The 555,177-nt window shown below is 42.6% G+C and overlaps 14 protein-coding genes and 3 long non-coding RNA genes across 44 annotated transcripts; 10 read left to right on the forward strand and 7 right to left on the reverse strand.

Annotated features, from left to right (window-relative positions):
* Positions 1–6,310: 6,310 nt before the first annotated feature.
* LOC110507181 (alpha-2-macroglobulin) lies at positions 6,311–41,463 on the forward strand. Its single transcript, XM_036965765.2, has 35 exons — positions 6,311–6,512; positions 6,725–6,905; positions 8,929–9,085; positions 9,842–9,894; positions 18,784–18,804; positions 19,282–19,447; positions 19,564–19,648; positions 20,778–20,928; positions 21,052–21,172; positions 21,518–21,627; positions 21,778–21,948; positions 22,274–22,507; positions 22,723–22,789; positions 22,873–23,018; positions 23,198–23,347; positions 28,804–28,947; positions 29,153–29,240; positions 29,507–29,681; positions 31,260–31,485; positions 31,566–31,692; positions 31,812–31,933; positions 32,024–32,075; positions 32,154–32,237; positions 32,379–32,555; positions 33,010–33,085; positions 33,307–33,463; positions 33,610–33,684; positions 34,083–34,245; positions 34,420–34,610; positions 34,897–35,112; positions 35,304–35,428; positions 35,726–35,816; positions 35,962–36,030; positions 41,046–41,151; positions 41,262–41,463. The coding sequence occupies exons 1-35, from the start codon at positions 6,427–6,429 to the stop codon at positions 41,300–41,302; spliced, it is 4,404 nt and encodes a 1,467-aa protein (XP_036821660.2). The 5' UTR covers positions 6,311–6,426; the 3' UTR covers positions 41,303–41,463.
* A 12,326-nt stretch (positions 41,464–53,789) lies between these two features.
* LOC110507159 (alpha-2-macroglobulin) lies at positions 53,790–86,394 on the reverse strand. The gene is made up of 36 exons (XM_021587033.3): positions 86,084–86,394; positions 85,582–85,762; positions 85,100–85,256; positions 84,424–84,476; positions 83,322–83,342; positions 82,803–82,968; positions 82,599–82,683; positions 81,848–81,998; positions 81,604–81,724; positions 81,149–81,258; positions 80,829–80,999; positions 80,291–80,524; positions 80,031–80,097; positions 77,840–77,985; positions 77,511–77,660; positions 77,020–77,169; positions 76,740–76,827; positions 76,423–76,573; positions 68,881–69,106; positions 68,574–68,700; positions 65,886–66,007; positions 65,744–65,795; positions 65,582–65,665; positions 65,263–65,439; positions 64,745–64,820; positions 64,367–64,523; positions 64,146–64,220; positions 63,581–63,743; positions 63,104–63,294; positions 62,602–62,817; positions 62,286–62,410; positions 61,191–61,281; positions 59,939–60,007; positions 54,249–54,354; positions 54,090–54,143; positions 53,790–53,893 (listed from the first exon to the last, which is right to left on the reverse strand). Exons 1-35 carry the CDS (start codon positions 86,167–86,169, stop codon positions 54,103–54,105), a joined length of 4,386 nt encoding a protein of 1,461 aa, XP_021442708.3. The 5' UTR covers positions 86,170–86,394; the 3' UTR covers positions 53,790–53,893; positions 54,090–54,102.
* A 21,532-nt stretch (positions 86,395–107,926) lies between these two features.
* On the forward strand, positions 107,927–111,648 carry LOC149971242 (uncharacterized). 2 transcript variants are annotated; one of them, XR_016492668.1, is made up of 9 exons: positions 107,927–108,319; positions 108,614–108,684; positions 108,772–108,948; positions 109,039–109,100; positions 109,183–109,269; positions 109,357–109,398; positions 109,467–109,640; positions 109,720–110,802; positions 110,897–111,648. XR_016492668.1 is itself a non-coding variant. In XM_090224661.1 (9 exons), exons 1-8 carry the CDS (start codon positions 108,162–108,164, stop codon positions 109,753–109,755), a joined length of 807 nt encoding a protein of 268 aa, XP_090080787.1. In that variant the 5' UTR covers positions 107,927–108,161; the 3' UTR covers positions 109,854–110,594. The 2 variants fall into 2 exon arrangements, 1 of the variants encoding a protein (XP_090080787.1); XM_090224661.1 differs by lacking the exon at positions 110,897–111,648 and having other exon boundaries at positions 109,720–109,755; positions 109,854–110,594.
* Positions 111,649–115,812: 4,164 nt separating this feature from the next.
* LOC110507171 (upstream stimulatory factor 1) lies at positions 115,813–121,383 on the forward strand. Of its 8 annotated transcripts, none has more exons than XM_021587066.3 (11): positions 115,813–116,841; positions 117,491–117,554; positions 117,905–117,954; positions 118,055–118,173; positions 118,384–118,497; positions 118,782–118,935; positions 119,113–119,200; positions 119,440–119,498; positions 119,642–119,736; positions 119,954–120,082; positions 120,639–121,383. In XM_021587066.3, exons 2-11 carry the CDS (start codon positions 117,511–117,513, stop codon positions 120,726–120,728), a joined length of 942 nt encoding a protein of 313 aa, XP_021442741.1. In that variant the 5' UTR covers positions 115,813–116,841; positions 117,491–117,510; the 3' UTR covers positions 120,729–121,383. The 8 variants fall into 8 exon arrangements, with proteins under 8 accessions (XP_021442741.1, XP_021442740.1, XP_021442737.1 ...); XM_021587065.3 differs by having other exon boundaries at positions 116,221–116,841; positions 119,642–119,754; XM_021587062.3 differs by having other exon boundaries at positions 116,298–116,841; positions 118,055–118,206; positions 119,642–119,754.
* A 108-nt stretch (positions 121,384–121,491) lies between these two features.
* On the forward strand, positions 121,492–125,226 carry LOC149971243 (uncharacterized). 2 transcript variants are annotated; one of them, XM_090224672.1, is made up of 5 exons: positions 121,492–121,680; positions 122,459–122,645; positions 122,779–122,867; positions 123,001–123,156; positions 124,159–125,226. In XM_090224672.1, exons 2-5 carry the CDS (start codon positions 122,586–122,588, stop codon positions 124,172–124,174), a joined length of 321 nt encoding a protein of 106 aa, XP_090080798.1. In that variant the 5' UTR covers positions 121,492–121,680; positions 122,459–122,585; the 3' UTR covers positions 124,175–125,226. The 2 variants fall into 2 exon arrangements, with proteins under 2 accessions (XP_090080798.1, XP_090080797.1); XM_090224671.1 differs by having other exon boundaries at positions 123,001–125,226.
* A 14,928-nt stretch (positions 125,227–140,154) lies between these two features.
* LOC110507163 (ubiquitin-associated and SH3 domain-containing protein B) lies at positions 140,155–187,611 on the forward strand. The gene is made up of 14 exons (XM_021587038.3): positions 140,155–140,606; positions 173,457–173,510; positions 174,160–174,346; positions 174,856–175,054; positions 177,366–177,535; positions 177,839–178,047; positions 178,318–178,465; positions 180,784–180,907; positions 183,079–183,201; positions 183,309–183,401; positions 184,018–184,162; positions 184,826–184,932; positions 185,280–185,389; positions 185,640–187,611. Exons 1-14 carry the CDS (start codon positions 140,479–140,481, stop codon positions 185,775–185,777), a joined length of 1,935 nt encoding a protein of 644 aa, XP_021442713.3. The 5' UTR covers positions 140,155–140,478; the 3' UTR covers positions 185,778–187,611.
* Positions 187,612–203,616: 16,005 nt separating this feature from the next.
* LOC149971244 (uncharacterized) lies at positions 203,617–353,007 on the forward strand. 8 transcript variants are annotated; one of them, XR_016492672.1, is made up of 6 exons: positions 226,339–226,738; positions 227,027–227,285; positions 242,022–242,099; positions 271,883–271,938; positions 305,519–305,569; positions 352,490–353,007. It is a non-coding gene; the product is annotated as an uncharacterized LOC149971244 (long non-coding RNA). The 8 variants fall into 8 exon arrangements; XR_016492671.1 differs by lacking the exon at positions 352,490–353,007 and adding an exon at positions 315,214–317,006; XR_016492670.1 differs by lacking the exons at positions 226,339–226,738; positions 227,027–227,285; positions 352,490–353,007 and adding exons at positions 203,617–204,220; positions 315,214–317,006.
* Positions 223,086–226,962, reverse strand: LOC110507187 (uncharacterized). The gene is made up of 3 exons (XR_002471092.3): positions 226,847–226,962; positions 226,386–226,442; positions 223,086–226,042 (listed from the first exon to the last, which is right to left on the reverse strand). It is a non-coding gene; the product is annotated as an uncharacterized LOC110507187 (long non-coding RNA).
* LOC149971245 (uncharacterized) lies at positions 295,869–297,154 on the reverse strand. Its single transcript, XR_016492682.1, has 2 exons — positions 296,858–297,154; positions 295,869–296,091 (listed from the first exon to the last, which is right to left on the reverse strand). It is a non-coding gene; the product is annotated as an uncharacterized LOC149971245 (long non-coding RNA).
* A 63-nt stretch (positions 353,008–353,070) lies between the features above and the next one.
* LOC110507083 (sortilin-related receptor) lies at positions 353,071–420,075 on the reverse strand. Of its 2 annotated transcripts, XR_016492667.1 has the most exons (49): positions 419,327–419,765; positions 413,081–413,197; positions 411,498–411,632; positions 402,903–403,064; positions 402,213–402,280; positions 398,837–399,017; positions 388,574–388,675; positions 387,827–387,996; positions 386,235–386,427; positions 381,879–381,996; positions 379,688–379,761; positions 378,969–379,057; positions 377,961–378,139; positions 377,517–377,703; positions 376,999–377,127; positions 375,222–375,307; positions 372,664–372,836; positions 372,326–372,457; positions 370,250–370,341; positions 369,773–370,019; positions 368,785–368,923; positions 368,400–368,573; positions 367,467–367,580; positions 366,998–367,120; positions 366,691–366,810; positions 366,473–366,598; positions 366,160–366,270; positions 365,739–365,870; positions 365,276–365,407; positions 364,808–364,942; positions 364,554–364,706; positions 363,764–363,952; positions 363,271–363,399; positions 362,782–362,908; positions 362,057–362,226; positions 361,105–361,217; positions 360,768–360,869; positions 360,574–360,640; positions 360,433–360,484; positions 359,717–359,799; positions 359,531–359,621; positions 359,169–359,359; positions 358,601–358,720; positions 358,221–358,385; positions 357,547–357,721; positions 357,202–357,308; positions 356,877–357,069; positions 356,365–356,577; positions 355,577–355,888 (listed from the first exon to the last, which is right to left on the reverse strand). XR_016492667.1 is itself a non-coding variant. In XM_036965740.2 (48 exons), exons 1-48 carry the CDS (start codon positions 419,708–419,710, stop codon positions 355,821–355,823), a joined length of 6,780 nt encoding a protein of 2,259 aa, XP_036821635.2. In that variant the 5' UTR covers positions 419,711–420,075; the 3' UTR covers positions 353,071–355,820. The 2 variants fall into 2 exon arrangements, 1 of the variants encoding a protein (XP_036821635.2); XM_036965740.2 differs by lacking the exon at positions 360,433–360,484 and having other exon boundaries at positions 353,071–355,888; positions 419,327–420,075.
* Positions 420,076–425,486: 5,411 nt separating this feature from the next.
* Positions 425,487–427,426, forward strand: tex12 (testis expressed 12). Its single transcript, XM_090224670.1, has 5 exons — positions 425,487–425,661; positions 426,024–426,132; positions 426,344–426,455; positions 426,752–426,803; positions 427,053–427,426. The coding sequence occupies exons 2-5, from the start codon at positions 426,058–426,060 to the stop codon at positions 427,195–427,197; spliced, it is 384 nt and encodes a 127-aa protein (XP_090080796.1). The 5' UTR covers positions 425,487–425,661; positions 426,024–426,057; the 3' UTR covers positions 427,198–427,426.
* A 322-nt stretch (positions 427,427–427,748) lies between these two features.
* bco2b (beta-carotene oxygenase 2b) lies at positions 427,749–433,401 on the reverse strand. The gene is made up of 12 exons (XM_021587046.3): positions 433,148–433,401; positions 432,690–432,879; positions 432,339–432,550; positions 432,107–432,222; positions 431,820–431,922; positions 431,542–431,679; positions 431,139–431,299; positions 430,799–430,966; positions 428,873–429,010; positions 428,528–428,710; positions 428,253–428,363; positions 427,749–428,147 (listed from the first exon to the last, which is right to left on the reverse strand). Exons 1-12 carry the CDS (start codon positions 433,167–433,169, stop codon positions 428,001–428,003), a joined length of 1,689 nt encoding a protein of 562 aa, XP_021442721.3. The 5' UTR covers positions 433,170–433,401; the 3' UTR covers positions 427,749–428,000.
* Positions 433,402–442,840: 9,439 nt separating this feature from the next.
* Positions 442,841–447,033, forward strand: il-18 (interleukin 18). Of its 2 annotated transcripts, XM_090223423.1 has the most exons (7): positions 442,881–443,026; positions 444,060–444,155; positions 444,343–444,732; positions 445,067–445,409; positions 445,496–445,633; positions 446,069–446,223; positions 446,568–447,033. In XM_090223423.1, the coding sequence occupies exons 5-7, from the start codon at positions 445,546–445,548 to the stop codon at positions 446,790–446,792; spliced, it is 468 nt and encodes a 155-aa protein (XP_090079549.1). In that variant the 5' UTR covers positions 442,881–443,026; positions 444,060–444,155; positions 444,343–444,732; positions 445,067–445,409; positions 445,496–445,545; the 3' UTR covers positions 446,793–447,033.
* A 127-nt stretch (positions 447,034–447,160) lies between these two features.
* On the reverse strand, positions 447,161–455,306 carry sdhdb (succinate dehydrogenase complex, subunit D, integral membrane protein b). Of its 2 annotated transcripts, XM_090224669.1 has the most exons (5): positions 455,187–455,305; positions 454,140–454,250; positions 451,982–452,132; positions 450,087–450,131; positions 447,161–448,827 (listed from the first exon to the last, which is right to left on the reverse strand). In XM_090224669.1, coding segments are annotated over exons 1-4 (312 nt in total). In that variant the 5' UTR covers positions 455,236–455,305; the 3' UTR covers positions 447,161–448,827; positions 450,087–450,130. The 2 variants fall into 2 exon arrangements, with proteins under 2 accessions (XP_090080795.1, XP_021442751.1); XM_021587076.3 differs by lacking the exon at positions 450,087–450,131 and having other exon boundaries at positions 455,187–455,306.
* A 2,042-nt stretch (positions 455,307–457,348) lies between these two features.
* LOC149971246 (mitochondrial import inner membrane translocase subunit Tim8 A-like) lies at positions 457,349–458,175 on the forward strand. Its single transcript, XM_090224673.1, has 2 exons — positions 457,349–457,560; positions 457,793–458,175. The coding sequence occupies exons 1-2, from the start codon at positions 457,462–457,464 to the stop codon at positions 457,961–457,963; spliced, it is 270 nt and encodes an 89-aa protein (XP_090080799.1). The 5' UTR covers positions 457,349–457,461; the 3' UTR covers positions 457,964–458,175.
* LOC110507168 (L-amino-acid oxidase) lies at positions 458,118–462,876 on the reverse strand. 4 transcript variants are annotated; one of them, XM_090224657.1, is made up of 8 exons: positions 462,744–462,876; positions 461,871–461,973; positions 461,137–461,351; positions 460,833–460,945; positions 460,420–460,621; positions 459,777–459,845; positions 459,476–459,612; positions 458,118–459,288 (listed from the first exon to the last, which is right to left on the reverse strand). In XM_090224657.1, exons 2-8 carry the CDS (start codon positions 461,899–461,901, stop codon positions 459,255–459,257), a joined length of 801 nt encoding a protein of 266 aa, XP_090080783.1. In that variant the 5' UTR covers positions 461,902–461,973; positions 462,744–462,876; the 3' UTR covers positions 458,118–459,254. The 4 variants fall into 4 exon arrangements, with proteins under 4 accessions (XP_090080783.1, XP_090080780.1, XP_090080782.1 ...); XM_090224654.1 differs by having other exon boundaries at positions 458,118–459,373; XM_090224656.1 differs by having other exon boundaries at positions 458,118–459,373; positions 460,017–460,621; positions 461,474–461,973; positions 462,744–462,789.
* Positions 462,877–467,967: 5,091 nt separating this feature from the next.
* LOC118936438 (sorting nexin-19) lies at positions 467,968–508,095 on the forward strand. 6 transcript variants are annotated; one of them, XM_090224668.1, is made up of 10 exons: positions 467,968–470,092; positions 470,352–470,489; positions 475,827–475,907; positions 476,029–476,163; positions 476,275–476,531; positions 476,703–476,821; positions 477,327–477,457; positions 502,197–502,360; positions 502,832–502,919; positions 503,723–508,095. In XM_090224668.1, exons 8-10 carry the CDS (start codon positions 502,333–502,335, stop codon positions 503,844–503,846), a joined length of 240 nt encoding a protein of 79 aa, XP_090080794.1. In that variant the 5' UTR covers positions 467,968–470,092; positions 470,352–470,489; positions 475,827–475,907; positions 476,029–476,163; positions 476,275–476,531; positions 476,703–476,821; positions 477,327–477,457; positions 502,197–502,332; the 3' UTR covers positions 503,847–508,095. The 6 variants fall into 6 exon arrangements, with proteins under 6 accessions (XP_090080794.1, XP_090080792.1, XP_090080793.1 ...); XM_090224666.1 differs by having other exon boundaries at positions 468,490–470,092; positions 476,029–476,184; XM_090224667.1 differs by having other exon boundaries at positions 468,490–470,092; positions 476,029–476,531.
* The last annotated feature ends 47,082 nt before the right edge of the window (positions 508,096–555,177 follow it).

The raw sequence follows: 555,177 nt of genomic DNA on the forward strand, positions 1-555,177 counted from the left end.
AGTTGGAAGAGAAGAGTTGTTGAAATACTAAAATTTAAGTGCAATTGCACTGCTATCTTTCTATCTCTCTGTTTCTCTCTCCATCTCTCTCTCTGTCTGTCTTCCACTATTTTCCCACCTGCCCCCCTTTCCCCCCTGAATTGTGAATTTCTCTGAATGTTGCACCTCTTGTCGAGATCAGTGGTGTCTTCATAATACTTTGCCTGGTTGGAAAGATAAAATAAAATCTCCCCGAGGGATGCCATTAAAGTGCAAGCTACATACAACTAGCTACATACAACCAGCTACGATAACAGTTACAGCTAACGTTAGCTAAATAAAATTGTCTGGCTAGCTGGCTGGCTGACTAGACAGGCTGATGTAAGTAATTACAGTAGCAAGCAACGTCAATCTAAAAACAGCTTAAATTATTTATTCCTATTAAACAATATTTACTTATTTGAAGACAAATACTGTATATGGTGTAGAGTGTTCTCTTTCCATTCTGAAGCAGCAGGTAGTCAGCAGGTTGGGACCGTCAAAAACACCCTCTTTGGAGAGAAATTCTGAGGTAATAATTTTGCTCAGACTGAGCGAGCTTTTATGCAATGAAATATAACTAGAGCTGCCAGCATCCTCCTTCCTTGCGACCACTACGAGTTAAAATAGAGCCAAGCAACCAGCATAATACTCTTTGGTTCATAATGTAATCCGGTCAGCAAAAGAAGCTAGAACTCATTGAATTCCATTGTGACGCAGAGAGGGGCACTATTTGGCCGTGGGGACACTATTTGGCATGACAGGCCCCCGGATAAGATATACAATATACAGTGAGTGTACAAAACATTAGGAACACCTTCCTAATATTGAGTTGCACCTCTACAACTCTCCTTCCGTGGCCTCCAACTGCTCTGAAATACAAGTAAAACTAAATGCATGCTCTTCAACCGATCGTTGCCTACATCTGCCCACCCGTCCAGCATCACTAGTCTGAACGGTTCTGACTTAGAATATGTGGACAACTACAAATACCAAGGTGTCTGGTTAGACTGTAAACTCTCCTTCCAGACTCACATAAAACATCTCCAATCCAAAGTTAAATCTATTTCTCAACAAAGCATCCTTCACTCATGCTGCCAAACATACCCTCATAAAGCTGACCATTTTACCGATCCTCAACTCTGGCGATGTCATTTATAAAATAGCCTCCAACACCCTACTCAACAAATAGGATGCCGTCTATCACAGTGCCATCCTTTTTGTCACCAAAGCCCCATATACTACCCACCACTGCGACCTGTACACTCTCGTTGGCTGGCCCTCGCTTCATACTCGTCGCCAAACCCACTGGCTCCAGGTCATCTACAAGACCCTGCTAGGTAAAGTCCCGCCTTATCTCTGCTCGCTGATCACTATAGCTGCACCCACCCGTAGCACGCGTTCCAGCAGGTATATCTCACTTGTCACCCCCAAAGCCAATTCCTCCTTTGGCCACCTCTCCTTCCAGTTCTCTGCTGCCAATGACTGGAACGAACTACAAAAATCTCTGAAACTGGAAACACTTATCTCCCTCACTAGCTTTAAACACCAGCTGTCAGAGCAGCTCACAGATCATTGCACCTGTACATAGCCCATCTATAAATAGCCAAAACAACTACCTCTTCCCCTACTGTATTTATTTATCTGTTTTGCTCCTATGCACCCCAGTACTTCTACTTTGCACACTCATCTACTGTCAAATCTACCATTCCAGTGTTTTAATTGCTATATTGTATTTACTTCGCCACCATGGCCTATTTATTGCCTTTACCTCCCTTATCTCACCTCATTTGCTCACATTGTATATAGACTTATTTTTCTACTGTATTATTGACTGTATGTTTGTTTTACTCCATGTGTAACTCTGTGTTGTTATACGTGTCAAACTGCTTTGCTTTATCTTGGCTAGGTTGCAGTTGTAAATGAGAACTTGTTCTCAACTTGCCTACCTGGTTAAATAAAGGTGAAATAAATAAATAAAAATACAAGGCGTTGAAAGCATTCCACAAGGATGCTGGCCCATGTTGACTCCAATGCTTCACACAGTTGTCAGAAGTTGGCTGGATGTCCTTTGGGTGATAAACTAGAAATGTTTATGCAGAATCGACGCTCCTAGTGACCGGGAACTTTAATTCAGGCAAACTGAAATCCGTTTTACCTCATTTCTACCACATGTGCAACCAGAGGATAAAAAAGTCTAGACCACCTTTACTCCACACACAGACATGCGTACAAAGCTCTCGCTCGCCCTCCCTTTGTCAAATCTGCACAATAATTCTATCATCAAGATTTATGCTTACAAGCAAAAACAAAAGCAGGAAGTACCAGTCACTCACCTCAATACAGAAGTGGTCAGATGATTCTGATGCTAAGCTACATGACTGTTTTGCTAGCACAGACTGGAATATGTTCTGGGATTCATCCGATGGCATTGAGGAGTATACCATTGGCTTCATCAATACGTTGTCCCCATAGTGACTGTACGTGCGTATCCCAACCAGAAGCCATGGATTACAGGCAACATCCGCACCGAGCTAAAGGCTAGAGCTGCCGCTTTCAAGGAGCTTGACACTAATCTGGATGCTTATAAGAAATCCCGCTATGCCCTCAGACGAACTATCAAACAAAGTGTCAATATAGGACTAAGATTGAATCGTACTACACCGGCTCTGATGCTCGTCGGATGTGGCAGGGATTGCAAACTATTATGGACTATAAAGGGAAACCCAGCCACGAGCTGCGCAGTGATGGGAGCCTACCAGACAAGCTAAATGCCTTTTATGCTGGCTTCGTGGCAAGCAACACTGAAGCGTGCATGAGAGCACCAGCTGTTCTGGATGACTGTGTGATCACGCTCTCCGTAACCGATGTGCGTAAGACCTTTAAACAGGTCAACATTCACAAGGCTGCAGGGTCAGACAAATTACCAGGACTTGTACTGCATGCAAGGACCAACTGTCAAGTGTTTTCAATTACATTTTCAAACTCTCTCTGACCGACTCTGTAATACCTACATGTTTCAAGCAGACCACCATAGTCCCTGTGCCCAAGAACGCGAAGGTAACCTGCCTAAATGACTACCTCCCGTACCACTCAAGTGTGTAACCACAAAGTGCTTTGACAGGCTGGTCATGGCTCACATCAACACCATCATCCCTGAAACCCTAGAACCACTCCAATTTGCACACGTTCCCAACAGATCCACAGATGATGCAATCTTAATTGCACTCCACACTGCCCTTTCCCACCTGGACAAAAGGAACACGTACGTGAGTATGCTGTTCATTGACTACAGCTCAACGTTCAACACCATAGTGGCCACAAAGCTCATCACTAAGCTAAGGACCCTGTGACTAAACACCTCCCTCTGCAACTGGATCACGGACTTCCTGACGGGCCGCCCCCCAGGTGGAAAGGTCAGGCAACAACACATCTGCCACGCTGACTTAGTCCCCTCCTGTACTCCCTGTTCACCCACGACTGCGTGGCCAAGCACAACTCCAACACCATCATTAAGTTTGCTAACACCACAACGGTGCAAGGCCTGATCACTGACAATGATAAAACAGTCTATAGGGAGGAGGTCAGAGACCTGGCAGTGTGGTGCCAGGACAACAACCTCTCCCTCAACATCAGCAAGACAAAGGAGCTGATTGTGGACTACAGGAGAAGGAGGGCCGAACACAACCCCATTCACATTGACGGGTTGTAGTGGAGTGGGTCGAGAACTTCAAATTATTTGCTGTCCAAACTATCATGGTCCAAACACACAAAGACACCTAATTCCTCCTCAGGAGACTGAAAGAATTTGGCATGGGTCCACACATCCTCAAAAAGTTCTACAGCTACACCATCGAGAGCATTCTGACGGGTTGCATTACCACCTGGTATGGCAACTGCTCGGCATCCGACTATAAGGCACTACAGAGGGTAGTGTGTACAGCCCTGTACATCACCGGGGCCAAACTTCCTGCCATCCAGGACCTCTTTAATAGGCGTGTCAAAGGACACCCTCTTTCGTTTGATTATTATTTATGCATAGTCACTTTAGCCCTACCTACATGTACATACAGTGCCTTGCGAAAGTATTCGGCCCCCTTGAACTTTGCGACCTTTTGCCACATTTCAGGCTTCAAACATAAAGATATAAAACTGTATTTTTTTGTGAAGAATCAACAACAAGTGGGACACAATCATGAAGTGGAACGACATTTATTGGATATTTCAAACTTTTTTAACAAATCAAAAACAGAAAAATTGGGCGTGCAAAATTATTCAGCCCCCTTAAGTTAATTGAGCTCAGTGAGGTTGGATGGAGAGCATTTGTGAACAGCAGTTTTCAGTTCTTTCCACAGATTCTCGATTGGATTCAGGTCTGGACTTTGACTAGGCCATTCTAACACCTGGATATGTTTATTTTTGAACCATTCCATTGTAGAATTTGCTTTATGTTTTGGATCATTGTCTTGTTGGAAGACAAATCTCCGTCCCAGTCTCAGGTCCTTTGCAGACTCCATCAGGTTTTCTTCCACAATGGTCCTGTATTTGGCTCCATCCATCTTCCCATCAATTTTAACCATCTTCCCTGTCCCTGCTGAAGAAAAGCAGGCCCAAACCATGATGCTGCCACCACCATGTTTGACAGTGGGGATGGTGTTCAGGGTGATGAGCTGTGCTGCTTTTACGCCAAACATAACGTTTTGCATTGTTGCCAAAAAGTTCAATTTTGGTTTCATCTGACCAGAGCACCTTCTTCCACATGTTTGGTGTGTCTCCCAGGTGGCTTGTGGCAAACTTTAAACGACACTTTTTATGGATATCTTTAAGAAATGGCTTTCTTCTTGCCACTCTTCCATAAAGGCCAGATTTGTGCAATATACGACTGATTGTTGTCCTATGGACAGAGTCTCCCACCTCAGCTGTAGATCTCTGCAGTTCATCCAGAGTGATCATGGGCCTCTTGGCTGCATCTCTGATCAGTCTTCTCCTTGTTTGAGCTGAAAGTTTAGAGGGACGGCCAGGTCTTGGTAGATTTGCAGTGGTCTGATACTCCTTCCATTTCAATATTATCTCTTGCACAGTGCTCCTTGGGATGTTTAAAGCTTGGGAAATCTTTTTGTATCCAAATCCGGCTTTAAACTTCTTCACAACAGTGTCTCGGACCTGCCTGGTGTGTTCCTTGTTCTTCATGATGCTCTCTGCGCTTTTAACGGACCTCTGAGACTATCACAGTGCAGGTGCATTTATACGGAGACTTGATTACACACAGGTGGATTGTATTTATCATCATTAGTCATTTAGGTCAACATTGGATCATTCAGAGATCCTCACTGAACCTCTGGAGAGAGTTTGCTGCACTGAAAGTAAAGGGGCTGAATAATTTTGCACGCCCAATTTTTCAGTTTTTGATTTGTTAAAAAAGTTTGAAATATCCAATAAATGTCGTTCCACTTCATGATTGTGTCCCACTTGTTGTTGATTCTTCACAAAAAAATACAGTTTTATATCTTTATGTTTGAAGCCTGAAATGTGGCAAAAGGTCGCAAAGTTCAAGGGGGCCGAATACTTTCGCAAGGCACTGTATTATCAAAATTAAATTGACTAACCTGTACCCCCACTCATTGACTCTGTATGTACCCCCTGTATATAGCCTCATTATTGTTATTTTTATTGTGTTACTTTTTTTACTGTAGTTTATTTAGTAAATATTTTCTTAACTCCCATTTTCTTAAAACTGCATTGTTGGTTAAGGGCTTGTAAGTACGCATTTCATGGTAAGGCCTACACCTGTTTTATTCGGTGCATGTGACAAATACAATTTGATTTGATTTGACCATTCTTGATACACACGAGAAACTGTTGAGTGTGGAAAAACTGCGTTGCAGTTCTTGCAGTTCACTCACACCGGTGCACCTGGCACCTACTACCATACAGTACACAATCCATGTCTCAAGACTTAAAAATACTTCTCCTCCCCTTCATCTAAACTGACTGAAATGGATTTAACAAGTGACATCAATAAGGGATCATTCTGTAGCTTTCACCTGGATTTACCTGGTCAGTTTATGTCATGGAAAGAGCATAGGTGTTTTGTACAAACCGTGTATATAAAACACAGGAAAATGAAGTTTTTGACTGCACTGGTTATTTACAACACTTTATGTTGGTATTTTCTTTGTTTTGGCAGTACTTTTATATTGACGGTGCATGTATAGTCCCAAAGCCAGAAAATCTGCCAATCACAATACTGCAAAGCACTATTATTGAAAAAAATGGGTCAATCATTCACAGGGCTTTTACTTCAATAATTTAAACCTGGATACCAGTTCCTCTGCACAATGCAGTAGGGAAGTATTGCAGGTAGGAATACTGGGATATAGTCTGACTTGTTTTTTTTCTCTTTTTGTCATGGTTCCTCCTGGGCTTCAGGTTTGGAGATGGATACTCTTTGCCTGCTTTCACTGGCTTTGTGTCTGTGAAGAAACTCCAAGGCCGTAAGTAAATCTGCACAGTCATTAAGTTAGAATTGAGTAATCAGATTTATTGCGTCTCATCTTGGTGTAACGTTCTCTCAGTCCGAGAGCAGATTAAGAGCTGTTTTTCATCGACCCTTTCTGCAGACATTTCTTCTGTCGATTTCACCTACGTAGCCTCTCATTTTGTACTGATTTTCCTTTGTGTTTGTTGGTGTGTATGTTCTCTGTAGGGTTTACATGGTAGCCATTCCTGCAGTAATCCAGGCAGGCTCAGAGGCCAAGCTTTGTGCCAGCCTTCTGCAGCCCAACGAGACCCTGGTAATGACCATATCTCTGATCGCCAATGAACAGAAAAAAATACTTCTCCAGGAGAGTTCTGATCAAGAGTTTCACCGCTGCTTCCAGTTTCAGGTCAGCCCAACACTGGTCGACATCCAGAACCATTCAATAAGAGTGTACTTTCTCTGCTTTGTGATGCATCTCTTAATTTTGTAATACCAGGTTATGTAATACAAGGTTATTTTATGGGAAATATCAATGTGGTGGCTTAAATTCAGGCTGAAAGTCATACCTGGTTTTGGTCAGATACTAGTATGCACTGTACAATATACAGTTGAAGTCAGAAGTTTACATACACTTAGGTTGTAGTCATTAAAACTCGTTTTTCAACCACTCCACAAATTTCTTGTTAACAATCTATAGTTTTGGAAAGTCGGTTAGGACATCTACTTTGTGCATGACACAAGTAATTTTTCCAAAAGTTGTTTACAAACAGATTATTTCACTTATAATTCACTGTATCACAATTACAGTAGGTCAGAGGTTTACATACACTAAGTTGACTGTGCCATTAAACAGCTTGGAAAATTCCGGAAAATGATGTCATGGCTTTAGAAGTTTCTGATATCAATTTCTGCTAATTGATATCATTTGAGTCAATTGGAGGTATACCTGTGGAAATATTTTCAAGGCCTACCTTCAAACTGAGGTGCCTTTTTGCTTGACGTCATGGGAAAATCAAAAGAAATCAGCCAAGACCTCAGAAAAAAAATTGTAGACCTCCACACGTCTGTTTCATCCTTGGGAGCAATTTCAAAACGCCTGAGGTACCATGTTCATCTATACAAACGATAGTACGCAAGTATAAACACAATGGGTCCACAGTCGTCACACCGCTCAGGAAGGAGACGCATCTCCTAGAGATGATTTGCGAAAAGTGCAAATCAATCCCAGAACAACAACAAAGGACCTTGTGGAGAGGCTGGAGGAAACAGGTACAAAAGTATCTATATCCACAGTAAAATGAGTCCTATATCAACATAACCTGAAAGGACGCTCAGCAAGGAAGAAGCCACTGCTCCAAAACCGCCATAAAAAAGCCAGCAGTTTGCAACTGCACATGGGGACAAAGATCGTACTTTTTGGAGAAATGTCCGCTGGTCTGATGAAACAAAAATAGAACTGTTTGGCCATAATGACCATCGTTATGTTTGGAGGAAAAAGGGGGAGGCTTGCAAGTCGAAGGACACCATCCCAAACGTGAAGCACGGGGGTGGCAGCATCATGTTGTGGGGCTTCTTTGCTGCAGGTGGGACTGGTGTACTTCACAAAATAGATGGCATCATGAGGATGGAAAATTATGTGGATATATTGAAGCAACATCTCAAGACATCAGTCAGGAAGTTAAAGCTTGGTCACAAATGGGTCTTCCAAATAGACAATGACCTCAAGCATACTTCCAAAGTTGTGTCAAAATGGCTTAAGGACAACAAAGTCAAGGTATTGGAGTGGCCATCACAAAGCCCTGACCTCAATCCTACAGAAAATTTGTTGGCAGAACTGAAAAAGCATGTGCGAGCAAGGAGGACTAGTAACCTAGCTAGTTACACTAGCTCTGTTAGGAGGAATAGGCCAAAATTCACCCAACTTATTGTGGGAAGCTTGTGGAAGGCTACCTGAAACGTTTGCCCCAAGTTAAACAATTTAAAGGCAATGCTACCAAATACTAATTGAGTGTATATAAACTTCTGACCCACTGAGAATGTGATGAAATAAATAAAAGCTGAAATAAATAATTCTCTCTACTATCATTCTGACATTTCACATTCTTAATTAAAGTAAAGTGGTGATCCTAACTGACCTAAGACTGGGAATTTTTACTAGGATTAAACGTCAGAAATGATGAAAAACTGACTTCAAATGTATTTGGCTAAGGTGTATGTAAACTTCTGACTTTAACTGTATATATCACATAGCAGAAACTTTTATCCAAAGCAACTCACAATAGCCTATGTGATCCCTGCAGAAATTGAACCCCCAACCTTGCCATTGCAAGCAGCATGGTCTTACCAACTGAGCCACACAGGACCACAGTATGGTATCATATGTTATTGGTACATTAGTTTATCAGTGTTGCTCTCTGTCTCCCTTTCAGGCCCCTCATGTGGAGAGTGACGAAGTGCAACATTTTAAGGTGAAGGTTCAAGGTGAAACGTTTCTATCCACGGAGGAGAAAAAGGTAATGATCAAACCCTACAGCCCGATGACATTCGTCCAAATGGATAAACCAATCTACAACCCCGGACAAACAGGTAGATTTACACAAGACCAGTAGTCTACAAAATTAGTCTGCTTGCTAAGAAACAGGACAATTAGGTGGTATCATGTTTCTATGGTGGTTTGCTCTGTCATCACAAACAGGACCATCAGGTGCAGATAAAAAACAAAAAACATCCGTTGTGGGTTGAATATTTACACTGTAATGGAGTTTGAACTGTCATACCACATGTTATAAGGCGTTCCTTTCCTGGACATTATCATTGGATATCGAAAATGTAAATATTTTCCGCGAACTTATCTGCAATTGATTTTAAATGGGGCCTTATTACCAACGGTTGTACATTTTATCCAGAGTAACTATAAATAGTTTGTCTTCTGAAATTGTCATGTAATGTCATGTTGTGTCTTGTCTCTGTCCTTTCCCTTCACCCTGTCTCCCTCTGCTGGTCGTTGTTAGGTTACCTTTTCTCCCCCAGCTGTTCCTTGTCTCCTCTAACTACCCATTCACCCCGTTTCCCACCTGTTCCCTTTTTCCCTCTGATTAGGTCCCTATATCTCTCTCTGTTTCTGTTCCTGTCCTTGTCGGATTCTTGTTTGTTGTGTTTCATGCCTGAGCCAGACTATCGTCATGTTTGCTGTAACCTTGTCCTGTCCTGTCGGAATCTGCCGGTCTATCTGAGCCTACCTATGTTTGGTTATTAAAGAAGCTCTGTTTAAGTTAGTTCGCTTTTGGGTCCTCATTCACTCACCATAACAGAAATTCTCATTGAGTCTTTGTTTTCTTACAGTGAATTTTAGAGTCATCACCTTGGATACCAATTTTAGCCCTGTCAATCAACTGGTGAGTGTTGAAAATGTGAAACATTGAATATTGAAAACAATTACCTATTTGGTCTTCATTTAGATCAGTATCTCCACTATTTCAAACAAAAAGACAGATACAGAAGTATCACAACATCATAATAATGTGTTACAGACATAGCAATCATGTATTATGTAACACTATGTACTGAAGTGTTGTCCAACCAGCCAGAAAATATTTTGGGTATTCTAACCCTAACCCTTCTCACATTGAAACTTAATTGGGAGAAAGTATGTTTGATATGCTTTTTATAATTGTATCACAAACCAAAAGTGCCTCTTTTAGACCTTGGAAGACACTATGATCCATGATCTGTACGTGACACAGACAACATATTGGTGTCGTTATCCTCCGTATAGTCTTATTTAAAAGGAGTATGTCTAGATTCTGAACAAAAATACTTCACATTATTTAATTCAACAATAAAAATATTAATATGAATATCTCAAAAGTACCCTTTTTGATGTTATTCGTTTAAAAAAATCCGAATATTTTTTACTCGCCGAATACATTTACATGTTTATCTTAATTTACAATCTGTAGAAACTATGAGAATAGAAAGGTTCAGAACTTTTCTGAAGCATCACAGCACAGTTGAAAAATATATGGCAAACATAAATCCAATATGGATGGTGTTAATAGATAGATGACAAGATAACAAGATAACAAATGTAAAATGTACTGGGTCTGCAAAATGTACATAGGCTCAGAACTTTTGTGAAATAGCACAGTTAAAAATATATGGCAAATAGATATCAAACTGGATGGACATCAGAAATATATGGGAGAGGTGGAAGTTAGAGGAAGGCCAGGCCTAAAAACAAACAAAATAAAACTATTGTAAAATAGATTGTGTCTGTAAAATGTATATAGCATGTATAAGCTGGAACTATTATATATATTTATTTCACCTTTATTTAACCAGGTAGGCCAGGGGAGAACAAGTTCTCATTAACAACTGCGACCTGGCCAAGATAAAGCAAAGCAGTGCGACAAAAACAACAACACAGAGTTAAACATGGGTTAAACAAACGTACAGTCAATAAAACAATAGAAAAATCTATATATTGTACAGTGTGTGCAAATGTAGTAAGATTAGGGAGGTAAGGCAATAAATAGGTCATAGTGGCAAAATAATTACAATTTAGCATTAACACTAAAGTGATAGATGTGCAGATGATAATGTGCAAGCAGAGATACTAGGGTGCAAAAGAGCAAAAATAAATAACAATGTGGGGATGATGTAGTTGGGTTGGCTATTTACAGATTGGCTGTGTACAGATGCAGTGATCGGCAAGCTGCTCTGGCAGCTGATGTTAAAGTTAGTGAGGGAGATATAAGTCTCCAGCTTCAGTGATTTTTGCAATTAGTTCCAGTCATTGGCTGCAGAGAACTGGAAGGAAAGGCGGCCAGAGAGGAGTTGGCTTTGGCGATGACCAGTGAAATAAACCTGCTGGAGCGTGTGCTACAGGTGGGTGTTGCTATGGTGACCAGTGAGCTGAGATAAGGCAGGGATTTACCTAGCAAAGACTTATAGATGACCTGGAGCCAGTGGGTTTGGCGACAAATATGAAGCGAGGGCCAGCTAACGAGAGCGTACAGGTCGCAGTGGTGGGTAGTGTATGGGGCTTTGGTGACAAAACGGATGACATTGTGATAGACTTAATCTAATTTGCTGAGTAGAGTGTTGGAGGTTGTTTTGTAAATTACATTGCTGAAGTCAAGGATTGGCAGGATAGTCAGTTTTCCGAGGGTATGTTTAGCAGCATGAGTGAAGAAGGCTTTGTTGTGAAATAGGAAGCTGATTCTAAATGTAATTTTGGAATGGAGATGCTTAATGTGAGTCTGGAAGAAGAGTTTACAGTCTAACCAGACACCTAGCTATTTGTAGTTGTCCACATATTCTAAGTCAGAACCGTCCAGAGTAGTGATGGTAGTCAGGCGGGCAGGTGCGGGCAGCAATCGGTTGAAAAGCATGCATTTAGTTTTACTAGCATTTAAGAGCAGTTGGAGGCCATGGAAGGAGTGTTGTATGGCATTGAAGCTCGTCTGGAGGTAAGTTAACACAGTGTCCAAAGAAGTGCCAGAGTATACAGAATGGTGTCGTCTGCGTAGAGGTGGATTAGAGAATCACCAGCAGCAAGAGCGACATCATTGATATATACAGAGAAAATAGTCGGCCTGAGAATTGAACCCTGCGGCACCCACATAGAGACTGCCAGAGGTCCGGATTTGACACACTGAACTCTATTTAAGAAGTGTTGGTGAATCAGGTGAGGCAGTCATTTGAGAAACCAAGGCTTTTGAGTCTGCTAAAATAATGCAGTGATTGGCAGAGTCGAAAGCCTTGGCCAGGTCGATGAAGATGGCTGCACAGTACTGTCTTTTATCCATGACGGTTATGATATCGTTTAGGACCTTGAGCGTGGCTGAGGTGCACCCATGAACAGCTCGGAAACCATATTGCATACCGGAGAAGGTACGGTGGGATTCTAAATGGTCGGTGATCTGTTAGTTAACTGGGCTTTCGAAGACTTTAGAAAGGCAGGGCAGGATGGGTATAGGTCTATAACAGTTTGGGAGGGGGATGACTGCGGCAGTGTTCCAATCTTTAGAGATCTCAGACGATACGAAAGAGAGGTTGAAAAAATTGCGGTGGATAATTTTAGAAAGAGAGGGTCCAGATTGTCTAGCCCAGCTGATTTGTAGGGGTGCAGCTCTTTTAGAACATCAGCTATCTGGATTTGGGTGAAGGAGAAGCCATGAGGGCTTGGGGGAGTTGCTGCAGGGGGTGCAGAGACTTAGCCAGGTGGAAAGCATGGCCAGCCGTAGAAAAATGCTTATTGAAATTCTCGATTATCATGGATTTATCGGTGGTGACAGTGGGCAGCTGGAAGGATGTGCTCTTATTCTCCATGGACTTTAGTGTCCCAAAACCTTTGGGAATTTGTGCTACAGGATGCAAATTTCTGTTTGAAAAAGCTAGCCATTGCTTTCCTAACTGACTGTGTATATATTAGTTCCTGACTTCCCTGAAAAGTTGCATGTCGCGGACTATTCAATGCTAATGCAGTACGCTACAGGATGTTTTTGTGCTGGTCAAGGGCAATCAAGTCTGGAGTGAACCAAGGGCTATATCTGTTTTTAGTTCTACATTTTTTGAATGGGAGATGCTTATTTAAGATGGTGAGGAAAGTACATTTAAAGAATAACCAGGCATCCTCTACTGACGGGATGAGGTCAATATCATTCCAGGATACCTGGGCCAGGTCGATTAGAAAGATCTGTTTGCTGAAGTGTTTTAGGGAGTGTTTGACAGTGATGAGGGGTGATCATTTGACCGCAGGCAATGAGGCAGTGATCACGGAGATCCTTGTTGAAGACAGCAGAGGTGTATTTAGGGCTCAGGTTGGTCAGGATGATATCTATGATGGCGCCCATTTTTATGGATTTGAGGTTATACCTGGTAGGTTCCTTGATAATTTGTGTGAGATTGAGGGCATCTAGCTTAAATTGTAGGACGGCAGGAGTGTTAAGCATATCCCAGTTAAGATCACCTAACAGTACGAACTCTGAAGATAAATGGGGGGCAATCAATTTGCATATGAAGTCCAGGGTACAACTGGGGGCTGAGGGGGGGCTATAGCAAGCGGCAACAGTGAGAGACTTATTTCTGGAAAGGTGAATTTTTCAAGGTAGAAGCTCAAACTATTTGGGCACAGACCTGGATAGCATGACAGAACTCTGCAGACTATCTCTGCAGTAGATTGTGACCCCGCCCCTTTTGGCAGTTCTATCTTGGCGGAAAATGTTGTAGTTGGGGATGAAAATGTCAGAATTTTTGGTGGCCTTCCTAAGCCAGGATTCAGACACGGCTAGGACATCAGGGTTGGTGGAGTGTGCTAAAACAGTAAATAAAACAAACTTAGAGAGGAGGCTTCTGATGTTAACATGCATGAAACCAAGGCTTTAACGGTTACAGAAGTCAACAAACGATAGCGTCTGGGGAATAGGTGTGGTACTGGAGTCTACAGGGCCTGGGTTAACCTCTACATCACTAGAGGAACAGATGCTTCACGGTTCGGATGGTGTTCTTGGGGTTGTACTCATCCTTCTTCATCCTCCAAACACGGTGAGTGGAGTTTAGACCAAAAAGCTCTATTTTTGTCTCATCAGACCACATGACCTTCTCCCATTCCTCCTGTCGTGTCTTTGGCTGTGCCGAATTAAGTGATATGACATGCTATTCTATAAAATCATTTCTCCGTAATTAATATTACCTGATTGAGCTAATCATGTAAATGTAAATAACTAGAGAGTCGGGGCACCACGAAAGAACATTTATAGAGCTGTTATCTTCCGAATAAACTCTTAAAGACCTAGTAATATTTTACATCAATAGCTGTCAATATTAATCGTCACCTTAATTCAGTCTCATCTGAAAGTTGTAAATTCTTGGTTATCTTCACGAACCCTGGCTAACAAGTTGAATCAGCAATACCAAATTGGGTTTAATTATTGATTTACTAAATACCTAACTAATCACATAGAATTACACATACACATAATTAATCATAACTTGATTACAAATTACGTCATAAAGGAAAACGTCCCTAGCGGGCGGAACAGATATGACAGCTTGTTACACAAAAGAAAAGGGGCTGGGTTTGAGTGAAAGAGCGGGAAGACTGAGGAACAAAGGGCGAAGCTGTGCTATCGTAAATACAGTATCTTATGCATTCTAAATTACAGCCCATTTGGAAAAGGAAAATGCAATAAATATTTACTCTGAGCTGCGCTTCGGTAGGTTGGTTATAGATGGATGGCCGTGTTGCCATACCGAGTCCTTTGTCCTTTGAAGAATGTCTCTGGTGGTCAATTGGATACGTTGTAGTAAGGTCGTTGTGTGGTAGACGAGATACTCGGTCTGTTTTTATTTATTTAACCTTTATTTAACCAGGAAGGGTTCATTGAGATTAAAATCTATTTTTCAAGAGCGCCCTGGCCAAGATAGGCAGCACCAAGTCATTACAAAAAAATTACAGACAGACAACATGAAAAACTACAAGTAATCGAGTAAAAACCATTGAATTCACAAGAGTATAAAACAGCAAATTAAAAACATTGACAGGTCAGGGAATCAGCCTCAAAATCCTTCATCAGTGATTTAAAAACACCAATCGGGACAAGTTCTTCCAGTTTAAAAGTATTTTGTAAGTTGCGATGGCGCAGAGTACATAAAAGCCCTTTTACCAAATTCAGTTCGGACATTTGGAACAGTTAGCAGGATAAAGTCCAGCGAACTAAGAGAGTTCCTTCCTAACCTGCGTTTGCAGCTGCTGTTGCTAACTCAACGGCTAGGAGGTATCACTTCTGTAGTGAATAAGAGTTCAAAGTTCATATCATTCGCAACCAAAGCTCACGCTGATGTTGGCTTCGTTCTGTAGTTATTATCTGAACCATTCTGACATCGGACCGTCGTCCTCACATCCTCGGAACAGGAGGTTACATTGTCATCAAGGCTTTATATAGGAAGGGAGAGGAGGGCGTGTTTTAAAAGTTTTATAGCCCATGTCCCTTCACAGGGGCAGGCCACTGATTGAGCATAGCCCTAACTTTATGAAAACCCAAATCTCACATTTTAGAAGCTAAAATCACATTTCATCCCATCACGAATCATTTCATATTCAAACATTTAAATTGAACAACAATTTCACGTGTTTTTGTTTTAGATTCCGTCTCTCACTGTTGAAGTGTACCTATGATAAAAATTACAGACCTCTACATGCTTTGTAAGTGGGAAACCTGCAAAATCGGCAGTGTATCAAATACTTGTTCTCCCCACTATATATATACATATATATATATATACAGTGTAAGTCGGTTTTTTACATACTGACCGAAGACAGGGATTTTTTCTCTGATTAAATTAAATGTCAGGAATTGTGAAAAACTGAGTTTCAATGTATTTGGCTAAGGTGTTTGTAAACTTCCGACTTCAACAATGTACATTTACATGTCCTAGATGTCCTGGAATTTGACTAAAATGGTGCTGCCACAATACGAATATACAGACAGACAATAAACAGGATATACAGACAACTTATGTAGAAGCAGAGTTTTACACAAATCCACATGCGGTATGTACACTATTTACCAGTGGATGCTGCTGTGTGGAGAACGGCTCATAATAATGACTGGAACGGAGCAAATGGAACGGCATCAAACACATAGAAACTATTCCACTAATCCCCTCCAGGGATCACCATGAGCCCGTCCCCCCCAATTAAGGTGCAACCAACCTCCTGTGCTATGTACACTGTAGTATAACTACAAGGTTCACTATAAAAACATAGCTACAGAAATGATGTATGTAGGGATGTATAAATATATGAAGCATTTTCAGGATTTTTTTTTTTTTTACCGTTATTTTACCAGCTAAGTTGACTGAGAACACATTCTCATTTACAGCAACGACCTGGGGAATAGTTACAGGGGCGAGGAGGGGGATGAATGAGCCAATTGTAAGCTGGGGATGATTAGGTGACCGTGATGGTATGAGGGACAGCTTGGGAATTTAGCCAGGACACCGGTGTTAACACCCCTACTCTTATGATAAGTGCCATGGGATCTTTAATGACCTCAGAGAGTCAGGACACCGTTTAACGTCCCATCCGAAGGACGGCACCCTACACATGATGATGTGCAGTCGGGGAAATATGTACAGTGAGGCTTCGAAAAGAACCCCATACCTACTGTAAAAGATGGTGTTGGATGTTATTTGGACATTTTTGCTTTCACTGGTCCTGGGGCCCTTGTTAAGGTCAACGGCATCATGAAACATTTTCAGTAATGTTTACTCATCCTCATCAAGTGTGTCAATAATTTCACACCCAACTACAGTATATATGAAAAAAAGCATATTAGGATGTGCAAATAGTGCAAAGAGAAGTTCGCAGTTCTTGGATAATAGTGCACGGTGCATAGTCCGTGGATGAGAAGATCATCGTGGACCAGGTGATTTGGGCCATGGCCCGTGGGAAGAAGCTGTTCACGTGGTGGGAGGTTTTGTTTGTGATTCACCTGAACCGTTTGCAGAGGGGAGACTTTGGAAGATGGAGTGGAAGGGGTCAGGGTTGATTTTATCTGCATGCTTCCATGCTCTGGAATCGTGCAGGACCTCAATGGAGGGCAGGTAGCACCCGGTGACCCTCTCAGCAGACTGGACAATCCATTGCAGTTCGCCCTTGGACCAGGCAGACGCATTCCCAAACCAGAAAGTGATCCGGGGGGTGGGTATGAGCTCGATAATGGTTGCATAGATCTGAACCAGAATTGTGCATGAGAGTTCTTCAGCTGAAGTAAGAAGTATATCCGCTGGTGTGGTTTATTGGTGATCGCTGTGAGGTTGTCCTGCCGCTTGAGGTTGTGGGAGATGATGGTTCCCAGGAATTTGAATGTCTCAGCCATGCCTACAGCTGATCCAATGATTTCAAGGGGTAAAGATAGTGAGGGATGCTTCCTGAATTCAATCACCATCTCCACAATAGTTTAAAACAATATACTCCTGTACATCAAATTTCCAGAGTGGGTGCTCTACTATTTTTGAAGTTATGATACACTTTATGAGCACCAGTACCACTGTGAATGGGAAATGTAATCAAAGAGAACTCTGTTTGCTGGTGATTTGCTGTATGTGATTGGTTATTGACCTACAGTATAATGTACATGTCGATGTATAGCAGAGCACCACTGTAATTATGACGCATTTGAAGGGTATATTGTTTCAAACTGTGTCTAAAAAAGCTCAATCAAAAAGGACACTTTTGTGATATTCATATCAATATTTTAACTTAGTATAAATTAATGTGAACATTTTTATTCCTGAATCTACACATGCTCCATATTTTGGAGCACACTATAAGGAGTGTAATGATACCAAGATGATGTCTTTATCATGTGTGGTTCATGGATCCTGAAACAGGTCTAAAATGGTCACTTTCATCCTTTTTTTAATGGTTTGTGATTCAAATGTAAAAAGCGTATCAAACATCGTTCATCCCAATTAATTTTCAATGTGAGAATGGCCAGAACAGTCTGAGATACCAAAAATATTTTCAGGCCTTCCTGGTGTACAATCGCCCCCGGTGACTAGTGTTCTCTCCAGACTACCTCACACTACTGAAACTGGAGATAGGCTCCTGCCCTATTGGCCATACTGGTTTGGACAAACGATTATTATGTACAGTATACTGTAAATGCTTATTTAAATTCAGCAATCAACTAGCCACCCCATGTCATACATGTCTCGTCAGTACTCCATGAACAATACGACTTTGGAAATGAGAATCTGTTGGGTAAAATCCAAATATCTGAAGGTATGCTTTTTAGCCTGTGTTGTCTGTTTAATCAGACTACACACAGTTGAGACACATAGCACTCAGGGCAAAAGTACATGACTACAGATGTTCTCTAAATAAACATGCGTGGGCTGATTTGAAGGTCCTCAAACATTCACCACAGGACATGGGGTTTTCAATTTCAGAAAAGGTCAGATTGGAATGTATTGGATTTTCTTTCATGAGGTTGAGTTGATCTACTAAATTGATGTTAGAGTCCCAGTCAGATGCAAATGCTACGTGTGATGTCTACTTGAAGAGACAACGCCAATCGCCTGGCTACTTCCCACGGTTGTAGACATCTGCTATGCTCCTCTGTAGAATTGTATTTTTTTAATTTAATTGAAGAGACAAAGCCAAGCATCTGCCTAGTTCCTATTTTTGCTGACAGCTTTGCTCCTCTTTTAATTTTTGGGGGAATTTGAGAGTTCATAAAACATTAACCAGTATTTTGTCTTGCCTTTCACAGTACAACATTGTGGAACTGCAGGTAAGACCCATATTAGTCTATCAATGTATGATGACTCACTGTAAATACTAGTACATTATAAGACAATGACTCCACCAGCTAGGTACTGTAGGTCATCATTCATTTCTACATGGCAGTTACCAGAAGACTCCCTATCAGCTTTATGTGATCACATCTGGGCCACCTTCAGCAAGCAAACTTCAGAACGTTGCAGATAGATTCTACATGTCAGAAAGGGATGTTTGGCCTACATAACCTACACTCCTAAAAATAAAAATAGCTTTGTAGAACCTAAAATGTTTTTTTCAGCTGTCCCCATAGGAAAAGCTTTTGAAGAACCCTTTTTATTTGGTTCTTCTTTAGAGGGTTCTAAGTGTAACCAAAAACGTTTATCCTATGGGGACAGACAAAGAACCAGTTTGGAACCCTTTCTTCTAAGAGGGGTTCCAATAGGTGTAGCGCCCTGCTCAATGTGCCTCTTGTTCTATGAACCAACAGGATGTTCATCAGAACAGAATTGGACAGTGGGTCAAAACTACATCCAATGGCAACATTCTGCAGCTTTCTTACCCCCTGAACTCTGAAGCACCCGTAGGAACCTATGCTATTGTAGTGTGGATTGGTGAAAAGAAAATATACCATCGCTTCAAGGTAGAAAAGTATGGTAGGTTAAGCTTTGTTCGTTTACTTTTCATGCTAGGTATTGTCATGGCTCTGGCAGTTGAATCAATGCATCACAACCCTGGAACATTCATGAGTTAACTGTTAATTTATTTCTAGTTTTGCCGAAATTTGAGATCAAAATGAACCTCAACGATGAGATCAGCATTGTTCAAGAGGAGTATAAAGTAGAAGTGTGTGCAACGTGAGTCAACACTATCTCTGTTCTATAATGCACTGTAGTTACAAATGACTCAAATACACAGACAAGTGCATTTTCAAATACAAATATTTAAATACCCCATGCATTTAAACCCAGGTCTGTTTAGTCATAGAGGTATTTAAAATACTTTATTTGGAAGCAAGTCATTTAAAATAGTTTCAAATAGTAGGATATTTATAGGCAATTATATGAAAATACTTTCAAATACTTCAAAAAGAAGTAGTTGATTTGGCCACATTATTTGAAAATACTGATGCACAGAAATAAGTATCTGAACCCAGGTCTAGGTAATGACAGCTAATGACTAATTAGTGTGCTTACTCAAAGCTCAAAGCTTGCACAGAGCGCCATACACTAGAATAATACATTTTGGATTTCAGATGTGCAGCCTGACCCATTTTAGAGTTCTTCAATACAGCTTAATGCTACCATTTACCAGTCACTACTAATACCACTAACACTGCAGTCACTTCTACTACTACTACTACTACTACTACTACTACTACTATTACTATTACTGCCACAGTCAGAACTTTGACAACTACTATTACTACCGCAGTCACTACTATTACTACTGCAGTCACTACCACTACTATAACTTATCTCACAACCATAAATACTCAAGACAAGCTAGCAAGCACACACATTTTCTTTAAGAAATGTATTTTTCAAGTTGAAGACCTACAATGCTACTGCTCAATGTCATAAACTGTTCTTATGAGTCCCTGAGACTTCAAAGGTTTGGGACAGTGGCATGTACAGTACATGAACAGCTGTGCCAGTATTCATAAAGCATCTCAGAGTAGGATTGCTGACCTAGGATCAGGCTCCCCCTGTACATGAGATCTTGTTCATTAGATGTAAAAGTTCAAACTGATCCTAGATCAGGACACATACTCTGATAGGCTTTATGAATACTGGTCCAGATCGATTGATAATGTTGAAAACACTTGACTTAAAAAGCATTATAATGTATTGTTATAAGCCAACATGTATGAGATTTATAATGTCTCATATGAGACTTATAATATGGTATGTCTCTCTATGTGGGAAATGTATGATAGCTGATGTGTCTGATGTATGTTTGTGTTTTATTATGAAATAAAATCAGATACACGTATGGGCAACCTGTACCTGGTAAAGCAGAGGTAGAGTTGTGCCGACCCTTAGTTCCCAATATATTGATACCAATAAGAATTGATGAGAAAAATCCAGAAGGAGTTCCTGATTATACACCCCCCTGCCATAAAGAGTCAATAGAGGTCTGTATGCTTTCCTGAAGAAACTATATACTTGTTTTTACCATCATATTACATTTGAAAATGATCTGGTTACAATTATTTCAATCATTTCTTAATGTGTGTGGTTTTGCTTGCTTTTCCCAGATGGACCAAACTGGCTGTGCTTCTCATGTCTTCAACATGTCAATTTTCACAAAGGATGCTGGCCAGAAAATGCTCATAGACAGGCTGAGTTTTAATGCAAAAGTAGAGGAGGAGGGGACAGGCAAGTCATTTATCTTAACAATTTGGAGACGGTAGAAGTGATGACAACATTTGCCTGAAGTCAAATGAAAACTGTTTTCTTTTCTTGAGAGTGAATTACATAATGTCAAGATTGCATGTTTAATTAGATTATGAAGATTGGCAAGACCTGTGTATTTGACCTTTGGTGCTACATCCTCATATTATGCTGGTTTTATTCATGTCTTCGTTTGTAATCATGTTTTTACTATGTTGAATAAGCTGCACTGGAATTCAGCTCCTGCATTGTGAACTGCCATTGTGCATCATGGTGGCGTGTGTCGTTGTGAAATAAACCATCCTATTTTCATTTGTTTTCCTTTGACAGGTATTACACAGTCAAAGGAAAAACACATTGAGCTCTCAGATGTGATTGGAAAACTCACATTTGTCGACACACCCAAAATCTATGAGCGTGGATCAACTATTGAGGGCAAAGTGCGTCCAAATACAGTGATATTGTTTCTTAGACTTAGTTGAATTGTAGATGCCATTTGTCTTTGACATTCCTGTTTACTTAACTACCAATGGTCGGTAACAGTGACACACATCACCACTTACAACTTCCCCCCCCCCCTTTTCCCTCAGATTAACGTTGTTCACTTCAACAACACACCTATCGCAGACATGCTAGTCTACCTTTTGCAGAAGAAAGACAGGTCCTCACATCTTCTACAGAACCTAACCACGGACAGTCATGGTACTGCCAGTTTCTCCCTCAACACAACCAGACTGCCCAAAAAGAACATTAACCTCATAGTAAGTATGATTTCTTCTAGGTTTTGGAAGACTGATGATTCCAGCGCACACCATTGAACCTATGGCCTATCATGCTCTTGTTGAGATCTGAGAAGATACCATGTGTATAACAAACACTATGGTGAAACTTCCACCTAGTTTATCAGAGGACAAGGTGGAGATGTTGACATACTCTATTGCTTACACCTGTCAAAAAAAATCAAAAAAACAAATCCTCTCAGATATATTGTATATATTGTATATTGTAGTATATTGTACAGGGTCTAAGGGTAGATTTGGGATTGGGCCTTTAGTTATACTCTCTCTCTCCTTTGTTGCTTTCCAGGTAAGCAACACACCACAAGTGGAGAATATTAGATACAGGGTCCCCTATTTCAAAAGAGGGCACCACAAGCTCTCCCTGATCCAGCCCACTGCCCCTCACAGTAAAACGTTCAGCTCTCTGGCTATTCAGAAGATGGAGCACCCACTGGCATGTTGGGAGGGAGTGTCAATCACCATCCAGTACGCCATCGTAGGGGAGACTGTCCCAAAGGGCTCCGTGGATGTCATCTACCTGGTGAGTAGAACAAGGAACAAGTTGTGACAACCTGCAAACCCGGGGTGAGTCCAAAATGGTGCGCTACTTTTGACCAGGGTCATTTCAGACATAGTCCCAGCCTCTCATCTTCAAAGGAAGGATGTCTCTATACAACACCAGTACTTCTCATCATATCCTTCTTGCTGACTTGAAGGGATAACCGGGATAACTGTTTTTCCCTTTCCCTCCTCCAGGCCTTATCCAGAGGGGTGATAGTTCAGCATGGACATATGAAGGTTACCGTGCAGCAGGGGAGTCCTGGTGAGGGAGTTTCATTAAGTAATTATGAACGTACTTGAAGGTGCTTGATGACAATGACAGTTTGACATGCTCTTGTGTTACAGCAACTGAGGGTGAAGTCACCTTGAAGTTGGCAGTGGTTCCAGAGATGGCGCCAGTGGTACAGGTCCTTGTGTACAGTATGCTACCCAGTGAGACTGTCATCGCCCACAGCATGAACTTCCCCACTGAGAAATGCTTCAGGCACAAGGTGTGTGTATATGTGGGCATGCTTCTTTGTGTGTTATACCCTCTGGCTTCTGCACATCACAAACATACTATGTTCATTTTATGGAATGTATAAAAAGTGTCAAGTATTTCCCATTCACATAGATATCATTCCGTGTATAAAGGTGTATAATGTACACTTATGTATGTCATGTGCACTAGGTGTCGGTGGAGTTCTCACCCTCACAAGCAGTTCCAGGGGAGGAGAACACCCTGCAGCTCTCGGCCCAGCCCGGCTCCCTCTGTGGCCTCAGTGCTGTGGACCAGAGTGTTCACATCATGGAGCCAGGGAAGAGGCTGAATGCTGACAAGGTAACAGAGCTCGGTGTAGTGAATATCAACGGTCATACAGTACCACCATATAAACAGCTTTTGTGGTGCTGGCAATACAAGCAGCTTCAGGGGACTAAGAAGTGACAACAGCAGACTTGGAGTGGGTCTGTTCAATGTTGGCCATTTGGTGTGCTTTCATTAAAGGAACTGGAAAGCACCTCCCTATTGGTACTTAATGAGTTAATAGTCTGGGTTGTGTTTATTATTGCAATTTTAACACTCATGCTAACATATTTTACATACATGGATAACCAACTGGGGTCATTTTGACCTCAAGAAGAAACTGTTGGAAAAAATCAACAATCATAGCAACATATCAACTTAATTCAATACATCATTAGACATGTAAATCTTGTTATCTGAAATAAAAAATTAACCAAAACAGACTATTTTTTGCAAAATTACAGTCAATTAGCATATTCTGTAAACCGAAAATATACATTTGTTCCTTAAATCATGTGCTGTTTTTTTCCAACGTACAATCCACATAAGTGCTAAAAACAACATTTACCATAATTTGATTATAGCATCATTTCGTTTTTAGAATTTTTAAGTAAATACTAATTCTGTCATATTATGTGGTAAAAACTATTGCCATTTGTAACCAGTTTAAAACATAGCCGAGAACAAAAGGAGCTTAATTTATGCAGGTGATCTTTCCATCTTGTCAAAATCACTGATACAGGTCCCCCTCCACCCTCTGAGGATATGTATAACTTAATATTACATCTCCAGAGAAACTTGGATTCAAATAACTACTTTTTTACATTTGCCCTAGAATAACTACTTTTTTAGATTTGCCCTAGAATAACTACTTTTTTTAGATTGGCCCTAGAATAACTACTTTTTTAGATTTGCCCTAGAATAACTACTTTTTTAGATTTGCCCTAGAATAACTACTTTTTTAGATTTGCCCTAGAATAACTACTTTTTTAGATTTGCCCTAGAATAACTACTTTTTTAGATTTGCCCTAGAATAACTACTTTTTTAGATTTGCTCTAGCATAACTACTTTTTTAGATTTGCCCTAGAATAACTACTTTTTTAGATTTGCCCTAGAATAACTACTTTTTTAGATTGGCCCTAGAATAACTACTTTTTTAGATTTGCCCTAGAATAACTACTTTTTTAGATTTGCCCTAGAATAACTACTTTTTTAGATTGGCCCTAGAATAACTACTTTTTTAGATTTGCCCTAGAATAACTACTTTTTTAGATTTGCCCTAGAATAACTACTTTTTTAGATTGGCCCTAGAATAACTACTTTTTTAGATTTGCCCTAGAATAACTACTTTTTTAGATTGGCCCTAGAATAACTACTTTTTTAGATTTGCCCTAGAATAACTACTTTTTTAGATTGGCCCTAGAATAACTACTTTTTTAGATTTGCCCCAGAATAACTCCTTTTTTAGATTTGCCCTAGAATAACTCCTTTTTTAGATTTGCCCTAGAATAACTACTTTTTTAGATTTGCCCTAGAATAACTAATTTTTTTTAGATTGGCCCTAGAATAACTACTTTTTTAGATTGGCCCTAGAATAACTACTTTTTTAGATTTGCCATAGAATAACAACTTTTTTAGATTTGCCCTAGCATAACTACTTTTTTAGATTTGCCCTAGAATAACTACTTTTTTAGATTTGCCCTAGAATAACTACTTTTTTTAGATTTGCCCTAGAATAACAACTTTTTTAGATTGGCCCTAGAATAACTACTTTTTTAGATTGGCTCTAGAATAACTACTTTTTTAGATTGGCCCTAGAATAACTACTTTTTTAGATTTGCCCTAGAATAACTACTTTTTAAGATTTGCCCTAGAATAACTACTTTTTTAGATTGGCCCTAGAATAACTACTTTTTTAGATTTGCCCTAGAATAACTACTTTTTTAGATTTGCCCTAGAATAACTACTTTTTTAGATTGGCCCTAGAATAACTACTTTTTTAGACTTGCCCTAGAATAACTACTTTTTTAGATTTGCCCTAGAATAACTATTTTTTTTAGATTTGCCCTAGAATAACAACTTTTTTAGATTTGCCCTAGAATAACTACTTTTTTAGATTTGCCCTAGAATAACTACTTTTTTAGATTGGCCCTAGAATAACTACTTTTTTAGATTTGCCCTAGAATAACTACTTTTTTAGATTGGCCCTAGAATAACTACTTTTTTAGATTGGCCCTAGAATAACTACTTTTTTAGATTTGCCCTAGAATAACTACTTTTTTAGATTTGCCCTAGAATAACTACTTTTTTAGATTTGCCCTAGAATAACTACTTTTTTAGATTTGCCCTAGAATAACTACTTTTTTAGATTTGCCCTAGAATAATTACTTTAGATTGGCCCTAGAATAACTACTTTTTTAGATTGGCCCTAGAATAACTCATTTTTTAGATTTCCCCTAGAATAACTACTTTTTTAGATTTGCCCTAGAATAACTCCTTTTTTAGATTTGCCCTAGAATAACTCCTTTTTTAGATTTGCCCTAGAATAACTCCTTTTTTAGATTTGCCCTAGAATAACTACTTTTTTAGATTGGCCCTAGAATAACTACTTTTTTTAGATTGGCCCTAAAATAACTACTTTTTTAGATTGGCCCTAGAATAACTACTTTTTTAGATTGGCCCTAGAATAACTACTTTTTTAGATTTGCCCTAGAATAACTACTTTTTTAGATCAAATAACTACTTTTTTAGATTTGCCCTAGAATAACTACTTTCTTAGATTTGCCCTAGAATAACTACTTTTTTAGATTGGCCCTAGAATAACTACTTTTTTAGATTTGCCCTAGAATAACTACTTTTTTAGATTGGCCCTAGAATAACTACTTTTTTAGATTGGCCCTAGAATAACTCATTTTTTAGATTTCCCCTAGAATAACTACTTTTTTAGATTTGCCCTAGAATAACTCCTTTTTTAGATTTGCCCTAGAATAACTACTTTTTTAGATTTGCCCTAGAATAACTACTTTTTTTTAGATTGGCCCTAGAATAACTACTTTTTTAGATTGGCCCTAGAATAACTACTTTTTTAGATTTGCCATAGAATAACAACTTTTTTAGATTTGCCCTAGCATAACTACTTTTTTAGATTTGCCCTAGAATAACTACTTTTTTAGATTTGCCCTAGAATAACTACTTTTTTTAGATTTGCCCTAGAATAACTATTTTTTTAGATTGGCCCTAGAATAACTACTTTTTTAGATTGGCTCTAGAATAACTACTTTTTTAGATTGGCCCTAGAATAACTACTTTTTTAGATTTGCCCTAGAATAACTACTTTTTAAGATTTGCCCTAGAATAACTCCTTTTTTAGATTTGCCCTAGAATAACTCCTTTTTTAGATTTGCCCTAGAATAACTCCTTTTTTAGATTTGCCCTAGAATAACTACTTTTTTAGATTTGCCCTAGAATAACAACTTTTTAGATTTGCCCTAGAATAACAACTTTTTTAGATTGGCCCTAGAATAACTACTTTTTAAGATTGGCCCTAGAATAACTACTTTTTTAGATTTGCCCTAGAATAACTACTTTTTTAGATTTGCCCTAGAATAACTACTTTTTTAGATTTGCCCTAGAATAACTACTTTTTTAGATTGGCCCTAGAATAACTACTTGTTTAGATTGGCCCTAGAATAACTACTTTTTTAGACTTGCCCTAGAATAACTACTTTTTTAGATTTGCCCTAGAATAACTATTTTTTTTAGATTGGCCCTAGAATAACAACTTTTTTAGATTTGCCCTAGAATAACAACTTTTTTAGATTTGCCCTAGAATAACTACTTTTTTAGATTGGCCCTAGAATAACTACTTTTTTAGATTGGCCCTAGAATAACTACTTTTTTAGATTTGCCCTAGAATAACTACTTTTTTAGATTTGCCCTAGAATAACTACTTTTTTAGATTTGCCCTAGAATAACTACTTTTTTAGATTTGCCCTAGAATAACTACTTTTTTAGATTTGCCCTAGAATAACTACTTTTTTAGATTTGCCCTAGAATAATTACTTTTTTAGATTGGCCCTAGAATAACTACTTTTTTAGATTGGCCCTAGAATAACTACTTTTTTAGATTGGCCCTAGAATAACTCATTTTTTAGATTTCCCCTAGAATAACTACTTTTTTAGATTTGCCCTAGAATAACTCCTTTTTTAGATTTGCCCTAGAATAACTACTTTTTTAGATTTGCCCTAGAATAACTACTTTTTTAGATTGGCCCTAGAATAACTACTTTTTTTTAGATTGGCCCTAAAATAACTCCTTTTTTAGATTGGCCCTAGAATAACTACTTTTTTAGATCAAATAACTACTTTTTTAGATTTGCCCTAGAATAACTACTTTTTTAGATTTGCCCTAGAATAACTACTTTTTTAGATTTGCCCTAGAATAACTACTTTTTTAGATTTGCCCTAGAATAACTACTTTTTTAGATTGGCCCTAGAATAACTACTTGTTTAGATTGGCCCTAGAATAACTACTTTTTTAGACTTGCCCTAGAATAACTACTTTTTTAGATTTGCCCTAGAATAACTATTTTTTTTAGATTGGCCCTAGAATAACAACTTTTTTAGATTTGCCCTAGAATAACTACTTTTTTAGATTTGCCCTAGAATAACTACTTTTTTAGATTGGCCCTAGAATAACTACTTTTTTAGATTTGCCCTAGAATAACTACTTTTTTAGATTGGCCCTAGAATAACTACTTTTTTAGATTGGCCCTAGAATAACTACTTTTTTACATTTGCCCTAGAATAACTATTTTTTTTAGATTTGCCCTAGCATAACTACTTTTCAGTGGCTACACACTGGTACAGCTTTCTGTGTAAATTCAGAGTGTATCTAAGTTCGCTATTGCAGTTCTATCAAGTATTTATACCATTGGCAAGCTTTTTATACTATTGGCAGTATAAAAAGTTTGGTTTTGTACACATACATAAAATACGTGGTATAGAAAACTGCAATCTTAGGTGGGTACATGGGGAGCTATATCTCTGTAGATAATCTGTCTATCTGGTCAACATCACTGATTCAGGTCAGTATGGGTAATTTGTTATTATGTCTACAAAGAAACATAAATTATTATAAGGGTCCTATCTACCTCATTACTATAGATGGAATTAGGTGTTTTGGGCTGGGGTCGAAAAGACCCCAAAATCTATATTGATACAGAAACACCAAGAACAAGTTGATTGTCAAAGTCATGAAAATTTGAAGATTTCAATAAACCACCTTTGGGCTAAGATGAAAAATATGCCTCTGGGGTCAACATGACCCCAGTCGGTAGTATGAGGGTTAATAACGTTTAGCAATGGAAAATGAAATTGAACGTTTCTTTTTAGACAAGTCCAAGTGGTCCTTCACAGTAACAGTCTGTTTTCTTCTGTTTGGTGTCCAGTGAACAAGTTCATTTTACATCTCACTGTTATCCCATTCCAGATATTTGATTTGTTACCAGTCAAGGAGACAACACACATTCCCTACCAGCTTGAAGATCAAGTAGGATGTTTACGTGTAAAACCAAGGAGGTACATAAGGCCAGGACAAACTGAAGAGGAAAATGAACCTCATGAAGTTTTTAAGGTAACTTCTGGCTTGTTTTCGCTTTTCTTTTTTCCTCTCTCGTAAGAATCAGTTACCATACTTTTACCATGCATACAACTTCTTAAATGATTAATTGCTAAAATACCCTGTTTGAGGCTGAAAAACACCTACAGAATAGAAACATAAAATTGAGAGATATTCATTAATATTGAGCTCTCTTGTTTTGTGATTCTGACATTTCTAGAAACTGGGACTGAAGCTGGCAACTAATCTGGTTATAAGAGTACCTTCCTGTCTCAGGTACAATAGGAAACAGGACAATGGGGCCTATGGTGAGATGTCCTTCTTCACACCTTTTACTCTTGTCATTGCCAGAAGAATTCAGTGAATCTTGGGAGTCGTGTGATAGGGTTAGTTAGGTTGCCTACAAATGTCTGTTCTGAATGAAATATTACCACTACATGTATGGCTTTTGTTATTCTAATATAGCCTGGTTAAACCAGTCTGAATGCTGCATGCATCACCGTTGAAAGCAGCATTCAGTCTGGTTTGACCAGGCTGATTCTAACACGAGAATAATGACTATTATTTGTTTTAGTTGTAGCCTACAGACGCCACCCTGGAGACAAGGCCACACTTAGACTGGGTGCAGCGGGTGGGATACTTGATCGATCTTTAATGCGTGTAGTAGACGGTGACAGATTTGTTGATACCATACAGACGGCCCGTACGTTCTTCCCTGAGACGTGGATATGGGATCTTGTGGAAGTTGGGTAAGAGCACTGCACAGTGAGGCTGTTGCCTTATAAACGTCAATAAAATAATGCGCGCACATCGATGAGGCAGAAGGTGATGTTTCTGAACGGTCAGATAGTTAGCAACAATAACAAGAGGCTGCCATGTGGGGAATAGTAGGTGTCTCGTTTCAGCTCGTTGTATCTTCTTATTGATACCATGTCTTGTTTTGAGGTGTTTTGACTCATGTCATGTCTATGCTAATATGGCAAAACATTTGCTAGCTTGCTACCAACAACTGTAACGATGTATTTGAGAGTGCAAATGTATTTATGTTTTCAATAGACATTTGAAGGCAAAATATAGTTTAGATGTTGTCAACAGTCTAAGCCAACCCCGTCTGTTTTGCTCCATATTTCCGCACGTGTCGGTTTTGTTGCTAAACAACCGACCGGTCTGTATCAAAACATACAGTAGTGGTGTAGATTAGGAACCTCATTGAACTGCATTACAAAGTAGGGGATAGTGTGGTAAATTTAGATTTGTTTTACATTCAGCGTTACTCTGTCAAGCAAAAACACAGTATTTTTTTCTAACAAAGATTTACATATATTTCAGGATGTTGTGTATCCCTTGAAATAAACATAATTCATGGAGACATTACAGTTTGGAAAACATAGCTTGTCCAAAAAAGGGGTCTCTTTGCACAATTTACCCCCGGTGTGGAGTAAATTGAGTCGCGTGATAGGGTTAGTTAGGTTGCCTACAAATGTCTGTTCTGAATGAAATATTACCACTATCTTTCTAAAACCATGTCTATCTTTATCTCCCAAACACAATTCAACACAATCACAAACACTTCTTTGCTAAGCATCCTTTAACAAACACTTAACACCTAAAACAAACCACTTTGTAATTTGCGATAACGGCAAGGACTGGAAGTCTTTGGATTTACAGCTCTAAATACAAAATAAATACAATATAATGAAATATCCCAGCGATATTGCATTGCTTTACGCCTAGGAAGAAAACACTTCAATTTGCTCAATTTACCATTGGCTCAATTTACCCCGTGGCCCTCAGCTCAATTTACCCCAAGACAAACATTTGGACTATATTTGCCCACACAGCTACAGAGATGCACTTTCATGCGAGGTTTAGGACATGAAAAAAATTTAAGCTTATAAATATCCCAACTGATGTGTAGAACAATCTTACAATGATCTACTTTGGTTTAGATACAATCATAGTGAAACCGCTAACAGAATACATTTATTTGACTTGGTGAACAAGTGTTTTTTGGACCTGACTTGCTGACCACTTTTTCCATATGGTTTCTTCCTTCACAGACTCCATGAAATTATTTATCTTCCTAAATATTTGGTCAAATTATTAATTTTGTGTATGGTTTCCTAGAAACAAGGGTGGCTCAACTTGCTCCACTTTTACCTACTGTAGGCCTCTGACCTCAATAGGACTCCCCAGTTAGATGAAGCTTAAATATATTTAAAAACATTTAAAGAAACAGTGTTTAAAGAATTTGTAAAGTCATACTCCATTGTTCTCCATGGGACACTTAGTGTCTTTCTTTTTGAACTCTGACCTTTGCATTACAGGGAATCTGGAACAGCAGACATGCCCCTCACAGTTCCAGACACCATCACCACCTGGCAGACAGAAGCATTCTGCCTGGCTCCTGGCGGCTTCGGCCTGGCTCCTCCAGTGGAGCTCACTGTCTTCCAGCCCTTCTTCCTGGAACTCACCCTGCCCTACTCCATCATCCGTGGAGAGCACTTTGAGCTGAAGGCCACTGTGTTTAACTACCTGTCCAAGTGCATCATGGTACGGCACCGCATCATGGTCGTCTCTTGAGTTGTTTCATTAGTTTTCCATGTTATCTTACAAGTGTTCCTATTTGGCAGGTTTCTGTGACTCCAGCTCACTCCTTAGACTACACTCTCACACCCTTGAAGGATGTCCAATACTCATCATGCTTGTGTGCCAATGGACGAAAGACCTTCAGTTGGACAATGGCACCCTCTATCCTGGGTAAATCATCAGTCTTCATTCAACCGTTCAAACAGCAGAATGGATGTCAGCCTGAGTTGTGTCACCATATTGGATGTTGTGTAACCTGTGCTGCACTCTGTCTGTCAATGTGTGTGTAGGGGTTTTGAATGTGTCCGTTAGTGCAGAGGCTGTCCAGTCCCACACTGTGTGTGACAATGAGATTGTGAACGTACCGGAGAGAGGACGCATCGACACAGTCACACAGAGCCTGCTGGTGAAGGTATGCAGCCTACTGTTGTGACGGAACATACCGTTGTACAGATACCTAGTGTAACTACCTCTGACTGAAAATAATATCCTCTCTTCTCAGGCTGAGGGAACAGAGAAGACCGACACCTACAACTGGTTGCTGTGTCCAACTGGTCAGTAATACATGAACGTTGAATGTACATTGGTTGAACTGATTATCTCCATTCATCTTATCATCTCTGTGTCCACAGGAGTAACTATGACAGAGGAGGTGGAACTGCAACTCCCCAAGAATGTGGTGGATGGATCTGATCGAATTTCTCTCTCAGTCCTGGGTAAAATAAACCATTGTATTATTTAGAGAGGCTTGGTGAGTTTAGACAGGAGTTTTGGTGAGAAAAGCATCCCTTATCCAGTGATAATGCTGCTGTTTGCTAAAGAGGACAGTATCACAGAAGTCCCATGTTTACCTGTAGGTGACATCCTGGGTCGGGCCCTCAAGAACCTGGATGGACTGTTGCAGATGCCGTATGGGTGTGGAGAGCAGAATATGGCCCTCCTCGCCCCCAATATCTACATCCTGGAGTACCTGAGGAACACAGAGCAGCTCACTCCAGCCATCCGAGACAAGGCCATCAAGTTCCTCACTAGTGGTAAGAGAGTTCCTCAAAATATGGGTCGTATTGATTAGGCACCAAACGGAAGAAAACTGACTGAAACAGAGCTGGATTTGTCCAATAAGAGTCCCCCCTTTTTTTGTTTTTCGTTGAAGAACATTTTTAAATATTTCACCACAGTGTGCCCTAGTGACTACAACCCTGCTATCATGTAAATTATAGAGCTACAGCACAGATGATATTACAGTGTTATCAACAGAGCATCACTGACCCAACACATGTTGGGACTTCCAGATTTTTGCTAAAGTCATTTGATTATAGAATATAGATTTATTTTAAATCCCAAATATCACCCTACTCCCTACATAGTGCACTACTTTCTTCCTGGCAAAAAGAATACGCTAGGGAATAGGGTGCCATTTGGGGCGCACCCTCAGTGAATATAAAACACACTTGGTTACTGTTGTTTGCTTTAAAAACTCACCGACAGGTTACCAAAGGCAGCTGAACTACAAGCATGTTGATGGTGCATACAGCACATTTGGACAAGGTTCAGGGAACACTTGGTATGTATTGTGTGTTTCACCTACTGGTAAACACATTATAACTGTGTCTGTTTCAATTAAGTATTGACCAATCAAATGGCATTGTCTCTGACAGGGAGACCATGGATGTGACATAAATTAAAATAATCTTTTGTTGCATGTAATGTCAAGCTCTGTCATGTTTATAACAACCTTATGTGGGTATTATGACGGGACATTCAAATCAAGTTCTCTTTTCTCAGGCTGACTGCTTTTGTTTTGAGATCCTTTGGCAAAGCAAAGTCTTTCATTTATATTGATCCGGTAAAAATTGAGCAAACCAAGACTTGGTTGGAACGTCAACAAGGCGAACATGGCTGTTTCATTAGATTGGGGAAACTTTTTAACAACAGAATGAAGGTATTTATATCGATAATAAACTGATAGAAGAAGATGTTGTTTTACGTCTCGTCAGACCAGCCATAAAGTTGGGAATGATGATTTCTACAGAATTGTATCAGGCTACAGTTTACACATGTTTTAGTATTTAACATATTGTTTTGTAGGGTGGGGTGACAGATGAAGTCACACTGACGGCCTACATCACTGCTTCAATGCTGGAGCTCAACATGTCAGTGTCGGTACGTAGCATCTCCACATAACTATTGTTTCTCACTTCAACAACGTCCATTACAGGAAACTGATTTAGCCTCCTGTATGAAGTCTATTGTATACATTTTATGTCAACTGTCTTTTAGATATTCTAAAATGTAGTGAGTTCTGTGTAAAAATTGATCTGAAAGTAGCATATGGAATAGAAATAAGAATAGCTGTTACCATAAGCAGTCCTGAATGACAGTGTGCTGTTAACATAAAAAGCACAGTATAGTAATACTGTAAACTGAAAAACTAAAAGTGCTCCAGCATGAATGTGTCTAGACTGGTCCCAGATCTGTTTGTATTACCTTGCCAGAACAAACAGATCTGGGACCAGGCTAACATGTCTCTTAATGTGCTGCTCTGTTATTTTGTGCTCCAGGATCCTGTTGTGTACCGCAGCTTGTCTTGCCTGAGGAACTCCACCAGTGATTTGTCTAACACTTACACTACTGCTCTGCTGGCCTACACCTTTACCCTGGCAGGGGACATGGAGACTCGGGTCCAGCTTCTGCAGCACCTGGACACGATCTCATTACAAGAAGGTGAGACATATCCTGGTCCAAGATCTGTTTGTGCTGTCTTGCTTTCATTGAGCTTACCTGGGCAATGGACCCAATGGAGTAATCCCAAAAGTGCAAACCCTCCTCCTGTCTGGCACTCCAGATAGGCTCAATCAAACACCCAAAGTATTTTATAGTGTTCCTCATATCCCTCAGAGGGTCTCCTGCACTGGACTCAGACCTCCTTAGAGACCTCAGCCTCCCTGGCGGTGGAAATCAGCTCCTATGTTCTGCTGGCTTCCCTTAGTGCCTCCCCTCTGTCTACCACTGACCTTGGCTACGCCTCCCGCATCGTCAGGTGGCTGGTGAGACAGCAGAACGCCTACGGAGGCTTCTCTTCCACACAGGTATATTTCCAAAACACCTCCGTTCTGAAGCGGCACCCTGTGCTGTGCACTAGTAGTGAGGCATTATTACCACCTTGACTTCACAACAGGCATGTATGTGCTTCTTGTCATGTCAAGCCTGGCGAGGATAACTTGCACTGAAATGGAGGCAAGAAATCATAATGGATGGAAATGGGAAATAGTCACTCTAGGAACTGACCAATGTAAAAATCTACCCTTTCTGTAAATGGGTGTTTTCATTCATTTGGAACATATTTGTCTGTGGTCTGTTGATGTGTGTGTTTAGGACACAGTGGTGGCCCTCCAGGCCCTGGCTCTCTACTCCACCAGGGTGTACAGCAGAGAGGGTGCCAGCACAGTCACAGTACATTCTCCCAGTGGGGCACAGCACCTCTTCGAAGTGAACCAAAACAACAAGCTTCTCTACCAGGAGAGGGCGCTGCAGGACACAGAAGGGAAGTACAGCGTGGAAGTGAAGGGCAGTGCTTGTGCCTCAGTGCAGGTCAGTGAATACACTCCTCCCAATACTAAAGTGCAAGATATGGATTTGTATATTACTGTGAATTTCAAACATTTAAGAAGCGTTGTCTGGCTTGATAGTTGGTTTATGAAATATTTATTTTTTCCCTAAGTTTTAAATGGTATATTTCTGGACAGGTTGGTTTCCCTGACTTGTTCTTCCCTCTTTCCAAGGTGGCCCTCCACTACAACATCCCTACTCCTACTGACAGCACAACGCTCAGTATCCAGGTGAAGCCAGAGGTGGACTGCAACAGTAACTCTTTGAGACCCAGAGTCACGCTGAACCTCCAGTCTCAGTAAGAATGAATGACACATTTGCGTTCACAGAAGCATTCTTTCAATCAGTTTATTGATGACACTCTAAAGTTTTTATTTTGGAGCATGTCTTACAGAATGGGCTTGGCCCAACTTACTTGGTTTCCTATAGGTTATGGAATTTCTAGTTTCTACCAGTAACAGTATGAAAACACATCAGGCAACCATGTCTTTTTTATGGCTAATATAATAAAAGTAGCGATTTTATCTATTCGTTTTATTTCAAGCAATTGTAAAAATCTCACTTTGATATCACAGGCATCTCTTTGCTTTCACAGATATCATGGAAAGGAGCTGACCACCAATATGATTATAGTGGATTTGAAAATGTTGTCTGGGTTTGTCCCAGACGCAGAGTCTTTGGGGAGGGTGAGTTTTTGTGATTATCATACATTTATGGTGTTACCTATAACCTTTTTCCATGTAGCTCTTGCCTCTCATCTGTGAACTTTTCAGAAACTGACCTTTTTTGTCCATGCAATATGAATAATCAGTGAATGGCCTGTCTTCACAGCTGAGGGGTTCAGGTCGAGTGGATCGTGTCGATACCAAAGATGACCATGTGTTAATGTACTTGAGAGAGGTGAGACCAGTTTGAACAGTGCACATAGCACTCTCAATATAATGAAATTCATTTTAAATAACATATACTGTATATATTGATGTAATTCTGTTCAAATACTGTCACGCCTGCTCCCGCTCTTCCTCCCACCTTCAGTACACACACCTGCCTTTCCCCATCACATGCATCACAACTCATTGGACTCATTTGGGATCAATTACTTGTGTAATTTCCTTCCCTATATCTGTCTGTTTCCTAGCTCTGTTCCCTGCTTCGGGATTGTTTGTCATATGTCCTTGTTTACCCGTGTGCTGACGCTGTTCCTGTCGTGTTCTATGTCAGTTCCTGAATAAATGTTTGACTCCCCATACCTGCTTCTCCTGTCCGGCGTCGGCCCTTACACTTACAGTACCAGTCAAAAGTTTGGACACACCTACTCATTCAAGGGTTTTTTTTATTTATTTTCACTATTTTCTACACTGTATAATAATAGTGAAGAGATCAAAACTATTAAATAACACATGGAATCATGTAGTAACCACAAAAGTGTTAAACAAATCAAAATGTATTTTAGATTTTAGATTCTTCAAAGTAGCCACCCTTTGCCTTGATGACAGCTTTGCACACTTTTGGCATTCTCTCAACCAACTTCATGAGGAATGCTTTTCCAACAGTCTTGAAAGAGTTCCCACATATGCTGGGCACTTGTTGGCTGCTTTTCCTTCACTCTGCGGTCCAACTCATCCCAAACCCTTTCAATTGGGTTGGGGTTGGGTGATTGTGGAGGCCAGGTCATCTGTTGCAGCACTCCATCACTCTCCTGCTTGGTCAAATAGCCCTTAAACAGACTGGAGGTGTGTTTTGGGTCATTGTCCTGTTGAAAAACAAATGATTGACCCACTAAGCGCAAACCAGATGGGATGGAGAGTCGCTGCAGAATGCGGTGGTAGCCATGCTGGTTAAGTGTGCCTTGAATTCTAAATGAATCACTGACAGTGTCACCAGCAAAACACCCCCACACCATCACACCTCCTGCTCCATGCTTCACGGTGGGAACCACACATGCAGAGATAATCCGTTCACCTACTCTGTGTCTCACAAAGACATTGCAGTTGGAACAAACTTTTTTTTTATAGCAAATTTGGACTCATCAGACCAAAGGACAGATTTCCACCGGTCTAATGTCCATTGCTCATGTTTCTTGGCCGAAGCAAGTCTCTTCTTATTATTGGTGTCCTTTAGTGGTTGTTTCTTTGCAGCAATTGAACCATGTAGGCCTGATTCACGCATTCTCCTCTTAACAGTTGATGTTGAGATGTGTCTGTTACTTGAACTCTGTGAAGCATTTATTTTGGCTGCAATCTGAGGTGCAGTTAACTCAAATTAACTTATCCTCTGCAGCAGAGGTAACTCTGGGTCTTCCTTTCCTTTGGCGGTCCTCATGAGAGACAGTTTCATCATAGCGCTTAATGGTTTTTCGACTGCACTTGAAGAAACGTTAAAAGTTCTTGAAATATTCTGTATTGACTGACCTTCATATCTTAAAGTAATGATGGACTGTCATTCCTCTTTGCTTATTTGAGCTGTTCTTGCCATAATAAATCAAATCTACATTTATTAGACTACATGTGCCGAATACAACAGGTGTACAACGAGCCCCTAACCAACAGTGCAGTTTCAAAGAATACGGATAAGAATAAGAGATAAAAGTAACAAATAATTAAAGAGCAGCAGTAAAAAATAACAATATATACAATTTTTCAAATTTTCCACATTCATCTGCACAAACAATAGTACGCACGTGGGACCATGCAGCCGTCATTCCTGCTCTGGAAGGAGACGCGTTCTGTCTCCTTGAGATGATTGTACTTTGGTGCGAAAAGTGCAAATCAATCCCAGAACAACAGCAAAGGACCTTGTGAAGATGCTGGAGGAAACAGGTACAAAAGTATCTATATGCACAGTAAAACGAGTCCTATATCGACATAATCTGAAAGGCCGCTCAGCAAGGAAGAAGCCACTGCTCCAAAACCACCAGACTACGGTTTGCAACTGCACATGGGGACAAAGATTGTACTTTTTGGAGAAATGTCCTCTGGTCTGATGAAACAAAAATAGAACTGTTTGGCCATAATGACCATTGTTATGTTTGGAGGAAAAATGGGGAGGCTTGCAAGCCGAAGAACACCATCCCAAACGTGAAGCACGGGGGTGGCAGCATCATGATGTGGGGCTGCTTTGCTGCAGGTGGGACTGGTGTACTTCACAAAATAGATGGCATCATGAGGATGGAAAATTATGTGGATATATTGAAGCAACATCTCAAGACATCAGCCAGGAAGTTAAAGCTTGGTCACAAATGGGTCTTCCAAATAGACAATGACCTCAAGCATACTTCCAAAGTTGTGTCAAAATGGCTTAAGGACAACAAAGTCAAGGTATTGGAGTGGCCATCACAAAGCCCTGACCTCAATCCCATAGAAAATGTGTGGGCAGAACTGAAAAAGCATGTGCGAGGAGGCCTACAAACCTGACTCAGTTACACCAGCTGTCAGGAGGAATGGGCCAAAATTCACTTGTTGTGGGAAGCTTGTGGAAGGCTTCCCGAAACGTTTGACCCAAGTTAAACAATTTAAAGGCAATGTTACCAAATACTAATTGAGTGTATGTAAACCACTGACCCATTGGGAATGTGATGAAAGAAATAAAAGCTGAAATAAATAATTCTCTCTACTGTTATTCTGACATTTCACATTCTTAAAATAAAGTGGTGATCCTAACTGACCTAAAACAGGGAATTGTTACTAGTATTAAATGTCAGTAATTGTGAAAAACTGAGTTTAAATGTATTTGGCTAAGGTGTATGTAAACTTAAGACTTCAACTATACATGTAGATAGAGTTCGTTAAATTTAATGTGGCCTTGGTCTTTTACCAAATAGGGCTATCTTCTGTATACCACCCCTACCTTGACACAACACAACTGATTGGCTCAAACGCATTAAGAAGGAAATAAATTCCACAAGTTAACTTTAACATGGCACACCTGTTAATTAAAATGCATTCCATGCAGCTGGTAGAGAGAATGCCAAGAGTGTGTAAAGCTGTCATCAAGGCAAAGGGTGGCTACTTTGAATAATCTCAAATATAATATTTGTTTAACACTTTTTTGGTTACTACATGATTTCATATGTGTTATTAATTGTTTTGATGTCCTCACTATTATTCTACAATGTGGAAAATAGTAAACCTAAAGAAAAACCCTTGAATGAGTAGGTGTGTCCAAACTTTAGACTTGTACTGTATACAGTGCCTTGCGAAAGTATTCGGCCCCCTTGAACTTTGCGACCTTTTGCCACATTTCAGGCTTCAAACATAAAGATATAAAACTGTATTTTTTTGTGAAGAATCAACAACAAGTGGGACACAATCATGAAGTGGAACGACATTTATTGGATATTTCAAACTTTTTTAACAAATCAAAAACTGAAATATTGGGCGTGCAAAATTATTCAGCCCCTTTACTTTCAGTGCAGCAAACTCTCTCCAGAAGTTCAGTGAGGATCTCTGAATGATCCAATGTTGACCTAAATGACTAATGATGATAAATACTATCCACCTGTGTGTAATCAAGTCTCCGTATAAATGCACCTGCACTGTGATAGTCTCAGAGGTCCGTTAAAAGCGCAGAGAGCATCATGAAGAACAAGGAACACACCAGGCAGGTCCGAGATACTGTTGTGAAGAAGTTTAAAGCCGGATTTGGATACAAAAAGATTTCCCAAGCTTTACACATCCCAAGGAGCACTGTGCAAGCGATAATATTGAAATGGAAGGAGTATCAGACCACTGCAAATCTACCAAGACCTGTCCGTCCCTCTAAACTTTCAGCTCATACAAGGAGAAGACTGATCAGAGATGCAGCCAAGAGGCCCATGATCACTCTGGATGAACTGCAGAGATCTACAGCTGAGGTGGGAGACTCTGTCCATAGGACAACAATCAGTCGTATATTGCACAAATCTGGCCTTTATGCAAGAGTGGCAAGAAGAAAGCCATTTCTTAAAGATATCCATAAAAAGTGTTGTTTAAAGTTTGCCACAAGCCACACCAAACATGTGTAAGAAGGTGCTCTGGTCAGATGAAACCAAAATGTAACTTTTTGGCAACAATGCAAAACGTTATGTTTGGCGTAAAAGCAATATAGCCCATCACCCTGAACACACCATCCCCACTGTCAAACATGGTGGTGGCAGCATCATGGTTTGGGCCTGCTTTTCTTCAGCAGGGACAGAGAAGATGGTTAAAATTGATGGGAAGATGGATGGAGCCAAATACAGAACCATTCTGGAAGAAAACCTGATGGAGTCTGCAAAAGACCTGAGACTGGGACGGAGATTTGTCTTCCAACAAGACAATGATCCAAAACATAAAGCAAAATCTACAATGGAATGGTTCAAAAATAAACATATCCAGGTGTTAGAATGGCCAAGTCAAAGTTCAGACCTGAATCCAATCGAGAATCTGTGGAAAGAACTGAAAACTGCTGTTCACAAATGCTCTCCATCCAACCTCACTGAGCTCAAGCTGTTTTGCAAGGAGGAATGGGAAAAAATGTCAGTCTCTCGATGTGCAAAACTGATAGAGACATACCCCAAGCGACTTACAGCTGTAATCGCAGCTAAAGGTGGCGCTACAAAGTATTAACTTAAGGGGGCTGAATAATTTTGCACGCCCAATTTTTCAGTTTTTGATTTGTTAAAAAAGTTTAAAATATCCAATAAATGTTGTTCCACTTCATGATTATGTCCCACTTGTTGTTGATTCTTCACAAAAAAATACAGTTTTATATCTTTATGTTTGAAGCCTGAAATGTGGCAAAAGGTCGCAAAGTTCAAGGGGGCCGAATACTTTCGCAAGGCACTGTATCTACTCTGAAATTGTTTTGTGTGGAATGTCCTTCAGTCAGCAAAGTTGATTGGAAACTTTTGAATAACGTTTAAATAATTGTGACCAATTTTTTATTCCTCCGAACAGTTACCATCATTATTTCCTTTCAACCACACACTGGACATCATGCAGGAGGTCCGAGTAAAGAATCTAAAGCCAGCGGTGATCAAGATCTACGACTACTACCAGCCAAGTAAGTTTAAACCTAAACCCCCTCCCCAAAGTATTTTTCGCTCTTCTTAGTAACATTTGGTTAACTTGTGTTCATTTACTGGGACTTACCTGTCTTGTGATTTTATTCAGGTGACCAGGCAGAGACAGAATATGTCTTCCCTTGCAAGTAGGGGTTACAAGCTGGTAATCTATTTAAAATCTTGAATTAATGATAATTTTAGATACACTATACAGTGCATTAGGAAAGTATTCAGACCCCTTCACTTTTTCCACATTTTGTTACGTTACAGCCTTATTCTAAAATGTATTAAATTAACATTTTTAACATCAATCTACAGACAATAGACAATGCCTTTGTTTCTCAAATGACTGCCTCGCCTGATTCACCAACTACTTCTCAGATAGAGTTCAGTGTGTCAAATCGGAGGGCCTGTTGTTCGGACCTCTGGCAGTCTCTATGCCACAGGGTTCAATTCTCGGGCTGACTCTTTTCTCTGTATCCATCAAATTATGTTGTTCTGGCGGTTAGTGATTCTCTGATCCACCTCTACGCAGACAACACCATTCTGTATACTTCTGGCCCTTCTTTGGACACTGTGTTAACTCACCTCCAGACGAGCTTCAATACCATACAACTCTTCTTCCGTGGCCTCCATCTGCTCTTAAATGCAAGTAAAACTAAATGCATGCTCTTCAACCGAGCGCTGCCCGCACCTGTCCGCCCGTCCAGCATCACTACTCTGGACGGCTCTGACTTAGAATATGTGGACAACTACAAATACCAAGGTGTCTGGTTAGACTGTGAACTCTCCTTCCAGACTCACATTAAGCATCTCCAATCCAAAATTACATCTAAAATGACATCTAGAATCAGCTTCCTATTTTGCAACAAAGCATGCTTCACTCATGCTGCCAGACCCTCGTAAAACTGACTATCCTGCCGATCCTTGTCTTTGGCGATGTAATTTACAAAATAGTCTCCAACACTACTCAGCAAACTGGATGTAGTCTATCACAGTGCCATTAGTTTTGTCACCAAAACCTCATACACTACTCACCACTGCGACCTGTATGCTCTCGTTGGCTGACATTCGCGCAAAACTGAAAGCGCGAACCACTGCATTTAGCCATGGAAAGAGGACTGGGAATATGGCTGAATATAAACAATGTAGTTATTCCTTCCGCAAGGCAATCAAACAAGCAAAATGCTGGTACAGGGACAAAGTGGAGTCGCAATTCAACGGCTCAGACACAAGACGTGTGTGGCAGGGTCTACAGGAGATCACGGACTACAAAAATAACTAAATGACTATCACCCCGTAGCACTCACTTCTGTCATTATTAAGTGCTTTGAGAGACTAGTCCAAGGATCATATCACTTCCACCTTACCGGCCACCCTAGACCAAGACCATAAAAGGCCAGGAAACACCACGTGTTTGTTTAACCACTTATTTGAAAGATTACAATACATGCAATACGTTGTCTTGGCGTTAGACTCTGCTCCTTCAGGGTAGCTCACTGCCAGAGTGTGCATCATGTTTAGATAATAATTACAGGCAGTGAGCAAGGTACGCTGTTACCAGTTGTCTTGAAAGCACCAATAGTAACTAGCTTGCTTACAATTTGGGATGACGAGTGAGTGTGTTGTTGTGTGGCGAAGACTCGCTAGGCACCGTGCGGTCTCGCCAAGATGGCGCTGTGAGCGCACACTTTTCACGAGGCTCCGTATTAAAACTTGGAATTCATGGTGAATTTGTTAAACACCTACAAATTAGCTATAGTTATCTTTCCTTTGACTATTTAACAATTTTAGATTATTTAAGACAGTTTAATCTTATTTCGTAGTTCAGCCCTGGTGAAACGTAAAGACAGACAAACAGCTAGCATGGACACAGCATCACATCGAATGGACATGTCCAGACAAGCTCCTGAAGCTCAAGCTAATGTTGTAATCGCTAGCTGCCACGATTACACTGTTGCCCCAGTGGATACTCCCCAACTGTCTCTTATGGACACTGAGGACTTTCCACCTCTACCCTTCACTCCAGCAAGCCCCCTAGCCCTAAAAAAGGCAGGTCTTATAGTAACTTCAACTCGGCGGACATCAATACCACGTTTTCGCATTTAATCAACAGTAGATCTGATGCCCTGGAAATAAATTATTGGTAGCAACGCGGTTCAAATTGTAGCGTTGAAAAAGAAGGTCGACTTGTGCAGAGATAAAAGATATGAAAGAAAGGTTACCAACCTTGAAAAGCGCATCCAGAAAGAAGAAGGTGGGATGCGTGTGGAGCACGAAATAGAGAGCTACTTGAGGCGTTGGAACCTGAAACTGCAGGCGGTACCCAAGGTAGAGATGCAAGATATATGTCAGTAGACCATACGGATCTGTCGAGCTATTCTCCCAGAAGAGAAGACCAAACTCCTTGAGGTGATTGACACCGTTCACCATCTTGGCTCCAAGCATCCAAACAACTCCAAGCCCAGAAGCATCATCATGCAGTTTACGAAGCGGATCTACAGAGTTGCAGTGTGGAAGGAAGAGAAGAAGTCCAACTACCTGCAAACCAACTGTCTGAAGTTTGCTGAGGATTTCTCCAAGGCTGACAGAGAGAGGAGGGACATACAGTTATTGATGGAACAATGCATTCGTCCTATTACTACGTACATGTCTGAGCATTGAACTTTTTGTAGTGTGAACAATGAAGGTACACTATGTTATTTTTGTATTGTGTTTCTGATAGACATTGTTTTTATTTCCTTTTATATGAAAAGGCCACTTGAAAGAGTGTTTTTGTTGCTGACTGACAGCAAATACATTGTTTATATAGCTGATTGACAGCTAATTATTTGTATATATTTTTTCACTCATTAAGGTCTATATGGTGCTGCTCTTGTTTTGTTCTGCTCTGTACTCAGTTACCACCTGTGAGCACTTGACAACAATTCCTGAATTTTATTTTCTTCTCTGTGTTCTTGTTCACCTTGTCTTTGTCAATAGTTGATCTTAATGCTATTAGGTTAAGAGACACTGAAACGTGAAGCCTTGTTTCTTGTTGTTAAGCAACTGAAAACAGATTATTATAATTAAAAAAAAATCTTATTCTACAGTAAACGATGCTAACTTTTGGAGGTTGCAATGAGGTAATGATATTTGGCTTTTAAATGGTTCAGAACGATCAGCAGATGTCGCTACATAAAAAATAGTTTTGCCGGTCATTTTTCATTCAGATCATGACTCAAGTGGTCATTATCTTTGTCTAGAAATTTAAATTAGTCAAACAATTTTGGTTACTGTAAATATGTATTGGTACAACTCAAAACAAGAAAATTATTTCCTTCTGGAGGATGTAGGAAATCAAATGTTATATTGGTTACCTAAATCTTACTCTTACAGTAATAGGTGGAGATTTTAATATTGCTCTTCATGGGTGGCCTCCGTGACAGTCTACTTCTCTGAATGCCAGTCTAAAGTTATTTATGCAGAGGTTTGATCTAGTGGATATATGGAGAGAGTGGTTTCCTATTAATAGATTCTATACCTGGTGTAACAAAACATGTACCAGATGTTCACTTATTGACTATTGGCTGGTTTCAAAGGGCTTAAGAAATTATGTATCTGTTCATGTTCTTGACACGCCTCTAACAGCCCATAGAGCTATTCGCTTACAAGTTAAAATATTTCCTTGTAACGACATTCAACGCAAAGCTTCATACTGGAAACTTAATAGCTCCATTTTAAAACATGAAATGTAATATTATAGGTTTTATTATATACTGTATTTGTGCAATAAAGACCAGAGTGAACATCTCTATAGGACAAACTGGGAACTTCTAAAATGTGAAATGTATAAATACTTAAGAATCTATAGCAGTGGTGTTGCAAAGACCAGAAGGATAAAAGAGGGAACTATTATATCAAGATTTACCTGGCTCTTCCAGAGACCTTCTAATAGTCTTTCAGACACAGATAAATCTGAGTTAATTAAGTAGCAAAATAAACTGGATGAAATGTACAATTTAAAGGCAAAGGGTGCTTTCATCAGGTCACGGAAAAAAATGTCTTGAAGAAGGAGAGCAGAACTATGCTTGTTTTTTTCAGACTGGAGTAATGTCACTCTAAAAGTAGCACTGTTAAAAATGTAAAGGTGAATTTTTGATCTCTGACAATCATAGGACAATTTCCAACTACAGTGCTAATTGTTACAGGAATTTTGTACATCTAGGTACTGTGAAGAGTCTACATCTCAGTTCTTTGATTCTCTTGGAAATGTTATCTCCATTGATTCTTCCAATCAAAAATTATGTGATAATCCCATCTTCTTAGAGGAAATTGTAGTGGCTATCAATCACCTTAAAATTAACAAATCCCCTGGGTTTCATTGTTTTACTGCAGAATTCTACAAAGTTTATTTTCCAAAGAATTGGCTCCCTTTCTATTGTAAGAGGTATGGAAGTGTACTTTAAAAGTGTAGCCAATGAAGCACTCCCTTCCACTTTAACATAAGGTTTAGTTACTCAAATGACTAAATAACGATTATGAGCTAATAGCACCTGTCCTTGCTAAACGATGAATCACTTTTTTGGATGCCATTATAGATTAGTCCAAGTCAGGGTTGATGAGAAATAGACACATCTTGAATAATGTCAGACTGGTATTAGATATCATAGATTACTCATATTCTATGCTCCATTTGGATTTTTATAAACCGTTTGTTACAGTAAAACATGGCTTTGTTTTCATGCCCTTTCAAAATGTGGCTTTGGAGATGTATTTTGTAAAACTATTAAACTCTGTATACAAATAGTAATATCTCTATCAAATTGAAAGCATGTACCTCTCCAAGGTTTGAATTCATGTGGGGTGTCAGACAAGGGTGTCCAATTTCACCTTATTTTTTCCTATTAGCCACACAGCTTCTGTATTTCTATTGCAGACAGGAAGATTATTATTAGTCAGTTAGCAGATAACCACCAACTCATTCTCGAAAGAATCTGGTCTTGGGTTAAAAACAATCTTCTATTGGTGAGTCAACTGATCAATGATGAAGGTATTTTATTTAATTATGCTAAATGTTTAGCTTTTCATAAAATACCAATAATTAGCCTCCCGGGTGGTGCAACTGGTACTGCCTCCCAGTGCCAACTGTGCCACCAGAGACACTGGGTTCGAGCCCAGTCTCTGTCGCAGCCGGCCGCGACCGGGAGGTCCATGGGGCGACGCACAATTGGACTAGCGTCATCCGGGTTAGGGAGGGTTTGTCCGGTAGGGATATCCTTGTCTCATCGCGCACTAGCGGCTCCTGTGGCAGGCCGGGTCACAAAGTGTACGGTGTTTCCTCCGACACATTGGTGCGGCTGGCTTCTGGGTTGGATGCGCGCTGTGTTAAGAAGCAGTGCGGCCTGGTTGGGTTGTGTTTCGGAGGACGCATGGCTCTCGACCTTCGTCTCTCCTGAGCCCATACTCCCGTTGTAGCAATGAGACAAGACAGTAACTACCAGCAATTGGATACCATGAAATTGGGGAGAAAAAAGGGGTAAATAAATACCAATAACTACAACAACTATGTTGTTGTTTTTGATGCAATCACCTCTAGAGTTATTATACTTTTTAAGGATGCAGACAGTTGATCCAACTGACTCACTAGGCAATATATAGGCAATGTAGACAATATATATTTCCGTTTTTAACAACAATAGAAAAATACGTCCCTTATTCCCATGTGATTTTGTTTCTGTCCCATATGTCATGTGTTTCTGGAATGGACTTATCAGAAATATTAATTGGACAAATGTTTGGTCTCGTTCTCATAAGTTTCTTTTAACTAATAAGATGGAATAGATGGAATACTTTTCATACAAAATTAAGCCACAAGTACTAAACATTATCTTGAAAAGTTACAAAAAAATACATTGATGTTTCTTGTACCTTCTGTAATGAACAACCGGAGACTGCTTTACATTTATTTTGGTATTGCTCTTATACCCGGAAACTGAGTTAAGATACCTGTAGATTTGTTGTAGATCATGTACATGCACATTTTTTCCTTGTACTTGAAAATGTCATATTTGGTTTTGCAAATGTAACAGTACTCTGCTTGCGTTGTGTACAATCAGTCATCGACACGGAACTCCAACGTCACGGAACACCAGTCATGGAGATTTATTCTGATAGGAACAGCACAAATTTGCACGTCATGCAAAGTACGGCTCACCATCCAACTCTGCACTCACGCACGCTGGTTTGGTGCTTGTTCACTGGGACTAGTTACCAAAATAATACAATTACAATATACAGTGGGGCAAAAAAGTATTTAGTCAGCCACCAATTGTGCAAGTTCTCCCACTTAAAAAGATGAGAGAGGCCTGTAATTTTCATCAGGTACACTTCAACTATGAAAGACAAAATGAGAAAAAAAATCCAGAAAATCACATTGTAGGATTTTTTATGAATTTATTTGCAAATTATGGTGGAAAATAAGTATTTGGTCAATAACAAAAGTTTAACTCAATACTTTGTTATATACCCTTTGTTGGGTATATGCACTGAAAGTAAAGGGGCTGAATAATTTTGCACGCCCAATTTTTCAGTTTTTGATTTAAAAAAAAGTTTGAAATATCCAATAAATGTCGTTCCACTTCATGATTGTGTCCCACTTGTTGTTAATTCTTCACAAAAAATACAGTTTTATATCTTTATGTTTGAAGCCTGAAATGTGGCAAAAGGTCGCAAAGTTCAAGGGGTCGAATACTTTCACAAGGCACTGTAGCACTTGGGAGATATCGGTGCTGATGCCCAGACACATTTTTTAAAATATAATGTAAAGCCGAGAGTCATTTTCCCAGGTGGTTTGAGTGTTTTGGACTACTCTTACTCATTGAATCTTGGACTACACCTCTGTCGGGTACATACACTTGTATGTACATTCATCATCACAAGGATATGCCCACATTCCTCAGTGAACAAAATGTGTACGACCATGCCTACAAAATCAAAGCTAGTTGTAACTTTATTTGGACAGTGGGGCTGAAAAACCCCACATATTGTTTATGGACCTGGAACAGAGACTAATTAAAGCCAGACCTTTAAAAGTTTCTCCAACTCTCTAGGGACAAACTTCACACCGGTAACTTTTCCAGTTAAGTTAACTTCCCCAGTTACTTGAATCTCGGTCATGGACACGGTCTTGAATCTTGACTCCCCCTCTCAAACCTGGCTATAAGGAAGCCATGAGCTATCCCTACAAGCCACAAGTCTGTTGACTTTACTCACTCTTTCCTCACATACTGTAGCCCTGAGCTATCCCACCCAGACCCAGTTACTCTTAGTAAACCTCACACACTGACATATTACATATTACCATACATGCATCTTAGACACACATACATGCTTCCATATTTAAACCCACACACACACAACGTCTTACACAAATCTATATACACATATTTAAACAGAGTGTGTGCTAGACAAATAGACACTTTCACTCACATACAAATGTTTGGTATATACATCAACAATCACATTCTTGAGTGAACAAATATACTTTTCACCAAATTCACCAAACACATGCTCCTATATCTCCAGCGTGCATGTGCCCATATATACACAACGTATATGTACGTACATACTGTACATCAACATCAGAATACTCCCACATTCTTAAAAGAAAAAAAGTTTATTATATTCCAATAAAAAAATCTAATAAAAAAGACAGCAATACAAACAATGACATTCATTGTACTGTTGAATGGGATGGCCAATTTAGAGGACAAAACAAAACTTAACTCACACATACACAAAATAAAACAAAATCCTATTAGGTGGTACATGTATAAGAAGACAGCATATAGTCATTACAAGCAGTGTAGTTAAGCCAAAAATAAATATTGAGTGGAGTACAGCACAGAGTAGCAGCAGATCGGCAACCCAGTTATGAAGCGGGACTCGACCATTTATCCAGTATCGGCTGCCATACTTTGTAAAACATTGGACTTCTATTGGAGGTATTGTATCAAATCTTTTCCATATGTCTTATATTCCCTAAATCCCGTAACCACATTTCAAAGGTAGGTACAGTCTCCAATTTCCAAAATTGCAATATGAGCCTTTTGGCTAATAGAGTACAAAGAGAGACAGCTTTCCCTTCCTGGTTATTCAAATCAACTGTGCCAAACAGAGCGATCAATGGTTCTGGGGCTAGAACTCTATCAAAGGCTCTAGATAAGTAATCAAAAATGAGAGCCCAGTAAGCATGTAACTTAGGACATGTCCAGAATAAGTGGGTCAACGTCCCCTCGTCCTCGGCCAAAGCCATCCTCTATCTTGTACTTGCATAAATGCTTCTTTGAAATTCTGGCTGCCTTGTTATCCCATAAAAATGGAGTTACTATTGAATCCAGTTTCTTAAAATAGCTTTGTGGTATGAAATTGGGTAGACATTGGAAGAGGTAGAGAAACCTGGGTAGGACAACCATTTTAATAGCGTTTATACGACCAACCAAGGAGATAGGCAGAGTTTTCCAAAAATCTGTATTTAGTTTAAGCTGATATATTTTCATGTCCCAATTCACTTTCAAACGCTGATCAAGATCTCTTGTCACTACAATGCCGAGGCTTGTGAACTTGTCCATCACTGTTCTAAACGGGGTAGATTGCAGAAATTGCATGTCCACAGGCCGTGATATTGGCATCAACTCACTTTTTTGCCAGTTTATCTTGTAGCCAGAGAAGGAGCCAAATGTGTTTATCAAGTTAAGTAAGGGTGGAATAGAAGTTTTAGGCTTGGACAAAAACAAAAGAACATCGTCTGCATATAGGGACATTTTGTGCTGTGTGTCCTTTATTTTAACAGAAGCTATATCGGCACATGCCCGAATGCGAGTAGCAAGGGGTTCCATGGCTATAGTGAAGAGAGCAGGCGAAATAGGGCACCCCTGTCGGCACCCCTTGAACAAGCGGAATGACTGCGGCATTTCTTGATTGGTTACCACGGATGCCATTGGGTGTGCATAAATAATTCTTATCCAATTAATAAATTCCTTTGCAAATCCGAAGTGCTCCAGAACCGACATCATATACTTCCACTCAATCCGATCAAACGCCTTCTCTGCATCAAGAGCTATTACCACTGCCTCAACATTATGATCATGATACATTACGTTGAAAAGGCGTCTCAAATTGAAGTATATATGTCGGCCCAGGATAAAACCTGTCTGGTCGGGGTGTATGATGTCGGAAATATATGTTTTCAATCAGTTTGCCAATATCTTTGTCAACACCTTGTTTTTTATGGGGAGTAACGACACGAGGCGATAAGACGACATCTCCATGGAATCGCTATATTTTTTCAAGATCAGTGCTATTGTAGCCTCATACAGTGTTTGCGGGAGTTTGGCATTTTCTTTGGAGTGTTTAAACATTCGCAACATAAGTGGAGCTAGACTGGCGCAGTACTTCTTATAGAATTCTATTACACATCCATCGGGCCCAGGGGCCTTGCTGTTTGGAAATTGTGCTATCGCTGTGTTAATTTCCTCCAAAGTTATCCCTACATCGAGTGCAGCAGCTGCCCCCCGTCTAGTTTAGGAAGTTCACATTCAGCGAGAAAGCATTCCATAGTTTGTGGATCAGTAGCATCGCATTTTGATTGGTATAGCTCTGACTAAAAGTGCGCAAAGCATTTATTAATATCCTGCGGATCTGTTACATTTTACCCTTCTTGTCTTTTATTTTGTGAATAACTCTAGATGCCTGTACATGCCTTAGCTGTCTTGCTAATAATTTATGTGGTTTGTCACCCAGTTCAAAATAACTTTGTTGCGTTCTAGCAAGTAAAGAGCCCACCCGTTTCGAAAGGATGGTATTGTATTCATATTTTAACTTTGTGATCTTCTCAAGGACTGTATATGAGGAATTCGTCCTAAAAACGTTCTCCTGTTCCCCTAACTCTCTTTCAATTTCTCCCAGCCTAGTATTGGCGCGTTTCTTCCGCTCTGATGTATAAGAAATAATGTAACTTCTAATCACAGCCTTTAGAGATTCCCAAAGGGTGGAGTCGTCAACATCGTTAGTTCTGAGGAAAAAGGCAATCTGCTCCTTCAAATACTGACAAAAAGCCTCATCTTTCAGCAGGTATGTGTCTAAGCGCCACGGTCCGTAATTAGAATAGGGTGATAGGTAACTGACTCAGCTGCTGAAATTAGTTTGGAGTCCAACAAAAAATAGTCAATTCTGGAATATGATTTATGAACTGATGAAAAGAAAGAATAATCCCTGTCTGTTGGGTGCGTCAGTCTCCAAATAACGACAATGTTAAGGTTTGTCATCAATGTATTTAGACAGACACTGGCATTTGATTGTGGAAGTGACCTTGATAGCTGTTTATCTAAAAGAGGATCTAACGTACAGTTAAAGTCCCCTCCAACAATAACACTTGTATCCGAGATATTTGGTATGTCCTTAAATACTCTTTGAAAAAATAATGGCTCATCGAGTATGGGTCCATATAAATTGACCAAGGTTACTGGTTTTGAATTCAGTGTACCAGCCACAATAATATACCGACCATTAGGATCGAAAATCGAGGAGGAGTAAACAAAAGGAATGTTTTTCCTTATCAGGATTGCTACCCCTCTCACGTTTGCATCAAAGTTAGACTGGTATATCTGACCGATCCAGCCGACTTGTAGCTTGGCCTGAGCTTAATATGAGTTTTTTGAAGAAGCACTATGTCAGCACCCAGTGATTTAAGATGAGAAAAAACCTTAGCTCGTTTCACCACATGCCCTAAGCCGTTACAGTTCCAGCTGACTATCTTCATTCCACCTGGTCTACTCTGTGCTCTGTCACTATGTGGCATTTCTTATTTTAGAGCAAATTGTTGCTGTCATACAAAACCCAGAAGAAAAACGTCCCGCCGTGCGGGAGCTTGTCATGCCACCTGTACTAATAATAAACGTGAACATAAAACGCATACCCCATCCCCCCTCCCATCCCTTTACTGAGTGACTTCCCCAAACGAAGCACTCCTTGACTAACACACAAACCTTAGGGTGTCTAGACATACAGCTTGAACTAACTCGTCGTCTATAGATGCTCCGCATATAAACTAATATTAAATAACACTTAACTCTCACGCTATATTAGCCACAACATCTCATCTATCATATAAGTCCCAATTTCTGATCTTCTAACCGAAAAGACATAGGCCAGAAATTCAAACACATTCCTGGCCTGTATTTGGCCATTTAGCCGGCTGACACAGCCGTTCTGTATCCTCAGCCAGGGAGCTTGCTTATCAAGAACAGATCGGCCTCTTTTGATTTGTCAAACATACGTGTTGATCCTTCGACTGTCACCTTAAACCGGGCTGGGAAGAGGAATCCATATCGGATGTTGGCCACCCTGCATTTGTTGCGTACCTCATCATACTCTTTGCGTTGGTTCCTCACCTCCAAGATAAGATCTGGGTAGAAAGACACCCTGGCTCCGTTGTAGTTAAGGAGGAACTTTTGACTTGCCAGCTTGAGGATGAGATCCCTGGTCTGGGGATAGTGCAGCCGTACAATGAATGGCCTTGGTGGCTCGCCCTTGGCCGGCTTCGTTGCCTGAGATCTGTGTGCGCGGTCGATCAGGATGGCCATTTTGAAGTGTTCACTCCCCAGCAATGCCTGTATCAGCTCCGAGACAAATTCCGTGGGTTTCCCTTTCTCAGTGTCCTCCTGGATCCCACATATTCGGATGTTCTGGCGTCTTGAATGCGACTCGAGCACTTCCAGTCGGGCTTTCAGGGTTTTGTTGTCATTTTTGAACGTTGCGCACTGTTTCTCTATGTCCTGTAGCCTTGCCTCGTGATCGACTGTCGTCTGCTCAACCTCATGCACCCTTCCCTTAGTTGCCTTCACAGTTTCGGCCAAAGTCCCAATACTCTTTGAGATATCAGCCAACCTTGTGTCCACCTTCTTGCTTAGTGAGTTTATGGCAGCCAGTATGTCATTTTGAGTAGGCTTTGTGGGGAACTCTTGGAAGCTAGCCTCTTCAGCTAACTCCTCGTGGGTCGGCGACGTTGACATTGGTTTGTTGTCTCTCATTCAAATTATCTTGTTTAACGCCCCCTTTTTTGGTGCCTTTTCCCTTTGTCATATTTGTTTGAAGTTATAGGTCGTGAGAGGTTAAGATAAATACTAATTTGTTTCAAAATAGAGCGGAGCTCTAGCAAAGCACGTCTACTCCATAGCACGCTCTCTAGCGCCCGACTCCCACATTCTTAAGTGAACAAAATCCCTGCAGTGTCTAAACCACCTGGCCTACTTTACACACGTAGATGTACGTGTCTGTGACCTTTGACATTTAGGTCATAAACCATGCTCATAAATCTTTCTTGCGTGTAGATCTTCTGTTACTACTTACTACTACAGTGGTTCTAGACCATTTTTGCTTACTGTTCCCCATTCACATATTGCGCTGCCCATTAGTCTTCCCAAGTACCCCCTGTGGATGGGACAGGTACCCCCACGGGTACTGGTACCCCGGGATGAGACCCACTGTCTTATATAAAGCCTTTCAACATTCACCTTGTCTCCTGAGCCTACACCTTGGAACTCATTGCTTGCCACAATGTGATAAAACATTCTGGGAAAAATGCTCAAGAATAGGGTTATAATTGAAAACTTTAATTCCAGTTACATATTTTACTTTAGAGAAAGCTGTCTCAATGGTTGCAGGTGTGACCTCTGTGTGAATGTCATTTTCTTCTTACATCTGCAAAGGAGCAAATGCATACAGTAGTGTACATGTAAGGAATGAATGCTTTAACAAACTGACCAGCATTTAGGTAAAAGGAATTAAGGAATATCAACACAGTTAAACAAAATAATTTAGAGTAAAAGTATAGAGTATACATGTACAGTAAATCTAATAATTCAACATCAATAATTCCATATTTAAAGCAGCTCACCAGTTTGTAACCCCTACTTGCAAGGGAAGACATATTCTGTCTCTGCCTGGTCACCTGAATAAAAAAAGAAAACAGGTAAGTCTCAGTAAATGAACACAAGTTAACCAAATGTAAGAAGAGGGAAAAATATGTTTTGGGGAGGGTTAGATATAAACCTACTTGGCTGGTAGTAGTCGTAGATCTGGACCACCGCTGGCTTTAGATTCTGTACTGGGAGCTCCTGTATGATGTCCAGGGTGTGGTTGAATGTAAAATGTGATGATAACTGTTGGGAGATAAAACAAAAATGTAATAAACATATGGGTCACAATTATTTAAATGATAAAAGCAGAAGTTTCAGTTTCGGTAACATTCTACTTGACACCCAACTTATTTTATTTTGTATTTAATTGAACCTTTATTTAACTAGGCAAGTCAGTTAAGAACACATTCTTATTTACAATGACAGCCTGCGAAAAGGCAAAATGCCTCCTGCGGTGACAGTGGCCTGGGATTAAAAATAAATAAGTAAATACAATATAAATACAGGACAAAACACACATCACAACAAGAGAGACAACACAACACTACATAAAGAGAGACATAAGACAACAACATAGCAAGGCAGCAACACATGACAACACAGCATGGTAGCAACACAACATGGTAGCAGCACAAAACATGGTACAAACATTATTGGGCACAGTCAACAGCACAATGGTCAAGAAGGTAGAGACAACAATACATCACACAAAGCAGCCACAACTGTCAGTTAGAGTGTCCATGACTGAGTCTTTAGAATGAAGAAACTGAGATAAAACTGTCCAGTTTGAGTGTTGCAGCCCTTACCAGTCGCTAGTTGCAGCAAACTGAAAAGAGAAATGAGACAGGGATGTGTGTACTTTGGGAACCTCTCAAGAGCACCCTTACCTTCCGATCTATAAATTATGTCTCCATAATCTAGCATGGGTAGGATGGTCATCTGAATTAGGGTTAGTTTGGCAGCTGGGGTGAAAGAAGAGTGATTACAATAGAGGAAACCAAGTCTAGATTTAACTTTAGCCTGCAGCATTGATATGTGCTGAGAGAAGGACAGTGCACCATCTAGCCATACTCCCAAGTACTTGTATGAGGTGACTACCTCAATCTCTAAACCCTCAGAGGTAGTAATAACACCTTATAGAAGAGGGGCATTCTTCCTACCAAACCACATGACCTTTGTTTTGGAGGTGTTCAGAACAAGGTTAAGGGCAGAGAAAGCTTGTTGGACACTAAGAGCATTTAGAGCATTTAGCACAAAATCCAGGGAGGGGACAACTGAGTATAAGACTGTATCATCTGCATAGAAATGGATGAGAGAGCTTCCTGCTGCCTGAGCTATGTTGTTGATGTAAATTGAGAAGAGCGTGGAGCCTAGGATTGAGCCTTGGGGTACTCCCTTGGTAACAGGCAGTGGCTGAGACAGCAGACTTTATACACTGCACTCTTTGAGAGAGATAGTTAGCAAACCAGACCAAAAACCCCTCAGAGACACCAATACTCCTTAGCCAGCGGAAACCAGATTGCATACCCGATAGAATGCTATAGACCAAGATCAAGAAAGCCAGTCCGTTGATTATTGACAAGTTTTTCCAAAACTTTTGTTAAAAAAGGGCAAAATAGAAATAGGACTATAACAGTTAGGATCAGCTTGATCTCGCCCTTTAAATAAAGGATGAAATGTGGCTGCCTTAAAAGCAATGGGAACCTTCCCAGAAAGGAGAGACATGTTAAAAATGGTGTAGATAGGCTTAGCGACGATAGAGGCAGCAACTTTAAAGAAGAAAGGGTCTAAACCATCTGACCCAGATTGTTTTTTGGGGTCAAGTTTAAGGTGCTCAGGTGCATCCTGTTTCCATTGATCATCCTTGAGATGTTTCTACAACTTAATTGGAGTCCACCTGTGGTAAATTCAATTAACAAGACATGATTTGGAAAGGCACACACCTGTCTAGATAAGGTCAGAACAATGATTGTCAGAACAAAAACCAAGCCAAGAGGATGAAGGAATTGTCTGCAGAGCTTCGAGACAGAATTGTGTTGAGGCACAGATCTGGGGAAGGGTACCAAAATATTTCTGCAGCATTGAAAGTCTCCAAGAACACAGTGGCCTCCATCATTCTTAAATGTAAGAAGTTTGGAACCACCAAGACTCTTCCTAGAGCTGGCCTCCCAGCCAAACTGAGCAATCCGGGAAGAAGGGCCTTGGTCAGGGAGGTGATCAAGAACCCAATGGTCACTCTGACAGAGCTCCGGAGTTCCTCTGTGGGGATGGAGGAACCTTCCAGAAGGACAACCACCTCTGCAGCACTTCACCAATCAGGCCTTGACGGTAGAGTGGCCAGACAGAAGCCACTCCTCTCAGACCATGAGAAACAAGATTCTCTGGTCTGATGAAACCAAGATTGAACTGTTTGGCCTGAATGTCAAGCGTCACAAACCTGGCACCATCCCAAAGGTGAAGCATGGTGGTGGCAGAATCATGCTGTGGGGATGTTTATTAGTGACAGGGACTGAAAGACTAGTCTGGATCGAGGCAAAAATGAACGAAGCAAAGTACAGAGAGATTTTTGATGAAAACCTTCCTCAGACCACTCAGGACCTGACTGGGGCGAAGGATCACCTTCCAACAGAACAATGACCCGGAGCACACAGCCAAGACAATGCAGGAGTGGCTTCGGGACAAGTCTCTGAATGTCTTTGAGGGGCCCTACCAGAGCATGGACTTGAACCTGATCGAACATTTCCGGAGAGACCTGAAAATAGAGTTGCAGCAGCACTCCCCATCCAACCTGACAGAGCTTGAGCGGATCAGCAGAGCAGAATGTGATGAACTCCCCAAATACATGTATGTCAAGCTTGTAGAGTCAAACTCAAGAAGACTTGATTCTGTAATCCCTGCCAAAGGTACTTCAACAAAGTACTGAATAAAGGGTCTGAAAACTTATGTAAATGTGATATTTATTTATTTATTTGCTTTGTCATTATGGGGTATTGTGTGTAGATAGTTTTTTCCCCCTTTTTTAATAAGGCTGTAACGTAACAAAATGTGGAAAAAGTCAAGGGTTCTGAATACGGTCGTGGCCAAAAGTTTTGAAAATGACACAAATATAAATTTTCACAAAGTTTGCTGCTTCAGTGTCTTTAGATATTTTTGTCAGATATTACTATGGAATACTGAAGTATCATTACAAGCATTTCATAAGTATCAAAAGCTTTTATTGACAATTACATGAAGTTGAATCAAAGAGTCAATATTTGCAGTGTTGACCCTTATTTGTCAAGACCTCTGCAATCCGCCCTGGCATGCTGTCAATTAACTTATGGGCCACATCCTGACTGATGGCAGCCCATTCTTGCATAATCAATGCTTGCAGTTTGTCAGAATTTGTGGGGTTTTGTTTGTCCACCCGCCTCTTGAGGATTGACCACAAGATCTCAATGGGATTAAGGTGTGGAGAGTTTCCTGGCCATGGACCCAAAATATCAATGTTTTGTACCCGAGCCACTTTTGCCTTATGGCAAGGTGCTCCATCATGCTGGAAAAGGCATTGTTCGTCACCAAACTGTTCCTGGATGGTTGGGAGAAGTTGCTCTCGGAGGATGTGTTGGTACCATTCCTTATTCATGGCTGTGTTCTTAGGCAAAATTGTGAGTGAGCCACTCCCTTGGCTGAGAAGCAAACCCACACATGAATGGGCACAGGATGCTTTACTTTTGTCTTCTCTGGACAAGCATTTTTCTGGATGCCCCAAACAATCGGAAAGGGGATTCATCAGAGAAAATTACTTTACCCCAGTCCTCGGCAGTCCAATCCCTGTACCTTTTGCAGAATATCAGTCTGTCCCTGATGTTTTTCCTGGAGAGACGTGGCTTCTTTGCTTCCCTTCTTGAAACCAGGCCATCCTCCAAAAGTCTTCACCTCACTGTGCGTTCAGATGCACTCACACCTGCCTGCTGCCATTCCTGAGCAAGCTCTGTACTGGTAGTGCCCCCATCCCACAGCTGAATCAACTTTAGGAAACAGTCCTGGCGCTTGCTGGACGTTCTTGGGCGCCCTAAAGCCTTCTTCACAACAATTGAACCGCTCTCCTTGAAGTTCTTGATGATCCAATAAATTGTTGATTTAGGTGCAATCTTACTGGCAGCAATATCCTTGCCTGTGAAGCCCTTTTTGTGCAAAGCAATGATGACGGCACATATTTCCTTGCAGGTAACCATGATTGACAGAGGAAGAACAATGATTCCAAGCACCACCCTCCTTTTGAAGCTTCCGGTCTGTTATCAGTCAGCATGACAGAGTGATCTCCAGCCTTGTACTCGTCAACACTCACACCTGTGTTAACGAGATAATCACTGACATGATGTCAACAGGTCCTTTTGTGTCAGGGATGAAATGCAGTGGAAATGTTTTTTGAGGATTCAGTTGATTTGCATGGCAAAGAGGGACTTTGCAATTAATTGCAATACATCTGATCACTCTTCATAACATTCTGGAGTATATGCAAATTGTCATCATACAAACTGAGGCAGCAGACTTTGTGAAAATGTATATTTGTGTCATTCTCAAAACTTTTGGCTACGACAGTACTTTCCGGAAGCACTGCATATCCATTGTTTTTGTCAAAATGTCTCAAGGTCAGTAAATTTGGTTGGGAATTATTGATGGACAGCAATATTCAAATCTTGTCTCTGATTTTTTAATGTAGATTTAAATCAGGATGGAGACTTGACCATTCAGGAACACAACACCTATTGGAAAGACATTCTGTTGTGTCTTTGGCATTACAAATTGTGTAATTGTCCCGCAGAAAAATAAAACTCCAACCCAGGGTAAGGTTTTCAGAAAACTGAGGGGGGGTTGATTTCCTAGAACTTTTTACCTGGGCTTTGCTCCTTTCATTTAAACACCCCAAATACATGTATGCCAAACTTGTAGAGTCATACCCAAGAAGACTCGAGGCTGTAATCGCTGCCAAAGGTGCTTCAATAAAGTAATGAGAAAAGGGTCTGAATACTTATGTAAATGTGATATTTTATTTTTTTATTTGCTTTGTCATTATGGGATATTGTGTGTAGATTGTAGATTCCTATAACTTTTTACCTGGGCTTTGCTCCTTTCATATTTATTTTGACCCTAACAAACACCCGGTCCCTGCCGGTGACAAGCATAACCATAACATGATGCTGCCACCACAATACTAGAAAATACAAAGGGATCAACAACATTGCTTTCACGACACATTACCTGCCTGTATGAGAAAGTGAAATAAAGAAAGTCTGTGTTTAAAAAATCCACTCCAAATCATCCATTATGTTTGAATTAAGGCAGTTAAGTAATACTGCAAGACAGCATGGCAAAGACATTAACGTTGTGGCCTAAATTAGAAACTACAGGTTTGGGTCAAATCCAATACAACACAGAGAGAACCCTCTGTATTCTCCAGTATTGTGGTGGCAGCATCATGTTATGAGTATGCTTGTCATTGGAAGGGACTGGGGAGTTTGTCAGGATCAAAAGAAATATGAAAGGCCCAAAACCCAGGTAAAGGAAAACCCCCCTCAATCTTCTGAAAACCTAACCCTGGTATAGAGTTCTGTTGTTCAGAGAGACAATTAGACAAATGTTTATGCCAAAGACCAGAATTGCTTACCAAAAGGTGTTAAGCGTGTTCCTGAGTGGTCTAAAATGTGAAAATCAGAGACAAGATTTGAATATTGCTCTCCATCAATGATTCCCAACCAAAGCAATGTTGACAGAAACAATGGGCATATGTTGCCCTAAGAGTTGTGCAAAGTTGATAGAATGGACAATTTGGTTTTGGTCTCACCTCTGTCAAGTACATTAACACATGGTCATCTTTAGCATCAACACGATCCACAAAAAGTGACCTCCTCAGCTGTGAAGACAAGCCATACATGTTATTCATCTTGCATTGACAACAATGTTCAGTTTCAGAAAGATTCACAGGTGAAAGAGGCAAGAGTTACTATACATAGAAAAAGGTCACAGGTGTCACGACTTCCGCCGAAGTTGGCTCCCCTGCCTGTTCGGGCGGTGCTCGGCGGTCATCGTCACCGTCCTACTAGCCGCCACCAATCCCTTTTTCGTTTGTCTGTTTGTTTTGTCTTATTAGTTTCACCTGTGTTTCTGTTGTTTGGTTTAATTAGCTTCCCTATATTTAGTAGGTAGACCCGCCTTTGTTTTGTGCGGGATTGTCTTTATGTTATGTGTGTGCATTTTAGGTAGTGATGGATTGTCTTTATGTTACGTGTGTGCATTTTAGGTAGTGATGGATTGTCTTTATGTTACGTGTGTGCATTTTAGGTAGTGGTGGATTGTCTTTATGTTATGTGTGTGCATTTTAGGTAGTGATGGATTGTCTTTATGTTACGTGTGTGCATTTTAGGTAGTGGTGGATTGTCTTTATGTTACGTGTGTGCATTTTAGGTAGTGGTGGATTGTCTTTATGTTACGTGTGTGCATTTTAGGTAGTGGTGGATTGTCTTTATGTTACGTGTGTGCATTTTAGGTAGTGGTGGATTGTCTTTATGTTACGTGTGTGCATTTTAGGTAGTGGTGGATTGTCTTTATGTTATGTGTGTGCATTTTAGGTAGTGGTGGATTGTCTTTATGTTACGTGTGTGCATTTTAGGTAGTGGTGGATTGTCTTTATGTTACGTGTGTGCATTTTAGGTAGTGGTGGATTGTCTTTATGTTACGTGTGTGCATTTTAGGTAGTGGTGGATTGTCTTTATGTTACGTGTGTGCATTTTAGGTAGTGGTGGATTGTCTTTATGTTACGTGTGTGCATTTTAGGTAGTGGTGGATTGTCTTTATGTTACGTGTGTGCATTTTAGGTAGTGGTGGATTTTCTTTTCTTTAACTTGGCACCCTGTGGTTTTTTGGTTGTCTCGTTGTGTGTCCCGTGCCCTGAATTTGATGGGCTTATTATTTTGTTGTGCCTGAGTAAAGCACTTAACCTCAGTGGAACTCTCTCTGCGTCGGATTCCTGCACCCACCTAGTCCCGCGTGACAACAGGTAACACCATAAACAAACGTATGTTATGACAAAAACTCACTCTCCCCAAAGACTCTGGGTCTGGGACAAACCCAGACAGCATTTTCAAATCCACTATAATCATATTTGTGGTCAGCTCCTTTCCATGATATCTGTGAAAGCAAAGAGTTGCATGTCATATCAAAGTTTGATGTTGACAAGTGCTTGTGATAATCAAATTAATTGATATTTTGACTATTTACCCATAAAAAGACATGGTTGCCTGATATGATTTCTTACTGTTACCGATCCAAGCCTATGTACAAACCAGAAGTGACCAAAGTAGGCTATTGGGAAAAATTCACTTATATGTGTATGAAAGTAGTAGAAAGTGAAGTATTTGGTCCCATATTCAGAGCACACAATGACTACATCAAGCTTGTGACTCTATAAATTAGTTGGATGCATTTACTGTTTGTTTTGGTTGTGTTTCAGATTATTTATCTGACATCCCCTGTTATTGTTATGGTGAGAGGTTAGCATCTCTTGGGGATATGCTGTTTGTGAGTATGTAACTTTCTCACTCATCATTATTCACAATTCATTCATGATTATTTGTAATCGTGGTAGCATCAACATTAATATAGAAGCGTTTAGAAACATATTCTATTCTTATTTACAATAAAAGTGACTCCAAAATGGCACAACACATTATTTACCATACATTTCTATTGGGCAAAAAATAATCTGACACAAAAAGGAAATGCATCCAAAAAATTTGTAGCGTGAAAATGGGACCAAGTACTTAACTTTTTACGACATTAATAAACATATACGTGAATTTGTCCTAAAATGGGGGGACTATGTACAAAACGCACTGTAACTTCTAAACGGTTCACCAAATATGGATGTTAATACCACGCTTTAACCTCATAAGCCATTGTTTTATTTCAAATCCACACTTTTGGAGTACAGAGCCAAATGAAGAAAAAAAATGATTCTTTGTCCCAATAATTACAGAGGGCACTATAGGTATAATAAACCAATTCAATTGGGTCAGATACATTCTGTAAGACATGCTCCAAAACAACACTGGAGTGTCATCATTGACCTGATTCAAATAATAAACTGATTGAAAGAATGCTTCTGTGAACGCAAATGTGTCATTCATTCTTACTGAAACTGGAGTTTCAGCGTGACTCTGGGTCTCAAAGAGTTACTGTTGCAGTCCACCTCTGGCTTCACCTGGATACTGAGCGTTGTGCTGTCAGTAGGAGTAGGGATGTTGTAGTGGAGGGCCACCTGGGAAAGAGGGAAGAACAAGTCAGGGAAACCATCCTGTCCAGAAATATACATTTTAAAACATAGGGAAAAAATACATATTTTATAAACTAAATATCAAGCCAGACAATGCTTCTTAAATGTTTGAAATTCACAGTAATATACAAATCCATATCTTGCACTTTAGTATTGGGAGGAGTGTATTCACTGACCTGCACTGAGGCACAAGCACTGCCCTTCACTTCCACGCTGTACTTCCCTTCTGTGTCCTGCAGCGCCCTCTCCTGGTAGAGAAGCTTGTTGTTTTGGTTCACTTCGAAGAGGTGCTGTGCCCCACTGGGAGAATGTACTGTGACTGTGCTGGCACCCTCTCTACTGTACACCCTGGTGGAGTAGAGAGCCAGGGCCTGGAGGGCCACCACTGTGTCCTAAACACACACATCAACAGACCACAGACAAATATGTTCCAAATGAATGAAAACACCCATTTACAGAAAGGGTAGATTTTTACATTGGTCAGTTCCTAGAGTGACTATTTTCCATTTCCATCCATTATGCTTTCTTGGCTCCATTTCAGTGCAAGTTATCCTCGCCAGGCTTGACATGACAAGAAGCACATACATGCCTGTTGTGAAGTCAAGGTGGTAATAATGCCTCACTACTAGTGCACAGCACAGGGTGCCGCTTCAGAACGGAGGTGTTTTGGAAATATACCTGTGTGGAAGAGAAGCCTCCGTAGGCGTTCTGCTGTCTCACCAGCCACCTGACGATGCGGGAGGCGTAACCCAGGTCAGTGGTAGACAGAGGGGAGGCACTGAGGGAAGCCAGCAGAACATAGGAGCTGATTTCTACCGCCAGGGAGGCTGAGGTCTCTGAGGAGGTCTGAGTCCAGTGCAGGACACCCCCTTAGGGATGAGGAACACAGAGAGAGAGAGAGAGAGAGAGAGAGACAGAGGACTAGCTTATTCATCATTAAACAGAATACAAAGTTCTTCTCTGACCTCCCTAATGAATTTTATGACAGACACCTGAGTTCTTTGAAATACTCTGGGCATTGAATTGAGACCTGCCTGGAATGCCAGATGGGAGGAGGGTTTGCACTTTTCTGATTACTTCATTGGCTCCATTGCCCAGGTAAGCTCAATCAAGGCAAGACACCACAAACAGATCTTGGACCAGGATATGTCTCACCTTCTTGTAATGCGATCGTGTCCAGGTGCTGCAGAAGCTGGGTCCGGGTCTCCATGTCCCCTGCCAGGGTAAAGGTGTAGGCCAGCAGAGCAGTAGTGTAAGTGTTGGACAAATCACTGGTGGAGTTCCTCAGGCAAGACAAGCTGCGGTTCACAACAGGATCCTGGAGCACAAAATAACAGAGCAGCACATTAAGAGACATGTTAGCCTGGTCCCAGATCTGTTTGTAATGCCAAGGTAATACAAACAGATCTGGGACCAGTCTAGACACATTCATGCTGGAGCACTTTTAGTTTTTCAGTTTACAGTATTACAACTATGTCTGTGCTTTTTATGTTAACAGCACACTGTCATTCAGGACTGCTTATGGTAACAGCTATTCTTATTTCTATTCCATATGCTACTTTCAGATCAATTTTTACACAGAACTCACTACATTTTAGAATATCTAAAAGACAGTTGACATAAAATGTATACAATAGACTTCATACAGGAGGCTAAATCAGTTTCCTGTAATGGACGTTGTTGAAGTGAGAAACAATAGTTATGTGGAGATGCTACGTACCGACACTGACATGTTGAGCTCCAGCATTGAAGCAGTGATGTAGGCCGTCAGTGTGACTTCATCTGTCACCCCACCCTACAAAACAATATGTTAAATACTAAAACATGTGTAAACTGTAGCCTGATACAATTCTGTAGAAATCATCATTCCCAACTTTATGGCTGGTCTGACGAGACGTAAAACAACATCTTCTTCTATCAGTTTATTATCAATATAAATACCTTCATTCTGTTGTTAAAAAGTTTCCCCAATCTAATGAAACAGCCATGTTCGCCTTGTTGACGTTCCAACCAAGTCTTGGTTTGCTCAATTTTTACCGGATCAATATAAATGAAAGACTTTGCTTTGCCAAAGGATCTCAAAACAAAAGCAGTCAGCCTGAGAAAAGAGAACTTGATTTGAATGTCCCGTCATAATACCCACATAAGGTTGTTATAAACATGACAGAGCTTGACATTACATGCAACAAAAGATTATTTTAATTTATGTCACATCCATGGTCTCCCTGTCAGAGACAATGCCATTTGATTGGTCAATACTTAATTGAAACAGACACAGTTATAATGTGTTTACCAGTAGGTGAAACACACAATACATACCAAGTGTTCCCTGAACCTTGTCCAAATGTGCTGTATGCACCATCAACATGCTTGTAGTTCAGCTGCCTTTGGTAACCTGTCGGTGAGTTTTTAAAGCAAACAACAGTAACCAAGTGTGTTTTATATTCACTGAGGGTGCGCCCCAAATGGCACCCTATTCCCTAGCGTACTCTTTTTGCCAGGAAGAAAGTAGTGCACTATGTAGGGAGTAGGGTGATATTTGGGATTTAAAAGAAATCTATATTCTATAATCAAATGACTTTAGAAAAACATCTGGAAGTCCCAACATGTGTTGGGTCAGTGATGCTCTGTTGATAACACTGTAATATCATCTGTGCTGTAGCTCTATAATTGACATGATAGCAGGGTTGTAGTCACTAGGGCACACTGTGGTGAAATGTTTAAAAATGTTCTTCAACGAAAAACAAAAAAAAGGGACAAATCCAGCTCTGTTTCAGTCAGTTTTCTTCCGTTTGGTGCCTAATCAATACGACCCATATTTTGAGGGACTCTCTTACCACTAGTGAGGAACTTGATGGCCTTGTCTCGGATGGCTGGAGTGAGCTGCTCTGTGTTCCTCAGGTACTCCAGGATGTAGATATTGGGGGCGAGGAGGGCCATATTTTGCTCTCCACACCCATATGGCATCTGCAACAGTCCATCCAGGTTCTTGAGGGCCCGACCCAGGATGTCACCTACAGGTAAACATGGGACTTCTGTGATACTGTCCTCTTTAGCAAACAGCAGCATTATCACTGGATAAGGGTTGCTTTTCTCACCAAAACTCCTGTCTAAACTCACCAAGCCTCTCTAAATAATACAATGGTTTATTTTTACCCAGGACTGAGAGAGAAATTCGATCAGATCCATCCACCACATTCTTGGGGAGTTGCAGTTCCACCTCCTCTGTCATAGTTACTCCTGTGGACACACAGATGATAAGATGAATGGAGATAATCTGTTCAACCAATGTACATTCAACGTTCATGTATTACTGACCAGTTGGACACAGCAACCAGTTGTAGGTGTCGGTCTTCTCTGTTCCCTCAGCCTGAGAGGAGAGGATATTATTTTCAGTCAGAGGCAGTTACACTAGGTATCTGTACAACGGTATGTTCCGTCACAACAGTAGGCTACATACCTTCACCAGCAGGCTCTTTGTGACTGTGTCGATGCGTCCTCTCTCCGGTACGTTCACAATCTCATTGTCACACGCAGCGTGGGACTGGACAGCCTCTGCACTAACGGACACATTCATAACCCCTACACACACATTGACAGACAGAATACACCACAAGTTACACAAGATCCAATATGGTGACTGAGAGTGCACAACTCAGGCTGACATCCACTCTGCTGTTTTTGGTATTTGCTAGGATCCCCAACAGCTGTTGCAAAAGCAGCAGCTACTCTTCCTGGGGTCCACACAAAACATGACATATAATACAGAATGACATAATACAAAACATCAATAGACAAGAACAGCTCAAAGACAGAACTACATATAAAAAATGTAAAAGGCACACGTAGCCTACATATCAATGCCTACACACAAACTATCTAGGTCAAATAGGGGAGATGCTTTGTGCCGCAAAGTGTTGCTTTATCTGTTTTTTGAAACCAGATGTGCTGTTTATTTGAGCAATATGAGATGGAAGGAAGTTCCATGCAATAAGGGCTCTATATAATACTGTACGCTTTCTTGAATTTGTTCTGGATTTGGGGAATGTGAAAAGACCCCTGGTGGCATGTCTAAGTGTGTGTGTCAGAGCTGTGTGTAAGTTGACTATGCAAACCATTTTGGATATTCAACACATTAATGTTTCTTATAAAAAGAAGAAGTGATGCAGTCAGTCTCACCTCAACTCTTAGCCAAGAGAGACTGGCATGCATAGTATTTATTTCAGCCCTCTGATTACAATTAAGAGCCAGATGTGCTGCTCTGTTCTGGGCCAGCTTCAGCTTAACTAGGTGTTTCCTTGCAGCACTCGACCACACGACTGGACAATAATAACAGAAGACAAAACTAGAGCCTGCAGGACTTCCTTTTTGGAGTGTGGTGTCAAAGAAGCAGAGCATCGCTTTATTACGGACAGACCTCTCCCCATCTTAACAACCACTGAATCTATATGTTTTGACCATGACAGTTTACTATCTAAAGTAACGCCAAGTAATTTAGTCTCCTCAACTTGTTCAACAGCCAAATCATTCATTGCCAGATTCAGCTGAGGTCTAGAACTTAAGCAATGATTTGTACCAAATACAATGCTCTTAGTCTTAGTGATGTTCCGGACCAGTTTATTACTGGCCACCCATTCCAAAATAGACTGCAACTCTTTGTTAAGGGTGTCAGTGACTTCATTAGCTGTGGTTGCTGATGCGTATATGTTTGAATCATCAGCATACATGGACACACATGCTTAGTTTAATGCCAGTGTCAGGTCATTGGTAAACATAGAAAAGAGTAGAGGTTCTAGAGAGCTGCCCTGTGGTACACCACACTTTACATGTTTGATATTAGAGAAGCTTCCATTAAAGAAAACCCTTTGAGTTCTATTAGATAGATAGCTCTGAATCCATGATATGGCAGAGTTGGAAACGCCATAACACATACGTTTTTTCAACAACAGGTTATGGTCAATAATATCAAAGGCTGCACTGAAATCTATTAACAGTACAGCTCCCACAATCTTATTATTATCAATTTCTTTCAACCAATCATCGGTCATTTGTGTCAGTGCAGTACATGTTGAGTGCCCTTCTCTATAAGCATGCTGAAAGTCTGTTGTTAATTTGTTTACAGAGAAATAGCATTGAATTTGTTCAAACACAATCTTTTCCAACAGTTTGCTAAGAGCTGGCAGCAAACTTATCGGTCTGCTGTTAGAACCAGTAAAGGCCGCTTTACCACTCGTGGGTGGCGGAATTACTTTGGCTTCCCTCCAGGCCTGAGGACAAAGACTTTCCCCTAGGCTCTGATTAAAAATATGACAGAGAGGAGGGGCTATAGAGGACAGCTACCATCCTCAGTAGCTTTCCATCTAAGTTGTCAATGCCAGCAAGCTTGCTATTACGGATCAATAACAATAACTTTCCCACATCTCCCACACTAATTTTACAAAATTCAAACTTGCAATGCATGAATACAATTGCTCACTGTTCGTTGTTGGCATTTCCTGCTTAAGTTTGCCCACTTCACTAATTGGCAACATCAAATGGTTTTGTGATGAATAAGCCATCTGATTCAATGAAAGATGGAGTTGAATTTGTCTTTCGGCCCATAATTTAATTTAAAGTGCTCCAAAGTTTTTTTCCATCATTCTTTATATCATTGACCTTGGCTTCATAATACAGTTTCTTCTTCTTTGTGTTGAGTTTAGTCACATAATTCATAATTTCTCAATTTGCAGTAAGTCAGCCAGTCAGGTGAGCAGCCAGACTTATTAGCCACTCCTTTTGCCCCATCTCTTTCAACCGTACAGTTTTACAATTCCTCATCAATCCATGGAGCCTTAACAGTTCTAACAGTCAGTTTCTTAACAGGTGCGTGTTTATCAATAATTGGAAGACGCAATTTCATACATTCATCAAGTGCAGCGTCTGGATGTTCCTCATTAATCACATCAGACCAACAAATATTTTTGAACATCATCCACATAAATCAGGGCAAAATATTTTGTATGATCTCTATTTTAGGCCCAGCTGTTGGAACTTTGGCTTTCCTGGATAAAGCCACTATATTGTGATCACTGCATCCAATGGGTACAGATACAGCTTTAGAACAAAGTACTACAGTATTAGAACGGTTGAATGAAGACTGGTGTTTTACCCAGGATAGAGGGTGCCATCGTCCAACTGAAGGTCTTTCGTCCATTGGCACACAAGCATGATGAGTATTGGACATCCTTCAAGGGTGTGAGAGTGTAGTCTAAGGAGTGAGCTGGAGTCACAGAAACCTGCCAAATAGGAACACTTGTAAGATAACATGGAAAACCCAAGACTGATACATTGGGTGTAAAAAAATTATTAAAAATAAACATTGACTAGATCAGCTGTAACAAAACAAAATACAAGAGTTTAAAAACAACTCAAACTCATGAAACAACTCAAGAAACGATTATGATGCGGTGCCGTACCATGATGCACTTGGACAGGTAGTTGAACACAGTGGCCTTCAGCTCAAAGTGCTCTCCACGGATGATGGAGTACGGCAGGGTGAGTTCCAGGAAGAAGGGCTGGAAGACAGTGAGCTCCACTGGAGGAGCCAGGCCGAAGCCGCCAGGAGCCAGGCAGAATGCTTCTGTCTCCCAGGTGGTGATGGTGTCTGGAACTGTGAGGGGCATGTCTACTGTTCCAGATTCCCTGTAATACAGAGGTCAGAGTTCAAACAGAAAGCCATTAAGTGTTCCATTGAGAAAAATTGAGCCAAAGGGGTAAATTGAGCCACCCCTGTTTCTAGGAAACTATACACAAAATGTATAATTAGACTACATATTTAGGAAGAGGACATTTCATGGAGTCGATAAAGGAAGAAACCACTTAGAAAAAGTGGTAAGCAAGTTAGGTCCAAAAAACAGATTTTCACCAAGTCAAATGAATTTGTTGTGTTAGAGGTTTCATGATTGTTGTATCTAAACCAAAGTAGATAATTAAGATTGTCCTATACATCATTTGGGGGTTCTATAAGCTACAATATGAGGTCCTAAACCTAGCATGAGTGCCTCCTTGTAGCTGTGTGGGCTAATATAGTCTAAATGTTTGCCTTGGGGTAAATTGAGCTAATGGTTTTGTCAATAGAGAGCAATAGTAACGGCGTATATTTGAAGGCACAAACTTCTCCATGGTACGTTAGACAAAGCCTATGGGAAAAACATTTGAGTTTTTGGAGGGGTTTTGGATATATGCAGAAAATAAGGTCTGAGGTAAAGACAGGTTTAGGAGATATTTTACTGTACGATTTGCTTTTTGAGATAATCTTCATCAGCTAACGCCTCTCTAAGTGAATGTTGTAATGTAATAATAAAAGCACATAAATTACATAAATGATTCATATGTCATGAAGGTCATGTTAACTGACTGATATTATGTCACTGAACAAAACGTAAAAGATCTCCTAAACCTGTGTTAATCTCAGACTTTATTTTCGGCTTTTATCCCAAAACCCTATTCTTTCCCCATTCATTTTCCTCATATGAATGGCTGAACGAACTCATTTCCGGGTTTTAGGACTACAAGCTCTATGGCAAGTTGAGCAAATTGTGTTTTCTTCCCAGGCAAACGGTTGGGTAGTAAAAGATTAACAGGGATTATGTAATCCAATTACAATAATTAACATTTTATGTTACATTCTTAAAAACAGCTGATTACTTTCAGGATGACTTAATCTAGTATCAATTGGAACATTTGATAAAACTCAATGCTTTCATTTAGCTCATCATCAAGACTTTGAACATGCTCTCAGAGATTCTATTGTTCTGCTGATTGCCCATCAAGGGTGGACGACTTCTCTTGTTGTCAAACATTTACACCTGGCCCACTGGTCAATCAGGCAGTCGTCTGGACTATAGAGTTCCTAGTATTGTAGGCCGTCATTGTAAATGAGAATTTGTTCTTAACTGACTTTCCTAGTTAAATAAAGGATCAAGGTGGGTGCATAGGCCTGTCAAGGTGGGTGCATAGGCCTGTCAAGGTGGGTGCATAGGCCTGTCAAGGTGGGTGCATAGTCATATACATTAAATATACTGTTAGATATCAGTAAGAAGGCTAACTATTTGTAATAGGCTATTGTCAAATAATAACAACAATTAGAGTTAGCGATCTCCTAACCACTTCCTCAGGTGGTGAAATAGCCCCAAATGAATTAGCCTATGTAATATTAGTGGCAAAAATGATGTAGACAAATGAATCTTTATTGAACAAAAACATCTGAATATTCTGGAAAATTATTTTGATAGTAAAATATTAACAACAATTGCCTAGTTGTCAAACCCCAAATGAATCACTGGTTCTTGAATCATACCATTTTAGCAGTTACGTTTTAAAATTAAACCATTATTTAACTAGGCCAGTCAGTTAAGAACAAAATCTTATTTACAATGACAGCCTGCCTACTGGGGAACAGTGAGTTAACTGCCTTGTTCAGGGAAACAACATTTGTCTGTAAACTTTCAAAATGTCAACATAACAAAATACGCTAGACAAGGTGGGATGTTTTTGTGTCTGGAAAATTATTTATGCGGGAAATGGGGGTGGAAACGCTTTTATGACCAAAATATTGATATAATAACCATCATATCAAAGTAAACTTGGAGTCACGCGATGACGTTGTGTGGTCCTCCCACAACCATTCGTCAGGAAAGCATGCAGTTTATTAGGCTACGGATGAAATAAGTAATGATGAACTTCACAGGGTGCTAAAAGCAAAAGATGATGAGTGTAGTATCATCTAAAATAAGGAGGCACGACAACGAGGTTCTAGCTTCAGCATGTTTACTAGCCTAGCCTGCGCAAGTCATACATAGGTACAGACACCCACAAGGGCCATCCTACTACATCTTCCCCTCTCAAATCAACAATAATATTATTCTCTTTAACATGCTACTTCATATCCTGAAACATTATGAAAGCATTACATTACACCTCCTATGCGTTAACTAAGGTACGGTCTCCATTTGCTGGGTATGCTCCCCAACAGTATGTATTGTATTCACGTAACACAGTCTTTCAGCCACTCTGGTGGCTTCACATCCCTTTTTGGGTGAGCTTGTGGATCTATGAGCATTCTCTCTCCTTCACCCTCTTTTTGTGTGTTGTCTGTGGCCTCCTCAGCCTGTATGGCTGATAGATCTGGAAGAGCTCTGGGGTGTGTTTTTTTCCTCCGAACCTCCTCTGAGACTGTGTCAACCACATAGTAGGAGGGGGGGACATCCGCATTCCTCAGCACTTTTGCTGGTGTCTTTGAGTTTGTAATCTACACACGTTGACCTTCTGTCAGCTCTGGCCTCTCCGTTGCACTGTGTTTCTGATTAAAGTCTCCAGTTTGTGTTTGTTTCAGCTGTTTGTCCGTCTCAGTGAAGGCCTTTCTGTTAAGCCATTGGGGTTTAAGCTGTGCTGGGGAGACCAGGAGCTCGGCAGGCGACAGCCCATGATGCAGTGGTATAACTATGTAAGCTAAAAGAGCCCTGTACGGATCCTTGTTCTTTTTCAGCTGTCCTTTGACTGTTTTCACAGCTCTCTTTGCCTTCCCGTTGCTCTTTGCATGGTACGGGCTACTGGTCACATGTGTGAAGTCATATTCTGCGGAAAAAGCAGAAAAGGAGCTCGCAGAGTACTGGGGAGCGTTACCTGTAACCTGGACCTCAGCAACCCCTTGCCTGGAAAAAAATTGACTTTAATCCATTGATAACACCAGCTGGTGTGGTTACGGGTGTCTTTGCTATTTCAATGTATCTTGAATAGTAATCTACCACTAGCAGATAAGTGTCATTTTTCCAATAGAACATATCTGTCCCTACATTTTGCCATGGCCATTATGGCAGCTCCGTTGCCATCATTGGTTCAGGATGACATGGTTGACATTTTCCTCCCCTCCCTTTACACTGGGCCACCACCTTGGCAATCTGAGTACTCAGACCAAGACACCACACCGACTGTTGAGCCCTCAGTTGGAATTTGGTTATCCCCATGTGTCCCTCATGCACTCCGTCTAGCATTTCTAGTTGTAGAGTCTCTGGGATAACTCTCCGTTGTCCTTTCATGAGAAGGTCTCCATTACAGTGTAAGTCACTTTGGTGCTCCCAATAGGGCTTCAGCAGCTGGAGACAGGTCCTCCTGACTGGGCCATCCCTTTTTGCACTGCTGTACTATCACTGTTGCTCCTCTGCAATCTGCCTCAGTTTGGTCTGAGATGCAGGTAGACTGTCTCTTACTGCATTAATGGACACTTGATGTTTATTTGGAGAGTGTGTCTGCTGTGATCAGTGCCTTCCCACGTGGGCTTTTGGGACCACCACCATCCCTGCACACCAGTCAATGGGACTCTCTATTTTAGACAAAGCCCCAATTTCTTTCATCCTCCCCAACTTTTCCTTTACTTTTGCCAATAAAGAGATTGGCACCCGGCGGGGTGTTAAGGGCATAGGGGACCGCATCATCTTTCGGTGGATTTTTTAGTCACCTTCTAGCCTTCCAAGGCCAAAAACACATTTTGGGAATGTCTTTTTGAAAACCTCCCCTGGGTCCTCCAGTTCACTCACTCTCTAAATTAGTTGCAATGCTTCAATTGCTGGCAGCCCCAGCAACGGTCTAGCCAGAGAATCAATGACAAAGACAGGCTGGATGGCATTCTTGTCTTTATTCTCCAGTCTAATCACCAACTGCCCTACCACTGGTAATATCTTATTACTGGGCACGTACAGTTTTTTGTTTGTAGAGTGAAAAGGGCCATCTCTGCTATAACTATACAGCCTAGTGGGGATTGCTGTCACTGCTGCCCCTATGTCAAGTTTAAATGACACAACCTCCCCATTGAGTTTAATGTCTGAGTGTCAGCCAACATTGTTTTCCTTTACTTCTCCCAGACAGATGCTGGCCTGCTGTTGCTGCTATTCCTCCTCTGAGACCTCATGCATTTTCTTTGATTGACAGACAGCTGAAAAGTGTCCTCTCCTGTGACATTTCCTGCATTCCGCATTCTTTGCTGGGCAATCTTTCCAGCTGTGGAAAGGGGATTTCCCATATTTGTGACAAACACTTGAATTGGCTACTGGCGCTGTCTGTGATTGTTTTCTCCACGTCTGTCTCTGTTCTGCGTTCCCCTTAACATTTTTTGTTAGCACAGTATGAAAACACATGTATTTCCTTGCTGTCTTCAGTCTGCAAGGAGCTGCTGTGGCGTAGCATCGTCTGCTGTCTTTTTACTGTCTCACTCTGCCTAACCTGGTTTACAGCCTTGGTCAAGGTAAGCTGGGAATCCAACTGTAACTTTTCAGAAAGTGAGATATTTCTTATTCCCCGAATAATTCCCCCGCTCTTCCCCGAGTGTGCCAAACTGACAATGTTCCGCTAGCTTGTGAACAGCTGTGATAAAACTGTCGGTGGTTTCACTCTGCTCCTGTTTGTGCACATTAAACTAAGCTCTCTCAAATATAATGTTGTCTCCCTACTAAATGCATTTCAAAACAGTCTTTAACGGCACAGTAGTTAAGTTTCTCATCTCTTCTCTGTACCTTTCAAAACGCCTGATCCATTTTGACCAGTTTTGAATGTCCATACAATCAAAATTCTCTGGGGGACTAATGCGAAATCCGTCAGCACTAACCACTGGCCTGTCCATGTTTGCGTGGGAGCCCGTTGATCTTGGAGTTGCAAACCCTGAAACACCACCAGTTTCTTCCTCTTGCAACATGTTGCTAGCAGTAACTTAGTCCTTGCTCGTTAGCTAGCCCAATAGCTAGCCCAATGATGATCTGCGCCGTTCATCTCCAACACTGTGCCCTCCTTGACTTGAAACTTGGCAATAGGTCCTTTACGTTTATGTGATTATTAAAACCACTTCTGACACCATGTAGTAGTCATCTAAAATAATGAGGCACGACAACGAGATTTTAGCTTCAGTATGTTTACTAGCCTAGTCTGTGCATGTCCTACATAGGGCCCATAAGGGCCATCCTGCTCCTTTCCAATAAATATTGAGGGTTTTATTCTGGTGACATGATGATCGATGCTTGGCTGCCTTTTTTTTTTTATTTTAAATTTTGCCCCTTTTTCTCCCCAATTTCGTGGTATCCAATTGTTTTAGTAGCTAAAATCTTGTGTCATCGCTACAACTCCCGTACGAGCTCAGGAGAGTTGAAGGTTGAAAGTCATGCGTCCTCACAGCGCGCATCCAACCCGGAAGCCAGCCGCACCAATGTGTCGGCAACCTGGCAACCTTGGTTAGCGCGCACTGCGCCTGGCCCGCCACAGGAGTCGCTGGTGCGCGATGAGACAAGGATATCCCTACCGGCCAACCCCTCCCTAACCCGGACGACGCTAGGCCAATTGTGCGTCGGCCGGTTACGACAGAGCCTTGGGGCCCAGGGTCTCTGGTGGCACAGCTGGCGCTGCAGTACAGCGCCCTTAACCACTGCGCCACCCGGGAGGCCCTGCCTTTTCTCATCATCAATCTCATCATGTAGGCTATACCCACACTGTATCTGCGAGCTGTTAGCTAGAGCGCACGTGCCAATACCGCAAAATGTATTTTACAATAACCGCAAAATGCATTTTTTACGTGCACTACATCACGCCCAGTCTTTAACCCGCAACAAGTACATTTAATGGAAACACATCTCTGGTAGGAAAATAAGCATATTGTTTTTATGCAGATTTTAGAACATATTTGCATGAAAATCTGTTGCCAATTGGATGGAAACCTAGCTAGGGTTTTAATAAGGCAGTGGTAATATTTCATTCACCACAGAAATTTGTAGGCAGCTTAATTGACCCTGTCCCGTGGTTCAACTTTAAAACAATATATATATATATATATATATATATTTCACCTTTATTTAACCAGGTAGGCTAGCTGAGAACATGTTCTCATTTACAACTGGGTTACACATGGAATAAACAAACATACAGTCAATAACACAATAGAAAAAAAAGTATATGTACAGTGTATGTAAATGAGGTAAGATAAGGGAGGTAAGGCAATAAATAGGCCATGGTGGCGAAATAATTCAAATGTAGCAATTTAAACACTAGAGTGATAGATGTTCAGAAGATGAATGTGCAAGTGGAGATATAGGGGTGCAAAGGAGAAGAAAAAAACAGTATGGGGATGAGGTAGTTGGGTGGGCTATTTACAGATGGGCTATGTACAGGTGCAGTGATCTGTGAGCTGCTCTGACAGCTGGTGCTTAAAGTTGAGGTAGATATGAGTCTCCAGCTTCAGTGATTTTTGAAATTCGTTCCAGTCATTGGCAGCAGAGAACTGGAAGGAAAGGCGACCAAATAGGAATTGGCTTTGGGGGTGACCAGTGAAATATACCTGCTGGAACGCGTGCTAGGGGTGAGTGCTGCTATGGTGACCAGTGAGCTGAGATAAGGTGGGACTTTACCTAACCTAGCAAAGACTTATAGATGACCTTAAGCCAGTGGGTTTGGCGATGAATATGAAGCGAGGGCTAGCCAGCGAGAGCATACAGGTCGAAGTGGTGGGTAGTATATGGGGCTTTGGTGACAAAACTAATGGCACTGTGATAGACTGGTTGTTTAGCAACAAAACCGACACGTGCGGAAATATGGAGCAAAACAGACGGGGTTGGCTTAGATTGTTGACAACATCTAAACTATATTTTGCCTTCAAATGTTTATTGAAAACATAAATACATTTGCACAATGAGCACTTGTTGTCTCTCAAATACATCGTTACAGTTGTTGGTAGCAAGCTAGCAAATGTTTTGCCATATTAGCATAGACATGACATGAGTCAAAACACCTCAAAACAAGACATGGTATCAATAAGAAGATACAACGAGCTGAAACGAGACACCTACTATTCCCCACATGGCAGCCTCTTGTTATTGTTGCTAACTATCTGACCGTTCAGAATCATAACCTTCTGCCTCATCGATGTGCGCGCATTATTTTAGTGACGTTTATAAGGCAACAGCCTCACTGTGCAGTGCTCTTACCCAACTTCCACAAGATCCCATATCCACGTCTCAGGGAAGAACGTACGGACTGTCTGAATGGGTGGCGGAGGTGCAAGGGCACCAGCTGTTCCAGATTGAGCCACCAGAAGTGTGTCCATGGTTCGATGGTGAGAGTAGCTTATATAGCGTCCTATTAAAACAAAACATAATAATTATTCTCGTGTTAGAATGAGCCTGGTCAAACCAGACAGAATGCTGAGGTCACTGGTGACCTCATGTTAGAATAACATTTCCCAAGATTCACCAAAGACTTCTGGCAATGACAAGTGTAAGAAATGGTTAGAAGGACATCTCACCATGGCCGCGATGGTACTGGATTCCCTTAAAATGTAGGCAGGAAGGTACTCTTAGAACCAGATTAGTTGCCAGCTTCAGTCCCAGTTTCTAGAAATCACAAACAAGAGAGCGCAATAATAATGAATGTCTCAGGTTTTTTTTCTATTCTAAATGTGTTTTTTTTAATTCAAACTGGCTATTTTAGAAATTGATCATTTAAGGAGATGAATGCATGCTAACAGTATGGTAACCGATTCTTACGAGAGAGGAAAAGTTAAGAGAAAACAAGGCTGAAGTTACCTTAAAAACTTCATAAGGTTCATTTTTCTCCTCAGTTTGTCCTGCGTATAGCATTACATTTCTCCTTGGTCTTACACGTAAACATGCTACTTGATCTTCAAGCTGGTAGGGAATGTGTGTTGTCTCCTTAACTGGTAACAAATCAAATATCTGGAATGGGATAATAAGGAGATGTGAAATGACGTTGTTCATTGGGCACCAAACAGAAGGCAGGGACTACTTAGACTTGTCAAATAGGGAATGCTCAGTTTCGTTTTCCATTGCTAAACGTTTTTAATGCTTTCTGTGCCCTGAACAGAATATGAACCAATAGGGAGGTGCTTTTCAGTTGATGAAGGTACTCCAAATGGCCAACATTGAACAGACCCACTCCAAGTCTGCTGTTGTCACTTCTTAGTCCCCTGAAGCTGCTTGTATTGCCAGCACCACAAAAGCTGTTTATATGGTGGTACTGTATGACCGTTGATATTCACTACACCGAGCTCTGTTACCTTGTCAGCATTCAGCCTTTTCCCTGGCTCCATGATGTGAACACTCTGGTCCACAGCACTGAGGCCACAGAGGGAGCCGGGCTGGGCCGAGAGCTGCAGGGTGTTCTCCTCCCCTGGAACTGCTTGTGAGGGTGAGAACTCCACCGACACCTAGTGCACATGACATACATAAGTGTACATTATACACCTTTATACACGGAATGATATCTATGTGCATGGGAAATACTTGACACTTTTTATACATTCCATAAAATGAACATAGTATGTTTGTGATGTGCAGAAGTCAGAGGGTATAACACACGAAGAAGCATGCCCACATATACACACACCTTGTGCCTGAAGCATTTCTCAGTGGGGAAGTTCATGCTGTGGGCGATGACAGTCTCACTGGGTAGCATACTGTACACAAGGACTTGTACCACTGGCGCCATCTCTGGAACCACTGCCAACTTCAAGGTGACTTCACCCTCAGTTGCTGTAACACAAGAGCATGTCACACTGAGTACGTCTACATGCACAGTAATAATTCGATAGTAAACTGATTATGGCAGTACGCAGATTATGCAATAGTCACTTTACTCTGTTTATTTTAATCGATGCATGGTCAAAATCGATGAAAGCATACACCTATTAAAATACAAGACATAGAAATGTTAGGTATGCACAAAATATGCCCCAAAACATGCATGTGCCAGTTTTCACACAAAACTTGGTATTTATAAAAACTGATCTTGAAGTGAGAATGTGCTTATTATCCTCCTGCAAACTCCAGACCATGCGAATGCACAGTTTCTAGTGGTTAAAGTGTTGCATTGCAAGAAGGCAAAAGTAGCTTATAGCCTTGTGCAGGAATAAATGACGCTCATATTCATACACATTTATTATTTATTTTATCTTTGCATTCTAAAATAATAGGAAATGGATGCCTATTTCATTTAATCAAGTTTGCCATTTAATTTAGATACTGTCTTGGCCTAATTCCAATACTTTGAAAGTATACAGCCAATAAGGGCGTTACTGTCACCATAAAAGTTGAATGATGAGCGTTTTCCAGGCGGAGTTATAATGCTCGTTCACGCACGCACAGTTTAACGACAGTTCTGTTTTGTCATGTTGTAAAATGTTGTAAAAATGTTTTCCCCCCTCTTCAATCTATACACAATACCCCATAATGTCAAAAACAGGTTTAGATTTTTTTCTGCAAATGTATAAAATAAAAATGAAATATGACATTTACATAAGTATTCAGACCCTTCACTCAGTACTTTCTTGAAGCACCTTTGGCAGCGATTACAGCCTTGTGTCTTCTTGGGTATGACGATACAAGCTTGGCACACCTGTATTTGGGGAGTTTCTCCCGTTCTTCTCTGCAGGTCCTCTCAAACTATGTCAGATTAGATGGGGAGCGTCGCTGCACAATTATTTTCAGGTCCCTCCAGAGATGTTCGATCGGGTTCAAGTCTGGGCTCTAGCTGAGCTACTTAAGGACATTCAGAGACTTGTCCCGAAGCCACTCCTGCGTTGTCTTGGCTGTGTGCCACTCAACCATAAAGGCCTGATTGGTGAGTAGCTGCAGAGATGGTTGTCCTTCTGGAAGGTTCTCCCATCTCCACAGAGGAACTCTGGTCACTCTGACAGAGTGACCATCGTGTTCTTGGTCACCTCCCTGACCAAGGCCCTTCTCCTCCAATTTCTCATTTTGGCCAGGTGGCCAGCTCTAGGAAGAGTCTTGGTGGTTCCAAACTTCTTCCATGTAAGAATGATGGAGGCCAGTGTTCTTGGGGATGTTCAATGCTGCAGAAATCTGTGCCTCGACACCATCGTGTCTCGGAGCTCCACGGTTTATTCCTTCATCCTCTTGGCTTGGTTTTTGTTCTGACAATCACTGTGGGACCTTATATAGACAGGTGTGTGCCATTCAAAATCATGTCCAATCAATTGAAATTACCACAGGTGGACTCCAATCAAGTTGTAGAAATATCTCAAGGATGATCAATGGAAACAGGATGCACCTGAGCTCAATTTAATTGGTCTATTTCTGTTTTTTATTGTTAATACATATACAAAAATGTCTAATAACCTGTTTTCGCTTTGTCATAATTGGGTATTGTGTGTAGATTGCTGAGGATTTTTTTTTTTAATCCATTTTAGGCTGTAACTTAACAAAATGTGGAAAAAGTCTTAGAAGTAGTTAGAAGTAGTTTTCACATGCAAACTTTATATGTCTGACCTCAGAATCAACAATGCTTCCCAAAAATAGCATGTCCACTGAGGTAGAAAATTTGTTTTGATTGATGATTTCTGCATTCATCAGACTGCCATCAGTAACCTGATTTCAGACATCCATGTTAACAGTATTATTAGGGAAATTGTTCTTCTTGCAAAGCGTTTTAATCTAAGTATTATCTTATTCTGAGTATCCACAATAATCGCATTATTGTGTGCATGTAACCATCCTCATTGTCATTGTCATCAAGCACCTTCAAGTACGTTCATAATTACTTAATGAAACTCCCTCACCAGGACTCCCCTGCTGCACGGTAACCTTCATATGTCCATGCTGAACTATCACCCCTCTGGATAAGGCCTGGAGGAGGGAAAGGAAAAAACAGTTATCCCGGTTATCCCATCAAGTCAGCAAGAAGGATATGATGAGAAGTACTGGTGTTGTATAGAGACATCCTTCCTCCACGGAGCCCTGGTCAAAAGTTGCACACTAGTGAATAGGGTGCCAACCTGGGTTTGCAGGTTGTCCACAACTTGTTCCTGGTTCTACTCACCAGGTAGATGACATCCACGGAGCCCTTTGGGACAGTCTCCCCTACGATGGCGTACTGGATGGTGATTGACACTTCCTCCCCACATGCCAGTGGTTTCGCCATCTTCTGAATAGCCAGAGAGCTGGATGTTTTACTGTGAGGGGCAATGGGCTGGATCAGTGAGAGTATGTGGTGCCCTCTTTGGAAATAGGGGACCCTGTATCTACTGTTCTCCACTTGAGGTGTGTTGCTTACCTGGAAAGCAACAGAGAGAATAGAGAGTATAACTAAAGGCACAATCCCAAATCAACCCTTAGACCATGTACAATATACTTGTGGAGATCTGAGAGGATTTCACAGTTGTATATATGGTAACTAACATTTCCACCCTGCATTCCGATAGGCTAGGTGGAGGTTTCACCATATTGCTTATTATACCAATGGAATTTTCGAAGATCTCCACAAGAGCATGACAAGTGCGAGATTTGGGGTTGAGCATAAAGTCTTCAGAGTCTGAGTCTTTCTAAACCTAGACGGACTTTCAAAACCTCATACTTACTATGAGGTTAAAATTCTCGTTGGCCATACTGGTTGTGTTGACGGAGAAACTGGCAGTACCATGACTGTCCGTGGTTAGGTTCTGTAGAAGATGTGAGGACCAGGCTTTCTCCTCCAAAAGGTAGACTAACATGTCTGCGATAGGTGTGTTGTTGAAGTGAACAACGTTAATCTGAGGGAAAAGGGGGGGGGGGAGTTGTAAGTGGTGATGTGTGTCACTGTTACCGACCATTGGTAGTTAAGTAAACAGGAATGTCAAAGACAAATGGCATCTACAATTCAACTAAGTCTAAGAAACAATATCACTGTATTTGGACGCACTTTGCCCTCGATAGTTGATCCACGCTCATAGATTTTGGGTGTGTCGACAAATGTGAGTTTTCCAATCACATAGGAGAGAGCAATGTGTTTTTCCTTTGACTGTGTAATACCTGTCAAAGGAAAACAAATGAAAATAGGATGGTTTATTTCACAACGACACACGCCACCATGATGCACAATGGCAGTTCACAATGCAGGAGCTGAATTCCAGTGCAGCTTATTCAACATAGTAAAAACATGATTACAAACGAAGACATGAATAAAAACAGCATAATATGAGGATGTAGCACCAAAGGTCAAATACACAGGTCTTGCCAATCTTCATAATCTAATTAAACATGCAATCTTGACATTATGTAATTCACTCTCAAGAAAAGAAAACAGTTTTCATTTGACTTCAGGCAAATGTTGTCATCACTTCTACCGTCTCCAAATTGTAAAGATAAATGACTTGCCTGTCCCCTCCTCCTCTACTTTTGCATTAAAACTCAGCCTGTCTATGAGCATTTTCTGGCCAGCATCCTTTGTGAAAATTGACATGTTGAAGACATGAGAAGCACAGCCAGTTTGGTCCATCTGGGAAAAGCAAGCAAAACCACACACATTAAGAAATGATTTAAATAAATGTAACCAGATCATTTTCAAATGTAATATGATGGTAAAAACAAGTATATCGTTTCTTCAGGAAAGCATACAGACCTCTATTGACTCTTTATGGCAGGGGGGTGTATAATCAGGAACTCCTTCTGGATTTTTCTCATCAATTCTTATTGGTATCAATATATTGTGCCCTAAGGGTCGGCACAACTCTACCTCTGCTTTACCAGGTACAGGTTGCCCATAAGTGTATCTGATTTTATTTCAGAATAAAACACATAAAAAACATAAAACATCATACATTTCCTACTTAGAGAGACGTAGTATATTATAAACCTTATATGAGACATTACAAAGGCTCATACATGCATCCTTACGAGTTACAATGCATTATACCTGCAGGCTTTCTTGAAGTCAAGTGTTTTCAACATTGCCAATGCATCTGGACCCGTACTCATAAAGTCAACTGCCAACTCAGTGTATGAGTGCTGATCTAGGATCAGTGTAAACTTCTGTATCAGAATGAACAAGGTCAGGAGAGACCTGATCGTAGGTCAGCAATCCCACTCTGAGAGGCTTTATGAATATAAGCCCGGCTGTTCGTGTAAATGCCAGGATTTATGAAATTATTTTTCCCAATCAAGAACTTCTATTTCCTAGATTATTTTCAAATACTTGTTTCTAAATACACTATTTGAAATACCCCCAGGACCAAACAGACCTGGGTTGAAATGCATGAAGTATTCAAGTATTTGAATTTGAATCAAGGTCTGCATTAGCGAAATGCGATTAATTAGACAGTGACGTTTGCACAGCTACAGTGCATTACAAAACAGTGATACTGTTGACTCACGTTGCACACACTTCTACTTTATACTCCTCTTGAACAACGCTGATCTCATCGGGGAGGTTCATTTTGATCTCAAACTTTGGCAAAACTAGAGATGAGAGAACCGCAGGCAACTCATGAATGTTCCAGAAATGTGATTCATTGATTCAACTTCCAGATCCATAATATTTCCTAGCATGAAAGGTAAAAGAAAGAAGCTCTACTTACCATACTTTTCTACCTTGAAGTTATGGTATATTTTGTTTTCACCAATCCACACTACAATAGCATAGGATCCTACGGGTGCTTCAGAGTTCAGGGGGTAAGAAAGCTGCAGAATGTTGCCACTGGATGTAGTATTGACCCACTGTCCAATTCTGTTCTGATGAACATCCTGTTGGTTCATAGAACAAGGGACATGTTTAGCAGGGTGCAAAATTGTGGAACATTCACATACAAATTATGTTATGTAGGCCAAACATGCCTGTCTGACATGAAGAGTAAAGAGTCACATCAGCTCTATTCATGACATTTCTATCCGCAACGTTCTGAAGTTTGCTTGCTGAAGGTGGCCCAGAAGGTGGCCCAGATTTATGTGATCACATAAAGCTGATAGGGAGTCTTCTGGTAACTGCCATGTAGAAATGAATGATGACCTACAGTACCTAGCTGGTGGAGTCATTGTCTTATAATGCACTAGTATTTACAGTGAGTCATCATACATTGATAGACTAATATGGGTCTTACCTGCAGTTCCACAATGTTGTACTGTGAAAGGCAAGACAAAAGACTGGTTAATGTTTTATGAACTCTCAAATTCCCCCAAAATTAAAAGAGGAGCAAAGCTGTCAGCAACTATAGGAACTAGGCAGATGCTTGGCTTTGTCTCTTCAATTAAACATAACATGTTGCTTTTGCATTGGGACTCCAACGGAAAAAAACTCCTACGCATTCCTTTGAGTGGAAAACACCATGTCTTGCCGTGAATGTTTGAGGACCTTGAAATCCACCCACGCAGGTTTACTTAGAGAACCTCTGCAGACATGTACCGTATGTTTGCCCTGAGTGCTATGTGTCTCAACTGTTTGTGTAGCCTTATCAAACAGATAACATTGGTTAAAGAGTTGGATTTGGGATTTTGCCCAATAGTTGTTCAAAATATTTCCCATTTCCTAAGTCCTATTGTTTATGGAGTGCTAACAAGATATGTATGACATGCCGTGGCTAGTTGATTGCTCAATGAAAATATAGTATAAATACAGTATATTGTACATAATAATCCTCGTCCTATAGGGCAGGTGCCTCTGTTCTCTTTCTGTAGTGTGAAGTAGCCTGGACAGGATACTAATCTATTGCTGGACCTTACCCCCAATCCATCTCCTTAATATTGAGTGCTAAGCAGAGAGGCATCGGGTCCAATTTTTAGAGTCTTTGGTATGTCTCAACCCCCCCCAACCTTCCATTCTCACTCTAACCAGGATCGCAGAGTTGAGTTGGTAGGACAATATCATACATAGTGTTAGAGTGTTAGTGGTTAGAGTGTTGGACCAGCAACTGGAAGGTTGCAGTTCAAATCCCCGAGCTGACAAGGTACAAATCTGTTTTTCTGCCCCTGAACAGGCAGTTAACCCACTGTTCCTAGGCCGTCATTGAAAATAAGAATTTGTTCTTAACTGACTTGCCTAGTTAAATAAGGGTTAAAACATTTTTAAAAAAAATACCTGATTGCTAAGTCTATCAGAAAGTAATGTGACATTGTGATCCTTCTTTTGTATCTGTCTTCTTGTTTGAAAGGGTGGAGATTGGTCATTGTTTTCAATATTTAATGTTTCACATTTTCAACACTCACCAGCTGATTGACAGGGCTAAAACTGGTATCCAAGGTGATGACTCTAAACTGCACTGTAAAAAGACAAAGACAAGACAAAGACAAGCACTCAATGAGAATCTTTGAAGCGTACTTTTGCTAACTTTCCCATGTTTTCCAGAAATACCTGTCGAAGGATTCCCAGATTCCAGGAATTGTTCAACCAGGATTTATGGAAAACCAGGGATTTTCAGGAGAGTTACCAGAATTTTGCAAGACAAACTTTTGACATCTACTCTGGATAACATTTTACACTGTTGGTACTAAGGTCGATCAACCGCAGATAAATGAAAACTGCACTGCGATATGCGTCTTTTTTTCTCTCATTTTACCAGGTAAGTTGACTGAGAACAGATTCTTATTTACAGCAATGACCTGGGGAATAGTTACATGGGAGAGGATGGGGGATGAATGAGCTAAATGTAATCAAATGATAATGTCCAGGAGAGGAACACCTTACAACATGTTGGTTCAAACTCCAGTGTTCATATCCTCAGTGAACCCACGGTGGATTTTATCTTTATGATGGTGCTGTTGCAGGTGTCTCTTAGGAGCAACATGTGATGAAAGAGAAAACCATCATAGAAACATGATACCACCTAATTGTCCTGTTTCTTAGCAAGCAGACTAATTGAGTACTGGCTCTGTGTAAAATTACCTGTGTGTCCCGGGTTGTAGATTGGTTTATCTGTTTGGACAAATGTCATCGGTTTGTAGGGTTTAATCATGACCATTCTCTCCTCTGTCGATTGAAACGTTTCACCTTGAACCTTCACCTTAAAATGTTGCACTTCGTCACTCTCCACATGAGGGGCCTGAAAGGGAGACAATGTGCAAAAAACATATGATCCTGTGAGGCTCAGTTGGTAAGAAAGTGCTGCTAACAACGTCAAGGTTGTGCCGATCTAATCACGTTTTCTTTCATCAGTGTGTTTTAAAAGTGATTTTACTTTAGTAGCTGATGTCATCTTCTTTATGTAGAATTTCAGCCGGAATCCCAGAAAAATTATTGTAAGCCACCACATTGATATTTCCCATGAAATAACCTGGTATTACATAGAAAATTAAGAGATGCATCAGAAAGCAGAGAAAGTACACTCTTATTGAATGGTTCTGGATGTCGACCAGTGTTGGGCTGACCTGAAACTGGAAGCAGCGGTGAAACTCTTGATCAGAACTCTCCTGGAGAAGTATTTTGATCTGCTCGTTGGCGATCAGAGATATGGTCATTACCAGGGTCTCGTTGGGCTGCAGAAGGCTGGCACAAAGCTTGGCCTCTGAGCCTGCCTGGATTACTGCAGGAATGGCTACCATGTAAACCCTACAGAGAACACACACACACACACACGCACACACACACACACACACACAAACCAACAAACAGACAGGAAAATCAATACAAAATGAGAGGGCACCTCTAAACAAGAAACTAGGATCTTAATTTGACCAGTAATGTCAAAATAATCCTGCAGCAACAGGATTTTAACGTGTAGGTGTAGCTGAAATACACAGAACAAAATATATGTTGAAAGGATAGATAAAAAGCAGTTCTAAATTTAGTCTCTCACAGAGAGAATGTTACACCAGGATGAGACGCCACATCTGATTACTCAATTCTAACTGACTGTGCAGATTTACTTACGGCCTTGGAGTCGCTTGACAGACACAAAGCCAGTGAAAGCAGGCAAAGAGTATCCATCTCCAAACCTGAAGCCCAGAAGGAACCATGACTCAAGGAGAGAAATAAAAAAACAAAAAGTCAGCCTATGTCCCAGTATTCCTACTGGCAAGACTTCCCTACTGCACTGTGTAGAGGACAAGCAGAGGAACTGGTCTAGAAAATGATTGAAGTAAAAGCGTTGTGAATGTTTGACTAATTTGTGTCAATAACAGTGATTTTCAGTGGTGTGATTGGCTGATTCTCTTGATGCAACATTAATATGCATACAGTACATTGTGCATGGCATTGGCATGCACTATAACCTGATTACATCTCAATAGATTGCATGCAATGCCTGTTTTTTTTTGTTTGTTCATAATATACAGTTGGGTCCAAAATTATTGGTGAGCAAAAAAATACTATAAAATAATTTATAGAAATATTGAGCTGTATGGTATGCTCGAAAAAAATTAACAATAAGATTATTTCATACTAATACAATTGTTCAGAGTAAGATATTTTGTTTAACAATGAATACAACAAATCTATAGCACCCTCCCCTTGTGGTGATAATGACATTTCACATCAGCTATGACTATAGAATATGGACTTCGTTTGATTTAGTTTGCTTTTCTGAAACTCCCCCACAGAAAATATTGTGCACCTGGAAGTTTAAACTATGAAGCCTGTAAGAATTTTTGATAAGCCAGTGGTGCTGTTTGAAGAAACATTTCTAAACTTCCCAATTAAAATGCTGACTGCAAAGTAAGCCTACCTGGCAGAATGATATCATGATGATTTCTGTCAATCAGGAGGGCATTTGTTTTGCAAACTCTGCCGTCACACGTAGGACATTGTACAGTACAGAAATACTGCTAACCAGGTATTTTACTGGGTGGCAATTGAATTAAACTACATCCTCTAAAAATGTGTTAAAATGTTTTTTTTCCAGACTTAAAAAATTGTTTTCTGATGTGGGTAAAGCATTGTTGTGGACTGAGAACATACAATTGTGGTCGTTTTTCTATATATAAAGTGTGATTTGAGAGTGATAACCTGAAACCTCAAAAAAACTATAGGAAAACCATTTTTCCCATAGGGCCCCTTCCTTTGCCGGGAGGGCCATATTAGAGTATACCCACTTCTTCAGGCACCTCTACACCACTGCATGTCGTCCTGGAGCCAAGCCTGACTGTACCCTGACCAAGTTCAAATCTGCAAAGCATTTATGTATATTGTATGTCCTTGCACACTGCTAGTTCTACATTGGTGGTGATAATTGGACAATTACTTGATTCTGGACAGCTTTTAGCAAAGTGCAGAATTGCATTCTTGTCAACAAGTCTGTGACTATACACTACCGGTCAAAAGTTGTAGAACACCTACTCATTCAAGGGTTTTTCATTATTTTTACTATTTTCTATATTGTACAATAGTTGTGAAGACATCAAAACTACGATATAACACATGGAATCATGAGGTAGCCAAAAAAGTGTTAAACAAATTAAAATATATTTTATATTTGAGATTCCTCAAATGGCCACCCTTTGCCTCGTGACAGCATTGCACACTCTTTCCATTCTCTCAACCAGCTTCATAAAGGCAGACAAAATGACAGGTCAGGGGCAGGCAGAGGTCAGTAATCCAGATCAGAGTCCAAACGGTACAGAACAGCAGGCAGTCTCTGGGTCATGTTAAGCAGAGGTCAATAATCCAGTGTGGTGGGGCAAGGTTCAGGACGGCAGGCAGGGTCAGGGCAGGCAGAATGGTCAAAAACATGAAAACGGGAACTATAGAAAAGACAGACACAAGGCTAAAACCGCTGGTAGGTTTGACGAACAAAACAAACTGGCAACAGATAAACAGAGACCACAGGTATAAATACACAAGGGATAATGAGGGGAGATGGGAGACACCTGGAGGGGGGTGGAGACAAGCACAAAGACAGGTGAAACAGATCAGGGTGTGACAGTGTGCCTTGTTAAAGTGAATTTGGTACGGGGTGGGTTCTACAGAAGATAGCCTATTTGGTTAAAGACCAAGTCCATATTATTTCAAGAACTTTGAACGTTTCTTAAAGTGCAGTTGCAAAAACCATCAATAGATATGATGAAACTGGCTCTCATGAGGACCACAACAGGAATGGAAGACCCAGAGTTTCCTCTGCTGCATAGGATAAGTTCATTAGTTACCAGCCTCAGAAATTGCAGCCCAAATAAATGCTTCACAGAGTTCAATTAACAGACACATCTCAACATGAACTGTTCAGAGGAGACTGTGTGAATCAGGCATTCATGGTCAAATTGCTGCAAAGAAACCGCTACTAAATGACACCAATAAGAAAAAGAGACTTGGGCCAAGAAACACGAGCAATGGACATTAGACCAGTGGATATCTGTTCTTCGGTCAGGAGTCCTAATTGGATATTTTTGGTTCCAACCAGCCGTGACTTTGTGGGTGAATGGATGATCTCCGCATGTGTAGTTCCCACCGTAAAGCATGGAGGAGGAGGTGTTATGGTGTGGGGGTGCTTTGCTGGTGACACTGTCTGTGATTTATTTTGAATTCAAGACACACTTAACCAGCATGGCTACGACAGCATTCTGCAGCAATAGACCATTCCATCTGTTTGGGTTTAGTGTGACTATAATTGGTTTTTCAACAGGACAATGACCCAACCCACCTCCAGGCTGCGTAAGGGCTATTTTACTAAGAAGGAGAGTGCTGGAGTACTGTATCAGATGACCTGGCCTCCACAATCACCCGATATCAACCCAATTGAGACAGTTTGGGATGAGTCGGACCGCAGAGTGAGGAGAAGCAGCCAACAAGTGCTCAGCATATGTGAGAACTCCTTCAAGTCTGTTGGGAAGCATTCCAGGTGAAGCTGGTTGAGAGAATGCCAAGAGTGTGCAAAGCTGCCATTAGGCAAAGGGTGGCTATTTGAAGAATCTCAAATAGAAAATATTTGTTTAACACTTTTTTGGTTGCTACATGATTCCATATGTGTCATTTCATAGTTTTGATGTCTTCACTATTATTCTACAATGTAGAAAATAGTAAAATAAATAAAAACCCTTGAATGAGTAGGTGTTCTAAAACTTTTGACCGGTAGTTTTTATGTTTTATTGTCAAAGACCTGGTGGTGTAGCAGGACATGTAGGTTACTAGCAACCAAAAGGTTATAAGTTCAAATCACAGTTAAGGCTGAGTCCCATGTCTGGTCACAGTACGAAATGAGACAAGATTCTTTACATTCATTTAAATCCAAATAGAGTAGCATACTGTCATTTTATTGAAATTACACCTTCAAGTTGTTGTGTATACTTTAGGCAAAGTGCAAAAATAAATGCTTGGCAATGTGTACAGCCAACGACAGTTATGTCTTCTGACCTGGTTGCGCAGCAGGAACTTTAGGTAGCTAGCAACCAAGAGGTTGTGAGTTAAAATCACAAGGCAGGTTGAGTCCCAAGTAATCAGCGTACAGCAGCATACTTTTCTTTAACATTAGCACCTTCATTTCACTGTAAAAATAGAGAAACTTGTAGATTTACTGTATTTTCACCATAACTATACTAAACCCTCCAGGGGACAATGACACAACGTTCAATGAATGTCCTAAATACGTTCTTGGGGAAGTCTCTGGACAAAGTGGAACAACACAAATCCTCCAGGTGACAACGACTGTTAAATTGAATTAATGCCAATTGTGCATTTTAAATTAAAACATATATTTATTTTATCACGTGAATTTCATGTGTTTTTATTTCCCCGTAAGGCAACCCACTCAAGCAACATTATGGACTAAACGTTCAAATCCTGTTTCCTGTGTGTTTGTTGGTGTGTGTGTGTATATGTTCTCTGTAGGGTTTACATGGTAGCCATTTCTGCAGTGATCCGTGCAGACTCCGAGGTCAAACTTTGTGCCAGCCTTCTGCAGCCCAACGAGACCCTGGTAATGACCATATCTCTGATCGCCAACGAGCAGATCAAAATACTTCTCCAGGAGAGTTCTGATCAAGAGTTTCACCGCTGCTTCCAGTTTCAGGTCAGCCCAACACTGGTCGACATCCAGAACCATTCAATAAGAGTGTACTTTCTCTGCTTTGTGATGCATCTCTTAATTTTAGTTCTCACCAACTGAGCCGCACAGGACCATGTGTTATTGCTTCATCGTCTTGCTGATAAGCCCCTCGTGTGGAGAGAGATGAAGTGCAAAACTTTAAGGTGAAGGTTTGAGGTGAAACGTTTCTATCGACAGAGGAGAGAAAGGTCATGATTAAACCCTACAGTCTGATTACATTCATCCAAACAGATAAACCAATCTACAACCCAGGGCACACAGGTAATTTTACACAGAGCCAGTACACAATTAGTCTGCTTGCTAAGAAACAGGACAATTAGGTGGTATCATGTTTCTATGATGGTTTTCTCTTTCATCACATGTTGCTCCTAAGAGACACCTGCAACAGCACCATCATAAAGATAAAATCCACCGTGGGTTCACTGAGGTTATGTACACTGGAGTTTGAACCAACATACCACATATTGTAAGGTGTTCCTCTCCTGGACATTATCATTGGCTATTGATACTGTAAATATTTTCAGTAAACTTGCATTGCAGTTTTTATTGATCTGCAATTGATTGAATTGGGGCCTTAGTACCAACAGTGTAAAATATTATCCAGAGTAGCTATCAAAAGTTTGTCCTCCAAAATTCTGTTAACTTTCCCTAAAATCCCTGCTTTTCCAGAAATCCCAGTTGAACAATACCTGGTATCTGGAAATCCTTCAAAATTATGCTTCTAAAGCTCTCATTGAGTGCTTGTCTTTGTCTTTTCACAATGCAGTTTAGAGTCACCTCACCTTGGATACCAGTTTTAGCCCTGTCAATCAGCTGGTGAGTGTTGAAAATGTGAAACATTGAATATCGAAAACAATGACTTATTTAGTCTTCCTTTAGAACGGTTTCTCCACTATTTCAAACGAAAAGACAGATACAGAGGAATCACAAGGATCACAACATCATAATACTGTGTGACGGGTTGGGATATAATGCCCTGCGATAGACTAGCGTCCTGTCCAGGCTGCCTCAAGCTACAGAAACAGGAGATGGGCTCCTGCCCCATAGACAAGGACAAGGATTATTATGTACAATATACGGTAAAATCGTATTTTAAACTAGCTAACACATGTCATAAACATCTCATTTGTACTTCATGAACAAGAAGGCTTTGGAAATGGGAAATGTTTTGAACAACTATTGGGCAAAGTTAGCCTGTTTGTGTAGCCTGTGTATGATAAGGCTACACAAACATTTGAGACACATCACTCAGAGCAAACATACTGTACATGTCTGCGTGGGTGGATTTCAAGGTCCTCAAACATTCACCACAAGTCACAGTGTTTTCCACTCATATAGGTCAGATTGGAATGTAGAGGATTTTTTTTCCTGAGATTGAATTAATCTATTGCAAAAGCGACATGTTATGTTTAATTGAAGAAACAAAGCCAAGCATCTGCCTAGTTCCTATAGTTGCTGACAGCTTTGCTCCTCTTTTAATTTTGGGGGAATTTGAGAGTTCATAAAACATTAACCAGTATTTGTCTTGCCTTTCACAGTACAACATTGTGGAACTGCAGGTAAGACCCATATTAGTCTATCAATGTATGATGACTCACTGTAAATACTAGTACATTATAAGACAATGACTCCACCAGCTAGGTACTGTAGGTCATCATTCATTTCTACATGGCAGTTACCAGAAGACTCCCTATCAGCTTTATGTGATCACATCTGGGCCACGTTCAGCAAGCAAACTTCAGAATGTTGCAGATAGAAATGTCATGAATAGAGCTGATGTGACTCTTTACTCTTCATGTCAGACAGGCATGTTTGGCCTACATAACATCATTTGTATGTGAATGTTCCACAATGTTGCACCCTGCTAAACATGTCCCTTGTTCTATGAACCAACAGGATGTTCATCAGAACAGGATTGGACAGTGGGTCAATACTACATCCAATGGCAACATTCTGCAGCTTTCTTACCCCCTGAACTCTGAAGCACCCGTAGGATCCTATGCTATTGTAGTGTGGATTGGTGAAAACAAAATATACCATAACTTCAAGGTAGAAAAGTATGGTAAGTAGAGCTTCTTTCTTTTACCTTTCATGCTAGGAAATATTATGGATCTGGAAGTTGAATCAATTAATCACAATCCTGGAACATTCATGAGTTAACTGCTGTTCTCTTATATCTAGTTTTGCCAAAGTTTGAGATCAAAATGAACCTCACCGATGAGATCAGCATTGTTCAAGAGGAGTATAAAGTGGAAGTGTGTGCAACGTGAGTCAACACCATCGCTGTTTTGTAATGCACTGTAGTTACATTACAATGTGGAACTCCACCAAATGTCACGGTCCGATTACGCTCAAGCTGATCTGGATGCAAATACTCTTTTCAGTATTTACATTACTTTCACTAAATTTCAAAGTAAGTATCTGGATCTTTCTTTCGGAGAAAATACAAGTATATTGAATATTGGAATGCGCAGCGCATCAGGAGAGTAATCAGACCCCTTGACTTTTTCCACATTTTGTTACATTACAGCCTTATTCTAAAATTGATTAAATAGTATTTTTCCCTCCTATATCTGCACACAATACCCAGTGGTGTAAAGTACTTAAGTAAAAATACTTTAAAGTACTACTTAAGTCGTTTTTTGGGGCATCTGTACTTTCCTTTACTCTTTATATATTTGACTAGTTTTACTTTACTGCATTCCTTAAGAAAATACTGTACTTTTTACTCCATACATTTTCCATAAGACCCAAAAGTACTCGTTACATTTTCAATGCTTAGCAGGACAGGGAAATAGTTAAATTCACACACTTATTCACTGAACATCCCTGGTCATCCGTATTACCTCTGTTCAGGTGGTATCACGTTCGTTGTACGGAGGAGACCAAGGCACAGCCTGATATGAATACATGTTATATTTTAATAAAGAAGGACACTAAACAAACTATACAAAATAACAAAACGAACGTGAACCTATAATATAAATGTACAGACACAGGCAACTAGACATAGACAATAACCCACGAATTACCCAAAGAATATGGCTGCCTAAATATGGTTCCCAATCAGAGACAACGATAAACAGATGCCTCTGATTGAGAACCAATCTAGGCAACCATAGACATACAAAACACCTAGACAGTAAAAACACATACATCACCCATGTCACACCCTGACCTAACCAAAATAATAAAGAAAACAAAGAATACTAAGGTCAGGGCGTGACAGTACCCCCCCCCCCCCCCCCCCCCCCCCCCCCCAAGGTGCGGACTCCCGGCCGCACACCTAAGCCAATATGGGAGGGTCTGGGTGGGCATAACTCTGAGGTGGCGGTTCTGGCTCGGGACGTGGACCCCGCTCCACTCTGACTTGTCACACTTACTTAATGTCTCTGGAGCGGGAACCCTCACCGCCGACCACGGACTAGAGGACGCCACGGACTGATGGTCGAGTCTGGAGTGAGTGGCGCCTCTGGATTGGAGGGAGACTCTGGCGGATCCGGACTGTGACCCGTCGTGGTAGGTTCCGGACTGTGACCCGTCGTAGGAGGTTCCGGGCTGTGACCCGTCGTAGGAGGTTCTGGTCTGCGGCCCGTCGTAGGAGGTTCCGGTCTGCGGCCCGTCGTAGGAGGTTCCGGTCTGCGGCCCGTCGTAGGAGGTTCCGGTCTGCGGCCCGTCGTAGGAGGTTCCGGTCTGCGGCCTGTCGTAGGAGGTTCCGGTCTGTAGATTGTCGCCGGACACTCTGGACTGGGCACTGTCGCCGGACACTCTGGACTGGGTACTGTCGCCGGACACTCTGGACTGGGTACTGTCGCCGGACACTCTGGACTGGGTACTGTCGCCGGACACTCTGGACTGGGTACTGTCGCCGGACACTCTGGACTGGGTACTGTCGCCGGACACTCTGGACTGGGTACTGTCGCCGGACACTCTGGACTGGGTACTGTCGCCGGACACTCTGGACTGGGTACTGTCGCCGGACGCTCTGGACTGGGTACTGTCGCCGGACACTCTGGACTGGGTACTGTCGCCGGACACTCTGGACTGGGTACTGTTGCCGGATGCTCTGGACTGGCGAGGCGCACTGTAGGCCTGGTGCGTGGTGCCGGCACTGGTGGTACCGGGCTGAGGACACGCACCTCAGGGCGAGTGTGAGGAGCAGGAACAGGATGTACTGGGCTGTGGAGGCGTACTGGAGGTCTGGAGTGTAAAGCTGACACAACCCGTCCTGGCTGGATGGTTATACTTGCCCAAAATAATAAAGAAAACAAAGAATACCAAGGTCAGGGCGTGACAGGCGGACTCACTAAACACACATACTTTGTTTGTACATTAAGTCTAAATGTTGGAGTGTGCATGTTGCTTTCCATAAATTCATAAAATGGTGCCATCTGGTTTGCTTAATTTATGGAATTTGAAATGATTCATACTTTCACTTTTTAAACTTAAGTATATTTTAAACCAAATACTTTTAGACTTTTACTTAAGTAGAATTTTGCTGGGTGACTTTTACTTTTCCTTGAGTCATTTTCTATTAAGATATCTTTACTTTTACTCAAGTATGACAGTTGGGTACTTTTTCCACCACTGAGAATACCTCATAACGAGATAGCAAAAACAGGTTTTTAGACAGTTTTGCAAATTTATAATAAAAAAAAAACTGAAATATAACATTTATATAAGTATTCAGACCCTTTACTCAATACCTTGTTTCAGCACCTTTGGCAGCATTTACAGTCTCGAGTCTCTCCCATTCTTCCCTGCAGATCCTCTCAGGTTCTGTCAGGTTGGATAGGGAGAGTCGCAGCACAGCTATTTTCATGTATCTCCAGAGATGTTCGCTCGGGTTCAAGTCCAGGCTCTGTGTCACGACTTCTGCCGAAGTCGGTCCCTCTCCTTGTTCGGGCGGTGTTCGGCGGTCGACGTCACCGGTCTTCTAGCCATCGCCGATCCACCTTTCATTTTCCATTTGTTTTGTCTTGTCTTCTCACACACCTGGTTTCAAATCCATCATTACATGTTATGTATTTAACCCTCTGTTCCCCACATGTCCTTGTCTGGAATTGTTTATTGTAGTGCTTGTGCACGTTATGCTGGTGTGTAATGGGTTTTGATTACTCATTTATTTATTGTTCTGTTTACGGTGGTTTTTGTTTATTAAACTGCGCCGTTGTAAATCAGTTTTTGCTCTCCTGCGCCTGACTTCTCTGCCGCCAGTACGCACCCCCTACAGAATTCCGGACCAAACTTGTGGAGTCAGCAGGAGCAGGTACCCCGGGTAAGGTGGTGGAGGAGTGCGTCCGTGAGCACGCAGCAATGCTCCACCATCTTGGCACCGCCATGGACGGCTGGGAGATACAGGGAGTTCTCCCAGAGTCTCCACAAGCATAACCGGGGTCTCCACTACGCGCCTCTCCTTCTCCTGGACCCAGTGGGATTCGTCTCTCCCTTCCCCAGGAATACGATGGGACGGCTGCGAACTGCCAGGGGTTCCTGTTGCAGCTGGACTTATACCTGGCAACCGTCCACCCAGCTCCTTCGGGACGTGAGAGGGTGTCTGCCCTCGTCTCATGCCTCACCAGGAATGCCCTGGAGTGGGCCAACGCCGTGTGGAGAGAGGGAGATGCGGCGTTGGACCAGTTTGAGGAGTTCACCCACCCCTTCCGGGCAGTCTTCGACCACCTGCCCGAGGGTAGAGTGGCGGGTGAGCGCCTCTTCCATTTGAGGCAGGGGATGAGGAGCACCCTAGAGTTCGCCTTGGAGTTTCGGACCCTGGTTGCCGGCGTGGGATGGAGCGACAGGGCCCTGATCGACCATTATCGCTGCAGTCTGGGCGAGGGCGTCCATCGGGAGTTAGCCTGTAGAGACACCACCCTCACGTTCGACCAGCTGGTGGACCTGTTCATCCGGCTGGATAACCTGCTAGCTACCCTCGGAAGTTCAGATCGGGGTCTGTTGGTTCCATCCCCCCGCGCTCCCTCTCCGATACCCATGGAGCTGGGAGGGGCGGTGCGTAGGGAGACCAGAGGGGGTTCCAACTCGTGCACCATCTGTGGCCACAGAGGTCACACTGCCGGTTGGTGCCGGGTTGGTTCCTCTGGGTACTGAGGCAGCAGTCAACCCAGGTGAGCCGGCATCATTCTCAACCAGAGCCCTTTGTTGCACATATGTTTGTGTATGTCACTTTTCCTGAGTTTTCCCCCGCATTCCCAGCATAAGTCGTTCGTCGATTCAGGCGCGGCTGGGAATTTTATAGATGGATTGTTCGCCCATAGTTTAGGGATCCCCATTGTTCCTGTTCCCTTCCCCGTCCACGCCTTAGATAGTTGACCATTAGAGTCAGGTGTCACGCCCTGACCGTAGAGTGCTTTTTATGTCTCTATTTTGGTTTGGTCAGGGTGTGATTTGGGTGGGCAGTCTGTCCTTTTTTTGTGTTTTGTATTTCTTTGTTTTGGCCGGGTATGGTTCTCAATCAGTGACAGCTGTCTATCGTTGTCTCTGATTGGGAACCATACTTAGGTAGCTTTTTCCACATTAGTTTTGTGGGTAGTTATTTTCTGTTTAGTGTTTGCACCTTTCGGTTTAATTTATTCTCTTGTTATTTTGTATTAGTGTTCAGTTCAATAAACAAACATGAACACTTACCACGCTGCACTTTGGTCCGACTACTCTTCCTGATACGACGACGAAAGCCGCTACATCAGGGTTGATTAGGGAGGCCACCGCTCCTCTGGGCATGGTGACGCAGGAGGGTCACAAGGAGAGAATTAGTCTCTTCCTTATTGTGTCCTCCCCCATGTCGCAATTTATGCCACCCATAAGTGAGAAACCTACAGGCCAAGTATATACCATACATTGTGTTCCTTACAGGTTATGGATAAGAGCTGGAGCTTTGAATTATCCGTTCAGACCCCAGATTTACCTTGAAAATGTGCTTGTGCGGTATTTCTTCAGTAGGTTTCCTGAAGGGGAAAGCCTCTACTTTTATGTCAAAGATACTACAACAAAAATACTATAGTATATACCACAGTAAATTAGTATAGTACAGTCTGCAAAAACACTACAGTGTATATACTACAGTATACTACAATCCGCAAAAACACTACATTAATTACTATAGTATATTCTATGGTTTGAGTTTACTACAGTATTTATTCTATAGTTAAATGTAAATACTTCAGTATACTACAGAAACACTACAGTGAATACTACAGTAAAGTCAGTAAAAAAATACTATTGTGAATACAGTAGTATTAATAGCATAGTATATTACTATTGTGTTTTACGTTTGTATAAGCGGGGCATGATGATGTCAGCTCTTTTTCAATAAAAATGCACTATCTTGATTACATATGCATGACACATTGCAAAAATACTATGCATATTATGCATAAAGCTGACCAAATGTAATCAGCATTTGTATAGGGTATGATGGCCATTGACTAAGTTACCCCAAAGCCAACATTTTGACCATATTAGCAAACACAGCTACAAGGGTGCACTTTCAGAAACATTCTGCCTGGCTCCTGGCGGCTTCGGCCTGGCTCCTCCAGTGGAGCTCACTGTCTTCCAGCCCTTCTTCCTGGAACTCACCCTGCCCTACTCCATCATTCGTGGAGAGCACTTTGAGCTGAAGGCCACTGTGTTTAACTACCTGTCCAAGTGCATCATGGTACGGCACCGCATCACGAGTTGTTTCTTAAGTTGTTTTTAAACTCTTGTCTTTTGTTTTGTTGCAGTTTGTCTAGTCAGTGTTTATCTTGTATTTATTTTTTTACACCCAATGTATCAGTCTTGGGTTTTCAATGTTATCTTACAAGTGTTCCTATTTGGCAGGTTTTCGTGACTCCAGCTCACTCCTTAGACTACACTCTCACACCCTTGAAGGATGTCCAGTACTCATCATGCTTGTGTGCCAAGGGACGAAAGACCTTCAGTTGGACAATGGCACCCTCTATCCTGGGTAAAACACCAGTCTTCCTTCAACCGTTCAAACAGCAGAATGGATGTCAGCCTGAGTTGTGTACTCTGTCACCATATTGGATGTAGTGTAACCTGTGCTGCACTCTGTCAACGTGTGTGTAGGGGTTTTGAATGTGTCCGTTAGTGCAGAGGCTGTCCAGTCCCACACTGTGTGTGACAATGAGATTGTGAACGTACCGGAGAGAGGACGCATCGACACAGTCACACAGAGCCTGCTGGTGAAGGTATGCAGCCTACTGTTGTGACGGAACATACCGTTGTACAGATACCTAGTGTAACTACCTCTGACTGAAAATAATATCCTCTCCTCTCAGGCTGAGGGAACAGAGAAGACCGACACCTACAACTGGTTGCTGTGTCCAACTGGTCAGTAATACATGAACGTTGAATGTACATTGGTTGAACTGATTATCTCCATTCATCTTATCATCTCTGTGTCCACAGGAGTAACTATGACAGAGGAGGTGGAACTGCAACTCCCCAAGAATGTGGTGGATGGATCTGATCGAATTTCTCTCTCAGTCCTGGGTAAAATAAACCATTGTATTATTTAGAGGTTTGGTGAGTTTAGACAGGAGTTTTGGTGAGAAAAGCATCCCTTATCCAGTGATAATGCTGCTGTTTGCTAAAGAGGACAGTATCACAGAAGTCCCATGTTTACCTGTAGGTGACATCCTGGGTCGGGCCCTCAAGAACCTGGATGGACTGTTGCAGATGCCGTATGGGTGTGGAGAGCAGAATATGGCCCTCCTCGCCCCCAATATCTACATCCTGGAGTACCTGAGGAACACAGATCAGCTCACTCCAGCCATCCGAGACAAGGCCATCAAGTTCCTCACTAGTTTTTGTTTTCCATTGAAGAAACTTTGAAATCGTTTTGTCACTGTGACTACAACCCTGCTATCATGTAAATGACAGAGCTACACTATAGATGGCATCAGAGGCGCATCTTTCTACATCTTAGACATTTAGCAGAGGATCTTATCCAGACCGACTTACAGTAGAGCACATACATACTTTTTTTCCTTACTGGTCCCCCATTGGGAATTGTGGGGACATGGCCCCCCACACATTCTGAAATTGTGTTTTATCAATGTAATTTGATACAAAACGAGGCAACGGTGTGCTTTAGGACCATGCTGTAACGGTTCTCTTGGGGTGAAGTAGAGGGGGACCAAAACGCAGCGTGATTATATTGATTTATGTTTAATAAAAAAAGATAAACACGAACACTACAAAACAATAAACGTGGAAAACCAAAAACAGCCCTGTCTGGTGCAAAACACAGAGACAGGAACAATCACCCACAAACAGTGAAACCCAGGCTACCTAAGTATGATTCTCAATCAGAGACAACTAATGACACCTGCCTCTGATTGAGAACCATACTAGGCCGAAACATAGAAATACCCCAAAACATAGAAAAACAAACATAGACTGCCCACCCAACTCACGCCCTGACCATACTAAATAAATACAAAACAAAGGAAATAAAGGTCAGAACGTGACAGTACCCCCCCCCCCCCCCCAAAGGTGCGGACTCCGGCTGCAAAACCTTAACCTATAGGAGCCTATGGCAGCTCCGGGCTGAGGGGCTCTGGGCTGAGGGGCTCTGGCGGCTCTGGGCTGAGGGGTTCTGGCGGCTCTGGGCTGAGGGGCTCTGGCGGCTCTGGGCTGAGGGGCTCTGGCGGCTCTGGGCTGAGGGGCTCTGGCGGCTCTGGGCTGAGGGGCACTGGCGGCTCTGGGCAGACTGGCGGCGCTGGCGGCTCTGGGCAGACTGGCGGCGCTGGCGGCTCTGGGCAGACTGGCGGCGCTGGCGGCGCTGGGCAGACTGGCGGCGCTGGGCAGACTGGCGGCGCTGGGCAGACTGGCGGCACTGGCGGCGCTGGGCAAACTGGCGGCACTGGCGGCGCTGGGCAGACTGGCGGCGCTGGGCAGACTGGCGGCACCGGGCAGACTGGCGGCACTGGCGGCGCCGGGCAGACTGGCGGCACTGGCGGCGCCGGGCAGACTGGCGGCACTGGCGGCGCCGGGCAGACTGGCGGCGCCGGGCAGACTGGCGGCACTGGCGGCGCCGGGCAGACTGGCGGCACTGGCGGCGCCGGGCAGACTGGCGGCACTGGCGGCGCCGGGCAGACGGGCGGCTCAGGCGGCGCCGGGCAGACGGGCGGCTCAGGCGGCGCCGGGCAGACGGGCGGCTCAGGCGGCGCCGGGCAGACGGGCGGCTCAGGCGGCGCCGGGCAGACGGGCGGCTCAGGCGGCGCCGGGCAGACGGGCGGCTCAGGCGGCGCCGGGCAGACGGGCGGCTCAGGCGGCGCCGGGCAGACGGGCGGCTCAGGCGGCGCCGGGCAGACGGGCGGCTCAGGCGGCGCCGGGCAGGCGGGCGGCTCAGGCGGCGCCGGGCAGACGGGTGGCTCAGGCGGCGCCGGGCAGACGGGTGGCTCAGGCGGCGCTGGGCAGACGGGTGGCAGAGGGGAGGCTCCGGCAACGCTGGACTGAGAGAGCTCTGGCGCCTCTGGAGTGAGGGGCGGGAGCTCTGGTAGCACCGAACAGGCGGGAGACTCCGGCTGCGCTGGAGAGGAGGAAGGCTCTGGCAGGGCTGGAGAGGCGGGAGACTCCGACAGCGCTGGAGAGGAGGAAGGCTCCGGCAGTGCTGGACAGGAGCCTCTGTAAGGATGAGCCGGAGAGACAGCCTGGTGCGGGGGGCTGCCACCGGAGGGCTGGTGCGTGGAGGTGGTGACGGATAGACCGGACCGTGCAGGCGCACTGGAGCTCTTGAGCACCAAGCCTGCCCAACCTTAGCCGGTTGAATGGTCCCGGTCGCCCTGCCAGTGCGGCGAGGTGGAATAGCCCGCACTGGGCTATGCAGGCGAACCGGGGACACCGTGCGCAAGGCTGGTGCCATGTAAGCCGGCCCAAGGAGACGCACTGGAGACCAGATGCGTAGAGCCGGCTTCATGGCACTTGGCTCGATGCCCACTCTAGCCCGGCCGATACGCGGAGCTGGAATGTACCGTACCGGGCTATGCACCCGCACTGGGGACACCGTGCGCTTCACAGCATAACACGGTGCCTGGCCGATCTCTCCAGCCCCCCGGTAAGCACAGGAAGTTGCCGCAGGTCTCCTACCTGGCTTCACCACACTTCCTGTGTACCCCCCCCAAGAACTTTTTGGGTCTGACTCTCGGGCTTCCATCCACGCCGCCGTGCTGCCTCCTCATACCAGCGCCTCTCCGCCTTCGCCGCCTCCAGCTCTTCTTTGGGGCGGCGATATTCTCCAGGCTGTGCCCAGGGTCCTTTACCATCCAACTCATCCTCCCATGTCCCATTCCTCTTTTCGCTGCTGTTGCTGTTGCCCGTTACCACGCCGCTTGGTCCTGTTGTGGTGGGTGATTCTGTAACGGTTCTCTTGGGGTGAAGTAGAGGCGGACCAAAACGCAGCGTGATTATATTGATTCATGTTTAATAAAAAAAGATAAACACGAACACTACAAAACAATAAACGTGGAAAACCAAAAACAGCCCTGTCTGGTGCAAAACACAGAGACAGGAACAATCACCCACAAACACACAGTGAAACCCAGGCTACCTAAGTATGATTCTCAATCAGAGACAACTAATGACACCTGCCTCTGATTGAGAACCATACTAGGCCGAAACATAGAAATACCCCAAAACATAGAAAAACAAACATAGACTGCCCACCCAACTCACGCCCTGACCATACTAAATAAATACAAAACAAAGGAAATAAAGGTCAGAACGTGACACATTTTTTTGTATTTTAAATTCAGAAAGGATGTTTGCGAAGAAGAAAAAAACATATTGACACCTTTGTGTTTCTCAATGAAATTTAGCAATCAGCATTGAAAAAGGCAGAAATGTAAGTTTGTTCCACCTGAATGAGTCTGACCACTAGTCAGCAAAGCCAAGCCAGAAGAAAAGCTATATTACAACCTATGTGTTGTGATAATTATCTTGTTAGCACTTTAACAACTATCGATTTAGAACCAAAGAGAGTTACTGCAAGTCACAAAGAAAACAGGAGCTGCCTTCACTATTCCAACACCAATTCAACTTCAACATTTCAACATCATCAAATCACCTATGCTTAATCTAATACAGTGACAAATCAAATATACCAAAAAACATTTAGTCCAATCAACATAAGCTAAATATGATGTGGCTGTCCATAGTTCTAATTTGTGTGTGTTTGTTTGTGCAAGCAGAAAAAATGTTGACTCACCCAACTTGTAGTGAAACCCCAAGGCCATCCTCCTCTCTTTCATGTTGATGAAACGGTCTATCACTCTGTCATACAGTACACACTCTTAGTTTTTGTTGTCCTAAGCTACCTGGCTAAAACGCTTGCTCACTTACCCTAACTTCCTTTCATGGTCAACAGTGAGCCAGCTAGTTAACATTAGCCTACTACATCTAGCTACATATTGAACTTCCATCTTCTCATGCAGTGGCGGTTCCAGCTTGTATGGCTCCCTGGGCGAACCCATCCCTTCAGCGCCCCCTCCCCCACCAAAAAAAGCATGATTCTGCATTAACTGTAATTTATATTTAGACATTTGGAACAAGAAAAATAAATAATCATAACATTTAAAACTATATAAATATGAAAATATATACAAAAATAAGACACATAAATATCAAAAAGAAGTAACAAAAACAAATAGAAACATATTTGTGTTGATTTGGCACTCGAGCATCAATACATTACCCATCCTCCAACGCTGTCAACCAAGAGTCAAGACTACATTACCCATCCTCCAACGCTGTCAACCAAGAGTCAAGACTACATTACCCATCCTCCAACGCTGTCAACCAAGAGTCAAGACTACATTACCCATCCTCCAACGCTGTCAACCAAGAGTCAAGACTACATTACCCATCCTCCAACACTGTCAACCAAGAGTCAAGACTACATTACCCATCCTCCAACGCTGTCAACCAAGAGTCAAGACTACATTACCCATCCTCCAACACTGTCAACCAAGAGTCAAGACTACATTACCCATCCTCCAACGCTGTCAACCAAGAGTCAAGACTACATTACCCATCCTCCAACGCTGTCAACCAAGAGTCAAGACTACATTACCCATCCTCCAACGCTGTCAACCAAGAGTCAAGACTACATTACCCATCCTCCAACACTGTCAACCAAGAGTCAAGACTACATTACCCATCCTCCAACACTGTCAACCAAGAGTCAAGACTACATTACCCATCCTCCAACACTGTCAACCAAGACTCAAGACTACATTACCCATCCTCCAACGCTGTCAACCAAGAGTCAAGACTACATTACCCATCCTCCAACGCTGTCAACCAAGAGTCAAGACGAAACCAATTCACCTTGGTGGTGTGCAGACTGGTTTTACATTATTCTTAACGATTTCTCGCAAACCAGAAATAAATGTAACAATATGTCTGTGAAACTATATATTCACAGTATTATGAATGAAGTGTGGTTTATTTGGTAGCATTTCGTAGCGTGACTGATTTTACTAATTGCATTAGTACTGTACAAAGTTAGAGGTGCGCTATTTGATAGATTCCCCCGCTCCCCCTGTGGGGAGGCCTGAGGTCAACCTACCCCCGCCCCCCTTCCCATCTCGTACTTCTGAGTGGGACATCTTCCCAGGCAGTATCCTGCCTAGCTTACAAACTAGAATCAGGGCGCCCACTCCGACAAGGTTAATTGACCCACAGTCCCACACGGTGACATGATGTCACTGACTTGACGTGCAAATGAGTGCTAGAGAACCGATTGCGCAAATGTCACAATTCTAACATATTTTCTGCGGGCTCCCTGTGCCACCCATGGCATGATACCGCCCTGGGCGGCTGCCCATGTTGCCTATACCTAAATCTGCCACTGCTTTCATGCCTGGGGCACAATGTATGAATTTTTGGTTGGATCTGAATCACCATTATAATCACTGGCCTGTACGGATCATTAAAAAACTCTATCTCCAGCCATGGCTAATTTAGGAAAGGGCCAATTTTGGCTAGCTAGCCACCGGAGGACAACGACACAATTCAAGTTTTTTCTGTCAATGATGTTTGCTTTTGATGTGATCACATCAAATCAAATCAAATGTTATTGGCCACATACACATATTTAGCAGATGTTATTGCGGGTGTAGCGAAATGCAACTGAAACTAGTAACTGTGATGGATTACCTACAGAAAGTAACCTACCAAACCTTACCTATTCCCTACAAGGCTTGGGGAATGGTTGTTGAGTATTGTTTTTTTCACTTACTGGTAAATACATAACTCTGTCTGTTTCAAGGAAGTATAAACCAATCAAATGGCATTGTCTCTGGCATGGGGACCATGGATGTGTCATATGTTAACATGAGCATTCATTGCAAGTAATGTCAAGCTCTAAATCATGTTTATGATAACCTTATGTGGATATTATGATGGGACAGTCAAATCAAGTTTTCCCTTTCCTCAAGCTGACTACTTTTGTATTGAGATCCTTTGGCAAAGCACATTTATATTGACCTGGCAAAAATGGAGGAATCGAAGACTTGGTTGGAACATCAAAAAAGCAAACATGGCTTTTTTGTCAGATTGGGGAAACTCTTTAACCACAGAATGAAGGTATTTATATTGATAATAAACTGATAGAAGAAGATGTTGTTTTACGTCTCCTCAGACCAGCCATTCAGTTGGGAATGATGATTTCAACAGAATTGTATCAGGCTAGACACAGTTTCATGGACATGTTTTAGTATTTAACATATTGTTTTGTAGGGTGGGGTGACAGATGAAGTCACACTGACGGCCTACATCACTGCTTCAATGCTGGACCTCAACATTTCAGTGTCGGTACGTAGTTGTCATGACTTCCGCCGATGTCGGCTCCTCTCCTTGTTAGGGCGCCTTCGGCGGTCGTTGTCACCGGCTTTCTAGCCATCGCAGCTCCATTTTTCATTTATCCATTTGTTTTGTCTTGTTCCCTACACACCTGGTTTTCATTCCCCAATCACACTACATGTATTCATTCCTCTGTTCCTCTGCATGTCTTTGTGTGAAATTGTTTTGTGTTACGTCATATTTTGACGCGCTAGACTTCATTTGTTCATTTATTCCGTGTTTTGTCACGAGGTATGTGTATTTGTTTGAACATAATTATTGTGACTGTTTGCGCGTTTTGCACGTTTGCCTAATGGCTGGAGGCACTGCATCCGTCTGTTGGTTTCTTCTGCCTCAATAAAGTGTGCGCCTGTTCAGAACTCCCTGCGCTCCTGCACCTGACTCCGCACCCAGTACGCACACCATTGACAGCAGCATCTCCACATAACCATTGTTTCTCACTACAACATGCAGTCTGTTGTATACATCTTATGTCAACTGTCCTTTAGATATTCTAAAATGTAGTGAGTTCTGAGAAAATATTTTTTCTCAGAAAGTAGCCTATGAAATAAGCATAGAAATAGCTGTTACTGTAAGCAGATCAGAATGGTACTGTGCTGTTAAAACTGATCGTCAGCTTAGTTATGCTACTGTAAACTAAAAAACTAAAAGTGCTCCAGCATGAATGTGTCTAGACTGGTCCCAGATCTGTTTGTATTACCTTGCCAGAACAAACAGATCTGGGACCAGGCTAACATGTCTCTTAATGTGCTGCTCTGTTATTTTGTGCTCCAGGATCCTGTTGTGTACCGCAGCTTGTCTTGCCTGAGGAACTCCACCAGTGATTTGTCTAACACCTACACTACTGCTCTGCTGGCCTACACCTTTACCCTGGCAGGGGACATGGAGACCCGGACCCAGCTTCTGCAGCACCTGGACACGATCTCATTACAAGAAGGTGAGACATATCCTGGTCCAAGATCTTTGTGCTGTGTTGTCTTGATTGAGCTTACCTGGACAATGGAGCCAATGGAGTAATCCCAAATGTGCAAACCATCCACACGTCTGGCAAAAGTATTTTAAAGAACAAAAATACTATTTGAACTCCAGTGTCTGTCATAAAATTAATTGGGGAGGTCAGAGAAGAACTTTACAGTCTGTATAATGATGAATAAGATAGCCCTATTCTCTGGTGTGTGTGTGTCTCAGCCTCCCTGGCAGTGGAGATCAGCTCCTACCTCAGTGCCTCCCTCTGTCTACCACTGACCTGGGCTACGCCTCCAGCATCGTCACGTGGCTAGTGAGGTAGCAGAACACCTACGGAGACTTCTTCTCCACACGTGTATCTCTTAAACACCTCTGTTCCGAAATGGCACCCTGTGCTGTGCACAAGGAGCTGACCACCAATATGATTATAGTGGATTTGAAAATGCTGTCTGGGTTCGTCCCAGACCCAGAGTCTTTGGGTAGGGTGAGTTTTTTGTGATAACATACATTTATAGTGTTACCTGTGACTTTTTTTCCATGTAAACTCAGTAAAAAAAGAAATGTCCCTTTTTCAGGACCCTGTCTTTCAAAGATAATTAGTAAAAATTCAAATAACTTCACAAATCTTCATTGTAAAGGGTTTAAACACTGTTTCCCATGCTTGTTCAATGAACCATAAACAATTAATGAACATGCACCTGTGGAATGGTCATTAAGACACTAACAGCTTACAGACGGGAGGCAATCAAGGTCACGGTTATGAAAACGTAGGACACTAAAGAGGCCTTTCTACTGACTCTGAAAAACACCAAAAGAAAGATGCCCAGGGTCCCTACAAATCTGTGTGAACGTGACTTAGGCATGCTGCAAGGATGCATGAGGACTGCAGATGTGGCCAGGGCAATAAATTGCAATGTCCGTACTGTGAGACAACTAAGACAGCACTACAGAGAGAAAGGACGGACAGCTGATCGTCCTCGCAGTGGCAGACCACGTGTAACAACACCTGCACAGGATCGGTACATCTGAACATCACACCTGCGGCACAGGTACAGGATGGCAACAACAACTGCCCGAGTTACACCAGAAAGGCACAATCCCTTCATCCGTGCTCAGACTGTCCTCAATAGGCTGAGGGAGGCTGGACTGAGGGCTTGTAGGCCTGTCGTAAGGCAAGTCCTCACCAGACATCACCGGCAACAACGTCACCTGTGGGCACAAACCCCCCAGACAAGTGTACATATTGATTTGATATCAAGAAAGAGTATTCAATCACACTCCACTTGTCAATACATCCTGTTTTTTTGCTCAGAAAAGATAAGAAGCCCACCTGATTGGACAGTAGCTCTTTAAACCCCCTTCCAACTCATTCTTCCTCTTGCTCTCTTCATTTGTGCCCTGCCCAGCCTACAACAGTGACTCAATGGCAGGAATTCTTGGACGATTTGAAGATCAATGGATACAAATATCACACCCAATTCAGTGGTTACTGATTTTAAGGGTAGAAGGAAATCAACTGTATTCTAACCAAAAGCTCAAGATTTTTTGGAACAATGCTGTTGATTTTCAAGTCCACAAGACAAAACAGTAAATCTATTTTCAAAATGTAGTTATCTTCTCAAAACATAAATACATACATTTAAAGAACACGACTGCCTGCAAAAAAATTAACGCAATGTAGCAGGCTCAAGGGTGTGAACTTTCCTCGTTTCAATAACACAACATGCACCAGTACCACAACTAGAATGCAAATGGGAAGTTTATTATGGATTTTTGTACACAGAACCAGTGTGTTTTATCTCCCACAGAGCGACACTGGGGTGTCGGAAACATGTTCCTCTTTTCCACAACACTTGGTCTTCCTGTTTCTGGGTGAGTAAGCTAGCAAGCTCCAGACCAGGGGCCTGTTGCACAAAAGTAGAATTAAGACATCCGGGATAAATGACTCAGCTGAGCTCAATGAAGCCAAAACATGTGCGTCCAGGCTTAATTGGTTGCACAAAGACCAAGCCAGGATGAGCAGACACGGATTCATTAAGCCAGGTGAAACCAATCCTGGATAGGTGCGCGCTCACGGCTCACTCAAATAGACCCCGCCACAGATCACAGATTAACTGATTTACCATGGCAACTAGAGCCGCGTACTTTTCCCCGTCGGAAGCACAAATCCTCATGGAGGCATACGAGGAGGTAAAAGATATAATTAAGAAGAAAGGCAACACCGCCACAGTGATAAAGCAAAGAGAAAAAGCGTGGCAAAGTATTGCAGACCGCCTGAATGCGTAAGTAGTGCACAATTACACACTCACCGCTCCGCTGAAACATCACAATTACAATTCAAATATTTAATTCACATCTCCAAAAATGCAGTTGTACTGTAATTATGAAACGGTTAATTTTTTTTATTGAAATGCACTGCAGATATGAGTGAAATTGTGTAAAGTAACTCCATCACACTGTATAAAGCTATGATAAAATTTTTGATATTTTTACTGAAAACAAGACAAAAATACCAAGTAATTTTTTGCAGTGTGACTCCATTAAGTGTGTGTGTGTGTGTGTGTGTGTGTGTGTAGATTAAACATGAACGGGCCAAAACGGACATGGCAGCAGGTCAAAATCAAATACAAGAACATTCTGCAGAATGGTATGGTCCCTGACTAATATTTAACAAAGCACAAGCATATATTGTACCCAGAAGGTGCCTGCTCACACATTGTCTGTACTGTTTTAGCAGTGAAAAAGAATACCCACAGACAAGGCACGGGTGGTGGGTCACCAAAGGCTGACCTTACCCCAGCAGAGGACATGGCCTTGGAGCTAAATAAAGGCAGGCCCGTCTTAGAGGGGATCCCTGGGGGGAAAGAGACGAGCATAGGTTCCTCCCAAGATGCCACCCGCTTCATTCAAGGTATGTCCTTCCATCTCTACATGGGATACAACCACATTCATATTGAATCAATTTGGACTGTCTGACTTTGGTTTACCTATTGCCTTGCAGTGTCTGGCAGCACTGTGTTCCTGTTAGAGCCACCAGCACAAGCACCAGACGATGCTGATCCAGTGAGTACTCCATCAAAGGCATACTGTAGGCCTGGCATGTCTTGTCTACTAGCTTCAATATGAATCCGATTAAATGTGATAGGGTGAAGGCCCCAGTGCAGCAGCAACAGCACATGATGGAGACGATGATGAGGAGGAGACCATCTCTCTGGATTCCAGAAGGCATGAGGTATCATGTTAAGACTGTGAAAGTACTATTTACTCTACAATGGTGAGGAGTCCTCATCAAAATCAAAAAATCTAATTTCTTTTACAGGACCCAGATGCTATACAGTGGGAAAACCAGCCTGGCAACATAGTGCGTATTAATAAAAGGACACCACATCCTGCCAAATTCCAGCTGCGCTAATTGTATTGTGTTCACAGAGCTCACAAGCTATCAGAAAGTTGTATGGCAACCACCTCCGGTGCCAAATAGAACTGGCAGACATAGACATTCAGTACAAGAAGAAAAAGATGGAAAATCTTGCACTGGAGTTCGAAATAAAAAAGAGGACAATTAGGAAACTGGACCTTGAAATAAAAAAACTTGAGAGGGAGGTGAGATATGCCTTCAATGTACACTGTATGCTAACTGTAACACAAATGTATTAATCATTATTTTTCTTTCCTCCCCCAGCTCCAAGAAGATGACACAGCTCAAAATAAAAATTAGGTATATTCTCGTAAAGTCAAGTGAGCCATGACATATGAGCTCTTATTGTGAGCACACAGGACGGTGGCATCTTTCTAAGGTTTTTTTTATTTTCCCAGCAATCAGTACAACCAAGTCATCGTTATAAGGCATCGCCCTCTTTTGCCCACCCCCCCCAGCACCAGGTGTGGCCACTAGCCTATATGAAGGCCCAAAATTGTGTGTTCCTTTCTGCTCTGACAATGGCATGCCCATTCGTGCGAGATGTGGTGGATGAAGAAGCACTTGTGCTGAGGAGAGCCTTCAGGTGAGAAAGGGTCTTCAGGGACCGGTTGGACCCACTGGCCTTCCCTGATGACCATCTATATGAAAGATACAGGTTTTCTGCAGATGGCATCAGGTATCTATGCAGACTACTGGGTCCCAGGATTAAGCACCGCACTGCACGGAGCCATGCACTGAGTGTGGAGCAAATGGTTTGTGTGGCCTTGCGCTTTTTTGCTAGTGGAGCCTTCCTGTACTCAGTGGGGGATGCAGAACAGCTGAACAAGGCCACAATTTGCCGCACAATAAGGAGTGTGTGTCTGGCTATCAAAGCATTAGCAGATGTCTTCATCTCCTTCCCTGGCCACAGAAGACTCTGTGACATCAAAGAGGAGTTCTATAGGATTGCAGGTAAGAGGATCTACAAATTACAGGACAACTGTTAACACATAGTAGGATACTCATTACTTTGTGTGACAGGTTTCCCCAATGTCATTGGTGCAGTGGACTGCACACACATAAGGATAAAAGCCCCCTCAGGTGCCCATGAGGCCGATTTTGTGAATAGGAAATCCTTTCACAGCATTAATGTTCAGGTGAACATAACTTTTTGATATTGTCCATTGACGAACACTCTGCATTGCCAGTGATGTGCATTGATTGGTGTAATATTCCTCATCTTATGATTTCAGATGGTCTGCAATGCTGACTGTGTGATCAGCAATGTTGTGGCAAAATGGCCTGGCTCAGTCCATGACTCCAGAATCTTTCGGGCCTCTGAAATCTATCAGTGCCTATCACAAGGTAAGCCACACAACCCCTATTTATAACCATCATGGCTGTGTCAAGAATATCACTGTGTTTATGAGGTAGTAATGATGAGATTTTGTGTTGACAGGTGAATTCTCTGGTGTGTTGCTGGGAGACAGGGGGTATGGCTGCCAGCCTTTTCTCCTGACACCTTTCACAGACCCCCAGGAAGCACAGCAGGCCTACAACCATGCCCATGCCAGGACCAGGGCCAGAGTTGAAATGACCTTTGGCCTCCTGAAGGCACGCTTTCACTGCCTTCACAAATTAAGGGTCAGCCCTGTTAGGGCATGTGATATTACTGTGGCTTGTGCTGTCCTTCACAATGTGGCCTGCCTGAGGAAGGAGAGGGCCCCCAGAGTGCCACCAGCCATGGACTGGGACAATCCGGCAATCTTCCCTGATGACGACAGTGGTCGGCTGCTGAGGGACCAATATGTGTTGAATTATTTTAGTTAGTATGTGTGCTTTCAATTTTGGTTAAATATGTCCTGCGGTGGCAGAGGAATTTGGGTTTTTTTGGGTTCGTTTTTTGACGAATTTGGCCTCTTATGATGTTTGTGCGGTATACTGTGTGTAATACAAGGCTGCAGGGAGGCTACTGCATCCATTCATTTGTCTGTTCAGTTGATGTGTATGGATTTGTCCTGCATTTATTTTAGTGTGCAGACATGCAGGGTGTGTTATACACATTCAAAGGTCTGTATATGTATCATTTTGTATAATATGCTTAGATTCTGTGCTTTCCATCTTGTAGAGTCACTGTGACTTCAGTTTTGAAAGGAGCTGATGGTTTACCTGCTTTGTTTTGTCCTTATTCAATAAAGGAACATAATGTTACACATTGTGTTTTTATATTCATATGGAATGTGTATTTGTTTATATGACAGAGTACTAGGGCCACACTGAAGAAAAAGGATAAAGTCATAAATTTATGAGGCTGGTTCTTTCTGCAGAAAAGCTACATATTGTTTTTACAGTTTTGATACTTATGACAATGTGATACTTAATATTCTGGCACATCAGCATGTCTTTGTTTATGAAACCATACTGAAGTACAATTTCACGAAATGCCCCACATCTGTCATTTTAACAACTGTCCTCCTTTAAAACAACTGGTTACAATATTATGACTTGTGTTTTTTTCCCCTCTGTGGCCCTAATATTCTAGCATTTTATATATAGCCTTATAGTCTATGGGAAACTGTAAATTATCTAATGATAGCAACATCATCTAAAAATCATTTTTTATCCAAAATCATTGAAATTAATGATCACAAACGTTTAAATAACAGTGGGTCTAGTTATATGTGATAACAATGTATAGTGAGCAGTGAAATAACTATTGGTTTCCATTTGTGGTGACTGCTGACTGACATTAGGGATGAGATTAAATAGATCCTGGAATTTAGCCTGGTCTGGAGCAGGCTAGCTCCACAGAATAAATCTCCATGGTAATTTATACCATAACATATCCTCCTGCCCCCTATCCATCTTTAGTGCAACCGGATTACGGATCAATTGAGCCAGGATCACCAAGATATCCTGGCTTAATCCCTTATCCTAGTTTTGTGCAACAGGCCCCAGGGCGCGAACCAGGGACCTTCTGCACACATCAACAACTGACCCCTACGAAGCGTCGTTACCCATCGCTCCACAAAAGCCGCGGCCCTTGCAGTGCAAGGGGAACTACTACTTCAAGGTCTCAGAGCAAGTGACGTCACTGATTGAAACGCTATTTAGCGCCCACGCTAACTAAGCTAGCCGTTTCACATCCGTTACAGATACATACATACTTTATCTCTTTGCATCACATTTATACCTGTGAGGGTGGGTGATATTAGAAATGTCAGGCTTTCAAATGCACATTATCACAAGTAACGTGATGGACTATTTATGGTACATTCACTTAAAGAGACATTACACTTTCAAATCAACGATTGTCAGACGTTTTCAGACCTCCAAAGTAGTCTAATGTCAAGATAAAACCACGTCCCTCGACAATGGTTGAGTGTAGATCCAGGTATATACCTCCACCATAAATGAATGGAAAATATATAGGCACTGAATAAAACCATGGAATTAGATGGTGTTCATCTTTTCCATTCATTTGGGATTGAGGCATATATATTGATACACAGAACAGATGGCTGGGGTGTTGACATATGTACTATATCTGACAAACTTTAATTTATGAGTGAAATGTCCCTTTAACATTTTACTGTATCAATACATGGAGTTGTTGTTAAAACCAAATGAAGCGATATTATAAGCTTTCGTTTGTCTTGTAATTTCAGTCACCTGTTCAGCAAAGAAATGGGATTTTGGAAAATGTACTGCCTGTATCAATGAAGACAACAGCTTCAGGTTGAATTGCGAGTACCCAGCATGTCCCCGGTCCTTTAATTGTGACATCCTCACCACAGAGAACGGGGTCCTGTTGTAATGTCAAAAGGCAAATTTGACTGGGGAAAGTTGCAATGCAGCCCTAAAAGTTTGATGAAATTAGGTGAATAAAAACAAATGCAGCCTAGCTCAGTGCTTTCTGTGGTGGTGGGGCAGCCAGCGGAAAATACGGAGAGTAGGGGTTGGTAATGTTCTCTAGTTGCGCCGTGATTGGCTTAGTGTTCTGTCACTAATGGGGAAACCACATCACAGCAAAAATCTAAGGGGAGAGCTCGAAAATTCAAAGTTACAAAGTTACATTGTAAGTGCCCATCCAAGAAGGCTCAAGGTCATTGGCCACAGATAAAATGACATCAAATCACGTTATATCAGTAGATTTGACTGGACTGATCATGTCAACATCATACTTTCAACATTTTAGCTAGCAAGCTAGCAGTCATCATCATGAATCAAGTTGACAATCTACTGGCAAATCCTTGTCATATGAAGATAAATTATAGATAAGACGTATCGGTGCTCATCGGCCATTTGACATAAACATTACACAACAAGTCGGAAATCGCAAATTCAACACTAAGTGGTTTGGATGGAATTAGTGGCTAACTGCAAGCATTGCAAAGTTAGCATTGCAACACTAGCCTGCTATTCAGTGGAGTGAATGCGTGGTCCAAGTCTGGGTTTAAGGGTCTCTTTTCCACGTTTAAAAGGATAAACATTCAACATTGGCCATGCTGTCAATCTAGCATGACTTCTGCCGCTTTCAAAATAACTGGAAACTCGGAACTGGGAAATGTCCAACTTCAGTAAGTTCAAGACAAATGGGAACTCTGCAAAAAATGCACTCTGACTGGGAAAATACGTTTTGAACTGTCATCCAACTCGGAATGCCAAGTCGGGAACTTGGGCCTCTATCTAAAGCTCCGACCTGAAGATCACTAACGTCATGGTTCAACCATATTTTTTCCAAGTTTTCCAATATGCCAGGGAGATATGTATAATGTGGCAAAGAAAGTAATACTAAGTGTATGTTGTGTAGTAAGCTGTTAATAACCCATGTGCCTCACCCTACAGATTTAGTATTTTTTTCCCTCTTAAATTAGCCTACTGTTCTGACTTGGTGGTGCACATGTAGCCTATAGTCTGTTTCAGAGAAATGTCATCATTGAATATTGTAATAGCTTTCATTGTCTGCCTTTATTTATCCTACAGTTCTGATTTGGTGTACAGGGAGAATACTGTAAGAACGGCCCATGTTCTGAAATCTGTCGCTGTACATTTCAAAAGTGCTAAACAAGTAGTTATATTGACTATGTCCGTCCTAGCTCGCTGATTATGGTCTTAATCGAAATTACAGGATGGTCTCTTATCCACTCATCGTCCCTTTATGCCATAGTTTTTAATGTAAGTGTAATTGTCAGTAGAAATCATATTTCTTAAAGCAAGTCAGCCATATCAGCTGTTTTTAAAGCAGTAAATGAGGCTAAATTAACTGTTTATCTGCCAGACAAAGCTCCGCTGATAGCCAGGTGTAGCAGTGCTAAGATGTTGGGGACTACTATTGGGACTCAACTGTTAGGACAGCTTTATGTAGGCTCTAACAGTTTCTGGGCACCATTTGTCAACGTTATAATCCAAATAATGTACTGTTTAGTGTTGTGTAGTGGCTTTGCTGGCATGCAACTACAGTGCCATGCGAAAGTATTCGGCCCCCTTGAACTTTGCGACCTTTTGCCACATTTCAGGCTTCAAACATAAAGATATAAAACTGTATTTTTTTGTGAAGAATCAACAACAAGTGGGACACAATCATGAAGTGGAACGACATTTATTGGATATTTCAAACTTTTTTAACAAATCAAAAACTGAAAAATGGACCAGTCAAATAAGCTTGTTGACCTTAATATGACTGCAGTCACATAATAATTTAACGCATTCATTCATTTTTTCCTTAGTTATTACACATTGATTACACTATCACTCATATTTAAAATGTCACAACGATTCGTCGATAGGTATGCAATGATGCTGGTACAGTTGTCTAGCGCACCTACAGTGCTGGTCATTAAAAAAAAGCTAGCTAGCTGATGGATGCAAACAATGTTCTTCCCAAAAAACATAGCAAAACGTCATAATCTGTTTCAGTAGCTATAGTTAGGTAGCTAACTATATAGCTAGGTGTCATCATCTAAAATAACCCTAAAACCCATCTACGTGAAGCTAGCCACAATAAGGATTAGCCACAATAAGAGTATGACATTGACAGTAATGCAAATGCATTCAAAATGTAGAATTATGCCGTAATTGAATATATCATGCTAAACGAGGTTGGAATGTTGTTATATAAAATCAACAAAAGACAATAATTTGTTAATTTGACAAAAATCTGTTGAAATCACACTGGATGTGTTAGACTTTTGAATTGCATGGGGGGCATACTTATTTCACTGTATTCCAACCTTGTTTAACGTTTAGTCTAAATATGGCAACCGCAAATTCCACTGTTGTGCCTATTGTTTCTAGCTTCACAACACATAACCCGGTCCGGTCGAGCCTCACTAGCAAGGTTGAAACTAACTGGCTGCTTGTAGCGTTAGCTTTGTGCTACAGGGTTAAGTAGCTGGCTAGCTATTTATTTTCATGAACTGATGCTCAGTTTCAATAGGCGAATAACAAGTGGCTACCTTGGATTCCTAAATAATTGTTAAGAATAATGACTATATAGCTAGGTGTCAACATCTAAAATAACCCTAAAACCATCTACGTGAAGCTAGCCACAATAAGGAGCAGTTTCTACTGGTCATTGTTTTCAGGCTGGTGCTAGCTAGGCACCAAGCTAAAGCTAGGTACCCCAGAAGTTGCGGTCGAACAAGTAATGCCTTTATTACCAATGCGGTACTGTAAACACATCGTTCGTGGCCAGTGTGTGCTTGTTTGCAGACTTTTGTTGTACAGCTTTGACAGTGCTGATAGTAGTGGTGGCGCTTGGCTTGCACGTGCAAATTCATCACACACGACATTCTATTATAGAATAGTGTTATTTGACGTGTATATTGTTTGACACGTAAAGACCCAAACGGCGTTCCATCTTCCATAACTCTGTAAATGGGTTGGAACCTCGGGCGCTCTCCAGCCAGTCACTTTTTCCTCACTATAGCAATTCGTTGGGTATTGAGCAGGAAAATAGAGACTACAACGAAAGAAGGCAGAGTTACGGTGCATGCAAGCATCATTCATTTGGGAATTTAGATTAACTTTCACATAATTGTCTGCCTGATAGACCTACAAAGTAGTGAAACAGTGAACAATACTTGCCCACGGTCCCCTTTTCAGGATCGGTTAAATATTGTATCTCTTGATTTATACCAGTGGTGTGGTTAAAATGCTGATCCTAGATCTGCACAGTTGATGAAGCCCGGTAAAGATGGCCACAAATCTAGATCCGTTTGATTTCTTACCCGGCGCAATTTCGCTGAGCAGTGGAATGATAAACAGGCCAAATCTGCTATTGAGCGCGCCAGACGGTGTAAATTAAGCGCACCGAAAAGTTGGTACATGCGCAGACCATTCAGTCATTGGCGCAGACAGCCAGTAATGTTGACAAACAACTGGGGAGGGGCCAATTGCACGGTAAGTAGCTACAATTTTCCGTTCTTGTATGTAGCTATTTTCTTCGATGTTTTAAGCAGTGTTGTACAAATACCGAATATTGGACATTTGCTTGGCTTTATTACTGGCTAAATAGCTAGTTTACGTTAAATCATAACATTAGCTATAGCAAAGATGCTTTGTGACCCGTCGCAGCTTGAAGGAACCGCTGGAATAATGCAGCTTTATGCTAATGCTAGCTACATATTCGTCATTTATACAAGTAAACATCGGTATGTGTGTTGGTTAGTTAACTTACTACTTTAGAAAGCTGGATTCGGTATTTAGAATGTTTATATTTCGTTGCAGCTGTTTGCATGACGTCTTCAGCAATATAATACATCTGCTAAAGTTACTGGGTAATGTTCGCTAGTTATTTGTTGAATGAGGTTCTACGCTCACGGCTACATTGTAGTGTGTAACGTTGACTAACTACTGAAGGGGCAAAGAGTACTGTTATCACTTCAATTAAACACACAGTATATTTCCTTGAAGGCTTTCTAGATTCTAGTTGAGTACACGCAGAGCCTGTATCAATGTTTGGATATCAGAGGTTTTAGGGTTGTGATTGGGTTTCTGTAGCCTAGTTTGTTTTCCCAAAAAAATAACCAACTTGTCCATTTTCCTCAAGCCTGTTTATCTCCCGGGTGAATGAAGGAGATTCTCTTTCCAGTTGACACTGTGAAAATGAAGGGGTGAGCTAAAAATACATTTATTTAACCATTATCAATTTTTAACCAAAGCTACTTCCACATGATTTGTTGTAATACATTTGAGTGTTGGGCTGGATGATCAAATCAATTTTATTTGTCACATACACATGGTTAGCAGATGTTAATGCAAGTGTAGCGAAATGCTTGTGCTCCTAGTTCCGACAATGCAGTAGTAACCAACGAGTAATCTAACCAAACAATTCCACAACTACTACCTAATACACACAAGTGTAAAGGGATAAATAATATGTACATAAAGATAATATTCTAGTACAAGTTGAAAGAGCGGTGTGTTACTGTGTTATCATTGTTCTTCTCATTTTGTTATGTAGTCAACAGAAAAGTCCAGACCCGGATGAAAGTGCACATGTCATTGAAGAAGGTAACGAACGTCATGTGGAAAGGAAATAATGCCCCTCAAAACATCAGAAGACACCCATGGTATTTTCTTGCTTATATTATAGAGTTGTTTGCTCTTTCAGGTGCAGTGGCTACAGCTGATGACCCATCAGCTGCCATCGCCACCATTCAGTCTGCTGCCACCTTCTCCTCAGAGCATCCCATAAAGTATCTATTCAAGACGGAGGGAGCTGGGGGGCAGGTAGGGGAGCTGTACTACCCTCCCGCTGGGCAGGTACAGTTAGGGAGAGCATACTCAACAGGGCTCACTAGATCTAGCTGAAGTCTCTGAGCTAGAGCTCTGAGCCCAGCCAATGCCCATCCACAGTTTTCTGAGGCTCAGTCTTCTGTCATTACTAATGACCGATTTGATGTTTCGCCCAGCAAACCTGTGTGTTTTCTTTTTCTGAAGGTGACATACAGAGTCATCCAAGTGTCTGATGGACAGTTGGAGGCTCAAAGTGATGGAGCCACAGCGGTCAGTGTGCTCACTGGATTCCCTGCAGCCACACAGCCTATGACCCAGGTGAGAATTTATACGAGCAGGACTTGGGGCTCTCCCAGCGGGAAACACTGGTTTGAAATTATGCCAAAATTAGTAATTTCAACCTGTTTCTGGTTGTAATTACATACATTTTAACCAGTTTTGTCCACCAGGCTAGTAGTATTCAATCAGATTCTGTAAATCAAACAGCATTGTTTTTCATCTGGGATAATACAGATGATCTACTCTATTCCTCTACTTCTACTCCTTACTGTATACAGTTCTGATTGTTATTCAACACTGACAAAGGTGTCCTCTTACTGTAGGCTGTGTTCTCTCAGTCCGAGGGGTTGGAAGGGGACGGCACTGAGACGCATTACACCTACTACCCTGCCACCATCGCTGATACTTCACCAGGCACCATGGTAACCAGCGTGGTGCAGGCATCTGATACACATCTAAGTCAGAGCACTCCCACTGGTGAGGAGATTAAGGAGACTCAATCACATAGAATGAATAGATCCCATTTCTATGCTCCATCAGGTTATGCATTTATTTCCAATTGGCTTTCCATTTTGATTGACATTTGATATTGATACATTTATATGGACAATTTGGATTGAAGGAAGCAAGGGACTTCTTTGTTCTTTGTTTCAGGGCAGTTGTATGTGATGATGTCCCCCCAGGAAGTGCTGACGGGAGCCAACCAGAGGTCCATTGCACCTCGCACACAACCTTACAACACGTAAGCTGCCATTTTGATCAGTACAGTAGGTACTGGACTGGAGAAGCCAGGAGAATCATCACAGTTACCATACTAGTTAGTCACACTGTCCCGTGCACATTCATGTTTCTTTTTGTGTTGGGTCTTAATTACTTAGCCTTGTTACTGTTTTGGCTGCACATAGGTATGTATACTGTGTATGACAATGGTTTCCATGGTAATATCTGTTTATTCATGTCTATACTGATTGTGTCTTGCAGAAAATCAGAGGTCCCACGCACTTCTAGAGATGACAAAAGGCGAGCCCAGCACAACGAGGGTGAGACCTAGATAGCCATCATAAATTACTTCATATGAAATGTTTATTAAATGCTAGTTGGGTTTGCATGTCACGTTGAGCTCAGAATCATATGTTGCCCTGCTTGCCTACTCAAATGTGTTATTGTGTAATTTGTCTCCAAGTTGAACGTAGACGCAGGGACAAGATCAACAACTGGATTGTCACGCTCTCAAAGACCATCCCAGACTGCAACATTGACCCTACCAAGTCAGGGCAGGTCAGTATCAGTAATGAGGTCAGTATCACCATAAAATGGGTCACACTCTAGTCTCATGGGTATGGCCAGGAGTTTTTCCTGAACATGTCAACTGACTAGAAAGAATTTAGCTATAAAAATGAGGACCTAGAGTTTTTCCATGTCAGAACACATTCTCAGGAAAAACATCCTGGCCCTAAATGGGAGAGGGTGACACGGTCCTTCTGTTTTGGTCCAGAGTAAAGGTGGGATCCTCTCCAAAGCCTGTGACTATATCCAGGAGCTTCGGCAGAACAACCTTAGACTAGGGGATGACCTAAGCACCCTGGAAAGGCTCAGAATGGACAACCAACTACTGAGGCAGGAGGTAAGACCCTATGGCTGTGTTTTTACGCAGGCAGCCCAATTCTGAGCTGATCGGATTGGTCTAAAGACCAATAAGTGGGATCAGAATTGGGCTGCCTGTGTAAATGCAGCCTACTATGATTCATTCACGCTTTGTAATCGGTTCAAATTAGGTTCAGGTTTGGATTTTGCTGATTAGGCTGTAGGATTAGTGAGTGAGAGACTGTTGTTCTATCATCAATCCTGTTCACCTACTTACTGCAACACTAATTGTATGCAATCTCACACAACCACAGAAAAAAATGTGTGTTGGAGATTTGACAGCATTGTAGTCAGACTGCGCAACATCACTGATCTACGAATCACTGTGCATCCAAACAACAACGTATTAACTACTTATAAAGTGATCAAGGTTAGGGGGTCTGCACCTCGCTGTGCTCAAACTGTACCCCTCAAACATGCTGAAAACGTAACTTGCAAACAAAATACCAAACCATAGGATAGTTTTTCACAAATCCATGCATCAGCTGTAATAATAGGCTTTGATTGAGCTGCTTTTTCCCTCCAATTTTGCACAGGTAGAAGACTGGAAATCCAAGAACCAGATTCTGAGGAACCAGATGCGACAGAATGGCATTGTTGGAACAGCAACGGCAGACGCTCAGTGATGGGTAGTCAGGGGAGAAGAAGGATGTTAGATCATAGAATTTGAATATCTCAGTGGAGGAATGGTAGAATTACCTTGTGACAGAACTTTTGACCTCAAACCAGAAGAAAATTCTCACTTCACTATAAAATCAGTCTGAAGGAGTTTGCAGATAGGTCATTAAATGGTCACATTTTACATACGGAAAACCATCTTAGCTCTTATAAGTAAAGATTTTTCCCGCAGCTATTCAGCTGTCATGTACATACAATTGTTTAGCTTTTTTACCTTTGACACAATTGCGCTTCATTGTATCAAGTATATTTAGTAACTCTTAGTGTAAGTCTCAAAATATATTTACATTTGATACATCTAGTATCAGATGTCCCCACTTCCAGAAATGGCTCAGCACTTTGTTTTTCTAAAGTTGTCAGTGGAATATGTATTACAATGATATACATATTGTAATAAAGGATCTTTGCATTGGTAAATGATGATGGAACTTCACAATTGAGTGAAAAACGTAATGGGATTGAGAGCTTTCTGTTCTGTTTGCTTATTGAATCCACTATGAACATCAGTTGTATCATTCTGAGTTTTCATTTCATCATTAGCTAACCTAGTACATAATGTATGATTGTCATTTAGCATTTTTAATTAAACAAATATACAAGTAACATGGACGTATGAACTACATTTTCTAACTTTACTGTTTCCTGAATGCATGTAATTTATGGGAACTCGTCGGCAGGGGGTCATCATTCGGAGACTGGCCCTTTAAGAATTAGGCTACAGTGTCGCAGTCACATTTCGACGTGAAATTGTATGGGTTCACAATTTAGCTGTTTATTGTACTGTATCGCATAAACCAATGTATTTGATGTCGTTTACAAGCGAATAAGACTAGGGCCAAGAAAATTCTATGCATTTTATTGGTAGCTGGCCACAGCACTGTTCTATAAATTCAGATGAAGGTAAGTTGTTTATGTGAGCAGGCGAGGTTTTGGTGCAGAGTTCGCATACGTGGTTGGTTAATTTCACAACACAAGCAGGTCAATGCACACAAACAAACTGCACTTAAATAATACCAAATCAGACTTACCGCCGCACAAGGTAGGCAAACTACCAGAATAATGCAAAGATGTAGTTTAGTTTTCTCAGGAAGAAAAGGGTATGTTCAATGACAGCGTTCAGTCAGTCTCGGAGTGTTACGTAAGTCTCTCCCTATTCACCTTCATGACTAGGGCAGGTTGAGGTGTGAGCGAGAGAGCGATAACTAACTGGTCACTATGCTAAAGGCCTGTTGAAATATATTCAAGTATCAACATATTTTGGGGGAATATTATTTTAAGAAGAGTAAAGGTGTCCCACAACTGACAAACCCACATCCCTTTACTTCAATATTTGTCATTTTTCTAGAATTATGTCATGTTTGTATGGACAGCAGACTGGGGTACCACATGCATTGTTGTCTAGGATAGGAGAAAATAAAATCCTGGATTCCTGGTGGGAGACGTGAACAAATGAGTTATCAGTCAAGTTAATGACTGTCGACTGCCCTTACAGTTTTGCTGTACTACATGTCTTATACTCAGTCCCTTATACATAAATACATTATTGAATTCCTTTAACTTTGGAATATTCATTTCTCTCCAGGCAGCAGTTGTGCAGTGAGGTCTATCTGGTCACAAATGCAGACTATTAAGTACAGTAACATGTAGTAACAGTATTGACACGTGTCTCCCATTCCAGGTATAAGCACTATGAGTGCTGGGCAACTGCTAATAACTTCCCTATGGAGAATGTAGCGAATGACGTCAGCGCCACCCTCGAGGGCCGGCTATGAGCAGGGGCTGATAACTCACAGATTGCACGGGATATGTTTTGTGCAGACCAGAACTTTGATATTACTCAGGTTGTCCGCTTCTTCAGCTCCAAGGTAAGATATCATATGTGCTCCTTCTGGTGAATAACAACATATACCTCACCTCTGAGAAACTGTAACCAAATTCATAGTGGGGTAGTTTTTTTTTGGCCTTGTTTACATGTTAGTATCTCTCTCTTTGACTTAGCATGGAGAGCTGGCCATATACTATGAGCAAGAGGAGGGAGAGAAGAGCAGCTCAAGGGGTATAGTGGGGGTATGCTCTGAGACCCACTGGTAGGCAACAGGAAAAATCTATCCATCTTGATACCAATATATTGTTGATAACAGTACTCACATTTGATGACTGTATGGGTCATTTGCCACCAACAGAAAAGCCTAAAAGCCTAGGTATCTCTGTGTATTTTAGGATAACTCGCTTCCTTGAGAAGTCACAGGAGGGAGTGACAGCATTGCGTCTGGCCAGTGTGGTGTTCTACTGCCTTTACAAAGCCACACTGCCTTACCTCTCAGATTTCATAATCCTGCAGCCACAAGCCCAGACAGGACTTTCAGCAGGTTCTGGGTCAGTAAGGACTGTGAAAACGGCAATGTTTGGGTTCAGTTTTCAATTCAGTGACTTCTGGAAGTGAAATGTATTAATAATTGCCTGTTGTTTTAAAGAAGGATTTTCTAGTCATGATTTGAATTTCAATTCACTTTCTGAATTGAGAACTGGATTGACCCCAACCCAGGTTATTACTGTATCGTTAGTACTGTCTATGAAATCAGTTAGCAACTAACACTGCTTTGACAAAGCAGAACTTCACTCTCAAATATGATACCAACATTCCTTGCCTGGTGGTAAGTGTCTTCACTACAGTCTCTCTACTTAAAGGCCCACTCTGTGATATTTATTAGGTATTTTTGTTCATTTGAATTAATGATACCCATTCATTCTTGAAGAATGTCACTTATAAATGTCTCATGAGCCTAGTTCATGACAGTGTATCCTGTGAAAGTCCTTGAGAGAATACTGTTTTAAATTTTTCTTCTATATTTTATAGATTAACGACATAGTAATCATCATATACTTCTTGATTTTTGTACTTTTTTTGGTATTATCTTTTCTATCTCAAACTCCCTTTGTGTTAATAATTACATACTATTTTTTATAACATTTTATAACATTCTCTTCTTTAACAGTGCAATAGTGTCTGGCACTCTGAAGAGTCTGAAATTCTACAACATCTCAGAAAGTTTAAGAAGAATAACATGTTACTCTGGAGTTCACTCTACTCATGTGCCAAATGATCAACCTGTGTTTTAAGTTGTTTTGTTCCGTTGTTAGCCCTAGGACCTTTCCAAACCCATCAGGGCCAAGACCGGCAGTGACGAAGAGACGGATGAACTCTTCCTCACTGCTGGTCTTCAGGACAGAGTTGTTCAGGTCAGCAATAAAAAGACAACGCTCCCCTTTTCACACTACTGAGCTGAGCCAAGCCAAGCTGTACTATGCTGGCATGGTTACTGTAGTTGTTGTAATTGTCCTGGAAAGGACTAAAATGGTGTCTTCTTTTCATTGCAGGTCTATGAGGGCCTAGTCTACATGGACTTTAGCAAACAACTGATGGATGAACAGGGCTATGGTATTTCAAATGTGCAGTCTCAATAGCTATTATGGCACATAAACATATATTATGAACTCTTATAAATAATATCAAATCAAATGTGGCCCATGTACCAAGTGTGTATCAAACTCTGAATCAGAGGAGGTGCAGCGATCAGATCTCTGTAACTGAATATGTTAGGTGCATAACCCAATCACACATAGAGAAGCCACAGTTGTGTGAGTTCAGCTACATTCAGCTCAGAATTGTTCCAACCTCAATGGAAAAAACAGGCAGCTGCTTTTGACTTGTGGCCTGCTCTCTGTTCTAGAGATCCTCTGTGAGCGAGTTTAATGACTCCAACCTAAGTGTATGTAAACTTCCGACTTTAAAAACACACATGCACAAACTCCCAATAACTATTGATCAAGTGGACTTTGTCTCATGCAAAATAATGTTCATTTTAATTATGCATACGAACAATTTGAAATATCGTGATTAGTAGATCAGTATAATCACATAATGTTGCCCTATTATGTGGTATGAATGTATTGAAAAGTGGATCTTTTATTTTGGAAAATAAGAAACTGGAAGTTCTGCTGCCTGCGCACACAATCAGCATATACAATGAGTACAAAACATTAACAACCCCTTACTAATACTGAGTTGTACTTCCTCCTTTTGCCCTCAGAACAGCCTCAATTCGTCAGTGCATGGACTCTCCAAGGTGTCGAAAGCAATCCACTGGGATGCTGGCCCATGTTGACTCCAATGCTTCCCACAGTTGTGTCAAGTTGGCCGAATGTCCTTTGGGTGGTGGATCATTCTTGATACACACGGGAAACTGTTGAGAATGAGTATGACAAACCCAGCAGAGTTCCAATACTCATATTTATATATAAACTCAATATATTAAGTATGATTACCTGCTGCATTCCAAGATAACCAACCTACAGCTCTAGACTTCACTTGCGTCATACTTGTGGTATTGAGAGATAAACGTGGTAATGCTTTCACTATTTGCATATGAAGGAAGACAGTTCCTACATGATAGAGTGCTTGCTTTGTTATGAGACTGATCTTGTGTCATTTCTGAATCCTGTGAACCCTGTTGATTGCTGCTCGCAGCTGTATTTATCATTATTGTTAGCGTCAATATACTGGCAGTCTATAGGGGCCCCACAAGGGTGCGTGCTCAGCCCCCTCCTGTTCTCCCTGTTCACCCATGACTGTGTGGCCACGCAAGCTTCCAACTCAATCATCAAGTTTGCAGACAACACAACAGTAGAAAGCCTGATTACCAACAATGACGAGAGAGTCTACAGGGAGGAGGTGAGGGCCCTGGCAGTGTTGCCAGGAAAATAACCTTAACGTTAACAAAACAAAGGAGCTGATCGTGGTCTTCAGGAGACAGCAGAGAGAGCACGCCCCTATCCACATCAACAGGACCACAGTGGAGAAGTTCCTTGCCGTACACATCACTGACAATCTGAAATGGTCCACCCACACAGATAGTGTGGTGAAGAAGGTGCAATAGCGCCTCTTCAGCCTCAGGAGTCTGAAGAAATTTGGCTTGCTCCCTAAGACCCTCACAAACTTTTACAGATGCATAATTAAGAGCACCCTGTCTCACTGTATCAAAACAACTGCACCTCCAGCAACCGCAGGGCTCGCCAGAGGGTGGTGCGGTGTGCCCAACGCGTCACCGGGGGCACACTGCCTGCCCTACAGGCAGTGGTGTAAATTACTTAAGTAAAAATACTTTAAAGTACTACTTAAGTAGTTTTTTTTGGGTATCTGTACTTTACTTTACTATTTATATTTGACAACTTTTATTTCACTACATTCCTGAAGAAAACAAAGTAATTTTTACTCCATACAATTTACCTGACACCCAAAAGTACTCGTTACATTTTGAAGGCTTAGCAGGACAGGAAAATGGTCCAATTCATGCACTTATCGAGACAACACATGGTCACCTCTTCTGCCTCTGATCTGGCGGGCTCACTAACCACAAATGCATCTTTTGTCAATTATGTCGTGAGTGTTGGAGTGTGCCCCTGGCTATCCATACATTTTAAAAACAAGAAAATGGTGCCATCTGCTTTGCTAAAAGAAGGGATTTTAAATTATTCATACTTTTACTTTTGATACTTAAGTATATTTTAGCAATTACATTTACTTTTGATACTTAAGTATATGTAGAACCAAATACTTTTAGACTTTTACTCAAGTAGTATTTTACTGGGTGACTTTTACTTTTACTTGAGTAACTTTCTATTAAGGTATCTATACTTTTACTCAAGTATGACAATTAGGTACTTTTTCCACCACTGCCTCCAGGATACCTACAGCACCTGATGTCACAGGAAGACAAAAAGGATCAAAGGACATCAACCACCCGAGCCACGGCCTGTTCACACCGCTATCATCCAGAAGGTGAGGTCAGTACAGGTGCATCAAAGCTGGGACTGAGAGACTGAATAACAGCTTCCATCCCAAGGCCATCAGACTTAAATAGCCATCACTAGTCGGCTACCACCCGGTTACTCAACACTGCACCTTAAAGGCTGCTGCCGTATATACAGTGCCTTGCGAAAGTATTCGGCCCCCTTGAACTTTGCGACCTTTTGCCACATTTCAGGCTTCAAACATAAAGATATAAAACTGTATTTTTTGTGTGAAGAATCAACAACAAGTGGGACACAATCATGAAGTGGAACTGTTACGATGAGTGAATGAGGACCCAAAAGCGAATTAACTTAAACAGAGCTTCTTTAATAACCAAACATAGGTAGGCTCAGATAGACCGGCAGATTCCGACAGGACAGGACAAGGTTACAGCAAACATGACGATAGTCTGGTTCAGGCATGAAACACAACAAACAAGAATCCGACAAGGACAGGAGCAGAAACAGAGAGAGATATAGGGACCTAATCAGAGGGAAAAAGGGAACAGGTGGGAAAAGGGGTGACGAGGTGGTTAGGAGGAGACAAGGCACAGCTGGGGGAAAGAGGGGGAGAAAAGGTAACCTAACAACGACCAGCAGAGGGAGACAGGGTGAAGGGAAAGGACAGAGACAAGACACAACATGACAGTACATGACAGTACCCCCCCACTCACCGAGCGCCTCCTGGCGCACTCGAGGAGGAAACCTGGCGGCAACGGAGGAAATCCTCGATCAGCGCACGGTCCAGCACGTCCCGAGAGGGAACCCAACTCCTCTCCTCAGGACCGTACCCCTCCCAATCAACGAGGTACTGGTGACCACGGCCCCGAGGACGCATGTCCAAAATCCTGCGGACCCTGTAGATGGGTGCGCCCTCGACAAGGATGGGGGGGGGGGGGGGAAGACGAGCGGGGGCGCGAAGAACGGGCTTAATACAGGAGACATGGAAGACCGGGTGGACGCGACGAAGGTATCGCGGAAGAAGAAGTCGAACTGCGACAGGATTAATGACCCGAGAAATACGGAACGGACCAATGAACCGCGGGGTCAACTTGCGAGAAGCCGTCTTAAGGGGAAGGTTCTGAGTGGAGAGCCAAACTCTCTGACCGCGACAATATCTAGGACTCTTAGTTCTACGCTTATTAGCAGCCCTCACAGTCTGCGTCCTATAACGGCAAAGTGCAGACCTGACCCTCTTCCAGGTGCGCTCGCAACGTTGGACAAAAGCCTGAGCGGAGGGGACGCTGGACTCGGCGAACTGAGATGAGAACAGCGGAGGCTGGTACCCGAGGCTACTCTGAAAAGGAGATAGCCCGGTCGCAGACGAAGGAAGCGAGTTGTGGGCGTATTCTGCCCAGGGGAGCTGTTCTGACCAAGACGCAGGGTTGCGAAAAGAAAGACTGCGTAAGATGCGACCAATAGTCTGATTGGCCCGTTCTGCTTGACCGTTAGACTGGGGGTGAAAGCCGGAAGAGAGACTGACGGAAGCCCCAATCAAACGGCAAAACTCCCTCCAAAATTGAGACGTGAATTGCGGACCTCTGTCCGAAACGACGTCTGACGGAAGGCCATGAATTCTGAAAACATTCTCGATGATGATTTGTGCCGTCTCTTTAGCAGAAGGAAGCTTAGCAAGGGGAATGAAATGAGCCGCCTTAGAGAACCTATCGACAACCGTAAGAATAACAGTCTTCCCCGCTGACGAAGGCAGTCCGGTGACAAAATCTAAGGCGATGTGAGACCACGGTCGAGAGGGAATGGGAAGCGGCCTGAGACGGCCGGCAGGAGGGGAGTTACCGGACTTAGTCTGCGCGCAGACCGAACAAGCAGCCACGAAACGACGCGTGTCATGCTCCCGGGTGGGCCACCAAAAACGCTGGCGAATGGAAGCAAGCGTACCCCGAACGCCAGGGTGGCCGGCTAACTTGGCAGAGTGAGCCCACTGAAGAACGGCCAGACGAGTAGGAACGGGAACGAAAAGAAGGTTCCTAGGACAAGCGCGCGGCGACGGAGTGTGAGTGAGCGCTTGCTTTACCTGCCTCTCAATTCCCCAGACAGTCAACCCGACAACACGCCCCTCAGGGAGAATCCCCTCGGGGTCAGTGGAGGCTACTGAAGAACTGAAGAGACGAGATAAAGCATCAGGCTTGGTGTTCTTAGAGCCCGGACGATAAGAAATCACGAACTCGAAACGAGCGAAAAACAGCGCCCAACGCGCCTGACGCGCATTAAGTCGTTTGGCAGAACGGATGTACTCAAGGTTCCTATGGTCAGTCCAAACGACAAAAGGAACGGTCGCCCCCTCCAACCACTGTCGCCATTCGCCTAGGGCTAACCGGATGGCGAGCAGTTCGCGGTTTCCCACATCATAATTACGTTCCGACGGCGACAGGCGATGAGAAAAATACGCGCAAGGGTGGACCTTGTCGTCAGAGAGGGAGCGCTGAGAAAGAATGGCTCCCACGCCCACCTCTGACGCGTCAACCTCGACCACGAACTGTCTAGAGACGTCAGGTGTAACAAGGATAGGAGCGGATGTAAAACGATTCTTGAGGAGATCAAAAGCTCCCTGGGCGGAAACGGACCACTTAAAGCACGTCTTGACAGAAGTAAGGGCTGTGAGAGGAGCTGCCACCTGACCGAAATTACGGATGAAACGACGATAGAAGTTCGCGAAGCCGAGAAAGCGCTGCAGCTCGACGCGTGACTTAGGGACGGGCCAATCAATGACAGCCTGGACCTTAGCGGGATCCATCTTAATGCCTTCAGCGGAAATAACAGAACCGAGAAATGTGACGGAGGAGGCATGAAAAGTGCACTTCTCAGCCTTCACAAAAAGACAATTCTCTAAAAGGCGCTGGAGGACACGTCGAACGTGCTGAACATGAATCTGGAGTGACGGTGAAAAAATCAGGATATCGTCAAGGTAAACGAAAACAAAGATGTTCAGCATGTCTCTCAGGACATCATTGACTAATGCCTGAAAGACAGCTGGAGCGTTAGCGAGGCCGAAAGGAAGAACCCGGTATTCAAAGTGCCCTAACGGAGTGTTAAACGCCGTCTTCCACTCGTCCCCCTCCCTGATGCGCACGAGATGGTAAGCGTTACGAAGGTCCAACTTAGTGAAAAACCTGGCTCCCTGCAGGATCTCGAAGGCTGAGGACATAAGAGGAAGCGGATAACGATTCTTAACTGTTATGTCATTCAGCCCTCGATAATCTATGCAGGGGCGCAGAGACCCGTCCTTCTTCTTGACAAAAAAAAACCCCGCTCCGGCGGGAGAGGAGGAGGGGACTATGGTACCGGCGTCAAGAGCTACAGACAAATAATCCTCGAGAGCCTTACGTTCGGGAGCCGACAGAGAGTATAGTCTACCCCGGGGGGGAGTGGTTCCCGGAAGGAGATCAATACTACAATCATACGACCGGTGTGGAGGAAGAGAGGTGGCCCTGGACCGACTGAACACCGTGCGCAGATCGTGATATTCCTCCGGCACCCCTGTCAAATCACCAGGCTCCTCCTGTGAAGAAGAGACAGAGGAAACAGGAGGGATAGCAGACATTAAACATTTCACATGACAAGAGACGTTCCAGGAGAGGATAGAATTACTAGACCAATTAATGGAAGGATTATGACAAACTAGCCAGGGATGGCCCAAAACAACAGGTGTAAAAGGTGAACGAAAAATCAAAAAAGAAATGGTTTCGCTATGATTACCAGAAACAGTGAGGGTTAAAGGTAGCGTCTCACGCTGAATCCTGGGGAGAGGACTACCATCCAGGGCGAACAAGGCCGTGGACTCCCTTAACTGTCTGAGAGGAATGTCATGTTCCCGAGCCCAGGTCTCGTCCATAAAACAGCCCTCCGCCCCAGAGTCTATTAAGGCACTGCAGGAAGCTGACGAACCGGTCCAGCGTAGATGGACCGACAAGGTAGTGCAGGATCTTGAAGGAGAGACAGGAGTAGTAGCGCTCACCAGTAGCCCTCCGCTTACTGATGAGCTCTGGCTTTTACTGGACATGAAGTGACAAAATGACCAGCAGAACCGCAATAGAGACAGAGGCGGTTGGTGATTCTCCGTTCCCTCTCCTTAGTCGAGATGCGGATACCTCCCAGCTGCATAGGCTCAGCTCCCGAGCCGGCAGAGGAAGATGGTAGTGATGCGGAGAGGGGGGCAACGGAGAACGCGAGCTCCTTTCCACGAGCTCGGTGACGAAGATCAACCCGTCGCTCAATGCGAATAGCGAGTTCAATCAAGGAATCCACGCTGGAAGGAACCTCCCGGGAGAGAATCTCATCCTTTACCTCTGCGCGGAGACCCTCCAGAAGACGAGCGAGCAAAGCCGGCTCGTTCCAGCCACTGGAGGCAGCAAGAGTGCGAAACTCAATAGAGTAGTCTGTTATGGATCGATTGCCTTGACATAGGGAAGACAGGGCCCTGGAAGCCTCCTCCCCAAAAACAGATCGATCAAAAACCCGTATCATCTCCTCCTTAAAGTCCTGATACTGGTTAGTACACTCAGCCCTTGCCTCCCAGATTGCCGTGCCCCACTCACGAGCCCGTCCAATAAGGAGAGATATGACGTAGGCGACACGAGCAGTGCTCCTGGAGTAAGTGTTGGGCTGGAGAGAAAACACAATATCACACTGGGTGAGGAACGAGCGGCATTCAGTGGGCTCCCCAGAGTAACACGGCGGGTTATTGATTCTGGGCTCCGGAGATTCGAAAGCCCTGGAAGTGGCCGGTGGATCGAGGCGGAGATGGTGAACCTGTTCTGTGAGGTTGGAGACTTGGGTGGCCAGGGTCTCAACGGCATGTCGAGCAGCAGACAATTCCTGCTCGTGTCTGCCTAGCATCGCTCCCTGGATCTCGAAGGCTGAGTGGAGAGGATCCGAAGTCGCTGGGTCCATTCTTGGTCGGATTCTTCTGTTACGATGAGTGAATGAGGACCCAAAAGCGAATTAACTTAAACAGAGCTTCTTTAATAACCAAACATAGGTAGGCTCAGATAGACCGGCAGATTCCGACAGGACAGGACAAGGTTACAGCAAACATGACGATAGTCTGGTTCAGGCATGAAACACAACAAACAAGAATCCGACAAGGACAGGAGCAGAAACAGAGAGAGATATAGGGACATATATATGACACGTCAATACTGCGGTCATTCATCTGTTGACAGCCTTCGTGGACCACTGATCGGTTCTACATCTTGGATTTTCCCTCACACTTTTAGAAGTTAAATAATTTCCCTCTAATCAGAGGGAAAAAGGGAACAGGTGGGAAAAGGGGTGACGAGGTGGTTAGGAGGAGACAAGGCACAGCTGGGGGAAAGAGGGGGAGAAAAGGTAACCTAACAACGACCAGCAGAGGGAGACAGGGTGAAGGGAAAGGACAGAGACAAGACACAACATGACAGTACATGACAGGAACGACATTTATTGGATATTTCAAACTTTTTTAAACAAATCAAAAACTGAAAAATTGGGCGTGCAAAATTATTCAGCCTCCTTAAGTTAATACTTTGTAGCGCCATCTTTTGCTGCGATTACAGCTGTAAGTCGCTTGGGGTATGTCTCTATCAGTTTTGCACATCGAGAGACTGACATTTTTTCCCATTCCTCCTTGCAAAACAGCTCGAGCTCAGTGAGGTTGGATGGAGAGCATTTGTGAACAGCAGTTTTCAGTTCTTTCCACAGATTCTCGATTGGATTCAGGTCTGGACTTTGACTTGGCCATTCTAACACCTGGATATGTTTATTATTGAACCATTCCATTGTAGATTTTGCTTTATGTTTTGGATCATTGTCTTGTTGGAAGACAAATCTCCGTCCCAGTCTCAGGTCTTTTGCAGACTCCATCAGGTTTTCTTCCAGAATGGTCCTGTATTTGGCTCCATCCATCTTCCCATCAATTTTAACCATCTTCCCTGTCCCTGCTGAAGAAAAGCAGGCCCAAACCATGATGCTGCCACCACCATGTTTTACAGTGGGGATAGTGTGTTCAGGGTGATGAGCTGTGCTTTTACGCCAAACATAACGTTTTGCATTGTTGCCAAAAAGTCACATTTTGGTTTCATCTGACCAGAGCACCTTCTTCCACATGTTTGGTGTGTCTCCCAGGTGGCTTGTGGCAAACTTTAAAACGACACTTTTTATGGATATCTTTAAGAAATGGCTTTCTTCTTGCCACTCTTCCATAAAGGCCAGATTTGTGCAATATACGACTGATTGTTGTCCTATGGACAGACTCTCCCACCTCAGCTGTAGATCTCTGCAGTTCATCCAGAGTGATCATGGGCCTCTTGGCTGCATCTCTGATCAGTCTTCTCCTTGTATGAGCTGAAAGTTTAGAGGGACGGCCAGGTCTTGGTAGATTTGCAGTGGTCTGATACTCCTTCCATTTCAATATTATCGCTTGCACAGTGCTCCTTGGGATGTTTAAAGCTTGGGAAATCTTTTTGTATCCAAATCCGGCTTTAAACTTCTTCACAACAGTATCTCGGACCTGCCTGGTGTGTTCTTTGTTCTTCATGATGCTCTCTGCGCTTTTAACGGACCTCTGAGACTATCACAGTGCAGGTGCATTTATACGGAGACTTGATTACACACAGGTGGATTGTATTTATCATCATTAGTCATTTAGGTCAACATTGGATCATTCAGAGATCCTCACTGAACTTCTGGAGAGAGTTTGCTGCACTGAAAGTAAAGGGGCTGAATAATTTTGCACGCCCAATTTTTCAGTTTTTGATTTGTTAAAAAAGTTTGAAATATCCAATAAATGTCGTTCCACTTCATGATTGTGTCCCACTTGTTGTTGATTCTTCACAAAAAAATACAGTTTTATATCTTTATGTTTGAAGCAAAAGGTCGCAAAGTTCTAGGGGGCCGAATACTTTCGCAAGGCACTGTACATAGACATGGAATCACTGGTCACTTTAATAATGGAACACTAGTCACTTTAATAATGTTTACATACTGCTTTACTCTTTCCATATGTAAATTCTGTATTCTACTATATATTATTCAATGCCACTCTGACATTGCTCGTCCTAATATTTATATTTCTTATTTAAATTCTTTAACTTTTAGATTTGTGTGTATTGTTGTGAATTGTTAAGATACTACTGCACTGTCTGAGCTAGAAACCCAAGCATTTCGCTACACCCGCAATAACATCTGCTAAATACAGTGGGCAAAAAAGTATTTGTAGAGGTCTGTAATTTTCATCATAGGTACACTTCAACTATGACAGACAAAATTAGAAAAAAAATTCCAGAAAATTGCATTGTAGGATTTTTAATGAATTTATTTGCAAATTATGGTGGAAAATAAGTATTTGGTCACCTACAAACAAGCAAGATTTCTGGCTCTCACAGACCTGTAACTTCTTCTTTAAGAGGCTCCTCTGTCCTCCACTCGTTACCTGTATTAATGGAACCTCTTTGAACTTGTTATCAGTATAAAAGGCACCTGTCCACAACCTCAAACAGTCACACTCCAAACTCCACTATGGCCAAGACCAAAGAGCTGTCAAAGGACACCAGAAACAAAATTGTAGACCTGCACCAGGCTGGGAAGACTGAATCTGCAATAGATAAGCAGCTTGGTTTGAAGAAATCAACTGTGGGAGCAATTATTAGGAAATGGAAGACATACAAGACCATTGATAATCTCCCTCGATCTGGGGCTCCACGCAAGATCTCACCCCGTGGGGTCAAAATGATCACAAGAACGGTGAGCAAAAATCCCAGAACCACACCTAGTGAATTACCTGCAGAGAGCTGGGACCAAAGTAACAAAGCCTACCATCAGCAAGGGCATTGAAGATGAAACGTGGCTGGGTCTTTCAGCATGACAATGATCCCAAACACACCATCCGGGCAACGAAGGAGTGGCTTCGTAAGAAGCATTTCAAGGTCCTGGAGTGGCCTAGCCAGTCTCCAGATCTCAACCCTATAGAAAATCTTTGGAGGGAGTTGAAAGTCCGTGTTGCCCAGCAACAGCCCCAACATATCATTCCTCTAGAGGAGATCTGCATGGAGGAATGGGCCAAAATACCAGCAACAGTGTGTGAATACCTTGTGAAGACTTACAGAAAAGGTTTGACCTCTGTCATTGCCAACAAAGGGTATATAACAAAGTATTGAGATACACTTTTGTTATTGAACAAATACTTATTTTCCACCATAATTTGCAAATAAATTCATTAAAAATCCTACAATGTGATTTTCTGGATTTTTTTTCTCATTTTGTCTGTCATAGTTGAAGTGTACCTATGATGAAAATTACAGGCCTCTCTCATCTTTTTAAGTGGGAGAACTTGTACTATTGGTGGCTGACTAAATACTTTTTGCCCCACTGTACACTAAGTTGACTGTGCCTTTAAACAGCTTGGAAAATTCCAGAAAATGATGTCATGGCTTTAGAAGCTTCTGATAGGCTAATTGACATAATTTGAGTCAATTGGAGATGTACCTGTGGATGTATTTCAAGGCCTACCTTCAAACTCAGTGCCTCTTTGCTTGATATCATGGGAAAATTAAAAGAAATCAGCCAAGATTCTGGTTCATCCTTGGGAGCAGTTTCCAAATGCCTGAAGGTACCTTTGTACAAACAATAGTACACAAGTATAAAGACTATGGGACCACGCGCCGGCCTACCGCTCAGGAAGGAGACACGTTCCGTCTCCTAGAGATGAACATACTGTGGTACGAAAAGTGCAAATCAATCCCAGAACAACAGCAAAGGACCATGTGAAGATGCTGGAGGAAACAGGTACAAAAGTATATATACCCACAATAAAACAAGTTCTATATCGACATAACGTGAAAGGCCGCTCAGCCAAGAAGAAGCCACTGCTCCAAAACCTGCATAAAAAGGCCATACTACTGTTTGTAACTGCACATGGGGACAAAGATCGTACTTTTTGGAGAAATGCCGTCTGGTCTGATGAAACAAAAATAGAACTGTTTGGCCATAATGACCATTGTTATGTTTGGAGAAAAAAGGGGGAGGGAGCCGAAGAACACCATCCCAACCGTGAAGCACAGGTGTGTTAGCATCATGTTGTGGAGGTGCTTTGCTGCAGGAGGGACTGGTGCACTTCACAAATTAGATGGCATCATGAGGACGGAAAATGATGTTGATATATTGAAGCAACACCTCAAGACATCAGTCAGGAAGTGAAAGCTTGGTCGCAAATGGGTCTTCCAAATGGACAATGACCCCAAGCATACTTCCAAAGTTGTGGCAGAATAGCATAAGGACAGCAAAGTCAAGGTATTGGAGTGGCCATCACAAAGCCCAGACCTCAATCCTATAGACGATTTGTTGGCAGAACTGAAAAAGCATGTGCGAGCAAGGAGGCCTGGAAACCTGACTCAGTTACACCAGCTCTGTCAGGAGGAATGGGCCAAATTCACCCAACTTATTGTGGAAAGCTTGTGGAAGGCTAGCCGAACGTTTGACCCAAGTTAAACAATTTAAAGGCAATGCTACCAAATACTAATTGAGTGTATGTAAACTTCTGACCCACTGGGAATGTGATGAAAGAAATAAAAGCTGAATAAATCATTCTCTCTACTATTATTTTGACATTTCACATTCTTAAAATAAAGTGGTGATCCAAACTGACCTAAGACAGGGAATTTTTACTAGGATTACATGTCAGGAGTTTAAATGTATTTGGCTAAGGTGTATGTAAACTTCCGACTTCAACTGTATCTAGTACCGGTGCCAATGACATCTATAGTGCCACCAACTAGTCTGGTGCAGCAATCTAAGGTGGCCGTGACTTTATATTCACACAGCTTCTGAGGAAATGTTCTTAAGGTTTACATTCCAAATGTCTAGTGGTGTGGCGTGGCCGACTGAATGCAGCAACTAATCATTCTCAAATTCATTAGAGGCTAGTTCAATTCGTTTTATATCAAATCTGGAGTCAATCTGACGTATGGTTCACAAGAAAAATATTTTTAAACTATTTTTTTTAGCATTAGTATATGTGCTAACGGTCATCTATAGGTACAGTGCGGCCATATTTGAATGCAACTATTTATTCTCTCAAAACTATAAAAGACTGATATGTTGAGATATCAATAGCAAATTCAGTGTGGTTCATTTTAAGGACATCCATGCTAGTGACGACAAGTTTGAAGTTGATAGGACATGTTGACGCATAAAATCCGATTTTTAATTTGTCAGTAGCTTAGCCATCTTTTGACCAATACCTTAGCTTTTCTCAAACTAGTTAAGACATGAACCATGGGCCTAAATTTCACATTTGGTGTCATTTGGTCCTATGGTTCACTAGAAGAAGATTTTTTGAAGTATATCTTGCGTATTGTAGCATATTAGCATATGTGCTAATATGCATATACCGTTGCCATATATTTCTCAAACTCTTTATGGACGATTGTAAGTCCAAAGAGCAAATTTGGAGTGAATCTGACTTTGTCTATGAGAAGATTTTTTATTACGATTTTATGCATTCGAATTCGTTACAAAGTCAAGAAAGTGCTAATAGCTTCATTATTTTTTAAGATATCAATGCAAACTTAACATGGTACATCATGGTAATGGCTTTGATGACCCTACAATGTTGCAAGTTGATAGGCCATTGTGGAGTGGATTTATGAACGATTTAAATGGACCCATAAAAAAATATTTTCTGATTTATCAATAACTCATCCATCTCTTAACCAATCCTTTATATTTTCTCAAACTAAGAGAAGAGATGAACATTGAAGCAAATTTGTTCAACATAAGGAAAGACACCGACATACAAAGTTTCACGTCTTTATGTCAAACCGGGCAACGGATATGAGGGTTTAAGTTAGACTGCTTATAATAGTGCCACCTATAGGCCAATCGATGCATTTATTTTGGATCAAGTCATTCATGGCCTCTAGTTTCCGTGTGCCAAATAAATAATAAAAGTTACCAGTCTACGCTTGACAACTGTGAACCCCTGCAGGGGAGTCAAACTCATTCCATGGAGGGCTGAGTGTCTGCAAGTTTTTGTTTTTTACTTTCAATTTATACCTAGACAACCAGATTACCTTAATTCAAAAGTCAAATACAAGGGTGGAGAGAACACCCCGCAGACACTCGCCCCCTCCCCCCCGCCTCCTGTGTGGTCTAATGATTGATTAATGATTTTTGAAAGGTAATTCATTTCTTTAGGCTTATGGGAGATTGTGCATGTGTGTTTTTAAAGGCACTTGTGGATATCTTTGTGCATCCTCTTACATATATCTAGAGCTGAACATTTATGTATACATTATGTAACTGAGTTGTGTTGACTGTACACAGGGGATTACACTCCTATGGACATGAGCAACCTGCCACCGTTCTGGTTAGCTTGTCTGACAGCGCTGGCTCAACTGTAAAACACACACACACACACACACGGTAAGCTCAGTTGGCAGGCAGCAATGTTCACCAAGGTCGAGTTCAATTCCATTGGGAATTTCAGTTTTTCTTCCTGTACTGATGGAATTATCACTTCGTCGATGTTAAACGGTAGGCTAGACGAATCAGATGATAATGAAAAGGGATACGTTTGTTCTCTATTCGTATTTAGGCCCTCTGTCCTCCACTTTTTTTCAGGAGAAGCAGAAGTGGTTGAGGCCATGAAGTCTTTTGCTGAGCTCACAGATCAAGACAGATTTGTGTGAGATGTTTGGAGGCGCACAGGTTCAGTGGCAATAGTGCCCCTGGTGCGATAGCAAAGGCACAACATCAGTGGATGGTAGTTATTGAATTTGAACCAGCAGCCATCCGGTACTGGTCTACCCCTCTAACCTCTGTCTACATCCTCCCCCACAGAGTTATTGCCTGTCTCTGTGATATTGCTTAAAGATCCAATCTAGGATCTTAAGCACAACAAATTTGTAATGTTTAAAAAGTATATATGTATTTGCAGGATGTAACATATATGAAATGGATGATGTAGTACACATTTTGATGACAGAGTACACAAAAAAAACAGGGACCACTTTTGGCTCGTAAGCACCACTCAAAACTACTGGCTGAGTTATACAAACGTTTGAGAGTGCATCTTTAAGTGAGCATTACCTGGTAATGTAACGTTTGGGTTCCCTTGTCCTCCCCAGGGTTGCACTGCAGGGAATGGACTGGAGCAGGCTGGCACAGTTGATGGGTGAGAACTTAGAGCTGTGACGATAAAGATAAGCGTGACATCCGTTGAGTCTGTCATTGATTTGAGGAAGTTCATCTCTTTGCTCCCATGAATTAGCCTTTTATATCTGTGACCTTGGAAAGATAAAACATGGTCGCCAAATGTTATAGAGCCAGAAAGATTTTCCTGACCATATGACCTGATCAGGAAAAACTCATGGTCCTAAAGAGTTGATTGTCATCAACATGTATGATATTTGACTGTTTGACTCCCCTGCAGGGGTTCACATGAGTTTACATAATAAGATGTAAGGGCAATTTTCACACAGGAAACCACTAATACTGGAACGATCTCTGTCCTATTGGTCTGTGTACACAGAAGACTGATTGGGACCAGGTAATCTCAAGATGGTGCAAATGGCAAGACAGGCACAGTATAGAGTTACAATTTTCAAGATATTTTCCTACTATGTTTCTTTGTACTTTTTTATTTATCATTCGTTGTGTTTGCTTACATTGCTTGTCAATGCAGTCTGGTTCAGCTGCGAAACTGCCCAGCAGTGGTGGTGCTGTGGTGGGCTTGTATCTGGATCAAGGAAGACTGATAAGACTTATACTTTCACATCTTAAACAAAACTCTATACTGTGTACGCAGTGAAATCAATGTAAAAGAGCTGAATTGTTTGTCATACTTTGGTCACTTTATTTTGATAGTCCCGCATAAATGGTTAATTGATGCTCAAACTATCAACTGCAACTCTGTTATAATACTTGACTTAACTTGAAACACCACAGCTTCCTACGGTTAGAGCTAAAGTTTGTTGATAGTACTTGAGCATCTATAAACGGGTCCATCTGTAGGCTCTATTATAGAGGACTATCCAAATCCAGTGTTACCCATACAGTAGTAATGTTGTGCATGTCTTTGCTTTGACACTAGGTGGAGATGAGGAAAGCGTTCTGTGTGATTGTACCATATAACCCATCTGGTACCATTGCAACCAACAGCCAAGTATGATTTTAAATGATCTACAATGGACGTCATTATAATCAATCAAATATAAAATCTGGGGCTAAGATAACACAGCATTATATTTTTCTATTCACGTGGGCAGATTTGTAGCCCATGATATCCTGTATGAATGGTATATGATGAGACAGTTGTGAAATTAATGTGCCAGGTAATGGTTTGTGAGTCATTTTATAAATGTAACGCATTGTCTTTTTATGAACATTGAATAAATATGGGTTATTCATTTATTAGGCAAATGCAGTTTATTAGTAGCCTAATTTCACTTATTTATTTATTGTTCCATATTAGACTGGGTCTAACGTTACTCTGTATTACATATTGCTCACTATCTACAATTCTCTTTTATTTTTGGCTCAAGCTGTACTGAATAGTCTATTATTATGCTAGTATACCTATTATTATTCGGCTACTATAATTTAGCATACCGCAATGGGTCCCATACAGAGAAGAGGCGAAAATTCATAATAAATCCCGTGCGCTCTGCACGTATCTTTCCTTTTTAAATTCAAATCGCAGCAGCAGACATAATTTGAGTTTCTGGGGGCGGGGAGGGAGCGACCGCACTTGCTCACAAAAATGATCGGTTGTAGACTATTAGATATCTTTCCCCGCCACTCGCTACAGTATCGTAGACTGGATCTAGTCTGAAACCAATGGAATCCTGAATCATGGCTGCAAAAGAGGATCTCTTCAGCAAAATCATCCCGCGAAGCCTTCGGCCGAAAGTATCGGGCACTGTGAAATATGGATCGAATTTGGACGTCCTCTTATCGATGGGTTTCCCCAAAGCCAGGGCGTAAGTAGGCTACTGTGTACTTTATCCGAGTCACTCGTAGAGATGAACACTAGCTCTTTGGGTATAGTTTTAGCATGTGTTAAAATGACAATTTGCATTGTTAAAAATAATGTTTTCTGACGCACTGTCGTATTTCACCTTTGAAGGCAAAGTATTGATCCCCATTCTTTTTCTCACCATGCGCAATTGGCTGGCAGTTGCCTACTTTTCCTCATGACCAGAAACCCTCACGCAACCTGTACTCAGGGGTAGGGGTAGACGTATTATACAAAACTAAAACCCAGGATACTCAAGTTAGTATGATATGTTACGTTGGTAGGGTATATATCATTTTTGGATCCATTTCGTATGATGTGTTACGAATTACAATTCATATGATGTGTTGCGAATTACAATTCGTATGATGTATTACTGAATTTTAAATGGATTAAATTTGGATTTTCTATTACTGGCCTACACAAATTGCACCATAATGTCAGTAGAAATATGCTTTTAGACATTTTTACAAATTTAATAAAAAATGAAAAGCTGAAATGTCTAGTCAATAAGTAGTCAATCCCTTTGTTATGGCAAAGTTTAGGAGAAAAATATGTTTAGGAGTAAAAATGTACCACTTAACAAGTCACATAATAAATTGCATGGACTCACTCTGTGTGCAATAATAGTCTTGAGGATTTTTGAATGACTACCTCATCTCTGTACCCCACACATACAATTTATATGTAAGGTCTCTCAGTCGAGCAGTGAACTTCAAACACAGGTTCATCCACAAAAGATGGGTACCTATTGGTAGTAAAAAAAATGTAGACATTGAAAATCCCTTTGAGCATGATGAAGATAATAATTACACGTTTGATTGTGTTTCAATATACCCAGTTACTATAAAGATACAGGCATTCGGAGAGGAAGGAAACCACTCAGGGATTTCATGGTGGTGACTTTAAAACAGTTACAGAGTTTAATGGCTGTGAACTGAGGATGGATCACCAACATTATAGTTACTCCACAGTACTAACCTACATGAGTGAAAAGAAGGAAGCGTTTACAGAATAAAAATATTCCAAAACATGCATCCTGTTTGCAATAACACACTAATGTTAAACTGATCAAAAATTAGGCAAAGAAATTAACTTTTTTTCCCGAATACAAAGTGTTATGTTTGGGGAAAATCCAACACATCACTGAGTACCACTCTTCATATTTTAAAGCATGGTGGTGGATGCATCATGTTATGGGTATGCTTGTCATTGGCAATGACTAGGGAGTTTTTTAGGATAAAAATAAACGGAATAGAGCTAAGCACAGGTCAAATTTTCAGCAGACAATGGGAGGAAAATTCACGTTTCAGCTGGACAATAACCTAAAATACAAGGCCAAATACTGGAGTATACTGCCATATACTGGAGTTGCTTACCAAGATGACATTGAATGTTAATGAGTGGCCTAGTTACAGTTTTTACTTAAATCAGCTTGAGAATCTATGACAAGACTTGAAAATGGCTGGCTAGCAATGATCAACAACCAACTTGACGGAGCTTGAAGAATTTGAAAAAGAATAATGTACTATTATTGTACAATCCAGGTGTGTAAAGCTCTTAGAGACTTACCCAGAAAGACACCGCTATAATCCCTGCCAAAAGGTGATTCTAACGTGTTGACTGAGGGGTGTGGAATAATTATGTAAATGAGATATTTCTATATTTTATTTTCAATACATTTGCAAAAATTTCGAATAACATGTTTTCACTTCGTCATTATGGGGTATTGTGTGTAGATGGGCGAGGAAAAATATATTTAATCCATTTTGATTTCAGACTGCAACACAACAAAATGTGGAATAAGTCAAGGGGTATGAATACCTTTTGAAGGCACTGTATGATATGTTATGAATTCCAATTTGTTGTGGCTAACGTTAGCTAGGTGGGTAATGCTAATGTTAGCTAAGTGGTTACTGTTAGCTAGGCTAGGGGTTAGTGTTAAGGTTAGGAGTTAAGTTAAAGGGTTAAGATTGGGGTTAGGGGAAGGGTTAGCTAACATGCTAAGTAGCTAAAAAGTAGTAAATACTTGCAAAATGCTGAAGTTGTCCGTGATGAGATTCAGGCTGTGTTCACGTTATACGACCATCCACCTACCTTTTTGTTTTTACCTTAAGTAACAGCCTGGCCTCATAGAATTAGATGTAATTGCCAATCTGGGCAATTTGGGCCACTCAAATTAGTATGATATGGTAGCCCTTTACAGTCTTACACGTATGTATACTTGTTGAAATTGGAAGATTTGGGCACTAATAAACACCTAAATTGGAAGTTAGTGACCGTACATGCTATTACATGACGTCATATCTCTAGCTCTGCGCTTCACAGCGCTGTATGGGTTTTACAAGTAGCCCATAAGTAATTTCATGTGACCATTAACTGTTGTTAAAAAAACTAAAATCAACACTAGAAAATCAAGACAAACAACCAACACCATTAAAACAAGTAACCCGAATGTTGCGTGTTCGAATCTCATCGCAGACAATTTTAGCTAACAAACAACTTTTCAACTACTTACTACTTTTTAGCTAATTTGCAACTACTTTTTAGCTACTTTGCAACCACTTAGCATGTTAACTAACCCTTCCCCTAACATTAACCCATTAACTTAACACCTAACCCTAACCTTAACCCTAACCTTAATGCCTATCCTCTTGCTTAGCTAACGTTAGCCCTCTAGCTAACTTTAGCCACAACAAATTGGAATTCGTAACTTATTATACGTATTGCAAATGTGTAATATATTGTACAAATTGGAATTTGTAACATATCATACTAAATGGATCCACAAGTTAATACATACTATACAAAACGTAACATATTATACTAATTTCAGTGTCTCGGATTTGTTTTTACTGTATCGCGTCTATCCCTGAGTCCAGGTTGTCTTATGTAACAATACAAAACATAACATATCATATTAATTTGAGTGCCCCAGATTTTTATATACTATGTAACGTCTACTCTATGAAACCGGGCTGTCTCAATAGGTCATGTCATAGGCTACTGTAATCATGAATGTTGCTCTTGGTCTGGGTTGGAGTTTGGTGCACAAGCTGGAATTCTGGAATTCTTATAAATGCTGATGGTATTGATGAGATGAGATATACACTTCACCTACACAGATATGATAGCCAACAGAAAACGTTTTTAAGTCTGGAAGAAACTGAAATTACGTGACCTTGAGAGAGAGAGACTGTGTGTCATATGGATCACGCTCAATTTTATGTTTTGAGCTGAATGGATTGACTGTTCTTGATGTGACCAAATTACTGCAGCACAGTATACAACTGTTATGTCAGCTGGGTCCTAACTTGGAGAGACTCACAGACTCAGACAGACCCACCATGTAAGGAAGCATTTACAGTTGTCCTCATGTCACCATTATAGAGAGTAAATACATTGTTAACTTTTCAAACTTATATCAATTGCATAATTTCTATGTGATCAGGATCACAACCCACATCATTGTTCAGTAAAATAGTAAATATGCATCCCAGTGATTATTATCATAGTTATTCACAATAGTATTATTTTACATCTCACACTTTTAAGTCCCAGTCTCAAATCTGTATTACCTCCTAGACATTGAAGTCAGATGTCATAGGGAGTCTGTTGTGACTTGCATGCTGAATGGTCACAGACATTACGCATGCGCACACACACATGGCAGTAGGAATGCCTCGAGGCTCCCTTTGTCAGCAGAGAGAGAAAGAAAGAGGGGGAGAGAATGCCTAGAAGCTGTGAGAGAAGCCACAAGCTCTTTTACATTAGACAGCCCGTGACTGCTCGGCCATGACAGAGCAAGTTATTAATAACCTCTTCCTCTTTCTCTCTCTATCTCCCTCACTCAAGTATTGACCCCACTACATTTCCTGGCTGACTTAAAGGGACATACACTAGGAGATTCATCATATCTGCCACCTCTGTCACTGACTAGTGTTTTGGTCCAGGGAGGGGGAGAAGGGGATTCCTGAGAGCATGTTGGAATCACTGGACGCTGTGAATGGACTGAAATAGTCAAGCAGTCGGATATTCACTTAGATGCTTAGGAGAATGACAATGCAGAAGGGGAACAAAGCTGGGTCAGCATCAACTGACATTTACTAGATATTCTATGGTGGGATGAACCACAGTAGCTACAGTGTGTGAGAGATATCACTGAGGAGTGAAAGAGCAAAAGGCAACAATGTACCGAATAACATCTGGGATGATGAAACTCAGTCACGAGGTGCTGTTTTTCAGACTTGCTTTCTACACATTGGCATTTTGCCAAACATACAACCCTTCAGCAGGGATTTGATTCCAGTCATACCTGGCGGTGCGTGCTGTGCACTCCCAAAATAAAGATAAATATAGCTGCAAACAGCCATGCCAGGGCTCACACTTTGGCCCCATAGCGCCACCACCAGGAGAAATTTGACACATTTCCCTAGGATGAACTGTACTCCTTACCACGCTTGCCAAATATCAGAACTCAACATCGAAAGATCATGCAATATGCTTCTGTTGGTTTTTGGACCAATTTTAATGATGTTGACGACTTTAAACATCTTCTCCACAACTGCTAGACCGATTCACACCAAATTTGGTATATAGCATCTATGTACCGATATCTTTAAACACACGTTTTTCCAGGACTCTACCTCAAACAATATGTCTGCTATGAGCCAATGAGCTTGCATTAGTGTTTTTCCTGTCAAATGGCGCCGCCATGTGGCCAAACTGAACCATACAGTACAGATTAGCTGGACTCATATCCCTGAGCATGTGTGCAAAATTTATCACTCGAAGTCAAACAGATCAAGAGATATCAACATGTGCCCGTTATAGCGCCACTGTGTGGTTGACCTGAATGTGCTTGCATACGTTGAGTATAGACAGTGATTGGAACATCAAGTTTATCAAGTTTTGTTACAATACAAATATCTGTGTGTGATTTATATGCATTTATGTGCCAGACCACGCCCACATTAATATTTATTGGTCAGTAGCGGCCATGTTGTTTGAGATGCTAGCCTGGAAAATATTGGGTTGAGAGACCTTGGTCCATACATTCTATATGTCATGTTTCACGCAAATCGGTCATTCGCTGCCAGAGGAGTAGTGTTTTAACAAAGAATTACAAATGGCAGAAAATCCATCATTGCGGACCTTATGGATTCTTGAGGCTCATTTGTTCCTTGTGAGGAGAGGGACCTATGTACCGACACTAGGGTTGGAAAGGGTCGGAAACTTTCTGGTAAATTTTGCTGAAATTTTCCATGGGAAGTAAAGCCCTGGAATATGGGGAATTTTGCTTAAATTCATCAAAATTGCTTATAACAGTGAACCTTTTTTTTGTGGGATACACATAAGGCAATTCTAGGTCTTGTGGCATATTTTGGTTTAACTATCCCCATTTCAATGGAATTGCAACCCTCTGCATGCACAGTGCATTCTTCCATCACATGTACAGCTGATTCTCAAGATCTTGCACACTAATGAGATGCTATTGAGCCCACACTACTACACTGTATGAACTAAGGACTACGTGCTTTCTGGTAAGTTTTGATTACAATACTGGGTGGGGTGAATATATTTTATATGACATACATTATTTTTTGTTAATTAGTAAATAATAGCCTACAGCAAAGTGTGTTTAAATAATCTCTAACTTGTTACCATGTTTTGCTACCATGTGGGTTTTAGCTTGCTTGAGACTGCTAACCGAGGATTGTTAATTCACCTGTTTCCATACAAGTGTCATTTAAAAAATGTATCTTACAAAGGAGTTGTTTAACCTAACTGCTTAACTATTTATCTGTACATGGAATTGTATTATATTTTTAAAATATTTTTTTTCTAATCTTTACAGGAAAATGCCACGGGCACTATCTGATGTGTGGAGACATTTCACTGCAGCTAATGGAGAAGAAAAAGTGGTGTAAATGTGTAAATACTGTGCCAAATCATATGTGAAGAATGCAACAAAGCTGCAGAATCATCTGGCCAAGTGCATAAAATTCCCCCAGCGCTCACGACAAGCAACCTCTGACAAAAGTCCCTCTACTTCTATTCGAGGTGAAAATGATGAATCAGATGACTGATTGATAGCAACAGCTCATGGTCCTCCTGGAATCAGATGTTTTTTTGACTCAATGGAGGAACGTAGTCAGAGAAATGCTGATGAATGTCTTGCTTGAGCTGTGTATGCAACTGGTTCACCTCTGATGCTCACAGGTAATGTGAGTCCTTCCCTCTATTGGCTGTGCTGCTCATGCATTGAATCTGCTCTTCAAGCACATCATGGGCTGAAAACAATGGATACAGTATACAAGAGAGCCAAGGAAATGGTTAGGTATGTGAAGGGTCATCAAGTTATAGTAGCAACCTACCTCACCAAGCAAAGTGAGAAAAATAAGAGCACTACATTGAAGCTGCCCAGCAACACCCGTTGGGGTGGTGTTGTCATCATGTTTGACAGTCTCCTGGAGGGGAACGATTCTCCAAGAAATGGCCATATCACAGTCTGCCGATATGGACAGCCCCATCAAGAGGATCCTCCTGGATGATGTATTTTGGGAGAGAGTGGTAAGCAGCCTGAAACTCCTGAAACCTATAGCAGTAGCCATTGCACGGATTGAGGGAGACAATTCCATCCTGTCTGATGTTCAGACTCTGCTTGTAGATATAAGCGAATAAATCCGTACTGCCCTGCCCACTTCACTGTTGCTCCAAGCAGAGGAAACTGCAGTTGTGAAATAGGTAAAAAATCATGAAGACTTCTGCCTGAAGCCCTACATGCCGTAGCGTACATATTGGACCCCAAGTATGCTGGCAAGAGCATCCTGTCTGGTGCAGAGATCCACAAGGCTTATGGTGTCATCACTACCGTGTCTCGCCACCTTGGCCAGGATGAGGGCAAGGCTCTTGGCAGTCTGGCAAAGTACACATCCAAGCAAGGGCTTTGGGATGGAGATGCAATAGGGCAGTCATGTCAACATCTCATCAGCCACCTGGTGGAATGAACTTTGTGGATCTGAGGCTCTTTCTCCTGTTGCCTCTCCATTATCCTCCAAATCCCACCCACATCAGCCGCCTCAGAGCGCAACTGGTCCTTGTTTGGGAACACACACACCAAAGCACGCAACAGGCTGATCAATTCAAGGGTCGAAAAAAATGGTGGCCATCCAATTTTGAGGCTTCTTGAGCCTGACAACGAGACATTATCAACAAGTTTGGAAAGTAATTGAAGATGAGGCCTCAGAGTCTGATGTTTAAGAGGTGGACATTGAGGAGGTTCAGGGAGAAGACATGGAAGCCTGAGAGGAGGACAACCAAAGCTTTAGTTTCTGGACTATAATTTTACAGATGTATGTTGAAAACATTTTTGGGAGATGCGATGGGTCATTGGGGATCATTCAATATTCCCTTTCTTTTGTTGTTCAGTGAAATAATCCCATGTGAATAGTCAACTCATTTAATTAAAGTTCAATTCATAACTAAATTGTTTTTTTTATTTCTATTGGAAGGATTTAATCATTGGCAATTATGTCTACTTTTGATAAGGTAATATGTTTATGTTTCTGTCTCCATATGATATGGTAAATATATCCAATGCAAAAAACATCTACATTTAAATGGTATTAATATTAATTTGCATATATTTTCCGTTAATTCCCATATATTCCCGTTAATTCCCACGGAAAGTTTCCACCTCTGAATATTCCCCAAAATGTGCAACCCTAGTACCAACCTTTCAAATTTTGCAGTTTCAATTGCTTGTTATAGTGCCACCATCTGGCCAATTGGCATGACATTGCATTATCAAATCAAATCAAATCAAATTTTATTTGTCACATACACATGGTTAGCAGATGTTAGTGCGAGTGTAGCGAAATGCTTGTGCTTCTAGTTCCGACAATGCAGTAATAACAAGTAATCTAACTAACAATTCCAAAACTACTGTCTTGTACACAGTGTAAGGGGATAAAGAATATGTACATAAGGATATATGAATGAGTGATGGTACAGAGCAGCATAGGCAAGATACAGTAGATGGTATCGAGTACAGTATGTACAAATGAGATGAGTATGTAAACAAAGTGTCATAGTATAGTATAAAGTGGCTAGTGATACATGTATTACATAAGGATACCGTCGATGATATAGAGTACAGTATATACGTATGCATATGAGATGAATAATGTAGGGTAAGTAACATTTATATAAGGTAGCATTGTTTAAAGTGGCTAGTGATATATTTACATCATTTCCCATCAATTCCCATTATTAAAGTGGCTGGAGTTGAGTCAGTGTCAGTGTGTTGGCAGCAGCCACTCAGTGTTAGTGGTGGCTGTTTAACAGTCTGATGGCCTTGAGATAGAAGCTGTTTTTCAGTCTCTCGGTCCCAGCTTTGATGCACCTGTACTGACCTCGCCTTCTGGATGATAGCGGGGTGAACAGGCAGTGGCTCGGGTGGTTGATGTCCTTGATGATCTTCATGGCCTTCCTGTGACATCGGGTGGTGTAGGTGTCCTGGAGGGCAGGTAGTTTGCCCCCGGTGATGCGTTGTGCAGACCTCACTACCCTCTGGAGAGCCTTACGGTTGAGGGCGGTGCAGTTGCCATACCAGGCGGTGATACAGCCCGCCAGGATGCTCTCGATTGTGCATCTGTAGAAGTTTGTGAGTGCTTTTGGTGACAAGCCGAATTTCTTCAGCCTCCTTAGGTTGAAGAGGCGCTGCTGCGCCTTCTTCACGATGCTGTCTGTGTGAGTGGACCAATTCAGTTTGTCTGTGATGTGTATGCCGAGGAACTTAAAACTTGCTACCCTCTCCACTACTGTTCCATCGATGTGGATAGGGGGGTGTTCCCTCTGCTGTTTCCTGAAGTCCACAATCATCTCCTTAGTTTTGTTGACGTTGAGTGTGAGGTTATTTTCCTGACACCACACTCCGAGGGCCCTCACCTCCTCCCTGTAGGCCGTCTCATCGTTGTTGGTAATCAAGCCTACCACTGTTGTGTCGTCCGCAAACTTGATGATTGAGTTGGAGGCGTGCGTGGCCACGCAGTCGTGGGTGAACAGGGAGTACAGGAGAGGGCTCAGAACGCACCCTTGTGGGGCCCCAGTGTTGAGGATCAGCGGGGAGGAGATGTTGTTGCCTACCCTCACCACCTGGGGGCGGCCCGTCAGGAAGTCCAGTACCCAGTTGCACAGGGCGGGGTCGAGACCCAGGGTCTCGAGCTTGATGACGAGCTTGGAGGGTACTATGGTGTTGAATGCCGAGCTGTAGTCGATGAACAGCATTCTCACATAGGTATTCCTCTTGTCCAGATGGGTTAGGGCAGTGTGCAGTGTGGTTGAGATTGCATCGTCTGTGGACCTATTTGGGCGGTAAGCAAATTGGAGTGGGTCTAGGGTGTCAGGTAGGGTGGAGGTGATATGGTCCTTGACTAGTCTCTCAAAGCACTTCATGATGACGGATGTGAGTGCTACGGGGCGGTAGTCGTTTAGCTCAGTTACCTTAGCTTTCTTGGGAACAGGAACAATGTTGGCCCTCTTGAAGCATGTGGGAACAGCAGACTGGTATAGGGATTGATTGAATATGTCCGTAAACACACCGGCCAGCTGGTCTGCGCATGCTCTGAGGGCGCGGCTGGGGATGCCGTCTGGGCCTGCAGCCTTGCGAGGGTTAACACGTTTAAATGTCTTACTCACCTCGGCTGCAGTGAAGGAGAGACCGCATGTTTTCGTTGCAGGCCGTGTCAGTGGCACTGTATTGTCCTCAAAGCGGGCAAAAAAGTTATTTAGTCTGCCTGGGAGCAAGACATCCTGGTCCGTGACTGGGCTGGATTTCTTCCTGTAGTCCGTGATTGACTGTAGACCCTGCCACATGCCTCTTGTGTCTGAGCCGTTGAATTGAGATTCTACTTTGTCTCTGTACTGGCGCTTAGCTTGTTTGATAGCCTTGCGGAGGGAATAGCTGCACTGTTTGTATTCGGTCATGTTACCAGACACCTTGCCCTGATTAAAAGCAGTGGCTCGCGCTTTCAGTTTCACACGAATGCTGCCATCAATCCACGGTTTCTGGTTAGGGAATGTTTTAATCGTTGCTATGGGAACGACATCTTCAACGCAAGTTCTAATGAACTCGCACACCGAATCAGCGTATTCGTCAATGTTGTTATCTGACGCAATACGAAACATCTCCAAACCACGTGATGGAAGCAGTCTTGGAGTGTGGAGTCAGCTTGGTCGGACCAGCGTTGGACAGACCTCAGCGTGGGAGCCTCTTGTTTTAGTTTCTGTCTGTAGGCAGGGATCAACAAAATGGAGTCGTGGTCAGCTTTTCCGAAAGGGGGGCGGGGCAGGGCCTTATGCGTCGCGGAAGTTAGAGTAACAATGATCCAAGGTCTTTCCTCCCCTGGTTGCGCAATCGATATGCTGATAAAATTTGGGGAGTCTTGTTTTCAGATTAGCCTTGTTAAAATCCCCAGCTACAATGAATGCAGCCTCCGGATAAATTGTTTCCAGTTTGCAGAGAGTTAAATAAAGTTCGTTCAGAGCCATCGATGTGTCTGCTTGGGGGGGGATATATACGGCTGTGATTATAATCGAAGAGAATTCTCTTGGTAGATAATGCGGTCTACATTTGATTGTGAGGAATTCTAAATCAGGTGAACAGAAGGATTTGAGTTCCTGTATGTTTCTTTCATCACACCATGTCACGTTGGCCATGAGGCATACGCCCCCGCCCCTCTTCTTACCAGAAAGATGTTTGTTTCTGTCAGCGCGATGTGTGGAGAAACCCGTTGGCTGCACCGCTTCGGATAGCGTCTCTCCAGTCATGTTTCAGTGAAGCAAAGGACGTTACAGTCTCTGATGTCCCTCTGGAATGCTACCCTTGCTCGGATTTCATCAACCTTGTTGTCAAGAGACTGGACATTGGCAAGAAGAATGCTAGGGAGTGGTGCGCGCTGTGCCCGTCTCCGGAGTCTGACCAGAAGACCGCCTCGTTTCCCTCTCTTTCGGAGTCGTTTTTTTGGGTCGCTGCATAGGATCCACTCCGTTGTCCTGTTTGTAAGGCAGAACACAGGATCCGCGTCGCGAAAAACATATTCTTGGTCGTACTGATGGTGAGTTGATGCTGATCTTATATTCAGTAGTTCTTCTCGACTGTATGTAATGAAACCTAAGATGACCTGGGGTACTAATGTAAGAAATAACACGTAAAAAAACAAAAAACTGCATAGTTTCCTAGGAACGCGAAGCGAGGCGGCCATCTCTGTCGGCGCCGGAAGTCGGAAGTGAAAATGCTAATTCCCGTGAGATGGTAAGGTTTAGGAGGGTGCAACTTGACATGATGGTAAAGGCCCATGGGCCACACATTAGGGAGTGTGGCCCATGGGCCTTTACCATCATGTCAAGTTGCACCCGCCTAAACCTTACCATCTCACGGGAATTAGCATTTTTACCAAATAAGTAACATTTTATTTCTCACATGCGCCGAATACAACAGGTGTAGACTTAACTGTGAAATGCTTACTTACGAGCCATTAACCAACAATACAGTTCAAGAAATAGAGTTATATTTACTAAATAAAATAAAGTAATTTTTTAAAATAAAAAGTAAAAAATAACAATAACAAGGCTATATACAGGGGGTACCAGTACCAAGTCGATGTGCGGAGGTTAAAGCTCCAGGATCCAGTTGCAGAGGGAGTCTGTGTTTAGTCCCAGGGTCCTTAGCTTAGTGATGAGCTTTGTGGGCACTATGGTGTTGAATGCTGAACTGTAGTCAATGAACAGCATTCTCACATAGGTGTTCCTTTTGTCCATTTGTGAAAGGGCAGTGTGTAGTGCAATAGAGATTGCATCATCTGTGGATCTGTTGTGGCGGTATGCGAATTGGAGTGGGTCTAGGGTTTCCGGGATGATGGTGTTGATTTGAGCCATGGCCAGATTTTCAAATCACTTCATGGCTACTGACGTGAGTGCTACGGGGCGGTAATCATTTAGGCACGTTACCTTCGCTTTCTTGGGCACAGGGACTATGGTGGTCTGCTAGAAACATGTAGGTATTACAGACTGTCAGTGAAGACACTTGCCAATTGGTCCATGCATGGGCTCCTGAGTGGCACAGTGGTCTAAGGCACTGCATCTCAGTGCAAGAGGCATCATTACAGTCTCTGGTTCGAATCCAGGCTGAATCACATCCGGCTGTGATTGGGAGTCCCAAAGGGCAGCACACAATTGGCCCAGCGTCGCCGGGGTAGGCCGTCATTGTAAATAAGATTTTGTTCTTTACTGACTTGCCTAGTTAAATAAAGGTAAAACAATTGCTCTGAGTACAATCCTGGTAATCCGTCTGGCCCCGCGGCCTTGTGAATGTTGACCTGTTTAAAGGTCTTGCTCACATCGGCTACGGATAGCGTGATCACACAGTTATTCGGAACAACTGGTGCTCTCATTCATTCTTCAGTGTTGCTTGCCTCAAAGTGAGCATAAAAGGCATTTCGCTCGTCTGGTGTCTGGGTTTCCCTTTGTAGTCCATAATAGTTTGCAAGCCCTGTCACATCTGACAAGCGTCAGAGCCGGTGTAGTAGGATTCGATTTTAGTCCTGTATTGACACTTTGCCTGTTTGATGGTCCGTCTGAGGGCATAGCGGGATTTCTTATAAGCATCCGGATTAGTGTCCCGCTCCTTGAAAGCGGCAGCTCTAGCCTTTAGCTTGGTGTGAATGCTGACTGTAATCCATGGCTTCTGGTTGGGATATGTATGTGCGGTCACTGTGGGGATGACGTCATTGATGCACTTATTGATGAAGCTGGTGACTTAGGTGGTATACTCCTCAATGCCATTGGATGAATCACTGAACATATTCCAGTCTGTGCTAGCAAAACAATCCTTCAGCGTAGCATACATGTCATCTGATCACTTCCATATTGAGCGAGTCACTGGTACTTCCTGCGTTAGTTTTTGCTTGTAAGCAGGAATCAGGAGGATAGCACTATGGTCAGATTTGCCAAATGGAGGACGAGGGGGAGCTTGTATGCATCTCTGTGTGTGGGGTAAAGGTGGTCTAGAGTTTTTTCCCCTCTGGTTGTACATGTGACATGCTGGTAGAAATGAGGTAAAACGGATTTAAGTTTGCCTGCATTAAAGTCCCCGGCCACTAGGAGCGCCGCTTCTGGGTGAGCATTTTCTTATTTGCTTATGGCCTCATGAGTGCGGTCTTAGTGCCAGCATCGGTTTGTGGTGGTGAATAGACGACGACAAAAAATATACATAAACTCTCTTGGTTGATGTGGTCTACAGTTTATCATGAGGTACTTAACCTCGTGAGCAATAACGCGAGACTAATATTACACATCGCGCACCAGCTGTTATTGACAAATAGACACACACCCCCACCCCTGTTCTGTCCTGCCGCTGCACGGAAAACCCAGCCAAATGTATATTATCCATGTCATCTTTCAGCCCTGACTCAGTGAAACATAAGACATTACAGTTTTTAGTATTTTTTTTGTATATAAAAAAAACAACTTTTACCCCTTTTTCTCCCCAATTTCGTGTTATCCAATTGGTAGTTACAATTTTGTCTCATTGCTGCAACTCCTGTACGGACTTGAGAGGCAAAGGTCGAGAGCCGTGCATCCTCCAAAATACAACCCAGCCAAGCCACGCTGCTTCTTGACACAATGCCCGCATAGCCCGGAACACAGCCGCACCAATGTGTCGGAGGAAACATCGTACACCTGGCGACCGTGTCAGCGTGCTTTGAGCCCGTCCCGCCACAGGAGTTGCTAGAGCGTGATGGGGCAAGAACATCCCTGCCAGCCAAACCCTTCCCTAACCCGGACGACACTGGGCCAATTGCACACCACCCCATGGGTCTCCCGGTCGTGGCCGGCTGCGACAGAGCCTGGACTCGAACTAGGATCTCTAGTGGCACAGATAGCACTGCGATGCAGTGCCTTCGACCACGGTGCAGCAGGTAGCCTAGTGGTTATAGCATTGGACTAGTAACGGAAAGGTTGCAAGATTGAATCCCCGAGCTGACAAGGTAAAAATCTGTCGTTCTGCCCCTGAACAAGGCAGTTAACCGACTTGTTCTTAACTGACTTGCCTAGTTAAAGAAAGATAAAATAAACGTTAGAAAAACTGCCACTCGTGGGGCAGACATTAGTTTTTAAATGTCCTGTTGGTAGGATAGTCTCGAACAGAGATCATCCAGTTTATTTTCCAGTGATTGCACGTTGGCCAATAGAACAGATGGTAGAGGTGGGTTACCCACTCGCTGACAAATTGTCACAAGGCATGCTGATCTCTGCCCCCTATATTTCCATATTTTCTTCACGCGAATGACAGGGATTTGGGCCTGTCTCGGAGAAGCAGTATATCCTTCGCGTTGGACTCATTAAAGAAAAAATCTTCGTCCAGTTCGGTAGCAGCAACATTATGTACAAAATAAGTTACAAACAATGCGTAAAATCACAAAAAATAGCACAGTCAGTTAGGAGCCCTTCCTGCACCATTGTAAATCCAACGAGAACCTGAATAATGAAAGCCTACAAACATAATAGTGTTTCAGCCAGCTTTGCTGCTTGAACCACTAATGAATGTACATTTTTTTAGGGCACCCCAAGGGCCAATGATTTGACCCTGCACGTGAGGCTTCTCGGTTGGTGCCATGCACTCAGTATACTGGAGTAGTTGTGTCTAATGTACAACTCTGCCCTTAGGGGAAAAAGCCCTCTCTCATTTCACTTCATTGTCTGTTTGGCATCAGTTCCTTTTTATTTGGTTGATGGTAAATAATGCACTAAACATACAACACAAGAATAGAGGCTATGAAACCCTGAATAGAGGGTATGAAGTGCTCTATTCTTGTGTTGTATGTTTAGTGCCTAATTGTTTCAAGACAAGACAATCAATTAAAATGGTTAAGGCATTTAGCAAAGAAAATGTTTATGGCACTTGCTTAGACTCCAACAATGACCAGATACTCTATTTGCTGCCACTGACTGACATCATTCTCACAGTCTACAAACAAATTACTCTTTTGGTTTGCATTTACACCAAGGGTTCAAAACAATACGCCTCAGAGATGCTTTTGTGAAATTCTGCCCTTGAGGTTTGTAGTTTCTCCCTCAGTATTCGCTACGACTGACTAAAACAGTGTTCATTAATTGGAACACATTGGTACTGTTTTGATTTGATTCATTAGCCGACGCAAATGGCGACAGTTAGTCTGGCATTGGACAGTGTTCTTCCCATCTGAATTCCTCTGTTCTTGAGCTGCTATCTCATAATCAGGCTCTGAGTTTTCAATACTCTCTGGGAACTTTGTTTATACTGCGTGCCATGGCTTGGTCTGATGCAGGCTTTCAGATTCTCTTCCAAGTCTTCTACTACTTGGTTTAAGCTGATGATGACCAAAAATATATTTAGGAAGACACAGCCTGTACAGTTTCTTTTTAACAATATATTTACTCTATATCTATATTCTGTATAACTGTGTACTGTATATGTTTTTATGATTATATTTACTCTAAGGAAAAGCTGGAAAAGAGTAGGTATATAATATCTCATTATTCTGCACATGACTCTTTTCCAGGGATGTTCACCACACATTCCGTGTGTAGTAGTAAATGCGGCTTTCACCAATTAACTATGCTCACCGCATAATCCAAAATTGCAATGCACTGCAACTTCTAGGGATATTTCTGGCTCATATGATTTGGTTTAGTGCAGGCAAACACTGTTTTTGACATCTCTGAAAATTGCAGCCTAGTCGCAGTTCAAGTAATGCTTACAATGCCGTCTTAGAGCATTTCCCCCGGTTTCTGAGCAGTTTAGTTTGTCATTTTTTATCTCCACACCTCTGTAATGTTCTGAGTATTTGCCGGAGAGATTTGTGGAAAATTGTGTAAATATGCTGGTACCTACAGTATGTGCTGTTCCTGTCTTGTCTTCCTCTGTGATGATGAGTGGGACATATCTGTTAACTGTGGCTGGAAAGTCTGAAGTGTTGGAGCATGAGTGGACGACATAGGGGCTGACACAGTGGAACCTATATTTTAAAGGGAATTGTTCTAGCTGCCTCCCCCTTCTTAAACAGCAAGTCATTTTCTCTGTCTTTGAAATAGTTATGTAAATGAGATTCCTTGGATTGTTTTAGCATATGGTTTAACATATCAGTGGGGTTCACTTTTTTGCTACAGGAGCCATTAGTTATTTTATTATACATATTTTTTATTTAACCTTTATTTAACCAGGAAGGGCTCATTGAGATTAAAATCTATTTTTCAAGAGCGCCCTGGCCAAGATAGGCAGCACCAAGTCATTACAAAAAAATTACAGACAGACAACATGGAAAAACTACAAGTAATCGAGTAAAAACCATTGAATTCACAAGAGTATAAAACAGCAAATTAAAAACATTGACAGGTCAGGGAATCAGCCTCAAAATCCTTCATCAGTGATTTAAAAACACCAATCGGGACAAAGCCCTTTTACCGAATTCAGTTCGGTACATTTGGGAACAGTTAGCAGGATAAAGTCCAGCGAACGAAGAGAGTACCCACCACATTTCTGAACAATAAAAATGCACAAATAAAAAGGTAGTAAACCCAAAATGGCTTTGTAAATAAAAATATACCAGTGACTGAGCCTACGAGTGACTAGAGAAGGCCAGCCAACCCTGGTATACAAAGTGCAGTGGGGTTTTTCAGTTTAAATATTACAATTCTAAGAGCAAACGATACATTTATATGCCAACTTTGCACTAACGTTACATTAACGCTGCATCACTGCATCACTCTGTAGCAGGAGGATCAACCTAGGGTGTGTAAATGTCATGTGTTTCATTCCAAAGTGAGGTACATCACTGAATATAATAATGCTTTTAAAGTTCTGTCTGGAAACTCAGGACACCACATAATGTAATCATTGTTCTCCAATATCACGCAACAAGACCAGTTAAAGAGGCTATACAGGACCTTTGGATAGAAGTATTGTCCTGAAATGACTTCACTGGCCAGAGAGTGGCAAAGTGGCAAACGTTCCAAAGGATTTCTGTGGTTTCATGAGATAATAAATGGATTCATATTATATCATGAACCTCACAGCCAAGATTCAAGCAAACATTGAACGTAAATGATTAGCAACTCAACCTCCATAGTGTATCTTTGGTCTGTCCAGACACTCAGATACCATATCATGTTGTCATTGTTGTCTCCAATATCACACAGTATGGTCAGTTAAGAAGACTCTTCTTTAAAATCCCGTGGGTGACCAGCACAAAGAGATAAGTGTGCCAGTCTGCTCTCCTCAATGCTGCCTATTGTCTCGCCAGTCTGACGAGGCCTGGCCACAGTTGCTGACATACCCGCAGGTGCCCGCCCTGGTATATTTTGGGACTGACAGCTGTGCTCCTTCGGTCCCCTCTGCTACTAGTACCGTCTCTGCCCCTTTCTGTCCCCCTGGCCTGCGAGGCAGCTGTTGTTTGCATTAAGTCGTACAGGGTTCGCTCAGAGTGAGACTGACGGCGTTGCATCTGTTCAGTGATGCCATCAGCAACAGACCACTAGGAGCTTTGCAACAGACACATTGGAGACAAAGCACATTTACAATCCAGCCTTTCTGTACCTTCACCTCACACATGCACTAGCGGTAGCTGAGCTGATCCTGCTTGAAAATACACTGTCTTGTGTGGATGCAATGTGGTCCATTGGTAACTGCTTTTTAGCTTGCCATCCTTTTCTCTCTTTATGTATTTGTCTTTGTGTGTGTCCTCTGTGTGTGTGTGTGTGTGTGTGTGTGTGTGTGTGTGTGTGTGTGTGTGTGTGTGTACTCTGTGTGTGTGTGTGTGTGTGTGTGTGTGTGTGTGTGTGTGTGTGTGTGTGCTGCGCCATATGTGTCTGTGCTATCTTTGCCAGAACTATGACAGACAATTCAAGAGCTAGTGTCCTTCCAGCCTCATGCTTCCAGCATACTGCGGCATCCAAACCGCTGACTGGAGTCACTATGTTTGGACATAGGGAGCTCCAAATCCCTGTCAGTTTGCTGGACATTGGGTCCAAATGATCCGAGATGAAGTTGCAATTGATGCGCTTTTAATTACAATTTGACATGATGACAGGCGTGCGTGAATGACAAAATGATTATGTCAAAATGCAATTGCCCTCATACTGTGTGCCCGTGCAATGATATGCAGATGTCTATATATGATGCAGCCTACTTTATCATTATTATGTACACAGTACATAGCTACTGTATGTATACTGTAAACATGTATACATATGTGTAGCATACTGGATCCAGTTTTCACCTACTTCCCTACTAGCAATGTGAAAAACAAAGGTGTGTACCAACCCAGAGTCAGAAACAACTCACTGGAGAAACAACAATGTGTTTTATAGCCTAAATAATGCCATTAGGATTATTGACATAGATTCCGCTGATTTCTGTGAATGTAGACTAGGCACTGAACCAGAGGGGGTTTCTTGACTCTGTACTAGAGCCGTAATGACAAGGCAAGTGTGTTTGAGGCTTGGTTTGGCAAGCACAAGGTACTTACAGCTGTGGAGCATCTTTCCTTAACCAGCAGTCTCTTCATCTGATTTTTATCAAAGAGGCTAGCATTAAAATGTATAACGCATGCTGTACAGTGCATTCGGAAAGTATTCTAAAATTTATTAAATTGTTTTTTTTTCTCCTCATCAATCTACACACAATACCCCATAACGACAAAGCAAAAACTTTTTTTTTTTAATGTTTGAAAATGTATTTTAAAAAACAACAGAACTCTCACATTAAAGTATTCAGCCTCGAGTCTTCTTGGGTATGACGATACAAGCTTGGCATGCCTGTATTTGGGGAATTTTTCCCATTCTCTCTGCAAATTCTCTCAATCTCTGCCAGGTTGGATGGGGAGCGTCTCTGCACAGCTATTTTCAGGTCTCTACAGAGATCTTCGATCTGTGGATAAGTAAAGACCTCCCTCACAAATCATTTGAGCATAATTGTAGCACGGTAGATAATTGCAGTCAGCGTGGTAGAGCACAGTGAGGGGAGTTTTGTCTGAACAGTAAGTCCTTCATTTACCCCTCAACTCTTCCTCTAGACGTCAAAGAAATGCATAATGAGAGGAAAACACAGCAGAGAATTAGTCGTCAGAAAAAGCCTTAATGTTGTTGCTCCATGGGGCTCTGAATCCAGCGAGAGTCTGCATGTGAGAGTGGGCTTACAAATATTCTACATTGACACATGTTATTAATAAGAATATGTGTGTGTGCGTGCGTACGTGCGTGTCTGCCCGCCCGCCTGCCTTCCTGCAAGCCACAGTGCAATAAGATGTGTTATTCCAATGTTCCAATGCCTTTTAAATTGTGCAGTTCGATATTTAGTTCAATTAAATTTACCGCCCCCTAACTTTCAATTCAAAACACATCTTCACTGCTCCTGGGAGTAGATCAACAAATTCCTCGCAAGTTATTATACTACTTCCTCGGGTGTCTGTTTGACTGTGAGAGTAGAGGCAGGCAAACACATAGAGGCTGTAACAATGTACAGGAAAACAGGAAAAAGATGATCCGTTCTATTAACGTGAGGAGGACGGAATTCTTCCACCATCACAGCACAATGCAGGAGGAAACAAAGTCTCCCAGAAGAAATATAACCTTCTGTGAGTAGAACAAAGCAGTTACACCCCCTCATTGACCTGTCCCAGATAAGATCATGAACAAGTTCAGATATTGCCATTATTATTACCGATATTACTATTTTCTTTATATTTTTATGGTTGCTGTCAGTCATCTTTGCAGGCTTTACAATTAGAGATTTTGAAAGAGGAGCATACTCAGAGAGAGAGAGGGGGGTGGGGTGCAAGCCCATGGTGTTTCACTCTGGTCATGCTCTAGTGGTCAGTGGCTTAGCTTCAGTGTGACAGGGCCTCAAGGTCTCTGGCAGGTTTGTAAACAGGAACTGTCCGTATGCAGGGGCCAGAGACATGGGATTTCCCCGCAGAGCTGAGATGGGAGGGGTAAGAGTGTGTCTGTCTGGGTGGAGGTCAGCTGGTGTTGAAATGGTATGGGACATTTATTGTGAATGGGTGGGGGGTGATGGGGCACAACTGTTGTCAAACAAGGAGGAGGGGCCATTGAATATACAAAATTAGTTACATTTTCTAGCACACATCTTTTGAATGGGATGTCAGAGCTGAATTCGGGAGCCTTCTCATTGCTCCGATCATCCCTCACAGAGATATCCTGGTTATAATGTAAAGCACTTTTTCACAAATTTGTATGAGAGTTCCCTCGTCTGTCTGATACTGACAGGCTATAATAAATATTAACTCAACCTCCATTCTTATTAGTTTACCATTTCCAGCCATGCAGTTTTCTGTTTTATAGTGTAGTAATGATCGTGTCACCCTTTTGAAAAGAGATAAGTGACAGAGAGAGAGAGAGCAACAAAAAAGCTTTTGAGACAGGGATGCAGCTTCGGCCCCACCCTCTTCAACATATACAGTGCATTCTCAGGAATCGCAGTTCCACAATAAATGCTTGTTTTGTTCGATGATGTCCATCAATTATGTCCATTTATGTCCAAATAGCTTCTTTTGTTAGGGCGTTTGGTAAACAAATCCAAAGCGCGTTCTGGTCCAGTCGGACGAAAAGTTCAAAAAGTTATATTACAGGTCGAAGAAACTTGTCAAACTAAATATAGAATCTATCTTTAGGATGTTTTTATCATAAATGTTCAATAATGTTCCAACCGGAGAATTCCATTTTCTGTAGAAAAGCAATGGAACCCCTTAGTCAAACAGCACCCATCCGGTCCCACATCACAGTAGAAGCCTGAAACAACGTTCTAAAGACGGTTGACATCTAGTGGAAGCCTTAGGAAGTGCAAAATAACCAATATCCCACTGTGTATTCGATAGGGGTGAGTTCAAAAACTACAAACCTCAGATTTCCCACTTCCTGTTTGGATTTTTTTCTCAGGTTGTTGCCTGCCTTATGAGTTATGTTATACTCACAGACATCATTCAAACAGCTTTAGAAACATCAGAGTGTTTTCTATCCAATACTAATAATAATATGCATATATTAGCATCTGGGACTGAGTAGGATGCAGTTCACTCTGGGCACGCTATTCATCCAAAAGTGAAAATGCTGCCCCCTATCCCAAAGAAGTTTTAAGGAACTCTGTACTTTGCGCTGTTCATCTTTGCCTCGATCATGACTAGTCTCCCGAGTTCCCAAGTGGGCTCCCGATTGGCGCAGTGGTCTAAGGCACTGCATCTCAGTGCTAGAGGTGGCACTACAGACCCTGGTTTGTTTCCAGGCTATATCACAGCAGGCTGTGATTGGGAGTCCCATAGGGCGGTGCACAATTGGCCCAGCATCGTCTGGATTAGGGTTTGGCCTGGGTAGGCCATCATTGTAAGTAAGAATTTGTTCTTAACTGACTTGCCTAGGTAAATCAAGGTTAATTAAATAAAACATCCCCACAGCATGATGTTGCCACCACTGTGCTTCACCGTAGGGCTGGTGCCAAGTTTCCTCCTGACATGATGCTTGGCATTCAGGCCAAAGAGTTCAATCTCTGTTTTATCAGACCAGAGAATCTTGTTTCTCATGGTCTGAGAGTCCTTTAGGTGCCTTTTGGCAAACACCAAGCAGGCTGTCATGTGCCTTTTTACTAAGGAGTGGCTTTCTTCTGGCCACTCTACCATAAAGTCCTGATTGGTGGAGTGCTGCAGAGATGGTTCTCCTTCTGGAAGGTTGTCCCCTCTCCACAGGGTACCTCTAGAGCTCTGTCAGAGTGACCATCGGGTTCTTGTTCACCCCCGTAACCAAGGCCCTTCTCCCCCAATTGCTCAATTTGGCCGGGCGGCCAGCTCTAGTAAGAGTCTTGGTAGTCTTGGTAGTTCTTCCATTTAAGAATGGTGGAGGCCACTGTGTTATTGGGGACCTTCAATGCTGCAGAAATGTTTTGGTACCCTTCCCCAGATCTGTCTCGACACAATCCAGTCTCGGAGCTCTATGGACAATTCTTTCTACCTCATGGCTTGGTTTTTGCTCTGACATGCGCTGTCAACTGTAGGGCCTTATATAGACAGGTTTATGCCTTTCCAAATCATGTCCAATCAATTGAATTTACCACAGGTGGACTCCAATCAAGTTGTAGAAACATCTCAAGGATGATCAATGGAAACAGCACGCAGCTGAGCTCAATTTCGAGTCTCATAGCAAAGGGTCTGAATACTTATGTAAATAAGATATTTCCGTTGAAAATAAACTGTTTTGCTTTGTCACTATGGGGTATTGTGTGTAGATTGGTGAGAATGTTTTGTTCTTATCTATTTTAGAATAAGACTGTAACGTAACATCATTTGGAAAAAGTCAAGGGGTCTGAATACTTTCCGAAGGCACTGTATATCAACGAATTGGCGAGGTCACTCAATCAGTCTGCAGCACCCGGATAGAAGCTGAAGTCAAATGTCTACTGGTTGCTGATGATCTGGTTATTCTGTCCCCCACTAAGGAGGGCCTACAACAGCACCTAGATCTTCAGCACATATCGCCAGGACCACAAATATTCATTCTGTCTAGACACCGTTGCCCTAGAGCACACAAAAAAATATATTTACCTCGGCCTAAACATCAGCACAACTGGTAACTTCCACAAAGCTGTGAACGATCTGAGAGACAAGGCAAGAAAGGCCTTCTACGCCATCAAAAGGAACATAACATTTGACATCCTATTTAGGATCTGGCTAAAAAATACTTGAATCAGTTATAGAACTCATTGCCCTTTATGGTTGTGAGGTCTGGGGTCTGCTCACCAACCAAAGATTCACATAATGAGAAAAACACCTAATTAAGATTTTGCATGCAGAATTCTGCAAAAACATCTTCAGTGTACAACGTAAATTACCAATAATGCACACAGAGCTGAATAATTAGCCCATACCCACTAATGATCAAAATCCAGAAAAGAGACGTTAAATTCTACAACCACCTAAAAGGAAGTGATTCCCAAACCTTCTATAACAAAGCCATCACCTACATAGATATGAACCTGAAGAAGAGTCCCCTAAGCAAGCTGGTCCTGGCGCTCTGTACACAAACACAAACACACCCCACAGAGCCCCAGGACATCAACACAATTAGACCCAACCAAATCAACAAAAATGTAATTACTTAACAAATTTGAAAGAATTTACCAAAAGACTAAGCAAACTGGAATGCTACTTGGCCGTAAACAGAGAGTACACAGTGGCAGAATACCTGACAACTGTGACTGACCCAAAACTAAGGAAAGCTTTGACTATCTACAGACTCAGAGAGCATAGCCTTGCTATTGAGAAAAGCTGATGTAGGCAGACCTGGCTCTCAAGAGAATACAGGCTACTGTATTTGCACACTGCCCACAAAATGAGGTGGAAACTGAGCTGCACTTCCTAACCTCCTGCCAAATGTATGACCATATTAGAGACATATTTCCCTCCGATTACACAGACCCACAAAGAATTCCAAAACAAATCAAATTCTGATAAACTCACGTATCTGTTGGTTGAAATACCACAGTTTGCCGTCACAGCAGCGAGATTTGTGACCTGTTGCCACAAGAAAAGGGCAACTAGTGAAGAACAAACACCATTGTAAATATAATCAATATTTATGTTGATTTAGTTTCCCTTTTGTACTTTAACTATTTGCACATCATTACAAGACTGTGCATAGCCATAATATGACATTTGAAAGGTGTGTCTGCATTTGTGACTTCACACCGTCTGTCTGCTGCCCTGGTTGGTCAAGAGTAGACTGAGAGGAGAGGAAGCCAGGGGTGATAATCATACACACAGTAGTGTTCTGAGCGGTAAATATCACACTGGAAGGCTTTACTGCACATGGTAACTTTGGCATGAAACAAAGGCCCTGTTCCAATATTTAAGAATTGCATCCTTCCCCACATTCTTTCGTTGACTTAGTCCATGATTCAATACAAGGCACGTTACTAGAGCAGCACACTAAACAGCTGACGATACACCCTCTTAAAGGTAATTTCCCCAATGTTCGCAGAGATCGCATTCATGGTCAACACTGGAAACGTTGGCTCAAACATAAGTTACCTTTAAAAGGTGAATTGTCGGTTGTCTATTGGGCTGCCCTATGCCGTGCCTTGGGTTGAAACCCGGGCTTAATCACAGATCTGGTGGGGTGTTGTAGCCCTTTATTGCTATCTCAGCCTGTCCTGACCAACTTGACATTTAATTGTCTCCTTGTTCATCTCGTGGTCTTCACAACACCTTTTGGGTATCAATTATTCCTTATGATTCAGTCTTTCAACACGTGGAAATTAAGTGACTAAAGTTCAGCTTAAAGGTTGACTAACTAACCCCTGGTTTCCTCAGCTTCATAGTTAGTTCTTTTTCAGAACCTTTGGACAATATTAGTCATTGTCTCCATGTGTACTTGTATGTCTGCCCAATTATGTGTGAAGTCCTACATTGTATTACTCAGAAGAAGGAACATAATGCTGTCTACAGTGCTACAAAAGGACGTGTTAGTTTATTTGTGCACCTCAAAAACTTTCACACAGACACACACATACACTCGGTGTACTAATACATACGTACATGAGTGCGCTGATTGTGGGGGTGTCCTGCTTAGAGGCTCATCTGTTCCTCTTCCTGTCTTGAGAAGCTCACAGGAACTCTCTGGTTGGAAAATCTCACTTTCATAGCGTAGTGGGCGTTAGAAAAAGCAAGTGGTTTTCTAACCTTCAAGAATGATTAGTTTGTGTGATAAAGTCCTTTACAACCACTGACTCTGATCTGAATAACAAGCAATCCATGTAACACAAGGTTAAATGATCAATGGGTATATAAATACACTAGAATAGATCATGAACCATGGACTGAGACAAGCTGACTTCCCATGTCGCTCCATACACTGTAGTAGAGTAAGTATTTCAGCACTAATGAACAGTTATTATTGCACTAGACTCTACACCCACGACCAAATCAGCCACTACATGTTAAGGCTGTCACGAGAGATTGTTATTACACAAATTAAAGTTGGTATATGATCTGTAGACTCCTAGGGAGTGATAACTTGGCGATTGGTGAGAAGGCTCTCAAGGACGGTCTTCTACGTTGATTTCCCCCAGATTTCGTCAGTTGCAGACGACATTGTGTGTTTTGAAATGTTCATATTTATTTTATTTTTCCCAGAGAGATTGGACTAAAATTATATTAGCTCACAAAACAGAATGTTGTACAGCATTTGTACTTCATCAGCTCTGGAGGAAACTGGATCCAACTGGGTCCAAGCCTTGCACCCAAACTCACAGATCAAAATGTAGTCAATTACAAGTGCACATGGACTTGTGGGATCGTTGATGTCATGTTATTGCTGGACAGATGTGATAGGTTGAGAAACTGAGTGCAAGACATGGGTGTGTGGGGTGATAGTGTAAATAAATACCTCAGGATGAAGCTGAGCTCTTCCATGCTACAGACACACAACACTATTACAGTAGCTCAGTCATAATGAAATTCATTTGAATTCCATTTCTAAATTCACCCCAGCCCTGGTAAGACTACTTTACTGCTCAAACAAAGGTCTATTCTGGGAACGTCATTAAAATTGTAATAGCCGTAGGGTCAAATAAAGTTGAATTGAATTTAAATGAATTCAGGGACCAGAAAAACAGCAGTTATGCTCAATTAAGAGTCAGTGTCTACACCATGTTCATACTTGATGCAGTTCTCATCCTGCTGTGGTGGACGACCACAGCACAGCCCTGCTGTTGCTGGCTCTGTGTCTCTGTCAACTTAGGCATCATCAACTAGATTCAGCCACGGGCCAATTTGTTCTTGAAGCGGACGGTCGGGGGGCCGGAACATAATAATAAAATTTAAAAAATTCCACTGCAAACTGACCGCAAGAAGCCTAGAAGGATATAATATTTGACAAAAATTGAATAATTTCAAACCTTAATTTTATTTGGGAACATTGTCGTGCGTAGGGTGCCGTCTTTCGGATGGGACGTTAAAACGGGTGTCCTGACTCTCTGTGGTCACTCAAAATCCCATGGCGCTTATTGTAAGATTAGGGGTGTTCACCTCGGTGTCATGGCTCAATTCCCAATCTGGCCACATTCCATCATGGCCACTTAATCATCCCCTTCATTCCTAATTGACATATATCACTCCTCAGCTCTCCATCTGATAGCTGATGTGTGGTTCTGGCACAAAAATGGTCCCTGTGCATCACTGAGGCTGGTGCTAAACATTGATGGTGGATGAGATGAGTTTCCCCCTACTATGTAAAGCGCTTAGAGTACCTCAGTTAGTAGAAATGTGCTATATAAATCCAATCAATTATTATTAATTATTATTTGTGTACGATTACATCTCTCTATTATGTGTGGGAATACTTGGGAACAGATTTCTGAAAATCGCAGGGCTTCCTGAGTGGTGCAGCGGTCCAAAGCACTGCCGTGCTTAAGGCGTCACTACAGATCTGGGTTCGATCCTGGGCTGTGTCGCAGCCGGCCGTGATCGGGATACACAAGGCGACGCAAAATTGTCCCAGTGTCGTCTGGGTTAGGGGAGGGTTTGGCCGGCCAGGATATCCTTGTCCAATTGCGCTCTTGCGACTCCTGTGGTGGGCCGGGTGCATGCATGCTGACTACAGCCGCCAGTTGTATGGTGTTTCCTCCAGCACATTGGTGCGGCTGGCTTCCTGGTTAAGCCAGCAGTGCGATTTGACAGGGTTGTGTTTTGAAGGACGCATGGCTTTCGCCTCTCTCTCTCTCTCTCTCTCTCTCTCTCTCTCTCTCTCTCTCTCTCTCTCTCTCTCTCTCTCTCTCTCTCTCGAGTTCTTACGGGAGTTGCAGCGATGGGACAATCCTTTTATCTACCAATTGGATATCATGAAAAATGGGTACAAAGTTATACATCAAAAATAAGCTGTCTTTTATGTCCAACAAAGAAAACAACCCACCAAGCCCCCAAAATAATATATACTCTTTTTTTTTCATTAAAAAAACAAAACAAAAAAACTTGGAGGGATGAATAAAACCAACTTGTTGGGGAACCCTGGGCTATGATGTGTTCACATGTGGGAGTGATCTAACTGTCACACTGGTTCTCTCTTCATTCAAACCATTTCAGTTGATTGCAAACCTTTAAATACCAGTGACCACAGCTTATTTTTACGCCTGGTTCAGATCTGAGAAAGACAGACCACATTGTCCTCAGCTGATTTACTTCTGAAGTGTTTCCTGTCAGAAGCATCTGAAGTGTAGATGGGGAAGCACTGTGATACTCTTAAGGGGTTCACTTCAGCACAGCGCATAGACAGCCTGACAGGGAGAATGCTTTCGCTACCTTTTTTAGGATGTTGGACTGAGGCCTGTGCGGTTCACAGAGGATCTCTAGAACAGAGAACAGGCCACAAGTCAAAAGCAGCTGCCTGTTTTTTCCATTGAGGTTGGAACAATTCTGAGCTGAATGTCGCTGAACTCACACAACTGTGGCTTTTCTATGTGTGATTGGGTTATGCACCTAATATATTCAGTTACAGAGATCTGATCGCTGCACCTCCTTTGATTCAGAATTTGATACAAACTTGGTACATGGGCCACATTTAGCTTCCACTCTGGAACAGGGCTTGTCATATACAGTTGAAGTCAGAAGTTTACATACACTACCGTTGGAGTCATGAAAACTAGTTTTTCAACCACTCCACAAATGTCTTGTTAACAAACTATAGTTTTGGCAAGTCAGTTAGGACATCTACTTTGTGCATGACACAGGTAATTTTTCCAACAATTGTATGCAGACAAATTATTTCACTTATTATTCACTGTATCACAATTCCAGTGGGTCAGAAGTTTACATACACTAAGTAAACTGTACCTTTAAACAGCTTGGAAAATTCCAGAAAATGATGTCATGGCTTTAGAAGCTTCTGATAGGCTAATTGACATAATTTGAGTCAATTGAAGGTGTACCTGTGGATGTATTTCAAGGCCTACCTTCAGACTCAGTGCCTCTTTGCGTGACATCATGGGAAAATCAAAAGAAATCAGCCAAGACCTCAGAAGAAAAATTGTAGACCTCCACAAGTCTGGTTCATCCTTGGGAGCAATTTCCAAATGCCTGAAGGTACCACGTTCATTTGTACAAACAATAGTACACAAGTATAAACACCATGGTACCACACAGCCGTCATACCGCTCAGGAAGGAGACGCGTTCTGTCTCCTAGAGATGAACGTACTTTGGTGCGAAAAGTGCAAATCAATCTCAGAACAACAGCAAAGGACCTTGTGAAGATGCTGGAGGAAACAGGTACAAAAGTATCTATATCCACAGGAAAATCTGTCCTATATCGACATAACCTGAAAGGCCGCTCAGCAAGGAAGAAGTCACTGCTACAAACCCGACATAAAAAGCCCGACAACGGTTTGCAACTTCACATGGGGACAAAGATCGTACTTTTTGGAAAAATGTCCTCTGGTCAAAATAGATATGTTTGGCCATATTGACCATCATTATGTTTGGAGGAAAAGGGGGAGGCTTGCAAGCCGAAGAACACCATCCCAACCGTGAAGCACGGGGGTGGCAGCATCATGTTGTGGGGGTGCTTTGCTGCAGGAGGGACTGGTGCACTTCACAAAATAGATGGCATCACGAGGAAGGAAAATTATGTGGATATATTGAAGCAACATCTCAAGACGTCAGTCAGGAAGTTAAAGCTTGGTCAAAAATGGGTCTTCCAAATAGACAATGACCCCAAGCATACTTTCAAAGTTGTGGCAAAATGGCTTAAGGACAACAAAGTCAAGGTATTGGAGTGGCCATCACAAAGCCCTGACCTCAATCCTATAGAAAATTTGTGGGCAGAACTGAAAGAGCGTGTGCGAGCAAGGTGGCCTACAAACCTGATTCAGTTACACCAGTTTTGTCAGGAGGAATGAGCCCAAATTCACCCAGCTTATTGTGGGAAGCTTGTGGAAGGCTACCCGAAACGTTTGACCCAAGTTAAACAATTGAAAGACAATGCTACCAAATACTAATTGAGTGTGTGTAAACTTCTGACCCACTGGGATGTGATGAAAGAAATAAATAAAAGCTGAAATAAGTCATTCTCTCTACTGTTATTCTGACATTTCACATTCTTAAAATAAAGTGGTGATCCTTACTGACCTAAGACAGGGAATTTTTATGAGGATTAAATGTCAGGATTTGTGAAAAACTGAGTTTAAATGTATTTGGCTAAGGTGTATGCAAACTTCTGACTTCAACTGTATACACACTCACTTTTGGTCTAAGGAGTAAGTGCGCCTTACACCTGAAGACTAGCATTAGCTACCTAAACTAATGCCCAGGTTTTAGCTCAGTTGTATTCAGTTTTATCTCGGGCTAAAGCCAGTCTTGTGGCAGGACACCCAGTTGATCTGAGTATTGTAGCCTCCTTTAAAGTAACTGTCCAGTGTTTCCAGATTTCTATGAAATATGATCATTCATATATAATAAAAAATATATGAGTGAAATAATTTCCCAAAAATGTTTAAGGAAGTATCAGCTTTTCTGTGTTGGAATGGTCCTTAAAGATATTCATATTGAAATACAAGAGACACATGCATACATTGAGCCTTTTTTTTATTTTACCTTTATTTAACCAGGCAAGTCAGTTAAGAACAAATTCTTATTTTCAATGACAGCCTAGGAAGAGTGGGTTAACTGCCTGTTCAGGGATAGAACGACAGATTTGTACCTTGTCAGCTTGGGGGTTTGAACTTGCAACCTTCCGGTTACTAGTCCAACACTCTAACTACTAGGCTACCCTGCCGCCCATTACTGTGTGATGGTAGAGTGTTTGTGGTTCCTATGTAGTTGCTCTCCCATGTCTTCATATCTGTGACTGGTGTAATGACGAACTTCAGGCCATGTAACCTGTGACACTGTCTCTGATGTAGGGAGACATTTGAATGAACTCAATATGGGAGCCCTATGTTGAGTTGGAGCGAATGATCAAAGATTAAAGAGATACATGCACACGTATTGAGCATTTCCTGTGTGAGGGTAGAGTGTTTGTTGTTCCTATGTAGCTGTTCCCCTGTGGCCTCATACAGTGGGGCAAAAAAGTATTTAGTCAGCCACCAATTGTGCAAGTTCTCCCACTTAAAAAGATGAGAGAGGCCTGTAATTTTCATCATAGGTACACTTCAACTATGACATACAAAATGAGAAAAAAAATCCAGAAAATCACATTGTAAGATGTTTTATGAATTTATTTGCAAATTATGGTGGAAAATAAGTATTTGGTCACCTACAAACAAGCAAGATTTCTGGCTCTCACAGACCTGTAACTTCTTCTTTAAGAGGCTCCTCTGTCCTCCACTCGTTACCTGTATTAATGGCACGTGTTTGAACTTGTTATCAGTATAAAAGACACCTGTCTACAACATCAAACAGTCACACTCCAAACTCCACTATGGCCAAGACCAAAGAGCTGTCAAAGGACACCAGAAACAAAATTGTAGACCTGCACCAGGCTGGGAAGACTGAATCTGCAATAGGTAAGCAGCTTGGTTTGAAGAAATCAACTGTGGGAGCAATTATTAGGAAATGGAAGACATACAAGACCACTGATAATCTCCCTCGATCTGGGGCTCCACACAAGATCTCACCCCATGGGGTCAAAATGATCACAAGTGAACCACACCTAGTGAATGACCTGCAGAGAGCTGGGACCAAAGTAACAAAGCCTACCATCAGTAACACACTACGCCGCCAGGGACACAAATCCTGCAGTGCCAGACGTGTCCCCCTGCTTAAGCCAGTACATGTCCAGGCCCGTCTGAAGTTTGCTAGAGAGCATTTGGATGATCCAGAAGAAGATTGGGAGACTGTCATATGGTCAGATGAAACAAAAATATAGCTTTTTGGTAAAAACTCAACTCGTCGTGTTTGGAGGACAAAGAATGCTGAGTTGCATCCAAAGAACACCATACCTACTGTGAAGCATGGGGGTGGAAACATCATGCTTTGGGGCTGTTTTTCTGCAAAGGGACCAGGACGACGGATCCGTGTAAAGGAAAGAATGAATGGGGCCATGTATTGTGAGATTTTGAGTGAAAACCTCCTTCCATCAGCAAGGGCATTGAAGATGAAACGTGGCTGGGTCTTTCAGCATGACAATGATCCCAAACACACCGCCCGAGCAACGAAGGAGTGGCTTTGTAAGAAGCATTTCAAGGTCCTGGAATGGCCTAGCCAGTCTTCAGATCTCAACCCCATAGAAAATCTTTGGGGGGAGTTGAAAGTCCGTGTTGCCCAGCAACAGCCCCAAAACATCACTACTCTAGAGGAGATCTGCATGGAGGAATGGGCCAAAATACCAGCAACAGTGTGTGAAAACCTTGTGAAGACTTACAGAAAACGTTTGACCTCTGTCATTGCAAAACAAAGGGTATATAACAAAGTATTGAGATAAACTTTTGTTATTGACCAAATACTTATTTTCCACCATAATTTGCAAATAAATTCATAAAAATCCTACAATGTGATTTTCACTCTCTCATCTTTTTAAGTGGGAGAACTTGCACAATTGGTGGCTGACTAAATACTTTTTGCCCCACTGTATGTTTGGCTGATGTAATGCATGAAATCAATCTTCTGTGGACACTCCCTGTCCGCAACATTACATCTTCACACAATCCTAGTATTGTCAAGTTTAAACTAGTACTGTTGAAGGGCCTGGGTGAAAGTTGAAATATGTCCTACATTCTTACGGTAGATATACCATTAAGGATCTGTACTACCCTTTTCCACAGATTGACTTGGGTATCTGGTGGAGCTCAAATGTTAAACTGGTTGGTTAATACCTTTTGACTCTATTGCGTCAGCACGTGTTTGCGGATACACAAGTAAGTTAAACTGGATCAACATTGTATTTGTACTTTTAATAAGTGAGCCAAAAGGTAAGGAAGGCCAAGAGGCCTTGTCCAAACCAAACATCTACATTTACATTGGAGAGGGTCTGTCTCTGCCCTACTGGTGTCCCCTAGGTCTCGGTACTAGGTGCGGTCTTGGTTTCCACCGCTGTAGATGCCATGGAGACTATAGTCCCCAGAGAGGTGAATCGCATTAGCAGTTTCCAAGTTTTTTTCCTTTCCTTAAATAGTTTGCAATTAGGTTTTGATGGCCTAATAAGGATCAGCATGCTCCCTCCACTGCTTGTTAACCAGGCCTCCAGGTTGTCTGCTATTTTGGAGAGTGACTTAGCATGTGTGTCTATTTTCATGGATTGAATTGGTTTTGACATTTGAAATGGCTTAGTGGAAATTATATGCGGTGGGTTGTTCACTTCACACCTTTATGTTTTATTCATACTCATACTGTATCGAAGGAATCTCCTCCACACTTCCCTCTGGCGTGTCTTATTGAAACGATATGATGACCTTAGCATAACTGTCCACTGTATCAGGCTCCGCTGTTTATAATAAAGGCTGTGTTACTCCTGCTGAACCATGCTCCACATGACTAAAGATACAGTGTATGAACTCTGCCTCAGTAGTGCTTCTTACAACTGTGTGAATCTGTGCCTCCCAGATGGGAGCCTTTTCCCTATATTGTGCACTACTTTTGACGGGGGCCCAATAGGCAATAGGTTGCCATTTGGGACGCAGCCTGGGTCACTTATCTCAGACAAATAGGGAACAGAGATGGTGAACTCTGACTTTGTGCCTTCAAAAGGAAGCATTGTAGCCATCACTGTTTTCTGTCTTTGCAGATTGAAGGCACTAGTATCAACAGGAGGCAGGAGTGTACAGGCAGCATGTGACTGGTGAGTTCTAACACACACATGCACAGGTATAAAAACACACACTCCCAGAGATTAACCATGTGTGTTATGCCGCCCTCTGCTGTGCTGCATATGTGTGAATGACTACAATTCTTTAAATGTGCAGTCAACATTTCCTGGGTTTTATATATATTTCCACACTATGAGGTTGGAATAATACTGTGAAATTGTGAAAAGTATAAGGATGCCATTTTAGTGTAAGAGCTGTTTGAAAAGACTGTCTAAAGTTTCAACATGTTTTGGTGGGATAGAGTTTTGGCCTGCCTGGTGACATCACCAGATGGTAAATTAGTTAATAGACCAATAAGAAAGAGAGTTCCAAACCTATTTTTCAATAACAGCTAGTTTTTCAGTTTCCTACTCAGACCACGCCCAGACAGTCCTAGCTAAGTTCTTGCTTGAGAAATGACTATTTTCTAAGAAGCAATTTTTTTGTTTATTTTTGACCATTTTAAATGGAAACAATCACAGTAAGGTACTTAATTGTTACCCAGAAATGATTTCATATTGAGATCAAAACAGCTGCATTGGAGCCCCCCCCCCCCCCCCCCCCCACACACACACACACATCTTCTACCTCAGTCGTTGATAAGCCTCCTCCTCCTCTTCTTCTTCTCCTGCTCTTCCTCAGGCTGTTCTCCCATGTGGATGACCCCTTCCTGGATGACCCGTTGCCCAGAGAGTATGTCCTGTACCTGCGCCCCAGTGGACCCCTGCAGAATCAGCTCCATCACTTCTGGCAGCAGTCCCGCGTCTCCTGCGGCAAGAACAAGGCCCACAACATCTTCCCCCACATCACGCTCTGCCAGTTCTTCATGGTGAGCCCAGGGGGAGATGACACGCCTCACGTCATACATCAACACATGGATGCTTCTCCCTCGAATTCAGCTAACCATGAAGTATTGTAATTATATTACTTAAGACTTATGAAGAAAAGGTGCTGAAGGTGTTCTTTGACTGTCCCAATAGGTGAAGCCTTTGAAAAACACTTTTTGGTTTCATGTAGAACCTAAAAAAGTTCCACCTGTAACCAAAAATAGTTATTCTATGGGGACAGCCGAAGAACCCTTTTGGAACCCTTTTTTCTAAGTGTGCAATTATCCAGGAAGTCCCGTTGAGGTCAAGAGACTGTAACATCTGTCTAGTAAGGGCCAGTTTCTCAGATACAGATTAAGCCTAGTCCTGGACTAAAACATGCTTTTAATGGTGATTCTCCATTGAGCACAAGTCCACGGACTAGGACTAATCTGTGTCTGGAAAACTGGCCCTAAATGTTAATGTAAGACTCAGTGTTTGTGTGGTACTCAGACTCTACCCTGTCCCGCAGTGTGCAGACAAGAAGGTGGATGCCCTGTTGGAGGCCCTGCAAGCCACGGTCGGCCAATGGAGGGGTCGTTTCCCTAGCCCTCTGCCCCTGGAGCTCTACACCTCCTTCAACTTCATAGGCCTCTTCGTCGAGGAGCAGATCGCAGATGTCCTCAAGCAGTTTGCTGCTGACTTTGCTTCCGAGGCTGCCAGAAAAGCAGGTAGGAACTATCTCTACCTGTGACATATGGACACTCACCCACGCACGCAAGCACGCCAGACACACACACAAGCATACACACGTTGCCTTTTTACAGGCACACGCTTTGGTCAGAAAATTACATATTTTAAGCTGGTAAGGGATGACTGTAATCAGGGCTGAATTTATTGGCGGGCCCTAGGTGGCCTGGCCCAACCGACTGATTTGACTGAGACACGCAAAGAAAGAAAGACACATCAATCTCAGATTAAGCATCTGAGCAAGTGAAACAGCTCGTCTCTGTCTCTGTATGTGTGGACCATGTATCTGATGCTGTCTAGACAAAATGGGTATGGCATGTCATACTTTTTCTGGCCAGACAGCATCAGATACACGGGCTACATATAGTAAGACAGAGGGGTGCTGTTTCGCTCGCTAGTTTCAGCAGAGAGGAAGAGGCGAAGTGAGAGGGCTTGCTCTTCCGCAAATCTGTCCTGAATAAGCCCATTGCGTTTACATGCAGACCTAAACTTGTCCCCTGCATTCTGGCCTTTGGGACAACGACTCACATTGTTAGGGCGGAGACATGAGCATCTCGTCATTATATACGAGATGGTTTCAGCCACTTGATTTCAGCCACTTGAACATTAGAAAGGAAAGTTGGCGGGTGCACAGTGCACTGTTCGGAGGCTGGCTTCCCCTAACGTAAAAATTATATAATTACTCCTGTCTAAATAAAATCATTCAAAAATACTTTACCAGAGAGCTTGACTTGGCCACAGAGGATCATTATATTCTTATATTATTCTTTTGCTGTGGATTGTTTCAAATCACAAGTGTATAGGCCTATTCCTATTGGGGTAGGCAGCAATTTGGGCAGAGCGCGTGGCAATAGGCCTCGCTGATTATTGCGTTGCGGCTGTCAGTGAAAAGCATCTAAAATGTGTGAAGATAATGTGTCTTGAGTATAAAATGTTGAGACTAGAAGAAGGGGCTGGGTGTGTGGCAAAGATATGGGCGTCTCTCTCCAGAATACATGCACTCAGCACTCCAGAATGTTCTCCGGTGTCTCCCGCCAAATCTTGCACAGTCATTGTTTCATTGTGTGAATTGTTTGACCTTTGATTGTTTCTTTTTGTCAATTCAACATTACATATGTAACCAGTAGTCCTAGGAAATGTACCGTTCATCTCTGTCATTTAGTTACATTCATTTTGGTTAATGAATGTATTACAGTAATTTACCATTCTCATTCTCGGAGTGGAAACGTTGTTTGCAGAGTTCGCAACCTGCTACACTTGTGAGAAACACGATTTGGTTTATTTCATAAATAACCATCGTTTAGGAGTTTTGTCCATTTTTTTTGTTTGGAGTGCTCCATGTGAGCAATGAGCATGTGTGTGGTTTCTCTGTCCTGACAACATGAAGGGAGCGTTCGCGTCTGAGTACGCCAACCTGCCGAGTTGGTACAATGTTACATTTTGCTAGCGATAGCTCAAGTCAAGACAGATAGAAAGGGAGGCAGAGATATTAATGTGATTGAAAGAACCAGAATTTTCATCAGGATATTTTCCACTTTTTTTTTTTGCGGCTTTAGTCCTATGTATTTTATTTAGGTGATGATGGACGTTATAGGCCTACTGCTGCATTGGCCTATAGTCATATGGCACGCAGATAGGTTGAAATGGTAGGATAAATTGTAAGCTTCCCCAAACTTGAAACTCACGAGCTGCCTACACTCTTAGAAAAAATGGTTCCAAAACGGTTCTTCAGCCCATAGGAGAACCATTTTTGGTTGCTGGTAAAACCCTTTTGGGTTCCATGTAGAACCCTCTGTGGAAAGGGTTCTACATTGAAACCAAAGGGGTTCTACCTGGAACCAAAAATTGTTCTTCAAGTGGTTCTCCTATGGGTACAGCGAAAGAACCCTTCTGTGTTCTAGATAGCACCTTTTTTTCTAAGAGTGTATGGTCTTTATCATAACACCCATTAACAAAATGTGTTTGCCCGCAAGCACACAGGATGTGCCCGTGAATAAAAATCAAATGCTTGTCCAACTGATTCGTTCTGGCGCCGGCCCTGACTGTAATGCTTAATCCTAAAGAGATTATCCTCACCATAAAGCACCGGCAGTTTGGAGCTTGATTTCAAATTGTGCATGGTGGATTACAACACGTCAAAAAAGATTGCTTGGAAAATATGGGGACATTTTGCTCAAGTCTGTAGTTCTATGATTTGCTGAGCTAGATTTCCACCGTAGTAGTTTGCCCTACAGAAATGGCTTTCTTTATATTCTTTACCTTTATTCACTCGTGCTCCTCCCTCTGTCTCAGATGTCCATTTAGAGCCCCATAAGAAGCAGCTCCATGTGACGTTAGCCTACTACTTCCCCACCAATCACCTGACTTCCCTGGAAAAGCTGGCCAAGGGAATCGAGGTGAAGCTAGGCTGTGATTGGCTGGCTGTCCTTTTCTCCCGGGACATTCGGTTTGCCAATCATGAGGTAATAATAACACTTTGTTTTCATTTCACATCCAATACTACTCTTGTACTTTCTACTAATCAACTTCATGATATGGACCTTGTACCTTCTACAAGACAAGCTCATGAGCCATTTATAATAATTGATATTCTTCAAGAATCAATGGGAATATACAGTATAATTCATTTAGAAACAGCTGTAAATGTCACAGTGGCCCTTTACGAGCTTGCCCATTTAGACCTATAGCCTTGCATTGTACTGTATTCTGGTGTTAGATACAGCGCTGGTGTGCTCAAGCTGTGTCCTTCCCTCCCTCTGTTGCAGACGCTGCGCGTGATGTATCCCTACGCCCCTCAGAATGAGGACGAGCTGGAGCTGGTCCTGGGTGACTTTGTCTTCACGTCTCCCTTGGAGCAGAAAAACACCAGCGAGGGCTGGGTCTACGGGTCCTCCCTGGCCACGGGGCTGTCCGGCCTATTACCTGAGAACTACGTCAGCCGGGCAGACGAGTGTGACACCTGGGTCTTCCATGGGTGAGCCCTCAGAATGTGCTTCTTACTTACACCCCTGGCGTGCTTCTTACTTCTTACTTTACAGTCCTGGGTCCAGAACATAGGGGCAGGGGTCAATTCCATTTCAATTCAGTCAATCCAGAAGGAACTGTTTGCATCTTGAATTGGAATTGACCCGTACCCAGGGCCAGAACACTGTAAAAGAGCATGGAGAGTTCTGCTCAGTAGTCAGTAGTGATGAATGAGTAGTAGTGAGTATGTGTGTAAACTCTTGTCTTCTACCCTGTGCAGATCACACTCCTTCTTCAATTGCTCCGCCACCTCCGACAAAGAGAGCAGGGAAAGGGGCCTGTTCGATGGGCTGCTGGACAGCCGTCGCCTCGACAACGCAAGCCCTGGGGACACACCCACTTCGAGCCTCATCTGTCATCCCATGCAGGTACTGGCACTTTTTCCAAAGAAAATAAATACGTTTCTTTAACTAAACCATACAGCTTTTCCTAACCAGGATAACTAGTGCCTAGCGTCTAATCCTGATCAGGAAAAATTCCTGGTCCTGGTTATGATATGCAGCAGGATTCTTATTATTCTTGAAGAATGACTTCAAATCAAGGTTATCATAGTAAATGAAAACAAAAACAAATCCTTCCACCATATTTTTTTGCACCAGTCTTTGCGCTATTCATATTAAATCCAAGTCTCATTGAGATTGACTTTAGAATGTATGTACAGTCGTGGCCATACATGGCAATTTGCATATACTCCAGAATGTTATGAAGAGTGATCAGATGAATTGCAATTAATTGCAAAGTTCCTCTTTGTCATGCAAATGAACAGAATCCCCCAAAAACATTTCCACTGCATTTCAGCTCCGCCACAAAAGGACCAGCTGACATCATGTCCGCGATTCACTTGTTAACACGGGTGTTAGTGTTGACGAGGACAAGGCTGGAGATCACTCTGTCATGCTGATTGAGTTTCAATAACAGGCTGGAAGCTTCAAAAAGAGGGTGGTGCTTGGAATCATTGTTCTTCCTCTGTCAATCATGGTTAACTGCAAGGAAATACGTGCCGTCATCATTGCTTTACAAAAAAAGGCTTCACAGGCAAGGATATTGCTGCCAGTAAGATTGCACCTAAATCAATCATTTATCGGATCATCAAGAACTTCAAGGAGAGCGGTTAAATTGTTGTGAAGAAGACTTCAGGGCGCCCAAGAAAGTCCAGCAAGCGCCAGGACTGACTCCTAAAGTTGATTCAGCTGTGGGATTGGGGCACCACCAGTACAGAGCTTGCTCAGGAATGGCGGCAGGCATGTGTGAGTGCATCTGCATGCACAGTGAGGCAAAGACTTTTGGAGGATGGCCTGGTGTCAAGAAGGGCAGCAAAGAAGCCACTTCTCTCCATTAAAAACATCAGGGACAGACTGATATTCTGCAAAAGGTACAGGGATTGGACTGCTGAGGACTTGGGTAAAGTCATTTTCTCTGATGAATCCCCTTTTTGGGGCATCCGGAAAAAAGCTTGTTCGGAGAAGACAAGGTGAGCGCTACCATCAGTCCTGTGTCATGCCAACAGTAAAGCATCCTGAGACCATTCATGTGTGGGGTTGCTTCTCAGCCAAGGTAGTGGGCTCACTCACAATGTTGCCTAAGAACATAGCCATGAATAAAGAATGGTACCAACACATCCTCCGAGAGCAACTTCTTCCAACCATCCAGGAACAGTTTGGTGATGAACAATGCCTTTTCCAGCATGATGGAGCACCTTGCCATTAGGCAAAAGTGATAACTAAGTGGTTCGGGGAACAAAACATTGATATTTTTGGTCCATGGCCAGAAACTCCCCAGACCTTAATCCCATTGAGAACTTGTGGTCAATCCTCAAGAGGTGGGTGGACAAACAAAAACCCACAAATTCTGACAAACTGCAAGCATTGATTATGCAAGAATGGGCTGCCATCAGTCAGGATGTGGCCCAGAAGTTCATTGACAGCATGCCAGGGTGGATTGCAGAGGTCTTGAAAAAGAAAGGTCAACACTGCAAATATTGACTCTTTGCATCAACATCATGTAATTGTCAATGAAAGCCTTTGACACTGAAACACTTGTAATTATACTTCAGTATTTCATAGTAACATTTGACAAAAGTATCTAAAGACACTGAAGCAGCAAACTTTGTGGAAATTAATATTTGTGTCATTCTCAACTTTTGGCCACGACTGTACTACTGCCCTCAGTTGCGAGAAATGACATCCCCAAAACATTATACAAGACCAATGGCTCCTAGCCTCCAACGCATGCTTTCTGTCCCTAACACCAAAACATTCATTTATTTATTTATTTATCCATTATTTAACTATGCAAGTCAGTTAATAAGAACATATTCTTATTTACACTGACGGCCTAGGAACAAGGTTAACTGCCTTGTTCAGGGACAGAACGACAGATTTTTACCTTGTTAGCTCGGGAATTCGATTTAGCAACCTTTTAGTTACTGGCCCAACACTCTAACCCTAGACTACCTGCCGCCCCTAAAACTGAAACTAAATAATATAAAAAGGAAATATAAATATTTGTATACAACTATAACTAAATTAAAACTTCAAATAAAAAAATACAAACTAATGTAAATAAAAACTAATATAAAAACACAAACGCCAATACAAAAGCTGTTTTTCTGGTGTACTGATCAATTCTTGAAAATGTTGGGAAATGTTTTGGATTTGATGCCCCAATTCACTGTATTGTTTCTTAGGTGCTTCGGGTCGGTAGCAATCCCTCTCAGCTGCCCAAGCGGACCCTGTTTGTCTGTCGGCACGGTGAGCGGATGGATGTGGTGTTTGGGAAACAGTGGCTTTCACTGTGCTCTGACTCCAAAGGTGAGCAGAGTCAAATCGAATCAAATAAAACTTTATTTGTCACATGTGCCGGATACAACAAGTGTAGACCTTACCGTGAAATGCTTACTTACAGTACAAGCCCTTAACCAACAGTGCAGTTCAAAAAGAGTTAAGAAAATATTTACCAAATAAACTAAAGTAAAACATAAAAAATTATTAAAAGTAACACAATAACATAACAGTAACGAGGCTATATACAGGGGGTACCGGTACCAAGTCAGTGTGCTGGGGTACAGGTTAGTTGAGGTCATTTATACATGTAGGAGTGAAGTGACTATGCATATACAGTATAATAGTCTCCTGGGGGGAAAAAGGTTTTGTCGTGCCGTATTCATAACTGTCTTGGTGTGTTTGGACCATGATAGTTTGTTGGTGATGTGGACACCAAGGAACTTAAAACTCTCGACCGCTCCATTACAACCCCATCAATGTTATTGGGGGCCTGTTCTGCCTGCCTTTTCCTGTAGTCCATGATCAGCTCCTTTGTCTTGATCACATTGAGGGAGAGGTTGTTGTCTAGCCAGTTCACTGACCTCCCCCCTATAGGCTGTCTCTCCATTGTCGGTGATCAGGCCTACCACTGTTGTGTCATCAGCAAACTTAATAATGGTGTTGGAGTCGTGTTTGGCTAAACAGTTCTGTGTGAACAGGGAGTACATGAGGGGACTGAGTACACACCCCTGAGGGATCCCGGTGTTGAGGATCAGTGTGGCAGACATGTTGTTGCCTACCCTTACCACCTGGGGGCGGCCCGTCAGGAAGTCCAAGATCCAGAGGGAGGAGTTTAGTCCCAGTGTCCTTAGCTTAGTGATGAGCTTTGTGGGCACTATGGTGTTGAACGCTGAGCTGTAGTCAATGAACAGCATTCTCACATAGGTGTTCCTTTTGTCCAGGTGGGAAAGGGCAGTGTGGAGTGCTATTGAGATTGCGTCATCTGTGGATCTGTTGGGGTCATATGCGAATTGGAGTGGGTCTAGGGTATCCATGAGGATGCTGTTGATGTGAGCCATGACCAGCCTTTCAAAGTAGTTCATGGCTACCGACATGAGTGCTATGGGGCGGTAATCATTTAGGCAGGTTACCTTCGCTTCCTTGGGCACAGGGACTATGGTGGTCTGCTTGAAACATGTTGGTATTACAGACTCGGTCAGGGAGAGGTTGAAAATACCAGTGAAGACACTTGCCAGTTAGTCCGCGCATGCTTTGAGTACACGTCCTGGTAATCCGTCTGGTCCCGTGGCTTTGTGAGTGTTGACCTGTTTAAAGGTCTTGCTCACATCGGCTATCAAGAGCGTTATCACACAGTCATCCAGAACAGCTGGTGCTCTCGTGCATGCTTCAGTGTTGCTTGCCTCGAAGCGAGCATAAAAGGCATTTAGCTCGTCTGGTAGGCTCGCTTTAGTGGGCAGCTCGCGTCTGGGTCCTTTGTAGTCCATAATAGTTTTCACAGCCCTGCCTCATCCGACAAGCGTCAGAGCCGGTGTAGTAAGATTCAGTCTTAATCCTGTATTGACGCTTTGCTTGTTTGATGGTTCTTCTGAGGGCATAGCGGATAATATCCGGATTAGTGTCCCGCTCCTTGAAAGCGGCAGCTCTAGCCTTTAGCTCGATGCGGATATTGCCTGTAAGCCATGGCTTCTGGTTAGGATATGTACGTACGGTCACTGTGGGGAAAGACGTCCTTCGATACGCTTATTGATGAAGCCGATGACGGAGGTGGTATACTCCTCAATGCAGCTCTCAAAGTTTGCCTGCATTAAAGTCCCCGGCCACTAGGAGCGCCGCTTCTGGATGAGCATTTTCTTGTTTGCTTATGGCCTTATAGAGTTGGCTGAGTGCGGTCTTAGTGCCAGCATCAGTCTGTGGTGGTAAATAGACGGCTACGAATAATATAGATTAGAACTCTCTTGGTAGATAGTGTGGTCTACAGCTTATCATAAGGTACTCTATCTCAGGCGAGCAAAACCTCGAGACTTCTTTAATATTAGACATTGCGCATCAATCCTAAAAGCAAGTGTGCTTTCGAAGGAGTCATACAATTTGAGTTGGATGAATCTGATGTTTTGATTGGATAGATAAAACGGCAGTATAGTTTGTAGATTTTGAAACCATAACAGCAGTGTGCTGGGTTGTGGTGTTCTGTTCTACAGGTAGATATGTGCGCACTAACCTGAACATGCCAGTCAGCCTGCCCATGTGGAATGGAGGACACCGAGATTACGACATGGACACCCCCATCACTGTGTTTGGTTCCACACAAGCACAAATCGTGGGTAGGTGGTTGTCAAAACATATGTTATCTGCCCAATTCCATGTTTAATGTTTCATTACAGTGTGATAACAATCTATTCCTCTGTCTATCTGTCTGTCTGTGTTGCAGGTCAGGCGTTGTTGGAGAGCAACACAGTGATAGACTTTGTGTACTGTTCGCCTTCTCTGCGCTGTGTCCAGACTGCTCAGAACATCCTCAAAGGTAACCAGCATGTAGTTACTTGCCACCACAAATCCTGCTTAGGATAAACAGCCTTATCGATTATGTTAATCCCTGATGAAGACTTTAAAGGGCGATCTGCAGTTTCTATATCCATTTTGGGGCTTATAAATTAATGATATGTACCCATTGATTCGAGAACAATTTAATTTACAAATGAATTATATGTACCCATTGATTCTTGAACAATCTAATTTATAAATGCTTCACAGGTTTAGCAACTGTTGTACTCCATCAGAACCATTTAAGAATACACTATATAGCCTACAAACATAGTTAAAACTATCATTTGATATCATGGGTGGTCAGTTCTTGCATCCATAGCTCTGTCTGTGAATTAGATTTCTCCAGCCCCATCCCGAAACAGTGGCAGGGAGGACGCTTTGTTATTGTTTTAACTGTGGATTGCCCCTTTAGTGGTTGAAATGTTGTCATAGGCTAAGTGAAATTGTCTCCAAATTGCTTATCTCAATCCAATAATTTCAGATCTACGTAAGTGGCTAGGGGACATGGGGTTGTTTTTGGACAGGGCTGGTGTGTGCAGCAGAGGCTGCAGTCTTGCTCTTTTGCTAATGCGCCTCTCTGTCTCCCCTTGCAGGTCTGCAGCAGGATGGCAAGCTGAAGATCAGAGTGGAGCCAGGGCTATTTGAATGGACCAAGTGGGTCTCTGGGAGCTCTCTTCCTGCCTGGATCCTTCCCACAGACCTGGCTGCATCCCACTTCAGTGTTGACACAACATACAGGTGATACAGGCAAGACTGTTTCCTGGTTCACCTCCATACTGTACTCTTACTGGCCTTTTACACTATACAAGCGGCACTTGCCTAGCCACGCTAGCCTCGCCCTCGTGCTAACAAGCTAGCAAGCAAGCTGGGTTGTGCTACGTATTAACAGCCATTGTCAGCCAATCCAGTAGGGTTTGGAAGCTATGGTGAGAATCGATTGGTCAGTCGCTTCACCATATCACGGAGGATTTAATGAAAATTCTGCTTTCCCCAGCTTTAGCCCTGCCCTTTTCAGCTTCCCCGCCCATGCTCGCATCGCTCAACGGTCCCTCGCCAACTCTCCGCTTCTCTCGCTTTCCTTCCATTGAAGATGAATGGCCGATGTTTCACCGCGCGATGCCGCTTCCATGTGTAAACGCAGATTTAGGCTCCATCCAGAAACAACCCCTAGTCCCTTTAACCTTGGGCCTAGGCACAGGTATAAAGACAACCAGATATGTACAAATAATATGGTTAACATTCCATTAAGCCTATCAAAGAAAATGATGGAGCTACTACCATGTTGCCTATGCTTATTTAATTCCTTCTGACCTACGTACATGAAGTGGTAAAGGTAGGGGCTAAGGGTTGTTGCTGGACGGGTCCGGGGCCTTTTCATGTTCTCACTCCTTCTTCCCACAGACCTCTCATCCCAATATGCAAACTTAGCGTGTCGGAGTCCTATGACACGTACGTGAGCCGGAGCTACCAAGTGACCAAAGACATTCTGTCTGACTGCAAAAACATGGGTAATTATGATGCAGGGTTCAGTCACTTCTGTGGCTTTGGATGGGATGTGTATAAAAAAAACAGTCCTGCATTCAATTAGTACCTATCTTTCAAATCCTTTAGCTGTGCTCGATTGAGCTTGCCTGGGGCAATGGAATCAATGGAATAGTCCCAAAAGTGCAAATCCTGTTCATCTCCCACTCCACGCTAGACAGGCTCAATCAAATGCTCGTGGCATTTGAAAGCAAACCAATACAATTTGAATCCCAGATGTGATACAGAAACATCTTGTGTGGGATGGACATTGGGATTCATCTGGTCCGTGTTGATCTTCCCTTCCCTCATCTCCTCATCTCTCACTCTGTAGGAAACAACATACTGATTGTGGCCCATGCTTCCTCTCTGGAGGCCTGCACCCGACAGCTCCAGGGCCGCAGCCCCCAGACCTCCAAGGACTTCATCCAAGTAGTCAGGAAGGTCAGCTGAAGTTTATTTTACTCGCTCAATGTGATATTTTATTTTGATCTCATTGTGTCTTCCCCCTCACTCTTTTTCACTCTTACTTTCACTCTGTGCCTATCTCTCTGTATCTGTGTTTCTGTCTGTCTGTCTCTCTCTTTGTCTGCCTCTCTCTCTCTCTCTTTCTCCCCCTCTGCCTTTCCACCCCACTTCCTAACTTTCATTCTGCCTTTATTGCGGCTGACGAGAGCCTCTTTCCCTCCTGTAGATCCCCTACCTGGGTTTCTGTACGTGCGAGGAGCAGAGTGACACGGGGGTCTGGCAGCTGGTGGACCCACCCATCCTGCCCCTCACACATGGACCCAACCACAGCTTCAACTGGAGGGAAACCCTCCTCCAGGAATGACATCCGCTTCTGTTTAGAGCAGACTTGCTCAGCCCCATCCCGAGGATGTAGTTTCTGGTCAAACAGCACTGAAAGACCCCACCAGAGTCAATGGGTGGTTGGGCCTGGATGTACTGTACTGTACATATTGTCATTTGACAGTATTGTTGACATTTCTAATTTGACAGTATTGTTGTTAGTGAGAGTGGAGAGGGCAGGGCTAAGTCTCGGCCTGGTTGATCGTGGAGGCTAAGCACATGAACCATTACATATTATATCATCAACAGCGTGCCAGAAGGAAGTCACAAGGTTGAGAACATTGACCTAAAAAAACGAACAGAGTAGTTTGTGTTTCGAAAAGCAATTGTATCCCTAGTCCCGCTTGCAGATGTTATCCTCAAAAGCCCTTGATTGTAGCCGCAAGTCATGTCTCGGATGTTTCCCGGTGTGGAATCTGTGTTTCTGTGTGTATAAAGTTTAACTCATTGTGGGAGAAAACATGCAAAACTCATGATCTCTTGCAATGTGGTCAGTATGACATGGTTTATGACTTTATGGTCACGTTGTATGCTGGTTGTATAAAAAAACATTTTGTTAACGAAGGTAACCAGAAAAAGCTGTCTGCCTGGTTGTTATGTGACCAGATAGCAACCAACATATGAAGGATTTACTTTGACATCATGATCTCGTCATACAAACTGCATCTTTACATGGTTGTAACTGAGGCCAGTTGAAAATCTGGTTTTATGACTTCTTCACAACCAGAAAAACAGTTTACAACCAGGAAATGAGGTCATTAAGACGGCATGGGCCAAATGTTTTCCACTGGGCGGCTTTTCACCCGGTTTGTTTGAAACAGTCTCGATGGGACAAAATGCACTATTGACAATCACAGGTCACTGGTCTAATAACCAGACGTTAGGAACCTATACTGTATGTGTTTATTTTACACAATGTAAGGTCTTGCGGCAGAATAGTTGTCGAGCACTGCACTAGAAAATATCTTTCAGTCTTCCAGTTTATTTATATTTTATTCAGATACTTAACAATTGAAGAGCTTTTATCAAATCTTATTAAAAAGACCTGTCCTGTGGTAGGAAAATACGTTTTTCTCAGGTGCAGTTTTCATTGTGACCTAATACAGTATTTGCGTTTCATTGGGTCGTGAAAATTGTTGTGAGTGCCTCTGAAGATTGAACCTGATTTCTCTTGACGTCTCAGTGGTGAAATCAGAGGGAGGTTCACTGCTCATTATGTCAACTTGAATGCTTTTGTGTAGCCTCATCTAAATCTATCTGATCTAATCTTTCTGCAAATAATGCATTTATTATTGATGAGGATCTAAAACAATGCTCTGGTGCTGTTCTTCCATTGATGCATGCAAATACAATACTTACAAGTACAATACTTACAAGTACAATACTTACAAGTACAATTACGAAATTTGTGATAAAGGTGTCAGTGAGGAACAAAGCAGGCCTACATCAGAGGTTAGCCACATGCACTGTTGAGGAAACTCTGGAAAACTGAGGAGGAAGCCATCTGTGTCAATTTGTGTTCATTTATTGTCTCAAATATTGTATTTCCAAATGTATATAAACGTTAATTTAAGTAATTTAAGTTTTTCACCAAAATGCTAAAAGTTAAGTCAAACATATTCTTTATATTTGGGCGAAGATTTGCAAAAGATTGAAAAGATTGCCACTTGTTTATTCAGATATGAGCATATCTGAAGTGTGTTCTTTATTTTGATTCAAAAATGGTCTGAATTCCCCCCTCTATATGATACAGACATGATCACTGTTTCAGATATGTAGAATATACATATCAAATAAATAACAAATTGGGTCATTTATTTTTGTATTGTTATCTATTTTTATTTTATTAGATCGAGAACTCCTTCAACACCTTGTTCAATAGTATTATGGTTTAGCCACTAGGTGTAGGTATAAGACCTTTGGAATTGACTACATATCTTAGGGAGAAAATTAGAGGTAGTTTCATGAGTCAAGGCTAACTAGCGAAAGTGCAATGACTGGAAGTCTATGGGTATCACTCTAGTTAGCAATTGCTCTAGCGCTAGTTAGCAACTGCCTTCAAAAGGCACGCAGAGACATAAAAATGTTATCGACAAGTTCATTTGAATCTGGGGAAGTAGATAAAGGGCCTCATTGCCAAAATCCTCAGGTTAAGCGACCCAAGCCTGGCTAAACCAGACTGAACTCTGCTGTTAGTCTGATTTACCAGGCAAAGTGACCCTATCACACCTGATGATGATGATGCATGCATGTCAGCACCACCGATAACGTACCTTGCCACACAAATAATCATGCATACAAGTAGGCTATAAAACCTCATAAAACCTAGTGGTCAAACAGGTAAATGGCTCCAATAAAAAAAAATTCCATAGAGAATTTTAGAAACACTTAAATTAAGGGCTGTATTTCGTGTAGGCTTACCCTGGCGTGACGTTTTGATAACCATGCAAATCTCTCTCTGAAAAGGTGACTTTTATCAATATACTAGACTCAAAGTAGACATCATGCAAGACTTCAAATCCCTGCAAGCTCCTGCATGTCATCTCTAGCTGACACCTTTGTCTTCAGGTATTGTCTTGTTCAGATCATCATGGCATTTGTAGTTCTTTTTGATAGCCATTTTTGATTAGCATTTTATTTTGGGGGGTAAATACAGGCAAATATATTGAAAAAAGTCACCTTGTCCTAGAGAGATTTACACGGATATCAAAACATTACGCCATATTTAGCCTACACGAAACACAGCCCTTAGCAGTTGCCATACCAGGCAGTGATGCAACCAGTCAGGATGCTCTCAAAGGTGAAGCTGTAGAACCTTTTGAGGATCTGAAGACCCATGCTAAATCTTTTCAATCTCCTGAGAAGGAATAGGTTTTGTTGTGCCCTCTTTACGACTGTCTTGGTGTGCTTGGACCATGTTAGTTTGTTGGTGATGTGGACACAGAGGAACTTGAAGCTCTCAATCTGCTCCACCACTGCCCCGTCAATGAGAATGGGGGCATGTTCTGTCCTCTTTTTCCTGTAGTCCACAATCATCTCCTTTGTCTTGATCACGTTGTCCTGGCACCACATGGCCAGGTCTCTGACCTCCTCCCTATAGGCTGTCTCGTCATTGTCGGTGATCAGGCCTACCGCTGTTGTCATTGGCAAACTTAATGATGGTGTTGGAGCCGTGCAGTCATAAGTGAACAGGGAGTACAGGAGGGGTCTGAGCATGCACCCTTGAGGGGCCCCCGTGTTGAGGATCAGTGTGGCGGATGTGTTGTTACCTACCCTTAGCACCTGGGGGCGGCCCATCAGGAAGTCCAGGATCCAGTTGCAGAGGGAGGTGTTTAGTCCCAGGGTCCTTAGCTTATTGATGAGCTTTGAGGGTACTATGGTGTTGAATGCTGAGCTGCAGTCAATGAACAGCATTCTCACATAGGTGTTCCTTTTGTCCAGGTGTGAAAGGGCAGTGTGGAGTGCAATAGAGATTGTGTCATCTGTGGATCTGTTAGGGCGGTATGCAAATTGGGGTGGGTCTAGGATTTCTGGGATAATGGTGTTGATGTGAGCCATGACCAGCCTTTCAAAGCACGTTATAGCTATAGATGTGAGCGCTACGGGTCGGTAGTCATTTAGGCTGGCTACCTTAGTGTTCTTGGGCACAGGGACTATGGTGATCTGCTTAAAACATGTTGGTATTACAGACTCGGACAGGAAGAGGTTGAAAATGTCAGTGAAGACACTTGCCAGTTGGTCCCTGCATGCTCGCAGTACACGTAATTTCCTCATACTGGCATACTCTATGATGACTACAAATTTGACAGCCAAATCATACCTCTGATTATGTGCATAAAACTTGAATGAGAGTCAATTGTGTATCAATCATCTTCTTGAATATTTTGGGAAAGAAACAGCATCCTTCCATCAATAGCATCTTTCTCGCTCGTTGAGTACTTATCTATGTATAATTATACCCCAAAAGGAAACCCAAAGAGACGTCTGACGTTGAGTTATTGTTGCACAGACTTGTAATTATATTTGGTGGCCTGCTCACCCCTATTTACTCCAGCGTATAAATACACCTGGGGCTTTGGGGCTCTGGTTTCAGAAACTGTCTCAGCACCAGCAGCAGCTTAAAAATCCTGGCCAACGGGTTTATCCGAGCTGGGGATATTCGATCTCTGCCACTCTTGTCCTGATTTAGCCTGGACTCTCCTGTAATGTGTCCTCCCCCATCCCCAACAGACCTGAAATTTGGAGGCCAAATTAAATGTATTAGTTGGATTTCTTGTCTGTGCTATGATTGCCTTCTACTAAAATACCTAAAGTAGACTGGGAAATGAGAGAAGTGAAGCATTGACCCACTTGGATGTAAACAGAGTTTTTATTTCCTAGGGCTAAAATCTCCACTCAGAAAAGCCTCATCTACTACTGCAGTGCAGAAAAACTCTGCAACCGTCTAAAAACAAACAAGTTTACGTTAAATCTTACAGAGAGACAGACAGACAGAAAGAAAGAAAGAAAGACAGAAAGAAAGAAAGACAGACAGACAGACAGACAGACAGACAGACAGACAGACAGACAGACAGACAGACAGACAGACAGACAGACAGACAGACAGACAGAAAGACAGACAGACAGACAGACAGACAGAATTTTAAATGCATATTGATGCATGATTTTTTTTTTTTTTTTGCTGAATATACAACTTTGTTGAAAACCTACAGTGCCTTGCGAAAGTATTCGGCCCCCTTGAACTTTGAGACCTTTTGCCACATTTCAGGCTTCAAACATAAAGATATAAAACTGTATGTAAGTGGGACACAATCATGAAGTGGAACGACATTTATTGGATATTTCAAACTTTTTTAACAAATGAAAAACTGAAAAATTGGGCGTGCAAAATTATTCAGCCCCTTTACCTTCAGTGCAGCAAACTCTCTCCAGAAGTTCAGTGAGGATCTCTGAATGATCCAATGTTGACCTAAATGACTAATGATGATAAATACAACCCACCTGTGTGTAATCAAGTCTCTGTATAAATGCACCTGCACTGTGATAGTCTCAGAGGTCCGTTAAAAGCGCAGAGAGCATCATGAAGAACAAGGAACACACCAGGCAGGTCCGAGATACAGTTGTGAAGAAGTTTAAAGCCGGATTTGGATACAAAAAGATTTCCCAAGCTTGAAACATCCCAAAGAGCACTGTGCAAGCGATAATATTGAAATGGAAGGAGTATCAGACCACTGCAAATCTACCAAGACCTGGCCGTACCTCTATACTTTCAGCTCATACAAGGAGAAGACTGATCAGAGATGCAGCCAAGAGGCCCATGATCACTCTGGATGAACTGCAGAGATCTACAGCTGAGGTGGGAGACTCTGTCCATAGGACAACAATCAGTCGTATATTGCACAAATCTGGCCTTTATGGAAGAGTGGCAAGAAGAAGCCATTTCTTAAAGATATCCATTAAAAGTGCCATTTAAAGTTTGCCACAAGCCACCTGGGAGAAACACCAAACATGTGGAAGAAGGTGCTCTGGTCAGATGAAACCAAAATTGAACTTTTTGGCAACAATGCAAAACGTTATGTTTGGCGTAAAAGCAACACAGCTGAACACACCATCCCCACTGTCAAACATGGTGGTGGCAGCATCATGGTTTGGGCCTGCTTTTCTTCAGCAGGGACAGGGAAGATGGTTAAAATTGATGGGAAGATGGATGGAGCCAAATACAGGACCATTCTGGAAGAAAACCTGATGGAGTCTGCAAAAGACCTGAGACTGGGATGGAGATTTGTCTTCCAACAAGACAATGATCCAAAACATAAAGCAAAATCTACAATGGAATGGTTCAAAAATAAACATATCCAGGTGTTAGAATGGCCAAGTCAAAGTCCAGACCTGAATCCAATCGAGAATCTGTGGAAAGAACTGAAAACTGCTGTTCACAAATGCTCTCCATCCAACCTCACTGAGCTCGAGCTGTTTTGCAAGGAGGAATTGGAAAACATTTCAGTCTCTTGATGTGCAAAACTGATAGAGACATACCCCAAGCGACTTACAGCTGTAATCGCAGCAAAAGGTGGCGCTACAAAGTATTAACTTAAGGGGGCTGAATAATTTTGCACGCCCAATTTTTCAGTTTTTGATTTGTTAAAAAAGTTTGAAATATCCAATAAATGTCGTTCCACTTCATGATTGTGTCCCACTTGTTGTTGGTTCTTCACAAAAAAATACAGTTTTATATCTTTATGTTTGAAGCCTGAAATGTGGCAAAAGGTCGCAAAGTTCAAGGGGGCCGAATACTTTCGCAAGGCACTGTATCTACAACTAGGTCAACAACAACAACAAAAATATTGAAGAAACTGATCTCAAGGTTCAGTTAGATATACTTATGTAGATATTCAACGTAAATATACAGTTCAGTCTGAGTAATCTTCTTGTGAAAACAAAAGTGTTGTTCAGGCTATACCTTTTCATCTATTCCCCATCTACAGTAGTACATTCCCCCCCGAATTGAAGACCAGCAATTATTGTGTGTGTCTATGAATTATTTTGAGTTTGCAGTGACTTTTTATTAGAAATGGTGTATTTTTAGTGTTGCAAGATTTAACTTGCTTTGCTGTGCTTCTCTTTTTGTTTCGCCTACTTGATTTATTGTAGACTCCTGCCCCTTGGCTGGTCACCTTGGAGATGGGAGTTGGTCAAGGTCTGCTACAACTGTGCCTGTTAACTAACAAGCTTCCCTGAGCTCCTTCAAATGGAGCTTCCAGTCCACCAACACAAACACCACCACCACCTTCACCCAGCTGCCACCTGCCTGGAGCCAGAAGGAGACCTGAGTTGAAAACGCTGTCTAGCATGCAGATAAAGGGCAGTCGACCCCCAAACCTGTGTGAGTGTGGTACGTCTGTCTCACATCATTGTCAATGTCCAGCCTCTATTGCCGATTGGAGTTTTCCTTATTCCGTTTTGTTCTGAGGGCACATCTGTTTTGAGGGCAGAAACAAATGGGATTAGTTAAATTCAGGCAATAAATGTGATTGGTTCATTTTAGGGTTAAGGGTTGAAGTAAGGTTAAAAAAAACAAAGTTGCGCAATGTTGAATAAGGAAAACTCCACTCAATGCCTCTGTAGTGAACTCACCGACAAGTTGTTTTCTGTGGCTGAGGTAGCTGAGGTAGCTGAGGTAGTTGAGGTAGCTGAGGTAGTTGAGGTAGCTGAGGTAGTTTAGGTAGCTGCGGGCTTTGGCATCATTGACAACCAATTACAGGGACCTACCAGACTACTGCACACTCTAATCTCCACAAACTCAGCCTGGAAGAGTAGGCCTGCGCTGCCTCTGAAGAACTACATTTTTGCATGTTTCTGGTAATACCAATGTTTACGTGGGCAGATGTCAACTTTGAAGAAACTCTTATCCCCGCTGGTTTGTGCTGTCTGTATTATTCCCTAAGCTATCCTCAGTGATTGCTATATTCCAGTCTCTCATTAGTTTGATGTTGCTTAATTTGGTTAGCCTTTTGTTTTATGCCAAGCTCTAAACCACACGAATTCCTCACGGATGTCTGAGGGACCCAATTAAATGCATCACAGTTTATCTTCTATTATTGCCTGAAACCTCATTTGTATTGGACAGGATACAGGATGAGTGTTGTTTTTATGGAACTTCCACAACAATACACTATGCCCATTCATTGACCAATATTTAAAAAAAGGAAAATGTTGTAAGTTGATTATCGCATTGGCCTACACCCCAAATAATGATTTTGAGAAGGTGTGACTGAGATAGAGTCATGGCAACGGTATTCATTCAGGCCTGTACCAATTTTCATGCTTTTATGAAAGGATTAATATTTTTGTTCACTTATCGCCGGGACAATATACAAAATGGTACTATCATATGTATGAATTCAAATGTAGTAGGTAGCTTTGTGTTGATTATCCATCATGTCACACACTTTATAATGACAAGAGCCAAATGTCATAGTAGCTTGTATATCCAATCTACCATGACCTGCTAGTTGTCCATGCGCTGCGTTTATCTTGCTTTTCCTCACAATATATGTTGGAGATGCCATATTATTTGGACAATGTAGTGAATAGGTTTTGGTGGCTACAGACCTTTTCTAATTCCAGTGCATTTTCTCATACGACACTATCCATTAAATGAAGCTCCGGCAGCTGAAGTATGAAGTACTGATCGTACATTAAGGATATTGACTTAGGGTTTTTGTACAGATGTCTTTCAGGCGGGTCTTAATTATCAGAAAATAAATAATACTTGTTTAAAAAAAATAATTTAAAAAAAAGGATCCTCATGAATTAATGAACTAGTTGCAGTAGGACTAGAACGTTTTTATTAAGCCCTTACTCCATTTGCAAGCAACAGTTTTCCATAGGTCTACCTACGTCTCATTCACTGTAGGATAATGTGTTTGTTGCCTTAAATTTCCACTTGATTTATGGAGTGATAGGCCACCAAAGAGGCTGATGCGGTTTCATTCCTCTAAAAAAACAAGTAATTATCGAAGAGCAGTGAATCTTTGCAATCTAATAGTGCTCTCGGTGTTCTTCTCAAGCTTTTAAACTAATTCGTGATTGATCGCTAATTATCGGTGACGGAGGCTCTCGAGACAGCTATACTTCCCACCTCAAACATCTCCCCCGCCTTTTCACATATTGAAGGAGCTATAACTTTCCAACAGTGGACTCTGTTCGTTGTTTGGGCGAGTCAATAGACTTCCAGACGTTTGAATAATCATTGTGCTCTTTCCCAATAAAGAAGGTTGCTTCACAACAATAAAGCATCGGGCACCCAATATTACATTATGTATGGTGCAATAATGGTAAGCACTGCTAAACAAACAACAATTTAGAATGAAATTATTACAATTGAATATGGTTCCATATTATTACAGTTGAATATGGTTCCATAGCCTAGGCTACTGCTGCTTCCTAGGTTTATATCCTAGACCTAGAAGATCGCTAAACATGTACAAATATCACAGTGAAATAGTACAAGAAACGATTCCAAATTGGCAACCTATTGATTAGAGTGAGTCAAAAATGTTGTCTCAAGAACCCCTGAAATTATTCCATTCTCCAGGAGGCACATTGACACGAGGTGCTCTCAATGGCTTGCGCAATTGATGTGCGCAATTTGGATATAAATCGCTATTCTTCCTCTAAGAAAAACATGAATAATGGGTGTCGTCAATGACAATGTATTTGTTTTCAGCGCTAGATCAATTGAGGTCTGCTTTTGTCTGTCTTGGAAATCTATTCGCTCAATTGCGTTGCCTCGATTCTCAGGCTATAAAAGTGGACTTCGTTTTAAAGCAGCACATAAAGGCTAGCCTGCATCAGTGATGCTGGCAAACTCAGTTGTAGGCTAGTCTACCGTAACAGGTGACCAAAGAATATCTCCTGACCATTCTCTGACAAAATTAGGGACCAAAAGAGGACCAAACCATGCGCTGCACTTGACACGTAGGCTACGCGATAGGCTATAAGAGCCAGGTATGTAATGTTATACCATTCTTGATTTATAGGCCAATTTGATTATCAAATCTTGTAATAATAATAATAATAATAATAATAATAATAATGGTAGTATATTAATGATAATGATAATGTTTGAATTCAGTTGTTTATGGCAAACATATTCAAGAGGTCAATTCAGCATTAGTCCAGTTAATTGTGGCTTAACGTTCTGAATTTTTCCAGGAACGTTTATATTTGCAAACTATATGGGTTTCAAGATGAAAAGGGTAGTTTGACAATAATAAGGTGTACACTTTACATACAGTAAATCATGGATACATTTCACATAAGGCCCTCTCTTATTGAATGGACTTTCTGCAAATGTTTGGGTGCCGACTGCATCCGTGGAGAGACTGGTTGTAGATGGTATTCTAGTGCAGTGAGGGGTGAGAGGTTATAATTTCTATTTCTAGTTTTTCCTAGAATGAACTTGGTGGCTTTCACTGTCGATTACTTGGATACATGATCAGGCATGGACGTTTGGGCAAATGAGTGATAGAACATCTGAAAGTGAAACACCTGTGAGATGATGTGCAATTTAAATCCAGTGAGGGTCACTAGAGCTCCATTTTATGAGGTGTAGACATGATGCTCCAACCCCTCTAGCCGAGCTAGCGCCCTCAACAATCCAGTCACTGTTGTTGGTTGCTCTGGTTTGAACTATGTTGTAATCTGTCTTGGACCTTAGGACCTACAGTTGAAAACATTGTTAAATTGGCTTTGATGTAGGTCTATGTTTTGATGATCTTTTAACTGTTATTTCATGGTAATATATGTCAATTCACTTGCATAACTGTGAATGTTGTTGTTACAGTGCCTTGCGAAAGTATTCAGCCCCCTTGAACTTTGCGACCTTTTGCCACATTTCAGGCTTGAAACATAAAGATATAAAACTGTATTTTTTTGTGAAGAATCAACAACAAGTGGGACACAATCATGAAGTGGAACAACATTTATTGGATATTTCAAACTTTTTTAACAAATCAAAAACTGAAAAATTGGGCGTGCAAAATTATTCAGCCCCTTTACTTTCAGTGCAGCAAACTCTATCCAGAAGTTCAGTGAGGATCTCTGAATGATCCAATGTTGACCTAAATGACTAATGATGATAAATACAATCCACCTGTGTGTAATCAAGTCTCCGTATACTGTAAATGCACCTGCACTGTGATAGTCTCAGAGGTCCGTTAAAAGCGCAGAGAGCATCATGAAGAACAAGGAACACACCAGGCAGGTTCGAGATACTGTTGTGAAGAAGTTTAAAGCCGGATTTGGATGCAAAAAGATTTCCCAAGCTTTAAACATCCCAAGGAGCACTGTGCAAGCGATAATATTGAAATGGAAGGAGTATCAGACCACTGCAAATCTACCAAGACCTGGCCGTCCCTCTAAACTTTCAGCTCATACAAGGAGAAGACTGATCAGAGATGCAGCCAAGAGGCCCATGATCACTCTGGATGAACTGCAGAGATCTACAGCTGAGGTGGGAGACTCTGTCCATAGGACAACAATCAGTCGTATATTGCACAAATCTGGCCTTTATGGAAGAGTGGCAAGAAGAAAGCCATTTCTTAAAGATATCCATAAAAAGTGTCGTTTAAAGTTTGCCACAAGCCACCTGGGAGACACACCAAACATGTGGAAGAAGGTGCTCTGGTCAGAGGAAACCAAAATTGAACTTTTTGGCAACAATGCAAAACGTTATATTTGGCGTAAAAGCAACACAGCTCATCACCCTGAACACACCATCCCCACTGTCAAACATGGTGGTGGCAGCATCATGGTTTGGGCCTGCTTTTCTTCAGCAGGGACAGGGAAGATGGTTAAAATTGATGGGAAGATGGATGGAGCCAAATACAGGACCATCCTGGAAGAAAACCAGATGGAGTCTGCAAAAGACCTGAGACTGGGATGGAGATTTGTCTTCGAACAAGACAATGATCCAAAACATAAAGCAAAATCTACAATGGAATGGTTCAAAAATAAACATATCCAGGTGTTAGAATGGCCAAGTCAAAGTCCAGACCTGAATCCAATCGAGAATCTGTGGGAAGAACTGAAAACTGCTGTTCACAAATGCTCTCCATCCAACCTCACTGAGCTCGAGCTGTTTTGCAAGGAGGAATGGGAAAAAATGTCAGTCTCTCGATGTGCAAAACTGATAGAGACATACCCCAAGCGACTTACAGCTGTAATCACAGCAAAAGGTGGCGCTACAAAGTATTAACTTAAGGGGGCTGAATAATTTTGCACGCCCAATTTTTCAGTTTTTGATTTGTTAAAAAAGTTTGAAATATCCAATAAATGTCATTCCACTTCATGATTGTGTCCCACTTGTTGTTGATTCTTCACAAAAAAATACAGTTTTATATCTTTATGTTTGAAGCCTGAAATGTGACAAAAGGTCGCAAAGTTCAAGGGGGCCGAATACTTTCACAAGGCACTGTATATTGTTTGAAATAATGTACAGTAAGTACGCATGTATTTGTATTGTCACCCACAATGAAATCGGGGAAGGGACTGTGGATCTGTCTCAGTCTGTCCGTTTCTACAAAAATCACACGTGATATCTCAGACAGCACTGGCCCGATTTTGACAAAACGTGAGTGAATGTGGCATCTTGCCAGAGAGAGCGATCATTAACAAAATTACAATGATTGGCCCAGGGAGGGGACTAGATGTTTACTTTTGCCTTTTTTGATCATGGTTAGTAATACACCCAGCAGTCATAGGAGACAGAACAATTACCAAGCTGTCATCAAGGCCTCTCTCTTGCAAGACAGATTGGAGAGGTCGTGTGGAGGGCTCTGATTGGCCCAAATTCCAGGGGACAACATGTGGTTGCCTTGTTTTCTTTTTGTAACATTTTATTTTCAATGCACGTATGCATTAATGTGTATAACTTGTTATAATCTTATAACAAGGCATACCACTGTATGTAATAATCATACTATAAGTCTGATTGACAATTCAACTGACTCAAGATGGCTTGAATAACTGCAAGATAATTAATACAGTGTACTTGGATACAGCCCTTAGCCGTGGTATAATGGCCATATATCACAAATCCCGGAGGTTCCTTATTGCTATTATAAACTGGTTATCAATGTAAATAGAGCAGTAAAAAGGACTTTTTTGTCATACCAGTGGTATACTGTCTGATATATAACAGCTGTCAGCCAATCAACATTCAGGGCTCCAACCACCCAGTTTATAATGTCTAATATACCATGTCTTTCAGCCAAATCAGCATTCAGGCCTCGAACCACCCAGTTTATAATTACATTTATTCAACGGGTGGGTCTAATCCTGAATGCTTATTGGTTAAAACCGCATTCCAGCCGGTGTCTATTCCACAAGTTACCACGGGCTAAATCTATGACGTTAAAATTACTTTTTACTCTGACTGCACAATCCACTGTCTCAACAGCCCAGCCAGGCAATTTATAAACTTGATCTCCATTATAAAAAGCATCTAGACATTATCTCACATTTCTTTTAGACTAACATTTAGTTTTCAACAGTGGAGATTTGTATAAACCTTGCTTTCTGTCTCTCCGACATTTGCAACATTGTTTCAATATTCAAATTCGATCTCCAGCTGTCATATAGTAATGAACGTGTAGGGGACAAGACAGACAAGCAGGCAGCGTTTCTCAGCCAGTCGAAATCATGAATCAGCTGGCATCGTTTTTATGGATATATACAAAGAAATGTCAATTGAAAAAAAAGGTAAAAGGAAACAAAGTAAAACATAGGCCGTCATTGGAAATAAGACGTGCCTAGTTAAATAAAGGTAAAAAAATATATATACACGTTTTTTCAGCTTCAGTGATTGTGTTAGCTGCGTTGTTGGCTAGCTCCTCTGACCAACAGTGTCCTGATGAGAGAGCACATTTTCTATGCCAGGCGAAATCGAGCCTCATTAACTCATTGTTATTGATGTATCCAAATAAATGTAACTAAAAAACAGCTTAAACAAATGCAGCTACTGTTGTTATTCTGTCTGCACTGTTTGACGTGACTAAGTTAGCCGTAGTTGGCTAGGCAGAAAGGGATAAGAATGTTGCCAGCCAGTATGGCAATGGAACATTTAGAACGAACGACTGGGTCGCGTCCATAGATACAGAACAAAAAGACTGAACGACTGGGTCGCGTCTCTGGCAACCGAACCTGACTTGCCGGCTTGGGTAGCAACCCTAGATTTGTGTCGGGACTATATCTTTTGGAAGGATGAAATAGTATGAATAAATATATTTTTTTATGAAATTATGTCAATCATTATTTGAATATCTTGGTAACCCGTTGTATACTGTAAAGGTGATAATGGCCTCGAAGCCGGTGTTTGGAGGATATATTGGCAACCAGTGCTCGTTTCTAAATGTCTTGAAGGGCATTCTAGAGCGTGCATTATTTCCACATAACGCGCGGTATATTTGCACAGTGGAATTCAAAGGCTATAGTTAATTCTTACATGATCTGTGTTTGAGCTGCTTTTGAAAGCAACAGCCGAATTGAAAACATTATTGTCATTGTTGAATTAGATTTTATAATAGCAAGCTAGTTTGGTTACCTAGGCAAATTTTCAATTATAGCCATGGTATAAAAGGGAAAATAATGCAACTCTGTGGAAGGTTAGTTCCTCGTTCCTCATTCATTATTTTCCATAGAACACATAGCCTCTTGTTGATCATCCCTTACATCATGGGCTTATACATGCTCTTGACAAGTCTTGCAATGCATTATAACGGCATAATAATGCATAATAACTACAAGTTTTAAGTTGAGTGTTTTTATTTTTTACAAATGTCATTAAGAATGTATTCCTGAACTAACAACTTAATCATTTTTTATTGAGCTTGGTTTTTCACAAATCAAGGTAATGCAAATAATATTTCCTCAAGACACTAAATCGATCCAGAAGTAAATATTGCATCAATGTTATTTAAAGTTGGGAAAGTTGACATGAGATCTGTGGGTGATGGTATTGTTTGTGCTTTGTCAATACATGCAGTTAATTGATAACACAGATATCATTAACTGTATATCCATTAATTGCTATGTCAATACATAAAGTGGTCTCTGAGGTTAGGTCCTCATACAGTAGCTATTATCAGGAGAATGCAACGCATGTCCTCTCCATCTCTCTCATTTTGCTATTGCCTTGGAGACTTTCCACATAGAAAACACAGCAGACTTTAGTGAACCTTTCCTGACCCCCCCACTCTTAATGGTAGAAGTGGTCTTTGGCAGGCCAAACATGTTTTTCTCCTCAATGTTTTCAAGTCAACTCCTCTACCACTCTCGACAACAAGCCCTAGGTTGGTTCACAAACTCTTAAGATCAGAATGGCTCTTGGCTTTAGATTCTCTGCGCACCTGAGACATGTTTTTTTTCTTGTTTCTTGATTTATTGACTTAAAGAGAGGGGAAATATACTACCGTGGACTACCATGATTATGGGGTTTTTGGGCACTTGATGGTCAAAAACAAACAAACAATAGACTTTACACATGTATTTGCACAGGAACAGGTGGAAGTTAAGTGTGGTCCATTAACAGCGTGTTGTTGCCGCCTGCCTTCCCTTTTCAGTGCCAGACTTGAGTTGACAAGCAGTGCGTTTGAGTGAACTAATGCATTCGGCCATTTCATTTCATTACAGACTGACACTGCTGCACATTGTAAGGCTCAGCCCCTTCTGAGCTACTCTTAATGACAGTGCTTTGTTCTCGGTGCACAGCTTGTCAGCACACAATGTCAGAGGTCATGTTCGGCCTCCGGCCCCCATGTCCCCCGTAAAAGAAAGCTAATGAGGCAGCATGGAGCTAAGAGGGACTGGCCACTATCCTACTGGGGCTCTCCTAAAGCTCAGATAGGCATGGCAAGCCCTATCTCTAAAGGGTCTTAGCTTTAGTCACTTTGTTGATGATTCGCCTCCTTCTCTCCCCATGTCCGGTTAATTACCACAAACAACCTCACAATGCCCCAAACAGCTATCCCAAGGAATCCCTAAAGCATAAAGCATAGCCCACAGACACTGAGACGCGATAGTCCAGCATCCCATTGTGACATAGTGACGCTGCTCTGAGACCACCGCGGGGGGACGCGCAGTTCGAAACCGCACCTTCAAAAATGAAGGTGGGGGGGTAATGAATTAGTAGCTAGGACCCTTCTCCCCCCTAGCCTGTCTGTCTGCTCCCTGGTCAGTTGGAGCACCACCCTGACATCACCATATAGACCTGTGCTTTCCCACGACCTTTGATTGACCTTTGACCTCTAGGACCAGTCCATAACCGTCTGGAGCTTGACTGACACCCCCTTCCCCCGATCCTCACCCCCATCTTGTCCTCCACCCCCCATATTAACAGACTTTTGTGAATTTGAATCTGAGCTCCCCGTTATTTGCCAGGTCAGCCCAATCAGAGACAAATTTAGCCAGGTCAGCCAGGTCAGCCGTGATACAAGTCAGTATCAGACGTCCATCCATGTCTGAGGACGTCGAGAGATGATGTGGAAACCGGCAACTACGGGCAAGAGTGAGCGCTGTTACCTTCAAGTAGGCTTTGGTTTTGCTAGGGTGTTGTGAATGGGGATGGTGGATGGGCATGAGCTTCTGCCTCTCATGCAAGAGGTTGCGTGTTCAAATCCAGTAATGGGAAGTTGTTTTTGAGATTTTAGTTTTATGCCTATCCTAAACCTTAACCCTTACCTTAACCATTCAGAGTTAATGCCCAACCTTAAAACTTAAACTTAACCTTAAACGCTTCGAAATGTGACTTTTGAACAACTTCGAAAATTTGACGTTTGAGAAACATGGATGAACGTTTAATTCTGATGTGAGACTGTGCGAGCTTGTTGAGAGCATGATCAGTCAGGTTTACTCCAATACATTGGACAGGTTTCAGAGAGATTGCTTCAATGCTATAATGTCAACAAGATTACATTGAAATGTAATTTATTTTAGTTTTACAGATATTCCTATATTCCTATTCCTTTAAAACTCTATTTATGAAATTAAAGATAAATCATTTATACTATTTTCTTATTAGAGAAAACTATCAGTGCATCTTGAACCAAATAATTAAGCAGTGAACCCTTCTGTGTTACAAACATTGAATAGCTTTGCTTTGCCATTTGAGTGTATATGTTTTTGTGATGTGGTCCTAGCTACTGTATACTACCAGAGGACAGATGTATAAGGAATGTTTTTGTCTTCCAACTGCTGTCCTGGTTGCATAGCCTGGTTTCAATACATACAGATTCCATGAAAAAGAGGAATTGGGTCAACATGGAGTCTTGAGATTACACAGGCACCTAACTGCGTAACATGGTCTCAGAAGATCAACAATTTAAAGGAATAACCAATATTTCTACCTTTCGGCTGTATTAGACAGTTAAGTAATTTTGTTCTGGAAGACATGTTGAGTGTTTTATGTAATGGTGTTAAGGTGGCTCAATGTTTATAAAATGCTTAGGTTGTTGTCAGTACATTATGTGCCATATGTACTGGTCAGTGTTAGTCACCCCTGTTCAGGATCTAACTGGCTGCTTCTCTCACTGTGCAATATAATCACTCTCTACAGAATGACTCTCCATTTCCCAAGCCTCTGCAATCAGCCAAGTACACTGCACTGAAAACAGTGTGTGTGTGTGTGTGTGTGTGTGTGTGTGTGTGTGTGTGTGTGTGTGTGTGTGTGTGTGTGTGTGTGTGTGTGTGTGTGTGTGTGTGTGTGTGTGTGTGTGTGTGTGTGTGGGAACAGTGAAAAGTGGTGGGAGTTAGTCACCCATCTGTGGGAGGTAGTGGTGTGGGACACAGTGAACAGTAAGCTGAAGTCCTGCTGGATCATCAGTCTGATGCCAAATAGGGGCTCACACATAGGAAGAGATTATGTTGTTATCAGTCAAGCCCAGATATAAGGGACCAGAGAGAGAAAGAGAGGGTTAAATAGATATATGATTGTTTAAACATTTCATGTTTTCATAAAGCATTTGCAAGAAATTGTGTTTTTGTGATGACCGACAAGGTGCTGCGTGTGGAGATATGTTGGGGAAATGAGAAAGGTCACATGTGACATCATTCTAACCTTATTTCTGACTTGACCTATGGAACACTGGACTTAGCATTTTGGTTCTAGTATAAGAAACCCTCAAATCAACTCTCATTCCTGTCTAGACTTCACAGAAAGATGAAAAGATTGTTGCAAGTAATCTGGATTGAAAATTAGCTTGAAGCTGTGAGTTCCTGTAAGTAGAGCGTGTCTTGCACCAATATTACTAAATACTGCTTCCGCTGTCTGTCTGACTGTCTGTCAGCCAGAGGGGGGCTATACGTGTTGATCCAGAGAGGTAAGGAAAATGGCTTGACTCTCGTATAAGAGTAGCATTCCTGATTCCTGTTCAACTGTGAGGCATGCGGGAGGAGGTAGGGAGAGAGAAAGAGAGATATTGGAGAGAGGGGAGGGGAAGCCAGGGACTGGAAAGGAACTAATGTTAATTTAAAAGTGTGCTTCTCAGTACTGAGCATGCTCAGTGGGGCTCGGCTCTGCTCTACCAGGTCCAGCCTCTAAATTTGAACAGGAGAGTTGTGAGGTGACTGTGTCCGAGCAGACTTTTGTGCCACACATTCTCGGTCTCTGTCATGCTCTCTCGCTGCACAGCTCTCTCCTTTCGTTTTCTTTGCCCCTTTTGTTTTGGTGTGGAGAGATAGCCGAGGGAGAAAGACTAGACAAAACAGCTGAAAGAAGCAAGAAAATGAAGAGAAGAAAATGAGCAGACTAACTTTGCCTCAGAAACAGTGGATCTGGAGGGACTAACTTCAAAAGAAAGGCAAGAGGGAGCTGGTGTGAAGTATGAGCAGGAAGGAGAGATGAGAAACCCGTGGTCTTCTGATAAGGTCAGTACTATGAGGTTCTCAAGCAAGTGACAGCAGTTTCCATTTCATGTATTTCTCCTGGTTATTGCACAGTCAAAAATTATTTAATCTCATGTTTGCTTGTATGTGGAAATGTGGTGTTATAGGGTGCACCGTCCTGGAAAGGATTTATTGGTTGAGAATTGTGCAATGTTACAGGGTGAGCAGACAGACACGTGGACTCTCTTTATGCCCTTCAGTGTTGCTGAGTGGCACCTACTGTAGTCTGTATCTGGTTTAACTGCCTGCATTCTTCCACAGCATATTATGCAACCCTTTTTTGGAGAGACTTGGAATAGGAGTCCAGAACCTTAGCCGTAGAAAGATGTGTCTTGCTGTCTTGACCGAAGCCAAGGGGTTTTAATAAAGGAAGAATCAGTGAGAAATGACTACGGCGTGGGCGTGCAGGTTGGAGCAATATGTAGAGATATAGTACATGGCTCTGGTCAATCTTATTTGACAGTGGTCATTGAAAGAGTGAAAACTGGTTTTCTTCAATACACTCTTAGAAAAAAAGGTTCTATCTAGAACCTAAAAGGGTTCTTCAGCTGTCCCCATAGGAGAACCCTTTGAAGAACCCTTTTTGGTTCCAGGCAGAACCCTTTTGGTTTCCGATAAAACCCTTTTGAGTTCCATGTAGAACCCTTGGAACCCCAAATAGTTATACCTGGAATCAAAAAGGGTTCTACTTGGAACCAAAAAGTGTTCCGCTATGGGGACATTTGAAGAACCCTTTTGGAACTCTTTTTTCTACGAGTGTAGAGTACATTTAGTTTTTGTTGATTCACTACCATGCATTCAGATGTCAAGAAACAAATGATCATAGTTGGCACACTGACACTCATACTGCAGCCTTGAATGATTGCCCATTTTCAAAGATTACTTATCTTCACACACTTAATGTCACATAATGTTATATTCCAATTCTATTCCATTCTATTTTATTCTAATCTCACAATTTTACATTAACTTCAACATAGTAGTGGAATATTTCGCCCTGAAATCATTGTATTGCAGCAATAAACAGCATCTTGGTATGATCACCAGAGAGAAAGAATACAATAATGAACCTGTCGTTTTACTGTTCATAGTTTTAGGCAGCTTACCTGGCTGTGCAAATACTGAAGATATAATTCCTGGGTCGTGTTCGTTCGGTATCAAATGGAAGAAAACAGACTGAAACAGGAGCGGGACTACCTCCATAAGAAATGCTAATTTCGTTTTTTAATTAGTTTTCCGGTGTGTTCCCTAATGAACACTACCCAGGTATATCCCAGCATGTTTCATGCCTTGCTACTGGTTGGTGTCAGTGGTGACCTCCCCACAGACATTGTGTTGCCAGATTTATAATTTATGCTTCTAGAACTGGGGCAGAATATGTCACCAGGGGGAGAGAGAGCTAGTGCTGGTAGAGTTGAACATTGTGTACATTACCCTATAGCCTCCTTGTTATTTACTCATTAAATAAGGCACAGAAGTACACACTTCTTTATGAATTTCCAGACAACATGTAACTTTGATAGTATTTCAGGACCTTTCCTAAATGAGGTATGTGGCATCTGTTTAGTTCAATCCAAGCTCATAGTGGGTATGGTTGTAGCTTTCCAATACACACTTTGACAGAAATTCAATGACATACAGAGGATGCAATATAATCTAATAGATATGCCCTCTCTTACTACATAGATATGAGGTAGGTACAGTATATCTGTAACGATTGTCTAAAGAAGTGGACCAAGAAGTGGACCAAGATGCAGGTTAATCATATTCTTTAATGATAACCAGAAAAACAAGAAAGAGAGCACCAACAAAACGTACAGCCTTGTAGGGCTCAACAGCAACAATACAAGGACAAGATCCCACAACATAGGTGGGAAAAAAGGCTACCTAAGTATGATTCCCAATCCGAGACAACGATAGACAGCTGCCTCTGATTGGGAACCACACTCGGCCAAACACAAAGAAATACAACACATAGAATGCCCACCCAAATCACACCCTGACCAAACCAAATAGAGACATAAAAAGGCTCTCTAAGGTCAGGGCGTGACAGTCCCCCCCCAAAGGTGCGGACTCCGGCCGCAAAACCTGAACCTATAAGGGAGGGTCCAGGTGGGCATCTATCCTCGGTGGCGGCTCCGGTGCGGGACACAGACCCCGCTCCACCTCTGGCTCCCCCCACTTTTGTGGCGCCTCTGGTGCGGGGACCCTCATCGCCGACCCCGGACTGGCGGCCCTCTCTGCAGGCCCCGGACTGGGGACCCTCGTTGTAGGCCCCGAGTTGGGGACCCTCGCTGCAGGCCCTGGACTGGGGACCCTCGCTGCAGGCCCCGAACTGGGAACCCTCTCTGCAGGCCCCGAACTGGGAACCCTCTCTGCAGGCCCCGAACTGGGAACCCTCTCTGCAGGCCCCGAACTGGGAACCCTCTCTGCAGGCCCCGGACTGGGAACCCTCGCCGCAGGCCCCGGACTAGGGACCGTCGCCGGAGGCTCCGGACTGGAGACCGTCGCCGGAGGCTCCGGACTGGAGACCGTCGCCAGAGGCTCCGGACTGGAGACCGTCGCCGGAGACGTCGGACTGGAGACCATCACCATAGGTTGCGGACTGGAGACCGTCGCTGGAGACCCCGGACTGGAGACCAACGCTAGAGGCTTCGTGCCATGGATCCTCACTGCAGGCTCCGGGCCATGGATCATCACTGGAGGGCCCGTGCCATGGATCATCACTGAAGGCTTCGTGCCATGGATCATCACTGGAGGCTTCGTGCCATGGATCATCCCTGGAGGCTTCGTGCCATGGATCATCCCTGGAGGCTTCATGCCCTAGATCATCCCTGGAGGCTTCGTGCCATGGATCATCACTGGAGGCTTCGTGCCATGGATCATCACTGGAGGCTTAGTTTGTGGAGCTGGCACAGGATATACTGGGCCGTGAAGACGCACTGGAGGTCTGGAGCGCAGAGCTGGCACAACCCATCCTGGCTGGCTGCTCACCCTAGCCTGGCAACTGCGAGGCGCTGGCACAGGATGTACTGGGCTGTGGAGACGCACCGGAGACACAGAGCCGCCGCAGGATATCCTGGACCGAAGACGCACCGGAGGCCAGGAGCGCTGAGCCGGCACAATCCGTCCTGGCTGACACTGGAGACACCGTGCGCTTCACTGCATAACACGGTGCCTGACCAGTACCACGCTCCCCACGGTAAGCACGGGGACTTGGCTCAGGTCTATAACCTGACTCCGCCAATCTCCTCCTCGTATCTTCGCCATTCCGCTTTTGCTGCTTCCATTTCCTCCTTAAGACGGCGATATTCTCCAGCCTGCGCCCAGGGTCCCTTGCCTTCCAGTATCTCCTCCCAGTATCTTCTCCCATGTCCACTCCTCCAGAAAACGCTGCTTGGTCTTTTTGTGGTGGGATCTTCTGTAACGATCGTCTGAAGAAGTGGACCAAGATGCAGGTTAATCATATTCTTTAATGATAACCAGAAAAACAAGAAAGAGAGCACCAACAAAACGTACAGCCTTATAGGGCTCAACAGCAACAATACAAGGACAAGATCCCACAACATAGGTGGGAAAAAAGGCTACCTAAGTATGATTCCCAATCAGAGACAACGATAGACAGCTGCCTCTGATTGGGAACCACACTCGGCCAAACACAAAGAAATACAACACATAGAATGCCCACCCAAATCACACCCTGACATAAAAAGGCTCACTAAGGTCAGGGCGTGACAATATCATAGTAAACTATGACGCCTGTTCACTAACATTTTCGGAGAAACCTGTTGATGAGAAATGTATGTTCAGCCTGTCTCTGGGCAGAGAGTGGTGCAAGAGCACTAGGAAGTGTGGGACAAGTGGTGCTACTACTCTACTGCACCAGCTATATACTGTATGCCATTTAGTTGATGCTTTTGTCCAACAACTTACAGTCAATGCATACATTTTTTACATATGGACGGCCCTCAGTGGGAATCGAACCCATAACTCTTAGCTTTAGAAAAACCATTCTCTACCAACTGTCTTCTCGGCTGCCATGATTTCATCACCCTTCCATTCTCTTAAGTCAGTCTTTCCTTTGGTCGTGACAGAGAAAGTTAATGAAAAAAGCCCCTCAGGTACTGACAGCTGTGTCTATCATTACCTCCCTTTGGCTAAGGTTTGGTAGAGATGAGCAATGACTTCAGTACAATCAACATGCTGTTTGGTAACTGTGGCATAACAGACATATTTTGACTATGAACCACCCTGTTGTCCTCTTTACACTGAGTATTTGACTATGATTGTCTGTTGTCTGTTGTCCTCTTTACACTGAGTATTTGACTATGAACCACCCCGTTGTCCTCTTTACACTGAGTATTTGACTATGAATCACAACGATAGACAGCTGCCTCTGATTGGGAACCACACTCGGCCAAACACAAAGAAATACAACACATAGAATGCCCACCCAAATCACACCCTGACATAAAAAGGCTCACTAAGGTCAGGGCGTGACAATATCATAGTAAACTATGACGCCTGTTCACTAACATTTTCGGAGAAACCTGTTGATCACCCCGTTGTCCTCTTTACACTGAGTATTTGACTATGAACCACCCTGTTGTTCTCTTTACACTGAGTATTTGACTATGAACCACCCTGTTGTTCTCTTTACACTGAGTATTTGACTATGAACCACCCTGTTGTCCTCTTTACACTGAGTATTTGACTATGAACCACCCTGTTGTTCTCTTTACACTGAGTATTTGACTATGAACCACCCTGTGGTGGTTTGTCTTGCTCAAGGGCAGAGCGGCAGATTTTTCCACCACCTTTTTTATTTATTTATTTATCCGTTATTTTACCAGGTAAGTTGACTGAGAACACATTCTCATTTGCAGCAACGACCTGGGGAATAGTTACAGGGGAGAGGAGGGGGATGAATGAGCCAATTGTAAACTGGTGATTATTAGGTGACCGTGATGGTTTGAGAGCCAGATTGGGAATTTAGCCAGGACACCGGGTTAACACCCCTACTCTTATGATAACACCCCTCCCTACCTTGCTGGCTCGGGGATTCAAACCAGTGACTTTTCGGTTACTGTCCCAAAACTCTTAACTGCTAGGCTACCTGCCTGGTCAGTAGATTTGTCAGTAGATATATGATGGATGATGGTGGCCCGATGAATTGCCAAGAGGATATATGATCAATCGTTCAATAATTTCATAGATAAAAAAACATTGAGGCAGAGACACATTAGGCTGGTTTTGATCAAATGACACCAGTGATTTTGAGTAAATTAAAAGATTTAGACTGAATGTTTTCAGATGTGACAGTGGACATGATCAAATCACACATTATTGTCTATCTCATAAGCTTAATTACAGTTATAAAAGTTATCATTGGCATCATTTTAGACATAATAATATACTCGGGTAGCCTCACATAGGCCATGGGCCAAGCAGCTCACAATTAAACTTGGGATGAGTAGAAACCTCATGGGGCCCAACTCTTCCCAGAGAACTCCAATAAAGATTTCTCATTAAACATCACCCTAGATGCCGAGCCAGAGGAATGAGAATGGAGGCCAGAGGCCTGGGGAGGCATGAGCCCAGACCTTGTCCCATTGGGCTCTGGTCAAAAGTAGTGCACTACTACTGTCTTTGCCCTCTGTAGGCCCAGGATCCATCAAGCAGTATGAAGCCATGTTCTCTGAAAGAGCTGTGAACTTGTCAACTCCCTTCGGCTCCCTGTCACATTTAGTTGTTTGTTACTTTTTAGTCCCGGGGTGAGGGACATTGAAACGCTCCAATGACTATTGACCTCCAGTCATTGGGACTAGGGCTTGTATGATGGTTGGAAATAGATGCATCAATCTAATACCACTCCTCTGGGTGTTGCCACATCTCTCCTGGGGAGAGGACAAAGGCTAGGGCATGATGGGTAGACAGATGCATGATGGGAGCAGGGCAGTCTATCGTCACCATGGTGATCCTAACAATCACCATGGTGATGAGAGCTTAGATGGGCAGATACTGAGGTATCCCGTCTAGGGAGTCCTAAATCTCTGTACAAGTGGCTGATATTCAAATTGCAACCTCAAGGGGATTTTTTTCATTGTTTTGAAACATGTTTTCTCGTGCTTGTCAGAAAATTGTTGTGTGATTATGATATTGAAGGGTATAAAGAGACTCAAAGGTGGGAAGGTGGAGTGGATTATATTTATTTCATTATATTTATTTCATTACTTGCTGCACGGCAAGTCTCCAATCTGACACAGTCGCTGTCACTGTCTGGAGGACCATTTAATGAGAGGGTGAGCGGGAGCGAGGCTAGAGAACGGACAGTGTTAGTTCCTTGTCCAGTTAAATGTGCCTTGTAAAGAGATGCCAAATGAAGAAATATGTCATATACTGTTGAAGTGATCAAATGATTCTCCCTGGCCATCTGTCACTGCCAGAGGAATAGTTGAATAGCCTTGGCAGAACTGAATGGGGAATCATAAGAAACTGACTGAAGACTATGAATCCAACAGTCAAAAGTGACTCAGAATGACATGGAAAAAAGGGATATTTGCAGTGATATTTCACTGTTCAAAAGTTCAAACTGACTCAAAATGACATGAAGAAATAGTTGTGAATGTTTTAAGATGTTTCAAGTTAGCCATCTTTGGGCAAAGTACATTCTATGTGTCAACTCAAGCCTTGTGTTTGGTCTAGCTAGCAGATCCACGTCAGTGGTTACTTAAGGTTATCTCAGTGACATCAGGGCTGTGTTATGAATACGGGGTAAAAGGACTCAGTCGTCTGTTGACATAAAGCTAACGGCATGCCTGCACAGAGGGAACATAAACACAGAACATTGTGCTTTATTGGAGGTCAATATTGGTCCATTTTAGTTATTGACTCAAATGTGTTTTTTCCATAAAGGTGATACTGTACTAAGAGTAGCCTGTAGGCCTACTTGCTAAACTGAAGGTGGACATATTTGACGCACACAATACAGCGATAGGTAGTTTTCAACAGTTGTTTGGTGTAGATTGTGTCCAATGTTCTTGGTTGCGGTTCACGTTGTGTAAGAGTTATCTCGGCTTTGTGCGAGACGAAACAATCTTCGGCGGCACCTGGGTCACTTATCTGTGTGGATTCTCATTTTCAGAGAGCTCAGTCTTTTTGATTGACTGACACTGGAGAGATCCTGTGGCAATGCACTTCCTCTGAACCCTGTATGAATCCACCATCTCTCTTCTGTTATTATCTGCTACTTCCCTTTCACTGTACTACTGTAGCTTGCCATGTAGCATCCTCATACCAGTGATTCTGCACTGTAATAACCAGTCCAAGTGTTCAAAATGTGCTTTTCTGCAAGACAATGAGTCTTTGGGGTCTAAAATGTTATACTATTGGATGTTTCTGATCAATATTATAAAGTTAAAATCTCAGTTGTAGCTTACAGTATATACCAGGCGTGTCCGTCTGTCTGTTCCAGACAGAGGCGTGTGAGATGGATGTGTCTGGGTACGGGCTACTACTCTCTCTCTCTCTCTCTCTTTTGGTGATACTCACAGGTTGGCTCTTTATGGGGAGGCTGAGGCTCAGACAGTGGAGATTTATAGAGATGATAAAAGCACTGGAGGAGAGCAATAATGCCACAGCACAGACGGATGCTCCTCCAAGCCCTGTCTACTCACATCTCACAGGACATAATCTACCTCGGACAGACGGACGGAAAGACTTTTCTGTGCCACTAAAGGTGTTTGTGAGAATCGGGTGCTTGTCTGGGTGTAAAGATACTGGTGGTTTTCCAACAATGGAATAAGATAGCAGCTAGATAATATGTGATATTTCTTTTCTCGCATCGCGCCTTTGAAATGTTGCCTCTCCTGGCAGCTCACTCTCTTGCTCTCACTTCTCTGACAATAATATGAAGAAAATAACAAATTATACAGGAGTGGTGTGTAGCTGGCAGACAAAGTGAGGAGGGGGAAATGAGAGAGAGAGGTGAATAATGGGCACACGGGGAACAGATTTGCAGAGCTTTGTTTCATGTTGAGGACTGGCAGGCCAAGCATAATATAACATACTGTATGTCCACAGCAGCCAATGTCTTTGACGTTCATATGCCTCTTCCTGCCTGCCACTAAAATTTCAGTTTGAATCCCAAGTAGAATGGGTCGAGCTTTGAGTTAAATCCAAGTCGTGCATTCTAAGAGCAAGTCGAGTCGAGTCACACGTTTTTATCAAGTGAAGTCTCAAGTGAAGTAAGAAAAAAAATCTATATGTGCAATGACTACAAATATTTGTCTATTTATTAAGGCTACCATACAGCCCTTTTCATTATTTGGTTTACAACACATTTCAATAATTAATTTTAACAACAAATTCCAAATGCTTCATAAGTGAATTATACATTTCAAGCAATTTTGACATACCAAAAGACCAGTAATTGTTGCTTGATGACCCATTTCTGGTGAGCTTGCAAAGTGAACAGTTCATATTATTGATCCCCAAACAATTTATAGAGCTGCATATTTATTTATGGCAATCCTCTCTCCCTACAATTTGGCGTTTGCGCTGCACCCGATCCAATCAGCAATCTTCGCTAGCTCACCCGACCTGTGTTGATTGACAGTTTGCTGGTCCAATCAGAGGGCCGAGTGTGCGTTTCACTCGCGAATCTGTTGCAAAAAAAACAATTTGCAAATGCGATGCTGCGGCTACAGTTTCTGGCTGCGTGGAGAGTAATCCACAAATCATTTCAAGTCATCAGTATCAAGTCAAAGTCCTGAGTCTTCAAGTCTCAAGTTATTTTATTTTCTATCAAGTTGAGTCTCAAGTTATCAAATTTGTGATGAGTCAGACTCTAGTCCATGTCATGTAACTGGAGTCCACACCTCTGCTGTAATTTCTTCCTCTCCCTACTCCTGCCACTTAAGGTTGGGTCATCGCATTTTTTTGTAACACTGTTGGATGTATTGTTACACACATGGGCATTGTGGTTGTCATTGGTGTCCGAAAGAACTGTTTTGCTTATCACATTGGACCCCACTTGTACTGATAAAATTTCTTTGATGAGTTAGTGATCTGTCTCTGTCTCCCTCCTTTTTTGGTCCTCCTCTACTCCTTCACCTACCTTTCTATTTCTTCCTCTAACCAGCTGGAGCTGAGGGCAGAGAGAGTGTGCCCTTTTGTTAGTGGACTGAGAGTAAGGTCAGTGTGGTTGACTCCCCTCCCCGCTCCCAGATAAACTGAATGAATAGTGCCAACCTGGGGACTGCTGGCTAGGCAGATTATCCAATGAGTCTCTCACAGTAAAGGACTACACCAGGTATGGTTTGGCCTTTTTCAGCATAGCTTTACACCTATTAACACAACTGAAAATAAGAGTAACTGAACTGCAATGAATTTGATTTAGATGCATTGAATATTATAGTCAATAGGCACTTTCTTTATAGGAAATGTATGCTCTTTGCGCAGATGTTTTCCCCCAATATACATTTCATTTGATAAATTTAACCACATTTCAGACATGTAGACAGTTTCGAAAAAAGCCTTTGCAATGTTTTTGTGTATCCAATCATATTTTCCAAAATGTGTGCGCAATGTTGGAGCAACATGTTTTTGGGCGTAGCTCTTTGTCAGAGTGTGTCACCCTGTAAAGAGATCTGTATGAAAGGGCATAGTTTGTTTTCACAGTAACTGAAACTGAGGAGGAGAGTCGGCCAAGGGCACACTTTGAGCTGTGTTCGGTCACTCTCCCTTTCCCTCATCTTTCTTTGCTTTCAGTTCCTTTCTGGACCATTCATATGCTAATAGAGGTCAAGAGATGAGGTGGTTCTCACGTTCAACTTGAAACTTGGGTCCTTTGTGTGGCTGTGGCTCAAGCTGCCTGGACAGAAGCCAGAAGTGAAATGAAAGTCTGTTGAAATTCCCCAATGGGATTGGCTTTGGGCTGGGGCATGGGCTGGCTTTACAAGCTGGGGCTGACCACCTGGGGAAGGAACAGGTCTGGTCTGGGCTGGCTTTTGGCTTTTCTAGATTTGCCTGAGTTTGGGCTTGGGCTGCTGATTTGGGCTGATTTTGAGGTTTGGGTTGAGTTGGGGTTTGACATTGGGCTGAAACTATGCAGAGGCTGGGGTCTAGGGCTTGGGGTTGGGGTAGGGGTCTGGAGCTGGGCTTTAAGGCCAAGGGTGAACCTATTAGGGATATGTTGGACCTTTAGACAAAGGTCCATTGACTTTGTAATTATTAAACAGCAGATTGGGGATGATCAGTTGTTCTGTGGATGCTTGCGGATCCATAGATTTTATGGGGACTCTAAGAAGTCACCATATACAGTAACAAAATAGATATTTTGAGCTCCTGAATCTTTATTTAGCAATGTACTTAGGTCACTAAACAGCTTCTGCATGAAGTTAGGAGTTTGTAAACATTTAAGTTATGATCGGTTGTCATTAGCTTAGCTTAGCTTAGCTTCTTATTTATTTATTTGTTTTATTTTACCCCATTTTTCTCCCCAATTTCGTGGTAGCCAATTGTAAGTAGTTACTATCTTGTCTCATCGCTACAACTCCCATATGGGCTCGGGAGAGACGAAGGTTGATAGCCATGCGTCCTCCGAAACACAACCCAACCAAGCCAAGCCGCACTGCTTCTTAACACAGCTCACATCCAACCCGGAAGCCAGCCGCACCAATGTGTCGGAGGAAACCCTGTGCACCTGGCAACCTGGTCAGCGTGCACTGCGGCCCACCACAGGAGTTGCTAGTGCGCGATGGGACAAGGATATCCCTACCGGCCAAACCCACCCTAACCCAGACGACACTAGGCCAATTTTGCATCGCCCCATGGACCTCCCGGTCGCGGCCCGGCTGCGACAGAGCCTGGGCTCAAACCCAGAGTCTCTGACGGCACAGCTAGCACTGCCTTAGACCACTGCGCCACCCAGGAGGCCCAAGTTAGCTTCTTTAAATGTATTTTTTATTTAACTAGGCAAGTCTGTTAAGAACACATTCTTATTTACAATGATGGCCTACACCAGCCAAACCCAGATGACGCTGGGCCTATTATGCGCCACCCTACGGGACTGCCAATCACAGTCAGATGTGATGCAGCCTGGATTTGAACCAGGTACTGCAGTCATGTCTCTTGCACTGAGATACAGGAACTCTGGAATTTTGTAAACATGATTAACCACTTTGCCAAGCCTCGCAATTGTGGGTCATTTTCAGAAACTGCGTCATAATTTCATGGCCTATATGCAAGAGACGTTTATAATTATTTTTCGCCCATGGCTGAAACAGGCAAATTACATGTGGTATTTCAGTGTATGTAGTTGGAAAGGCAATCAGCTGAAGGTTGGGGCATATATATGGTGGTTTTGGAAAAGTACATTTTAGGAGAACAGCAAGAGTTTTATGAATAGAGTCCATTCTCTGTGTTACCTTGAGTAATCAGAGATTTCCTCAGTAGGGAAACATTAACTCCATTAATTACTGCCCATGCCCCTGGGTCTGCTGAAACAGGAACTGATTACGGCATTTTCCCTGCGGCTACGCTAGTGGTGTCTATCAATAATATAGTGATATACAGTAGCACCCGTGTTTGTGTAAGTCAGGAGTTGAGAAGTTAAATGACTGAATGGTATCATAAAGGTTTAATTGGAAGGAAAACAAGGCTGCCCAGCCAAAAGATGTCAAATGTTTATTTTCTTGTTCGCCATCACCTCCTTCGCTAAAAAAATCTAGGCAGCTCCACAAAACAATAGTCATCATCTTAGCGGAAAAGTTTTGAACGCTAATCTGAAGTTGGCAGAGTAAAACTAGTGCGACTTCTTGACAATGTTTTTGCCGTAATTTTTTGTTGATGTTCTATTTTAAGGGATATCCAGATATTCGAGGTCATCTATTTTTTCCACTCTACCCATACTGGTTGGTTTTATAAAGCTATTGCTGTGAATTGATTGCACTATTTTTAGTTCAACTAATATTGATGAAAGCCTTTAAGATACCAACTGCAGGCTTATCACTGACAAATGCTTGCCCCAGACTTATCATAGTCACAAAGCTTAAAGGGTCTTTGTCTCTTCTGTAGAATAGCCTATTCCTAACTGTCTGTTGTCATTTACACAACACCTCTTTGTATTTCTGATTACAGTACCAGTCACAAGTTTGGGCACACTTAATCATTCAAGCGTCTTTCTTTATTTTGACTATTTTCTACATTGTAGAATAATAGTGAAGTCATCAAAACTATGAAATAACACGTGGAGTCATGTAGTAACCAAAAAAGTGTTAAACAAAAAATCTAAACATATTTTATATTTGACATTCTTCGAAGTAGCCACTCTTTGCCTTGATGACAGCTTTGCACACGCTTGGCATTCTCTCAACCAGCTTCACCTGGAATGCTTTTCCAACAGTTTTGAAGGAGTTCCCACATATGCTGAGCTCTTGTTGGCTGCTTTTCATTTCCTCTGCGGTCCAACTTATCCCAAACCATCTCAGTATGTTTGAGGTCGGGTGATTGTGAAGGCCAGGTCATCTGATGCAGCACTCCATCACTGTCCTTCTTGGTCAAGTAGCCCTTACACAGCCTGGAGGTGTTTTGGGTCATTGTCCTGTTGAAAAACAAATGATAGTCCCACTAAGCGCAAACCAGATGTGATGGTGAATCGCTACAGAATACTGTGGTAGCCATGCTGGTTAAGTGTGCCTTGAATTCTAAATAAATCACAGACAGTGTCACCAGCAAAGCACTCCCACACTATCACACCTCCTCCTCCACACCTCACGGTGGGGACCACACATCCGTTTACCTACTCTGTGTCTCACAAAGACATGGTGGTTGGAACCAAAAATCTCAAATTTGGACTCATCAGACCAAAGAACATATTTCCGGTCTAGTGTCCCTTGGCCCAAGCAAGTCTCTTCTTCTCATTGGTGTCCTTAAGTAGTGGTTTCTTTGCAGCAATTCAATCATGAAGGCCTGATTCACAGTCTCTTCTGAACAGTTGATGTTGAGATGCATCTGTTGCTTGAACTCAGTAAAGCATTTATTTGGGCTGCAATTTCTGAGGCTGGTAACTCTAATGAACTTATCCTTTGCAGCAAAGGTAACTTTGGGTCTTCCTTTCCTGTGGTGGTCCTCATGAGAGACAGTTTCATCATAGCGCTTGATGGTTTCTGCAACTGTGCTTGAAGAAACTTTCAAAAGTTCTTGACATTTTCCAGATTTACAGACCTTCATGTCTTAAAGTAATGATGGACTGTCATTTCTCTTTGATTATTTGAGCTGTTCTTGCCATAATATGGACTTGGTCTTTTACCAAATATGGCTATCTTCTATATACCAACCCTTCCTTGTCAGAACCCAACTGATTGGCTCATACACATTGAGAAGGAAAGGAATTCCACAAATGAACTTTTAACAAGGCACACCTGTTCATTGAAATGCATTCCACGTGACTACAAAATGAAGCTGGTTGAGAGAATGCCAAGAGTGTGCAAAGCTGTCAACAAGGTAAAGGGTGGCTACTTTGAAGAATCTCAAATGTAAAATAGATTTTGATTTGTTTAACACTTTTTTGGTTAATACATGATTCCATATGTGTTATTTCATAGTTTTGATGTCTTCACTATTATTCTATAATGTAGAAAATAGTCAAAAATAAATAAAGAAGAACCCTGGAATGAGTAGATGTGTCCAATCTTTTGACTAGTACTGTATATGTATGCCCATGGAAAATCCATAGAGCCTTTGCAAAATATTCCATAATAGGTCAACTATATTAGGTTGAAGAAGTGCCTAAATAATGTACTAAATAATGTACAGTAAAAAAGCTTTTTCACAGTGGAATTCAGTCTTTTGTGTGAGCGGTGGTGGAATAAGTACAGAATTGTCATACTTGACTAAAAGTATTTGGTTTTAATTTAAGCATCTAAAGTCAATGTTAATTGCTAAAATATACTTAAGTATCAAAAGTAAAAGTGTAAGTCATTTCACATTCCTTATATTAAGCAAAATTGACGGCACAATTATTTTGTTATTTCATTTCATGGATAGCTAGGGGCACACTCCAATACTCAGACATTTACAAACAAAGCATTTGTGTTTTTTGAGCATTTGAGTCTGCCAGATCAGAGGCAGTAGGGATAACCAGGGATGTTCTCTTGATAAGTGGTGAATTTGACATTTTTTCTGTCCTGCTAAGCATTCGAAATGTAACGAGTACTATTTGGTGTCAGCGAAAATGTAGTGAAGTAAAAGTAAATGTTGTCAAAATTATACTGTAAATAGTAAAGTAAAGTACAGATACCCTAAAAAAACGACTTATGTCTTACTTTAAAGTATTTTTACTTACAGTAAGTACTTTACACCACTGTGTGAGCAGTGTGCTACGTACGATGCTGGAATGTTTACACTCGCCCAACCCAAAGTACAGTGGGAATGGAAAGAAAAGTCAACTAGTGGTATTCTTAAAAATAAATAACAGGTTGAGCTGATCTCGACACCCACAACTCTCTGACAGCAGTTGGGCAGCGAGACTCGAGACAGACAGGGAAAGATTTATGTATATATTTTTTTCTGAAATCCTAGCGGCGAGCCAAACATCACAAATGCTGTTTGTTTTGTCATAGGGCGTGAGCGGCAAAGAACACCAAATCTGCCTCGGAGGACGTTGTGGAATGACTGGTGTTCTCTCCTGTGTGGACTGTGGTTTGGTCTAACCCCCCTGAGGTGGGCCCCAACACAGCTGCCATCTGTAGACCAGCATCACACACAGCCACAAATACACTACTTCCTTTACTTTGTTTCATGTATTTGCACATTAATCAACAATTCTCTCCAGCAGTTTAATTTTCAACTGTAGACACACACACACACACACACACACACACACACACACACACACACACACACACAGCATCACACGTTCACACACAACATCACACCTCAGGGCATGAAGCCACAGCACTGTTCATAAAACACTACTTCTATCAGCTCACTAAATACTAAATACTGAAGAGTCCCTTCAGGACCAACTTACAGGTTGTTTATATAATATTCACCTCTTTTCATAAGACGATAACACCACACACAGATGAGGAAGGGCTAGGTTGATAAAATTAGGAAAGTTATCAAAGTAAATCAATATGATTTTATATATAGCCTTTACACTGTGTGTGTGTCCGTGTAGGTATGTGTAATGGCTTATTTTTCTTGTGTAATTCGTTCAGATAATAGGTCCTTGCCACTCATAAGACCTATCATACCACAGATCATTTAGCGTCCATCTTGTGTGCTCCATATTCAACATGTTCAGCTGTCTCAATGTGCAGCAGCCATTCTGAAAGCACCAGTCCAAGTGAAGGAGAGGAACGGAGAGAGCTATTAATCTCCAGGACAATTTTTTTTAATTTCACCAAAAATGACTGCTACTCACACGATCGCTTTCGTGACAGGTCATTATTTATGTCTGGAGCTCCAGCCGTACACCTCCCTCCTCCTCCTCCTCCTCCTCTGTTTCCTCCCCAGCCATCTCTCTCAGGGCCCTGGCTGCCAAATGAGTTTCAGCTAAGCCCCAGCTGCCCCAGTTAAGTGAGAGGAATGTGGGGCAGCGGTGGGTGCTACTACAGCACCAGCCGGGGCTGAGGAGTGTGTGGGTCCTGGTCTCCTCTCCCTGCCTGTCACCGGGATAGAGGAGCCTGGAGGCCTGGATGCCTGTGGGCATGGGCTGGTTCCCCCTCATGTTTTATCATATGTTTAGTGGGAAGGGAGAGATCATCAGTGACAGTCACCTGCCTCTCATTATATGTCTGAGTAGATACTGTATGAATATGTGCTTTCTAAAGCAACATCAACATTTAAGGCCATTGTGGCAAACCATAATGCAGGCACTAGGGATGGGGGTGTGAGCATGCGGGTCTGGGCAGAGGCAATTGTTGTTTGTGTGCGTCTGTAAGTTGTTGTATATGTTTGTATTTGGTGTAAACATAATAAAGCAACACCAACAGGTCTAGGGATGAGTCCCAAATGGCTCTCTATTCCCAGGGCTCTGCTCTAATATAGTGCCTCACCTTGTACAGCGCCTCAGGGGCTCATATCAGGTTTCCTCTCCAATCCCAAAACTAGCTACTGGTGGTACTTTAACAGGGAACAGGTGTGATTTGTTTGTTGCCGATGGGGTTTTGAACATTAGAGACACAGGACACAGATTGTGAAGCAGAGGGCCGGTCAGTCGGTTCATTGCTGGTAGACTGCTGGTGACATTGTAACTCATCCTGGCTCCAGCTATTTGTCAGGTTGTTTGTAGCAAGAGAGGATGCATAGTAAGCAGCGATAGCAAGGACAGGAGCATCGCACAGGGAAAATAGCAGAGTTATTTTTACAGTGTTTATGATATGTCTGTCCGCCCGCCTGCCCGCCCGCCCGCCCGTCCGCCCGCCCGCCCGCCCGCCCGCCCGTCCGTCCGTCCGTCCGTCTGTCCGTCTGTCTGTGTCCGTCTGTATACTTCACTCGACATGCATCTGTCTTCAAAAGAATGGTGTCCATCAAAAACATTGTCTATTTCCAGTATTGCTTAGATCTTTTACTATCGATGTCAATTGTCGGGCCTAGAAAAGGGGTATCTGTGAATTGCAGTCATTATTCTTAAGATCTGGATGCCAACCTAGAATGTACTGTGGCTTCTTTATGTTGCATATCTCAGCCACTTCACATGCAGCATTGAAATCACATAGAAGAGTCTACCGTACCTTTGGAAAGGTAGTGTATGTCATTGCTGTAAGATGAAGTGCATCTAAGGATTACGTCTTTAAGGACACTTGTGAGGACCAGCGTCAAGATATATGATGAAAACTGGAGTGAATTGATTTTCTACTGGATTGCAAAGAAGCTCTGTGAGATTGCATGCCTACTCCAGAACCTACTAGACACATGCGTTTGTGAGTTCTGTATGGAATACAGGCTTTCATTTTTCAAATGTGAAAAGCTACTGCTGCTCTTTGATCAAAAGTACCTCATTCTTTCATCAAAACAGAGGCATTCTGTAGAACAGTGGTCTACTGTATGTCTCTGGGTGTAGCTTTAATGGCTCCCACACACTTAACTGGATTCTCTCCCCAAGCACGTCAGCCTGAGTTAGTCAGTGAATTAATAAGTGCAGAAATGCAAAGGAAAGCCTGATCCCTCTCTCACTTTAATCAATCTGACTGCAGTGACACTAAGTGCATGATTGTGTGTGTGTGTGTGTGTTAGGAGATAAGAGATTGCATTTGTGTTTGTGTGTGTTAGTCTTATGCGAGGGAGAGAGTGTGTGTGTATGCGTGTATGTATGCGTGTGTGTATGCTTGTGTGTGTATGCATGTGCATACATGCATGTGTGTGTGTGCATGCACACGTATGCGTAGGTGAAGGGCCTATGATGGGTGTGATTGATAGCCCTGCACACACAGTGCGTCTCACACACACACACACACACACACACACACACACACACACCGGCGACCACAGTCCGCTTTGGCTGGCTGCAGATGTGCTGCTCTCCTCTGCAGCCTGGAGTTGGACCCACCATTTTTATTACTCCTTCTCGCCACTGCTGGGAGAACGGCATGCTCTGAATGCAGAACGCCCGCACGGCTCCACGGCTGTACAGTTTCACACATGGTGCTGTGTGTCGATACCAGTCAAAAGACACTGTATTGATCAGCACATCTGGAAGGTGGTCAACACTCCATGAGCTCACTACTCGTTTACCACCACACCGACGCCCATCTTTGTTTTCATGCTAATTATTGCAGTGCTTTTGTCTCCTTGGTGCAAAGACAATTGTCTGCCTGTGAGAGATACAGGGTTGTTGTAAAGAAATGAGGCTTGTTTAGTTGGGATGAATCACTTTAATTACACTTAGTTATAAAGTGCCTCCAGCTGATTTGGTGTTTTCGAACGCAGCTAAGCTTTTATTTGCTGGCCCAAAATGATCCCATTCAAAAAGCTAGTATTTCATTCATTAAAGATGCACCAAGTCAATTTCCAACCATGCTATGTTTACGAAGAATGTTGTTGTTTTTTGTCGACTTGTGAGCGAACTCTGAATGAACTCTCCTATTGAAGGATTTGAACAGCCAAAAAGGAGATTCGTTCTCTTTTTTGGGGGGTATTTTTTCCCTGCCTTTTCTACCAAAGTATCCACTAAAATCCCTCTCCCCAGACAGCTTCTGTCCTGTCTGGACTACTCATGTTTGGAGCAGTTGCTTTATGAGACTTCAACCACAGACCTGTGGATTCGCTACAACATCATACTTTTTTTTGTGATCAAGTTTTGATACATTTTTTAGCTGACAAACAAAAAACAACAAACCAACAGACAATACACAAATACATTCATTCCACCTCCACATCCCACCCACAGGACCTGCTTACTTCAGTACATATCATGTTTGTTGATGAGAATGTGACAGAACATCATACATGACATATATGATAATTCTATGATATTTTAGTAATAGCATGTCTTGTGCTGTGTTCAGTTGTCTTCAACTGAAAGCTATGCTAATAAAAAAGGTTCAGTTTCCGCAGAATGTTGCTGTAATGTCCTCATCCTCATGAATGATCATTATCTAATAATGAATTAAATTAGGATTAACATATTTTAGAAGGGGGGCGGAAGGTTTCCGTCACCTTCCCTGGTGATGAGAGATTGTCTGAGAAAAGAACCATGGAGAAGTTTATCACTGGTAACATATTATTTACTCACTGTATAATGCTTCATTAGGCCTACTTGTTGTAAACATGCATGAGCCTTTATAATGTCTTGTGATAAATCTTATAAAAAGTTATACCCCTCTATGTCACTTGACTCAAAATGGCTGCAATTTATTCAGGATCATTGTGAGATGATAATGACATATCTTAAGAAGGTCATACATGCTTGTGACACGTATTACATTGCATTTGAACCGCATCATAATGCATTATACCAGCGTTAAGTAACCAAGTTAGGTAACACCTCCTATAACTCATTTATATGAGTCCATGTCCCAATCAACAGACTCTTTCCCTGGGTTTTTGATCAAACGGATGGCGATGGCTCCTCAGTGCACTGTGCTAGGGCTCATAGCTGCTATGAATCAGACAGAGACACATCTCAATTTTCCTCTGAGACAGCTGCAGTGGGGAATATAAATAATACATGCAGTACAAGTGGAGACTTTAGAAGTGTCGAGCAGCCTTATTCTTCTGGGCATGTGCACCAGACACCCAATTTCTTCCTGGCCCGGCCTCGCCTTGACTCTCCCTCCTCCCTCCCTCTTTCATCTCTCCTCTTCTTTCTCTCTTTCTATCTCATTCTCTTCTTTTCTGTCTGCCTGTCTCTCTCTCTCTCTCTCTCTCTCTCTCGCTCTCCCTTTATCTCTGTCTCCCTGTCTCTTCCCTTTCTCCCTCTCGTCATCTCTTCCTTCCTCTTTCTCTCTGTCTTCAGAGACAGACTGACCCCATCATCACACACATCATATTTGTACACAAACTGCATGCATAAGATATGGCCACGCTGTCAGACTGTACCCTGTAGTAACATTCTTCAAATGGAATATTTCGATTACATGCATTTCACTGATATATACAATACCAGTCAAAAGTTTGGACACATCTACCCATTCCAGGGTTTTTATTTATTTTTGCTATTTTCTACATTGTAGAATAATAGTGAAGACATCAACACTATGAAGTAACACGTATGGAATCATGTAGTAACCAGAAAAGTGTTAAACAAATCAAAATATATTTTGCATTTGAGATTCTTCAAAGTAGCCACCCTTTACCTTGTTGACAGCTTTGCACACTCTTGGCATTCTATCAACCAGCTTCAATCAGTTGTGTTGTGACAAGGTAGGGGTGGTATATAGAATATAGCCATATTTGGCAAAATACCAAGTCCATATTATGGCAAGAACAGCTCAAATAATCAAAGAGAAATGACAGTCCATCATTACTTTAAGACATGAAGGTCTGTCAATCTGGAAAATGTCAAGAACTTTGAAAGTTTCTTCAAGCGCAGTTGCAGAAACCATCAAGCGCTATGATGAAACTGGCTCTCATGAGGACCGCCACAGGAAAGGAAGACCCAAAGTTACCTTTGCTGCAGAGGATAAGTTCATCCGAGTTACCAGTCTCAGAAATTGCAGCCCAAATAAATGCTTCACAGAGTTCAAGTAACAGACACATCTCAACATCAACTGCTCAGAAGCGACTGCGTGAATCAGGCCTTCATGGTCGAATTGCTGCAAAGAAACCACTACTTAAGGACACTAATGAGAAGAAGAGACATACTTGGGCCAAGAAACACAAGCAATGGACATTAGACAGGTGGAGATCTGTCCTTTGGTCTGATGAGTCCAAATGTGAGATTTTTGGTTCCTAAAATGCAGAGTAGGTGAACGGATGATCTCCGCATGTGTAGTTCCCACCTTGAAGCAGGGAGGAGGAGGTGTGATGGTGTGTGGGTGCTTTGCTGGTGACACTGTCTGTGATTTATTTAGAATTCAAGGCACACTTAACCAGCATGGCTACCACAGTATTCTGCAGCAATACACCATCACATCTGGTTTGCGCTTAGTGGGACTATCATTTGTTTTTCAACAGGACAATGACCCAACACACCTCCAGGCTGTGTAAGGGCTATTTGACCAAGAAGGAGAGTTATGGAGTGCTGCATCAGATGACCTGGCCTCCACAATCACCTGACCTCAACCCAATTGAGCTGGTTCGGGGTGAGTTGGACTGCAGAGTGAAGGAAAAGCAGCCATCAAGTGCTCAGCATATGTAGGAACTCCTTCAAGACTGTTGGAAAAGCATTCCAGGTGAAGCTGGTTGAGAGAATGCTAAGAGTGTGTAAAGCTGTCATCAAGGCAAAGGGTGGCTACTTCGAAGAATCTAAACTTTAAAATATATTTAGATTTGTTTAACACTTTGGTTACTACATGATTCCATATGAGTTATTTCATAGTTGAATGTCTTTGACAGGTACTGTATTTAAGATATAAGATATACTATTTATAAGCTATTTATGTTTAATTCAATTATAGGTTGAACATGATGATCAGGTAGGTAGTTTTCAATTGGCTACTGTATATTTGTATGTATTATAGTTTTCTAATCAAATCCTACATCCCAGTCTTTGAGAGACAGTAAATGCCAAGACTCCATAGTCTCTCCTCCATTGCCACATACAGTATTTGCCTTACCAAGTACACTAGAAAAGTTCCTCCTCTGCCTGCTTTGTTGCACGTTTCCTCCTGGCTTCCTCTCTCTGCTGAACCGTTAAAAACAAGCTTTTTTCTCGCCTGGGTCTGTCTATATGAAACTACAGATGTAGGATCTTAATTTGAGCCAGTTTGCTACATCAGGAAAATACTCCTGCAGCTACAGGCAATGGAAATTATTATGGGAATTATAATTCATGGACATTTTTGTAGGGGTTGATTAATTTTTTGTAAGGGAAAATCAAGTCTGAAATAACAAAATTGCAAAATACACTGCATGTCTTACATTTCCTGCTTATGCAGCAAAGTTATCCTGCAATAAGGTGATCAAGCTAAGATCCTACTCCTGTATGCACAGCCCCTGTAGCTGCAATATGTTGTGGAGTGGGCAGAACTGTCTGTTTCTTACTAAGGGAATTGTTACTGCCCATAGTGCACAGCCAAGCTGCGATTGTTTAAGAAAAAGAGAAGTGGGTCTGTTCTGTCGGGTAGCGTAGCGGAGGTGCTATTGGGTGCACCCTACCTTTGTTCTCCTGTGTTTCCCATGTCCTATAGGCTCCTGTTGAATGATTGGTGTGAGAGGTTTAATGAGCTGCTGAAGACAGGTCTTCACATCTGACCCAGTGCCTTATTAAAACACACTGGATGTATGCGCAAGCAAACGCACACACGCTCATGTACGTACACACACTCAGACACGCAATCACCCCCCCTCCACGCACACACACACGCACGCACACACGCACGCATGCACGCACACACACACACACACTCAGACACGCAATCACCCCCCCTCCACAAACACACGCACGCACGCACACACACACGCATGCACACACGCACGCACGCATGCACACACACACACACACACACACACACTCATTGGCACTACTTATACTTACTGTTATACTTGTGAGTGAAAAGAGAGGGAGGGGTACAAGAAAGTCCTTATGCTGCAACTGTGTAGAGAAGCAGGAAGGATTCAGGGCAAACAACAGAAAAACATCAACAGCTGAGCTGACTATCTCACATTCCTTTCCTTTTCTGTGTAATCTCCAACTAGGACTGGACAATGACCGCATGCAGGGGAAAAACACTTCCCATATTCTGAAAAGTGCGCAAGGCTGCATATGAAAATACAAAACAGTACTCATCGCATTACAGTTACAGTACTCTGTCCCAAACTTTGTGATGGATTACTATGGAAAAATTTGGAAAATTAATGAAACACACACAACAAAGAGTCGGACGAAAGGTGAGTGCAGTTCGCCGATCTTAATCTTCCATTTATCCTAACCCCCTTTTTCCCCTCCGCTATCCCCTGCTTGCTCTCTCCATTCTTTCCATCCTTCTTTGCACTTACCTTTGTCTGTGTCCAGCGTAGTCTGTCTGGCTGAATGCGGGTGTCATGGAGAGGGAGCAAATGTTCTGGCGTTTGGGGAAGGCATTGTCAAAGCCACGGCTATCTATTGTGTCTGTGTGGCTGACTCTCCCTCTCTCCTCTCTCTCTCCCTCCGCTCTCCCAATCCTGGGCCTCTCTCAGCTCTGGAGCGAGGGATTGACAGAGAGAGAAAAGAAGAAGAGAAGCGTGGCGGCGATTTGGCAGCTGCCCGGTGCCCAGCTGCATTGGAAAACTCCTGCCGCCTTTTCCTTTGCGGTGGTTCCCTCCCGGAGTGGTTTGTTTGGGGGACTGGTGTCCTGGGTGGGTGTCTGGCTACGCTCCCCTGCGGCAGATCTGGCTGCTGGGGCTGTGACTGTGGCTGTACCTCCTGGGGGAGCTGAGGAATGGAGGTCTGGCCATAGTGAGTTCTCCCTTTCTCTCTCACATTGTCCCCTATCCCCTTAACCGGTAGCTGAACTGCCAAAACCTCCACCTTATCATATACCTCTTCATTCTGTCTCTCGCTCATCCCCCTTGTCCAGCTCTCCACTGGGTAAAGATAGTTTTTAATTACCTCTTACCTGTCAGTTGTTACTAAGTGCTTTTTAAGTGCATGTTTCCCTTAAATTGAGTGTTAAAATGTAGTGTTAGAGCCGTTCACCTATAGGGGCCGTGGGTCTAAAGAGTGCATGTTTCTGTTTAGTAAATCAGTGAGCATTTTCTGTTTGCTCAGAGAGCAAGGCAAAATTGAGGCCGTTGGTAAACGTATCCACACAACCACCAGTCACACACAAATGCACGATGTGACAGTTTGGATCTTTTATATTGTTATTGTGCGTCAGGACTTTTACCAAAGAATACACAGCTATGAAGGATAGCTCAACCTTTGGAAGCAAAGCGCACTTCCTCCTATCATTTCCTGACTCTGTCTGTGACTTGATTTTATTGCTGTAGACGTTCATAACTTGAAGGACAGAGCTCAAATACTTAACTGATATATTTACAGAGCCGAAGGTTTTGGTACTGACTCAAATTGTTCTGAATTGAATGACATGTTTCAACAAATAATACATGTTTGTTTTACTAATGAAAAATGGTTTAAAAAAAAGTGAGAGAATTTGATGGTTCAGTTAATTTTGATAGTCTGGTGCCTGTTTGTTCTTGATAAGCTGCTGTTGTTTTTGTTTCTCAATTTTGACTGTGCTTTAAAAAACTTTTTAAGTTCTACTCCCACAATAATGAAACTATACTGTGGCATTACAGCTGTCATCTGAAGCTAGTATAATGTCTTTTCAATCTCCTATATTTCAGCTTCAGAAATGTAAAATAGGCCATCTAAGCAACTTTGTAACTCACCCTATCGTCTTAGTCAGCAGATTTAAAATGTATTAAATAATGATCAGGATTTTTCCGTATTCCTCCCCTGTAGTTCAGTATTAGATTTGTTTTTGTCAGGGTGCGTACTTGAGCTCCTACCAACTGGTGTTGATATGCAGCAGTCTGAAATTGATTAAACAGTCTTGAATGCCAGACAACCAATAGTCTAACACTCAGGTTTGATTTGCTGAAATGACATTCGAGCAGATGCCAGATGTGACGATTTCCTGAAAGGCAACCAACGCGTGCAATTCAAATGGTAATTCTAAATCATTATAGTATAAGTCAAGAAACCTGATCATGGTTGCACATAATGGCATGGCAGATGAAACAGAGACTATTTCTGGAATCAATCATTAGGATTTATTTTTTATTTTTCATTGTTTTATGTAGATTGGATGTGATTTGTTATCACGATTGCTGAGGCTTCCTAAAGAGAGCAATCTGAACTCTTTGGTTCAGAGGGGACCCCTGTTATATGTACTAGTAAAGCACTGGCAAATACATTTTCCATTTATTTTGTTGAGAAATTGTGTGATTATTTAGCCACAAAAAAAGTGTTTGACGGAAAACTAAAGGAAAACTAAAGGAGACTAGAGAGAGACAGAGAGAGAGGGAGAAAGAGAGAGAGAGAAACTTTTGTACTTTACAAATTGAAAAGTACAATTAAATAGACATATATTTCAAAGTAGTAAATTTAGCATAAAGCTAAAATCTTTACAATGACGGATTGTTTTAACTCGCTGAATTTTGTAAGATTACTGTAGAAACCGCCCCTTTAGAATTTTATAGTGTATAGTCAGTAAATGGTATACGTTCTTCATTATAGCCTCTGAGATTGTGAGAATACTTTCAACCAATAGATAACATTACATGTTATTTATAAAAGTGGACAGATTCATTCAGTTGCCAAATGTTCTTACCTAAAGTGTTAGTGCTCGGCGTTGTGGAATCTGCAGTGCAGAAGTGTGCTGTGAATAGAGTGTAGTATGTCTGACTGTCCAGGAGAGGGGGAAAGGAAACATCTTTATTCAGTGAATGAAAATCTCTCCGTTGAACTGCACTTCTGATCGTCCCAGCTCTGAGTCCCAGTACAGCAGACCAGTACCCATTTACACAAAGCTTCTCCGTTTAAGAGTGCTGGTCTAGGATCAGCTCCTACCTGTCCATGTCATTTTATTTATTAAATGCAATTTGAACACAGGCCCAGATCTGAGAGAGGTCTGGTTGATTTAATGCTAGAGGGGCACTATCATAAAACAACTGTATCTTTGGCCAAGCTGTTTTTTTTTATGCATTTCAGAATAACATTTCTTAAATAAGTATGAGCAATGTACATGAATGGTGAATGGCATATGTCTGCCTAGTATTAAGCCAAGATCATGTAGTAGCTAATAGTGAAAATTGCAATTTTGTTGCATGAGCCAGTCATGTTTAGTCAAGATCATGATCTATAATTTATACTTAACACATTCTATTTCTATAATAATGATGCAAGGATTTTGTAAAGACAAAAGTGATTTTCGTTTTTAAAGGTGAGATTATTCCATAGGAACTACTTACTGTACTATGTGTCTTCATTAGAAAATAAGCTTTAAGAAGGAAATGCTTATGGAATTTTTCACCAGATAATTGGTTTGATTTTTACAATGATTTACAAAAAAAATAGCATTACATTTTTTGTGATTTGGATTTAAATTGTACTGAATAATATTTATTTTTTGTATACTATAGTAAATGGTAAAAGTAAAAAAAAAAACAATAAAATCAATATAAATAGCAATATCAGTAGTTTCTAGTTTTACCATAGGCTCCGGGGTTTTCACAATTGTTAAGCCGAGCTAGTTTTATGTAGAATCTCACTTTGTGAGTTTTACATTAAAAGAAAAGAAGACATTCACTCTGCAGAATTTACCATTGTTGGAGTTCCCTTTACATGTGTGTTTCTAGAGACACAGAGAAATATGTGTTTGATTACCAGACTTAACTCGGCTCCTTTCAGTTTTCTCCCAACTTTTCAACACATAAATTGTTAACGTTAAATAAACCACACATCTTGCAAACGTTCAAAAATCTGTACTTGATCCCAGGCTTTAAATAATAAACACTCTGTCAGCCTGTTGCTTTTCTTCACAGATAATGTACAGTTTGTGATGATTCAAAACCCCAGTTGAAGTGATAGGTAGTGTTGCATTGGTTCAGCGTTAGAGTAGAGTAGAGCAGGACGAGACTGTATGGCACAAAGAGAGACGGGACGTTGATTTGTTCCCGTTTTGTAAGCCCCCTCATTCCCCCCTGCCCCCCCCCCCCTCTCTCTCTCTCTCTCTCTCTCTCTCTCTCTCTCTCTCTCTCTCTCGCTCTCTCTCTCTCTCTCTCTCTCTCTCTCGCTCTCTCTCTCTCTCTCTCTCTTTTTCTCTCTCTCCCAAGCAGTGTAAACACACAACTCCAGAGGAATGTTGGACTCTCTGACCTCACAGCAAACACTCTGGTGCAGTTCACTCAGTTCAGCCTGGCCGTGCAGTGCTCTGAGTGCAGCCAGCTCCTCTCCCCTCGCCTAGCCCCTCTCCTCTCTCTCCTCTCCCCTCGCCGCTCCTCTCCTATTTGAGCCAGAGAGGGAATGAGGGAGAGAGAAACAGAGCGGCCAGATTCCTTCCTGCTCTCTCTCTTTTGCTCTCTTCGTGGCGGGCGAACCCCATTGTGTGCAGTGCCTGGCACACTGCAACCCCCCCCACCCCCTCCCCAATGCCCTATTCCCCCCTCTCCCCTTTAACTGTCACTCCTCACAACTCCTCATTATGTCCACACAGAGCCACACACACCACAGTAGCTTGCGGTTCCTGGAAATATGTTATGTGGCACGGAGACCAAGGTAGTGTCCCTGCCTGGGCGATTGGTTGTGCACTGAAAGGCAGCTGTAAAGCATTGAAAAGCAAAGGGTTACTACCTTAATGGTGTTTGTATTTGCCTGTGATTTGGACCTCTCCCCATAGTGTTAAATTGCATAGCTTATCTTTCTGTGGCGCAGGACAAGCAGAACCTTTAAGCTGCTTCCTGACCATGCAGTCACCACCAGCGAACTGACAGACAAGAGTGGATCAGCTAAAGTTAGATCAAAGCCGACAGCATCTGTCAGTGTGTGTAAAGGCAGTGTAACATGAATGTTTGACCTCCTCTCTCTTTCTGGGCCAGCCAGACTGGGCTCAGTCATGTTTAGCAGATACAGCAAGCCACCCCTACACACATACTGTACATATACACAGACCAATGTGCGCACATGAACTCTCGCACTCGTGTGTACACACAGATATATGCATGTATACACACACACACACACACACACACACACACAAACTGCCGATGCTGGAGGGCTGATATTTAATGTGTCTGGGATGGGTGGGGAAGCTGTCAGGGCAGGGAGCACAGTGAGCCACACATTCATTCCACTGGGCTACCTCTCATACAATAGACAAATGTGGGTTTTTCACTGAACCAAAAGTGTTTTCACTGTGGTTTCCTTAGGTACTGTCATGGCACGGTGGCTCATCCAGTGCTGTCATTTCAAACACATCCCCATTTCACTGCAGCTTTCATTTCATGAACCTAATTTACCCTGGTATTTCGTTTTATGACACTACAGAGACATATGTTACATTTATAGAATGCCTTTTATGATCCCTAATATCATTACCTCAGGTATGTCTACGTTATGCCGGCACCATATAAATCCTGTTTACAGGGTAGGCCTGCACCCGAAGAACGACTGGATTATCTTGGCTGTTACAAGTGCATCTTTAAATGCTCATCTCTGTCTATGGTTGCTTCCCAAACGGCATCCTATTTTCTTTTTAGTGCACTTTATAGGACATAGGGTGCCACTTGGGACGCATCCTCTGTCTATGGAGATGGCTGGGGAAGAGGGTGGGCGCCAAGCAGCTAGCTACAAGACTCGTCTCATTTCTTTAAGCTGAGTAAACGCAGCTCGGGAGTTTGGGAGCCGGAGATACCAGGGAAGAATTTCACCTGAACAAAGAGGCTGGTTGTGTTGGCGCTCCACCAGGGGCTTGATCTCTGTGAGCTGTAATTTAACAGAGAAAAGGACAGTGTTCAGTAGAGGGAGGGATGGAGGGAAAGAGGGAGGGAGGGATTCCCAGCTTTTCCCATCATCTGATTTTTTTCTCAAATGATCTATTTCAATAAGCACAGCACAGCAACCCCATCTAAACAGTCATTTCAAGATGTCCACCAGTTTTAGTTGCTCATAACCATGTGCTGTGTCAGTATCAAAGTGTATGTAATTATGTTTTTAGATTAAGATTGTTGCTGTCATCGTGAACCTCACTGATCAGAACCCTAACCCTGTTTTATTGTATGGCGTTGAACCTGGTATGGTCCTCTCTGGAGAATAATTTGTTAAAGGGGACAGAGGGGTTACTCTGTCCTCTGCTGGTGGGTGTTGGCTAGTGCATCAGGTTCATGACCAGAAAGTGGCGTTTGGACTGGTGAAAGTCGTTTTAGCTTTAAGGTGGTGTTCATATGACAGCGATTCATTTTGATTGTCGACACAGAGGGTCAATTATGATTGCAGCATTTTGTCGTACATTTCCCTTAAGTTGCACTGTTGTTGCATGCTGAGTAAAAGTCAGCTACTTCACAGAAGTATAATAAATTCATACAAATATGACATGGCTGTCATGGCTTTATCATTATAATGATCTGTGGCTATCTTCCTCCGCTATGGGAACGAGAAGCACACCATTTAAAGTCAATTATGGACACTGAGTATGAATATGTATGCCAATGTATATGAATGTGCCTATGTACTGCATATGTCTATGGGTGTGAATAGGTATGTGTATGTTTGAAGCCTATGCAGGAAGCCAGTGTCCGTGGACTAGGAGGAGGACTGATGGCCAGGCAAAGAGAAGCAGATGGCTGGAAATATAGACTGCTAAATTATTCATCAGGTTTGGAGCCTTGGGATGAATGGGAAGCTAGCTAGAGTGGACGGTTTTATTAGCTAGGAGTTGGTGGAGGACTCAGAGAGAGAGAGAAGTGGTGGGGGAGTGGGTGGGCAGAGAGAAAGAGAGAGATTGAGGTGGGGGGAAGAGATACTGTATACAGTCTAGAATACAAGCTGTTCTGCACTCATTGTTAAGCGTGCATAAATTGAACATTATTCCCTTTTGATGCACTTTTCTCTCTGTGCTTATTCTGACCTTGAATTTAAGCATGAGAATAGAATGCTATTCACCCGCTATTAATTCGGCTTGGAGATGTAAGTAATGAAGGTGTGGTGGAGGTGTGTCTACAGATACACCATATTCTGAGCTTGACTCCGATCTTGAATAATTCCACCACCTTTACTTGCAAGGTTGAGCAAACCTGCCGGTTCAAAGTCGAAAAGCATCGACTTATTTTCTCCTATAGAAATAACAACATTCTCCAAGCACTTTCATTTATAAATTGATAAGAGCTATCGATAATAGCTAGATCAGTGAGTAATCCGCTTGGAGAAGGGAATTGTAAATACACATAGAAATAGTTTTAGATCCTTTTTTTCTTATGATCCCGGAAGACGAATGTGAAACCAGTCACATCGAAGCAAACTGAAAATGATATTAACATGAAATGTATTGTGGCCACTTTTCCACAGTGAAGTAGGCTATAAATAGCTGTGCCATTGTTCAGAATTGTAACTGTATGCCATCATAATTTGCGTGGATGAAATTTGGAGACCCACGCTATAGGCTTCTGTGGGGCTGAACCTGCTGCGTTGATGTATCCGCTTTAGAACGTTTCAATTCTATACCCGGGCTTTTCTCCGTTTTATTTGACCATTTCTACCATGTTAAATATTAGTCACTATCGGGAACCACCGTCAGTAATACCCACATACATTTACGTTTCCTTCCATTTGTAGTCTACATTCTGCATCATTCCATTCCGTTGACCTTTCTTTCCTCTGTCACGTCTGTGGAGTTGTTCCTGAGGGTCACTAACATTACTGGATCATATTAGGCTAATGTTGGGACATGTAGCCTCTATGAATCATTATGGAACTCAGACCACAAGTAGCAGGTTAAACCTGGAGCCTCTGGAGCCTGGCACATGGTTCATGACGACTGGACCTTTGTCACACAGTTCCATGATTTGTGAGAATTAGGGTAGATTAATAGGACTTTTGTTCAACACCTAGTGTACACTTTTTTCCCCCTTTTAATGAAAAACGATACTTTCTAGAAACATTTGACAAGACTAGGCCAACAAAAGAGGACATAGACACAACTTTTAAAGTTTGCCAAAATAATCTATAAGATTAGAGTATTTTTAAATTTACCAGTTGGTGCTGAAACGAAGACAAAGATGCATAGATGGCATTCTATCATTGATCCCTATACTCTGAACCGGTTCTCTCTATGTATTCTAGTCTGTTGACATTTAAAGGGATGGCCTAAGATAAATGTACAAAATAATTCCATGAGAAAATCTGTTGGTCAGTAAGTGGGAGGGTTTTCAGCAGTTTAATTAAATGTATTCAGCGCAAGGGAACCGCACCTGCAAAGCTCATTACGCACCTGCGTAAGTTATTAGTCTGAGAAATGCCTAGGAAAGGTGTGCCTGGGAAAGGCGTACATTTCCTGAGTTGGAATCGGCCCCTTACTGTTTAGCATGTTGTCTACATTACTGTAAATGGGATGAGCATGATTACACACAGTATTTCAAGAGAGGCTCATTACATGGTGTTGAAGTAAGATAGCGTTGTACTTTATTCATGACACATTAAGTGTATTATTATTTACCTTGGGCCCAATTCAGACCCCTTTCCTACGCAGGGATTTCCTACACACTTCTAAATTGTTGGTATTCAGACTTACCTTATGCAGGTGCATAACAGGCTTTCCATGCATGGTTCGCTTGCGAGCACTGAATACATTTAATTCAACTGCTGAAAGCCCTCCCACTTGCTGGCCAACAGATTTTCTTGTGGAGTTTTCATTCAATGGGGTTTTTATTACATTTATCAAAATCCATCCATTTCAATTTGGTATACCTTTAATTAGAGTCAATCGAATATGTGAAGAGAACAGAATATTAGGGATCAATTGAAGGTGCTACATAGGATTTATTTTTATTTTTGCTTTGTAATTTCAGAAAATTTTCATTTTATATCTGGCGCTAATAGTGGAATGATAGATTTCACAGTATTACTTACGTGCCAGTGTTGTGGTTTCGCTGTGATATTCATTCGCGTGTGGATTTCTTTCGCCGGAGCAGCATCTGTCTAGTGGAAATCATTCATTTCCTGATTGCAAAAATTCTACACTGTTCGCTCAATTTCAGTTTAGTGTAGAGAATCATTGTATCATCTAAATCTCTGTGAAATATATTTTCAATAACAGAAAATATAGATTTTACAGCTGTTTGAAGCTGGTGGACCAAAACCAAAAGTAACTTTCATTTTTGGTCCACCAGCTTTAAATAGCTGTAAAAATTATATTTGTTCTTATTGAAAATATTTTTCACCCCAAATGAATAGTGGGTGAATATCATGGTCAGAATATGCTTAGAGAGAAAAGTACATAGAAAGGGAATACATTCCATTTGTGTTCACTTAACTCGGGTCGGCATGACTTACAGTGACTTCAAAAAGTATTCACACCTCTTAACTTTTTCCACATTTTGTTGTGTTACAGCCTCACTGATCTACACACAATACCCCATAATGTCAAAGTGGAATTTTGTTTATAGACATTTTTTGAAATGAATAAAAAATGTAAAGCCGAAATGTCTTCAGTCAATAAGTATTCAACTCCTTTGTTATGGCAAGCCAAAATAAGTTCAGGAGTAAAAATGTGCTTAACAAATCATATTTTTTTTAATTTTACCTTTATTTAACTAGGATTGTCAGTTAAGAACAAATTCTTATTTACAATGACTGCCTACTGGGGAACACTGGGTTAACGGCCTTGTTCAGGGGCAGAACGACAGATTTTTTTACCTTGTCAGCTCGGGGATTCAGTCCAGCAACCTTTCGGTTACTGGCCCAACGCTCTAACCACTAGGTTACCTGCCCCCCAACACATAATAAGTTGCAAGGATTCATTCCATGTTCAATAATAGTGGTCAATACACCCAGTCCTTACAAAGATACAGACGTCCTTCCTAACTCAGTTGCTGGAGAGGAAGGAAACTGCTCAGGGATTTCACCATGAGGCCAATGATGATTTTAAAACAGTTACAGAGTTTAATGGTATGAGAAATCATTGTAGTTACTCCACAATACTAACCTAAATGACAGAGTGAAATGAAGGATGCCTGTACAGAATAAAATATTGAAAAACATGCATCCTGTTTGCAACAAGGCGCTTAAGTAATACTGCAAAAATTTGGAAAATAAATTAACTTTTTGTCTTGAATACAAAGTGTTATGTTTGGGGCAAATCCAACACAACACATCACTGAGTACCACTCTTCAAATTTTCAAGCATGGTGGCATCATGTTATGGGTATGCTTGTTATTGGCATGGACTATGGGAATTTTTTTATGATAAAAATAAATGGAATACAGATATAAGCAAAGGCAAAATCAGAGTTTGATTGAGAAGTTTTAAAATAATAATGGTTCAATATTGTACATGTGCCGAATAGTGTAGACTTTACTGTGAAATGCTTGCTTATGAGCCCTTTCCAGCGATGCAGAGTAAAATAATAATAAGAAAAGAAAAATAGTAACACACGAGGAGTAAAATACACAAGAATGGAGCTATACACACACTCACACATACTAACATAGACAAATAGACACACACACACACACACACACTCATTCACTCTCTCAATCACTTACTCACTCCTCTGTGGAAGAAATAGACCAGAGAGGAAGCTTCGACCCTTCACCGAGCAAGGGCTGTCTGGTGTCATGGCAACCAGTGTGGATTACCCCACCCTCCCTCCATCAGGAAGAGAGAGAGCGTGAGAGAGCGATAGATGGTGGGGTTGGGGTACAGGTATGTCTGTATTAGCCTATATCTTTTTATAGATCAAATATATATATATTTTTGTACCCCCTTTTCTCCCCAATTTTGGAAGTTACAGTCTTGTCCCATCTCTGCAACTCCCGTATGGACTTGGGAGAGGCGAAGGTCAAGAGCCATGCGTCCTCCGAAACACGAACCCGCCAAGCCACACTGCTTCTTGACACACTGCTCGCTTAACCCGGAAGCCAGCCGCACCAATGTGTCGGGGGAAACACTGTACAGCTGGCGACTGTAGTCAGCGTGCATGCACCTGGCCCGCCACAGGAGTCGCAAGAGCGCAATGGGACAAGGATATCCCAGCCAGCCAAACCCTAACCTAACGCTGGGCCAATTGTGCGCGACACAGCCTGGGATCGAACCAGAGTCTGTAGTGACACCTCTAGCAGTGCCTTAGACCGCTGTGTCACCCCGGAAGCCCTGGATCAAATATACTTTAGAATGTAAATACATCTAGTAGGATATTTTAAAGGATCTGATGAATCTGAAAACTGTAGCAGAGGGAGCGGAAAGGAAGGTACCAACCTGAAGATAGCTACAGGCTAGCCATAGCTTTCTGTCTTTGTTCTCTGGGTGGGTATCCTGTAAAGGAAATGATGATAGATAGACTGAATAGATGGAAAAGAGCAGGGGTGTGGAACAAATTTCTCACCGCGGGCCGCCTTCAGTCTTCAACGAGGTCCGGAGGGCCCCACTGAAAATGTGTTATATTTCCTTGCCGTCAACGTTTGCAAAAAATAGTCCTCTGTACATTGTTTTTGATGAATGTTTGATGCTCCCCGACTGACTAGCTTTCATTTCAGTGATTATTAGTGAGTTGGACACAGTCAAGAAACTATGAATTTAGGTCCATTATCTTTTCTACTCAGTTTTCATTTGGTTTGAGTCAAAAAAAAAAATATTGAGTTTGTTTTCCACCCCCAAAATATTATATACAGTACAGTATATATACTTTTAAAATCAAACCACCCTTGGGCTGGATTGCACCCCGTCGCTATCTTTGATACTCCTGTGATAGAGTGATAGACGGGGGGGTCTTTAATAGAAGAGATGCTGAGGAGAAACAGGGGTGGAAGGTTGGCTAGAGGTTGAGAGAGGCAGGCGGACGACAGACAGAGCGACAAAGAGAAAGGAGGGAGAACGAAATGGAACGATACGAGGAGTCGGGAACGAGGAAAGGCAATGAAGATACGACAAGAGGGAGGGTGGCGAAAGAGAGGCAGAGAGGAGGGTGGGACATGGGGTTATTTGAGGACACACAAAGAAGGCTTCTCTCATACTGACATCTCTCAAAGCTCCCCTGATGACTGCAGTACACCCCGGCATCAGCCTGGAGCCATCCTAGCCCTCAGTCCCTCAGTCCACACCACCCATAACATGGGACAGGGGTTGTGTCTGAAATGGAACCCTATTCCCTAGCCTATATACTATAGCATACTTATTTTAGGGCTCTGGTCAAAAGCACTGCAATATAGGGAATAGGATGTCGTTTAGGATACACTTAGGTTGACAACCTGTGATACCAGTGGGAACCTACAAAACACACATTCACAGTTAAAATGTTCCTGAAATACTCATTCCTTTCCCCCTTTCCCTGTTTACCCTACAGTCAGAATAGCATCATTACCTGCCCATTTCCTATTACCTTACATCTTACACCAACGGTTGTGTCTTCTACACCAGACAGAGGAGCGCTCTACCGTTGTCAGTCAATCCGTGTCTGAGTCATGACCAGGGCGCACATAATTGCACAACACCGCTATAGACGTTAACTCAAAGTACATGGCATTAACTGCTCCTTTGATTACCTGTGTTACCAGGTAGGCTGGGAGGGAACACGCAGAGGCTGCTAGTAAAGCAGAGAGGCTGTCTAGTGGGAGACTAGCGGTGTAGTGCCTGGCTATTGGCTAATGGGCACCCAGAAGGAGGCTCACTGTAATAGCTCTCTGGTTACACCACCGCTACTTGGAATGCAAGGTCATAATTAAGACCTTTTATTACAAAAGGCTTTAAAATTAGAACAGAATCCACTCCAATAAAAGGAACCGCCGGCTAATTTGGAGAGAGAGGTTTTTTTTCCCTGTGTTTTTTGAATCGGTGCCCAGAATGGACCACTCGTCTTGAGAAATGCAAAGGGAAAAAAACTTTCAAAATGAGAATTTCCCCTTTGAAAGATTCCCAGATTTTCCAGGCATTATGCGACATGCCAGGAATGAGCGGAATTGCATTTTTATTTGGGTTGTAATTGTTACAATAAAAATGATGGCCGTAAAACACTACTTGTTTCCACTCTATTCTACATCATGGCTGCCTAATGTAGTCGAGAATCCAGTGTGTCATGCAACAATCATTTACAACAATGATTATTGTTCACTCTCAGTCAATGTGAAGATCATATTTTAAACCAGCATCTGTTTTTCCCTCTATTGAAATGAGTGTGCTGTGTAATCCACCATCTCTCTGCATGTGATTCAGCAGTTCTGTACATACAGTGCCTTGCGAAAGTATTCGGCCCCCTTGAACTTTGCGACCTTTTGCCACATTTCAGGCTTCAAACATAAAGATAGAAAACTGTATTTTTTTGTGAAGAATCAACAACAAGTGGGACACAATCATGAAGTGGAACGACATTTATTGGATATTTCAAACTTTTTTAACAAATCAAAAACTGAAAAATTGGGCGTGCAAAATTATTCAGCCCCTTTACTTTCAGTGCAGCAAACTCTCTCCAGAAGTTCAGTGAGGATCTCTGAATGATCCAATGTTGACCTAAATGACTAATGATGATAAATACAATCCACCTGTGTGTAATCAAGTCTCCGTATAAATGCACCTGCACTGTGATAGTCTCAGAGGTCCGTTAAAAGCGCAGAGAGCATCATGAAGAACAAGGAACACACCAGGCAGGTCCGAGATACTGTTGTGAAGAAGTTTAAAGCCGGATTTGGATACAAAAAGATTTCCCAAGCTTTAAACATCCCAAGGAGCACTGTGCAAGCGATAATATTGAAATGGAAGGAGTATCAGACCACTGCAAATCTACCAAGACCTGGCCGTCCCTCTAAACTTTCAGCTCATACAAGGAGAAGACTGATCAGAGATGCAGCCAAGAGGCCCATGATCACTCTGGATGAACTGCAGAGATCTACAGCTAAGGTGGGAGACTCTGTCCATAGGACAACAATCAGTCGTATATTGCACAAATCTGGACTTTTTGGAAGAGTGGCAAGAAGAAAGCCATTTCTTAAATATATCCATAAAAAGTGTCATTTAAAGTTTGCCACAAGCCACCTGGGAGACACACCAAACATGTGGAAGAAGGTGCTCTGGTCAGATGAAACCAAAATTTAACTTTTTGGCAACAATGCAAAACGTTATGTTTGGCGTAAAAGCAACACAGCTCATCACCCTGAACACACCATCCCCACTGTCAAACATGGTGGTGGCAGCATCATGGTTTGGGCCTGCTTTTCTTCAGCAGGGACAGGGAAGATGGTTAAAATTGATGGGAAGATGGATGGAGCCAAATACAGGACCATTCTGGAAGAAAACCTGATGGAGTCTGCAAAAGACCTGAGACTGGGACGGAGATTTGTCTTCCAACAAGACAATGATCCAAAACATAAAGCAAAATCTACAATGGAATGGTTCAAAAATAAACATATCCAGGTGTTAGAATGGCCAAGTCAAAGTCCAGACCTGAATCCAATCGAGAATCTGTGGAAAGAACTGAAAACTGCTGTTCACAAATGCTCTCCATCCAACCTCACTGAGCTCGAGCTGTTTTGCAAGGAGGAATGGGAAAAAAAATGTCAGTCTCTCGATGTGCAAAACTGATAGAGACATACCCCAAGCGACTTACAGCTGTAATCGCAGCAAAAGGTGGCGCTACAAAGTATTAACTTAAGGTGGCTGAATAATTTTGCACGCCCAATTTTTCAGTTTTTGATTTGTTAAAAAAGTTTGAAATATCCAATAAATGTCATTCCACTTCATGATTGTGTCCCACTTGTTGTTGATTCTTCACAAAAAAATACAGTTTTATATCTTTATGTTTGAAGCCTGAAATGTGGCAAAAGGTCGCAAAGTTCAAGGGGGCCGAATACTTTCGCAAGGCACTGTAGACTGATACTAGTGAAGCATCAGATACTGCTCATCTATCTTAGATCTTTCATGCCATATACAGTACACTGAGTATACCAAATAATTAGGAACACCTTCCTAATATTGAGTTACACCCCCTTTTGCCCTCAGAACAGCCTCAATATGTCGGGGCATGGACTTCTACAAGGTGTTGACTCCAATGCTTCCCACAGTTGTGTCAAGTTGGCTGGATGTCCTTTGGGTGGTGGACCATTCTTGATACACACGTGAAACTGTTGACCTTGAAAAACCCAGCAGTGTTGCAGTTCTTGACACAAACCTTTGTGCCTGGCACCTACTACCATACCCTGTTCAAAGGCACTTAACTATTTTGTCTTGCCCATTCCCTCTCTGAATGGCATACATACACAATCTATGTCTCAAGGCTTGAAAATCCTTCTTTAACTGATTTCCTCCCCTTCATCTATACAGATAGAAGTGGATTTAACAAGTGACATCAATAAGGGATCATAGCTTTCACCTGGATTCACCTGGTCAGTCTATGTCATGAAAAGAGCAGGTGTTCCTAATGTTTTATATACTCAATGTATGTCAACATGGTGGCATGATGATAAGATATTGGAGTTTTTCATGTTTTTCAGGAACCAGAGACAGTATCCATAGAAGCCAATGAGTGGAAGAGAGCAGCCTCACATGATCATTAGCACCACTTCTGGACTGTGAGTAGAGTATTCTCAGTTGGGTCATTCCACGAAAAGAGGGCCTTTTGCATCCCTTTGATATTTTAAGTAGAAATTCTGCACCAATATTGAATTTAAAAGCCTGCTATATTAAGTGCCCTGGAGAATTCAATTAATCTGATTTTTTAAAAATATAATTAAAGAATTCTGCACTTTACATTAACATAAGCCACTTAACCCCACAATTTCTTAATGTTTTCACCATCATTGTAAGGCCCTGTTTTTTTGTTGCTTTGACAAAGTCATTTCAGAAGAGTATTATTGAGTTTATGTGATTAGTGATTCATTTATATCTGTCCCTCATTTAAAGGTCAACCCTGTTAGTGAACAGAACTCTCTCTTTAATATGTTGAAACTATTCCTTCTAAAGAAACATTTTAATAGTCAAATCATAGTATGAAAGCAGGTGAGCTGGTTCTACTCTTTTTGACCATTATCTGGTGTTTTGTGATGGAAAACTGAGCGGGTCGAGCAGAGCACATCAACCCTGTTGCCCATAGATAGACAGGCAGGAATGTTTTTTTGTGAAGTTTGCATTCAATTGCTACTCCCTGTTGTACACAACAAGCTTCCATTCCCCTTGTCACAAGGGTATTTTTGGCTGATTTAAGATGAAATCATCAACCCTGTTCCTTTATTTTATTTAACCTCTCGAGATGGGAAAACATGTTTTTATTACGTTGCAGGTGCTCTTTATGACAGAATTTTAAATTTGGTGAAATCAAACGTTTCTTTTGACCAAGTTACACTACTCAAAAGGAACTGAAATGGTGGAACGATCCAGCTACTTTTACCACGACTACTTTTACCAAACCGCATTTCAAGTGTACCTGTAGTATCTGTATTAGAGCAGTCCTTGGAGCTAGCCACCCTGCTGGAATGTACCTTGAACGGTCTACTGAGATGGAGGAGATGGTAAACAAACACAGTGAAGGGTCTGGGCCTCCTCTCTCAGCTCTGTTCAGCTACTGCAGCTGTGCCCTCTCTATGGTCATCAGCCTATACTGTACATACATCAGCTGACCTGCCAACAGCTGCATTTACATAAGTATCCAGATCCCAACCGGCCGTGATTGGGAGTCCCATAGGGCGGCCCAGCATCGTCCAGGTTTGGCCGTTGTAGGCCGTCATTGTAAAAAAATATTTGTTGTTAACTGACCTGCCTAGTTAAATAAAGGTGATTTTTTTTTAAACAAAAATAAAATAAAAAATCTAAATGTATTCAGTGCTCTGTTAAAGCACCTTTGGCAGTGATTACAGCCTCAAGTCTTCTTGGGTATGACGCTACAAGCTTGGCACACCTGTATTTGGGGAGTTTTCCCACTCTTCTCTACAGATCCTCTCAAGCGCTGTCAGGTTGGATGGGGAGTCGCTGCACAGCTATTGTCAGGTCTCTCCAGTGATGTTCGATCAGGTTCAAGTCCATGCTCTGGCTGCGCCACTCAAGGACATTCAGAGACTTGTCCCGAAGCCATTCCTGCATTGTCTTAGCTGTGTGCTTAGGGTTGTTGTCCTGTTGGAAGGTAAACCTTCGTCCCGCCCCAATCCTGAGCGCTCTGAAGCAGGTTTTAATCAAGGATCTCTCTGTACTTTTCTCTGTTCATCTTTCCCTCAATCCTGACCAGTCTCCCAGTCCCTGCCGCTGAAAAACATCCCCACAGCATGATGCTGCCACCACCATGCTTCACCGTAGGGATGGTGCCAAAATGTGTGCAAAGCTGTCATCAAGACAAAGGGTGGCTACTTTGAAGAATCTCAAATATAAAATATATTTTAACACTTTTTTTGGTTACTACATGATTCAATATGTGTTATTTCATAGTTTATGTCTTCACTATTATTCTACAATGTAGAAAATAGTAAAATAAAGAAAAACCCTTGAATGAGTAGATGTGTCCAAAATGTTGACTGGTACTGAATTTTCAAAGAAACGTGGATCATCAGTATTTGGTCCATAAAGGTTAAGGAGACATATCTGTTTAAGGTCCAATAAAATATTTCAAATCATCCATCTACCTTGCGGATCTGCTTGGACAATTTGCGCATTCGGATCAAAATTACTGTTAATTAATATCATCACCCCTTTTGAGTTTCTTTGCCCATGGGAGAAGTATATTGCACCCCCCCCCCCCCCCCCCCAGTCCTTTTTCCACACAACTTAATTGAATGAGTTGAATGAGTTTCTTGTAAACAATAGATAATAATATATTCTTTCTCTTTAAGCCAGGTAAATATTGTTTGTCTTTTCTTATTATCTGCTAAGCCATTACAATTATAACTGGCTATACTTATTTCACCAATTACCATAATGAGGGACAAGTTTCAGATCTATTTATCAAAATATATGTTTGTAAATTTACCATTGAATAGTACCATAATGATTGAGTGTCCATATAGCTGTACCATGATATTTTCATTGCTACTATGTAACCCTCCAATTGTTCTCTACTATTCCACCCGCTAAAGCCCCTCCCCATCCCAAGTTGGGTTGTCATCTCTATGCCCCCCAAGAGGCCAGGACCCATTCTTTGAAAAGAGAACACAGTGCCACCCACAGAACAGAAGCAGATCAACTGCCAAAAGCATTTCCATCACCCTCACCTCTATTTGCTTAATATATAGATTAAAAAACAATATATTTTCAAAAATATTGCGTAACTTAATTCCCATCATTAAAAACACACACACACACACACACACACACACACACACACACACACACACACACACACACACACTCTTACACACACATACTCTTACACACTTCCCCTACAATCATCCATAAGCTCAGATGCCCAACGGTTGTTACATCCCAGAGCCCAACTCTTGAAAGGACTTGATTTACAAATGCATATACAGTTTCAGCTGTTTGAGAAAGCATGCAAGATTGAGCAAAAATTGCAAAAATGGGGAGATTAAATTAACCAATGTCAAGTCCTAGTTGATGGAGATGAGATCCCTTCCCCTGAAACACACACACACTGGTCCCCCATTGTGACCATTTCGCCAAGCATCTCTGTGCAGTCAGACCTTTGATTATTTTGTGCCACCGGGGTCACAATAATATGCCCCCCGAAGAAAAATCCTAACGCTACACCATACAATGAGATTCTAGATGATTCTGTGCTTCCTACTTTGTGGCAACAGTTTGGGGAAGGTCCTGTTTCAGCATGACAATGCCCCAGTGCATAAAGTGAGGTCCCTAAAGAAATGGTTTGTTGAGATCGGTGTGGAAGAACTTGACTGGCCTGCACAGAGCCCTGACCTCAACCCCATCGAACACCTTTGGGATGAATTGGAACACCAACTGCGAGCCAGGCCTAATCGCCCAACATCAGTGCCCGACCTCACTAATGCTTTTGTGGCTGAATGGAAGCAAGTCCCTGCAGCAATGTTCCAACATTTAGTGGAAAGCCTTCCCAGAAGAGTGGAGGCTGTAAAGGGGGGAGCAACTCCATATTAATGCCCATGATTTTGGAATGAGATGTTGGACAACCAGGTGTCCACATACTTTTGGTCATGTAGTGTATGTTCATTAAAATACCAAACCACAAGTACGGTATAATGGTAGTTCTCATCACATGGATGTTATTTGTGAGCGATGGCAAAATCCCTGTACCAACACACATAATACTAACCCCAGCAGAGTCTGCCTGCTGCCCATGACAGCAGCAAATGGACCACTCCTATACCTTTCATTTTTAGCATTTCAAATGCCGTCTGTTTATTTTTTTTGACACACAAAAAAACTGCCTCAAATACATGTTGTCTACAACACGTGCAACCACAGACATCCATTACAATTCTTTGTAAATTAACACTGAAATTAGCAGATGAAAGCTTGAAAGGATTTGACTGAGTGAGCGTGGCAAACAATCCCAGGCATTAACCTGGTGCAGAGGAGGAGTCATTGCAAGGTTAAAGCCCAGCAGCACGTCGTCGAAAGAGAGAGAAGTGGGATAAGGTCCCTATGCCAGGAATACATTTTGAGGACAGCAGAAAAGGCCAAGTTCCTCTAGCCAATTGCTTTGGGGTTACAGAGATAATGCTGAAAGCTTTAAGCTGAGGGTTTTTCAGTCTGGGGCCTGGAGCCACTGTCTACTGCAGCTCATGGCTACCGCAGCTGCTAGAAATAGAGAGACAGAGAGAGAGCGTGAGAGAGAGCGTGAGAGAGAGAGACGGAATCTTGGATGTTGTCCCTGATCCAAGCCAGGATGGGCGACGTGGGGTGTAGGGTACGTCAGACCAGCCTGGCATACGCTGTCTGTACCCGACAACACACCACTAGAGCCGATGTGGGGTTTGGGGGTGGGGGCAGGGTGTTTCGAAGAGGAAGGGGTTGGGTATGCGCGTGTGTGTGTTTGTGTGCAGCAATGCCATGCCCTCCCCAGCTCTGCTGGCTCCAGAAGGTTTGCCGTGCCCAACGCCGAGGGAGCTGCCAGTGCTGAGCTGTCTGGCACTTCTCTCCTCTGCAGGGCATTGATTAAGTGACACAAAACAGCACAGCACAGCGCTACTGCCTCACCTGCCATTAGCTGAGCCAGTGCCTGCCAATACCCACACATGAGTCAGGGAATATTGACGTGGTTCGAGACAGACTATCAGCCAATAGGAGCTGTCTGTGTTTTGTGGCAGAGAGAGAAAGAGGGTGGGAGAGAGAAAGAGACAGGGAGACATGGCTCTGCGGTTGTTTGGAGATTAAATGTATGATGGCACGTTTGAATATTTGAATATTTTCGAGAGGCTTTAATGAACCTGTCAAAGTGAAAAAAATGGTTATTGAAACCTAATAATGAGAGAAGTTAAGCACCAAATGCTTCATGCATAACTGTTGTGAATAGTTACGGCTGATATGACGGGGAACCTCTACAAAGCAGCGATATCTAGGCTGCAACAATAGATCATTAAACAAAGAAAAAACAACTATGATTAGAGCTCGTCGTCTTATTGGGGTTAACATACAACACTACTGAAACAGAGCAGTTCTGAGCATGTTTCAGATGAATGATTTTACTACGGGAACAGCTGTTGATTTGCCACCAGCTCATTTCCGTGTGTGTGTGTGTGTGTGTTCAAGCACCTGCCTGTGTGAGGGCTGTCAGAGGATCTGATAATCTGTCATTAACCAGTAAGAGCTGGTGGTCTTCCATTGCCTCTTAAAACAAGATTGTCTGCATTTTTGTTTTTGACAGAGGATGCTGTTGTCATTTCTACTCTAAATTCTAATTCCCAATACAGTCATTGTTTTATTGGTTTATGTGGCAAACAACTTGGTATGCTGTGGTCAGGGGAACACTATTAATTCAGCTAATAATGGCATAGCTGCTGCTACTTACTATTCATGCATAGTCACTTTACCTCTACCTACATGTACATATTACCTCAATTACCTCGACTAACCTGTTTATTATCTATACATAGTCACTTTACCTCTACCTACATGTACATATTACCTAAATTACCTCGACTAACCTGTTTATTATCTATACATAGTCACTTTACCTCTACCTACATGTACATATTACCTCAAGTACCTCAACTAACCTATTTATTATCTATGCATAGTCACTTTACCTCTACCTACATGTACATATTACCTCAATTACCTCAACTAACCTGTACCATAGGCAGTAAAGACATCAAAACTTTAGTATAAACAGTAGTTTCAGGAGAATGGGTTGAGTAATTCCTCTAGTTTCTGTCTCAGTTGGTACAGTACTACAACGAACTCTGTACCGGTACCCCCTGTATATAGCCTAGTTACAGTTATTTTATTGTTGCTCTTTAATTATTTGTTATTTTTCTATTTTGTTCTTTATTTGTATTGATTGTTTACTTCAGTTTTTTAGTAAATACTTTCTTAACACTTATTTTTTATTAAAACGGCATCATTGGATAAGGGCTTGTAAGTAGGCATTTCACTGTAATGTCTGTTGTATTCGGCGCATGTGACAAATCAAATTTGGTTTGATTTGAGTAGATAGCTTTAATGTGCGGCATGTCTAGCGTGTACATTACCTACCGAAGGTATTACCTGTATTAAGGGTACCTGTTTGAACTTGTTATCAGTATAAAAGACACCTGTCCACAACCTCAAACAGTCACACTCCAAACTCTATGGCCAAGACCAAAGAGCTGTCAAAGGACACCAGAAACAAAATTGTAGACCTGCACCAGGCTGGGAAGACTGAATCTGCAATAGATAAGCAGCTTGGTTTGAAGAAATCAACTGTGGGAGCAATTATTAGGAAATGGAAGACATACAAGACCACTGATAATCTCCCTCGATCTGGGGCTCCACGCAAGATCTCACCCCGTGGGGTCAAAATGATCACAAGAATGGTGAGCAAAAATCCCACAACCACACGGGGGGACCTAGTGAATGACCTGCAGAGAGCTAGGACCAAAGTAACTAAGCCTATGATCCAGAAGACGATTGGGAGAATGTCATATGGTCAGATGAAACCAAAATATAACTTTTTGGTAAAAACTCAACTCGTCGTGTTTGGAGGACAAAGAATGTTGAGTTGCATCCAAAGAACACCATACCTACCGTGAAGCATGTGGGTGGAAACATCATGCTTTGGGGCTGTTTTGCTGTCTGCAAAGGGACCAGGACGACTGATCCGTGTAAAGGAAAGAATGAATGGGGCCATGTATCGTGAGATTTTGAGTGAAAACCTCCTTCCATCAGCAAGGGCATTGAAGATGAAACGTGGCTGGGTCTTTCAGCATGACAATGATCCCAAACACACCGTCCGGGCAACAAAGGAGTGGCTTCGTAAGAAGCATTTCAAGGTCCTGGAGTGGCCTAGCCAGTCTCCAGATCTCAACCCCATAGAAAATCTTTGGAGGGAGTTGAAAGTCAGTGTTGCCCAGCAACAGCCCCAAAACATCACTGCTCTAGAGGAGATCTGCATAGAGGAATGGGCCAAAATACCAGCAACAGTGTGTGAAAACCTTGTGAAGACTTACAGAAAACGTTTGACCTCTGTCATTGCCAACAAAGGGTATATAACAGTATTGAGATAAACTTTTGTTATTGACCAAATACTTATTTTCCACCACAATTTGCAAATAAATTCATTAAAAATCCTACAATGTGATTTTCTGGATTTTTTTTCTCTCATTTTGTCTGTCATAGTTGAAGTGTACCTATGATAAAACATGACTGGCCTCTCTCATCTTTTTAAGTGGGAGAACTTGCACAATTGGTGTCTGACTAAATACTTTTTTGCCCCACTGTATATACAGTACCAGTCAAAAGTTTGGACACACCTACTCATGCAAGGGTTTTTCTTTATTTGTACTGTGTTCTACATTGCAGAATAATTGTCAAGACATCAAAACTATGAAATAACACATATGGAATCATGTAGTAACCAAAAACTTGTTAAACGTATCAAAATATATTTTAGATTCTTCAAAGTAGCCCCCCTTTGCCTTGAAGACAGCTTTGCACACTCTTGGCATTCTGGGGTGGCAGGTATCCTAGTGGGTAGAGTGTTGGACTAGTAACTGAAAGGTAAAAACCTGTCGTTCTGCCTCTGAACAAGGCAGTTAACCCACTGTTCCTAGGCCGTCATTGAAAATAAGAATTTGTTCTTATCTGACTTGCCTAGTTAAATAAAGGTAAAATATATATATATAATTCTCTCAAACAGCTTCACCTGGAATGCTTTTCCAACAGTCTTGAAGGAGCTCCCACATATTCCGGGCACTTTTTCATTACTCTGCGGTCCAACTCATCCCAAACCATCTCAATTGGGTTGAGATCGGGTGATTGTGGAGGCCAGGTCATCTGATGCAGCATCACTCTCCTTCTTGGTCAAATAGCCCTTACAGAGCCTGAAGGTTTGTTGGGTCATTGTCCTGTTGAAAAACAAACGATGGCATATCGATGGGATGTTGTATCGCTGCAGAATGCTGTGGTATCCATGCTGGTTAGGTGTGCCTTGAATTCTAAATAAATCACAGACAGAGTCACCAGCAAAGCGCCATCATACCTCCTCCTCCATGCTTCACGGTATGACCCACACACGCAGAGATCATCTGTTCACCTACTTTGCGTCTCACAAAGACACGGCGGTTGGAACCAAAAATCTCAAATTTGGACTCCAAAAGGACAGATTTCCACTGGTCTAATGTCCATTGCTTGTGTTTCTTGGCCCAAGCAAGTCTCTTCTTATTATTGGTGTCCTTTAGTAGTGGTTTATTTGCAGCAATTCAACCATGAAGGCCTGATTCACGCAGTCTGATGTTGAGATGTGTCTGTTACTTGAACTCTGTGAAGCATTTATTTGGTCTGCAATTTCTGAGGTTGGTAATTCTAATGAACTTATCCTCTGCAGCAGATGTAACTCTGGGTCTTCCTTTCCTGTGGCGGTCCTCATGAGAGACAGTTTCATCATAGTACTTGATGGTTTTTGCGGCTGCAATTGAAGAAACTCTCAAAGTTCTTGAAATTTGTCAGATTGACTGACCTTCCAGTGTTAAAGTAATGATGGAATGTTGTTTCTCTTTGCTTATTTTAACTGTTCTTGCCATAATATGGACTTGGTATTTTACCAAATATGGCTGTCTTCTGTATACCACCCCTACCATTAAGAAAGAAAATAAATTCCTGTGTGCAAAGCTGTCATGAAGGCAAAAGGGGAATACTTTAAAGAATCTCAAATATAAAACATACTTTGATTTGTTTAACACTTTTTTGGTTACTACATGATTCCATATGTGTTATTTCATAGTTTTGATGTCTTCACTTTTATTCTATGTAGAAAATAGTGAAAATGTAAAAATACCCTGGAATAAGTAGGTGTGTCAAAAATGTTGACCCGTACTGTACCCTACCGTTCAAAAGTTTGGAGTCACTAAGAAATGTCATTGTTTTTGAAAGAAAAGCAATTTCATTTGCCCATTAAAATAACATTGAATTGATCAGAAATACAGTGTAGACATTGTTAATGTTGTAAATGACTTTTGTAGTTTATGGAACATCTACATAGGCGTACAGAGGCCCATTATCGGCAACCATCATTCCTGTGTTCCACTGGCACATTGTGTAAGCTAATCCAAGTTTATAATTTTAAAAGGCTAGAAAACCCTTTTGCAATTATGTTAGCACAGCTGAAAACTGTTGTTCTGATTAAAGAAGCAATAAAACTGGTATTCTTTAGAACAGTTGAGTATCTGGAGCAAAACCATTTGAGGGTTCAATTACAGGCTCAAAACTGCTAGAAACAAAGACCTTTCTTCTGAAACTCATCAGTCTATTATTGTTCTGGGAAATGAAGGCTATTCCATGCAAGAAACTGAAGATCTCGTACAACGCTGTGTACTACTCCCTTCGCAGAACAGCGCAAACTGGCTCTGACCAGAATAGAAAGAGGAGTGGGAGGCCCCGGTGCACAACTGAGCAAGAGGACAAGTACATTAGAGTGTCTAGTTTGAGAAACAGATTCCTCACTAGTCCTCAACTGGCAGCTTCATTAAATAGTACCTGAAAAACACCAGTGAGAACCCCTGACGTAGGTCATCCCTTTAAGCTGTAATTTAGAGTCCAGAGATGCAGAGACCCGATAGTCTGTCGCCCATTGTAACATAGCTAAACTACTCTGGAGAAATTGCTTCGAAAAGTATGAAAGCCAATGGTCCAATATTTTAGAACACTGCTGTGTAGACACGTACACGTTTTTGGACTCTGATAAGCGCTTAAGTCCGACCCAGGATTCAATCCCCAACAACAACAACACTTTGTGCTCCTGAAGCTAGCATGCTAACCATTACCCTACCAAAACCATGGTCTTGGTTGGTAAGGACACACTATTGGGTGTTAACTAACATGCTAAACAATACCGCGCCGTTCCTAGCGCACACAGCTAACTACTTCACTTCTGCTAAACTAGCACCTATGATTGATAGCAGTAATCTTGATTTCCTCTGTATGTACTGAAGAAGAGATTTTTTTTCTCATTATTAGACTCTGTTAGCTCGCTGAGCTCAAGCCTAGGCATTAGTTCGCGGAGCAAACACAAGTCTCAGGCAAGGTTACTTATCACACTACCGTGGCTCACCGAATCACCTTCATTATTACACTCATACTAGTTTTCACCTCTCTGAAAATGGATTTCGACTTCACTGAACGATGCAAGCATTTGTCTCGCTACAATTTACGGGGATTACTGCCGTACCCGGTAGTGGAGCATTAGGATTTTCCAACTGCTGATTAGTCGCGGCCCTCCATGTCTCCTAATTTTCTCATAGCCCTTTGAGTTTGAAGAATTCTCTCATCCAGCCTTTGATCTTATCTATTCAATTAGTCGTTAGCCTACCCTCCCTCCCTTCCCTGACCTCACCTCCCCTCCCTTCTCCCTTTCCCTCCCTCTACCTCTCTTCCCCTCCTCTCTCCACAGACCCTGCCTGCCTGCCTGCCAGAGTATTATGAACTAGAAATCTGCTGGATCCTCTAAGGATGTGACCCGCACTTCTATATAAAAGGATTTTCCATTATGTCCTGTAGCCGTGTGTGTGCATGTGTGTGCGTGCTCGAGTACTGTAAGTGTGTGTTACAGAGTGACGGTGATGGAGGGTGAAACAGGGTGAGAGAGCGAAAGACGGACAGAGGGAGGCATATCTGTCCTAACTGTCCATGATCTGATACTGACACAACCCGCTAAAACACATCCCTGAATGAAACATTAGAACCACATACAGTGTGTGGTACAGTGTTAGAACTCGCTACCATTTATACAGTACAGGAAACAAAACAGATATAACTGTACGATAATCCTGACCAAGAACTAGCATGAAACATTATATTGAAGAAAAGCGATATTCACACACACACACACACACACACACACACACACACACACACACACACACACACACAGTGGGAGCAGGTTCTAACAGCCCCTGGCAGGTCCTGTGTGGCCTCGACCTTGCTGCTCTAGTTGGGAGCGGTGAGGTTGCTGCAGAGGAAACAATGGAGCTCTTTGTGCTGTCGGCTCTCTGGCTCTGAGAGAGAGAGAGAGAGAGAGAGAGAGAGAGAGCTGCAAAATGTCTTCCCCAGATGAAACTGCATATTGTTTCCCAGTGAGAGTTGCTCAGTTTTCTCTGTCTGTCCCCCCCACACCACTCATACCCACCAGGCCTTAGCACTGCCTCTGCCTGGCTGCCCTGCATTTTGTCAGACCCACTGGCCTTCCCCTCATCCGCCGCTGCCCCGCACCAATTATGTTCTACTGTAAATACCACACACATACACATACAAATGCATGCACATACTGTACACACACATGCATGCATGAAAACACATACATGCTCACACACCCGCACAAAACACGCATGCTCACACATGCATGCTCACACGTAATCCCTCAAGGATGATCTTTTCCTCACTGTTTTTTTAGGTAGCTTGATTGTTGTGGGTCCGGCTGTGGCTGAGCAGGCCGATTGCAAGTGAGTCTGGAGGTGAGGGGAGTTTATTGACTAGTTGGTCTTAAACAGCCATTTAAAGGGTAGTACATCAACATTTGAAATATACTTAATTTGATACATCCATTTGTTTAGTTACTTACCCCAAAGCCATCATTAGCATCCCTGCTAGTGAAACAATGGGAGTGGTAGAGCCAGGATGCTTCAAAAAGCATGTCCAAATCCTCAGTAACTTTAAACCAAATGTTATAGTGACCCAAATACCATAACAAGTTGCACATATAGAATATTGAAGAGTATATAGGAATTCCCCCAAAGTCCACATTGTTGCAGAAACAGGAAACACTTATTTTTATTTATTAAGTACAAAGTCCTGATCAAAATCACCCCATTCGGTAGATTGATGGTTAAACAGACAGATTTTGATGGGGATTTGTGTATTATGCTAATTAGACGTCCGTACTTGCGCAGACAACAACCTGAAGTCACCAGGTGGCTCTTTTTGTGGTGTGGAGTTTCCAGTTTGTTGCGTTATGTATTGCTTTTCAGGGTGTCTTTGTACCTTTTCTTTTGTCCCCCTTTCCATCCATTTCCCCTCTTCCAGTTGCCCGTACGCAGTTGTTTGGGCAGCCTTGAATCACGGTATCCTGTCCATCGGAGTGCCCAATGATTTGGGATTCTGTGCTGGGAATGTTTGCCTGGGTAAGGACGCTGACATTGGTCCGTCGATCCTCCCATCTGATGCTCAGTATCTCCCTCAAGAACTGTTGCTGCTGGGGCTCCAGTTTTTGAAGGTGTGTGTGTGTGTATGTACAGTGCCTTGCGAAAGTATTTGGCCCCCTTGAACTTTGCGACCTTTTGCCACATTTTTTTGTGAAGAATCAACAACAAGTGGGACACAATCATGAAGTGGAACGACATTTAACAAATCAAAAACTGAAAAATTGGGCGTGCAAAATTATTCAGCCCCTTTCCTTTCAGTGCAGCAAACTCTCTCCAGAAGTTCAGTGAGGATCTCTGAATGATCCAATGTTGACCTAAATGACTAATGATGATAAATACAATCCACCTGTGTGTAATCAAGTCTCCGTATAAATGCACCTGCACTGTGATAGTCTCAGAGGTCCGTTAAAAGCGCAGAGAGCATCATGAAGAACAAGGAACACACCAGGCAGGTCCGAGATACTGTTGTGAAGAAGTTTAAAGACGGATTTGGATACAAAAATATTTCCCAAGCTTTAAACATCCCAAGGAGCACTGTGCAAGCGATAATATTGAAATGGAAGGAGTATCAGACCACTGCAAATCTAGCAAGACCTGGCCGTCCCTCTAAACTTTCAGCTCATACAAGGAGAAGACTGATCAGAGATGCAGCCAAGAGGCCCATGATCACTCTGGATGAACTGCAGAGATCTACAGCTGAGGTGGGAGACTCTGTCCATAGGACAACAATCAGTCGTATATTGCACAAATCTGGCCTTTATGGAAGAGTGGCAAGAAGAAAGCCATTTCTTAAAGATATCCATAAAAAGTGTTGTTTAAAGTTTGCCACAAGCCACCTGGGAGACACACCAAACATGTGGAAGAAGGTGCTCTGGTCAGATGAAACCAAAATTGAACTTTTTGGCAACAATGCAAAACATTGTGTTTGGCGTAAAAGCAACACAGCTCATCACCCTGAACACACCATCCCCACTGTCAAACATGGTGGTGGCAGCATCATGGTTTGGGCCTGCTTTTCTTCAGCAGGGACAGGGAAGATGGTTAAAATTGATGGGAAGATGGATGGAGCCAAATACAGGACCATTCTGGAAGAAAACCTGATGGAGTCTGCAAAAGACCTGAGACTGGGACGGAGATTTGTCTTCCAACAAGACAATGATCCAAAACATAAAGCAAAATCTACAATGGAATGGTTCAAAAATAAACATATCCAGGTGTTAGAATGGCCAAGTCAAAGTCCAGACCTGAATCCAATCGAGAATCTGTGGAAAGAACTGAAAACTGCTGTTCACAAATGCTCTCCATCCAACCTCACTGAGCTCGAGCTGTTTTGCAAGGAGGAATGGGAAAAAATTGCAGTCTCTTGATGTGCAAAACTGATAGAGACATACCCCAAGCGACTTACAGCTGTAATCGCAGCAAAAGGTGGCGCTACAAAGTATTAACTTAAGGGGGCTGAATCATTTTGCACACCCAATTTTTCAGTTTTTGATTTGTTAAAAAAGTTTGAAATATCCAATAAATGTCGTTCCACTTCATGATTGTGTCCCACTTGTTGTTGATTCTTCACAAAAAATACAGTTTTATATCTTTATGTTTGAAGCCTGAAATGTGGCAAAAGGTCGCAAAGTTCAAGGGGGCCGAATACTTTCGCAAGGAACTGTATGTCACACACACACACACACACACACACACACACACACACACACACACACACACACACACACACACCATGTTTTATGACATATTGCACTGAATGGAACCATAGCTCCTATTTTACGCCCTCTGTTTGTTTGTGTTGTATTTAAAAAAAGGAGAATCACACTTTGAGCTAGTCTGCTGTTTTCAGGGATTGACTCACTTCATGTAAACAAGGAGTATGTAAACAAAGAGAAAAGGGTTGCTACACTGGTAGAACTGTCCTGGCTTCAGACCTTTTACAGCAGTCCACCTCAACTCTAACATACTGAACAGAAATATAGATACAACATTTTCAACATTTTTACTTAGTTACAGTTCATATAATGAAATAAGTCAATTGAAATCAATTCATTAGGCCCTAATCTATGGATTTCACATGACTGGGCAGGGATGCAGCCATGGCTGGGCCTTGGAGGGCAGTGCTCTAATTATGTGGCACATACACTTGGAGTAGCATAATTAACACCCTTTTCTATTGCTTTAATTATGGGCCACATACAGTGCATTCGGATATTATTCAGACCTCTTCCCATTTTCCACATTTTGTTACGTAACAGCCTTATGCTAAAATGGATTACATAGTTTTTCCCCCTCATCAATCTACACAAAATACCCCATGAAGACAAAATAGGTTTGTAGAAATGTTTGCTAATGTATAATAAAAAATAAAAATAAAAATATTTATTCAGACCCTTAATTCAGTACTTAGTTGAAGCACCTTTGGCAGCGATTACAGCCTCGAGTCATCTTGGGTATAACGCTACAAACTTGGCCCACCTGTATTTAGGCAGTTTCTTCCATCCTTCTCTGCAGATTCTCCCAAGCTCTGTCAGGTTGGATGGGGAGCGTCGCTGAACAGCTTTTTTCAAGTCTCTCCAGAGATGTTTGATCGGGTTCCGTGCTCTGACTGGGCCACTCAAGGACATTCAGAGACTTGTCCCAAAGTCCTTCCTGCGTTGTCTTGTGCTTAGGCTTGTTGACCTGTTCGGAAGGTGAAGGTCCTGAGGTCCTGAGCGCTTTGGAGCATGTTTTCATCAAGGATCTCTCTGTACTTTGCTCCGTTCATCTTTTTCTCAATCCTGACTAGTCTCCCAGTCCCTGCCTCTGAAAAACATCACCACAACATGATGCTGCCACCACCATGCTTCACCGTAGGGATGGTGCCAGGTTTCCTCCAGGCGTGACGCTTGGCATTAAGGCCAAAGAGTTCAATCTTGATTTCTTCAGACCAGAGAATCTTGTTTCTCATGGTCTGAGAGTCCTTTAGGTGCCTTTTGGCAAACTAAGCGGACTGTTTTGAGGCTTTTACTGAGGAGTGGCTTCCGTCTGGCCACTCTACCATAAAGGCCTAATTGGTGGAGTGCTGCAGAGATGGTTGTCCTTCTGGAAGGTTCTCCAATCTCCACAGAGGAACTCTGGAGCTCTGTCAGAGTGACCATCGGGTTCTTGGTCACCTCCCTGACCAAGACCCTTGTCCCCCGATTGCTCAGTTTGGCCAGGTGGCCAGCTCTAGGAAGAGTCTTGGTGGTTCCAAACTTGTTCCATTTACAAATAATGGAGGCCACAGTTTTCTTGAGAACCTTCAATGCTGCAGACATGTTTTGGTACCCTTCCCCATGTCTGTGCACTGTCAAATGTGGGACCTTTTATAAATATTGACAAGTGTGTGCCTTTCCAAATCATGTCCAATCAATTGAATTTACCACAGGTGGACTCCAATCAAGTTGTGGAAACATCTGAAGGATGATCAATAGAAACAGGATGCAGCTGCACTCAAAGTCTCATAGTAACTAACGGGTCTAAATACTTATGTAAAGAAGGTATTTCAATTTTTTACTTTTAATAGATTTGCACAAATGTCTAAAAACCTGTTTTCGCTTCGTCATTATGGTGTATTGTGTTTAGCTTGATGAGGACATTTTTTATTTAATCAATTTTAGAATAAGGCTGTAAAGTAACAAAAGGTGGAAAAGGATAAAGGGTCTGAATACTTCCTGAATGCACTGTACACTTGCCAGTGGTTATATTAGTGAAAGGGAGAGAATATTTGTGCTACTGCCTAACCGTCTCCGTAAGATCAGCTCCAAAACTCGCTAGTCGCTTATACACTCTACTTTTTTTATGTGTGAAGAGTGAAGACTCCAACGTAGCTCTTTCCTCGAAATCCAGTTTCAACTCTCACTGTATTCTGCTTGTACTGGGTTTGACAGCCTCATTTGTGAAGTGTCTCAATTAAGGGGACTATTTCTCCCGACATCTCTGCACAGCCAAGCTGTGTCTGTAGCACATAAAATCCTGCGCTTAAGGAAGTCATCACACATCTTTCAGAGTCTGCAAAGAGACGCCAGCTAAAAATAGCAGAACCTCAACGCTGGTTAATGCTCATCATCGCCCCCAGACAGTTGTATTTGCATATCTTTTATGTGTTTTTTTCCTCCTTTTTTAACAGTTTTGATTCCCTCTCTTCAGCAGAGCAAGACTGTCGTATAGGGATCCTCTGGCGGGGGGTCGCTGTGTGTGTGTGTGTGTGTGTGTGTGTGTGTGTGTGTGTGTGTGTTTGTATGTGTGTTTGTATGTGTGTGTGTGCATGTGCATGTGTGTTTGTGTTTGTGTATATGAGTGTGTTCTTTGGTGAAGGGGATGTTTTAAAAAGCAGCAATCTGAAAAGCAGCCGACAGTTGGGTAATTAAAGATTTGCGAAAGGCGAGCCTTTGTTTTTTTCCCTCCCTCCCTCCCTCCCTCCCTCCCTCCCTCCCTCCCTCCCTCCCTCCCTCCCTCCCTCCCTCCCTCACTGTATTTCCTTTCATCTCTCTTTTGGAAAGTGTAACGGCTCTGTCTGGGTTTATCAGAGGGATGGTACATTGAGTCCAGAGAGCCATCTGGTCCTGCCGCCACTACTCCTCTCTCTCTCTCAAGCAAGTAATGTAACGGCTTCTCAACTGTCCCCAACACCAACACCCTCTCATGGCTCAGTGACAAGAAAAAACGTAGATCGGCTAGCAACACGGCTAGCGTTTTAGTCTGGCTGATCAACGGCACTTTTAGAGTCTGTTCAACCGCCTCACATGGACAATAGCCATCCACTTGGACAATGTTTTCATCAGTGTTTTTCAGACTTGCAACGGTATCATACATAATACTTCAAATGTAAATATTTTAAATTAGGTTAGTCTGACACATGAAGATTACTCGAGTAAAGAGAAACAGCGAATGACTAGGCTTGGGTGCGCATTGTTATGTATGGTCATACTGTACATTGTTATGGTTTACGACAGTATGCTGCTTTATGGATGAATGTGTTGTGAGAATGAGTGGCACATGTCAACGCTGCAGTCAGCCTCCTATGGAACCACTTTGCCGGGAAAGAGCAAGTGCTCCTCCAACGCTACCGGCTACGGAAAAGACAACAACGGCCGGTAGAGACCATTCAAAGCTAGGTGGCTAGTCTGAGGGATTTGGCTAGCTCTTGTAACTACGGGACACTTCAGGATGAGATCAGGGATCAGCTGATAGAGGGAACGTTATGTGAAAAGACAAGGGAGAAACTGATTTTGGAATCGGATAATTTACAACTTGATGGAGCTATTAAAATAGCAATCCAGGTTGAAGGGGCTTTGGAATGCTCTACTATGCTAACAGACAGTTCTGCAGCATACACTCGGCCCCAGCCATTCTCACACAGCAGCTTCAGCCCGAGCAGGCGCACTACAGCGATCACAAGCGGCGCACGCCCTCCCACGTCGATAGCTGCATGGACACAAACAAACAAATAGAAGAAGTTGTGGCAACTGTGGTGCTCGCTCTCACAATTCAAGGGCCTCAAACTGCCCAGCCCATGGGAAAATATGTAAGAACTGTTCAAAATCGAATCACTTTGCAAAAGTGTGTCCTTCTGCCCCAGCTACTAGCTCCACTCAGAACAGGCCCTTATTTTCGTCTCACTCTCAACATGAACACACTGAAATTTGAACCGTCTCCGCCAACCATGTGTCATTCAAGACATGCGCTGTGCAGCTGGGCAAGGTGGGTTTGCCTTTGCTACTGGATACTGGCACTGCGATGTTGTTGCTCAACCTTACCACTTACTACAAGTTTTTTTGGTCACCTACCACTCCAACAGCCCTCTACTTCCCTGTGTGGGTATGGTAGATCCAAGATCGACATTGCAGGCACCCTCCAGGTCCTAGTGCACTACGACGCCAAGCAGCTGCTTTCGAAGCAGGGTGCCAACCTCCTGGGCCTCGACCTCTTCACAGGATTGGGGTTCACACTGAGAGATGACAGTGGGTCAGCTATCCACCAAGTTACCGGCACATGGCAACATAACTGGCCAGCTCTGTTTGATGTACTGGGCTGCCTCACAGCTTTTACTCACAGGCCCCTAGTGAACCCGGACGTGACCCCAGTCTTGCAGCCCCTGTCTTGCATTCCCGTTGCACTGCATGATGATGTCACAAAAGATCTACAGTCACAGTTGGAGGCAGGCATCATTGAGCCAGTCAACACTGTCTCCTGGATTTCAAACTTGGTCATTGCAACCAAAATGTCTGGTGGAATCCTGACCTGTGTGGATCTCTGTGCTGTGAACAAGGCTGTTGTCCAGAATAAGTACCCCTTGCTTACAGCTGAGGAACTGACCGCACAATTTCATGGCTCCAGGGTCTTCACAAAGCTTGACCTGCGTCAGGGTTATCTTCAGGTGCCTCTCCACCCAGCCAGCAGAGACCTTTGTTACGCATGCTGTAGTGTTTAGATACACACACATTCCTTTTGGACTTAGCTCCGCCCCCAGCTGCTTCCAGAAGGGGATGAGCACCATCCTCGCTGGAATACCCACGTGTGACAGTCTATCTGGACGACATCATGGTCCACAGCCCTGACCTCCACATCTATGACCATCGACTCCACAGAGTATCCAGTGCTCTAAGGAACAACCTGGCCCTGAAGGGTGGAAAATGCACCTTTGCAGCTCCAGCCATCAAATTTGTGAGGTTCCGCCTATCGTCCAAAGGCATTGCCCCACTCATGTCAAACATTTAAACCATCCATCGCATCCTGGAACCGACCGCAGCCTCTCAGGTGGCCTCGTTCTTGGGCATGACAGCCTACTACCTCCGGTTTCTGCCCCACTACTCTCAGACCACAGCGCCCCTTCACCAGCTCCTCAAGAAGGACGAGCCATGGGCCTGGACGGCAGCCTGCTCAGACGCGGTCCGCTCACTGAAGAGCCAGCTGACCACAGCCCCAGTCTTGGCTCACTTTGACCCCGTCTGCCCCAGCATTGTCACCTGTGACGCCTCATCTGAAACACTAGGAGCTGTCCTCTCACAGCTGCAGAATGGCATTGAGAGGCCCGTCGCCTTCGCCTCAAGGGCCCTGATCCCCACTGAACATCGGTACTCTGTGGGCGAATGAGAAGCACTGGCCTGTGTCTGGGCGTGTGAAAAGTGGCACCTCTACCCATACTGCCGGCTGTTCATGCTCCGAACCGACTACCAGTCCCTCACAATGCTACTGTCAGCATTAGGAACTGGCCACAAGCCAATTCGGCTGCACAGATGGGCCGACCGCCTCAGACAGTATGACTATCAGCTGAAGTTCACTCCGGGGAGGGATAACGTGGTGGCAGACCTCCTCAGACAGTATGACTATCAGCTGAAGTTCACTCCGGGGAGGGATAACGTGGTGGCCGACCTCCTCAGACAGTATGACTATCAGCTGAAGTTCACTCCGGTGAGGGATAACGTGGTGGCAGACCTCCTCAGACAGTATGACTATCAGCTGAAGTTCACTCCGGGGAGGGATAGCGTGGTGGCCGACCTCCTCAGACAGTATGACTATCAGCTGAAGTTCACTCCGGGGAGGGATAACATGGTGGCAGACCTCCTCTCATGCTCCTACTCCGACTGTCTTGCCAGACGACAATGAAACAGAGCTCGTACAAAGGCTCTACGCTCCCTTTCAGTCAGCCGTCTCATTGGACGAGCTGAAGCAAGCATCGGAACAGGATCCCACTGTCTACCCTACGCACCTACATACGCAGTGGATGGCCAGCATGTGTAAGAGCTGGTGCCTTTCACCAGGGTGAATCACAAACGTACTTGCTGGGAAGAAGTCTGTGTCTCTCGAGGGTTTTGCACTGTGGTCCCGAGTGGCCTGTGTGGTTGTGTTCTATCCATGGCGCACAAAGCTCACTTGGGTATAGTGAAGGTCAAGCAGCGATGACCTTGTGTGGTGGCCAGACATCGACCACGACATCGACCACGACATTGAAGCCCGCCATTGAAGTGTTTCCTGTCTGAACTGTCACAGCACAGGCCATTGTGGTCATCCTATACAGCCTGTTCACGAGGTGGGGCCTACCCCTCATCTTCACCACAGACAATGGGCCCCAGCTAACCTCTGTCGAGTTCTCCACCTATCTCAGCAACAAGGGAATCAAACACATCCATGAGGCCTACTACAACCTGTTGGAACGCTGAAGAACGGCATCAGAGGTCCAGGGGTGCACGTTCTAAACCGTTCTAAAATTCTCCACTGCTACCACCCGAGCTCCTGCCTCTGTGGGCTCTCCAAGGGCCAGAGCCACAAGCGGTGGCGGATGAAGAATGGCGGATGCCGGCACGAACTCGCCCTAATCATCTGGGGGACTACTTAACCTCCTCTCATTCTTAGGCTCCGTTAGGTGTCTTAGTCAACCTCCAGGTTAATGGACTGAACTGGCTAGTTCGGGCTAGTTGTTACAGGTATCACTCTAGGTTCTTGCCCTATGGACATTTTTATATATGGTACAGTACCAGTTCCTGGTTTTGGAAGGGGGGGAAATGTCATGTACGGTACGATGTGCTGTACGTTGTACTGTACATTGTTATGGTTTACGACAGTGTGCTGCTTTACGGATGAATGGTTTGTGAGAAGGTGTGGCACATGTTATTAAACGAGAAAGTGTGAAAACAAACAATGTGAAACCATGCAGATGTGCGCTCTTCTGCAGCTAAGCTAGATATAACAGACATGTTTATCATAGAAACATAATACCATGTACTACAGCTGTATAATGTATTGTACAGCCAACAGCAGTTAAGATGTCTGTCAATGTTAAACATCACTGCACGCAAACACTACAGTATGTCAGTGCTGAAAGATTTTGCCATGACAGGCCTTCTCGCTAGACATATCTTTAGTGCTTATTTCAAATACAGTTGTCACCGTTTAGTTGATCATAATCAGATATTTTAAACACTTTAATAATGTACTCATATCATATGTATAAACTGTATTCTATTCTACTGCATTTAGTCAATGCCACTCCGACATTGTTCGTCTTAATATTTATATATTTCTTTTACTTTTAGATTTGTGTATTGTTGTGAATTGTTAGATATTTATGCACTGTTGGAGCTAGTGTAACGGATGTGAAACGGCTAGCTTAGTTAGCGTGGGCGCTAAATAGCGTTTCAATCAGTGACGTCACTTGCTCTGAGACCTTGAAGTAGTAGTTCCCCTTGCTCTGCAAGGGCAGCGGCTTTTGTGGCGCGATGGGTAACGATGCTTCGAGGGTGAGTTGTTGATGTGTGCAGAAGGTCCCTAGTTCGCGCCCGGGTATGGGCGAGGGGACGGTCTAAATTTGTACTGTTACACTAGGAACACAAGCATTCTGCTATGCCCGAAATTGCATCTGCTAAATATGTGTATGTGACCAATACACTTGATTTGATTTGATTTTGATTTGAGATCATAGCAGATGTTACTCAGTATCTGTGACAAGTATTGAATTATATCCACTCAAATTTTCGGGATTTAAAAAAGTCATATCCAAATAAAGAAGAAATTGAGTTATTGAAGTGCTTGCTAGATATATCTTCTCTTAGCTGACTTGAAACTTCAAAAAAATACTTGAAACTCCCCAAAAACTAAAGGAACAAACATTTCTCCAGGACCACTGCTCCCCTTGGTTAATCTCTTGCACAAATAAATCTGCCATTAATATGTAACTCCTCTGAAAACTTTCAAAATTTGATTAAATGCAGATTAAGGAAACATTATGGAAACTCACTGACTAAGCACTGCTATTTCCTGAGATTCATTAACTGGCCCTTTTCATGATTGTTATTATTAGTGGGCTCTAGCTGTCCTTGAGGATTTGTGTCATTTGGCCAAAAAGATGGAGACTGCGCATCACAGTGCCAGCTTTTACCATGTGACATTGCTGAATTGATGCAGCGTTTCTTTGTGAAGCCACATACTTTCTGTGAAAATGAATTTTCATTCCGATCGTGCTTGCACCCACTCAGCCTTGGCCCTGTCGGGATTCAAAATGAATAACCAATCATTGCTTTGCTATCATGCTCAGTTTGACGCTGACCACTCCACATTCGGATTGAGAAGTACTGTATAACCAGTAATTAAGAGAAGCAGCAGAGCAGAAAGTATTTGTCTCCGCTTGGAATTTACAGTGGGTGTCTGCACTAGACTGACAGGATTATTATGCTTAACCAAATATGTGATTTTTAGACATAAAATCCCTACCAAGAAATGTGCGACCCATTTTCCATATCTTTTCATTCTTGTTGAAGTGTAGCTCCAGGGGGATATTGGGTTGGCCTGTGCAGAGTTTTATGAGATCTGTCGGTTACTGTTTGGAATGTGCTACTGGATTCTTTTCATGGTGGTGTGCTTCGTTATTGCCCACTATGTTTTTCATTGGCCATCAAATGGTGGGCGCAAAGATGATTTGTTTCATGTGTGCTGCTGTTCCATAGTTTTCCATATCGTAGTTTTTTACATCATCATGAATTCCAACCATTTCAGCAAGTATCAGTGAAAATATTGTTGGTGAGTTTATTGCAAGTGTTTATGATGCATTTAGTAAGTGGTGTCAGAATAATCAGAAACGTTTATTTTCGACTATTTGAACGAGTCGGAATTACGTAAACACTCTGATTATTCACATTTTCTATGAACGATTATTAAAGATGATGGAACAAAGTTGTTTACAACATAATAATGTAGCAATGTAGCTAGTTTAACTATATTGTCAATGTTAGGAAGCTAATTTATTATTAGCAACATTAGCTTGCTCAGCTTCTGATAATACTGTAATATGACTTTCCCGAAGCGGATCCTGTGTTTTGCCTTCCACCCAGGACAATGGATCGGATCCCAGCCGGCGACCCAAAACAACGACGCCGTAAAAGGGGCAAACGTAGCGGTCTTCTGGTCAGGCTCCGGAGACGGGCACATCGCGCACCACTCCCTAGCATACTACTCGCCAATGTCCAGTCTCTTGACAACAAGGTTGATGAAATCCGAGCAAGAGTAGCATTCCAGAGAGACATCAGAGACTGTAACGTTCTTTGCTTCACTTCACATGGCTCACTCAAGAAACGCTATCGGAGTCGGTGCAACCAGCTGGTTTCTGGTAAGAAGAGGGGTGGGGGGTATGCCTTATGATTAACGAGACGTTGTGTGATCATAACAACATACAGGAACTCAAGTCCTTCTGTTCACCTGACTTAGAATTCCTCTCAATCAAATGTCTACCGCATTATATACCAAGGGAATTCTGCATTCATTTTAGCTGGGGATTTTAACAAGGCTAATCTGAAAACAAGACTCCCTAAATTCTATCAGCATATCGATTGCGCAACCAGGGCTGGTAAAACCCTGGATCATTGTTATTCTAACTTCCGTGATGCATATAAGGCCCTCTCCCGCCCTCCTTTCGGGAAAAGCTGACCACGACTCCATTTTGTTGCTTCCAGCCTACAGACAAAGACTAAAACAAGAAGCTCCCGCGCTCAGGTCTGTTCAACACTGGTCCGACCAAACTGATTCCACGCTTTAAGACTGCTTCGATCACGTGGATTGGGATACAGTGTATATTCCGCATTGCGTCCAACAACAACATTGACGAATACACTGATTCGGTGAGCGAGTTCATTAGAAAGTGCATCGGCGATGTTATACCCACAGCAACGATTAAAACATTCCCAAACCAGAAACCGTGGATTGATGGCAGCATTCTCGCGAAACTGAAAGCGCGAACCACTGCTTTTAACCAGGGCAAGGTGACCAGAAACATGACCGAATACAAATCGTGTAGCTATTCCCTCCGCAAGGCAATCAAAAAAGCTAAGTGTCAGTATAGAGACAAAGTAGAGTCGCAATTCAATGGCTCAGACACAAGAGGTATGTGGCAGGGTTAGTCAATCACGGATTACAAAAAGAAAACCAGCCCCGTCGCGGACCAGGATGTCTTGCTCCCAGACAGACTAAATAACTTTTTTACTTGCTTTGAGGACAATACAGTGCCACTGACACGGCCCGCTACCAAAACCTGCGGACTCTCCTTCACTGCAGCCGACATGAGTAAAACATTTAAACGTGTTAACCCTTGCAAGGCTGAAGGCCCAGACGGCATCCCCAGCCGCGTCCTCAGAGCATGCGCAGACCAGCTGGCTGGTGTGTTTACGAACATATTCAATCCATCCTTATCCCAGTCTGCTGTTCCCACATGCTTCAAGAGGGCCACCATTGTTCCTGTTCCCAAGAAAGCTAAGGTAACTGAGCTAAACGACTAACTGTCATCATGAAGTGCTTTGAGAGACTAGTCAAGGACCATATCACCTCCACCGTACCTGACACCCTAGACCCACTCCAATTTGCTTACCGCCCCAATAGGTCCACAGACGACGCAATCGAAACCACGCTGCACACTGCCCTAACCCATCTGGACAAGAGGAATACCTGTGTGAGATTGCTGTTCATCGACTACAGCTCAGCATTTAACACCATAGTACCCTCCAAACTCGTTATCAAGCTCAAGACCCTGGGTCTCGACTCCGACCTGTGCAACTGGGTAGTGGACTTCCTGACGGGCCGCCCCCAGGTGGTGAGGGTAGGTAACAACATCTCCACCCCGCTGATCCTCAACACTAGGGCCCCACAAGGGTGCGTTCTGAGCCCTCTCATGTACTCCCTGTTCACCCATGACTGGCCATACACGCCTCCAACTCAATCATCAAGTTTGCAGACGACACTACAGTGGTAGGCTTGATTACCAACAACGACGAGACGGCCTACAGGGAGGAGGTGAGAGCCCTCAGAGTGTGGTGTCAGGAAAATAACCTCACACTCAACGTCAACAAAACAAAGGAGATGATTGTGGACTTCAGGAAACACCCCCCTATCCACATCGACGGGACAGTAGTGGAGAGGGTAGTAAGTTCCTCGGCGTACACATCACGGACAAACTGAATTGGTCCAGCCACACAGACAGCGTTGTGAAGAAGGCGCAGCAGCGCCTCTTCAACCTCAGGAGGCTGAAGAAATTTGGCTTGTCACCAAAAGCACTCACAAATTTCTACAGATGCACAATCGAGAGCATCCTGTCGGGCTGTATCACTGCCTGGTACGGCAACTGCTCCGCCCACAACCGTAAGGCTCTCCAAAGGGTAGTGAGGTCTGCACAACGCATCACCGGGGGCAAACTACCTGCCCTCCAGGACAACTACACCACCCGATGTCACAGGAAGGCCATATACAGTGCCTTGCGAAAGTATTCGGCCCCCTTGAACTTTGCGACCTTTTGCCACATTTCAGGCTTCAAACATAAAGATATAAAACTGTATTTTTTTGTGAAGAATCAACAACAAGTGGGACACAATCATGAAGTGGAACGACATTTATTGGATATTTCAAACTTTTTTAACAAATCAAAAACTGAAAAATTGGGCGTGCAAAATTATTCAGCCCCTTTACTTTCAGTGCAGCAAACTCTCTCCAGAAGTTCAGTGAGGATCTCTGAATGATCCAATGTTGACCTAAATGACTAATGATGATAAATACAATCCACCTGTGTGTAATCAAGTCTCTGTATAAATGCACCTGCACTGTGATAGTCTCAGAGGTCCGTTAAAAGCGCAGAGAGCATCATGAAGAACAAGGAACACGCCAGGCAGGTCCGAGATACTGTTGTGAAGAAGTTTAAAGCCGGATTTGGATACAAAAAGATTTCCCAAGCTTTAAACATCCCAAGGAGCACTGTGCAAGCGATAATATTGAAATGGAAGGAGTATCAGACCACTGCAAATCTAGCAAGACCTGGCCGTCCCTCTAAACTTTCAGCTCATACAAGGAGAAGACTGATCAGAGATGCAGCCAAGAGGCCCATGATCACTCTGGATGAACTGCAGAGATCTACAGCTGAGGTGGGAGACTCTGTCCATAGGACAACAATCAGTCGTATATTGCACAAATCTGGCCTTTATGGAAGAGTGGCAAGAAGAAAGCCATTTCTTAAAGATATCCATAAAGTGTCGTTTAAAGTTTGCCACAAGCCACCTGGGAGACACACCAAACATGTGGAAGAAGGTGCTCTGGTCAGATGAAACCAAAATTGAACTTTTTGGCAACAATGCAAAACGTTATGTTTGGCGTAAAAGCAACACAGCTGAACACACCATCCCCACTGTCAAACATGGTGGTGGCAGCATCATGGTTTGGGCCTGCTTTTCTTCAGCAGGGACAGGGAAGATGGTTAAAATTGATGGGAAGATGGATGGAGCCAAATACAGGACCATTCTGGAAGAAAACCTGATGGAGTCTGCAAAAGACCTGAGACTGGGACGGAGATTTGTCTTCCAACAAGACAATGATCCAAAACATAAAGCAAAATCTACAATGGAATGGTTCAAAAATAAACATATCCAGGTGTTAGAATGGCCAAGTCAAAGTCCAGACCTGAATCCAATCGAGAATCTGTGGAAAGAACTGAAAACTGCTGTTCACAAATGCTCTCCATCCAACCTCACTGAGCTCGAGCTGTTTTGCAAGGAGTAATGGGAAAAAATTGCAGTCTCTCGATGTGCAAAACTGATAGAGACATACCCCAAGCGACTTACAGCTGTAATCGCAGCGAAAGGTGGCGCTACAAAGTATTAACTTAAGGGGGCTGAATCATTTTGCACGCCCAATTTTTCAGTTTTTGATTTGTTAAAAAAGTTTGAAATATCCAATAAATGTCGTTCCACTTCATGATTGTGTCCCACTTGTTGTTGATTCTTCACATAAAAATACAGTTTTATATCTTTATGTTTGAAGCCTGAAATGTGGCAAAAGGTCGCAAAGTTCAAGGGGGCCGAATACTTTCGCAAGGCACTGTAGATCATCAAGGACACCAACCACCCGAGCCACTGCCTGTTCACCCCGATATCATCCAGAATGCGAGGTCAGTACAGGTGCATCAAAGCAGGGACCGAGAGACTGAAAAACAGCTTCTGTCTCAAGGCCATCAGACTGTTAAACAGCCACCACTAACATTGAGTGGCTGCTGCCAACATACTGATTCAACTCCAGCCACTTTAATTATGGAATTGATGGAAATTGATGTAAAAAATGTATCACTAGCCACTTCAAACAATGCCACTTAATATAATGTTTACATACCCTACATTACTCATCTCATATGTATATGTATATACTGTACTCTACATCATCTACTGCATCTTTATGTAATACATGTATCACTAGCCACTTTAAACTATGCCACTTTGTTTACATACCCTACATTACTCATCTCATATGTGTATACTGTACTCGATACCATCTACTGCATCGTGCCTATGCCGTTCTGTACCATCACTCATTCATATATATGTACATATTCTTTATCCCTTTACACTTGTGTGTTTAAGGTAGTAGTTGTGGAATTGTTAGGTTAGATTACTCGTTGGTTATTACTGCATTGTCGGAACTAGAAGCACAAGCACTTCGCTACACTCGCATTAACATCTGCTAACCATGTGTATGTGACAAATCAAATTTGATTTGATTTGATTTATCTAGCTATCTCATTAGACCGACCAAGCAATTTATGACTTCACCAACTAGAAAATAAGATTCAGAGTAACATTTGAATGCAGCGTTACATGCTAGTTTCTCTTCCCTCTTCTATGGAACAAACTGTGACAATGACCCTGTTATACCATACCGTATCTCTGACATTGTCCATCCATCGTAAAATCTCAGTGAGTTTGTCAGGGGGGCTATCAGATGTGCATTCTCTTAGACTTGCGCAAGCAGTCTGTCCGCGCAGGCAGGGAGGTGGCGCTGAGAGGAGCTCTCTGGTCAGCCTGTAAGTCAGTCATCCAGCCAGTTAGTCAGTCAGTCATCCAACCAGACAGCCAGTCATCCAACCAGTCAGTCATCCAGCCAAGCTCCAATCAGCCAGCCAGTCAGTCAGTGGAGTAGTCGGGCGCCCAGCAAGCCAGGGCGTCAGTTGAACAGTCAGTCACTGGCACATATCCACTTGTCCCATTGCTGTCTCGCCAGGGGAAACAGTGGCTTTTTATGCTTTATCAGCACGGCGCTGCCTGCTGCCTGCTGCCTGGTGTAGGTGTCTTAATACAAACACACAAATAAATGGAGTGGATGGAAATAGCTGTCCTCTCATCTGGAGCCAAGCTGTCCCATCACGCTGATCAAGGTCATTGTCTTTAATGATACAGGGAGCTGTGATGGCCTCCTCCACTCAACTTTTGTTGGAGTCAGCAAATGTTCCTTTTAACGCTTTTCCCCAAATAGATCAAACACATTATTGGAGGTTAAAACAGGAACAATATCTTTAAGAAACACCAGTGTAATTGTGGGTCGTTTTCTCTTCAGAAGTCTTTGTACATCAGGCGGCCACAGTCCCTTTCTCATAAACACCACGGACCCCGATTTCCATCTGGGTTGGGACTGAACATGTTGCGGTGTACTTAGATAGACCATGTCCTAATCTTCTCTGGGTGTCACACAGCTATATTTTAGGCGGCCATTAGAAGCCTACATTAGGTAACACTTTATTTGATCGTACCTCCATAAGGACATAATAACACAACGATAAGCAGTAAATAAGAATATGCCAACAACCAGACTGCTAGGGAGCCAGGAGAGCTACCAGCCAAGGTTGGAGACAACGCCAGAGATAAACACCAACAATAGTCACCATAATCCTATAGCATTCATGTGGGTCATCAGAGAGGTACCATTTACCATACCATCCATGCTGACATTTCCCTGGGGTACCATCTTTTTCCTTGGTTCCTCTTTTGATGTCTTCCCACCATGATGTCACAGGATTACGTGTAGAACCTAGAGCCTAGCCAACCTCAGGAATATGTGTAGAACCCAGAGTTTAACAGACCTCACAAGATTATTTGTAGGGCCCAGAGCCTAGCCAACCTGGAACAGACGATGCTCTCTTGGTACTTCATGCATTGAGGGGTTTAGTGGGGTTTTATTATGTGCAGAGGTCACAGGCTGAGTATGTGAAGTAGCCTACGTCAAAAGAAAGAGTCAACGCAAATCTGTTAAGGGAGTCTGTTAAGAGCTTTTGATTGAGATACTAGTGCTGCACAATTGACTGTTGAAGGCTCTCGTGGTGTCATGGCATCAAGTGCATTTCAAAGACTTAAGTGGGAGTTTGTCATTTCGCTGTCATTTCGGGGAAAGTCCTGAAATATCCTGTCGTGTGGTATTACACGGACAAAGTGTTACTTGAATTCTTTGCTTGTGGTTTTTGATATGCTATTAATTTGCAATCAAGGCAAATGAGCAGTGGGAAATGTTATTCTCGATATACTGTATTCCCCTCCATTTGCCCAATGAGTCAACAACCTGCTCAGCTATACCACCGCAGCAAGGTCACATGGTCCATCACTAATGGTATACACAGCGCTGTGGGGTCACATGGGTTGATATGATGATATGGTACTGTACATTATATCCTGGAAGATTTTCCGTGTATTTTTATTTTTATTTTTCCCATATGCCAATATACTATAGAGACAATGTTCTATTTAATTCTGTACTTTGGCCTTCATCTGATCTGACCATACCTTTGTTGCCGTTTGCAGATGCTGTACTCTAGAGGCTGTGGACTGTGTAGAGACTGGGAGACGAGTGGAGGCAGGTCAGTGCATGTTCTCTCTATTCCCACTGTTTGAGTGCCCTTTTGTGAGGATGCCATCATTTTGTTCCAGTATATGATAATATGGCTAGGATCATGATATCCAGGCCTACTCTGAAACACTCTGTGACTTTGTTTTCCCTACTTTGATTCATACTCAGTATTATTCTGCCTTATGCGCTTTCCGACTGTACATACAATGTATTGTAAAGTTATGTGAGGTTTTCTCAGAAATACTATATGTCAGCAATTGAAATGACTAGGTAAAGGGAATTACTGTATTCCAATCAGATGTGGGTCACCTGTCTACCATGACCAAACATTACAGAAGAGCTGAAAGTCATGCATCCCTCTGTTCAGTTCCATTGAAACACAAAACCTAAGTTTCCAGTCCAAAACCCTTCTCAAACCCTTCCAACGCCTTGTCCACAAGGAGGTCTCTAGTCCTGTTGTATGTGGATTGAGGACACAACCCTCTTTCTCTCTCTCTCTCTCTCTCTCCCTCTCTCTCTCTCTCTCTCTCTCTCTCTCTCTCTCATCCTTTGAAAGCACTGGTACTGACCTTGGGAAAGATTCCGCCTCCAAAGAAGAGAAGAGCTGAGAGAGAGAGAGGGGGGGGGGGGTTATGTGAAGCCCCCCTGCGAGAGAGGAAGTCACAACACAAAAACATGGCTGGCTCAGCATTCTGTTAGCAGTCTGTTTAGATAGGCCTGGTCTGTCCTGGTTTAGCCTGAGATAATGCTTCTCCAACATAGTACCTATGCCAGTGAACACAATGACCGCCTTGGATGCCCTCTTAGGGGTACACACTGCCCCCTTCACCCCTCTCGGGGGCCATTTTAATAAGCTCACTCACTGTGTGGTCCGTGGCTGTTCAGAGCCCATGAAGAGGTATTGTGGGATTGAGGACACCTCGATACCATGAGAGCTCTTAAATAACACAGTATGCGAAAGCCAAAAGGTTATCAAAGTTTAAGCGCAATGACGTCAAATCTGATATAGTATGATGTCTTACAAAGTATTACTGCTCTTACGGAATCCTCCTTCCTTTTTTCCCCATCAGCCTGGGAGGGAATCCGACCTTCGATATCTTTATTGATTCGGACAATGAGCACGTTGGGATTTTTTTAAATCAATGCGCTTCCTAAGTTCTACCCCTGCTTTAACACTTTCTGCAGGACATTCAGTACTGATTGAAAGTGTGAGTGAGTTTACAATAGTTCCTTCTGAGGGCCGTTGGCACCACGTGAACAGTGTGTGTTTGTGTGTGTGTGTGTTTGTGTGTGCATGTGTGTGTGAGTGTGTGTGTTGCTCTGGTCTGGGAGGTACAAAGGCTCCTTACCTCATGGCATTGGCATTCCCTGAGAGAATGAGCAGGAACAGAGAGAGGGAGCAGGCACACACTGGGGGTATTCATAGGGCCCGTCCCCACGGAAGGAGCCAGGGTTGAGTATTAGCCCCTATTAAGAAACAAAGCCAGTCCAGCAGGGGCCTGGCATGATGGAGAGACACAGAGAATGGGAGGGAGAGAAAAAGAGAGAGGGGTATTTGGGTTGTGGTCAAAGTGTCACCAGTCTTTTGGAGAGAGAGAGAGATAGAGAGAGACAGAGAGACAGAGACAGATAGAGAGAGAGAGAGAGAGAGACAGAGAGAGAGAGAAATAAGTAAATGAACAACAATGACGAATGGTTTGATGAAGAATGCAAAAACCTAAGAAAGAAATTGAGAAACCTGTCCAACCAAAAACATAGAGACCCAGGAAACCTATGTCTATGGCTTCACTATGGTGAATCACTAAACTACAGAAATACACTACGGAAAAAGAAGGAACAGCACATCAGAAATCAGCTAAATGTAATTGAAGAATCCATAGACTCTAACCACTTCTGGGAAAATTGGAAAACACTAAACAAACAACAACACAAAGAATTATCTTTACAAAATGGAGATGTATGGGAGATGTATGCACTTCATATTATTTTTGGCTGTATAACAAAGAACAAACAGCAAAAACATATACATGATCAAATATAAATCTTAGAATCAAGTATTAAAGACTACCAGAACCCACTGGATTCTCCAATTACCTTGAAGGAGCTACAAGACAAGATACAAACCATCCAACCCAAAAAGGCCTGTGGTATTGATGGTATCCTAAATGAAATGATAAAATATACAGAAAACAAATTCCAATTGGCTATATTAAAACTCTTTAACATCATCCTTAGCTCTGGCATCTTCCCCAATATTTGGAAGCAAGGACTGATCACCCCAATCCACAAAGGTAGAGACAAATTTGACCCCAATAACTCACGTGGGATATGCGTCAACAGCAACCTTGGGAAAATCCTCTGCATTATCATTGAGAGCAGACTCGTACATTTCCTCATACAACATACAACATTATAAAATCCATGTACACAAACAAGTGTGCGGTTAAAATTGGCAAAAAACACAAATTTCTTCCCACAGGGCCTGGTGTGAGACAGGGATACAGCTTAAGGCCCACCCTCTTCAACATTCAGTGCCTTGCGAAAGTATTCGGCCCCCTTGAACTTTGCGACCTTTTGCCACATTTCAGGCTTCAAACATAAAAATATAAAACTGTATTTTTTTGTGAAGAATCAACAACAAGTGGGACACAATCATGAAGTGGAATGACATTTATTGGATATTTCAAACTTTTTTAACAAATCAAAAACTGAAAAATTGGGCGTGCAAAATTATTCAGCCCCTTTACTTTCAGTGCAGCAAACTCTCTCCAGAAGTTCAGTGAGGATCTCTGAATGATCCAATGTTGACCTAAATGACTAATGATGATAAATACAATCCACCTGTGTGTAATCAAGTCTCCGTATAAATGCACCTGCAATGTGATAGTCTCAGAGGTCCGTTAAAAGCGCAGAGAGCATCATGAAGAACAAGGAACACACCACGAGATACTGTTGTGAAGAAGTTTAAAGCCGGATTTGGATACAAAAATATTTCCCAAGCTTTAAACATCCCAAGGAGCACTGTGCAAGCGATAATATTGAAATGGAAGGAGTATCAGACCACTGCAAATCTAGCAAGACCTGGCCGTCCCTCTAAACTTTCAGCTCATACAAGGAGAAGACTGATCAGAGATGCAGCCAAGAGGCCCATGATCACTCTGGATGAACTGCAGAGATCTACAGCTGAGGTGGGAGACTGTCCATAGGACAACAATCAGTCGTATATTGCACAAATCTGGCCTTTATGGAAGAGTGGCAAGAAGAAAGCCATTTCTTAAAGATATCCATAAAGTGTCGTTTAAAGTTTGCCACAAGCCACCTGGGAGACACACCAAACATGTGGAAGAAGGTGCTCTGGTCAGATGAAACCAAAATTGAACTTTTTGGCAACAATGCAAAACGTTATGTTTGGCGTAAAAGCAACACAGCTGAACACACCATCCCCACTGTCAAACATGGTGGTGGCAGCATCATGGTTTGGGCCTGCTTTTCTTCAGCAGGGACAGGGAAGATGGTTAAAATTGATGGGAAGATGGATGGAGCCAAATACAGGACCATTCTGGAAGAAAACCTGATGGAGTCTGCAAAAGACCTGAGACTGGGACGGAGATTTGTCTTCCAACAAGACAATGATCCAAAACATAAAGCAAAATCTACAATGGAATGGTTCAAAAATAAACATATCCAGGTGTTAGAATGGCCAAGTCAAAGTCCAGACCTGAATCCAATCGAGAATCTGTGGAAAGAACTGAAAACTGTTGTTCACAAATGCTCTCCATCCAACCTCACTGAGCTCGAGCTGTTTTGCAAGGAGTAATGGGAAAAAATTGCAGTCTCTCGATGTGCAAAACTGATAGAGACATACCCCAAGCGACTTACAGCTGTAATTGCAGCAAAAGGTGGCGCTACAAAGTATTAACTTAAGGGGGCTGAATAATTTTGCACGGCCAATTTTTCAGTTTTTGATTTGTTAAAAAGTTTGAAATATCCAATAAATGTCGTTCCAATTCATGATTGTGTCCCACTTGTTGTTGATTCTTCTCAAAAAAATACAGTTTTATATCTTTATGTTTGAAGCCTGAAATGTGGCAAAAGGTCGCAAAGTTCAAGGGGGCCGAATACTTTCGCAAGGCACTGTATGTATCAACGAATTGGCGAGGGCACTAGAACAGTCTGCAGCACCTGGCCTCACCCTACTAGAATCTGAAGTCAAATGTCTACTGTTTGCTGATGATTTAGTGCTTCTGTCACCAAACAAGAGGGCCTACTGCAGCACCTAGATCTTCTGCACAGATTCTGCCAGACCTGGGCCCTGACAGTAAATCTCAGTAAGACCAAAATAATGGCGTTCCAGAAAAGGTCCAGTCGCCAGGACCACAAATACAAATTCCATCTAGACACCATTGCCCTAGAGCACACAAAAAATTATACATACCTTGGCCTAAACATCAGCATCACAGGTAACTTCCGCAAAGCTGTGAACGATCTGAGAGACAAGGCAAGAAGGCCCTCTATGCCATCAAAAGGAACATGAAATTTGACATACCAATTAGGATCAGGCAAAAAATACTTTAATCAGTTATAGAACCCATTGCCCTTTATGGTTGTGAGGTCTGGGGTCCGCTCACCAACCAAGAATTCACAAAATGGGACAAACACCAAATTGAGACTCTGCATGCAGAATTCTGCAAAAGTATCCTCAGTGTATAACGTAAAACACCAAATCATGCATGCAGTGCAGAATTAGGCCGATCAAAATCCAGAAAAGAGACGTTAAATTCTACAACCACCTAAAAGGAAGTGATTCCCAAACCTTCCATAACAAAGCCATCACCTACAGAGAGAGGAACCTGGACAAGAGTCCCCTAAGTTGGTCCTGGGGCTCTGTTCACAAACACAAACAGACACTACTGAGCACCAGGACAGCAAGACAATTATACCCAACCAAGTCATGAGAAAACAAAAAGATAATTACTTGACAAATTGGAAAGAATTAACAAAAAACAGAGCAAACTATAATGCTATTTGGCCCTAAACAGAGAGTACACAGTGGCAGAATACCTGACCACTGTGACTGACCCAGACTTAAAGAAAGCTTAGCCTGCTATTGAGAAAGGCCGCTGTAGGCAGAAGACAGGCTATGTGCACACTGCCCACAAAATGAGATGGAAATTGAGCTGCACTTCCTAACCTCCTGCCAAATGTATGACCATATTAGAGACACATTCCCTCAGATTACACAGATCCTCAATGAATTCGAAAACAAACCCGATTTTGATAAACTCCAATATCTACTTGGTGAAATACCACAGTGTGCCATCACAGCAGCAAGATTTGTGACCTGTTGCCACAAGAAAAGGACAACCAGTGAAGAACAAACATCATTGTAAATACAACCCATATTTATGTTTATTTATTTTCCCTTTTGTACTTTAACCATTTGCACATTGTCACAACAGTATGTATACATAATATGACATTAGTAATGTCTTATTCTTTTGGAACTTCTATGAGTGTAATGTTTACTGTTCATTTTACTGTTTATTTCACTGTATATTTTCTACTTCACTTGCTTTGGCAATGTTAACATATGTTTCCCATGCCAAAACAGCCCCTTGAATTTAATTTAATTGAGAGAGAGAGAGAGACAGAGAGAGAGAGAGACAGATAGACAGAGAGAGAGAGAGAGACAGACAGACAGATAGACAGAGAGAGAGCGAGAGAAGATCCAGATCTCAGGGAATTAGACCAAAGTTCTCAATTGGTACAAAATATATGGAGTACTGCGCACACTACAATTACTTAGGTTTAAAAAAAAGCTCAACTGGACACCTTAATGATGCAGTGAATGAACTGAGATAAAAAGCACGCAGGGCCTTCTACACCATTAAAAAACGAAATCAAATTGAAATACCTATTAAAATTTGGCTAAAACTAATTAAATGTGTCATTGAACCAACTGCACTTTATGGCAGCGAGGTGTAGGGTTGTCACGGATCCCTCTGGAACTTCCATTGCGCACACCTGGCCCCTATTCCCACGGATTATATGTGCCCTTTATTCATCATGGTGCTGTCGATTATTGTTACAATGTCCATTGGTTCGTGTGAGTACCTGTGCTGTGTTTTCTGGCTTTCGTGCCATTGTCGATTGCGCAGATGATTTCAAGTCTCGTCCCGTGTGGTAATCATTGTGTTATTTATTTGAGATGCTCCTCGCTCTTTTGTTTGGGTTTCAACCCTGTGTTTTGTATAGTGTTTGTTTGGTACTTTACACGGCACGTACTTTGGGGTGTAATAAAAAACCCTGTTACACATTCCTGCGCATGTCTCCCGAATCATTCATACCACCGTGACAGAATATTGACCATTAACCTCTCTAGGGTAGGGGGCAGCATTTGGAATTTTGGATGAAAAGCATGCCCAAATTAAACGGCCTGCTACTCCGGCCCAGAAGATATGATATGCATATAACTGGTAGATTTGGATAGAAAACACTCTACAGTTTCCAAAACTGTTAAAATAGTGTCTGAGTATAACAGAACTGATTTAGCAGGCGAAAACCTGAGAAAAATCCATTCAGGAAATAGTTTTTTAAATTTTTGTAGTTTTCTATTCAATGCCATTACAGTATCCATTGACTTAGGACTCCATTTGCAGTTCCTATGCCTCCACTAGATGTCAACAGTCTTTAGAAATCGTTTCAGGCTTGTATTCTTATAAATGAGGGAGTAAGACCAGTCTGAACGAGTGGACCCTAATGTGTCGCAGAGTTTTTTCAGGCACATGTGTATTTCTTGTTTACCTTTTATATTGACGACGTTATTGTCCGGTTGAAATATTATAGATCATTTAGGCTAAAAAACAACCCAAGGATTGAATATAAACATCGTTTGACATGTTTCTATGAACTTTACGGATACAATTCAGATTTTTTTGTCTGATTGTTTTGACTGAGTTTGAGCCTGTGGATTACTGAAGAAAATGCGCTAACAAAACTGAGGTTTTTGGATTTAAAGAGACTTCATCGAACAAAAGGAACATTTATTGAGTAAATGAATGTCTTCTGATTGCCACCATATGAAGATCATCAAAGGTAAGGGATTCATTTTATCTCTATTTCTGAGTTTTGTAACGCTTCTGCTTGGCTGGTTACTGTTTGTAATAATTTGTCAACTGGGCTATGTTCTGGGCTAGGTATGTTCTGGGCTAGGTATGCTTTCGCCGAAAAGCATTTTATAAATATGACACTGTGGTTGGTTTAACAAGAAGTTAATCTTTAAACCTATGTAAAATATGTTTTGTTTTCTGAATTTTAATAATGAGCATTTCTGTAATTGAATTTGGCGCTCTGCAATCTCACTGGATGTTGGCCAGATGGGACGCTAGCGTCCCACATACCCTAGAGAGGTTAAGGGAGACAGCGGGAATGGCCCGTCCGACGATGCTGCAACTGGTCCGTGCGGCGTCACCGCAAATTCGGCAACTGCAACTGGGTCGTCCGACGTCGCCGTCCAACAACGCAACTTCATCAGCCACCAACTGGTCCGTCCGACGCCGCCACAGCCTGTCCATCCGAAGTCACTGCTACTGGTCCGTCCGACGCCGCCGTCCAACAACGCAACTTCATCAGCCACCAACTGGTCCGTCCGACGCCGCCACAGCCTGTCCATCCGAAGCCACTGCTACTGGTCCGTCCGACGCCGCCACAACTTCGGCAGCTGGCCGAACACACCCGGCCCCTATTCCCAGTGATTTGTAATTGTATAACTGTGCCCTTGGTATACCATTGTCCTGTTACAATGTCGTTAGGTGCAAGTGAGTACCTGTGCTGTGTGTTTTGGCTTTTGTGCCATTGTGGATTGTGCAGATGATTACGGGTCTCATCCTGTGTGATGATCATTATGCGTTTGTGTATTTATTCGAGGTACATCTCACACTTTTGTTTTAGGTTTCAACCCTGTGTTTTTGTTACGTGTTTGTTTGGTCTTTGTCCCCGTGCCTTTACAAGCAATTCAGTTTTGGAAACTAAATCTAAAATACAGTGACCCCCTCTCATATCATTACCAAGCCCTGCAATGCCAGGAGCTGAGCAAAGAAAAGAGTCCCCTCATCCAGCTGGTCCTGGGGCTGAGCACACAAACCTGTTCTACTAGCACACTGAAGCCTCAGGACCAGAACATCCAATCAATCAGAATAAATCAAATTCCAACACAGTCAAACACAAAACTACATTGCTTATTGGGAAACACAAGCAGTAAGCGAAATGCAGTGCTATCTGGCCCTAAATTGACAGTACACTGTGGCTAACTATTTGACCATGGTTACTGAAAAAACCTTGACAAAGTAAGGCTCAGTGAGCACAGCCTTGCCATTGAGAAGGGTAGACACAGGAAAACCTGGCTCCCTGTGGAGGAAAGGCTGTGCAATCACTGCATAACAGCGGAACCTGAGACGGAGCTGCATTTCCTGACAAAATGTCAAAAATATAAAACAATTAGAGTAATTTCCCCAAATTTGAAACCCTTATTCAAGGTTTCAAAGACCTCTTTGATGAGAATAGGCTACCTGTCCTGTTGGGGGAGGATGCAGAGAGCTGTGGGTTGGCAGCGCAGTACATTTCTGCCTGCCATAAGATGAGAGACAGTGTCTGACAGACCAACCAACCTGCACATGTACTCAATGCTTATTGTTATTGTTCAGCGTATGGTTATTTTGACCCTTGGTTATTTTTGTTACTGTTGTCCCGTTGACAATTTTGATTCTTATTATTTTAATATTGTAAATATCCAAAGTAAGCTTTGGCAATATGTACATTGTTATGTCATGCCAATAAAGCAAATTGGGTTGAACAATTTGAGAGAGAGAGATTAAGAGACAGATAGACTGAGAGAGAGACAGAGAGACAGATAGACAGAGAGAGAGACAGAGAGACAGAGAGAGAGAGAGCAACAGATAGACAGAGAGAGAGAAAGATAGACAGAGAGAGAGAGAGAGAGAGAGCAACAGATAGACAGAGAGAGAGCGAGAGAGACAGATAGACAGAGAGAGAGACAGATAGACTGAGTGAGAGAGAGAGATAGACAGAGAGAGATAGACACAGACAGACAGACAGACAGACAGACAGACAGACAGACAGACCCATTGCCCTTCATGATTTTGAGGTCTGGGGTCCACTCACCAACCAAGAATTCACAAAATGGGACAAACACCAAATTGAGACTCTGCATGTAGAATTCTGCAAAAATATCCTCAGTGTACAACATAGAACAGCAAATAATACATGCAGAGCAGAATTAGGGCGGTACCCACTAATTATCAAAATACAGAAATTCTACAACCACCTAAAAGGAAGTGATTCCCAAACCTTCCATAACAAAGCCATCACCTACAGAGAGATGAACCTGGAGAAGAGTCCCCTAAGCAAGCTGGTCCTAAGGCTCTGTACACAAACACACCCCACAGAGCCCCAGGACATCAACACAATTAGACCCAACCAAATCATGAGGAAACAAAAAGATAATTACTTGACACATTGGAAAGAATGAATGCTATTTGGCCTTAAACAGAGAGTACACAGTGGCAGAATACCTGACCACTGTGACTGAGCCAAACTTTAGGAAAGCCTTGATTATGTACAGACTCAGTGAGCATAGCCTTGCTATTGAGACAGGCTGCCGTAGGCAGACCTGGCTCTCAAGAGAAGACAGGTTATGTGCACACTGCCCACAAAATGAGGTGGAAACTGAGCTGCACTTCCTAACCTCCTTCCCAATGTATGACCATATTAGAGACACATATTTCCCTCAGATTACACAGATCCACAAAGAATTAGAAAACAAACCCGATTTTGATAAACTCCCATATCTACTGGGTGAAATACCAGTGTACCATCACAGCAGTAAGATTTGTGACCTGTTGCCACAAGAAAAGGACAACCAGTGAAGAACAAACATCATTGTAAATACAACCCATATTTATGCTTATTTATTTTCCCTTGTGTACTTGAACCATTTGTACATCGTTACAACACTGTATATATACATAATATGACATTTGTAATGTCTTTATTCTTTTGGAACTTCTGTGAGTGTAATGTTTACTGTTAATTTTTATTGTTTATTTCACTTTTGTATATTATTTACTTCACTTGCTTTGGCAATGTTAACATATGTTTCCCATGCCAAAACAGCCCCTTTAATTGAATTGAATTGAATTGAATTGAATTGAGAGAGAGACAGAGACAGAGACAGAGAGAAAGAGCGAGAGGGGTATTGTGGTTCAGGGCTGAGTGTCGCTAGTCTTTTGACCCACTCTCTCATCATACTGTGTACTGTAGATATGTCAGGATGGCTCACAGAACATGTTCATGTGATTATTATCAACCCATAACCTCACAACTGACTGTGTGGGCAGCATCTGGCCTAGTACCACAACGAATGTTCAGCATCAATTCAGTTTTGGAATTTTTCAAAAGCTATCATATACCTACCACCCCTATTGTTTTAAAGAATAGCTTTTATTTTTTCGGAGAAAGGGGGTCTATAGGTTGAGAATTGGAGGTCTTTAACAGATAACAGAGCTCTGATTTTATGTGTGATAGAATACAATTTAGAGACCTCGTCTTTTTAGCGTAATCCTCCACTATTTTACGCATCCCCCAGGCTCTTCTAATTGGAAAACGTTCCATTCAACAATTAATGGGAAACATGTGTTTTAAGGAAAGCGAAGCCAGCAATCTCTCTCCCAAGTTCGACTCTCAATATCAACAGAAATCCGGACCGTCTCATAAGCTTACAGTATGATGGAAAGAGTTAGGGTGAATATTTACAATTACCGACACTCGCTGCATAGAACAAAAGGTGCTATCTAGAACCTAAAACGGTTCTTCGACTGTCCCCATATGAGAACCCTTTGAGGAACCCTTTTGGGTTCCATGGAAAATAACCCTTTTTCTAAGAGTATACAGACACACAGTATCTCTGCAGTTGTGGATAGCGATTGAGATTGACCTAGCTGACAACCCCTGATCTTCTGGGCAGATACCCTCTCCTCTACCCCACAGCAGGTTGGTGAGGGGAGGACAGCTCATAATAATGGCTGGAATGGGATAAATGGAATGGCATTAAAACACGTAGAAATCATGTGTTTGATGTGTTTGATACCATTCCATTAATTCCATTCCATTCCAGCCATTACTATAAGCCCGACCTCCCCATTTTAAAGTGCCACCAGCCACCTGTGCTCTACACAGTGTGTGCATGTGTGTGTACGTGTGCGTGCATGCATGTGTGCATCATTCCTAATGGTAAAGTTTACTTGAAAATCCCAGTGGTGCCTTCAGCCCTGCCTACCTTAGGATCCCAACTATCTCGACTGCTGGCTGCTGCTGTCTTAATGGTGCTGGAAGTGATTCACAGGAATGATGGGTCTACTCCAGATCTTGAGGAGAGATAAGAAGTTGTGGACTCCCCACAGCAGGTGCAGACCTTCAGGTCACACATTTATTACTCAGTAATGTCTCTCCTAGCCCCAGACATAGCAGGCTGAGTGTCTCAAATTACACATTACACTTACATTACACATTACACATACCAATATACTGTACACCGAATGAAATGCTCACAAAACTCTATAGTCTTATAGAATTTTATCAAACCAGGCCTCATACTTTGGATATTTATTTATGTATCTATTGTTCCAAAATGGTTTGGTTCATTTTGTAGAGATGATACCCACACAAAATGCAAATAAGGATGTTAGCTAGCAAGTTGTCCATGTTTGAAACCGGTCTTGGAAAGTCTTAGTTTATAGGCTTATGGTTGTCAATCAAACGCAACTATGAACTATGGACTCAACAGAGGACCTGGCCATTGTCATAAGTGAAGGAGAGGAGAGGTGGGGGGGAGAGACCATGGCTGTGTCTCAAATCACATCCTATTGCTCATACAGTACTATCCACTTTCAGAGCCACACCCATACAGTGAACTACTTTTGGCTCTGAAGATGAATGACTCTGGTCAAAAGTAGTGCACTATAAGCAATAGGAAGTAGTACACTACATGGGGAATAGGGTGTGATTTGAGACACATCTCTCCTTCCTCCCTGCCTCCTACCTCCTGCCTCAGTGCACAGGCTAAGTAGCATGCACTGCAGCCTCTCATCTCCAGGTAGCTAGCTAGCATAAAGCCTAGCATCCCTTCCCACATCTGGAGGCAGCACTGAGCCAGCAGTCTCAGCTCTTAAAATTCCTGGCATGCTTCTTCCCAGGGCCAGGCACCCTCTCTCTCGCTTGCTGGCTGTCTTTTGTCAGGATCGAGTAGCATAAATTACTGTGTCCTCAAACAACCCATGTACATTCAGACATGTGCTAAAGGGGGCCCCACATTGGCAACCAGCTACGACTCCCAGTGCCAGCAACCATTTTCCAGCTCCGAAGCAGCATTCGTCGATTCATCAATGGTTTATAAATGCCAGCTTTTCTCCCCCTCCCCCCGTCAAATACCCCTTCCAGATTAACAGAATTAACACCATTCCTAGAATGGATCATTGAGATCAATATCAGTTATCAACAGATTTGAAATAACTGTTACTGTGCTACCCTCACTTTATCTTGTACAGAACAGCGTGGTGAGATGCACTATTAGTAAGCTGTAAAATCCTTGCTATACTAAATCAAATTAAACGTTATTGGTCAAATACACATATTTAGCAGATGTTATTGAGGATGTAGTGAAATGTTTGTGTTCCTAGCTCCAACAGTGTAGTAATATTTAACAATTCACAACAATGCACACACATATTAAAGTAAAATAATGGAATTAAGAAAAATATAAATATTAGGACGAGCTATGTCGGAGTGGCATTGGCTAAAATACAGTAGAATGGTATACAGTATATACATATGAGATGAGTAAAGCTGTATGTAAACATTATTAAAGTGACTAGTGTTCTATTATTTAAGTGACCAGTGATTCCATGTCTATGTATATGGGGCAGCAGCCTCTAAGGTGCAGGGTTGAGTAACCGGGTGGTAGCCGTCTAGTGATGTCTATTTAACAGTCTGATGGCCTTGAGATGGAAGCTGTTTTTCAGTCTTTTTTCAGTTTTTTCACTGCGATAGGTTTGATATATTCACCTCTGAAGGTGAAATGTGTACTTGCATTCTGAAATCTTGCTCTGATTTATCATCCAAAGGGTCCCAGAGATAACATGAAGTGTCGTTTCGTTAGGTAAAATCCTTTTTTCATATCCTAAAAAGGTCCATATAGCATGCACGATCGATTTTTGTATTTCCACTCGTTGAATTTGCAATGAAAGGAATCTGTGAAAGTATAACCCTAAACGTGGTTTCAACCAGTCAAATCACATTCATATGTATTCCTCAGCGATCCTAGAACGTAACCAGACTTCACTATATCATTAGGGGTGTAATATATCCTATTGGACACCACATTTGGTCACATTTGGTCACTCCGATGACGCGGGCGGTCTTAACTTGATCGACTCTAACTTTGTCAAATAAGTAACAACTGGGGTCAAACAAAGCTAAATAGATAGCCAATGAGCTGTGCTTTACGGGAGCATGCCTTTTCCTTTTGGACAAAAATTATAAGAATATTCAGAGTTATGAAGTTATGAAAACTGGTTGTTTTGCAAACTTATAATATGGCTACTAATACTGGAAAGCTAAATCAAAGTCAAAGTATACAGATTGGACGATATTCTTGCAGAAAAATGTAATATGAATGCAAATGTCTCCTCGATTTTCCCAAATGTACCTGGGTGACATGACACACTAAATGTCATGTAGTTCGCTCATACTTCAAGGTCTGAGACTTTGCACATACACTACTGCCATCTTGTGGACACCATCGGAATTACAACCAGAGTGGTGGCTAGAACTGGGACCTTTCTGTTGCATTTCAAAGATGGTGGTAGAAAAAAACATAGTTTTTTGCAAACTTATAATATGGCTACTAATACTGGAAAGCTAAATTCTTTGTATTTTCTTCTACCAGATCTATTGTGTTATATTCTCCTACATTCAATTCACATTTCCACAAACTTCAAAGTGTTTCCTTTCAAATGATGCCAAAAATATGCATATCCTGTCATTTTAGGCACATTTTAAAAAAAAGTGGTCTATCCCTAAGAAGTTGCCTAAGGAGGGAATAACTACACTGTTTGTATTAGACCATATTCCCAATCACCTTAACACTGTTAAATGTGGTGGTTCGCACTTTCAGTTTAGCGCGAATGCTGACATCCTGTATATCCACGGTTTCTGGTTTGGGTAGCTTTTAATAGTCACAGTGGGAACAATATCCCCCATACACTTCCTGATGAACTCAGTCACCATGTCCGTGTATACATCAATGTTATTATCCGAGGCTACTCGGACCATATCCCAGTCCGCATGATCAAAACAATCTTGAAGCATAGATTGCGATTGGTCAGACCAGCGTTGAATAGATCTTAGCACGGGTACTTCCTGTTTGTGTTTCTGCCTGTCCACAAGTTTCCCGGGGAGGTTACTGGGGAAACGATTATGGGTGGCACTTCCGGCGGATTTAGCAAAGTACTGAGTTGACCGGCGGTATTTTTGGTTTTAGAAGTAGCCAACTGGGATAAGCAATAATAAGATATTCACTCTCTAGATGTTGAAATGTTACGGAGCTTGGGGACAACATGTGCTGCTCGTGGTTGTACATAGAACCAGACAAAACTGAATGATTGGCTTAAATTGGAGTGCTTCGACCATAAACCTAAAACTAAATCAGAATGTTCCTGTCAGAGATTGTACAGTTTCCATCGCCTCCCCCCAAAAAATTGTATGCTTGCTCGTTTCGCATTGTTGATAAGACGCCAACGCAGGATAACCCATACCCAACGCTCTTTCTGGGTTATGAGAGGCCACCAGAGAAGAGACACCGCCTCAGCAGGAGGGTTGACAGACATGTCACAAGAACAGGTATCTTGACTAGTTTTGATATTGCGTTTTTGTCTTCAGTTTTTGTTACTAGAATCTGAATACGATTGCTTCTAGTCAGGGTCTGAAATTAATCTCTTTAATTTCTACCAGACACTTAAAAAAAAATATGCTACTCATGAAATCTATGTTAAACTCTTTATAATTGTAAACACTGAGTCAGTGGTAGGCTACCTAACATTAGAAATATGGCACATATTGTGGAACCTTAATCCATGATTATTCTTCATTTATTATAATATTGCCATGGTGGCAGGTGACCTGAAATGTTTACCTGCCACAACCAACATTTACCCTGTATTTGGCAGGTGTTCATTTCATTAACTGTTCTAGTTAATAGACACAGAATATTTATTGGGAAATATTAAACCTAGTCTATGTATCCCATTGAGTTTAGAGTGCTTATTTGCAGTAGATAATAGTCTGGTAAATGCTATAAGTAAGGCACAGAGAGTTTAAAATGTTTTTTTAAAGTATCCCTAGTCAGTGTATTTGCTTTTCCAGATCCTTACCAAATAATCTCACTAACTAATCATCTATATTCAACTAATCATCTATATTCATATTCAACTAATCATCACCTGCAGATGAGCCTGGTGTGGTGGAGGTTTCTGAGGAGCCAGGTCCTACTTCAAAGACCTTCCATGATGCCCAAACACAGTGGTCAGACCCAGCAATGGAGGACCACACCTACTCCAAAGGACCTATGTGGCATGACAACTGCACCAGCCCCTGAGAGGTCACTGTCTGTTGCAGATGTTACATTGAAAGATGATGCAGACTGTCTGCTGTACACAGGGATTCCACTTATGGAATTCAACACTCTTGTGTCTTGCTTCCAAGGTTTTGCCCCCACATCATCAACAATTCCGGTTATAGACCAAATTCTGTTGACCCTAATGAAACTTAGACAGAACTTTGTTATAGCTGATTTAGCAAGACGCTTCAAAAGGTCACCCGGGTCAGGTCAGTAAAACATTGATATTCTGGATAGATTGCTGAGCACACCAAGGATCTCATTCCATGGCTGTCTTGTGAGACGTTAAAGGCTACTATGCCACAGGGTTTTTGGGAGAATTTGTTTTATTGACTGCACAGAAAGTATTTTCCAGAAGGCAAAAAATCTGGACTCCAGAACTGAATCTTACAGTCGCTACTATGCCAGTAATATTGTAAAATACGTAGTTGCAGCTGCTCGATCAGGAATGGTTGTGTTCCTTTCAGAGGCTTATGGTGGGAAATGTAGCGATAGGTTCATAACACAGAAGAGATGAGGTGATGGAGTACCTTGGCTTCACAATTAGGGACTTGCTAGAGGAACGGAATGTACGCTTGGTCTTACCAGCATTTACACGCAAGCAATGCCAGTTGACAAATGAGCAGGTCTGTATTCATGTGGAATGAGCAATAAGGCGTCTTAAGGTGTACAAGATTCTTTCACAAATTGTGCCTATTAGTTTGGTCCCTAAAATTGACAAAATACTTAAAATGTGTACAGCTCTTGTAAATCTGAGAGGAGAGCTTATTTCTAGCAAATGGACACAACTTCTTCGGCTGTTGCACATGTGCATCTGTGTAGTCTTTATCAAAGGGAATGTCCTCTTCTATGTGCTCGCTTGGTGTCCAGACGACCAGCTTGCAGCTCTGTGGGCCCAGGTACATCATGGTCACTTGTTTCTGAGAGAAGGAATAAGAAAGCACATTGCCACAATGTGTTTACATTGAGTTTACAATTCACTGTTCAATACTAGTAATAATACAGCTAATAATCAATCTTCTTGAAAACATTTTTACCCACCTGAAGGTAGTAGCCATCTTTTCAATTGGGACAAATTCATTTGGGACGAATTAGATACTGTCCATCATCCAAGCTTTTGACGTGGAACTCTTAAAGGGGCACTTGATCTCAAGGAGCTGTGTTGCATCAAGGATCCCATCTGGGCTGGCTCCCAACCAAGGATGGTCAGGGTGCACCACCAGGCCTCTGTTCTCCACAACATGCCCTCTGCTCTCCAGGAGTGGGATGACATTGACCTCATTTTCTTTGCCGTGCTTTGTTGCTGTATTGCCAGTGAAGGTTGGGTACAAATGCTCATTTACACATTTTTGGGGATCTGTGGTGTTTTGTTTGGGGACTCGTTTCGCTGTGCCGGCTGTTAGACGCAGCTTCCTAGCATCATGCCGTAGCTGTGAAGCACTTTGGACCTTGGTTTCTTCCATCGATGTAGCTGCTTGCACGGGGGATCATTTGATGTAGGCCTCATAAAACATTGTGCACTTCCTACAGGTTAGTGTTGTGCTGTGTTCAGTGTGACACAGTGTGTTCGTGTGGGCTGAATCATGTTGGCTTGGGCCTGCCATGCTGCTGCTGTCTACATCTGCTCTGCAACTTAGCTGAAGAAGACCATTTGTCTGGAGCCGAAATAGTGGGGCCATTACCGAGGAGTAGATGTGGCTTGTGAACTCTGCATGGTTCCTAAAAGGTCTGGGGGAGGTTGTGGAATCGTCCTGTGACGACATTGATGGGCCTGGATATGTGTGGTGGGGTCTGTGGTGTTTAAAATGAATGTGCTTCGCCTTCCTCAGCCCTACATTCTTCCTCATACCTGAGTTCCACTTCCTTTGCACTTCAGTGCATGCCATTCCTGTTTCGCCTTGCCTGTCTGCACTCTCAACCTACATTGAAAAAAATATTTTTAGTTATTATCTAACCCAGTGGTTTCCTCTCCTGGAGTACCCATTGTCCTGCACTTTCATGTCATTTTTGGTCTTTACTGACCTTCCACAGAATTGCTGCAGCATGATTACAAGAGCATCCTGGCCCTGAAATACATGAGCAACCCTCTGTCTGTCCTCTGTCTGTATAACACCTGTCGTTAATGCTAGTACCTACGCCTTGTGATGAGATGCGTGCAGGCCCTGACTCGGCTCTGTGTCTGCTTTTAGGTAGACAAAGTCGTCTCCAACATCCTTCAATAACACCTGACCGACTTTGTTACTGTGTAGGTATTGGTGCACCTCCAAACTTTTTAAGTTGCTCATCGCCTTACCATCGCAAGCTACGGATTCAACAAAGTAAGTAGATATGCTACCGTTCGTGATACGAGGCCACTTCTTCACGTCATCTTCCCAACCATCAATTACAGAGGGTAAAGGTCAGCTAATATTACCCTTTTTGATCTCCATTTTTTTAATGAATGAATGAATGAAGAAACCGCTTGTTTACTTTCAAACAAAAAAAATAACGCAGATCATTTGTGCAAGACATCATGGGACACGGGAAGGAGGAGGAAAATGGAGACGTGATCTGTTTTGCCGGGGGGGGGGGGGGGGGGGGGCTTGTAGGCATCCCGGGAGAGAATAGCAGTGGATGAGTGTTTTTTATAGACAATCTAAATTGTCTTCAACACCATCTACTGTATGTGCTCCAAGGAATAAAGTTCTGTAGTGATTTTCTGGGAATCAAAATGGCTAGAGCCAGTTTTCTTTGGGTTTAGTACTTGCTGGCAAACTATAAGGCCTTCCAATTAGACCCCGACCGATATGTTTATTTGGGTTTGATACCAATTATGATTTTTGGGGGGGACAAAACGTACCGATGTATTTGCCAATATATTGTTTTACAGCACGGAAATTAAAAAGTGACCTTTTCCACACTGAATTGTCATTGGTTGCCATCCAAAAGAGCAATTGTCCAATAACTATGCTTCAAATGTTGATTTCATACATTGTGACATTAATGACACATCATGAGAATGGCCTCACATAATTCAGATCAGCATGAGATTCCCTTTTTTCATTCTATTCATTGAATATCAGTGGAGTTATCGATATAGCGGTAAAAGGCCAGTATCGGCCGATAATATTGGTGAAGGCCAATATCGGCCGATATCGGTCGGGCTCTACTTCCAATAATCTGAATTTTTGACACTTTTACTCATAATTGTCTCTTCCGTAGTCTACTGGTGTGACGAATGTGCCCTGAGAGTCGGGAAGCAAGTTCAGGAAGTGAGTGTTTTAATAAATAAACACAACATAATACGAAATAAGAAACACGAACAACGCACAGACATGACACAGGAACAGAAACAATAATGCCTGGGGAAGGAACCAAAGGGAGTGAGGTATATAGGGAAGGTAATCAGGGAGGTGATGGAGTCCAGGTGAGTCTGATGACTTAGGTGTGCGTAACGATTGTGACAGGTGTGCGCCATAACGAGCAGCCTAGTGACCTAGAGGCCAGAGAGGGAGCACATGTGACAACTGGAAGTCATGGTAAGTATAGTTTGATCAAGAAATATCCACCCGCAAGCTGTCCTCAAAGGCTTGGACCACAGCATTTCTAGAAAATTCTTGGGCAGTTATTTATATTTGGCCAAGCACACACACACACACGTGCGCACACACATACACACACTGATGGGTTCCTGCATTTCACATTTTTACCTAATTGGCTACTTTTTGGAAGATGCGCCGTTGATCAGGGGCCGGAGTTGGGGGCTGGGGTAGGGGCCCGGGGCCCTCCTGTGTGGTATTGAGTTCCAGTGTGGTGGCTGCAGAGCCACCTGGCTGCCCTGAGAATGATAATCTGGCTCAGCTGGAACCTCTTCGGTTCCATTCTCCCTATCTTCCCTGCTGGCTTCCCCCCTGTCCCGTGTGCGCCAGATGTGTGCTGTCTTTGTGTTCCGAAACAACCCCGGAGCATGTGAAGTCCATTATGAAACAAGTTGTCCATGTGTTACTTTTTTTCCCTCATTGTTTGGTTTGTCAAAGGCCTCCCGTCTTGTAATGATGGACTTGTGCTATACTGTAGCCACATTTGCAAACTCTTTTTGCTATTCAGACCTCGAAGAGGAATTTCTGGCACGGCTATAGACAAGTATGAATTTCAGTGCTTGATTAGAAAGGTTTTTGGAGGGATGAAAGATAAATACTTGATAGGGTATGGGCTGATAATGAGGGTTTTTACATGAAAAATGTGCCAAGCAGCAAGTTATTCTCATGGACAGTTACAATAATTCCATTGTGTACAGTAAAATAATGGGAATGTAGCATATCATATCTTTCCATGGCATTAAAATACTGCATTTTTAAGTCAATGTGGTTCTACTTTGTAACATCCACTAACAGCTGTTAATTAGTCAGGATCATTTATCATTGTAAGGCACTACATCTACCATATATTTTATCATTTACTTTGCCGTGGCTCCGGAACCAACTGCATATTGTTTCTGATTGCGCATTTGATTGAACTCCGGTTTCTGGTGTTCTCTTGTCTTCAAACCTGCTTAGCACCCAGACAGTGGCTATCAGGTGCATGATGGGAAGTGTGCTGGCAGGGGACAGCAGTGTGGCGGTGGACCAAAATCAATTGGCAGTGTAATGAGATGGCAGCGCGCCAGGTTGCCATGGAGCTCACTTGGGCTGTCCTTCACCGGAGGATTTGTAAATTAAAGAGAGAGAAAGATCAGGAGTAGAGAGAAAGAAACAGAGGGGGATAGAGAGAGAGAGAGAGAGAGCGAGAGAGAGAGAGAGAGTGAGAGAGGGAGAAGGGGGAGAGGGAGGGAGAGAGAAAGAGAGAGAGAGGGAGAAAGAGAGAGAGAGAGAAAGAGAGAGAGAGAGAGAGAGTGGGAGGTAAAGGAACGAAGAAGGGCAGAGAGAAAAAGGGAGGAGGTGGGAAAGGGCTGTGCATAGTTAAAATCAAGCCTGTTCGGGGTAGAGAGGGTTGTTATGCAGGAGCGATGAAGAATGAATTAGAGAGAAATAAAAAGACTAGAGTAAGACGCTGTGTGTGTTCTGGTGCTCTTATCCCAACAGCTTGAACTGTTTGATTTTTCATTTCTTTAGGGCATACTGAATTTGTATTTTTCTACAAAATCTTATGTTCAGTAAGGAAAGAAAGGAACCTCCCTTGTCTGCCAGTATTGATTTCTTTTCCAATTTTCCTTCTCTCTTGCCAAAAGCATGGATGCTTTCTCTGAAAAAACAGAATGGAATAAGTCTGTTTGATTTCAATGTAAATTCACGCATCGCTTCATCATGTTAATGTGTCAATCAGGGGCTGTCATGCAATATGTGGGACAGCAGTTTGTGTCATTACCAGAATGGTGTCACTACCACAACAAAATACAACTTTGCTCTGGTATTGACAGTTTCGGTGTGACAATTAAAACCTATTTTCCAAATAACTGTTGCTAATACATTATATTGCCGACACTATTTGACACTAGCTGATGACGACTGCCATGTATAAATGGTATTTGCTATCTGCCTATGTTCACCATCTTCAAATACTTATTTTGGCCCTTGACTCATGTGCAGGTTCACTTTATTGGCATGATGCATTTATGTTGTGTTGCTGTACACACACACACACACACACACACACACACACACACACACACACACACACACACACACACACACACACACACACACACACACACACACACACACACACACCTGAAGCTCATTACAGTTGCCCACTGCTCTATACCCGTCAATCCATATTGGGGTTACTATAGCAGTCAATCCACTTCCTGATGTTATCAAGCACCTCATCTGTGATTGGATAGAACTGACACTTTACATTACTGTCTGTCTCCTCCTCCCCCTCCCTTCTTCCTCCTCCTCCTAGATATAGGTCCTAGCAGCTAGCTAATATGGCCGACAACATCTGTTGCCAGTGAGTGTTTTTTTCTCTCTCCCCGGACTAGCAACTACAGCTAATGCCGGGCTTGCTAAGTAGAGAGGGAGGACTGTGAAAGGACAGACTGATGGTGGTGGCAATTGCTCGCAACACCAGCTGTGCCCTCTCCCACTGGGCACTGACGCTCATTTGGGCCAGGTCATCTAGGGACACAGAGAGAGAGAGGGAGGGGTGGGGAAGAACGAGGAAGGGAGGGAGAAAAGTGGGAGAGGTAAGGAGACAGAGAACGAGACAGAGAACGAGGGAGGGAGGGAGGGAGGGAGGGAGGGAGGGAGGGAGGGAGGGAGGGAGGGAGGGAGGGAGGGAGGGAAAGCTGACTGACTCCCTGTAGAAAAGGCAGGAGAAGGAAGGGAGGTTGTGATCCTGGGTCTGCCTCTGGCTCTTTGAGTCTGTGTGCCACAGGGCTGGACATACAGACAGACAGCCAGGCAGTGGAGATGGAACAGATCTCACAGTGTCACTGGAGAACAAAAGCACTCTTCATCCCTATGCATCCTTCCATACATTTGCTCATATGGCTCTCTCCAGCCTGGCTGGGGTTCTATGATCCTCTTAGTGGTGTCCTTTCCCAATGCCAGACGGACACATTCCTCAGACGTTGATGACGATCCCAGATAACAATCATAAACTCATGAGGATAATTTTAGACTATACTAATCAATACCAACTCATGCTAATTGACATCTCTGGGGTGAGCGATTGTGGCTTGGAAAACTTTTGGCGCTGCTGTGCGTTGTGGAAGAGTAGAGACTGAGCGGCTGGGCTGGCTGAGGTGTGGATTAATGCAAGGCATTGGTGGAGGGCTGCCGCAGTAGTGCGTGAGTGGAATATCAGAGAGAGAGGGGAGAAGAGGGAGAGGGAGAAAATTTGCAAAGGGTGAGACACAGTGTCTTCTTACAGTAAATGAACACTCATAGGCTGCATGCACTCAGCGCTTATTTATTTCAATGCACATGGAACAATGTTTCCCCCCATCCTTCATTAGAATTGAGCATGCAGAACACTGTGAATGCTGATTGCTGGTTTGTTTTGAATGGGTATTCTTCAGTGTGTTCTGTTGTTGTCATAGAATTAGGAATGAGTCATTTAATAGGATCTATGTGGTTGTGGTGCTCTATTTGCTGGCTGTGTGTGAATCCCCTCCAGGAATCCCCTCTATCTGACAGCCCGGGCCGGGGTTATGCCCATGTCACGGTGTCAGCCTCAGGTTATTGAAGGGGAAGTGGAGACTAGGATTTAGAGAAGTCAGTTCCCACAGGATTCAGAGAAGTCAGTTCCCACAGTCGGTAACACTTTATTTTACGCCTACAGGTATAACAAATTACAATATGGTTGTAATGGTTGTAATGCATTATAAGACTTGTTATAAGCATACATGACCCCCTTAGTGTCTTATTATCATCTCATAATAATCCTGACTAAATACCAGCCATTGTAGAAATGTGGATACATAGATAGACATTATAAGCCTTGTTATAACACATGTTAATGACTCATGCACGCTAATAACAAGTTAACAAGCATTATCCCGGCAGTTAAATGTTACCCCAGTCACTTAACTGTTGTTTGTGTGTGTGTGTGTGTGTGTGTGTGTGTGTGTGTGTGTGTGTGTGTGTGTGTGTGTGTGTGTGTGTGTGTGTGTGTGTGTGTGGGTGGGTGCGTGCGGGTGCGTGCGGGTGTGTGTGTGTGTTTTATCTCCATGCTTGCGTTTGAACACTGAAAGTGATAGCCCACCCTCTATCACTATCAGTGTTCAGTACAGATCAACTAATACTTTATGCCATCATTGTTTTTCCTGGCGGCTTATTTTGGGATTGTCGCTCATTGCACACGCAATGCGTTGTGCATTGCTCCGTGCTATGTTTATTCACCTCAGATTGTTAGATGTGCTACGACATGGCTGTAATCCAGTGATATACTGTACAGCACAGTGACAGGGGGACACAGAAACTATAACCTGAACCATACTGTATCAATGTACTGTATGGGAGCTCAAATTCAAGTACACACACACATGGTCAATGGATATCGGCAGTGTGTGCCAAGCTCCCAAAATGACTTCTTATTTTCTATAAATCCAGGGCCTAGGCAAACTGCAGATTGGGTATTTATTTTTGGTGCAGGGAAGTCTTTCAAGAAGTGTGTGTGCATGTATGTGTGTGCGTGTGCGCATGTGCGTGTGTGTGTGTGCGCATGTGTGTGTGTGTGTGCATGTGTGTGTATGCTTATGCTTGTGTGGTTGTGTGAGTGTCCATGCTTGTGTGTGTGTTTGTTGGGAGGTGTGGGGTGTATGCGTGGGGGGAGAGAGCTAGCAGTAGGAGGACTGTGGTGTACCTGGACTCTCTCTCTCCAGCTGGGGAAGAGAAGCGTTAACGGAAGGGGCGAGGTTAAAAGGGGTGAAGGGGCTGGTGCACAACTCCATTTTCCCTTTCGCCGAATTTCCACAGTCTCTTCTTTCTTTCGCTTTTATTCAACAGAGTGAGTCAGTGAAAGAGAGCAATAGAGAGAGAGAGAGAGAGAGAGAGAGAGAGAGATAGAGAGAGTGAAAGAGAGAGAATCAAGACCATTTTTTTAAGAGTCGATCTTGGCTTTCTTACAAACAGATGTTGCCTGTCATTTGGCCGTTAAGCAGGCACCCGGTTAGAAGAGTACAGAGGTTTTACTGCCTGAAAATATTACTTCTTTCTTATTTGTCGTTTCATTATCATGATGAAAATCGAACTCTTATAAACACGGAAATCTGTCTTTCTATTTCATTTTTTTTGGTCTTTTAGTTCTCTCTGTCAGCTTTCCTTTCCTTCCTCTTCCTTCCTCTCTCTCTGCCTATTTTTCTTTGTCTCACTCTTTCTCTCTTTTCTATTGCCTTTTTCATGGGTTCGTTAGTTGCATGTTTGTGTTTTGTTTCCTTGTGGGCCACAGTGGACCTTCTGCCAAGTGCTGTAGGCACCCTGAGTAGAGAGAGAAAACATTTGGAAACAATAAAAAGACAATCGGTAAGTCATTATTAACCTGCTTTCAAGCTCGCTGGTGCTTCTTCCTCGTCTTCCAGCTCTCTCTCTAATAGTTTCTCCAACTTCACAGTTTCAACCGTCAATATAACTTTCTCTTTTTGTGCTGTTTCCACTATTCAGTGCAGCGATAGGGCCTACCTGTACCTACAGTTCCTGGCTGTGCGTTTTGTTTGCATTTCTAGGCATTACGAGGTGCTAATGACGTGTCGCATACCTACCTCTCTTTTAATCTCCCTGCGTTTCAGATTGTCTCCGTGTTGTTGTGTTTGCTTGCTGTCGAGCGACGGTGCTGGTGGCTGTAGTGATCCCTGGCTCTGTGCTCTGTTCTGTCTCTCTGAGAGTGTGTTCACGGTAGCACCCTGGTGTATTTAACCTCTCCACCCCCATGCAGGGGCGAGGGGCTCTGCTCCACTGGGTCTGATGCTAGGGCTTCTAGGGTGTGGTTGGCCCCCGCTGCCCCTTTTGTCCCACTATTCTCAAGGTGTCTTTTAACTTCTTGGCACAGCCCCACTAACATAATTTGAGGAACTAGGCAGCAGCTTCAAAGTCAAATCTGTTGATTTCAACTCAAGTTGAGGGAAACAAGGAGGAAACCAACTTTGGGCTCTGAAAGTTCAATTTAACTTATGTTTTCTTCTTTTTTAGGCCACTTGTCACTTCACAGCAACCCGTACAGGATTATCTGCTAAAATATCTAGCATACATCTTCATTTTGATCCATCACATTTTTTTTTTTGCATATTATATTTGTATCTATGAAGAAGTGGATGAATTATCTTAACAACCTCAGAACAGGTAGAAATTCAATCCACACTGCAACTTGAAGAATTTCTCTTTTGGTTTGTTAACTACATACTAGCAATGCTTACAGTATATTTATTCAATGTGATTTGTGTAGGAGGAGACACATTGGTCAACACACTGATACACCTGGAGTGAGGAATTTTAGTCTTAAGCTTTGTAGTGTTCGTGGGATTTAATGAATAACTCTTGCCTGGGGATGTGCTCTCACTGTTGTGAGCAGGCCAGTGAAACAAACAGCAGACTGGTTTGTGGGACTCAAGATAAAAAAAAAAAAAACAAGCAATGAAATATCATAAATATGGATATTGGAGATGCTTGCAGTTTAGCCGTCTTTTTGAAATATAATGTAAATTAAACACAAACAGCAGTGCCTCTTTGAAGGAGTTTTTCGATTGCAGCAACACTAATTTGTCTTCCTCCACTTAGTTCCGTTAACAACTAACAACTGAGGAAGGCAACGTTAATTATCTCCAAATGATGGAAATTATTGTGAAACAACCTTGTTCACAATCGCAACAGCTTGTCAAGTAAAACTTATATATATATATATATTTTTACAAATTAGTTGATTTACTATGTTCATTCTCTGCCCATGTAGGATGGGGACCACTCAAATCTGCAGATTTTATAGCTTATATTAGGTTGGGAGTGTCCAATTTGATTAGATATTTTAGCGTTTGGAGTAAAAGCAATGTATTTGTAGTAAATCTTCAGTGCTCACGAGAGATGTGTTACTCTGTTGTTTTGCATGTTTTATTGCAGTCAATACAATTGAATTGAGTTACTTTGATTGCTAGGTTAGACATTATTTTCTGGGAAGACACTGTACTGAACACGAGGTTTTTGAGAGTACATCTATGCCCAAATACTTGTTTGAACAATTAGTCTGAGTTGTAGTTATCTTATGTGCATGTTCTCTTTAGGTTTTAGAGTTTTATGAAAACAGACAATTAGAATATATGGCTAGAAATATAAACTAGTTAAACAGTTTACAGCAAAGGGGAGTGGATTTTTGAGGAGTTGGACTTTTCCAAACAGGAGATAAAACAGAGTCACAATCACTGATTGTAAGCCTTAGTGCTATCTGGGATCAGTTTTAGTGATAATACTGATCTGTGTGCTTGCAGTTGAAGAAGGAAACTGAATTATGTTTTATCAGATTGGGTTAGAACAACGGTCATGTTTTTCATCTTGCGTAAAGTATCTATTTCTGAATTAGTGGTTTGGAGTGCTTTGGTAATCTGTTCATAGCAGAAAAGGAAAAAAAATACAGAAAATACTGTCAATTCCTGTGCATATATTTTTTCAGTTCAGCACTCAAAACGTAAGCCCAGAGTGACACTTGAGCAATATGTCATTTTTTTTCACTATCAATGTGGCTAGTATGAAAACCTCAGCTGAAGCAAATGTGTTAAAAAGTAATCATTGACAAAGAGATATTGAGTATTATAATTGTTTACTTAGAATTGACTGTAACTTCGAATCATATAGGATTTAGTGTGATTAGACTTTTCCAAGTAATTATTTTTCCAAATGATGTGGCAGCCTTACTGTTTCCTAACGCATATCTTCTATGCTACATAATCAACTTGTCATTGGGAACGCTGATAATCTATGTCATAATATTGTCATAAACTAACAGGGGAGACTATATTCACTTAAGTCACTATAGTAACCTCATCCCTAACAACTGCAAATATAATTTATTGTAATTTCCATGACACCGCTGCAAGATTATGTTAAAACGTAGTTAATAAAAAAATCTGTCATATTTTTGGGGAATACACCGAGCACTGCTCAACATTAAATACATTAAATACTGGATGATAAAACAATTTGCATATCACCTTTTGTCATTAATAAATTAATCTGTTAACTTGTGTTATTATTCTTATTGCCTCAAGGTATATGACTAGTTTACTCCTTGTGGATACAATTAGTCACCATATCAAGCTTATCTGTGAGAATATATAAAATAAGTGGTTTCATCATGTTAATAGGTATTGTATACTCTTGACTCCTTACAGTAGATGGACCCAACGTATGGATGGAAGAAACCTGCCCACAGCCACAAACCCGTAGATCCGAACTTGTGCTAACTGACCTCACAAGCTTGATTCTATAGGTCTCTGTCTGTGTGGCCCATGCAGCTGACCTTCACCCAAACTGTTGCACTCTTGAATCCATGGATATTAGTGTTAACCAATAGGACGGCATACTTGAAGATCGTTCTTCAGTACTATACCGTTCCAGTTACTAAAAGGCTATTAGGTATGGTGGAATGTCTCTCCTCTACTCAATTTAAATATTGGCAATTTAGCAGATTCGTTTGCAGACGTTTTTATCCAAAGCAGCTTAAAGTTGACAGTGACCCAGTAGGCTATATTTAGTACATGTTATTGTGATCCGTGCGTGAATGGAACCCACAACCCGGGCATTGCCAGCAGCACCATGCTCTAACCCACTGATCAACTCGCTGTCATCGCTGTCCCCAAGACCCTTGCTACCCAGTGACTCCAAACTGCTTGCTCCCAGGCTGAGGTAGTAGGTTGTATAGTTGAGAATTACACCCCGGGAGATAACTGTACAGCCTCCTAGCTTTCCCTGTGGTGTGCACAACTCCTGCCCACTGGGCAGCCTACTGCAAGGAGCCAACAACCTGATGACTCGGCATCTCCAAACCTCAAACTGAGAGGTCAGGTTGAGAGAAATAGGGGGGGGGGGGGGCTGAGATAGAAGGAGTGCTCAACTCAACAAGTTTGGAAGTTTCCTCTTGTTAACCCAGGTTTTCTTTAGAAAAGTGCCACTTTATTTATGAAGAGTTTATAAAGGTTTTGTAAATCAGTAATAAACAGTTATAACTTTGTTGAAATTGTAGAATGGTGATTTATGGTATAGCTGAGACAAGCAGTGATGTGCAAGCTGAAGCACTCTGGCAAACTGAACAGTCTATAAACTACTTAAAAACCCTTTATAAAACCCTGCTAAATAGGATACCTTCATGTAAAGCCTCGCCAACTGTTTTGGTTGAACCATGATGACTTCATTAGGTCTGTCTCAGACTACTTGATATAGCCGCCAGGAGTGGACGGTCAAGAAATGGAAGACTCTTGATAATTCATCTTATTCCTTTGAGTGTCTTGAATATCTCTATCTGTCTGTTCACAGGGCTCAGAGATCCACTCTGTCTAATAAATGACTAACTAGTAGACTCTAGAAGAGTTCCAGTTGAGGTTCGAATCCCTTTTTTTAAAAAACATGATTTCATCGTTTTGTTTGTTATTACTGTAAGAAACTTGAAAGTGAGCGCGTTTAGATGTGCTATCATCTCCTCTTCCACATATTTTCATACACGTCAACTCTCTTGAGAGAGTACAACAGATGAGCAACACAGTCAACAGAAATGCTCCAGTACACCTTACAAAACAATAACCAAAAACTGTTAAGAATGATGCTGGCACTACTGGTAACGTAGACGTGTGTATTTGAGCCGCTCATCAAACATCGATGCATAAACTGTATAATAAACATTTACCATTCAGCTGTGATGGAAAGCCAAGCATGCACGGCTTTGTTGAGACCGGGCTCGCTCTACTGCTAATACACTCCGGTCTGAGAGTTACAAAGGACCTTTTACGTCACCACTACCCATAAAGGAAAGTACTGCGCCATATTTACCTAACACATTAACGTGAAACAAAATATGCGGTTCCCAAGATAATTGATAGAGAAATGTGACATTGACCTTTTAGATTTGAGATAAAAGTAGTGTCATTATTTCATATGTTCATAGAATTATTTCTTATTTCCACTCCTTCACTATCCTTTTGGAGGAGATTGCTGTGTGTGAGAATGTATAGGTCTGTAAGAAACCTGCCGTGTAGGCTATCACCTTCTCAGAAGTGTGTGAGAGAAGCTGCACTATGAGATTTGCTATTCCTTTGAAAGTTATAACAAAATCCCTGTACTGTATATATAATCTGTTGAAGCCTGCAAGCCATCTCCCTCCCTGTCTCCCAATTCAGGATTTGGAGGGTGCAGTTATTGGTTGTTGTAATAGAACAAAAGGCTGCCCCCTGTTGGTCAAACCACTGTGCTATCAGACAGTTGGATGCAGGTTTAGACAGTGACTGCCAGGCAAATGAAGAGAACAATGAGACTGCATCTCAAGGTTCAGATTTATCCTAAATGCTCAGTATAGTGTATGTGTGTGTCTTACTTACCTGTGAGTGTGTGTGCGCGTACACACGTGAGCATGTCCGTACATGCATGCCAGCATGTGTGTGACTGTGTCTGTGCGTGCCTTTGTGTGTGTGTGCCTATGTGAATGTGTGTGGTGTATGTGTGTGTGTGTGTGTTTGTGTGCTTTGGGGGTGGCTGTCATGGCCTGTGTGCTGTGTAATCTCAGCCTTGATGCACTAATCCAAACCAGATCTGTCTGTGTGTGTGTGTGTGTGTGTGTGTGTGTGTGTGTGTGTGTGTGTGTGTGTGTGTGTGTGTGTGTGTGTGTGTGTGTGTGTGTGTGTGTGTGTGTGTGTGTGTGTGTGTGTGTGAGGGTCCAGAGCACAGAGGGTTGCTCTGGCGCCGCTGCTCTCTTTGCTGCTAATCATAGCCAAAGGAAAAGAGATGTGACATAAAAACACATCAGCCCAGGACCTCCACTCCAAGTCACGTCTGTGCACGCAATCAATTTTCTCTTTTGATAATCACATGTCTTTTCAACACATTGGTTATCACCACACTCTGTTCTCGAACAGGTTATGTTTTAAGGCATTTACAATGGTTCAATTCTATCGTTGCTATGTTGAAGACTTGTTCAAGTGTAAAGTGTTGTCAAGGCAAGCTACCACATTGTAATTGTAGAAGCTACGGTAGACCAACAGATCGACAAAGATCTCTTACTTATACCTGAATCATGGATTTCTGAATTAGTGTTTGAATGAATGTTGTCACACAGTTCCGTAACAGACTTAGGCAATCACTGAAAATACCTCGGGGATGTGTTCGCGCCAACCATATTATTTATCTGTAGGATTTGATAGGGATGTGCTTAGTTGTCTATTTAATATTCCAACTTGTCTTTACAGCATTGCTTTTATCCATTTCAAACTTCCCTGCAGATTTTTCAATAGTGAATGTTCACCCTACTGTATGAATGGGGTGGCAGGTAGCCTAGTGGTTGGAGCGTTGGACTAGTAACTGAAAGGTTGGAAGATCAAATCCCTGAGCTGACAAGGTAAAAATCTGCTGTTCTGCACCTGAACAAGGCACTGTTCCTAGGCCGCCATTGAAAATAAGAATTTGTTCTTAACTGACTTGCCTAGTTAAATAAAATCATATTTTTCATTCGTCCTTCCCTTTACCCTGCCTGCTCCTAGTCCCCATAGAAATATAAAGTACCATTTCCAGAATTGCTGTTTCCAGCATCTATAAACCTGACTGACAGTATGTTGCTGTATGTTACACATCTGTTAGTGTTTAACTGTGACTGCCTCTGTACAGAATGCACCTTTGTTAAGCATTTATAAATAAAGACTTACACAACAAATAGAAGTGCCATCTTTACTGCTTTGACAGGATACTGTCCTCCTGCGCTTGTCAGCCTGAGTGACACATGTCAATCACACTCACCAGAGCCTACTCTGTTTCAGACACCTACCTACACAATATTGTGTTACCGTATTGTGCTACGTTTGATTGTGTTTGTGTTGTACACTTTGGTGTATGGTATGACACAGGCTGGTTTCTTTGACAGATCTGGGTCTGTGCTGACATACTGTACGTCCTTCATTGTTTATTTCTGAAGATCTTAATAAGAATCTAAAGTAGAGCACTGCATCAACTCCAATGAATCGTCAGCCTCCCAAGTGCAATGGCATTTTTGTTTGTCTTGTTGCTTGTATTATTCATTTTTGCATGAATTAATCAAGCCATGCTGTGTACAGACACTGTCCGTCTGTTAGTGTGTGTGTGTGTGTGTGTGTGTGTGTGTGTGTGTGTGTGTGTGTGTGTGTGTGTGTGTGTGTGTGCGTGCGTGCGTGCGTGTGTGTGTTTTTTTTTGCTGTGTGTTCTCGGCGCCTGTCAAAGCCAGTCTAATATTAGTGGCTCATTGATCGCTGGCTGTTTCTGGACGAAAAGATGGTGATAAATTCGGATAGCTGCGGTGGGGTGGGGGGCGCTCTCAAAACGCTAGCGAAAACGTAAAAGTGGTAGCATCAGGCTTTTTTTAAGTGATAGAAAGAGAGAAAACCGTCGGCACTGAGCCTTCATTGCAGTCCAAACAGGAGAATCCAATACAATGCACAGTCTGTGAGACAGCAGTCAAAGAGGATTGGAGATTAGTTGGCCGGAGCAGACGCGCCCAGAGAGGGAAAGATGAAGAGAGAGTGAGCAGAGAGAAATGAAGAGGGCAGTGTGGTCTAGGGAATTTTTTCTCTCCCCGTCGTTGAATTGAACCTACATTGTGTTGTACGTCGCCAGCCTCCCCCTCAGCTATATTTGTCCCTCCCCCATCATCTCTCCCTCGCTCTCTCCCCCTCTCTTTCCGCTCTCCGTATCAAAGCCTGGGGGAGCCAGTGGAGATTAAATGTAGCCTCTATAAGCCAAGCACATCATGTAGCTATGTTTCTATGACCTGCTCTCTCTTTCTGCTTTCTCTCTCCTCTCATTCTCTTTTTGAAGGATAGTGTTAATGATGTCGGGCATGTGTGAGGTAGTGAGGCAGTGAGAGAGAGAGAGAGACACGGAGAGGGAGGGAAAGTGAGAGAGACCGTATGAGACAGAGAGGAATACGTGCAAGAAGAAAATCAAGGAAAACAGAGGATTTGTTGACGGGAAACAGACTTGAATAAAACACTGAAAAGGTGGAAAAGTGAGAGGCGGCCGACTTTCTCATTCCCCCTCCTCATCTCCCTCCTCCTCCTCCTCCTCCTTAGCCTCCTCCTCCTCCTCCTTCTCCTCTCTTTCTGTCTCTGTCTCTATCTGTCTCTCCGGCTGATACATCAGAGAAGTGGGCCTCTTGTTTTAAATTATTACATCTGAGCAGGCAAATTACTGGATAATATTTCCACATTTTTTGGGAAAAGTATTTTTTCATCTCCTGCCATTCAGCAGGAATGCATGAAGACGAGAGCGGGAGACCTGGGATTCACAGTTTTCTCTTTTCCCTTCTTCCAATTTTGCATGTGTTTCTGTTCTGCATTGAGAGAGAGAGAAAGAGAGAGAGAAGGAGGGGGGTGAAATAAAATTGATCAATGTTAGCGAGGAAAGCAGAACAGCAGCAACATCCATTGATGCATTTGGTCTTTGAATTAGTTTGGATATTTTTGGGCTCTTGTGGCATATACGACAACAAACTGTTCATTTTCTTCTAACCTGAACTGGATATGAAATAGGGATATACAACTGAGTAAAGGCGGCATAGGTTAACAGCAGCGAAACAAAGTGAGTGAACGTGTGTGTGTGTGTGTGTGTGTGTGTGTGTGTGTGTGTGTGTGTGTGTGTGTGTGTGTGTGTGTGTGTGTGTGTGTGTGTGTGTGTGTGTGTGTGTGTGTGTGTGTGTGTGTGTGTGTGTGTGTGTGTGTGTGTGTGTGTGTGTGTGTGTTCCTCCTCTCCTCTCTCTCAGTGAGCCAGCAGACTGGTATGCTTCACTGGTGCTGTGGTCCTGGCTACAAGCGGTGGTAGGGCTCACTCTCATCCTCTCTTCTAACTCCCTGTTCTCTCTCCTTTTTTCATACCTGCTTTTTATCACCATCGCCATCTTTTTATTGTTATTCTGAACTTTTCCGTTCACTTAAACCCCCGGGAGTAGCCTCTCGTTTTCTCCGAGTCATTTCCCTCTCTCTTTCTGTCTGTACACGGTGGTTTCTTCATCAGCCTCACCACCCATCCTCTCTCCTCCTTCTCTTATATCTGTCCGTCGGTTCGCTTCGTCTCCCTGTCCTCGACCGACACATTGCTCCCCACTCGTGCCACTTTCATCCTGTCTGTAAAGCCTGCAAGATCTTGTCCGAAACCTTGTCGACATGAGTTTAAACCTGAGTTAGTTTCTCTCTCTCTCTTTCTCTGTCGAGCAGGCTGCAACAAGGGACAAGGGCTGGTGCCTCCTCATTACGAACCAGACCTGGGTAAGTTGATTGAAGCTGTTTTCCTGCCGCTCTCTCGTTTCTTTTCTCGATCTACGTAACTTATGGCTGTAGATTTAGACCGCCTGCCTCCCTTACACCTCTCTGTCTCAAACTGGTTGTGGAAGGTTCAGTGTGGATTCATATTCAACCATCCTCGTGCACATATCCAGATCATCGCTCTGCCCTCCTAATATTGAAATGAAACGAGCCACATGAATGTTTCAAGATAAACTGACTTTGTTTTCTTTTGCTTGGGTATTCTGTAAAGTAGTTTTGAGTCAGTGGCTGGTGTGCTGCTGAATCCAGGATTTCTGTCTGACCGTCCCTTAACAACTGGCAGCTGCAGCTTAGGAATAGAGAGCATGGGAGCTTAAGGAACCGAGGGCTAGCTTTGGGTTTACCTGGAGCATTTTTCAAAGTGCTGTATTGTTTCACCTGGGGGGGTGGGGAGAGACACAGAGAGGGACATAGGGAGAGAGAGAGAGAGAGAGAGAGAGAGAGAGAGAGAGAGAGAGAGAGAGAGAGAGAGAGAGAGAGAGAGAGAGAGTCGGTGGGAGGCGGGGGTCTCTCCAGAGGGAGAGAGAGAGGCAGAGGGGGGAGGGGGAGATTGGTCAATGTTGTGTCTGGCTTATGGTTGCACTTGTTGTATGTTATACAGACAGGGAGCCAGAGAAGGGGGCATGCATTGCCGATATACCTCACGGAAGGAAGCCTTTATTTTCATGGAAATCGTGTGTTTGTTTCTAGTCTATTTGGTACTCTCATGCCAGCATGATTCATTCGACTCACAGTCTGTCTGGGAGTTGAAATAGTACAACTATTAAATGTGCCTCTCGCAATCCCTGAGACCCTAACTTGTGACGTTGTGCTCTCATGTCCACGGGTTAGGCTCTCGGGAGCTGGGAGTGGTGCGCTGTCGTCCCGTCTGTCGCTCTCTCTGCAAGACAAAGGCATTTCAGACTGTCAAACGTACATAGACACACTAGATTGTCAGTGAAAGGAAATCGTCTGGAAAGAAAAGTGAAAAAAGGTTCGCTGGAATCAGGCGGCAGTGTATGTGGGGGGGGGGGGGTCGAAGGAATGCCGGCTCGAGGGTCATGTGACACAATGGTGGGTTGAAATCAGCTGAGGAATCTTTGTGGTGGGGTGGATGATGGAGGGGGGAACTTACGTTCAGTGAACACGTTTAACCCAACGTTACCAATCCTGCACTTGTGTCTGAGGCCCACAAAAAAACTCAACTAGTCACTGATCCTGTCTGCTCTGTTATTCCTTTGTCTTTCTTCTGGCGACGGGGAAAGTATTTATTTCTGTCCATGCCCTATTCTGTCTTGAGAGCAGCACAAAGTACTGTGGAGAGCGTGAACCTATAAGAGCTCGGTACACCTGTGTTTGACCTCATGGAACCCTCGTCTTCATGCACACACGCTCGCCGTGCATACACACGCTTGCCGTGCATACACACACAAGGTAGAGCTCTTTGTGTGCAGAGAGAGTATGTTCGCAGGTGTTTGTATATCAGAGAGCCTGTATGTTAGCAGTTATTACCATGTCACATTGATTGACTGTGAGTCTGTATGCTGTTGCTGTGCTGTATCGGATATATTCTAACGCTCTTTTTTTAACGGAGCAGCTAGCAAATTCTAGTGTGTCTGCAAAATGACTTGAAATAACGGCAAGTTTGTTGGGTTTGTACTGGCTTTAGGGACAGCAAACTGAACAGCGGCACACCCAGCTTCTGATAGCAATGGGGCTAACATGCGTACAGCTAACATACATCTTTTGTTTGCGTTCTGCCCTTGACTAGACATTCATTTTTACAGTCCTCATAACATCGTCTATTGTCAACAATGCTTGGTGTGATTAGGCTAGCATCATGCTAATAAAAGCACTGTGGATTCTCCCTCCCTCTGTGAGCCATGCTGGAAGGGTAGAGAAACTGTGTTTCAGAACAGCGACTCCATGATAGCCTCGGCCCATCCCCTCATTGCTGCACTGGCCCATCCCCTCATTGCTGCGCTGCAGGAGCATGTTCTTCCTCTCACTGCTAACCTCTTTGTGCTGGCTGTGTAAAATGGCACCCTTTCAGGACTCCTCACCAGTGTGGCAGTGTGCGTAAGGACTTAGTGCTCCAGAACAGTAACCCTCAGTCAGATATCCCTACACCGGCCGACGTGTGTGTGTGTGTGTGTGTGTGTGTGTGTGTGTGTGTGTGTGTGTGTGTGTGTGTGTGTGTGTGTGTGTGTGTTTGCAAACCTAAACTTATTTATTCTGTACTACTATAACTAAGTATAGCAGAGATGCAATAACAACAGCTGCCCCTGTGAGGTGTGTGTGTGTGAGTGAGTATGTGTGTGTGGGTGTCGTTAACTGCTAGCGCACTGCAGTGTGGGCAACCCTGGGTAAAAAGCAGTCTCATCCATGTACCATGTGGCACATTTAGCTCACCCCTGAGTCAGACATTCTCACCACTAGCTTTTTAACATAGCTCACCTCTGGGTCAGACATTCTCACCACTAGCTTATTAACATAGCTCACCCCTGGGTCAGACATTCTCACCACTAGCTTATTAACATAGCTCACCCCTGGGTCAATCATTCTCACCACTAGCTTATTAACATAGCTCACCCCTGGGTCAGACATTCTCACCATTAGCTTATTAACATAGCTCACCCCTTGGTCAGACATTCTCACCACTAGCTTATTAACATAGCTCACCCCTGGGTCAGACATTCTCACCACTAGCTTATTAACATAGCTCACCCCTGGGTCAGACATTCTCACCACTAGCTTATTAACATAGCTCACCCCTGGGTCAGACATTCTCACCACTAGCTTATTATCATAGCTCACCCCTGAGTCAGACATTCTCACCACTAGCTTATTAACATGGCTCACCCCTGGGTCAGACATTCTCACCACTAGCTTATTAACATAGCTCACCCCTGGGTCAGATATTCTCACCACTAGCTTATTAACATAGCTCACCCCTGGGTCAGACATTCTCACCACTAGCTTATTAACATAGCTCACCCCTGGGTCAGACATTCTCACCACTAGCTTATTAACATAGCTCACCCCTGAGTCAGACATTCTCACCACTAGCTTATTAACATAGCTCACCCCTGGGTCAGACATTCTCACCGCTAGCTTATTAACATAGCTCACCCCTGGGTCATTCATTCTCACCACTAGCTTATTAACATAGCTCACCTCTGGGTCAGACATTCTCACCACTAGCTTATTAACATAGCTCACCCCTGGGTCAGACATTCTCACCACTAGCTTATTAACATAGCTCACCCCTGGGTCAGACATTCTCACCACTAGCTTATTAACATAGCTCACCCCTGGGTCAGACATTCTGACCACTAGCTTATTAACATAGCTCACCCCTGGGTCATTCATTCTCACCACTAGCTTATTAACATAGCTCACCCCTGGGTCAGACATTCTCACCATTAGCTTATTAACATAGCTCACCCCTGGGTCAGACATTCTCACTACTAGCTTATTAACATAGCTCACCCCTGGGTCAGACATTCTCAACACTAGCTTATTAACATAGCTCACCCCTGGGTCAGACATTCTCACCACTAGCTTATTACATAGCTCACCACTGGGTCAGACATTCTCAGCACTAGCTTATTATCATAGCTCACCCCTGAGTCAGACATTCTCACCACTAGCTTATTAACATAGCTCACCCCTGGGTCAGACATTCTCACCACTAGCTTATTAACATAGCTCACCCCTGGATCAGACATTCTCACCACTAGCTTATTAACATAGCTCACCCCTGGGTCAGACATTCTCACCACTAGCTTATTAACATAGCTCACCCCTGGGTCAGACATTCTCACCACTAGCTTATTAACATAGCTCACCCCTGGGTCAGACATTCTCACCACTAGCTTATTAACATAGCTCACCCCTGGGTCAGACATTCTCACCACTAGCTTATTAACATAGCTCACCCCTGGGTCATTCATTCTCACCACTAGCTTATTAACATAGCTCACCCCTGGGTCAGACATTCTCACCACTAGCTTATTAACATAGCTCACCCCTGGGTCAGACATTCTCACCACTAGCTTATTAACATAGCTCACCCCTGGGTCAGACATTCTCACCACTAGCTTATTACATAGCTCACCCATGGGTCAGACATTCTCACCACTAGCTTATTATCATAGCTCACCCCTGGGTCAGACATTCTCACCACTAGCTTATTAACATAGCTCACCCCTGGGTCAGACATTCTCACCATTAGCTTATTAACATAGCTCACCCCTGGGTCAGACATTCTCACCACTAGCTTATTAACATAGCTCACCCCTGGGTCATTCATTCTCACCACTAGCTTATTAACATAGCTCACCCCTGGGTCAGACATTCTCACCACTAGCTTATTAACATAGCTCACCCCTGGATCAGACATTCTCACCACTAGCTTATTAACATAGCTCACCCCTGGGTCATTCATTCTCACCACTAGCTTATTAACATAGCTCACCCCTGGGTCAGACATTCTCACCACTAGCTTATTAACGTAGCTCACCCCTGGGTCAGACATTCTCACCACTAGCTTATTAACATAGCTCACCCCTGGGTCAGACATTCTCACCTCTAGCTTATTAACATTGAAAGTCTAACATGTTTTAAATCCGCATTGTCGATTCACACACAATGGTTCGGTGTGGTTCGAGGGGAGAGTGAAATGTGTCAAATGTAGCATTTATTTTTGCAGCAGACACTGTGTTAGGATATAGCGCTATAAGGTGTAGATTTGCACTGTAAAGGTCTAGTCCAGGTAACTGTCTCGTCTTTGAGAATTTTTTTGGGTCGCTCAACGCACTAAACTGGGTTTCTATTGGAAATCTCTATTGCTCGTCTGTTGTTGCTAGAGCTCTCTTCTTGCATAAAAAAGGGAAACCTATTTCGAGCCTCCGCCTCAGCCCTGTGACAAACAGTTTTATTTGTTCAGCTTGGTATGCAAACAGCAGCGCTGAGGCGTCTCGCCCCGATCTGAAGCGTTGCAGTGCAGAGAGACAGAGCTGTCTGGCTACAGCTCCATTGTCGGATTGTGTCTAGCTCAGCCTCACAGCCCCAGCCTGTTCACGTTGCTTCCCTATCACTGCACTGGGGCACGCACACACACACACACACACACACACACACACACACACACACACACACACACACACACACACACACACACACACAGACACACACACACACACACACACACACACACACACACACACACACACACACACACACACACACACACACACACACACACACACACACACACACAGGCCTGAGCCTTCTTAAGGTGGACTGGGCAGTAGGACATTCAGTGTGTGTGCTGTACGTACGAACGTGTGTGTGTGTGTGTGTGTGTGTGTGTGTGTGTGTGTGTGTGTGTGTGTGTGTGTGTGTGTGTGTGTGTGAGTGAACAAAGGGTTCTGCACTAGGGCTGTTCAGGTGGCGCAGACAATGTTGACGTCTCCTTTGTATCTCGCCTGGTGACGCCTATGATACCGGGCAGAAGATACTGGTACCGACTAGCGAGTAGCGTGTACTGGGCCAGGAGTGTCCTTTGTGCCAGCATCTTTGCTCCAGAACACGCAGGAGTTTACAGTCCCCATTCCGCAGTTTCCGCCACTCCCTGGAAACACCCTTCGGTTGCTGCAGTTCTACTTGTAGGCTATTGGTACACATGCTACACGACTCTGCATAGGCCAGTGTGGAGAAATAGGCTTGGAAATATCAATAATCGGATAGTGTGAGGAGAGTTGATGAGCTGTGCTGTAGAGCACTTGTGTGTAGTCTGAGAGCTGAAACAACAGGTTAATGAGACAAGATGGCGCAGGCAGCCACAAATGGATCCTTGCACTGCACTAGAATAAGTGTGACCAACTATAAGCTGCACCAAGTTTCAAGTTGTATTAGTCGTATGTAGCGGATACACATGGTATACAACGAAATGCTTACTTTCAGGTTACTTCTCGACAATACAACAACTATAAGAAATAATAAAAGATAAGAATATGAACATAAGGTACATGGGTCAGTAGAATAATATTAAGATTTTAGCCTAAAAGTAAAGCTACGAACAATGAAACCAGTACAATCAAAAGGTGGCAAATGACTAGTACAGTTTTGTGGTATGAAGGGGAGTGGATACTGACGCACTTGTAACTGGATTTGAGGATGAACATTTCGGACAGATATTTTTTTTTTCATGGACCAATAAGTAGGGTTGTCTGGCAGCAGCAGCTTAGAGTATCCTCCCAGTGCTCTCTCGCTCTCTGCAATCAGGACAGCTCAGACTTAGAATCACTCTGTTGGAGCCCAAACTCAAAGAATTACAGCAGGGAACCTTTCTTAACGTCCCTTTTAAGTGGAGGGTAATTACATTAGGGGCCTTTGTACACAAGCAGAAAACATGATGGTCTGCAAACAGAGAGATCAGCACTGTCTCTCTCTCTCTCTCTCTCCCCCCCCCCCCCCCCCCCTCTCTCTCTCTCTCTCTCCCTCCCTCCCCCCCTCTCTCTCTATCTCTCCCTCCCTCCCCCCCTCTCTCTCTCGCTCTCTCTCTCTCTTTGTATTCACACACACACACACACACACACACACACACACACACACACACACACACACACACACACACACACACACACACACACACACACACACACACACACACACACACACACACACACACGGCCCAGCTGTGTAACTAGTTTATTAGATAATGAGCAGGTAGGAGAGACAGTGTCGTCTACTTGGCCATCTGTGAGGGCACCTCCCTGTTCAGGTTAAATGAGCTTTAGGATTAAACACTCCCACCACACTATGTGGATTAATCACTACTCAGGACTAATCGAATTAATCCAAGAGGGATATGTCACCAGTGTATGCCAACAGTCGCCAACAGTCTCCTCTAACCTCATGGCACCCTATTCACTTTATAACACACTACTTTTACCTAGAGGTCACCCTATTCAGTCCCATACTTTTGGCCAGAGTCCAGCCTGTTTCCTATCTAGTGCATTCCAAAGGCTCTGGACAAAAGTGGTGCACTATATAGGGACTAAGGTGGTATATCAGATATGGCCTGTCTCCAATGTGATGTGGAGGAAGAGGGAAGGCTTTCCATCCTCTTACAGCATCTGAAGCCACACAGTGTCTCATTTAACATATTCTGGTCAAGTCAGGTCTATCAACAGCGAGAGGAGCCATGGAAATCCCCCTACTTAGAGTCAAGAGAACGATTGGTTGATCCTCTTCTCTCCTTCTCTTTGTTCTCTTTTTCTCTTTCTTTCTTTTCCTTTTTCTTTCTGTCTGCTGATTGTGTCCCTCCTCTCTCTCTCTCTTTGTCTTTTTCTCCCTCTCTCTCTCTCTCTCTCTCTCTCTCCCTCTCTCTCTCTCTCTCTCTCTCTCTCTCTCCCTCTCTCTCTCGTTCTCTTTCTTTCTCTCCTATTTCTCACAGGCACAGATACAGACCCAAACACACAGACAGACAAATACACACAACCAACATTCTCCAGTCTCTCAGGTTTAACCCTGAGAGGGGCATGTGTAATTATTGTGATTAATGGATAATCTATGATGGGCTTTATCTTTGGATTCATCTACACAGGTGCATTCCCCTATGGCTGTCCCAAAGAATAACCCTTCTGTACAAAATATAGCCACTATCTTGTGTGTAAGCACTCTTTCTATTCATGATCTGAGCTACTGTTTTATCTGTTGCAGATTTCACCAAGTCGATCTCAAACCATATCCTTTATCATAGAAACATAGAAGTATGGTTTAGATTAGCACCCAGTCTGAATTGCCCTTATTGAAATCGTTCCGATTTTATTTTTGAATCATTCCCAAAAAATGTCTTCAATTGACCTGGTAAACTATACATGTGAAGATCTGTTTAGAAACACTCCTAAAAACCATTCTCAGGTACTTTGTTAACCATTAGTAAACATATCATGTGTGTGTAAACCATGAACGATAACTTTACTTACAGCCAGAGTGTATAATGCTTCATCACTTGTTCTAAGAATAATGAGCCCTAGGGCCCTGTTTAAGCGCAATCATTTGACATGCCTGGATTTGAACATTTATTTAAAGCTTTTTCATCAAACTGTTCTTTTTTTATGTCAGATGGTTTGGACAATGCCTTATTATAATATTTATAATATGCTATGTATTTAATATGCTGTAAAAAAAAATGTATTTTTTAAATACAGACAAAAAAAAAGCTGTTATTTGGTCAGAATAGCTTACTATTGTTTAATAGAGTAACAACGACCTACAAATGTTCAGCAAATCATTAACAGGTGATTTATAAATGATATATAAATGGCTTTTAAATTAACGTTATTATAAAGTGTTAGCATCATTTGCCTTGCAAATACAATACCCAAATTCCCATTTTTGATGAGAAAGAAAGCTGTTTATTACTGAGAATGTGGGATGAATGTCTCCTGTGTGATTGTAGTAGAACCTACAGAAAATAAGACATTTTAAAGATTAATGTTTTAGGATCAATTATAACTAGCTATGAGATCAAATCAAATGAACGTATTTATTTACTACTATGAATGGTTAAAAATGAAGGCATAAGCTACGAATGTGTACCTTATGATGCTGTTAATCGGTGCGGCTGTTTTTTAGTCTGCTGCTGTGCTTTTGTTACACAGTTTTTCCATACAGAATTAATAAGAGTTGGCAAGTGGCCCTTTTTCTCAGTTCTTTAAAGGGAAATCCCACATGCCACGCCAACGGTGAGAACAACGTTTTGACATCTCTGTCTCACACATATTAGGAGCACAATTGTCCCAGCGTCGTCCGGGTTTGGCCGGTGTAGGCCATCATTGTAAATACGAATTTGTTCTTAACTGACTTGCCTAGTTAAGTAAAGGTTACACAGGTGTGTGTGTGTGTTTTAAATAGGGCTGTCAAAGTTAACATTCATGTTATTTTGGTCATTTAGCAGTTGCTCTTATCAAGAGCAACTAGAGTTAAGTGCCTTGTTCAAGGGCGCACATCGACAGCTTTTTCACCTAGTCAGTTCAGGGATTCGAACCAGTAACCTTTCAGTTACTGGCCCAATCATCATAACCATCAGGCTACCTGCCGCTCTAACACATTAACAACGAGTTAACGTGTGATATTTTTAATGCCATTAATTCTTTGACGCCGTAAATCACATCTCCATTTCTTCACCTCACAGATCCCTTTAAGCACACGTGTTTCCGCATGGACCCTTTTAAGTGCAACACACAAAACGCTGTGTGCAGTCAGTCTCGGCAGAGCTGGCTGTCTCTATTGTGGTGCTTAAACATCCACTAGCCTCTTGAGTCAACTAATTTCCCACAATGATTTGAATCAGAACAGGACATCCATTCCATTTCGCTACTGTTTTTGTTGTAGTTCTCAGGTCAAAAGATTTAACTAAATGATCCCAATTCTAGTAGCAGCTTGTGACTAGTTAATGGATAAGTAGCCTAGGCTAGATCTAATAGCTGTATTATATATGAACTCAGACCTGGCTGACCCGTTGTTATTGTCTTCTGTGGAATTCATACAATTGTTGGACAGGTTTAAAAGCTCTTTGTTCTTTGTATCCATAGACCCAGTCGGTATCAGATGTGGTGACCCCACTTGGTGACCCTGCCCGCCTGTGGGGAAAACAACTTGTGGTTACCATGTTGGTTCACAGCAAAAACTTGACCTTTTTCAAATGTATTTTTCTTGCTGTCTGCTTGTTTTAGTCAATTACAAAACTACATTTAAGAAAAGTACAACATGTCTAAAGATGACTTTTCAACATTGCCTGCTCCCGAGCGTTCTCACTACTTAGAAATACGTAATATTGTATGTTGTAGGGGTTCCCTCATGCCCCTTTTCATGATGGTGATTGCAGCCATGTGAGTGCTAGCTAGGTAGCGACCGGAACATTAAGCTAGCCAAGACCAACAACACAAACAAAAGGACTATACTAAACAAGTTAAATGTCTTGCCTGTGATGAAATGTTTTCCACACACATAGCTACGTATAGTCTCCTTGGACACCGCGTCCCCACACTTCCCACTCTCCCACTCTGAATACCCTGAAGCCTGAAGTGTGTGTATGTGCTGTGTGCAAGTGTTAAACTTCAAGAACATTGACAAGAGGCAGTAGGCCTACTTAAACATTGGGAGCATTAATAAGCTGTATGTTACAGTGACTTTTGTGTTGTTTATAGTGCCATTAAAAAAATTCTGATGCAGATTATTTTGTGTTTCTTTCCCTTACAATCAAAACATAGTATGCCTGTAACTCAATGCATAGGAAAATTGTTTATTTATGGCCTAATCTGAGCTAATTCTAAAATTGCGATTAATTAAGGGATGCCATTAAGTCGATTCATTATTTTAATTATTTGACAGCCCTAGTTTATGTTGTACCCTGTTGGGTTAGGGGAAGGGTTAACTGCATTTAAACTGCAGTGATTGATTACCCATTGACAGGGCATTATAACACTTAAACTTAAACTTTAAGATATGAAGATAGACTAGAAAAAACAATGCCAAAATATCAAGTCAACCGTGTTGATATTGTTGAAAATGTTGTTTTAATATAATTTTGAGATTGGATAGGCCTACCCATTTAGATGAGATGTTGCTACACTGAGTGTACAAAATATTAGGAACACCTGCTCTTTCCATGACATAGACTGACTAAGTAAATCCAGGTGGAAGCTATGATCCCTTATTGATGTCACTTGTTAAATCCACTTCAATCAGTGTAGATGAAGGGAAGGAGACAGGTTAAAGAAAGATTTGTAAGCTTTGAGACAATTGAAACATGGATTGTGTATTTGTGCCATTCGAAGGGTGAATGGGGAAGACAAAAGATGTGTCTTTGAACAGGGTATGGTAGTAGGTGCCAGGCACACCGGTTTGAGTATGTCAAAAAACTGCAATGCTGCTGGCTTTTTCACATTCAACAGTTTCCTATGTGTATCAAGAATGGTGCACCACTCAAAGGACATCCAGCCAACTTGACACAACTGTGGGAAGCATTGGAGTCAACATGGGCCTGTGGAATGCTTTCGACATCTTGTAGAGTCCATGCCCTGATGAGTTGAAGCTGTTCTGAGGGCAAAATTAGGTGCAACTCAAGAGTAGGAAGGTGTTCCTAATGTTTTGTACACTCAGTGTATACCATATCAGGCTTGGTTTCTCAGGTTCTATGTGGGGGAGTTTTTAAAATATATATCTTACAGGAAACCACCTATTTACAATGATATAATTGTCTTTCTCTTTTACATGTATACTTTTCAGAATATCTCACATTGATCATGTACTGCATGTAAACAAAACAATTTACAATTGCATTTGCAACGTTCCTATTTTCCAACAATAAAGATTATGAAACATGTGTCTTTCTGTTGTTGTTGTTTTTGTTTGAAGTTATTCTGACATTGTCTGACTTGGGAATGGAAACACAGGAATGGGAATGGATCTATGAGACTTCATCAATTATTTCACTAGAAATACAGTATAATACCAGTGGTAATAGGGCTGGGGAATAACATGTGAACTATCCCTTTAAGTTAACACACAATGGGGATGCTGGTCAAGTATATCCAAGTCTTATGATTGTGAATACAAACCTGACCATATGCACTGTAGTATACAATTGTATATGAATAAACATTTCATCCCCGAACAGCTCATAAATAGGCTGTTGGAAGCATTAGTCTTCCGGACACAGATCAGACATTTTGTACCCTATGACAGTGTGTAGGACACGCTATTCACATCAGCTCATACTGTATTTCAAGAGATGCCAGCTATGTATAAGAGGAGTGTGTCTTACCCCCCCATCCCCCCCCCCCCCCCCCCCCACCCCACCCCCCCCCACCCACCCCCCGCAGGGACGGGACAAAACAGGAAGCTGCTCTTTTGGACACACAATGGCCATAGCTGTGTCATCCTCAGTCCTCTGCCGTCGACCAAAGGATTAGTCTGAAACATAATGGGAAAATAGACATCTTTGTTTCCTTCTCGTGTTGCGTCTCTGTACTGATGCCTCACTGCGTCGATGAGGGTTTGGTTGATGCCATTTTACTGAAGCTCACAGCTATAATGCTTTACTGTTTGTTTATTATTTGTAGTTAGCATGTATGTCTTGTGTCGTGTCATAAGGCGCATATATCTGTTATATAGCCAGCATTCTCATAATCACTGTTATTTAGTCAGGATCATTAGCAGAACAATAGGTGCTTATGACAAGTGTTGATATTAATTATAAGGTAACACTTCACTTGACACTTAGCATCATAACACTGTCATGACCCATTTATTTACCTGTTGTGACACATATTGCTTTATTTTATGGCTGGTTATGACACCAACATAAAAGTGTCAAACCCCACATTTATTCAAATGTGTTTTTTCCCTGCCAGGAAGTTTAAATCCGTTGTTGTTGTTGTAAGGAATTTTTTACAGTCATGTTTTTAGGCATCATATTTTAAATAACTTGTAGAAAATACACTTTATGACAATGTCAAGAAGCATTATTACTATACTGTGTCACTTTACTTGGACTAAGAAAATACACTTTATGACACTGTCAAGAAGCATTATGACCATCATAATCATATAAGCCAGATAGGCCTATCACGTACATGCCCTTATGTCAGTCATCAGTCACAAAGAGGGCGTCTTGTCCTGCTCCTGAAATCTGCTCCTGCATTTCTTTTTTTATTTTTCTACATTTAACCTTTAATTAACCTTTATTTAACCAGGCAAGTCAGTTAAGAGCAAATTCTTATTTACAATGACGGCCTAACCCGGACGACACTGGGCCAATTGTGCGCCGCCCTATGGTACTCCCAATCATGGTCAATTTTAGAAAATGTTACGTGACATAAAAACACTGTTGACAAGTAGGCTATGGTGTAATGGAATGTTTTGCCTTGTGTGGTAGGTTTTGTGGGTTTTGACACTCTTATATAGGTGTCATAACGAGCCATAAAATAACTACCGTGGTAGGATTTTGAAACTATTATGTAGGTGTCATAACCATCCATAAAATAATGCAATGTATGTCATAACAGGTCTAAATATAATGTATGTGTCATGTCAGTGTTATGACCATATTATGACAGGTGATGACAAGTTATGACAGCTGTTATGACAAATTATTACATGGTTGTGGCCATGTTATAATGTGTTATGACGCTAGGTGTCAACTTACTGTTACCAATAACAATGATTATAATATTTGTTGCATGCTTATATTTGTCCTATTTCACACATGTGCAAGTGTGTATTAATACACGTGGGAATTGGTCATGTGATTTTTGCACATCCCAACCCACCCTGAGACACCCTTGGAGAGTGTGGTCATAGCCAAAGAAATCTTGATATTATACAGCATTATAGCTGCATCCTAATGCATTATACGGTATTATAACAGCATCCTCCTAATGCATTATACAGCATTATAACTGCATCCTAATGTATTATACAGCATCATAACAGCATCCTCCCAATGCATTATACCTGTTGTCTTTGAGTGAAGAGTTACCAGCAGTTTTCCCTTCTGGAAAAGTTGATCATGGAAGAGGAGAAGCTATAAATGCTAAGTTTATTAATGGTCCACCTACTCCAGTATTATCAGTCAATACAAAAAAACATTCAAACATTATTAATCAAAATGGTGTTCTTTTTGTACAAGGACACTACAAACAAATATAGGATGCACTGCTTTTTCTTTTACCGGACAAATGAGGGTTGATACACTTAAAGAGGAAATACATTTTGAAGATGGAAACGCAAAAATAAGCAAATACATTTGAATACTATCTATAATACAGGGCACGATTGATTGATGGTTTCATTTGTTGGAGAGATGGAGAAAATCTGCACGTGCAAATTGGCACAATGCATCAACAAGGCACCCAGGGCTGTACTTGATGTACACCTTCTGATGACAATATGTTTTGTATTGGCGTGCATATTAAACAGTGTAATTACTCTAAATAAAGGTTCTCTTAGAAAAAGAATCAGCACTTTTTTTCTCCTCTCCTCAGCAGACATGTTGGATGTAATTGTTTGTTTTATACTCTCTCCTTCCCTCTCTCTCTTTCTCCTTCTCTCTGCTTATCCCTCTTTCTCTCCCCCCCTCTCTGTCTCACTCTCCCTCCAATGGCTTTTGGCCTACTTTCTGCAGCAGAGAGTTTCAGTGTGTATGGGTCCTGGATATTGAGAGAGAGAGAAAGGGGGATAGGGAGATGGAGATAGATAAAAAAACAAAAAAACATTGCCTCTATATACCTTTTCATGTTCCTGCTACTTTCATTTGAGAGAATATCCCACAGTGCATATTCCATATGCGTTATGAGGACGGTGGTGCAGGAAAGCACAGCTGTGGTCTGGTTATTGATCATAATGTATGTACAGTATATCATTTTGGTCTCGGCACATACATTTTGATGTTCAGTGACTCTTAACTTTTGTTGTTGTTAAAAGCAACACATTTTGGTGAATGCCTTCATCGGGGTATTTGCAGGAGGATCTTATATGAACATGAATAGTTATATGAATTTAATGATCCTGAAAGCTATATCTTAGCAATGTGTTTGAAATAGATTCCGTTGGACCGTATGGATTTTTTGAACTCCTCCAAAGCCACACCACAGACAGCATCCAGCATCCACTCCTCGATGAATATGTTGAAACTATATCTTCCCATTGAAATCCAGTGTATTGTCATCCCGCCTAGCCGTCTGGTCTGAGCCACTTCTGGATTCTACATACAACATTTTTTCTTTCTCTCACAAAACCGTTGCTGCAATGAAATTGTAACAATGCCATTGAGTTGGAGGAGCCTGCCAGAGTAAACCCATTGACCTTGAGGAAGCAGCATGGCAGCCTCTTGAGCGGGTGCTTGGAGTGCAAGCCTCCTCCTCTCCTCTTCTCCTCACAGACCCACTGTCCTCTTGGAGTGGAGAGAGGAGAATGTTTCCAGCTGCTTCTGCCTAGCCCACCACCACCCAAGCCCCCTCCTTCGCCCCTTCGCCAAGATGATACTGCAGCTACTGCATATGCTGTGGGCTTCCACTATGGTGAAGAAATATACAGTATATTATTATAGTGTTCTACTATGTTGACCTTTAATGGGCTGTCCATGTCTTTAGGTATTTAGTTATGTTATTTAAGTGCAATGTGACTACTATCAAACATTCTGCAACCAACAATGTAAGTTAGCTTGACGAAGCTGGCATCAAGGCTCCGATGAAGGCTATTCATGCCTATTGTTTGTTTGTCCCTTCAATAAATCTATCATATTCTCCCGACTAGTCACCAGTTGAAGTGTCCTGGGTTAAGCAATGTTTTTTGGAGGTGTGTGCGTGCGTGCGTGCAAGTGTGTGTTGGTCGCAGGGGAAGGAGGGTTACTCTGAAAAAGCAAAGCTATCCATTTCAAATTGAAATGGTTGCTTCCTGTTTCATAATCATTCCCACCTTGGTTCCAGACACAATGCATTATGGGTCTAACAAACGGCAATGGGAGAGGGACGTGACGTTCTGATGAACCAGAAACTGCTCAGTGACTTGGCAGTTTTTAGTGAATTATAAATATTTGGCAACATTTTCACCCATCCATGTGTTGTGTCTTGATATTATTCAAATTCCCCCCTGCCCCCCAAAAAGTACTTTTGAATCTCTGCCAATCATGTTGGGCCTGAATCGTCATACACTTGTCCCTTTCCAAAACTAGTCTGCTGGAATTCTCAGTGTTATTTTTAAGGGACTGAAAATGCTAAACCGAATGCTGTATATCAAACAATAAATCCTTCATGGCCTTGATATGAATGAGATCCTGTCTGTGATATGATGAAAGAAAAGGGGTGGAGAGCACATATTTGTATAATTCAATTAGGATTGAAATATCTGACTTTTGAAATACACATTTAAAGATAGGCATATACCAGTTTTGCAGTGGAGCATTGGGCACAATTATGGACATGGGATTGTTAACAATAGGCAACAACAACAAAAAATACAGTGGAACATCAAAGATACAAACGTGCTGGGATTGGAGGTTGTCCTGAAAATGTTTCATTTTGAAATGTACAGTAAAACCACATCCACCCTTCAAAGAAAATAGACATTGCATATGTACATGTATTTTCTAACCATATAGGAAGATACTCTGATAACATTTAGGTTGGTCGGTACCCTATAGTTATTCTGTTTTGTTGTTTGCGTTTAATCATCAATGTCTTGGTTTGATATCCGCTCAGCTAACCGGTCAATCCGTAACTGGTTTGTATGAGGTTCTACTGGTAAGAGGTATGAAAATGTGTGGTAAATCTTCCTTTTCTCAAGGAGAAAGTGTTCCCTCCCTCCTTCTTTTCCCTCCCATGGCATAGTGTGAGAGTAACCCCTCAACCGCTGTCCAGCTCTCCTCTCCTCCTCTCACTGTCAAGTAAAGTCCCTTCATAATGAATGACAGTGTAGGATAATAGCCTGTTGTTACCATGGAAACCAGACTGCAGTTCTGAGCGCTGCATTTTTTTTTTCAGGTAGAAAATGAGTGGAATCCGAGGTGAAAAGCACTCTCCCTCCCCCTCTCCCTCTCTCTACCTCCCTCCCTCCCTCTCTCTCTCCCGACCACCCCAACCCCTCTCGCTCTCTCCGTCTGTCTGATACAAGCCTAATCTTCCAGTGAGCTACAGCCTGTTATAGAGCAGAAAGCCGGGGCAAACGTTTATGTTCATGTTTGTATGTTGTTTTTGGTGTGATCTATTAAGGAGTCTGGTTGAGCTGTAATTTGAGAGGGAGACTGTGACAATGGAGAATCAGAGAATACTTTGTGCTAAGCTAAGGGAGAACCCACTCTCTTCCAATTCCTTTGTCGCAGGCTTTCTATGCACACAGCCCATGAACGTTCTTGTCACTAAAGTTGTCAGGAGAACTGTTTTTTTTCCCCTCCCTCCTTCAGCACATAATGTATCATCAAAGCTGGGATTAAAATGTTTCTGGATGAACAGCTCTGACTGCTGGAAGATTTAAGCTTATTAGCTTTAAAACCAGGATGGGAGTTTTCAACTGATGTATGGCAAACTTCAAAGATGTTTTAATCTGTCAGTATACATGCTCTGCACAGGCTATTTATAATAGGAAGCAGTGCTTCTCTTCGCTATGGCTCTTCCCAACCCAGGATTTGTCTGGCTGGGCTGGGGCAGGAACTGGAACTAGAGCTGGAGCTAGGTGGCGAGACATACGTACCTGTTTTTTTTCCCAGTGAGGAAATGGAAACTACATTTGCATTTGACATGTTCTATTTAACTCATTGAGCAGATGCTCATATCATTAGCAACTTACATTCAAGTGCCTTCAACTGAAGTATATAAAACAAGCACATATCGCAATCATTATACGTATCGATATATACATCATTGCGATGTAATATTGTTTCTTTCTCCCCACTGCTTTGGGGAAATACAATTCCAATATGTAGTGTATCAGATGTGTTATCAGTTTCATATCAAACTGTCTACAAAATATTACTGCATCTACGCTGTACAGCAACTGAATAAATGCTTTGTTCGAGGCAATCAGATGTGTCATTGAAGTCTTTTCATCTTCAGGAAATTCCCCGTTAGTCATAATTAAAGGAGAAGAAAGATTGTGTTGAGTCATTAGCATCATTAAGGTTTAGGGGGACAATAAGTCCATTTCCCATTAATGAAGAACAGTGATGTATCTCTTCCATCTCTTCGTACCAGGAGTCCAGTAATGATATGCCTAATGTTTGTTGCTGTGGAGAAGACAGATTTACGTGGTGGTTACCACTGTAAGTACATGATCAGATCACAAAGCCCCTTTATTAAGTACACCTTAACAATGTTACGGTACTATAGACAACTGTAAAAATGGATCATGCTTTAATTGATGGCCCGATGTCACCAACACAGCTTCTCTATCTTTCATCAAACCCAAACCTTTCATGGTGAAGCCTTTCTGGAAGAGACAACTTATTTTATTTCAATCATCATCAATCATCATAACATCGGTTATGTGTAGGCCTTAAAGGTTATTAGCAGAAAGACTGGCTGACTTAAATAGTATTTTTTAAATCAATATGATATACAGAACCAGCCAAAGGTTTGGACACACCTACTCATTCAAGGGTTTTCTTTATTTTTTAAAACTATTTTCTACATTGAAATAACACACATGGAATCATGTAGTAACCAAAAAAAGTGTTAACCAAATCAAAACATATTTTAGATTTTAGATTCTTCAAAGTAGCCACCCTTTAACCTTGATGACAACTTTGCGCACTCTTGGCATTCTCTCAACCAGCTTCATGAGGTAGTCACCTGGAATGCATTTCAATTAACTGGTGGGCCTTGTTAAAAGTTCATTTGTGGAATTTGTTTCCTTTTTAAAGCATTTGAGCCAATCAGTTGTGTTGTGACAAGGTATCGGTGGTATGTGGGAGTGTGCTTTTTTGTGCATGGCTATGAATAGCTTATAACAGCTCTTTCCAGTGCTAGAAATAGAGTCTCCGGAATTGGACTCACAGCCTCTGAGCACTTTCCATTGAACAGGGAAAAAAAATGCAAATGGTGCATTGCCATGTTAATGATTTACCATGGCCTCAAACCTAATATTCCATAATACTGCCACCTATATCATAGCTGCAGACAGAAAATGACTTTGTCGTTTCTGAAACTCTGAGGGAATATTCATTTCCCTTGCCATGGGATGTCTTGTTACTTACACTATATTATACTATATTATGTCTAGTTACCATTCCTTCAGAAAATATTCACAACCCTTGACTTTTTCCACATTTTGTTGGGTTACAGCCTGAATTTAAAATAGATTCAATTCCAATTTTGGTTGTCACTGGTTGTCACACATACAATACCCCATAATGTCAAAGTGGAATTATGTTTCTGTTTCAATGTACTGATTAGTTCAAATTGAAAATCTAAAATGTCTTGAGTCAATAAGTATTCAACCCCTTTGTTATGGCAAGCCTAAATACGTTCAAGAGTAAACATTTGCTTAACAAGTGACATAATAAGTTGCATGGACTCACTCTGTGTGCAATAATAGTGTTTAACATAATTTTTTAATGACTACCTCATCTCTGTACCTCACACATACAATTATCTGTAAGGTCCCTCAGTCGAGCAGTGAATTTCAAAAACAGATTCAACCACAAAGATCAGGGTGGTTTTCCAATGCCTTGCAAAGAAGGGCACCTATTGGTAGATGGGTAAAAAGTTAAAAAAGCAAACACTAAATATCCCTTTGAACATGGTGAAGTTATTAATTACACCTTGGATGGTGTATCAATACACCCAGTCACTGCAAAGATTACAGCCTTGATGCAGGCCTCCCAGAAGGAGATAATCGGCTTTATGTGCTACTTGAGCACCTGTGTTCAAACCCAATTTCAGCTGAATAGGAGCTTGACTCTCCTCTCTATCTAATCACCCTCCATGTGCAGCACAGCTCTCCTCTATGGACAGACCCCCAGCCTATTCACCTGCTGGAGCTCTTGGGGCAGAGTTTAATGGCTGTGATAGGAGAAAACTGAGGATGGATCAACAACATTGTGGTTACTCCACAATACTAACCTAATTGACTGAGAAAAAAAGGAAGCCTGTACAGAATAAAAGTATTCCAAAACATGTGTCCTGTTTGCGACAAGGCACTAAAGTAATACTGCAAGAAATTTAGCAAAGCAATTATGTTTTTGTCCTGAATACAAAGTGTTATGTTTGGGGAAAAACCAATACATTGCTGAGTTCCACAATTCATGTGTTCAAACATGGGGTGACCAAGTCAGGGGGACAACTGAAATGTCTTCCACATCTAACCCAACCCCTCTGAATCAGAGAGGTCCAGGGGGATGCCTTAATGAGCATCCACGTTTTCAGCACCCAGAGAACAGTGAGTTAACTGCCTTGCTCAGACTCAGAACAACAGGTGTTTTTGCCTTGTCAGCTCAGGGATTCAATCCAGAACCCTTTTGGTTACAGGCTCAACGCTCTAACCACTAGGCTACCTGCCACCCCCACATCATGTAATGGGTAAGCTTGTAATTGTTTAGGACTGGGGAGTTTTTTTCAGGATAAATAACCAATAGAATGGCACTACAGTAAGCACAGGCAAAACCCTAGAGGGGAGATGTCCACCAGACACTAGGAGATTAATTCACCTTTCAGCAGGACAATAACCTAAAACACAAGGCCAAATCAACACTGGAGTTGCTTACCAAGAAGACAGTGAATGTTCAGCTTTGACTTAAATCTGCTTGAAAATCTATGGCAACACTTGAAAATGGTTGTCTAGCAATGATCAACAACCAGTTTGACAGAGCTTGAATAATTTGGAAAATAATTATCGCCAAATATTGTACAATCTAGGTGTGCAAAGTTCTTAGAGACTCAGAAAGACACACAGCTGCAATCACTGCCAAAGGTTACTCTAACATGCATTGACACAGGGGTGTGAAAACTTATTTAAATGAGATATTTCTGCATTTCATTTTCAATAAATGTGCAAAGATTCCTAAATTCCTGTTTTGACTTTGTCATTATGGCATATTGTGGGTGAGAGAGAAAACATCTATTTAATCCATTTTGAATTCAGGCTGTAACAACACAATGTGGTATAAGTCAAGGGGTATGAACACTTTCTGAAGGCACTGTACATGTCCATGTCTACTGTACTGTTTTTCACAGTAGACATGGTCTGTGGATGGATTGAATGGGGATGGATACTCAAAGCTTTAGTGTTGTTGCTACATTTTATGACACCGATGTATGACATTTATCGATAAACGTAATGTCCAGTTCAGTTATCATGGAATTGACAACAACCCTTTCGGACATCATATGATGTCTGTGGAGCATCAGCCATCTTTACTTCAATCCATATCTCTGAAGTTCAGCGCTATAGCGCGATTGAAATTTAAAGTCAATGCTCCCGCGTTTGCGGAGACTGCATTCATGGTAAACGCTGCATATATCATCTCAATCAGAAAGACAGATTAAATCAAGCCCTAAGTGGATGAAACTGCACCTTCAGGGGCATATTTCTAAAATCTATTTTATTATATGGGTTATGGTAAGATGATTGCTAATGAACTTGGCCCTTGGCATCACTCTTACCTTGCTGTAGCAAGGCACTTTGAAAAAGTTACTTCTGAATAGCCAGAACTGTGTGTGTCATAAAGGATTCTAACAAACAGAGGTGATGCTTCTGATTTAAAGACCTGGCACAGGCTATGTGCTTCAAGCAGTGTGAAGACTGATATACTGAAGTTTCCCAAGATGTCTGACATAACAGTGAATATCGTGATAAGATATTGACCCACTAACTGAAGTGAACCAATAACTATATCCTAAAGTTCTCTACTGCTACTGTATACATAAAACATAACTTTTTAAACCATATATTGATTGCTTGTTTGGATGCGAAATTATGTGGTTGTCAATAAGTATTAACTATTAATGTAAACAGCTTTGGATAAAAGCTTTATGGTTACTTACCTGGGGAGGTAAGTAACTGTGTGTGTGTGTGTGTGTGTGTGTGTGTGTGTGTGTGTGTGTGTGTGTGTGTGTGTGTGTGTGTGTGTGTGTGTGTGTGTGTGTGTGTGTGTGTGTGTGTGTGCGTGTGCGTGCGTGCGTGTGTGCGCATGCGTGCGTGCGTACGTGTGTGTGTGTGCGGACAAAGCAGAGTTGTGAATACTGTGTGTGGTAATCTCTGGCCGGTCCCGTTCAAAAGGAGCCTGAGAAGATAAATGTGTGTGCAGTGAAGGAGGAGAAGGTGGAGGGGGTCGAACCATTGAAGTCTTAAGAGTGTGCAACTTTCTTCCTCTCTCTCTCTTTCATTCCTCCCCCATGCTATAAGAGTCTTATTATGTCTGCGGAGAAGTGGTGAAATAGGCGGGTGTGTAAGAGGCAAGGCTGTGTCTTCTGTTTATTAATAAAGGAAGCAGGTTCCCACACAGCGAACAATGCTTTAGCCAAGCGAGGCAGCATTGTCCGAGAGGTTTGGTAGAGTCTGAAACGTTATACCGCGGCAGAAGGCGATGTCTGGAGGGGACAGGGAGCAGTGAGAAGTAACATGGTCCGTGATGTTAACATACCAACCACTGAAAGTACATACTGTACAAGTCGCAGCACATAGAGTTGGGATCTTGTGAGTCTTTCTGGATGTACTTGTATGTGTGTTTCTGTACACTGTGCCATCAATTAATTTCACCTCTATTGCCTTGAAAGCAAAAAATATATATTTGACTGGGGAAAAAAATCTTTCTTTACTTGTTGCCGCCACTATTCAACATAACCCAAGCACGGCTCCGCTGAAATGAAGTAGCAGGCTAGCTAATATATACAGTGGAACCGAATCAGAGGAAATAGCAAATGCTATCAGCCAAGTTCTAGAGCATATTTTTTTCTCCCCTTCCTGCGATTCTTTTTTCTCTGCTCTCTCCCCGGGCCACTGCACAAACGGCCGTCAGCAAAGGTATATAACTCTCTATTCATTGTGTGCAGCAGGGGGTCCCTCACTTCAAACCGGGCCCCTCTAAAAGGAGGCTGCCGAAGTCCCACCGAGTCACCTCCCTGAGCCGAGAGCGGAGTGGACAGGCGTGACTGGGCCACGGCCAAGACTTCAAAGTGGGGCGTGGTGGTGTTGCCCCTGCATCCTGCCGACACGCCACTGACCCTGTCACCCCGCTGACTTGGAGGGACATCCTTCGTTAGGGCAGGCGGGTGGCGGATCACTGAGCCATCGTAGCTGGACAGGCACAAAAAAGTCCTGTTCCGAAATGGAGAATACCATGCCATATGTCAGCTATATGGCCGAGTCACTGCACCAACAAATACCTAGGACTAGGACTAGGAGTTATCTGTGAGAATGTCACCTATTTATCTTAAGACAAAGCCCAGAGACAGGGGAGGACAGGGGAGCCCCAAGCGCTCCAGCAGGTGAATAGGCTGGGGGTCTGTCCATAGAGGAGAGCTGTGCTGCACATGGAGGGTTATTAGATAGAGAGGAGAGCCAAGCTCCTATTCAGCTGAAATTGGGCTTGAACACAGGTGCTCAAGTAGCACATACTGTAAAGCTTATTATCTCCTTCTGGGAGGCCTGCATTGAAGCTGTCATGCAGGGCTATCATGGAACAATATGAAACAAAGCCAAATCTGAGCCAAACACTGAATGAATGAACAGCTCCATTCTCCAGTGGTATTAAGGTGGCTCTAATGAGAGTGTTGTAGTTTACCATATGTCTCTGTAATGCTACAGTAACTACATACCACACCATGCTGCACTCTGATTCAAACATCAAGGCTCATTTGGAAAATGGGTAAATCTACGCTTTAACAAATTCTTTGCAGGGCCTTTCATATGTGGTATGGGGACTAATGTTGCTAAAACATGTTTGGTTAATGATCTCTGCAGTAGCTTGACATGCAGTTTAGAATGCTGCTCACACGCTGCTAGAATGTTCTTTATTTGTGACTAATCACTCTGAGTAAATTATTCACGTAGTAATGAGTTCCCCTACACCACACCCACAAATTGGGGAAAGCAAACATTCTTTCCTATTGAACCCCATTGTAAAAGAGCCAACTTCGTTGTCGATTTTTTTTGTCATATAGAAATAGTAAAACATGCCGAAAAGCTGATTTTGTTGTTCAATGTACATGTAACCAGGTCAAAAATCCCAACCTGCGGTTTGCAATTTCCCACGTAGGGAAATATAACCTGCGAGTAGAACCCTGTGGCTTCAAGGTTTTTTGGAGTGGGAGAGTGGGAAATGTGGGGACGCGGTATCCAAGTAGACTATACGTAGCTATGTGTTTGGAAAACATTTCATCACAGGTAAGACATTCAACTTGTTTAATATGGTCAGTATGTAACTCCACTCACTACTTGTAGCTGTTATAGTCCATTTGTTTGTGTTGTTTGTGTTGGCTAGCTTAATGTTCCGGTCGCTACCTAGCTAGCACTCACATGGCTGCCATCACCATCATGAAAAGGGGCATGAGGGAACCCCTACATCATACAATATTACGTATTTCTAAGTAGTGAGAACGCTCGGGAGCAGGAAATGTTGAAAAGTAATCTTTAGACATGTTGTACTTTTCTTAAATGTAGTTTTGTAATTGACTAAAACAAGCAGACAGCAAGAAAAATACATTTGAAAAAGGTCAAGTTTTTGCTGTGAACCAACATGGTAACCACAGGTTGTTTTCCCCACAGGCGACTTTCTATCTAATACCGACTGGGAATGAGTACATTATTATATGTGACACAAGATAATTAGCCTATGAGAAACCTCAACTCTGCCAGTTCACAGTAAAAAGTCGATTTGATATAATGTGGTTAGTTACAGTAGCCTAAACAGTGGCTGTTTAATTGTGTTCATAGTGAATGTTACAGTAAGTGCATATCTAAAGATACATTTTTCAGTCTATAGGAAAGTGCTATAAACGTCCTCTGTATTACTGTTGTTATCTACTAAACCTCAGGCTAAATTGCATGTGCCTTCTGTACTGTATGTTAAGTTCCAAAATACCACATGAAAAGTAAATACCAAAGCCTAGTGAAAACATTTACTAATATATAAAATGTTATCCCACACAACTTACAGTCATACATTTGGGTGGCCCCAGTGGGAATTGAACTCACTGCCTTTGGTGTTGCTACCACCATGCACTACTGACATGAGCCAAACAAATCACTTCCAATCCACACTCAACGCCTTTAATGAATCTGTTATGATAATGACATCAAGACCGCTTCTACTGTTAATCTACTGTTTTCATCAGTTAGTGTTAGTTTGTGTTTGTGTTTGTTTGTGGGAGGGCGGTGATTTACTCTGTTCTCATGAGCTGCACAGCTTGATAGCATCACACTGGGTGCCACAGGCAAGGTCATTTCTGACATCCATACAAGCACTCATGTTACAGGTTATATAGATAAAATTGGATGGTGTACATGAACACTCTTTGCCTAGAAGGTTTGAGTCATTAGCAATTTAGTTACCAAGCAACCTCTTTCCTTTCAACTTTTCCCCGCAGAGATAAGTACAATTTAAGACGTTTTTATCGGTTAGGCTTGTGCCCGCACACCACAGGCATGAAAACAACGTAACCACAAGTGCCTCATGTACTGTAAACAACCTTCAGAATGTACTGTACACCGCTTTGCGTTTAGGCTATGCCACACTCCATAATATCCTACTGGGCGCAAAGTGACATGTTCAGTTCTAGCTAATGGTTCTTCACACAGTACTAACATTGTCTCGATGATTCTATCATACTTACATTGTCTTAAATGTTTCCATCTTATTTTCCATGATCTTCCATTATCCCATGTTATCTTACATTATCTTACATGATGCAATCTTACATCATATTTACATGTTCTTACATAATCCCATTTTATTTACATGATTTTACATAATCCCATTTTATTTACGTAATCCCATTTTATTTACATTATTTTACATGAGCCCATCTTATTTACATTTACCCATCGATTCTTACAAGGATCTGACTCTTTTTTTTTTCAATTACCCAAAACGAACTGTCTGTAACTCAGGCCCTGAGGCAAGGATATGCATATTCTTGGTACCATTTGAAAGGAAACACTTTGTGTTTCCTGCCACAAGGAGTCGCTAGGGCGTGATGAGCCAAGTAAAGCCCCCCAGCCAACCCCTCCCCTAACCAGGACAATTGTGCCCTGTCCTATGGGACTCACGGCCACGGCCGGCTGTGGCACAGCTCGGGAATTAACCCGGGTCTGTAGTAACGCCTCTAGCACTATGATGCAGTGCCTTAGACCACTGCGCCACTCAGGAGGCCCAAGTTGCATTTTTTACATCTAAAGATAGAGACAATCACAAAAGCCACACCATTTAAATTGCCAAACAAAGAGTTACAGATGCAGGATCTTAATTTGAGCCACTTCACTGCAGCAACAGGAAATGCGAATTATTATGTGGATTATAAGTAATGGACACTTTTGTAAAAGTTGGTAAATTTTTCGGAAGGAAAAATCAAGTCTGAAATTTCAAAGTGGAAATTAAACTTAAGAAACCTTCTTAAACCTTAAACACACAACAAGTAAAAAAAAATCCTGCAACAGGGTGATCAAATTAAGATTCTACATCTATAGCTACTACCTGTGTCTCATTTCATTTTTGGCATAGCCTACAAATGTGTGAAAACCCATTTCTCCCTATGGGAAATATGTGAAAATAAGAAAAAAATGTGTGGAAGATAAGTGTAAACAATTAATTAGATAACTGTCTTACATGATCATTATCCCTCCCCCCCCCCCCCTTCCACCCTCTGTAAGGAGATGGGGGCTGTCTTTTTGCTTTTGTAGTTGAAATTGAAGTTGCCAGGGAAATGTAAATCCCCTCGAAGTTCCTCCATGCCAAAAACCCTGAGGGAGGAACATAGTAGAGAGCAGTTCTCTTGTAGAGAGCAGACACCACTGTATTAAGGCTACAGTGCTACACCAAACCAAAAATATAGCTAAAGCTGCTGAGAGCCTTAGCTATATTTTTAAATTGGTCAATTTATGACTGCTCTCATGGATTAAGAAAATATAAAAAATTGGTTTGGGGTTAGGGTTAGGGTTATAGCTTGGGTTCTATAGATTTACACACACAGAGAATAGGTTTCATTATTTATCCTAATTCAGAATGGTACTTAAAATTTTATAAACACATCATGCAAAATCAAAACATGATATTATGGTTAACAGTATTAAATCAAAACATGATATTATAGTTAACAGTATTAAATTAAAACATGTAATTATAGTTAACAGTATTTATCATTGTTAGATTCTGTATAGGCTACTAATATTACTTAGGCTTCTAAGGTAGTAAAACAATATGAATACAATTTTGAAACACATTTGAAATTGCCCGCAACAATTTCCAACAAAAAAAACATGGTCAAAAGACAATGACTTTCCAATGCGTCCCAGAATCAGAAAACTACACATCCCAGAATCAGAAAACTACATCCCAGACCATCAGCACAATAAGAACTCCAACCAAATCCTTTTCCTTGCATCGTGATAAAAAATAATATATTTACACCCATGTTTACCCATTCAGAGCCGGCAGTACTGTAAGGATAATGATGTTATCTACCCAGACAGATTACCTCGCTGTGTGTGGGGTGTGTGGGGTGTGTGGAGGGGGGGGGGGGGGGGGGGGGGGGGGTATGTGAATCCATGAAAAGTGAAAGATTGCTGCTGTGGGGATATATGTTATGGCTGGCTGGGTGATACTAGCTGAGTGCAATGAGCCGTTGGCATTTGAAGGCAATTAGCATGGGGGGGAATACGTTCCGGAACTAGCCAGCCTATACAAACAAACTGCTCGTGAGCCTTGACTAGACTGGGGAGGGGTTACCATGGAGATCCTTCAACAAGCTGCCTCAGTGCCATCCCATTTTGGAGAACATAATATTCCCAATTTGAATTGACCTGTCTTTTGTTGGATGCGTTTAGCAGTAGTTGTGTCTGTACTGGAGTATGCTTTGTCAGGTGTGTTGCCCTTAACAATATCAGTCAAGTAGAGAGTGGATCTATGATTACAATAAAATATATATACTACAATTCAAAGACACATTTATCACTGCACTACTTTTACACAGAAACACATGCGCACATATTCACTAAGTTTGAGATTCCTCAAGTGTGTCTCCCATCCTAAGCTTTGGAACTGTGTTGCCCTGCCAACCCTGACCAGGAACAACAGGCCAGGTGTTTGAGGCACTGATTCTGATCCCTTGGGAGGAGGGCCGGGGCTCCCTGCTCTATGCTGGGAAAGCACACACACACACACAAGTGACACACACAGACCCAGGGACACACACATACATAGGGACATACAGACACAGAGACACGGACAGACACATTAACACACACAGAGGGACACACAAAGCTCACCTCATTCACACTCATTCATCGACTCTCCACTATGCACAATTCTTCTGTTATCCCATTCAGTTGTTTCTATAGGCTAGCGGTACTTCTAGATGTTTTCCTAATATCACGCTGATATGTCATGTATGTGTTTATTTTTATTTTGGAGATGCAGTGTTTACATAATTGATGTGTAATCTCACGGTGAACTGTTTCATGCCAGTAGTTTCTGACCTATGTTTTTTGTTGCATCATATTTCAAGACATAGGATATGCTTGTCCCTTCTTGTTCTCACTGAATACTGTAGGGATTGAGGCGATCAATATGTGAGTGAAATGATCATAATGACTATGCATTCTCATAGTGTGAGTGGTTGTTGGTCTACAGGTTGGAGGTCGGAGGTCTCAGACACAGTGTTCCAGCCCAGCCCAGCCCAGCTTGCCGAGCCCAGCAGAGCAGCCTCCTGTCCTGCATGGTGCCTTGGTGCTGTCCGGTCACTGCACAGTCCCACCCGGCTCCATTGGTCCGCCAGTGGCACATTCCTTCCTCTTGGACAGTTTTGTGTTTATTTCCAAGGAGAAGTCTTTTTCCCAGGTCTCTCTTGGCCTCCTAACGAAGGCTTTTGGCTGAGATCCACGCTGCACAAAAGGCCCAGGCATTCCAGCTGTCTGCGTTGAATCCTCTGTGTCAGCTCCTGTTAATGTTGCAGTGTGAAATGTGAGGGTGCAAAGCAGCATGGAATATTAAAACACCACCCTCAGAATTCTCTGGAAAGGCAACCAGTCTGCTGGTGGCCACTATACTGTAGGAAAGGCCAGCCACTGGCTATCTTGCAGGTTATACGTGTGTGTGTGTGTTTGGCTTGACTATCCTTGGATAGTACAACAGGGACAATTCTAACAAGTGCAGATGTTTTGCTGGTCCCCAAAATGAAATATACTATTTTAGGCTAAAGGTTTATGATTGTGGTTACAATTTGGGTTAGGGTTACAATTACGGTTGGTGTTAGGGGTTAGGGGTTAGTTTTAGGGGTTTGGGGTTAAGATACAGTGCCTTGCGAAAGTATTCGGCCCCCTTGAACTTTGCGACCTTTTGCCACATTTCAGGCTTCAAACATAAAGATAGAAAACTGTATTTTTTTGTGAAGAATCAACAACAAGTGGGACACAATCATGAAGTGGAACAACATTTATTGGATATTTCAAACTTTTTTAACAAATCAAAAACTGAAAAATTGGGCGTGCAAAATTATTCAGCCCCTTTACTTTCAGTGCAGCAAACTCTCTCCAGAAGTTCAGTGAGGATCTCTGAATGATCCAATGTTGACCTAAATGACTAATGATGATAAATACAATCCACTTGTGTGTAATCAAGTCTCCGTATAAATGCACCTGCACTGTGATAGTCTCAGAGGTCCGTTAAAAGCGCAGAGAGCATCATGAAGAACAAGGAACACACCAGGCAGGTCCGAGATACTGTTGTGAAGAAGTTTAAAGCCGGATTTGGATACAAAAAGATTTCCCAAGCTTTAAACATCCCAAGGAGCACTGTGCAAGCGATAATATTGAAATGGAAGGAGTATCAGACCACTGCAAATCTACCAAGACCTGGCCGTCCCTCTAAACGTTCAGCTCATACAAGGAGAAGACTGATCAGAGATGCAGCCAAGAGGCCCATGATCAATCTGGGTGAACTGCAGAGATCTACAGCTGAGGTGGGAGACTCTGTCCATAGGACAACAATCAGTCGTATATTGCACAAATCTGGCCTTTATGGAAGAGTGGCAAGAAGAAAGCCATTTCTTAAAGATATCCATAAAAAGTGTCGTTTAAAGTTTGCCACAAGCCCCCTGGAAGACACACCAAACATGTGGAAGAAGGTGCTCTGGTCAGATGAAACCAAAATTGAACTTTATGGCAACAATGCAAAACGTTATGTTTGGCGTAAAAGCAACACAGCTCATCACCCTGAACACACCATCCCCACTGTCAAACATGGTGGTGGCAGCATCATGGTTTGGGCCTGCTTTTCTTCAGCAGGGACAGGGAAGATGGTTCAAATTGATGGGAAGATGGATGGAGCCAAATACAGGACCATTCTGGAAGAAAACCTGATGGAGTCTGCAAAAGACCTGAGACTGGGACGGAGATTTGTCTTCCAACAAGACAATGATCCAAAACATAAAGCAAAATCTACAATGGAATGGTTCAATAATAAACATATCCAGGTGTTAGAATGGCCAAGTCAAAGTCCAGACCTGAATCCAATTGAGAATCTGTGGAAAGAACTGAAAACTGCTGTTCACAAATGCTCTCCATCCAACCTCACTGAGCTCGAGCTGTTTTGCAAGGAGGAATGGGAAAAAAATCAGTCTCTCGATGTGCAAAACTGATAGAGACATACCCCAAGCGACTTACAGCTGTAATCGCAGCAAAAGGTGGCGCTACAAAGTATTAACTTAAGGGGGCTGAATAATTTTGCACGCCCAATTTTTCAGTTTTTGATTTGTTAAAAAAGTTTGAAATATCCAATAAATGTCGTTCCACTTCATGATTGTGTCCCACTTGTTGTTGATTCTTCACAAAAAAATACAGTTTTCTATCTTTATGTTTGAAGCCTGAAATGTGGCAAAAGGTTGCAAAGTTCAAGGGGGCCGAATACTTTCGCAAGGCACTGTACATGTTAAGGTTAGTGTTAGGTTAAGGGTTCAGTTTAGAGGTTAGGGAAAATAGGATTTTGAAGGGAATCTATTGTCTGGTCCCCACAAGGATAGTAAAACAAACGTATAGCGTGTGTGTGTGTGTGTGTGTGTGTAAGGAAGTTTGCGGATGCAGTATCAGTGAGGAAAATCGATATGATCCAAGGAGAATCTCCTCCAAGTTAAAAAAAGGAAAAGGGAAAAGGAGCATTTCCATTTATCTGAAGGTCCTCTACAGACTACAGAGGCAGACAATAGATGACTGACACGGTTCTGTGGATGGTTAATTATCCAGACCCCCTCTGCTCCTGTCCCCCACACCCCACTACTGCACCACCTCCCTCCCGCCCCCTCCACCCAAATCTGCTGTTATTCAGCAAAATACGTTGTCTGCAATAATGTGTTGCGTGTAATATATGTCTGAAGGAGGCATCGACTTCAGCTTCACGCAATCCATTCTTTGATTTATCATGGGTATGGATGTTTATGCGAGTGTGTGTGTGTGTGTGTCCTCCTGCATGTGTGCGTGCATGTTTGGTATGTGTGTGTGCAGTCGTGTGTACTCCTGATGCAATGTTTCACGTTCATCCTTTCTTCTTTGTCTAATTTCCCGTTTCCCTGTCTGCCACCCAGGATGTTCTCTCTCCTGATGCACAGCCAGTCTGAGATCATCTCTGGCACATTGAGCTTAAATAGAGATTTGGGCTTTATTTACTGCGCAAAGCAGCTTTGGGATACAGACGGTTTCTGGTTGTGTTTTGATAGTTTGGTTTAGAGAGGGCTGACACTGCTTCCAGCACTAGGAGGAGAGATCAGGAGAGTCAGTCATATCATGGATGATGACACACACACACACACACACACACAGGTTAATTAGCTAGTGTATAAAGAGGGCAGAGCAGATGGAGAGAGGGAGAGAGAAAGATAAAAAGACATCTACGAAGGCGAGGAACTGTGTCTCGGTCTCTGGGAGACTGGGAGGGGGCCACTGTTGCCAGCTGCTGCGCCTGCTTTCTGATGACTTGTCAGTTTGCGAAGGACAGGATGTTTTTCTGTGCTGCTGGGCTAGGCCCTCATTATCACATCTTTGTTTTCATCCACAAGGCAGCTCACATCCCTTGTAGAGGAAGACCATACAGGCCCTCATATCTACCACCTCATACAGATGGGGCCGGACATGTCGGCACGTGTGCATATTCTATTATTTTTCATCCATGACAGTTTTTGTCGTGAGTTTACGAGGAGGTAGGGCTGAAGCGTTACAGATTGTGCTACAGAAATGGTAAGTTCATTCTCAATTGAGCCGTCCTATGCAGCGCATACCGTGAATGCAGTCTCCGCTAACGCCTTTGAACTTCCGCTATACGGATTCAATAGAGACCAAAGTTGTGGACTTTTATTTAAATCAGGGAGTACTGTAAATTGTTTTGCAGAAAGCAAAGTTTTTATTCTATTTTTTTTACTTTCAGGGGAGCAAATGGAGAATGGACTAACTAACATTGTGGCAAATGCAACTTTTGACCTCTTTTGTCTTCACAGTTCAATAGGACAATACCAGTGTATTACATATCATATCATATGACTTGTCTTAGGTCATCCTCGTGCCCAAACTGGTACAAGAGGCTTGGCAGTCAATCTTTTTCACAGGAAAAAGTGCTACAAACATTTCTGTTCAGAGACCAAATTGGACCCCTTCGTTTGAGCAACAGTTTGGCTCTTTGAGTCTCTGTTTAGACATCATAGGAATATCTGTGGAGCTTGCTCTGTAGACCAGGTGTCTTCTGAATGGCTAATGGTGTAGATGGAGTCGGTGTGTTTCCCAGCTGTTCCAGCCCTTTGTGTCAGAACGCGCTTAGCCCGGGCTAGAATGAACCCGAACTGTGTTCTTAACACTTGCCTATCTGTCCCGCTCATCTACGCCCTAGATGCGAGGCTTCTGTTGCTACCTGTTCTAAACAAAAAATTGGGTGGGGGGGGGGGATGAGCGTGAGGACAAAGCTGGGAGCGAAGGAACAGAACACAGTGGCTGTTGTGTACGAGGGGAGCCCTGGCACAAACACAGGCTTTTCTGTAAGACTATCCCACTGCTCCTAGCCCTCTGCCTGGGCCCTCAATACAGCCTTTGTCCTCTCACATCACCAATGACATTGAGAATCGGCACCCAGCAACACCTGGCCCCTCGCAGCAGAGGCACCAGCAGTAGCACTGTCTCTCCCAGCAGCCACATGCAGCTCATGAGTTAGGGTATAGAGAGGAGGAGAGGAAGGGGGAGGAGGAGGACACTGTGGCTCTGTGCAACTCGTCTGGCCTTTCCACTTCTCCTCTTATTTTCTTCACTTTTATTCGCTACTCCTCTACTCTTCCCCTCTCATCTTCTCTCAACAAAATGTCACCTATATTCATTGGGTAGGCTACACTTCTATATTCATAATCAGGATACTCTTGTCTTCTCCTGTAACTTTCCTAGCAGCCATCTTGTGTGTGTGAGAGAGAGAGAGGGACAGAGCTAGAGAGAGGGACAGAGCGAGAGAGAGGGACAGAGCGAGAGAGAGGGACAGAGCTAGAGAGGAGAAGGGCAGGGTTGCAGAGGCAGTTAGTCGGCTTTTCCTTTTTGCAACCTGATCTCTGTAACAAGGAGGTTGGGAGAGATAAAAGGAGAAAGGAGCCCTGTCTGAGCCTGACTACAGGAAGAAGGCCATTAGAGGTGAGTCAGTATCAGGTATGCGGTCAGAAATCCCAGCCAATCACAAGTTCAGTACATTAGGGAGACGGCAGCTTGTCTCCAGTCTCCCTCCCAACTGCTGCCCCATCAGAGGACAGCAATAACACACACACACACACTGTTGACATATGGCTGGCATGGTTGCACTGACCTACAGTGTTGTTTTCAGATTTCTCACTGTCTGTAGCCTATAGGGGACCTCCTGTCAAAACGGTATAAAAAACAGACACCCCATTTCCTACTTGCCACTTCCTACTCTTCCGAAACATCAGAGTGAGCGACAAATGGACTCCGGAGGTTGTGTCATTACGACAATCTCCTTTTCAGAATGGCTACTGCAGAAGAGGATCAGGGGCAGCAGAACCTCTATCGGATCATGGCTGTGTCCAAAATGGCTCCCTATTCCTAATATAGTGCACTACTTTTAACCAGAATAGGATGCCATTTGGAGCGTAGTCCTTGTTGGGGTATAATGCCTCCATCTCCTGCAGCTGGCAAAGTCTAGGAGAGAAATGGGGGCTTACGCCTGTCTGCAGGGGGGTTCAGAGAGGGTGAGTGTGTGTGCTGCTGAGGAATGCACATCTTTCAGACCACCTGACCCACTAGTCTCTAGGGTTTGTATAATTTAGCCCAGGCTCAGAATAGAGCTGCCACAATAAGGTCCAGTTGCTCAACTTTAGACACTTGCATTTTCTATTATAGGAGTACTTGGAAAGGGTCAAAATAAATGGGTTGTTTCTTTTCCTGTTCTAGAATGTAAAGAAGTGTCTGACTGTCATTCCTCTTTGGGTTGGCTATTAATAATGTGTTGATGTCAGCATTGGTCAGGCCTATACAGTTCAGGTTCTACTCACTGCATATGATTGGATTGATTTAAATTCTCAAACAAATTAAGTTGAGCAGAAAATTGACATGAAAGTTGACATTTCTTCTCGTATACTACTGCTACTAGCCACATGTCTCATTCAGTTGCAGTAGTCTATAACGTGATATTCTTTTTTTATACACATAACATGATGGAAGGGATTCCATTCAAACAGAGAATCTTTCAGTCCTGAATGTCTTTACTTGAAACTCTACAATTTGCATTTTCATTAGGATCCCCAATAGCTGACGCCATACTGTCAGCTAATCTTCCTGGGGTCCAACACAGAACTAAAAAGACATTACAAACAATCACATTTACATTAAGACATTAATAAGACATAATTCAGTATTCATAAAGAGATATATGAAAATATGTCCTAATATGAATGTGGGTTTCTCTGTGTTAAGATGTTATGGTCTTTCAATGGTCTTCAATTGATCTTTTGTAAAATGTTGCACTGTGTCTCTCTTCCCTGTCAAGTGGCCATCTGAATGCACATACTTCCAGCCAATGCCATGCCAATGTGGGAGGTTCTCTCTGCTCAACAGGCAGCCACAGAATATCCATTCAAATGTCACTGCAATCACCAACAGACAGTTTCCATCTATATGGTTATGCATGGGACTGGGGGCCCCAGTTTGGCTCCTTCCCTCCAGTCATGACATGTGAAGGAAGCTGGCACGGATTAATGTGACACCATGTCCAGACCAGAGAGCCTTTTTCTCCCAGGATGCCCGTCACCCCAACCATGTCCCCAGACACTGTTTGGTAATGGCCTCCGTGAGTGAATGGTAACGGAGGGCTGGAGAGAGAGCAAGGGGGGGCAGAGAGAGGGGGGCTGAGAGAGAGCGAATGTTGTGTTTTCATTCACTTCGGAAGTTGGCAGTGAGGGGCAGATCAAATCAAATCAAAGTTTATTTGTCACATGAGCTGAATACAACAGGTGTAGTAGACCTTACAGTGAAATGCTTACTTACAGGCTCTAACCAATAGTGCAAAAAAGGTATTAGCTGAACAATAGGTAGGTAAAGAAATAAAACAACAGTAAAAAGACAGGCTATATACAGTAGCGAGGCTATAAAAGTAGCGAGGCTACATACAGACACCGGTTAGTTTGGCTGATTGAGGTAGTATGTACATGGAGATATGGTTAAAGTGACTATGCACATATAATGAACAGAGAGAAGCAGTAGAGTAAAAGAGGGGTTGGCGGGTGGTGGGTTGGACACAATGCAGATAGCCCGGTTAGTCAATGTGCGGGAGCACTGGTTGGTCGGCCCAATTGAGGTAGTATGTACATGAATGTATAGTTAAAGTGACTATGCATATATGATAAACAGAGAGTAGCAGCAGCGTAAAAGAGGGGTTGGGGGGGGCACACAATGCAAATAGTCCGGGTAGCCATTTGATTACCTGTTCAGGACTGCTATGGCTTGGGGGTAAAAACTGTTGAGAAGCCTTTTTGTCCTAGACTTGGCACTTCGGTACCGCTTGCCATACGGTAGTAGAGAGAACAGTCTATGACTGGGGTGGCTGGGGTCTTTGACAATTTTTAGGGCCTTCCTCTGACACCGCCTTGTGTAGAGGTCCTGGATGGCAGGCAGCATAGCCGCAGTGATGTACTGGGCCGTACGCACTACCCTGTGTAGTGCCTTGCGGTCAGAGGTCGAGCAATTGCCATACCAGGCAGTGATGCAACCAGTCAGGAGGGTGTCGATGTTGCAGTTGTAGAACCTTTTGAGGACCTCAGGACCCATGCCAAATCCTTTTAGTTTCCTAAGGGGGAATAGGCTTTGTCGTGCCCTCTTCACGACTGTCTTGGTGTGTTTGGGCCATTCTAGTTTGTTGTTGATGTGGACACCAAGGAACTTGAAGCTCTCAACCTGCTCCACTACAGCCCCGTCAATGAGAATGGGGGCATGGTCTGTCCTCTTTTTCCTGTAGTCCACAATCATCTCCTTTGTTTTGATCACTTTAAGGGAGAGGTTGTTTTCCTTGCACCACACGATCAGGTCTCTGACCACCTCCCTATAGGCTGTGTCATCGTTGTTGGTGATCAGGCCTACCACTGTTGTGTCATCAGCAAACTTAATGATAGTGTTGGAGTCGTGCCTGGCTGTGCAGTCATGAGTGAACAGGGAGTACAGGAGGGGACTGAGCACGCACCCCTGAGGGGCCCCCGTGTTGAGGATCAGTCAGCGTGGCAGATGTGTTGTTACCTACCATTACCACCTGGGGGGCGGCCCGTCAGGAAGTCCAGGATCCAGTTGCAGAGGGAGGTGTTTAGTCCCAGGATCCTTAGCTTAGTGATGAGCTTTGAGGGTACTATGGTGTTGAACGCTGAGCTGTAGTCAATGAATAGCATTGTCACATAAGTGTTCCTTTTGTTCAGGTGGGAAAGGGCAGTGTGGAGTGCAATAGAGGTTGCATCATCTTTGGCTCTGTTTGGGCGGTATGCAAATTGGAGTGGGTTTAGGGTTTCTGGGATAATGGTGTTGATGTGAGCCATTACCAACCTTTCAAAGCACACATCCTGGTAATCCGTCTCTTACTCACTTTGGCTATGGAGAGCGTGATCACACAGTCATTTAGAACAGCTGATGCTCTCATGCATGCCTCAGTGTTACTTGCCTCGAAGCGAGCATAGAAGTGATTTAGCCTGGTAGGCTCGTGTCACTGGGCAGCTCGCGGCTGTGCTTCCCTTTGTAGTCTGTAATAGTTTCCAAGCCCTGCCACATAAGACGAGCGTTGGAGCCGGTGTAGTATGATTCAATCTTAGTCCTGTATTGACGCTTTGCCTGTTTGATGGTTTGTCGCAGAGCATAGCAGGATATCTTGTAAGCTACCGGGTTAGAGTCTTACACCTTGAAAGTGGCAGCTCTACCCTTTAGCTCAGGGAGAATGTTGCCTGTAATTCATGGCTTCTGGTTGGGGTATGTACGTACAGTCACTGTGGGGAAAACGTCCTCTGTGCACTTATTGATAAAACCATTGACTGATATGGTGTACTCCTCAATGCCATCAGAAGAATCCCGGAACATGTTCCAGTCAAAACAGTCCTGTAGTTTAGCATCTGCTTCATCAAACCACTTTTTTATAGAACGAGTCACTGGTGCTTCCTGCTTTAGTTTTTGCTTGTAAGCAGGAATCAGGAGGATAGAGTTGTGGTCGGATTTACCAAATGGAGGGCGAGGGAGTGCTTTGTACGTGTCTCTGTGTGTGGAGTATAGGTGATCTAGAATTGTTTTCCCTCTGGATGCACATTTAACATGTTGATGGAAATTTGTTAGAAATGTAAGTTTCCCTGCATTAAGGTCTCCGGCCACTAGGAGCGCCGCCTCTGGGTGAGTGGTTTCCTGTTTGCTTATTTCCTTATACAGCTGACTGAGTGTGGTCTTAGTGCAAGCATCTGTCTGTGGTGGTAAATAAACAGCCACGAAAAGTATAGCTGAAAACTCTCTAGGCAAGTAGTGTGGCCTGCAATTTATCATAATATACTCTACTTCGGGCGGGCAAAATCTAGGGGCAGAGTGTCGGAAATGAGTGTGCTGGTCAAAAGTAGTGCACTATATTAGGCCATTTTGGACACATTCTATAATGAGGGGGGAAATGACATGACACAATAAAATTATCCAAGTATTTTTGGTTCACACTCAAGCCGTCTTTCATCTTTGGCCATTTTAGAGCCTCTCTGCTATCTTGTCAGTCCCAACTTCCCATCTTTGCAGCCTAGATGGAGAGAGCCTTACCCAACATGGTAGTATTAGCTTTAGGTATTGTGTGTGAGACGGACTAAAAAAGGGCTTGAATGGCAGCTACTCTGCTGTGTTCAACCCAGAGAGCAAGGGAGAGAGAGACGTGGACTCACTGCAGCCATCCCACACTGCAAAACACGATACCCATCAATCCCCCTACTGTCCCACAAAGAATCCCATTGTTGGGGCTCCTGAGAATCAAGAAGCACGTTTGCAACCGCTGTTTGTTTTTTGTTCTTAGACGGGCCCTGCAATAACCATCCCTTTGTCCGAGCCGTATTGATGGAATCTGGAGAATAAGCAGATTTGCAAGGGATATTAATGAGCCAGAAACAATAGGTGATCAGTGGTGCCACACGGTTCAAACAACAAACGTGGCTTTTATGTTGCCAGGGTACCGTGTGCTGGGGGGTTGGGGGGAGGAGCGATTCAATCACAGGAGGAAATGACAAGATCTACACTGTGCCTGTCCATAGTCACCCCGTTCCAGGTGTCGCCAATGTCGCGTGTTGACAAATGGACGAACAGACAGACAGTCACTCTTGAAGACCAGAGAACCCTCGCAATGACTAAAGAAACACGAGTTCACAGGAAAAGAACATTAAACGCTCATGCAAGCAAAACATCGACTCAGTAGGTTGTGCCTGTGCTGTTAACATCTCAATTTCAAACTCATACCCTCCTCAGAGATGCCAATGGGGCTTACTATAACCCTCTCGCCACATGGAAGAGATTGTATTGGTTTAAGCCACATGGAGTCTCGGTAGCTACAGAACACCTCTAGCCTTGTCCAATGCTGGGGAGATGTCCGTAACATTGGAGAATAAAAAGAATAACTCAGAAGCCTCACATTTTAGGCTATGCGAAAAAGGCACTAATGACATTGCAGAAGAGACATTTACATCTACAATATGTGTGAAACAATGTATATACATACATGTACATGCATATATGGTTTGTGCTTAGTAGGCCACCTTACATAAGGGAGTCTGTGGTATTTGGCGAACAAGTATGTACTTAGACGCAGTGTTAAAGAGGTGAAAATGATTCAGTAGAGTGCCAACAGCCATCTACTAATATTTACAAATAATAACAAATCTGTATTAATGTCTTAAATCATGGCCAGGGCAGGGTAAGTGGCCAATAGTGTGGAAGTGGGAGGAAGAGGTCATGTTTGAGCCAGGGGGTTTAAAAGTCAAGTTTGTCTTTCTCACGCTTCACGGTTGTTTCATTAAGTTGCCAAGCACGCTGGTATTATTAACAGTGCTCAGGATTTGGGTTGTTTATATAGATAGATGGTTTGTCTTTTGTACCACACAGATATGTGAAGCACATATGTAACATTGAAAACATGTCTGCATGTGTGTGTGTGGGGCACCGGTGTCGAGGTAATTGAGGTAATATGTACATGTAGGTAGAGTTATTAAAGTGCCTATACATAGCAGCAGCGTAGAGGGGGGGGGGGGGGGGGGGCATACAAATGGTCTTGGTAGCCATTTGACCAGATTTTCAGGAGTCTTATGGCTTGTGGGTAGAAGCTGTTTAGAAGCCTTTTGGACCTAGACTTGGAGCTCCGGTACTGCTTGCCGTGCGGTAGCAGGGAGAACAGTCTATGACTTGGGTGGCTGGAGTCTTTGACCATTTTTAGGGCCTTCCTATGACACCGCCTGGTATAGAGGTCCTGGATGGCAGGAAGCTTGGCCCCAGTGATGTACTGTGCCGTCCGCACTACCCTCTGTAGCACCTTACGGTCAGATGCTGAGCAGTTGCCATACCAGGCAGTGATGCAAACCGTCAGGATGCCCTCGATGGTGCAGCTGTAGAACCTTTTGATGATCTGAGGACCCAAGCCAAATATTTTCAGTCTCCTGAGAGGGACTAGGTTTTGTCGTGCCCTGTTCACGACTGTCTTGGTGTGCTTGGACCATGTTAGTTTGTTGGTTATGTGGACACCAAGGAACTTGAAGCTCTCAATCTGCTCCACTACAGGATCCAGTTCCAGTTTGGATCTGTTGGTGCAGTATGTAAATTGGAGTGGGGTCTAAGGTTTCTGGGATAATGGTGTTGTGAGCCATGACCAGCCTTTCAAAGCATTTCATGGCTACATACGTGAGTGCTATGGGTTGGTGGTCATTTAGGCAGGTTACCTTAGTGTTCTTGGGCACAGGGACTATGGTGGTCTGCTTGAAACATGTTGATATTACAGACTCAGACAGGGAGTGATTGAAATTGTTAGTGAAGACACTTGCCAGTTGGTCAGCGCATGCTCTGAGTATACGTCCTGGAATCCGTCTGGCCCTGCGGCCTTGTGAATGTTGACCTGTTTAAAGGTCTTACTCACAACGGCTGCTGAGAGCGTGATCACACAGTCGTCCGGAACAGCTGATGCTCTCATGCATGTTTCAGTGTTACTTGCCTCGAAGCGAGCATAGAAGTAATTTAGCTCGTCTGGTAGGCTTGTGTCACTCATGCGTGTGTGTGTGTATGTTGAGCTGAGGGTTGATCCCAGAGCTTGATGCTGAAACAGCAGAAGGGCTAGGAGGTGGTAAGCCATCTCAACCTTGTCCACTCTGTGAGGAGACAGGCAGCTAGCCCCAGTCCTGATGGAGACTCATTGACACCTTGCTTAACTTAGCAACCTGACCAGGCCCGCTATTATTAGGAAGTATGCACTGAAAGGGGTCAGCAGTCGCCATGGAGAGAATATGATAGTGGCCGCCATCCGGCATAGTAGCACACCTCGAATGAGTCTCAAATGGTACCCTATGCCCTATAAAGTGCACTGATTTAGACCAGGACCCATAGGGCTCTGGTCAAAAGACATGCATTATAGGCATATAGGGTATAGGGTGCTATTTGGGAGTTGGAGGAAGAATCTGACAGAAATGGACAAAAATAAATACATCTGTCATTTTTGCAGCGATATAAATAAGATTCTCTGTCTCATGATATTGTTTTATCTCACAATATGAACTGCACCGCAGGCTACTGTTTCATCTACCCATCTCTTTTTCACTTGGAAGATGACTTCATTTCTCTATTCTCATTCACGTCATCCCCTTTGTATCAATGATAAATGCTTTTAAAGAAATGACAGAAAATGATGACAAAGATTAATTTTACCTGAGATTTTAGTTTCACTCAAGTCAAAGAAAAGACTAGTAAATTATTATGACACACACCAAGTCATGACCTGTGTCCTCAGGTCTACTGTTACTTATATTGTGGACAGACGCAGCTTATTGACATTTCGTGGATGGCTACAGTATGTTTGATGAATGATAACTGACAAGGATAACAAGAATGAAAGATAGACGGACCGGAAGGAAAAAATAAAGGAAAACAACGAGTTAATCTAGGTGTCAGTTAGCTAGCAGCACAGCACAGCTAGGGAGTCTTGTTGCTAGGAGAGGAACAGCACCAATCTCTCCGATTGGCTAGAAAGACCTACATGATCCTCCAATTAAACCCCACACAGCACCAGGACAGTGCTAGCCATCCAGACACAAATAATATGGTAGCCGAGTTCCGGGCTGAAGTGCATTGAAAGGTATATTTATTGGAAAGGTCAAGTGTGTGTGTGTGTGTGTGTGTGTGTGTGTGTGTGTGATGGTAGTAAATGGGAGTTATTAGAAATGTTGAGAATGCAAGTGTGCTATTTGCCTCATTTGTATTCCCTGAAAACCATAGGTATCACACATGTTCCACACTAAGGAGTGGTTAACTCCCAAGAGTTGGCATAATATAAATCAGTATTACATGACAATAAGAGCCAACTAATCTTTGAATGAAACCCTGGCCATAAAGGAAGGTGAAAAACGAACATACAAAGGTTACAGTCAAACATCTGGTAAGTGTCTAGAGTGGGGGGGGGGTTATGTTTAAAATTTCCAAAACGTCATAAGGGGGAGAAACAGGCACACACTAAAATACACCTCAAGGGCATGAAAGTTGGAATGGACCAATACCCAGAATATTCTACCTGAACCACCAGCAGCACAGCCCCATGTGTTTCTCTGACGAGGTCAATCTACTCGTCTCCCAAAGCAGAGAAAGCTTGAACTTGGCTTTCAGCATCCCACACACACACACACACACACACACACACACACACAGGACAGTCCCAGCAGTCATCTGCTTTGAATACTAATGTTAATGTCCATCCCAACACTTTACCCAGTGGGCAGAACTGGTTGCAATGACACAAGGCGGATGTTTTTTTACACATCTTATCTGGTGAGGCATCTATTGAAAACAAGTTACAACCAGAAATCACATCTTCCAATTGTAGTCATTTAGCAGACACTCGTATCGAGAGCGACTTACAAAGCAACATCATTATGATGTTCTGTGCCAAATGTTGCCCACTTGGTAGGGTACACAGATACTCAGACATGAATCGATCTCTTAGCCAAGAACTTAAAACAAGTTGAGCATCATTCACCGTCAGAGAAATGTCACCTTCTTACTTCATCCAACTCTTTTTATGCCAGTAAATGTAGGCTACCTGTTGGATAAAAAACTCAGGCCTGATGGAAACAGCAATTGTCAGTAAGCACTTGTAAATGTTGACAAAAACAAAAGTTTGAAAGGGGGGATCCTTTTTATGTCTGTGAAATAGATCATGTGACAAAGGCAGCTAATTTGTTTTTGCGCAATTGTTGATAGATTAGCCATCATGTCGCAGTAATTTTGTAGTCACATGATGCTATGTTGTGTGGTCCTATGACAAAGTGCTTTTTATGTGCACTTCGTAATCATGCACAGCTTTTTATTCGCAACAAGCCAATTACATGGAAACACACCGCTGCCTGTAAAATGTACATCTCTTTTTATGTGAATATTAGAATCTTCACTTGAAAATGTTTCAACAAATGGATGGAAACCTGCAGTAGCTACTGAAACAGAAGTGTATATACTAAAAACAATACCAAGGCACTCTTTGATGCAAGTTAAAATGGCATTATCTTGGCATATCCACAAGGATAACTCTCTTTCAACCTGGACATCTAAATGTTTCTCAGAGGAAAAGTGCCTATGAGTTCCCCCTACCAAATTGGCTCACAATAGATCATAATGGCCGTGGCTTGCTGTCCACAACGCCTGCCTTCTCTATCAAAAGCCTGTCTTTGACCTTGAGCAGCCACCAGTGACCAGCCTATTGACCTTTTAGCTCCCAAACAATCAGTGGGTCAGGGACCTCTTGACCCCTGGGAAGTGAGTAAGGTGGACTCTCTTCCTCTGGTCAAGTGGCTGTAGAGACCACACACCGACACATACACTGTTCACTGCCCATCTCAGACCTCCAACTGAGTTGTACTCAGGAGCCTCCATGGTCCTCTGATTGGATTGGCCACGATAGAGCCCACTGTGTGAAGTGTCTAAAGGTCTCATAATGGTAGGGGAGGAACTCTCAAGGAGTGCCATTCTTTCCTTCATGAAGGAAGGGCACGGTGTCATATATATTGCGGTGTCATATAGATGATGACTCAGTGTGTGTGTGTTCATGGGGACGTATAGCCACGCAGCGTGTAAACATGTTATCATGGACATACACGAGAGGCTCACTCTTCCCGCCAATTGGATTCTGTCGGCGTAATGCTATCATAACGCGCTTAGCATAGCTTCCTCCATTCTCTTGATGTTTCCCTCATTTTTTGTCGACTGAGCTTTCACAGCAAAGCTAACAGTCAAACGGATAAAATGGAAGCAGTAACTCTGATGTCATGTTTCCATCTTCTGAATTTAACTCCGATGTGTTCTTGGTAGCCTAGATTTGTAGTTTTAAATTCAATAACTGCAGTGTTGTATTGTTTTATTATATTGGTCAGAAATTGTATTGATATGTGTATGATGTTGTCATCTTAAAATAAAGACTGCGGATTGTTACTTTTAACTTGGTCATTTTGTGTGCAATTATGCCATGAATAGTACTGTCTCACAGTTGTGTGTTATGTTTCAAATGTATCAAATATATCCACACTACTTTGAACATTATGTATAATTCTAATACAGTGAAACATGTTGGTAACTTGAAGTTCTATTAATTAAAAGGGTAATATAGCCTGTATCATACAATAAAAAACATAATTGTGACTAAACAAGAAATCTCCCTTCTTTCTCGACTATACTATCTATGCTGCTCTATGGGACCACACATATCTGAAGTCTTTCTTTCCCAGCATACAGGACACGACACTTTTCTCTTTGCTTTTGCAGTCATTCACCTCTCTATACAAGAGGATTCGACAAGGGAGTTGACTAATGATGTTTATCAGTTTGATTGGGTCTTGGAACACTGTAATGTGGCAGTAATAAATGGCTTGTTGAGGAGGCAACACAGATGGTGTTATATCAAGCATGCCCTCTGGTGGAGGAGATTCCAGGCTAAGGAATGAACACTTGTTCAAGTTTCCTCCTCCCAAATCTCTGGCCAGTGGGAATCCTTAGCAACCTGAGGCCCGATAGAGGGGTACTGTAGGCTACAGGACTTTGTAACAGGGTTGTTTGAGTACTTACCAGAAGCAATGTGGGAGTCTCAGAACCATGGTGCCAGGATAATGTAATGTATAATGTATATATGGGGCTGACTATTGTTAATCTGAAGATTTTCATCCGGAACTGTGACAGGCACATCTGTGAACTAGGTAACGTATTGGTTTAAAACAATGTTGGGATGTGTGTGTGTGTTCTGCACTGTCCAGTCTGTGCTGTGTACGGTGAACGCTGCCTGGCCATGACAGTGCGGGCTGTTTATCCAGACTTCCCCGCTCACCCTCCCAACCCCCCCAGCATCTGCTCATCATCCTCCCAGGTCCCGGGCCGTTTCCTGGCTGCAGTAGACACTGGAGCCCCCTGTTGCCTCTGCTGGGGCTGATATGAGGCCACAACCTCAACGCTGCTCCCTCCGATGCACTGACATGTCACCAACAGAACAACTGGCCCTTGTCCACTCCATAGGGGGGAGGGGAGGGAGACAAATCTGTGACTGACATGACATTTCACCAGTTGAAGAGGGTCAGGGCCTGGCAGCTTACGTTTGGGATCATTTATTTAAGCCCTGTTTAGTGATTATTGTTGGCTGCAAAGGTCGATAGTGATACCATGATGTGGAATATTCCAATCTATAACTGATGGTCACAAATCTTGAACGTAGTTTCATCTCAGTGCATTGACATCCGGTATTCAAATACACAGTGATAGTAATTTGGAAAGAGATTAATTACTTATTCACTAGAAAATAACATTAAGTCAGAGAAAGAGGGAGGAATTAACTTCTTCAACAAGCAGGTCTTTCTCTGACAGCACAGAAACCAAAACACGCGAGACCTCTAGTGGTAGCCTTGAGCATGACAAAGGAAGAAGAGCTTGTCTGGATTCCAAATGGTGCCCTATACTCTAAAAAGGCAAACAAAAAAGCCAAGGGCACTGGCATGGTGGCACAGTTACTGTGAACAGTTAAGTGAGCCGCAGAGGGAGCCTTTCTGACTGCAGAAAACATGACACTCCGTGGTGTCACTGCTCTGTCTGAGCTGCCCTCAGAATTTGACGGACAGATGAGAATGGAGAGGTGTATGGCAGCTCACTTTAGAACGTCTTAGCTACTTATGAGAGGAGCAGACTTTCTTTTTAGAGCAGAGCGAGTGAAAGAGCGCGAGAGAAAGAAAGAGAGCAGTCTTACAGTGCATCGTCACTGGGCGCTGTTTTAAAAGAGCTTTTAAAAGCATCTGTAGCCTACGCAACAAATATACTTGGATTCATCCAAGCACAGCATGTCTGGGTCCGCTGTCTGTGGTTGACCAGGACGAGTCAGATCTGAAAATAAACACAACCAGACGAGTTTAGTCAGAGAAATAAGAGACAGGAGACAGAGCAAACACTTCTAACAGCGCTTCCCGACAGGGTATTTTTGTTGAGGGAGACAGGCCTGTTGGTTACTCTTTGGGCAATATATGATAATGTCCCTGTCAGGATTTAATGCCCTGTACTATATATCAGTGTTGTTTGAAGTCCCAAGATTATTAACTGTTTTGGGGCATTTATTTTGGCAAGGTCAGAGGGTTCTTTTCAGGTGAAACACACAAAAAAGATCTGGTGCAAAGGAATGAAAGAGATTAAAGATGAGGCCAGAACTTTTGCCTCTGGGGGCGCTCTTGAGCCAAAAGGGGTCGCCTAAGTGGACAAAATCATTTTTCTAGAAATACCTCATTGGACAGAAAGGAGCACACCTTCTTATGATATAAATATTATGTATGTGATAATGTGCTGTATATGAACCATACAGCCAACAGTCAAGTCAACATTTAACAAACAATTAGGGAAAAGGAATACCTAGTCAGTTGCACAACTGAATGCATTCAACCGAAATGTGTCTCCTGCATTTAACCCAACCCCTCGTAATCAGAGAGGAATTCAACTTCCAGTGTCTTTAAGTCTTAAAATATTTCTAAAGTTTGACCTGCTGTTGATATACTGAAAGCATGACATATAGAAGTGTAAAGAGCCTCTTGCTAATGACCTTGTTAAAATAAACTTAGTAAAATCATGAACAGCACTATTTAAATATACAATTACTTTCCCCCCCTAAATCAATCTGTACACTTGATTAAGGTGGCACTTAAACTTGGATTAAAAACACAAAGACATTACTCTCTTTCGCTCTGCTTATCGTGTTGTTGTTTTATATTTCATGGACGTCTATTCCATTGATTACTGTACTTAGTACCTTCAAAACGTCCAGCTTGACAGGCTACTCTTCTGAGAAGCACACCTGCCTCTACTTAATCATAGAGCTGTCTGGGGAATTCTGCAGCCTGCATAAAAGTTGCAATGACCTCACTGATTGTTTCTCCCCCTCTGTCTCTTTCCCAGAAGTTCCCCTAAGAGTGTGGACAATGCCCTTCACTCAACAGTCATAAAACCCTATGAGCGTCAGTGGAGCTGTGGTCGTTCTGCATGACTGGAGGAAGGAGGGAGGATGAAAAGGCCAGGAGATTTTGGCCGGCCCCAGAATGTTTTGGGTGCAAAGAGGAGACGCGAGTCAAAAACCACAGTGAGAGTGGCCTGATTAAAGACTGATCCCAGTTCATCTCCAGGACATCCGTACTCTAAAGCCTCTACAGACACACCCTTCACCTCACTGTTTACATGCACTCCTTCCTGTCTCGCGCTGCCAAATACTGTAGGACTTACTCATAGCATTATGTGGTTAACCAAGGCCATGAGTTTGCCTTCACTTTGTTAAGGGCCTTTGAGGAGACTCTGTGCCACTGTGTGTGATCGATGGGAGATTTGTTTATTTCTATCAAAAACATTTGTAAGTTGGAAGGACATTGACTAAAGACAGCAAAGTAAACTACAAATAATTCAATAAACATTTTAGAAAGCAGAGATCTTCAGTGTTGTTGCTTTTGTCTATCCATCCTCTCTGTGAAAGAAGAGAAAAATGAGGCTTTGCCATTTCCAGTGAGTTTATTTCAGTAGAAGTGGTTTTAAAAACACTTCACACTGTACCTCAAACATCTCACGTCCTTGAGACCCCCATAAGCAAGATCAACATTTTCAAATATGGCGGTGTCCAACATTATATTCTGTGCAAAAACTTTAAGCATACTATTTTACAGAAGAAAACAAACAAAAAAGTCTACATTGGGAGGGGGTAGGGGTTGAAACGGTCACACAATAATCAAGAATTATATTTTGCACAATTGTCAAAAGTTGGGACTACATGAGATAAAATCCATCAGGTGGCTTTAGATATGTGCCTTGTTTAAACAGCCAATGCAGACAGGAGTAGTGACCTGTATAGAAAAACAACAAACAACTTCTACTGCGCTCTCTTCAGCACAGATCATTCTCTTTAGCATTGTGTAAGGGTATTGTGAGTGTGTGTGTGCACTTGTGTCGTCATAAATACAGTACATACATACAAACTCAACGTGTTTTCTAATAAGGCATATGTGGCAAATCGAAGTCCACCGAAAAGAAACAGTATCAACACTATTTAAGGCCTGGAAAGCAGAAAAGGGGGAGATAGAATCACAAGTACCTTACGGAGAAGAACGTCAAAACAATGGAGTGAAAGCAGCCTTACAGTGACCGGGAAGGAAGAGTGGGATGGGGGGCTGCTGTGACATCACCCCCACAGTGGGCCAGGGGAATGGAGGTGGGAACGTGGTCCTGGTGCCTGGGGGCACGATGTCTGCCCTGAACCAGTCTACAGTCAGACACTATCAAAAACCCATTTTCCGGTCTTTCTTCCAAGAGTATAGGGGTAAACCACAGTTTTTGGCTTTACAAAGTGAGAGGACTGTGAATGTATCCATTTCACACGAGGGGTGGGAGGTATAAGGGGGGGAGGGACTAGTAACGTGACCGGTTTCCACATCGCCTCAAAGCCATAAAATCACAGATATAAAATACATTCATGAACAAATGTACAAATAAACCAAAAAACAGGTCAATGAATACAAGCATCATACCTTACATCAACTTGAAATGGCTCTTTAGCAGAGACGAAAACACATGTTTCATGACTACACAATAGGATGGGAAAGGGAAAAATAAAATAACATATTCTTAAGCTTGTCACATCCTATTGACGTGAAGCATTTGGCTACACAGTGAGACAGAGCTGGACACAGTCCCCCTCACTGTGACCTAAACATCATACTGCTATCCCAGCAAGCAAAAGTAGTTTCCATTACATCATTATAATGTCTTTAAATGACATTATCACCAGGTTGTAGATTAGAAGTATACATTTTTTGTTAAAGAATTACAGCAACCACAACAACCAAAATGTGACGTCTTTCCCATGACATCTTGCTCTCCTCATGAAAAATACATTGTTTTCTTGTTGTAACAGAGATAAATCTGGTTTTGTAACTTCTTCTCAACCAGAAAACCAGTTTACAACCATAAAATGACATCATTACAACATCATGCTCATCATTGCCCCTAGGGTTACTATAGTACCTCAGTGAGGGTTCCCGAGTGTTGGAGAAAGACTCAGATGATGGTACCACGCCAGTGTCAGACCAGACAAAGACCCAGTTCCCTGAGAACATCAGAGACAAACGTTCCAAACACAAACTAATGGCAGCTAATTGGGCGTAATAATATTTTAATAACAATAATATTTACAACGTGGTGGTCCTGATAAAACCAATTCAAATCAAACTATATTCCTATAGATCCACCTACAGCATTATCGATGCAGCATTGCAAGTAGAGAAACAACAGAATGATCGAGCTGACGTTTTGGAGTTAATAGCATGGTAAACGGGAATAACTTTTCGGTTCTATTGTCACTGCTGAGTTGACTACAGCCACTCCTGTGCTGGTGATAGGAGGAACATGGATCTATAAGACACAGCATGGTGCCATCGATTGCATCTAATCACTACTCGTTGGATGGCTACTCGTTGTGCCAATTGTTGTGTTTAGGCTAATGGACAGTTTCAAACCAAATATCAACAGATTCAAGTGATCTCATTCCAACAGAGAGCAACATATTCAGATCGATTTCAGTACGGACACTGAACAACGTACCATGAATAAATACCATGAAGAATAAGTTAATTCATGCTGTATGGAGAGCTTGAGTTCCTAACTCTTTTTATGAAGGATTTCTTTGTAAAACATATATATATATTTTTTTGTCTTATACAGTATTAGGTGTATATTTTCTTTCTTTACGTGTGTTTATTCTGCATTGGATGTTTTTTGCCAGGTGCTTATTTTGGCTTCAAGCAATGAACAGTTCTTTATGGAGTGAGTTTGTAATTCAAAAGGGGATTTTCTCGAACACGCGACTCGCCTGACAAACTCACAATCCTTCACAGTTAGCATCAGTTCCCGCTCAACAAAGTCCTTTGAATGATATATATATATATATATATATATATTATGTATAAAAAAATAAGTTATTGCGCATCCAAAAAAAAGTGCATCGTATTTTTCTTTTTAAAAATATCTCTCGTTGCGCTTCACTTTTTCTTCCTTTGATCCTGAATTCAACATTACTTTTTTTCTCGGAGTGGGATGGTTGACGAAAGTGTTGGCGCACCTTCTTTCTTGACCTTTTGTCATATACCACGTGGGCACCGGCGTGTAGGTGACGGGTTGGGACAGGCAGGGCAGAGTGTGTAGTAGAGTGATAGGGAGGAAAAGAAGAAGACGACGTGAAGGGGTGGTCCCACTACGCAATCACCATGGGAACGTCGTCTGAGAAGCCGCTGATCATGGGGGCGTCTTCGTCATCGTCACCTTTAAGGAGGACGGGGAAAGGAGAGATGAACGGAGGAGGGAAGAAGGACATGATAGTTGCATCAGAAGGGATCATGCAAAAATGTGGTTTGTGAGTGGGGCCAGGAGTTTCTCCGGACGATGGGACCTGACAAGGACAAAATATGGTCCCTAGTAGCACAGCCTTTAACTGGGGCCCAGAGCTTTTATGGTCAGGTCACACGGTCAGGAGAAACTCCAGGCCCTAGAAATGTTTGATCAAAAGCTGTGCCAATCAGTTGGACATAGAGAGGGATGATCTATGGGTGTCAGATCAACAAATAAAGACAGCGTGGTTCAAGTTCAACACAGTGTAGACTGATAACATCAACCTCCATTACAACCGTCACAGTCAACAGTAACAACAAGCGCCCTGCACAGGAGCACAAAACAAGGGAGCAACGCAACTACGGACGTGTGGGGCTACTTCGATATAGAACTTAACCAAAGACTCTTACCCAGCTCGTCCCCAGAGGAGAAGATGGCCGAGCCCAGGCGGGAGTTGTAGTGGCTGTTGGCAAAGGCGGTGAAGTTGTTCTGCAGGCGGCGGTGCCTCAGGTACAGGACCACCAGGCCCCCACACAGCCCCAGCAGCAGCAGGAACAGCACCGGCACCACCACTACCGCCATGTCCCCTGACTGACCCGAGCTCCGCACTGCCTCGCTGGGACCTGCAGGGAGAGGGGGGGGTATACCTGGTGAGTGACATTCACTGACTGACATTGTGCATACAGTACATGAGGGAGCCATTATGAGAGATTCTTTATATACTTTTATCTCACAAAGTTGATTAATGAAGTAAGATTCACCCGGAAAACTATCACCATATTGAGAGTGATAACTCATATCCTTCTGTTGTATGAATGTCACCACACATTGTTACTGAAACCGACATTTACGATTTATGCATAATCTTAGTAAATCTGTCCCGTAACTTCCTATCCTCCCCAGTGCTTCCTCCCCCTCTCACCTTGTCCCAGCTGGTCGTAGAGCAGCAGGGCGGACTTGCCACACAGCTGTCCGTTGAGCAGGCAGCGGGCCTGGACAGAGAAGGTGTAGTTGTGGCCCGCCAGCAGGCTGCTGATCCGGAAGAAGGTCTCCGTGGTGTTTCCCAGGAGCACGGAGGAGTTGGACAGGCTGTCGTACACGTGCACCTCGTAGCCCTGCGGAGAGACACCGAGCACGGACGTACAGACAGACAGACATACATACATTGATGGTGAATATCAGAGGAACTAAAAGACAGTGGGGTTGATCTGTCATCACAGGGAGAGACAGCTGTGTGTGTCCCTCACCCTGCTCTCATTGAAGCTCCTCTCCTTCACGGCCAAACTCTTCCAGAAGAGGAACACGTGGTCTTTCTCCGTCAGGATCTTCAGAGCCTCTGGAGCAGGCAAGGGCACTATGTCCACGCAAAGAAGAAGGAAACAACTTTGACATCATACATTCATACAATTATGTTCATGTTAAAACAATCCCCATTGGGTTTTGAATGTGGTCTCCCCAGATCTGTTGGCGCTCTACCTTTAACTCCTTTAATATACAAGAAGCCCTGACTAGTCCCCAGCCACCATATAACAGATGGTTATTGTGGGAAAGAAAACTGATCGTCGACTGCAATAAAGAGGACCTGGCCGTACTTGTGTTGAGCGTGTAGCTGGCCTCCTTGCTCATGTTGCGCAGGCGGACGGAGACGCTGTAGTGTCCGCCGGGCTCCAGGCCCTTGAGGCAGTACTCCACCGTGTTGTTCTGGGTGGTCAGCTTGTAGCTGCTCTCGGTCTTACGCACCACGTCCTTCAGGTGCACCGCGTACGTCTGCACGGGACGGACACATCCAAATCAAACTTTATTGACAGTGCATTTAACAATCTCAACACAGTTTACAGTAAAATAACACAACAAAAGAACAATAAACGACAGCCGTGTTGGCATCCAAAATGGCACCCTAATGACCAGAGCCCTGGTCAAAAGTAGTGCACTTAGAAGGGAATAGGGTGTCATTTGAGATCCAGACATGGACACACATGTTCATGGTTTGTGTGGGACAACTGTTCATGTTACTATATCAGGTGTACTGTATATTACCTGGTCAGTCAGGTTTTTAGAGGCTTTATTTAAGGGATAGTTCACTCAATTTTCAAACAAAGTTTCCTTACACTGAAAGAAGTCTATGGAAAAGGAGAGAGTGCAATCCACACTGGGTCTGTTTTGAAGTTTAAGCTTCAACTCGCTTTTAAAAAAAACTTTAACCCAGGAACCAGACAAAATGCATCGGGAAGGGCTGACGCTCGAGGGTGTGTGAGGATGACCTTACCAGAGGGGCGCTGGGGGAGTCATAGGGAGGCTGCCACTTCAACATCGCCTGGGTCTTCTCAACGCGCACCTTGTGCAGGTTACGAGGAGGAAGCCGCTCGTTGGGAATCATCTTAACCACCGCATACTCCGAGGGAGGGCCCAGGTAGGGAGAGATGGCCCGCACCTGTCACACACAAGTGAACACACGCACACACAGAGATATTGTTCTTTAGAAACCAAAAATGCACACATGGGTTAACTGTGAGCAGATTTTCTGAAGTCGATCATTTTACAGTTCAGTACAGTTTAAAACCAAAATGGAATCTTGGGTAAGATGTCAATAAAGTTTTCTGATTCTGTATCTGAGGCACTGAGAGAGGAATCAGGGTGTGAACTCACGAGGAACAGGTACTGCTCATCACTGTCCACAGTGACGGTCCGGCTGCTATCGCTGGTGTTCACACTGTGAGGGCTGCGGTACAGGTCCAAGAAGGAGGTGGCAAAGAAGATGCCATACACCTGTACAGACAGACAACAACCACACAGTACATCACTAGCTGCACAGGGAGCTGTCCTACTCCAGCCGCGCGCTTCACAGTAGCAATGGAAAGAGCTTTGAGCATCTGGACAATCGCTTTATACATCCCATCAATTATGACTCATCTATGAAATTCCTTATTATATTTTGCTTGTGGGGACTCGCTTAATTGATCTTGCCTGGAACCAATGGAAGAGCGCAAACCCCACCCATCAGGCACTCAAGACAGGCTCAATCAAATGCCTGAAGCATTTGAAAGTATACAACAGATACTACTTAAACGATTAGGCACCAAATAGAAGAAAACGGATAGGATAGACTACCTGAAATTTTCGGTCCCAAAAAGTTGAATGATGTTTTCTGTTGTGTGCCCTAATGAACATGAGTCATGTCTGTAATACAGTAGCTGTCATGCTGTGCCGGTGTTACCTGTGCAGGGGATCCGGTTACAGTCCAGCTGCAGTCCACAGAGCTCTGGTTAAGGGCCCGGGCCTTAAGGAGGGGAGGCTCCGGTTGGGTGCCTTTGGTCTGCTGGCGGGACAGGGCTGTGGGGCTGTCTCCTACACCGGTCTGGGCCCACACAGCCACCTCGTAGATGGTCCCTGTGGTCAGGTTGGCAGCTGCAAGTGTACAGGCAGATACAGAGACAGACAGACCGACCGACAGAGTTGGGCTAGGATATTGAAAACACAGAAGTGTGTGTATGTGATGCATATGACAAAGTTATGTGTTTGAAAAACACTTGCTGTTTAATTGTCCGAAAATGTGTGAACACTAGAGGCAGACAATACCTTTCAGTATGCTACCTCGCACAGTGTAGTTCCTGCTCTCCTTCACGTGAGCATCAAACACCCAGGACAGCACCACCACATACTGCCTCACCTGCACACACCCACGGAACAAAGGCAGAATTATAGGGCAAGTTAGAACACATAAGCACCAACTCACACATACACACACACACGCCACCAACTGACCTCATATTGGGAGTTAAAGCTGAAAGATAGGCTCATCGAGTCTTCTGTGATGCTATCGGTGATAACTGAGGGGGGTGGTAGAGCTGAGAGAGAGAGAGACACAATAAGCATCAGCTCCAATACATAAGACAACTACATAATGACGGCCAGCAGAGGGCGATAGAACACTGTAAATCTCCACAATGCAAACAGTAGAGGAAGCGCAATGAAGGATTAGGGAAAGGGAAAGGGGGATACCTAGTCAGTTGTACAACTGAATGCTTTCAAATTAAAATGTGTCTTCCGCATTTAACCCAACTCCTCTGATTCAGAAAGGTGTGTCTTCCTCATTTAACCCAACCCCTCTGATTCAGAAAGGTGTGTCTTCCTCATTTAACCCAACCCCTCTGATTCAGAAAGGTGTGTCTTCCTCATTTAACCCAACTCCTCTGAATCAGAGAGGTGCGGGGGGGCTGCTTTCAATGACATCCACGTCTTCAGCGCCAGGGGAACAGTGGGTTAACTGCCTTGCTCAGGGTCAGAACGACAGATTTTTATCTTGTCAGCAGCTTGTCACCTTTCGGTTACTGGCCCAACGCTCTAACCACTAAGCTTCCTGCCGCAGCTCGAGACCAAAATAAGAAATCTACCATCCTCCGGTGACCCAAATCTCTACAACCCAAACGAAAAAGAAATAGCGTGTGATTTTAGAAGAATTCTTATAACTTGCGACCCACCTCTCACATGCCCAGGGCCCACTTTTGGTCTTGACCCATAGTTTAAGAAACCCTGGATTAGAGAATTTGTCAAATGTATCAAACTATCATCATGCCATATTATAAATTGTCAGGCAATGATCATGAGAGACTCTGTCATACCTTTCTTGGGGATGATGGATTTAACCTCAGTCCAGTTCCCCATACCTCGACCCGTCACTGCTGCCACCTGAAAACACACAGGTTTACAACTCATCAGACAGGCTCACAACTCAACAACTCTAAGAGCTCACGTTACCTTCATGTCATGAAGTCAAATGTCACTATGAAGCTGCTCTGAAAGACAGGTCTCTTACTCTAAACTTGTACAGAGTGCTGGGCTGTAGGTTCTTGACCTCCACACCGTTGCTGGTGCTTCGCTGAGAGAACCACTCCACACCTTTTTCACTGTACTCCACCTGTCACACACACACACACACACACACACACACATAGAGAGAAACAAAACAGGTTTCTTTCATATTTTGCTGATGAACATTAACTTTGATATCCAGCACCCGCTCAAAGCCATTGGATGGTCATATGTTTCCATCTCTTCTTACAGCCCTACTGCTCAGGACATGACACTAAGAATGCAGAGGCGGTTATTAAGTTTACCAGAGGAAACAACAGTGTCTGGGCAGGCTAACTCACAATGTACTCCCGGATCAGTCCGTGGGCTTTGTCCGGAGCGCTCCACGAGGCCTCCACCATGCCGTCCTCTCCGTTGTCACATGACAGCTGCAGGTTTCTGGGGGGGTCGGGCACTGCAACAACCATTACATTACCGAACTGTCAATCCACCATAATATTCAATTCATAGCTTAAAACACTATTGCAGGCAGGCCACAAACTTCAAAAGTGAGATAAAAGTGACAATGGGTATTTCCAAGACCCTCTCGATAGAGATCCTCCATTGAGCATGCCTTTCAGTCCAGGGGTAGGCTTCATCTGGGTACTGGATAATTATCCTAAATCTACATCATTCCTTTTGTTACTCCTTTTGCCCGTCAGTTAGCCGTGCAACTAACAGGCAGTGCATTCAACTCGGGTGTGAAAAACAACCACACTAAAACACATGGATAATGTGTGAAATCACGCCTTCGACAAGTCCTCTGCTGTGAACAGACACAGTGAAACGATGGTGTGTCTTGCTCCCTCTACCTTTCCCTCGCTCTCTCCCTTCTCTTTCTCCCCTCCCCAACACCCACCCCCCTCTCATCTCTCCCCTCCTCCTCCATTTAAAGAACGGTGATCAGCGATAGCCAATGAGAGCTTGCCACAAGCAACGTTGTTCAATTCAAAATGTATCGAGTCGGTATTTCAACTCTGTGTGGCAAGCACGAATGTCTGACTGAAAATGGTACTTGAGGCTGCTTTGCGCCACAGCTTGTTCTAGCTACATTAACAATCTAACCACATCATTGTTTTCGCGAGACAGCGTGGTACCGAGAATCATCGCGACCAAGAGAAGAATCTCGTAGTGTGTGATCCTCCGTCTGTGTCAGCAAGACAAGAAACTACAGGACAAACGGCTGTTTGACTTGAGAGGCTCAGTGGTGTTGGGATTTGGAAAGTCGTGTGGTGTACACAGGACAGTACTCACGTCCCTCGGGCGTTCGCAGGGTCAACACATCGTTGGTCTTGTGCTGCTTGCTGAGACACTGGGTCAGAACCTTCACCTGGTAGGTGGTGTCTGGCTTCAGCACCGACAGGGTGTAGCTGCTCTTGTTGCTGTGTGTGTCCATAGAGGTCCACTGTTGGGTGCCCACCAGCCTAGCACACAGAGACAGATAAACACACACACACAGTCAGACATGCAGACAGTCACACAATTAGACACATAGGTGCATAAGCGACATAAGCGGTCGCTTAGGGGCCACCGGCCAAACTTGTAGTAATCCTGGCCTAATATTGACAGGGCACGTGCCCAGGGCCCTGACCTCCAGGGGGCCCCCATTGATTTTGTTAGTCATTCTGACGCAGATATCATATTAATGTCAAAGTCATGGTGAAATGTGTAATATAGCGGGGAATTAGCTTTAAAACTGCATCTCCGCCTCATGGAAAACTGAGTAGAATTGCAATACAATTACAGAAAACTTGATTTAAAACTGCAACATTTTCTCTATGCCCCATGGCACTGCAGGAAATTAACTTTAAAACTTAAATTCTTCTCTGCCGTCAAGAGGGGGGGACCTTAAAATGTTTTGCCGCAATGTTGGGGGGTGGGGGTGGGGGGGGGGGGGAAACCAAATCTTACTTAGGGCCCCTAAAAGGCTAGAGCTGGCCCTGGACACACACACAAAACACACAGACTGACTGGCTGACCTGTAGTAGATGAGGAAGTAGCAGGAAGCCAGGGGCAGGTTCTTAGGCCTGGACCAGGTGAGGGTGATGGCGCCAGAGAAGTCTGCCGTCCACCGCAGGTTCTGGATCTTGTAGACCAGAGAGTCGGCTACAGAGAGACAGGTCAGAAACACACCCCCAGTACAAACGTTAGAGAGGAGATATACAAGTGAAAAGATGAGTGAAGACTTCGCTTATGTAAATTGAATTGGGGGCGTGACATAATTTTCATTAAAAGTATATGACATCGTAATACACAGCAGAGCCACTTCCTGCTTACAGAAATAAAAAACAATAACATTATAATTGGCCAGGACTGCCACTATACTAGCTCTGTTTCAAGAGCCAATAGAGGCAGTCTTCCTTGGGCAGATTTGAAGTCTGTTTTTGTTGACGTCTGTAAAGCAGGATGATGTCATATTCCCGAGTCTCCCTTTAAGTGCGGAAGAAGCCTGGCTACTGAAGACTCACAGGTGCAGTTGTCCTCGTCACTGTGGTCGGAGCAGTCCATGAAGCCGTCACACTTCTCACCGTCCAGCAGACAGGCTTCCCCGTCAGCGCAGTGCGTGCCGTTAACACATGTCAGAGGCCCTCGTGTAGCTATCAGAGAGAGAGTGTGAGGGGGTGGGGTGGGGGGGGGGGGGGGGGGGTTGGGTTGGAAAGACGGGGAGGAAGGGAAAGAGAGAAAAGGGGAAGAGAAACAAGTGTGAGAACCACATCTCCTTTTCGAAGGTTTCCTTTGCACGCCGAGTGGAACGTCAACGTTCAAGTGTCTTAGTCTTGCTGTGGATCTGTGTTTCTTACAACATTTTGTGCATTTTATGAATAACCACCGTTACTGGGTTGGCTACGTGTTTCACCCTTTTGGCCAGTTTGAAAGTCCCCACTCACGTCTGTGTATTGACTGACTGACATAGGCCCCATGAGGAGCATAGGTCATCCACACACTGTGTGTAACACTTACGACAGTGGGCTTCGTCCGAACCGTCCAGGCAGTGCTGGTGGCCGTCGCAGAGCTGCCAGTCAGGGATGCATGTGGGGGGCTTCCGGCAGAGGAACTGGCTCTTACTGCAGCGTCCAGGGGGCAGGGGAGGGGCGTGGGTGGGCCACGGGGCCTGTGTCGCAGTGCCGTTGGCTGTGCCGTTGGCTGTGCCTAGGAAACAAAACATAACCACAGGGCCAGTGCCAGAACAAATCAGTTGGACGGGCATCTGAATTTTTTGATAAGGGGGCACGCTTTTATTTTTTTTCATGGGACTTCCTACGTCTATTTTTTTAAATAGATTTTAAAGTAAAGACATGTAATTTAACTGCAAAAAATGTATTACATTTTTATGTCGCACGAACACAACCAGTTCAACAAGATATTTTCATCGGATTATCAAAAGAATCCCTTCACGTTCGTCCAAACTAATTCCAGCATCCGAACAGTGCACTGTGCACCCGTCAACTTTCCTTCAATTCGTGTCTGAAACTCTCTCACCGGAGAAAGCATCCGAGCGAGCCAATCAGCGCCCCTCTGTCTTACTAGTCTAATGACGAATTTCCACCATATTGTTTTCACCTGTCAAGTATTTTCCAATCACTGCAGATGAATGAAAGGAGACAAAAAGCTCCAAAGTGTTTTCTAGTCAAGTCACATGGTCAGTAATAACCACCCTGGCCCTACCTAGCTACATACAGCTGTATAACTAGTCTTGAGCTGTGTAGCCAAGGTGGCAAGCCCTTTGGTGTAGATGGAGACGGTGGTTCACCTGTGGGACAGCCCAATTCATCACTGCCATCGGGACAGTCAGCGTAGCCGTCACACACCCAGGAGTTGACTATACAGGCTCCCGAGCCACAGTGGAAGCGGTTAGGGGCGCAGGACGACGGGCCTGGGGCAGGGGTGTGGGGCGTGACTCCTCCTAAGAAAACAAGAGAGAGGAAGAGGTTCAAATACACATAACACTTCAAATGGTTTGGTCATAGAGATCTGGCAGGAATAACAGAGTGAGTGAGTGTTTACCAGTGCACTGAGCCTCATCAGACCAGTCTCCGCAGTCATTCTCTCCGTCACACTTCCACCAGGAGGGCACACAGCGCCCGTTACGACACTCATACTGGAAGTCCCGTGTGCAGCCTGGCCCCTCAGTGGGGGAGCCTGAAACATATACACACTCAGGAATAATCTCATTTCTAGATACATTCATTTATAAAGTGCTGCAGTGTACATATTTATTTTATTTATTTATTTATTTTTTTTATTTTACCTTTATTTAACCAGGCAAGTCAGTTAAGAACAAATTCTTATTTTCAATGACGGCCTGGGAACAGTGGGTTAACTGCCTGTTCAGGGGCAGAACGACAGATTTGTACCTTGTCAGCTCGGGGGTTTGAACTCGCAACCTTCCGGTTACTAGTCCAACGCTCTAACCACTAGGCTACCCTGCCGCCCCACATAGCTGACACGTGCACACACATTGTGTGTACTCACCACAGTTGGCCTCATCAGAGTAGTCCCCGCAGTCGTTCATACCGTCACACTTCCACCCCAGGCTCACACACACTCCGTTGGCACACTGGAAGTTGTAGGCGTCACACGTCTTCTCAAACTCAGGGTGAGTGGCTAGAGAGACGGGTGGCAATCAGTACAACAAACGACAACAACTTACTTCAATGCCTTTCTAGTATCGATGCATTCATTTTGTTTTTCCTGAGCCAACCAAACATGTTCCTGGGTCATGGAGAAAACAGGGAGTGAAAGCAGATAAGGAATGCGTGTTCCTTTTCCGTTGCACAGTGTTTTGAAACGGATTTCATGTGAACACGACCCAGGTCCGGTCACATGCACAGGAAGAAAAACCCTGGGCTTTGTAACAGCAAAATGTATTTAGTGACTGTTGCAGCTGTAGTGTTCTCTGCGATAGTAGTGGTGGGGTTAGTGGAGAAGGACTCACAGCAGCCGGCGTAGGCCACGTCCTCATCGGATCCGTCCTCGCAGTGTTTGGTGCCGTCACACACCAGAGACTGGAACAGGCACTGGGCTCGGTTCTGACACACAAAATCCATGTAGCGCGTACACAGGGGATCTGCAAGGAGGACACACACACACACACACACACACACACAGCACTACTATATTACAATGGGATATACGGCTGAGATATTCTCAACCAACCTCAGGTGAACGTATTGATGACAAAAACCAGTCCATGACAAAAGCCCTCAAAACGTTTCCGTGTTTCGAAAGACCAAAGTGCATCTGGGGGCGAAAAACAAACTGTCTGCAGCATAGAAAGAGATCCTATTCCCCCGGAGATACGATGTCTATAGTTTGCAGTCTAGTTTCAGGGTTAAGACTTTCCGTTGGTCACTCACCACAGTGTTGCTCGTCGGCGCCCCCTGGGCAGTCCTGTACTCCGTTGCAGTGTGCGCTGGCAGGCAGACAGGTGCCGTTGGAACACAGGAAGCCATTACAGCGATCCCCCACTGTCAACAACAACACAGCATCTGTTAGTGCCAAGCCATTCTAGCGAAGACCGTGCAACAGAAATCTGGGTAACACTTTGCTTGAACTGTCCATAAAAGGCGACCGAACACTGTCGTAACAATGACATAGCATCATGGGTGTCAAGCAGAGAGAGAGCTGTGTCTATGCGCGTGCGCGCGTGTTGGGTGTGTGTGTCCTCACCACAATGCGCTTGCTCCTCGTCAGAGCTGTCCTGACAGTCGTCATCACCGTCACACACCCAGCGCTTAGGGATACAGTGGCCCGTGAGACACTGGAACCTACTGGCCTCACAGGTGTGGTGACCCACTGAGACCAGGAGGGAGGGAGAGAGATGGAGAGACTAAGAGAGAGACGGAGGTTGTGCAACGTTCTCCTTTTGAACATGGCCCTGATCTCACCTGTACAGTTGGCTTCATCCGACCAGTCCCTGCAGTCGTTGTCTCCGTCACATCGCCAGGCCTCGCGGATACACACGCCCCGCGCACACGTGAACTCCCCTGGTCCACACTGGTGACTCTCTGGGATACACACACACACACACACACACAGTCAGTAATCAGAGGCAGCATCACATAGGCTATATACAATCTCAAAAGTCATACAGGACAGAGCACACTTTGTCAGGAAAAAAACATGCTTGGAAGTGTGTGCACACACGCACATAGACACACGCATGCGTGCACGCACACACACTCTTCCTCGTACCACAGTGTTCCTCGTCACTGTTGTCCCCACAGTCGTCCTCGTGGTCACACTTGAAGGCCAGCGGGATGCAGGAGCCGGACACCACACAACGGAACTGGATGGACGGGTCACAAGAGGTGGTGGCTGGAGGGGGAGGGACAGGGGGCAGAGGGACAGACAGAATGACAGGGTGTTGACACTGAGCCCAGAAGGACAGAGAGAAAGAACAGCAGCAGAGACCCAAAGCAGAGTGTATTGTGACAGTAACAAACTCAAGTCTGGCTCTATTGAACATTATCTGTTGGATCCATTTTAGTCACTATTTACCTTCCCAACCAGGATTCCACACCCAACCATTTTATATTATAATAATAAAACAGAATCATCTGTGAGTGAGTGAGTTGTCCATTGTCTAGCTGTGCGTCTGAAATGGCCTGCCCAAAAGTAGTGCACTATATAGGGAATAGGGTGTAATTTCGCCTCCACTCACGGCACTCCTGCTCGTCGCTCATGTCGCCACAGTCGTTGTCGCTGTCGCACTTCCAGATGCTGCTGATACACTTGCCGTTGGAGCAGCGGTACTGGTTGGGCAGGCACGTGTGTTCTGGGGGAGTTGAATTTCATTCCATTTTGGGTTACAAATAAAACACACATCATCAAGAAGTGTATCTGAATCCTAAAGGATCTCCTCTAGTGGTCCAAGGAGAACAACAAACAGAGTCAGACGGACAGTCAGGGAGAGAGGGAGAGGAGGACAGTGGTTCTCTACATTCACCGAGGCAGGGATCTTCAATACCGATTCCTGCCGATGGACCCAACGCAGGCTGTGCAGGGTTTTGTTTCAGCCTAGTACGAACACGCCTGATTCAACTCATCGCTTGGTGATTAGTTGAACTAGGTGACACGGGTGTTAGTGCTAGGATGGAACAAAAGCCTGCACCATTGTGGATCTGTTGTAGTGTGATAGGGTCGTCTGAAGGACTACGTTGAGAACCTCAATACATTATCATGCATCTGTTTATCATCTATGCATAGTCACTTTACCCCTCCCTACATGTACATATTACCTCAATTACCTCGACTACCCCGTACCCCTGCACATTGACTCGGTACCGGTACCCCCTGTATATAGCCTCATTATTGATATTTTATTGTGTTACTATTTTTCCTTTAGTTTATTTAACACCTTCGTCCTACTTTTTCAAACTCTGAATTGTTGGTTAAGGGCTTGTAAGTAAGAATTTCACTGTAAGGTCTACCTACGCCTGTTGTTTTCGGTGCATGTGACAAATATCATTTGATTTGATCAGTAGTATTTTGTACCCGGCGAGACCATTGGGTGTGTGTGTGTGTGTGTGTGTTTGTGTGCACGTGGGTCTGTCAGAGAGAGTGTGAACACGTATGTGAGTGTGCCAGGTCTCACCTGTCTTGACGCAGGTGCTGTTGTGGAGCTGGTAGCCGGTGGGACACTGGCACTGGAGCTGTCCGTCGGGTCGGGTGGTGGTGGGCGTGCCGTCGGGGCAGACACAGGTGTGGCGGTGCCCGGGCTGGGGCAGACACAGTAGGCTGCAGGGTTGGTCTGCACAGGCATTATGGCCTGGAGGAGAGTGGACACACACACACAAAGGTTTGTCATGAGCTCTGCTGACGTAGTGGGGGTGTCCAAAAAAAGCTTCCACTATTGTCGCTTCCAGAGTAACATTCTGCCTACACATAATAACTCTTTAACACTGACCGTCAAAGTTCATGGAAGGCTTACTTAGAATGGGCATTGATTCTTAAATATGGTTTCGCTGCTTGTCTCTCACCTCTGGTCTTGCCCTTGTAGAAGATTTTGAGGTCCATGACCCCGGTCAGTCTACCCACTATCAGCTCATTGTCCTTGGAACCTGCCTTGGAAGCCTTGAAGATGCCTCTCCTTGACCAGTCATCCCAGTACAGGTCATTCTGAAAAACACACACAAGCCAATGAGGATTTGCCCAGTAACTGGGAGATTATATGAAAACAAACAGAGATATACTTCTACAATGGGACTGTGCTCCCCAGTGTTGCACACTCAATAACCTTAAAAAGGTAGAATCTCTGCGATATGACATCATCATACACAGAGGGCCGACTTTTTGCTTCCAGACATCAGTAACATTCTTATTGGACAAGACTGCCTCTATTGGATAACTCCAAAGACACATTAATACTGACTCTACACACACGCCCACTCACACTCTGTTTATCTTATATCCTGTTGCCTAGTCCCCTTACCCCAAACATATCTACCTCCATCACTCCAGTACCCCTGCACATTGTAAATATGATGTTGAAACTGACCAAGTATATAGTATGCTTACTTAATGTGCTATTCATATTTATTCTTATTTCCCATGTGTTTGTTATAGTATTACATTGTAATTAATAACTGTATTGTTGGGTTTTGAGTTTGAAAGAAAGGCATTTCACTGTACTTGTGCACGCGACATTAAATACTTTAACAATGTGGACATGCCTCAAGGGAGGAGACAAATTTGGAAGAGCCAATAGTGACAGTCCTAGGCCATTTTGAGTTCTGCTGTTGATGACATCTGCAAGCAGGAAGTTGACCGGCTGTGCATGAAGAGGTCATATTGCAGAGTCTACCTTTAAAGACGTTAGACAAACAAACTAAGCTTGTAGGCATTTATAAGTGATATTCTTCAAGAATCAATGGGTATACATCATTCATTTAAATGATCGAAAACAGATGTAAATATCACAGAGTGGGCCTTAATACTCCATAAGTGCATCAACCGTTCTAAAATAACCTTGAAAACAGCAATGGCATAGGGGTGAGGCAGGCCCTCCATGACCACGCTGCGCTGCCCGCCGGCGAAGTCGGCCCGCTCGATGCGATCGCCGTAGGCCTCGGTCCAGTACAGCCATTGGTCGTCTGCCGTGATGCCGTTGGGCCAGCGGACGCCCTCGGACACGATGCATGACACGTTGGAGCCGTCCATGTAGCCGCGGTACACGCCGGCGGCGCGGTCGCCCCAGTCCGTCCAGAACATCAGGCTGGTAGGAGACGAGTCACAGATTAGGCAAGTATATCTGACAGATATTAACACTGATGTTATTTATGTTAAAGGTGCAATCCGCAGTTCAAACAAAGAGCTAAAGTCTAAAATGGCTGTAGCAATCACAGATCGCCCCTTTAACAGTCGGTCATCTGGGAGCCCCTTTTTGTGATTTAAAAGCTTCATAAATGCATTCGGCAGATATTCAAGGTAATTAGACTGTGCTACCTCTCTCCTGGCATGAGGACCAGAGCTCTGGGATGCTCCAGCACTGAGGAGTTGAGCAGAGTGTGACGTAGGTCCCCATCAGGGTTAGACACCTACACAACACAACACATAGAGTGGGTCTCCATCATCACACACTGTATTGCCTGATACTATACAGTAGCATGTCATCTACCAGGTGAGGATATAAATATAAATCAAACAAGGCTTCAATAAGATGGAGAAATAAAGATACAGTGCATTCCAAAAGTATTCAGAGCCCTTGACGTTTCCCACATTTTGTTAGGTTACAGCCTTATTCTAAAAAATTTATTAAAAATGGTGTTTGTTCCTCATCGAAGAAAACAAATCTACAGACAATAACCCATAATGACAAAGAAATTAGGTTTTTACATTTTGTTGCCAATGTATAAAAAATAAAAAAATGAAATATCACATTTACACACAGTGGGGCAAAAAAAGTATTTAGTCAGCCACCAATTGGGCAAGTTCTCCCACTTAAAAAGATGAGAGGCCTGTAATTTTAATCATAGGTACACTTCAACTATGACAGACAAAATTAGAAAATAAAATCCAGAAAATCACATTGTAGGATTTTTAATGAATTTATTTGCAAATGATGGTGGAAAATAAGTATTTGGTCAATAACAAAAGTTTCTCAATACTTTTGTTATATACCCTTTGTTGGCAATGACAGAGGTCAAATGCAAATTAATTACTTAAAAATCATACAGTGTGATTTTCTGGATTTTTGTTTTAGATTCAGTCTCTCACAGTTGAAGTGTACCTATGATAAAAAATTACAGACCTCTACATGCTTAGTAAGTAGGAAAACCTGCAAAATCGGCAGTGTATCAAATACTTGTTCTCCCCACTGTAAAAGATCCCAGAAATGCTCCATACACACAAAAAGTTTTATTACTCTAACATTTAGTGCACAAATGTGTTTACATCCCTGTTAAATCAAATCAAATTGTATGTCACATGCACGGAATACAATGTGTAGACGTTACCATGAAATGCTTACTTATAAGCCCTTAACCAACAATGCAGTTCAAGAAATAGAGTTAAGAAAATATTGACTAAATACACTAAAGTAAAAAACACAATAAAAAGTATCACAAAATTACGTAACAATACCAAGGCTATATCCAGGGAGTAATGGGTAATCAAGGTACTTTGTACATGTAGGGAAACCTAGTCAGTTGTCCAACAATGTATTCAACTGAAATGTGTCTTCCCGCATTTAACACAGCCACTCTGAATCAGAGAGGTGTGGGGGGCTGCCTTAATCGACATCCACGTCTTCAGCGCCCGGGGAACAGTTGGTTAACGGTCTTGCTCAGGTGCAGAACGACAGATTTTTACCTTGTCAGCTCAGGGATTTGATCCAGTTACCGGCCCAACGCTCTAACCACTAGGCTACGGGTAAAGTTACTAAAGTGACTACCGGTATGCATAGATAATAAACAGTGAGTAGCAGCAGTTTAAAGACTAAGAGTTGAGGTCAATGTAAATAGTTTGATTAATTGTTCAGCAGTCTTATGGCTTGGGGGCAGAAGCTGTTAAGGCGCCTTTTGGACCTAGACTTGACGCTCCGGTACAGCTTGCCGTGCAGTAGCTGAGAGAACAGTCTACGACTTGGGTGACTGGAGTATTTGACAATATTTTGGGCCTTCATCTGACACCGCCTTTTAAATAGGTCCTGGATGGCAGGAAGCTTTACCTGCGGGATCATCTTAGACCAGCCACCTGGACAGTTGATGAAACTGAGGTGTATTTCTGTCTGTAATAAAGCCCTTTTTGTGGGGAACAACTAATTCTGATTGGCTGTGCCTGCCTTCCTAATGGGTGCAGCCTGGAAGGGCATAGGCCCACCCATTTGGGAGCCAGGCCCACCCATGGCTGCACCCCTGCCCAGTCATGTGAAATCCATAGATTTGGGCCTAATGAATGTGTTAGCTGATTTCCTTATATGAACTGTAACTCAGTAAAATTGTTGAAATTGTTGCATGCTGCATTTATATTTTTGTTCAGTATCTATCAAATATTGGACAAATCCCTGATCCTCATTTTTACCTCAATCCTCTGCGCTCCGGCATCCACCCAGTAAAGCAGCCTGCTGATGGGGTCAAAGGTGAGGGCCTCCATATTCTGCAGGTCTTTCCTCACAATCACTTCCTGTCCCGTACTGCCATTCAGACAAAGCCTCTGGAGGGGGAGGACAGGGAGGGAGTGTGTACATACTTTTCACTAATCACGATACACAATGTACTTTTGGTCTCAGAAGTGTGAACAGGATAGATTTTGTGTCTTAAATGGTACTTTATTCCCTATATAGTATAAAAGCAATATACTTATATAGGGAATAGGGTAAGTCATGGCTACATCGGAGTGCCTTCTGTGAAGGCCCTGACCTGTATGGTGTCCAGCGAGATGTCGGCCCAGTAGAGGCAGTTCCTTTCGTAGTCAAAGTCCAGGGCCACGGCCTCGCGGAGACCAGAGAGGGGCAGGACCTGGTCGGTCCCTGTGGCCAGGTCATAGCGATGGATGGAGTTCCTCACAGCGTACAGGATGAACTCATTACTCTCTGGAGAAGACCAGAGGGGGAAAAAAACACTTAATACAATTCATTCTAATCTATAGCCATGTGAAGAGTAACAACTGGTAAGAAAAACACAACAAATTGCATTTGATTTTGTATCCAGCTGTGTATACGACAGTATTGATTTTGTATCCAGCTGTGTATACGACAGTATTTATTTTGTATCCAGCTGTGTATACGACAGTATTGATTTTGCATCCAGCTGTGTATACGACAGTATTTATTTTGTATCCAGCTGTGTATACGACAGTATTTATTTTGCATCCAGCTGTGTATACGACAGTATTGATTTTGCATCCAGCTGTGTATACGACAGTATTTATTTTGTATCCAGCTGTGTATACGACAGTATTTATTTTGTATCCAGCTGTGTATACGACAGTATTGATTTTGCATCCAGCTGTGTATACGACAGTATTTATTTTGCATCCAGCTGTGTATACGACAGTATTGATTTTGCATCCAGCTGTGTATACGACAGTATTTATTTTGCATCCAGCTGTGTATACGACAGTATTTATTTTGCATCCAGCTGTGTATACGGCAGTATTGATTTTGTATCCAGCTGTGTATACGACAGTATTGATTTTGTATCCAGCTGTGTATACGACAGTATTTATTTTGTATCCAGCTGTGTATACGACAGTATTGATTTTGCATCCAGCTGTGTATACGACAGTATTTATTTTGCATCCAGCTGTGTATACGACAGTATTTATTTTGCATCCAGCTGTGTATACGACAGTATTGATTTTGCATCCAGCTGTGTATACGACAGTATTGATTTTGCATCCAGCTGTGTATACGACAGTATTTATTTTGCATCCAGCTGTGTATACGACAGTATTGATTTTGTATCCAGCTGTGTATACGACAGTATTGATTTTGCATCCAGCTGTGTATACGACAGTATTGATTTTGCATCCAGCTGTGTATACGACAGTATTTATTTTGCATCCAGCTGTGTATACGGCAGTATTTATTTTGCATACAGCTGTGTATACGACAGTATTGATTTTGCATCCAGCTGTGTATACGACAGTATTTATTTTGCATCCAGCTGTGTATACGGCAGTATTTATTTTGCATACAGCAGTAATGCATGTCTAAAACAATTTCCCTTCAGGGAAATTAAAGTTCTTCCAACCATATGCTTTTATGTATAAAATGTGAGTAATTTCACTTTTCATGAATTCAAAATACTTATTTGTTTATTTGCTTTTTGGATCCCTACAACCAATCACAGCAGCTATTGTCCCCGAGGTCTAACCTACGTGTGTTGTTGCTGTAGCCAATGATCTACTGCTGGGACTAACCTTTCTATCTTTAACTAAATTCACCCCATAATATGTAACTAAAAGTATCTTTTGCCTCAAATAAGGTCTAGCAAAAAAGTTAAAACTGTATGGCCCATACCAAATAAAACCGTCATGACCCACGACCCAAAGGTAACATATGGAATTGTTTTAAAATAGTAATTCAATGGATCATTTAGCTATTTGATTTGGATTTTTAGGCCATTTAGGTATCCCTCCCCCAAATATTTCAAAATAATTTGATAAAATACTGAATTTGGCCTTTACTACTATAGCCCATAGAAATGCATTGAATAACACATTGATAAAAAGGCAAAAAATAAATCCTAAGGAATAATACTGTTTTGAAGTGTCTGTCCTATATCTAAGAGATATAAGAAATATACATATTTTTTGGACACATTTAACCCCTTGTTTTTGTTGCCACAAAAGGACCTCCATATTTCTATGGGTTACCGTCAGACGAGTCTCATGATATTCGTGGGGGTCGTAGAGCAAAACAGAGAACATCCTCGTGAGAGTCTCCCCTTTCCATAATGGCATTTACAAGGTAAAGTATTTGTGAACCCAGTATATCAAGAATCTCAGAGTATCTCTCATTCATTCAATCATTTAGGTGTCTCTTATTCATTCATACAGGGGTCTCTTATTCATTCATTAATTCAGGGGTCTCTTATTCATTCATTCATTCATTCATTCAGGGGTCTCTCATTCATTTATTCAGGGGTCTCTTATTCATTCAAGGGTCTCTTATTCATTTATTCAGGAGTCTCTTATTCATTTATTCGGAGGTCTCTTATTCATTTATTCGGAGGTCTCTTATTCATTTATTCATTCAGGGGTCTCTTATTCATTCATTCATGGTTCTCTTATTTATTCAGGGGTCTCATTCATTTATTCATTCAGGGGTCTCTTATTCATTCATTCAGGGGTCTCTTATTCATTCATTCAGGGGTCGCTTATTCATTCATTCAGGGGTCTCTTATTCATTGTGATCTAAAAGGCTAAATGTTTCTAATAATGGTTTCTTAATTGAAGGAGAGGGGAGGCTTACCTCCTACAGGACAGGGGAGCATCTCTCCATCCAGTCTGGCTTCTACATCGCCTCCACTACAGCTGTCCCCAGACACCTTCCTGTACCTGAGAGAGAGAGACACACACGAACTGGTTAACAACATGGACAGACAAACACCCACCACCCAATATCACAACAAGAGTATGTGTACAACAAATGGTGTAATACAGTGTATCTTATGCATAGTTGTGTAAACGAGGAGAACAAAATGTTTACATGTTGCCCATTACATATACACTGAGTGTACAAAACATTAAGAACACCTGCTCTGACCATGACATAGACTGACCAGTGGAAAGCTATGATCCCTTATTGATGTCCCTTGTTAAATCCACTTCAGAGTAGATGAAGAGGAGGAGACGGGTTAAAGAAGGATTGTTAAGCCTTGAGACATGGATTGTGTCTGTGTGCCAGAGGGTGAGTGGGAAAGACAAAAGATGTAAGGGCCTTTGAAGGGGGTATGGTAGTAGGGGCCTTGAACGGTGTATGGTAGTAGGGGCCTTGAACGGTGTATGGTAGTAGGGGCCTTGAACGGTGTATGGTAGTAGGGGCCTTGAACGGTGTATGGTAGTAGGGGCTTTTGAAGGGAGTATGGTAGTAGGGGCCTTTGAAGGGGGTATGGTAGTAGGGGCCTTTGAAGGGGGTATGGTAGTAGGGGCTTTTGAAGGGGGTATGTTAGTAGGGGCTTTTGAAGGGGGTATGGTAGTAGGAGCTTTTGAAGGGGGTATGGTAGTAGGGGCCTTTGAAGGGGGTATGGTAGTAGGGGCTTTTGAAGGGGGTATGGTAGTAGGGGCTTTTGAAGGGGGTATGGTAGTAGGAGCTTTTGAAGGGGGTATGGTAGTAGGGGCCTTTGAAGGGGGTATGGTAGTAGGGGCTTTTGAAGGGGGTAGTAGGGGCGAAGTAGGGGGTATGGTAGTAGGGGCGAAGCGCAGCAGTTTGTGTCAAGAACTGCAACGCTACTGGGTTTTTCACGCTCAACAGTTTCCTGTGTGTATCAAAAATGGTCCACCACCCAAAGGACATTCAGCCAACTTTTGACACCTTGTAGAGTCCATGCCCCGACGAATTGAGGCTGTTCTGAGGGCAAAAGGAGGGTTGCAACTCAATATCAGGAAGGTGTTCTAAATGATTTGTACACTCAGTGTTTGTCAAGATTTTGCTGGGACATTTCTCTCCTTATGACAATAGGTGGGGCTGTTCTCCATGATAAGCGAGGGCTATATAATAGAATGACGCCACTCCTTTCTCTTCCCAATAGCACAAAAGAAGAACAAAGACAGTTCCCCCTCATGACCACAAAGGATGCCATTTGCATAGTGTGCATATCCTATTCACCATTAATCATGCTGATATTTAATGGTCGTCTCCTTGCGGCAGTAAAAAAAAATCATATAAGATTGAGGTGAAGACTGACACACTAGGTAATGCCATTTCTTTTTATAGGCCATATGTGACTGTCAGTCAAGGACAAGTGTATCTCAACCTTTATGGTTGCGTCCCAAATGGTACCCTGTTCCCTTTGAAGTGCACTAATGTTGACCAGGGCCCATTTGGGACACTATGAAGTCAGCCCGAAACCCCAAAATCCTTCAGCTCAGCTAGGTCATATAATCCTGACCCATCCACATTGCAAGGCCTTGACCCTCAATGTGTGGAGTCACCTTAACAAAAGGAAAAAGCCTACCATTATGAGAAGGGCAAAGCCTGGTTTCTGATGAAGTGACAATATGTTAATACCAAAGGGATATTGACTTACCCCGTACTGCGACGGTAGGTAGTTCCAACGGGGCAGGGCACGGGAGGGGCGTAGAGGTTCCCCGAGAACTCGGGGTCGGGCAGGCACACCTGGAGGGACAGGTCCTCGCTCAGCTTGAAGCCATAGTCACTGAGAGAGATAAAAGGAGAGAGAGGAGGGTGATAGAGAGCGAGGCGGAGAGAGAGCGAGAGAGAGATTAGATGGGGAGAGAGAGAGAGAGACCCAATGTTAGCCTACCTGACTATTAAACTATGAACAGCTAGAGATGACTGGGAAAAGACTGTTGCCTAATTCCAATCAACCCCTAGCCCCTACTCTGAAAGGATAGCAGAGGTGTAAGTAAGGGAGAAACATTCCACCTATTCCTAGCTCAACAGAAGGTGGAGCTGTTACCTTTCGAGATAGCAGCTATCCAATCCTTTCAGATCGATATGAGGTGCTTAGGGGTAGATGGTTTTAGGGGTAGAGGCAAAGGGCGGATATGGGATTGGACACGGGCTTGGAAAGGAGAGTCTCACCACTCGTAGTCCTGGCGTGTGCAGGAGCAGTTGGACACGGTGACGGGCCGGTCGAAGTCTTCCCCGTTGAAGCAGGTGGCGTGGGGCGTGCGTCGCTTGTACACCATCTCACTACCCAGAAGGCAGTCGTTTCCCCGCTCGTCTGACGGGGACCAGCGCTTGTAGTCTCCCTCGGTGCACGGCACGCCTGAAGAGACAAATACACTTTAAATACTTCATTTGGAATTGGATCATATTCTATTACAGTAGCATGGGGACATAAGCAGACACACACACACGAATACACAAACACACACACTCAGTGAGACTCTGGCCTAATAGATGGTGCTTCTTATTGGCATTGTGAAAATGGACGACAGACAAACAGATGTAAAAGCACCCGGGCTGAGGATAATTCAGTCATGACTTCTGCCCAGTGTAGTAATATCGTGAGAGTCCCCTCACCGAGCACGTCGCTGGCGTTGACCTGCAGGATGAGCCAGCTGTGTCTCTGGTCGGCGTAGGAGCCGAAGATGGTAAAGATGGTGCTCTTCTCCCCCGGCTCCGTCAGCAGCTGGTAGACATACACCTCCCTGTCAGAGAAACGGAAGTCTGTCCACGTCTCCCCCTCATTGGTACTGAACCTGAGACACAGAGAGACAGTAGGTAAGTAGCCTTTCATTGTATTTATTTTTTTTTTATTTTTTTTTTTAAATTTTTAACCTTTATTTAACTAGGCAAGTCAGTTAAGAACACATTCTTATTTTCAATGACGGCCTAGGAACAGTGGGTTAACTGCCTGTTCAGGGGCAGAACGACAGATTTGTACCTTGTCAGCTCGGGGGTTTGAACTTTCCGGTTACTAGTCCAACGCTCTAACCACTAGGCTACCCTGCCGCCCCATGACCCTTTATTTAACTAGGCAAGTCAGTTGAGGACAAATTCTTATTTACAATGACGGCCTACCGGGGAACAGTGGGTTAACTGCCTTGTTCAGGGGCAGAATGGCATATTTTTACCTTGTCAGCTCAGGGATTTGATTCAACCTTTCGGTTACTGGCCCAACACTAACCACTAGGCTTTCTGCCGCCTTGTCCGAGTCAGAATGGCAAATCTACTGATTCTGTAGCGTGAGGCAGCAAGTACACAACCTGAACAGGATGCTAGTCTATAGCAGGGCCAACAGAGACAGTATGGAGATCAACATGAGCATGGTTACAATATTTATACGCTTTTTACACTACTGAGCCAAGCCAAGCTGCAGTACATTGGCCTGGTTACATATCCCACTGTACTGTAGTAGCTGGAACCGAGATGGAAAGGACAAATGTGAAAATAATATTTCTGAGCCAGCACAGTACTGATTGGTTTGGCAGTGACACCGTGGGTTGAAGGTAAGCAGACTGAAAGTCAACGACTCAGGGCAGAGCTGCAGTGGGGGGTAGAGGGATGTAATGAGGGGGTGAGACTCACTTGAGGTGTGTGGTGGAGCCCCCCTGGGCGATGGCCATGAGGATACCGCCGTGGTCACCCCACGTGTAGAAGTGAGGACCGGCCAGCGCCTTGAGAAGGGGAAATGTGAAGAACACTCATTAAAGCCGCAGTCTGTAAGATTGCTGGTCAATTTATATAGCTACCATAATAGACTAGTACAACTGTCAGGCCGTATTATTACCAAAAATATTTTGCTCGTCAAGACACTTAAATGAGGTAATAAATACTATGTTCAGATTAAAAGTATGTTTAAAAAAAAGAATCATTAAAAGTCTAATACTGCTCTCGTGGAATGTCACACCATAGGCATCAAGAGCATGTGAAAATGTTCCAGGTGCTTCTGCTCCATTGTTTATGTCTTAGAGGGCTCCCCAGTCTTAAAATTGTACTCACGTCTTACAGACTGTGGCTTTAAATAACTGCAGCACCATGTTTGTGGTTGATGAGTAATATACTGTGGAGGAAAGTGTCCTACGCTGGGCATTCAGCATTGTGGCTAAGATCTCCACAGAAACCCTCTGGTATGAGTGGGTAGCAGAGGCAGGAAACATCCAACAATAACCAATGTCATGATTTATAGCTCATCATGTGCATAGTTACATTTATGGCGCACACACACACACACACACACACACACACACACACACACATACACAAAAACAAAGCACACACACACACACACACACACACACACTGACCTCTCTCCATCTGGCCCCAGCACTGCTGGACACATACACGTTGGGCTTGTTGGCCAGGTTCTTGCCCACAGAACCTGCAGAGGAGACAGACACGGGATGATCAGTGGAACGGCTGTGTGAGAGGAGGTGATAAATTAAACTATTCACACAGAGGGGGATCCAGTAGGAACACTACTGCAGCTTCAGGTGGAATCCAGTCCCAGCAGTATCCCAGGCTTTGTTCCAAATAGCACCCTATTCACTACATAGGGCACTGATTTTGACCAAAAGCCCTATGGGCCTTGGTCAAAAGTAGTGCAGTAGATGCATAGGGAATAAGGTACCGTGCAATGTGGGACACAACCAAGCACAGTGGCCAGCCCAGAGCACACAAAGCCGACAACAGAGCAAAAGTAGCTCACTATACAGGGAACAGGGTGCCATTTGAGGCACAGCCATAGAGAAAGGGGCGACTGTAGCATTTAGCTGGGCGGCTCTATATAGGGAGAGAGTCCATCCAGGGTTGTGAAGCAGATGCTTGAGATCAGAAAAGTTCAAACAAACTCTGCCTGCCGCAGCCTACGCTCCAGTATGCTTTAATGTCAACATCAATACTCCTTACCATGTGATGAACCTATAAGAATGGTTCAAATCAAAATCAGTCTGTAGTCATTCTAGGGGGAAGGCCCCAAGGAGTGTAACGTCACATATCTATTCATCCTATGTGGATGTAGACGGCCATGTTGCACCGAACGGTGTGGCGTTAGGTGTTTTATGTAGTTGTGTACGGCTCTCTCAGTGTGTCTGACACTCATCCTGAGCGCTGGTTAATGAAGCCGCCGCTCTCCTCCCCGGCACCACCACTAACGACTGTTGTTCTTGGAGGCCATATCAACGGTGCTTTTTACAAATGAAGAAATGTCACAGGAACAAGTCACAAAACAAACGCTTCCCCCTGACAGGCCGCGAGGGAATGTTCCCCCTGACAGGCCGCGAGGGAATGTTCCCCCTGACAGGCCGCGTGGGAATGTTCCCCCTGACAGGCCGCGTGGGAATGTTCCCCCTGACAGGCCGCGTGGGAATGTTCCCCCTGACAGGCCGCGTGGGAATGTTCCCCCTGACAGGCCGCGTGGGAATGTTCCCCCTGACAGGCCGCGTGGGAATGTTCCCCCTGACAGGCCGCGTGGGAATGTTCCCCCTGACAGGCCGCGTGGGAATGTTCCCCCTGACAGGCCATGTGGGAATGTTCCCCCAGACAGGCCATGTGGGAATGTTGGTTGTGTGTGGCTGGCTGGGTCCACACAAAGAGAAAGACGGTCTGTGTGTCTGTGTGTGTGTATCCGCTGGGTGAGGCAGTAGTAATTAGCGAATCCGTGTGTAAGCGATAACACGGACGTGAAGGGCACAGTGTCTCCTCAGCTCACCTCTCTCCCTGCACTTCTCCCCGTGGGAGTTATCTCCTAACCATTTCATTAGGTTTAGTCGCTCGCAGGGTGTAGAGGCTTCTTTCTCCTTCCAGACACCGCACAGCTACAAAGAAAATCTATGTACTCCGCGAAGCAGGCAGAGGCGGTAGAGACAGAGAGACACTTTAAGTGGATTAAACACAATGATGTGTCCAACTGGTACTAGTTTAGCCCGGTCAAAAGCTATTGCTCTGACTTGAGTACATGCAGTTACTAACACGCATGCACACATTCCCAAACCATGAACACACGGACTCAGGAAAATTTAAACACGAACGTGCACACACACGCTGTAAATAAGAATTTGCTCTCAACTGAATTGCCTGAATGAATAATGGTTCAAAAAAGAAATAAAACAGACGCAGACAAACGAGCAGGAAGGAGAGACTCTGCAGCTTCTCTAGGCACTCTAATTTCCTGTGTGATTGATTGATGGAGGAAGTGGTCCTCTCCATCAGATGAGGCAATAGCAGACGTTGCACCACCATAAGGGAAGTCATGTGTTCACCACAGAAATAGTAATTCTGTCGCCTGGCGAGTGGTAATGCTGAAGCCCTCTGGCACACGTCCTCAGTACCGGTATGAGTTCCCTTTGATACAACCTTTCTCTTTCTTTCCCCACTGTCATCCTCTCTCTCTCCGTTCAATGAAATCAGAAAATATCGGAGAAAAAATATAAAAAATCTATATACTGTTTTTATTTTAAATAAATAGTTGTTGTAGTTGTATGATGCTAGCCTCCCCACCTGTGGCCATGATGAGCCCTGGAGCTGACTCCTTGGACAGTACGGGCATCCTGCGCAGCTGAATGTTGAGAAGCTGGCTCCAGCGCTGGGCCAGGTGGAGGGAGCAGCCCTTGGAGAGCTACAGAGAGAGGGAGAGGATGGGGAAAGAGGGAGAGGATGAGAGGGAGAGGATGAGGGAGAGGATGAGGGAGAGGATGAGAGGGAGAGGATGAGGGAGAGAATGAGGGATAGAGGGAGAGGATGAAGGAGAGAGGGAGAGGATGAAGGAGAGAGGGAGAGGATGAGGGGGAAGGGGAGAGGATGAGGGACAGAGGGAGAGGATGAGGGATAGAGGGAGAGGGATAGAGGGAGAGGATGAGGGATAGAGGGAGAGGATGAAGGAGAGGATGAGGGAGAGGGGGAGAGGATGAGGAATAGAGGGGGAGAGGATGAGGGAGAGGGGGAGAGGATGGGGGAGAGGGGGAGAGGATGAGGGGGAGAGGGGGAGAGGATGAGGGAGAGAGGGGGAGAGGATGAGGGAGAGAGGATGAGGGAGAGAGGGGGAGAGGATGAGGGAGAGAGGGGGAGAGGATGAGGGAAAGAGAGAGAAGATGAGAGATAGAGGGAGAGGATGAGGGATAGAGGGAGAGGATGAGGGATAGAGGGAGAGGATGGGGGAGAGAGGGAGAGGATGAGGGATAGAGGGAAAGGATGAGGGATAGAGGGAAAGGATGAGGGATAGAGGGAGAGGATGAGGGATAGAGGGAGAGGATGAGGGATAGAGGGAGAGGATGAGGGATATAGGGAGAGGATGAGGGAGAGAGGGAGGGAGAGGACGAGGGATATAGGGAGAGGATGAGGGAGAGGGGGAGAGGATGAGGGATAGAGGGGGAGAGGATGAGGGATAGAGGGGAGAGGATGAGGAGAGGGGGAGAGGATGAGGGAGAGGGGGAGAGGATGAGGGAGAGAGGATGAGGGGGAGAGGGGGAGAGGATGAGGGAGAGAGGATGAGGGAGAGAGGATGAGGGATAGAGGGAGAGGATGAAGGAGAGGATGAGGGAGAAGGGGAGAGGACGAGGGATAGAGGGAGAGGATGAGGGAGATGGGGAGAGGATGAGGGAGAGGGGGAGAGGATGAGGGAGAGGGGAGGAGGATGAGGGATAGAGGGGGAGAGGATAAGGGATAGAGGGGGGGAGGATGAGGGAGAGGGGGAGAGGATGAGGGAGAGAGGGGGAGAGGATGAGGGAGAGAGGGGGAGAGGATGAGGAGAGAGGGGGAGAGGATGAGGAAAGAGGGGGAGAGGATGAGGGAGAGAGGGAGAAGGATGAGGGAGAAAGGGAGAGGATGAGGGATAGAAGGAGAGGATGAGGGAGAGGATGAGGGAGAGGATGAGGGATAGAGGGAGAGGATGGAGGGATAGAGGGAGAGGATGGAGGGATAGAGGGAGAGGATGGAGGGATAGAGGGAGAGGATGGAGGGATAGAGGGAGAGGATGGAGGGAGAGAGGGAGAGGATGAGGGATAGAGGGAGAGGATGAGGGATAGAGGGAGAGGATGAGGGATAGAGGGAGAGAATGAGGGATAGAGGGAGAGGATGAGGGAGAGAGGGAGAGGATGAGGGAGAGAGGGAGAGGATGGAGAGAGGGAGAGAGGAGAGAGGACGGGGACAGAGGGGGGGACGAGGACGATGAGAGGGAGAGGGGGAGAGGATGAGGGAGAGGGGGAGAGGATGAGGGAGAGGGGAGAGGATGAGGAGAGGGGAGAGGATGAGGGAGAGAGGGAGAAGGATGAGGGGAGAGAGGAGAGAGGACAAGGATAGAGGAGATGAGGGAGAGAAGATGGAGAGAGGGGGAGGATGAGGGAGAGAGGGAGAGGAGATGAGGAGAGAGGGGAGGATGAGGAAGAGAGGGGGAGAGGATGAGGGAGAGAGGGGAGAGGATGAGGGGATGAGGGAGAGGATGGGGGAGAGGGAGAGGATGGGGAGAGAAGATGGGGAGAGGATGGGGGATAGAGGGAGAGGATGAAGAGAGGAGGGGGATAGAGGGATGAGGATGAGGGAGAGGATGGAGGATGAGGGATAGAGGGGAGAGGATGAGGGATAGAGGGGAGGAGGAGGAGGGAGAAGAGGGAGAGGATGGGGATAGAGGGATGGGGGTAGAGGGAGAGGATGGGGATATAGGGAGAGGATGGGGATTAGGGAGAGGATGAGGATAGAGGGAGAGGATGAGGGATAGAGGGGAGGATGAGGGATAGAGGGAGAGGATGGGAGAGGGAGAGATGGGGAGAGAGGGAGAGGATGGGGGAGAGAGAGAGGATGGAGGATAGAGGGAGAGGATGAAGGAGAGGATGGGGGATAGAGGGGGAGAGGATGAGGGAGAGAGGGGGAGAGGATGAGGGAGAGAGGGGGAGAGGATGAGGGAGAGAGGGGGAGAGGATGAGGGAGAGGGGGAGAGGATGCGGGAGAGAGGGGGAGGATGAGGGAGAGAGGGGGAGAGGATGAGGGAGAGAGGGGGAGAGGATGAGGGAGAGAGGGGGAGAGGATGAGGGAGAGAGGGGGAGGATGGAGGGATAGAGGGAGAGGATGGAGGATAGAGGGAGAGGATGAGGGAGAGAGGATGGGATAGAGGGAGAGGATGGGGATAGAGGGACGGGGATAGAGGGAGAGGATGGGGATATAGGGAGAGGATGGGATAGAGGGAGAGGATGGGGATAGAGGGAGAGGATGGGGATAGAGGGAGAGGATGGGGATAGAGGGAGAGGATGGGGATAGAGGGAGAGGATGGGGATAGAGGGAGAGGATGGGGATAGAGGGAGAGGATGGGGATAGAGGGAGAGGATGGGGATAGAGGGAGAGGATGGGGATAGAGGGAGAGGATGGGGATAGAGGGAGAGGATAGAGGAGAGGATGGGGATAGAGGGAGAGGATGGAGGGATAGAGGGAGAGGATGGGGATATAGGGAGAGGATGGGGATATAGGAGAGGATGAGGGATAGAGGAGAGGATGAGGGATAGAGGGAGAGGATGGGGATAGAGGGAGAGGATGGGGATATAGGGAGAGGATGAGGGATAGAGGGAGAGGATGAGGGATAGAGGGAGAGGATGAGGGATAGAGGGAGAGGATGAGGGATAGAGGAAGAGGATGGGATAGAGGGAGAGGATGGGGATAGAGGGAGAGGATGGGGATAGAGGGAGAGGATGGGGATAGAGGGAGAGGATGGGGATAGAGGGAGAGGATGAGGGATAGAGGGAGAGGATGAGGGATATAGGGAGAGGATGGGGATGGGGATATAGGGAGAGCGAGAGAGGCAAAAAAGGAGAGGATGGGGGATAGAGAAATACCCAGGGGGTATATAAGAGCGATGGATGGAGGGAGGATTAGAGAGGAGAGGGGGGATGGAGGGAGGATTAGAGAGGAGAGGGGGGATGGAGAGGCGTTGTGGAGGGAGAGATGGAGTGAGAGAGAGAAGTGTTAGATCAATGGAGACAGCAATCACTCTGACAAAACCCTCAATAAATAAATAAAAAATATAATACTATTTTCTAAGAAGTGAAGCTACATTTAAAAAATAGTAATTTAGACCTTCTTATCCAGAGCGAATTACAGTCGTGAGTGCATACATTTTCGTGCAAGGGACACGGCCACTTTCTAAAACCAAACAAAACAACTGTTTACACCCAAACCCACTTCCCCTTTAGAATGCAAACACACACTGTGTGGCTGTTGTTCCTAAACCCTAATGTAGGTTCATATTACGCAGCCGCCAATCCCTTCCTCAAAGGAATCAGAGCCTCAGAGACTCAATGACGGCATAAAACACAAAAGGGCAACTTCCTGCTTACAGACATCAACAGAATTTAATTATGCTAAGACTTCTGCTTTATTGGCTCTTCCCCTCCCTTCAGACATGCCTAAATTAACAAGAGCGAACAGTGGGAATCTTGGGCAGATCTTAATTAGGGCCATGACGATGCCAATATTACGAAACTCGCTAGTACCGCGGAAAGGAAACAAAACACAAAGCACATTTAAATTATTTAGGAAAACAGCCCTAATGTTGGAAACAAACATCATTATGTTGTCATCCAGAGTCACCTGGATTTATTTTCTAAGCTACAGCACCCAATATTTTACATCCAGCAGGTTTTTAAAGGACCAAAGAGTTTGGTCTGCCTCGTGTTTTCATTTTTGCCATGGAACAGCCCTAATCTTAATCCTGTTGTTGATGTCCGTAAGCAGAATGTCACCCCAATGTGTATGATGTCATATTGCTGAAGCTGACAGCAGTATCCTGTATCAGTGTTTAGGAGAAACCCAGGTGGACGTTTTCTCTAACCACTGACACCGGGTCAGATGTTATTGTAACAGCTAGCTAGCTACCTGGCAGTCCAGTGTTCCTCCCAGGCTGTCGGCGGAGGGGGCCTGCAGCAGTTCCCAGGTGCCCCCCTTGTCGAAGGTGATTACAGAGCGCATGTTGTCCTCGCTGAGCGAGCCGTTGATGAGCGTGGCCACGAAGACGCCGCGCAGACCCTCCACGCGGTGCAGGTCAGCAAAGGGCTCGCTGGCAAAGTACCTGGGATGAAAGACACACACAGGTACACACACACAGACAGGCGGAGGTACACACACAGACAGGTGGAGGTACACACACACAGACAGGCGGAGGTACACACACACAGACAGGCAGAGGTACACACACACACAGACAGGCGGAGGTACACACACACACAGACAGGCGGAGGTACACACACACACAGACAGGCGGAGGTACACACACAGACAGGCGGAGGTACACACACAGACAGGCGGAGGTACACACACACACACACAGACAGGCGGAGGTACACACAGACAGGCGGAGGTACACACACACACAGGCGGAGGTACACACACACACAGACAGGCGGAGGTACACACACACAGACAGATGCGTGCGCGCACACACACAGACACACGATTAGCATAAAAAACAACACAGTATCATGTTCAGTGTCGTGGCTATGTTGGCCAAAGGAAACACGTGATCAGCTTGTGTCGTGAGGTCGCCTCACTATCAAGCTGCTCTCATCACATCTCCTGGCAGCTCGAGACGTGTTGGGAACGCCGTCATTTGAATAATTACAGGCCCTGGATGCACTACGCTACACTGCAGCGCCATGACAACAGGGACTCAAACATCCAGGATCCAGGTCACTGGGATGTAAACACACGCAAAGGCCCTGCTGTTGTTTACCAACACGGAGGAGAAGACAGCCACTCGAGCGGACTCAGCGTGGTCACGAGGAATGCACACCAGGAGGTCCCCCAGCTCTGGAATGATCAGATGTAGCTCTGGTCGAACAGCCTCCTCTCATCTCTCCTTCAAAATGGGTGGGTGCGCTTGATCAAAGTGGCTATACTTGATCAAAGGGTGTGTGTATTTGATCAAGGAAGGTTTGGTTGATCAAAGTGAGTTGTGTTACGTTTGTTCCAAGCAAGACACTACATATCTCTGAAGGCAGCCTACTAATTAGGCTGCCTTAACTGTGAGTCACGTCAACATATTTTAGACTTGGGTTCAAATAGTAAAACAATTTTGTAGACATTTTAAATGCTTTGGCCGATTGATTGTGCTTGCCTGGAGTGTCACATGGGCAGGGTTTGCACTTTTGGGACTTTTATTTTGATTGTGTTGTATTGGTATCTTTCAAATACTATCTGAACCCAGATCTCGCATCCAGAACACTGCCGTTTCCAAATCTATTCCTGGGGGACACACCTAAGGGGTGCACATTTTGGTTCTAGCCCAGCACTAACACGCCACTAACCATGGTGATAAGTCGATTAGAAGAATCTAATGGCTTAGCGCTGGGCTGAAACAAAAATGTGCAACCCATGATTAGTTAATAGATCAAGCAGGTGGGTTAGCGCTGGGCCGGCCTGACACAAAGTTGTGCAATCAAAGATTGGTTGACTAGGAACACCGTGCCAACCTGATCAGGGTGTGGCTGCCCGAACCCTCTGGGCTGTAGTATAACACATTCTCCAGGGACAGGGAGAAGGACAGGCCCTGGGTGTCTGAGATGTACAGGTGGGTGACGTTGTTGACGTGGTTGACGCAAACAAACACCTGGTCCTCCGAAGCGTCAGCGATGTAGTACTCCTGCAGGAGAAGAAGAGAGGCGCAGTTTTCCTTATTTGTGTAGGGCATTATTAAGAACAATAGGGGTGATTCTCTCACAACTAAAAGCTGAATTCAACTTTTATTAGACAAAAACATGTACATTTGTAAGGTAAATAGTGTAATGGAATTGACAGCTTTTTACTGTGAGTGGAGTAGCCTAGTGAGGGCGGCAGGGTAGCCTAGTGGTTAGAGCGTTGGACTAGCTGACAAGGTACAAATCTGTCGTTCTGCCCCTGAACAGGCAGTTAACCCACTGTTCCTAGGCCGGCATTGAAAATAAGAATTTGTTCTTAACTGACTTGCCTAGTTAAATAAAGGTACAATTTAAAAAAATTAAAAAATCTAGGCTTACAGTATTTTCTGTGATTGGTCTTGTGATTTCTGACTCATGTTAAGCTGTCAACGATATATTAGCTACATAGCATAGCATTTCCTTACAAATACATTTCCCCAGTTTCATCAACGATACAGTGACAGGTTTGTTCTCTGGACTAGGAGTCTACTGGGAGCCACAGAGAGGATGTTCTGGTGTAGCGAAGCAGGCCTGGAGACTCACTGTGATTGGGTGGCGGGTCATGAACTGTGCGGCTTTCATTGGCTGACGGTTGTAGGATACCCACAGCTGGACGGACGACGGCTCATGGCTCCCCAACAAAGTCTGGAACCAACAGATGTACAATTAATAAATCAATCAATCAATCAATCAATCAATAAGAGACACAGAGCCATGGAGACGGCTTAATGCCTACCTCATAATTACGAATAATGTGACTCAGTTATTATAGAATTTGCATGTTTAGGTTACACCTTTGTAACCTATTCACGAAGTGGATGTGGGAATTTCCACGTGAAGTTGATAAACATTAGCAAAAAGGGCACAGACCACTGTCAGCGAAGCTAGCTAGCATGCTAACCTTATCTGGCTAGCTAATGTTCTGTTGCCTATTTTCTTTTACGAGGCCTATTCCATATTCAAAAGATTAGCCAGGGGGCGGAGCTAGCATGCTAACCTTATCTGGCTAGCTAATGTTCTGTTGCCTATTTTCTTTTACGAGGCCTATTCCATATTCAAAAGATTAGCCAGGGGGCGGAGCTAGCATGCTAACCTTATCTGGCTAGCTAATGTTCTGTTGCCTATTTTCTTTTACGAGGCCTATTCCATATTCAAAAGATTAGCCAGGGGGCGGAGCTAGCATGCTAACCTTATCTGGCTAGCTAATGTTCTGTTGCCTATTTTCTTTTACGAGGCCTATTCCATATCCAAAAGATTAGCCAGCTATGGCTGGTTTGGAGCTGGATTTGTCATACGGTGCATTCGGAAAGTATTCCGACCCTTTGACTTTTTCCACATTCTGTTACGTTACAGCCTTATTCTAAATTTGATTAAATCGTTTTTTCCCCCTCATCAATCTACACACAAGATTTGATTTTGAGATTTGATTTGATTTGAATACCCTATAATGACAAAGCAAAAACTTTTTTTTGTTGTAATTTTTTGCAATTTCACAATTTCATAAGTATTCAGACCCTTTACTCAGTACTTTGTTGAAGCACATTTGCCAGTGAAAACAGCCTCGAGTCTTCTTGGCTATGACGCTACAAGATTGGCACACCTGTATTTGAAGATGTTATCCCATTCTTCTCTCCAGATCCTCTCAAGCTCTGTCAGGTTGGACGGGGAGCGTCGCTGCACAGCTATTTTCAGGTCTCTACAGAGATGTTTGATGTTTGGAGGAAATCTGGCACCATCCCTACGATGAAGCATGGTGGTGGCAGCATCATGCTGTGGGGATATTTTTCAGCGGCAGGGACTGGGAGACAAGTCAGGATCGAGGGAAAGAAGAATGAAGCAAAGTAAAGAGAGCTCCTTGATGAAAACCTGCTCCTGTGCGCTCAGAATCTAAGATGGGGGCGAAGGGTTCGCCTTCCAACAGGACAACGACCCTAAGCACACAACCAAGACAACGCAGGAGTGGCTTTGGGACAAATCTCTGAATGTCCTTGAGTGGCCCAGCCAGAGCCCGGACTTGAACCCGATCTAACATTTCTGGAGAGACATGAAAATATCAGTGCAGCGACGCGCCACATCCAACCTGACAGAGCTTGAGAGGATCTGGAGAGAAGAATGGAAATATATATATATATATATATATATATATATATATATATATATATATATATATATATATATATATATATATATATATATAGGTGTGCCAAGCTTGTAAATCCCAAAATCTAATCAAATTTATTTTATTGTCACATACACATGGTTAGCAGATGTTAATGCGGGTGTAGCGAAATGCGTCATACACAAGAAGACTCAAGGCTTTAATCGCTGCCAAAGGTGCTTCAACAAAGTACTGAGTAAAGGGTCTGAATACTTATGTAAATGTTATATATTTTTTTTTTTATTATTACTATAGATTTGCAACAAAAAAATGTTTTACCGGTTTTTGCTTTGTCATTATGGGGTTGTGTGTGTAGATTGATTACAAAAAAAGGATGTAATCAAATTTAGGATAAGGCTGTAACAGAACAAAATGTGGAAAATGTCAAGGGGTCTGAATACTTTCTGAATGCACTGTATGTCATACTCTGACTAACACTATGATTTATTAACTTAAATCGTTATGTAACATTATGGGTGATATTTGGCCATCGCCTTTCAGCTCAAAAAAAGTGGATTTCTTCTGATGTGGACTGTGGGTGTTTAAAGACTCAATGAATGAATCTATATGTACTGTCGGGCAGATTGTAAACTCAGTGGGACAATGAGAACAATCAATGGACAAATCGCATTGTTATGACAGAGAGACCACTTTGTTCAAGGAAGGAGAAGAAGGGGGTGTAATCTTTAATGAATTACAAGCAGGAAGACCAAAGTGCCGGGACTCGCCGCCCGTCGTCCTCCGGAACCCCAGAGAGACCTGAGACACTGGCTGCCTCCCAAATGGCTCCCTATTCTCTAGAAACCATTGGAGCCTGGTCAAATGTAGTGCACTATATAGGGAATAGGGTTCCATTTGAGCCGCTGTTGTGATGCGTCTCCTCTTACGTGTCAGTCTGGCAACATAGGCACCCTGTGATCTGCCTCCCAGGGATTGGCTAGGCTAACATCAGCAGAATTGGGACGACTGACTGACTGTCTGGCCTTCTCATAACAACTATAATATGAATATTCTCTTCATTAAAAGCTGCAGGCAATAAATGTCAAGCATGTACACTCTTTACTAGATAGGCCGAATACACAGCCTAATATGATTCTATTTGCACACACACACACACACACACCTTTACCGAGCTGGGGCAAAACAATATCATAGAATATGAGTAAAGGACAGCGTGTACATCAAAGAGCAGCCAACAGTTTTGCGGCAAAAAAGAGATGTGTCACACAGACATGGAAATCCCACAACGATGCTAACAATGAAGAGGACAGATGGCTTCGGTAATGCACTGAAATAATGCTGCTGGGCCACACAGATAACCACCACAGGCACACTAGCGGTGCACAGTTGGAAAGCAGGCAGCCAATAAGAGTGCTAGATCACTACAGCCAGACTCATTCACTTCATAGGATGGCAATCAGGTTTATGGCTTCATCTTGGATTAACTGAGAGCGTCCTCAAGGCAGCCAAGATAATAAATAAAAACAAACAAAACATGCGCACACACACAGCTTGCACAGTTCCCCCACTGATGAATCTAGGCAAGCATTCCTGTCAAGTAGTCTGTCTTTTTCCTGATGACCCAGCAGGCGCAAAACAGTGACTCCCTGTTCCCTGAGACACAATGTGTCTGCCTGCATGTGTGAGTCCGTATGTCCGTCTGCCTCACCTCCCCTGTGAACGCCTGGGTCCTCACAGCACTATTCAACCTATTGATTTATCTAATGCTGCTGTTAACGTTCCGTCTCCGTGACCCAGCGTGCCGTGTTCTGAAAGCCAAGCAGCCACAACAACACAATGTGGGCATGGAGAATACCAAGGGGAGAGAAACTTAGTCTCGGAAAAGACAACTGCTTCAATGCTTCAATGACAGCAGGCCGGGGGGGTGGTTTCAACCACAGTAGCTTGGCTGGCTTCCATGGCTGAAAAGTAGTCTGACTATCTGTGGAAAGTGGATTCAAAATGAAACTAAACTATCATGAAATGATTATTCATTCATTTTGAAGTGTCATTCCATTCATATAAATACCAGGAACAGCTACTGAGCATCATGAGTAGCATTCTTATTGAATTGATTCACCTGTACATATTCATAGCAAGTATATACCTTCAGCAGTCTAGCTGCTCAGAACAGAGGCACTGTGCTTCCAATGCAAATGATGATATGTGAATACCCCCCCCCCCCCCTTTCCACGCTCTATATCTAAACCAATAAACTAGAAGAACAGTTGTGGGGAGCACATGAAACCCTGTCGTCTCCAGTCCCCCTGCAGAGCCTGTGGGAGCTGTCGATGTGGTTCTAATGTTTGTTTATCCAGCCAGAAGGTAGCTGTTAATCTGAGAGACGGAGCCATTTCCCAGACCTCCCATTGCTTTTAAGCGGCACATTTATCTCCTCCTTCCCCCTCTCCCACTGGACACGGGCGAAGTGCCATTTTGTTTGTGTGTGTGTGTGTGTGTGTGATGCATCACATATTGCAGTGGGAGCTTGGGAAATGTGGGGTTTGGAGTCACACGTTAAGGAAGAGAGTAAAGGACCACTACAGCGTGGAGGGCGTCACAACCAATATGGCTGCTGAGGTGTTGCAACACTTAAATCTCCTTTTATGGGGAAAACAGAGGTCCAAACAGCAGCTTAACTACGCATTGCAATTTCACATTCACTGTTGTTGGTTTGCTCTATGCCGTTACGGTACATGAAACACGTTGGGGGTATTGACGCATCAGGGAAAGCACAGGCAGCCATTCGATAAGGAAGTCCTTGATCTTGTTACCCTCCCCCTCATCTCGTCTCCACTGAGACACCATGCAAATAAGAAGGAAATGTGTCAAAAAGCTCTCTGTTAAGAAACCTCTTATTGACATCCATTTATATTAAGCCAGTTCTTCCGGAGGACTTTGGAGTTAAGAGAAGGAGTAGAGGTCCTCAGTTCTGATTATCAATCATTACCCAGGGATCTATATTGTCAGGCCTGGGATAAAACTTGGTGTTTCTGGGGCTTTAATTAGCCTAAGCAGCTCGGTGCTGTCAAAAGCTCGTGATATTCATTACGGTAATCCTATTAGCTCCAGCCGAAGATATTAGTAGGGGCTGGGTAGTGGGTATGACTAGAGAGAAGGGTGAGAGTGAGTGAGTGACGAGTAAGCGTTGACTGGGCTGCTAATGGTCTGGAGAACTGGGCTGCGTCTTTGAGATCTTCACATGCTCACTGCTCAACCGTATCCCGGGAGGGTGGGCTGCTCTGTGGGTTGGGTCAGGCTGTGGGGGTCACAGACAGGGCAACTGTAGTCGTTTAACAAAATAAACTGAGCATCTCAAGCTAATGCTGCAAGGATATGACAACAGAGGCTCTTAGATAGTAAATATAAGGCTATGTTAGTTCCTATTTATTAAATGTAAGGCTCTGGTGACTAATTTAACCACATTTACTGAGTGTACAAAATATTAGGAACACCTGCTCTTTCCATGACAGACTGACCAGGTGAATCCAGGTGAAACTATAAGGGATTATTGATGTCCCTTGTTAAATCCACTTCAAACCATTTAGATGAATGGGAGGAAATAGGTTAAATAATTTTAAAGCCTTGAGACAATTGAGACATGGATTGTGTCTGTGTGCCAGAGGGTGGGTGGGCAAGACAAAATATGTAAGTGCCTTTGAAGGGGGTATGGTAGTAGGGACCTTTGAAGGGGGTATGGTAGTAGGGACCTTTGAAGGGGGTATGGTAGTAGGGGCCTTTGAAGGGGGTATGGTAGTAGGTGTCAGGTGCACCAGTCTGAGTGCATCAAGAACTGCAACTCTGCTGGGTTTTTCACGCTCAACAGTTTCCTGTGTGTATCAATAATGATCCACCACCCGAAGGACATCCAGCCAACTTGACACAACAAATCATTGGAGTCAACATTGTCAATGTTGTCAACATTGACAATGTTGACTCCAATGGGGCGGTTCCAATGGGGGGGTTCCTCCTGCAGGCAGAGGAGGAGCCGTGACAACATGTACCAGCATCCCTGTGGAATGCTTTTGACACCTTGTAGAGTCCATACCCCAACAAATTGAGGCTGTTCTGAGGGCAAAAGGGGGTGCAACTCAATATTAGGAAGGTGCTCCTAATGTTTTGTACACTCAGTGTAGATTATCCATATCGTTTTTTAAATTAGCCTATTTTTGATTCATGTGAATGGTGTTGATTAACATAAACTACAGTCCAACCATTTGTTTGCGTTTAGCCTCATTACCATTTATAGAAACAATCCAAATCTACAATGAAAGTGGGAATATCACTTTCTACGAGTGGAAGTGTGAAATGATATAGCTTGGAGTAACAATACTAGCCAGAAAGAAAACACACACCGTACTATCCTTTGGCAATGGAACAGATCAGCCCATTGGGAATAGCAACAGTACTTGAGACGGCTGCACTCGGCAACAGAGTCCTGATGAATGTGTGCCTGAGCGGTTATTGACACCCCTGGGACACCAAGCCACAACTTCATTAACAGCACATAGATCGGTCATTTCTGACCAGCTGCACTCTCTGGCCCTGACCAACAGGTTGGTTGGGTCACCCAGCAGACGATAAAACATAAACCATGTCGCTGTTCTGACAATCTGAGCGACCCACCTCAGGATGGGGCGGCAGCGTAGCCTAGTGGTTACAGTGTTGGACTGAAAGGTTGCAAGATCGAATCCCCGAGCTGACACGGAACAAATCTGTCGTTCTGCCCCTGAACAAGGCAGTTAACACACTGTTCCTAGGCTGTCATTGAAAATAAGAATGTGTTCTTAACTGACTTGCCTATTAAAATATATATTTTGTGGAGACCTTCATAGTGTTGTTCGCCTTGCCCAGAGAGAGTAGGGATGACTTTATGAAGTACGCATGTAGCTGTGAATGTTGAGTCAATTGATTTGTAAGAGACTGATATGAATAAAGATATGGTAGTTACAATGTAGAAACATATTCACAATACACAATGGGCATATTTACAGGGGTTTAAGAATGCATATTTACAGGGGTTTAAGAATGCATATTTACAGGGGTTTAAGAATGCATATTTACAGGGGTTTAAGAATGCATATTTACAGGGGTTTAAGAATGCATATTTACAGGGGTTTAAGAATGCATATTTACAGGGGTTTAAGAATCCATATTTCGTCAACGTTGGACAAGCTAAGCCGTAGCTCAAATTGTTAGAACCTTGCCTCTCCACTGCCCCAACCAGCCCTCTGCCATTTTATTTTCAGTCTCTCCCTTTCCCCATTCCGCTACCATTATTCCATGCTCACTCAAAAGGCAGTCGTGTGTTTGTGTGTGTGTGAGATTGGGCAATAATGCCAGGAATCAGATACGGAAGCATGTGTGTTTGGCCATGCCTGTTTAACAACACAGGGCTGACTGCAGCGAGTCTGTGTGGTCCTTCAGTGAAAAGCCCGAGTTTGCATAAACATAAATCATTAACCGTAATTGGCTCAGAATAGACTAATATTTCAGCCATGTTTTGATGGGATTGGGTGTGTCAGACCACATTAACCCAGTGTTCCACAGTACATGACATGTGGTCTTCAGTCTCCACATTCCTTACACAAAAAAAAGAGATCCCATCTTTTCAAGGAGGGGTCAATGGTTAAGTTCCTCTTTCATTGCATAATGCTTTATTGGGCCGCATGTGGCCACGCAAAGCATGCTGGATATTTGTGACACAGATTCACAGCCAAGGAAGGACCGTCCCCATCCGTTTCAAAGCGCAGCAGTTGTACACCTGTGGCTTCCATATGACAAACAATGTGTACGACTGTATCACAACCAGACACTGCTGGGGTCATCTGAGGCCAAACCTTCAGATAGGGATAAGAGATACTCCCTTTAGAACGATTCACCCTCTATGCATGTGGTGGACTTATCCGGTATTTAAGCCAACCACTTGAATATGATGGGTTTGACTAATGACTTATAGTGCCTTCAGAAAGAATTCATACACTTTTTTAAATGGATTTAAAATATATATATATTTAACTAGACAAGTCAGTTAGGAACAAATTCTTATTTACAATGATGGCCTACCGGGGAACAGTGAGTTAACTGCCTTGTTCAGGGCAGTTCAGTTGTTTACTGGCCCAACACTCTAACCACTGCAGCCCCATTAACTAACTCCACATTTTGCTATTACAGCCTGACTTTTTATTTGTTTTCTTTTTTTACACACACAATACCCCATGACAAAGTGAAAACATGTACTTAGAAACTTTTGCAAATGTATTGAAAATGAAATACTGAAATATCTGATTTACATGAGTATTCACACCCCTGAATCAATGTTAGAAGCACCTTTGGCAGTGATTACAGCTGTGAGTCTTTCTGGGTAAGTCTCCAAGAGCTTTGCACACCTGGATTGTACAATATTTTCACATCATTTTTTTTAATTATTCAAGCTCTCAAGTTGATCAATGCTAGACAGACTATTTTCAAACCTTGCCATATATTTTCAAGACAATTCAAGTCAGAACTGTAACTAGGCCACTCAGGAACATTCAGTATTGTCTTGGTAAAGGTTATTTTTTTTAGGTTATTGTCCTGCTGAAAGGTGAATTTGTCACCCAGAGTCTATTGGAAAGCAGACGGAACCAGGTTTTCCTCTAGGATTTTGCTTGTGCTTAGCTCTACTCCGTTTCTTTCTATCCTAAAAACATCCCTAGTCCTTGCCGATGACAAGCATACCCGTAACATGCAGCCACCATGATGCTTGAAAATATGAAGAGTGGTACTCAGTGATGTGTCGGATTCGCCCCAAATATAACATTTTGTTTTCAGCACAAAGTTAATTTCTTGGTAAATTGTTGGCAGTTTTACTGTAGTGCCTTATTGCATACAGGATGCATGTTTTGATTTTTTAAAATTCTGTACAGGCTTCCCTTTTTTCACTCTGTCAATTAGGTTAGTATAGTGGAGTAACTGCAATGTCGTTGATCCATCCTCAGTTTTCTTCTATCACAGCCATTAAACTCTAACTGTTTGTTTTAAAGTCACCATTGGCCTCATGGTGAAATACCTGAGTGGTTTCCTTCCTCTCCGGCAACTGAGTTAGGAAGGACGCCTGTATCTTTGTAGTGTCTCCGTGTATTGATACACCATCCAAAAGTATAATGAATAACTTCACCATGCTCAAAGGGATATTAACCTGTTAGATCTCTAGGGGCGCTATTTCATTTTTGGATAAAAAACGTTCCCGTTTTAAGCGCAATATTTTGTCACGAAAAGATGCTCGGCTATGCATATTCTTGACAGTTTTGGAAAGAAAACACTCTGAAGTTTCAGAATCTGCAAAGATTTTGTCTGTAAGTGCCCCAGAACTCATTCTACAGGCGAAACCAAGATGATGCATCAACCAGGAATTAGCAGAATTTCTGAAGCTCTGTTTTCCATTGTCTCCTTATATGGCTGTGATTGCGCAAGGAATGAGCCTACACTTTCTGTCGTTCGCCCAAGGTCTTAGCAGCATTGTGACGTATTTGTAGGCATATCATTGGAAGATTGACCATAAGAGACTACATTTTCCAAGTGTCCGCCTGGTGTCCTGCGTGGAATTCGGTGCGCAATTGCCAGCTGCTTGTACTTTACCATTTGATTCAGGGGAGAAACCATGTGTCCAAGAACGATGTATCAATGAAGAGATATGTGAAAAACACCTTGATGATTGATTCTAAACAACGTTTGCCATGTTTTCAGTCGATATTATGGAGTTAATTTGGAAAAAAGTTCGCGTTTTGAGGACTGAATTTTCGGGGTTTTTTTGGTAGCCAAATGTGATGTATAAAACGGAGCTATTTCTAATACACAAAGAATCTTTTTGGAAAAACTGAGCATCTGCTATCTAACTGAGAGTATCCTAATTGAAAACATCAGAAGTTCTTCAAAGGTAAATTATTTTATTTGAAGGCTTTTATGTTTTTGTTGAAATGTTGCGTGCTGGATGCTAACGCTAATGCTAACGCTAAATGCTTTGCTAGCTAGCTACTTTTACACAAATTATTGTTTTCCTATGGTTGAGAAGCATATTTTGAAAATCTGAGATGACAGTGTTGTTTACAAAAGGCTAAGCTTGCGAGATGGCATATTTATTTCATTTCATTTGCGATTTTCATGAATAGTTAACGTTGCGTTATGGTAATGAGCTTGAGGCTGTAGTCACGATACCGGATCCGGGTTTGGGAGATCAGAGGTTAAATGTCTGCTTTTTTTATTTATTTTTACCCATCTACCAATAGGTGCCCTTCGTTGCAAGATTGGAAAACCTACCGGGTCTTTGTGGTTGAATCTGTGGTTGAAATTCACTGCTCAACTGAGGGACCTTTCGGATAATTGTATGCGTGGGGTACAGAAATAAGGTAGTCATTCAAAAAATCAAGTTAAAACACTATTATTACACCCTTTAATCCATTTTCAATTCAGGTTTTAACAACAAAATGTGGGAAAAGTGGGGGTGAATACTTTCTGAAGGCACTGTATTAGAAGATAGTTATGGCTGGATCACCCAATTCGTGTTCAAACAATCAATGTGGGTATCCCTCTCCATAAAACATGAGCATTCTCAACACTGCAAGAGCAACAGATTACCTGACATGTATTTGCAGGTCAACCTCACTTACTGTGGAAGTGGTGGCGAACATGTACTTGTCCCGGAGCTGGAAGTTGTCCACTCTCTCCAGGATGACTCGGCGGTTCTGCCCGCTTTGGAAGAAATCGGTGCTGCTGAGGATGCTGGACACCCCCTGGGGCTCGTGCCTCTGGACCAGCACCGTGGTGGGGGAATCGTACGGCTCCACACCCCTAGAAAGATGCAGAAATTAGCGCCCGTCTGTCGGACATAGGTAGGGCCAAGAGTTTCTCTCTGACCATGTGGCCCGACCAAGACAAAATCCAGGCCCTTGACCGTGAGTTTATATTTATTGACCATGTGAACTGAACAGGAAGGACTTAAGGGCCTTGGAGGTCTTCCCGTTCAGATAACATGGTCTGGGAAAACTCTGGGCCCAACTTAGTCATACCATACAGATGGACATAGAGTTATGGTTACACACACACACTCACTGACAGACTCTGAAAACCCGAGAAATGTTTCACGGATTACTGACAATCCTAGTATCGTGGAACGGCCTACGTGTTCCTGTGAACACATTCGAAACTCAGAATCCATTTACCACACACATTGATGTATTTATAGTTTCCCAACTGCACATTTCCAGTAGAAGTTCTGTGTGTGGCCATTTTAAGCTGTGAACTTACGGTAAGCTCCAGCAGAACTGAAAGAGGTTTACAGTAGTTTATGATCATCTCCCATAAGACATTCCAGATTCACACGGAGTGTTCTCACTAACAATGGAGTCTAGTGTCTAGACTGGCCTATAGCGTGACATTTTAGAGGGGGTCGTGTTTTTATGGGAGCAGGCTGTCCATGTAGAGAGGATAAGAAAGACCCCAGTCAGACAAACTTGGGACCTTGCCTGTCTAACGTTAGTTTGGGGACTTTGCATACAGCCGGGAAACTGCCAATATTAGAGTTTGGGGCAGAGTTTCAGGCCTTGCCGAAATTAGAGTTTGTTGCATTGCTTTTGGGACTTGTCTATATCAACGTTTGGGGACCTTGTCCATCTAGCAGAGTTTGGGGGCCTTGTCCATAGCAGACTTTGAGGGCAGATCTAAGTAGCAGAGTTTGGGGGCCTTGTCCATAGCAGACTTTGGGGGCAGGTCTAAGTAGCAGTTTGGGGTCTGTCTATCTAGCAGAATTTGGGGCCGTTTGGAACTTAGCCCATATAGGCAATCCTTTCAATGTAGCGCTGGCAGGGCAGTGGGATAAAGCTAGCCTATCTAATCCACAGTGCGAAACAAGGGCCTCTTTATTCTTTTTATTTATTCTCTCGATCCTCCTACCAAACAGGATCAAATGTTTAGGACAAAGGGGAACAAATACATACAATTTGCTGGTTCGAAATATTTTGACAAATGCTGGTTAAACACGTCCAACAGTGGGATGTGAACCAGACAAAACCCCAGGGTTTACAGCCTTCTTAGCCTGATCTGCAGTGCAGGCCCTTTTCTCTGTGGCCTCCACAAACAGATTAGACATGGAAAGCCCATAATCGGCAAAGAACTGGACACACATGGTTAAAAAGGAAAACTGGCCATAGAGGCCGAGGAGGAAGAAGCACCAGACAAAGATCTCAATGCAGCTGGTGATGCGGAGGCAGTTAGACACAGCGGAGTCAGTAGCTACGTCCAGATTTAAAAAGGAAAATGACTGGTGGAAAAAACATAGCGGAGAAAAGAAAAAAAAAAACTTTCTAGCCAATGCTTACGCCAATCCAATGCTTACGCCAATCCAATGCTTACGCCAATCCAATGCTTTGAAATATTTGGGGAGGAGTGCAGCAGTACACACTTCTGGAGCTGCTTTCTTCTTCAGAAGTCCGCAAAGACTTTCAAGCTTTGTGCGTATAGTTACTGCTTTGGGATGAAATGGTTTGTTCATGTTCGTTGTTGGGTTGTATGGGTATTTGTAGTCAAAATCTCTGAGGCTCAGAAGTGTGATCTAAGAGGATCTCCAACATCACACTTGGTGGGGGGGAGGGGCGTCATCTCCCAAACACAAGAAAGAGCCCGGGGGGGGAGAGACTGCAGCGGTAGCTGCGATGTTATCTGCAGCGCTGCCTGGTATTACTGACTACATTATGCCACTTGGACAGGCAGAGTTAAGTGGGGCCCTGGCAGACAATCACTTATTCATCAGAAAGAAGGCAGTCTGTTCGACGCCCCTCAAAGTCGCCACATATACGACCACCTCCACCGTCAGAGAACGCAGGAGGGTGAGAAAAATCAAAGGGAGAAGGGCTGTGTGTCTCTCTCTGACACCAGAAGATGTGAGTACAAATAGTCTGGGGAGACTAAAATGTTGTCAATAAGGTGAAAATGTTCCGAACGATACAGATAGAAATACACTGAAAAGAACGGACGTGATTCCTAATACTACTTGACAGGCAAGCTTAACGTTCTACACAATACATTTCAAATCGGAACGCTCTGAAATGTTGCACCCTCCTGAACAGACCCCTGCTGTAGCTGACAAGGAGCTTTACATATTTGCAGTGGAGAATGAGAGCCTCTTGTTGTCACCTATTAAAAAGGCAGAGATCCTGCGAGGGAATGAAAGTGATGTCTAACCCGAACTAACCCTCCGCATCCACGCCCTTAAATCATTAACAGATCGGTCAAATCCTTTTATGGATGGGATTTGAAAGTAAAACATATTTTTTTTAAGTTTGACTGCGCCACTCTCCTGCCTAGGTCTACATTACGTGGTGAGAGACACATGGCTGATCTCTTTCACAAGGCACTGAATGTGTCGCAATCATCATTAGCGGTATCAGATTGTTTTTGTTATTTTGATCGACTTTGTCTGTGCAAACTCTGCTCATCTGGCACTCCAGCCAGGCTCAAGCAAACGTTCAAAAGTATTTGAAAGATCTCAAACACTATTTGAACCAAGATCTGGTTGATAGGAGGGTTCAAAAATCATTCACACATAGTGAGCCCCAAATAACAATCAGGTAATCAGTGTCTCTCTCCCTCGGGGACCGTAGTGGCATTTTCTTTGCATTGTCATTCAATTACAAGGGCCAATCTAATCTATGTATTTCACTTGGAGAGGCAGGGTCAGGGCAGGGTTAGCTCGCAAGCTGCATGCTTGGTAAGCATACAGCGATCAGATGACATGTTTAACTCTCCACTGTCTGAGGTCTAGTGAGGGACAGATTGAGGAGGCAAGCAGTCACAGAACACAGAAAAACAGGAAGTAAACAGGAAAAGGACACACACACACACAACCCACCCATCCCTCTCACAGATCGTTGCTTTAATGTTTTGCAGACAGTCTGGCACTCAACAGCGACAATTAATTATACTGATGACTGTACATTCTGCCTCTCCTCACACAATCATCACCTTTGTATACAGAGGCATTGATCTTACCAGAAATATGCCTTCACGTGCTCTTGGATCAACACCCATGTCTCTCCAAAATCGTCAGATTTCCATAGCTGCAAAAATAACAGAGGCGGGGGGTGGGGAGTAAATTAAGGTCACATGTTATCTCCAGGCTGTATATAAAACTGGCAGAATGTTTGAGAGTCGACCATTTTCCATCATTTCAGTTGAGCTGAAATGTGAATAATTAGTCAGGGGAAAATTCCACAAAATGTCCTCCGTATTGTATTTTTCAGAGAGACAGTTCAGTAAACGCAGCTGTGACATTTAACCAGTATTTAAATATGCACCATTCTATTTGCAATTATGCAACTGTCCTACATTCAGAAATATCGGCTTTGTTTCTCTAGAACAGTCACGCTGTAATATATATCAAATGCTGTGGGGCTATGGTACGGTAATCCAGCATATGGAGTAGAGCCATTTGTACACATAGGCATCTAACCCCAAACTGGCAAAGGAGGAGCCTGATGTACTATAGCCCTGATCATTATAATAGACTCCTCCTACACAAAGATCTCCATCATGAAAAGACGGTTGATCTCAAGGGACTTCCCGGTTAAACATTTTTTATTAAAACATGCTTAACTCTGCATGTTGTTAATTGTCTACGTTTCTGTCCGAGACCTTTTTCAAGACAGTGAAGCAGCATTTCTATAGCAGTCAGTTGACTACCTGTTTGTTGGGGTGGGAGCCATCATAGCCCAGGACCAGGTTGGCTCTCTTGCTGTGCAGCAGCAGATCTGTGGGCTTGAAGGGGATGGAGAACCCCTGGATGGTCTTGCAGAAGTCAAATGAGTTCCAGAGGTAGCTGTTGGTGCTGTCTGCAAAGAGGTACTGGAACGAGAGAAGGACAAAACAAGCCAAGGTTAGGCTAAATACCCACTGGGGTCTGTTCATGAGTGTTACAGAATGTTAAGCTAGAAATACACTGCTCAAAAAAATAAAGGGAACACTAAAATAACACATCCTAGATCTGAATAAATGAAATATTCTTATTAAATACTTTTTTATTTACATAGTTGAATGTGCTGACAACAAAATCACACAAAAATTATCAATGGAAATCAAATTTATCAACCCATGGAGGTCTGGATTTGGAGTCACACTCCAAATTAAAGTGGAAAACCACACTACAAGTTGATCCAACTTTGATGTAATGTCCTTAAAACAAGCCAAAATGAGGCTCAGTAGTGTGTGTGGCCTCCACGTGCATGTATGACCTCCCTACAACGCCTGGGCATGCTCCTGATGAGGTGGCAGATGGTCTCCTGAGGGATCTCCTCCCAGACCTGGACTAAAGCATCCGCCAACTCCTGGACAGTCTGTGGTGCAACGTGGCGTTGGTGGATGGAGCGAGACATCAAATCAAATCAATTTTATTTATATAGCCCTTCGTACATCAGCTGATATCTCAAAGTGCTGTACAGAAACCCAGCCTAAAACCCCAAACAGCAAGCAATGCAGGTGTAGAAGCACGGTGATGATGTCCCAGATGTGCTCAATTGGATTCAGGTCTGGGGAACGGGCAGGCCAGTCCATAGCATCAATGCCTTCCTCTTGCAGGAACTGCTGACACACTCCAGCCACATGAGGTCTAGCATTGTCTTGCATTAGGAGGAACCCAGGGTCAACAGCACCAGCATATGGTCTCACAAGGGGTCTGAGGATCTCATCTCGGTACCTAATGGCAGTCAGGCTACCTCTGGCGAGCAAAAGGAGGGCTGTGCGGCCCCCCAAAGAAATGCCACCCCACACCATGACTGACCCACCGCCAAACCGGTCATGCTGAAGGATTTTTCAGGCAGCAGAGCTTTCTCCACGGCGTCTCCAGACTGTCACATGTGCTCAGTTTGAACCTGCTTTCATCTGTGAAGAGCACAGGGCGCCAGTGGCGAATTTGCCAATCTTGGTGTTCTCTGGAAAATGCCCAAACGTCCTGCACGGTGTTGGGCTGTAAGCACAACCCCCGCCTGTGGACGTTGGGCCCTCATACCACCCTCATTGAGTCTGTTTCTGACCGTTTGAGCAGACACATGCACATTTGTGGCCTGCTGAAGGTCATTTTGCAGGGCTCTGGCAGTGCTCCTCCTGCTCCTCCTTGCGCAAAGGCAGAGGTAGCGGTCCTGCTGCTGGGTTGTTGCCCTCCTACGGCCTCCTCCACATCTCCTGATGTACTGGCCTGTCTCCTGGTAGCGCCTCCATGCTCTGGACACTACGCTGACAGACACAGCAAACCTTCTTGCCACAGCTCGCATTGATGTGCCATCCTCGATGAGCTGCACTACCTGAGCCACTTGTGTGGGTTGTAGACTCCGTCTCATGCTACCACTAGAGTGAAAGCACCGCCAGCATTCAAAAGTGACCAAAACATCAGCCAGGAAGCATAGGAACTGAGAAGTGGTCTGTGGTCACCACCTGCAAAACCACTCCTTTATTGGGGGTGTCTTGCTAATTGCCTATAATTTCAACCTGTTGTCTATACCATTTGCACAACAGCATGTGAAATGTATTGTCAATCAGTGTTGCTTTCTAAGTGGACAGTTTGATTTCACAGAAGTGTGATTGACTTGGGAGTTACATTGTGTTGTTTAAGTGTTCCCTTTATTTTTTTGAGCAGTGTATATTTTGTAGAATAGATAGTAGAACAGGGATTCATTATTGCTCTATACATAACATTTCTATTTGCACCTGCATCTTTCCGAAGTGAATAAACGTCAAGCCTGACTGATTTCAACAAACTAGAATAGCAAGAACTGGCCTAATATCTCAATTCCAGATATCTCTAGTCTCGCTAATTCAAAAGAGTTTGCAAACATCCCTACCCCCAAAATCTAAAAATATTCACAGAACTAGTCAAGAGATATTTAATTTGAAATGCCTAATTAGAAATTCAGATTACGCAATTATACAGAGCTATAAACCCATTTTATCACTCCTTCCTTTCATCTATTTTTTAGCTGCCTTCCCAATAACTCCTCTATTCTCAATGGCTTCCATTTGGAAACGGGACAGAGCCCCTGTGAGAACAAAAGCTCTGTAGCGCAAGGCACCGAGCGGGAGGTAGTGAAATAGATGGACGCTATGAGATGACGATCCAAAGCTGAAATGATATCTCATACTGTAGATGAGTCCCGACTAGGACATAGTAGGTCCCACATGTACAGCACATCACAGAGAGAAACATCAGGGACTTACTCCACTGTTATATCACCAGATTCAGTGCCTTCAGAAAGTATCCACACCTCTTGACATTCTACACATTTTTTGTTGTGTTACAGCCTGAATTTCATATTCACTAAATTGAGATTTTGTGTCACTGCCTACACACAATACAGCATAATGTCAAAGTGGGGGAGGGGGGGGGGGGGGGGGGGGGGGGGGGAGTAGAAACCTGACAAATTAATATTACAAATATATATAATTATTCAGCCCCTTTGTTATTGCAAGCCTAAATAAGTTCAGGAGTAAAAATGTGCTTAACAAGTCACATAATAAGTTGCAGGGACTCATTCTGTGTGCAATAATAGTGTTTAACATGATTTTTGAATGACTACCTCATCTCTGTACCTCACACATACAGATAATTGTAAGGTCCCTCAGTCGATTAGCGAATTTCAAACACAGATTTAAACAAAAAGACCAGGGAGGTTTTCCAATGCCTTGCAAAGAAGGACACTTATTGGTAGATGGGTAAAATAAAAGCAGACATTGAATATCCCTTTGAGAATGGTGAAGTTATGAATTGCACTTTGGATGGTGTATCAATACACTCAGTCCGTACAAAGATACAGACATCCTTACTAACTCAGTTGCCAGAGATTAAGGAAACCACTCAGGGATTTCACCATGAGGCCACGGTGACTTTAAACAACAAGAGTTTAATGGCTGTGATAGGAGAAAACTGAGGAAAGATCAACAACATTGTAGCTACTCCACAATACTAACCTAAAAGACAAAGAAGGAAGTCTGTACAGAATAAATGATTCCAAAACATGCATCCTGTTTGCAACAAAGCACTAAAGTAAAACTGCAAAACATGAGGCCTGAATACAACGCGTTTTGTTTGGGGAAAATCTAACACAACACATCACTGAGTACCACTCTTCATATTTTAAGCATGGTGGTGGCTGCATCATGTTACGTGTATGCTTGTCATCAGCAAGGACTAGGGAGTTTTTAGGATAAAAATAAACTGAATAGAGCTAAGCACAGGCAAAATTCTAGAGAAAAACCTGGGAGACAAATTCACCTTTCAGCAGGACAATAACCTGAAAGACAAGGCCAAATATACACTGGAGTTGCTTACCAAGATGAAATTGAATGGTCACGAGTGGCCTAGTTGAAAAAGATATGGCAAGACATGAAAATGTGTTACGTTCGTTGAATGGAGGAGACCAAGGCGCAGCGTGATGTGAATACATTGTTTAGTGTTTCTTCGTTAATAAACAGAACAAACTATACAAAACGAACGTGACGCTATATACAAACAAGTGCAGACACAGGCAACTAACCATAGACAATAACCCACGAAATACCCAAGGAATATGGCTGCCTAAATATGGTTCCCAATCAGAGACAACGATAAACAGCTGCCTCTAATCGAGAACAAATCTAGGCAACCATAGACATACATAACACCTAGACTAGTAAAACACCCATAGACATACAAAACCCCTAGACAGGGACAAAAACACATACATCACCCATGTCACACCCTGACCTAACCAAAATAATAAAGAAAACAAAGAATAATAAGGTCAGGGCGTGACAAAATGGCTGTCTAGCGAAGATCAACAACCAACTTGACAGAGAATAATATTGTGCAAATATTGAACAATCCAGGTGTGCAAAGCTCTTAGAAACTTACACAGAAAGACTCACAGCTGTAATTGCTGCCAGAGGTGATTGTAACATGTATTGACTCAGGGGGTTGAGTACTTGAGTACTATACACATGAAAACATGAAATGACCCCGGGAATAGATAGAACATCGCTCAGACATGCACAACAATTATGTAACATCAAAGCGGGTGAATGTTTCTATGAAGATAATGTTATAAATAGGCAGATCCATAACCAGTCAGACTTGGTGTATAAGGATAGGGCCTACATGTAATGTTAGACAGCGGGTTATGCTATAGGCTAACCATTCATTATCTCAGATCCCGCTTCATTCATAAATCACTACCTAAAGTGATCACTGCAATTTAGCTCTCAGACACTTCATCATATGCTTTCTATAAAGGGGAGGCTAGACGGACCCATATTTATCAAGTGTCTAGAGAAGGAGATTTAGGATCAGTTTTTACCTTTTAAATCATAATGAATCCGCTTATTATGGACAGAGATTAATTGATCCTAGATCTGTACTCATACTCTGAAGAGGCTTGCTAAATACGGGCCCGGAATTCACAGCTCAGCGTGCACATGAGAAGAAACCACTAATTTCCCATGGTAATCATCTCCATGATGTTGGGAGCATGTTGCAGACTGAGACGGTGACATCCTCCTGCTGTTATACCAGGCAGCCCTGCCTCTCTCTCTTATCTGCAGACGGATGGCCCCAGCCTGCAGCCCCTACAGAGACTGACAAACTGCGTTTCCCATGCACCTGGAAATAACCTCCACTGGGCTGAGTGCCAGGTGGAATGGGGGCGGGGCCAGGGCTATGACTCACCGGCACACAGTGAGACATAATCGAACACGTCACCGCACCAAACCTCACGGCACTGCATCGAACAATCTCGAGCTCAAGAGTGATAACTACGCATGTACACAAGCACACACCCACAGACACTATATACACCTAAATCAACCCTTAGAAACCACAAGCTCAATAACGTTATGTGCCTTACGCTGGTTTTGAGGAGGTGGGAGAACATATGAAAAAGAGCTATACACTCATACTTTGAAAACATAATAAAACCCCTCTGTAACAGGGCAGTTTGCAATATAGAGACAGGCCTTTTATCATCATACTGCACAGTGGGTGTACAAAACATTAGGAACACCTGCCCTTTCCGTGACATAGACTACCCAGGTGAATCCAGGTGAAAGATAAGATCCATTATTGATCAACATGGCAGCAACACAACATGACAACAACATGGTAGCAACACAACATAGCAGCAGAACAACATGGTAGCAGCACAAAATGGTAACAGCACAAAACAGGTTACAAACATTATTGGGCACAGACAACACCAGAAAGGGCAAGAAGGTAGAGACAACAATACACACAAGTGTCAGTAAGAGTGCCCATGATTGAGTCTTTGAATGAAGAGATTGAGATAAAACTGTCCAGTTTGAGTGTTTGTTGCAGCTCGTTCCAGTCGCTAGCTGCAGCGAACTGAAAAGAAGAGCGACCCAGGGATGTGTGTGCTTTGGGGACCTTTAACAGAATGTGAATGGCAGAACGGGTGTTTGTGGAGGATAACACAAAATCCGGGGAGGTGCCAGCTGAGTAGAAGACTGTATCATCTGCATATACAGTTGAAGTCGGAAGATTACATACACCTTAGCCAAATACATTTAAACTCAGTTTTTCACAATTCCTGACATTTAATCCTAGTAAATATTCCCTGTCTTAGGTCAGTTAGGAACCACTTTATTTTAAGAATGTGAAATGTCAGAATAATAGTAGACAAAATTATTTATTTCAGCTTTTATTTATTCCATCACATTCCCAGTGGGTCAGAAGTTTACAAACACTCAATTAGTATTTGGTAGCATTGCCTTTAAATTGTTTAACTTGGGTCAAACGTTTTAGGTAGCCTTCCACAAGCTTCTCACAAGAAGTTGGGTGAATTTTGGCCCATTCCTCCTGACAGAGCTGGTGTAACTGAGTCAGGTTTCTAGGCCTCCTTGCTCGTATATGCTTTTTCAGTTGTGCCCACAAATTTTCTATAGGATTGAGGTCGGGGCTTTGTGATGGCCACTCCAATACCTTGACTTTGTTGTCCTTAAGCCATTTTGCCACAACTTTGGAAGTATGTTTGGGCTCGTTGTCCATTTGGAAGACCCATTTGCGACAAAGCTTTACCTTCCTGACTGATGTCTTGAGATGTTGCTTCAACATATCCACATATTTTTCTGCCTCATGATGCCATCTATTTTGTGAAGTGCACCAGTCCCTCCTGCAGCAAAGCACCCCCACAACATGATGCTGCCACCCCCGTGCTTCACGGTTGGGTCATTATGGCCAAACAGTTATATTTTTGTTTCATCAGACTAGAGGACATTTCTCCAAAAAGTACAATCTTTGTCCCCATGTGCAGTTGCAAACCGTAGTCTTGCTTTTTTTATGGCGGTTTCAACGTGCAGAAAACCCAGGCTTTTACTAGAGCAGAAATCAGTGCAACAGATAGAGCACAAGTCAGAATTGGGGCTAGCAACAGTAGATGGGCCAGGGTGTACATGCACATTTCCAGATATCATCAACAGTAATACAATCAAGGCACAGCAGAGGACAGGGAGAGCTCTGCAGTGTTGATTTATGACATTTGAATGTGCATTAGATGGCAACAAGATCACATTATACAGCAATTTCATCAGGTAACATGAATACAAAGCCGGAGGGAGGTCAAAAGTCTGTGTAACCAATAGAGTCAGAATCCCGAATGTGGGAACAAGCATAGTCTCCCCCACGGTTGGGTAAACAAGAAAGTTCATAGTCAACAAAGCATGCAGACGTCATGAGGGAAATAGCAAAATGCACAAGAAAAAAATATATAACAACTTGGGGCTAGCCATTGTAAGTTCAGAGTCACTCGCTCCAACAGTGCCTGTATGCTGGAGGTGAGTGAAAGCTCTGGAGAGAGGGGGGAGTGTGGTGGGGGTAACAGTACCCGTGGATGGTCTCTGAACAGCAGGAGTTGGCTTCAAGGCCTCTGGATTTGGGTGGGGTAGCCTGCCATTTGTTGGGCTCAAAGGCTTCGACACCTCTCACTTCACACCTCAGTGCTAAATGAAGTTGTATTCCAGGTTGGATGGTGTATTAATCCTTCCAGGTAATCTTGTCCACAATCAGGTTGTAGATTTTGAGTTTTGATCTGGAGTGAGGGTATCATCCTGTATATGTCCCTGACTAAATCAATTTTTTTGTAAAAACATGCTGAAAAATGCAGGAGCTCATCTGCTCATGACCTCTCTCTCCAGCAGCCAGGGAACATTACCGTATATAAACATTGGGTTGTTATTTTACCTGAAATGCACAAGGTCCTTTACTCCAACAATTAATCCACAGATAAAACGGTAAACCGAATTAGTTTCTCGTCATCTCTCCTCCTTCCTTAAGGCTTATTTTTCTTCTTTGGACTTTATATGGCGGATGGAAACCAACTTCACAGCATTACTACAACCTACCGGAGTGTGGACCTACGTTCATCTTTCAATCACCCACGTGGGTATATGCTTCTTAAAACCAATGAGGAGATTTGAGAGGCAGGACTTGCAACGGGTTGAGCGTCACAAATAGAACCAACTTCTATTTTAGCGCCTGGCCAGGCAGACGCTCGCTGTCATGCGCAAGCAGTGTGGGTGCAATGATGAATAACATGTATTTGTACATTTATTTTGGACGCGAGCGGTTTGGTCAGCATGTAAAGCACTGCATCATAGTGCTACAGGCGTTACTATAGACCCGGGTTCATTCCCGGGCTGTGCCACAACCGGCCGTGGCCGGGAGTCCCGTAGGACAGCGCACAATTGGCCCAGCGTTGTCCGGGTTTGGCCGGGTGGGCTTTACTTGGCTCAGTCGCGCCCTAGCAACTCCTTGTGGCGGGCTGGGTGCCTGCGGGCTGACCTCGGTTGCCAGTTGAATGGTGTTTCCTCCAACATATTGGTGCGGCTGGCTTCCGGGTTAAGCTGACGGGTGTTAAGGAGCGCGGTTAGGCAAGTCATGTTTTGGAGGAAGCATGACTACACCTTTCACCTCTCCCGAGCCCTTTGGGGAGTTTCAACGATGTAACAAGTTCAAAATTGGGGAGAAAAGGGGGGAAAAATATTTTTTAAATGTGTAATGGTCTATCACCAAAATAATGGTCCATCACCAAAATGACATCCAGCCACCTTGACACAACTGTGGGAAGCATTGGAGTCAACATGGGCCAACATCCCTGCAGAACACTTTAAACACCTTGTAAAGTCCATGCCAAGACAAATTGAGGCTATTCTGAGGGCAAAAGAAGATGCAACTCAATATTAGGAAGGTGTTCCTAATGCTTTGTACACTCAGTGTCGGTACCTATATGGTCTTCAGCCACTTACCCTCTTATTGTCAGCGGGGCTGTGGTAGAACTGGGAGATGACCTGCTTGTTCCCCTCTTTCTCCTTCTCCCCACTCAGCTGAAACCTCTCTGAGATGGGGGAGAAGCTGGTTCCATAGTCGGATGACACGTACACCTACCATGTGACAGAGGAGAGAGGAACGAGGTGAGAACATGGAAGTGATGGCACACGGTAACAAGTGAAATCCGCTATCATAGTACTTTTGGATGTGATGCTTTATGGACAGGAAAAATTAGGCGTTGTCAAGTTCGATTTATTTTATTTCTAGTAAAGGACAAAATGATTTTAGAATGGTGTATTGGGAGGGAGGCCATTAACTGACTCTGTAAAAGGAATCAAAGCATTTAGGCAGTAGCTAGACTTTCCATCTACGGAGAGAAACACAATACTTAGGAAAAAGCTTTGTCTATGCTAACTGACTACAGAGTGGAACTGTAGTTCCTTTAAGAGAGAACTCCAATCCAGAATGTTAAGAGGTGTTCAGTGTTCCATGCTGTTCTGTTCTGTCCTGTAGACTCTACCCGAGACAATACATGAGTGAGGTCAGAGCTCTCAGATTCCCATCAGAGTGCCAGAGACCAAGGAGCTCAGACCACAGAGAACAGCACACAAAGCCCACAACGCCGACTGGAAGTTATGTCGAGGAACGTACTGAACTGGGAGTGAAGAGAGACACAAAACTAACAATTCTTGTTCAAACAAACTGTCCTTCACCAGTGGTATCTCTGCGGTTTAGTATAAACAACTTGTTTTTCAAAGGGCATCACATCTCAAGTTAATTAACCCCTTGAGGACAGGAGGTCTTTCATACACTGTGCACAAAAGCAGTGGGGGTTGGGTTACTGTAGGCTGAGCATCAGTATCAGACAGCATAGGGAGCTGATATCATCAAAAGCAGAAAGAGTAGAGAGAGATAGATGTAACAGATGGAGGGATTCATCCATGGCTCAGTGAATCTGATCGAGGAGAGGAGTGGAAGCGCACGGCTGGCAGGCAGGCCATCTCATTAGCACAGTGGAACAGGTCTGGGCCTCGCAGCACTGACATCATGTGGCCTGTCACTGACCAATGGGCTCCCATGTGCACACACAATAACATGCACGCACACAAACACACATGGATACACAAACACTACATTACACAACCAAACTGTGGGTAAACCAGTATTGTCATTTCTGCCATGGTACCTTGAACAAAGGAGTCTTCATTTGAATGGGGGGGGGGGGGGGTCTGAAATGTACAGTCCATAGTAAGATTGAAAAGAGGGCAGTGTGAACTGAGAGGGAAGAAGAAGATTCAAAGCGTCCGAAAACAGCACGGCTGTAAAGCAACATGCAGGCGTTATGCTATGTAGTGGTGGATAGGTTCATGGATATGTTTGTTTCGCGTGATTGTGGATCCCCATCCCGCACACAAGGTGTGTTAATGTACTTACAGGAAATGTAGGCTTCTACATTAGTATACTCACAGGAAGTGTACCCCTGTATTCGCAGGAAGTGTACTACTGTATTCGCAGGAAGTGTACTACTGTATTCGCAGGAAGTGTACTACTGTGTACTCACCGAGCTAGTCTTGGGACCTGTGGCTCCGACACTGTCTCTGGCCAGCGCCACGATGACATTGCTCTTCTCCCCGGCCCAGTGCACCACCATCTGGTTGTGGGAATCGTTCAGGTTGGCCTGCAAAGAAAAGAACAGTCACTCAACTGACCGGATGCATTTTTGTTCTGCTTCATCAAAATGCAGCTCAACACGAGGCCAATGAATTAGGCAACTATCTGATAGATTACAGTCACTTTTATCTCCGATAAACGTCCTTGGACCATAATGGTATTTCATAACAAATTTGATATCAGCTAGACATTGTAATGATTTTGCTGGGTTTCCGGCATCTTCTTAGCTGGTAGAAATCCCTCCGTGAAAGGTTGCGGTACCTTGCCTGGCTGTGTCTGGTGTATTGAACAGAGCTGTCGTGCTTTTCTTTATTCATGATTTTATCTGGGTAAGCTTACTGATGCACGTTACTATGGCAACGCACTTCGTGGCGTTATTGTTATGACCTTGCGAGGAGCACCTTGCTAAAGGCTCCTCTCCCTCTCTTTGTGTGAGTGTGAGTGTGTGTGTGTGTGTGAGAGAGAGAGACAGTGAAAACAAGCAGTGACCAGCTTTACATCACATTGCCCACCGTCAGAGGCCTACACTGTGTCCATTGAAACAACACAATGCTGCTATACTAAGTGCTTGTGGTAGATGTAGTAGTGTAAAAGCAGAAGGCACAGGTCAATTAAAACGCCATTGGTGCAGCTCTGAAAATAAGTCTGTGAAGTGTGAATCCCCAAAAAGTATGTCATTTTAAATCCCACTGCCTTTACCTCTCATCCAAGCGCTCCCCTCTCTCATACTTAATTTATCATTCTGCAGGGGGCTGTGAGTCTTTAAAAAGCTCAGTTTTCTCCCTATACTACAGTATTTCTTCAGACTTGGACAACACAAAGACTGTCATTTCTGTATAAATGATAAACAAACGTTCCTCTTCTTTCAGTGGTAACTTTACACCAACTATTGGTACTATGGCTAATAGACTTAGTAATGGAATGTGATTTCTGCTGCAAATTGCTACAAAATAGCCTACAAGAATTTGTTGTGTGTATAAGCATGATTTCAGCATGAACATTGTAATAAGGTAACTCATTCAATGTCATTTAACATTCTCATTGCCTGAGAAACAGAGTTGAACACTTCTACTAACTGGACTTGTCTAATACGAAACGCTCATTCAGAAGGTTTTAAAACATTTCGCTATGGTGGACCCTACTGAACACGTCCCAGGAGGTCAGCTGAGTCAAAGGCAAGGCCGTCTTCGAGGCTGAGATGACTCTGCGGTAAATCTCAGAGCCGTTTAAGCCTCGTTGCCGGCGGACCATGTAAAAGGGTGCCGGTGTGGTCCTCCTGACACCGCGAGTGATGGCACTGGTAAACTGCTGCAAATGGCAGCATGAGACACAATCTATTCCTCTGGCCGAGCTCGACAACAAAATCGGCCATTAACATCAGGTAATGACATGAGCCTCACTCCAACTAGCTCCAGTTCCGTGAAGTTGGCTAGCTAAGCTCATGCGTAGAAACACGTCGTGGGGTCTAACGGTCGTCTCGCGCCGAACTGCGCATGTGCAGGCCGTCAAATCAAAGGCCCTCCTTCGACATAAAGTTATTTTCGTTCCCAGAAGTCTTGCGACGTTGCACCTCTAAGTTAAGAAACTCTGTGATAGAACTGCTCCAATTGAGGCCTTGAAAATGTAAATGCTGGGCCTGAAAATGTGCCTAACGTTGATAATAGCGATAAAGAGTCCTGTTTAGCTCTACCAAACGGTTTTTAGCATAGATAGTCAAGATTCCAGATGTTGAGTCTGCTAGTGTGATAGTTAAAAGTGTCAAAGAAAGAAGTGACTCAGTACATCGGTTTCTTAGGCAGCATGTTGGTCACTGGGGCATTAGGACGGGTGGTCATACAAAAGCAACCATCAGTCTTTACCAAGCAAGTGCCAGGGATTCTAACACTACTCATTCCTTTGCACTAGTGCATTGACATAAGCTCTGGAAGCATCTAACAAGCCCCAAATTATTCAACATTATTATCGCTGACAAACCTTGAAACTCACCAGAGAGGAACAGTAAATTAATCTGTCCATAGCTCACGGCTCATGATCCTTTTGCACTATCTGGACAAAGCTAGATTGATGTCAGTTGAAAAACCCCATCAGAATGGAAAAGGAAGCACACAAACCATGCCTTACAAAAAAGCCATTGCCGAGTGTCTGAAGGAGACTGGTCAATGCTGATTCCATCAGTGCAAACTGAAAAGCACACAACTGGGCATATCAGTCACATCAATCTGGACTCTCCTCAAAATTGTTTTCATTGGTAATCCAGGAGACGCTTTTGTGGTGCCCCAAAAATATTTTTTTCTCTTTTTCTCCCCTCGTGTACCCTCCCTTCTTTGAGAAGCATGGGTGTGTTCAGTAGAGAAATTGTTTTGAAACGAGTGAAACAGGGAGGTAGGCTAATACCTGAACTTGTCCAAGAAACACTCATTTTCGTTTCCAGTGGCAAAATGGTTGTGTACAACTAAACACAACCTTGGTGCTTCTACGTCAATCTGTTTCCTCAACAACAAGCAAAGAAAAACTCCTGTGAAATAGGGAGAGTATTTACATCTCCCCACCATGTTCTCCTTCATTATTCAAGAGAGCAGAATGAACCACTGCTGAAAGAGTGTCACCGTTGGAGCGGAGCTGAACCGACGATGACATCATCCGCCTGCTGCAGAACTGGCATTCATTACATTTGCATTTTCAATCTACCAGTGTGTATTTTTGGTTGGATTGCAGCCCAATTGCACCACTGTCTGTGATAGTCATGCTGCACAATAGTTATTTTTTCTGTTATATACACTGAATGATGACCAACTAGCTGCGACAGGCCCTGATATCAATGTGTTATAGGCTAGTTTATCTCCCCATGGTGAAGTCTGGGCTCGGCTATGTTATGTAAAGGTCTGCTCTGCTCTGTGGAATCTCTGAAGTAGCCTCCTTGACAGAGACTAGAGTCCTTCTTCACAAGGCTGAATGATAAGTGGGTTAACATGGCAGATCATGCTGAATGTCTCGATGCTGTTGCCAGCTGAAGAGTAGCTAGACAGCAAAACATTAGTGAGTGCCTGGCACATTCTTTTGGGGTCAAATGTGAGAAACAAGCTTGAAGAGAGACTTCAGGTGAGCTTTGTGTGTGTGTGTGTGTGTGTGTGTACACATTTTACTATACTTGTGAGTACCAGAAGTCCTCAGAAGAATAGCAAACCAACAAAAATTCAGAGAAGTGAGGACATTTTGCCAGTCCACAATTTTAGGCTTAGGTTTAAGGTTAGAATAGGGTTAAGGTCAGGGAAAATACGATTTTGAACGCAAATCAATTGTCGGTCCCCAAAAAGGCCTAACAAGCATAGTTAGACATACCTCTGTGTGTGTGTGTGTGTGTGTGTGTGTGTTCTTCGGGAGGTTAAGTTAGTGCTGCACAAACACATTCATTCATTCAGGTGATTTAGTACGTCTATCATCTGGCCTTGAGAGACGAGTCAGCTGAAATGCAACTCACAAACACACGCACACACACACACAGCAGTGAAAATACCCGTTTGGACATACCTTTTCCATATCTGCATTGTTCACCTTCGTTACTGCAACTTGCAGTAAATTCAATGCGAAAGAGTAAGTGTGTGTTTGAAGGGTCAAAGACTAGTCTGTAATTGTAGTCCTGAAAGGATCTGTCATAGACTGTGACAGACTGTAGTAAATTATATACAAACACAAAATAAAACGAATTAAATGTTTGAAGGGGACCAAGCTGGTATAACTTGCCAATGCTTGTTCTATCGCTCGCCAGCTCACTCACTCACTCACACACTCACACACCGAAATAAAGATGATCAGGATTCTCATTGATTACCATAGCACCTATTTTTACCCAGCACTCGCTTTGCTGCAGTTAGCAAACAGTATCAGTTGTCCTACTACATTAGGCCTAATATATCGAAACTCAACACAAAACTGTAAACATATGTATCCTTCTTGCTCACACAGGCTCATAGAATTAGGCATCAGAACAAGTCCAGGCACCATAGTAGTATAGTCAAATATATTCATCAAGGCTCCTTACGTGTGACATAATGACAACTATGAACACGAATGAGGAAAATGAGTACAGCCAAGAATTCCCCAAGCCAAACATCACCATGGCACATGACACTTGTATTGTGGTCTTATGCACAAACCCTGTTGGATCTGTTTACATTGGGTCATGTGGCAGGGAACCAGATCCTGCTTGCTACACACCTTTAGAGTGTGCCATGTTATTTCCCTGGATATGTTTGTGAACTGTGGGAAACGGTTGACGGGATAGATTGAGCGACATCAGGGGTGTTTTGAGTAGGGCACGCACTAGCAAAACAATTTGCAAAGCAACACAAAACCACCATTGGACAAGTTCAGGTATGACCTCTGCGCTTCAAGATGTTCTGTCTCTGCTGAACAGGACTGAGGCCTGGCTCTCTTGTTTGTTTTGAGTGAGAATCTCGACTGGCAGATGCTCAAGGCAGGTTTCAGTCACACTCCCTGCTTGAATTTCACAATACAGCCCCCTCCGTGACTGCCTCCACCGAATGACTCAGGGTTTTACAGGAAGTCATGTCTCAGAGTTTGTTTTTTCTACTTATCAGGAAAGATGGCTATATTTTTGGTCAATTAGCTGGAACTCTAAAGCCACATTCCTAGTTCTTAAACTAAGAAATTGATTAACTGTAATCCAGATTTCACACACACTGACAACATCCAATACAGATTTGTACAACAATTCAATTTAAAAAGGGAGAAATATATCTGGATCTATATAGCTCAGTATGGTTAGGTAAAGGAAGCTTACTTGAACTTAAATGCCAAAATAACAGCCCTACAGTTGCTACAAAAAGCCTACCTTATTTATAAACAAAGTATGTACCTTTCTGTGAACTTTCGCTGGAGCACCTTTAGAAACTTCTAGGCTAAATCCCATGGGTGCCCTATCTAATGAAAAAAAAGCCATTTAATCCCTGAAGAAATTGGCTTTCATAGTTAGGGGAATGGGTGTGTGAGGAGACACTGTCAGTGTTTATTTTCTGTTCTGTGCAAAAAATTGCGTGCTATTTGGGGATATTTCTGAAAGGGGGGGAGAGGGGGGGGGGGCTAAACAACAGCTTACTCTCATTCCAAGAAGACATAACCTTGCCTACAGTTAACCTAAATACACATCCGATTCAATGAACACCCTCCAGAACAAAACATGACACCTGACCAGCAGAGGAATTCCAAACTTGATCACATAAGCAACCATTTCTGTTCCAATTTGAGGATGTTTGGAATGCAGTGAATACTGAAGAGCAGACTACCGTGATGAATAAGAAATCACATTATAGAGAAACTCAGCAAGGAGCCTTTGATGTCTTACAAAAATCAACCATGTCACAAATCAAATTTGCAAAGACTGCCACTATTGGCTCTTCACAACATTTGCAGCCTCCACTAAGGCATGCATCTCCACATTGGGAAGACTCTATTGTGTCAGTCTTGGCTAATTAGAATTATATTGTTGTTGATGTCTGTCACCCAGCGATGATGATGTGTGTTACTGCTAAGTTTATGTATACTGTCATTTGTATTTTCCAGACAAAACTGTGTGATTGTGGTGACATGCTATGATCACCAGGTTTCAGGAAAAACTGGTCAGATAAAATAAATTACTGGATTGGGTTGGTCAAGAAGATAATTCAAAGACTTCGTGCAATACATGTGTGTCGGTCTGTAGGTAGACTTTAAAACGGAGGGTTTGTTTACTAGATAGAGTAACGTAATTGAATAGGTTATGCCATTGAATAGGTTACATTGGGAAGAAAGAGCTCGCCATGGCATCGTATGCTGAAAGGGGACAGTCTGTTCTAAAAAAGTATAGTATCTACCTAGCTACAGTGGTACTGATAATCACACACTTGGCAAGAAGCTAGACTGACTTCAACAGCTTGACTTTGGTTATTTGCGCTTCGCCTCTCCTCGTCAAGGGTCGCATGAAATGAGAAAGCCATATAGGCTGCTGAGGTCCGTTACTAAACTAGCTAGCTGCTAAACCTAACTAGCTACTGTAGCTAACTTAGGATAGCCTTCCGATCGTGACGTGAGACCTGCTTTCAGTAGAAGTGTAGTTACTACTGGAGAAGTAATGCTTTACCTGTCCATACACCTTTGGCACGGGTGGTTGAACTGCACTCCGCCGATTGCGATGCTGATACATGCCCGAAGCCATGTCTTCCCTTGCACTACGTGCCGCTCGTCGCTTCGCATCCGCGCCTATTCCATGGATAAATTCTTCCTTTGCGTTAACCGTAGAAAAACCCCTGTCCTGCGGTAGCAAGAAACGCTGGTCTCGATGCAGACGAAGGGTGGAAGAAAATGTCCCGGGAGAAAAGAAAAATAAGAAATATATTGTAAACCTAAGAGGAGACAGCATCTTGAGTGTCTGTCTTGTCGCCATGTTTGTGTATGTTTCGTTTAGGTAACGAGAAGAGCTTATTCGAGTGGCGATTGGAGTAAGCGTAGGAGGCACGTCCCCCATCACCCACCTCCCTAAGCAAATTCTGCTCGTGGCATTGGTCGAGTTCGTTTTGCATGGCCCAGAGCCTCGGGTTGGTGGAGATTTTGGTTAAGGACCAATGGAATGTATAAATAACATTTAACTCCGCTCACACCCGGCACCAGGCAATGGAAAATGAATTCGCCCATTGTTAGCGACTTCTTTGTATCTTGAATGAGTGGATGTACTTGAAAAATATCCAACATGATATACAACCAATGCTGTTTATCTAAATTATGAAAAATAAGTAGGATGCATGCCAGCAAAGCCACTACACAACACTAAACAATACATTAACTGCACAATACCACTGCTACAAATGGCTATCAGACAGAGTATTGTCTGGCAGCGAAACAGTTAATTCAGCCTCATTTACTGCCTTTAAAAAAAAATAGCTTATATGGCCGACTTGCTATAACAAAAGTGGTTTCTAATGACAATTGAGATGTACAAACTATGGCATAAGGGGACGACGAGCAGATAAAATGCCATTTCGATTAAGACATTAATGAGCGAGCTAGGATGGACGTAGTCAATATAACTATTTGTTGAGCACTTTTGAAATGTACCGTTCTTAGATTTTTTTTATAAAGGCACACATAGCTTACATGTCAATGCTTACACAGAAACTATTTAGGTCAAATAGGGGAGAGGCGCTGTGCCGCGAGGTGTTGCTTTATCTGTTATTTGATACCAGATTTGGTGTTTATTTGAGCAATATGAGATAGAAGGAAGTTCCATGCAATAAGGGCTCTATATAATACTGTACGCTTTCTTGAATTCGTTCTGGATTTGGGGACTGTGAAAAGACCCCTGGTGGCATGTCTGGTGGGATAAGTGTGTGTGTCAGAGCTGTGTGTGTGTAAGTTGACTATGCAACAATTCATTTTAATGTTTCTTATAAAAATAAGTTCTGCAGTCAGTCTCACCTCAACTCTTAGCCAAGATAGACTGGCATGCATAGTATTTATATCAGCCCTCTGATTACAATTAAGAGCAAAACGTTCCGCTCTGTTTTAGGCCAGCTGTAGATTAACTAGGTCTTTCCTTGCAGCACTGGACAACACGACCGGACAATAATCAAGATTAGTCAAAACTAGAGCCTGCAGAATTTGCTTTTTGAGTATGGTGTGAAAAAAGCAGAGCATCTCTTTATTACGGCTAGACCTCTCCCCATCTTTACAACCATTGAATCTATATGTTTTGACCATGACAGTTTACAATCGAAGGTAACTCCAAGTAATTTAGTCTCCTCAACTTGTTCAACAGCCACACCATTCATTACCAAATTCAGCTGAGGTCTAGCACTTAAGGAATGATTTTAACCAAATACAAAGCTCTTAGTTTTAGAGATGTTCAGGACCAGTTTATTACTGGCCTTTGTTATTACTGGCCCTTAACTCGTTGTTAAAGGTTTCAGAGACTTCCTTAGCTGTGGTTGCTGATGCGTATATGGTTGAATCATCAGCATACATATACACACATGCTTTGTTTAATGCCAGTTGCAGGTCATTGGTAATAATAGAAAAGAGGGCCTAGAGAGTTGCCCTGCGGTACACCACACTTTACATGTTTGACATTAGAGAAGCGCCCATTAAAGAAAACCCTTTGAGTTCTATTAGATAGATAGCTCTGAATCCACATTATGGCAGAGGTTGAAAAGGCATAGCACATAAGTTGTTTCTATAACAGGTTATGGTCAATAATATCAAAGGCTGCACTGAAATCTAAAAGTACAGCTCCCACAATCTTCTTATATTATTTCTTTCAACCAATCATCAGTCATTTGTGTCAGTGCAGTACATGTTGAGTGCCCTTCTCTATAAACATGCTGAAAGTCTATTGTTCATTTGTTTACAGAAAATAGCATTGTATTTGGTCAAACACAATGTTTTCCAACAGTTTGCTAAGAGCTGGCAGCAAACTTATCGGTCTGCTGTTAGAACCAGTAAAGGTTGCTTTACCACTCGTGGGTGGCGGAATTACTTTGGCTTCCCTCCAGGCCTGAGGACAAAGACTTTCCTCTAGGCTCAGATTAAAAATATGGCAAATATAAGTGGCTATAGAGTCAGCTACCATCCTCAGTAGCTTTCCATCTAAATAGTCAACGGCAGGAGGTTTGTCATTAGTGATCGATAACAATGATTTTTCCACCTCTCACACACTAACTTTACAAAATTTGAACTTGCAATGCTTTTCTTTCATTATTTGTTTTTTTTATGCATGAATACAATTGCTCACTGTTCATTGTTGGCATTTCCTGCCTAAGTTTGCCCATTTTGCCAATGAAATAATCATTCAAATAATTGGCAACATCAAATGGTTTTGTGATGAGTAAGCCATCTTGATTTGATGAAAGATGGAGTTGAATTTGTCTTTATGCCCATAATATCATTTAAAGTGCTCCAAAGGTTTTTTCCATCATTCTTTATATCATTGATTTTGGCTTCATGATAAAGTTTCTTATTTTTGTTGAGTTTAGTCACATAATTTCTCAATTTGCAGTAAGTCAGCCAGTCAGATGTGCAGCCAGACTTATTAGGCACTCCTTTTGCCCCATCTCTTTCAACCATACAGTTTTACAATTCCTCATCAATCTATGGAGCCTTAACAGTTCTAACAGTCAGTTTCTTAACAGTTGCATTAATAGTTGCATACATTCATCAAGTGCAGTGTCTGGATGCTCCTCATTAATCACATCCGACCAACAAATATTTTTAACATCATCCACATAAGAGTCACAGCAAAATCTTTTGTATGATCTCTTATACACTATTTTAAGCCCAGCTGTTGGAACTTTGGCTTTCCTGGATATAGCCACTATATTGTGATCACTGCATCCAATGGGTACAGATACAGCTTTAGAACAAAGTTCTACAGTATTAGTAAAAATGGGATCGATACATGTGGATGATCTTGTTCCTGTCGTGTTTGTAAACACCCTGGTAGGTTGATTAATAACCTGAACCAGATTACAGGCACTGGTTAGAGTAAGAAGCTTCCTCTTGAGCGGACAGCTTGAAGAAAACCAGTCAATATTCAGGTCGCCAAGAAAGTTGATCTCTCTGTTTATATCACATACACTATCAAGCATTTCACACATATTATTTAGATTCTGACTGTTAGCACCTGGTGGCCTATAGCTACGCCCCAAAAGAAAAGGCTTTAGATGTGCCAAGTGAACCTGCAACCACAACACTTCAATAACACTTGACATAAGATCTTCTCTAAGCATTACAGGGATATGGCTCTGAATATATACAGCAACACCTCCCCCATAAGCATGTATGTATCGTCTATAATGTTATATCCTTGTATTGCTACTGATGTATCATCAAATTAATTATCTGAGTCTCAGAAATGTCTAATATCTGAATGTTATCTTATGTTAGAGCAAGTTATTGATTTCATGAACATTATTTCTCAGGCTACATATATTAATATGGGCTACTTTCAGCCCTTTCCTGGGTAGCTTATCAGAGATAGACATAATACTGAAAAGAGCAAACAAAGCAAGATAAAGAAAAAAAGATATACATTCAGCAGACCATTAATCAATTGGTGTGTGTGTGTGTGCTGCGGGGTTAAAGCTACAAACCCATAGGCTTGGCTCTCTTATCCCTTCCAGGCTTCTGGGAGGGAGGGTGAACAATGAGCGTGTCATAGCGGATGTAAGCAATGTCCCCACGAGCTCTGGCAGTTTTCATGGCTGGGATCAGTTCTTTCCTCTTCTGGCGTACAGCTTCAGGATAGTCCTCGTTGAAGAAGATATACATTCCTCTCAAGTTCTTGGCTCTTTCCAGAACAGCTACCTTGTCCTTGAACCTCAGGAACTTGACCACTATCGACTTGAGCCTATTACCTGGTCCGGCGTTGGGTTTACCAGTCCTGTGGGCGCTCTCCACCTCAATCTTCCTGTGGTCCATCTTCAATTTCTCAGAGATCATTTCCCTCACTTTGTCCTCAGTCTCTGTCCACATCTCATGTGGAGATTATGCAATTCCGTCCACAGCAATGTTGTTCCGCCTTGATTGTCCCTCTAGATAGTCTGATTTATCTGTCATTGTTATCATAGATTCACACACAGAACTGATGTCCTCTCTTAAAGAAAGTAGAATTGTTTCAACTAACGTTACTTGGTAATCTATTTTATTCCTTATACGGTTTCCTCCCTATTGATGAGATGTATTTGAGATGAATTTGGTTTTCATGTAATAATCTTGTGTATATTTTGTTTTTATGTATTTTCAAGACAACCAGAATGGAAATACGTTTGACACGTTTTTGTGTTATCCTCTATGCTTTTAATGGCATTGTACTGTATCCACATGTGTGGTGTTTTGTGTTTAAAGTTGTCAACAAATATAAGCTAAGCAAAGAACATGGGAAATTGCATTCAATTCACAACTGTCTGATTTATTTAGTTTATGGGCAAATAGTTTATGGGCAAAATGCTTAAAAACTACATAGGCTTAAAACAGTGGCTTAGATTATCATGTCCCCAGAAAGCTCAGCTTTTCCTTGTATATGATTCACCATTATCATCATTATCTAGAATAGAATAGATCAGAATGGAATAGAGCAGCTATGTTCACACAAACAAGTATATTAGGTCTCACTCCTACCACTGGACAATAGGCAGACATGACAAATCACACAACATAACCTACTGTACTGAAAATGCACAAAAACACAACCTGCGCTTATATCACATGCAGAGTTAACATGACAGTTGTCTCCAACCGAGTATATTAACAACATAATTTGCTTACTGTTTTTTAGGTATTTTCTTAAGAGCAGTTGGAGGCCACGGAAGGAGTGTTGTATGGCACTGAAGCTTGTTTGTAGGTTTGTTAACACAGTGTCCAAAAAAGGGCCAGATGTATACAAAATGGTGTCGTCTGCGAAGAGGTGGATCAAGGAATCACCCGCAGCAAGAGCTATATCATTGATATATACAGAGAAAATAGTCGGCCCGAGAATTGAACCCTGTGGTACCTCCATAGAGACATCCAGAGGTCTGGACAACAGACCCTCCGATTTGACACACTGACCTTGTCTGCGAAGTTGTTGGTGAACCAGGCTTGCACATAAACCTTGCAAGGGGAGGAAATCTTCAGTAGTTATGTCAAATATTGTTATAACTAGCTCTGGCTGGGTTGGTCTTTAACAGCTCATTGTTCTATCTGTGGTTCTGTGCCATTGAGGATGAAGGGAGTTGCAGCTACCCTATACCAATTGTGCTAACCAGGCACAGGTTTTTCAGAAACAGCCATATCAGGAGGGTCGTTGTTGTGTTCATACAGCAGACACACATTTTAAAGGCAATTCATTTTCTCATATAAACACACTTATCTTCAAATACAGATGTAGTCAAATACATTAACAGGTAACATGGGGGAATTCAGACTGCCTTTATTATAGACAAGACAGCCAGGCAGCACCTGTATTGAAAACGCACAAGGATAAACATCAACCAAATCAGTACTTACTGTATATAAAGTACCAGAGGTTCATTGCATAGTCAGAGCTATCATTAGGATATTTGAATATTTGGAGTATAGGATTTAGGATTTGTCTGTAATATTCTTCACTGTCTAGACAGTAGGTGGCGGTAGATCATAATAGTCATTTTTTGTATTTTAGTCATTTATTTTTTTATTCAACAATAATAATGAAAACAATAAAACACCAAGCGACCCCCCCCCCCAAAAAAAATAAATAAATAAATAAATAATCCAGGACGTTATTTTTTAACAGACATTCAGAGACACACGACTTCTAATATGTTTTCCAACTTTTTAAGTTTCACAAGTTTGAGGGATTTATAAAATAATAAGGAACAGTAGGTTCGTAAAATGTATGAAACTTTCGGATTGGCTCGCGCAAAACAATCGGAATTCGAATTTGGCAAACCAAACGGATAAGTAAAAGTAAGTCTACTTTTCTAATGTTTTAGATCGCTAGCTACTCAATTTTACATAACGCATTTTTGTAAATGACCTTGACATCAATTAAGGATGTGTTTAAGCAAAACATTGTAGTTAACTAACGATAAGACCCTGCCAGCTACCGTTGGCTAACCAAACGTTAGCTAGTTTAGATAGCAGGGTTTGTTAGTTGAGGGCAGCTGCGCTGATTCTGCAGCTGATAGCTTGTTGTTCGCTAGCTGGAATTGTTCCGTTAGACATGCGAAGAAACATTAGCTAACGTTAGTATGTTACACGGTGTTAAAATGCAGTCTCTCATCAGCCATTGTAGCTAACCGCAGATATCTCTACACGTAACTTTTTAGCAAGCAGTGAGTGTGAAAAACGTTTAAGTGACCAATGCCAGGCAGAGTGATGCCACCGACAGGGAGGGGAATGGACAACAAAGGCCCAAAACAAAAATTGTCACAAGAGGTCAGGAAATGCTGCAGTTTTTATGCTATCTGCCGGAAAAGTACATAAACTTCTCAGGGCCATTAGAAAAACAAGTATTCCATACCTTTGGGATAGCCTAGCTAACTTACGTATTTACATCTATTCTCAACTCAACCATATCAATGTCCATTTCTTATTAGTTAACGTGTGTTGTAGTATTTGAGTTGTCCTTTCTCTTTCATTGCAATAGGTTGAACAAACATCTGCATATTGTGACAATTCTCCAGCAAAAAAGAAAAAAGCACACAGTAGTAAACCACCAGCGTCATACTCTTCAGATTTGTTTGAGGCTGAACTTGCAGGTACGCACATATTTGGTTTGGAATCATTTGTATCTCTATGTTTCATAGATTAGAATGATAAATGTTTAGCTCAATTGATACCATTTACAAGAAAAAATATTTATCTAACAATAGAATGTAACTCATGTGGTAGAGCATGGAGCTTGCAACGCAAGGATAGTGGGTTCAATTCCCGAGACCCACCAGTACGTAAAATGAATGCGCTTATGACTAAGTTGCTTTTGATAAAAGTGTCTGGTAAATGGCTGGTATTGATATATACATTACGGCTCTATTTATTTTCCTTCAAATGATAGGTGCAAATAGAGAGGTCAACGTGCTATTTTCCAAATACTCTGAAGTGTTGAGGTAGGTACAACAAAGGTAATGTGACAAATGTGTTGAGAACAGGTTTTCATTCCATTCTTTGTCATGTTTTGGTGTTTAAATGTCAGTACTTAACCCACATCACATATTATGTTAAGGACGCAGGCAAGCATACTGCATACACACACAGTTTTTTATTATGATAAACAAGCATTAGGTGAATATGCTTCTCTTGAAATAATCTGTACACACTGTCATGTCCATCCTACGTAGTGCCTTTGTTTCCTACAGTGAGAGGGCTGCAATAGATGCCTCACAAGTTAGGGAGTTGGAAGACATATTGATGGAGGCCAGAAACTTGGAGTCACACCTGAAAGAGAAGAAAGAACACTTGAGGCGTACCTTGGCTCTTATTTCTGACAAACTACAGGGATAGACTAGCTACACAGGCCTGCATGCTGACATTTGTAAATATTTCCTCACAGATCTCAATCAGTAACATGTCAGTACTTTTATTTTTACCTGTATGTATGCTTTTTATGTTGACTGTCTTCACTCTTAATCCCACACTGGCAAACAAAATGTGAGTGCCATTGTGGTTAATATCTTTATATATGAGCTATTTATTTGTAGCCTACTGTAAACAATAAATAGGGTTAAAAGGTTGACGTTTCAGTGTGTGCAATATCCAAAGTTAAGCACTCGTCTTTGAAAATGTATATAATCAGTTAACCTTTTTACTTGAGACAGTGAAATATAGCCTAGCCATTACCAATCAGGAAACTAACTTTTAGGAAGTAACTGTGTCGTGTGAGTGACCACACGTGTCAATGGATTCCATTCAGACTAGGACTAATTCATCTGTGTATCACATGGAATATTGGGTGGTGTTATCATAGCCTATATTTAACTTTTTCTAATAATATTTTTGAAAGATTTATTAAGACCTTTTTGGTGGTGAGTGAAAAAAATGATAAAACCCATGACTTTTCTTAATACATATTTTTATTCTAAGTTGTTTATATAGAGGGTTGATATATTCACAAAACAGGAGTGGACACACATTTTCTTTGTTTGCATGGAACTAACCAGTTTTTCACAGTGCTTTAAAGTAAACTTCACATTAAGGTGCTTTGATGGCTATCTAGTCAATCATCAGAAAGGATATACTTTATAAGAAATGAAAAATGGAGAACACAGTACAATTCACACCTTTGTGTTGTTACTCTGATGGGCCTCCTAATTTTTTTCTGATAGAAGCCTTCTATGAGTCACAGTGGAATTGAATGTCCCATGGAAACCATAGGGAATGTTCACAGGCACCTCAGCTCTGCCCAACTCTTTGAATGTCTTGGCATCCAAAACCAACAGGAACGTGCTTTTGTCCTTGAGAAGGAGAACATGTTTACATTAAGTTAAGAGGCTAACATTGGGAGTTAGGAGTGCAACAATTGTTTACCAACATTCATAGGTGTTTAAAGGGGAACTGACCTTATTTGGAGTGATGACCACAGACATAATGACACCTTCATCCTCTTCTGTAGCGCCAGGCAAGGGTATAAAGACAGGCTCTGAAGGGTACAGTCCAGGATGCTCCCACACCTTAAAGAACAGCAGTGTGAAGGTCAGCATTGAACGATCCTAACATCAAACTGCCAAATATTACCTAGGCCTACATCACTCATCGCAATAGAGTACTGTTACTGATGCAGATATTCTACAGTGTGTTTTAAAAGGGAAGGAAGAATCAATATAACTGAACCAACCTTCATTCTTTTGCCTTGGAGGTCCATCTTGATAAGAGTGTCTCCTACTAGATGTCTGAAACCGCAACCGTAGAAGTAGCGATATGGTTTGGTGTTGTACTTGGCATAGTTGATTTGTGGGAACTCGAGACCTCCGTACTTATGGAGTTCCTCATCGTGCAGATCCTCATGTGTACAAAACACCTGCAGAGAAAGTGTTTAGTGAGGCTCTAATGCTGAATATTCACATAATGTGGAGGCTAATCACATAACCTTTTGTTTAATGAACTTGATTGGAAAATGAGTGTTGTATTTCAGCAGTGCTGTATAACAGAAGACTTTTGCATGATTATTGTACACACACACCTTGTCCTTAGCAGTCTTGGTGGCAGTGGCGGTACTGTCGGGGCGTGTGTTCAGATTTTGCCCACAGGGTGTCTCCATGTCGACGTTGAGAGGCAAGACAAATCGCCGGGGGAACACTCTGCACATAGTGTTGTACACCTAATTTAAACAAAAAAAAAATCAGCCTCAACCAGTTCACACGTAGGATAACTGATCCTAGTGACTTCAGCTGGTTACACTTACAGTTGAAGTCGGAAGTTTACATACACCTTAGCCAAATACATTTAAACTCAGTTTTTCACAATTCCTGACATTTAATCCTAGTAAAAATCCCCTGTCTTAGGTCAGTTAGGATCACCACTTTATTTTAAGAATGTGAAATGTCAGAATAATAGTAGAGAGAATGATTTATTTCAGCTTTATTTTTTTCATAACAGTCCAAGTGGGTAAGAAGTTTACAGACACTCAATTAGTATTTGGTAGCATTGCCTTAAACAATTTAAACTTGGGTCAAATGTTTCGGGTAGCCTTCCACAAGCTTCCCACAATAAGTTGGGTGAATTTTGGCCCATTCCTCCTGACAGCTGGTGTGAATGAGTCAGCTTTCTAGGCCTCCTTGCTCGCACATGCTTTTTCAGTTGTGCCCACAAATCTTCTATACGATTGAGGTCAGGGCTTGGTGATGGCCACTCCAATACCTTGGCTTTGTTGTCCTGAAGCCATTTTGCCACAACTAACTTTGGAAGTATGCTTGGGGTTATTGTCCATTTGGAAGACCCATTTGTGACCAAGCTTTACCTTCCTGACTGATGTCTTGAGATTTTGCTTCAATATATCCATATAATTTTCCTTCCTCGTTATGCCATCTAGTTTGTGAAGTGCACCAGTCCCCCCTGCAGCAAAGCACCCCCACAACATGATGCTGCCACCCCCGTGCTACATGGATGGGAGGGTGTTCTTCGGGTTGCAAGCCTCCCCCTTTTTCCTCCAAACATAACGATGGTCATTATGGCCAAACAGATCTATTTTTGTTTCATCAGACCAGAGGGCATTTCACCAAAAAGTACGATCATTGTCACCATGTGCAGTTGCAAACCATAGTCTGGCTTTTTTATGGCGGTTTTGGAGAAGTGACTTCTTCCTTGCTGAGCGGCCTTTCAGGTTATGTCGTTTTAATGTGGTATAGATACTTTTGTACCTGTTTTCTTCAGCATCTTCACAAGGTCTTTTGCTGTTGTTTCGGGATTGATTTGCACTTTTCGCACCAAAGTACGTTCATCTCTAGGAGACAGAACTCATCTCCTTCCTGAGTGGTATGACTGCTGTGTGGTTCCATGGTGTTCATACTTGCATACTATTGTTTGTACAGATGAACGTGGTACCTTCAGGCATTTGGAAATTGCTCCCAAGGATGAACCAGGCTTATGGAGGTCTACAATTTGTTTTCTGAGATCTTGGCTGATTTCTTTTGATTTTCCCATGATGTCAAGCAAAGAGGCACTGAGTTTGAAGCTAGGCCTTGAAATAATACATCCACAGGTTCACCTATTGACTCAAAGTATGTCAATCAGAAGCTTCTAAAGCCATGACATCATTTACTGGAATTTTCCAAGCTGTTTAAAGGCACAGTCAACTTAGTGCATGTAAACTTCTGACCCACTGGAATTGTGATACAGTGAATTATAAGTGAAATAATCTAAGTAATTGTTGGAAAAATTACTTGTGTCATGCACAAAGTAGATGTCCCAACTGACTTGCCAAAACTATAGTATACTGTATAGCTTTAATGAATCGGCCATTATAAATGCTTTATAAAAATAAAAAAATTAAATGATAAATGTTTACAAATAATGAAATATGTATTTGTAGTTAGGATTAGTCTTTTTTTGTGTGCTTATTCATTAAAGTTATGAAGTGTTATACTCTTCAGTTTAGATCGATACTAACCTCGTCGAGAGCCTCTCCTGACTTGCGCATGTTCTGAACCATGTAGTTGTTGATGGCTTTGCCATCGTCTGCGGCACAGAGGTCCATAACCAGGAAGCCATTCTCCTCCCAGGCATTGATCTGGTGGAACGTGGATAGGGCTTTGGCGTGATACTTGACTGAGTAGAGCTGGAAGAGAATAATGGAAGTCAGTCATCAGAAATGAAGCGTGTAACTTACAAGTAATTACTGTTGGCTTAGTATCCTTTGTTGTCTCGTTCCTGGCTTGTGTCTTACCAAAACTTTCTAAACTAATTGAGAGACTCCAAGAGTTCCAGGGATTTCTATACCAAGGTCTTACCTTGCCTGTTTGCTTGTTAATCAAATGAAAGATGGTCTCAAGTTTAGGGTCCCAGTAGACCCCATCGCTGATACCCTTTCCTCTCAGCTTGCCTGTAACAATCTTCAAGAGGTCCATTTTTATAGGCTGCTCAATAAACACCACGTAATTCTCCGACATTGCTGAAATCGAATGAGCAGTATATCAATTGCCACTCTTTTGGAGTTGAGTCAGATCAAATCAGTATTGATAGATCATTGCTGTGCATTCTGATTAACAAAAGGATGAAACATGACCATTTTGGTTTGAACATGGTTGTGTGAGTGAGCAATCTACTCGTGAGGGTTTACATGAAAGGCTGTTTACATTTAAATGTGTCATTAGCTCCACATTAGCCTGTGGAGGCTTTGTGTGGTCTGCTCACCAAAGCTGTGGTAGTATGAAGGTCTTGCCTTGTCCACTGAGGGAATAGAACAGACCACAGTAGCTCCCTCCAGGGTTTCCTCTGGGTTTTCTGGCGTTGTCTTTGTCGGAGGCACGCGGATTATATTGTAAATTGCACCTGATAAAAATACAGGTTTTATTTGGAACGTGGAAAGCTTAACCTTTGGCCATTTTTTTTGCAGGCAAATTTCAGGTTTGTGTTTTGTCATTCTTAATGAAGGTGGTTAGTGAATGGGCAGGGGCTTGTTCCTTACTTACCTTTAGCAGAGTAAGAATTCCCCATGTTGTATGTTGTACCATCAGGGTCTGTGTGGGGGTGGGCAGTGGCTCCATTGACAGCGATGAATTTGCTCCAGTCCACCTGTTGAGAGCAGCAACAACAATGAAATGTCTTAATAGCCCTTCAGTCATGCTGTCCTATAATGCAATAGGTATCTTTTTTAATATTTCAACCAAAACATTTGGCTATTTGTTTAGACTGAATGAAACCCTTTGTGTATAAAGGCTACTGTTGGTAGTGTGTAGGAAAAGAAAAAGCGGCCTACCTTTTCCTTTGTTTCAAGTGTCTCAGGGTCCACCTTGTGCATGAAGTTAGTCTCCGTGCTCACGTAGTAATCACCTTTGTACGTCACAAAGCTCACATTGTCATTATCTGACGCTTCTGTGGACCAAAGACAGTTTTCATTTGATTAGTACCATGCAAATCAATTCTCTGTCATATATTTAACACTCTTTTACCTCAAACTCTTGAACTGCAGACTTGAACTGTAAACTCACTTGGCAGTTCGAACCGGGACAGAAAGCGCTGGAAGAAGTTCTTGCAGGGGTCTGGCATGGCCACAGTCCCGAATTCAGACACAACAATACGGCTGTTCTCACTGTTAGCCGTGTAGCAGTCACTGCCCAGGAAGCGGCTCTTGTAGGTCACCTGACCCCCTGCGATTTTGAACTGATGCAGGAGGGCCATTCCATCAAACCAGTGGTTGAATCTGAGAAGCAGAAGAAATAGTTAATGTAGTACTTTGACTTGGTGAGACTTACAGTAAATCATTCCTTATATGCAGAAATAGTCATTTACACCTCATCTGATTCTGGTCAAACATATATAGCTTGTTAAAATATACTCACTTATTATTACCAATCTCAAACTTTCCTGGTCCGTTTCTGAGGAAATTGCCACTAATCCACTCTGGGATAGTTCCACTGATCTTAGTGCTGATGGCCTCTGGGGTCTCATCCACAGACGCCACGATCTTCTCAATGCATGGCAGGCCGTGCACGTCTGTGTAATGATGATCCTTATTCTTCTTTTTCAGGTCTGCAAGGACAAAGTCCAGACAATATTATTACCCCAAAACATCTGAAGACCTACAAAGCAAAAACAGCAGATAGATATTAAAGCAGAACTAGAAATTGTATTAAAGGAGCTTGTGAGGATTAATAAGCCTAAAATAAATGACTCTTTTAGATTTTTTTATTTTACAAAGTGAATAGTCATATGTTTTAAAGATGAGATGAAAATAAATTAGGCAATATACAGTCTGGCTACAAAACGTTTTAACCCTCATTGGAGAACATCAACTTACCTGTATTTCTTGGAGGTGACATGGTTGTCAGGATTGAGAATGTCTGTGGCGGTCTTGCTTGATGGGAGGGCAAGTGATAGGACTCTTCTCATGTGAAGCTCCTGTGTGCTGCTTAGTGTAACAGGCTGAGCTTTTATACTATCACTGGAGCGCAACCCTTTAGACCACGTGGTGGTTCTTACATAAGTCTCTGCAGAACAGGTCTGTAAGCATAGGCGTGAGAAGTAGGGGTGCTGCCACACGCCCTGAAAAGTCTAAACAAAAAAATATTTAGGAATAAGAAATGTAATTTAAAAAATCTCACAAAGTGGCGCACTAGGCGTTTACTAGTCCTATATTTCCCTGTCAGTGAAAAAACTGCAGCACTCCCAATCCCAAACATCTTCGGCTGCGGTCAAAAAAGAACTCTGATAACCCAATCAGGGGGGTGATCTCTGGATCGGCTCCAGAAGTTGTAAACTAACACAGCAGGAGCTACACTGTATAAAACATGATATTTTGGAATGTGTTCATTAGCTGTGTGTATATTTAAGAGATCTGTGTACATTATTTGTTATTTAACCTTTTACTGCAGTGGGCTAAATCAAGGTCACACAGTGTTTCTTGGTAGTCTTAAACAAATCTACTTTGAAACAAAAGTATACACCCCACACACATGGTTATGGGCTTAAAAATAAAATACACCTGTACCATGTCAGATATAGAGTTGAATGTATTTTGAGTTTGCATCCCAATATTAAACTTTATATACACACAGAAGACTGAAATATTACAAAACCATTTGAGCTATACCCCTTTCAGACATGGAATGTGGCTCCTTGAAAGCGCCTCGGCTATGGTATGTTTGTTTTGTCTGAAAGGGTACATACACTACAGCTTTTTAAATGCCGACACACAACTTTCTCGGGAGATAGCCAATCAAATGATCTCGAGCTGCCTGCCTGCTTGCAGACCACTCTCTCCTAAGCAAAGTACTTTGAAGTTTGTAAATACAATGACGTACCAATACATTTAGTAGAAAGAAAACACATCAATCTACCTTACCATAAAAAAAGAACAGCAGAAAAACATCACCGCACATCAATCACCACTGTTTACTGAACTACTGAACATTCTGTACAGGAGCAGAGTTCTACTGTCTGAAAAGGTACAGATGCTTCTGATGTGGCACTTTGTTAACTGTCTGAAAGGTTATCAATTGTCGCTATTGACCTTAGCGGCTGCCTATGTATGAAAAAGGTCAAAGAAACACTGGATTTCGACGGGTTTTTGAAACAATGTTTATTAATTATGAAATTGTGAAAACTCTTAACCTTCCACCATGAGGCCACTAGGCCAGTTGACTGCAGGAAAGGGCTACGATAAAGCAGCAGACCTCATTATTACAGTTTTGTTTCTAGGCCAGGAAAGTCCAACAGAACAAACCGTCCAGTCATAATATTTGACACGCTCCAGCTCTGTATCCTTAGGCTGTTTTATTAATAAAACAACAACAGCTATTTGTGTCAGAGTATTTTCAGAAGCATTGCTTGTAATTTCCAGACAATGAATATGGAGCTTTTTTAAATGTATTATTATGCATGCTTTTATGTGAACTGAAATCCATCTTGGAGATCATGTTCCTCACTTTTTTAAGAGTTCCAAGATGCCTCAGGGACATTAAAGTTGATCCTATCCTTATTCTATTAAATAATTTGTATCTTTATTATAATACACTTTTATAATATTTTTCAGTATAGTGTTATTAAATATTGTAGTGACCCTATTTGGCAGAACAATTGCTGTATGTAACCCTTTAAAACATTGCTACGGCAAGAGTAATACCAAAGACTTTGGTGTAATACGTGCCTGGGTGTTTTAAGAGTTGACCTCAATTGCACAGTGCTGAAGTTTGAGATGAGGGTACGTTTACGGTCACGAACCGTAAATGTTAACTTACAAAAACAAGACCTACGATTGTATGATAACTGACCCCTGAACGTGTCCCTCCGTTAACCCCATGAAGCATGTCGCACAGCTGCTGTTAAACTCAATATTATAGCATCAATATTACATGTCATGCTACAGCTCAAACACATCCTCACTGGACAGATGTATGAAAAGATGGAGATTAACAAAAGACTTGTGGTTTCACTTTATTTGGTAATACTAACTAAAAGTAATTCAGTCATTTCAAAAAATCACATTATGGGATGCTTGGAACCTTATCAGACTCCAACCGGGCAAAAGTCATCAACATAAAGGAATTTAGTGAATTTCTGTCTTTTTCCCCGCCTTTTTTTTTTTTTTTTCCCCCGCCTTTTAACGTAAATCCATTGACATGGTAAAAATGTTTGATTATTTCACTTTGAATTCACCTTAGTTGACAAAAATTGATGTTGAACTGACGTCTGTTCCCATTGAGTGGCTTCTCTGGCATTATCACTTAAATGTAGGTTTAGTGTTATTTTCCCTGCAGTACGCTGAACTGTGAATTTACTGTGTTATATTACCCCCCATTTGAATGTTATTACAATCTGGAAGTTGTTAGCCAACCCAGTCAATAAAGCATGTGTTTTTAGAGTGGGTTTATGATTTTTTTGATTCTCTAGCTGTCCCTACATTTGAAAGTAAGTAATTGGTTAAATTAGCTCATTTCAGTACAGGACATTCCCATGACAAAAAAAATCTTCCATGCACTCATAATATTGAACATACCCTCCAGCTCTAAACACTGAAAATGTGGAATGAGGCTGTTTAAAAGGGGAACTGCAGCTGTTTTTGACAGTATTATAGGGAATTTCCTGAGATATTTGTATTTCTCCGTGTATCCATAATTATGTGTGTTTATGATGTTTTATCTTGAGAGATCATGGTCTTCATCTTCCCTTTTGAGCCAGGTCAGTGGTGGTCACCTTCTATGAACCTATCAGTTTAGAATGTTTAGTCTAACTCTCGAGAATTTCCTCATTTAGCCAATAAAACTATTATTTCGGTCTGTTAATCCTTGTTAATTGTATCATCCTTGATACATGTCATTTATTGCAGTGTAGAGAAGTAAAATGTCTGGAGATAACACACCACAGATTTCTGTTCATGACGGAAAAGCCTAAACCAACGGGACGATAGCACCTATCATATCTCTTGTTATGTGCGGGTGAAACTGTCTGAATTGAAACGGTCCCTCTGACGTACAGTGGCAAGAAAAAGTATGTGAACCCTTTGGAATTACCTGGATTTCTGCATAAATTGGTCATCAAATTGGATCTGAATCTAAGTCACAACAATAGACAAACATAGTGTGCTTAAACTGATAACACACAAATTATTGTATTTTTCTTGTCTATATTGAATACATAATTTAAACATTCACAGTATAGGTTGGAAAAAGTATGTGAACCCCTAGGCTAATGACTTCTTCAAAAGCTAATTGGACTCAGGAGTCAGCTAACCTGGAGTCCAATCAATGAGACAAGATTGGAGATGTTGGTTAGAGCTGCCTTGCCCTATAAAAAACACTCACAAAATTTAATTTAGCTATTCACAAGAAGCATTGCCTGATGTGAACCATTCCTCGAACAAAAGAGATCTCAGAATACCAAAGATGAAGAATTGTTGACTTGCATGAAGCTGGAAAGGGTTAAAAAAGTATCTCTAAAAGCCTTTATGTTCATCAGTCCACGAAAAGACAAATTGTCTATAAATGGAGAAAGTTCAGCACTGTTGCTACTCTCCCTAGGAGTGGCCGTCCTGCAAAGATGACTGCAAGAGCACAGCGCAGAATGCTCAATGAGGTTAAGAAGAATCCTAGAGTGTCAGCTAAAGATCTATCTATGGAACGTGAAACACTAAACAAGAATGGTGTTCATGGGAGGACACCACAGAAAGATGCCACTGCTGTCCAAAAAAACCATTGCTGCACGTCTGAAGTTCGCAAATGAGCATCTGGATGTTCCACAGTGCTACTGGAAAAATATTCTGTGGACAGATGAAACTACAGTTGAGTTGTTTGGAAGGAATACAAAACACCTTGTGGAGAAAAAAAGGCACAGCACACAAACATCAAAACCTCATCCCAACTGTAAAGTATGGTGGAGGGAGCATCATGGTTTGTGGCTGCTTTGCTGCCTCAGCAAGCTGTCCAGGCCCTATCATTGACAGAAAAATGAATTCCCAAGTGTATCAAGACATTTTAGGCTATCTGTCCGCCAATTGAAGCTCAACAGAAGTTGGGTGATGCAACAGGACAACGACCCAAAACACAGAAGTAAATAAACAACAGAATGGCTTCAACAGAAGAAAATACGCCTTCTGGAGTGGCCCAGTCAGAGTCCTGACCTCAACCCGATTTGAGATGCTGTGGCATGACCTCGAGAGATCAGACAAAGAATATTGCTGAACTGAAACAGTTTGTAAAGAGGAATGGTCCAAAATTCCTCCTGACCGGTGTGCAGGCCTGATCCGCAACTACAGAACATGTTTGGTTGAGGTTATTGCTGCCAAAGGAGGGTCAACCAGTTATTAAATCCAAGGGTTCACATACTTTTCCCACCCTGCATTGTGAATGTTTACATGGGGTGTTCAATAAAGACATGAAACCATATAATTGTTTGTGTTTTATTAGTTTAAGCAGACTGTTTGTCTATTGCTGTGACCAAGATGAAGATCAGATTAAATTTTATGACCAGAAATCCAGGTATTTCCAAAGGGTTCACATAACTTTTTTAGCCAGTAGCCTATAGCTGGAATGATAAACCGAACATTACAATCACTTATCACAGGCATTTTGCTGTTATCATTCATTATGATAATTTGCCTATTCTTCAGAAATGTGAAATTAAAAAGTTAGCTGATATGGGTGGTTGTTAATGGGACAATTGATGACTACAACCATCAAATTAGTAGTATTCGTTTAAATTATAATTTTAAACTGTGGTCATATTATTTATAAACTTATGGTTCTAGTTATCATTATCGCATGATATGGATGGGTCACCAATTACATTCAGCCGTGGGCCGATGGGGCGGAACATACAGTGCCTTGCGAAAGTATTCGGCCCCCTTGAACTTTGCGACATTTTGCCACATTTCAGGCTTCAAACATAAAGATATAAAACTGTATTTTTTTGTGAAGAATCAACAACAAGTGGGACACAATCATGAAGTGGAACGACATTTATTGGATATTTCAAACTTTTTTAACAAATCAAAAACTGAAAAATTGGGCGTGCAAAATTATTCTGCCCCTTTACTTTCAGTGCAGCAAACTCTCTCCAGAAGTTCAGTGAGGATCTCTGAATGATCCAATGTTGACCTAAATGACTAATGATGATAAATACAATCCACCTGTGTGTAATCAAGTCTCCGTATAAATGCACCTGCACTGTGATAGTCTCAGAGGTCCGTCAAAAGCGCAGAGAGCATCATGAAGAACAAGGAACACACCAGGCAGGTCCGAGATACTGTTGTGAAGAAGTTTAAAGCCGGATTTGGATACAAAAAGATTTCCCAAGCTTTAAACATCCCAAGGAGCACTGTGCAAGCGATAATATTGAAATGGAAGGAGTATCAGACCACTGCAAATCTACCAAGACCTGGCCGTCCCTCTAAACTTTCAGCTCATACAAGGAGAAGACTGATCAGAGATGCAGCCAAGAGGCCCATGATCACTCTGGATGAACTGCAGAGATCTACTGCTGAGGTGGGAGACTCTGTCCATAGGACAACAATCAGTCGTATATTGCACAAATCTGGCCTTTATGGAAGAGTGGCAAGAAGAAAGCCATTTCTTAAAGATATCCATAAAAAGTGTTGTTTAAAGTTTGCCACAAGCCACCTGGGAGACAGACCAAACATGTGGAAGAAGGTGCTCTGGTCAGATGAAACCAAAATTGAACTTTTTGGCAACAATGCAAAACGTTATGTTTGGTGTAAAAGCAACACAGCTGAACACACCATCCCCACTGTCAAACACGGTGGTGGCAGCATCATGGTTTGGGCCTGCTTTTCTTCAGCAGGGACAGGGAAGATGGTTAAAATTGATGGGAAGATGGATGGAGCCAAATACAGGACCATTCTGGAAGAAAACCTGATGGAGTCTGCAAAAGACCTGAGACTGGGACAGAGATTTGTCTTCCAACAAGACAATGATCCAAAACATAAAGCAAAATCTACAATGGAATGGTTCAAAAATAAACATATCCAGGTGTTAGAATGGCCAAGTCAAAGTCCAGACCTGAATCCAATCGAGAATCTGTGGAAAGAACTGAAAACTGCTGTTCACAAATGCTCTCCATCCAACCTCACTGAGCTCGAGCTGTTTTGCAAGGAGGAATGGGAAAAAATTTCAGTCTCTCGATGTGCAAAACTGATAGACATACCCCAAGCGACTTACAGCTGTAATCGCAGCAAAAGGTGGCGCTACAAAGTATTAACTTAAGGGGGCTGAATAATTTTGCACGCCCAATTTTTCAGTTTTTGATTTGTTAAAAAAGTTTGAAATATCCAATAAATGTCGTTCCACTTCATGATTGTGTCCCACTTGTTGTTGATTCTTCACAAAAAAATACAGTTTTATATCTTTATGTTTGAAGCCTGAAATGTGGCAAAAGGTCGCAAAGTTCAAGGGGGCCGAATACTTTCGCAAGGCACTGTAGTTATAAATAATTTGTACACTGCAAATTGACTGCAAGAATCCCAAACAGATATATTGGACAAAAACAGAACACTTCAAACCTTGATTACATTGGGAAACGATCACATATGCCTCCATGTATGCGTGGGAATACTTGAGAACAGATTTCCTAAAGTAAAATCATTTTGAGCTGATTTCCTGGTGATATTAGTTAAGGGAGATTTTTTCTTCTTAATTTGGCATTTTGGGGAACCCTGACCTACAGTATTCCAAATACTTTCAGATACTTGAGCTGTGCTTGATTAATTTTAGCCAGTACAATGGAACCAATAGTATAGTCCCCAAAGTGCAAACGGTTAAATCAAGCACACATTTGACATGTGTATTTGACCCAGGTCTGAATTTAAATGCTCTGCATTTCCGATCATCTAACATCCAAAATTGTTATTTTTGTACAATAAGTACAGTGTCCTTTCAGCAATGTGTGGTCTAAAGCTGAGAGCTATTTCCTAATCCTTTCAGTTACTGTACATTTTCTTATGTCCATTGGCGTCACTCTTGTCCCCATGGACATTCATCAAAAACACTAAACATGCAATGCTGCAGATGCAGAGCTCAGTCATTTCAGCATGTTTTTTTTCTGACTATACTCACATCCTCTCACAGTGAGGCCAAACTATACCATAGCCTGCCTGTGTCATCAGTTACTGCGATGTCCCACTTAAATTGAACCAAACTGTCTGTTTGACAAAACGAGCACGAATGCTTTGACAAACTTGACAGGGAAATAATTAGTAGGCGAGCATGTTAAAGTGGTTAATGCAATAACTGGTGTAGGTAGATAAACCATTTCCCCTCGTGTCAACCCATCAGACTTTATGAGCGCTGATTTATACAGTGTAGGCACAGATGAAAAGGGAAACCATATATGGGACATGAATGTGAAACCGCTCAATGTTATATCATCATCATAAATGCAAAGATACACCAGGGGTTTTTGACAAACTTGAAGTGATGTTGAATTCCTGACCATAGGTTGAATGCAAGTTATTGGAATATTGCAATGTGAGTTAACCCTCTTTTCCCTGGATTTAGGATAAGCTGTGCTATTTCAATCAACTAACTATCATGGTTTCCTACTGTTATAATGACTTTTTTATGAAGTATTAGTTCTCAAACAAACATCTTTTCATATCTTCTCAATTTCACCTTGAAGTCGGTACACATGTTTGATGATAAATCATATGATGAGTGTACTGTGCAGTGAGTTTTGATAATACATGTTCACAAGACAGCAAACCTTCTACAGTATTTAGCATGTAAGAAATATTTAATAGTTTCAAAATAACTATAACTGGCATTTTGGTCAATACCACAGACATGTCTGTTAGAGATCAATTATGTAAATGTAATAGTATGGTGTTTATGCCATACTAAATTGACAGCCTTGGGACTACAGATTTGAGTTGATCAGTTATGCTAATTATGTTCCTCACTAAAAAACTAAACATTGAATGAAGTTTCCTTTTGTATCCATGGCCATTATCCTAACAGGAAACAACTTGATCATAACCTCAATCTGTTTCGTTTCAAATTGGGTACAAATTACACCATGCTTTCAAAACAAATGTGCCTTGTTTAGAAAACATACTTGATTTTATATACAGTGCCAGTCAAAAGTTTGGACACACCTACTAATTCAAGGGTTTTTCTTTATTTTCAACTATTTTCTACATTGTAGAATAATAATGAAGACCGCAAAACTATGAAATAACACACATGGAATCACATAAAGTGTTAAACAAACAACTTTTTAACTAAACAAATCAAAATATATTTGAGATTCTGTGTGCAAAGCTGTCATCAAGACAAAGGGTGGCTACTTTGAAGAATCTCAAATATAAAATATTTTATTTAACACTTTTTTTGGTTACTACATGATTCCATCTGTGTTATCTCATAGTAGTTTTGATGTCTTCACTAGTACAAATAATGAAAAACCTTTGAATGAATAGGTGTCTTCAAGAATATAACTTTTATAAATGCCTCATGAGTTTAGTTCAATTGTCACACTCCATGAGAACCAATAATATAAGCTTGTTTCCCCCCAATGTTTGTAAACATATCATGGATCATCAGTCCTTGCATTCATAGCTATGTCTATTGTCTGAAAACAGAGGTGGGGGGGTGACTGTTTACTTATTATTTCATCTGATGATTTGCCCTTCAAACAGTTACATATTATCAAGATATCAATGTGTCACCAACCAAAAGGTAAACAATGAGACCTATAGCAAATGCTGCATATGGCATTAATTTTTCACATGTAAATAGCACTTTTCAGTAGTGCTCAAAGCATGCCATTCCATTGAGCGCAGCATCGAATCAATGAGCCCAATCAGTCCTCCATGACAACAAAATCATAAACAACAGAGTAGGGCTGGCTAATAAATCCTTAGATTTGGGGTCATGCTCAGGTAAAACAATTTGGCTAATCTATACTTGCATATTTCCAAGTCCTATTCTTGAAGATCAAGGGGTGTAACATTTATTGGAATGACTGGAATTCTGATAGACTTTGGTTTTTAATGTAAAGATATAATTTAATCATATTTTTATTATTATATGTAGTAGAAAGCGATGGGTTAGAAGAAGCCTACATAACCAACTCTTAAAGTCAAATTTAACATCCGTATATGGACAGCTATATAAACTTGAACATTGATTTATCCGGGAATATGTTGTTAAATTGGTAACGTACATTTCTAAAAGTTACTGAATGTAATTAGATTACGTTACTGAGTTTGGGTCATCCAAAAGTCCCGTTACTGATTAGTTACTAGTTACTTGTCCAAAATTGTAAAGGATTACATTTAGAAAGTGACGTACCCAACCCTGCGGATTGACCGTGCAATTTGATATGTGCACTAATTTAGCGATGTCATCATATTCGCAAAAGTTTATAGTTTACGGTAGAGAAACAGTCATTAGCACCCTTTCTACGTTTTGCGTTACAAAATTTGGGAGGCGCATGGCGTTGTGGTGCTCGATTTGGCCTCTGCAAGCCTCCGGGGGCGCCACAATTACATCACACCCTCCATTTGCAGTCTCCGGATCTTTATTGTTTAAAGCATAAATTGGGTTTAGCAGCAATGCGACCGAGTGTCGGAGGTGCCACACATGAATAGGCTACATCTGTCGGTACAAAGTATCTATTCTAAGTTCAAGTCATGACTGAATAGCCTACAGAAGGCGACATTTCCGAGGTAAGATATAGCCACACTTCATCTTTAAGAATACTGTCGAGTTGACAAGTTAAATCTAAATGGTTTATGATTGAAACCACTTCCTGGTTGTGCCCTAACTGACGGGCATTTATGCCGCATTCAAACAACTGAGAACTGAGAAAACAACTGAGAACTGAGAAAATACGAGGTCAAATAATGACTTTAGTGAGCTTCAGGTCTGAGTTCCTGAGTAGGAATTTCGAGTTGGATGACTGTTTCAAATCGATTTCAGAGTTTTGAGCTCCCAGTTGTTTTGAACACGGCATTAAACACGTGTGGAACAAAACACACATGTAGGCCAATTGGGTAGTTTTATTAAAACAATGTACATTGCTTCAATGATAATGACAATAATATGAGTGTATGATAAACATGTTGGGGGTTCTGTTTACTGAGTTGGCAGCGTTTCCTATCACTAAAAGTAGGGCTATGTGTATGATCGGATGACTATCTGCCAATGGATCTTAATGATGGATCAAAGATGATAGCTCTATGGTCCTTGCAATATAGGATCATCGGGACATCCCATTTTAATTGTAAACTTCAAATGTGGTAAGGTAAATGTAGGGGTTAGGGTAGGGACGTCCCAATGATCCCGGATAGCGCAAACTGTAGTCCTGGAATGGCGATTACAGTGCACAAAACATTAGGAACACCTTCCTGATATTGAGTTGCACCCCTCACCCCTTCCTCAGTGCAGCTCGATTCATGGCATAATCAAGTGGAATGTCTCCCCCTGGTGTTTGAAAGAAAATCCTACATCTGCATTGGTATGAGTAGAGGCTATTCTAATTAGTGTTTTATTAAATGTAAATTATATAAGCTATATTATAGTATTTTAAAGGCTACTTGAGTAGGCTTTTTAACTAGCCTACTTATAGATCTATATATATATATATATATATATATATATATATGTATATATGAAGGGCACATGGCCAGTGAGTGAAAAAATTAATGTATGACAATATTTGTCATAAATTTAGGCCTCATAACATATTTTTGCCTCTAGTGACGTTCAAGCTTGATCCGGAGAAGATGGCAAGCAGCTCCGAATGTAAGTGTGTTGAGTTTGCGGTAGTAGACAAGGAGGACATCTTTTTTCAAGGTAAAGTGGTGCTTTAAAAGGTTGACTGAACTTTGTTTTTTATGTCCACACGTGTAAACTACCGATTTTAAATTATTATTTTTTTTTTTATGTGAATAATGTTCAAAGCTTTGTCAGAGATGTCACCCTCTGCTCCTTGTCTTTGTGTTTTCTTCATGTTATCTGTGTGGACTGATTCCCTGTAAAGTCGAACATGACGGTAATATACATTTCTAACAATTACTATTACAAGTTATGTAGATGTGGCTCGTCTTACCTAGACCATGTGCTATTTAGTTCCAGCTGAAAACATAGACTGTTAAAGTAACTGTCCAGTGAAAATCTCACATTCTGTTAGCTCATACCCAAATAATGTTGTTGACTTATGCTATACTCATGTTTGTGGCCAAAGCATAAATTGGAGAAAAAACACTTAAAAACCCACACATCAAACTCATCAATCTCAAACAGAACATTTAAAAAATACCTTCTATTTCCTCATAGAGAATGATGCCATCAGAGATGCTGTATATAATGATGAGATGGTCTTGTCTCCACCCTAACAATGGGAGTCATTGTCCTAAAGGCGGGAAGGCAGGCGGTCTGCTTATCGCTGTATTCCCACGTGGACAGATTTTGACGGGAGTGACTCTTTTCGCTTAGCCTCTTCCTCTCTGATGTCATCCTACTGAGGACTGGTATATGCCCATACCATTCTGTTGTTGGTGTACGCCCACACCATTCCAACACAGATACATTGCTTTTTAATATACTTTAAATAGTTTTTCTTTCAAATAATATTAATTAACTCGTATTGTAATTAATTCTAGGTCATATTTCATATAAATCTGAAAACACTGGACAGTTACTTTAAAACATGTACACCGAACACCTTAATATTGAGTTGCACCCCCATTTTGCCCTCAGAACAGCCTCAATTTGTCGGGTCATGGACTCTACAAGGTGTCGAAAGCGTTCCACAGGGATGCTGACTCCAATGCTTCCCACAGTTGTCGAGTCGGCTGGATGTCTTTGGCAGTTCTTGACACAAACCGGTGCGCCTGGCACCTACTACCATACCCCGTTCAAAGCCACTTAAATCGTTTGTCTTGCCCATTCACCCACTGAATGGCACACATACACAATCCATGTCTCAATTGTCTTAAGGCATAAAAATCATTTTTTAACCTGTCTCCCCTTCATCTACACTGATTTTGAAGTTGATTTAACAAGTGACATCAATAAGGGGTCATAGCTTTCACCTGGATTCACCTGGTTAGTATGTTTTGTATACTCTGTGTATATCACACTGTCAAATGTTTTTTGTTTGTTGGGTTCACACATTCCCTCCTCGTCTGCAGATTTAGAGTTGGATGATTTTCAAAAGGAGACTAGAAAATGCTTCCAAAAAATGATCCAAATCAAGAACAATCGATTCCTGGTTGTAGATGAAGACGTTCTCAAGTTTAAAGAGCGGAATAAGGAGCAATGCAAAGCAGGTAAATGTACCTAGTGAACCCAATTTGCCGGGGTTAAAGTTATCCATCACTGTGAAGGATTTCTGTCATATGGAATTGGCCACTCACGGTTTAATACATGTACAAAATGATGAGAGTGAAGTCTTGAATCTCGCTCCTTTCAAAATCTGCGGTGTTGCTCGTGGCAACTTCCTTTCGTTGAGTCTACCTCTAAGTGTAAGTCATGGGATTTTTGGGGGGGCTTTAACCCCTGAATCTGTGTCCAGTAAACTGGCCCTCAAAGTATAATACAGAGATTAGGCTACTGATGCGCTTGCTGCATATCACAACCCTGTGCATCAGGGAAGATCAGGTGACATCCATATGACTAAAACGTGCAAAAGTACTTTACGCATATTTGCTGCAAGACATATTTCCCTCTGTTGGATGCATATTTTTTTCTTATCTGGTTTCTAGATGATTGCCGGTTCAATATCCAACAATATAAAAACAATGACATTGCCAAGGCCAATGGAATTGCTGTTATTCTCTCTGTGACATCACCTTGTAAGCAAACTTACATGGTGTGCTGCAAGAATGGGGACCAAGAAGGAGTTTCTGCTAAACCACTGGTAAGCATACATTTTGAAATGAAGTGCTTACATCTACGTTACATTTAACGTATGGCTTAATTTCACATTTTACAGCTGAACTTTCCACAAAGCAATAGACACCCTCTGTAGTCTCTTTAGCCTTAGTTTGGGGTTGGGTTCAGCAGTCGTTCAAGAAAAACAAAAATCGGTGTTCTCCTTATGAGATAAGATCAGGAAGTACATTCCCACTTAATAGTTTCTCCCTGCTGAATTACAACCCAGGTGTGATTATTACTGTACCTTCATACCAGCTGTTCACACAAACAAACTTCACACTGACAAGACAAAGGTAACCCACTCCACTCCCTCTTATTTCCCCCCAGGAGCAACCTTTGCCTGACTACATTGGCTGCTCAAAACATGAGGCTGTGTTCTTCATGGAAGTAATTCCTGGTACATCTCAGTACAGATTTCAGTCATCGCTGCGGACTAGTTCATACTTGAGCTTTGAGGCTGGACCAGATGCAGAGCTCATAAAGTTAGTTCTCAGGCAGGTGCCTAAGGATGTTGTGGATGAGAACTCTAAAATGCGCTTACTGACATGTTGAGTTTATGGTTCTTTTGTTAAATCACTGTAAATACTCAGTGTTTATAGAATAGAAAGTTATTGGTCCAGTGGGATGGTTTATATATTTTTTTTAATGCTTAAATACCCATTATAGAGTAGTAGTATACACAAGTTCGATTGCTTAGTCATTCTGAACAGTTACCAGACGCTGTTTCTACCTGTGTGTAGTCTACCGTCCTCTGTATACGCTCTGTATTAAACTGATTTAATACATAATCAAATCCGTATCCACATTAATTCTGAAGAGGCTTAAGGTGCATTTTTCTTCCCAAAGCTAATTTGTGATTAACAATCTGAACGGATTGGTGATGTATAAATCGACGACAACTAATAAACAGACAACACAGCTGAATTTCCAAAGCCATTTAAGCTTTTAGACATTTGAGTAATATGAGAACAAAGACATACCTTCATCTTTCTTTGATATTTAACAAGGACAACTCTTCCTTGTTTCTGCCAACACTCCCAACAGAACAAAAACAAGGCTCTGCCATTTTGACCAAGTGCATGCGCCCGCTGTTGACTTCTCTTAATATTTGATGCTAGCTGTACTCAACTTGACGCTTAGCAGCTGTTCATACATAAACACACTTGATCAGATAAATGGAAAGTGAAATTCCTGCCAACAAGATTGCTAAATACTCAGGCAAGAGTATGATGCCAGGCAGAGCTGAGAAAGTAAATTATGCACATTATTACAAAACCAGGATACTGTCATAGGATAATTATTGACTGACTAATTTAAAACACGGCCTGGTACAGGAGGAAGTGCAATGGTGTACAGATCAGTATGGCTACTCTTCTACATGCTCCTGGGATGTGATCAGTGAGGTGAAACATTCAGAACATTGCAGTTAGACATTTAATGAATAGAGCTGTGGTGATGCCCAATTCCACATGACAAATCATATCAATTACACAAAATGCATCTCTCAATGTTCTATAATGTTGCACCCTTTCTGAACAGACCCCTGAAGTCCAGAACAGTATGGCTATGGAGTTTAAATACTGCCAGTGGTCACATCCATTTGCTCATGTCAATCAAACCAGACCAGCAAGGTCGAACAGACTAAATGTGTGGCACTAAGCTGACTGCAATGGTCTTGAAGGGCACTAGCTGGTATTTACAGACTGGTGACAGACACAAAACATACCACAAATAAGAATGCAACGTCTACATAATAAATTAAGTTAGTACAGAAGAGATGAGAAGTCATTTGCCATACTGGATCTTAAATTCAGGTCAAATATGTAAATCACTGTGGCTACTTCCCCAGATAATAAGCAACGCACAAGTGTTTGGAATATTAGCAGTTGATAACAGGCGTGCACTCAGTGAGAGGAAGCTAGAAATGCATTGAATAAACCTGACAATTCCCTATTCTATCTACATAAGATCATCACATCTGTTCTACAAAATGCATTTCTATCTAAGTGTTCTGTAAAATTGCACCCTCCTTAACAGGCACCAGGTAAAAGTTAACCGTATAACATTTAACCAACTGCAGCATGTGTTTGGTAGGGGTCAGGGGGACTACTTATTTAGTTTAGTCCACATAAATCAATAGGAGCCGATTATTAACATGCCCAAAACAGATCTGTTGATGCCCAACACAAAACCTCCAGAACTTACAAACAAGCAAAAAAAAGTTAACCCCCCCCTCCCCCCCCAAAAAAATCCTGACTCAACATGATTTATGACGCTTGTGAATCACTGGTAATATTGTGAAATTATATATTTATAGAAATGTACATATAATCCCTTGAATGTTCACAATCATACCAGAACAAGACGGCTGATATCCCAGTGCCCACGCCACCCATCCCAAACCTCCAAGCCTCAATCCATTCATTTGCTCCATAAGAGGGCCACCGCTTTGCAAATGCCTACATCGTTGTAGTTGAAGTAGCAGAGACCGGCAAAGGTGACAGTCGACAACAGGAAGAGGCCTGCGTTGACCATCTTGATCTTCGGTTCTCCGTGAACGTAGTCCGTTAAGACTTGTCCAATCCCCCTGGAGAGAGAAGACAATACAAGAAATGTATGAAACTGCTTAAAACCACAATATTACGTAATAGCCAGTGATGTATGGCCAAAATAAAAATGAATAATAGATGGGTAAACTATAATCGTGGTGAGCAAAGTAACGCTCCATATACCTTCAATGTTGCACAAAAGGTGGGTAAATGCTTGTGCAAAATAGAAGTGGCTAAATAGCGTTAACCAATGTTCCCTCTAATTTTTTGGGGCACTGAGCAAATTTCAGGTCTGTTGATTGCAAACTTGAACGTGTTTACTGTGAACACAGAGACTGTAGCTGCTTTAATTTACATTTAGCGGTGGCCAAGTAGGCTACTGTGTCTATTTGATCATAATATAGTCCTACCAGCGTGGCCTACCATCAAAAACAATGGATGAAACAACATTTTAACATTGAAATAGAACCGCTATCACTCAGCCTACAGTAGCAGACAATGTGTGATGTTCAATGTAGACCTACATTCCATGAGACTGTTGAAAAAAAACATGCAGGGCTTGACATGAACCTTTTTTATCCACTTGTCCGTCAGACAAGGAAGTGACTGAAAAATGTTGTTTGATGCAAGAAACCACTAAAAAGATAAAAAGCATTATTATTCCTATACCATTATTTTAGAGAATCAGACAAATTATGCTATCCTCTGCCTACTTAGCTTATTCAAGCCGGTTTTCAAATACAACACTGCCCCTTTAAGACAAAAAAGCTCCTTATCTGACTCGTTTTTCAAATATGTCTAGAAATGTACAAGTTTGGTGCTCTTGTAGAAAGCAATCAATCCCCTATTGCTGACTACAAATGATCTATAACTGGGATAACTCACTAACTAGCAAAGGATATGAACAAAATGTGCATATGTGGCTACATGCAGCTCTCGCTCTGATCTCAAAACAAGCACATCTAGTCACGACCGCTCATGCTATAAACAAAGTCCAGTTCAAAGTAAATGGCACAGATCCATATATGGCAATGGGCTACTTGCATATAGGCCTACTGCAGCTCCAATTGTTTATGCCGCACAGGTCTGTGTAGAGTACGGGCAGAGTAGTGCGTGTCAATGCAATAGAATCTTACTCCGATATGTTCTGTATACAACAATCTCTTGCATAGTTGATTTTGTTTTGGTATGTTGCATTGAAAGTGGCTAATATTGCATTGATTCTATCACAGTTGCCACAGTAAAAGGAAACATTGATCGTGTTAACAGGGAAAACTCTAGAACAGTGGTCACCAACCTTTTCTGAGTCAAGATCACTTTGAGTCAAACTGCAAGACGAGATCTACCGCAGAGATTTAAAAAAAAAAAAAAAAAAAAAATGACTTAAACTTAAGCCTATGCAACATTAACCAATTCAAAACAGTACTGTGGCAATGAGGTTTGTGCAGTAAGCCATCACCACTTATAGGCTTTTCTTGAATTGCTCTGCCAATGCATTGTTCTTCTGTCATTTCATGTATTTTTATATACGAACATTTGAGGTAGGCAATATGATCACACAGGTAATTGATCAATTGTTGTATTACTTGAGGCACAGCTGAGTGAGAATACATTTGAAATGTTTTGCTTATTTTTATTTTCCTGGGCTGATGGTACCTGCATCTGATGGTCAGTCTCGGTGGAGGAAAAGAGCAGCAGACTGAAGGTCCGCCTCAACATCCCTTCGCTCTCCCTTTCCTCCACTGACCAAAGGTATGTCTTCCAGCTGAGTTGAGTGAAGTTTAATCTCGTGCTTCTCTCTGTGGGCTGATATTTCTTCTGCATGCACTCTCGGGGCTACTGAGCGTAGCTTAGAGGGAACATTGGCGTTAACCCTCCACTACACCACTGGTTATAGCCATCCTAACTTCACAGTCATGATGGGACATAGTCCTGACTTCATAATCATTGGCTTCCCCAGGGTAATGTTTTGCAGAGGGAAGTGGACAAATGCATAATTGGAATGACTGAAGACCCACCAAGGAGCCACCAAGTCCTTGAGGAACACACCAATAGCTCAAGGAACCATCATGCGACCTTAGTTAGGCTATTCTTTGTTTAGACTACAGAGTGGGGTGTCTTGTCCTGTTTATGTAGCCCATGTGAAATGGCAAGCGAGTTAGCAGCGTTCAATCAATGACGCCGCTCTGAGACATAGAAGTAGTCGTTTCCTCTGCTCTGTAAGGGCTGCGGCTTTTGTGGAGCGACAGGTAACGATGCTTTGTGGGTGACTGTTGTAAATGTATTCAGAGGGTCCCAGGTTTGAGGGTCCCAGGTTCCCAAGCTCTGTCCTCCCAGTGGCCTTGGAGGACAGAGCTTCGTAGGCGTACTCATAGTGTTCCTCAGTTAACTGGACAATGGTGCCATTTGATGACTCCAGTTCAAATAGTGGCACTCAAACATTAGCAAGTAAGGCAAAGTTCAATAGTACTGAGCTCAGTTTAAAAAATGGCTTCATTATAGTCCAAGGCACTTAACAAAAGTAGCACAAATGGAAAAGCCACTGTGTATTACACATGACCAGCATTCTTATGTGTAATCCTGATGTTTAAAAAAATTATCATATGAGTGTGCATTTCAACTCCTCAGCGACAAGTTGGCAACAAGTTTGACAACTGGGAATTAGCTGGTTTTCATTAGAGGGTCATGCCTTGAGGATATCCAAGTATCTAAAGTGAAAAACTAAGGGGTATTAACACCACACATGACTAGGATTTGTACTTTAAACCTGCCACTTATTTAGTCAGTGGTCTAGCAATGGCATAGTGCTCCAGGGAGACATTTAGCCCACCTCTTCAAAAATCTAAAAGCTCTCGTAAATTAAATTAAAATAAATGCTAAGAACAAAACTGTTTTTGCATGAGCAGAAATGTAGTGGACATAGACTTGGTTGGTTATCCCAACCACTTGCCTACTCTATTCTATTCACCATTGTCCTTCATAAAAGCTTCCGACTGTAGTCACAACCCAAGTCATTTTCTCAAGCTGAAAAACTATGGTCTGAGCTCATTCGGAACACGTACAACAATTTTAGTCCGGAAAGGATATTTTGTGGAAATATGAAAGTAAAAATGTTTAAGCAGAATAAGGAAGTGAGACCGCTGGCCAGTGCTAGTTAAACCAACAAACAATTTGAGGGGAAACTCGTCTTACCAGTGGCCATGCAGGGTGAGGGCGGCAGCCAGCGAGTAGTCAACAGCAGGTCCGGGGAAGTAGTAGGCAGCAGGCCCCAAGGCCAGCAGCAGTACGCTCACCACACGCTCTCCTGTCCAATGCAGAGAGGCAGCTTTGGACACAGAGCCGGCTGCAAAAGGGCAAATAACAAAACATCCAATCATACATCCACATGCAGAACTAACCTCTTGTGGAGAGAGGGGGTCATCATTTAAACACTCATCATTGAAAACAGTGTATTTACATGCATTTTATAACCCTTTAGCCAGATAGAGATTTATAGTTGGCCTGACATGTTTTTAGCACATAGAAGCAATTACGTTTGTCTATTAGCCTACGGATTTTTGTTGTTGCGTTTAACAATTATCCCAGTTAGTTTGTAACGGAGGTTTATATCTTTGAGGTTTTAATATACAAACATGCTCCAGTGGAGGCTGCTGAGGGGAGGACGGCTCATAATAATGACCGCAACGGAGCAAATGGAATGGCATGAAACATGGTTGTATGATGTATTTGATACCATTCCACTGATTCCGCTCCAGCCATTACCGCGAGCCTGTCCTCCCCAATTAAGATGCCACCAACCTCCTGTGGCCCGCTATCATAAGTTGTTGCTTAGGTTCTCAAGTTTCATGGTTCACTAGATATCACAGTTCAAACATCATGCCACATGTTGGCTAACCTTGTTCTGAGAAAATAATCCAAATTGATTATCCTTGATGTTTCTACAACTTGATTGGAGTCCACCTGTGGTAAATTCAATTGATTGGACCTGATTTGGAAAGGCACACATCTGTCTATATAAGGTCCCACAGTTTACTGTGCGTGTCAGAACAAAAACCAAGCCATGAGGTCGAAGGAATTGTCCGTAGAGCTCTGAGACAGGATTGTGTCGAGGCACAGATCTGGGGAAGGGTACCAAAACAATTCTGCTGCATTGCAGGTCTCCAAGAACACGGAGGCCTCCATCATTCTTAAATGGAAGAAGTTTGGAACCACCAAGACTCTTCCTAGAGCTGGCCTTTCGGCCAAACTGAGCAATCCGGGGAGAAGAAGAACATAAGAATTTGTTCTTGACTGACTTGCCTAGGGAGGTGACCAAGAACCCAATGGTCACTTTGACAGAGCTCCAGAGTTCCTCAGTCGAGATGGGAGAACCTTCCAGAAAGACACCCATCTCTGCAGAACTCCACCAATCAGGTGGACAGCCAGCTTGGAGTTTGACAAAAAGCACCTTAAGGACTCTGACCATAAGCAACAACATTCTCTGAACGAGATTCTCTTTGGCCTGAATGCCAAGCGTCACGTCTGGAGGAAACCAGGCACCACTCATCACCTGGCCAATACCATCCCTACGGTGAAGCATGGTGGTGGCAGCATCATGCTGTGGGGATGCTTTTCAACTGCAGGGACTGGGAGACTAGTCAGGATCGAGGGAAAAATGAACAGAGAATAGTACACAGAGATCCTTGATGAAAACCTGCTCCAGAGAGCTCAGGACCTCAGACTGGGGAACTCCCCAAATAAAGGTGTGCCAAGCTTTTAGCGTCATTCCCAAGAAGACTTGAAGCTGGAATCACAGTCAAAGGTGCCTCAACAAAGTGCTGAGTAAAGGGTCTGAATACTTATGGAAATGTTTTATCAATTTGCAAAAATATGTTAGCCTGTTTTTGCTTTGCCATTATGGGGAGGGGGGGGGGGGGGGGGACTATTTCATACATTTTAGAATAAGGCTATAACGTAACAAATGTGGAAAAAGTAAAGGGGTCTGAATACTTAACGAATGGACTGTATGTACCAAATACACAAACAACATGTCAGTGGGGACATCACTAACCGGCTCCCTGCCAATAAATGACTTAACCCCCTCTCTCAAATCCTTCTCGCATGAGACAGCATACAAGAGCTCAGCATACAAGAGAGAGCAAAAAAAATACTTGAATCGCCTTAGTTGTAAGGCTGTAGGCTCTTATAATATAATAATACCACTATCACCTTACATAAGTATCCTAGCCTGAACATTGATTACTTTAAGAAGTCACAAAAATCACAAACATACAATTATTATTATTAATCTTTTGAGTGCTACAGGCAAAATTTAGGCTATCGGCAAAGCTCTTATATTGTGGAAACAAACCATAGAGAGATGAGGATCCATGAATCCTAGCAGTCAACGGGTAGGGACAGTCCTGGTCCTTTTGCTGTGCAACCAGGGTTCGAGAGAGGAGAGAGCTACGATAAAACAGAGCTGTGGGGAGAAGACGAGAAATCAGTGTCATGAACAATATTTAAACTAAATCACAATATTTACTTTTCAATTATAAGTATGGTTTTAAATTATGGCAAAGCAACATAAACCAATACAGCTTAGGCTATACTTTAATGTAGACAGTTGTTCACACGTCTCGGTTCCAAAATGTGAATATTATTACACACAGGCCTTTATAAATCAGAGGAGGTGTCTTTCTTTCCTCAAACTGTAAGGAGTATCATGAATAAACCATTCCATTATTGTGGTTGTCAGCAATCACAGGTAGCCTATCTGGTTGATACGTTTTTTAGGGTAACTTGTTTGTGTGAATTGTGTGTCTTGGGAGTTGTTAAAAGTAGTATAAGTACAACTAGAGGTCAAATATGGTAATGTCAGATATTCGACGAACTGAAGTATAGGCAGCCAAACACCATATACTGTAGGAGTATGGCTGAATTGGATTCATGCCACAGTGTGTGGGTTTGATAGGGGAAGAATAGCCTAACATGTATATATAATATTTTGAAAAGTGATAGATTATGTTGAGATGGCCTTAATTCCTAACAAGCATGAGGCCTAAAACTGATACGAAGAGTTTAGAATCGATCATTTTAGCTGCTTCAGGCTATTTTACGGAATGCGGAAACAGATCCGATTCAATGCAGTGACGCCAATAATTGACTCCAGTGACAGCTCGCCCAGGAAGCCTAGCGGTTAAGATCGTTGGGCCAGTGACCAAAAGATCCCCGAGCCGACTAGGTGAATTTGAAAAGTCGTACCTTGCTCATCCATCAGCTTAAACATTACGTTAGCTGGCTAGCTACTAGCACATTACAATGTGTAACGTCACTTTTGGCAACAATCTGTAAGAACAACAATATGAAATACACACAAATGTGGAATTAGCATACAATTACACACAAAGACACTTACGTTTGACACCTCTGTGACAGACAGAACTTATCCTGACGATGGCCGCCATGACAATTAACCAACCAAGGTCACACAACTTACCCGGATGTAGTTGCTGTTTTGTCCACTGCTGATCAGGAGTATATGAGCACAGGGTGATAGTCGACTGTGGATGCTTTTTCGTGTTATTCTCATGTGCCACATAAACTGCATTTTAATGCAAACAATGATGCAATGTTTGATTGATCTTGGTTTAATAGGCTATTTCCAATAATAAAGTATAAGAAACATACATCAATTTTGAGCAAACGTTAGGGGCAATGTTGATCTGCAAAAATAGAAGACTGCACATTGCTATATGTTACCAAATGTATTATAACAATTTCGGTAAATGGGATGGGGCTAGAGAAATTTAACCACTCTCAAATTCATAGACAGAGATATGGTAGCAAGGACTGACCATTCATGATTTCAAAGGTATAGTTTTAACTATGTTTTGAAGCTATAGTGTCTGATTACATTTACTTCGTTTACAAACATTGGAGTAAAACAAGTTCATATTTTGGGTTCTGATGGGGTAAAACAGTTGAACTAAGCTAATGAGGTATTTATAAATTACATTCTTAAAAAATCTATTGGTACACCGCAGTACATCATTAAATTATAAATCAAAAAATTGATATAGCAACTGCAGATTACCCTTTTAATCTGAATAGATAGCAGTGATTATATTAAAGGGATAGTTTAAACAAATTAAACAATGGCATATTGGTTTCCTTCGAATTTAAGCAGTCTATGGAGAAGGTACGACGGCAATCAATGCTTTGGTTTTCTTTACCTGGCTACTGTTTCAATAAAAAATAAAAAAAATAAAGCATTTGTGGCACAAATCCAAAGGAAGTCAATGGTACCTATTTTTGCATTTCCGTCCTTCATTTCCATCCTTCATAAATCATCTGTAAGTGACTTCATTGAGTTACACAATCCATTTTGAGATACTTTAGGTTGGTGCGTGAAAATTCAGTGGTGTAAATACTTAAGTAAAAATACTTTAAAGTAAAAAAAAAATTTTTGGTATCTGTATTTTACTTTATTATTTATATTTTTGACTACTTTTACTTCACTACATTCATAAAGGAAATAATGTACTTTTTACACCCATACATTTTCCCTGACACCCAAAAGTATGTAGCAGGACAGGAAACTGGTCCAATTCATGCACTTATCAAGAGAACATCCCTGGTCATCCCTACCGCCTCTGATCTGGCGGACTCACTAAACACACATGCTTCGTTTGTAAAATGAGATCTGAGTGTTGTAGTGTGTCCCTGGCTTATGTAAATACATTTTTAAAAAACAAGACAATTGTGCGATTTTGGTTTGCTTAACATAAGGAATTTGATACTTAAGTATATTTAGAACTAAATACTTTTAGACTTTTACTCAAGTAGTATTTTAATGGGTGACTCACTTTTACTTGAGTAATTTTCTATGAAGGTATCTTTACTTTTACTCAAGAATGACAATTGGGTACTTTTTTCCACCACTGTGAAAATGCTAATATATTCTAGGTTCCATTGACTTGCATTGAATTTGTACCTCAAATGCCATATCTTGTCCAAATAAAGCTTACAGTGTAAGAAAACCAATATATAATTTAGGTGAACTATCCCCTGAACAGAATCTATCCATTAGATTGCATGTGTGTATCCTATTATTAAAACGTTCACATTGTTTTATTAATGGTGCAATATGCAGAAAATGCTCCGCCATTTCCTGTTTGAATAGTTCCCCTAATTTCATGTGACAAAACAAGCAAGTATAGTGTAGAGAATCATTGTACCATCTAAACAGCTGTGAAATATATTTTCCATATCCAAAAATATTGTATTTTCAGCTGGTTGAAGCTGGTGTATAAAACCAAAAGTATAATAGCAAAAACAAAACTTTAGAAGGGGAAGCATAGGAATATCGCACACAGAACAGATATACCGCTTCTTTGACTTGCGTTCAATGAGAATTATATATCTATAACTCACAATTCTATGTGAATTTGGTCAAGTAGCCCAAAAAGTTAGATATTGTGGCTTTAGAAAAAATGGGTTGGCCTTACATAAAATAGAGGCTGAACATTGAAAATATTGGAGTGTCATGACTCATGTGTTAGTCAATTATCTTCGTAATAGAGCAAACCCACAACAAACCACTGAGCAGCAAACGCACAAGCCTACAGAGAAGGTCATTATCAGCTCTACCGGTTGAATTAACCCGACTGTAACCAATCATAGGTACTGTAATGGACGGCTTTGATTTAAATTCGTCAGAAAAGGCTGATGCTTCAGAGCTCCAAAGGATGATCGCAATTGAACAACAGAAAGCGCAGTTTCAGGCCCAGGTAGATAGCTTAGCTCCATACATCAGAAGTTATGCTACGAAGTTAGCTAGCCAACTAAAGCTAGGTACATTAACTATTCTGAACTGTATCTTGCATTTGATTTTTTATTATACAATCAAATGTGTTCTCAGAATGGACAAACCGAATTGCGAATTGATTACGGAATCTTCTATTTATGTTTTGAGATCTCTACATGGAAGTTGACTTAGCTGATTCATTGCTTCTTTTGAAGGTGCATAACTTCACAGATGTTTGTCTCGACAAGTGCATGGAGGGGAGCCCGAGTTCAAAAATTGATTCACGGACAGAGGCTTGCCTCGTGAGCTGTGTTGACCGCTTCATTGACACTACCTTGTCTATAACCAACCGGTTCACGCAGATGGTGCAGAAGGGTGCCCATTGATGGGAGCTGGACAATGAGAAATAGGCTATAATGTTTTTATTTTGTAAGAGAACTGTGCATTATGTTTTCCCTTATGCATCGAACCCATAACAGCATTGCCTAAAATGATGATATGCCACAGTACAATTATTGGACATGCTAGAGAATCAAAGTATTTGGTTGCAATACAGCTTTATTACATTTAAAAAAATAAAAAATAGGCCCAAGAACTACACCTACACAGTGCTACTCATAACATCTCTATAACATCTGTGTGACAACATCATTTGACATAGTTATTTTGTACAATACTGTAGGCTATTTAACAAAGTTGCCATTTTAAAACAGTACACACACAAAAATAACAGGTTCGAAAGGGGAAAAAGTATGAACATTGTGCCCTGAAGAGGACTTGTAAATAGGCCAGTAAACATTCTCAGTTCTGCTGAACATTTCGTCAACACTCCTCTCATCATGTTGTGCCATTCATATTGAGTAGAGCAGAACACATGAATACTACCGAATGCATCATCAGACAGTACTAAAAATGTTTTATCAAAATAAATCGTTTTTGGTTTGGCCATTGGATTTCGTAATTTAGTTTGTTAACATTCAACCTCTCAAGCTATTCAAAATAAAAATGTATCTGCGCAGGCCCCAGATGTCTATCTTTCTAGGTTACTGATGTTCCTGGCTGCCCTTAGTGCAGATTTCATGGCAGTCTCAATCCAAGCATGAGGTAGTGCCGTGTGCTCCCCAGCAAAGTGGACCCTGCTCTCATTCCTGAACAGGTTTGAGGCGTAGTCCGTCTGCTGGTAAGGTGTGTAAATGGCAAAAGCCCCCAGGCTGAAGGGATCCAGCCCCCACTTCTTCACCAACCCTCCAGTGCAGAGAGGTCGTATAGCCTCCCCATGGATCTTAACCAGGTCATCCATCACCAAGGCCTTCAGTTCATACTCGCTGACCCCCTGGAACAGAGTGGAGTCATCGGAGCAGGTGTAGGACGCAAGGAGAGCCCCCCCAGCCGTGCCTGGGAAGCTGTGGCTAGGGTAGTAGATGAAACGAGAGGGGAGATCCGTGATGCTTTTCCCCCCTTTGATACCATCCTTTTCCCAGAATCTCTCGCTGAAGCTGAGGACCACCTTGGTGGAGCTGGCGTAGTGCACGGACCGCAGGGCCTCCATCTTCTGGGGTGACAGCGGGGGTTGGAAGTCCATGAAGAGGGTGGCCTTTGCTGTAGCTGTCACCAGGGCATAGTCGACTGTGAGGTTGGTCAGAGAGGATGGATCACGCCAGTCCTGGTAGGATATGGTCACATTGCTGCTGGTTTGACTGATGAGTCGGACCTTGGAGTTGAGAAGGATAGTGCAGTTGAGTGCCTGGTAAAATGCCCTTGGTAAATGGTCAAACCCATCAGTGATCTCGTAATAGCTGAAAAACAGAACATTCCACTTCTTTAATACACTACTTAACAAACACTAGATGTAGGACGGGGTGTCTAATTTGATTGTACATGCATAGTAGTGTTCTTACACAGTGTTGTCATTGATATCTGACTGAATATACAGCATCTCAGTAAGTGATGCGTAGAAGAGGCTGTTCTCATTCAGGATATCTCCAATCATGCGCAGGGCACCACGACTCAGGTTCCCCTCCTTCACTAGATACTCCTGTCAGAAAACAACACTCATTAAAATGGCTGAATAAATATATTTAAATACATTTGTTCCTGTTTCTAGTAAGGAAAGTGGCAAAGTGCCTACCAATTTAGAGTCTGACAATAATCCTGCATCTTGTCTAATGGTTACCTATAAGCAACCAAGTGTTTTCTTACCTTGACTGAGTACGAGTCATATTTTCTCAACATGGCCTTGCAGCCAGCTGTCTTCATATCATTCCTTATCTACAACAAATAATTTGTATAAATAATTTGTTATAACTGTTATGTGACACATACCTGTATATAACAACATTTAACATTACACAGTGTTCCACCACAGGAGTCTAAACATGCTGACCAGACCGCGTGCGTCCACGTGCGCCATCTAATTTAAACATTGGGTTGTTATTTTACCTGAAATGCACAAGGTCCTCTACTCCCGACAATTAATCCACAGATAAAAGGGTAAACAGAGTTCGTTTCTAGTAATCTCTCCTCCTTCCAGGCTTCTTCTTTGGACTTTATATTGCGGTTGGCAACCAACTTTATGGTGCATTACCACCACCGACTGGAGTGTGGACCTCAGTTCATCTTTCAATCACCCACGTGGGTATATGCTCCTAAAAACCAATGAGGAGATGGGAGAGGCGGAACTTGCAGGGCATCAAGCGCCAAAAATAGAACCAAGTTCTATTTTAGTGCCTGGCTACACAGATGTTCTTTGACGCGCGCAAGCTGTGTGGGTGCAATGATTGAATAATGTGTACATTTATTTTGCAACACGAATGGTGGGAGCCCCCCCTCTCTTTGCACACACCTTCCACAGGGCCAAGTCAAAGAGCTGACCAGCCGATTTTCCCCTTTCCTTGTCAGTCAAGGGATAGTTCAGCACGTCTGGGTTCTCTTTAACTCTGTATGTTTTCTGCAGCAACCCGTTCACATGGTAATATGTGTTGATGTCATCCTGGATAAATGGATTCAGTCCAAGGCCCATTTTTGATGAAAATGATAAAAGAATTCTGTTGAATTAAAAATGCCATAGTTAACATTGTATTGATGGTTAAAGTACACTTGCTATCATTCTTATGCAACTCTATAGGACATGCACCATTATCTGATAATTATTCATTTGAGATAGGATGCTTGACCTCTTTTGAACAATAACATATGAGGACAGGGGATAAGAGGTAGCTACTTATTTCATGTGATAGGACAACAGGCCTTACTCACTTGTGAAAGCTAGGGATCCTCATAGCACCCAGCTCTGCATACCATCCCTCTCTTCTATTTCTGTAGGTCTCCACCCGTCCTCCAATTCGATCACTTGCCTCTATTAAAGTCACCTTGTCCAAAAAAACAAAGGCTATCAGTTTCCCCCTTTTACACTGTAGGCCTATTATTAGTCATAACCAGATAATTACAATACTGACACTAAATTCCTTTCTCACTATGTCAATCATAAGTAAATTAGCATATGTCAATGATATTAATTGTGTTGACATTGATACAGTAAATTATACAAAAGATACCGTACCTTGTGCCCTGCGTCCTCCAGAAACTTTGCTGCAGTCAGTCCAGCAATACCACCACCGATGATGGCAATATGATGGGGTGTCTTTGTAAAGGGAAGACCTCTGTCCACAATTTCAAGGAGTTCGGCATAGTCTGAATCTTGCAGGCACTCAAAAAGAGGATCCTCAATGTATCCATTGACACTGAAAACTATGATCACAACTATAGCGACAGGAACTGGAAAAGAGCAAAAGTACATGTTAAATAGACCTTTAGGCTTACAATATAAAAAAAACATGTACTAATTTATTTTTAAAAGGGCTACAGAGGGATATGTTATTAAAGTAGATGCAACATACATGAATGGCATACAGTCTGCTGGGCTATTCTTATTTCCACCCAAAATCACAAAACAAGATCGAGAATGACTTTTAGAATGTTCCTGAACATCCCCTTCACTACTTTCCAATGATTTGTAGGAATTCAACAACACATTTTTACAAAAGCAGAAGGTATTGTTTTGCAATTATACATAGATGACCACATGTTTATTTGTATTTGCGTTTCCCCATAAGGTGACGCAATACTTGTTATTTTGATTGTAGAGTCAGTGTATGTATGGACTCCCTGAAACAATGCATTTTTACAAATTATTCAAATAAACCAAAATATAGGCTATGAACTTTGAACACAAGTCAATTTGTCATTATATCTAAGCTAAAGGAAGATGTGTTTAATAAAAAGGAAAATACTTACAATATTTGCACAACGCCACATAGGGTATCATCTTGACTCCTAAGCCCAGAGTTCTTGCTTTCCCTTTTCTAGTGATGCTCACGCCCACCGGAGAAATAGAAACCTAAAACAAAACATGGAGGCACATACTGTAGTCTAGACAATGTGATTGACTTTGTTTTACTAATATTATATATGTTATATAATATTGAACGCCACCAATATTAAGTTACACATTTGTTTTCGTGGCTTATTAAATTAAATTAAGAACATTAACATTAATTTGCGAATCATGCATATCATAACGACTTACCTTAAAACACCTATATATGAATAAATCATTAGGCCTACAGACAAACTGAGATATAGGTAGGCTATAGGCTACCTTCCCTAGAGACCACTCACCTTCATCAATAGAAACTTATCAAAAGCGATATGCATGAATGAAACAAATATCTGTGAGCTATATAGTTTAGCTATATTACTTAGCCTAAATATTTTCTAGGATTCTTACAAGTTGGCGTCTCACCATGAAAGACTGGAAATCACACATGGTATGTGTGAAATTGCACCCAACGTATGTTAATGAGTGACCTATGTGGGCTCCTGAGGTCGAAAATAAATATTTTCCGACACCGGCTCGAGATTCAACCACACTGAACAAATTAGATTAGTGAGGTTTACTTTTCACCAGCATACCTAATTTCCCCCTTCCCACCAACATAATATATGTTTTATAGTGTTTTTAGTGTCACCTGAAGTGCACCTTGCCTTACCTAACCTGATATAGAGAAATTGTATTTTAAGATTCGAAGATAAGATTCTACAGTGAGTTATATTTAATTGGATACATACATTGACAATTAGGTTAAATCAATCAGAACGTCTACTCACCTTAGTGTGATGTCAAATGATAAGCCTGTCTGTCTTCGTTTATAGTGCAGGAGGAGTGCAATCGAAAGTAAACGTGAAGGTTTCAAAAGGGTTACATCATTGGAATTCCTTTGTTTCCGTTATTTGAGAATTGGATACATATCAAAAGCCGCTTGATAAGCCTTTTAATTCATGTGATGTAAACAGTCAGCAACACATTAACTGTGATAATGCAATGGATGTGCTCCACAATGCACCTTTCACCATGCATAATAACCTGATTGCTATATTACTCTTTATAAGAAAAATGATAAACAGAAAAAGAACAAGACGAAAGTAAATGTTTCGAACTTCCTTGACTGCATTAATGATGCATCCCAATGGCACCCTATTCTATACATTGCGCTGTGAGTCCTGGTCAAAAGTAGTGTACTACAAAAAAAAGTCATTTGGGATGGGTAAAAGTAGTGTACTACAAAGGGAAAAGGGTGTCATTTAGAATTGAACACTACAACTTTGACGCTCACCTGGCTTTTATTATATTGGGTGTTGTAGACAGATTGGCATTTGAGCCTTATTAAAGCTAGGATACTTCATTGAAACAATAACAAAGCGAACCCCGCATCTGTTTTAGTAAAAAGCTAAGCGACGGCGAAATATAACCACTCTCAAATGTATTAAGATCACTTTATTGGTAAATTGCACACAAGTTCCAACCGAAATTTGACTTCCGCTTTTAACCCAACCCCTCTGAAAGACACACATACACGTTTTGGAGAGGTGCGGGGGGATGCTACGGTGGGCAACGGGAAGCTGTTGTTGCCTTGGTCAAGGATACAACGGCAGGCAATGGCATCTAGGATTTGATACCAACAACCCTCCAGTTGCCAACTCACTTCCCACAATATTTTTCCCGTAGGTATGGATGCAAAGACTGACCATCCATTATATCAAAATTATAGTTTTAATATGTTTTGAGGCTATACACGGTTTGTTTACATTTACATTGTTTATAAACATTTCAGTAAAACAAGCTTATATTTGGGGTTTTGATAGGGTACAATAATTGAACTAAGTGCATTAGACCTTTATAAGTTATATTCTTCAAGAATCAATGTGTTTATATCCAGTGGTGTACAGTTAAGTAAAAATACTTTAAAGTACTACTTAAGTAGTTTTTGGTGGTATCTGTACTTTACTATTTATATTTTTGACTACTTTTACTTCACTACATTCCTATAAAAAATAATACACTTTTTACTCCATACATTTTCCATGACACCCAAAAGTACTTGTTACATTTTGAAAGGATCCAAGTCCACTTCCTACACGTATCAAGAGAAAATCCCTGGTCATCCCTACTGCCTCTGATCTGGTGGACTCACTAAACACAAATTAATGCTTAGTTTGTAAATTATATCATAGTGTTGGAGTGTACCCCTGGATATCCACCAATATATATACACATATTTATTTATTTTATGTTTTATTATTGTGCCATCAGGTTTGCTTAAAATAAGGAATTTGTAATTATTTATACTTTTACTGTTGATACTTAAGTATATTTTAGCAATTGCATTAAATTTTGAGACTTAAGTATATTTAAAACCAAATACTTTTACTCAAGTAGTATATTACTAGGTGACTTCCACTTTTGCTTTAGTCATTTTCTATTAATGTATCTTTACTTTTACTCAAGTATGACAATTGAGTACTTTTCCCAGCACTGTTTATATCATTCATTTCTAAGTTCACAAATTGATGTAGCCTTTAAGGATTCTAGATTTAAGCATTTCCCACGCTACATTGTGCCACATTGACGTTTGTGGCATATTTTTTCAGGTTATCTGAGCAGCCGCTGAACACTAGAATAGATTTTTTCAACAGCCAAAGTAGAGCCACATGAGTCAAATCAAATCCAATGTATTCGTCACATACACCGTTTACAGCAGGAATAAAAGGTGCAGCGAAATGCTTATGTGCTAGCTCCCTCAACAATGCAGTACATTAATCAATAATAATGATGAAAATAGTAAAGTAAAAAATAACATGTAGTGGAAGTAATAGAAGAGGTAGTGTGCTGTATTTACACTGTATTTCTAAATAGAAATTGGGTAGTGGAATCAATAGTATATATCAGAACAGCACTGTTGACCTACAGTTGAAGTCGGAAGTTTACATACAGTTAGGTTGGAGTCATTAAAACTCGTTTTTTAACCACTCCACATATTTCTTGTTAACAAACTATAGTTTTGACAAGTCGGTTAGGACAACTACTTTGTGCATGACACAAGTCATTTTTCCAACAATTGTTTAAAGACAGATTATTTAACTTATAATTCACTGTATCACAATTCCAGTTGGTCAGAAGTTTGCATGCACTAAGTCGACTGTGCCTTTATTAAACAGCTTGGAAAATTCCAGAAAATGATGTCATGGCTTTAGAAGCTTCCGAAAATTCCAGAAAATTATGTTATGGCTTTAGAAGCTTACATAATTTGAGTCAATTGGAGGTGTACATGTGGATGTAGTTCAAGGCCTACCTTCAAACTCAGTGCCTCTTTGCTTGACATTATGGGAAAATCAAAAGAAATCAGCCAAGACCTCAGAAAAAAAATTGTAGACCTCCACAAGTCTGGTTCATCCTTGGGAGCAATTTCCAAATGCCTGAAGGTACCATGTTCATCTGTACAAACAATAGGACGTAAGTATAAACACCATGGGACCACGCAGCCATCACACCACACAGAAAGGAGACTTGTTCTAAAAAATCCAGACTACGGTTTGCAACTGCACACGGAGACAAAGATCGTACTTTTTGGAGAAATGTCCTATGGTCTGATGAAACAAAAATAGAACTGTTTGGCCATAATGACCATTGTTATGTTTGGTGAAAAAGGGGGAAGCTTGCAAGCCGAAGGACACCATCCCAACCGTGAAGCACGGGGGTGGCAGCATCATGTTGTGGGTGTGCTTTGCTGCAGGAGGGACTGGTGCGCTTCACAAAATAGATGGCATCATGACAATGGAAAATTATGGGGATATATTGAAGCAACATCTCAAGACATCAGTCAGGAAGTTAATCTTGGTCGCAAATGGGTCTTCCAAATGGACAATGACCCCAAGCACACTTCTAAAGTTGTGGCAAAATGGCTTAAGGACAACAAAGTCAAGGTATTGGAGTGGCCATCACAAAGCCCTGACCTCAATCCTACAGAAAATTTGTGGGCAGAACTGAAAAAGCGTGTGCGAGCAAGGAGGCCTACAAACCTGACCCAGTTACACCAGCTCTTTATTTATTTATTAATTTCACCTTTATTTAACCAGGTAATCTAGTTGAGAACAAGTTCTCATTTACAACTGCGACCTGGCCAAGATAAAGCAAAGCAGTGCGACATAAACAACAACACAGAGTTACACATGGAATAAACAAGCGTACAATCAACAACACAGTAGAAAAAGAAAGAACGTCTAGTTACAGTGTGTGCAAGTGGCGTGAGGAGGTAGGCAATAAATAGGCCATAGTAGCGAAGTAATTACAATTTAGCAAATTAACACTGGAGTGATAAATGTGTGTCACGCCCTGGTCTTAGTATTTTGTGTTTTCTTTATTTATTTGGTCAGGACAGGGTGTGACATGGGTTTTGTATGTGGTGTGTTTTGTCTTGGGGTTTTTGTTAGGTATTGGGTTTGTATTATAGTAGGGGTTTCTAGCATAGTCTATGGCTGTCTGGAGTGGTTCTCAATCAGAGGCAGGTGTTTATTGTTGTCTCTGATTGGGAACCATATTTAGGCAGCCATATTCTTTGAGTGTTTCGTGGGTGATTGTTCCTGTCTTTGTTTGTTGTCACCAGATAGGCTGGTTAGGTTTTCGCACATTTATTGTTTTGTTCGTTTATTCATGTATAGTTTTTCTTCATTAAAAAACCATGAATAACCACCATGCTGCATTTTGGTCCGACTCTCCTTCACCACAGGAAAACCGTTACAATGAGCAGATGATGAATTGCAAGTAGAGATACTGGTGTGCAAATAAGCAGACAAGTAAATAAAAACAATATGGGGATCAGGTAGGTAGATAAACTATGTAGAGCTGCAGCGATCGTTTAGCTGCTCAGATAGCTGATTTTTAAAGTTAGTGAGGGAAATATAAGTCTCCAGCTTCAGAGATTTTTGCAATTCTTTCCAGTCACTGGCAGCAGAGAACTGGAAGGAAAGGTGGCCAAAGGAGGTGTTGGCTTTGGGGATGACCAGTGAGATATACCTGCTACGGGTGGCTGTTGTTATCGTGACCAGTAAGCTGAGATAAGGCGGAGCTTTACCTAGCATAGACTTTTAAATGTCCTGGAGCCAGTGGGTCTGGCGACGAATATGTAGCGAGGGCCAGCCGACGAGCATACAGGTCGCAGTGGTGTTTGGTATAAGGGGCTTTGATAACAAAACGGATGGCACTGTGATAGACTGCAACCAGTTTGCTGAGCAGAGTGTTGGAGGCTATTTTGTAGATGACATCGCCGAAGTTGAGGATTGGTAGGATAGTCAGTTTTACTAGGGTAAGTTTGGTGGCGTGAGTGAAGGAGGCTTTGTTGCAAAATAGAAAGCCAATTCTAGATTTGATTTTGGATTGGAGATGTTTAATAGTCTGGAAGGAGAGTTTACAGTCTAGCCAGACACCTAGGTATTTGTAGTTGTCCACATATTCTAGGTCAGAACCGTCCAGGGTAGTGATGCTAGTCGGGCGGGCGGGTGCGGGCAGCAAACGTTTGAAAAGCATGCATTTGGCTTTACTAGCGTTTAAGAGCAGTTGGAGGCCACAGAAGGAGTGTTGTATGGCATTGAAGCTCGTTCGGAGGTTAGTTAACACAGTGTACAAAGAAGGGCCAGATGTATACAGAATGGTGTTGTCTGCGTAGAGGTGGATCAGGGAATCACCCGTAGCAAGAGCTATATCATTGATATATACAGAGAAAATAGTCGGCCCGAGAATTGAACCCTGTGGTACCCCCATAGAGACTGCCAGAGGTCCGGACAACAGGCCATCTTCACCCTAGACTACAATATGTCACCTTTGTTTTTTAAATCTTGAATGAAATGAGAATTTATTGGCTAACCTTGACATAAATAATTCGTTTTTATCTTTAACTCTACTCTGTAAGTATAGCAAAAACCTTGAGCAACATTTTTTTGCAGCAGTTTGCTTCTCACTCGTTTTTCGATAATGTAGCTTTTCTAGCTGGTCCATTTAGAAAGGTTGTGTCTACGTGGAGTAAAACTACGACTGGAAGTGAATTTTCGTAGCAGGTTATGAGAGGATTTTAGCTAACTCTAACCAATGACCCTGTATCATGGGTAGGACAATTACTTTATACTGTTCTAATTAAGTTGGTAACCAGTTTATAATAGCAATAAGGCACTTCGGGGGTTTGTGGTATATGGCCAATATACCACTGCTAAGGGCTGTGTCTTAAGAACAGCCCTAGTCGTGGTATTATTTGCCATAAACCACACATCTTGCATTTTTGCTTAATCATAGTAGTCAAATCAAGTTAAATCGACATGCATTGATGGAAAATGATCTGGCGAGTTTAGTAAAAGGAAATTATATTTTATATTTTCTTGCGATATATTCTGAAACTCTGAATAATCATTATTTTGATGGAAAACTGAATTTTGCATCTTAGTCCACGTAGTTACAAATTACATCGATATTCCTTCTTTATTCGTTCCATAATGTTATTGAAAAAGGAGTTCATTGGATAAATTTGGCAACACCTCTTGCTGCGCCCCAAGAAATGTGTCAGCTTTTGAAGCATCATTGTCTAGAAATATTAGCTAGACCTGGCAAACCTGGTCAAGGGATACAGGACGTAAACAAACTAATGCCCGAGCTGTCAAAAAAAAAGACAAGACGTTGCCTGCCTCTTGCAAGTGAAACAGTTGCCATGACCGCTTGTATAATTTTACTTGTCGTACTTTCAGAAACATACAGCTAGCTACATTGACTAAGGTAAATTGAGCTAGGGTAATTTAGCCTAAAGTATTGGAATGCTTGGCTAGCAGCTATTAACGTTAGTTACTGTAGAAAGCTAACGAAAGGAAAGGCAACCCGACATCCCATCATACCAATGTAATAGAACATATGATCAGTTCATTGTAAAGTCAATGTGTCATTACAAAATCGTTAGATGAAGCTAGATGAAACATTTTCACTTTTACATAGTATAACGTTAACTAGCTAGCTAGGTCCTCTCCACTGCTGCTAGCCTGAGCTACTCAGCTAACTTAGCACCGGTAGCTAGCTAGCCAGGCAATAATACAAATTCTTCCTGCAGGTTGCAGGGAAGAAATTCGTTTATCACAGAGAATAAATTAACTAGCTGTCTATTCACATATGTGCTGCTAGCTAAATCATGTGAAATAAATGTAACGTTACTTATAAAAAAAAATGTTTGACACTGAATATAAAAGTCATATGAAGAGCCATGTCTCACACTCAGTTGGAGACTGTTGGCCACGCCGGGGCCAACTGGGCTTTGGAGCTCTTCTGACATGGCTGATTCTCTTCCATTGACTGTTAAATGTATGGCTGCTGTGTGTCTTCACGAGCCTCCTGAGGGGCTGGCTGGGATCTCAGGCTGTCCTGGACCCCAACAGCGCTGTTCACCAGGAGAGGTTCATCACATTGGAAAGGATCCGTCCTTCACCTGAGAGTGAGCGGCAGCTAGACCACTATATACAGACCACCGTGCACAAGATCATCCAATACTTCCTCCTGGTACTGCATAGTGTCCTCAGAGTGGGACTTTCAGGTTGAGGTGCAAAGTGCCATGTACTCCATGGCAATGGCTCTGAAGTGTCGGTCAAGAAGAGTGGACCGTAAGGTCCTGACTCAGGGGGTTTTGGACCTGTGTGGCGGCCACCTTCAGAGCTACCTGAGAGCCAAATATGTCATGGCCTAGCTGAAGAGGCAACCGGATGGAGAGAACAGCCTCTGGAAAGCATACTCCCGGGTCTGCACACCTCACCCTGCTGTGAAGAGCTCGGCCATGGAGGTGAACTACACCAGGGCTGTTGTTGACCGGCTGCTGCATGTCCTTGTCCCTCTGCCTCACCTGGAAACCCGAACGGGAAGGTTTGTGGTCGGAGAGCTCATCACGTGCAATGTCCTTCTCCCCTTCTTTACGAAACTATCGGATCCTGACTGGCTGAACCTGTTAATCTTTGCAAGCCCCCTCTGCAGACCTCCTCCCCCATGGTGACCCTGCCGCGAAAGCCCGATCATCATCCAGAACCTCCGCATCCCCGGGACCATCATGGTCAAGGAGCACCGTCGCACCGGCTCGCTTCCGTACACTCTCTACACGGTCACGGTGAGTTATTATTGCAAAGTGACTCTGTTTGTTGTTTGATGTATGGAGAACATTACATGTTTTTGGTTTGAAAAGGCTAGGTTACATATGTATCTTCATATAAGCTACTGAAACACAACTTGTTCTGATCATTGATGATATGTGTTGGTCTTAAGGCCAGAACACTGAGTAGAGGAAAGAAAAAGTGAAATTGAACTTTAGAGATTATTTTAGTCTATATTAATCTAGTTTAGTTTGTGTTAATACATACGTCTTTCAGGATGAAACAGCAATGGACTCTGATAACCCATGGTCTATCCAGCCAGTTGCCTATCACACGGTCAACCGGCGATATAGTGAGTTTCTCAACCTACAGACCCGCTTGGAGGAGAAATCAGACTTGCGAAAATTCCTCAAAGTAAGTATTGTTATCTGAACAATGACAGGCGTTTTAGTTCCATGTGTCATGTGGAACTAGACTGGGTGTCTTTTGTACAGCTTCTAACTGATCTTATTAACATGGTTTAGATGTGAAAGCACCAAAGAAAATATTTCCAGACTTGTCGTTTGGAAACATGGATGGTGACAAAGTTGATAATCACAGTGGTTGTAGAGGGTGCAACAGGCCAGTACCTCAGGAGTAAATGTCATTTGGCTTTTCATAGCCGAGCATTCAGAGGTTGAGACACCAGATGCGTGAGAGAGAGTGAGTCAAAAACAGCAGGTCTGGGACAAGGTAGCACGTCCGGTGAAACCGGTCAGGGTTCCATATCTGCAGGCAGAACAGTTGAAACTGGTGCAGCAGCACGACCAGGTGGAACAGGGGTATCCAGGAGTCATCAGGCCAGGTAGTCCTGAGTAATAATCCTTGGGCTCAGGTCCTCCGGGAGAGGAGAGAGAAAATTAGAGGGAGCATACTTATAATTCACACAGGACACCGGATAAGACAGGAGAATTACACCAGATATAACAGACTGACCCTAGCCAACCGGCACATAGACTATTGCAGCATAGATACTGGAGGCTGAGACGGGTGGGTCGGGGGACACTGTGGCCCTGTCCGACGATACCCACGGACAGGGCCAACCAGGCAGATATAACCCCACCCACTTTGCCAAAGCACAGACCCCACACCACTAGAGGGATATCAACAGACCACAAAGTTACTACCCAGAAACACAGCTGAGTATAACCCACGAAGATCTCTTCCAACGCACAGGAAGATCACGTCTGTGACTCAACCCACTCAAGTGACACACCTCTCCTAGGGACGACATGGAAGTGCACTAGTAAACCAGTGACTCAGTCCCCGTAATAGGGTCAGAGGCAGAGAATCGCAGTAGAGAAAGGGGAGCCGGCCAGGCAGAGACAACATACCAGACTGTTATATGAAGGGAGGGCCAGACATTCAAATGACCATTTCCTATTTTACTGGCCACATTCTGTTTGGTGGCTGGGTGTAATAATAATATAATTTCGAAATCAAAGAATGAGCGCTGGAAAAGCGATTTCTGGAACTTGACAGTAAAGCTGTCATTTTAGTGATGCCATTTCATCAAGAATATGCATTATGAAGTTGAGACAGCACTTGCTCAAGGATTCAGGAGTTGAGTTGGCAGACTAAAGGCGTCCGAATACATAAGTTCAGTTTGCTCTGTAGTTAATTTGGATGTTTTTGGAGTGGAGGTCTTAGTCGTGCTATTTGACATCTAACTAAGATGTTTGAATGCAGTATTTCTCAAGTCAAAAGATGTGCATGAAAAGTAGTCGTCTGTCGTTGAATGACAACACTTCATTGAAGAATCCCTACTGTTGACCAATCACCAACAAAGGGGCGTAGACTTCGGCTCCCGAACTTCGACAAGCTTCAAGGAAACATTTTGTGTGCTCAAACAGTAAAAAAAAACTCCTGCCGAACACCAAACGAACCAAAACATCGCAAAATGTTGTCATAATATATGCACAAACTGTTTCGACTGGGAAGCATACATTAAAGCTGTAGAGATGGAATTGATAATTTGCAACATAAACTGACGAAGCAGATGCTGGTTTACCAAGGCGTTAATCCAAAAGTAATCAGATTAGATTACTAATTTTGACAATTATTTTACTAATTACTTTAATTGTGATGTAATCTGTAATTACATGTTTCAAGTAATTTGTCCAAACCTGAATATATAGACCTGTGTTTCCATGACATAGACTGACCAGGTGAAAGCTATGATCTCTTATTAATGTCACCCATTAAATCCACTTCAATCAGTGTAGATGAAGGGGAGGAGATGGGTTTAAGAAGGATTTGTAAGCCTTGAGACAACTGAGACATGGATTGTGTATGCGATCCATCCAGAGGGTAAAGGGCCTTTTAAATGATGTATGGTAGTAAGTGCCAGGGTGCACCGGTTTGAGTGTGTCAAGAACTGCAACGCTGCTGGGTTTTGTGGGAATCATTGGAGTCAACATGGGCCAGCATCCCTGTGGAGCAATTTCCACACCTTGTAGAGTCCATGCACCGATGATATGAGGCTGTTCTGAGGGCAAAATGGAAGGTGTTCCTTGTGTTTTGTACACTCAGAATATGTATAACTGAGCAACAGGACAAGTACATTAGATTAGAGTGTCTAGTTTGAGAAACACAAGTCCTCAACTGGCAGCTTCATTAAATAGTACCCGCAACGTCAACAGTGAAGAGGCGACTTCGGGATGCTGGCCTTCTAGGCAGAGTAACTCTGTCCAGTGTCTGTGTTCTTTTGCCCATCTTAATCTTTTATTGGCCACTCTGAGATATGGCTTTTGCTCTCTCAACTCTGCCTAGAAGGCCAGTATCCCGGAGTCGCCTATTCACTGTTTCTTTCAAAAACAAGGACATTTCTAAGTGACCCCAAACTTTTGAGCAGAAGTGTGTGTATATATATACAGTTGAAGTCAGAAGTTTACATACACCTTAGCCAAATACATTTAAACTAAGTTTTTCACAATTCCTGACATTTAATCCTAGTAAAACGTCCCTGTCTTAGGTTAGTGAGGATCACCACTTTATTTTAAGAATGTGAAATGTCAGAATAATAGTAGAGAGAATTATTTATTTCAGCTTTTATTGCTTTCATCACATTCCCAGTGGGTCAGAAGTTTACATACACTCATTTAGTATTTGGTAGCATTGCCTTTAAGTTGTTTAACTTGGGTCAAATGTTTCGGGTAGCTTTCCTCAAGCTTCCCACAATAAGTTGGGTGAATGTTGTCCCATTCCTCCTGACAGAGCTGGTGTAACTGAGTCAGGTTTATAGGCCTCCTTGCTCACACGTGCTTTTTTCAGTTCTGCCCACACATTTTCCATAGGATTGAGGTCAGGGTTTTGTGAGAGCCACTCCAATACCTTGACTTTGTTGTCCTTAAGCCATTTTGCCACAACTTTAGAAGTATGCTTGGGGTCAATGTCCATTTGGAAGACCAATTTGCGACCAAGCTTTACCTTCCTGACTGATGTCTTGAGATGTTGCTTCAAAATAGCCACATAATTTTCTATCCTCATGATGCCATCTATTTTGTGAAGTGCACCAGTTCCTCCTGCAGCAAAGCACCCCCACAACATGATGCTGCCACCCCTGTGCTTCAAGGTTGGGTCATTATGGCCAAACAGTTATATTATTGTTGCATCAGACCAGAGGACATTTCTACAAAAAGTACATTCTTTGTCCCCATGTGCAGTTGCAAACCGTAGTCTGGCTTTTTATTGGCGGTTTTGGAACAGTGGCTTCTTCCTTGCTCAGCGGCCTTTCAGGTTATGTTGATATAGGACTAATTTTACTGTGGATATAGATACTTTAGTACCTGTTTCCTCCAGCATCTTCACAAGGTCCTTTGCTGTTGTTCTGGGATTGACTTGCACTTTTCGCACCAAAGTACATTAATCTCCAGGAGACAGAACGCATCTCTTTCCTGAGCGATATGACAGCTGCGTGGTCCCATGGTATTTATACTTGCTGGTTCCCAAGGATGAACCAGACTTGTGGAGGTCTACAATTTTTTTTTCCGAGGTCTTGGCTGATTTCTTTAGATTTTCCCATGATGTCAAGTAAAGAGACACTGAGTTTGAAGGTAGGCCTTGAAATACATCCACAGGTATGCCTCCAATTGACTCAAATGATGTTAATTAGCCTATCAGAAGCTTCTAAAGCCATGACATAGTTTTCTGGAATTTTCCAAGCTGTTTAAAGGCACAGTCAACTTGGTGTATGTACTTCTGACCCATTGGAATTGTTATACAGTGAATTATAGGTGAAATAATTGTTGTAAAATTGACTTGTGTCATGTCCTACCGACTTGCTAAAACTATAGTTTGTTAACAAGAAATTTGTGGAGTGGTTGAAAAACGAGTTTTAATGACTCCAACCTAAGTGCATGTAAACTTCCGACTTCAACTGTATACACACGCACAGTACCAGTAAAACGTTTGGACACACCTACTCATTCCAGGGTTTTTCTTTATTTTACTCTTTTCTACATTGTAAAATAATAGTGAAGACATAAACTATGAAATAACACATATGGAATCATGTACTAAGCAAAAAAGTGTTAAACATAGTAGCCACCTTTTTCCTTGATGACAGCTTTGCACACTCTTGGCATTCTCTCAACCAGCTGGAATGCATTTCAATTAACAGGTGTGCCTTGTTAAAAGTTAATTTGTGTAATTTCTTTCCTTAATGCGTTTGAGCCAATCAGTTGTGTTTTGACAAGGTATCTGGTATACAGAAGATTTCCCTATTTGGTAAAAGACCAAGTCCATATTATGACAAGAACAGCTCAAATAAGCAAAGAGAAACGATAGTCCATCATTACTTTAAGACATGATGGTCAGTCAATGCAGAAAATGTCAAGAACTTTGAATGTTTCTTCAAGTGCATTCACAAAAACCATCAAGCGCTATGATGAAACTGGTTCTCACAAGGACTGCCACAGGAAAGGAAGTCACAGAGTTACCTCTGCTGCAGAGGATACGTTCATTAGAGTTAATTGCACCTTACATTGCAGCCCAAATAAATGCTTCACAGAGTTCAAGTAACAGACACATCTCAACATCAACTGTTCAGAAGAGACTGCGTGAATCAGGCCGTCATGGTCGAATTGCTGCAAAGAAACCACTACTGAAGGACAGCAATAATAAGAAGAGACTTGCTTGGGCCAAGAAACACAAGCAATGGACATTAAACCGGTGGAAATCTGTCCTTTTGGTCTGACAAGTCCAAATGTGAGATTTTTGGTTCCACCCGCCGTAACTTTGTGAGACGCAGAGTAGGTGAACGGATGATCTCCATGCTCAGCAAATGGGGGATCTGCTTCAAGACTGTTGGAAAAGCATTCCAGGTGAAGCTGGTTGAGACAATGCTAAGAGTGTGCAAAGGTGTCATCAAAGCAAAGGGTGGCTACTTTGAGGAAACTAAAATATATTTTGATTTGTTTAACAGTTTTTTGCTTACTACATGATTCCATATGTGTTATTTCATAGTTTTGATGTCTTTACTATTATTCTACAAAGTAGAAAATAGTTGCAAATAAAGAAAAACCCTTGAATGAGTAGGTGTGTCCAAACTTTTGACTGGTATTGTATATATATACACAATATTTAATGATGAAATGCACTTGACATTTATGTGAAATAGGTTGTGAAATGCATTGTTATAGAAATAAAGTTTGATTCCATTCAAACGGTTGTGTTACCTGCTTTTGTGTCTGTTTTCATGTCCTGGCTAAGGTTCTCCAGTAAATCACCCCAGTCCTTAATGTCTCTGACATGAGGTCTAAAGTGCTATACTGCTTTGATGAGGGGAGCACAGTAAGTACTGTGCTTTGCTGTGGTCTCTTGACTACAGTGATGTCTGTCGCATTAAATTCTGTTATCAGTATTTTTACTCCTGAAACCCATGAATGTTTATGTCATGCTTCTCTTTTTGCAGGGGTTTAACAGCTTGTCGGTAGCTGGCCTAGAGGCCTTCATCAAGGAGCGGGAACTTGCGGTGATGCAGAGGCTGAGAGGGAAGGCAGTCCAGCCCTCAGAGGAGAAGTGGGAGGCCCACAGAATAATCTACCAGGTACATCCATTCAAGATTCTGGTAAGGACTGCAAGAAATGTGGATTGTTTTAGTAGTGGTGGATGGGTAAACTTACATGACCACTCACAATATTGTTCATTTCCCCATCAGTTCAAAACAAGAACTAAGTTCTTACATCAATCTTGGCTCGTGATAGTGGATGTTTGCGTCATGACTGCTTCCTGTTCTTCCCGACAGTGTCTGTCTGTGAGTCATTTATTGTGAAATGCTGTTTTTTTACTGTACTTTTTCATAAAAACAGGATTTGCTACTTTTCTTACTTAGTTTAAGTTCAGTGACTGGTCCTGTCTATGAATGTGCAGTGTTTTGGAAGGTGAACAGCACAGAAGATTAAGGTCCTCTAACTGGTAAGATATTTTATGTCTCCAATCCAGTGAATGGCCTTAGAAAAAATGGGTGATCCCATTGACTTCATATGGAAACTATCTCCCAAGACTTGACATTGGAATGATTTATTTATTTGAATCCAAATTGCTGGGGCTACCATGTTTAAAGTCTGCTCATTGTCTTGTCTGAAGGAGACGTGTTTCAGATGTGGGCCAGACTTTGATGGTGAGCCGTCTGGCTCCCACTCGCTGACCAGACAGGTCTGAAACATCCTGTTCCAGATCTCTCCTGAACATTTCAAGAGTGAAAGGTAAACAACCTGAATGCTGTGACCAGCATACTCCTGAAGTACTATAATGTCACCACTAGAGGGAAGTCTTGGCAAACATTTGTTGGGGGTATTTAAAAGAGAAAATCTTTCATTGTCTATGCTGAGAAATCTTTCCAGGAGCAAGAGGTTACAGGTTGTGTCAATGTTTGACATTGTGCGAATCATAGGTTTTTCTTTTTTGACAGATTCCCTCTGACAAATTTTTGTCAATAATGTTGAAGACATACAATAGATATCTAACACTTACATGAGGCTTTATTGTTTTGAGATTTTCAAATTTCATAGCCAGAATGCTATTTAGTATTTTAAATGATTTTACTTTGGACCACTGCTAATGCATGGTAAATAGTGATATATAAACAAGGCTTCGAGCCTATGGTTTTAAATGTGCTTGTTTTAAGCATGTGTGCTACTTAGTAAAGTGCGTGTCATTTACTTGTGTGTGTGTCATTAACTTGTGTGTGTTTTGTGGCACTGTCCACAGTGGTGGAGACGGCCCTAGCTGACTTGGCCCTTGACATCATGTGTCTCCTGATGAAGGACCAGTAGAGCTGGCTGTGCACCGACAACATCCCGGAAGACTATCCGGCTGCTGTTTGGAACCCTCATTGACAGGTACTGTACTAATGTCTATGGCATGGACCGTAGAAATATAATTATTACTCTACTCCATTCTATTTCTATGGCATGGACAGCCATAGAACACATCTGTCACCACTCACCAGTCAACACTGACCTCCCATATCTTGTACACTGTATATCAGAACATATGGAAATTAGGAACCTAATCATTTTGAAATGTGATCTTTTCAGAACATTGACTGTGTAGGTGGATTTAATTTAGATTTACTGTGCACCCAAACTCTTATTATAATCAAGCAATTAGGAAAAGGCTTATGTGGATACAGTATTGTTCCAGTATTAGTTTGTCCAACAACTAAGGTATCTTACATATCTCAATGAGTTTATAAAAGGGGCCAATGTGGTTGTTGTGGTGGTTTCTGCTGAATAACTGGAAACTGTTCGTCTATTGTGCAAGAGCACAATCTCTGTCCTTGTAAAGAATTTGCACCTGAGCGATGTTGTGTACTTGGCTGTAAGGAACGTCTGGTCAGTAGTTGATGCCAGAACATGTGAGCGGAGTTGAGCAGTCGGAAATCCCACTCATCGCTCACGGTGAAAACCGCTTCTCGCTTCACAGGAAGAAAAACTGCCAAACTGCTCCATTCATTAAAATCACAATTGAAACAACAACATTTCTGTGCCTACCTGAACCTATCATCTGGTTGTGAAGTATTGAAACCAAACCATCAGATCAGAATGAACAACAATAATAGGTGACAGTAAAAAGCACTCATCATTTTAAATAGGCTAAATGTTGCTTTAAACAACAACACTCTAAGTAGGTCAGGAGCCAGACAAAGAAGGAACCAAAGAAGGAACCAAAATGATTATTACGACTGTATTATTATTATTATTATTATTATTATTATTTCAATTATTTCAAGGCTATAGCCTACAAAGAAATACATGGTGGAGCATTGGTGAGTGCAACACACTAGGCTGGCATGAACATTAAGCGCTCAGCATTTAAACAACATTTTGGTGTATTTATCTATAAATTGAGCATATAGTCTGTGAATTGAAAAATGCCTTATTAGGCCTTTTGAAATCACTTTTAGAAACACTAGTTTGGCCAGAGTCTTTGGCTGATGCGATGGTGCCTGGTGAGCAGGCCAGCAGCGGAGAATAGTCTCTCCGCACTTGCAGAGCCACGGTGGACGCTAACACCCTTCGGGCCTCTCTTGACAGGCTGGGCAGAGATGTAGAGTTGTCATTTTTGTATTTTGTTTATACTCTAGGTAGGCCTAAAGATTTTTAGGCAAAATAACCCCATCAAAACCGAAAGCTCCCTTGGAAGAGGTAATATGTCAGCAGGCCTATTGGGCCAAAATCAATGATAGCCTATTGAATAGATAATTGAACGAAAAGGATCAAACTTTTAAGAGATAATATTTTTTTGTTTAAATACACTACCGTTCAAAAGTTTGGGCTCACTTAGAAATGTCCTTGTTTATTAAGGAAAAGCAACAAAAAAATGTCCATTAAAATAACATCAAATTGATCAGAAATACAGTGTAGACAGTTTTTATTTAATTTTTTGGTATTTATTTTTCTCCCCAATTTCGTGGTATCTAATTGGTAGTAGTCTTGTCTCATCGCTGCAACTCCCGTACGGAATCGGGAGAGGCGAAGGTCGAGAGCCATGTGTCCCCTGAAACACAACCCAACCAAGCCCTACTGCTTCTTTACACAATGCCCATCCAACCCGGAAGCCAGCCGCACCAATGTGTCGCCGACACCTGGCGACCGTGTCAGCGTAAACTGCGCCCGGCCCGCCACAGGAGTCGCTAGTGAGCGATGAGACAAGGATATCCCTGCTGGCCAAACCCTCCCTAAATCGGACGACGCTGGGCCATTTGTGTGCCGCCCCATGGGCCTCCCGGTTGCGGCCGGCTGCGACAGATCCTGGACTCGAGCCCAGAATCTCTAGTGGCACAGCCTTAGACCTCTGCGCCACTCGGGACGCCAGTGAAGACATTGTTAATGTTGTAAATGACTATTGTAGCTGGAAACGGCAGAGTTTTTATGGAATATCTACATAGGCGTACAGAGGCCCATTATGAGCAACCATCACTCCTGTCTTCCAATGGCATGTTGTGTTAGCTAATCCAAGTTTATCATTTTAAAAGGATAATTGATTATTAGAAAACCCTTTTGCAACAGCTAAAGACTGTTGTTCTGTTTAAAGAAGCAATAAAACTGTCCTTTAGACTAGTTGAGTATCTGGAGCGTCTGCATTTGTGGGTTTGATTACAGGCTCAAAATGGCCAGAAACAAAGATCTTTCTTCTGAAACTCATCGGTCTATTCTTGTTCTGAGAAATTAAGGCTATTCCATGCGAGAAATTGCCAAGGAACTGAAGATCTCGTACAACGCTGTGTACTACTCCCTTCACAGAACTGTGTAAACTGGCTCTAACCAGAATAGAAAGAGGAATGGGAGGCCTCAGTGCACAACTGAGCAAGAGGACAAGTACATTAGAATGTCTAGTTTGAGAAACAGATGCCTCAAGTCATCAACTGGTACTTTCATTCACTAGTACCCGCAAAACACCCGTCTCAACATCAACAGTGAAGAGGCGACCCCGGGATGTTGGCCTTCTAGGCAGAGTTGCAAAGAAAAAGCCAGATCTAAGACTGGCCAATAAAAATAAAAGATTAAGATGGGCAAAAGAACACAGACACTGGACAGAGGAATATTGGAATAGCCTGGTTCCTCTCTAGGTTTCTTCCTAGGTTTTGGCCTTTCTATGTAGTTTTTCCTAGCCACCGTGCTTCTACACCTGCATTGCTTGCTGTTTGGGGTTTTAGGCTGCGTTTCTGTACATCACTTTGAAATATCAGCTGATGTAAGAAGGGCTATATAAATACATTTGATTTGATTGGAAAAAAGTGTTATGGACAGACTAATCTAAGTTTGAGGTGTTCGGATCACAAAGAAGAACATTTGTGAGATAGAAAAAATTAAAAGATGCTGGAGGAGTGACGCCATCTGTCAAGTATGGTGGAGGCAATGTGATGGTCTAGGGGTGCTTTGGTGGTGGTGAAGTGGGAGATTTGTACAGGGTAAAAGGGATCTTGAAGAAGGAAGGCTATCACTCCATTTTGCGACGCCTTGCCATACCCTGTGGACGGTGCTGAATTTGAACCAATTTCCTCTTACAACAGGACAATGACCCAAAGCACAGCTCCAAACTATGCAAGAACTATTTAGGGAAGAAGCAGTCAGCTGGTATTATGTCTTTAATGGAGTGGCCAGCACAGTCACCGGATCTCAACCCTATTGAGCTGTTGTGGGGGCAGCTTGACCGTAGGGTACGTAAGAAGTGCCCATCAAGCCAATCCAACTTGTGGGAGGTGCTTCAGGAAGCATGGGGTGAAGTCTCTTCAGATCAAATTGACAACTAGAATACCACTGTAATTGCTGCAAATGGAAGATTCTTTGACGAAAGCAAAGTTTGAAGGACACAATAATTATTTCAATTAAAAATCATTATTTATAACCTTGTCAACGTCTTGACAATATTTCCTATTCGTTTTGCAACTAATTTCATGTATGTTTTCATTGAAAACAAGGACATTTCTAAGTGACCCAAAACTTTTGAACGGTAGTGTACTTTGCTACAATGACACACTTAGCTAGCCACCCACCTCATTCCTTTCTGTTAGCATGTGCACATAGTAAGTACATCATCATGCTCTCGGGATACGTGTCTTTTCAGTTGTGGACACTACATCACCGCACGCCCTCTCTTGCTCTTGGTCCTCCTGATCTTTGTAAGTCACATTGATTTAGCACCTGTGTGTTTTGTCAGTTTCTTTATGAAAATATTTAGCGAACTCCATGACAGTAGCTAAAGCAAGGGGCTATAGCAGCACACAAGTAGACTACAAATACATGCTGGGCCGGGAATGCCCTGAGCTGGTGAGGTGAGCTCTACTGAGTACGCTCCACGCCTCGCTCCACTCCACCTCCGCTTACATTCTCTGGTTGGTGCACATATGGAACAGGTATGTTGGCTCTTCGGAGGGTAATCGTTATTTTGGCGTTCAAGTAGCCTGTTACTGTGCATGCCTCTGTGTGTCACAGTCATTTATTTGGCAGGATAGTCTCAAGCAGGGGGAGATTTTTCTCCAATGACCTTTTGTCTCTCCCTACTGTCCGAGTCTGACATGCTCTCACTCAGGGCCCGCTCTCTCTCTCACTCACTCACTCACTCACTCACTCACTCACTCACTCACTCACACAGAGAGTTATAAACGTGTCTGTCATGGTCCCTTCAAATGGCTTCACAATACCATCTGTCAGGAGCTCGTGTTGTAAAAGAATGTTATTCCTTTTGCTCTGAGCCAGATGTTTTCTTCACATTTCGCAGAATCCTATTATTTATTTCACATTGCAAGTTTACAGTGATTTGGAAGAAAAGTAAATATGTTATATTTAATCACTTTGGAAATCAATTCATTCCAAGTTTCCTCAACCTGCTACTTTACAACTGTCCACTGTGCCTCTGTATCTACAGTAGGTCTATGTCATGCGATTAGTTGCTTCTGTTTCCATTTTTTAGGGGGGAAACTGATTTTGAAACAGTATGTTCTTCTCTGCTGTGATCAATAGGCCTACCTACGTATCCTAAAACTTGATAGACCTAATGATAGTAACTTGATAATGCATTTAATCTGTATTGACATTTATTTATGGAGTCTGGATTATTAGAAGCAGTTTTGATAACTTTTCCAGCATTCACAAAGCGTTTCAGAGTAGGAGAGCTGATCTAGGATCAGATCCGACCTGCCTATATAAAGTGCATTCGGAAAGTATTCAGACCCCTTGACTTTTTCCCCATTTTGTTATGTTAAAGCCTTATTCTAGAATGTATTAAATCGTTTTCCCCCCCTCATCAATCCACACACAATACCGCATTATGACAAAGCAAAAACAGGTTTTTAGAAATGTTTACAAAGTTATTAAAAATAAAAAATATTATATTTACATAAGTATTCAGACCCTTTACTCAGTACTTTGTTGAAGCACCTTTTGCAGCGATTACAGCCTCAAGTCTTCTTGGATATGACGCTATAAGCTTTGCACACCTGTATTTGGGGAATTTTTCTCATTCTTCTATGCAGATCCTCTCAAGCTCTGTCAGGTTGGATGGGGAGCTTCACGGCACAGCTATTTTCAGGTCTCTCCAGAGATGTTCAAGTCCGGGCTCTGGCTAGGCCAGGACATTCAGAGACTTGTCCCGAATCCACTTCTGCGTTGTCTTGGCTTTGTGCTTAGGGTTGTTGTCCTGTTGAAAGGTGAATCTTTGCCCCAGTAAAGTCATGAGCGATCTGGAGCAGGATTTCATCAAGGATCTCTCTGTGCTTTGCTCCGTTCATCTTTCCCTTGATCCTGACTAGTCTCCCAGTCCCTGCCACTGAAAAACATCCCCACAGCATGATGCTGCCACCACCATGCTTCACCGTAGGTATGGTGCCAGGTTTCCTCCAGACGTGATGCTTGGCATTCAGGCTAAAGAGTTCAATCATGGTCTGAGAGTCCTTTAGATGCCTTTTGGAAAACTCCAATCTGGCTGTCGTGCTTTTTACTGAGGAGCGGCTTCCGTCTGGCCACTCTACCGTAAAGGCCTGATTGATGGAGGGCTGCAGCGATGGTTGTCCTTCTGGAAGGTTCTCCCATCTCTACAGAGGAACTCTGGAGCTCTGTCAGAGTGGCCATCGGGTTCTTGTTCACCTCCCTGACCAAGGCCCTTCTCACCCGATTCCTCAGTTTGGGAGGGCGACCAGCTCTAGGAAAAGCCTTGGTAGTTCCAAACTTCTTCCATTGAAGAATGATGGATGGCCACTGTGTTCTTGGGGATCTTCAATGCTGCAGACATTTTTTGGTACCCTTCCCCAGATCTGTGCCTCAACATAATCCTGTCTCGGAGCTCTATGGATGATTCCTTCAACCCGTTTTCACTTTGTCATTATGGGGTATTGTGTGTAGATTGATGAGGAACATTTTTTATTTAATCAATTTTAGAAAATCAGGCTATAACGTAACAAAATGTGAAAAAAGTCAAGCGGTGTGAATACTTTCCGAATGCACTGTAATTGTATTCATCTGATCTAAAATGCAAAACTGATCCTATATCAGTATTAACACTCCCACTCTGGGATTACGCCTAAAGGATGGTGTATAAAAGCTTGACCTAGTTCCATTCAAATAAATATTGGTGATGCTGTGATAATGCTTAGGCTAATTTGTTTTCCTAATGAGATTTTCTCCTCAATGACTCTTGCCGCTCAGACGACTTTTACAAGGGTTTCCGTTCGACGGGAGCATCGGAAAATATCGTATCACAGGGGCCCCATGGGCTTTGATGTGTGAGCTGAGCATCAGCCAGACTGGGACGTGATTGGCCACGAGCTAAATACAGCATTCAAAGACCAATCCTGTTTAAGTAGAAGCTTCCTCTTTTCATTCCAGTTCTATGAGTAAAAACTGTGATTCTCTTTAAGATTAAAATAAGGATTTTGATTAATATAATGATAGTTGATAAAGGTATATTTTTTCGGTTATTGAAATGTTTTATTTAGACTCATTAAGCATATTTTCTTGAATGGAAAGTAAAGGTTCTTCTGGTGTCATAAAAGTACCTCTGACTCTTCAATTTGATATGTTTCGGTGGCTTCTCTTCTCTGAGAATGCCTTCAGCAACAACTTCACAGAAGTTTGGTCATAGACAAGTATAGCTGACCCTGTACCAGTAAACCCAACATGCGTACAATGTTCTCGGGTTTGTGTGATCTAAGTCACCTAACCCTCCCTAAAGACAGAGGGCCCTGTATTAGTGGCCCCTGTGTTGTTGGTCCCCACTATTTAAAGCATCAGTCTGTCAGCAGAGACCGTCAGCAGAGACCGCACTGTGGCAACCAGTCCTCTCTTCATCTTTTCACACGTTGCTCAGCTATGCTAACTCTACCCTGACAGGCCCTAAGGACCCCAATGCCTCTGGAGATGTCAGAGGCAAACACATTTGGTTTAAATTCTCTCACACTTTAAATTCTCTAACACAAGGGAAAGGATTGGCCTCAAGGTTAGCTATTCTAAACAGTTACTAGGCCTATAGCTTTGGCTACTGTTGACTACTGTCTGTATCTGTTCAGGTTTTCAAGACCCTACCGTATTTGATTAAAGATTCACTGTACTTCTCAGTGCAGTGCATCGATGACTTCATTTCAGTAGGAGTATTTGAGTTGTTTGCTTACATTTACAATATGAAAACGCCAAGAACGCCACCTATTTAATATGACATAAGCGTTTAGTAAAATGCAAAGGAGATGCAGGCTATGGAAACCCGGTCCATGCCAGTAAACGGCACCGCTTGCATGTCTGCTCTGCTTTAATCAAGAACCACGAGTGATGGAGCCGGCCTCCAACACACAACGTCTGGGTCTGTGTGAAGAATTTGGCTGGAGACTTGCTCTCGTAAATGGGGTACAAGGCATTGGTTAGGGAGATGCATACTTTTATAGACTGGAAACTGGGACAATCATAGATGAAAATATTCACCCTTAGACAGAAGTCTGGAAAATCCACTCGAGGCCAGATTTGTGTCTTTTGTCTATACATGAGGCATGCACAATCTTCAGAGGAACGGCATCGAAGGAATGACTGAAAACCTTATCTCATTGAATAATATTCCTCATATACTGTCCAGTACAGTTGGTAAGAGTGTGGTGCTAGCAACGCCAAGGTCATAGGTTCAATTCTTGCAGGGATCACAAAACACACACATGACATTAAGTGCCTACATTTTGTAAGTATTTTTGGATAAAATCATCCTCTTAGTGAGGATAGGTGTCGGTGTCCTCTCCACTTCCTTCTTTGCATCATATCGCTTGTACTGTTTTCCCATTCTATTTCATTTCCACCCTTTAGCCCCTGTCTTGTCAGTTCAATAAAATTATAGTTTCCTCTTTTTGGTCATTCTGGATCCCACTTCTGACACCTGTAGTTTTAGTTTAGTTTGTGAGACACGGGACTGTTGTCCCTGCATTGAATGCCAATCTTATTGGCCATGACATAACAGTGATTAAAGAAGTGATGATTAAACCTCCTAGTAGTCAAGTTGGATGAAGTAGCTTAACTTCGGTGCAACCTTTTGCCTGAGCTGAGCATAGTTGATAACATATTCCAGTGTGGAACATTTGCTCTCCCAAGTCCAGAAAATACGTCATTCAGTATTTGGGTAATGCATCGACAGCATCACCAGCAAGCCAAGTATGACCCTTGACAGAATAGACAAAGTACAGGTGTTCCCTGCTGGAGTAGCACCTGAAAAACCATACAAGTCCGTCAACACACTACCTTTTTTCTCAGGGCTTTGAATGGAGCACTTGTTCGTGGTGGAGGTGTGGCGGCTAATCGCTCTGCTGTACGTTTCACATCTTTAACCCTGTTGAGCTTTGCTCCCCTCCCCTCCCTCCCCCTCTGCCTCGCTGCACCTGTCGTGCAATGACACAATTCTTTATTTTTATTCCTTGATTGGAATATGAATACTTTTCATAAACAATGTGAGCCGGGGGCCTCGGAGCCCGATGACAGGTTGATGAAGGAAGTGTAGACTGTGCGTTTTAAACTTGTCAACGGGAGCGTCCCCCCTCTCCCCTGTTCCCTTTAGCCGTTGTTAATATCTGCCCTGGGACCAGCCGTGGCACTGCAGCCGTGGAGCTTTGCTTTCAGCCACGGTGATAGCATGTGGTTTGGCTTTAATTAAAGGAGTTTCAGTCTCTGCTTAATTTAGCAATGACCGCACATGTTCAGGGATGCAATGAGCCTTTGAACTCTCTGGTCAGACTTCCAGATTTAACGATGTCGTTGGCCTAATATGTAATGATAACTTTAAAATAGCAGTGTTGGTGTATTTTCAATACGCTAAACACACACTCACACATTATAATGATCACACTGCATTCTCTTATTTGTTCAATTGGAAAATACACATTTAAGTGCCCTTATTTTCACAATGACACAATGCAGCGCTAGAGACAAATATGATCATTTCGGTAGGCTAATTGCATTTATATATTTCTGGATCTGGCTCTACTTGTTTATGCATCTTTGACTCAGCCTGGCCTTCTTATTCCACTCCTTCCTCCTGCCTTTAAAGACAGTGTCTGCACTCTGCTGAGGACGAGTCTGAGCACAGCTTGTACAGCCCGGCTCTCCAGCTCTGCTGCCATGTGTGGAGCAGATCCATGCGGTGAGATGTTTAACCATGTCAAATGGGTCATTTGCGCTGTAGTGTACAGCAGGGCTCCCCGCCATGTTGAATCCACAGCCAACATCCATTTTCGGAGAGGAACGATGGAATGAAGAATGGTGGACAGGCCCGAAACGTTACAGATGTGTATTACTGTTACCCAATAGTTTGTTTGAATTATTTTTATTGAGAACTTAAAAAAACACCAGCTGTTTCATGGCAATGTTTTTCTGTTGATGTCCTGGCTTGGATTCCGCCTTGTCCCAGAAGACACTTTTTCTTCCTCTCAACTAAAATGTTTCATTAGCCGTCGTCTTTTTGGGGAGGTGTCAAAGCTGATTTTTTTTCATCAGGAGTTAACAAAGTATGAGGCCTTGTTGTTCTTTAATGGTGAAAGCTTTTCATTGACAGCCAGGACGAGTTCAGCTGTTCAGCCTAAATGATTGGCCCCAAAATAGACTTCCCTCCGAGATGGTGGTTTCTAACAGTGGTGCTGGTTATTTTCATTGCACAGAGGGTCTTTCTGTTCTTCGTACTCTGTGAGTTATGAGTTGTTCACCCAGCTGTGAAGGAGCGGTGGAGGAAGACCCCATTGCAGGCGCCCAGCTTTTGTTTGAGTCCACTGCACTGGTGGTCAGGCCATTTGTTTCCAGCATATTTGGCATAGCAGGGATGGAAAAGAGCCCTGTTATGTAACCCTATCACTCGTTGTTCTGTTGAGGAGGTGTGACATCCTGTTGTAACACGGCACCCTCTTCAACGGTGTGATCAGAATGAGACCAAAATAATGAGCAATATCAGTGTTGAACTAGTACCCAATGGGAAGGCCATTGATGGAGGGAAGGTTCCTCGTGACTATGTTGCAATCAAGTCACCCACCACTGCTTAACATCTTGGCTGGAGGAAAGTGTACGGACACCCTCTATGGGTTCTAGTGATCTGCCAGGCAAGGATCAGGTCTTGGTGAGGTTTTTTTCTGCCAAAGCAAACGTTATGAAATGCATTGTTCTATCAAAACTGTATTCCCCCTAGTGCAGTCAGCTAGCTGTGTCTGGAGGATACTTGAAATTTAAAACACGCTTATATCAAACATATTGACTTCTGTTGGTTTTTGGTTCAAAAGTGCGAAAGTTAGCTGTTGGGGACAATGGCTAGGTAAGCAAATCCAAAGTGTGGATTGCGGTCTCATCTCGTCCTTCTTTCAGCGTCAGGAAACAAATATGCCATTGTCATTTTCTAATTTGAGTGATGTATCCCTTTAAGCCGGACCATTTAGTGGCATTCACCCCTGTGCTCCTGACATTGGACATCAAGGACATAATGGAGTCAACTCTGGTCAACACGGTCAGCCCAAAAGGGTCCAGGGGAGATATTGTTTGATTTCTGAAAAGTGCACAACCAGCAACACGATCTGTGGCTGGGTAAAATTAGCCCTGATAAGCGATAAACGCACTTGTCATAAACAGTCAGTGACATGAAGTCAGCGGTAGGCTAATGCCTCTGTTCACACTTCAGCTATCCTTTTTCTTCCAACTGAGCTGCATGGGGACGACGTGCTCTGTTACAACAAACCAGAGGCATAGTTCTGTGACCTTCGGGTTCAGAAAAGTTGTTTGGTAATTTTAGTACAAATGGAGGTCCTATCAATGCTCCTTTGACCAAAAATAGTAGTGTTCAGCTAAAAGCAATGCAGCCCAATGTCAACAACACGTGAATAGTTTCAGGCCCAACTTGACAGTCTTTTATGCATACTAGCCTGACTAGTCACCAGTATTCATCATTACTTATTCCCGGCCAAGTATTCAATCTATATTCCCTTTAACTGTTGAAAAAATTAGTTAAATTCCTAAGTTTAAGGTATTTTGATTGGGGCGCCTCTGGGCACTGATTGTAATTGCCTTCACTGGTATTTCATCTGAGTTACGATGTACAACAATGTGTTAGTTAAAGCTCAGTAAAAGAGAGCCATGTGTATTGAAATGGTGGATTACCTCAGTAGGTTAAGCCAGGGTTTCCCATAATCTCCCCTGGGCCCCCCTGGGTGCACATTTTCGTTTTGCTCTAGCATTACACAGCTGATTCAATTAATCAAAGCCTGATGATGGTGAGTTGGTAATTTGAATCAGCTGTGTCGTGCTAGGGCAAAAAACAGCTTATTAGAAAATGTTGGTAATTTATTAAAGCTAAAAAAACAGAAATATCTTATTTACTTATGTATTCAGACCCTTTGCTATGATACTCGAAATTGAGCTCAGGTGCATCTTGCTTCCGTTCATCATCCTTGAGATGTTTCTATAACTTGATTGGAGTCCACCTGTGGTAAATATAATTGATTGGACATGATTTGGAAAGACACACACCTGTCTATGTAATGTCCCACAGTTGACAGTGTCAGTGCAAGAGCCAAGGTATGAGGTTGAAGGAATTGTTCGTAGAGCTCTGAGAAAGGATTGTATCGAGGCACAGATCTGGGAAAGGGTACCAAAACATTCCTGCAGCATTGAAGGTCCCCAAGAACACAGTGGCCATTATTCTTAAATGGAAGAAGTTTGGAACTACTAAGACTCTTCCTAGAGCTGGAGTTTGCCAAAAGGCACCTAAAAGACTACCAGACCATGAGAAACAAGATTCTCTGGTCTGATGAAACCAATATTGAACTATTTGTCCTGAATGCCAAGTGTCACATCTGGAGGAAACCTGGCACCGTCCCTACGGTGAAGCATGGTGGTGGCAGCATCACCTTCCAACAGGACAATGACCCTAAGCACACAGCCAAGACAATGCAGGAGTGGCTTCGGGATAAGTCTCTGAATGTCCTTGAGTGGCCAAGCCAGAGTCCGAATGCACTGTATTTATAGTTGCCATTGAGGACAGCGCCCCACATACAATCACATGAAAATCATATTTCAAACAGGCAGGTGCGACACAAAAGTCAGAAATAACCATATAAAAAATGCCTTACCTTTGATGTTCTTCTTGTTTTGGCACTCCAAAAGGTCCCAGTTACATCACAAATGGTCCTTTTGTTCGACAATGTCATTCTTTATATACATAAAAACTTAGTTTAGCTGGTGCGCTTCAGTCAATAATCCACCCATTTTCCCTCCATCAAAACGCATACAAAATGAATCCCAAACGTTACCAATAAACTTTTCCAAACAATTCAAACAGCGTTTATAATCAAACCTTAGGTATCCTAATACGCAAATAAACGCTCAAATTTAAGAAGGAGAATCATAGTCTTTACTGGAGAAAAATACCAAAGAATGCTTTCTTCCACGTGCTTGGAAACACTACAGCCAAAATGGGAGCCACCCAGAAAAACTACAATTTCTGGGTCATTTAAAAAAAAAAAAACAGCCTGAAACTGTTTCTAAAGACTGTTGACATCTAGTGGAAGCCTAGGAACTGCAATCTAGGAGGACTTGGACTTGTAATTAAAGTAATAGTCATTGAAAAAAAATGGTAAGCTGAAAAAATTGTTTCTTGGGATGGTTTGTCCTCTGGGTTTCGACTGCCAAATCAGTTCTGTTATACTCACAGACATTATTTTAACAGTTTTAGAAACTTTCGAGTGTTTTCTGTCCAAATCTACCAATCTATATAAATATCCTAGCTTCTGGGCCTGAGTAACAGGCAGTTTACTTTGGGCACGCTTTTCATCCGGATGTCAAAATAATGCCCCCTACCCCAGAGAGGTTAACATCTTGGATTTGATTATAGTTGTCTGCTGAGCTTTGAGGTACTATTTATTACTAAAAAAGATTGCAGTTTTGAAACCTCAGTAAAAGTGCAGTAACTGCAGTCGACTGTGGTATTATAGACGCAGTTTAACTGCATTTATACTGCACTGTAACTGCAGTTATACTACACTCCGACTGCAATGCACTCTGACAGCAATCTTTTTTCGTAAGGGTGGGATTTTGGCGAGTACAGCTCCTCTCCATCACCCTTTCTCCCTCTCAGTCCGTGCTTATCATGGGCTGGCGGTTGCTCATGGCTCCTGGTATTCTTCTCGTCGTGTGCCGCTCCGACCGCAAGGAAATTCTGCCGGGTGATTTTCTTTTCAGGATGACATGTCACCTGCTGCCGTAAATTGCTCTTTCCTGGCAAGCCCCAACCCACAAGAGTAATTACTAACAGAGAGGAATACTGTCTGGCAGGTTCCCCCTCTCATTTCTCGTGTGAGAGACGTATTCCACCCAGACTGACTGGTCTGCTACTATGTCTTCTATAACCGTCTCATAGGCTGCATATATTCAATCACTCTCGTTTACTAATATCTATGGCAGTGAAGAGTTTGCAAATGAAAACGATGAAACAAGCTATTGACAAAGTAACTCATCCGATCCATGTATGGTAATTGAGTGTTAGGATTTGGGTACTAGCTTGGCACCTATTGGAATGTTAGGTGTATAACTTTTTCCTTATACTTTCTTTGATTTTCACCCCATACTGTAGCAGTATCCAATCTTTATCAACTTTATGCCATTTCTTAGTAATTTAGTAGTATATTTTAGATGGACTGTAATGAGAAAATTATGGTAGCTATAATGCCATAGTTTTCCAGACCACAATCGTTGGTATAGAATTACATGCCATTTGTCACCAGAAATTTGTTCAAGGGAGTCTGCCGTATGCGCAAGTGAATCAAAGAGGACAATTAGCAGGAAAAGGGCGATTTTGAGATGGACGCTGGATAAATACATGGCCTCTTACTGTCCTGGATGCGATGCACTAGACTGTGAAATCAGCCTTTCTGCAAACCTGCCCCAGCCACACACGTGATCTGGTTTGGTAACGTCAGATGTCAGTGTTTTGACCAGCCGGTCGAATGAGGCACCACGATACTCCCAATAAAAACAGCCAACAGCACGCACGCGCACACACACAGCTATGTCTTACTATATTTGTGAGGACTTTTTGGGAACCAACAATTAATTCCCATCAAAATCCAAAATCTGCCTGGAGTCTGGAGGCTGTCTGGAGGTCTCAGTCTGCCAGACACCTTTTGGATGCTAACCGGCTCAGCAGAGGTTTCAGTGGAACGTGTTAGCACAAGACCTGCATTCAAATAGTATTTGAAATCTTTCCAATACGTAAGCCATGTTTGATTGAGCTCGCCTGGCGGAATGGGACCAATGAAATAGTCCTGAGAGTGCAAACCCCACCCATCTGGCACATTCCAGGCAGGCTTAAGAAAACAGTCAACGTATTTGCAATATTTCAAATACTATTTGAACCCAGGTATGAGAAGCGCTAGCTCTCTGATGCGGCGCTCTCCTCACATACCCAGGCATGCCAGAATGATTAGGACACCAGACACCATACAAGGTTTTCAGAATAAAGACCACAGTGGAGATGGATCTATTTGAAGAGAAATGCACCCCAGACGATCACACTCCTCCGTTCTTACCAGGAAGTTGGCTGTATTGAGTGGGGCTTGATTATCATGTGTTATTAACACTTCATAACAAAAACATTGGCTTATTTGGCCAACTACTAATTTTGTCCCATCCAAATGGCTTCCCACTCTTGGTGGTTCCATGTAAGCACAGCTCAAGTCTGGCTCATGGTTATTTTAATATCAACTCTGGAAGTGCATTCCATGAACAATCACAGTGGAGACTGCCATTAAGTTTCTTAAATAGATTATAAAGAACTCTGGCAACAAGATGACTATAGTATTTTAATAGCCAGAACCATCAATTTATAGTCTATGGTTCTGTAATGAAAGTCATTTACAAAGGCTTCTGAATCTTTATTAGCATGTTGTTCTACCATCTTTTTCTTGTTCATTTGGTCTTCTAACCTCTCTTGACCACTTGTGTGCAAAGAACAGAGGGAGATTGTTACCGGATTTTGGATAGCATTGTGTGAGTTTTAATTAAATGCTCTCACTGTCTCTACTACACAATTCAGATTGAACGCAATTTGAAAAGCTTGCCTAATAGACCTACATAGAAGCACAGCATAGTGTGTTCTGTTGAGGTCAATAGAGGTTATTTGAGGTGGTCACCAAGCTATCAGTCTCCCTCTGATGAGCACACTTTGCCGGCAGGCCAATGTGCCACCACACGTGTTCACAGAACTTCACACACAATATTCATCCCCGGTTTTTAACAGTCTCATGAGTCTCCCTCCAAGGCATTGTCGGATCCAGAGGAGATTCATAGTATTGCCTCCCCAGCCCCTTTTGTGGGAGCTGCAGTGAACCCAGTAGTGTGTGTCTATAGTATGCCTGCAGTGCTAAAGACACTGTTCATAATGGCGCCACAGGCCCCAGCACTGCCACTGAATAGCCCCCACTCTGCTGTGTCATTATTTGTCAGCCCCCAACCTCTATCCCTTATGAGGTTCTGCTGGGCCTGTAATTAACATGAGTCATTCAGCGTCATTCAGTGGCAGACTTCCTGTAAGTCCTTTCCAATTTATCGACATTCAAGATGTTGGGTCATAAGAAAAAATATGTGCTCTTTCCTGAGAGCTCTCAAGTGAAGAGGACACAGCTTTTTTATGGTGGGGGTGGGGGGCAACATCCTGGCTGTTTATAAGTTGGAAATGATGCCTTCTGGTGCCCCTGTCCCACACACCCATCTTCACACAGAACTATCAGCCTTAGCTTTGCCTCTCTCTATGTCCATCTGTCTCTTTCACTCGCTCTCACCCCCCCAGGCTCTGGACACACAGACAGTTAAGGACTTTCCTCACAGCAGACATCCACCAGGACTCGACAGACAGACCTCTCAAGAGCCCCTCGATGATGCGCCTTATTGCTCACAGGCCATCTGCCCAATGTTCTCCTCTTCGGAGATGTAAACTCTGGCTTGACTTTGATTAAGCCTGAGATTTCTCCTCTCGTACTTTACACAAACCTCTGATGTAGCCCTTGGCCTTGAGGGCCGAGACTAATTGAGACCCAGAGTAAAAATGTCTTGGCTTCACATCGATGTGCAGAGATGTTATCGGGGTTCAAATGCAGCCGCAGCGCCTCTTACTGAAGTAGAGGTGGTTTTGAGACCCAGAGTAAACAATGTCTTGGCTTCACATCGATGTGCAGAGATGTTATCAGAGTTCGAATGAAGCCGCAGTGCCTCTGACTCAAGTAGAGGTGGTTTTACCGGTGTTGAGGAAGGAAGGCGTCACGCAGATGAGATGACATCCGTCTGTCGGAAGACATTTCTGTTCCTTTTTATCCTATCTCAAGATCCTAAATTGTTTCTTTTTGTTTATGGTTAAAGTTCCAAATAGACGTTTTGTGTATGTGTCATTAGCGCTCTGATACTTGGAGAATGGCATTGTGTTTCAGGTGTTTGGCAGTTAGCGGTGGCCTAGCCATACAATTTTCAATTGTCTTTGGACAGAGGAGTAGCATTCATTTTGTTGTTGCACGATATGGTAGTCTCTTTGGTCAGAAATAATCCCCAGCTGTCCTCCTCTCCAGCCAGTGTTGTTGGTCTGTACCTGAAGGCCATGTTCATTCATGAGGCTAGCTCTCATCTGACAGAGTTTGCAGCACAGCCCATCTGGAGCCACTTTGGGGATGCAGCCGGCGGATAAAGACGGCGCTCTCGTGTAACCGACCGTATTGTAAATACGTGTTTATTTGTTTGTCTTTCAATCTTTATTACATCCGTGTGGTTGTGTTTAGTTTTTACAAAAAAACAAGTCCTCCCTTACAGGGAAACTTTGGGATTGAACTCGTGGATACTATTTTTACGTCTGTGTTCAGTATAAAGGAAGGTAGAGGTAGTTTTGTGAGCCAATGCTAACTACTGTTACCCATAGACTTCCAGTCATTGCGCTATCTACTAACATGCTAGCAGATACCCATATACTTTAAGTCATTGTGCTAATGCTAGTTAGGAACTTCCTTCAAACTGCATGCAGAGACTGCAGAGACATAAAAATGGTATCCACGAGTTCACCTTACTCTGGGGAAATAGATAGGCTTATTGTGAAAATCCCAAAATATCCCTTTAAGTCCCTTGGAATCTTTCCCTGAACCTTGGTTTAGGTGGTTGAGGAGAAAAATGCTCTTGTTGTGTATGACAGGCTTTAGTATTGTTGATGCAAATGATTACTGTGAGCTAAAGCGGACACGTTGCACTGAGGAGGAACACTTTGTCTCAGTCCAGTGTGCCTCTGGGTTTGTGGAACAGTCTGTTAACGTGTAATGAGTTGTTTAAAGGCTGGCTGCAGACCTCTATTCCCAGTTTGATTATTCTGCTAGCTAAATAGATTGATATAATTCAGCTTTTTGGCTGCCTAGGCATCTTGCTCTGTTTGGCACCAGCATTGTCGGAATTCAACTAGCAGTTGGCCTTTTTTTCTATATTTCCCTGTGCACTTACACTGTACATCTGCATACACTAACACCTGCCATGCTTAAAATCCATCATTCTGACTTGTTGGATGTTTTGGTTCTGGTAATTAACTCGACACAACTTTGAATCTTGAGTGAAGGGGAAATGTATCAGATATGGCTTTAGGTCATCGAGACAATTTAAGCGTTGTCGTAATTTAAACTGAAATGTGATGCAGGATTTGGACAGGGTGTTTCATCCAACGTCTATTTTTAAAATAGTACGCTAATTCAGCTGTGCTGGAGTCTGACCTTAGAGAAAGTAGTCGTTTCATTTCCCCCATTTCTTTGAGCTCTGTAAAAACACTTTCATGTCCTCCTCCACATTATTGTTTGAAAAAGCGTTTATACCATTGGCTGCCGAGAGCCAAGTCCTTGTGTTATTTTCACCCAAGGTTTCAGAATAATAACTACAGTTTATGTGATTGGCACCGGAGGGTTTTACATGGATCACATGGAATGAGTGTTAAAGCCTGAACTCAGACAGGCCTCACATTTTAAACTGGGTTGACAGGCTCGCAGCCCACAGTCATGGCAGAATATCCCTAACAATTAAGCACAGGTTCTTCATTCTCAAGTGTTGTAGTGCATTCTTCATGATGGACTTCTAAATCCTTAAGTCCATTTTGATAATCGTCTACGTCACGTGTCAAACTCATTCCATGGTCTGCGGGTTTTCGCTCCTCCCTTGTACTTGATTGATGAATTAAGGTCACTAATTAGTAAGGAACTCACCTCACATGGTTGTTTGTGTCTTAATTGAATGGAAAATAACAGAAACAAGCAGACACTAGGCCCTCCATGGAACGAGTTTGACACCTCTGGTCTACATAAAAAACAAGAAGATGCCTTTCCATACGTTTCATCAACCCTGTGTGTATCAAGGTATTAAATGTAGGTGAGAGAGTGGTCTACTGCGTCTTCAACTATCATGTCACTTAGAAGCAGCTAGGGAATTCCAACAAGGGCTCCAGTGAGAAGAAATGACAATCAACTAGCAGAGCCAATATGCTCCAAATGTGCTGATATTAAGGGGTTCTTCCCAGCATGTGCATCAGGGTCTGGCTCTGTCTGTCACAGACAATGAATTAACTGTCTTTCTCACTCCCCTTTCCATTGCCTACCCGAACAACACCACGTCTCGGGCTGTCACTTTTTCCGAGCGAATTTCACGTCAATTAGGCACTTTTCCAAATGGAATATAGTTATCACGTTGATGTTTTTGCAGTGTCAGAAGAAATCAAAGCACCTATTAGAATTTGAAACGGGGTTGTTTAAACATGGCTGGCTGCGGGAGAGCGTAGTAACCCTTTTTTTCCATTCTTCCTGAGGCGGAGAAATGTATTCCCTGCAAATGCTGCGTGTCCCTGTCAAAGCCGCTGCCAGTCAAAATGGGCTGCACTTCATAAACTGAACACCGGGTCAGTAGTACGAAATAAAATGTACTACTGTTGATTCCAAACAACTCGCTTTTTAGTTCCATCACCTTACATTAGCTGTGGTCCAACGACAGCCCTTAAATGGTTTGTCTGGACAAGTGCAGCTTTTGTCTTCTTGTTATCCCAGAGACGCCAGCATTCCATCCACCGATGCTAATGTTGAGAGGCTGGTTAGCTATTGCACTTTCTGTTGCATAATTTTCATCAATGGTACTGTAATATGTACTGTACAATATAATGGATTTAGATAGTATGTGGTGGGAAATTACGGGTGCCATTCATCGATATATCAAGATGCCTGATCTTTTCCAGAGTCAACATTGCCCACTGTGAAACATACCATTCTTTAGTAGGCTTACTTCTTAGGTTGGTTTCCCTACATCGTTACTCACAGCAGAAGACCTTCACCGTGGGAACCAAGTTAGGGCAACGTTATTCCAATGTGAACATGACGTACTCTGATGCTGACTGTGAAAGACATCACAGCGTATCAAAGAGTGCAAGGCCCTGCTGGGAGTGTTTCCAGGGCCTCCATGTTTCCTGATGAAATAGTGCAGTCGGGCTGCTATAAACCTCCCTAGTGACTGGGTAGGAGGAGCTGGAGTGACTGCTGCTTCCCCAAGACATAAACCACGGCCGCGTGGATGTCAGACCAGACCAGCCCTCCCAGGACATTATAGACGGGGGAGACTTGGGGGGTTCCCAATGCTTTAAGAAGGATCTGCCGAAAAGTCCAAAGATTTTCCCCAAAGTAGTGAAAAAAGAAAGCACTTTTTAAATGTTTGTCTGGAAGAGAGTATGTTTGGTCTCGGCACCTTGTGCTTGTGTTTTCGACTCGTCTCTGTCGTCGTAAGCGACCATTATTTAGGCTAATGCACTTGTCTCCGGTTGGTATGCGGCATTGAACGGACACTCATCATTGTCCACATTCTGAGTTTTTAATGAGCAGAGTAAACTTCAGAGGCATGAAGAGTAGGAGATCCGTGGCAAAAAACAATTGCGGCCCACTTCCCAGAATTCATAGCTGCTCTGTGAGACATGGCAGTTTCTTCAGTCAAGCACAAGTATTGAGCTCAATATGCATCAAATTTTAGGACGGAATCCATTTGACTTGTGTTACATAAGTTGTATTTTCTCATTAGAACTCCTAGTCATTGTTATTTGTTAGTTGAACTCCGAAGTAGACTCTCATTGGAACCTATTTTTAATATGAACTTATCTTCTCTCTCCCTCCAAGGCATACAACATACTGTATGTGCAAAGATAATAATTGCTCACATCAATCTTGAGAGAGGTTCTTAGCAGGCAATCCTTCATAGGCTTTTTTATAGTAACATTTTCTCACAGTCCCACATCGTGGTTCCACACAGATGTCATCATGTATTGGTTTGGTAAGCCAGCCTCGCTGTTATGAAACATACTAACAATGACAGGGTATAAGATAGTCAAAACAAAAACAAGATCCATGTTTTCTCAGAACCGTCCATGTCCCTCAGCAGTGTAATGAAAAAACCTGTAATGAAATAACTAAATTAAGGGCCTTGAAATGTGCCATGAACCATATTTTTGTGGATTTTACAGTATTATGTAACATCTGCAGAGTGTTATTCATTGATTTTGATCAAGTCTCTCATCCAGTTGAATAGAGTCTGGATACAAACTATTTTTGTGTACACTGTTTGCGTAAGCCCTACTCAAGAGACCAACAGCAAATCTTCTCTCCCTGTGTGTGGATGACTGTAAACACACCGATCATTTTACAAGCATGGCATGTTCTTTGGACGACTTTTGTTTAGTTGATTAATACCATCTACTGCATTTCTGTAATGCTATTGGAATGTAGTACGGCCGTTACCTTGCGCTCAAAATACCTCTGCACATGTGGATGGGGGTGGTTGCGTTCTGTGCCTTTATGCTGTAAGTCAGTGTGGAGTGGACCCTATTGTTCGTGTGTGTGTCATACTGTCTCTTCAATGTATTTTTTGCGAACAGGTTTTAATCATGTTGGGTGTAAAATGTCCTCTCCATGTGACAGCATCGTCATACACACGTCTTCATTTAGAAGTGGACGGTTTACCTTGTCAGAAGTAAATTGTAGGGATGCATGATATATCGGTGAATATATCGGAATCGGCCGATATTAGCTAAAAATACCAACATTGGTATTGGCCCGATGTCTAGTTTAACGCCGATGTTAAAAACCGAAGTCAAAGCTGATGTGTATATAAAGTAGGTACATAACGTAATGACGCCACGTAAAATGCGCTACACATGCAACACAGCATTCCTAACCTAGCCCACACAATGTCTGCTGTGTGGATCAAGCAGTCATTTGAAAGAGTAACAACATTTCATAGAGAAATTTCATCCATTAAAGCCAAGATAATGGAATTCATTGCCCTTGACAATCAACTGTTCTCTGTCGTGGGTGATGTTGGCTTTCGCCAACTGGTCAAGCACCGGTACACACTACCAAGTGCGCTATTTTTCAGATGTTGCCCTATCGGAGTTACATAGTAATAGTGCCACTGCTATTAGCTTCACGACATTCATACTATGGAACACTTGTTGTTCGGCTAATTAAAATTGAACTTCAGTTCATGAAAATAAATAGCTAGCCAGTTACTTAACCCTGTTGCCCAAAGCTAACGTTATAAGCAGCCAGCTAGCTTCATCTGGCTAGTGAGGGTCGACCGGCCCGGGTTGTGTGAAGCTAGCCACAATAAGGATTAGTTTGCCTTCAAAATAAAAGTGTCATCGACAGTGATGCAAATGAATACAAATAGTAGAATTATGCCATACTTTTATCTTGAAGGCTAACCGCAAAGTCCATTATTGTGGCTAATCCTTATTGTTGCTAGCTTCACATAGATGGGTCCGACCACCATTAATCAAATAAGAACTGTCTTATAAATTAGGGTTATTTTAGATGATGACACCTAACTATATTGTTAGCTAGCAACTGAAACAGATTGTTTTGTGTTTTTTGACGTGTATCTTTTTTGACACGCAAAGACCCAAATGGCGTTCCATATAAATCCTGGTGGAAAATGAAATGAACAAATGAACAACGAAACAGCACAGCAAGTAAGTGAAAGAAATAGGTTTTGATTATGTTTTACTGGTTATGGGGACATATGTAAATGCCAACAAAATAACTTGTGTGTGTGTACACAGTGGGGCAAAAAAGTATTTAGTCAGCCACCAATTGTGCAAGTTCTCCCACTTAAAAAGATGAGAGAGGCCTGTAAGAGAGACAAAATGAGAAAAAAAATTCCAGAAAATCACATTGTAGGATTTTTAATTAATTTATTTGCAAATTATGGTGGAAAATAAGTACTTGGTCACCTACAAACAAGCAAGATTTCTGGCTCTCACAGACCTGTAACTTCGTCTTTAAGAGGCTCCTCTGTCCTCCACTCGTTACCTGTATTAATGGCACCTAATTGAACTTGTTATCAGTATAAAAGACACCTGTCCACAATCTCAAAAGGGTCACACTCCAAACTCCACAATGGCCAAGACCAAAGAGCTGTCAAAGGACACCAGAAACAAAATTGTAGACCTGCACCAGGCTGGGAAGACTGAATCTGCAATAGGTAAGCAGCTTGGTTTGAAGAAATCAACTGTGGGAGCAATTATTAGGAAATGGAAGACATACAAGACCACTGATAATCTCCCTCGATATGGGGCTCCACGCAAGATCTCACCCCGTGGGGTCAAAATGATCACAAGAACGGTGAGCAAAAATCCCAGAACCACACGGGGGGGACCTAGTGAATGACCTGCAGAGAGCTGGGACCAAAGTAACAAAGCCTACCATCAGTAACACACTACGCCGCCAGGGACTCAAATCCTGCAGTGCCAGACGTGTCCCCCTGCTTAAGCCAGTACATGTCCAGGCCCGTCTGAAGTTTGCTAGAAAGCATTTGGATGATCCAGAAGAAGATTGGGAGAATGTCATATGGTCAGATGAAACCAAAATATAACTTTTTGGTAAAAACTCAACTCGTCGTGTTTGGAGGACAAAGAATGCTGAGTTGCATCCAAAGAACACCATACCTACTGTGAAGCATGGGGGTGGAAACATCATGCTTTGGGGCTGTTTTTCTGCAAAGGGACCAGGACGACTGATCCGCGTAAAGGAAAGAATGAATGGGGCCATGTATCGTGAGATTTTGAGTGAAAACCTCCTTCCATCAGCAAGGGCATTGAAGATTAAATGTGGCTGGGTCTTTCAGCATGACAATGATCCCAAACACACCACCCGGGCAACGAAGCATTTCAAGGTCCTGGAGTGGCCTAGCCAGTCTCCAGATCTCAACCCCATAGAAAATCTTTGGAGGGAGTTGAAAGTCTGTGTTGCCCAGCAACAGCCCCAAAACATCACTGCTCTAGAGGAGATATGCATGGAGGAATGGGCCAAAATACCAGCAACAGTGTGTGAAAACCTTGTGAAGATTTACAGAAAACGTTTGACCTCTGTCATTGCCAACAAAGGGTATATAACAAAGTATTGTTATTGACCAAATACTTATTTTCCACCATAATTTGCAAATAAATTCATTAAAAATCCTACAATGTGATTTTCTGGATTTTTTTTCCGAATTTTGTCTGTCATAGTTGAAGTGTACCTATGATGAACATTACAGGCCTCTCATCTTTTTAAGTGGGAGAACTTGCACAATTGGTGGCTGACTAAATACTTTTTTGCCCCACTGTACATATATATAACCTTTCTTTAACTGGGCAAGTCAGTTAAGAACAAATTCTTATTTACAATGACGGCCCGGACGACACTGGGCCAATTGTGCGCTGCCCTATGGGACTCCCAATCACGGCCGGATGTGATACAGCCTGGATTCGAACCAGGGACTGTAGTGGCGCCTCTTGCACTGAGATGCAGTGCCTTAGACCGCAGCGTCCGTGTGTGTGTGTTAAGTATTTAACTGTACTAGAATGCATAAATTATGCATAATCTCGGTTATCGGTATCGTTTTTGGGGGGGGAGGGGTCAAGTAAAATATCAGGTATTGTCCAAAATGTAGTATCGGTGTATCACTAGTAAGTTGATATTTCAACTAAAGGAACTGTGATGACATTTATGACGGACGTGAAGGTCCTGGGCTGGCGTGGTTACGCTTGTTCTGCGGTTGTGAGGCCTGTTGGATGTACTGCCAAATTCTTTAAAACAAGATTGGAGGCGGATTATGGTAGAGAAATTAACATTTAATTCTCTGGCAACAGCTCTGTTGGACATTCCTGCAGTCAGTATGCCAATTATATGGTCCCTCAACTTGAGACATCTGTGGCATTGTGTTGTGACAAAACTGCACATTTTAGAGTGGCCTTTTTATTGTGCCCAGCACAAAGTGCACCTGTGTAATGACCATGCTGTTTAATCATCTTCTTGATATGGAACACCTATCAGGTGGATGGATGATCTTGGCAAAGGAGAAATGCTCACTAACAGGGATGTAAACAAATTTGTGCACAACATTTGAGAGAAATAAGCTTTTTATGCATATGGAACATTTCTGGGATTTTTTATTTCAGCTCATGAAAAATGGGACCAACACTTTACATGTTGTGTTTATATTTTTGTTCAATATATCTACAGTATGTTGTCCTGATCACTTCCCTGATGTGTGTGTGGTCTGTCACTTGCAGTTGGCTTAACGTGAGCGTGGCCAACCTGACCTGTACCCTGCGGGGGCTGCAGGAGGTGTGGCATGGGGGCAGCCTACCAGCCCAGCACCGCCCGGTGCACAGCCACCAACAGAAGGAGGACACCAAGCAGCAATCCATGCACTGCCTCAGGAAACTACTACCAGGCAAGTGATTACGAATAACGAAGAGGCAGGCTCATGTTCATTAGGCACCAAATAGAAGAAAATGGACTGAAACCAGGAGGGATTATGGACATGTCCAATAAGAAACGCTAATTTTAGTTTTTATGTTCAAATGTACTATTTTATGAACATTACAAATAAACAGGACCCAGGAGTTTATCCTGACCTTGTGACCTGACCATGAAAAATAAACTAGGTTGTAACTTTGGTCCATTACAGCAAATGATCAGGAAAAACCCCTGGCCCATACTCTCTCATTCCTATCTACCTCTGCAAACATACAATTAATTTTGTATTACGGCTAAGAAGCCATTTCAGGGACTGCTGGTCTTACTTTATCCAACTAGCTATGTTTTTAGTTAATATATTTTTGGTGACCTTGGCTGTTCTGATTTCTCTGTGGAGTCCTATATGGCCTCTCAGTTCTATATTTGTACTCTTCTGTGTTTACAGATCTGCTCTCAGAAGTGCTGTGCTCGGACAAATACAGACTAAGCCGGCAGACTGCACTGGAATCTCTGCAGAACCCTTACATAAACAGGTGACCACACACACAAAAAACAAAGTCATATACACTACGTCACTTGCCTGTCTGTCTGGCTATGATTTAAAGAGCCTGACATCATGGTCTTACAATAGATTATGAAGGAACATGGCATGAGGAGTTGATAAAGGGTTCTAAAGCTAAGTGATGAGCTGGTTGTGAATCAGTGGGCATCAGCCAAGCTTTATAGCGTGTTCCATATGATATACCTCTTTCCAGACACGTTTCCATTGGGTCAGGCTGATGATTTATACATTGCCAGCCCTTTGTTCTTAAGATGCATCAGTTTTGATTATAGAGGCATGCATCACCCTAATCTTCTTATTGAAATGTTCAAATAAGGTGTGTGTGCGTAAGGTACAGTATAATATATTTACGACTCAACTAAGTCCCTGTAGTGTTTGAAACATGCTGTTAAAATCACGAGAGTTGTCTCAGGAATTTTCTTCACTGGAACAAAGAACACGGCCAATTGTAAGGATTCCATTGCTGAAGTAATTTGGCTCGTTGAACCGCGTAGGAGCTTAGGTTTTGGTCCTCTTCGGCTGTATGCTTTCGCCTAAATCATGCCTTGATGTGATTGGGGGAATTTTTTTTTGTTGCAGAAATATCAGGTTGTGATTTGGCCCATTGTAAAACTCGCAAGCCCCAAATGATGAAGTTTTCAACATTTTAAACAAACTTAAAATGTCCACCTGTAACTGTCGATAGTTAAATGGTGGATACTTTTGGAGGAAATGTTGGAGAGTTGATTTCTGGGAGACCCCTGACCTTTAACCTGTGACTCTTACCCTGTACAGACACTTGGTCTACTCTATCTGGGACCTTTTCCTCAAGTTCCTCATCCCTGAAACATCTGAGGAAAACTTTCAGAAAACCCTGCTGCAAAGTCTCTCCAAAAACGCAGAGAAACTACCACCATGAAAGTACTGGTGTACACACACACACGTTTAACAACTGTCAGTGAATAGCCCTCGATGAAAGTCCAGCCTAATGTATCTGTAACGGCTTTCTTCCTGGGAAGGAGAGGACCAAAGCGCAGCGTGGTGAGTGTTCATCTTATTTAATAATAAATACAAACTGAACACTTCAAATACAAAATAACAAATGTGGCAAAACCGAAACAGTCCTATCTGGTGCAGAAAACACAAAGACAGGAAACAACCACCCACAAATCCCAACACAAAACAGGCTACCTAAATATGGCTCCCAATCAGAGACAACGACTAACACCTGCCTCTGATTGAGAACCATATCAGGCCAAACACAGAAACAGACAAGACTAAACTAGACATCCAACAAAGAATGCCCACTCAGATCACACCCTGACCAAACAAAACATAGAAACATACAAAGCAAACTATGGTCAGGGTGTGACAGTATCTGGATAAATTCCATTATTCATGTGTCCCCACCTTTAACTCTGACATTTTGGAACCTGAGGTCATCCAGGTCTGTCTCTGATTTAGTCCATAACATTTGTGGGTCTCTAACATCGGCCACACATCCGGAGCAGCTTTGATTACCCAACACCTGTTTTCTGTTTGATCAGAATACGTGTCTGATGTCCAAAAGCCCAAACACACGCACGTGTGGGAAAAGCTGCCTTCCCAAACTTCCCAAATCCATCCTTTTTCCTGCTTCCTAAAGCCTCCAGCTTTGGACCAAACTCATTTCAGATTTACTCCACACCAACATGATCCCTTGTGGTCTTTCTATATTCTATTGGAGAAGTCCAATTAGATTGTTTCCCCACATCAGGCTTACTGTGTCGTGCTTTGCCCTTTCGGGATGACTTGCCTATGTGTTCCCCGTGATATGCCGCTATTCCTTTTGATCCCTTGGCCCTACACCAAGCTGCACATGTGCTGTGTTGCATTAATCCTCTACTCCCTTACTCCTGATACCTGGCTCGTACTGATATGGTCCACTGACATGTTTCTGTTGAAATGGTCACTCACACGTTTTGAACTTATGATGAAGGCCACTGCATTTTAAAGTGCTTGATGGCCACTTTTGCCATGGATCTGACATGGTTGTTTTAAGTAATATACTCTACATGTACAGTGCCTTGCGAAAGTATTCGGCCCCCTTGAACTTTGCGACCTTTTGCCACATTTCAGGCTTCAAACATAAAGATATAAAACTGTATTTTTTTGTGAAGACTCAACAACAAGTGGGACACAATCATGAAGTGGAACGACATTTATTGGATATTTCAAACTTTTTTAACAAATCAAAAACTGAAAAATTGGGCGTGCAAAATGATTCAGCCCCTTTACTTTCAGTGCAGCAAACTCTCTCCAGAAGTTCAGTGAGGATCTCTGAATGATCCAATGTTGACCTAAATGACTAATGATGATAAATACAATCCACCTGTGTGTAATCAAGTCTCCGTATAAATGCACCTGCACTGTGATAGTCTCAGAGGTCCGTTAAAAGCGCAGAGAGCATCATGAAGAACAAGGAACACACCAGGCAGGTCCGAGATACTGTTGTGAAGAAGTTTAAAGCCGGATTTGGATATAAAAAGATTTCCCAAGCTTTAAACATCCCAAGGAGCACTGTGCAAGCGATAATATTGAAATGGAAGGAGTATCAGACCACTGCAAATCTACCAAAATCTGGCCGTCCCTCTAAACTTTCAGCTCATACAAGGAGAAGACTGATCAGAGATGCAGCCAAGAGGCCCATGATCACTCTGGATGAACTGCAGAGATCTACAGCTGAGGTGGGAGACTCTGTCCATAGGACAACAATCAGTCGTATATTGCACAATCTGGCCTTTATGGAAGAGTGGCAAGAAGAAAGCCATTTCTTAAAGATATCCATAAAAAGTGTAGTTTAAAGTTTGCCACAAGCCACCTGGGAGACACACCAAACATGTGGAAGAAGGTGCTCTGGTCAGATGAAACCAAAATTGAACTTTTTGGCAACAATGCAAAACGTTATGTTTGGCGTAAAAGCAACACAGCTGAACACACCATCCCCACTGTCAAACATGGTGGTGGCAGCATCATGGTTTGGGCCTGCTTTTCTTCAGCAGGGACAGGGAAGATGGTTAAAATTGATGGGAAGATGGATGGAGCCAAATACAGGACCATTCTGGAAGAAAACCTGATGGAGTCTGCAAAAGACCTGAGACTGGGACGGAGATTTGTCTTCCAACAAGACAATGATCCAAAACATAAAGCAAAATCTACAATGGAATGGTTCAAAAATAAACATATCCAGGTGTTAGAATGGCCAAGTCAAAGTCCAGACCTGAATCCAATCGAGAATCTGTGGGAAGAACTGAAAACTGCTGTTCACAAATGCTCTCCATCCAACCTCACTGAGCTCGAGCTGTTTTGCAAGGAGGAATGGGAAAAAATGTCAGTCTCTCGATGTGCAAAACTGATAGAGACATACCCCAAGCGACTTACAGCTGTAATCACAGCAAAAGGTGGCGCTACAAAGTATTAACTTAAGGGGGCTGAATCATTTTGCACGCCCAATTTTTCAGTTTTTGATTTGTTAAAAAAGTTTGAAATATCCAATAAATGTCGTTCCACTTCATGATTGTGTCCCACTTGTTGTTGATTCTTCACAAAAAAATACAGTTTTATATCTTTATGTTTGAAGCCTGAAATGTGGCAAAAGGTCGCAAAGTTCAAGGGGGCCGAATACTTTCGCAAGGCACTGTACATGCAATTTTCAGTGATCTCTCTGCTACTTTTTAAAATTATGATACATTTTATGAGTACCACCAACACAGTGAATGGGAAAATCGATTCAAAGGGAACTCCCTCAACTGGTGATTTGCTGAATGTGCTGGAGGGCTGTAATTGGTTAATGGCCTATAATGTAAATGTTGATGTATAGCGTTTATAATTTCTTTGAAAGTAGTAGAGAGCCCACTCTGGAAATGTGATGTTTTCGAAGAGTATATTGTTTCAAACAATATGTTTAAAAATAAGCTAAATCAAAAAGGGCACTTTTGAGATATTAATGTGAAAACATTTATTTCAGATTATAGCCATAATTAATATTTCAGAGGAGTATAATGACACCATGATGTCTGTACCATGTACCGTTTACGGATCATAGGGTCTTACAGGAGGCATGTATAGGTAGGTCTAAAAAGGGCCTAAAATGGCCACTTTTCTCAAAAAGCAAAGTTCCTTCCGCATCCTTCCTCCCAATTAAGTTTTTATGTGAGACTTGCCAGAACAATCTGAGATGCCCCAAATATTTTTGGGCCATGCTGATGTGTAATCGCCTATCTATGCCTAACCTATGTCTTTGAAACTGGCACAAAGACTTCTCAGCATTGCATGAAACAAGATGTTCACCGTGTTTAACAATCCCCACTCTTACTGATGCCTTTAAATGTGTACGGTATGTCTGATGCCAGGTAAAGCTCATGCAGGCAGCATAGTAGCATACATCTCATGTCAGAGGTCCAATACGTCCAACACAATGTGCTGCACTCAACTTTGTCTTAAAATAATATGTCATTCTTTATTTCTGTATTCTTGTTAACGTGATTGACTTATTTGATTGTGTCTATAACTTATTTGTTTGATTGTAATAATGCTTTCGGTGAAAATGTATATTGATCAAAAATAATGAGAGGGATACCAGTAGTACAGAAGAGAAGGATATGAATACCTGTAGGAAATGCTTTTAAATTGCCTTAAACATGGCTGGAAGAGGTCTCGTCTGTCTTTACTATGTAGTCTGTGGACATGCCTTTTGTAGATCGTGTCATAAAGTAGTAGCAAACCCCAGTGACAAGGCATGTTCTAATGTTGGGTACTGTGATGTTTATTCCCTCCTGAACACATTCCTAGCTGTTACCTCTGTTCCTGTTGAATCCTTTGTGATGAACATTAGGGTTAGCTTGCATTCTGCAAGACCATTGTCCTGTCCTCAAATGTATCACGTCACATGAAATGTTCAACACGTAACTCATTTAAAAGAATTCTGAGAGCTTTTCTCACATGGAACACACTGCAAATCTGAAAGTTTGTTACGTGGCTTTTGTTACAAGTTGTTCGAGTACTGAATTTTTGTTGTTCTTGTGTCAAATGATATTATGTCCTCTGTATGGTGCCATTTATAGACACAACTTATTTTTATTGTGAGGGTAAACATATTATTATCAGTGATGAACTAACTTACAGAAGAGGTATTGTTTGTCATTTGTTTGGTTTCTCGTCAGAAGGGTTCTGCTTGTAATGGCTACTAGTCTCGCCGTTTCTCAGTAACTTTCCTTTTGTCAACACCAAAGCTCTTTCTCAACTGTATTTTCTCGATTCCTCTTGTCCTCTCTCCTTGCCTCCTCAAAACACATTGGAGGAGAAGGTCAGAGGGGAGGGAGCTAGGAATTGAGAAAATACTATTTACCACGTGCCTGATTTGACATTACAATCCCAATTCAGTTTACACCAGTCAGACTTTGGGTGCAATTTGACATATTAATGCTTTGAATGTGACTCGTTGTAACTCTGTCAGTGTGGTATAACTGGACTCACAGGGTTTTGCATTTGCTGGTGTTGATAATTTCCAAAACCAATAAAATTTGTCATTCAATTATTATCAAACTAGGCTTTTAAAAATGTATACGTTTGATGACGAGCCTTTTATAATGTCTTATTACAAGACAAGACATGTTATGTCTCTCTACGTAGCAGATTTGCCTCAATGACACAAAATGGTTGTTAATAGTCTGAATCGTTATGAGAAGACTTTTATAAGGTGGTCACGCATGTTTATGACAACTCTACAATGCATTTAAACCACATCCCAATGCATTTTGTCTTAGTGTCGGCTAAAGTGTTATCAACATTTAACATGAATGCAAACGTATTTTCTCCAGACCATAACAGCGAGGTCATTGAGGCTGAGGGCCTGTAGTTTCTTTTGATTTGAGCATTTCATTGGCTAAATCATTTACAACTCATAGCCATATAGCCAGCATGGCCCCATTGAGAAGAGCCAGAATGTGTTCATGACTGGAACATAGGTAATCCATCTTCTTTAGGCAATGGCCCAGAGCTGCAACATCAAACACAGTCATCGCCTCTCTACCTGAGAGCTCTATTGGCCTTTGTCTCTCTGTGTTGATCAAACGAGAGGCTATACCATAAATTAACACAGGTGTGAAGAGAGAAAACACTGTCTGCAAGGCGTCCATGCCCTGATCCCGATGACGCCGTCTTTTAACCAAAGTCGTATGGTGAGTCAAGGAGGAGCACCTGTTGACTGGAGAACACTGGTATTCTGTGCAGGGTCTGCTTTGCCCATAGCGCTACTATTTTATATTCACGTGTTATCAAGGAACATTGAATCAGAACACACCAATCTGGTCTGTGTTCATTAGGGCATGCATCTGAAACAGTTTTTTAAAGTTTCGCAACGGAAATAAAAATGAGTGGCTTACAGTTAATTTATTTAGCAGACACTCTTCAGTCCAGGTAGTCCCTCCCAGTTTCAGCCTACTCTTATGTTTGGTGCCAGATGAACATGACCCAGGTCTTCTTAGTATTGGTCCCTTGTTGAAGTTACAAAACCAATTGCATGCAACCACCAACCAATGAGAGCCAAATATTTTGCTGTCTCCAAAGGGGTGGGACATTCTAATGTTCATGGCCTACTCTGGAGTCTAAAAGCCCAATGTAATATTATACTAGACACAACATTGGGTGAACGTTGCACGCACTGTAGGGATGATAGTGGCCAAAGCAATATATTTATTGATTCATCTAATGAAACAATCCCTCTAGGGTGTGGGTCTCGCAGCCTCAGCATGTTCTCATGTTCTCCAGTGATCTCTTATGAAACGATAGCTGTAACAAACATGCACACAGCCACACAAATGCACGCACACACACTGCTTTGTGGCCCGCTGTGAGAAGGAGAGTTTAACTTTGCATATACAGTGGGGCATAAAAGTATTTAGTCAGCCACCAATTGTGCAAGTTCTTCCACTTATAAATATGAGAGAGGCCTGTAATTTTCATCATAGATACACTTCAACTATGACAGACAAAATGAGAAAAATAATCCAGAAAATCACATTGTAGGATTTTTTATGAATTTATTTGCAAATTATGGTGGAAAATAAGTATTTGGTCACCTACAAACAAGCAAGATTTCTGTCTCTCACAGACCTCTAACTTCTTCTTTAAGAGGCTCCTCTGTCCTCCACTCGTTACCTGTATTAACGGCACCTGTTTGAACTTGTTATCAGTATAAAAGACACCTGTCCACAACCTCAAACAGTCACACTCCACTATGGCCAAGACTAAAGAGCTGTCAAAGGACACCAGAAACACAATTGTAGACCTGCACCAGGCTGGGAAGACTGAATCTGCAATAGGTAAGCAGCTTGGTTTGAAGAAATCAACTGTGGGAGCAATTATTAGGAAATGGAAGACATACAAGAACACTGATAATCTCCCTCGATATGGGGCTCCATGCAAGATCTCACCCCGTGGGGTCAAAATTATCACAAGAACGGTGAGCAAAAATCCCAGAACCACACGGAGGGACCTAGTGAATGACTTGCAGAGAGCTGGGACCAAAGTAACAAAGCCTACCATCAGTAGCACACTACGTCGCCAGGGACTCAAATCCTGCAGTGCCAGACATGTCCCCCTGCTTTGCTTAAGCCAGTACATGTCCAGGCCCGTCTGAAGTTTGCTAGAGAGCATTTGGATGATCCAGAAGAAGATTGGGAGAATGTCATATGGTCAGATGAAACCAAAATAGAACGCTGAGTTGCATCCAAAGAACACCATACCTACTGTGAAGCATGGGGGTAGAAACATCATGCTTTGGGGCTGTTTTTCTGCAAAGGGCCCCGGACGACTGATCCGTGTAAAGAAAAGAATGAATGGGGCCATGTATCGTGAGATTTTGAGTGAAAACCTCCTTCCATCAGAAAGGGTATTGAAGATGAAACGTGGCTGGGTCATTCAGGATGACAATGATCCCAAACACACCGCCCGGGTAACGAATGAGTGGCTTCGTAAGAAGCATTTCAAGGTCCTGGAGTGGCCTAGCCAGTCTCCAGATCTCAACCCCATAGAAAATCTTTGGAGGGAGTTGAAAGTCCGTGTTGCTCAGCAACAGCCCCAAAACATCACTGCTCTAGAGGAGAACTGCATGGAGGAATGGGCCAAAATACCAGCAACAGTGTGTGAAAACCTTGTGAAGACTTATAGAAAACGTTTGACCTCTGTCATTGCCAACAAAGGGTATATAACAAGTATTGAGATAAACTTCTGTTATTGACCAAATACTTATTCTCCACCATAATTTGCAAATAAATTCATAAAAAAATCCTACAATGTGATTTTCTGGATTTTTTCCCCTCATTTTGTCTGTCATAGTTGAAGTGTACCTATGATGAAAATTACAGTCCTCTCTCATCTTTGTAAGTGGGAGAAATTGCACAACTGGTGGCTGACTAAATACTTTTTTGCCCCACTGTACATGTGAAACCAAAAATCCCAATAATTCAACGTTTTATCTTATAGATCAGTGTGAAAAAAATTATAATAATCTGCCGAAGCGCCTTGCCACGTTCCCCACTGTGCCCTGAAGACTGATGGTTCTCTTCCAATGGCAACAAGTAAAATGGATGAAACCTGTAGACCTCCCATAATTGAAATCAGAACAGACCCTTGGAAGAGATTGTTCTGTTCTTGCTTGCATAATACCAAACTGTTTTATACCGAATGGCATTATATGACCATGAAGTATAATCCAATGGCGATAAACGATTAACTCTTAAAATCTATAGTCAAACCTGATAACAAAAAGGGTCATTGTCACATGGTCTTTTAGGTACCTCCTTTGGAGTGCCCAATATGACAAATCAGACAATTATTTCATTCATTAATGATCTTTTCTCAAAGTACACATACTAAACATGATTGTCAAATCCAAGCCCCCCCTTTTTTATTGATAACCTGTGAACCGGTGAATTGTTTTACATGGCAGGGGTAGACCAAGCAGCCGCGTCTAGGGACATGCTGTAATGCTGCCAGTCAGAGAGGCCCCTTAGAGACCCTGCAGCTCTCTGACCATCGTTCTACGTGAGAGAGAGCCCCTAATAACCATGGTGATGACTATCCCCAACTCCCCACACCTCCAGCTTCACCCAAGACCATCATCATCATCATCACTGCCTCTGTTATCCAACATGGAGATGATCTAAATGATTGTTTATCATGAAAATCTCCCATCCAACCAAGGGCAAATGTTTAGATAGATTTTCTCTGTCAATGTTTCCATGAAGTGCCTGGGATCCACATCAACTGATCTATATCGTGTTTCCACAGTTTTTTCTCTCTCCCTCTACTCTCGTGAACGTTTCAGTGACAGCTTTGATTAGAATGAATGCTTATGTAACAGCTGGGTGAAGTGGAGATTATAAAAGGGGAATAATTTTGTCTGACTAGGCTACACACAATAGTTCTGGTCTGGAACTGTGGTTAAGAGCGTGGTTTTCTGAACCATTAAGGCTTGGCTTGCCTCCTTAAACATACACAGAGGCTATCTAGTGGTATATCACACCCTATACATACAAGGGGAAGTGGTATGCATAGAAATAGGATTACCAGAAGGGACAACGACCCTTAGACCACAATAATTTGACTGGAACACTCATGGGTACACTCAGTATGACAGACCTGGTATTCTGATGTATAATTATATTTCTATAAGGGTACGTACATCACAAAACTCAAAGCTCCCATGCAAAGATCTGACGCAAATGGGTGGGCAAGCTCCTACACAATAGTCATGGACAGACAAAGCTGCTTAGTGTAGCCTAGCTACCCTTGACAATGGCTGTCCCTCATACAAACATAACAATCGGTGTATGTGTGTGTGTCAGCCCATCTAACAAACATTGTGAACTATGTTAAGGTTTACATGTAGTTATAAAGATGTCATATTAACATTCAGCTCTGTAAATGTTTGCTACAGTATGATGAATGAGTGAGCTTGAGATCCCGGTATGCTCTCTGTCTTATGCAAGGTGGCAGTCATTTGAATGGGATTGTTCCTTCAGAGGCCCCGTTCTATTGAATGGGCCAGCTATTCCTGGAGAGATATGCTGGCTGTGTCCCAAATGGCACATAGTTCACTACTTTTGACCGGCGCTGAGTATCTTCTTTTATCAATCTGTGGGGGGTTCTGTGATGTGGCTGTGAGCCAGGGAACAGTTTGACTATCTACAGTACGTATAGTACATGCCTCTGCAGGCTACACTTCACGACTGCACTTTTCCACATCTCCCACTCTTTAGAAGGAATTTGTAAAATTGTGCCTCGTATAATCAGAAACCGAGTGCAATAGAGGAGATTGATTTTGCGTTGTCTCATGTGCACTGGTTATAGAGAATCATAAGTGTGTCTCAAATGACACCATATTCCCTATTTAGTGCGCTACTTTTTTAACCAGGGCCCGTTAGGACACAGCCTCAGTGTTGGGGTGAAAGGAGATACTTATGGATACACCATAACCTCACATTTACAGACTGGCAGGACTGGGTCGCTGTGGCAACTGAGAGGGTAAAATCTTTTAGCTGTCAGAGACTTATATGACAGTGAAATGTAGGCCCCAGGAAGCAGGCTTTCAGGCCAACCTATCTTCACACACATATCCAGAGCAAAGCCTGTGGTTGCTGGGGTGAAGCCCCCCCCCCCCCCCCCCCCACCACCACAATACAGAAGCTTATTCTTCACAGGAGAGTGGAACAAGTGAATCGATGAAGCTCCCTTACTGTGGAGGGACATTGAGAAGGAAAGTAAGGATATTGAAAATTGTCAGGTTTGCGCTATGCAGAAAGCTGGAACATTTGGGAGAGAAAATATATGTCTGTTTCCCAGCATGGAATAACTTCCTTGAGAGAGGGAACAAACAAAGGAGAGAGGAGAGATAAAAAAATAAACAATTTAGAGAGGAGAGGATATAGAATAGTATGTCTCCATTTTGACTTTGAAATATACAGTCTATATTTTTAAGATTAATTCACTCAGTTCCAAAGGTGACTTTTATGTTATTTCACCCTTTAGCAATTTCCCCAAGAGAGCAAACAGTAAGTTGAAAAAGAAAGAATAATTCGGACTACACAACTTTTTCAGTGGCGCAACACAATTTGATCATCCGCACAGTTAGTTGCTCAGGTTCTGGGTGTGACTAGGCCATAGCATTGATGCAAGGCATGCATGCATGGATAGGGCTCTCCAGATGGATGGTGCCCACAGGTATTTGTTGTTGGCACACAGCATCGAGTTTTAATAGAGTAAATAAAAGAAAGACTTGTTTAAGATCAGCAGGAACCCCACCAGTCTTCATGTCCTCATTTACATCGAAAACATATGTTTCCAGTGAAAGTTACGCAATCTCTAGACTTTGAATCTCCAACAGTATTTGACACGCTTTGGGTTTTTGGCAGTGTTGAAAGGCACATTGTGCCTGTTTTCTTTTGTTTTCTTTTATGTAGAAACACGTGCCTGGCAGAAATTCCTGCTGGGACTGAAAAAGAAGGAAGTTCAAGTTGAGTCTTTTAAGCCTGCTTAGGTTACTAGTAATACCACAAATGTGGACTTATTTGTAACCTATATGTTTTCTGTATAATGTGTCTCACATTGCGGCTATTATTTTAACCTCTCTCCTGTTCGTTGTTATAGTGACTTTATACATAGAATCCATGAGCATGATATATGCTATATTATAAACTGGGTGGTTCGAGCCTTGAATGCAGATTGGCTGACAGCCGTGGTATATCAGACCGTATACCAAGGGTATGACAAAACACACATTTTTACTGCTCTAATTACATTGATAAACAGTTTATAATAGCAATAATGCACCTCTGGGGTTTGTGATATATGGCCAATATACCACGGCTAAGGGTTGTTCTTAAGCACAACACTACGCTGAGTGCCTGGGCACAGCCCTTAGCCGTGGTATATTGGCCATATACCACACCCCCCCGGGCCTTTTTGCTTAAATATAAACATGTATAAATAGTTTACCATATACATTACCTTTAATCCTACACCTTATTCTCAGAAAATGATTTCCTTTTTACATGACATGGTTAACGCATGACTCCACTGCATTCCAGAGTCACATCTGCTGTATACTGTACCACACCTCTCCTACTAAATGTCATTCAGTCATCCATGAGACTGTGTCTTTATTGAGCCACACACTCTGACTGGTATGATTCCTGGCTGTGTGTGTGTTCAGTACAGTATGTGACAGCACTAGAGGGTGAGGAGGGTCACTTTGCTGTACAACATTGCCCTCTGGTGCTTATCATGTTCCTGTCATATGGTCAAGGTACAGTATGTCGCTGGCTTCTCAAGGACAAACTCCCTGCTCTATATCCGTAGCAGCTACACAAATAGTATCCAGTCTATCTTTTCCAATGTCAGTGTAGATATTCAGGTTAAACTGTGCAAATCATTTCCATTGCAACTAGAAAATACAGAAGGGTCATTCTCTGTACTGTGCTGGATTGATAGTTATCTGGGTAATTAATGAAACACTAGTTCTCCCCTGGTATCACACGAGTTTAAGCAACAACTTAAACTTTTTACCCAAAAATAAATGACTTATGCCCATCTTTATGTTCATATCATTTTTCTTGGTTGTAAGTGAGCACATTTGCCCCTAGGTGGAGCTTTAGCCAAATAGTTGAGTTTTAGTGCAAATCCACAGGATGTATGTATCAACCACAGGGAGGCATTATCATAAAACATTGGGATCCACCTGTTACCGTAACTTCTTCTCTCTTCTATTAGTCACCTCCTTTCAGAACGTTTTTATATACTCTAAATCGATTCCCCTCCTTGGGCCTACAAATACTTTTGTAGTAGTACATGACAGTTGTACAACTGAAATGTTTCTTCCACATTAACCCAGCCCCTCTGAATCAGAGAGGTGCGGGGGGCTGCCATAATCGACATCCACAGCACCCGGGGGTTAACTTCCTTGCTCAGAACAACAGATGTTTACATTGTCAGCTCAGCGATTTGATCCAGCAACCTTTCGGTTACTGGCCCAACGCTCTAACCACTAGGCTACCTGTAGTAGTACAACTCATTTAGTAGTTCCTAGTTTCTGCATGTGCAGTCAGATAAGCATCACTGTACTCTGTATGCTGTACTTTGTTTGATGACGAGAAAGGGCTGACCACACGATGCGAGGAGTCGTTTCGTTCAGAGGATTCAGATGTAAATATCAGTTTGACAGTGTCGCAATGCGGCTGGAAGTCATAGACTGAGACTCACTCACAGCTGTGACCAAAATCGTGTCTCTTTTTTTCCCTATAATTGACGGCACCTGTCTTTTCGAATGGACTATGTTTGTTTTGATTGCGCCAAACAAAATGAGAGCTCTGATGACTGTGGTATTGAAAATGCCCTCAGCAATTTCAATATTCCTTCATAACAGATCATTAGATGGTAATTTAGTTTCTGTCCTTAGGTTTGTCTGAACATTGTTATGTTATAATCAACAGTGGCGGTCTGGTATGGAATCTATCACTATTGCTGCCAAATCTAACAGGTGCATAGAATGCAACGAATGTCGGACAAAAGCCCCAAACAAATCACAGATCTTGGTGCTAATGATCATACAGCTCATTAGTCATACCATGCTGAAACAAAAACCTACTGCTCTCCTGAATAACCTAAGTATCTGACTCATTTCATCCATCTTTGTATTTGTGGTTGCACTTTACACGTGGGATTCTTTTTAGCCCTGCAGCTGTACTCACGTTTGTTTTCTTTCACATTAAATCAACAGTTTCCTCTGGTGAAGTTGCTTCCCACTGGGCACAGACGTCAATTCAACGTCTATTCCACCTGGGTTCAAAGTCATTTAATTGAAATGACGTGGAAACAACGTTGATTCAACCTGTGTGTGCCCTGTGGGTTGTTTGCTCAAGGACATTTGAAATCTAACATGGCTGCCAATCAAAATTATAATACATACAGTATACAATAGTCAAGACATTCCAGAAACCCACAATCAATGTTAACGTAATGCGCAGCACAGTACAACACAGTGGAAGAATACAGTGTCAGAATTCTGTGACTGTGCTCGTGCAGGTATCTGTGGGTCTGTTTTTGGCTGTCATCGGAGGTGTTGTGTCAGCCTGTGTTGGAAGAATGTGTCCTCTAACTTACAAGTTTAGTGTTCACTATTGCTAGCTAGAGATGCAATACAACAGAACTTTCCATGTGTTACAATTTTATAGGTCAGATTGAATACAGCTGGATGTGACATAATATAGCCTGATGTTTGCACATTTGTGTGACAACTTCCATTGAGGGTATTATCCTGTTGTACCTGTCTATACTATTGTGCCCGTGAGTTGTTGATTTATGATACCATGTTAATATACTGTAGCTCCTCATGATGTTTCAGCTGTTGCTCTTTGGTCAGTTAAAGAGAAAAGCATCAGACATGATTGGAATCTTGGGCGGAAAAGGATAAAATCTCTGTTCATCATACTCCTCAAATGGTCATCTCAATTCAAGTTAATTTGTCTTAGAGAAGACTCGTTAATTTAATCTCTGTTCCATCTCTTTATTGCTCGTAAGGGACCTTAAGGATAAAAAAACTCAGACATTAATGATTCAGAATTGACAATCATTTCACAAAATTGAGTTACCTCTGCTCCATCGTGCAGCTCCTCCCCAAGTCAAGGTATCAGAGCAGGGGTAATAGGAGAAGGTGTCACGTCCTGACCTTAGTTCCTTTTTTTATGTCTCTATTTTAGGTTGGTCAGGGCGTGAGTTGGGGTGGGCATTCTATGTTTTGTTCTATGTTGTATTTCTATGTGTTTGGTCTGGTATGGTTCCCAATCAGAGGCAGCTGTCAATTGTTGTCTCTGATTGAGAACCATACTTAGGCAGCCTGTTTTCGCCCTGGAGTAGTGGGTAGGTGTTTTCTGTCTCTGTCAGGACTGTTTCGGTCGTTCCGTTTTGTTCTAGTGGTCAGTGTAATTAAAAGATCATGAACACGTACCACGCTGCACCTTGGTTCTCTCCTTCTCCTTCCAACAGCCGTTACAGAAGGCAAAGAAGGGGTTAACTCATGTATGAGTGGTGCCATTACCGTGACCCCAAATGACTGTGACCCCAGAGCCAACCGAAGGAAATAAAACGGGACTTATTTGGATATAATTTGTTCCTATTAAAATGGCTCTTTTATAGGAAGACCTGATGGCTATCAGATAGACTTCTTAGATGGCAGCTGATTCTGATTGGTCGATGATCAAAGCCTGAACCTTGTTTGACCCTGTCAGGCTGCAGCTTGATCTGCAGCAAAGATTTACATACGGCCATTTAAAAGAAGATTGAGCAGAGCATTACTTGTTATCCGTCAATGGATGACAAGAGCAAATACTGCACAGTGCTGTCATGAGTTTATTGCCAAGTGAACTCCCATTGGCATATCCTCAAGCTAACGCTAAATCCTTTGTTTCTGTGCTTGGTCCAGAGTTGTTATAGAACAATAGCAAAGATGTGCTTTCTTTATAAGTCAGTGGCATTTTGTACAATTTATACTTTGTTGTGAGTTGCATGACAAGGGGGAAAAAAACGTTTATTTAGAAGTTAATCAATTTAACTTAGTAGAAGGTAGAAATCTTCCCCCTCAGATGGAGTGAATCAAATTGCATGCTTCCACTTTTTGGCAGCAGTGATGAATTGATTTAATAAAATAGGAAAGATTTGGTTTTGGCAGTTCAAAAGCTGTAGCGAGACACTTTATTACATCTGCCTTTCCTCTGGTGACGGATGGTCTAATCAAACCTGACCTGCTGCAGTGAAATCCACTCTACTTCCCATATCATCATACAAAGTAACCCTTAACCATTCACCCAAACCATCATTCATTATTTACCCCAAATGCAACGATACCTAACCTGGTCCCAGATCTGTTTGTGTTGTCTTGCCAACTCTTATGGCCATTGATCACACCAGGAGTTGGAAAGACAGCAGAAACAAATCTGGGACCAGGCAACATGATACCCACTTCCAAAGGGTACATCACTGTATGGCTATAGTCTCACTACTGACAAGACCATCTGCAAGAGTGGTGTTGCTGCTTCTCAGGAGTCTGCTATGTGTTTGTTGAATTCCCGATTATTGGCACTCTCTTGTCTTTCAGCTGCAACGGCTGCCTTTTTCAATCATCCTTCTCTAACAGACAGGTCAGGAAAGGCTCAGCTGGCCTTGGAGTTTCAATCACAGAAAATAATTGGAAATATTGGGTCCTTATTTAAGATGTTAAAGTTAGATTGAGTGAGACCAATGATTTAAATATACACTAGATGACTGATAGGGGGTGCTGTGTTGAAGCCACCGTGCCTCCATCTTGGCACTCCCACCATTGTAAAAATATTTTGGAAGCTATAGAAATGTATTTATTAATGTCTACATTTGTTTTCGTTTTTGCCACATTTATTCTACTACAGACACCATATTGCACACTTTTAAATTATATTATGTGATCTAAATTTAAAAAGTACAATTTAAATCAAATTCAAAAGTACAATGTTACTATCCCCACTACAACAAAATATTACTTAAATACATGTAATTTTGTACTGTAGAATTCCATTCATTCTTATTGAGGACTGCTCCTACTGGGGAGTGCCAATGTGGCTTCAAAGCCTCTCAATGGCCAATACATAGGATCAACCATCCAGGGTTTATATACATCATGGGTCGAGACAGTTGAGTAACAGACCCTTAGAAAACAATTACTAGACGGAACAAAGCCCCTCAGACTGTGGTAATTTTCCAAGAGGAGGTATTCTATTTTTATCAACAGACCACCCATTCTAGGCAGTACTCCATTCTCTTTCCCCCACAGTTTGGAACTCAGGTTGAATGAAGGCAGTGGTCTAACATAATATCTGTTATACATCTCTGGATCCATAATGTGGAGGGATTCATATTTCAGTTTAAATCAACCTAATTATCCACATAATAGTTTCCAAGTATGTGATTATGCAAAAGAAACAATTTAGTTTTTCTCTTCCCCCTGGATTGTTTCCCATCCATTAACTGAAAACAAAGCCTGAACAGAAACCTAATTTGCTTCTTTCCCTCTTTTATTCTCTGGAGAAATACTTTGGTGGCAGTTACCCAAAGTAGTACCGCAGACAACATGAGCAAAGCCGTTACGAACTCTGTATACCTTGCCAGTGTTATTACACTCAATGTACTTGTAATCAGATGAGACTTGGAGTTGTACTGTAATCATGATCGTAGATAATCGTTAAAATCTCAGAAGTGCAAGACGTCAGGAATAAACACAATGTTGACAGCTTGGAAGTTGGACCATACATCAATAATGCTAGCTTGTCTTGTCCAGTATGTTTCAGCAGTCAAAAGCCAGTTATATTCTCTATGGGGGAATATAAGAGGAGGGGCAGATGTTTCAGTGATTACTGAAGATTTTCTCATCTTCTTTGGCACACCTACAGGGGGAAGTTTGGTCAACAAGCCATAGTAGCCCTCTGATGTCATAGAGCATAGTTGTCTCCCTCCTCTGATGGATGTCTCATGTCTGTGTTTCTTGTCCTGCTGTCTGTCCAGATGGGAGTCTTTCCATCTACTGTGAGTGTTGATGTGTGTCCTCTTCCTCGCTTCTCCCTCATCTCTCTCGGAATACCAGAAGAGAGAATTCCAGGTCACGTTCTCAGAGCATGCGCAGACCAGCTGGCAAGTGTCTTCATTGACATTTTCAATCTCTCCTTGTTGCAGTCTATAATCCCAACATGTTTCAAGGTGACCACCATTGTCCCTGTTCCTGATAACTCCAAGGGAAACTTCCTAAATGAGTATCGCCCTATAGCACTCACATCTGTAATTATGAAGTGCTTTGAGAGGCTGGTCATGACATACATCAACACCATCATCCCCGACACCCTGCACCCACTCCAATTTGCATACAGATCCACAGATGATGCAATCTCAATTGCACTTCACACTGCCCACTCCCACCTGGACAAGAGGGGAAATTACTATGTGAGAATGCTGTTGATTGACTGCAGCTCAGCGTTCAACACCATTGTCCCTGACAAGCTCCGGACCATGGGACTGAACACCTCCCTCTGGTACTGGATTCCAGGTGGTGAGGGTAGGCAACAACACCTCCGTCACGCTGACCCTCAAGACGGGGGCCCCTCATGGGTGAATGCTTAGTCCCCTCCTGTAATCCCTGTTCACCCATGACTGCATGACCACGCATGACTCCTACACCGTCATCAAGTTTGCTGATGAGACGATGGTGGTAGGCCTGATCACCGGCGAAGATGAGACAGCCTACAGGGAGGAGGTCAGAGACTGTGTGGTGCCAGGACAACAACCTCTCCTTCAACGTCAGCAAGACAAAGGAGATGATCGTGGACTATAGGAGAAAGAGGGGAAAGCACACCCACACCGACATCGACTGGGTTGTAGAGGAGCGGGTCAAGAGCATGAAGTTCCTTGCTGTCCACCTGCACAGTCGTGGAGAGGGCATGACACTGACTTTTCCCCCTCAGGAGGCTGAAAATATTTGTCATGGGCCCTCTGATCCTCAAAAGGTTCTACAGCTGCACCATCGAGAACATCTTGACTGGCTGCATCACCGCTTGGTATGGCAAATGCATTGCCCTTGACTGCAAAGCCTTACAGAGGGTGGTGTGGACAGCCCAGTACATCACTGGGGCAGAGCTCCCTGCCATCCAGGACCTCTATATCAGGCAGTGTGAATGGAAGGCCCGAAATTGTTAAAGACTCCAGCCATCCAAGTCAATCTGCTACAGTCCGGCAAATGGTACCGGAGCATCGGCTCTTGGACCAACTGGCTCCATGACAGCTTCTAAACCCAAACCTAAAACTGCTAAATAACAATAAGATGGCTAAATAGGTCATTAAATGGTCTCCCAGACTATTTGCATTGACCCTATCTTGCACTGACTCTATGCTAACTCACACGACTATATACAGTATACACACTATATACGCACTCACACTACACACTTTCACATACACTACATATGCACACACACACACGCGCATACTGACACAACACACACGTACGCACACACACACACACACACACAATCTGCTGCTGCTACTCTGTTCTTTATTCTTGCTCTTATTATTATCTATCCTGGTGCCTAGTCACTTTACCCTGCCTTCATATACATATCTAGCTCAAATACCTCATACCCCTGCACATAGATCTGGTACTGGTACTCCCTGTATATAGCTCCACATAGATCTGGTACTGGTACTCCCTGTATATAGCTCCACATTGATCTGGTACTGGTATTCCCTGTATATAGCTCCACATAGATCTGGTACTGGTACTCCCTGTATATAGCTCCACATTGATCTGGTACTGGTACTCTCTGTATATAGCTCCACATTGATCTGGTACTCCCTGTATATAGCTCAACATTGATCTGGTACTGGTACTCTCTGTATATAGCTCCACATAGATCTGGTACTCCCTGTATATAGCTCAACATAGATCTGGTACTCCCTGTATATAGCTCCACATTGATCTGGTACTGGTACTCTCTGTATATAGCTCAACATAGATCTGGTACTCCCTGTATATAGCTCAACATAGATCTGGTACTCCCTGTATATAGCTCCACATTGATCTGGTACTGGTACTCCCTGTATATAGCTCCACATAGATCTGGTACTGGTACTACCTGTATATAGCTCCACATTGATCTGATACGGGTACTCCCTGTATATAGCTCCACATAGATCTGGTACTGGTACTCCCTGTATATAGCTCCGCATTGATCTGATACTGGTACTCCCTGTATATAGCTCCACATAGATCTGGTACTGGTACTGCCTGTATATAGCTCAACATAGATCTGGTACTAGTACTCCCTGTATATAGCTCCACATAGATCTGGTACTGGTACTCCCTGTATATAGCTCCACATAGATCTGGTACTGGTACTCCCTGTATATAGCTCCACATAGATCTGGTACTGGTACTCCCTGTATATAGCTCCATTCTTGTATATTTTATTCCTCTTGTGCTACAATTTTATTATTACAGTTTTTAACAAAGGCTTACACAAGATTTCTGAAACTATGGCTCCTTTTCTCTTGACTCTACACTCAAAACCCAAAACACACACACAACATGCAAAACGTCACACATCTCGAATGATTAGCTCTTATACACGCCAACTACACACGGATGTGACAAATGTAAAACACTACTATCTTGTGTCTTTTGCATGGTCAGTGTGCAGTGGAGTCCATGGCAGTTTGTCATAACACTCACAAATATGCACAAATATATACAGTATGTATGCATGTTCAGTATATTTTTACATTATAAACAAAAATGCAAGGGGGGAAAAAATAAAATGTATTTCTTTCTCAAAACATTGCATTTTCATCCAGATTTCGGGATGAACAGTAACAGACAAAACAAATACAGTAGAAGATAAACAAATAGGCTTGTTACTGTAAAGAAAAAAACGATTAGAGTGCATCCTGTCTCCTGTTTGGGTCTGGCCATAGCAGCTCATCAACATCACAAGCGATGTTTTCTCTGGCTAAACAGCGGGGGAAGTAGCGTCTGGAGTGGCGTATCCAGCCCTGTCAAGCCCCCTCGTCTGTCACCACAGGCCTCCTCCTCGTCCCCCCTCTTACTCTCACTCCTCTTCCTCTGACTCTCTCTCCAAAATTGGCCTCCATTGTTGTCCAAACCAAAAAAGCCAACCTGAAGCCTATTTATAGTGCTTAAGCTCTGATTTCTAAGTCAAGAAGTTAGCTATATGTGTTTTCACACGTGAACACTGGGTGTAGGTAATCGGTAAATGAGTGTGGCATTTTGAATGACAGTGTTTTCCAAACGAAACACAAGACCTGTTAGTTTTGAATGACGTGTCTAATGTAGAGAACTGTTTAGTGTTTTGCAAAAAGTGTGTTTTACAATTGCAAACTGAGTGTAAAGCAGATAATGTGCTTGCAGTTTCAGGTACATGAGTTAATGTTTTCACTGAGTGTGCCTCAAGTACCACTTTTAGTGTGTAAGCGATTAGTTTTTATTTTACAATCTTTTTTTTTACTCTGCATTGTTGGGAAGGGCTCTTAAGCAAGCATTTCACGATAAAGTCTACACCTGTTGTATCTGGCGCATGTGATAAATACAATTTGATCTCTCCCTCTCTCCCTCCTACTAATCCTGAGTGGCTTAAACAGATGCAGCTCCATCACAGCCCTGCATATCACATTGTTGGCCAGTGAGGCAATCAGGCACAGAGAGACAGTTTTCGGTGGGAACGTGAACCGATCCGTTCACAGACGCATTAGACACATCAACAATGGCAGTCATGTGAACGCTTCGGCACATTTTGAGACGTGTGAGTGAAAAGGAGCAAAAAAGAAAACAATAACCAAATGTATCAACATCATCTATGGTTTGATTTGAGGTGCTTGTTTGAGTTGGAGGAGAGCTGAAAAGCTGTTGATGTACAGTTTATTGTACAGTTAATCATGTACAGTTTATTGTACAGTAGATGAAGTATGTGTGCTTGAGAGATTGTTATGGTGACAGCTCTAGTCTCGTAAACAGTGCAGCTGATCCATTCACTGTGTAAACAGCTTATAACGACACAAGGCGAGACCCAGCTGCAGATGGTTCGAGTCTCTGATATTTATTGAACAACGAGGGGCAGGCAAGAGGCAGGTTGAGGACAGACAAAAGTTCATAACCAGGTCAGAGTCCAAACAGTACAGGGCGGTAGGCAGGTTCGAGGTCAGGGGCAGGCAAAAGGTCAGAACCGGGAGGACTAGAAAAGAGAGACTAGGAAAAACAAGAGCTTTGAAAAACGCTGGTTGACTTGGCAAGATGAACTGGCAACAGACAAACAGACAACACAGGTATAAATACACTGAGGGTAATAGGGAAGATGGGTGATACGTGGAGGGGGGTGGAGACAATCACAAGGACAGGTGAAACAGATCAGGGTGTGACAGTATGCCCCCTCTAGGGGCGTCAACTAGCGGTGTACACGGGAGGCGTTTCACCGTGTACACCGGATGGCCATCGATGACATGGGGAGGGCCTGGAAACAGAAGACAAAGGGCTGTGAGACAAGGGCTTAATCCTGGACACATGAAAAGAGGGTGTATGCGGAGGGTACGGGGGAACAGAATATGAACAGCAGTGGGACTAAGGACTCTAGAGATGGGGAAGGGACCAATGAAATCAGGGGGAAAGTTTGCGGAACTCCATCGGGAGGGGCAGGTCCTGTGTTGATAGCCATACCCTCTGCCCAAGACGATTAGTGGGGAGCCGGAGTTCGGCGGCGGTCCACTTGTCGATGATACCTGGAGTTGGTCTTGAGAAGAGCCGCCAGAGCCACTACTGTCAGGATGACGCTGTTGCCATCAGACGGAGGAAAGCCCAGTGACAAAATCCAGGGATATATGGGACCAAGGGCAATGAGGAACGGGCAGTGGCTGAAGAATGCCTGACGGAGCTTGCCGCAGAGTTTTATTCTGGGCACATACCGTGCATGCGGTGACGAAGGCAGAGCCGTCAGGAACCATAGTGGGCCACCAGAGGCGTTGTCGCAGGAAGGCCAGGGTTTGACGGGAGCCAGGATGACATGTAAGCCTGGAGGAATGAGCCCAATCCAGGACCTGGACCTGGGCCGAATCAGGGACAAACATCCGGTTAGCCTCCCCCAGCGTCCGGTTGGAACCCTTGTGCCTTTCAGACCAAGGTCTCAACACCCCAAACAACTGAAGCCGCAAGGCATGAGGTAGGGAGGATGGTCTCAGAGTCAGAGGGTGTGGCATTGGAAATGCATAGGCGAGAGAGAGCGTCTGGCTTCACATTCTTAGACTCTGGGCGGTAGGAGATGGTGAAGTTGAACCTGGTGAATAACAGCCCGAAGGGGTGCTTGGCAGTGTGGAGCTATTCCAAATTCTTATGGTCTGTCCAAACCAAAAATGTATGTTCTGCTCCTTTCAGCCAGTGCCTCCACTCCTCCAGCACCATCTTGACTGCCAGAAGTTCCCGGATACCTACGTCGTAGTTTCTCTCAGAGGAGTTGAGACGATGGGACAGGAAGGCACAGGAATGGAGCTTTTGGTCATGGGAAGATTGCTGGGACAGGATGGCCCCCACTCCAAAGTCAGAAGCATTGACCTCAACCACAAACTGACGTCCCGTCCGGATGGACGAGGATTGGGGCAGTAGTGAACCAATGCTTCAGATCCACAAAGCCCTGTAAACAGCTGGTGACCATGTGAACGGTACCTTGGGAGAAGTGAGTGCAGAGAGGGGAGCCGCCTGGGTGCTGTAGCCCTGGATGAAGCGGCGGTAGAAATGAGCAAACCCCAGGAAATGTTGCACTTGCGCTCTGGATGTGGGTTGGGGCCAATCCACCGCCACTCTCATTTTCAAGATCCATCTGGACATTTCCTTCAGTGATAACGTATCCCAGAAAGGAGATAGTAGAGTGGTGAAACCCGCACTTCTTCACCTTCACAAACAACTGGTTCTCCAGGAGGCGCTGAAGGACGTGTTCTTGGGCAGCCCGGGAGAAGACAAGGATGTTCATCCGAACAAGATGGTAGGCATTCCGAAGGTCCAACTTAGAAAAGATGGTAGCCCCCTGGAGAGGTTCGAAAGCAGAGGAGAGGAATGGCAGGGGGTAATGATTCTTAATCGTGATGTCATTGAGGCCCCGGTAGTCGATGCATGGACGCAGGGCCTTGTCCTTCTTTTCCACAAAGAAAAACCTGCTCCAGCAGGGGATGCAGAAGGGTGAATGCTCCCAGCAGCCAGAGAGTCCTCAATGTACTCCTCCATGGCCTTGGCCAGATAGGGAATATAGCCGAGCTCGAGGCGGTGTGATGTCCGGGAAGAGGTCAATGGCACAATCGTAGGGACGATGCGGAGGAAGAGAGGTAGCAAGAGCATTATTGAATACCTCCAGGAGATCATGGTACTCTGCAGGAACAGTAGAGAAATCCAATGCTTTACTTATACCCAGAGGGGGATGTCTCGGGGGTGGCCGTGCTGCTTTAAGGCAGTGGGAGTGACAGATGGGCTCCAACCCAGGGTTGAACCCGGGGTCCAGTCAATAACGGGATTGTGTTTTAGGAGCCAAAAAAATCCCAACATTACAGGGACGGGAGGGGATTCAATGAGGAGAAGCTGTGTAGACTCACTGTGATTGCCAAATAACCTCAGATTAATGGGAACTGTGCGTGACTCTTCCAATGGAGCGGCCGATCAGTGCCCTAGCGTCCTTAGGAATGGAGAGGAGTTGAGTGGGGATACCTAGTTCCGAGACAAGGGTAGTATCCATAAAACTTGCATCTGCCCCAGGGTCAATGAACACCCGGAGACTGGTCTCTCCACAGCAGGATCACAAAAAAAGGAGCACAGGTAATGGTAATTAGAGAATTCCCAGTTGGAGCTCAGCCTACGTGAACGTTCCCTAGGCAATAATCTAGTTCTGCCCAGTTGCATAGGCTCCAGTGTGTCCAACTCACCCATCGCCGATGATTCTCGAGGGAACTTGGGTGGCTTCGGATCTTGTCAGAAATGCAGCCTTCGGGGACTTCCGGATTCCTTCGGAGTTGAGCAAGCAGCAGCGGACCTCTCACTCCTGCATTCCCGTAGACGCCCATCAATTCTAATGGTAAGGGTGATGAGGGAATCGAGGTCCAAAGGTAACTCCCGAGCTGCTAGCTTGTCTTTTATCTCCTCTGATAGTCTCTGAAGGAAAGTATCAAACAGGACTTCCGGATTCCAGACACTCTCAGTGGCCAATGTGTGAAAATCTACCACACTACGGGAGTTCTGATGTAATTTCAGTAGTTTTCGGGCCGCCTCTCTACCGAGCACCTTCCTCACCTCCACCATGAAATCTTTCAGATAATAGCAAACGGCGGATTGTTGCTCCCAAACGGCCGTAGCCCAGGAGAGCGCCCTTCCGGAAATTAGCGTAATAAGATACGCTAACCTTGACAGATCCGTAGGGGACAAAAATACGGGAGCACTGGGAAAGAAACTCCCGGCATTTCCCAGAATCCTCAGCATATCACTCCGGAGGAGGTAAGCGGGGTTCTCGGGGGGCCGGGGTAGGCTGAACAAACCCACCACTGGTAGGGGCGTTACTGAGCAACTGGGAGGTATCAGATGTGGCATTCTGCCTGAGAGACAATTCACAGAACTGCTCCATTAACGCCTTGAACCCCTGGTCGTGGCATTCTGCCAGAGATTGGAACCCTTCCATAAGGTTCTGAAGTAGCTCCTCGTGTTTTTTAATGGTGACAGAGCTGGTCTGAGTCTGCTGGGTCAGTCATGGCCAGTTCGTACTATAACAACATAAGGTGAGACCCAGATGCAGACACAGGAGGCAGATGGTTAGAGTCTCTGATATTTATTGAACAATGAGGGGCAGGCAAGAGGCAGGTCAAGGACAGGCAAGAGTTCATAACTGGTCAGAGTCCAAACGGTACAGGGCGGCAGGCAGGCTTTAGGTCAGGGGCAGGCAGAATGGTCAGGCAGGTGGACTCAGTGTCAGGGCAGGCAAAGGTCAGAAGCAGGAGGACTAGAAAAGAGAGACTAGGAAAAACAGGAGCTTTGAAAAACGCTGGTTGACTTGGCAAGACAAGACGAATTGGCAACAGACAAACAGATAACACATCTATAAATACACTGAGGGTAATAGGGAAGATGGGTGACACCTGGAGGGGGGTGGAGACATTCACAAGGACAGGTGAAACAGATCAGGGAGTGACACAGCTAATCCTGCTGTTGTTCATGATGGGGTCAGTAATGCAGGGAATGACGTAAACGTTTAGAGAAAGAGTTCAATTCTTGTTACACTTGATGAATGACAGGGTAACAGACTGGTTAGACAGTTATTTGTAAGGTTACAGATGCTGTTTTTCTTGTCAGTCCCGTAGAATAAGACCTTAAAATAACCATTAATAATCGTCCTTATTCATCAGAAAATATGGCAAAAGCTTTTTTTATAGTCATTCAATATTTGGGTTCGAAGCAAAAGCCTAGATATTAGCTTGGGGAGCTAATAAACACTCTTCAAAAATAAAAAAGCTTGAATCCTGTATTTCCAGCATGTGTCCAGCATTTTTGCTTGCATCTGTCAAGTGTTTGGACTCCATTGTGTGCTGATTTACTCCAATATTCATGACATGTAACTCTGTTGTGTCGTCCAGGCCATATTTGCAGTGTTTTTCCTTGGCAGTTGAATCGTGACTATACAGGACCAAGACGCTCTGGATCATTTGGCTGCCCAATCTGATGAGGTGATGCTCTAACTTCTCCACCAAGTCAGTTGACCTAATGCTACAAGGCTCTCGCAAGCTACTTCACCATAAACATCACATACTGTAGCTGCCATAGCTTTAGGAAGCATATGCTTCCTCCCAATCGCTTTCCAATCTAAGCAGAGGATATTGATTCAAAAGTCATATCATGGACTTTTCCTATATCAGGATGACATTGCTGTGTTATCAATGGTGGACGGAATAGGAAATGAAGAAGCTACTTACAACATCTATACCCATTTACAACTATACTATGGTCTCGGAATCAGCTGTTCTATTAGAGAGTGATTGGTTTTGGAACACCGTGCAGCAACAGGCGGTGCCTATGCCCATGTGCCAGCTCAGCTTTTAGACAGCCGTTCCCATTGGTATTATTATTTAAGATGGAGCTAGGGATTTGGGCACTGGCCAATCAAAATTCATTATCCTGTGTTTTTAATAGGGTAGTTATTTTTTCAACTGATTGCCCCTTTAAGGTGAGCAAATTGGCATGAGTATTAATATGACAGTATAAATAGTACCCATAGTACCCATTTATGGCAAATGGAATTACGATAATGGACTTTTTGTCTGTGTTGAACATTGCCATATCTACAATCTATAGCTCAGCTGCCACAGCTGCATATTAGCCTAAGTGTATTGTTTAAATAATAAAGCGTCACTCCGCCCCGTTTCGGTGGGTTAACAGAGCTATAGATGTAAGGACTGACCATCCAATATATGAAAATTATAGTGACAACCATGTTTTGAGGCTATATAGTGTTTGTTTACATTTCCTTTGTTCACAAACATTGGAGTTAAACAAGTTTATATTTTGGGTTTTGATAGGTACAACAGCTGATCTAAGCTCAGGAGGCAAGTTATTCTTCAAGAATCAATGGGTGCATGTCATTCATTTAAAAGTTAAACAATTGATGTTTCAATTGCAGATTGCTCCTTTAATCATCGTATTTGTCATGCCATTTTGTGTTTCTAAGAGTGTTATGTTTCACTATATTGGATCGCTCCAATATATTGGTATCACTCTGCGGCGGAGGGATACATCCGAGGTGAGGATTTACAGATTAACTCACGTGCACACCTGTGTCACGGCTGGGGTCCGCCCTTATATATAGACCCCACTGCCGCGACACGTTCTTTCATTTTCTCGTGGGACGTCCGTATGGTTTGAGGTACAAACTTTCTGAAGTGCGCTTGGTAAGTCAATGGTATGTGGAATATCTTGCTTGGAAGTATACTCACTGGCAGTTTGCAGCCTGGAGCAGCCCCTCCTCGTGAGTGCTCCACTCGCTGCACACAGTTGATCTGTATCTTCCGCCCGTGGTTTGTCGTGCTTGTGTTTCGTTAGCGGTACACTACGACTCCGTGTGCATTCATTTATTGGTGGCTTTTGCTACCACAAACCGTCATTTACCTTACACAACTTGTCGACTGGCTCGATCTGTGTGTGTGTTGTGAATTGCTTAACATGCTGCTCCCCACGCCTCTCTGCTAATTATCTTGCAGTGTTTTTTCTTGTTCTTTCCCCTGCAGAGTGTGAGTATCGTGGAAAACTACGTTGAGACATTAACTTTGGGGTTCGTTAACAGGCAGTACTATATATGGTGCAGTTTGTTCTGCTTGGATATTAAACCAGTAGGTAATATTGCAGTTGGCGTAAAACCAAAACCAAATAAATCAAATCCGTTACCTGGTTGCTGTTTTATTGCCTGCCTGTTTTTCCCACAGGGGTCTTCCACGTTTTTTTGCAGAGGTACTGGGTAATTTATCCCTCACCGGGTTCCTATTCCTCCAAGCGGGTCACGACATAGCTCTCCCAGGGCGTCGGACCCTTGCTCTGTGGCCGTGTTGGCTTGGCTGAGTTTATGGCTTCCCTTTGTGACAGGTGTGATGGTGGCATCCCCCTGGGGATCCGCATACCCCGTGTATGCACTGCCTGGGTTTGAGCCACACAGAGAGGGTGGTGGAGCGCCCTACTGGATGCATGTTTTGTGTGGTGTTCTCAGAACGCCTGCACCTGGCATGATTGGAGGCCATGTGCGAGTGGGTTGGCCAGGCTCAGGCTGGGGACGAGCTCCTTCCCTCAGGCCCAGTACCCCTCCCAGGAAGTGTGGCCGGAGCCACCGCAGGCAAAGCTGGGACCACCTTGAACGGAGGGCGCATGCCCCGCGTCAGGAGGTTGATAGCTTTGATGGCGACAACAGCTGTTCCCTGATGGCCAGTGATAGGCTGTTCCTGGGGGACGATGTTGGCATTGTTCACCACCGTGAGTGGGGTTACCAGGCTGACAGGTCATCAGAAGCCGCCAGGAGGGGCTTCATCATCCCCCAGCGGCTCGAGAAGCTATGAGGAGCCTACTCACTTGGTAGACACTGCACTGAACATCAACTGGTGGACAGTGATGACTCTCCATCTGTCCCCATCTCTGCTGAGTTCCTCGAGGCCTTGCAGGAGATCTGGGCCTCTGCCAGGGCGGAACCCACGACTGAAGGCGGGAACCCCCCAGAGTCTTTAATGCGGACTTGAAAGCCACATATGGGTCCCTCTGCTCTCTTGGACACCTTACCAACACAGCCATGCTGCTGCAGGCCTACCTGCAGACTCTGTTTTCCTGGCTGCAGGAGGGCACATAGCAGCTCCCCCGGGAAGTGATGGAGGTGTCTCGCCTGCTTTCCCTGCTCCAAAGGGATGTGGCCCTGGTGCAAGTGGTCCCAGCGCCATCTCTGGCTGGCCCAATCCCGTCTGCCACCTGCTCTCCAGAGCACATTTGTCACTCACCCCATCACCCCAGAACTGACGTTTGGGTGGGGTTGATGACATTCTCGAGCAGACCGCTAAGGTTCATAGGGATTGAGAGAACCTGAGACAGTTCATGCCGCCTCCTCAGGCCCCGGGTGCAAGGCAGATGGAACGTCGCCACACACCTGCACCCGAACGACGGTGGGGTCCTTCTCCTGCCCACCGCCTTGTGCTAAGATACGACAGCGGGGAGGGGCACAGCATGCAGTGAAGCAACAGGCTGTTTTTCCCACACGGGTCTACCCTGGTTCTTGCAGAGGTACTGGGTAATTTATCCCTCACCAGGTTCCTATTCCTCCAAGGGGGTCACAACATAAGCTCTCCCAGGCCGTTGGACCCCTGCTCTGTGGCCTTGTTGGCTTGGTTGAGCGTATGACCTTCCTTTGTGACAGGTGTGATGGTGTCAACCGTCACTGACATAGGGACATGCCTGGGAGACCCAGGTGCTCGGGGCACCAGAGGATACACCCTTCCCCGGCCTCGGCGCTTCTCCAGGTCTCAAAGGGCAAAGTGGGAGGAGGGTGTGGAGCATAGTGTTGTCCACTATGCTCGAGGGGTACCGACACTAATTCCGGTGCCGGCCCCCATCCTTCAGGGGCCTTCGTATCACCACAGTGGCCGACCCCCTGAAGAAAACGCTGCGGCCGAAGATCTCCTCACTCCTGGACAAGGGTGCCATCCGCAGGATCAAGACATCAGAACGACTAGGTAGGTTCTACTCCACTTATTTTGTGCTTCCAAAAAGAGATGGAGGGTTTCAACCGATTCTGGACCTCCGCAACCTCAATGGGTACTTGAAGGTACTGAGTTCCCACATGCTGTCCCCCAGTCTCGTGTTGCAGGCCGTGTCCTGGGACCAGTGATTTGAGGCGCTGGACCTGAGGGATGCGTACTTCCATGTTTCTGTTCACCCAGCTCATTGGCAGTCCCTCCGATTCACTTTCGAAGGGATGGCTTATGAATTCATGGTTTTTCCCTTCACCCTCTCCTTGGCACCCCACACTTTCACAAAGTGCATGGACGCTGTCCTGGCACCTCTCTCATCCCGAGGGTTGTTGAACCTCAATTACCTGGACGATTGGCTGATTTGTGCCCCAAGCAGGACCCAGGTCATTACTGTAAATGACAAGAAGAGTAATCTGATGCCCACCCAGAGGGTGGCCTTCATTGACATGGAACTGGACTCAGTCCTCATGAGAGCACACCTTCCCACCAGAAGGGTTCAGGCGATCCATCTTGCCTCAACCACTTTCGGTAGGAGCGGGTAGTATCCGCCCTGACCTGCCTGTTGGGCTTGCTTACGGCGGCCTCGTTGCTGATTCCCCTGGGCCTGCTCCATCAACGGCCTCTTCAGCGGTGGCATTGTTTAGCTGGCGTTGTTGCTCTTCTCTCAGGTGGGGTGGAGATGCTGAGGATGTGCAGCGGTGGCTGGTCAGCACAGACGCCTCCAGATTGGCTGGGGGGGTGTGACCAAGGGCAGTTCGGCCAGCGGTTGTTTGCTACCCCCTTGGAGCGGCAGGCACATCAATACACTAGAGCTCTGAGCTGTACTGCTGGCCCTGCGGTCCTTCCACATCTGAAAGGAAGACATGTCCTGGTGAGAATGGACAACACCACAGTGGTGACTTACATCAACCATCAGGGTGGACTGAGATCCCACCGCCTCAATCTTATAGCACGGGAGCTCCTTCTCTGGGCTCAGGGCTGTCTAGCGTCGCAGATTTGCTCTTGAGGGAGGGCCTGCCACCTGGGGCCTGGAGCCTACATCCCCAGGTGGAGCAGCACTTGTGGGACAAGTTCGGGAACAGCGCAGGTGGACCTGTTGCCTCCCTGGACAATGCACACTGCCCCCTGTGGTACTCAATGTCAGAGCCACCAGGGCCTCTGGGCTTGAATGCTTTGGCTCACGATTGGCTAGGGCTGGAGCTTTACGTATTCACCACTTCCCCCCTGATTGAGGCTATGCTGAACAGGACCAGGATGGCAGAACATCTTCTTCTTCTGGTGGCCCCATACTGGCCCAGACAACCCTGATTCAGCCTTCTCCTGTCCCTGTTGTCCCCGACCAGCTCTTTGTCTGCTATGGTGAGAGAGTCCTGGGGGCTGGGCTATCAAAGCAGAGGCTCTCTCACTGGATCTTGGACACGATTACGACAGCATACTGCCTGGCTGGCATGCCAGTGCTGGAATCTGTGGTGGCACATTCAACACGAGGTGGGTCTGCGTCCTGGGCTCTACTGAGAGAAGTGCCCCTCGCTGAGATCTGTGCTTCCAGCTGTGCTTCCTCTTGCACCTTTGCTAGGTACCTTTGCTAGGCACCTCACTCTGCAGTTGGTTCAACGGTCCTGGGCGTCGCCTCCCCTTCTGGGGACTGTGCCAGGACCCCCTTCTACATTGACGGCCCTCTAGCACCGACTAATCTGATACGTATATACCAATATATTTGAGTGATCCAATATAGTGAAACATAACAAAGGTTATGTATGTAACCACGGTTATGTGAGCTATATGGATCACTCCAATCCTCTACGGTGCTAAAGGCGCCATACTGTATAGGGGCGGACCCCAGCCGTGACACAGGTGTACACGGGAGTAAATCTGTAAATCCTCACCTGGGATGAATCCCTCCGCCACGGAGTGATACCAATGTATTGGAGTGATCCATATAGCTCACATAACCGTGGTTACATAGGTCACTTTTGTTTTCAATAGTTAGCAATGCTCTCTTACACAGGTTCTGGGACAGCCTTTTCTTACGGCATCTATCAACATTTTATTTGAGTGGCCATAGCCATCTCCAGAGATCTAGAGAGGATTTAAAACCAGAGAGATCTTTTAAACCAGAGAGGGTTTTAAAAACAGACCACAGAGATAAGCAGCCTAGACCGCCCTCTTAACCAAGACATTTATGGCCCATGTATTTATTTGTATTTGTATTTATCATGGATCCCCATTAGCAGCTACTCTTCCTGGGGTCCAGCATAATTAAGGCATTTTTTAAAACATTACGATACATTCTCAACATATTAAGTGTGTATACCTTTCTTTCATTGAGGATTTGTTGAGTACATCAGAATTCAACCAATTCTGCATACGTTTGTTTTATAATAAAATGCTATTTCATTTTCAACATCTCCCCATATACTGTATACTTCTCAATCTGACCGTTATGCTTCTCTCACGACAGAAACATGACACATGACATGAGATTTAACATTAGAATTGCACTCCATAGCTCTATTTAAATTGAAATATGTAGTGTGCTCAACATTTTTTATCATTTACATTACACTTGTCAGTGTCATGGTATGAAAATGTCCTTATGCAAAGCTTGTCTTATTCAGTTTTACTGAAAGCTCTTCAGCTTGTGATGAAACGTATAGTTTCCTCTTTGGTTGAGCCAGAAGGTTAGTTAACTGATGGGGTCTAACCCAGCTGAGCTGAGCTCTCTATTCCACCTGGATCCAAGCCAAATGGACTAAAAGCAAATGTTCCCAGTGGGAAAAGACTGGAGTTTTTCCCTCTCATAACACTCCTTAAGAGTGCAGGATTTTTTAAATCAGCTGCACCTGCTGTGGGCCCTCAGCTGCATGGTGGGAAAATGCTGGTATATTTGGTCAGTGTCCCTAGAGGACTTAAAGGTTAAGGACTTAGGGTAAGGTCAGTTACTATGATATTGATTTCCAATCAGAAGAGAGGTACTTTCCAGAGGAAAAACACAAAGCAGGAAATGTGAAGCATGGTTCATTTCAAAGTATGAGGGAATATCACAGTGGGTACGTGTCCCAAGCTGCATATGAGATTGAAATATTTTCATTGTATGATTTTCAATAGTGCTAGTTAATATACTGTAGTTCAGTAGTAGTTCAAGAATAATCTCTCTTTCTCTCAAGCCACAAAAGCCACAAGTCCTTGAATATGAACACATTATCGGTGTCATTCATGGTCAAAAGGAGAGATTAAAATGGGACGACACACCGCCATCCCCTTAACTGGATTATGTGATTGTTTCTTGTAGTATTTCTCTCAGCAGATTAACATTCATCTTCTGTTTCAATAGATTGTCACTGTATTTAATATCAATGTAATCCCCAGAATTTGACGTTTGTTAGTGTAACTGATGTGAAATGGCTAGCTAGTTAGCGGTGGTGCGCGCTAATAGCATTTCAGTCAGTGAAGTCACTCGCTCGGAGACCTTGAAGTAGTTGTTCCCCTTGCTCTGCAAGGGCCGCAGCTTTGTGGCGCGATGGGTAACAATGCCTCGTGGGTGTCTGTTGTTGATGTGTGCAGAGGGTCCCTGGTTCAATACTGTTACATTAGTACTTTATGTGGCTTTATAGCCGCTTATCAACTCTTACATAGGAGAATAAGTGTAAGTCATCTCCCAGCTCATACAAATGTAGCTACATGACATAACCTGATTACTACGGCCAATATTCCATGTTATCTTGACACAACATATACAGTGCATTTGGAAAGTATTCAGACCCCATGACTTTTTATACATTTTGTTATGTTACAACCTTATTCTAAAAATGATTCAATTGTTATTCTTTGCTCATCATTATGCACACAATACCCCATAATGACAAAGAAAATACAGGGTTTTATAAATATCACATTTACATAAGTATTCAGACCCATTACTCAGTACTTTGTTGAAGCACCTTTGGCAGCGATTACAGCCTCGAGTCTTATTGGGCATGACGCTACAAGCTTGGCACACCTGTATTTGGGGAGTTTCTCCCATTCTTCTCTGCAGGTCCTCTCAAGCTCTGTCAGGTTGGATGGGGAGCTTCACGGCACAGCTATTTTCAGGTCTCTCCAGAGCTGTTTGATCAGGTTTGGGCTCTGGCTGGGCAACTCAAGGACATTCAGAGACTTGTCCTGAAGCCACTCCTGCATTGTCTTGGCTGTGTGTTTAGGGTCTTTGTCCTGTTGGAATGTGAACCTTCACCCCAATCTGAGGTCCTGAGAGCTCTGGAGCAGGTTTTCATCAAGGATCTCTCTGTACTATGCTCTGTTCATATTTCCCTCGATCCTACTAGTCTCCCAGTCCCTGCCGCTGAAAAACATCCTCACAGCATGATGCTGCCACCTCCATGCTTCACCGTAGGGATGGTGCAAGGTTTTCTCCAGATGTGACACTTGGCATTTAGGCCAAGGAGTTCAATCTTGGTTTTATCATACCAGAGAATCTTGTTTCTTATGATCTGAGAGTCTTTAGGTACCTTTTGGTAAACTCCAAGTGGGCTTTCATGTGCCTTTTACTTAGGAATGGTTTCTGTCTGGCCACTCTACCATAAAGGCCTGATTGGTGGAGTGCTGCAGAGATGGTTGTCCTTCTGAAAGGCTTGGTTGTTGCTTTGACATGCATTGTGAACTGTTGGACCATATAGAAACAGGTGTGTGCCTTTCCAAATCAAGTCCAATCAATTGATTTTACCACAGGTTGTAACGATTGTCTTTGGTGGAAGAAGGTGAGGACCAAGGTGCAGAGTGGTACGTGTTGATATTTCCTTTAATAAACGGAACACTAAATACAAAAGAACAAGAGGATAAATGAAAACTGAAACAGTCCCGTATGGTGCAAACACTGAAATGGAAAACAACTACCCACAACCCATAGTGGGAAAACAGGCTGCCTAAGTATGGTTCTCAATCAGAGACATCGATTGGCAGCTGCCTCTGATTGGGAACCATACCAGGCCAAACACCTAGAAATATAACACACAGAACAAAACATAGAATGCCCATCCCAACTCACGCCCTGACCAAACTAAAATAGAGACATAAAAACGGAATTAAGGTCAGGACGTGAAACAGGTAGTCTCCAATCAAGTTGTAGAAACATCTCAAGGATGATCAATGGAAACAGGATGCATCTGAGCTCAATTTCGAGTCTCATAGGAAAGGGTCTGAATACTTATGTAAATAAGGCATTTTTATTTTCGATTTGTTATAATTTTACAACAATTTCTAAAAACCTATTTTCACTGTCGTTATGGGGTATTGTGTAGAATGATGATTTTGATTTATTTAATACATTTTATAATAAGGCTGTAATGTAACAAAACGTGGAAAAGGTCAAGGGATCTGAATACTTTCCAAAGGCACTGTACCTTCAATGCTGACACCAGCCTGTTTGGCCATTCTCTGCTGACTGCCTTCCAACCCAACCTCCAACCAGATCACTGATTAGACTGTTAATATTGTCTGTCCCTGTTGGGCTCTTCAGATGCATGTACAGTTTCATCTGAAGGATGAGATTATTCAGTATTTAGTCACCTTTCCCCTGACTGACCAGACTCTGTGGGAGCGTGCAGCAGGAAGTGTGCTAAGGTCTTGAGCTGCCAATTTCGTTCTAAGTCACTGATGCCTGGGAAGGATTACTCATTGTCTCCTTTAGCCCTTGACGTATTGGAAATGACATAAGATGTGATCACTACGTAGGAGAAGCAACGGATTTTGTATGGGGGTGACTCAACTGTGGTTTTGTTATAAATACTGGAATGCAAAGCTGCTGTGGAATATTGCCCTCCACAATTAGAAAATATAACCCTAGCCAGCCAAACTGGTTGCAATGACGTCACTAAGATGGCCTTTGTGACATCCAGGTCTTGTTGTATACTGGTTGTGAAAGGAAGTTTTGTTAACGTATTTTTAGTGACCAGAAAAATGTCTTCATATCTGGTCTGACAACCTAACAACCAAAACATAACTTGAAAAAATGTTTACAAACAGAATATGATGTCTTTTTGACATCAAGTTCCACTGGGAAAATCTGAGGCTAAATAATGGAATGATAATAATGACGTCGGTTTGTGTTGATTGGGCAAACAAGAGCCTTTGACCTCATGACCCTACATGTTTTCTGTTAATGAGACACTCTCTTTTCTCCACTGTTTCAGGGTAATCAAATTTCCACTAAATCCTGTGTGCAGATATTTTTTCACCTGGGACACAGAAAGGGGACATTGTCTTTTTTTGTGGGAAATCGTGGGTGGGTGACGTCTGAGGTAGAGTAAAACCCAACCAGGCGTGAGCTGTTGCTTTTGGCAGGTCGGGAAAAATACTGCAATGAGGCGGCTGGGCTGGAGCATTGAGCATGTCCCCGCACCTGTGTCCACTCCTGATTGACAGCACGCAACTCCCGGTCATTCTGCTCAGTGACAGCAGTGACCTCACTTGCAATGACATCATGGGATTGTCTGTGTCAGACAGATGGTAGCGTGGTTGGTTTGCACAGCTGCAGAACCCCATAGGGACTCTTTACACCAGCACATCACGTCTCTCTTACACCAAAGTCCACAGCTCAACTCAGATTCCTTAATACTGCAGGGACCTCATCTCCAGTGGATCTGATGTCTATGTTGTTGACGCAAACACTGCAGAGTGCTTGGCACCGTTGTATTGTATGTTTGATCATTTCATGTATGAGTAATTTTCCTTGGCTAATTCTAAAGACATCAATGCTTCTTTGAGTGAGAGCACTCATAATTAAGAGTCATTTGTGTCTGGCACAATTTGAGATTGAGTGATATTTCCATTCAGATATGCATGACCGCATGATGAAGCTATGTACTGTGTACTCCTGGATTTGATATGGCTTTTTAATGGTGGGTGTTGATATACAGAGAAAGGCTTGTGTTTCCTTAGTCTTCCACACCTTCTCCCTCAGTGCTAATATTTTACGTGTGGACAAGGTGTGGTTGCCATGTGCAAAAATATACGTATTTAGATAGTTAAACAAATTAAATCTTTCTCTTAATCAGATTTTTCACTAAACTAAATAGGAAACGAAGCACACATTTGATGTGTTTCAATCAGTGAAGGCTCCACTTGGGAAACATAGGGGCGGTCCTCCTCAAACATTTTTCAAACATTAAAAACAATTTTAAAAAATTAAAAATGTAATTGTCGTTGTTTCTCACATGTCCTCCCATTAGCTTACCAGCCGCGACTCGTTTCTATAAACAAATGCTCACATTTTTTATTTTTTATTCTCGATGTGTTGTACATGTTCCTCTCCATCCATCACGTTCATTAGTCTTAACGAGGGGTTACCCCACAGCTAGTGACCATGTCCTCATTTGTCAGTCACCCCATGACAATATACTTCTGCATTACCTTCATTTATCACGTCAGCCACAACAGCTCTCCAAAGAAAACAGCTTCAGCGAACATCCTGAAAATGCCCTGACTTATGACACTTTTACATGATTGATTCATTTGAAGGGGGTGAGCACCAAGACCCTTGAGGAGACGCAGTGGAAACACACTGGTTGTGTCAACGTTGTTTCCACGTCATTAAAAATAAATTACATTGAACCAATGTGGAATACACATTGAATTGACGTCTGTGCCAAATGGGGACACTTGAATGGCAGGAATGACAACAAACAGTACAGTTGGTGTTTTCTCAACAGAGCACACCTGCTCTTGGAACAGTTCTTCAACAGTGCTCTTCTTAGTCAACTGCAAGCTATTGTTCAACTGCAAGCTATTGTATTAAATGACAGAGGTTTTGGTTCTCGTGACTTAGAAAAAAATAACCACAAAAATGCCACACGGTTGAGATCATTTTGAAAAGATTCAGGCAAGGTTGGTGGGTGGTTGTTTATTTTTCAACATGAAAAGAGGGAGAGACATGTGAGTTCATATCATGTGCTCTGTAATATGGTTTCATTATTATTAAACGTTTTTTTTAAAACATATTTTACTGCCATTTTGTCACCTCAGCAACAAGTGTGAAGATGGTCAAAAACAATTTACTCAAGAGTGCAAATTACGTTCAATTTACATTTATAAATGTCCAGTAGTAACATGTCAAGGTTATACTCTGAAAGATGTGAGTAAAAAAGCAGGTGTGTGCAAGGCAGCTGATCTATCCTACTAACTGAATTCTCCACCGTTCCCCTCTGAAGACATTCCCTTTCAGCAGAAGTGTCCAACCTCTAGAATGGTGAGTAGCCATGACATTTACAACACACTGTAGGGGAAATAAGTCTGCGCTAACCAGGCATCCATAGCTCCAGCCTTTAAGCTTATAGAGATTCAGATGAATTCTCTCTGCATTGTTCAAGCCATTTGTTTCATGTTTGTTACTGGGCCACTGCACTAGGGTGTGTGGTGCTTAGCTCTGATGGAGGTGAGACAGTGAGAACATTGGCAAGCTGTGAGGCTGGCTGGGGAAATGGTCAACAACCCATAAAATATGTTCCTTCAGGAGTAGCACATGGTACTTTGAGTATCGGAAGGAAAAGTCAAGGTCACCTCCAGGGACGGTCAATGAATGTCTCCTAGTGGTACACTGTATAATTTAGATGAAGATGGATGTCTTCCCTTAATGATGTTTTTGCATGCTTATGATAGGGTTTCTGGAACAGTGACCCAGAAATACCACACCCCAATGATATAAATGTGGATACTTTTTCTCTCTCTTGTGGAAACACATGTTCATTGGGGTCATTGAGGGTCATGACAATCTGAAATTGTTTTCACAGACCCTGGAATGTCATCCAATTTCTTCAGGAGGTTGAAGGTTGGAGTAACAGAATGAAAGTTTTACACTAAATCACCAATGACAGGTACTGTATATAACCTGATAACATAGGTCAGTGGTTTTGTTTGTTGCGAAGCTATCTACTGTGGATAAAGGTTTTTGACACAAATTACAACATTTGAGGCTTAGGGAAGCCCTCCTTAACCTCTTATATGGGCTATTTAGATGCTTGAGAAGCATCATCTTCTATGTAGTATGACTTTGCTTTATGAAGATGATTTGTGATTTGTGAAGCAGAAGTGCTTATGAAAACTTTACAAATAAGCTGTGATTTGTGAAGTTATTGTGAGACCCCAAGTTCTTCATTCCTTCTCCATGCACGTTGAGTGGGACCAACGTGATATTTGCTGATTTCCCCACTGTTTTAAAGTCACGCAGTGGCTTGCTGACCTCTCATTCCATAGAGCCTATTCTGTTTGAGAGAGGTTGCCTAGTCGCTGCTTTTGACTGATCCTTATCAGATGACAGGAACAAAACAAGAGGGTGCTCAGGTCTGAGAGTGCTCTCCAAAAATGTGGGGGGAAGAAATGTCCAGGTATTCACTTCGGACATGAATTCTTAACATTTATGGTCATCTGTTTTCAGAATAATGTGTTTCTTTCAGTTCAAAGAATTGAGAATGTTTCAATTCAAAGACATGTAGCCATGTTGGGTTTGAGAATTTTTTGTAAGTCTGGGTTATTGTGGCTCTTGACTTTGGGTGTTAAACGCAATTACTTTCTAAGAGTGACTTGTGGAGTAACTAAAAGACTACAGCTTATTGAACCTTATACGAAAATATATTTTCTAACTTACTTATCTGTGGATGTGTGCAGCAATGAAAACATTTGTGAATAACATAGTTGAGTGTGGTTTGAGTAAATAACGTGAATGTGTGAATGTGCATGACATAATTTAATTTGTGAGTTTTCATGGCCATCAGGTGTTAATTTAATTAGTCAAAGAGGCAGCTCAAATGTGCCAAGCATTCCATTGAGTGTGTCAGTGCTCTCGCTAATACCAGGCCACAGATACTTTTAACTTTTGTTTTTAGGTTATCTCACCCCTAAATGTGACAAGCATGCCTATATTTTATCCTTTTCTATGCCCCAAAGCTGTTCACAAAGAGAGAAGCAACCTAGAGTCAGAATTCAAGACAGAGTTCAAATGGCCAATGGCATTTTGACGTCTTGTTGTTCATGTGAGCAAGGTCGTGAGTAGTTGGAAGACAGGGTCTAAAATAGCATGTTATTTTTTAGACAAAACTTAGTCATGGACATGAACTTTACTGTCAAATAAGACTATTTGTTCATTCTAAAAGTTACCCAAGGGCATAATGTCTCATTGTTTCAACCAAAGGTCATTATTAAATTAGAGTGGCTATTTAAAATGAATGTAACAATTCATTCATGTTTAACAAATAAAGTATAACAGATTTGCTTTCTTACCTTGGTAGTATGCATGGGTAAATCCACATACTATACAGACTTCATCAAAAGCCACTTAAAAACATACCAGGATATTTGGATCCTTTATGTTGTCTGTTTGAGTGGCAATCTGGAATTCGAATAACAACTGAGGGATGGGTCTGGATAAATGTAACCAATCTCAAATTCCTAGACCAAGCTATGGAGCTTCACAGGATGCACGTGATATTACATGTCATGTTCTAAGACAAATTGCTTGACCATTCTCGGCCATTTGACTGACGCCAACACTGTACAATGCTTGGTGATGTTTCAGCGCATGTTGTGTTTTGAAGGAGCCTGTCAGTGAATTCCATATGTCACTAGCAACGCTTTAGTCTTGATGTATGGAGTCTGGGCACCAAGGGTTTCTTTTTTATTTGGGGGGGGGGACTGCTGAATAGTTCAAGACTGAGAAAGTGAACATTTTTGTATTTTGAAAAGTCAAAACGAGAACTGTAAACAGTAAAATAAATGAAGGTATATGTTGAATAATCTCATACACAAATGGTTGGCACATTTAATTTAACTGATTCACACTAATAATTTCAATTTGATACCATCAAATTTCAATTGATTTGATTGATTCGACAACACAATTCAATCACATGTGTGGATACACTGCACATCATTGCGGATAACCCAAAGTTTAACAACTTGGTCCTTTTAAACGAACTCAATTATTTACTTAGTCTCAAGTGTATATATACACATTATTTAATTATACCTGTCTTCAATGTGGTTGAGAAATGGTGAGAAAATGCCAATATTTTCTGAGATTTGATACTTGATACTTTGAACAGCTGCAAAGCGGAGGGTTTTAATGGATTGACAAGGCAGCAGCATCTGCTAGGTTTATCACATGATGTGACATCATTTACCATAAAGGAATCAGGGGCCACTGGGACACATTCCTGGTATGGTTCTGTTGTCCATTAATATCAGACATGAGAATATCATATATATTGGACACTTCAGCGATGATGGACGTCTGTTTCAGCTTTGGGATTTGCTGGTGCGTCTTCGCACAAGCGGGATATGACTTTAACTTGGTGCCTGAACACTTGAACAAAACGGTAAGCTACGGTATCAACATAGAACCAGAGGCAACATTTTATCCAAAAACATTCCTACATCGTGTAGCGTTGCAATTTCTGAGGCCTGATAATGGTGTATCTGGATTTTTTGGGGCCAATCTAAGTACAGTGCCTTCGGAAAGTATTCAGACCCATTGACTTTTTCCACATTTTGAAGGGTTACAGCCTAAAATTTATTTAGTAGTTTTCCCCCCCATCAGTCTACAGACAATACCTCATGATGACAAAGCAAAAACACAATTCTATACATTTTTGCTCTTTTATAAAAATGTAAAACTGAAATATCACATTTAAATAAGTATTCAGACCCTTTACTCAGTACTTTGTTGAAGCACCTTTGGCAGCGATTAAAGCCTTGAGTCAAGCTTTAAGGAGAGATAATTGGGTAAATGCTAATACCACTGGCCCTTTTACCTGCTCGGTGTGGGTTGATTTTAATGTAATCTTTTTTAATTCCATCTGTTTATAAAAACTATTTCCACTTTACTATTTCTCTAACCGGCAGACACCTACTGTATGTCTGCTTTATTTTGTGGTGGCTGTGTGTATAGAACTTTTCTTTTTTCCCAAAAATATTAAAGCCTTGTGCTTTGGCTGGGCCACTCAAGGACATTCAGAGACTTGTCCCGAAGCCACTCCTGTGTTGTCTTGGCATCGACCTGTTGGAATGTGAACCTTCACACCAGTCAGGTCCTGAGCGCTCTGGAGCAGGTTTTATCAAGGATCTCTCTGTACTTTGCTTCGTCAATCTTTCCCTCGATCCGGACTAGTCTCCCAGTCCCTGCCTCTGAAAAACATCACCACAGCATGATGCTGCCACCACTGTGCTTCACCGTAGGGGTGGTGCCAAGTTTCCTCCAGAAGTGACGCTTGACATTCAGCCCAAAGAGTTCAATCTTGGTTTCATCAAGACCAGAGAATCTTGTTTCTCACGGTCTGAGAGTCTTTAGGTGCCTTTTGGGAAATTCCAAGCGGGCTGTCTAGTGCCTTTTACTTTGGAGTGACTTCCGTCTTGCCACTCTACCATATAGGCCTGATTGGTGGAGTGCTGCAGAGATGGTTGTCCTTCTGGAAGGTTCTCCCATCTCCACGGAGGAACTCTAGAGCTCTGTCAGAGTTACCATCGGGTTCTTGGCCACCTCCCTGACCAAGACCCTTCTTCCCTGATTGCTCAGTTTGGCCGGGCGGCCAGCTCTAGGAAGAGTCTTGGTGGTGCCAAACTTTTTCCATTTAAGATAGATGTAGGCCACTGTGTTCTTGGAGACTTTTTTGGTACCGTTCCCCAGATCTGTGCTTCGACATAATGCTGTCTCAGAGACAATTCCTTCGACCTCATGGCTTGGTTTTTGCTCTGACATGTACTGTCAACTGTGGGACCTTACATAGACAGGTGTGTGCCTTTCCAAATCATGTCCAATCAATTGAATTTACTACAGGTGCACTCCAATCAAGTTGTAGAAACATCTCAAAGATAATCAATGAAAACAGGATGCATCTGAGCTCAATTTTGAGACTCACAGAAAAGGGTCTGAATACCTATGTAAATAAGATATTTCTGTTTTTTATTTTTAACAAATTTGCAAATAAATCTCTAAAAATCTGTTTTTGCTTTTTTATTATAGGGTATTGTGTGTAGATTGCTGAGGATTTGTATTTATTTAATCAATTTTAGAATAAGGCTGTAACGTAACAAAATGTGGAAAAAGTCAAGGGGTCTGAATACTTTCCGAAAGTAGTTAATTTGCTGTGGTTCTCTTTCAATCCAAAACATTTTCATATTATCTTGTGAAGTTTGATGGTCTCAGTGTTTTTCTTCTGTCAAGTCCTCCTTTCAGCAGAAAACTGACAGCTTTGGTGGACGCAAAATGTTCAAGTGCTTCAATAAATAAAATAAATACAAATGCAAAGTATGTGATATGTTGACCTCCAGCTAAACAATACATTGCAATGAAAGAACAGTGTGCTCCTACGTACAAGTGGAAACAGTAAAATACTTTAAAGTACTACTTAAGTATTTTGGGGTGGTATCTGTACTTTACTTTATATTTATATTTTTGACAGCTTTTACTGTTATTCTACTACATTTGTAAAGAACATATGCACTTTTTACTCTTTACATTTTCCCTGACACCAAAAAGTACTCGTTACATTTTGAATGCTTAGAAGGACAGAAAAATTGTCTAATTCATGCACCTATCAAGAGAGTACTGCCTCTGATCTGGCTGACTCACTAAACACAAATGCTTTGTTTGTAAATTATGTCTGAGTGTTGAAGTGTACCCCAGTTTATCCGTATAAAAAAGAAGAAGAATTGGGCCATCTGGTTTGCTTAATATAAGGAATTTGAAATAATTTATACTTTTACTTTTGATACTTAAGTATATTTTAGCGATTACATTTACTTTTGAGACTTAAGTATATTTAAAACCAAATACTTCGATTTTTACTCAAGTAGTATTTTGCTAGGTGACTTTCACTTTTACTTGAGTCATTTTCTTTTAAGGTATCTTTACTTCTACTTAAGTATGACAATTGGGTACTTTTTCCATTACTGAGAATATCACCCACTAAGTTCTCAAATACACAATGATGGATGGAGGACCTATGTGAAAACATCATCCTCTGCATCACAGATCCTGATATCTATCTGGTGGGAAACACTCATTTTGCCAGAACCCACTCCCCTCCCTTGATGAATAGTTCACTTTAAGCCGTTCTAGAAAAGATGTCTGAAAACTCCTCTTCAGTGTGTCTGGCAGACAGCCACTCAGGCCCCTCCAGGTCCACCCAGGAAACATACTGTAGGAGGGAGGAACCTGAGTGGCGTGTGGAACAAACATTTATCATGGAACAAGAAGTGTTCCATCTGAATGCTCTGCATGTACTCCATGATTGAGGAACTGATGTATATTTTTTTTCATTTGACTTTATGAAGACATTTATGTGACTTGCAGCAAATGAAACCTTAACTTGTTTTTAATGATACAAAACATTTGGTTAAATTTGTACAAATCAAACTTTGAATTGTGCACCCTATCACCGCAATTAACCCTTCGAGTAAAACTGAAAGACATTGTCTTAATGCTATTCAAAAGGATACCCTTCGTTTACATTGAAAATATTCAAGTTACCTTTTAACACTTTTGTCACAATGGCTGCAATGTCTCTCATAACTTAGTCCATGCACTTATAGGGGTTAGAGGTGAGTACATGTTTACATACTCTTAACCATGATGGCATTGAAATCATAATTCGATTTACACATGCCATCATATGTGATTCCCTTTCACTACCCCCATTATGTGCTGGCAACAGATTATATTGGGGCCTCTTGGATTGGTAACCATGCAGTTCTACCTCATAGAGAAAGCCCATATACACTGAGTGTACAATACATTGGGAACACCTTCCTAATATTGAGTTGCACTCCCTTTTGCTCTCAGAACAGCCTCAAGTCATCGGGGGATGGACTCTACAAGGTGTCAAAAGCGTTCCAGAGGAATGCTGGCCCATGTTGACTCCAATGCTTCCCACAGTTGTGTCAAGTTGTCTGGATGTCCTTTGGATGATGGACCATTCTTGATACACATGGGAAACTGTTGAGCGTGAAAAACCCAGCAGCGTTGCAGTTCTTGACACAATCAAACCGGTGTACCTGGCACCTACTACCATACCCTGTTCAAAGGCACTTAAATCTGTTGTCTTGCTCATTCACCCTTTGAATGGTACACATACACAATCCAAGTCTCAATTGTCTCAAGGCTTAAAAACAATTATTTATCCTCTCTCCTCCCCTTCATCTACACCAGTGGTCACCAATTGGTTGATCAAAATCTTATCTCCATGGCATTCCTAGTCAATCACCAAACATTTCTGTAAAAAAAACAACGATAAAGCCTTGCGTTCCTATTTTATTTGTATTTTTTTTGGTCTCCCGCTGTTGGCGGTAGGTGCAACCGATTCAGAGTAGAGTAGCCGATGTCTTCCAAATTTTAACCATTTCATGTGTCTTAAGGTACAAACTCTGCCTTCCCGGCGGGCCCAGAGAGCAAATCTATAGGCCTACTGCTGGCCAATCGGATGGCTCAGATTACCGTGTCTGCAATGGAGTAGTTGATGCTGTGAGATTTCAAAACCTTTAAAACCATGACTAGAGAGACTGTCAACTAATAGAGCAAAGAGCGTCTGTTTTTATTAGTGAGTTCTAGTTTACAGTTCTTACTCAGCACTGTCAACACTCTATTCAACACTTTCATAAGCCATAAAATGCACGTTCTTCTGACTTCCACTCGTGCTACAACCAGCACTGAAGCTGCAATGAATGACTCGTAAAGTATATTGATAGACTTGTGTTATTATTAGCAGCATGGGTATTTTTTAATATCAAGGAATATTTTAATAGAAGTTACAAAATGAATTTGTGCATGAGGCAGAAATAATGGGGTGCTACTCGAGTTACGCTGGAAGATTATGTCCCTTATTGGTCAGTGTCTGCGGAGGAAAGTGAGAGCGGAGATACGTTTAGAGGCAGACCATAAGTCTGCTAGCCTCTCCCTCCACTGACCATCAAATGCATGTACTGGGCCTATACCCTACTGCACAAACCTCATTGCTACAGTACTGCTTTTAATATGTTTGTGTTGCATAGACTTACGTTTTGAGCGGTAGATCTCAGCTTGCATTGTGACTCAAAGTGATCTTGACTCAGAAAAGGCCGGTGACCACTGATTGAAGCGGATTTAGCAAGTGACATCGATAAGGGATCATAGCTTTCACCTGGATTCACCTGGTCAGTCTATGTCGTGGAAAGGGTTCCTAACATTTTGTACACTCAGTGTATATGTGATTCCAAGGCATACATTTAGAAAGCTAATGTAAGCTGTTCCTCGCTATGTTTCTACAATTGAATCAATGTATACAATTCTAATCCCTAAATGTGTTTTTTTAGCCAAATAGAATTATGTTCCTGCCCTCCCCAAATTACAAGATGACCTGTTGTAAATGGCCCATGGTGGTCTGTAGAGGAAGGGTCATCTCATCTCCTTTGTCATTTCTCTTGTAGCTGCCGGAATTCTAGCTTGGCTGCATTGACTTGGCAGTGTCAAGCACCATAGAGTGCAGCTTTGTACGTCTCCTCCAATTCTCTGCTACCCCTCAGTCACGCACCCCTAACAGGCTAACAGCTGACTACACCGCAGAATGATTTCTCAGAACAGCTAAATAGACTGGCATGCAATGGGCAGGAGTGAAATCATTGTATTTCACTGAGCAGAGCAGAAGAGTTGGCATGACCGTGTTTTTCTGGGTTTGGTGGAAAACAACCCCAACTAGTAAGCATAAGCATCTGTTTCCTGATACAAGTTTGTAGCCTCAGTTGGATCTTTGCTATTTTGAATAATACATTTTCACTCGTACTGTTACAATGTTTGAGAGAGAGAGAAAGAGAGAGAGAGAGAGATTTTAAGTGAATATGAATGTGACTGTATTTAAATCTGAATGGAGAGAGAGTGCATTATCTTCACATTTTGGTAGTCATGTTGGCTTTGATGGTGTCTATTTTATAAAAAGATCACCAGTATTTTGTCTTTTATGTGTTTTATATAATCACACATTGTATGTTGGAGGAAAATCAAACTTTCGTTGCAAGCTGATTGTTGTTCAACAGCACACTTGTAATACTTTAGGGAAAAAGGGTATTTGAATGTTAACAGAGCCTAACCCTCAAGTATATTATCCAATGGGAAAGGAATAGGAAAGGTCTCTCACATCAGCATCAAACACAAGGGATCTGTTATTAGATCACATTTGAGCAATGAATATTGGCTGGGTGTAACCCAATCAATTGGGTAAGAACATATTACTATAATTTGATACATTTGATTTAATTCACCGGATGAAATAGTACATTCTGCAGCTTGTCACAGTTATTGAATGAGACATTTTAATTGCATTCTAAGCTATTACACAGGAAATACTCACAGTAAAACCGCAGCGTGAACATGGAATACTAAGGACGGGCCATTTTTTAGAATACCTACTTCATCTGGTCATCATACTTTTTTTTAGGTTAAATAGACTTTTGTTGTAAAAGTGATGTAGTATGACACAGAATTATGTGAGCATCTAAAATGTCTTCAGACATACATATGGTACATTTCTTGCATGTCTTAGTGTAGCATTTCTAGTGCACTCAGGTTAAACCCTTCGACAGTGGATAGCAGATAGTTTCAATATCAACCGCGGAAAGTAATGGAAATGGACACATCAAAAGTATTACAATTACATGTATTATATTACTACTGTGTTGCAATGCAGTTAAACACATTTTTATTATAAGGCTATGTGGGTGTTTTTTTTACACATCTAGTTCATAGGTGATCATATTCAATTAGTTAATGCCCCACTACATTTACTCATGACCTCATCCACAACTGCAAAATGGGAAAGGCTTTATGTTGGCAGTGAGTGTATTATGACCTAATAACTCATATTTTCCTTGTGCCTGTAAAGCAAATTTTGAAGGTTAAACATGTTTACCTAAAATACAGTGTTACTAAAGTTTATTTTGGGGAGTCATTAACTGTTTTTTAGATTTGAATTCAGGATCTCCAACACATCATATTCTGGTTGTACATACGGTGTATTTGGAAAGTAGTCAGACCCTTGACTTTTTCCACACTTTGTTACATTACAGCCTTATTCTAAAATGTATTAAATCATCTATAAACAGTACACCATAATGACAAAGTGAAAACAGCTTTGTAAAAAAAACAGAAATTCCTTATTTATATAAGAATTCTGTCCCTTTGCAATGAGACTCGAAATTGAGTTCATGTACATCCTATTTCCATTGATCATTGTGATACATTATATTTATTGGACATGATTTGGAAAGGCACACAGCTGTCTATCTAAGGACCCACAGTTGACAGTGTATGTCAGAGCAAAAGCCAAGCCATGAGGTCAAAGGAATTGTCAGTAGAGCTCCGAAATAGGATTGTGTCGAGGAACAGATCTGGGGAAGGGTACCAAAACATTTCTGCAGCATTGTAGGTCCCCAAGAACACAGTGGCCTCCATTATTATTAAATGGAAGAAGTTTGGAACCACCAAGACTCTTCCTAGAGCTGGCTGCTCGGCTAAACTGAGTAATCGGGGGAGAAGGGCTTTGGTCAGGGAGGTGACCAAGAATCTGATGGCCACTCTGACAGAGCTCCAGAGTTCCTCTGTGGAGATGCAAGAACCTTCCAGAAGAACAACCATCTCTGCAGCACTCCAGCAATCAGGCCTTTATGGTAGAGTGGCCAGACGGAAGCCACTCCTCAGTAAAAGGCACATGACCGCCTGCTTGGAATTTGCCAAAAGGCACCTAAAGGACTCTCAGACCATGAGAAGCAAGATTCTCTGGTCTGATGAAACCAAGATTGAACTATTTGGCCTAAATGCCAAGATTCACGTCTGGAAGAAACCTGGCACCATCCCTACGGTGAAGCATGGTGGTGGCAGCATCATTATGTGGGGATGTTTTTCAGCAGCAGGGACTGGGAGACTAGTCAGGATCGAGGGAAAGATGAACGAAGAAAAGTCCAGAGAGAATGTTGATTGAAACCTGCTCCAGAACTCTCAGGACCTCAGACTGGGGTGAAGGTTCACTTTTCAACAGGACAATGACCCTAAGCACACAGCCAAGACAACGCAGGAGTGACTTCAGAACAAGTCTCTGAATGTCCTTGAGTGGCCCAGCCAGAACCCGGTCTTAAACCGATCTAACATCTCTGGAGAGATCTGAAAACAGCTGTGCAACACGCTCCCCATCCAACCTGACAGAGCTTGAGAGGATCTGTAGGGTAGACTGGGCGAAACTCCTGAAGTCCAGGTGTGCCAAGCTTGTAGCGTCATACCCAAGAAGATTCAAGGCTTTAATTGCTGCCAAAGGGTCTGAGTTCTTGTAAATGAATACATGTAAATGTAATATTCTGTTTTTCTATTTTTAATAAATTAGCAAAAATGTCTAAAAACCTGTTTTTGCTTGATCATGATGGGGTATTGTGTGTAGATTGATGAGGGGAAAAAACAATTCAGTCCATTTTAGAAAAAGGCTGTAGCATAACAAAATGTGGAAAAAGTCAAGGGGTCTGTATGCATTACTTTTGACAGGTATATGGGGATGTAGGTTATAGTACACTGTATTGCAGTCTTTGGAGGCCAAACTAGTCTCTAATTTCTGTATGGAACATTGTTTGGCTCGGGCAGTGGATCTGGTACATGTTCGCAGAGGAGAGAGGAAGTGGAAAATAATTGATAAGAAAAACAGAGATACAGTAGAAGCTGGGAGTTTCAAGTAAACAAAGTCTGTGTGTCACATGTGAATCTGTGAGTGTATCAGTGGAGTATAGCAAGTGAGGGCTTAACAATTCCTCTAATCCTCGTTTACTTTGTACAAATTCCAATTTTAATGAAATAATCTTCAAAGACCTCTGATTTCTTTCTTACATCACTTGGGCATCATGGAACATTGAACATTTCTCAGTATTGTCTTGGCTCCAAAATGTTGATTGAGCCTCCCGTAGGATAGTTTCATTTACGTGAATGTTTTTAACAGTCTAGCCACCAGTGACCTAGCCGGCATTTACACCCCAGTACGTCATTTCACAGTACAGTAAGATTTCACCAGTCTGAAACACTCCCTCTGGAGCCGCTCCAGGACACAATTTCTCACTCTCAGGACTGTCATTTTGAGGAATGTAAGTTCAAGCTTTTCAAACTAATGGGATGAAACATCCCAAACTTGTCCACACTCAGGTAACACTCAAATACAATAACAGAGTTTTGTCATTGATGTATGGGCCTCCGTTTGAGATTATGCTGTATGATCTCCGTTTGAGATTATCCTAACAACGGAACATTAAAAACTGTAATATCTTATATTTCACAGAGTCGTGGCTGAACAACGACACAGATAATATAGAGCTGGCTGGGTTTTTCGTGCATCGGCAGGACAGAACAGAACAGCTACGTCTGGTAAGATGAGAGGTGGGTATCTATTTGTCAATAAAAGCTGGTGCGCGATGCCTAATAATAAAGAAGTCTCGAGTTATTGCTTGCCTGAGGTAGAGTACCTCAAGAGAGAGTTTCATCTATATTATTCGTAGTCGTCTATTTACCACCACAAACCGATGTTGGCACTAAGACCGCACTCAACGAGCTGTGTAAGGCCATAAGCAAACATCCAGAAGCGGTACTCCTAGTGGTCGGGGACTTAAATTTCTACCAGCATGTCATATGTGCAACCAGAGGAAAGAAAACTCTAGACCACCTTTACTCTACACACAGAGACACACACAAAGCTCTCCCTCGCAATGCATTTGGCAAATGTGACCATAATTCTATGCTCCTGATTCCTGCTTACAAGCAAAAACTAAAGCTGTAAGTATGAGTGACTCGCGCAATACAGAAGTGGTCAGATGATGCAGATGCTGTGCTACAGGACTGTTTTGCTAGTACAGACTGGAATATGTTCCGGGATTCATCCAATGGCATTGTGGAGTATACCACCTCAATCACCGGCTTCATCAAAAAGTACATTGACCCACAGTGACCGTGCGTACATATCCCAACCAGAAGCCATGGATTACAGGCAACATTCGCACCGAGCTAAATGCTAGAGCTGCCGCTTTCAAGGAGCAGGACACTAATCTGGACCCTTATAAGAAATCCCACTATGCCCTCAGACAAACTAAGATTGAATCCTACTACACCGGCTCTGATGCTTGTCGGGTGTGGCAGGGCTTGCAAACTATTACAGACTACAAAGGAAAACCCAGTCACAAGCTGCTCAGTGACGCGAACTTACCAGACGAGCTAAATGCCTTTCATGCTCGCTTCGAGGCAAGCAACACTGGCAAGTGTCTTAACTGACATTTTTAACCTCTCCCTGACAGAGTCTGTAATTCCTACATATTTCAAGCAGACCACCATTGTCCATGTGCCCAAGAAAGTGAAGGTAACCTGACTAAATGAATACCGCCCCGTGGCAATCACGTCGGTAGCCATGAAGTGCTTTGAAAGGTTGGTCATGACATCAACACCATCATCCCGGAAACCCTAGACCCCACTCCAATTCGCATACCGCCCCAACAGATCCACAGATGATGCAATGTTAATCTCACTCCACACTGCCCTTCCTATGTGGACAAAAGAACACCTGTGTGAGAATGCTGTTCATTGACTACAGCTCAGCGTTCAACACCATAGTGCCCTCAAAGCTCATCACCTTGCTAAGGACCCTGGGACTAAACCCTTCCCTCTGCAACTGGATCCTGGACTTCCTGACGGGCCACCCCCAGGTGGTAAGGGTAGGCAACAACACATCTGCCACGCTGATCCTCAACACTTTGCTCGTCTACATCATAAGCATACATCGCTAACTATTTTTTGATCAGCGGTTTGATTAGTGACTTTTAGGACATTTAACAAACATGATGCTGTTGTTCATTTTGCTGGTGTCTACCCTTGGCTTTTACAATGTTGGCGATACATTTAGAACCCGTTGCACTGTGAATTAGGAAATATATGATTGTTTCTCCCTCGAGTATTGTGAGAAACCCCACACTTGCTTCGGAAATGCACATGATAACTATCCAAATTTCTCCCGAACAATATGGGAGAAATTGGACTCTTGCGCTTACATGCCAGGACCGTTCTCTTGGTACTTAACCATGTCTCTGGACTTCACACATCTTCTGAAATATGTGGCGTTAAAGAATCTGGTGACTGTGGATTCTCGTTCAAGTTCTGTCTGTAACTCCAAATGTTGTAACACTCGATCTAGACTTGCCATTATCTTGCTGCTTCTTTTGTCTGGAAATGTCCAGTCTAATCTGTCCAGTCTAGTTCTGACATTCTTATCCCTGCCGAACTAAGTAGTTAGAGTGGCCTGAAGTTTTTGCATATGAATGTAAGA

Source organism: Oncorhynchus mykiss, chromosome 27, assembly GCF_057628025.1.
Source record: "Oncorhynchus mykiss isolate SJ-2025 chromosome 27, ASM5762802v1, whole genome shotgun sequence".
NCBI lineage: Eukaryota > Metazoa > Chordata > Actinopteri > Salmoniformes > Salmonidae > Oncorhynchus > Oncorhynchus mykiss.

Excerpts from the sequence above, each read along its gene's own strand:
- il-18 (XM_090223423.1), top strand. The coding sequence starts at position 445,546 with ATGATCCAAATCAAGAACAATCGATTCCTGGTTGTAGATGAAGACGTT. Across the intron at positions 445,634-446,068 it reads TAAGGAGCAATGCAAAGCAG|ATGATTGCCGGTTCAATATC; the intron begins GTAAATGTACCT and ends TCTGGTTTCTAG. Across the intron at positions 446,224-446,567 it reads GAGTTTCTGCTAAACCACTG|GAGCAACCTTTGCCTGACTA; the intron begins GTAAGCATACAT and ends ATTTCCCCCCAG.
- LOC118936438 (XM_090224663.1), top strand. The coding sequence starts at position 470,036 with ATGGTCAAGGAGCACCGTCGCACCGGCTCGCTTCCGTACACTCTCTAC. Across the intron at positions 470,093-470,351 it reads ACACTCTCTACACGGTCACG|GATGAAACAGCAATGGACTC; the intron begins GTGAGTTATTAT and ends TACGTCTTTCAG. Across the intron at positions 470,490-476,028 it reads ACTTGCGAAAATTCCTCAAA|GGGTTTAACAGCTTGTCGGT; the intron begins GTAAGTATTGTT and ends CTCTTTTTGCAG.
- LOC149971246 (XM_090224673.1), top strand. The coding sequence starts at position 457,462 with ATGGACGGCTTTGATTTAAATTCGTCAGAAAAGGCTGATGCTTCAGAG. Across the intron at positions 457,561-457,792 it reads AAGCGCAGTTTCAGGCCCAG|GTGCATAACTTCACAGATGT; the intron begins GTAGATAGCTTA and ends CTTCTTTTGAAG.
- LOC149971242 (XM_090224661.1), top strand. The coding sequence starts at position 108,162 with ATGGCAACTAGAGCCGCGTACTTTTCCCCGTCGGAAGCACAAATCCTC. Across the intron at positions 108,685-108,771 it reads CAAGAACATTCTGCAGAATG|CAGTGAAAAAGAATACCCAC; the intron begins GTATGGTCCCTG and ends GTACTGTTTTAG. Across the intron at positions 109,101-109,182 it reads CACCAGACGATGCTGATCCA|GGTGAAGGCCCCAGTGCAGC; the intron begins GTGAGTACTCCA and ends TAAATGTGATAG.
- LOC110507181 (XM_036965765.2), top strand. The coding sequence starts at position 6,427 with ATGGTTCCTCCTGGGCTTCAGGTTTGGAGATGGATACTCTTTGCCTGC. Across the intron at positions 9,086-9,841 it reads CTACAACCCCGGACAAACAG|TGAATTTTAGAGTCATCACC; the intron begins GTAGATTTACAC and ends GTTTTCTTACAG. Across the intron at positions 28,948-29,152 it reads AACCTCATGAAGTTTTTAAG|AAACTGGGACTGAAGCTGGC; the intron begins GTAACTTCTGGC and ends TGACATTTCTAG.
- LOC110507168 (XM_090224654.1), bottom strand. The coding sequence starts at position 461,901 with ATGATACCCTATGTGGCGTTGTGCAAATATT. Across the intron at positions 461,352-461,870 it reads TGTGGCGTTGTGCAAATATT|TTCCTGTCGCTATAGTTGTG; the intron begins GTAAGTATTTTC and ends GCTCTTTTCCAG. Across the intron at positions 459,613-459,776 it reads ATGACTCGTACTCAGTCAAG|GAGTATCTAGTGAAGGAGGG; the intron begins GTAAGAAAACAC and ends GTTTTCTGACAG.
- LOC149971243 (XM_090224671.1), top strand. The coding sequence starts at position 122,586 with ATGTTTTGTGCAGACCAGAACTTTGATATTACTCAGGTTGTCCGCTTC. Across the intron at positions 122,646-122,778 it reads TCCGCTTCTTCAGCTCCAAG|CATGGAGAGCTGGCCATATA; the intron begins GTAAGATATCAT and ends TCTTTGACTTAG. Across the intron at positions 122,868-123,000 it reads GTATGCTCTGAGACCCACTG|GATAACTCGCTTCCTTGAGA; the intron begins GTAGGCAACAGG and ends TGTGTATTTTAG.
- LOC110507163 (XM_021587038.3), top strand. The coding sequence starts at position 140,479 with ATGGCTGCAAAAGAGGATCTCTTCAGCAAAATCATCCCGCGAAGCCTT. Across the intron at positions 183,202-183,308 it reads CACACAAGCACAAATCGTGG|GTCAGGCGTTGTTGGAGAGC; the intron begins GTAGGTGGTTGT and ends TCTGTGTTGCAG. Across the intron at positions 184,933-185,279 it reads GTCTGACTGCAAAAACATGG|GAAACAACATACTGATTGTG; the intron begins GTAATTATGATG and ends CTCACTCTGTAG.
- LOC110507083 (XM_036965740.2), bottom strand. The coding sequence starts at position 419,710 with ATGGGGGACGTGCCTCCTACGCTTACTCCAATCGCCACTCGAATAAGC. Across the intron at positions 386,428-387,826 it reads GGCAGCCACACCCTGATCAG|GTACTTTGCCAGCGAGCCCT; the intron begins GTTGGCACGGTG and ends CTTTCATCCCAG. Across the intron at positions 379,058-379,687 it reads CTGGGGCCAGATGGAGAGAG|GCGCTGGCCGGTCCTCACTT; the intron begins GTCAGTGTGTGT and ends CCCCTTCTCAAG.
- tex12 (XM_090224670.1), top strand. The coding sequence starts at position 426,058 with ATGCCAGGCAGAGTGATGCCACCGACAGGGAGGGGAATGGACAACAAA. Across the intron at positions 426,133-426,343 it reads AACAAAAATTGTCACAAGAG|GTTGAACAAACATCTGCATA; the intron begins GTCAGGAAATGC and ends TCATTGCAATAG. Across the intron at positions 426,804-427,052 it reads AAATACTCTGAAGTGTTGAG|TGAGAGGGCTGCAATAGATG; the intron begins GTAGGTACAACA and ends TGTTTCCTACAG.
- LOC110507171 (XM_021587062.3), top strand. The coding sequence starts at position 117,511 with ATGAAGGAGATTCTCTTTCCAGTTGACACTGTGAAAATGAAGGG. Across the intron at positions 118,936-119,112 it reads AAGTCAGAGCACTCCCACTG|GGCAGTTGTATGTGATGATG; the intron begins GTGAGGAGATTA and ends TCTTTGTTTCAG. Across the intron at positions 119,755-119,953 it reads AGGTCAGTATCAGTAATGAG|AGTAAAGGTGGGATCCTCTC; the intron begins GTCAGTATCACC and ends GTTTTGGTCCAG.
- bco2b (XM_021587046.3), bottom strand. The coding sequence starts at position 433,169 with ATGTCACCTCCAAGAAATACAG. Across the intron at positions 432,880-433,147 it reads GTCACCTCCAAGAAATACAG|ACCTGAAAAAGAAGAATAAG; the intron begins GTAAGTTGATGT and ends TTGTCCTTGCAG. Across the intron at positions 428,711-428,872 it reads CCAAGACTGCTAAGGACAAG|GTGTTTTGTACACATGAGGA; the intron begins GTGTGTGTGTAC and ends CTTTCTCTGCAG.
- sdhdb (XM_021587076.3), bottom strand. The coding sequence starts at position 455,235 with ATGGCGGCCATCGTCAGGATAAGTTCTGTCTGTCACAGAGGTGTCAAA. Across the intron at positions 454,251-455,186 it reads CTGTCACAGAGGTGTCAAAC|CTCTGTTTTATCGTAGCTCT; the intron begins GTAAGTGTCTTT and ends TTCTCCCCACAG. Across the intron at positions 452,133-454,139 it reads TGGATCCTCATCTCTCTATG|CCGGCTCTGTGTCCAAAGCT; the intron begins GTTTGTTTCCAC and ends GCCCTTTTGCAG.
- LOC110507159 (XM_021587033.3), bottom strand. The coding sequence starts at position 86,169 with ATGGTTCCTTCTGGGCTTCAGGTTTGGAGATGGATACTCTTTGCCTGC. Across the intron at positions 76,574-76,739 it reads CCAGTACCATCGCGGCCATG|GACGCTATATAAGCTACTCT; the intron begins GTGAGATGTCCT and ends TTGTTTTAATAG. Across the intron at positions 54,144-54,248 it reads CTACGACTACTACCAGCCAA|GTGACCAGGCAGAGACAGAA; the intron begins GTAGGTTTATAT and ends TTTTTTATTCAG.